This window comes from Poecile atricapillus, chromosome 3 (assembly GCF_030490865.1).
Source record: "Poecile atricapillus isolate bPoeAtr1 chromosome 3, bPoeAtr1.hap1, whole genome shotgun sequence".
Taxonomy (NCBI): domain Eukaryota; kingdom Metazoa; phylum Chordata; class Aves; order Passeriformes; family Paridae; genus Poecile; species Poecile atricapillus.
The window spans coordinates 20,634,859-21,113,997 of NC_081251.1; the positions used below are offsets into that span (position 1 = coordinate 20,634,859).

General features: G+C 37.6%; 1 protein-coding gene across 1 annotated transcript; it reads left to right on the forward strand.

Moving 5' to 3' along the window:
* Positions 1–72,201: 72,201 nt before the first annotated feature.
* On the forward strand, positions 72,202–442,946 carry DLGAP2 (DLG associated protein 2). The gene is given in 14 exon segments (XM_058835087.1): positions 72,202–72,253; positions 209,307–209,339; positions 342,956–343,021; positions 357,554–358,623; positions 375,728–375,939; positions 390,959–391,106; positions 394,253–394,472; positions 415,498–415,847; positions 417,069–417,087; positions 425,903–426,011; positions 427,213–427,628; positions 435,797–435,888; positions 440,231–440,383; positions 442,728–442,946. Coding segments are annotated over 11 exon segments (2,940 nt in total). The 5' UTR covers positions 72,202–72,253; positions 209,307–209,339; positions 342,956–343,021; positions 357,554–357,621.
* The last annotated feature ends 36,193 nt before the right edge of the window (positions 442,947–479,139 follow it).

Consider the following 479,139-nt stretch of genomic DNA (forward strand, 5'->3'; position numbering starts at 1 on the left):
TAGTCATCCACGAACCATATGGCTTTCTTACCTCTAGTAGAGAAATAGCTCTCAGCATGGCAGATACAGTATGTCAACAGCTATGATCAAATATAAGTAGAAGTGGGCATGGATGAATCAGAATCTCTTTTAAAGTAGAGTTGTTGGAGAACACAACTTCTCATATTTCAGTCCATATATATCTCCATTATAGAACTATATTTCCCAGAACAGATTATAGTTCATCACAACTACTTTCTGTTGGAGAGGACAAAATGATTCATTAAAGTAGAATAAGTACTCTTCCCATGATATTTATTTAGAAAATGTCAAGTAGCAGTTTATTCATTTAGTACACGCTTGGTTGTGATGAGAGAATGGAAATCACTGCAGTTAGATTTCTCAATCAGTGTTTCCACGCATGCATATATATTAGGTCTCACTTTGCTTTTATCTCTTTCTCAATGTACTCTTTTAAATACTTCTTTTGTGCATAAAATTTACTTATCTTCCATGCATTTTCATTCTGTATTTGTCACATTTCTCTGTCCTTGCCAGTTTTGAAAATGAGCAGCAAATAACTTCCAAAATGGCATTGGCCTTAAGCCCTCTAAATTTTTTGTGGCTTTATAAGCATATATTCCTATGATGTAAAAAGACTTTCTTTCTACTTTTGATAGTAAAGGTAGTATACACCAGCAGTTAGCAGAAATACATGAGGTATACCATAGATGAAGGCTTTTATCTCACAAGGGGAATCAGTGTCTGTTATCTTCAGGAGTCACTGCAACTGCTGTGTGTAGATAAATTGACAGTAGTGGAACATATCAAAAAAATAACCAAATGCATAAATCCAACAAGACAAAAATCAGTAATTTAAAGATTCAGACATTACACAAATAGGAGAAAGAGCTCAAGTATACACCATAGCTTTTTGTCTATCTGTAGCTTCCCATCTTGGGTCCTTCATATCTTCTCCTTCTCCCTGTAAAATTCTTCCACCACTCTCAATTTAGCATCTTCTATCTTAAATACTCTCTTTAAAAAGTAAATTTGTTACATCAGAAGAAAGAAGAGCATCTTAATGTTGTCAGATTGACCTGATCTCATTCTGAACACAAAAGTTGTTGCATTTCAAAGTTTATTCTAGAAAACGTAAAGGTTAAATCTTGATCATGACACTGAAAGCAGTTAGAAAAGCATAAAACTAAGACACAGATTTAGGGAGAAATTGACCACCACTCTAGTGTAGTGGTCAATTAATGTGTCCCCGATACGTATTTCATCCTGGAAGCTGCCAGGCTGCTTGAGCAGTGTTCAGCCTCTGGCATGCTGCCTTTCAGAGGAAACAACTCCTCTGTGTTGTCCTGGAGAGGCAGCAGGACAGTACTGAGAAAAACAATTCAAAACTATTTTTATTATCTTTCTCCTTTAATTTAGATAATACTGTATGTTCAGTAATCCCTAAGGTGTGGTGAGAATGCAATTTAATTGTGTAGGCTAATTTCCCTTAGCATGCAAATTTTTTAAAAAAACGTTGATTTTCTTAATGAAATTTATTTTTGTGCATTGGAGGTCAACTGAATAAGTTTGCTGTGATTCTTTACTTCTCAATGGTATGGCTTGTATTGTGAAACTTTTAAATGCCTTAATAATGTTATGCAAGTTATATATCATAAAGTATCACAAAAATCTCCAGCAATTCTCCTAGTTTCACAATTTGATAAGCTGATGACTCTTCATAGAAAACAGACACAATTATTAATTATTATTAATGATGCAGATAACCAAGTTACCTTAAAGAAATCTCTGTCCAAACCATTTCACTCTCATGTGGTGGGTTTTAGAGCTCGTGCAACTGCAGGAATACAGAAGTATGCCATTGTATTATTCTGTGCTTTTCTGGCAATGAGGAGTAGAACAAACTTCTCAGCTTTCATGCCTGCCTTCTAGTTTCACAAGTAGCCTATAAAAATAACACTGAACAAATAGCTTCAATCGCCACAAGTGGGAAGGTACTTTTTAACCTCTTTTTTTCCCCTGAATAGCGGACAGTAGTGAAAGAATCTCAAGCAGTTACTATACCTTTTATTTCTTATACTCTAAAAATAGAGGAGCAAGGAAAAAACCCAGGATGATCTTCCACATTCTTACTGATTTATGGCCTAATAAGTCATTGGGATATAAAGCTTTAGAGCATAAACAATCTTATTATCTTAATTTTGTCTAAGCAGAGTCCAAGTAATATAAAAGACAGCTTCTTTTGCTTCATTCATGCAGAGTGAAATTCTTTCCAAAGAGCATCAGTATGAGGCCACCGTTATCCTCTGTGCAACAGCAGATTTCACTTAAATGAACAAATATATTCCTTAGTTTTAGAGTTTGATAACAATTATCTTCCCTGATGAGCAGAAAGGAGGACAATGCTTGCTTTATTCCTTTGATTCACTTCCCTTGATCTTGCACCATTTCAAATCCTGCCTAGTTGAAGCTACAAGAAGAATCTGGGCCTTTTTTAATGCTAGAAAAGGAAATGGAAAAATACAACCAAATGTTTTGCAAAAGCTATGTATCTGTCTCAATTCTTATCCAGGCTTCCTCATGGTTAATGCAGTGTATAGGAAATAACACGTAGACTTAAGAATGTGCGTGTTTTTTTTAAATTGGACTATAAAGACGATCACAGCAAGAAGATGCTGCGTATCAGTGAGAAGTATTAGTATCCTCCAGCTGGGAAGACAATAGGCTCCCATTGGTAAGAATGACATGAGCTTCACCTTCCCTCTGGAGCAGAGCTCCAGCCCCTCTGATGTTTCCAGCCCTTTCTGGCAGTGGGACATGAAACTGGTCTTTTCTTTGATGATAACTTGTGGCTTTGTTAACTAGCATCTGGCCTGGTTTTTGGCTATTTTGGGATCATCTTTGCCATAATGTTTTACTTAAAGGTAAGAAATTGAAAAAAATATGATTGTTAAATGTTCCTGTTATGCACTGTGTACATGATAAATTTATTTTTATTTGAGCCTCAGATTTTGATCTCACTCATTTGAGGGTCTGTTTACAAATACTGTCACTTAGGAATAGCTTATATTCATACCACAGAAGTCCAAAATTAGTTTTCAGAGCTATATAAATTACTGGATTTAAGAGAATAGCTTCAATATATAATAGATTCATTTTTAAAGAACTAATGTAAATTATTTTTTTTCTTAGTAACTTAACAGAAATTTAAATTTACTCTTTTCCTTTCTGGAATTCAAATGAATAAACTGGAATGCTCTTTTCTTTCCCTCAGTTTTAGTAGACTGAGAAATCAAAATGTTACATATAGCTTAGGCATGGCTCCTTCATGACTATTTACTGAAACTCCAATTTACTAAAGTTTGTAGATCAGAGTAATTTTGTCACAAGATCCTGTGGTTTATAGAATTATATGCAGAAAAGGCTTCAGTACATATGAGAATGCAGCATTACTTTCATTGAAATGAAAGTAATTTCATTTTGAAATTTTGAAATGCACATTTTGAAATGCACTGGATTCTTAGTGTCTCCCATCTCCATATATGTCAGCTCTTATTCATTATGCAAGAGGTGAGTATAGCGACGTGTTTCAGAAGAAATTAGTTTTTATGAAGTTGAAAAGGGATGCAATTAGTAATGATGTCATGTACTTTTATAATAATATAGATGGTAACTAATTTAGTAACAGTTTTCTTAAATGATAATTTATAACTTACTCCTCAAAAATCTTAACATGACACTTTGAAGGGAAAAATTGTTTCTATGATACTTTTCAGTCTCATCTCCTTCAGTAAAATGATGCATTCTTATATTGCACTGACCTTTCTCATGAAAATTTGAGCTATCAACACTGCAAGGTTTCAGCTGCAACAAGATTTAGAAAGTTATACATTACTTTATGAATTCAAAGGCACATAGTGACCTTTGAAAGTAAGGAAATAGAGGACCAAAATATTAAAATAGATCTAAATTAAACATTTTTAAGTTGTTATTTTTCTTTTAAAACTAAAACCTGTTAGATTAATTTTGGATGCTTTCCAGAATTTTTCTCTTTTCCTCCCTATTAATGTTTCTCTGCAGCTAAAATAACTTGTTAAAAGTGACAGAAATCAGTGAAAATATTCTTATGTCCACTAGTAAAATACCTTACATAGTAATGTGTATTCAGTCTTGAGGTAATTTATAGCGCTGTAAATATAAAATATATTTATAAATTTATTTATAGTTAATGTTCCTTTATGTTGTTTCATTTTGAATTATCTTTTTTTACATGTATTTTTTTCTCCCTTTAGTTATTGTATTTCAAAATACCTTTTTCATTTTATGGGGCTTTTTGGTATTGTGCATACCCAAGTAAATGTCTCATCTGATATATTATTATTTTTAACGTGTACTGTGCTTATGATTCAGAGCAGTGTGGAAGTCTCTCCAATACTTGTACTTGTGAATAAGTTATGCAGCACACTTACTTTGCTAACAAATGTCAGGTCTCTGATCAATTGCCTGGGATTTTTCTATTTCTCTTCACCTTCCAAAATTGTCATGAATTGCTGTTCTAAAAATGATGCAGAAAAACCAAAATACAAAGCTGAGAAGCTCAGTGTATGCAAGGCTGTAGAATAATGCTTTGATCAATAAAATGAAAAAGTTTCTCCTATACAAGCATATCACATTCAGATGGCATTCTCTTTCAGGAGCTTTCCTGTCATGTTTGTGAGTAATTTTCTATTTAGTTGCACTCCTGAGTAATGTAATACATTTTTCTTTTCAGTTTTTTAAGAAAGATACAAATGCCTTTTCCAAACTTTCTTTAATAGAATATTTTCTGTGCATTTTTTAATTTCTTTAAATTGCACTCCATTGTTTTAAAAACTTTGTGGTATGCTTCCTAATTGCATGGAATTTTGTTTAAAGTGTACTGACAAATGTCCATTTGTTACTTCAACATAGACACTGAAGCTTAGCAAAGTAGTGTGATACCTGAGAATCACAAGAATGTGTAAAGCTTTACATTCTGATTACAGCCTGCAAATGAAATCTAACATTTTGCTTCACTGCTAGAACAATCACTGCTATAGGTGCAGCTTGTTAACATCTGTGTTTTCCTGCACTTCATGTCGTAGTCTATGAGCTGGAGGGTGAATAGACACAGGAGCAAGCCCAGGTCAATGTTGGAAGAAAGGGAAAATATGCAGGGATTTAGGGACGCATGTGTTACTGCTTAGCACCAGAAGAAAAGAAGACAAATGATCAAGAATATTGATGAAAGTGTCAGAATGTCATGCTGGAGAGATCCTAATAGAGCAATACAGAGGATGACTGTTTTGTTCCCTTGTTCTGATTATATGTAAGGGGCAGGAACAAGCTTCATAACATCCCTTTCCTGAGGTATCACACTCATTTTAGGAACTGCATCATACAAGATTGACAGACTTTAATGTTTTCATGAGTACAATATAAAATTGCATGAACTATAGGTAAACAGACATCAGTATTGCATAATGTATCTTGATATTTAAAAATGTATAGAAAAGGCTCAGCTGATATGAGGTAGCTGCCAGGATACCAGGTTTGGATTATTCTTTACTTGGGAAACAGATTGCCTGTGAAATAGGGTGACTTAATAAAAAAAACAAAACAACAAACCCCAAGGAGATGTTTACTGAAAGAAAACATTATTCTGCTATTAACTTCAGTTGCATAATTCTACATAATGATGAATAAAATTTGTTGCTCTTTTTCAACATCTTTCATGGGCTGATCCAAGTTACCCTAAAGGAATATCTTACTATTATCACTGAAATTTGCCATGAAAGCTGTGATCTTGACCAATGGAATAAACCTTTCCTGTGTGTCTGACTTTAGAGCACAAGGACCGAAGCTCTCCTGGCAGCCAGGCTGTTCCTGTGTGAATTATCTTCTGAAAGACATCAATGTGATCATTAGCTGTCTTTACTTTTTCAGAGCAAAACATAAAATCCTCCAGCCTTGTCCTCCCTTCATAAATATTTCCAGATCTTGTAATCACAACCACTGGTGAAATCTCATCTGAAAGATTTGCAAGAGGTACCAAAATAAAGAGCAATGTATGTGCATGCAAGATGTCCCCTTTATGAAGGAATGATAGATATGCTGAAATACTGTTCCATAAAAATTTACTGATGCATTTTCTTAAAAACTGTATCAATGAAAATTTACTCTTAATTGTCCAGTACTACTGTTTCTTTGGCTGTAGCTATTAGTCCTGTATAGTTTGACCTAGAGGATTTTCTGATATTCTTTTTGATATATTTAAATTCACTGTATATTTAAGCAACAAACTGTGATTATACCCAAGCATTTATATATGTTCCACAAAGGAGAGTGGAGAGAGGGAAGATTGCAGACCAGACAGTAAGTTTTCAATATCTTCAGTGTCCTTAAATTAGAAATTTTGAGAGTAATTTAAATATTCCCACTGAAGAAAATAAAGTGATTTAAGTATAACAAAAGTGGAAAGGCAGAAGATAATATAGAATTAATGATACTGAGCAATAGAAAAGTAGTATTCATTTAGTCATTATGAAAGTGAAACTAGTAGTAATTTCACTTTTTTTCCATATGGAGGCAGTTAATTGTTCATAAATACATGAAAAAACCCATGAATTGAAAGATGAAAACAAAATTTAACTGATTCCTGTAAAAAATGAAATATGATATAAGGTCATTTAGTGGTTATGTATAATTTTTTTTTTCCTTACTCATGACTTGAAATTTTTATTTAGAGATCAACGAAAATAATTTCCTCGAATATTGCCTGTTGTCACCAGGAAACGACATCTTTCAGAATTTCCTTGATATTAACATTTTTTGGTTGTTTTTTTTTGTTTTTTTTTTCACAGCAGGCAACTTGGAATTTCAGCTGGTGTCAAAGTGATATGTATTTGTGAATTCATGTAAAAATACCTTCCATGTGTGTTTGTGTCTGAACCCGGACCTTCATTTAGTTTCTTGATGCAGTAAAAAAGGCTGGCTGAAACCTCCTGTTCCCAGTTGTGGTTTGGTCACTGTGGATATTGCAGGCTTTCTCTTACACGATGGCAATTTATTTGCTTTATCTGTGCTTGATTCCATGGAATGGCTGGGGGGCGAGGAGAACAGAGCATTCTCATTTTTGACAGGAGGCAGCATTTTGATAGCTCTGGCTTACACTTGGAACTAAATGCAGCTGGGCTCCCTTTAGTGCCCAGCACCACTCCAAGATGCCTGCACAGACCTGGCTGTGTCCAGGTCAGGGGCACCCAGCACTGCCCAGGGAGCACCAGCTCCCCAAGGTGGCCCTTCCCTGCCACTGGTGAAGAGCTCAGGGCCATGTTAGGGACTATAGATAGTCACACTTCTGCCCTTCAGCTGTTGCTCCAGAAGGGTACCATGTAATCCATGTGCTCTATCTGCCAACAAATACAGATACAAATCTGCTCACCTCAGGTATCTCAAACTTTCCATAATAATACCAGATACCTGTTTGCAAATAACTAAATCCTGCCCAAAACCTGTGTTGCCACTGCACTAAGGGGAGCTCTTTAAGAGGCAGTACGTGGCTGTAACCACTGAGTTTGATGAAAAAACTTCAGTGGTAAGGTAAATTTAAAACTAATGGATCCTAAAGATTTAAATGCATTTGTGTTTTTTATTTTATATAATAAATGAGCACATATAAAGTGCTCCTAGATGTGCTTGGAGAGCACTGTGCTCGCTACGTGCAAATTTCAGCTGTCAGTTGCTTAATCTTATTTGTATTTAGATTTCACAAATTAGCCTACTTCCCAGGGAAAATCAGCCATCTGAAATATCTGAAATGTTTTAATTCAGCCATTTGAGTTATGGGTGAACAAGGAAGGTTTTACCTCTGAACTCAGATCCAGTTATTAGCTGCCAGCTGGCAAAGGCATCCTTAAGCACGCACCTTGCTGGTGAGCAGGGTTTTGGGATTTAGCATTGTATTTGGGCTGTGTTATACTTCAGTTGTTTTCACTGTAGCCTTCCACAGAAAAGGTGACTTGTACATGTTAACTCTCTGAGCAAAATTTTGATGAGCATGGACATTTTCAAGTCATAAACATCAGAAACTGCCTACAAGAAAATCTGTATTTTTAGCTTCTCTATGTTGTTTATGAACAAATAATCCATGTTCCAATTTTTTCTTCTAATGTGAAAAAAGCATTTTTTTACTGTAGTTGCTTCTGTCAGAAAAGTAGCCAAATACCCCAAAACACTGAGCAGGGATGTGTGCTGATGGCTGAAGAGAGAGCATCACCAAGTTATTCTCCCCAAACTGTGCAGTGCCCTTCGTTTGATAGCCTCCCCTTCCATTGATGACCACTGACGATGCGCCTGCTGCCTGAGACCAGAACAACAGTGCTTGAAGTGCCACAGTGGCTCTTGCCCTGCCACTGCACTGTTGATGAATGTGCCATCCTTGGGGCTTGTGGCCAAGTGTAAATTTACTTCAAGTGGGGCAGCCCCTTTTTCCATGGTGTCAGTGAGTTGTCTGCCTCTTGTCTGAACTTTCTGCAAGCTGCCCCAGTCACTGGCATGGTGAGAATTACTTGAGTACTTTGGGCCATTCCTCTGCTGGCATCAGAGAAACCTGAAGGAGGGGCCTGGGAGAGAAGTGGCACCTGAAGATCTCTGCCTTCTCCATCGAAGATGATGCCTTCAGGTCATACTGAAGCTGGGAAGCATATTGCATTTTGCTGCCAAATCACAATTACCAGCTCCAAAGCTTGCCCTGCCACTGGAACACTGACTTCTCTTCTGGGTGCAGTGTTTGGGAAGAGCACAGTCAGCAATCCTCTCTGCTGATCTCCAGTAACGACTGAGAAGGGGGACAGATTTAGTGTTTATCCTGTACAGGGCTGCATGTGCTTTTCCATAATTTTTAGAAATTTCCTTTGAAAAAGCTGACAATGCTGATCTATTTTAAATAGTGCTTCAGAAGATGAAATTATTTTTGGTCTAAGTGAAATCAATAAGCAGTTTTAAATATAAGATATGGTTTAAATAAGCAAAAAAATATCCAGTGACCCTCAGTATTTATTGCATGTCTTAGACCTGCTATGACAGCTTTTATTAGCTAATTAATAGCTCCATTCTATAGAACAGCTTATGGAAACCACCAAAACCTCACTCTGAAGTCTTTCAGAACTTCACTCTGAAGCCTTTTGAAGGCATGGGTAGTAGTAACAAGTGCAGGTGTGGTGCTTCCTCCTTTATTTCAGGCTTCCCTTTTTCCTAGGATACCTGTTCCTCAAAGTCCGACCTTGTTCTCCCTGGCTTCCTTGTGTGCATCAGGAAGTTTTCCAGGTCCTGAGCTGTGTAACCCTTCCCTAAGTCAGGTGCTGGTAGAATCCCAGTTTGCATCTTCCTTGCCTGCACTGTTACAGACTTCCCTGTCCTAGCACTCATACATGGTTGAGCTCTGCACATGCTGGGCTCTGTAGAGCAATGCTCCTGCCTTGCTTGTGGAGATCACCATTCTTCTGCCCTGCTCTCACAGTCAAATGTGTCAGAGTAGAGTTTCCCAAATAGGGAAGCATTTTTAAGTTCTTTATAAAAATTAATGTAGCTCTCCCCTAATGCTCACTTGTTACTGTCTCCTTGCCTACTGCTACCATTGTGATGTTGGTACTTTCATTTGTTATGTTGAATGTTTTCTGAAATAAATAAGAATATTGCTTTATTTGTGGATAATGCTGGTCCCTTATGTACAGTACTGGGAAATGTTGCCTAGCAAATCCTGTGACTCTTGATGAAATATGTTAGTTTCTTCTCATAATTTACATCCATTATTTCTCACAGTATTAGATGTATTGTACATGCTTTCATGATGGGACTTTAAAGAAAAGTGAAATGGTGGTCAAGCAGATTTTTGGACTCAGTTCTTTCCTTGAGACTTTGTTTCTGGATACGAGGTTAATCTTATTAAATGTGCATCTTGTAGCTGCTCCACTGGGACAGTAACTAGTGGTTATTGGAACTTCTTGGTTCCCTTGGTGTGGAGAGTGGAGTGGGATGAGCAGCCCTAAGGGGAGATGTAGCCTTGCCCTAAGGCAGGTTAGCTGCATCTCACCTGGGAAGTGCTGCTTGTGTCAACACCTGAGCTTGGGATGACTGGCTCAGAGGAAGGTTCCTATCATAAAGGATATATATATATGTAAGTATGGTGAGTTTTGTCAGGGAAATCTACAGGTAGCCTTTTTTTTTATTAGTGAGAATTTTGCCATACTATTAAACAGGTCTTGAAAGAATGAATCTCTAGATTGTAGTTTCTCACTGTTGCTAAAGATGCTTTAAAAATAAGTAACTGTGCATAAATACATCAGAAATAATTGACTTCTCATAAATATGAAGTTCCAATTGAAACAACTATTCTCATGCCCTGAATTCTGCAGAAAGGTAAAATTTGTGTCCTAACACTGCATGAACTTTTGAGTTGTATGCCCTGTCTCAGGCACTTTTTTCTTTTTTTTTTTCTTTTTTTTTTTCTTTTTTATTTTTTTAATCTGCATAGCAGAAGAAGTCTGGTTTAGTGTAGTTCCACACAGGACCAGGGCTGGGGTAGCTGTCTTCTCTTTCTTGTTCTCTCTCTCTCCCTCTCTCCCTCTCTCCCATCTTACCAGTAACTAAATTTTTGTCAGATCTCCTGAGATGCTTGCTGATTCTATTCCTTGCTCAGCAACAGGAGGTTAAGACATAGAAAAAGGCTGTTTTGGAGTCTATTTGAAACATGCCAATAATAGCAATTGTTGGTAATGAATCTATTCCTTCTGGGTACATGACATGCTCCTTCCCTCTTGTGATAGAAGCTTTAAATGTTAGTAGCCAGGAAGTGCCAGCATTTTGATTGCTGCCTGTAGTTAAATACATAAAAATATCAGAGGCATAAAATATTTTGGCATAAAAAAAGCAAATGGGTTGAGAGATAGGGAATATGAGGCAGAGGCAGAAGAATCTGCTTGGAATACTTGATACTGCCTTTCCTCCAAGTATTGCTAAGACAAGTTTAACAGCCACATAAGAAATGTGTTTGTGTTCCCTCACCAGCTATGTTTGAACTGGGGAGTTTGATCTCTAAGCTGGTCCTTGTAACAAGATTTTTCATGTCTAGATAGTCCTGGTGCTGGTTTTAAAATGCTAAAAAGTGGAAAGTTCTAGTGACATGGAAATGCTGGCTTCATTCATGGTGTTCTTGGAATGGATGTGTCCTGCATTTTCTTGGCTGATCTACTGTCAGTTTTTGAAGGGCCAACTCTGTACTGTGCTGCTTTTAACTTATGCCAGAGTTAAAATAATACAACAAATAAAAAGTAACAAATAATTTTTTTTAAAGAACCATTCTTGTGCACTTTATTCCAGCTAAACTTTTTTTGGCATTTTTATGAATTGAATCTACTGCTGACTGTTAGAATGTTAAACAGAAAATTGTCATTGAAACTGGATGTTTAGTCAAAAGTTATACTTCCATAATTCTGCTATCATAAAAGGAATAAATTGTCAGTATACATAATGCACATCACTATACACATACCCATTCTCTTTTTTGAGTAGCAGACATATTAGAAAAAATTCAGTGTTCAAAAAAAGAATTTTCATTAAATGATACTGTTATTGTTGGGATTTAAAAACTTGTAAAGCTCTGTTTTACCATGCTGCATACACAGCTGTTTTTAGAAGCGGTCACGGAGTTTCTTTCAAACTGAGTCAATGTTAGATTTCAACTGAGAAAGCTGGTAATGATTCAGGGTAAGATTTCAATTTCCTTATATGTAAGAGCAAAAAAATATACATATTCTAAAATTGAATACTTGTAATACCTAAAAAAGCCTTAATAGATATTGGCATTGCTCCATATGAAACTTCTGTAAGTCATCCTAGTCCTAGTGAGTTCAGCATCCTAAATAGGCACATGTTCATGCATTAAAGAAACAGCCCTTCTGTTGCCCTGTAAGCATGAAATCAAATAGGTTTTTTTATGGTTCATTATTCCAAAGACTTCACAATGGGTCCCTAAATACTTTTATTATTAGAAATTCAGCATTTTTTGTTCCTCCAAAGGGCCTGTATGCTTTGTGTTTGAGTCACATTTGAGTCACTTTTGTGTCCAACTGACTTCTAAACTGTTTTCTGTTGCTTTTGATTATTGAATAGTTAGCTTACTCTAGCTCTGCAGGACACTGAGGAAAAAGAAGATAACTGTTCAGTACAGATATGGCTATTCTCCTCCAGTTCTCATCAACACTCCTGTTACCAGTTGTGTTTCAATATTGTTTAGACATGTTATACATTCACAATTTTCTTTCCATAAAATAAGAGAAATAATTAGTTAATAAATTACCTAAACATAGATGTGGTGTACATCTATCATAATCATATCAATATCTAAATCATATTTAAGCATAGGTAAATAAAAATTTGTAGGGAAAGTGACTGTGAATGTTTTTCTTCTGTGCAATGGTAGCCTGTGTGCACTGTCACCATTCAGGCAGCATATTCTTTCATTAAAATGTTTCACTGCATTTTTATGAAGTTCATGTGCAATGTGTATTCCTGTTTTCAACCCAGCTATAAAACACCACTGCCAGCTGGTGTTGTGAGCACCATTCATTGCTTCCATCAGACTAAACTCCTCTGCAAGCTTAAAGGACTACTTGTTAAAATTACATTCTTTATGACCTATTCTCTATTAGACCTATTGGTCTAATCAGCTCTACAATCTAGCTACATATTCCTAGGGTAGCATTTAGGTCAGAATCTACAAATGAAACTCAGCTTGGAATTAAGATACATGAATGTGGTTTTCTGCCTCAGTCAGACATCTGATGCCTTTCCAAAAACCTTAAGTTATTCCATGTCACTCTCAGCTACTGCACAAAAATACTCCAATCCTTCTTAGGTCCTGTGTGATAACTCCCAACATCAGCAGAGCTCTGAGTCAATAGGCAGCCCCAGAAGTTGGGGGAAGGCATAATAACAACAACAATAATAATAATAAACACAGTCACCTGTATTTATGTACTGACTCAATTCCTCTATGGCTAAGATCCCACTATAGAGCATGAAGATTAATCAGTACAGTGACAGAAACTGGGAAATTCAGCTGAACAGCCTCTGTGTGTGGTATTTCAGATGCTTGAGGTTAGCTGAGACACCTGTGGGGGGTAGAATGTGCGTTGTAGGATGTAAAGAGGGTGTACATTCTTCAGAAGAATGCCTGCAGGTCGAGTGTTGCATCTGAGCACGAGCAGTGACACCAGGCACTGGTATGCAAGCAGCTGAGTTGAGCCTCAGCGTATTATTAGAGGCACCACTGACTGTATGAGAGGCATAGGCACTTTGGGAACTGTAGTCACCAGTATTTGTGTGTCATGGTTCTGTGAGCTGAATTCTGCCTTGTTGAGGACCTGGATATTAATTCAGCATAATTTTGCTGCTTGGTTCTTTGCATGTGGTACCTCAATGCTTCATTGTCATGTATGTACAAGAAATTACTAGTCCATAAAATAAAGAGACCTCTTCCCATAAACTAACATTTTCTGCTCTTTGGCCTCTAAGTCTTGTTCAAGACTTTGACTTGAAATCCAAACAATATCGTTTGCTACACCTTCTGTGGCTTAATGAAACCTTTGAATGGTCACCACTAATTTTCACGAACCAACATCTGTGTACCTAGGACTAAGATTGGCAGGTCATGTCTACAAGCACTTTATTAAGTCCTTTATTGATCTTCTATTATCAAAACATCACTGCAGTATTCTGAAATTCAAGTGCTTGAAGTGTGGGAATCTGAAGTGTGCAGCAATCTTCCCACCAGATCACATCCATGCAGTCTGAACAGAAGCTGGGGCTGAAGTCAAGCTATGTAATAATCGCAATAAGACCTCACAATCCTGGATCATCAGAAGCTTTAAATATGTTTTGCAAGTATTAACATCACAAAAGAATGAAGTGCATATTGTTAGCTTTGTGCCCATGTCTGTGAGGGTAAGTATGGAGTTAAAAAGAAGCTATGAACTCCTCCTGAAACCTTGGGTAAATCATTCAGATTGTCAACTCCTGTCTTAGGTGGATAGTAGTGCTTCTGTATTCAGTGGGGAGCTGGGAAGCAGTGCTAGCTGTGGAGGCTATTGCTATCTGAAATGGCAAGTGTAGGGGTGTTTTTACAGCTAAAAATAATGTGAATAGGGATTCGGTGTACAATTCATATTGGCGTTTATCAAAATGTGTGGAATTCATACAGTTGCAGATGTCTCCATCTGAGCTTGTTGCCCTTGCATTTCTTTACAGTCAGTGGAGGTCTAGTCAGTGTAAAGTGTAACTAATCTCATTCTAAAGTAGGTGTCTGAATAGATAAGACTGACTGCAAAGGGTGCATGGAGGTGACTAGTTCAGATGTAGGAGAACTGAATCTCATCCTACCTGTTCCGTGGGCAAAACTGCTATGATTTTGCCTTTAAAAATATACATTCAACTTTACTGAGCCACAGTTAGCATACCAGATGTAGAAGTGTTTCAGAATAAGTCTGTTTTAAGCATTTACCGCAGATTGTCATACCAGAATTTTCATTTCATTATAAATACCAAATAATTATTTATCATCTTACACAAACACAAGGGCAACACCCATTATGTCTGTGTGGGTCATCTGGAGCAGCAAGCAAGGCAATGAATAAGGTTTCACAGTGCAGGACTGAGGAAATTTTCTAGGGCTTCTATTTCTAGGACTTCTACATTCTTCCTTAATGTGATCTCTTGGAACCTTGTTCAGATTTCCGCAGATCTAATGCAATACTTGGTAACCATATGTAACCATCCCAATCTCCAGCTGGTGCTTAAGGAAGGTGGGGTCTTCTATAGCTTTTGTGTCTGACCTGCCACTGGTGCAGAAGGTACCTGCACACCCAAGTATCTCAGAATGGCACTGGACATCATATATGGATATCTTAGTCAAGGTTCATTTATTTGTCATCTTTTTACTTGGATCTCTTTCAGTTACCCTCATCTAAAAGAAAATAATGTTACAGACAGAAATTTGCCACATTGAAAATTTCAGAGCAGGCATAGATCATCCACACTGGAACTGCACAGTTACTGACCTGAGTTCTCATTCTCACCCTAATTATATATAGTTTTCTTCTGCCATGTTTCTTTCACGTGGCTGATTTTCCTACTGGGAAAATATATTAATCTTCTATAATAGAATATTTATTCTACAGCAATAACTGGATATTGACACTCACAAATTAATCCAAGAATTATCTTAGTTGATTTTGACAACTTTCAAAAGACTTGGAAACAGCTTCGTATTGGAAAAAAGCAGATCTATATGAGATCCTATAAGCAATGGTAATTCTCTGCCAGCTTTTACTGGTAAGGAAAGTCTCAGTAATCAGCAATGCAGCAAAAATCACCCACTTGCAAGCAAACAGATAAAACACTGCAATATAAGTATATTTATATAAAAAGTTACTGCAAGCCCCCTAAAAAAAAACAAACAACAACTTAAAGCACTAAGACAATCTATATTGTTTTAGTAAATATGTATGGGACCTGCATGATTGTTACTGAAGTGAATAGGTAGTTTGATGCTTTATTTCTTACAGATTTTTTTAAAACAATGCTATTCACTTGCTAATCACACAATTTACTAGGAAATTCTTTGAAATTCTATTCTGTACTCAATGCTAGATTATTTAAATACGAAGAAGAAACAATATGTTGCTAATTCAAATTAAAATCAATGAATATTTAAGCCCTATGTTTACTCTTAAGCTACAAGTTGGGGACTGTGGGCTAGCCATAGCAGTTGCAAAAGAATATTAAGGGGTTCATGTGGTGTTTTTCCTAAGGAATAAATATTTTAAGTCAGTGTGTCCAATCAGGCCACAAATCTCAGATATCCTGAAACCTGCTCAAGTGCTACAAGGCACGTTTTTAATATCTTAATTTTAAAATCAATCATAAAAGTTTAATGCCTAAATTTAGGAAAGTTCAATTTTAAGCTATGTTATTTGGGAAGGGTGAGTTCATCAGTTTCAATCTGGATTTAGTACTGACTTGACTGCCCTCACTCTTGCTAGTGAAAATGCTGCACAAGAAGAAAGGCCAGGAGTGCTAGCAATGTGCCAGTCAGGAACTCTGCAGGAAAGTGAAATTATAAGTGGTGGGAGTTACAGAAATAATGTGAGTCATGCTAAGAAACTGTGTGTATCTAAGAGGAGAAATGGACAAGAGTGTATTTGCTCTACCTGTACCTACAGCACAGCAGCCTCATATTCACCATCCCCAACAGGAGCAAGTGTAAACAGCATAACTAAATAAAGGGGTGGGAAAGCAAACTGTAGGGGAATATATCTCCTCTCATCCAAAAGCTGTGAAGCTGCATGAGGGTGATGCTCTGCACAATCTAAGTCCTTGCTGGGTCTGTGAACAAATGTGCAGTTTTTAATTATTTTTCTTGCTCCATTTGCTGATGAGCATAAGAGCTTGGCCAGGGTATATCTTGGAAAAGGTAACTCATCATGCATATTCAGAACTGACAGGACTGGCATTTAAGAGATAACTATAGGAAATTAATTCATGATTCAAACTGAGCAAGCAGAAAGGAACCTTTCTGTTACATTTAGCACCACTCTGAAATATATTGTAAAACTTCAGTGTCCGTAACATCACTGAGGCTTATAAAAACTTCATATACAAATGCCTTTTTTTGATTAACCAATTGTCTCAATTCAGGCACTTTGATTTTTGCAGGGGAAGATTTTTTTGTCTTATATTTGTGAAGAAGCTTTTACTTGGTAAAGGGATAAACACACTGGAATGATGGTAAATTATATATAGAAAAGATGCAAGTAAATAAAAAAACAGAGGGTAAGCTGAGTTGTCTGTTGTGTGCAATCTGTAGCAGTTCTGTAGTTTCTCATGCCATTAGTGTGGTAACATAATGCTGTGATGGTAGTACTCAAAAATACAAAGAGGAGTTGTGTTCAAAGCCACAATCCTGATATTAATTTCAATAGGAGTCTTATTATAGTCCATATATGAATGTGATTTGTTATTTCATCTCTTCAAATCTGTCAAGCAATGCTGTTTCTCTTCAATAAACATCTTTAGATCAGTCTTATTAAATGTTTTAGTTGCCTTTATGTAATTGCTTTTGAATCAAGGAATTCCTGTCCTAAATAGAGAATGAAAAGTAGCCTAGCAGTGAAATCTTTTCACTTGCTACTCAGATTTTCTCTCTAAATTTACATTAGTATAATAAGAATATAAAATGCAGATTTTTAAATCCAGAATGGATAAGAATGTGGTAAAAAAATAATTAGAAGTGTGAATAGCTATTGTAAAAATCACAAGTTGACAAAAGAACCTACATTACATGAAAGATAGAGAAGCAGTTCAAAAAATGATCAGATTATTAAAAGAGCTTTATGCAGCATTAAGCTTCATCAAATGAGATCTTCCACTCTCTACAAAACCTTTCATTGTGGCTTGTGGCTCTATTCCTCTTTTTGCTCTTTTCCATTTTTGCTTGTTTTACTTTATCATACTCTAGTCATGTTCTTAATAATCCATTTGTATTTCCCTGCTCTCATGTCCACTCCCTTGCTTCTCAACCCTCAGGGCTGAATCGTGCCTCTGCTTCTGGGAACTGCCCTATGAGCAGTGCTTCTCAAAGAGCCCATGTATACTTCCAGAATCCTGACTGTTAGAAACACAGCTCACTCCAGGCCTAGTATTTCACTTCTTTGCGACCACTCAACTTTAAAAGAGTGAGAAGTTGACTTGAGAAGGGAATGAGAAGCCAGGAAAGTGGTGGACATGGCTGCTTTCAGAAAGGTTCATTCTACTAATTTCATTCATATAACACTTCTATTTATTTCTGTGTGTTAGCTGATCAAAAAGAATTACTTTCCTGAACATAACATAGAAAACTGAGCTCTTAGCAGCTGTTTCACAGAGTGATCAGATGCAACTTCTAGTCAGGAGGATCTGAAACCATTGACTGCTAAAAGCTGGGAGTGTGCATCCAGAGAAGGGGCATTCAGTTTCTTGACTTTTCTAAAATGTCTCCTACTGACCATGGGTGAAAGCAGGGCACTACTGTTGCATGTTACATGGGCTGTGAGTCGGAGCTGGTGTAACTATTCTTGGCTTAATCTCCTAAGGATGCCCACATTTGACCAAATCTTGAGTTTATAAAATTCTTTATATTTTCAATAGAGAAATGAAAACACATAATTTGAGTTTCTGTAGTACTGTCCTGGATTTCTTTGAAAGTATAAATTATGTATAGGGGCTTACAGAATTTAATTCTAGTCTTTAGTAATGACTTATGTAAAAGAGTATCAGCTTCCCAGTCAATAGCTTTGAAAACTGCTCATCAGCAAGGCAGGTAAATTATCAAAACTACTTTAATTAATGTATCCCATGTAAACCTTTGGCTATCAGACGTTAGCTGTCTAAATATGTAATTACATATTGCTATCCTTTTACAGATTAAAAGGTTTTCTCTGCTTTTAACTTTTCAGGTGGTTTTGTTGGAGCATAGATTTGATTTCCCTGTTAAATTTTAGAGACTGAAATAATGTCTTTTTCTTCCCCCCGAGAAACACTGAGAAGTTTTTTGTTTGTAGTTTCAATCCCCTCATACTTTGCACTAAGGACTTGGCGAATCTCTCCTGAACAATACTGGATGGATCATAGATGTTGGATGTGCTCATGTTGTTTCATTTATCTTGTTTTCTGAAGTAATTTAATGTCTTCTTGTGTGTATGTGAAGCCAGAAGTATGGGTCTTATTACTCTTAGCAACACTGGAGTTTCCTTATTCATTAGCATGACTTTATGTACAAGGTGGTGATTTTTTTTTTTTGCACTGAATGCCTTAAATGGGAGTCCTTCTGGTCATCAGTCAGTCACTGTGTAATTAAAGTTTGTATCCTAATGCATATTCAGAAGTGCCAAATAAAGACATTTCATGTTTCCTGACTTCCAACTGCCTGACTTGACAACATCAATTATTTTATTTTCATTTACATTTTAGAACCTTCTTAGATTTAAAAATGGTTGTATTTTTAAGAAACTTTGCATAAGTAGCACACTTATTAGCTGCCATATGCCTCTGTCACTTGTGCTTAAGAATGGCATTTATCCAACCAGTCTAGTTAGACCAATCATGAGGAGAAGATGGTTAATAATTGTGAATGCTGGAAAAGACCTTCAGCAGTAGCTGTACACAGATACTTGAGTGACTTTGAGAGACAGTGTACCTGTATGACATAGTTTTGCTGTATTTCTCTTATCCTTATTTATTCCTACTGCAGTAGTGCATAAGTGCATATGGCAAAATGTCCTGGCTGCTTTTGTTTCTCATAATCTGTGTAACACTGTCTAAAAGAAAATCACTCAGAGAAGCGTGGTGTCTTGTCTGAGGTCACAGAACAAGTGTCTCCTCCATGAGACACCGCCATGCCAGACAAGGCTGTGCAGCTCTGCTCCGGCACATGGCCTGGTGAGCTGGCAGGAGTCAGAGCACCTGCAGTAGAAGCTGGAAGGGCTCCTCTGCTTCCCAGAGCCACACAGCTGCCTTGTGGCCAGGGGGACAGCTGTGTGACTGCTCTAGTGACATGCTGGAACAGACCTGCTCAATGAACAAGAATGTAATGAAAAATTACTCTTAGGAATAAAGCATTTAGGACTTAAAAGGATCACTTGGATCAGTGAGATAATGCAATCATATATCTCATTGGACTGATTTAAGTCCCAGTTCTCTTTATTGTTAGTTATTTTTATTTTGTGTTGTTATTTCGTATTTTGGAAAGCTTTCTACATCTTTGCAGCTCCAAGGGCTTAAGGCAAAGTAAATTTACTTTTTACTATATCAGACAGCACTCCCCTTCCTCACCTAGCTCAATATTCTCAGGATGTTTAAGGTCTTTGTCTAGGAGACAAATATTCAATTCTTACTGTGCACAGATTTAGTGCTTTAACTTAATTTGTCTTTTCCACATCGCTGATCAAGATAAAAGACTATTAGCTCTTTTCCCTATTCTTATAAGAATATCACTCTTAACTTGAGAAGTGTTTTCTGGAACTGAGAATTGTTCCACATAAAATATCTATGTTATCAAGTTGTTTCTAGCCAATATTAGTTCTAAAGCAATGTATACAGCGTAGAAAAAAAATATTGAAAAGTGTTACCAGGCTGACAACAGTGCCCTGTGCTGTCTGATACATGGATAAGAAATACTGTCATTCAGTATTTCTGAATTTGATCTTCTCCAAATATAACTGGATTTTTTTCAGGACAAGGCAAAAAGTACCTCCATGATTTATATATCTGTTAAAGTTTGAATTCTGCAGAAAATTTTAAAGAGAACATTTTCAAAGACAATGGCAGGCATTTTATATTGGAAATTAATACATAATACAGTAAGGATTGTTGCTTTTTTTCTTTCTAGCGTATCTCAGAATCCACAGAAAGAAAGCATTCCATATAGCTAATACTATTATTGTGAAATTTCCCCGTTAAAGAGGTAAATTGAGTTAAAGTTAGTGGCTTGAAACACTGCAGTGGAGCAGGTGTAGTGACCTCTTGTGCTCATGGTATGGGACATGGTCTAAGAACAAGACAACACTGTGGGGCATAGAGAACGTCACTGATTTCAGGCTAAAAGTGCTACTGCGAGTATCTGGTTGATTCCTTGATTCCTGAATGTTGCTGGTGAGGAACCAATACTCCTCTCAACTGCCTATTGTTGCTCATGGAAGCTTAAAAGGAAGATGTCTACAGTTGTGGCTGACAGAGCAAAATAAGGTATTTTCCAGAAGGAGCTTCCTACCCTGAAATTTCATTCAAGAATCCCTGCCTCAAATCATCAACTTTTTGAAAGAAAAAAGCAGTTACTATTCTACAGACAGAAAAGGAATACAAGTAAAGACAAAACAGGGGTAAATAATGAAGGGAAATAAAAGAGATGTTTTGCTTTTTCTAACAAAAGAAATTAAGGTAATAGCAATGAAGGAGTCATGCAGAGAAGACAATACTGTTATGAGCAGAATAGTCAGATGAATTTCCAAGCTCCATGTGGCCTGTGCTGATTAGGCAGGTTTAATAAGTGACCAGCCGGCACTTTTTCATCACCTGTTTTACATTCTCCTCTCCGTGCATAAACTACCATACAGGCAATGCAACAAGTAAAGCTGTCTTCCTCTTATCTTTTCTATATGTTGCACACATTAAATTGTGCGAGAGGAAGCTCATGAATATAACATTTTCCACTGCTTTTAGCTTGTCCTTGCACTGCAGCCTAAGAGGAGTTTTACAGTACACTTGGAAGGTTAACAAACCTGAGCTTTCACAAACCCTGAGGGTACTCCCAAACTCAACCCCCCATCACAAAAAAAAATCCTTCTCACTTACACCATAAAAACACAATTGAACATCGCTGAAGATCTTGACTGTAGTAAGATTTCACAGGGACAGAAGCAATTTCTCAAGTAATATGGTCTCAAATCACACAAGGCATTGGAGATTGCAGGTAGCATTTGGCTCCCACCTAGAAATCTACTGTATTTTCATTATGGTATAGAAGAGATTTAGGTGCTTCCCTTCATTTTTGAAGTTTTGGAATTAGGGCACAGGGCTCTTGCTATAAACTCTGAAATGTGCCGATTTGCTTGTAACAAGCTGTGCTTGTGTAAGAGTTTTTTTCAATGGGGAAGCAGAAAAGCAGGGTATTAGGATAGCATAAAACATGGCCAGGTATTTATCAGCCTTTTCATCCTGAGCTGCCATGTCAAGCAATGATTTATAGTCTCTCCTGTGCCTCTGCTGTTTTATCCTGCTGCTTTGGCTGTTGATCTTGGAGGGGGACAGATACTGAACTTTTTCTCCTACAGGGCTGTTTGGTCAGACCAGGAGGTCTCAGTTGAAGGCAATATCCTCAGCTTGGTGACCAAGACACTGAAAATGAATTTTCTGCTGAACCTGAAGTCACAAGTGTACCGTACTTTGGATGCAGCCTAAGGCTTTCTGAGGCCAGTGGACAGTCTTCCACTGATCAAATCCACCTCTGGATTTGGCCCAGACCCATCAACCTGATCTATCTGAAGATGTCCCTGCTCATTCCAGGGGACTGGCATAGAGGATCTTTCAAGGTCTCTTCCAGCCCAAACTATTCTGTGATTCTATTATGTAGCTATATTTTCATAAGATGATAATTACAGGTTAGGCATTCACTATTAAATGAAAACCTAATAGGCCAAATTATTCTCTGGGACAATTCTGTTGTTTTTTTGGTTGAGTTATATCAATAAATTATTTGACCCAATATTTTGCTAATAGGAGGGCTTATGAAATGATAATTATGTTGGTCAAATTAGGGAAAACCAAACAGACTTCAGCTTTGTTTGCATGGTTAAGAAATGTAATTATGAATGCTGGAATTGACAGCTAGGCTTAATGTGGAATAGTGAGCTCTGACTAAAACTGTGTAAGCGAAACACTTTGTTGGGAGTACATACTGTACGGAAACTGGAACATGTTTTTGGACAGCATCCCTGGCTTTGCAAATCAGATGCTGAGATTCAGCAAAGATGAGTCTTGAAGGTAAGGAACACTTCAGCAGAAAAAAATCATAATATGGGTGTTAGTCATGGGTTGTATTGCCCTGTGAATGAAGGTCCAGCTGGAATTATTTAAAATTGTTAATGTGTAAGTATATGAATGACTCTAATCTGAATAAAATTGCCTATGTTACAGGGAAAGCTGTAACTGTGATTGATTTGGCCTTGTATTGCCCAGTTTGGTCAAAGCCAAATCCTGACACCACATCCTAAGACATCCCTGTAGAAGAGGAGATCCCATACAGAAACAGCATTTAACAGCATCTTACATAACCAGATTACATTAAGATCAAAGTTCCTGCCCCTTCTAAAGCTCTTTTGTCAACAGTCAGTGGAGAGCATGGCATATAATGCAGAATATATAAAGACATTACATGGTTATTTAGCAAAATATTTTAAAATAAATCACTATATGCATTTCAAAAGAATTCTCTCAATAGGGCAAAGCATAATTGTCAAGCTGTTGGTGCTTGATTGCAGGTTTACATTGAGATGTTTTTGAAGTTACTAGAAATACCAAGAAGGCAGTAATAGCTAACTACATGAAGATCTAGATAGGAAATCTGAAGTGGAATGCCAAAAGTGAAAATGTTTACTCTTTTCTTGTTCTTCTGTACTTATAGAAATGGGAACAGGAGCATTTAACCAAAGCAGAAGTGCTGCACTAGATTTTGCCAACCAACTGAAGAATTGTGGTTTATACTGATGTATGGCTCTGCTGTAAAAATGCCTACAACGCTCACTAGAATTACTACTGAAGATGAATTGTGTGACTGCACTTCCATCCATTAAACAGAGTAACCACATTTCTCCTTACAGATTTTGATATACCCCTCATACTTAAGCAGTTATTATATTCACCCACCGAGCCTCCTACTCACTAATAATACACCTTTAGCTCACTGTCAAAAATATCTCTGGAGTTCAAGTGATTTATTTTTGCTCAGAAGGTATTAAGAAACAACTGGGATTCCTTTGTTTTTATTACACAATTTTTGTTAGAAATCAGTGAGGGGGAGAAAGATTAAAATACTAACCTTTGTCTCTTTTGTGAACAATTTGAAGTTTTAGAGCATCTTTCTCTCATGGCATTATTACAATAATAATAGTAACAATAGTAATAGTTAATTTTGAATTACTTAATTCGAACCTTCACTGAAAAGGCAGTGTACTCCATAACTAACACCCATATTACAATTATTATTATTGTTAGTATTATTATTTTCCTATTGAGAGTATTTCAAGGACTGTATTACCATACCAGAAAAAGGTTGGTTTTGTTTTTTGGTGTTTTTTAACAGATGAAGACAGTCATACATATATAATTATATAGACAGAAGAGCAGCAATAAGAAACAGGCTTTTATAGTCCTATGAAGTTTCTGGCCATGAGTCCTTGCTTAAGACTAGTGACACGGTTACGGAATTAATAGTATCTCTGTCCCATTTCTGGTCCCCCTGGAATGAGTCCTCCAGGTGTCAAGTCTAATGCCTAATCCTGTGTCTGGATGTAAGCTCAGCCTTTAACCTACATTATGACCAGAATTTAGGTGCCATTCCAGCTCTTACTCAAGTTATTAAGCTTTTAATCAAGTTGTCTGTGTTAAGGCTCCAGCTTCTCCATTTTCCTCTAGGTACTATGTAGGCAGCATTTATCCAGTGAGACAGATCATTAAAGGAAAGTATTTTAAAGCCTCAGCCAATTTACATGTTTATCTGGTTGTCCACTGTCTTATGCTGCCCTATGCAGATTAGTCAGTGACTTCTTTTTTTGAGGGATCAAGATCAACTTAAAGAAATTAGTTCTTTTTAGTGAACAGTTCAAAACATTTTATGGTATTTCTCAGTGATTTAGCTTTCTCCTCTCTCAGTACCTTCACTGCTTCTTACCTCTGGGCTTGGGTTCCTTTGGAGCCAGTATAGCCCTGCTCCTTCCTGACACCTTCCTCTTCTCCAGACCTCTCCCACTTCCTCCACAGTGCCTATCCCTTCTGAGACCCAGCCTGGGAAACTCCACTTCCCACTGTTTTCCTGGCACAGCTGGGACTGAACTTAGTTCAGATAGTAGTTGTCCATTCAAAAACTTGTATTTTGTACCAAATGTCTCTGATCCCAACCAGTTGGACTAAGAGATGACCAAGCAGTCTGCCTACTACACCCATTTGATATCAAAAGCTTTTGGCTACTGCTTTGTGTCTGTGGGACAATTAACTGGAAATGTTTATTGCTCTCTGACAGTCCAACTTATCAAAGCTATAGTTTGGTCAGGAGTCAACATCCTCCTTGGACTACACTTGCATTTACCACCAATGAGTCTGCTATCACAGCACAGATTTGACTGTTTGGTTGGGAAAATTTAATAGTATTTCATTATTGCAACCATCTGATTCAAAGAAAAGTGATAACTCATTGCTGTACTTTTGAAATAAATTTTGAAAAAAAATTTCAATTTTTTGGCTCATAAACACATCAATTTTACAATTTCACTATGGACTGCAGTCCCTTTACTCCATTCCAGGAAGGATTTGAGCTATTCTTTTGTAAGTTGTTTTAGGCTGTTTCTTAAAGTCAGCAAGAAACTGGTGCAAATGGCATCTTTCAGTTGCCACTTAAGTCACAAGCTAAGGCAGAGAACAAATAGCTTCAACTGATCTAGATGTTATAAGGCAACTTCCCAGCAACATGGCACTGCAGTGCAGTGCTTAAAATCCCTTTCAGCAACAATATGAAAGTCTCAGGGGTGCCATTGCATTGCAAAAATGCTGGTGGAAGGATAAAATTCCTTGGTGTTTTTTTCTCTCTTTGTTCCTTGCGGCACCTGGTAGCTTGTGGAAATTAACAGGCTGGAATTGAGAGTATTGCTCCTTATTCTGTTGATACAGAGGGATTTGTGTCCTTTCTTTCCCATATCTCTTTGAAGAAATAAGAAAGGCAGAAAAAACCCACACTGTAGTGGGTTGGCTAGATTCAAATACCAGCCACTGTTGGCCTTTCATTGGTGTTCAGCAGCCTTTGCAAGATTGTTTCGGGAGCCCCTCCAACACACAAATTTGCAATCTGCTGATACATATGCCATGGAGTTGAAAGTGTTTTTCATTTATCAAGAACCTTTCAGAGCATCCTTACACTTCCTGCACTGATTCAAGCTTTTGTCAGAGTTGCCCCTTACATTTCATCAGTCTTCAGCAGCTGAGATGAGGCATTGCTACTGCTAGGTACCAAATTCATTCTACAGATGAGCTTGCTGCATGGGGATGTGAATGATACTTTCATAAGTACAGTGTCAAAAAATTACTGTAAAAAAAACTGTCATTAAATCTAACCCAGACTGAAATGTAAATACAAGGTTATGCTACTACTCAGAAAAGGTTGCTCTTTCTCCCTTTCTCGTATTTTTCTTAGAAGATTTGCATTCATTTTCTTCCCTGAATAAATGGTCCCAGATATGACTTAGCAGTTGTACTGTATCAGTAATATGTAATTAAAGTTTTCCATTGAATGTTGTACATATGAATAAAACAATACTAACTAAGCCTTACAAAGTACTATCAAATACATTAATACTGAACTCTAAACTAAAGAGACATTTTAAAGTTTTGTTCCAGACCTGAGAGGTGCTGAAACAACAAATACAACATCATCTTCCCTGATGCAATGGGATCTGTCTTTCACAATGAAAGAAAATAGTTGCCAAATATATGCTGAACATTTGTGAAATTCAAATAAGCAAGGAAAGCCTAAGCTTGTAAATTCTTGCATTTTCTATGTATCTCTTCTACAGAAAAGATTGTGTATGAAAAGACTAATTCTATTAATAGAAAGGCAAGATTGCAATGACCTGACATTGTAAAAATACATTGTACTTGCTTTATTATTATTTTCACATTGTTATGGAAGTATCCTCTGCAGTAAATTTGTTGTAAAGAAATATTTTCAGACAAAAAATGGTGGCTGTCCAGCATTCCAGTGTTGCAAGCTCATGGGACCTCAATTGTGAGCAATAAAAATGTGCCTTAAAGTTTCCAAGATGCTTACTAGTTCTTTTTCTAAGTTTTTCATCAATAAATCAATTGAAGTGTAAGATGGTTACTTGAGCAAATGAGAAGGTAATGACTCAGTTTCACTGTATTCCTAAGAAAAAGACTATTTTTTCAACGATTAGCAGTTTATAGCCAATTTGTTTCTCACATCGGCATACTACTGCTTTCCAGTTTGGATAACCCTTGTAACCTGATACTTCTTTAGCCCTTGGCAGATACATATGCATATGTATCTATGAATGACTATGACTATGCACAGACATAGTGCTCTGTAAACAGAATTGGAAAATATCTTCTTCCTTCCCTATTAGCAGTGAGAGGCCCTTTCAGCCCCTTTGTTACTGCAAGTTATCAAATGGACAGACAACTTTAGTACACAAGGGCAAACGTACTGTTTCCTATTTATACTTGTCCTTTCTGACACACATAACCAAAAACACCCAGAAAGACCCTTTGATTTGTAGTTACACTTCTGCTTGAGCCAAAGTCCAAAACAATGCCCAAATTACTCTCTAGTTTGAAAACAAGGCCCCAGAGAGCCATGTACAAAAATGAGCTTAAAAACATCAGTAATCTTTACATTAAAACTGATGGTGGTAAAACCCCATTTAAAGATGAGATGTTTTGCATTCTCTTTCATCTCGTGTATTTTCAACTTCAAAATTTCTCATGCTTTGTGTTTCAAAGAATAGTAAGCAATTAAGTAATGTAGTAACTTAAAGTAACATAAAAACATCAAATTGGTGGATGTTTTAGTGTTCAGTTCTTAGATATGTTGGCCGTATTTGAGTTACTACATATTCTTTGTCTTCAAAGAAAACTTTAAACAAATGACCCTCTAAATTTATGTCTGTATTTTCCTGAATCAGGCAGGGGGTTTAGTATCAAGCAAAGAATATACACAGGACTGAATGCTGTCTCTGATTCATAGGTTTGTGCAAAAGCTTTGATATAACAACTCTGTGGAGGCATTTACTGAAATCTTGGCAGGTTGAAGCAATAAGAGAGTTCAGGATGAAGAACTGGCCATGCACATGTCTACGAGAAATCATTCTTTATAATCTTGTTGAATTTTCCTAATTTTTGACACAAATATTAATAAGTTAAAGCCAAGGTAAAAGTGGCCAGATTCTCTGTTACAGGAAGGAACTGTGTGCTATTCAGGTAACATGAATTAGCACACTCACCCTAAGGCACCTTTACCAATGAAGCACTGAGAGACTTCAGGGAAACATCTGTGAAAGATGTGCACACACCCATCCCCAGCACTGCAGTGCCTCTTTTTTTGGTCCTGTCTCCCAAAAGCAGAGTCTCCAGTCCTGAGAAGCCCATAGAAAATTTATACATATACCAGGGGCGAGAGATACTATTTCAGAACTGGATGCTAAGTAGCATGGTGAACCAAACAACTCTTCAAGTATCTCAGTGTGAAGCCATGTAGAACTAGCCAAAGGGGAAGCTCAGTGTCCTAAATAGATGTGACCTACATTTTAGACCTTTGCAAGATTTAGATACATATGGCAGGGGCCTCCTTTTGTTCTGGATTTGAAAATATTAACTTCTCATATGGTATGATTACATCCTTTCTCGATTTTAGTCTTCTTCTAAAGTCTTCTTTTTAAGCAAAACCATCATCCTGCTGTGTTATTTGGTCCTGTTCTGAATACTAAAGCATTGACAAAAAGCATCATCTTGTCCTTATTTTCCTCTCATGCCTGAAATTGGTGATTGGTCTCAGCTACTTCCTGTGCTGAGGGTCAGAAGAGTTGGGAAGCTCCACAAAATAAATCCAGTTTAAGTAAACTAACCCAGTTAACGCAATCCTATCAAAATAAATCAAATTTATGATTTAAGAAAAAATAATGATAGAAACAATAATATAAATAAGAGCATTAAAAAATTTAGCAGGGAATTACTAGTTTTGGTAACATTGCTCCTTGTGCTCCAAGCATGTCTCCTGCAGTGGTGGGACAGATGTAAAAGAAAAGGCTTCCACAGGTGGGAGACATTCCTGCCAGTACATGGGGAGGAAGAAAAGCTGTATTGTCCTGCACCCCCCATTTCTGAGGGAGGCTTCAGAAAAAGCAGGGTTGGCTGTGGTTTAGAATTGCAGCTGCCTGGGCTGAGTTTTCTCACTCCTTTGCACAGAAGCAGTCTGAGGAGAGTGTGAAATGCTTCCTGTGAGATCAGAGGAGGGATGAGATGCTGCAACCCTGGGGCAGCCAGGTGCTAAATGAGCCTCTGACCTCCTCTCCACCACCCTTTCTTTCAGCCCTTCTTTCTCTACACTTAGGTGCATTTTTCTGCAGTGATTTGACTTAAAATCTGGTATTTCAGCCCAGCAGAGAAGTCATGCAGGACCTGGGGTGGGTTTAGGTGAGGGGCTGGTTGCTGCCACCTGACAGAGGGGTCACACTTACCCTGTTCTCAAGTTCACTGTTCTCAAAGTCTCTGCACTTGGTGTTGCAAGTGTAGGACAGGCTGTGCTCACCTCACCTCTGGATTGTCCACCAGTTTCAAAGTCGTAGTTTCTGTACATCTGAGCTCGCCTTGGGCTTCTTTCCCCACTGCTGGTAGACATGGGTCTGTGGGCAGTACAGTTTGTTAATGCTGCTTTTATGATTTTCTACCTTTTATGGTAGAATAGTGCTATTTGGCATCAAATCCTTTGATATGTGTGTTTGATTTTTGTCACTTTGAGATAAAATTCTGAGAAAGCTGAATTGTCAGTTTATCCTTTAATCCTGGTAGTTCAGGTAAGATGGTACCTTTTCTCTGTGAACCAACAGAGCAAAGCAGTGAGGAAATACACATTAATCAAGAATGTAGACCACCCTGGATATATTAAAGTGGTGTTGAATTCTCCAGCATCATACAAACTGAGCTGGTATCTACAGTGTTTATTAGGCTGAGAGAAGATCTGCTGCAATTCAGTGCTGAGTGCTGACGGGCAAGTCAAACTAACATTTAATTTCTAAAGGTTACGGAAAAAAGTATTTTACTGGTTTTTGGAATAGGAATTAGCTTGTTTTGATTTGATTTCATTTTGCTTTAGTAAAAGAGCCCTACTTTTACTGTAAATCAAACCAAAGAGCTTGGCTGGGATTTAAATGCCTACATATCCAACATGAGTGGTTTTGGCTGTGTCTACACTGTTGTGTGCTGCTCTTAAGAGTAGAACAAGGCTATCACTGTTGCACATCCAGAGTTCTTGCCTGGAGGAGTCTGAAACCTGCTCTGGTGCAGTATTTTGGGAAGAATGCACATAAGTGCACATTTATTGTAAGGTTATATATATATAAAAATATATATATGTATATAACAACCCCCCCATCCCTCAGGGTTTCCTTGCATCCAGAGTGACTGGTTCCCAATCTTCAGCGCTTATATTTGCCTTTGGGGTTGTGTGGTTGAGAAGACAACTCAGTTTGCTTTCTTGCACAAGTTTCTTGAGTTTTTCTGTGCATTCTTAAAGGGTGTTCTACTAATACTTGAGCATCATCCAGACCTCATGGTACTGATCCTCCTGTCAGCACTGTAAGCTGAGGGAATGCTATCCCAGCAAAATCAAGGCAGAGAAGACTGAGGTGGGCTTCAGGTTTGCTAAAGATACTGATGACAGTTCAGTACTAGTGCACCCTGAGTTTAGCACTGCATTGCATTTCGAGCATTTTGAGGTGCTCTCAGGAAATGGAAGTACAAATTTACAAGGCAGCACTGTCCTTCAGGTAGCTCTGTCTACAAAGGATATATGTAAAGAGCTAAATCTCCTGAGAACTGTAGGCAGGAGACAGATGTACAAATCTCAAAAAGTTTTAAATTTTAAGGAGTTTTTGTTGGTAAGGCTCCACCTGTTCCTGTAGTGAAGTGGCCCTATTTACAGGGAGGATTAATTCTCTGGAACCCACATCTTTCCACTACCAAGTGGACTTTCTCTGGGCATTTCTTGAAAGAGACATTTGCAGTTTTTGGAAGAAAGTGTTTTGTAATGCAGATCTGGGGTTCATGGATTAGTGCTTCAATCCCTAAATTAAAATAAGTTCCTTCACACTGTTTTCTCAAAAGTTATTGAATTCCAGAAAAATAAAATAACTGAAAAAGAATAAAATTCAGAAATTTCCATAATCTTCAACTATTTGCTCTAATATGCTGGCTTATGTGGCACCTACCCTTAGATATCTCAAATTTCTTTGGACATGGTTTAGGAAGCCTAACTGCTGGATATTGGATGTTGTTGATTTGGACTGTCTGGACCATGACCTGGAGTAGAAGTACTGCATTGCTTACACTGTGGAATAAAGCCAAACTGTGGATTCCTTGAATGCTGTACAAATAATGGCAGCTTATTTCCCTGTTGTCTGTGTGATGTAAGGCCTTGCCTTGTCCATGGATCAGCTCTGTGGGGCACACACATATGGGGTTAGCTCTATGGGTCTGATGCATTTCAGATGTCTCAGATTCACTGTCAATGTAGCACGTATGTAGTACTTTCATGTGGGTTTCTGTTTAAGAATTTCCAAACAGAAGTTAAATACCCTTTCCCGAAGATGCACATTTATTTATTTATTTATTTATATTTCTTGGATTGTATAGAGAATTCAGTATTATCAACTCACTGAACTTCTGACTTCCTATATTGCCATGCTGGTTGTCTTACATTGCTATGCTGATTTTCCCGAACAAGCTCAGATCTTTCATTAGTCTATTCCCATGTATGTCTTCCCAGTTAATAATGTCCATCCAACCCAGTGAATGAATGACTGGATGATTCAATTATATTGTCTCTTTTTCCTGTATTTTGCATGTAAAGAGAAAAGAGACTGCTAATAAACATTCTCAGTCTACGATGGCAAAGCTGAATACATGAAAAAGCAACATGCAACATTTCTATGCTTAATTAAATTAAAAGCGTCTTGGAGCCATGGTTTTATTTTTGATTTATGTGCACACTGCAAGAACTTAAAACCTGTTCCCTCCTCTTTTTTTTTTTTTTTAGGGTAGGGGTGTCCTGTTTTGCATTTTTAGCATGCTTCCCCCATTGCTGTTCATTCCTCACCTTAGGGTTACTCCTACTCTGATTCATCAGAAGGAGAGCCCCAAGTTCGCCCGCTGCTGCTGCTGTGTGGGGGTCTCTGCAGGGTTGTGCAAGGCTCAGACAGGAGCGCTGCTCAGGGACAGCAGCCTGTGTTTGTGGAGAAGACAAAGGGCTGACGGCACACAATGACATCCACGACTCGGGCTCTATGGTCCATGTCCGATACGACTTCTAGAGCGGGGAGATCATCCCTCGCTTGTTGCTCCCGGGCAGCGGCACAGTCCAAACCTCCCTCAACTTTCCTTCATCGCCCTCTGCCATGCGGAGACAGCCAGGCCAGCCCCAGGCCTGCGACCCGTGTCCATCGCTGCGGTGGCCGTGGCTGCTGTGGGGAGACCCTCCTGGCTGGGCGGAGGTGGGAGGTCGCGGCCCAGCGGGGACTGATTCGTGCCGGGACAGCGAGCCCGGCACCTCCACAGGCTCTTCCAGAAAGCTCCCGGGCCGCGCGCGTGCAGCGAGCGCCCTTCTGCGCCTGGCGCGCGGCGGGGGCGGGGCGGGGCCGCCGGCGCGGGGCGGTGCTGCCCCCTGGCGGCGGGAGAGGGGCCGGCACCGCAGGCCCGGCCTGGCCCAGCCGCTCCACCTTGCCCCGTCCCGGTGTAACCCCGGCCCCACAGCTGCACCTTGCCCCGTCCCGGTGTAACCCCGGCCCCACAGCTCCACCTTGCCCCGTCCCGGTGTAACCCCGGCCCCACAGCTCCACCTTGCCCCGTCCCGGTGTAACCCCGGCCCCACAGCTGCACCTTGCCCCGTCCCGCTGTAACCCCGGCCCTACAGCTGCACCTTGCCCCGTCCCGGTGTAACCCCGGCCCCACAGCTCCACCTTGCCCCGTCCCGGTGTAACCCCGGCCCCACAGCTCCACCTTGCCCCGTCCCGGTGTAACCCCGGCCCCACAGCTCCACCTTGCCCCGTCCCGGTGTAACCCCGGCCCCACAGCTCCACCTTGCCCCGTCCCGGTGTAACCCCGGCCCCACAGCTCCACCTTGCCCCGTCCCGGTGTAACCCCGGCCCTACAGCTGCACCTTGCCCCGTCCCGGTGTAACCCCGGCCCCACAGCTGCACCTTGCCCCGTCCCGGTGTAACCCCGGCCCCACAGCTCCACCTTGCTCTGTCCCGCTGTAACCCCGGCCCCGCCCTGCCCCACCCCGGATGGAGGAGAATCGGGAAGGGAAAAGGTAAACCCCGGGCTCTGAGATAAGAACAGTTTAATATTTGAAGCAAAATAAAGTTTGATAATTATACGGATCACACAAATGATAATAGTAACAAAAATAGTAATAACGGTAATAATGATAATGATTGTAATGAAAAGGAAAGAGCGGAGCAAAGCCCAAGAGAAATAAATGATTCCCAATGCAATTCCTTATCACCCACTGACAGATGCCCACCCCATACCTAAGCAGGCGTCGCAGCTCCCGGTTTATACCCTGAGGATCATGTTCCATGCTGTAGGATATCGCCTCGGCCAGTTAGGTCAGCTCGCCTGGCCACGCTTCCTCCTGGCTTCTTGTGCACCTGCTCACTGGCAAGGCATGGGCCACTGAAAAGTCCTTGACTTAGGGCTAAGCACTATCAGCAATAACTAAAGCATCAGTGTTGTATCAATATTATTCTCAAAATACAGCACTGTACCAGCAACTAGGAAGAAAATTAACTTTATCCCAACCAAAACCAGGACATCCTAGTAGGAAAATTTTTACCAGGGGATGGGGTAGGTGAGAAAAAGAGGTGTGTGTTTAGTTATCTACATTTATTTGAGCTTTTGGGGTTTTTTAATGGATTGAACATTTGTACAAAATTATAATAATTTTCTACTGTAAGTTTTGGTTGGTTTTTTTTTCTGAACTCACATTTCAAGAAATAATGCAAGCCATTTTGAGTCCTAAATCCATTTTAAGTGTTCATCTGCTGTTGGGATTTGTTTTAGTTTTATTACATTGAAAGAATCAATATGTTACTGTAATTCAGAAAATGCTTCAACTGAACTAGGTGTAAGGCTATGTATTTATTTATTTATTTATTTACCTTAGTAATTAATTAATGGTGCTGTAAGCAGGAAAGCAGTACCTGAAGTACAATTTTGGATTATGGTACCTGATGATGAAGTGAATTATAAACTACATTAGCTGTAAATAAATTTAAATACTATACATGGTGCATACAGTAGATCTTGTGCAGCCCTATATTTTGTATTTTCTTTGTGTGTCATTTTTGTTCATCAATATTTATGTAGTCTCTGTTTATGAACATGTAAGTATGTCTAAAAATGTAGAAGTTGTCACAGCATAATTTTCAAATCATGTTTAAGCCACCTGCTTTCTAGGTGTTGACTTTGTTTTCTGATTGCACATAATCATACAATGGTGAAAAATTAATAGCAAAAGTGAAAATGTGATGCATGCAGTAAAAATGCAGTTTAAATTATTTAGCACATATACTTTCAGTGTACATTTTGATATCAGAAGTTTTCCTGGAGGAATTAAGGTGGCAAAGCAGGAATTTTATGGAAAGATACTTGAATATACCAACAGAAATTAATCCAAGCCCTTATTTTCCAGATACAGGCTTCAGATTGGGTGACGTTTATTGTTTATATTATAGATTCACTAATTTAGAAAAGCTGCATTGGTTTTAGTATTAGTTTTAATGGCTCTCTGTTCCTAGTCTGCTTTTTAAGTAAACTATTGCCATTAGCATGAGTGGGCTACTACCTGTTGCAGTGATTAAAGAATTACCAGATTAAAATTAAATTTATTTACAGCCTTGCATTCACAGGCTGAGCCTGAGATGTAAACACGTCTTCCTTCCTTATAAGGAGGAAGATACACGCTATCCCATGCAAAGTAATCCAGTAAGAAGTACATTATGAATTATTCATAAAGACCATGACCTTTTCGAAGACCAGACATTTAAATATATTTATTTGAATATAAGGTAGCTGTAATCTTGAAAGCCATCTTCCTTATTCCATTGGGTCTTTTTCTAATATTTCTTTTGTAGCCACTCTTGCTGACCTGGATAAAAATATTAGTATTTTCAATGTTCTTTTCTTAGATGCCTAAGCTTGTAACTGCCAGATGCTGTAGCTTCTCTGGAGCAGACAACAATGACCTCAGAAGTCATGCTTTCAGTTCACTGTTTGTGAATATGTGGCCCCAGTGTGCAGAAGCCATTGAATAGTATTTTTCACTGTTTAATCTTTCAGTTTGTAATTATTTTCAGCATCAGATACTTTACAGCTATATATCTAGTACCTTGACAAAATACCTAGCACCCAATATGAGTGCATTTATCCTGATGCCCAGAACTCACTGCTAACTACAAGAGCCACACAAAGTAAGAACCCTGTGTGTTTGGAGGCTCAGAGTCCAATCTCTGCTTTGTGAGAGCTTAAGCAGCTCAAAAGTCTTCCATCCTCTCCACTCCCCAATGCCATTTAAGAACCCAGGCCAGTGGTTCTGAACATTCTGTGTGTGTCACCGTGTATCATGGCAGACCAAGCTTTGGGGAATCTCCCATGGATATTATCACCTTTGCTAGGATACTACTAAGGTTGAGGAAAGGAAATTGATGTGGAGGAAGAGGTGGGTATAAATTGCTATAGGAATTACTCTAGCCTCAGAAATAATTTAATATAAAACGATGAAACCCAGGAAAATTTAGTAACATTGTGTTTCTTTAGAAAGAAAAGCACCAAGTAAAACTGAGGACAGGGCCAGTGCATTGTATTTGCTTTTGGCAAACATGATATGGAACCCTTGTATTGCAATCAGATAAATTTACTTTGCAAGAGTAAATTTTTGCTGCAGGGGAAGGGTGTGCACATAACAAATTTCGTGGAATATGTGTTTTCTATTCAAATATATAAATTAGAACTGGGTGCAAAGTGCTGTTTGCACATCAATAATTGCCTTGTGTCTGACTGCCAGCCAGGCTTGACTGCTCAGCAAACACCAAAGAGGGGCTGATTGCTGTCCTCATATCTGCTCTTTGTCCTTGACTACTGCATGCACTTTTGGCTTGAAAAACGTGTTTTTGCTGCAGAGTAACTGATTGACACAAGCCATCCTGAGGTAAACAGAACAACGCAGGTAAGGCAAGAGACAGTGGCTTTGGGTCTCTGCAGCCCACTGAAAGCCTTGTGTGTGTTTCATGTTCAGCAGCTGAGGTAAATGTAGTCAAATCCAGTGAACTGATCCTGGGGCTGGTCCTTCCATCAGGGACAGAAGCCAAACTTGCTCTCTAAACAGCAGCCCTTCCTCGTGAGCTCATATGCCAGGAAATGGGCCCTAATTTACTTCCCGGATCTTAACATGCAGCGCTTTGTCTTGCACAAAGCTCCCAGAGCTGCACAAAGGCTTTGCTGTGCTCTTTGCTAGTTGTGTGGAGGAGAGCATGGATATATTCCATTCCATTGTCCTGCATCAGCCATTACCCTGTGCCCTGGAGTAGTAGAAATGACCTGGAAGAGAAGTTATGGATGGATGGCACAAAAGAGCAGAGAGGTAATGCTGCTTCAGACTTACCTTTCTGTTACTTACCTGTTGCAGTCAGCATGTTTTGTGTTTATGGTGGGCAAATCAGAACTTTCCATTGCAAAACCAGGAATGCATCGCATCTGTCTTTGATGGTTGGCTGCAGCCAGTCTTTCTCCTTCTGAGCCTCTAATCTTCTCTTACAGTTATTACTCTGTATTTACTGTGGGTTTTGTGAAGTGCTGTCTGAGGGCTACACGGGTTGTGAACTGCCTTGGAGAGCCACGCATTTTGACTGTGGCAACACTTTCTGAAACAAAGCTCATCACAGGCTGTAACTAGAGCCCACTGATACTGGTAGTGTTTTAATGCAGTTGAAATAGATTGAAATGAACTCCAGTGATATAGGGGTTTAAGTGATTCTCTGTTGATTCTGACTGATGCTTTATAAAGCAGTAAGTACATCACTTGGATAATGACCCTGCTTTGAAATCTGTGTCATGCTCCAAAGTTTCGATAAACTGTCTTGTTATAATCTTATACATTTTTTTTTACAGGTAACTACTCTCATATACTATGCCAAACCACTGTGATATACATGTGTATATATATTGTGTAAATGAAAGACATGATCTTAAACAGATGCCAAATAAATGCCTGAAAGACCAGAAATTTCAAATGTATGTTTCTTTTTAAACACTTAAAATAAGCATAGCCTTTTTAAATATGTATATATCTGTCCATAAAGTTTTAATAGAAAAGTGACTTGCTAATTTTGTCACAAATGATCAGGCTGTACCCTGTACTCAAATAATATAATCTAACTCAATTTTTTTGGCTCCTGGTTGCTCACTTAACAGAATTAGATGGCATGTTGGCAGAGATAGAATCATAGAATTGTTTAAAGACCTTTAAGATCATTGAGTTCAACCATTAACCTAACACTACCAAATCCATCACTAAACAGTGTCCCTAGAGTCTATCTAGCTTTTCCTCATTAAGTTCTACTTAGGTAGTCTGAAGTTTTTATGATTTAGGGTAATTTAGTTAGTCCAAATAACTACCCCTACTAGACTTTTTAAATGTGTATAGATCTGTATTAATGTATGTATCCTTTTGCTAAGGTACCTGTTGCAGAATCTACCACTACTTATCTGTTTCTATGTGAGCTGTTGTCCCCCTGTCTATTATCCAGACAGTGAATGTGTGATATCATGTGGATTATGTGCTATTTTCTTAAGCTTCAAATAAGGAAATTAGTTCTGAATGGGATTTTCCGTTGTAGATTTAACCTAGAGTATGAATAAATATGCCTCATAGCCTGTTTTTTTCTGACTTACGTTTGCTATATATGGTGAAAGATTTATAAAATGCAGTTTGATTGCTGTTGGTTCCACTTAGTCTTCCTTTACAGAGTACTGTATTATACCACACTAGAAATGCTGCCTAGCTTATGTGCAGGCCAAGGTGCAGCAGATTATAAGACTAGGCTATTTCATCAGGGCCTAGATTAAATCAAGCAAGGACTGTACTTATTCTGAGCCCTGACTTAGCAAAAACTCTCATGGGCATTTAAAAAACCCTCCAACAATGATACAAAACCCCCATATGACTGAGAAAGTCTAATGGGAATCAGAAGACCCTGGTTCCTTCATTCATTTGCTGGAGACACAGCCTTGTGCTAACAGAGATGTCTCTCAAGGGAAAGGAGAAAAACTGCTATGTCATTTTGATTCCTGGAGTTGTTGGGTTTGATTTCTGCACTAGCCTCTTTCTTCTCATGTTTGTATTGTGAGCAGCAAACCCCACAAAACATGCTCCAGCTGTGCTCTTCAAAGACCGTTCCTTTCTATTAAAGCTCAAATTGCTCTGTACCTCAAGGAGATGTGATAGAAGTAGGAAGTTATTTTGCAGCAGCTGTGATCTCCTGCCTAAATCCTAGAATTTGCAAGATATACAATTATTTATCTGTGGGGTTCATTCTGTGAAACTGCTTTCCCACTAGTACTGTGCACAAAACAAGCATGCTGGAGAGCAGCCCAAATTTCTAGCAATAAAATAACAGCAGCATTCCCAGCAAAATGTAGAGGTACTCAGTTCCCTCTCCTGTCAAGAGGGGATCAGTCTTCTGTCTTGCAGTTTACCAGAAACTGGTCTGAATGTCTTACTTCATTCTTTTTGGTGAAGTCCTTTGGACTTTCTCCTTTTGCAAAAATAAGTAAATCTTAATGTGGCAAGATAAAAAAAAAAAGCTAGAGATGGTGGGGGTATTTATTTGAGGAAGGGACTGCTGGTGTTCTGAATGCGTAGTGCTCCATACTCACTGCAATAGTTACATATGCACTACAAGAAGAATTAATTTTTAATTATTCCATTCTGTGTGTCCTTCTCTGGTAAAAAAAAATACCAAACAAAAGATAACTTAAGGGAAAAATTCCAGCATTTGCCCATTGAAGATAGAAGAGCTGTAGTAAGAGGGATCAAGAAGTTAATGAGCACTCACCCTCAGTGACAGATGCTGGTTGCTTGACTCTAGTCAGCGATGGAAACAACTTTAAACCCATTTCCTTACCTCCTGTCAGCCTCTGAAATGTTCCAGTGTATTTTGTAAGAAAGAGCATAGGCAGCCATGTACGGAAGAAAGTTCCATCTGGGGAAGTCCAGGAGATTGAAAGTGAGTGCCTAAGGGAACTGGGCTTCAGGTCATATTGCTCACTCAATTATTTCCATAGATAAGGCTATGCCCTTGCTCACTGCAATGATATCAGGATTCTCGTTTTATGCAGTTTTCATGAGAAGATGCATTCATAGTTCCCTAGTGGAGTTTTTCTGGTTACAGTAGGTAATAGGAGGAGAAAGAGAAGAGTGTTAAATCTAACAGCACCTGGACTCATAAATGTGTCCCATTTTGCCTCCTTACCTGTCAGTGAAACATATAGCACTTGGTGGATGGTGACTATATAATATCACAGTTACACAAAATACAGAGTTGCTAATTAGGGAGATTTTTCTAAACATATGCTTGATCCATGTTCACTGAGGGACACTAAAGCAGAGAGGCAGCAAGCATGACACAAGCATGGAAGGGCTCTGACAAGGAATCTGGAAACCAAACCTAGGAAGAGAGAAGAGGACACATCTCTTGTTATCCACAGGGCTGTCAGCCACCTGCTGGGCTTGAGCACATTGACATTTTGGTAGTGCCTTTCTAATGTCCATGATCAAAGCTGTACACAACGATAATCTGGCTCTTCTACTCCGACCATGGCATTTCAGCCCAGACTTCATGAGAAGCTGTGTGGTTTTTATGAATGTCAGTCTCTGCCAGATTCTTTTGTAGTAATCATCTCTTCTGCATCTTGCAAGAGTTGCTGGGAACATCTCTTTTCATCAGATACTCCTACATCAAGTGGACTTGAGAGTACCATCATTCTATACTGTTTGTTACAATTAATGCTCTTTTGATCATTGCTTATATGCTACACTTTACTTTTATGGGGAAAATATGTACTTTACTTTGTACATATTTTCCCCATAAAATGCAATCACTGAGGATCTTCTGGAAAATAGTAATTGCTTAGGAATTCAGGTTAATATTTAGGAAAGCACAGTTCACAAAGGTGATTTGACCTCTCTCTCATTCCTGCCTAAGATTGCACATTTTCATCTGTGTATACACCACTCAGCTAGTCTGTCAGTAGACTGATTATGGTTGTTCCAATATTTTTTCTGATAACAGATCCTTTTAAAAGTAAAACCCTAGACACACTGAATGAAAGGTACTAACTATACCTTTCATTGTTCATGTTCTCAGAGCAAAGTTTTGTCCAGTTAGGAACTGACCTATTATTGCTTCACACATTGCCTTCTGCCCTGCTGCATGGAGGCTCACTGTCCCACTGGCATGCGATGTCCTTCCATTCCCATTTCCTCTAAGAGGTGTCACAAGAATGGCTTAATGGGAATTGATCTCTTCAAAGGGAATGAATGAAATGTTTTATAGACTGGCTGCTGTCTTGTTAGTGAGAACACTCTTGAAACACAACATGATGGCAGCTTGGATAGTCAAGGAAAAGCTTAAATTTAACTGCTTGAAATGCCTTAAGCATTCAAAAAAAAACAAAAAACAAAACAAAACATGAAGTTCCTGAAAGAATCTTTTTGGAAATGGGATTTAACTTTTCGCTTTGAAAACATGCTAAGCATTGTAAACTCTGCAAATTTTCCAGCAAATTCTGCTGTACTTTTGTGAGTTCTGCCAAAACCTGGCAATTGAAGATAATCTGAAATGTCATATAGTATTTTTAGCTTTTACAAAAATAGTTTGCTTGAAATTTGGAATGCCATGTTAACAAAATAGTCTTTAACTTTACAGAAACACTTTAATGGAATACAGAAACAAGAGTTATTTCCTTATTTTATTTCATAATGGAGATAAATTAAGAAACTACTTAAAATGTGGGTAACTTGGCCACAGTTTAGGAGTTTTTGAGTAACAAAGCCTTTTTTCACTTATTTAAAAAACTGACATAAAATATAGGAGGGTATTGTAAGCAGAAGTGTTCTGAGGTAATGAATTAAATCAAACTAGTCTTAATTTGCTCCTTTATTTTAATTCTATTTCAAAGTTCATATTCTACTTCAAGCAGAGATGTTCTTTACAATTTTATACTCTCTGAGAATGTAGGAAAAACCATAAATTGGAATTTGTACAGTGAACTGTTAGTAAAATTTAGCTTTGTTCAGGGATCTGGAATAAGAATTATGCTATATGTAAGTCACATTAAGGCTTCTGTGGAGAATGCGAATGTACAACTCTAAGATAATACATAATTGATTTTATCTTGGAAGTATATGCTATTGCTCTTTGTATCAGATGAATGAATCTGACAGACAAAATACTGCATTTAAAACACAAAAGACAAATCATTATCCTTTGATTTCCTCCCTGTCCTTATGATAAAATCTGAGTTCTTTCTCCTTATTTTCTCCTACCAGAGCTCAAGTTAGGTTGCCTCATTTTCTCCCATTGAATTTATGGTTATTTAGGAGGTATAGTAGCAATTTTATTACCATCAGCACTTCACCTTGAGAAGCACATCTGGAAGTGTGCATGTTCTGCAGCAATTTCTTGGATCTCTTTGCATAATAATTACACTAATTATGATTGTATTCAGAAGAAAATGGCAAAATGGTAATAAAGGTGTGTGTTCCCCGTTGAGGAGATGTGCACACGAGCAGCAATGATAGGCACAGCAGCCTTGACTCTTCAGGGCATTGTTTCTCCAGCCCAGATCTCCCTTTTCATGAAGTGGCTGAGCACTGCTTGTTATCTTGGCAAAAGGCAGACAGCTGTCTGTGAAAGCTCTGTGTTAGGTGATGGAAATCTTCCAAGCTTTTCCAGGTTGTCAGTTCTGAGTAATTCCCCCCCAAAAAATTATGGAGGAAATAGCTGAGGTGGCTTCTGAACCACTAAGTGTGAATCCTGGAGAGCTAAGACTTCAGAAACTTCAAAAAGTGCTATAGTATAGTTCAAACGTCAGGGGTAGAAAATGAGACCTAGAACACATACACACCCCCCTCTTCCATTAATCTGGATTCCATTGTAATACTGGAACAGTTACCCTGGAAGACTCAACATAACAAACACAAATAATGTGAGTCAATATGGTTTGACGGCAAGGAAGACTTGTCAAATAAATCCGTTATGTTTCTTTGACAGGACTATAGATTGGTTGATGGAAACAACTGTGTGGATACAGAAGCAATTTCATTTCTCTCAAGTATTTGGCTTAGTATCACAGGGTATTTTGATTAAAACCTACAACTGTGTTGGGAGGAATAAACAACTGTCTCATTTTCAGGTTTGACTATGTCTTTTCCTGGGGGGAATCTGCAGAGACTTGTTATTGACTGAAAGCTGCTCAGTACTTTAGCAGTGGTCTAAATGAAAACATGGCTGGTAAAGCGTGTGGAAGGTATATAGATGCTACAAAATTATGTGGATTCTTCTCTAAATAGTTTCTGTTCATTCTTTTGCTATGTTAATTCAAGTGCAATATAATAAATTGAGAATTAAGATTGAAGGCATATGGACAAGGAATGGGAGGCAGAAGCTGAGATGAAGATTTGTTTGTCCCTGATGGCAGGGTGGCAGTCTGAGTGCTGCAGGGTGCTGGTGGCATTCCCAGCAGACATGGAGGTGCTGGGGGGTCCTGGGGGGCAACCCACAGCAGCAGAGGCGCAGAGCTCTGTGAAGGGCATGCCAGCAGGGATGTGTGTTCCTGTGAAAGGGAAGGTGAGGAGGTTCCCCAGACTGCTGAACACAAATCTAGAGCAGAGTAAAAGGATCTGACAGGAATGTGCTTTCTTACCTTGCAGTCAAAAACACAGCAAGAACCTATGGCTGAAAATTAAGTTAAATTAACACCAGTTTTGGTGAAGGACTTGGGGATTTAGCCTCAGCTCTCTATGTAGAGCTTGATTTATGAGCATTTGCCTTGGTAGAAGTGGATGATACAGTAGGATGAAGCAGATAATAAGCCTCAGGTCAGCCACCACATTTGCTGCTCTTTGCTTCCAACCTCACAGAACCTGTGACTTTTATAGCAATTACAGAGTTTTCTTTCCAAATGTGTTTTTACCTCTCCAAACATGTCTTTTCAGGTGAGGTGTATGGCATTTCTCAGAGTGACAGTGCTATTACTGTGCCTTCCAACTTAGTGAGAATTTTAAAATAGAAGTAAACTGGGCCACTTGTTTTAATAAGATAATAAAGTGTCCAGTCAAAACCCTCTTGAAATCACTGGTAATTGATTTCTGTTTCAAAGGTTTCAGAAGAACCCAGCAAAATATGGAGCAGGCTATGCTCGAGTCTACTGACTAAAACAAGATGTATACCATTATATGCATTTGAGATGCAGCATGTGAAAGTGTACTGTAAATCTCTAGTAGCACACTTTCAAATGTAAATATTCATAGAAATGCTTTTTAAAACAGCAATGATACTTGACAGTGAAGGCTGAGAATAAAATTTTAAAAATATCTGCATTCACACATTTATGTGTAGGCTAGATGAAAGTGTGTAAATATACTTATAAATATTATAATAAAAATCTTTCATGCCTATTATCATGTAATATAAAAGAAGCAAAATGCAAAACTGACTGGTGAGTAACTAGTATTTAAACCAGCAGAAGTAAACAATTTGTTTTCAAAATTCAGAATATATAGAAGTCCTAGATGAGTTGTATGTTTGGAAAATAGAGTCAAGCTAACTGTGGTGCAATAATTTTCAATTTCTTTGAGCCACAGAGTACGCTGCAGTGGATCCTGTGTAGTCAGCCTTTGCAGTCAATGGAGAGAAGAGGCTTTCAGAGATGGCTCATCTGTCTGCTGTAGAAACCCATCTGGATGTCTCTCTCAGGGTGCCTGCTTCTCTCTGTTGCCTATGGAGAGCAGGAATATGAGTCATGTGAATCCCATCCACTATATGTACAGCACCTTCATGGCTGAGGTGGTTTGGCTTTTTGATACTCCCGGCCCCTCTGGCAGCTTTCTGTGGCATTGGGGGGTCCCTGCTGTCTGACCCACAGCCCTGTCCCATCCCCAGGCTCACTGCTGCTGTGAGCCGAGCTCACCATCACAGTCCTGGGCCCAGAGCTGCTGCACTGCAGCTATGCTGGTTGTCTGCTTTCAGGTTTTCCTTGGGGCCACAGTCTCACTTCTAATCAGTCTGTTAGTTGTGCATCAGGGATCTAACAGCATCATCATCAGTGGGGGAGTTGAGGGTTATATCCTGGCAGTTCTCAGATCATATACACCCAAGCAGTACTGTGAAATGGCTGTCTGTTTTTCTTTTCTCTACCAAAAATCACAGATCTGTTGGAGATTAACAGGTCTTCAGAAAAGGATTTTACTTAAGGAGATTTCAGTGGTCATCTGAGAGGCTGCAGAGCAAGTAGTGATGTGAGCTTGGAGAGTGAATTGAGGCAGACATCGTGGATATGAGGCAGATTTTTGTTGGGTGTCATGCAGGCTGAAATGCAAGAATTCATGTTCATGCACTGCCAAATTTTGGATTTTGTTGTCGTTATGCATCCACATTTTACAGTTTTTCAGGGAAGAAATAAATTGTTCAGATAGAGATACACAGCTGCAATGAGCTAATGATCATAAGAGCAGAGCAGTTCCATGAGATAAACTAGTTCCTAGTTTCAGTGCACTACTGGGAGCCTCCTTTCTGCAAGATGACTCCCAAGCTCACTGCAGCAGGCATTGCTGGTTACTCTAGTGCAGGCATCCTGCTGTCCTGATCTCTTCTCATAACCGTCCCTCTAGCACTGAGGAGATCTTGATCTTCCAGAACTCCCTGACTTGTGTTCAAACCCTTGATTGCTCTGGCCTGACCTTTAGCAGCACTCAAAGACTGCTGTGGATATAGAGGCCAAGGCAGAGGTCCCTCTGGAGGGCTGAGCTCTGGGGTGCTGTTCCTTTTTCCCTCCAGAGCTGTATCGAGACTGTCTCATAACAACTTGTGCACAATCCCTTTGCATTTCCCCCGTGCTGCCATTTAATTCTGCAGAGGCTGTGACAGTTTCAGTCAGGGACAGGCAGGCTTCTGGCAAAGCCTTTAGTACATGAATCAAACTTTATTCTTAGGGAAAATAGAAGAGAGAAGCACATGTGAACCACTCCTCATATATCAGCATCTCCTTTCCTTGAAGCAAGACAAACAATTCAAGGTTGCAATAAAAACCATAAACAAGTGTATGAGCTTACAAAGTGTTCATGAAATAAAATATAAATATTTGAGTTCCCCAAGGCAGATCCCCAAACTGTCATATTTAATGTCTATTGTTAGATCAGTATGTTAGTTTACAAGTGTCTAGGGAGAGGTGAACTGGGTGGAACAATATCATGTCTTGTAAACATATATTAAATGGTATGAATAGTAAGAACACAGAATGTACAGGATGTCCTCTACAAAGTCTATATATACTTTTCTAGATTTATTTCAGTTTAATTTTTATATGTTTTGCATGAATATTATTATTTTTTAAGTTAAATAAATATACTGAAATGCTCTGGTTATTAAAAACACCTCTTGAAAATACACAGGGTTCTTTTGTCAGTTTATCATGAGTATATTGCAAGGTGAGTTGCTCTTTATGAACCTTTATAACAACTTTTGTCCACTTCATGTACATTACATAGAATCAAGAATCATGGAACATGCTGAGTTGGAAGGGACCTGTCAGGATATTCAAGCCTAAATCCAAGCCCTGCACGGGACACCCCAAGAGTCACACCATGTGCCTGTGTCTTATCCAAATGCTTCTTGAGCTATTTCAGGTTTGGTGCTGTGACCACTTTCCTGGGAAACCTGTTCCAATGCCCAACCACCCTCTGTGTGCGAAACTTCTTCCTGATATTTAGCCTAAACCTCCCCTGACTCAGCCTCAGGCCATTTCCTTGGGTCCTGTCACTGGTGACCACAGAGAAGAGATCAGTGCCTGCCCCTCCTCTTCCCCTCAGAGGGAAGTTGTACCTGCAATGAGGTTTCCCTTCAGTCTCCTTTTCTTCAAGCTAAACAGACCAAATGACTTCAGCAGCTCCTCAATATGGAGAGAGAAGGACTTCACTATTCTTGTGGCCCTCCTTTAGCTTAGAGTCTTTCAGTCTTTCTCATATTGTGACCCCCAAAACTGCACACAATTTTCAAGGTGAGAGAGCCCCAGTAGAGAGCAGAGTGGGACAATCCCCTCCCTTCATTGGCTAATGATGTTCTGCCTGATGCACCCCAGGTACAGCTCTCTTTTTTTTTTCATGAAGCATTTTTAGGATGTTTTGTCACTGACATTTCTGTCACCCTCTGCAATATATTTATTTAAATATTTTTTTCCTTATTGTATGCCTTTTTATAAAACTATCTATATTATTGAGTAAATCTTACAGTTAATTAAGAAATTATGTCAACTGAGGCAGAAGTTGTCACCAGACAAGGGTTCCCTGCAGTAAGAGTGCCATAGCTAATGTTAAGGCATTTATTAAACGCAAAACAGACACTCTCAGAATGTGAGGCATGTATCCTGCAACAGTGCTCCCTTCAGTGACCCCTACATTTCCTGCATGAGGGGATTAATTACGCTTATGTCCCCACTGCCTTTCCCAGTACCTTACTGCGACATGTTCAAAAGAGCTACATTGTACATGCAGCTCATGAATGAATCCCTGCATTTCAGTCACCCCCTCACTCCCTGCATCCAAATGTGAGCTGCTCTCCATCTGGAGTAAGGAGTGGAATATCTTTCCTATCTGGATGACAGCTGTGAAATACGTCCTTCTGTCTTTCCCGTTTAGTCTGCAATCTTCCTTTGAATTTTGGGATCCACTCCAATTTTGCAGCACCTTAGATGTTACAATAATGGCTGATCAGTGGCAGCTGCTGTCGGAAGCCCTAATACTAAATGGAACATTTTTCTCCATTCACTCCAATTTCTTGTGTTTGCTTGCTTTTATTGAACCTTCATTTTCAAACAGTGTGTGCCATGTTTTCCTTTTCCCAGGGATATATGAGCTTCCATGCAGGATCAGATTAGAGATCCTACTAATGTAATACCCTGCCTAAAACAGGTTCTTCAAAAGAAAGCAAAACTCCCATTTGGCAGACTTGTAATTAAATATGCCTTTGCGGGCAAATTTTCTGAAACTACTAACAGCTCTATTGAATTTTAGATAAAGAGAATATAAATTTTATATAAAGAAGACATAAATTTTATATAAAGAGGGTACAAATTTGTGGGCCAACACTGCACATTCTTTATATTTTGCTATGAAGTAGCAACAAAAATACTAATTCAGAGAAACCTAGTGTTTTTCAAAATGGTTTTGTTTTCTACCTTTGCAAGTCAATAAATTAAGTTCCACCATATTAACTGTATTTCTTCAACTGTCATATCAGCTGTATTCCTCTTTAACTTCTGAAAATTAGAAAGCATTCTTCCTTGTCGTTTTTACTTTAAGGGATCTAGGCTGATTGAGCAGCTTCAATATGTGTAGATGCTTTAGCTTCTGCCAACATCACTTTGCTATGAGCAGAGTTACAGAAAAAAATCCATCTTCTTGTTAGGAAATATAACTGGTGCCAAGCATGTGCTACATATACCTCCTTCTGCTGTCTGCTTACCATCAGATAAGATAAAAAGATTGAAAAGAGCCCAGCTGAGAACTACTGTGCACAAAAAATTGATCTAATCAGAAAACCCGCCAAAAAACCAGGAGTCACCCCTGTTGCCTCCACCTGTCTGCAAATTATGTTTCATCTTCTGCTTTTATTCTCTTCAGTCTTCCCCATAGTCATCTTCCATGATCTGCATTTTTACCCCAGATTTAACTCTTTATTGCCAGAAAATCACTTTTCTGTGACTTCCATTTGTGCTTGCTTCTCTCCTTCCCCCAGGTATGTTCTCATCTGGTGTGCAGCGTAATTGCACTCTTATTTCAAGGAAGTTTTTACTCTTGCATTTTGCTTGCTGAATTCCATCCACACTTCCCTGTTCCCTGTGAATGCAGTGCTGAAGCGCTACCCTGTTATTCTCTCCATTTCATGCTCTTCCCTCTTCACACTCAGTACTGCAGCTGGTAGCATTATGTGATACAAATAAAATAACTGATTAACTGATTAGCTCTTTTCTGTCTTTGTGAAACAGTTATATAAACTGATTCTCTTTGTTGTCAATTTATACATAAGCCTTTGCTGAGTAGTTGAGATACATATTTTCTAGTCTGTGGGTACTTCACAAACTGCTTACTTTGATTATTAGCTTTTCAGTCTGTGATTAGTCATCTAAATCACAGGGTATCAGTATTGCCAACTTTAAACATTACGGAATCATGAGTCAGCCTCAAAAAATCATAGGATTGTTTAAAAATTATGTTGGCTTTTTCTTATTAAAATACTTTTGCTGTTTGGATTTTACTTGGCTTTTGAGCCTTTCAATTTCATTCGCTTTAAATTTCTTTGCAAATTTGGATAGGAACACTTTTTAGTAAAGGAAGTTTATTTTGCAGTCTCCTGATTTAATGATCTGGACTCTCAAGAAGAATTTAGGGAAAATTAAATAAAAATAAAAGAATTGACAGTGATGTACCATATTTTCTGTTATCTCATTGAGTGACTGACAATTTTTACATGGACAATGAGGAATACCAAATAACAATGACTAGAGATATAAATTTTCCATATTTATTTCAATTCAAACAATTTAACACCTCCACACTAAGAAGGGTTAGGCTTCAGTTTTATTAATGATGTCCTTGTAGATTCTGGAATAAAAACATAGGTGTTTATAGGAAGCTAACTAACCCATATCGGCAATAATTCAAGCAACAGAAAAATTTGTGCCATTCTTACAAAAAAAACTAAAACAAGAGCTTTTTGTATGAATGCAAATATTTATGTGCAAATATAATCTTTGCAGTGACAAGCTGACATTCTTGAACTGTTAAATCACTCAAGCATTTTTGTGCTTTAATGTAGGCAAAGAATTCTCCTAGATCAGGGGTGACCAAGCCATGATCTGCTTATTAGGGCAGCTCACACCATCCTCTCCCCATGGACTCCTTCCAATGGTGGTTTGGGATTCAACTGCACACCAGACATCCACCTTGTTCTCAGCCATGTCTGTCATACCTATGGTCCTTGTGGAAAAACGACTTTTGCTGCCACCAGAACTGGCTGTCTCGCTTGTGGCCCCCATTGGTTTGAAGGCACCAGGCAGAGGGTTTCTGGGTTTCTTGGTTTGAGGGCACAGACAGACAGTGTCTAGGTTTTAAGCTTGGAAAGCATCAGACAGAAGGCTACTAGATAATTTTTAGCCAGTTGTAGCCAATTTTTATCTTGCTTGTGCTCCTCACCACTTCTCCAAGCTGCTAATTACCTGTATCCCACTCAGGTATTAGTGGAGGAGCACATAAAGGCAAAGTCTGCAAACCCTTTAAATATGACTGTGAGGCAGCTGTCAGTTCTATGCTCTGTAGCCTTTTGCTGATTACAAATCATAGGTGTCTCTTGTCTAGGAGGAAGTGTCTATACAAAGCCACCATTTACAGTAAGTAAGCTAAGTAAAAGTAATAGGAACATGCATGAAAGCATGGTAAATGTCATGCCTGATTTATCTTACATTCCTTGTAAGCAGTATCAGGTGCAGCTTGGTTAAAGGTACTAAACCCAAGATGAAGAGTTTAAATCCAGTGGAAGACTTCATCTTCCTCATTGCTCACTACCCTGCACTAAGTCCTTTGACTCACACAGGTATTTTATCAAATTCCCCTAATCCCAGGGGATCGCTTTCAAAACTAGCTTTCTCTTATTATCAATGCAGGTTTATTTAGAAAATGGACCTCTGGGGAATTTTAGAAAATGATTAATACTACCTTCAAATCACCTAAGTGCTCTACTTCCTTTAGTCTACCTTGGAAACAAACTGAATCTAGGTTTTGAATTGGACCTCTTGCTTCATCCCCCTAAGGCTTCCCCCTCATCCCTTCCCTGTCCGTTGCCCAGTTTTTTTTTTGGTTTTGTTTTTTGTTTTTTTTTTTTTTTTTTTAGAAACAGGAATTATTAACAGTTCCTCATATATTTTGAAGGTATTGCAGCATAGTAGACCTACCCAGCAAAGAAACTCAAGGCAGTCTATCCTAGTAATGGACAAGCCCTCACTATACCTATATCTAGAAGTATGCCAGTACAGGCCATATTGTGGTAGATATAAGAAAACATGACAGTAATATTTTTTGAAAACCATTTGGCATACCTGTGTCACAGATAATGAAAATTTCAACTTTTTATTTGGTCTAAACTGAAAATTCTGAAGATTTGTTCCTGTCCTGAATGGTAGCCAGTGGAGTATTAACTTCTGAGTATTCTCTCTCTTCTGTTCTCCAGCAGATCTTTTCTCCCCCTGCCATTTACTTTACTTTAGCAAAGACATCAATAGTCCCTGTAGGTAATTCTATCTAGATCTCACCTCCCAAGACCTTCTGTTTAACGCCAAGTTATGCAAAGTACTGCAAAGCTCAACAACAGCAACCTTTTGGAAGAGATGTATATCCCACAATCTCTGCCATTTGTGTTGGAGCAAATTGTGGCTATCCCCATGTCACATCACCACAAAGGCACCTGGACATTTCCACCAAGTTAAGCGATCATTGCAGCAGTCATAAACAAGCTACTCTTTAACTTGAGCAACTTTGAGGCTACATTGTACAAAAGCTGCTGATTCAAGCATTACAGGCAGGGAGACACCTCCATCTGTCTCAATTCTTGGTAGTGGATTTTAGAGGGCGGCAGATGCTGTCTCTGTAGCATCTTTTCTCTCTTTACTTGTAAAACATCAGACTAAAGAAAGACAAAATCCAGTATCAGGGCTTGGGGTTGTGCTTTTATAGCAAAGCTAACACTCTTTTGGGACTGTGGTCTCTTGTTAGGCTCCAGGATTAGCTATTGCTTCCCTGCCCTGTCCACACACACTGGGTCTGTCCTTAGCACTTTGTTGCTCAATCTGCTCATACTCCTGCAACCAGTGCCTGTTTTATGGTTCTCTGTGGGCAGACCCCTGTTGTGTTTTCACCCAGCTCTGAGGCACTCTTGCTGGCTCTGGCAGAATGCAATCCCTCCTGACACACCTTGTCCAGTTGTTACTTGCTGTGATAGTCAGGGATTGCCCATGCTGCACCAGGAGAAGAGGCAGACTGGATGCTGCTGTTCTCCTCCAAAGTACTGTCAGGGTGGTGGCACCTGAGCTAGCTTGGACTTCCACTGTGAAGTCCACACCTCCCCACTGGCTTCTCTCCCTCTGTCTTGTGTATCAGCTTTTTTTTTTTACCTTGCAGCACAATTTATTCACATTACTTCCCTACACCAGGTATCTCTTTCAGGCTCCTTGATGGCATTTGCAAATGCTGTTGTGCAATAGCCTCCTATCCACCCCGTTCATTTCTTCTCAGTGTTTTGTCTCAGCAGCCTTTCCACATGACTTGCATGAGAAACTTTTCCTGTCGAGTTCATGCAGAAGCCACTATCAAAAAGAAGTAACCAAAGTACTTATTTCCAGCCAATATGCAGGAATGGAAGGACATTTATAAAAACATACGGTCAATGTGATCAAAGTGTCCGTGTTGAAAGTGTCCCTGCTGAAAGTGTCAGTATGGATTCATAAAATTTCCCTTTTAAATTGGTGTGAGGTGTGTGTCAGTAGGGACTGCAAAGGATGCTAAAAGTAAATATAGCCAAGACACCTTCTTTGGGCACATCTGAACTGGGGAATTTTGGAGCATTTCCCAGTCCCTTCAAGTGAGCAGACCATCAGTGTTCATTGGACAGAAACACAAACACATCAGTAGCAAGTGAGCCATCATGTGTTCCTCTGTGCTGTCCCATCTGGAGCATGGGATTGCAATGGAACTATTATAATAGTTGTAATGAAATTTTGAGAGAAAAGAGAGGGAAAGAAGGAAGGAAGGAAGTGGCGGAAGGAAGTGGCGGAAGGAAGTGGCGGAAGGAAGTGGCGGAAGGAAGTGGCGGAAGTGGCGGAAGGAAGTGGCGGAAGTGGCGGAAGTGGCGGAAGGAAGGAAGGAAGGAAGGAAGGAAGGAAGGAAGTGGCGGAAGGAAGGAAGGAAGGAAGGAAGGAAGGAAGGAAGGAAGGAAGGAAGGAAGGAAGGAAGGAAGGAAGGAAGGAAGGAAGGAAGGAAGGAAGGAAGGAAGGAAGGAAGGAAGGAAGGAAGGAAGGAAGGAAGGAAGGAAGGAAGGAAGGAAGGAAGGAAGGAAGGAAGTGGCGGAAGGAAGGAAGGAAGGAAGTGGCGGAAGGAAGTGGCGGAAGGAAGGAAGGAAGGAAGGAAGGAAGGAAGGAAGGAAGGAAGGAAGGAAGGAAGGAAGGAAGGAAGGAAGGAAGGAAGGAAGGAAGGAAGGAAGGAAGGAAGGAAGGAAGGAAGGAAGGAAGGAAGGAAGGAAGGAAGGAAGGAAGGAAGGAAGGAAGGAAGGAAGGAAGGAAGGAAGGAAGGAAGGAAGGAAGGAAGGAAGGAAGGAAGGAAGGAAGGAAGGAAGGAAGGAAGGAAGGAAAAGAAAGAAAGAAAGAAAAGTGAAAAGAGAAGAAAAGAGAAGAAAAAAGAGAGAAAAGGAAAAGAAAAAAGAAAAGAAAAGAAAAGAAAAGAAAAGAAAAGAAAAGAAAAGAAAAGAAAAGAAAAGAAAAGAAAAGAAAAGAGAAAAGAAAAGAAAAGAAAAGAGAAAAGAAAAGAAAAGAAAAGAAAAGAAAAGAAAAGAAAAGAAAAGAAAAGAAAAGAAAAGAAAAGAAAAGAAAAGAAAAGTAGAGTTCTCTCTGCTGAGTTCTCTCTCGATAATGCACATTAATAGTGCAGCTACCAGCAGTGCTTTCCACCAGACTGGATCTGAACCAAAAAGAAGTGTTAAAGGTGCTTTAAAGAATTGTTCATATTTTCCTCTTCCAGACAACTGTCTGACAAATAAAATAAAGATTTTTTAAAGTGACTCTGGTGGGTCATTTTTAGCACAGAATATTCTATAATTCTATGATGGCTGATTTTAACCATGTGTTATTGCTGTCTGCTGCCATTTTACACAGGATTTTTAAAAGAAATAAGCACCAGGTGCATTAGATTTTTGTAAGTACATTGTAAGGTTCCAGAAAACAAAGCAGCCTCAGGAAAAAACAGAAGTGAAGCAATACATGATTAGACTAAGAACAGTGCTTTTGTTGTATATGTAATGGCTTGTTTCAAAGCTTGAGGGAGTCCTGTAAATCCCTGGACATGTGGAAAATAACACATTAGTGCAAGGCCATAATGATAATCTATAATGACAGAATGAGAGAGCAAGTGTATTTATTTTAACATGATTATACTTAGTGAAAAATTGTACTTCTTGAGGCCAAAGTACTAAGAGCAGAATGTTATTTGATTGCCAGAATTTCATAAGATATTGTGAATTTATCTGCAAATACACAGTCCATATACTACAACATCTAACATTAAATTCAAGAGCAAACTGCCTAAAGAAGAATTATCTTTGTGTGTGGTACAAGAACAAGAACAGCTTTGGAGCAGCTGACTTAGTCAAGTGTTAGGCAAGTGCAGCCAGGGAAATGCAGTTAAGATTCTTGGGTCCAGACCCAAAAGGATCTGAAGTCAGGTGACTGTCTCTGGGAGCTGAAGTCACAGGGTATATCTAAGCCCCAGCTTAGTTGCTTCTGTCCCTGGCAGCTGAAGAAGTCTAATTTTCAGCCTTTGGAGGATAAACATGAGTCATAATAAATCGTGTAACTTTTATGGAATATTTTAGAGAAGAAAAACTCTGCACTGTGTTTCTTTTGAAATTCGGCTACTCTCCAGGAGAAGATAAGGAGATTTTGCTGTCTGTTCAGGACTCTCCTCTGTGAGCAAAGGCATGTAGTTCTGATCCCTGCTTCCAGCACTTCCTTGGTTATTTTTATTTAGATGGTCACCAACCTAAATCTGGAAGTCATCCAGGGAAATTTCTCTGACCCAAAAGTTCTCTCTAAATTAAAAAGCAGGGAACTGCTTTAACAAGTCATTCCTGGTCCTTATTCTGTCCAGTGGTTCTTGGCTGTCTCACCTATTGGGTGTGTCTTCTTTATGCTCCAGTTTGCTCACCATCTCTGAACTTGGAGCTAAATGACAGAAGCACTGTCACAAATAGCAGGCTTCACATATATAAAGGAGTTCAGTGGCATGACACTTTCATAATGTCACCCACATTTCATAAACTGCATATGGATTCCTTTGACAGTCTCACGAGGGATATCCTCTTTGTCAGACGTAACTTCCGAATTCCATTTATGCTTACAAAGCATAATAGAATTTTTCACATGAAGGAATCATTCATGCAGAGTAGTTTCACTGTCCTGGGGGACTGAAAAAATTCAGGTATGTTTTAAGGAGAAATGACAGCCTTAGTACTGGGCAAAGGTAATTCACTGGAAACTTGATTTTTAGTTTGAAATTTTTGAACAAACATTGTTATTGGTTATATCAGTAGTTTGAGAAATGACCTGTATACCCATTGAAGTGTAGTTGACTGTGTGAGGACTCCAACCTGGTTCGTCCTAGGAGTGTTTGATGCCATCAGATCCAGTTTCTGCTTTTCATGGCACTGAGTAAAAAGTTCCAGCTGAAAATTCTCCTGACTCTAGTCTCCAATTCTCACAAAGTAACTATTTACCCTTTCTGTTGCATTTTGATGTTTTAAGTTTAAGCTCTCTCAACTTTCTCTCAGAAGAAGACATACTATTGTGAATCAGTTCAGATAGGCAAGGGGGTCCCTGCCCTGATCTGCATCTGCCTGCCTGCTGTCCTTAGCCTCCTACTGAGATTACTGACCCCTCAACTCTGGACCTGTCCTCTCTAAAAGGCTTGGTTTAACTTTTAAGCATCTAAGAAAACTGTTGAGTGTTGAAATCGGCTGTTTGGTTAACTCAGGATGAGCTCTGAAGAGAGCACTGACCTCTTCTCTCTGCTGGCATAAAATGAGGGCATTCTGCTTTGCCTCATGTCCCCCTCATCCCTGGGCGTGCAGTTCTGCTCTCTCTCTGAAGCCAAGATCTAGCTCAATATGCCAGCAGAAATTAACTTTTTTAAAATTAATTTATTTCTGTATTTGTTTTCTGCCAGCTCAGTGAACTGAACGGGCTTGGCATCGGGCAAGGTTAGCAGCCAAATGAGCATATGAGAAGATGCCTCGGCAGCAGGCAGTAGTGGACAGCCTCTTCTGCTGGCAGCAGCATGGCATCATCTCATGGTTTTAGTCACCTCCCAGCTCTCTGTGCTGCAAATGGGGCCTGCTCAGCAGCAGCTGCTGCATGCTCTGGTGGCTGACCTACCTCCCATACAGGTGAGTCTTCTGCAACAAGGACACTGTGGGTGACGAGGAGCAGGAACCTCTGCAGCCTTCCCAAGGCAGACCATCCCCAAGGCTGTATGTGGACCCCTCTTTGTCTCCTTTTATCCTGTACACAAAAATCACAGGGATGAACATGTTTTTAGTGGACTTTCTAAAAGCAGAATTCACAATAAGCCACAGGTTACAATGATGCATTCCAGATGTTCTTTTGGATGAATCAAGGTACAGAAGGAGTTACTGTTTTGTCTATTTACACTATTACTTCTAGGGTTTGTTGAATAAAATATCTAGGATACTGTGTTAAATATAAAGGTGTGAATGGAGCTATATAAGCTGATTACATGTTTGGAAAAAACACATGAAATATCAGAAAACATGAAAAATTCTGGTGTTTTAGGTTGTCCGTTTGCATTTTATGTTCACCTTTGGTTTACCTAATCACCTCCCTTTGAAAAAAAACCCACCACTGGTCTGTTGTAGTATCCTCCCCCATAGTAAATCCAAAATGTCCTGTGTAAACTCAAAGAAAAAACATTATTATTACTAGCTGTTACTGTAACAAATGTCAACAGTAAAGTATTTATACTGGGAAAGACTATTCTGTTACTTTGAATAATTTAGATTAATTTTTGTGCTCTAGTTGTTTTTGGTAAAGACTGTTTTGCATCACTTGATAGAACCAAGTTTGACCATTGAATTATTTGATCTTTATAGCTTTTTGTGGTATGGGGTAAGGCATCAGGGAACAAAGCATTTTTCCTAAGATCCCAAGAATGATGCTGCAGGTTTTATTTTCTGTTTTGCATTCCCTATGTTGTTGTAACTCTTCAGAGCAGGGCAAAATTATCATCTAATTTGCATTAGTTATATTATTCAGTATAACTAGCATTAGTCTAAAAATGATAAATAAGTTAATTACAACTTCTCGGCCCTCATTTTTTACTTTAGTAAAAAAAGCTTGGAGTAAAAGCTATAATATAGGGAACATACGCTACATATCCACTATATGCACAATAGGAATATACACTATATATTCCTGTTTTCCTTTATTCCCTTGGCAAAGCCTACACTCTTATTCAAAACCCACCTGTTCCAGTGTAGCTGAGTCAGCAGAAGAAGTCTTGCTGTTGGTGCAGTTCCAGAGTTGTGGAACATCTTCTAGGGACTGTTTCTGCCTTGGTGACTTTTTTTCATTCTTTTCTCAAAGCAGTGCCTGAAGGATGAATTTTGCTCTGGGGCACTAAAACATAAACATATTGACCAAGCCAACCAGCAATTAGTTGTAATTTTCTGGTGTCCGGTCTGGTATTTCTCTTTCTCAGCATAAGTCTCCAAAAATATCACAGGTGTAATAAGCCATACTCAGGGCTACAGCAGGACAGTCTGGGATGTCCAGATGCAGGGAACACTGCAGTATGAACTGCATGGGAGCTGATGACAGCATCATAGCTATCGATGCATATCCAATGGTAGCAAATGGGGACATTGTTTACCCTTTGCATTGTGTACTTCTGTGTTAAAATTTTCATCTGAAATACTCACCGGTTTTGAAGTTATGACCCAAATGTGTATATAGCAAATATTATTAGATTCACTAATTTAAATCTTTATAATTTAATAATAGATTTAGTAGTAGTTATGTCTATGCTGCAACCCAACAAAATAATAAAGTATATATTTTGCAGTTCACTATGTGGTTAAATGTGGACATACTGCTGAATCAGGGCTTGACTTGTGAATGGATATTAATTACAACAAAATACTGAACTGTAATAAGCATTTGTTTGCCAAGTCAAAGAGCAAATATACATGACCCCTTTATTTTATTATTCTGAGGCAAATTAGTGCTATTTTGTTCTATTTCCTCAAGTTATATGTAAATTTTTGTGACTCTTACACTTTTCTGACCTTATTCTGCCGATACCTCAAAGGCTTATTATGTTTTTTGACCCCTGATGCTTGTAGTTAAATCTGTAATCACATTCAGACTTTCAGTTTTCCATGTTTTTAAATCCAATTTCCAGCAAAGAATGCCAAGTGTCTGTTTTCCCTTTCCAATTGTTCAAATCCATAGAATTCATAGATCATTCAAAGAATGACAAGCACACAGTACATGTCAGTGAGGAAGCCAGCATTGAAGAGTGGACCAGCATCTATGCTATTTTGTTGGTGATCAAGAGTAGACCATGTCATATCCATGCATTTGAAGAGGCTTCAGCATGAATTAATTCTTTGTTTAAACAAAAACAAAAACAAAAAATGTTTTGTTTAAAAGTGAATACAAAGAAGGTCTTCAAGCATATTTTCATCAGTAACACAGTGTAAATATTGCCTTCTATGATTGTGTACATAATTTTGCTATTCCTGGTCTTGTTATTTTAAATATGAAAAAATATGGACACCAAATAGCAGGTCACCTTTGAAAGGTAGAAAGCATTTACTTATCTGCCACAAAAATCAGTATGGAATTTAAAGGACCATCCTTTCCTGAAGATGGGTCAAAGGAATATACCCACAGGTACTAAAGTATTCATTTATTTTATTTAAGTTTTCCCCCCTCATTTGCATTGATATGAATTTCTACACTATGTCACATAACAATAATATTTCTGTTCTAGTTCACAGATCACAATATCATCTCTTGGTGTTTAAATGAGAGCCACAAAAAGAATTGCCACTTTCTCCAGGCACTGCAAACAGCAAATTAGCTGCAGTTGCCTCATGGCTTTTTCTGAGTTTGAATAACAAAAACTCATCAGTCTAAGGCAGTCTGAAATTTAGTAGGATATTGCATTAGTTGTACAGAACATTTGTGTAAATAAACAAGCTACTTATACTTTGGAATCTTGTCTGTGTCAAAACATTTTTGGTAGCTTTTTTAATAGCATTTTGGCTAGAATAAGCAATACAAATGCTGAGTGACAGAACTCTTTAGTCTTTCATCACAAAAGTGCAACTGGGACAGACTTAGGAAATTTCATTACTAATCCTAGATTCTAGTTTGAAAAAAATAAATTACTGGTGTTTACCAGTCATGAGGTAACATCAATGCTGATGTGTATGAAGATGGGATGACCTATGAGAATAATTAAAACACTGAAAAAGGAAATTATGCCAGTGGAGATGGCTTGCCTACTAGTCGAGTGCTCATTCTTTAATATTTTCAGCAGCCTGGGCTTGTCAAGCAGACTGGTTATATAGTTCAGCATTGTGTGACTTAACCTTTTGCTCTTGAGAGGTGACATTTCCTTGAAAGCAACATGAAATGAAGAATTAAAAACAAACAAGCTGAAAACAATCTATTGTCAACTGCATAGTCAAGACAGAAAGAAAAAAATAGCCTCTGAAACAACATTTACTTTAGCATGTAGTTAAGAAAATGGATACATAAAAGGTCATTCCACATATACATTTAGCAACAAAACAATGTTCCTGTACCCTTCCACCAGTTCTTGTGCTTATTTCTCTGATGGTAAATGAAAAGTTTAGAAACATCATAAAAAAAACAGTAAAATATTTGTCCTGGTCAGAGAACTATTTAACTTTGTACAGCCTCACTGCCCCATGCAAGTCTTACAAAACCCCCAAAACACAGAGAGCTTAAGAAAAGTGTTGTTAATAATTTCTTTATAGGGGAGTACTTAGCATGTTGTCCTGGGACGTAGTTGGCACAAATCCAAATATTCCTCTGATTAATTTCAGGATTCTTCACCACTCCAGTGCTCTAAAATTGGGGACATTTTTCTATGAAAGCAATTCTGTATTGTACACAATACTTAAATGAATGTTATCAAAGAGGTAGGAACTTTTTTTTTTTCTTTCAGGAGCTCTGACAGCTAAATTTTAGAGCTCTATGTGGTCTGAATAACGTTAGTAACATTTTTCTAACTGCAAAATGAAGAAAATCTACATCAGAGAGGAATGTTGTCTCACAATAACTGCTCATGACAGCCATTTAAAAGATAAGATTCTCTCACTTCCATTTGTCAGATACTTGATTTGCAGCTCAATCTCCCATATTGTAGATAAGCTGTGCCTCTATTGCCTGTCTCTCAAGAGGTGAGACAGCACTGTCATCTCCAGTGCTCAGTTTAAGACTATCCCCAAGAGTGTATCAGGTATTTTATGACTGCCAGTTTCCTTACACTCCTGGGGATTCCCCAAGCTCCCCTGGCTCCTCCCACTGCACTGGAGGAGCATCAACTGCAGAGAAATAGACATAATTGTGTGTGTTTTACCTCTGTCATTCCACCTTAATAGGCATCAAAAATACCCTTTCTCTGTGTGAATCTTTGGGTTACTTAGGGGTATGTACACACTAAACTGATCAAAGATTAGAGCAGTGCATTGAAGCTCCATAGTTTTAACAGTATAGTATCATCAGCTCACAGAATAAAACCACCCTACCACTCTTCCAATTTTGTATTCTCAAAAACTGACTGCACAAATGATGATCTCTCTCTAAAAATCATCACCAGAAGCATAACTGTTTAACTGGTACTGAAAAAAATTATAACCTGCTTACTGAGACCTATCCTTGTTTTATTCCACCTTCAGCAAAATCTCTCCAGATGACTGGGGTTTGCAATAAACTATCCCACTGTTCAACATTGAATGAAACGTGGGTAATATTTCTGTATAAAGAGAAAGCTATTATTTCCATAAGAATGCCTGATCATTGGGGAAGGAGGTGTGGGTAGTCTCTTTGTGTTCTGAAATCTATATCACCCTGTGCTATAAAACATTGCCAAAGGCATGAATGAGGCACAGGCATCCTTCTCTGTTTGTTCTCTTTGCATGAAAGAATTGTATAGCCTAAATCAATGAAATAAGTATTCCTAAAAATAATCTATCCTTCTCTGGTTTTCTTCTGTCACTTGCAGTTGTCCATCAGGAGAGAAATGTCCCAGTTCTGCCTATGCATGAATTTGGTAGTGTGCTGCTACTTCAGTTTGTGTGTTGGGCCAAAAGGTGACTAAATGGACTTGTCTTACACAGAACAACAAAGCAGCTGTTGGAAAAGTTTTGTCTTGTTCCCAGTTTTCAGGGCAACTTTCACCTGGGCAAGGAAGATGGCTAGGTGAAATATCAGACATCTGATTCATCTCAGTGGATCTCCCATCAATGATAGAGTGCTACTTATATCTAGAGTCTCAATTTCTCCAAAGTGATAAACTCAACTTCTCCAAATGTATAAAAACCTTGTTTGACATGTAACATCAAATAATATTTACAGACTCTGGTCCTTACACAGTGGAGACTTCAGTTTCCCCCATTTTTATATAGATGGTGTCTATTTTTAGATATTAATAAATTTGAAATTTGATTTATCAAATATTTTATAAAAGCCAAACTACTAATAAATTATAAACCATTAAGTAACTTCCTGGATAGTTGAAGTAATGCTTCACAACTTCTGGAATGAGTTCGCTTCACAGCAGGAAAGGTCTGTGATACCAGAACCATAAATGCAGGTAAACAGCTAGGGTGTTTCCTTTTTTATTTTTGTTGTGGTAACTTTTATACTTCAAACATCCTCTTTTACCCTGTTCATAATTTTTGAGCTGAATGTCTTTGTATCTATTTGACTCCTACACAGTAGAATAAAGCAGGCCATTGGGAGAGTTTTGTTGCCAAGCCCTAGCACAAAGCCATAAACTTTAATTTTTAATGACGATTAGTTTTTTTGTAACAAAGACGGGTGGAAGGACTATTACTCTATTTTACATGTTTAACGGATTTGCTTCTGAAGTGCAAGTATAGGTATCAAAATATTTCAAATCCACATGCTTCACACATAAATCTGAAGTACAATTCCAGAGCAGCAAGAAGAAATACCACCTGGTATTCCCTGGCATTTGCTTATATATATTATTATTATTATTATTATTATCATCTCAATAATCTGTGCTTTTGAATCACAAATTTTTTTGACACAGTGCATTAAAAAGATCTTCTGCAACAAGGCCTAAACATATTTCACAATACTCTCCCAGACTAAAACCTGAGAGGCCCAAGCTATGGCTGGCTTTGTTAATGGTGTGTGGGTCAGACAGAAACAAGGAAACATCCCACATCTCTAACAAAACCTTTGAGGAGTCAAGTGCTGCCTAGTGATGTACCAGAGGCATGGTGGAGGTTGGTGCCACCAGGTGCAGCCCTCTCCCTGATGGTGGGGCACCTCCACTTCTCCAGCTCTGGTTTTGGTGTGCTCTCTGGAGACCATTCCTGAGAGGAGTTTTTTCTTCTGTGTGGGTGTGCTGCAGGCTATTGTAGCCTAGCTCAGCTCTGCCTGGCAGGGATTCAGCCCTGTGGAAAGAGCAGGTAGGCATGTAGGATCCAAAATGTCCCATAAGGGAGACTGTGACTTCTACTTAGGAGAAATAAAAGAAGAGTAAACTGTCAGGGACAGTAGCAGTGGTATCTGCAGTGCATAGTGTGTGTGTGTGTGTGCTGACAGTCTGTCAGATGAGTTACAAGTATGGAGAGGTAGCCAAGACCTATCTGCTAAAGGGCTTAAAATTCCCCTACCCAAAAGTATTTGCTGTGATTTCCTGTAGCCTTGCTCTACGCTGACTTTTACCTGCACCTTTTTGGTGTGTAGCCTCAGTGTATCACAGTGACATGATGATAACACCAAGGTGTCCTTTTCCCGGAGGAAGGGTTATTCCTACCACTCCATACCATCCTCTCCAACTAGGAGACTTTGCAGACTAGGCTTTGCAAGGCCTGCCCATGCATCCTTTGTATCTTAATAAACTAGTGCAGGGGGATGAAAAGGAGCTGTTGTTACTTTGCTTTGTATTTTAGAGAGGGACAATGAAGATGTTTTTTCTACTCCAATATAGGTATAGCAAGCTGTAGAATTTGTATTTTCTCAAAATTCAATCCGATGTAGTGGGTTGACCTTGGGTGGGTGCCAGATGCCCACTAAGTTGCTCTATCACTCCCTTTTCCAATGGGACAGGGGAGAGAATAAGATGGAGAACAACCAGCGGGTGAGGTGGTTTTATTACAGTGAAAGAAAGAAAGAAAGAAATAAGCGAGAGTCTGCACGCACATAAGCCAAGAGGAGAGGCAATCTCTATTTCCCATCAGCAAGTGATATTTGGACACTTCCTTGAAAGCAGGGGTTCAGCGCTTGTAAAGGTTCTTTTGGGAGGCCAGCTCTGAAGAATCACAAATGCTGCCCCTTCCTCCTCTGTCCCTTAGCTTTTATATCTGAGCTGACATCATATGGAATATCCCTTTGGCTAATCTGGGTCAGCTGGCCTGGCTGTGTCCCCTCCCAGGATCTTGCCCACTCTCATCCCTCTGATGAAGGAAGGGATGTCAGAGGGACAGCTCTGCTCTGCAGTAGCTAAAACACTGGTCTGTTATCAACACCCTTCCAGCTACCAATGCAGAGCACAGCACTGTGAGGGCTGTGAACTTTACCTCAGTCAGACCCAATACAGATGCTTAAAGATAAATCATAGCAGCTCAGTTAAGATTTCATAAGCAACTTCCTAAGCCAAATAACTCTCCATGCCTTACTCTTTCACGAATTAAACAATTATAACCCTGGGATGACTAGTAACTTCTGAGGGAATACCTGTCTTTAGCTGCCTTCTAAAGCCGCTCTGATTCTATACAGCTTTTGGGTTTTGCAGGTGGGTGTAAATGTACTCACTATTCAAATATAAGATTCATTAGTACAAATAAAAATTACATATGTCAATTGAAACTATATTTGAATGAGGATAGAGGAGCTGATGCATTTTATTCTTATATTTTACTGTGATCTTTGACTGTATCAGTACATTAAATCTAATTTATTCAAATTGTGGAATAACTTAGGTTGGAAGAGACTTCTAGAGATCATCAAGTCCAAGCCTCTGCTCAGTGCAGGCTGCTCTCAAAATTAGAGCAGGTTCCTCAGGGCTTGTTCATCTGAGTTTTGAAAATCTCAAGGATGAAGATTCCACAAGAAAAAAATCTCTGGCATGTCTTCAGCCTTCTATTTCTCAGGATATCCCTACCTCTTGCCCTGAGAAGGTGGCCACCTTCCAAGACAGAGAGGACTCACAGTCATCACCCTTGTACCCCTTGGATGTGTTCTATCCAGCCGTGTGTATTTGCTATATCCAGTTAACCGAAGTGTTCCCCTCCTTGCTCCTCCTGGACATGCAGCTCAGGGATGTAATGCAGGGGCTGGGTGAACCTCTGCAAGTAGGACATGCAGAACCTATGCTGTAGGACATGCAGGACCTGGGCTCCAGAGTCCTGCAAACTCCTGAGACAGCTGATCTGGCCATCCCTTCTTCAGCACAAGATGAAGCTTGGGTTCTTACCTCTTCAGAGTCTCCATGGAAAGTTGTGGCTGACCTTTGGACTACTAGAGATATGCCACATTTATTTCTGTGCCCATGATCCACATGATCCTATCGTGCCAGAGACAGGATATCTTGAATCTAGACATTGCCATTAGGTAGGAGATGTCACTGCTGCTTATGGCGGTAAGAGATAGAAGAAGTGTTTGTGATTTCTATTTTACACCAAAACTTGTTCCTTAGGTACAATCTCAGGAAAGTGAATTTGTTTCTTTTAGTTGCTAAATGTGTGCAATGACTGTATATTTGATCACAGAATCACAGGATCAAATAGGTTAGAAAAGACCTTTGAAACCATTGGGTCCAACCCATGACCTAACACCATCTTGACAACCAGACCATGGCACTGAGTGGCACATCCAGTCTTTTCTTAAACACCTCCAGGGACTGTGACTCTGCCACCTCCCTGGAATTCCAATGCCAAATCACCCTTTCTGAGAACTTCCTGATTTCCAACCTAAGCTTCCCTTGATGCAGTTTAAGACTGGGTCCTTTTGTCCTGTCACTGTTTGCCTGGGAAAAGAGACTGACCCTCACTTGGCTGCAACCTCCTTTCAGGCAGCTGTAGAGAGGGATAAGCTCCCTTGAGCTTCTTCTTCTCCAGGTTAAACAATCCCAGCTCCCTCAGCCAATCCTCAGAGGACTTGTGCTCCAGACTTTTCACCAGCCTTGTTGACCTTCTCTGAACATGTTTCAGCACTGCAACATGCTTCCTAAATTGAGGGACCCAGAACTGGACCCAGAACTCAAATTGTGGCCTAACCAGTGCCAGCTACAGGGGAAGAATGGTCAGTCCTGCTGGCCACACTATTCCTGATACAGGCCAGGATGCCATGGCCCCTTGGCCATGTGGGCATGCTGCTGGTTCAGTCTGCTGTCAATCAGATTATGAGATACCTAGGAATGCTTCACCTGAAAGTTGAAAACGCCACTGCTTTTGTCCTGAAGTTTATCCTCCTGTTCATTTACTTTTGGAAGAAGGAATTAAAATATCAACTGAAAAGTCTTGGCCTCTTCCTCCAGCAATGTTAGGCTGGGAGGGATCACATCATCATCATCTCTCAGATTCAGAGCACTTTGAAAGCATCATCATTTCTCAGCTTCAAAGAACTTTGACATTCCTTGTTCCAGATTTTTTAAGGCATAGTTTTGGACAATGGTGTAATAGTGTGATTATTTGAACAACAAAGTGAAAAGTTCCAAATGAACCTGTATTTACTATGCTGTGTTTAGTCTGAGACATCTTAAATAATTTGTGAAATCTCTTGTAACTGCTGCCAGTTATGGTAATTGGACCCAGAGGTCACAAGTATATATATCACTGCAGCAAAGTCTTGTTCTGTCAGACAAGAGTGTAAATTCCTGACAAATGAAAGATATAAAAGAGTTTTTTGTTCTTGCTGGTGAATTGTTCTCTAAGTGTCTAAATACTGAAAAGGAAGTTAGAAATAAATAGGATTTGTGGCTCTTGCCAGCACCACCACTAAATTTCCTACTATTAAGTAAATATTAAGTATGAAGACTGTCTTAAGGTGCTATTTTGAATCACTTCAGAGCTAATTCCAGTCTACATAGGTTTTTTTTTCCCTCAGGCTTGGCTAGTTACTATGTTTAGTCGGTATATTATATTCTTATGAAATACAATCCTGATTATACTTGAGATTATAACTTCTAAAAGATTCATGTTTATATGAATCATGTTTATATGTTCGTGTTAATATAGGGCAATTATAATTAGTTCATGCTAATGCAGATTTGTGATAACATTACTCTGAAAAGTGTCATAATGGTTATCATGTTTTCTTTCCTGGGTCATGAAAAAATTATCAAGCCTGTGTTTCAGCTTAGCTTGTCATGGTGAGTGGATAGGAGAATTAATGTAGCCAATGGCAGTGCATGGAGGTCAGCTATGTTATCTGGGGTCACTGTAGCACTATACCCTCTCTTCTGGAGTAATTTTCCCTTAGTTTTGATTGAGATATAAAAAGTAGATAATGCAGTCAATGATTTCCTCATTACTTAAATATCTGTCACCTTTTGTTGAAAACTCTGCTATGGGAAAGTTCCATCTGTTGTTGCTGTCACTACTTCCTTTAATCATGGAAAGGCTTGTAGAGAAATTACATTTTTTGAGATGTAATACAATTTGAAAGACCACATATTAATATGGATATTGGAATATTTTCATAATATTCTTTAAATTAATCTTCTTTTACATTTCCTTTTATTCAAAAAGAAAAGGACACAATATACATATTTAAATGTGATAAGGTGTGCAATGATAAATATATTGATACAATGCCAAAGTGTTTGATATATGGCCAACATGATTTATTTATTTTCATTGTAACTTCTCCTTTCCACAAAATCATCATGTTTTATTTATGTTCTTGATAACTAATTGGGAATGGTGGGGAAGGCAGAGGACGATAAAAGAAAATACTTTTACTAAAAATCCCACAAAGCAGATAAATCATTAGCAAGTTCTGTTTTGACATTAAATTGGCTTTTGGTAAAAGGAATTAAAACATCAGTGTATATATGAAATTGGATATTGGATGTTAATCAGCGTATATGCAAAATTGCATATTGGACAATAGCATATTGGACAATAGCAATCTAGTAAAATCTTGAGGAGACATAATTGGACAAGTCTGGGCTATCTCATCAGAATACAATGAAATGAACTGACAAGACAGGCTTCTCACTCACACCACCGTGGGTGAGAGACATTTTGGCACCAGCTGCCTTTGCAGCAGGGTGCATCTCATCAGGAGCTAAGAGGAAAGGTTGTTTCCTTGTGAGGACAGAGGAACTGACAGCTCACAGGGAATGATTGAAAGGTCTTGCAAAATCTCTACTGCTTCCAGCAGTACCAGACAGATAAAAAAAATCAAGTCTTAATATGTTCTACTTGGGTCAGCTTTGCCATTGCAAGTGGGGTCTGTGTTTCTCTGACAGGGAACACACATGGTTTTGGAGCAAGCCTTGGGAAGGCAGGTGCCACTGGTCCTGATGCTCTCCTGCCAGAGCTAGATATTTCAAGGACTGGTTTCAGGAGTAATTTGGAACTGTTGCAGATGCTGGTGTAGGTTGCATCTATAACAACTGAAATTGAGATATAGAAGAGGCACACTAGTAATAAGGTCATCTTTTGAGTTCTTACAGGAATGGAAATGATAACTGATATTTGTTCGATACCAGTTACTAGATACTAGATACCCCTTAAGATTAACCAAATATAATTATGCTTGTGGGAGTGCTAAGAAGTTCAGCTTTGGCTTTGGTAGGTTGAACTAACTGCACATTGTTAGAAGTCTGAAGGAAAGGAGCCTTGATGCAGCACTTCACCACCTGCTTGCATAGAATCATCATAGAATTGTAGAGCACTTGGGTTAGAAGGGATCTTAAAGATCATCTAGTTCCAACCTCTGTGCCATAAGGCAGGGAGGGACACCTTCCCCTAGAGTAGGTTGGTGGTCAAAGTCCCATCCAACCTGACCTTGCATGCTTTCAGGAAAAGGGCATCTGCAACTTCTCTGGGCCACTTGTTCCAGTGCCTCAATACCCTCTGAGTAAAGAATTTCTTCCTACTATCTAATCTAAAATTTAGTTTAAAACAATTTCCCCTTATCCTGTTTGAGCCTGTCCGCTCTGAAAGAATTATGGTAATGCTGTAATGATAAGCCTTTGATTTATGATGGTTTGTATCACCCAACAGCTTGTGAACAGGAAACCTTGCCTACTTTTAACACTCTGTCTGAAGTCAGATACCTTTACAGACCTGCCAGGTAAAGTAGCTGCTGTGAGCAGTCAAATCCCAAATGCTTCTTTTCTGCTTAAGAAGCACCAATGAATAGGTTCCAGAGACATTCCTTCTTCAACAATGCTAATGGGACAGAGACATCTAAAATCCTCAGGTATGAAGCCAAAAATAGATGGAAACAATAATACAAATGAAAACAAAAATATAATATACCCCTTTAATTATAGGAGGCAACAGAAGACATTCAGAGAAGCATGAGCACAGAATTTCCAGTGTTTTAAGATCTAGTTACAAACGTTATACCAAACCCACTCTGAAGTAGCTGACAAAGAAATTTTTTCCTGAAACAAAAGCCCTGACACAAATATAAGGAAAAGCAAATACAGAGAATGGATGGGATCGTTCGAATGAAAACAGAAACAGTTATTTCCATGAGTCAAGTGTGGATAGTAGGAAGTCAGCAGTGCTTAGCACAGAGCAGTGCAGGTAGCAAGGTCTGGGAGGTGCCTCTCTTTTGCAAAGAAGTGGCACAATGTTTGAAAGACAAAAAGATAAAAACTCACTGGATCACACCCAAATATCTAACCTGAATTGTCACCATGCTGCTTCCATAGAAGATGCAAGGCACACTTGGTGGCTGACTGTGCCCATGAACTATTTCTTTGCAACCATCAGTATATGAGTAAATCTCAAATTCTGGAATCTCTTTTCTCTGAAGATTTATAAATTGTTGTGGATTTTCCCAGTATTTTTGGACACATTTTCTTCTTGAATGTTAGCATATTCTTGCAATCAAAATGCTTCACATGCTAACTGTAATAGTTTTGTGAGGAGGGAGGTTTGGAGCCTTGGGGGTTCTCCCTGAGGCAGTCCTTGTAAATGGTTGAATGTAACCACACGGGCCACAAACAGGACCTGTGTGTCTGGCATGCCTAAAAGGGTATGTTCTGACTTGTATTTAGGTTTACTGGATTTGTAGAATGTAAAAAGCAGAAAAATATTGTTTCATCTTGGACCTGAAATCCAAGTTGAGCTCCTTTCCTTCTGGCAAGTTAAAAATCACAGTAAAAATCCTTGTTAAGTTCTGCCTTAAATTTCTCTTATCAAGCACTCGGACTCCTGAGTTGGGTGTTCTGCAAATTTGGACCTGTGAAGCATTCATTTTCAGTTGACTCAATTTTTAGCAGAAAAAAGTGTAAATAGAGAAGGAAAAATAGTATCTATCTCATTTTTCTATGGCTATTTTAGCAGTCCAATTATAAGTGGAGTAGAATGCAAAACATTTTTATCATTCAGTAGCAAAGAGAGGCCTGATCATCTCTGTGCAGCAGATCCTTTTAAGTGAGTAGATATCCATTTCACAGATGCTTTTTGCACAGGAAAATTATTTTGCTTCACATTTCTGCTTCTCTGTAAAGTGGGGATTTTTTTAGTGGGTTTGAAGTTAAGACTTTCCAAACTGAAACTGTTTTTTTAGGAATAAATTCTAGTGCTTGTTATATCACTCTATTGTTATATCACTCTAAAAGAAAAACAAAAAAAGTGCACTGAACACTCAAAGGACTTACCCATCTTATTTTAAAGTAATTAAAGAAAAGTTTCCAAGCAAACTTATAAAAATATGACCTTTATTAAAATTAAACCACCTCTGTAGCTACCCTGTGCTGCTCTGAGGAGCTTTCTGAGTACCTATATATGTATAGCTACAGGTTAAAATTTGAACACTGGTTATGACAGCTGAATATTTATATATATTTAAGCACAGCAACCTATAATGAAAACAAATGCAAATAGGTCCAAATCAATATCTAACCACAACAATCAGTATTTTTCACTGAATTTGAGGATGCTTTTGTCTTGGCATCATAAGCAAAGACAATGTTCCTGCTACATGGAACTGTCTAGCTGTATACCATTGACCAAAGTTAATTTGCCTACTGCTAGGGAAGCATCTTGATGTGAAGGACATACCACCTGCTGTATTATTTATTCTGTTTCTGCATCTATGAGTCCATTTTTAATTTAGTATTTCAATGCCTTAACTCCCAGCTGAGAGCTTATAAAACAATTGAAGGTTAAATCATCAGTTAATATCACTGAAACCTGTTTCTCTTTTGCCTTTTTTTCCCCTTGTATGTAAATCCCTCTGGATGCTCACATATTTTGATTTCTACAGCAGAAACCAGTCCAAGTCTGCTTTGGGTAAAGATTCTCCCTCAAATTGCCTGTGTAGGTAAATTTCAAACAAGCAAAAGGGGGAAAAAATAATCTAAGGAGCTTCTGTAAAATTAGAGAAAAATCTCTGGGCCTGATAAGGCATTTTGGGCATTTTAAGCAAAAAAATGGGTATTACAACATACAAATGAATGAAAGGAAAGCAGCAGGGGAAAGGAGAGGCTTGCAGAGGGAAAGGTGACAGTTTTGCTGAGGAATTCTCCTGTCAGTTTCCCTAGGGAGTAGAGAAACAAAGTGGGGAGAAAGTGGGAGGAGAGCAGTGTGAAAAGGCTCTTGGATACCATGGAGATGGGTACAGTGTAAAAATCTGTATACTGTAGATAAGTAAGTGGGAGGTGGATATCAAACTCCTACCAGCCAGAAACTGGCTTTGTGCAGGGTAAACATGTTAAAAGGCTGGGGAGCAGGAAGCATTGTTTAAGACTTTGCCGTACTGTTTGCGTACTTAGCACTTAAGAGAGTGAAGGAAAGGGACAAATAAATATTTCTTGTGTTTTTTCATATGTCTGTTCTTTTATCTATATCCAGGCTACTAGGAAAGGCAAACTATTTTCTGGAGACATTTTTTATTTTTTTCCCATTGGATTTGTCTTCCAACTTCAGAATCTGCTTTTTTTTTGTCTCTACTTTTAATTTCAGTCTTAATTTGATTAACTGGGAGCTCATGATAAATTCATAATGCTTCTTCATCGTTCATGAATGTGGGGAAGAAAATGTGACAGATTCCTGAAGAACTAAATGTTACTTTATGTCTGAGTAAGACAGTATGTTTTTAAAATTCAGTCTTTGTGTTACACTGCTTTGAAAAACTGTCTCAGCTCATTTTAGGAATTCTTTGTTCTCTGATTCTAATTTTTATGCTTTGGATGCCTGTAAGACTGCTGTTATTTATATCCATGGCCGTAAGGAAAATGCTATAGTTTGTACATATGGCATTGTACTTCCAAGAATTAGGATTATTTTAAATTTCTAAAATGTAAGAGACACTGTAGAATGATGAGTGTGGTTTTCAGAAAATTGTTATTTCTTCCCAAAATCCAAGCTGCCTGCTGCCTATGTATGCCTTTTTTACATTTTATCCACAAGCTTAGCTTTACATTAATGCCAAAACAAGTGAATTGCTTTTGTAAAAGCTTACATTTAAATGCTGTGTCTTGTGTAAAATTTAGATGAGTTGGATGGGTAGACCATTCTCATCCCTGTCAGTTGTACCCATTGCTTTTTGTTCAGGGAGGCTTTCTGGCCACAGACTGACTCCTGGAATAATAATGGCAATAAAAACAGTGTTTTGCAATGGCCCTGCATATGTGCATCCAGCAGGAAGCATGGTGCAGCAAGCTTCTTAATACTTTTAACTGTTTTGCTGGAAGGCACACAAGCTGAGGTGTTTGTCCTCCTGGGCGTTGTGAAAGTGAGTATTGGAAAAGTCCTGCAGGGACGAGTGGGGATGTGTGGCACTGCCCAGGGGCTGTACATGTCTGGGTCTGAGCTGTTTCATCCCTGGTTATTAATCTTAGCCAAACAGCAATTGCAGTCTTTGGGAAAAAATAGAAATGTGTCTATTCCCTAAAATATTTTACTTCCTGGACTTTCAGAACTTAATGCCAGCTGTGGTAGTGCTTGGAGTCTTCTTAGAGGTTAGAATCCAAGTTAGGTTTCCTGACAGTGGTGGTGTATAAACTAACTGGTTTTATTTCTTTTACATTTCACACTTTAAAGGGTGCGTGTTGATCTTCAAGGGTAAATTTGAAGAAGCAGTCTTGGAGCATGATTTTTAATTGGCTTTTTCTCAGAAACAGCAAAAGAAAAGCCATTAAAATTTAAACTACAGTTTTACTGATGCTGATATCATTGTCCAGGGTGCAAATTGTAGATTTTAAATCAGATTATAATTGAATATTGGGTGCTTTAAGTACAGGTTGTTGCTAGTAGAGTACCAAAGTCTGGACCAAACTGGGTGAATTTAATAAGTAAATCTGTGAAGAAGGATGAGATCCTGCCTGTGGGAAAGGGCCAGTGCTGGTGGACAACTTCTGCAGCATTTCTCACTGGCTGCCAGAAGCATTGCACCATGGTGGATGTGGTGAACCACAAAATGTGGATTTTCTCTGTCCCCATTCCCTTGAGTTTCCTACTCAAGCTTCTGGAGTTTTGTGTTGTCCACTGGAACTGGCTGTGTGGAGAGCAAAATGCCGTGCTTTGGAATTTGGACCTGAATGGTTTACAACAAGCTGGATGCCATAACCCCAGGGCCACGTGTGTGAAATCAGGGACAGAAGCATCACGGACTGATAACATACCGTCTTTCTAAGTTGGGCATGTTTGATTATGGTCTTATATTCTTTTAATCAACTTTTGATATTGTAATCAATGGGAGAATGTGAACTTTACAGGCAAGTAGTAAGCAGCTCATTTTGCAAGATTCTTCTCTGTTTGCAGTTCCTGATGAACAGGATTCACCTTTACATCACATAATACTTAATTTGAGTTCAGTTTGAGAGCACAAACCGTGATCAGATGCAGCAAATGCAGCATTCCAGAAATATCTGACTTTTCTTCATATGGTCTTAAAATATATAAATATATGTCCATTAACACCTTTTTTTTGTTGCCACAGGTTCTGCCTGGCATACTGCAGAAGCATTGCTGTATTTTACCTGACAGGAACACAGGTAAACTATTTTCTTAATGTGTTAATATCGTAATATGATTTGGACAAACACAAACACAAATTGGATTATGTAGAGAAGTCTTTTTGCTATTTATGATAATTGAAATTATCTTACAGGGAGTGTTAACTTGGATGTTTTGTTTAAATTATCTGCTTTCATGTGAAGATTTTATGTATTCTGTTAACATTCTGAAGGTGGCAGAATTGTAGAGGTTGCTGTCAGGTGTCGCTTATAAAGTTATTTGTATGAACTTCTGAATATTTCTACATTTTTAATTAGAAAGTTACTACTTTGTCAAGAAATGGGGTTTAATGCTGGAGTCTGCAGTCTGGTCCTGTTGATTCACAGAAGTACTAAGCATTAAGTTGCATGTAACTCTGCAGATAAATGCTTGCCCTATGCTTATTTTTCAGACTAGAGGAGTAGACTAAAGGAGTAGACAGAAGCAGTATCACTATCAGTAACTTATTGTTGTGCAGGAAGAAACTTAGAGTGATGTGTTTGTGAAAGAAAAAATAAATTGATGTGAATGATATTGGAAGAGAAGAAAGCCATGATTTAATTTTCCATTCTTTTATTACATAAAAAACCACTTTATTTTAAAATAAGTTTTAAAATCCTTTCAAAAATACTATAAATTGAGTGAAAGTGACTGCATATGCAACTCTGGGTATGATTTGACTGACTAATTTTAGATAGGTAGGAAGAAAAATATAGCTTTTTTTTCCTACATCTTCTTAATAGAATATATGTGATTGCTGGCATCTCTTAAATCTGCATACCCCTTTCACCCAGTAGATACCATTGAAATAGACCAGTTTGCTCCTTGGCTCCCTGTTACCTGTATTTCAGGCACAGTTTGCACTAAAGCTAATTACAGAGAGAACTTGACAACTGTGTTCAGCTGTAGTGGGATTTGTAGTTGACTGCTAATGTTCAAATGAAATTTAAAATCTGATTTTCATTTTAGACTATGAACATGATAGAAGTACTCTAGTAAGATTGTTAATACCATACCCCTTCCAGCAAGAATTTAAAAGTTTATAATTAGCAAACAAATTGCAGACAAATTTAGCCTTCATAACAATTTCAAGAGTTCCTGAAAATTTGACTTGGTGTTATGACCTCAGCCCAGTCTGTGTGCTCCTTTGCTGATATCCTGTGCCAATTACTTTTTTCCTTTTATTTGTAATATAGAAACTTGATCCAGATTTCACTGACAACCAAACTTTTTAATTATATAGAAGTGTATAATGTAGATATGAAAGCCAGAGTTACAGGAAGTGATGGCCCGGTTTTGGGCAGTAAGGCTGACCATTTATCTGGAGAGGGTATAATATGCCTTTACAACCAATGTCAAGAAAATTATTTATCTAAAATCTCAGTCACCTTCAGTAGTGCCCTCATTTGGACATAAGAAATAAAGGAGGAGCTTGCTAATGTAAAATGTGGTTTAGAAAATTTTTAGCTAAGCTCTTTGAAGAGGAAATCTATCAGGCTTTTTATGTAACAGGTGCTGTACAGCTCAAGCACACTTATGTGTGAAAATATCTGTAAGTTCTATTGTGTCTGTGTGACTGCTGCAGTATTTTTCTTATGCTTTCCTACTATATAGTGAGTGGGGAGTTGCCAGCAGGTGCAAAGTAAATGAAATTTGTGTTCCATTTTCCTCCACTTCCCCCATTTACAGTGTTTAAACACTTGGCAGAGAGAAGGAGAGTTCAGACAGGACATGGGGGATTTTTCATCTCCTTTCTTGAGTAAGAGAATGACTGAATTACAGTTTGATCAATTGCATCTGCTAGAGATAAATGAACCTTTGTGTTGTCAGACTTTAGCTCTAAATCAACTAGGCCAAACTAAAACTATGAAATTCAGTAAATTTGTGTAAATGGGGAATGTACTATTCGCATTCAAGTGTATACGTAATACATAATCTTGTCCAGGTCCACTCTCAGTAAATGAGCCCAGAAAAATTTCCTGATTGTGAGCTGTAGGTCTGTTTGTGTTCAGTTGTTCACATTTGGAGGAACTGAGCAATGTGCAGACTTGGGTGTTCCTAATAAATTGAGAAGGATAAGGAGAAATGGGCTAGGTGGAGGGATGGGAGAAGAGAGAGGGGAAGAACCATATAATGAGACTGACAAAACCATTAGGGAAAAACAAGATGCTGTAGGATGAGTGAAAGGGAGAGACGCAGTAGCAGTTTCTTCATTCAACAGTTCAAATGCAGGCAGCTGTTCTTGGGCTCCTCATTCAAGAGTGCCCCCGTGACCAGACTCTTTCATGGTACCAGCCCTGGAGCTGCAGCCCAGGGAAAGAAATGAGCCCTTGGGAATGATGGGGCCAATGCTGCCAGGCCATCCTTTTGTCTGGCTGCCCTTCAGACTTAAGTTTGATTCCTGGGGAATATATGCAATTAGCCTGAGAAGTAATATGTCCCTGACTGCCTGTACTCTGCATGTCTCCCTGTCCCTTCCTATGCTGTGTAGGAGTTTGAAGTGACCACACTTTGTCAGTATTGGTCTTCTGTATTTGTAAACTGGGGAAGAGAACTATGCATGGAAAAATAGGTACAAGGATCTCCTTCCAGTGGTGATGGTGTGTAAGTACTTCTACCATGAACTGTTATTCTCAGTGCTTCTAACTTAGCTATAAAAATATATCCTGCAAAGACTTTCAAAAGGGAGCATAAAAATGGTAATTCAGCCACCCCTTAGCAATGCAGTTTTGGAAGAAGATATATATTTAATTATTAGATTAGGTGTTTCAGAGGTTAAAGAATGATTAATTTTCAAACATGTAAAGCATTTACAAAATCTAATTCTCTAGATAAAACACTGAATACAGCTAATGGGTTGCTTGCATTAAGCTTTGCTAACAGAGAGTGATGTTTCAATTCTTAAGTGTCAATTTATTTGTGGCTTTCCATTAATGATATTTTCATTACTTAATTAAAAGTTCATTTAGCATGCACTGGCACAATGTGTGCTTGCTATTATGTTAGCTGGTATCCAGATACTGTGTTTGTCACATACTCTATTACTCAAGAAGCAAAAGATCCCAGACCAGACACCTTTATTCTATACTTTCATCTTGTATTCCATAACCATACTGTAAGAACTGTATTGATGGCCCTGCTCAGTTTCTTTCCATCTCCTAACCAGACAGCAACAACTGGGGTGCATTAGCTTATTAGTTATAAAGTCAATTGGAAGAAAAGCAGCTACATGCTCTGTACATGTGTTAGTAACAAGATCGTAAGGGGAAACAGTGTGAATGTACTAATGACCTGGTGGGGAACAGCTTGCTTATTTTCTTGAATTATAATCCTCTCTCAGCTCCAGCTGGGAGAAATAACCCACCCCTTTTGATGGACATCCACCACCCTCTGTGTACCACTACATGCAGTCAGCTCATATTCCCTTTATAAACATTTCCCAGCCATAATCCATCCCCCATTACTGGGAAATCTTCAGCCAGTTCAGAAGTCTTTTCCATTACTGGAGAATCACTTCTGTAAACCTTAGGTAGACACTAAGGCTGTCCTTCCTCCCTCCCATAGTAAGGTTCTTGGATATGGTAATGGATAAGAGAGCTGTTCATGCAGTATGAGCAGTGTCCTTGGTTTCTACCCTCAAAATGAAGACAGTCATTAAATGCAATATGTTTTGGCATTCCTAAACAAAACAAAAAATTGAGGGGTAGGAATGCTGATTTGAAACAAAGAAGTCAATGTACACTGCTGTGGGTTGCTTTTTATTTAAATGCATGTATTTGTAAAATTTATTTTTATTTTCAGTCTTGCTTGAAATAGAACTCTTCAGGCAGTACATGTGGGTTGTTTAGCTGTAGAAAATTTCATGCAAATAAATAGAGGAAATATGTCTGAAATCTTATGCTTTTGTGTATTCTGTGTTTAAGCAGTCTTAGAATAGAAGAATGAATTCTTTGGAGTTTGATTTTTGTTTATTCCAGGCCTCCCTTTATCATAATCTAGCACAATAAATGATCCTTAAGGTGTGCACAAATATACTTGGTGAAGTAAAACATAATAGAACTCCTTAACAGAAGGCACTCAGTGTGATTTTTACATCGCCACAGCTGTTAAATGGACATTCTTGTGCTGCAGAGATGCTGATAGCTGTGTGTTTTGTCTGTCTCTGTTGTGCTCTTGATACACAATTATTAGTCTTCTATCAAGTGAGGAAATTGCGCAAACAGCTTCTATACTATTCTTTTCTATTGTAGTCGTGAGTTTGGTATGTAGTAGACTGCAAATTTGGGCTCATTTTCTCCACTGAAGATCCCAAAGGAAGGAATGAATCAATAGTCACTAGCAGCTTCTTGGGCTGATTCATTCTTTGACGCTGTAATCTTGAATTTCCCCTCTCATCCAGAAGGAGAACTAGGTACAATAAAGAGCATCTGCAGCTATCTTGCTGACTTGATTCTGATAAATAACTCTCTTAAACTTTGAGCAACACTTTTAAAAAAAAATAAAAGAAAAAAAGATTGATGCTGTCTCAAGTTTCTTCATAACACATTTTCAGGCCATCTCTTGTGTGCTGATATCAAACTTGTGCAAGATGTTAAATCCTTCATTATAATCATCCTCTTTTGTCCATTGCATTGCCTAAAATTGCACTGAAAAAAGTGTGACCAATGTTCTGCTTTCTGCAAAGAATGAGTAATATCTTCTTGAGAGAGTGGTAATTGCTATATATACAAAAGCAAGAATTTAATAATAACCAATCTCTTCATTGGGTGAAGTGCAGCCCAAGACAGGAATGTTTCATCCTTTGCTTGTTTGCTATCCTTCCTGTTGCTTGAAGATCAAATATTGAACTGGAGAAAAATCTAAGATGGTACTAAATAGAATTCCTGCACTAAAATTTATTAAATTGGACAAAGAAGTTAACATAGCTTTTTTTTTTTTTCTTTAAGTACAAGTGTGTTACTTTATTAGATTTTAAAATACAAGTAGTGTGAATTAATGCTCAAAACCAAGGTGTTTTATAACTAGCAAATATGTTGCTGCTAGCTAATTTATATATATATATATATATATATATATGTGTGTGTATATTTATTGAAATGTAATGGATGTTTGTAAGAAGAGCCATCCAGATGACTGGGCTGACAATGTGTATATATGAACTGTACAGCAGCCAGTTTGATTCCACAGAAGGAATTACAACATAATGTTCAGAAGCCAAAGTCCTGTTACAAAAATATCTTTACCATATTCACTACCAAAATATCTTCCATCTGAACATTTTGAAGTATTAAATTAATTGTGATGAATTCTTGTTATGTGCCATTGTGATAATTTTTTTCCTATCATATCCTCTTTTATCAAAGGGGAAATCAGATCAACTGCTGCCACATAGAATATTCACTGGCATGATATATCATCTTCTTTAGAAGTTTGTTGCTGAAACTGAAGTTGTCCTTTTGCTTTCAAGATGTAGCTATAGATTTTAGACAGTTCCTGCAGATTTCACCTGCTGTCTGCTTGCTGAGTTAAACATGAGCATTCTCATTCAGATGTTCAGCTGCAGGCTGCCTGCTGGTACTTTCCATCTTAGTTTCCATGGAAATGGGAATTAGAGGGGAGAAAATAAAGGAAGAATAAATATTTTCTAAATCTTCTAGTTAATCCAGAAGTTCTCTTACCTTGGTGTCAAGGTTGTTTTGCTTTTAGTTGGATAGGCATAGGATGCCAACTTCTGCAAATTCAAAAATAAATAGAACTCATTATTGGGGCTGTTACAAGCAATACTTGTTGCCATGACTCTGTAGAGGTGTTGGAGATTACCAGAAGAGGATGAAGAAGGAAGAACTGAACTGGACTGTAAAAGAATAAACTGATGAAATGATGAGTGGCAATACCCGATGCCCATTTCAGACTTAGTACTGCTAGATGTCTATCTAGAATAAGGAACTAGACATATTCCATCTCAAACTAGCCAGAAGACTGCCTTGTCTTATTGGATTTGTATATACCTTGGATTGTTGATCTTTATCCACTAAAATATGGTCTCCACAAGAGCAAAAATGTAGGCAGTTTGGGCTAGACTCATACTTCAAAGGGGCCAAGTCTTTTATCTCTAGACCACTAGGACCTCAGACCTCAGTATTAAGACAGCTATAAAACTAATTAACACGTATTAGTCCACTTAAAATAATTAGGCTAGAAGACTCTGGATATGTGTGAGCATAAAAATGTTTTAAGGCTCCAGCTGGCACAGACCTCTGTGCCATTCTGCTTGTCGTGTAAAAAGAATGATCACAGCACACAGTGCTGGTGCTTCAGTCTTTGCATGGTTTCCTAGTTGGTTGCAAGCATAGTACAAAGACCTTTTTGGAGTTCCAGGTCCTCTACTACCACCAGCTCGTCCAGGGAGATGTTTTTCCACTCCTATTACTGTTATGAGAACTCACAATTTTGCTTCAGCTGAAATTATGTAGTCTTAAAACCACAAACAAAATATTTCACTAATAGTTTAGATGTCACGTTAAATGTTTCAAGATTGATAAAATACTCCCCTGAAAGGCAAGTGTTGCCTAACCCCTGTGCTCCTGGGACTGGGTGTAAACTTTTAGCTGAAAAATAGCACTTTCCCAACAGTCTCACCCTCATATGTGTGGGGGAAACAGGGACTGAAGAAGGAATTCTGTCTTGGTGAGGCTTAATTCTAGAGGCAGTCGTGGGCATGCGTGTTCGCAGTCTCTTTGCCTAACGTCATAAGAGTCCTGGTAGATAAAAGTGTGTAGGAAGGAAATTCTCTCCAGAAAACAGTATCCCTTTCAAGAAAGCTTACTTGACCTTTGCTTCTGAAATGTTTTGTAAAGCATTCCAGTGTGTACAGCTCAGCTGCTGAAGGAAGAGAGAAATGTGCATCATCAGACGCAGAAACTGCAGGCAGCTCTGATAACTGGCCATGTTAAAAACGTAAGTCTTGATAAATGAAAGCTCTATGTAGAGTGACTGATTTCTATATGCCATGCTTTTGGATTTTTATTTTTTCATGCTTTCATCTATTTATGAAACGGTTGCCCAGGCAGTATGTAAATCACATGGTCTGAGGGGCTCCGAGTGTGTGAGTGTACTGTACACGGGCACTCTCTTGCGGAGGAACATGGTTTTGAAGTTCACTGCCAAAAGGTATGTCTTGGCCAACACAGACAGTGTGTGGGTAGAGGTAAAGAGTGTGTAATTGAGCAGAGAAATCAAAATACAGACATTTCTACTCATACAGTGAGTAAGGAAAAATGTTAGTATGTTTTTCTAGAACAACTTTAAGTTAATGGCGAGGAGCACAGGGAACTCTTATAGATCTCAGAGGAATATAGCTATAGTGCTGAAGGACTCTTGAGTTAATTGGTTTTACGTGGGTTCAGTAGACCACACTGATATTTCATTACCCTTAAAGAAATTTGACTGTGGGCCAAAAAAAATCTATTCCCTTACCTTTTAAAGCTCTCAGGGGTGCCTACACAAATGTGTCTGCATTCCTCACTTCTGTCCTCCCTCTCCAGCTACATTGAGGCACCTCTGAAGCAAGAACAGACCTCTTGGCTGGTATGCATAATCACACATAAGTCAGTTGTGAAAACTGTAGAAGTAATAGATGTGTTTTATTTGCAACCATTTTTAAAACATTTTAATTATATTACTTTTTTCCCTTAAAAGGCAATTTATCTGTACAAGTAGATTGTTATCTTAAAAAGATATCTGTTCCTGAGCTTTGAAGACACCCAGTCCTGAGAGGAGTAAGCAATCAAAACAGCACTGGAAGTGACCACCAGTCTTTTATTCCAGATTCACATAATTTGTATCACAATCCTTCAATTTGGTGGAAGTTCTTCAAGGTTTTGAAGAGCAAAACTTTTTTTCACGTTTGTGGGAATAATGGAATTTATCATATAAGTTAGAAAAAATAAGCACTAGAACTCGCATTGCTAACTTCTTAAAAGAAATCTGTTTTATGAAACTCTTGTTTGCTTTATTTTGTGCTTCTTCACCTGCCTCCCACTCCTCCCACCCCTTTTTACTAGAAAAGTGGAAAGTATGGGGAATTGGGTTCTACATCTAAGATGCCCACAGTGTTAGATAACTTTTATTTTCATAAGATGCCTGAACAAAATTTTCCTGCTCTAAGGTATGCTTCTTAGTTTGGAATAGTTTGGCTCATGTTTTGGACTAGTATTTAACTGCCTAGGATAGAATAACAGTTTAAAAGAGATGTAGTATGTAAGCATCTCCATGATTAAAACCATCAGCGCTCCCTTTCATTCTAGTTGTGCATTTTCCAGCAAAGGACATCCACCTTCCACTGATGTACTGGTGGAGACTTTTTCCAGATGTACCTTTTTTCTTTTAGCTGACTTTATTAAATAATGTACAGTTTTTCCTGTCCTTCTTAAATCTTCTTGTATTAACTGGTTGGGTGGGAGTACTAACACATACATTTTGTTATCAAACATCTGAGCTGTTCATGCTTTCCATTCTACAGTGATATTCTGTATGTATAAAATGGTTTTCTCTGCTAGAATGATTTTATTTGTAGTAACGCTGTATGACATGGTTCTCCTGCCTTTTGGGATACTATAGGAGCTATAAATAACAGCTGCTAATGTCTACAGTCATACGCAACAGGAAGCAATTTAACTACTTGTCTCCTTTCTGTCACGATGGGAAATATCAACCATTTCTGCATCAATAATGCATATGCTCCCCAAGGCCATCAGTGGTGCTTATTGTAGACATATATTACCATAGGAAGTGCTGCACCCTCTGCACTTGAGATTAAACGGTAGCAAATGTTTCCATGCATGTGGTTTAGTCGTCTCAGTATGACTGTGCATTGGTTAAGACACCAGCTGTACCTCCAGAGAGTCTCTCCCAATCTGCCAGCCGAGAGGAGTGATGCTGATAGGCAGGGAAAAGCAGGGGAAGAGCTTGGGAACAGCAAAAATGGACACATTAGCTTATCCTTCTTGAGACAAAGATCACTGGGGCAGGGAAGGACCAGAGGAAGTGAAGATACTTCATAATAAAGGAGGCTAGTATTTCAGTGTATCTATGAAAGTCATTGTAGAAGATTAGATGCATGTTGTCAATTCTAGGTTATATTAATTTTATTAAAATTTGTTGGTTTGTTGGACTTAGGTAGTTAAATGCTTAAGTGAGAGAGTTTGAATATGTAGTTAGCCAAAGCTGCTGTCCCAGAATTCCCCAGGTCTTATCTGGACACAGCTTAAAATCCAGGAAGAAGTGAGGGTAAGAATACAGTACCAGGGAAACTATGAGATGCATAACTCACAACTGTGCTCATTTGACAGCAAATCTTGGGGATGAATCATCTGCAGATTTTCAGTGGTATATATAGGAAACCTAAACTTACCAAAGAATAACGATGGGATGACAAAAAGCCATGGGGGCATTTGCGGTTTTTCTTACCTTATGTAATGGCTTCTTGAATGTCCTTTATAAACCAAGGACTGATCCTCTGTACTGTACCATTAAAACTTGTGAGCCATGAGCCTCCATACTGAACATGGGCAGAACAATGCTGGAGGCTTCAGTTGACAGAAGTTTAATTCATGAACCACCTTCACAAATATATTTGGAAATTGTGACTCACAGAAATCAGCCCACAAGGCATAAGAAATTACATCATGGTTAAGCTGCAGGTGATTATAAATGTAAGGGATAAGACAAGCTTCGGGGAAAGGCATGTATGTATTGAAAATGCTTCAATATTTTTCTGCTCCCCTTCTAATTTGGAGGGCAGTTGGAGGAAGCAATACAGAACTGAAAAGCTGAAGAGGAAGGATCATCATGGCATGGACTGTTAATACCATGTGTTACAGATGTGTCTTTTCTTTCCTTACCATAAAGACTTCTACATCTTCTACATTTACATAAAGACTTCTACATCTACATTTTCTACAAAAATCATCTACAGCCATGAACACCTGTCCATTAGGACTAGTGATCAATGCTTCATATACCTGAGTGTAAATCTTTCTTATGTGATGTATTTGCACTAAATATATATAATGATTCTTTACCAAAGATTATTAGAATTTGTTGCCCAGTGCTAAAATTTTCTCTCTCCTGTTTCTATGGAAACTGTAATACTGATAAGACACAGTAAACAAATGCACTGTATTATAAGCCTCCCCTTTAGCAGGACATTCATTTTATTAATATCTGTCCAAATTTGTCTGGTGACAGGTATTGTTCATTTAACCATTCAAACAGTAAAATATCTATTTAATTTTCACTGAAGACTTATCTTCTAGCTTTGAGGGCTTTTACTTGCTCTTAAATCATTTTCCTAACACAGTGGTGAGTTGGTATGTGCCAGTGGTTGCGGTTGCTAATATTTGCTTAGCTCAGAGGAGAGTAGTGAGTGCTTATATGAAGTGCTTCATAAATAGGAAAATCTGAAAGTGTAGAAGTACACTTGTTGCTAACTAATGCAGAAACTAAAAGCTTCTTTTGCCTTTGATTCTTTTGAACATGTTTATGTGGGATGGTCTTTTGGGGCATAGCTGGAAAGGTACAGCCTGCTGTCTAAGAATTAAACTTAGCCTTTTGTGGAATAAGTTACACCTCACAAAGTGGAGTGTCATCTTCCTGAGCCATGCCCAATTGCAGTCTTGAAGTATTTTACTCAGCAAAAGGTTCTCTGTGGAGAGAACTCTTCTAGAGTTCCAAACACAGACACAGTGAGGAGATGGACCTCCTCCTCCCCCCTGCTCTGGCTGGGAGGACTGGCAGGTTGCGGGCAGAAGCAGGCAGTGCATCCCCTGCAGTGCTGAGGACTGTGTGCCTTGAAGACATGTGCCAATCCAGGGAGCTTGAGTTGAAGTGGCAAACTTCATACTGATGGTACAATAAAGTCCCTGCTTGATTTCTGATCTTACCTTCTGTTTTAGAGCCCTCCTTCTGTGATACCAGTTTCAAGGTGACTAACCATGCTGAAAAGGGTAAGGAGGTTTTCAAAGATTAAAACTGAATAAATTGTTCAAATGAGTCAATAAATCCTATGCCTATGTTATACTTCTTGAATGGCTTATGGGGAGTGAAAAGTCAAAGCTCAAATAGCCAAGGTTAGGAATGGAGAAGCCTGCTTGGTTTTTGGTCTCTGAAGAGACTGGATTTACTCTGAACTCTTCCCCCAGGCTGCAGGATGGCAATGAGGCAGTCACCTTTGCTCCAGTTTGTAATGTTGAATACAATTTAGGAACTTAAAAAACTGCTGTAGCATTAGCAAAATACTTTTTCAATTCTATGAAAAGCTCATGGTACTTGTTTCATTGAAGACCTGCTATGTAATGGGAATCAGTGTGCTAATAAGGAAAGATCTAGAGAAATGCAAATCATCACTCCAAGCCTTGATGTACTTGTGGCAATGGTAGACATCAAAACCCCATTTTGTAGGTTTTCCTTTTCAGATTCTTTAGCAGTATTACGAGTACTGTTACTGCGACAGGGACTGAGATAATCTGGATTCTGGGTTACAATGGTGATGAATGGTGCTCCTCAAAGACATAGAATTACTTTGATATTCAGTAAGAAGTAGGCTGTTGGATGGTGCTTAAGGTATGTGTACATACCTTTGTGTACAAACAAAAGGGTCTTGGTATCATCCAAAAGAAAGCCTCTTTAGGCAGGGCATAAGGTTGGACAGAGGCCCTTGAGATACTTTTTACTGCTTCAGTGAGACTGGCTCCATGAGGGTGCCTCCTGTGCTGTTTCATAACTATTAACTCAAGATGCAAATGAAGGCACATCAGTCTGCATAGGCAGAGATTTTTTGAAGGACTAATAGTATTTTATTTTGCCATTCTTTTTTTTCACGTGGGGCAGGCCATAAGCCTTCATTATGATTGTGTTTTCATTTCTAGTGTTTACTTGAAAAAAGTTAGATTGCACCATAAACCATTCAGCTTATAAAGGGGGCTTATAGAAAGACAGAAACACTTTTTACCAAGAACTATAGTGAATTGGTATTGGTTTTAAACTGAAAGATGGTAGTTTTGGACTGGAAATAAGGAATAATTTGTTTACAGTGACAGTGGTGAGGCACTGGAAGAAAATAGTGGTGGATGACCTGTCATTGGAAGTGTTCAAAATTATGCTGGATAGGGCTTTGAACAACTTGATCTAGTGAAAGATATTCCTGCCCATGGCAGAGGGGATTTAGACTAGATGATTTTTGAAGATCCCTTCCAACCCAAACCATTTGATTAATCTATGTCTTTTTGATTTTGGTTGTACTTGTTATTTGAATTAAAATTCAAGGAGGGGTAAACTATGAGATAGATTTGATGGCCTGTCCTTTCAATTGTCACGAGATTCACCTTAATATTGGAAGGCAGATTTTGGTGTTAAGGTTGACATCTTCAAAATGTCAACCTTGTAGATGTGACGATATTGCTCTGTTGGAAACCATTGCAAGTGATAACTGCTGGGCTGCTGGGCTGCATTCTCTGTTTTCTGCTAGAGCTGGTCTCCGACTTCTTTACTCCAGTAATTTATGTGAGGAGGTTGTGGTCATCTTTCTTCTTTTGAAACTGCATTGTTTAAGCCCTTGTGGAAGATATCCTATGCCATTTCATCACTGTGATTTCTTTTAGTTGTAATTCAGTCACAGATCAGAGATATATTCACTGATGTTCTGTGTTTTCCTTTTGCTTAGGACATTTCACAACTCAGCATAGCAAATAACTCAAATCTTCTTTATTGTTGGTATTTTAATTTTTTTAAAAAAATTGACAGCTTTATCAGTTTGTTAGATATTTTGCAGATTCTCATGCCCAATATTTTTCAGTTCCTTGTAGGATTTGTTTGTTATTGTCTCTCAAGTTTTGCTACATTTATTTTATCTTTTAATTTTGTTCTTTATAACTTATGTGAATTCCTTTTTCTGTCTTTTTTTTTTTTTTTAATCATACAAGAAACAAGTTTCTATTCACTATACTTCCTCTTGATTAATGTAGTCTTTTGGCCTAGCACATTCTTAGCTTTTTGATGTTGTGTAATGCTTGGCTGTAAAATTCAGAGCATCTTTAACTGTTACTGGCATCTTTGTTTGGCATTATCGAAGACATATGGCTTCCTACAAAACTGTGTCGTTATTTAACTTGAATTTCGTTGCCTTCCTGTTGGAGCTTTTGACTGAGGTATAAATACTGCACCATAAATATTTCTTTCCCCATTCAAGAAATCTGATGTTGGCTTAACACTGAGCATTCTAGGAGAACCTAGGAGGTTTATCTTGCAGTAAAAAATATTTTGGTTTGTCATTTCCCTCTTCTTCCTCCTGGTATTGGACATGCATGCACAGCACATTCATTTTTGAACTTTATCTGAAGTCATGTGTATAGTGCCAAGAGTCAGCTAATTTTTCAGCAGAAATGAAGATATGGGTTCTCTTTTTTTGTTGTTGTTGCTGTTGTGTATTGATTTGAGGTTCTTTTTCTTTTTTATTTTCTGGATAGGTGATAAAGTTTAAGTTGGAATTTTCATTCCATTCTTTTACATTCACTGTCTCACTGTGGCCAGCCAAGGTGAAGGCAGGGCAGTCACAGCAGAGTGTTGTTGCTATTTAGACTGAGTTTCCAGATTCCCACAAACAGCATGTCCTCTCTAACACAATTGATTGCTGTTGTCAGGGATCTGTTTTTGAGAAACATTTTTCCTTTCCAGGTATTCTGAACTGGTACTCCTCTAAATTCATAGATGATTATAAAGGTTGTCCATAATGTAGGATCTCTGGTAGAGTTGTGTATGTCTCTGTCTCTTCATAAGCATGTTTTGCATTGTCACATTTAATATCTTCCTAATGGATGGTAACTGTTAACTTATAACTTAATCTGCCTATACACACAATTTCTTATGGAACTACTAACTAATTTTGCATGTAGCTTAATTAAATAATTTTACAGTTATTTTGTCTTTTTGGAGAACGTAATATATGCAAGAATTCTTGACTACCACAGCATACACCAAATATGTGCCTCTTTAAAAGGTCATGATTTAGACAACCAAGTTGACTGGAATTTTTGTGTAAAATGTAGATGTCTATGGAGAAATGGTGACTAAACTAGAAGATTTCATGATCTTTTCTAGGTCTTTGGGAAACAATGAACCGTATGGAAGTTGCTTTTTTGGCAATTAAGGGCTCCAGGAGCAGGCTGAAATATATAAAAATATATTCTTCACCACATCCTGTTACCTGTACAATGTAGCTTGCATATTCTTCTGAAGATTACAGTTAAATTACTATCTTATTCCCAGCTGTCTGTAACATCAGAGCTTTTAACTTTCATCTTGATGTTATCATGGATGGATCTTTCTGGCTCTGAAGTGATCAGAGATCACTTGTTATGCAGATGAACAAGCTGAAGAGCAATTTCATAGCATCAATTCTGAATGAGCAAGAAGTGCAATGAGGATTAACAGGATTGTCAAGCTGTGCCTTGCTGAGAAGTACACCCATCCACAAGATACATCTTTGCCCACTTCCAGTGATCCTACATCACAAAATATTCAAAATGTTTCCTAATCTAATTTTGTACGCAAGTAAATGCATGTACTATGTCCTAACTGCTGAATTCAATCAAATTTTAAAAGTATGCAAATATTACATGCTTATGGTATGATGAATGTGATTTGCATGGGACTAAATGCTGAGACACGTTTCTCAAAAGCATTGCAAAGTGTTTCCTGAGCAGAATGCAGTATTTTTCCTGTTGCAGATGAAAGTTCTGTCACTGTTACAGTGGGTTGTGTGCACATATTTAGATAATGTTTGTAGATAAAGGGCTCAGGTTGTTGCCAAGTTGTTGATAAATTCAGGTCCAAAGCTATTTGAGAAAGGGAAGTACTCATTTCTTAGAAGTATTACAGTATCATTGCATTTAGTTCTATTTCTAGGAAAAATCCATCCTGGCAAATCAGTAACATGTAAATTAATTTAATGTGATGTGATAAAAAGATATCTATGGTAACTTTTAAATTGCATCATTAGAATTTGAATCAACATTTCTGCAAACATTTCTCATGGACAAGTCATGCAACCATATAAAGCTGTACTGTTTTGAGTGGGTTCTTGAGAGATTACAGGATTTCTGTGCAGGAAAACATTTCAGGATTGATTTTCAGATCTTATTTACTTAATTTCTTTGAATGTGTGCATGATTGGTGGATATACACTTAATCTCACATTTGGGAGAAATAATTAGGAAATTAGGAGAATGTCTTCTTATTTTCTGTCAGAGGTGGATTACTTCATTACACTTCATTGAAGTGATTATGTTTTGTAAGCTTAATAGTCATTCTGTCACAGAAGTTCAGAGTCTTGTCAAAAAAATTGTAGTTTTACAAATCACACCCAGAGTAGAAAACCGGTAATTCCCACAGCTGGATGGACTGGAGAATAACTTTGTAATGTTCCTAGGCTTTAAGGATTTTGTAAGACGGTTCTCTTCCACTCAAATACGAAGACCAGTTTTCCTATGAGTTCTAATATTCTGATGAGCCTGTTGTTTAAAAGTGAATCTACCTTTGTAGGCTGGAGGCATTGGCAAGGCAGGGTTGTTGTATCATGCATGGCCAAAACATCAATCCAAGACTAGTGCAAACTAAGACTATTGACAACCTTTTAGCTGGATTTTATAATGGGAATAATAACGTGTGCTTTGGAGAGTGAAAATTTTAAACATTATTAAAAACTAAAAGCAATTACAGTGACTCAGAAAAAAAAATAAATACAATAATTGAAACTGGAAAAAGCTATAATGAGATTATAATGGTACAATAATAATAAAAACAAATAGTAAGCAAAGGAAGATTATGCTCTCAAATATGTAAAGCTCCTGACAATAGCTGGTGAAAAGAATGGTTAAGATGGATAGGGAACATTTTGGAAACTGATGGTGTAGTAATTAGCTGTGAGCTGTGCTGCAGAAGCACTACAAGAAGTAAGAAACTGCACTTTTGGAGAATAGGGCCAAACCTCACCAAAACCAAGCTATCTCTATATGTATGCTGAGTGGGGCAAGAGGAAAGCAATTTGGGGTTGCAATCCCCTTTTTGGGGGGTAATCTGAAATGTATGAATGTATTTTGAATTACTCATGTTCAGTTGTAACCAAGTCTCCCATAGTACTAATTCTGGTCTGTGATAATATCTTATTGCAGCAGTGATATTAGAATCCAAAAGTGAGCAATTTAGCAAGAGAGAGATTGAAGAATTGTTTTTCTTTGTATTGTGGTATCTCCCAAAGGTTTTCTGAAACTTTCTGGTTACTCTTATTAATATTTTTATGAATGTACTGGTGACAGCATCACAAACGTGGGCTAACACTGCTGGAGTTGCCTCCACAAGGGCACTGTAGAGAGAGAATTGGCTGCCTGGCCACATGCTCCCAAAGTGATCCATGTCAATGCTGACATAGGAAGAGACAGTTCTGAGCTGGGCTGATGATCCTATATTCCCCCACTGTTAAGGTCATGGAAACATCTGTGCAAGCACATAGAAGAGGGGAGCAAAAAACCAATCCAGAATAAAACTCACTTTTAATGTGTATTAATTCCTAGTTTGGGCAGCTACAAGTCCCACTGTAAAGCCACAGGAACCAGTGGTCAAATGTTGGGGTGCAGAGCTGCCTCTCAGCAATACTGCATGAGGTCCCAGCTTCCAGTGTTCAGAGATCTGCAGTGTTAGGTGTTGACAGAGATCTATTCAAAGTAAACAGATAACTTTTTTTTTTTCAGACATTACTCAATAGATCCGAAGCTGATTTATCTCTTCATGTCATGTCTCTCAGATTTAAGTCTGAATAACAATATGATTTATACTGAAAGAAGTATTTTGTTTGGCCCAGAATTGCAGAACTTCAGGATTTTTGTTTTTACAGGGCCAGTAGCCAGATATTTGTGTCCCTCACAGCAGTTTGAGATGAGCTCTTCATCTAAGAGTCCGCACAGGTTTCACTGCCTAGTGCATTTTTTACACAGATTTTATGTTGGTTTTTCAGGTTGCTTCTCTGAGCTCTTCTTTTCTCCTTCTTTTTCTTACTTTCCCATTTCCTTTTCTACTGTCCTTTTTTTTTCCCCCCTTTTAAATTAGAAATTACAGGTATGTTTTTAATCAGGCTGTAGGACCTAGGCTGCTTCTGTACTAGCAAACAAAATCATGGAGTGCAAACATCTTAATATCATCCACAGATCCAGAGATACTGTTATTTTCCAATCCACAGACTTTAATGTTTTCCATGTTGTTGAATTGTTAACAGAGGGTTTTTTCCATTGCAGTTTTTGCTTGGGGCCAAAACTGTCTTTGTCTCAGGCAATTCTTAGACAAGGACAAGTGGTGGCTGAGGCTGAGGACAGAACCTACCAACAACTTCTTGTCTTATTTTAGAGGAAAGAGAGTTGTCCAGAGAATTGCATAGACAGGCTGTGCACGTTACCCTCACAGTAAGCAAATGTTCCTTGGTGAATTTTGTTTGCTGGTGTTTATGTGCCACAGACAAGTGATGTGTACAGAAAAGGGATATATTCTGGAAGTTCGTGAATAGCCTGTGGGCCTGGTCTGAATAAAAACAACAGGTCTGTCTATGAGCTGGATTCAGAGGTTCTTGCTTTGAAAGTAGAAGAATAATGCTGAGTATCCTAAATTCCTGATGATGATCAGGTTTATCCTTTCTTTCTCATTTCCGACCTGTCTTCATTTTGGTGCTATTTACTTCCTCTCTGCTCCTCTTCCTCAGGCTCCTCACTCCTGCTTCATTCCTTGCTGAGGAAGTTTGAGTCTCTACCTCTGAACTTCCCATTGCTCTCAATACTTGTGCTCCCTGGAAACAAAATGTACTTTGAACCCAGTTTCTTGTCTTGACTGTTATTACAGAGGACATTTTTTTTTTTTTAAATAAACATTTCTAAATAGTAATCTGAGCCAACCAAAGCAAAGTAAGGCTTCAAATGTTTGGGTCAAGGAAGTAAATTATATATATTTTTGCCTTCACATTCACTTTGCACTAGAAAGGCTGTTTAAGAAGTTGTATATCTGTGTAGAAAATTTAGTTCCTGGAAGAACAGGTCACAACCTCTTGGCAATCTTATACACACCTCGTAATAATAATAATAGAAGGCTTTTCTCATATATGGGCATTTGAGTCTCTCAAGAAAATTCTTTATATATGACCAAGAAGCTCATATGCCCAGAATTCTTTTTCCTTCTCAGTGGTCTTACACACATCTGATGTCTTCAGATTTACAAAGCAGTCTTTGTACTTCATGTTTAAAAAGGCAAACAAAGCTGACAGTGACCTACTGTATGTAGATTAGAGGCTCTAAAGGTCTTTTTCAATTGCTAACTTTTTTCAAGCTGTATTTTCTGTACTGATCTTTGACCATTTTCTTTAGTCCACCACTTTTTTTGTTCTTTGCATCTTGGCACAGTGATAGTGCCTCTGCTGGGGCTGGTGGGAAATTGTGATTTGAAAAGGGCACGAATACTGAATCACGCACATCTTGTATTCTGATGAAAAATATGTACGGTGTCTTACAATTCTCCCAGGAGAATTTTACTTAAATGTTAATAAGACACAGTACTAATGCACTGGCAGCATCCATGAGAATAGCTGAGGATGATCTAGCAGTACTGGGAATGGGCCAGGTTAGATCCTGCTGCTGTCCTGCCAAGGCATGGGTGTCCCATGGCTGCTGTTGTGTGTCCTCCAGAGAGGCCAAATTCTGCCAGCTTGTTCTCAACTTCTGCCAAATGAACCTAATTAAAACAGGAATACACATTCTATAGTGGGGTTATAGGTAGCTGTCTCTGTGCTTTAGGGAAAATGACAATATAAACAGAATGGCATATAAATGGCATATAAACAGAAAATTTGGAGGAACTCAGAAGGCAGTATTTTTTCCACTCATAAATTTGTTTCTGTAGAAGGGAAGATTATGACCATGTCATCTCACTAGTGACATCTGGGCTAGCTGATCTGGTTTGGTGTGCTCACTGAGCAGCTCTGTGGTACTCTTTCTGACATGAAGGACAGTGTGGAATACCTCCAAGATCACCTATGACCAGTATTTTTGACCTCAATTACAAAGCTATAGAGTAACAGAAAGATAATTTTGTGTGCAGAAAGGACCGCATACAACATTTTAGCTTTTTAGTGTATGAACTGTTTCCTCTTGTTTTCAGTTTGCATAAATGTAATTACAATTCAAAGAAATTAAATTAGGTTATTATTTTTAATTAAGATACAAACAGCAAATAATTTTCTCAAATTTTTGTCAAATGTATAAAATCTTCCAATTAAATGTTAGTAAGAAACTTTTTATTGTGTTCCATAGTATTAATTTTCTGCTACATGGCAGTAGAAAAAAAATACTTTATTATTGTTATTTCAATTAAGGTTCCATACACATTCTTCATGACAGCAACTTCATTTTGAACATTGCAAGGTGAATGGAAATAATTAAACTTTAATCTGTCCTGTTGGATATATGACTAAAAGCCATGTAAGGAAAATAGCAAATGCAAATTTCTTTCAGTGAAAACTTGAAGACTGAGGTAAAAGGCATTTTAATAGACTTACTTTAATATTTTCAATTATTGTAAGTATGTCTCATAATCTGATTTTTGTGGAGACTTCTGGAGAAGTCTCAATTTTATTACAGCATGGTTTTATAAAAAAGGAAAAAAGCAGAGGCAGCAAACATTATTAATTCCAGTGTTCACAGTACTCTGAAAGTTGAAGTTAAAAAAAAAAGAGGGGAGCATGTGAGCAAGAGAGGCTGCAGTTTTACTTTCAGTCATATTAGATCTGTAACTACTTTACCCCTTTGCACCCAAATGTATGCAGCTGCGCTGGAGGAAACCTCTGCAAGGGGGTCTGGATGGGTATCAGTGGTGCAGAAGAAAAGATTCTTCTTTATTAAAATGTGTCCCATTGCAAAGTAGGACCCCCGTGGAGAGCAAAGGTACAGTGATATTTTGATTAACATGGCTATACTCAGGTAAAGTGAACATCCATCATCAGAAAATTATACATAACTGATTGAACTCAGCACCTGGAAAATCAGGTTTTAAACTGAACATTAGTGACTGGGAATTTGATGTTTAGCTGTAGTTCAGTTTCTCCCACCACTCCTACCAGAGGCCAGTAATGTAGATATTTTGCCTAAAAACATCTATTCTGTCTCTTCTTCCTGAAAGAAAAAAAAGGTGTACCTCAGTGATATTTGATGAGCATGTTTGGAAACCTTAATTCTAAAATAAGGAGAAATTATTTTTCATGCCTACAAGTTCAAGCAATGCTTCCCTTATGAAAAAGAATCACAGAATCATTTCAATTGAAAAAGCTGTAAGCTCTAATCAAGACCGATCATTAACCCAGTGCTGCCAAGTCCACAACTAAACCACGACCCTGTGCACCACACCTACACATCTTTTAAATATCTTTGGGGACAGTGACTTCACCACTTCTCTGAATAGCCTGTTTCAATTTTTGACAACCCTTTTGGTGAATTTTTTTTCCTAATATCCAATATAAACCTTCTCTGCTGCAACTTCAGGCCATTTCCTCTCATCCTACTGCTTGTTACCTGGGAGAAGAGACTGACCCCCCCCTCAGTACACCCTTCTTTCTGGCAGCTGTAGAGGGCAATGAGGTCTCCTTTGAACCTCCTCTTTTCCAGACTGAATGATCCCAACTTCCTCAGCTGCTCCTCATCAGACTTTTGCTCCCAACCCTTCACTGGCTCCATTGCCCTTTTCTGGACTTGCTTCAGCCCCTCAATGCCTTTCTTGTACAGAAGGACCCAAAGCTAGACATAGGCTTTGAGATGCAGCCTCACCAGTGCTGAGTACAGGAGACAATCCCTGCCCTGCTGGGCACACTATTGCTGACACAGGCCAGGATGCTGTGGCTGCCTTGGCCATGTGGGCACACACTGACTCATGTTCAGCTGCTTTCAACCAGCACTCCCATGTCCTTTTCCACTGGGCAGCTTTTCAGGCACTCTGTCCCCGCCCTGCAGCACTGCAGGGGTTCACTGTGATCCCAGGGCAGAACCTGACACTTGGTATTGTTGAACCTGATAAAAGTGGCCTCAGGCCTTTGATCCAGCCTGTCCAGGACTCTCTGCAGAGCTTTCTTACTCTCCAGCAGATCAATACTCCCAGCCATCTTGGGGTGATCTGCAAACTGGCTGAGGAAGCATCAATGGCCCCAACACTGAGCCCTGGGAAACACCAGTATGTGGGAAATCTTTGTGGAGGAACCCACAGCTTCCTTTTAGGAGTAGCTCTCATATGAGATTTTCCACTTGTCTGTGCAATTGTCAGGTGAAAAGTTATCTCCAACAGGCTCTTCTTTCTTGCATGCCATGCAACTTTATCTGCTTGCTGGCTAACAACAGAGCATATTGTTCCATTTACATCCAGTCCATGGGAAGCATGTTGATTCTTTTTTTTTTTTAAATAATACATGATAAATTCCCTCTATTCTTTTCTCATCTCTGCCTTTTCCCTTTGCAGTGTGTTAATGTCAGGTGCAAGCCCCAACCTGACCTACCTTCTGTGTCATCTCCGACAGTGCTTGACAGAAGAGCTTGACTGCTGCCGAATGGAGAAGTTTGGGTCTTCATGAACCCCTTGCTGAAGTACAATGAGTTCACTGTAGTGATCCAAGGGGAAGTTACTCAATTCTGCCACTGCTCAATGATGCAAGGGCTTTAGCAATTACTGTAGAGCTTTCAGCCACCTTTTCCTTGAACTTTGGAACCACATCCTTTTTTAAATCAGAAATTGAAAAATCCAATTTTTTTTCTTTAGTTCTATGATGATTATTTTGTATCTTAGACTCCAGTGTAATGCCATTTCATTCAGGGCTGTTAGCCACAGCTCCACTGTTCTTCAGTTAGGAAATGGCTTCTGTCATTTCCTAAGGAAGCTGATTTAACTCTTAAAGTTGGTGCTAGATGGGTAAGCAGTATGCACACACTCAGGACACTGCATAACAAGGAAAATAAGCCAAGAGAAAGCCCAGTGCACAATCTAAAGGAAGCTATTGATCACAAAGAATACTTTATTATTAAAAATGGATCAAACTTCTGAGAACACCACTTGGTCATCGTACATTAACTTCCTACAGTATGAAAGAAAATTGGTGCTGGCTCTGCATGCCTGGTAATTGCAGGTCCTTCCAGCCAGGAGGGTCTTGTGGTTCAGTACACCACTAAGCAGTTGCAATTTATGCTGTATGAAAAACCTGTCCTGGAATAAAAATCATCCCAGAACCACCCATTGTAGCACTGAAATTACCCTGATTTGGTGAATTTCTTTTAGAAATTCCCTGCTTAAATGGATCAAAGCATTAGCATGAGCTTGTGGGTTTAAACTTAGGACATTGAGACAAGAGATAAATCACCATCAGGTAAGTTTTCCCTTTAACAGAACTGTCAGAAGCCTTGCATTTCAGACCATGTCTTTGCACATAGCAAGATACTACATACTTTATTTGATGCACCAACTACCAAAAAAATAAATACTTTTAGATATTGTTCTTAACTTATATATGTGTTTGGAGATTTACTATTCCTATTTTGGGCTGAAAGTTCACTTCTCAATGTGTTTCTGCTCTGGCTGTACTCATGAATAGTTGATTAGTAACGGGTTTGTATGTGTATCCATAATGCATAATTTCCTAGTCAGACCTCTTTTGTTGCTTCTATATATTTCACCAATAGATGGAGTAGAAAGTGCCATAAATTCTTTAAAGATTCATTCAGATGATAGCTTAATTGTAAAATAATTCTGGCCTGGAAGAACTTATGTAATATGATAGCAGCTTTTAAATTTGTAAATAAAATAAAAATACATACAAGTGTCTTTACTAAACAAGGCATTTGACAAAAAGACTTCCTTTTACCTCAGCTATTCTTTGGTGCTCTAGCATTAAAGAAAATTTTTTGGAATATACTATTGTACACAGCTGTTTGGTAGGAGGAAGTGGGGGTGTCTTCAGTGAAACACATAAGTTTTGCATGCAAAGAGTACTATTTTTGTTGTGCATTAATATTCAGTTTTCATTTTTTTTCAGTTTTTCAATATAAGGTGGATCAAGAAGAAACAAGTTTTGTGATCATCAGATTCTTGACAGTAATCAATTAACTGACAGTGATTTCCATGATTAAATGTTCATGCTTAGTATATAGCCTACACAATTAATTACAATGTGTACCTCGCAGAGAATAAAATAAAACCAAACATGATGCAGGGATCTCTTTTTTTTTAATATTTTCCTTTCCACTATTATATTGTCATGCTTTAATATTCCTGAGTCTCCCTAACATGAAATGTGAAATTAGGTTTGTTTGGATTTATCTCCTTGGCATTCTTAAACTTTGTGATATAGGAACTATTAGTTGAATGTAAATGTTATTTATATTCATTTTGTGTTTCAGTAATGCAGTCTTCATTTTATAAAAGAACTAGGCTTACAGAATAGAGTTTAGACGGAGTGAATAATAAAATATGCTTTCTCTTTCGAGATTAAATTAATAACCACTGTCTAGTTTAGTAATTGTAAATGTCTTGCTCTTACCTGCTTCTCCTCTCCATCTGTTCTGTCCAGGAGTGTCTTACTCCAAGACAGTGATTTGCAGACTTGATTGCAAGTTATAATGCCACTGGAATCTGGGCAATGGAAACAATCACAGAAATATTATGACTCAAGCATTTAAGCTAGCTTCTATGGTCTCTCTTGTTCCTCTCTTTTTACTTATCCTTTCTTTTATTTCCATCCCTTCTCCTCCCAGAATTGAAAACCATCTGGTAAATACAGTCATGAAAATTCAGTTACACCAGAAATATTGGTAGATTCTTATTTTTCCTCAAAATCTGAAGATGAGGAGAGACTTAAAGAGAAAAAGCTGCCTCTGCCATGGGTATTCTCCACTATCCCAAGCTCAAGGGAGAGGGAGGAGTCACCTCTTCAAACTTCCTCTGTCTCAGAATGAGTTCAGTCATAATTACACAACCACATTCAAACAGGTCCAAACCCCCCGCCTGGCAAGAGCATATGGTGAGGTAAAGCGATATTTAGCATAGTGTGCTTTGTTTTTGTTGGAGTAAGGCTATGACATGTTCCAAGCATCAGAAGCCCTCAGCTGGTGCCATCTCACTACCTTACCTCATGTTCATGGGCACACAAGGCTGAGGAGGGAGCAAGGGTCCAGCCTGACCCTTGCAGAAGTTAGAAGAGCTGAAGGGCTGACTTGAATTATTATGGATGTGATTCCCATGCAGCTTATGCCAGCTCTGTGACCCTCTCACGTGCCCAGATCTTGTTCTGCTGTGTCTCTTGTACCTATCACAGGACATGATGGGGGCAGCTGGTGCGAGGGTAGACTTTTTGCTTGAAATTTCTCAGTCAGACGGTAGGGCAGACCTCTTATCAGAGACTGGGGTGTCTTTTCTAAGCCTGCAGAAGCAGGTTAACACCACTGGGCTAGAGAAAGGTAATTTTCATTTGTGGTATAGGCAAAAGGACTTCAGTCTCTTCAGGGAAAGGTAAGTCAGAAGATTTAAAAAATGATAATGTACTTTCTAACCTGAACCCCTTCTGTGATAACTTAAAATGCAATAGCACTAATAAGCCATAATTAGCAATGAAGTCCCTTCTCATTGCACCCAAGAATGTGCTGTGAAGAGTTACGCCTCTTCTCTTCTGAAAGTTGTTGGAACTCTCCCCCTCTCCCTGTTCTCTTTGAGCAAGAGCCAAGAGTGATGTCTGCCTCCATTGTAAATAATAATAGACCTGGTGGGAATTGCCTGAACCAACAGTTGCCTTCTCTTGAAAAGGGAATTTAGTTTTTACTGAAGTTCATTTCTCCTGGCAGCTTGGGAAAAGGCCAGGTTGCTCATGGTGGTGGTTGCTCACGCTTCAATCTCTTCTGCTGCTTATAGCTTGACTTTGCTGTTGTTTTGTACATTCTGCCACTCTCCCAAGTACCTTGTCAGAGATTTTATACCAAGTAGTTTATGCCCTGTCCTTTTCACCCAGCCAATATGGCTCTAAATAAAATACCTGCTCTGAAAGAAAAGAAAATTGGGAACTAGAAAATAAGTCAACCTTTCAACTGAGCAACAAACTGCAGTCATATGTTTGAGGACAGATTTTAACCCCAGTCTTAAACCACAATTCATCTGTATTTTGACACGCTCCTGGCACAGAACAGACAAGGAACATCAAATATGGTTTCTGAAAGAGCTTTTATGCTGGAGTACTAGTGCAATCCTCCTGTCTGGGACCTGAGGATCCCAGACTTGTCATAGCTCCTGACAGCTGGACTAGTCATTTCACAGAACTAAAGCAGACTGAAAAGATTTTTCTTATGGTATTTTTTTCTCTTTAATTCAGAACCACTGAATTACCAGTTTTCAATGATATTTTTAAAACAGGGTCTTAAGTGCTTCCTTTTTTTTTATTATTTTTTTTTCTTCTCTAAACTTAAATATTGCTTTCATGGCACATTTTGACTTCAGAAAAGTCAGTCTGAAATTTTGATATGCATTTTTAGTCAGAGTCAAATATGAGTAGAATTGCAGACTTAAAGACATAAAAATATCAGTAATTCTGTTGATTATGAACCCAGAATATCAGTTGCAATTGCCTTGTGTGATCTTTCATATAGTATAGTGCATGTGATTTCCTTTAAATAATACTTGTTTGAAATTGACCCTATTTTTTAGGCAGAAAAAGATCTGACTATGATTTTAAATATAGAATTATAAGAACTGCCCCTTTATCACTGTGTTTCTGATGAACATCTGAATGACATATTTAACAGCAGTTTACTTTAGTGCCACTTCAAACCCCCAGTAAAACATTTTGATAATCTTACTACAAGAGCATAAAGAATACTTAGTATCTTTAATGGACTTCATATTAATTAAGAAGAAATAAGTCCTTTTTTTTTAATGTAGTAGTTCTGTAATTTTCAGTCAGATAGTTGCTATTGTCTTTGTCTTTATATCTTTTTGTGTACTTGGATTTCTTGATAATGGCTTTGTTTGAAGTAAAAAACTTTTAAGAGAAACCAAGCAAGACACAAATCACTTAGAGAGTTCCTGAAAATAATGACAAATTTTATACTGAAAAATTTGAAATCATTAAATTTACCATACAGTATGCAATTGTAGGCAGAAGACAGACTGCTGGATTACTGGTGTTGGATTTTTTTTTGTTATTTTTTTTCCACCATGTGTTAGAGAATTGATGCTCTGTCCAGGACTTCAATGAGGCAACACAAATAAAAATTCAATGTTTTCCAAATAAAATAGTCTTTAATTGTTTTTCTCAGGAAGGACTTCTTACACCTCCACATTAATAAGCATTCTTCTGTGCTTCAACTAACTACCCACTTACTTTCCCTCTTTAAAGGATCATCTATCCCAATTACCATTGAGACTTTTCAGTCTCTCATTAAATTTGGAGCAGTAGGCAATTTAATCAGGGGGTGATCAGTGTGATATTGCAGAACATGACCTTTATAAAGCATCTAACAAATTTGGATATTCTGTTTTACCAAACATATATTTAGTGTTTAGTTAGTTTACAGTTCTCTTTGGAGAAAAGAAAGTGACTCATAGCACTGGTAAGCATAAAAAAAAAAAAAAAGTTTTTATATATGTTATTTGTCTTTAATTTGAAGTGTTTTCTCTTACATGTCAAGCAAATAACGAATTTCCACCCCCCATTTGGACAAGTTTGAATCAACCCTGGAGCTGACTGAGGATGTGGGACATTGGTACAGCATCATTTTTCAGATGAATGCCACATTCTGCCTTTTTTTTCCCCCAGTCAGTATGTCATCTCCCATTGCTTGCAGAGAAGGAACCCTCTTGCAGATGGAGCTTTTACGTTGTAGCTGTGACTCAGAGCATCCCCGTGGGCTGTGGAGCGGAGCTGAGGCGCCTGTGGGAGCTGCAGGAAGCGGAGGGGGTGCTGCAGCCTTCTCCCAGCCTTCTGGGAGCTCCTGGGCTCTGCAGCACTGCCGGGGACGCAGCAGCCTGAGCAGCTTCCAGAGCGGCCTTTTCCGGAAATCCCTGGAGACTTTGGGTGCTGCTCTGCCAAAAAGTGGGCTTAAACTACGGACAATATGTAGAGTAGGCAATCTGTGAGGCCAAAAGGAGTTTCATTCTGGTGTAGAAGGGCTTGGTGTGGCAGTATTGAAGCACACTAAGCCATTCAGTATGATTGCTGCCTGTGGTCACCAGGAGTGAGGAAATCAGAGCTACCCAGATACCAGTGAGACACTGAAAATTTTGTTTGAGTTTAGCAAATTTAGTTGTGCAGTACAACACAAGATCTAAAGCAACTATCTTTCCTTAATGTTCAGGTCACAAATCTGGTTGTTTTTTTCTCTCCCTGCTTGTAAGAGTGCAAATACATATTGTCCTTAAAAATTCTGTAATTTGAAGCCTTAGGTTCAAAGCCCCAGACCAACAGCTCAGACATGGATCTTTTAATGAATAATCCTGGGCATTTAAAGCTGTCTACCCATGTGCCATTTAGAAGCTCTACATCTAGATTCTTCATCACAGAAGATGAATTGCAAGTTAGATAGGTAGGATTTGACTTCTGAGAGGGTGCATATATTCCTTCTTTTCCTCTATACTAAAGTAATCAAACAGATGCCCTGAGATATAGTGTCCAGTGTATTTTGTATTTCTGTTTTAGATTTTACCTGCTCTGAGTATCTAAATATCTTTTTCATATTATCTTACATTATGTGGTTCAACATTATTTAGTGCTGCCAGCCAGAGAGGAAGAGATGACATCCTCTTCTCTGCCTGCAGATCTCTGAATTCTTCTAACATAATCATCATATGTTTCTTTGGCTAGTCCCATCTCATATATCTGTATCAGAAGTACAAAAGTATTTTAGTCAAGGAGTCAGGACTACAAGTACATTTGTGAGAGGCAACTTAAAGATGTTATTATTATTGCCACTGAATCTTGAATCAATTCCTTCTAGGAAAAGAAGGCCAGTTTCGTGAGATCAGAATTAACAAAGGTTCACCAACTTCTTCCCTCTGTGGACCAAAGGAATTAAAAAAAACCCCACTGTACCAAAATTTAGCATCTCAGTTATACCTTTCATATTTCCCAAGTACACATCCAGGAAGAAAATTTGTCAGTTGTCTCTAAGCAACGTGTTAGGCAGTGTTGCAATTTTTCATCTGACTCTAAAATAAGTAATTTATTTCACGTAAATGGTGAGGACACCTATGTTGAATGGTGGATTAGTTACTAAAAGGCAGAAGATTGATGTCTGATTATCTTGATTCCTTACTATGAGTTTCATTTGGGAATGCTGCTCATTGAAAACTCACACTGAAATGGGAAGAAAAAAGTAAGATTAAAAACCAGAATGCATTTAATATCTTATAGTATGCAAAATTACCAATAATTGCATTCAGTAGAGCATGTTTTCAGGGATGTACCTATATCCTTATTCAGATATGTCAATTACTGACTGCTTAACACAAGATGAATTGAAGAAAGGTCTGGAGGGAATTTTACAGATGTCCTAGTCATAAGAAACTTTACAAAAAGCTTGTGAAGCTGCCCACAGATTTGAAGCTGTGAGAAATCTGAAATGCCATGGATGACTACGAAGCTACTTAAAACTTCTGAGGTTAATGGACCGCATGGTAGGGATTATGAGCATCACTTAACTGCTCTGCTTTTACAGAACAGACTTTTCCTCTTCTAATAATGTTAGTTATGAAGCATATGTATTCTGAGACAACATAATAGATGCTATTGTTCCATTTATGTAAACATTCAATGTTTACCAGTGTTGGTGAGGGACAGCATATTGCATAATCCTGCTATGCTTAATTTTCTGTTGTACATAATGCAATGCTATTTCAGATACACTTTCTGTGTGTGTCAGTAGAACATCACTGTTTTCTTCTTCACATTGCATACAGTAAAAAAACTATTCCCACTTTTATTATAATCAGGAAATCAAAGTACACCTCATCCCATGCTTTCATTATTTTAGAAAATGAATGATGGCCTACTTCAGCCTAGTAAGTATTCTTTCTAAAGAAAAGCAGCCTGATTTTCAATATCTGAAAGTTTCGAATTATTACTTTTTCTCCAACAGGTCTCCTGTCTTTTATCCCCTGCAGAAATAATTTGGACTAAACAAAGACATAAGCAAGCTTGTCAAATATCTTGCACGAACAAAAGAGCTGGTAGATGGCAACAACTACAGAGAATAGAGTTCTGCTTTCAAAACAGTCTTAAGCACTTACATCTTCCCATCCTTTTTCCTCTGGGAAATGTAGATGGGAGGCTTTCAGTTTGATCCTGGATTTGCAAATGCAGCTATGTTAATAAAGACCACTGAAAATTAGTATTTTTCTGTTTTGGTATCAAAATACCATTTGCTTGTTACCACAAGCAAATGAAACCAGCAGACAAAGGCCTCTTTCACTGACAAAAACTTTCGGATGTCAAAAAGCTCTTTCTACAGAATGATAGAATTACATCAAATGTTTGTTGCCTCCATACAGAGAGATATTAGTCTAAAATTTGAATAATTCCTAGAATTTCACTGATGACCCCTCACCCCCATATTATTAATGCAGATTTTGTGAGATGTTTCCCACTTCCACCCCCCATCAGTTCCATCTGAACTGATGGAAATGTTTGGAATTGAGAAGGATTTTTCAGTTACTATAATGAGAGCAAAATTTAGAATACAGCAGAGATTGAATACACCTCACTACTATAGAAACTGAAGATCCCTTTTTCTCAGATGTGTAAATCTTAACAGATTCTATCAGGTTCAAAGCTTAAGTAAAGTACATATTCTAAAAGTTTTGTCATTTGAGCTCCATTTAGCCATTTCTGAAATCTTGTGAATAAAACATTCTCTTCCTCTGCCTTACAAGCAAGGAAGCATTGATTTGGAGACAAGTGCTTGAAGATGTGCTCTACTGTTCATCACTCTGAGGTACAAAACTACAGAAAGCCCTATAATGTTTTTCTCCCTCAAGCCCATCCCTAACAAACTGTTTTATAGAAGGTTTAAATTATTAATATTGCAACTATAAAGCTCACAGCTACTACTCAGCTCCTTAGTTGGCTGCTGGATAAAATTCTCTCCCCACAGTGGTGGGAACACTAGTAATACATTAGCAGATTGGGTTAAAGACAGACCTCACAAAAATGGTGGATATAGAAGAAGTGAAAGTAATAGCTTAGAAAAAAACTTGGGAGCTGTTGATGTTAAGTATGTCTGAAGCACTTGAGGAAGGACCCCATTGGGTGCTCCTGATGTTATCAGTGAATGTTTAGTTTTGGCTTCTTTTGAATGATCTCTCTGCAAAGGGAAAAAACAACCAAAATGTAAGCTTTGTTTCCTGAACTGAGAAGTATCTTTGAGCTTTTTACATACACACACACACACATACACACACCCCTTTTGAAAATGTCTTTTTAATACACAGTTTTATTTTGGCTTGGACTCAGTCTCCTGTGACACATCTTTAAGTTTTTTTGAGTTAGGAATACATATATATTTAACTTAGTACTGGCTGAAGATTATTCTCTTTCTGGTGGTCTATGCAAGATGGATCCAGTCTGTGAAAAAGACCTCTCTAATAGAGACAAGTCTATCCAGATACATTATTTTCAGAAATGGATTGTTTTCTGAGTCCAGTAAGGCTTGTATTGCCACCTCATTGAAGGGTGACCCCATTAACCCTCATGATTTGGGAAGTATGAAAAAAGGCTACTGCTGCTATGAGTGCTTTTTTGATAAAAGAATGCTAAGAGTCTGCGAAGTGCAGGCTTACTATCCCTTTCATTTTTATTGTAAGTGGACGTGCTCTCTAATGGGGCCCTGTAGGGAAAAAAAAAAAATCCCTTTTCAAATACCATTAGTCCTCAGCTGCTGTGATGTCCAGCCCCCAGCTAGACTGGGAATCACCCTGCCTGCTCTGGGGTCTGTGGCTGGTGTGCCCAACACTGTGGAATGGAATGGAGTGGAATGGAATGGAATGGAACAGAAGAATAAATTATTTAATTGGAATGAACCTCCGGTGAGCTCCTAGTCCAGCTGTGTGATCAATTCAGGTCTGACCAAAAATTAAAGGAGTTATTAAACATAGCGTTGTTACTAAAGACCTGTTTACTTGGATGAAAATAAGCTGTATACTTTCCTCCTTGAAGCCAAACAAATTATGACTGCAATTCTTCTTGCATTAAAGGGCAATTATAAAAATGGAGGAATAACAAAGCATTTATTTGAACCCTATGCTGTAAAGTGTGTGACCATTTGGATGGTTGTATGCAGCCTTCCTCTTCCCTTCCTGTTGGCTGTATTGCACATCTTGTCACTGCAGCTCACATTCAGAAATTGTGTTGTGTGCCTAATGCTTCACAGTCACTCTGGAGTCATCACTAAGAGTTGAACCCAGAAATTTTTTATGAGTGTCAATGAATTCAAGAAGGTTGTGCTAGGCCCAGATGTGTTTGGTGTTCAGACTGATGTTTAGGGGAAATCCCATCAAACAAGGTCATTCTGGTGTCCTGAGCTAAGCAGAAGAAGCTATTAATGTTCAATGTGAGGATCCAGAAATGAGCTATGTGTTAAGAAATGTAGAAGCACACATCATGTAGTAGTTTTTGAATGCTAGGAGGTTGTATGGTAGGAAAGAGATTAAATTCTTACAATTATCAGCACATAAGTATGATGTAATATGCCATTAATTTACATCATTTGATGGGTTTTTAAAATTTCTGTCTCTGTGATGTGAGACTTCTTTTCTGTGCTACCTTCTGTTGAATCCTTAGTCTGAGGAACTGTAGGACTCTGGGTTATAAGAAAATCACTGAAAGAATTGTAGAAAGTCTGTAATTTTATTCCGTATTTATCTCCCAAAGTGACCCAGGAGGCAAGAAAAAAGGTCTCCCAGTTGGCAGCTGGTTCCCTGGCATCTGTTCTGGCTCAAGATGCTATGAGGTTTGAACTGGGATTAGCTCTGTTGGTCAGACCCTGGTGCCTAACACCAAGGTTGTGGGTTCAGTCCCTGTGTAAGTCATTCACTTAAAAGCTGGACTCCATTATCCTTGTGGGTCCCTTCCAAATCAGAATATTCCATGGTTCTGAACTAAAAATGCTCTGCTGGAGCAGGAGTTGTCAGACCTGTCCTTACCTAGGCCTTCCAGCCACGTCTGAATGTGGAAGGAAATATATAGCATCTCCAAGCATCTATCTATGAAATAGCAATAAAAAGCAAATATTCAGTATTTTATTTCAGGGGTTAAGTAATTAATGTGTTGAGTATCTTAATGCAGAAGCACTTTGTATGATTAAGTACTGATGTACTTAATAAGTTTAGGAATTTGATAATGTTCTTTATAGTCTCCTGCTGTGGTCCATGTAATGCAATTCTGCTTGGTCTTCCCATGAGAGTATAAAGGATGTTGTGCTCAGAACACCCTTGTTTCAGTCCCTCCAAAACAGACAGGACACATTGGGGAATTCCAATTTCTTTGCAAAAATATTTGAGCCCAGAGGAAATACTAATGCTATTGGGCAGGACTTTGCTTGTGACTGTTCATAAGTCAAAAGCAACTACCTCTTTTCCTAGCACTCGCCTTGATTCTTGGGGTTAATAGTCTAGAAGCCTGTCTTAAAGTCTACCTGCTGTAATTCCTGGTATATAGCATCCTGAAATAAAATTTGGGAGGATTTTGCCAGGTCTCCCCATCTAGTTCTTTGTACCGTTTGGGCTACTTGGGAAATACCAAAGAGATGCAGAGTCAGGCCCAATTTCTGAATCTTACTGCAGAAATAAAAGTGGCTGTATGTGGTTGTGCAAGTTTGTACATCTGCACAATCATGGCTTAGTTTTCCAAGCAGCTCTTCTCAATGAACGTTGCAGATATGGCATTAAGAAATGTGGTGCTGACTGCAAAATAGCTGGTAATAACACCAGGAGAAAAGAGGGACCACTGTCCTTGTACATCTCAAGTGCAAAGAGAACTCTTTGTTTCAACAAAGGAAAGATGGAGTTGTAGCTGCATGTGTGATAGACTCAAGTAGCCCTTGTTAAAGCCAAACTCAGATTTTGGTGACAGCAGTCTTCAATGACAGGGGCAAATACACATTTTGATATGAAGAGCAGACAGTGACATGTAACATTTGCTGAGAAAATAACTGCCTGCACTGTTTTTTTCTGCAATTTAGAAAAAGGAAGAGAGAATATTTCTTGATACAATGCATATGTATCTCTTTCAAACTGATAAACTTCTGAAAGCTGATAATGTTTTCCACCTTGAGACCACCATACTTGCAAAAGCTTCAAGTATTTTGGCCACAGCAATAGTTTCCTAATGTCTGAGAATCACGACTGGGTAGTCAACTCTGAGCTTTAGACATAGCCTATTCATCTATGGAAACACTGAAACTCACCTCTGCTTTTAACTTCTGTGCACTTTCTCTCAGTCCACTTGCCCTCACCTTCCTTCAGCTGTTAGCTCTCTTCCCGGTGGCTAGCATGATGGAGCCTGATTTCAGATCATGGATTCTAGATGCTATGGAAACAGAAATAAATATTTTTACTTTTTTATTTTTTTTTTAATATTTCTTATTATGTAAGTGCATTAGTGAAAATACATGGCACAGTGCAGTAATCGAATGTGCTGTGCAGAGCTTACTCTTTGTTGCTTAGCAATTAAATGTATGCATGTAGCAGCAGCACTGACAAAAATGCTAATAAAAAGTGACAAGTTGTAGCTCCAGAAAAAAATTACACAATTAAGAAAAAAAATATCTGTCAAGGTACTGGAGCAACAGCAAATGGTACATATGGATAGATTGTGTCCCTCCTGAAGGCAAGATCTTCAGGTACTGACCACTAGAGGGGCTGAGATGATGGAAATAGAAGGTATCCACATTTATAGCATGGGCTACAGACACACAGTTGTGCAAACATCATGGTAAGGCTTTCTGTTGTTGTTGTTGTTGTTCCTTTATTATTTGTACTTATTTTTATCCATAAAGTGTCTAGAAACATGTTCTGTTTCCTTTGTTTCATTTTTCTCCTTGGTGTTCAGGTTTGCAGATTTTTCACAGCATTTCTGTCTATCGAATTTCTGACTTTCCTAGCAGATCCTTGTGTCACAGTATAAGGTTTTATTTATATAACGTGATGCAATCTATTGTGTTAATGTTAATAGAATTCTCTTTAAAACTGGTTCTTTGAGAATACTAAACTGCTTCTTTTTATTTATTTATTTATTTTTAATTCAGAGCAAACATGAAGCAGGGGAACTGCACTGTAGGCTGCAATTCTCAAAAAAGCCCAGTATTTAAAGACTCCTTTCTTTGTGGGATTTGTATGCTTAACCTTTCGCTCTTTCTCATTTTTAGTCTTCTTCCAAAATCTTTGTCACTTGTGTTGTGCTCAGGTAGTGCATTACTGGTTAATACTGACTATGCACTTACTCTGCTGTGGATAAACACAGCCATCAAGGATTTTTAGCACTTTTTCCAAACTGGCTTGACACATTGTTGCATGAAATTATTTTTACTACATTTAAAGAATCATTTACAGGTTCAAAGTAAGTGCTCGTAACTCATTTATTAGTATCTGTGTTTTTTAGCAAACATTTCTAGTTATGTGGATGATTTAAATAGTTTTTCTTCTAATAATTCTTTCCGGCATTTTAGAGCTTTTTCTCATTAGATTTCTGATTACCAAAGTGCTGATTCTGCACTTGACAGTCTGCCTGCATATTGAATTGCAGGATCTGGGCCCAAATTTGATCTATTTATATTATAGTCCATTTCATTTTAACTGAATGCAAGTACTAATTTGGCTGTACTTGCTTTCAGCATTATCTCAAGTTGTGCCAAATCATCAGACAGTCCATTTGGAGTTTGGCGGGCTTTGCTGAAGCTCCTGCATTTTTGGTCAAGTGCTATTGAAAAATGCTATTTATCAAAAAAAAAGTAGCTTAACTCTTGGCTTGGTTCAACAATTCTGGGTCTTTATCTCCAGCTTTAGGAAATAAGATGGACCCTGAAGCAGTGCAGATCATGTTGTATTCTGTGTTAACAAAATGAATCAGGATTTTAATTCATGTAGTATACCCCTAAAGAAATAAAAATGAAAATGTACAGTAAAAATAATAGTTAAAAATTGGAACATTACTTGACATTTTTCCCCCCTGCCTTCTTTGACTCTATTCATAGAACAGTAATTGAGATAACACAGCACAGAGAACAATCCTGTTATATGATGCAAACAGCAAAAAGCTATTCGATGAGATTTTTTTGAGCTAGTCCACCTTATGATCACTTGTTCTGTATTTTTCCAAAAAGGAGTCTTTTAGCATTAGTTAAGCAGACAGAAATTACCTCAAACAGATGCAACTATATTGCAACCCCAAGCAGTGAGGGTAAGGAAATGAGTGTGTAAGAGAGAAAGGAAGGAGAAGAGCAGCAGATCATTGTGCTGAAATATTTTATGTGCATTTGGTTGTGATCTTTTTAACAAGATGTTTTACATTTAGCTCAGGACATTGAATCAAACATCCAGAAAAGGGAAGATTTGAATCCACTGGGGTGATATAAAACAAATTTTTCCTCTTCCTCCTACTCTAGTAGAGGCTATCATGGCAAAATAAGCTTTGAGAAAATCACTTTGATTTGTGAAATACTTTTCTCCAAAGGCTGCATTTTGAAAGCTATTTCCAAATAAGCCTGTGTTACCCAGAAGCAGCAGAAGTATTTCATGCTCTAGAAAGATTTTTTAATACATATTTATGTATGCCTTCCTTCCCACATTACTTGCAATGACATGAAAACATGGTGTGTGTGTGTATACACAAATATATGTGTGTATACATGTATGTATGTATGTGTGCATATGTAATGCAAAGGGGACAAGCAAATGCTTTATAGAAATGTCTACTTAAATGTCTGCCTGAAAATGTATGCAGTACATTCTTTTTTAAATAGCCTCCTCCTGGTAATACCTTCACTCAGATTCTCACCGCTCCCATACAGTGTTCTGTAAATACCCTGTGAGAATGACTAGCAGGGAGGATGATCTTGCATAACAGGCAGCTGACTAATTTAGACCAGGAACACTGATCTACAATGACTGAAATAGTCTCAGTCTTGTTCCGATTTCGACATTTGAAGTTTTGGCATCACACTCATGGATACTTGTGTAGCTGTCACCGGAAGTCACTGTTCATATATTTTACCATTTTCAGGTAGAGCAAGAGAGGGCTAAGCCATTCTAAATATAAAAAAATGTTTTGTGTCCCATGTGTTCCCAACACAGAGAGGGCTATGTTAAATTTTTGTGAACTGTCTCTGCCCTATCCATGTCTTTAATATACCATAACCGGCCCTCTTCTCCATCTTTCTCAGCATGCTTCTTTTCCCTCCATATTTTATTCACCTTTCTGAGCACTGTATCTTGACTTAAGCTGTTCTTCTGTTTTATCCATTTAGATTAATTCATATTTTCGTAAAAAGACTGTCTCCAAAAACTTCTTGCAATAATGAAAGTCTGAGGTCCATCTCTCACCTGTATTTTCTTCAGTTTTAGACCACCCAGGTAAAGCTGGGGACTGTGGCATATGTTTCACAGGCACACTAATTGTGCAGTTTCTTTGGCCGCCCGTGTCTTTGAGACCTTGATTTAAATCAGTGCTGGACACTGCAAAGCCAAACACCGCAAAGAGGCAGGACTTGCTTGAGGACTGGTCTGTTCTGGGTTTGAAGCCAAGGGATGAAGCTGAGCTTGCAAGGTGGGAATGTCTTTGAGCAAAAGTGATTGCTAATCACTAGAGCCTCTCGGAGTTTAGCTCTGATGTTTTCATTTGATTGATATTCAACTCTTCCCATAGGTGTTGGTACATATTCAGTGTCATTGCTCATGTATGTACTTGCAAACACATTTGAGAGTCCACTGGGGTCCTCCTTTGACTCCAGTGAGCTTTTTCTCCATCCATGCTCTTGCTCTTCTCTTAGAAGAGACCTTAAAAAACTTCCAATGGGGTGTTATGCATGTGCTACATAAATAGACATACATCTTATATTCTTTGCTACCACAAAGATATGAGTCATAGCTGCAAGTAATTTTGTTTTGAGTAACAGCAAACTGGATCTGAATTCCTAAAGTAGAAAGAAGTCAGGGAAGAAATGACTGTGTAGTTTGCTAGTTTTGTTTTCAGCAATGAATTCTGTAAAATAAACACTGTTTCATGAAATATATGCCCTTAAAAGAAACCCAAAACCTAACCTAGAACTGTAAGATATATTGCTTCTGCATTTTTTAATTTAGATTTTCATTCTTACTGCAAAAATACATCTAAAATAAGTGAAACACAGAAAAATAGTAGGTTAAGAAATGAGCAGATATTTGTGCAATTAATTTTTATAGGAAAAGGAGCATTATTTTTTTCTCTCCACTCACTCCCCAATGTGTTTTGCTTACAATAACCAGCTTAGCAGTTTTAATCTTAACTACTTACAGCTAACTTGCAGAATACATCATTATGGAAGAGGTAAACTAGTTTGAATCCGAATTTTCTTCCTCACTAAAAAACACCAGAAGAAAGTGATGGGTAAAATTCAGGACACTATTGTATAATAAATGAGTAATCTGAGGAAATGTAATGCATAGACAACAGTTGCTCCTTGCTGTGCTGTTGCTCAGATACACATCTTGTCTGAATCTAAACATACTGATTTATAAAAAGTGCACATTTGGTGATACATACCCCACAAGCCTGAAAACAGTGACTGGGAAGAATTATATTCATATAACTGGTTGCTCCCTATTTGAAAAAGCCCTTTTAGGCATACAATAAGGAACAGTGGAGTTAAGCTTATAAAATGTTTTGAAATATTGCAATACATGTTTTAGCCTGTGATTGGGAGAAAAGGGCTTTCAGAGACATCCACTCAAAGGCTTTCTTTTTTTTTTTTTTTTTTTATCAGTGCAGAAGAGAAACTCTTCTGTGAGCTTGGCACAGAGTCCAGACCCCAGCAACAGAGAGGATGAAGTTAGACTTGCTTATAATCTTTGAAGTGTGTGATTTGGTGCTCCTGGGCTCTTTATCAGTATTAAAAGGTGGTTGGAATTTTTTATTTATTGATGGACAGAAAAGAATAGCTTAATCTTTGTTCAACAGAGAAGGCCTTTGCAACATAAAGTATTATAAATTCAATAATCTCATTATTTTTGGAAACATTTCTTTAACTTCATATTAACTACTGGTGCTCTGTTTGATACTGAATATAGATGTGTTTATCAAGATATTCGTGGGAAATACTGCGTATTTCCTATGAGACATAAGTAATAAAGGGGTGCAGGAACCTTTTGCCTGTGGGACCCATTCTTGCCATCAGAATGAGAGTAAGCCTTTAATCTGTGTCATTTTATGGGTGCAGCAGAACCAATCTGGCAAGACTTGGTGAGGGAGACCATTCAAACTGAGAGGTGGACTTCAGGGAAAGCTTGGCTTTATTTTTAACCGCTCAGCCTTTGCAGAAGGTGAGATGGATGGAGCTTTATCCCTCCTGCTGGACACTCTGCCAAGAGGACAGCAGCTCGGAGCGCTGTTTTGAGAAGGTTCTGACTTGTGGAGAAAGGTGTTTGAGTTGCAGTGGTGCCGTTCCACCAGCTCAGGGGATGTTTGCCTCTAGATGGAGCCGTCCACTTGTGTTACAGAGGCGCTGGCTAAAGCAGAGCCTCAAAGGAGCAGCGCTGCTCCTGGAAGGATGCTCGGCAGAGCCCCAGCCAAGCACATCTCCCTATTTCCAGCAGACTTTTATCCCTGCTCCCATCCCTGGCTATTCCCTTGTAGGCTTTCTCTGGTCCCTCTTCTTGATCAACCCTTACAGCTCACTCTGTGTCTTGGCATATTCCAGGCCTACAGAAGTCACTTGTTTCTCAACATCTTCATCTTCTCCTTAAATCTATCAGCCAGCTGTGTTCTGTAAGATAGTAACTTTTTTAAATCTGTGTTTTCTTTATGCTGTGTACTCAGTTGCTGTGATTGTGAATCTGCACTGTGTTTGTGCTTTTGGTAAAGTCAGGGCATGTCTCCTATGTGGATGCAGCTTGGAATGATTTCTGAAGGATAATTTGAATCTTTACAGGTCATTTGATCCCCAAATGGATTGATCTAATCTGAGCAAGATCTGTACCTTTTTTAAATACTATCCCATTATAAATTACCTTGTCTGTGAGTTAAGATATCTGCTATAGCACACAATGCTGCAGCTGAACACCTGTATAAAGTCATATTTAGAGCTGACTTCTTGGTTCCCAAGAAGCTGGGGCTGTGAATTTTCATTGTTCTGGGTATAAGTGTTCCCAAACAGAACAAAATGTGTTTCTATGCCAATCAGGTTGTAACATATTTTAAGCAGCATGATGTGACATAGTTAATTGTTAGTATACAGAGGTCACTTTACTTTTTTGGCATTTCTCCCAGGAAGTAAGACAGGAGCACAAGTAAGTAAGCATGCATAACAGAAGACAGCTTAAATGTCAGAGTAGCACTCTACCAATAAATATCAGCATTTTGGTGTACTCTCCTTCCACAAGTTTTATAAGATCCCACTAAACTGTTTCTGTTTTTATCAAAATCTGGATGCATGTGCATTTACTAAGACTTCAGAAGTAAAATCTTTATCACATTCCATTTACACTGAAAATTTTTGAGTAGAGAATTGTTCAATATTTTCTATGACTTATATAGAAATTGCTGGCTACCTTACGTAACAACTGAATTCTTCAAACTTCTAGTTAGTACTTTTCCCCTTCTTTAATGTATCTATGTGTCATACATGGAAATGATACATGAAAAAGTGACCACTGCTGATTTGTTGTTTGGTGTGACATTAGCAAGAGTTTGTTATTATGCAAGTGAGGGCTTACAGGGAAAAGCTCTATTTTCCAGTCTGGTTTAAAAAACTAATGTTGTGATAGGCAGTATTCTGAGTTCTTACAGGTTGGACATCTGGTCTGAAGTGTCAAGGGAAATTTGCATATCTATCTTTTAAGAAAGTATTTATGATTTTGGGAAAGTTCCATCTGTGAGTATTGGGGATGCTGTTTGACTCATTGGGGCTGACAGTGCTGGAAGAGATTCTGTAGATTTGGATGTCGAGGGAACTATATATCCTACCTCAACCTTAGGAATAAGCCTCTCATGGCACTGCTTCTCTACAAACCACAGCTCAGTTCAGTGTAATTCCTGCTTAAGGTGTCAAGCACTTTACCTGCATGTCCTGTATGCAGTGAGCACTCTGCTCTTTCTGAAAAAGGGAAAAAGGGTTTTCCATAAAAGGACCTCATTGAGTGTATTGAAGAGTAATATTAAGAACTTTCACCTAAAAGGAACATCAGCAAAATTACATATAGGAAAAATAAAGGAAAGTAAGTGAAGTGATAAAGAATATATTGATCTGTCAAATATGTCACACTAAAAGCAACGAGCTGCAAGGAGGTAATTGAGGTGAAAAGAAGAAATAGGCTACTTGTATGTAGAACTGACAATGGTGGTTCAGGGAGATTTTCAAAATAACAGGCTATAACAGGGAACAAAATCATTCAGTGTGCTGGAAGGAACTTAAGTAGAAAGCTAATGGAAGTAAAAGGGTAAAACTAAGAAATGTTTAAAATGACTGTTGAGGACACAGGCACTGGATACAATTTCAAGGAGCTTGGTATACTGAGTGACCATGCGATCAGGAAATGTTACAGGCTCTAGCCAGTTTGACATTTATATAAGAATATTGAAAGAAAGAATCATGCTGATTGCTGTAAGATAAAATAAGGGGAAGAGTGCCCCCAACCCAAAATTAATTTTACATATAGTTATTTATTATTACAATAGATAGGGAATCTAACCACCGAAGATGAACTTTTAACTTTCTTATTATTTGAAAGATTTACAATAATACAAAAAAATAATCATGTGAATTTGGCTTGCTAAATCTCCAGCTAGCTTTTTTTTTGGCATCCTGTACAGTGTTTTCTGGGTTTCAGCCTTGCACTGGCCAACAGCAGACAGCTGTTCTACACACACTGCTGAAGCTGGGGGTCCACAAAGCATTTCCACCACAAGGTTTCTCCTGCAATACTTTTCTTATATTAAGATGTGGAATAATATGCCTCAGCTCAGAGTCTATACTTAAAAAGATAGAAGCAACACAGCTAAAAGGCTTATAAGCCAGAGAGATTATTTTTTTTTTGTCTGAATAATTTTGGTGCATTTGGTGAATTTTAATGCTTATGGAAATGAAAGATCTTATTGGAGGCAAAGAAAGTGTAGGCAGTAACCATAGTGACTTCTACATGTATCAGTTTTTCCAGTGTGCTTCAGTTCTAGGCTGCAGAATCCTGGATATCAAGCATTTGTGGATGCTTATTGGGCAATCACTTTGCAGGATTGATGTAGGGGTGTTACTGTCCTTTCATGAAAGACTAGAAAATAGGAACAAAAGTCATTTGCCAAGTTTCTCACTGAGGTCAAATCTAAATTATGAAAGCATCAAAGGGTGCCACTGTGAATATTAATGTTATTGCTGATGTTTTTCTTTTGCACACTGGCAGGGTTAAATAATCTATTTGGGTATGTGTATCTTTGTCATGTCATTTTCTGGCCCTCAATCATCCTTAGGGAAAACCAGGTCTACAGATGTACTGTAATATGCTTTCTTGAACTATTACTAGAGGATTTTACTTCTTCCTGCATTCCACTGTTAATGAGTAGTCTTGCTCACATTGTCTTTCTACAAGAAACATAAAGCTTAATATAAAAAATCTACAGAAAGAATATTTCTACTATGTCGTTTGCTATGGCTCAAATAACTATTTTCAATAGTCAGGCTAACCAGTAATTTCAATGTACATTTTCACTGATATAGCTTATGCTAGAAGCCTCTGGATCTATTCAAGCTAAAAAAAAAAATGAATTAGAATTTGTAGTACATGTCAGCTTGGGAACTTTCCTTTGGGTGTGGCAAGGTTTTCTGAAATGAAAATGTAGGCTAATAAAAGAAGAAGGAGATCTAACTCTTATTATAGGAAATTATTATATATTTGAGTATTGAATATTACAATACTGGATATGTATATAATTTACATTAAGTATTCAGCTCTTTTTTGTTAAAATGACGCAGTTTCCTTATCCTATGTTGTGAATATTTTTTTTTCCATATAGGAAACATTTGAAAAAATTTATTCACTTTCTAAAATAAAATATTTAGTTAGTTTCTAAAAAGGCCTCATACAAATTGTGATAAGTAAACATACATTATTAGTTATGTGGATGTGTGTAAATTCATGTTTACCTTTATTACTTTAAGTTAGCATGAAGAGAATTTGTGTCAAAATATATTTTTAATGCATATTGTGACATCCAGAGTACCTCATTTCCTCCCATTGTCACGACACTGTGTTTTTCTATCTAGCTCACATTCTTCAGTGGGCCAAAGTCATTTAAGTGCTATAGCTTTCTTCATCTTTGAAAAACTTGCCAGTCCTACATTGATACTTTAGAGTTTGACTTTCCAAATTTGTAAAGGACCAATCCAGGTTCTTGTTGAGCTGTTATCCATACTCGGTATGAAATAGGGTCTCAGAAAAAAGCTCTTCAAGAAGCTTTTGTAAAACAAATTGTAAGAAGCAGTCCTTGTTTTGAAGTCCTTTCAATTTATTTAAACAAAACAAAAAGACTTTGTTTTCCTGGTTGTATTTCAAGTGAATGTGCCAAGACAGGTGTGTCTGTCTGAATGGTTTTCTTGTAATTCGTTATTCCAGGATGCTCAAACCCAGCACTGAATAACACTGAGCTCTATACTTCTTTCCCTAAGAGCTAAATCATTCCATCTCACTTAACTAATGTATTGATTGACTTTATCGAGTCCATAATAGTTCTGAGTTTATGAGCTGTGATGCCTGGAAATGGATTAGTGCCAGTGTCTCTGATGCGATATGGCCAGAAGACGACTGTTTTGTCTCTTGGCAACATGTGAAGTTACGGAATTTGACTTTGTTTCACCTTCAAAACCAAGCTTATCATGAGCCACAATCAGGACCCGAACATGATGTCAAACCCACATTTCAACTTGCAAAGGTCCAAACTCTGGTACTTTAGTTGTTGCAGTGCAAGACACAGTTAATATTGGGGTGACATAGTAGCCATATTTGCATACTGGCAAACAAAGCACAGAATATGTGAAGCAGAATTTTATTTATGCCCCAGAGGATCTAGACTGTGTTACTATATTTAGCAAACAATCAAGAAATATTACTGAGACCTTGTAAACTCTTTCTCATGCCTGTGGCTTGGAGCCAGCACTTCAGCTTGGAGCCTCGCTGTGTGAGCTGACTCCTTTGGGCTCTCCAGACCCTTTGAAAGCCTTTGAACTATCTTCAGCTGCTGTCATGTTTCTCTCCCCATTTCCCAAATGTTTGCCAAGGAAGAACAGATGATTTGATACGAGATTTAACCTGATCACACTTTGGTCATCTTCAAATCATTCCTATTTGTTTTATTTTTTTCCACAGTTTCTAGAATGATTTTTTCAGAACAGCATCTTCAGTTTTCTCATAAAGTCTACTGGTCATCTTTCAAAGACATCAGATATGTGTAAAATCAAAAACCAGATAGGAAAAGATCACTTTTTTGTATAACTTTTTTGTATATTTTTGCATTGTTTTTTTGTCTATTTGAATTTAGAAAATTGAGAAGGAGGGAAAGGGGAAGAAAAGGCAAGGAACACAGGACTGGAAGTGAAGGAACTGTGTTTGACAAAGGACATACATCAAAAAACAAAAAGAAAAAATAAAGCCTGTCATTTATTACAAATCAAGGATAACTATTTTTGCTTAAAACAAAAAAAGGTCAGAAAGCCTACACAAACATTCTTAGGTTAGTGGTTTCTGAAGCAGTGTTACTTGAGAAAAATAGATAAAAATAATGGCCCCACTATAAAGTTTGTCAAAATGAAACAGTGCAAAGCTGAGAAAGTTCTTAACTGCTCTAAGCTTAAACATACAGGGAGACCAGGTGGTTACTGTTTGTCTTTCATTTACAATAAGAATTTTGAGATACCAAGTTCTTGAGTACATTCTGAGAATGCTACTGCAAAGAGATGGCTGGAAGCTCTGGAAAGAAAGTAAGAAAGAAAGAAAGAAAGAATATAAAAAAGTGCCATTTTTGAAGCAAACTCATTGTCTTTAAAAGAAGGAATTAGTGCTATATTTTTGTATATAGTCTCTCAGGATTGTCTTTCTCTTTGTTATTACAACTGTTCTTCAACACTTGCATTAAAAGGCAAATGTTTAAAATGTTTAAAATTTTAAATTAAGTTTTAAATTTTTTAAATTAAAAAGACAGATGTTTTTGCAGTCTTGCCTCCAAATGAGTGAGGGATCATTGTTCACAAAGCTGTCTTGCTCACAGTTGCATCTTCCACTTTGATACTATCAAAACATAAAGATTTTCTGACATCCTAACCTGCAAGGACCCTCTCCTTTTCATGTCAATGCTATGAACATACCATAGCTTTGCCGGTCAATGTTAGTACTATTTTATAGCTTTGATCTTCAATGAAGAAAACTTTCTCTATAGATCTCCTGTCTGCCAAAGGCAATGTTTTTTCACAATAGCTCTAATTTATAGAGAATCCAGGTCTGAAATACTCCAAGAATTAGATTTTTAGACTACAAAAATAAACCCTACCAAACATCTGATCTCTGGAAAGTCTACCAGGCAACCTACAGTATCAAGGCCTAGGGTAGAAGAGAGTATTTAGTTTCTGCTTATGTTAAACCGTATTCTTTACAGACTTTAGGGCCATAAATGTTTCAATGCAGCTGCCTTTCAAAGAAGTGGGGAGTTCATTTGAAAAGGAAATGACTTAGTAAAATGCCCAGTTTTACAGACAGAAAGAAATCAGGCAGAACTTCTTATCCTTTTCTTCCTATTTACCAAACAATTCTATTTTGTTTAGAAGAGTCACTAGATGCAAACCATAATTGTCCCTTTTCAATCAGCAATTGTGCTAACCAGGTTTTGAAAATCAAAGTAAAGCCCTCCTCAATTTTTTAGAAAATTTCTGCTCTCAATTATTTTAATATTCATATGGAAATGAAAATTACGGGTTTTTTATATCAGAATATATAATTTTTTGTTTGCTAGAGGTTTTTTTACACTTTTATTGCTAATGGAATGTGAAGTTCAAATTTTCTTTGGGACACCAGGATGGCAGCTGGTGGTATAAAATTGAGCTTGTGAGCAGACCTTTTTTCTGATTGTTTTAGGCATTAACTAATAATTTACTGTGATTATAATTCTTAAGAATTCATTTAGTTGTGATATCTGTAATTGATATTTCTAGCTTTTTGTTGGGGAATAGGATTTTATGAGTAATTAAAAACTGCGCATTATTCTTTATCAACATTGGTATATTATAAAAAAAATAAATTTGGCCTTATGAGGCTGAAACTCTCCTTTGAGTTTTCTATAGTGCTGTTGAAAAGCAAAAGTGATGAATCTCAGAGGGATTTAAGGAAGAATATTTGCTTAGGTACAGAAATGTGTTGCCTGTTGAAGAGATGTCTGTTCAATAGATCCCATCAGTTCAGCTCCTCAAGAGATTTACATACAGGTAGATCTGGCTAAAGAATGAGGATAAAACTAATAACACTTAACATTTTTGATCTTGTCTGCAAACATTATGAAGGATAGCAGACTAAAATTTCCTTGTCCAAGACTCTTGCTTAATTTTTCTGTTTGTTTGCTTAATTTTCCTGTTTGTTTTCTATAGAAACTAATGGAAGTGGAAGATCTTATAAAGCTTTTCCTTGTTTTAGTGGTAGTAAGCCTTGTTAATCAATATGCACATGGGGTGGCCTAAGTAATACAATTAAAGGAAGCATCACACAATGTGCAGTAGCTGTTTTCCTACTCTGCTTCTGGGAAAAGATGGCATGCAAGAATTCACTTTCTATTTGTACTGATTGATAGCTGCAGTTTAAAAGGACAGCACTGTAAATTTTTTTAGCATAATTTTTTGTTGGTTTGGTATTTCCCCACTAATTAATATACATTACAATTACTGGAGATGGCAGGGTTTCTTATTAGTCAAGTCTTGTTAGTTGTTAGCCTAGTTAGCAGACAAACTCATTTAACTGAAACAATTTGTTTTGTCTCTGCTTTAGAGGCTATCTACTAAAATATCAGTAGGTGTTTTAGAAGGTAACATCCTTCTGTCTCCTACCTTTTAGAATGGAGTTTCAATAATCCACTGGTGTTGTATAACTAAGGTTTCAACTCCAATTAGTGTAAAGCCCACACATTTTAAAGAAGACCCAGCCTTTCTAAATCTTTGCCCAGAAATGTTCGGAGTTATCAGCTGCCTGTAATGTTTGGAGAGATTTAGTTTTCAGTTGTGGTAGAAAGAACAAGCCAAAAAAAAAAGGAAGACCATTAGGAATTTCAAAAGTGGTTTAAGGACATTTAGACTTATTTGTTAGGATATCAGGGTATTTCAAAGATCCCACATGTAAAGGAGAGACCTTAAGACGGGTAGAATATTCGGTTGTGTGGTCTGCAGTTTTATCAGATGTCCACTGTACTTGCTTAGTGTTAGATGTTGTGGTTTATGACAATCTCCCCATGACCAAGTGCAGCAGCTTTGCTTTCACTGGAGTGACTCATCCTTTCAGTATAATCCTTCAGGCCCTTCCTGAGACAGCAATATGCTTGGAGTATATCCCACAATATCTCCCTAAACAAATGGGAGCCGTTGGAAATGATGGTCCATTCTCTTTAGCACGATGTTTTTTAAAGCTTAGAAGCCTTTAAAGGCATATCAGAACCATTGAGGCATCTTCCATGGACCATGTTTAACATTCTTCTCTGCATGGGAATGGGCTCTAAGCTCATCACTGTGTTCTTGGTGACCTCAAAACTAGGTTAAGGAAGAGTGGTGACATCCTTTGGCTCAGATGCTGAAAAAGAAATTGTTTTAAGAAAGCACACTCTTGCCTACTGCATCCTGGGAACAGCCTTGAAAGACTTTGTACATTAACACAGAAGTCTGACATTTGGTGTTTCCCAAGGCAGGACTGAATTTGATGAAGCAGTGATTAATTTTCTTTTTAGCTATTTTCTGTCTTTTTTTCTTCTCCTCATTTCCATTTCATCAGCTTTTATCTAGCCAAGAGAGAAACTTCTGGACCATCAATCTCAGTTACACTCACACACACTTCTACTTTCTAACTATTTCTTGTGTTATCTTTATCTTTTGTCATGGAAACACATGGAAAATATTGATGCCATCTGGATACACAGAGTTTATGCTTTTCTATTTCCACCCAGTACTGAAATGAAGGGGTTATGATATCCAGAGCCAAAGCTGTGCTTCTGTCTTTTCCTAAGCAGCATATTTAAGGAGATCAGCTAGTGTTATCTTGAAGACGAGCACAGGAGGGATGGGGGGGAGGCAGAAAGAAAGAACAGGCTTGTATCTAAATGGCTATTCAGTGCTCTGAAGTTGTTTTCTCCAATATTTTCAATCTCTGAGGAAGGAGCTCTTCTCTTTAGGGTGCCTGTGAAAAACCCATTGACTTCTCTGCTTTGACAGCATACTGTGCCTTGTAGCCATGGATGCTGTGTTCAGATTTTGCTTTCAACCTATCTAGACCTGAAGTGAGTCACTCTGGTAGGAGTCAGTTCTGAAAGAGTTGCTTTTATTATTAAAATTTGTGCTGCCTTGCATTTGAGACCGTCTCTATGTGTAATACAGAATTTTAGTAGAGGGCGGTCCCTGGTCCAAAGAAACTATAAAATAAGGGCAAAGTATTAAAAGGGAATGTACAGTGCAGGGGCTGGATTTTGAGAAGTGGACTCCCTTTTGCTGGAGCTACATCAGTGGAAATTTATATAAAGCTCTCTTGGGGTTTTTGCTTTTAAACTTTAAAGTTTTCCACCCTGAAACCCCAGCTTGACTGGTGTTCTGGTGAGCACTGTCCAGACACTGATGCAGATGGATCTTAATGCATTTCTTCCTGTGTATTAAGAAGTTGTTTAGATGCAGCTCAGTCTGTTCAAAGCAGGAGTAAGTAAACCAAGATTTGTGAAGATCCTGTTGAGAAATGCCCTCAGGTAATTTTCTTTTTTTAATCACAGGACCTTCTTCTGAAGTTCTTACGGACTTCTGCAAGGAAAAATATTAAATACAAGTTCTTAACCAATTTGCTTTAGCCTCTAGGCACAACTGAGTCCCTTGGGGAAAGGGTGGGTAGGCAAGTGAACGCTGCATCACCTTTAACTCTCCTCACATCTCTATGTGTAAAAGCAGGCAGATGGAGACTAATTTCAGCTATCTGTGAGTATCATAACATTTCCTAAATACATATATTTAATGGAATGTTTTTTCTCAAGAAAACACTGATGTAAGAAATTAAATCCATGTAGCTAGTGCATGAAGCAAGCCTGTCTAGCAGCCTGGATTTCAAACAGTCTAAGGGTAATTTGATACAGTGTTCATATTCCAAGTTCCTGTGACAAGCAGCTGCTAATTCTAAAAAATATTCACTAAGAGTAGGCTAATTTGTGTATCACTGAAGCACTGGTCTTTTTTGCTGTCAGTGCATATTTGAAATTTACAAGGAAAAGAGATATTCAGTCTTTTATTATTTGTTAAAAAGAAACTGACAGCTACACTTCTTAATTGAGAGTGATTTTGTTCATATCTACCAGTATCCTTGAGAGTGCCGAAGGCAATTGAAAAGGTGCCACTGCTCTGTCATTATGTTTTATCTGCCTTTACTACCTCTCTAGGGTTTTTTCCCAGTTTTGTGGGGGTTTGTTTGATGTTTTTCTGGGGTTTTATTTTTTGTTGGTTTTTTTTATTTTTTAATGAGCTTTACTAGAGAGGTTTAATGCTCCTCTTCATTTACAGTCTTTTAAGTGATTATGCAGGATTCGTGGTATCACATCAGAAGAAGCTGCTGTAGATTGATGGGACCCCATCAACCACCCTGCCCACTCAATATTATAAAAATTTGTGTCGTCAGTAGTCATGACGTTTTGTAGGAAGTTGCCCATTTATGGATACTAGAGCAAATGATATCATCACAATAGGTGGCTCCTGTCTAAATAGGATCATTTGTGAAATGAGATTACAGGCATTTATCTGGGAAACAGGAGACAGAGGCACCTGCTTTATGTAATTGATATCCTGGGGAATTATTGTGTACAATAATCAAGAAAAATTTTCATTTCTAATTCTATTATGTGGGAAAAGAACCTTTCTTTTTTCTGCCTGCATAAAACAGACCCCACTTCCACATGGAATAAGCTCCAGACCATGTTTTCTATTATGCTTGAATATATGGGACATGCATTGCAATCCTATGCTTGCCACACTGCTGCAGTATACTTGTTTTGCAGAGCTGTGTAGCAGGCTAGTCAAAGCTGTGACTAACCAGACCCTTGGATACATACTCTAATCTCTGGCCTTTATTTTTACAATGAATTTGATTTGTTCATTGATTGTATATTTTTTCTGATTTGTGAGAAGCTTCATGCTCTGTGTTTGGATGCTGACTGCAATACACCAATAGTCTTTGATACGGTAAGTCAAAGATGACTCATTTCTTACTCTTGTGCCTTCAATTTATACTTTCTACAACACCATCTCATCAGGTAGAAAATGATGTATTAATTAATGTCAAAGTAGTTAATTTTCAAGAGATGCTAGTCCCTTCCCTCTCCCGAGCACTTTGCACCATGTTTTTTTTCCTACTCATGAAAGCAATAGGTTTGAACTGTGTTTAAGTAAAATGCTTTTGCTGTGATATTTTTAATAATATTGCCATCATTTTACCTATTGTATAATTTCAACAATAAAGAAGAAAATAGATCACATGCAGAGATTTGGAACTTAACATGTGATGCTAGAATACGATAAGTTCAGTTCAATATTAACCTTTATTACAGTGAACACAATTGGAAAGGCATGAATCTTTTCAGGGATTTATACTTCAGATAAAGCAGAAAGGTTTCAGTTTTTATTTGAGTATTAATACAGTCAGATACATTCAGCTACAAGAGCTCTTATTTCACGTGAAAGCAGTGGAGAGAAAATGCCTTACAGAAAGACAGTTTTCTTTGTAATGCAGCGTGCAGAAGATTCAGTAGTACTCCTTATCAAGTGCACTACGTGAGATAAGGGCAAAACCCCACATATTTGCTGCATGGTGATGACAGCCTTTGCATTATAAAAATGTTGTTAACAAAAAATGCTATTGAGCAGAAATATTCTTTAATGAGCTTTAAGAAGTGCTGTGATCACACACACAGTGTGCACTCTTTTGGATACCTCATATTAATTGTACAGTAAGGGTTAAGATTTGACCTAAGATTATTTTTTTTTTTTTTTGAGAAATCTACCTTTAAGCAGAGGTCTGGAGGATCACTAGGTTACTGGGTCTTCAGTGAAATTCATTCAATCCTGGTTTTAGACTTGGCAACTTTGCAGCAAGTGAATAGTGTCCAAATGCCTTGAAATGTTTCAATATGGGAAGTATTCTCTATATGTATTTTTCTCTTTCTCATGCTCTAAACTTTTCAACAGTAGAGGTTCGGGGTGTTCTTTTTTCCATAAGTATTAGCCCTTCTAGTTTTGGATATGCCTATCCAAAAAATCAATAAATATGTATTTTTCAGTATAGATTTCTGATGTGCAGGCAAAATAGATTGCTCTTTAAAAGTTTATGCAGGAACAAAGCTAGAAAAGGAAAAAAAAGAGAGAAAAAAAGCGAAAAATAAGAACAAAGGTTCACACTGGCTGTCATCAATTCACAAGTTCTAATTTCTGTTGCTTTTTCACTGCTATGGAGAAGTTTGAAGGTTTTATTTCTGTAGTATCAACATGATTATTTTACAGGCATGCATTAATGTAAGTTCCTGTATTTGATCATAATTAGTTCATGGATCCATATCTGTCATGTTTCCCTGTCATTTGAGACAGACTACATCCTTTCTCTTTAGCAACAAGTGACCAACATGATCATGTAGTGCCCAGTACAGTACACTTTAAAAGGCTTCATCTGAAATCTGAAAACAGTAGAACAATATTTTTGCTGGGTATATAAAATCTGTGTGTTTAGCAAAGTTGGTGACTACTGGCATCATTTTTTGAACAAAACATGCTGTTTTAAAATACAAGCAGGCAGGTGAAGGTGCTTCAAGACATGAACAGATTAAACAGCAGTACTGAGCCTGATACTATTGTATAGAATAAAGACTTATTGTATACAGAATAAAGACTATTTTGTTCAAGTAGTTACATAATGAGATTTACTTAATATGCTTCATGGAAGCATTTTTACTGTAAAGGCTTCTTAAAGTGGTCTAGAAAAATGAGAATATTTTCACAGATTTCCTTTGTGCATATTAAGCGAAAGCTAAAAGAAAGTGGCAGATACTGAGTTGAGGCCAAATTGTATGCAATGTGTTTCAGATATACAACTGTTATGCAGCTTAGCTGATCAAATCTCAAATATTGAGTGGTTTGCAGGGTGCATCTTTAGGGAACAAAATTTTTAAAAAAATAATTGTGTAGTCACTGCTTTTACTAGCCCACCTGCTATTTAGAAATTTTATTTTCAAAAAAAACCCAAAAAATGCATTAATGATTTTTTACTGGTTTTCAATCTATTATAATTTCCTACTAAATGTAAACAGCTTCTTGTGATAAATAATAAAATAATTTTAAAATAATAGAAAAGCTAATCAACATTGTTGGAGCAATAGGCACACTGAAGGGCAAATAAATAAAAGCAACCCATCCATTATGTTTAAAACAGCATATACATTTCTTAAAATTAAAAGAATATACAGAAGGAGAAATGACCATAGCATAGAGCATACAGTGTTTCACTTGTGCTTTATCTAATAAGTTTTTAAATTATATATGGAGGAGTCATAGAACTCCATAGCATAGATTACGTCATGTTAGTTATGCTCCATAAATTTTGCTTATTATTTCTGGCATTCTATTATTGTCAATATGTTAGAAATCTCAACTGTATTTTTCTGAAAACTTTTTGGTCTATATATTTGGGATTTTTCATCTTGGATATTTAAGATTTTTGCTCTTGGCTTTGTCATTGAAATATATTTATGTAGTTAATTATTTGGTTCTGGTTTCAAGGAGAAAAGCTTGAGTTTGTGCTGGAGTTCATCAAGAAAAATCACAAATAATCAATTCTGTAAATTCAGTTTCATGCGTGTAGTACAGATGAGACCAGATAGATGTCTCTAATGTGAATATAAAGGGAGTTAAGTTTGAACAGAAAGGGAAGAATAAGGGATCCACATTTCCATCAAAAGTCAAATCATAATAAATTATTCTAGAGTAGTAAGGGAAATGAGCTGGCTTTTTGCACTCATTTTTTAAAAAAGTTCTGTTCAGTGATAAGCGTTTACTATAGAACAAGGTCCATAAGTGCCAGCTTCATTTTCTTTGGATACAACAGGCATGACATTTTTTCTTTTTATATATATATATAATTCAGGAATTCTTCCCAAAAACAGGGAAAAAGTCTGGAGTACATACAAAACCACATATGCTTGACTGGAGACCCCATGGCTAAATTAAATTGAATTCCTTTTAACTTCTCCTTGTGTAATATAAAATATTCATACCTGCAACAATGAAAGATTTGCATAGATTGGTGCAATACAAATTATATCTGTTGTTGAATTTAATTGTTTTTGACAGATACACTTGCAAAATTGATACTAAAGCTTGAAAATTGTACACGACAGTATGAGTGCCAGTGAAGTAGTTCTGCGCAGCAAGCTATTCATTCCTCTTAGCAGTACATTACCAAGGTACAAATAGGGTAACAAGTCTGTTACTGTCAGACAACCCGCACAGTAGAACATTCAGTGATATACAGAGAAAACCACATAGTAATTCATAGATTTGTTTTAGTGAAGAAAAGCGAAACTGCATCTTAGTTGCCATTTACATGTTCAGAGAAATGGCAGGCAAATAATAAACGCTACTGCAGCTTTTGTGGTAGCAATAATTATTTGCAGTATTAAAGTCTAAGATTTAAAGGTGACTATTGCCCATCAAATTAACAGAGAAAGAGATCCAAAGCAGAAGAATTATTTAATTATCATAAGTTTCCATGATCTCTGAGAAAATGCATTGTTTGTCACTAGGTTCAAGTTTTAGCTGATCTGTATAGTAATCTGTTGTGTGTCCTCCCAGTTCTAAGCACTCGATCTGACATTTGATACAAGAGCAACAACACCCTTTAAAATTTTCTAGCTGACTTACCATCACCAAATCCTTGGTTTCTAGGGCTTGAACACGTTTCTGCTGAAGCTGATGGCAAAACACTTACTGGCTTAACTGGGATCATGATAAGGGCAACACATCATTTAATAACAGAGGCCAGAAAATATCAGGCTACTTTTTGCTTGTGAGATCCAGGTGCTATTCCTGCAGGCAGAAATCTCACAGGAGTTCACGAAGAGGAAGAGGACTTCCAGACTTTGTGTACTCTGTCCACAGAGGGACAAGGGGCAAGGGCAGGCCAGGCATGTCAAGATAAAATATTCCAGCAGCACGGCACAAATGATAGCATGGCGAGCGTGTGTCTCAGGGCAGCCAGGTGCTGTGCACCCCAGGCTGTGCTGCCTGCCTGCATGTAGCACCACAGAGCACCTGCTGCCAGGACCCCATTGGGCTCCTGCACTTCAAATGCCAGCATCTAAAAGGAAAGCAGGTGTTGGTGATCAGATGTTGCTTCAGCACAGTCACAGTCGCACTCCCTCACTGTGGCTGCTCCTCTCTATGTGATGGATAGGAAACCCAAATGGAGGTGTTTCATCTCCTACAGAAATTTTGCTGCGGGGTTGGAGGGGGAAGTGAGTTCAGCATTGCTTTGAGGAGTGGGCCCAGTTCAGATGTTCTTGTTTTTAACGGAATCAGACACCTAGGAGGTACTTATTCTTAGAAAGCTTGTCTTTGTGCTGGCTCTCCTAGAGAAAATGCCTGCATTAAACTCCTCGCAAACCTCATATTCCTCACCATTCACATCACCTGCATGGCTAGGAGAGGGCACAGAACTCAGGAGCTGTTCTATACATTTCTGCAGAAATAAATTTTTTATCCCTGCTTTTTTCATGTATTTTTGGTCCTATAAATTTTTTCAATGGCTCTTTAAGTGGGATATTGTCACCTGGACAACTATTCTTGCATCTGATTTATTTCCCTTCTCTTTGTCCAACTGCTGATAAAAGTAGTAGGCAAGAACTAAAAGAAATTAAAAACGTATTTTTTCTGTTCACCCTATGTGTTTGACAGCATTTCGTATCTATTCAGCCTCACCGTTTCTTCAGTGCAATAATTTGGCTTCTTCCCATTTGTGCAGCCGTAACAGAAGCTGAAAGGAGAAAACAACTTAAAGCAAGAGGAATAATACTGTAGTGTCATAAAGATTGGCAGGCTTAATAGCTGAATCTCATAGGAAATCTTGAATTTATTGATTATATGTAGTCAATGGAATCTTTCTCATAAATATGCAGTCTGCATACATTTTCATAGACTTAGTTAAAGCTTAAATTATACCTTACAATTAGACAATTAATTTAGGCTATTGCTCTGAACTGCTGTCTAGGCATTTATCTCTCCATATTTTAACCATACTGCCACATATTGAAGTTGTGGTACCATTTCATTATTCCTTTAGCCAATTCATCTGAAGAGGCTCACATCCTGCCACAGACACTTGTTCCTTCCCACTTGGTGCCCGAAGTGTGCCTGATTGTGCTGACTTGGCTTTTTCTGTGGCCACACTCCAAACCATGGCTTTAATAAGACATTATTTTTCAAAACATGCAGAGATAAGCAGAACATGCCTTTTTATAAACGATATTCTTTTTTTCCTGTGTGTGCGCAGTTCCATTTTATTTTCATGTTCCATTTCACAGTTCCATTTTAAAGCACACCAGATGATAGCTAGGTTGATCTAGGAAAAAAATCTGGAGCTAGGAGTAAGACTAACTTCCAAAAAGAACGTTTTAAATCAGATCTTCATCCAAAGAAATATTAAAAAGCTTGATAAGTTTTCCTGGTCTAAATGTTGGGTCCATTCTAGATGAAAACAAATATGAAATTGAAATGCTTTCCGGCCTGGGAAATTCCCTTTCCCGGGACTGTGCGCAGCAACACAGCCTTTAGTGTTTGGTGCCCCTTGAAGCTTCTGTAGTACTACTTTGATGGATCCTTTATATGCCTGTTGTGCAGTCAGTGCCTGCTTCTTATCAGTCCCATGCATCCCAGACAGAATTCCCTATATTTCCTATCTAGACACTTACTACTTTGAATTAAACCTCTCATGTCTGATCTGAGCATGGGGCTTCATGGATACATCTATGCTTCAGTAAGCAAGGACAAATATTTAGAACAATGTAATCTTGAGATTCACTTTTGACTTCTCTTGTTCTCCTAGGATCTCATGTCTTCTTTACCTGTTCTCACCCAGGATTGCTGTAATGTGTGAGCAGGAGCAGGCATTTGTTCATATGCACACAGACATTTACACACACATATGCAGAGACACACTGATACTTTCAGTAAGAGAGCCAGAAAAAGCAGTGTGTGCCCCCCTGAGATACTGCCAGATACCATAGGCCACAAAAGCCAGGGAGGATTCCAAAGACCTCCTGGTACTTTTCCTCACTCAGCTCAATGTCCTGCTCCATGGCCACACACACACTGCAATCAGTGCCCAAGCCTGGAGCTCTAGTGACAGACCTAGTCTGGTCCAAATTCTGGTTCCAACACATTTAAATGTGGGTACAATATTCTCAGTTAAGCCTTTTCAATGACTGAGTACATTTTAAATTACAAAATCAGTAAAAGATAGATTTTGGACTAATAATGATTGTATAGTGATGGAATTTTGAAGTGAATAAAACTGTTAACTGATAATTCTAAAATTTCCATTCTTAATTTATACATGAATAATTTACAGCATCTCCCAAACTCTTACACAGTGCTGCAATTTTGCTGGCTCATAAATACTTCAGTCTTCACTGTTTCATGCAATACCACTGCTTTGCAAGCCAGGTCCCTGGGGGATCAATATGTGTTTTTTCAGAAAAGTAGCAAAACAGTTATTTTGGTTTTTTGCCAGATGAATCCCTTTGATTCAGATATTTTTATTTCACTTCTGTGATCATGCTATTAGCAGCAATAATAAAACGATAAATTACAATGGTATTTGGGAAAAAAAAAGAGCAGGACAAGTGTTTCAGGTGCCTCAGTGAAGGGTGAAGATGTTACTTCATCATTTCATGAATGCTGAAAATATTTTTGGTTGCTAATAGGTCATTCAGTTTCCTTGTAAGTCGTTCCTCTGTAAAGTATGGATGGCAATACTTCGCCAGGTAGCAAAAAGCTGCATTATTTGAGATGATGGTGCAGAAGTTGCCCCATTGATATATTTGGGAAGCATGACTGACATAAATTGATTGAAATTACATCTGATGGTGTTCATACATGTTTCTTTCTATGCTAAGGAAGGGGAAACCGTCTTCACAGAAGGGCAGACATTTCCATTGATTCTCTTCTGTCAATATGCTGAGACTCTGAAGAAGTCCAGTGAAAATGACTGCTCACAGAAATCAGGGAAGTCACTTAGGGAACCTGGCCACAAATATGCTCACTTTCAAATCCCTTCTTCAACTGTATTTTTAATTTCTTTAGATATAAAACATAAAATTACAGCAGTAGTCAAGTGTGGGCAGACTTAAAGACCTAATAAAGAATGCAGATTTGCATTAGCTTCCAAAAATTAATGTTTTGTAATTGAAAATATATTAAAGACACACACAGCAGCTGGTGGGATTTAACTTCTGACTATTGTGAGGAAGTTCTTGAAAGTGCAAGTCTTTAACACATTCTACACTTAATTTCATTTTAGTTTTGAAGCATTAAGAAAGCCAGCTATCCTGAAAGGTGCTGTATGTGTCATAATATATTTGCATGAAACAAAAAGAGGACAAATCCTATGTAGCAAGTAGCCTGCAGGCCTGGAAATTAACTCAAATATTTAAAACTGTATTTCAAAAAACTTTTGTTTTAAAACTAATTTAATGGCACAATTTCTGTTTTACTGATTTCAGTTCTGAGTTCTATTAACAGTTCAATATGAGATGATCAGCTGCTATGTCTTTTTCTTTTAGCAGTGCCAATTTTATGAATACAATATGAATCTTTTTCTCTCTACCCCCTAAGGGTGAAGTAATACAATTTTTTGCTTTCTAGAGTATTCACTCATGTTAAATGGTCTTAACAAGTCAGTTTAACTGTTCAAATGGGTTACTCTGAAATCAAGAGAGGCCACATTTGAATTTCCAGGCAGTGTGCCATTAAGAATCCAATTAGGGGTAGTCAGTTGGTTATGGAAAGATGAGATTTTAATGGAATTTTAGGCTGGAGGACTGCACAGTTTCTAGTCACATGTGTATGGCACCTGTGCCCCTGCTCCATGGGAATTCAGACAAAGCTGATGTGGTTGAAATTTTTTCAGAGACGTTGAAATCTGTGAACAGATCAAGACCGTATTGGATATTGAATAATAAAGATTCCTCCAAATAAAGTAATTTAAATTAATGTTTTTATCCTTAAATTTAAGAGGTCTTATTCACACAGCTGTGAAGTGTCATGTACAGAAAAATAACAGTTGAGAACAGGATTCTGAGCTACAGTTCCTAACACAGAAGGGGACACTGGGTTTACTGTGCTAGCAGCTGTTCCCCTTAAATGAAGGACACTTTTACAGAGAAAGTGTATAGGATAAGAAAGAAATAAAATAAGTGTGCCTAAGTAATGGGAAGTAGGGATCTACAAAGCCTTTCCTAAACCTTACAAAAATCAATAGAATCAGACAACCAACAGGTTGATTTCAAAATTAGGTTTGTATGATTTTCATTTGTTTTTAGCAAATATATAGTATAGTATATATCCCCTTATTCAAATCAATGGGATACTTACTAGTAGACAAAAGTGGATGCAAAATTACCCTGATGTTCACCTAGAAGACATAAAATTAGTTCTTTCTGCTCAACCCATTGCCAGTGAAAGCTAAAACCTTGGCTCCTACTGACTTGTGAGAAGTATCTATTAAAAATTATATTCACGAGGTTATTGAGCAAATTAAGATGGCAAGAGAACCTGTTAGCTTTTTCTCAAAAATTCAAAACCAGACTACACACAACATTAATGAGAATGCTCAATGCAAGCTTTAAAATACATTCTCCAAAGCTGACTTCGTTTTCCTCACATATTTTATGCATCAAAAAGAACCTAGAAAAATCAGAATTATAGCAATCTTGCATCAGCTGGAGACTTTTTCTGAAGACTTTTTTATAGCTTTCTTTTCTCGCTGTTAGAACAAGAATAAAGCAAAAAGTTTCACTAGTAATGGCAACATTAAACAAAGAGCTTAGTGTATTAAAAGAATAAAATATATCATTCAGGTCTAAAGTGGTAGTAAGATATAAGCAGCATATGCTTTTGAGGAAGAAAAAAAAAAAAAGTAAGCTCCCTGCCCAAGAATTTAGCACAAATCTGAACTTAGAGTTCAAAGATCCTTATTTTCAGCCAGACAATGTTGATTCATGTAGATTAATAAGAACATGTTTATATATCATCTTCTTGTAGAATATGAGATCTGTTCTGTTCTGTTCTGAGTCCTTGGCCTCACCCAGGGCGATGTGGAATAGGAGTTGTGGTCCATCCATAAAAACTTCTCTCTGCCACTCCTCAACACACATCTTCCCTGATGTGTGCTTCCATGGGCTGTAACCCTTCACAACCAACTTGCCAATGTGGGAGGTTGTCACAGGCTGCATTCTGCTGTTCCACCACAGTCCTCTCCGTGGCTGCTGGGGAATTTCTGCTTTGGTGCCTGGAGCACCTCCTCCTCTCTGCCCTCACCAAACCAACCACAGGGTTGGTTTGGGGGTTATTCAAAGGTTTATATCACAAATTTTTTCCTCACCACCATTTGTGCAGTGTTTTTTGCCCTTCTTTACACAAACTGTCCCCAAGGTGCACCCTGCTTTGGGTGGTTGGATCTGGCTGGAACCGGCTGTGTCTGGCTGGAACCAGCTGGAACTGGCTGTGTCCAACAGGAACCGGCTGTGTCTGGCTGGAACCAGCTGGAACTGGCTGTGTCCGACAGGAACCGGCTGAGTCTGGCTGGAACCGGCTGTGTGCGACAGGAACCGGCTGGAACCGGCTGTGTCCGGCTGGGGCATCCCCGGCCTCCCCTCACAAAGCTGCCACTGCTGCCGGGGCCTGGGCACTCACAGCCTGTACAGTGCTTTTTTCCTTGGAATGTTTAAAACAGAAAGTTTGTCATTTATCTGATTATGTATGGAGCATCAGTTTAAAAAGCCCCAGGTCGTATGAATGGGGTGCAGGTATGATGTGTAGGGGAACCGCCAGAAAATTAATCATGTAAGCTTTTGGACAGTGGCATCCTCTCTTTTCTCATGAGAAGGATGGAATGTAAGGCAGACCTACCTAAAAAATGACACCTTGATCTGAAATTTAAAAGTTGTGCAAAATTTCATCTCTTTAAAACCTAATCTATTTTATTGTCTGTTTTGGAGATTGTATTCCATGTATTTATAAATGTGTCAATGAAAATTTCCAGGGAAAGAAACTCAGTTTCTTGTGAAGTATTTCAAAATAACTATATTTTGATAAATTTCAGTGTTTCAGTTAATGTAAATGTTTTTGAAGTATTACTTTAGAGAAAAGTCCTCAAGTTTGACAATGTGGATCAACTATTTCAGAACCATTTAAATGCAGGATAAAATATATTTGTAGAATAAGATTCATGCCTTCTTTTTGTCCATCTTTCATGTGGTCCAGCCCATGAGAGGTTGTGCAGCATCCAGCACAGCAGAAATCAGAGCAAATGGGCAGCAGAGCAGCAGAGCAGCCTGTGTGTCTCTGTGGCCTCATCTCAGCCCTCCAAGAGGGGATGAGATCCTTCCCTTAGTGCTAAGGGAGGGGACCGGCCCCTGTGGCAGGCTGGTGCCACTGCTTGCACGGCACTGCACAGCATCTCATCCTCCAGGAGCTCCCCTTGGAAGGTTGCACCAGGCAGCACGGCTCCTTTGCAAGCAGAGGTTTGACCATGTTCTTGAATGTGGATTGCTCCTTTACATATTGGTGTAGGTGACATTCCATGTCACTTTGACTTGAAGTTGATAGCAATGCTGAATTCCTTCCTGTACAGGCCATCTACAGAGAGCATGTTGGCTCACATCTGCAGAGGTCCCATGGCAGTGGCAGAACTATGCAGTAGCATATTTTTCAGATGTCTTTTGGCAGTGACATCCGTGCAAGTCTGCAAAACTTTTCATGTAGCCTCCTAGGCATGAGAATGAACAGTGAGCTTATTTAAATGATAAATTTTATGAAACCAAGTCTAAATTAAATATCCAAGAAAACTGTATAATACCAAAAGGAAGACAGACAAAAAAAAAAAAAAAAAAAAAAAAAAGCACATCTATTATCTTGGGACTATCCTGATGACAATAATGTAGAAAATATATGCAAGTGATATGTACAGTCTGTGCAGTTTGTGATAGAGTTAAATTATCTGAATAGATTCGCACAGGACACAGTATGGAGTGCTCCTCCTTTTTAGCAGGCATACAGATATGCCTTCTAAAGAAGCCATCACCATTCTATTCACAGTGATCCATTATGCTGTGGCACTGAAATGCAAGGTGGAAGTGTAAAATACATTGTGCCTTTTTTCAGTAAATGGCATTTCTTTGTAGGTATCTTGATTTATCTGTATAAGATTCTTTTCATTATTGCTACTAACTAGGTCATCAACATTCAAATTCTAAGAAATCTTGGATTTTGCTGCAGATCTGTCATGCAGTTTCAGTGGGACTGACCACTGTTTCTTAGTGCAAATTTTTAGTAGGATTTTTTAAATATCCCTTTTTCATCAAGCATAGCTCCAATATTTACTAGTTTGAAGAGACAGCAATGAGAAATGCAAGTGAATGAGGTCTGTACTAAAGTGCAGTGATGGCAGGAGATCAAGATGTTGGAGAGTTGTGGTGTGCGCTAAAGGAACCTCTGCCTTAAGCAATTGTCTGTGGAATATCAATACTGATTTAGAACCAAACTCTTATTTATTGATTGACTGATCTTATTCATTAGCTCTGAGTTCAGGCTTGGTCAAAAGCCTCAAACTACCATGGGTCACCTTTTATCTATTTGACTTAATATTCATTTAGACATGATACTGCAATGAAGGAGGAAGTTGTTAAGAAAAGTAACTCCTGAAGGTAGACTAATAGCTCGCATTCAGGCAATTAAACTTACAAGGAGATGCATATGGTGCAGACTTACTCTTGCCAAAGTTTCACGAGCAGGCATTTCCAGATTCTGGACAAAAATGTTGCACCACGCTGTGTCAATCTGTCTGTGCCTAAGGCTGACTGTCTCTTGGATGCATGGTTATTCTTTAATATCAGGAGCTTTACTCAGGCAGAATTACTGTGCAACATATTGTGCATCACTGTGCCTTGCTCAAAGTGCTTAAGGATAAGTGCAGCTCTGGCAGGAAAACTAATGTGTCCCTTTTCTGCTTTATTTTATTTTAATTATGGAAAGTTGTGAAGTTGTTTAAAGCATTACATATATATAATGCTCAAAACCCCAAGCAAACTCACTCAAATATGCTCACAATCGATATTGTATATGCCAAAGTGTAAAATAACTAGGGGAAGAATATTGCACTAGGTTGTCTAGGATGGATTCAAGAAATATATGGTAAAACTTTTATATTTACAAAATCCTCTCTCCTTCTAAGTAAGATGTGTTACCTGCAAATTTTAGGAAAGCAAGTGAACTTGCAATGTTTATCTAAATTCACTGTGACCTTGATGTTATTCACTGAGAAAATAAATGCACATATATGTTTATATGTATCCATGCATATGGAAACGAAGTATGTGAACCTGTTGCACACTACAGCAACCTGCCTCAGTCATCCGAGCACACGTCTGAAGTGAGGAAAGATCATTATCCTTATTTTGAGAATTAAGCAGAGACTGTCAGTTCCTCCATGTCCCCAAAGAGGCCTTTGGCAAAGTATGAAATTAAACACATTACTCACCAGTCTTGAACTACAGCCATAACCACTGACCTGAATGATGGACACACTGCAGTAGTCTTCAGTCTTTCATAGCAGTTACTCTTGATTTTTTTCTCCACATCTGATAACTTTGTATGACAAAATTCCATGACAGACAGCATGGCCAATGTGTTTTCTCTAGTAATTGCCCTAAAACTTCATGTATCCTGTGCAGACTCAGACAGCCTTGGCTACCCAAATAAACTGAATCTGGAAAATTTTGGTCTGTATGGGGACAGAATATCTTGTAGACGTCTTTGATCTCACTGTTCCTGGGACTGCAATTAGGAACATCCATCTGTGACCCTACTGCAATATGTCTAACATACTTCTGGGACCAAAAAACTTGTAAGAGCTATTACTGGAAACTCAGTATGTATTACTAATGTCAAAACCATACTGAAATTCCATCACTGCATAATACGGTATGTGCTTTAGATCTAATATCACCTATAAACAATGGCAGAATAAAGCATTTACTCAAAGTGCTTGCATAGCCTCCTATAAAGTATTGTAATTTGTAAAAATAAGTGTCAAGCATGCTTGACAGATAATAAAGATTTTATTGTGTAAGCTATAGCTAATTTTCTCCTGAGATATGTCAACACTATTGACATCTTCACTATTGCATCTAATTTAATCTGAACTTGCAGTAATATATGGTCATGGTGTATACATCAGCAACCGTATCAGTGTCATGCACTCTTCCTTTCTGAGTGTTATTTCTCACTGTCCCTTCAGTCTGACTTTTATTAGTAAGTAGCACAATAGTGAAAAACGTCAGTCATTTCCCTTTCTGATTGCCTTCTTTGGGAAATAGATGGGGGTACAGGAAAAGGGAAAAGAGACTTGACTATTGTATCCTTTCCTCATTTTATGTCATTGTCTGTAAGGATTCAGGAGGTCCAAAGTTGTGATTGCAGTGAAGGATGTGAAGCAAGATGTACTCAAGATTACACAACTCTTTTGTATTTACCTTTAGATCCAACATGTAAGAGTTTAAAAGGTTTCCTAAAAGAGCAGCCTAGTATTTTGTCCTTCAGAAAAACATGATTTTGTTGATATCTCTTATTGCTAGAGTAGATTTTCCTTGTGTGAGAAATGGCCTTAATATTATCTAAGACTGATGATGTGGACAAGAATGACATATATAAGCATATGTATAGGATAATACTGTTTATCCAAAGTACAAAAGTCAATTATAGGGTCATTACAATCTTCATAAGACCAAAAATAATTATATCTTCTTAATTCTTATCCTTCTTGAAAAAAACAATATTTGTATCAGCTATTTTTCATCATCTTCTCTATCTCTTTTAAAATAATCTCTTTTTCCATTTGTACCCATCAATTTTAACTTTTTCTGTGCAGGCAGCACTTTGCATTTGTGAAAGATAAGCGACTGATTACAAGTTCACCGCTTTCAGCCCTGGTGCAAAGATTGGAGAAACTGTAGTGTAGATGTGTGCATATCAGTTCACATGTCTCTGAATTCCCATCTTTGCACATATGCTAAAAAAGCACAGATGGACATAAACATGTCATGGTAACTCATAGTACCATTCTTCTGTTTTGCGTCAGTTTTGACAATTGACTGAAAGATGCCATGCTTTGTTAATTGAAGGATTGTCTCTGATCTTAGATGCATCTTGATGCAAGTCTGTAGAGAGCTAGAGAATGAGTCTGCATCCTCTGGCAGAGCTCTAATACCTGGATATTTATTAGGAAGATCATGCTTGTTTAAAAAAATGCATAACACTCAGTCTTCCGTGAGACCTCTGATTTTTAACTAACATGGGTGCTCTGTACAGAACTTGGTTCTGTCTGATATGCACACAAAAAAGGCCCTAATTAACTGTTTTCACTTTAACCTTTTCTTTCCTTACCACTCATTGAGACATCTTTTTAGAACCCCTAAGTCTTGTTTGTGGTTGGGAAGTCTCATAGTTATCCATTCCTTAATATTCATCTTCCTTAAAGCGTTTAGTAGTCGTGGAAGGGTTGGATCATCACCATGATACCATGGCACAGGATGTCACCAGGAAAAGGCCCAGTTACTCTTGAAAGACCTTTTCTCTTTTGATATCTAACATGCACTGTCTTAACACAGCCGTAAGAGATGCTCCTACTACTGCAGAGACCTCCAGCCAAGCGTTAATGGCAGTTCTCATCTTCAGTTCCCTTGTGTAGCACAAGTACCTCATCTGTACCCCAGGCCATGGAGGCAGGGTAGAGGATACAGATACCCTGTACTCAGGATACAGGGTACAGGACAGGCTTTCTTCTCTTTTGAGGAAATGGAGCAGAAATGTCTTGATGAGGAAATGGATAATTTCCACAGCATTTTTGTTTCAGTAGAAAAGGAGGTGAGAGGTACCTTCAGTACTGGGGACCTCCATGGATAAAGAATATCTATCTTTAGGGAAAAGAGTAGAGGGATCTTGGGGTTGGTTCTGAGGTGGGAAGTCTGTCCCTAAGGCTTCAGTAGCTTGTTCAGGGCATAAAATCAGGGAACAGTAGCCCAGCCTATGAAGCTACCAGCTGGCTTAGGTCCCTTGGTCACATAGGAAAAAATCTCTGCCTATAGATTCAGGTTTAGCATATGGAGATGAGCCTTTTTTAATCCATCCTGTGTGTGGGTTCAACTTCTTAAAAATAGTTGCTGCAGCTGCACACTTTGAGTCTCTGTTCATTTGAAGTAGGAGGGATGCTGAGCAGGTTTACAGCACAGTGTCTTGAAGCAATGTCTCCCCACTGCCTTTAATTCTCCTAGGAACACCTTTTGCACAGGCCAAAAAGGGGTTCTGCTTATGAGCCAATATTCATATGAATGCATAAGCACTGTCTAAAGCAAGTGTGAAAATGTTACCAAGAATTAACAGCACATTGAATAGACCTTTCAATTATTCATTGAGAGCCTACTTATATTCCTCTTTGGCATTATACTTAGAAGTGTAACGATGTGTTTTCTACAGATTTTATGGATTAGAAAATCATAGGATTAGCCACTCCATAAATTAATCCTGATGTATGTTAAGTAACTCATTTAAAAATGGATGCTTCCCATATAGGAAATGAATAATTAATTTTGTTTTCCCGGTTAAAAAAAATCCCTCAGGTGCTTTTCTGTTTTCCGCTGAAGCTGAAATTTTTTAGTTCTCTGACAATGTCTTACACCCTCCAATATGTCTTGTTTCTATGGAGACACCAATGAACTGCAGCTTGCATTCTTCTGCATATCACAATAGAAGGTTGCTTCAGAATTTTCCCAGTCTTTCACCGTCTTCATTTTTAATTAGAAATTAATCAATAGGTTCAGTACTTTTGTCTCATGTACTCACATATACATGCATGGGCACATATGATCCCTGTGATTGTGAGCCAGCCTATAAACACAATGTATGCTTTCAAAGTTCTAATTCAGAGAACAGCACATTTTATATTGAGGCTTATAAGACCAGAATTCTGAGCTCTATTGGATGTCAGTGTGGGAAGATAGATATCTTGCATGCAGTAGATGAGATGGAAGGATTTTATACCTCATGCTTTTTAAAAATAGGGAAGATGTGTGGAGTTCTGGAATGAAAACAAAAAGTATGTTGTTTGGTTCTTGGAATTCTATTAATATTACCTGATATTAATGAATTCTGTTAATATTATCTTAATTTTTTTTGGCCCTTCTCGTAATTTTTATGTGAAATTTCACCCCTCATGCCTCCCACCCTGAATGATCAGTTATTTCAGGATGATTTTGTGGATCTGTTTCTCTGAGCCATGTTGTTTCTCTGCTGTGAGCACAAGGATTCCTCTTCAGGGCAGCAGGAAGTAAACCCTTGTGTGGCAGAACACGTGCTAGCAAACAGCCAAAGAAAGAAGCTATGTAAATTATTTTGTTTATTAATTAAAAATGTACTGTGAAGTAAACAGTATTTTTAATTATCAAGAACCAGTGAGACTGAAATGATGCCAGAAGTTGCTACTGTTAGTGAGCACTTTGAAGCCAGTAATATGCCTATTCTTCCTGCAAGGTAGTCTGAATTATTTTCCCCTGGTTATATCAAACAGGTCAAATAGAACCAGGCTAGTGATGGTTTGGTTTTTTTTCTTATTATTATTAGCTCATGTTATGCTGAAATAAATTTCCAGTAACAATTCAAAAATAGCATTTGCAGTGGCCTCATAACAGATAAATGTTTATGTAAACCACCTGGTGATGGCAACAGATTACATCTGATGCTCAGTTTGTGTACTAAGATGTATACTGAGCAACTTTTTTCTCATTTTTTTCTTTGTGCTACTCAGCAGACTGTATCCTCCTGCTGTCTCATATGTTCATTGTGATCTCCTCTAGATAAGGAGTTGGGGATTTTTCCCATTTTTTAAAAAACTTCTGAAGTTAATAGTAGTTATTAATTGTACTTAATACTAATCCAATGAAAAATAAAGGGTTTTGATGATACACTTCTAATATTTCTTGATAATATGTTTTTATTTATGCTAATACATACAAATATACAGATATATGTGTGCCCACCTTTCATCACCATTTTTGTTGTTAAACTGAAAATGTAAAAACACTATTAAGCCTTTTATAGACATGATTTCTTTGCTTTGAAGTCTATGAACATTTACTGCACTCTCAATTTATTTCAACTGTTCAGTATTTTTGTTAACAGGCAGAAAATAAGGTTTAACCTGTAAAAGGGCCAAAGCATTACTGCTTTCTTAAGGATAATAATTGTAGCTATGCAAGCTAGCACATAACGGTTAAATATATCCTTGCTTTTGACAGAAGCGAGTGGAGTTGGAACAGGGATGAACATAGCTTATTAAATATAGCTCTTATGAAGACTGCTCTATAATTACTGTGACTTTTCTTTGTATCATTATGATCATAGGCTGATGAAAACAATGAGTTGTGTGCTTTGGAAAGGCCAAGAACTATTCAGCCAAATAAAAAAGATTGTATCTAGAGTACCAGCCCTGTTAGTTTTCTTTGAGCAATCTATGTAAATAATTCACCATAAAGGTTAAATAACTTCCACCAAAGCTCCTTCTTCCACTGATAAGAGTTAAAAACTCAAGAGGAGAATGCTCCAAGGAGGACCAAAAATGCTTCATTCCATTACATCAAATACAGACCCATAAGGAAATCTTTTGATAGTCTTATTAATTGAGACTCATTTTTTTGTATAAAAAGATATGCTGAGATTTTTGAATGTTCGGAAGTATTGTCTGAAAACCTCAGAATGAAATGACCTATATACTCAAAATACTATGATTACGAAAATGCCTGAATGTCCTTTTCTATCAGCTCTGTCACTTCTCAGATTCAAAATAGTTCTGGGGACATGAATTTAAATATTTTCTATCTTTTCTAAGCCATGAGAGATTTCCGTGTTTTTTTGTCCCCAAAAGAACAAATGTCAAGGGTATGTTCTTTTGGTCTGGATTGTATCCATTCTTCCCAGATCTGTGTTGATCCAACTGGGGAGGCACCAGACCCTGATGTAGTTGCTGTATGTTAGGAGTAGCATACTTGAGCTTTTCAACAAAGACCTTGGTCAGTGTCAGAATCCAGTCTTCAAGAGTGCCCTTTCTTTTGAAGCTTTGCCCCCTGTGTACTTACTGAAAATTAATTTTTAGCGGCCAAAACTTTGACACACCTAAAAAATTCAGCAGCTCCTGTCTTCTTAGTAATGAAGATTAAAAATTGCATTTTTCTTATTTTTAGATTTAATGAGGCAATTAAGGTTCATCAAAACCAAGCAGTTTTTATGCAGAAAAACAGATTTTCAGTATGAAGAAAATGTGAATCATAAATTTCAAAGACAAAGTTAGGGGTTAAGAACTGTTGGTATTCACTATCAGGCTTGCAGAGCTGCAAGGGCCACTGTGTCTCAGATCAGGGATGGTCACGCTGCCTGTTTAAAAAATCACTTGACAACTTCTTCTGTGAACCAAGCCAACTTTATATTAGAGATATAAGGTTCATTGCCTTGCCTACATGTACTGGAAGACTTATCTGAAGGCTCACATTCCTGATGGTTCTTATTTACCTTCTCACATCTAGCCTAATTTATTCTCAGTTAGTGTGTTTGCAGGTCACCAGTAACTATGCAGGTAAAATAGTTATTTTCCTTTTCTGTTTATGTTTTCTGATGTTTAACAGACATCTCTCACGTTCCTTTAGTTATGCTGGAAATGTATTTGGAATTGTTTGTGTTTGTGATACATTCATATATATTTTCACTGTGTGTGTCTATTTATGTAAATAATATTATCTCCTATTTAATATTATTTGTTTGTTATCACATACCCTTCTGTTCAGCCTTAAAGCAACCTAATTGTTTTATCAATTGTATGGAGTTAATTCAAGGATCTCAGATCTGTAAGGGTAAACTTTATGGTGTGAAATAGTGAGTATGAAGAAGTAAAAAGGAAGGAGAACTGAAGCAAGTAGTTCAAAACCCAGTCTGAAGCAAATACAAACTTTCCAGTAGGTTTGGTTTAGACAAAAGCAAATACATAAGCAGTCAGATTTTCTATGCCAAGGTTTCACAAATGGCTTTATGGTAGTGCCACAATTAAACATCAGTCAATTGAAAGAATAACTTAATGAAACCAATTAAAATGAATGATTTTGACAAATCTTTTTTGATTTGTCTTTTTTGACAAAGGCTTTTAGACCTTCCTGCAGAAACCTTGGCTGGTGACACATTTCAGTTGTCCAATGTGCTGCTATAATGATTGGCCTCTGTTTCAGCCTTATTTAACAGTTTCATTAATAGTATTAAGGAAAGCAAGTGAACAGCATGTTAATGAAGTCAGCAGATGATGTAAACAGCAGGAAACAGAAAATAAACAACACTTAGAGGTTAGAAACATGAGCAGGAGGAGTTATCAATGTATCATATTCTGATTGAGAGAAATGAGAAGCTAATGCATCTGTGATAAACTATTTCATAACTGCTTTTATATGCCTAATACATAATTAAATACACAGAAATATACACATTCAATTACACTAAAACTTTTTATTTTCTGGTTGTGAAAGGTCCAGTTTGTAGTCAGTATAATGTCTAAAAGGAACTACTGTCTTTGAACGAATATGCAGATTGTGTAGAAGATTAGACATGTAATTGATGAGTTTCACACAAGTAAGTGGATTGTAGGAGCAATTTGCTGTTGGTCAGGCAGGGGTAACGTAAGAAGAAAGACAGAAATGTAATGAATGAATGAACAAAAAAAGGAATGGAGAGGAAGATTGCTGTTATCCACATACCTGAAATGTGTAAGCATTTAAAAAAGATATGGCTTATTTGGCATTACCACAAATTTGATATCTTATCAGGAGAATGTTCTTTATTAGATGAAAGCAACCTATAGCCATACTAAATCAAGATTAAAAAAAAATATACATACAGAATGTAAAGCACAATTTAGTGCTGTAGGCTTCTACTTGCATAGAGAAATGCCAAGTCTCTCCAATACCCCTCGCTGTGAGTACATGTTGCAGAATTCCTAAAGATTATATGTAACCTATATATTTTTCCCCTCTTCCCCAACAATATCCAAATGATAATTTCCCAGGTGCTCCATTCAGCAAGCCCAATCCCACACAAGCTTTAAAATATTTCCCCTTCCCCGGTGTGGTGACATGCACGCTGCAGGCAGACTGACAACTACCTCCTCCAGTTGGAACATATAATCATCAATACCCTTCTGAGCTCATTTAAAATGTGACTAACTTAAGCCTCAGCTCATACATTGTCAAATCCCACTTGGTGAGTCTTGTTCCTGTTCCAGCTGGAGATGGGCCCACGCTGGAATTTGGGAATCTAGTTTTCACGTTCCAAAATTGAACAAAGAGACTCGGAACTCATTTCTAGTTTCCTAAACTGCAGTCATGTCTGTAAGTAAAATGCTGAAACATTAGTTGTCTGGGAAAAATAAATGAGTGATGATTTTAAGAGATATGCTGTGGCTACTCAGTGCAGTAGCTTCCAGCTTTTTGGTGCTGTTCCCAGAAATGCTTCAACCATGGTGAGGAGCTCAATTCTCTAATTAAAAAAAAAAATTGTATCAAATATTTTTCAGCTTTACACTCTCAAATTAAAGCTTAAAAACCTCCAAGGAAGGAAAGGAGGCCAGATTGGAGGGGGAGGAGGTGAGAGGAAGGAAACGGGTGGAGAAAACCACTATATTCCCAAGATGCAAGGAAAGTTGAAAAGTAGAAGAAAAAATATATTAAATCAGTGTAAACTAAGAGGTAAGTTTAAGGCATTTTTTTACATTGAATGTATGTTTTGTTGGGGTATTTTTAGCAGTAAAATTCTGTATACTTAACAAACATTTGAAATACATTTAAGTGAGGTAATTGCTTTTTTGTTTTCAATTTCTTCTGCTATAAACTTTATCTATATTTTTATTAAGCCTTTCAAAGGATGTGTTGTGCTGGGATTTTGCTACTTTTCTGCTGTTGCTGGGTAAAATTGTCTATTACCTCACCAATGACCTACATGAAGTGAAACAACATCCCATGGCAGCAGACAGGTTGTTTCATTGTAGAGCTCAGCTGCAAAAGTTAATTGTTTATGGAGACTTAATGGGCATTGTGCTCCTACTTACCTACCTCACTGCAATTCAGTAGTGTGTTAGTGTAGCTTAGGAAAAGAGCCCCTGAAGTAATAGATTGTGGTATAGTTAGGAGGATAGTTGACCTGTGTTCTTAACTTGAGGTCAGAGCGGTGTATTACATTGTTTATTAGTGCTGTTACTGTTATTGCTATTTGGTGTGCTGCCCATGCTGGGGTTGTATACGTTAAGTTTTGATCAGAGACCACATGCCAGCTGCTGAATAGTAAAGCTTGGTGCACTTAAAAGCTTGTTTGTTACTGGGATGTTTGTTGCTATACTGCCAAGAGCCTGCCAGAGATGCAAGGGAATATAAATATTGGCAGTTAATATGACTGTGCTTGTATTGCTGCACCAAACACTTTGCGCAGTTAAGTTTAGAAAGTAAGGAGGCAGAAATCCAAAAGAAGTGAAGGCAGGTGTGAGGAGGTTCTGCACAGCTGTACCAGCTGGGCAGAGCAGGGAGGCAGAGATGTTCCTGTAGCCCTCAGCACCTACTGCGTATATAGACCAGGTTACTTGCAGTACTTTTATTTGTGAAGCTTGGGGACAGTGTAGGGTAAGTGCAAGACAGCTGCCGAAATGGGAGAGACAAAAGCTCTCAGTAGCTGATAATGAAAAACAATAGATTAGATTGTAGGGATAGGAATAAGGGTTTGCAGGGAATGCTGCCACCTTCCTGTCTGATCCATATCCAGCTTCTGTTGTGTCTGGTCCTCTCAGGCTGGAGGTCATATTGTGTGTAAAATCTTCTGATGTCTCAATTGTTCATGGTTTTATCCAGTCTTGTTTTTTAACATGTTTGCACTATTGATTTCAAAAATGTTATGGAAATAGGTTCTATAAATTACACTGTCTTTGGTTTAAGCCTTGTGTTTGATTATTTTATGGATTTCCTCAAGTGTTCTGACTGTGAAAAGTGAATGCTTATCATTGCTACCTTAAGCTGTCTGCTTATTAACTGAAAAGTTGTGGTCTGCTTAGATTCCTCACTTCTTCAAATATCTGGCCATCCTTGTTCCTCTGTACATTTTCCAGCCGTGTTATGTATCTTCAGTGATTTGGGTGAAAATGTCGGTGATTTGCTGCCTTCTGAAGACACGTATGTCTAATGACTATCTCGCTTGCTTGCACTCGCCACTTAGCCTTCCTTAACTTTTCTGAAGTTTTTTTTCAGAGTTGAAATGAATACTAAAATATTTCTACAGATAGCAGTTACATAAATATATGCATGGCAGCTGTGCACTTCAAGATGAATATATTATGGATGAAGAGCTAGAATGCCACACTATTTGTACTATTTTTATTCAGACACATCCTGAGAATTTAGCATCAAATGGCCTAATTCTGCTCTGAATCTACAGCCAGTGAATTAAACCAGAAACTCCCACCAGACTTCCTAGGATCAGACTCTGCTCTGCCTATTAGAGAAAAGAGCTTGACATCACTTTCAGAATTGTTCTGAATTGTGCATGAAGCTAGATATTAAGAAGGGTAGTCTTTTGTAAGAAAGGAAACTTGGGAAAGAAGAAACCCCAGTTGTTTAGTGGATGTAATGGTGGTGCTGAGGCAAGCAAGAAGATAGAGATGGCTGAACAACAAGAGCTGTGAGGAGCAGGCAGGGAGAGCTGGCTGGCAGCTGAAGAATGAGGGGAATGAAAACACAGCCCAGCAGGCAGGCGGCCAGCAGCTACAGTTACAGACCCCCAAAAGTGACAGGGGTGCTAATACATTAGATACTCTGATATCAGAATTCAAAGGGCTTTGAACACCTATGAGGGTAAATGGGAATAAGGCATTCTAAGGCACCTGTGCCATTTTCAGCCTTGAGGTGTCCCACTTCAGAACAGACTGGACAGCTGATGACACTTGCAGTCTTTATTTTATTCTGTATGGATTAAGGGAAAGCATTTTCCTCAGACATTTGGAAACCATGACCTATATTTTAAACGAATTCTTAAATAAATAATTAATATGGCTATTTAATCATAACTCCATCACCAGACAAAATTATCCAGCCAAGGAGTTAATCACAATTATATTCTTCCCAGTACCTGGCACGTGTTCTTGTTCTTTCTCATATGTGGATGCTTTGAACAGTAAAGGAACCCTTTTAAGCTGATACAGTTTAGCTTGGTATGAGGCTAGAAGGAAAATAAATGTTTAAAATAGATTCTACATAGAAATAGGGAAAACAGAGTTTGGACATTTTCTCAAAGTCAGATGCCTTTGCTCACTGCTAATGCAGCAGAGGAAAATAGGGAAACAATCCAGATTGCTAGAAATACCATATGTAAAAATTAGCCATTTACTTAGAAACAAGCAACTATCCATAGGAATTGATGTGTTGGCATTAGTACATCATTTACCAGGTGTGTTCTATCAGCTTCACTTCACAACAGATGCAATACATAGAGTGTCATGAAGAAATTCAGGCTAGCATTAATAAAGCATTGCAGCACTTCAGGAAGAAAAGCTGCCTTTGACACTGCTTATTTGAGGATTTATTCAAGTGTGCAAACAGGTTGAATCCAGCCAGCTAATAGCAAGATGGGGTGATAAACAACAAAGTCAGTCTTCTATCCTGCTACCATGAGCTTTGCTATAGTCTCGGATTGTCCTTTTGAGGCAGGCAATACCTCTCTGACTTAAATGCAAAAATGCTTGGTAATACCTCAACAACTCATTCAATGCAGTATTCACCCATCTGCAGCTGGATCAAATGGAAAGGGAACAAAATGGTGTCAGCAGTTTAAGGACTCGAGTTTTGCCAACAGTTCTGTTGGTAACTGGACATACTAAAGGCTTTATCATTGTACAATACCTGTTTTGGCCAAATGCTGTCCTTTTCCCTTCTCTCAAGTTGTGCCCCAGCAGTGTCCCTTGCATTAAGCGTCTCTAGATGACTAATTTTTGCTCTTTCTGCACAGTGTGTATCCCTCCATTGTCCCTAGGTCTAGAAAACAGATAATTATGCATGAGAGTTGGGAAAAGAACTGAAGGCAAAACAAACCCTTTTTCTCTTAGGAAGTTATCTAAGCTGGCACAGGACAGCCCCAATAGTTGTTCCTCATGTCTGCCATGCAGAAGGAACAGTAGATGACACTTTACCTAAAGCAGTAATGTTTAAATGCTAAATAGATTGGAGAAAGAAAGGTGTTGTTTTTCACTATGCTCCTACATCTGAGGTGCTCTATGCAAAACACCACACAAATTGAAAAAACAACTCTATCTTCCACAATTATTTATATCCCTCTAGAGAATGCATCCCTCTCCTGAGGTGGCCCTTCATCTTTCCCCAGTAGTACCTTTTTCATCAAGGACACTCTGCATGTAGTCACAGCAACTGTTAGAAATGCACAAAGTTCCAATGTGAACTTCATCCTCTTTTCATTGCTATGAACACAGACAAAAAGAGAATCAGAATGATTTAGGTTAGAAATTATTCAAGTTCATTGAGGCTAACGGTTGACATAACACAGCCAGGTCTACCTCTAAACCATGTCCCTAAGTGCCACACATACATGTAAATAAAATCAGGTTCCTGTAATATATTAATTTCCATTTCCAGATATACTACTTAAATATTGCTGTATAGCAAAGTATATTAGAATTGTCCTGTCCTCACTAGATTTTTATTCTAATTCTTCCACATTCAGATGTCTTCTTGTGCATTATTCTAAAGGAATGCCACAGGTAGTTTCCTGTCCAGCAATACTTGGGCCTTTTGGGTTCCGCTGTTGGCTCTTCTGTGCTTCCTGGTTATAGGAATTTATCCTTGAAGTAATTTAAAGTAGAAGGGGAAGCAAGAAATAGTTAAAACTGTTTATTACCTCTTAACTTTATTAATTAATTTTATAATAATTTTATTAATAATTTTATTTTTACAGAATAATTGTTGCTGAAGTCAAGGCAGAAGCTGTTTTAGCACAAAATTTGAGACAACTTTTGCTAAATTTCTCAGCAAATGAAATGATAAATGTTTTAAATAAGAGCTGATGTGTCTAAGAGTGTTTATGCATTTAGATAGCCAATGACTTCCAGATTTTAGGAAAAATATGGTTATTTTATGTGTTTTGGACAGCCTAACTTACTTATCAATATTAAATTATTAATGACAAACATATATCGTGACTTTTATGGCCATTCAAGATTTAAGAAAAGGAATTTTCCTCACATCTGGTGCTCTCATGACCTCTACATGGTCAGGAAAGTGATTGGCACTGTAAACTGAACTAATGAACTAACTAATGAACTAACCGAACTAATGGGCAAGGGAGGGATGGATGTGTAAGAAGCTCTGCGTCTTATTTCCCCTACAGCACTAGTGATCAAGTATTCTGAAGGAATCTGCTCTTGGTTAGAATCAGTGGGGCAGTATTGGTTGCCTGGAATTAGGAAGGAGTTGACTTTTTGATCGTTTCCTTTTCTTTCACTGTGTCTAATAATTCTCAGGTAGTCTAGACAAAACCACAGAATGGATCTGCAGAGGTAAACTGTGTAGTGCGGCATCAGAAAAAATATTCTGATGGAAAAACATCTTATACACTATTAGTTTAGCATTCTATAAATTGAATAATAAATCAGTACTGAAACACCTTTCAGATGATAAATTGGCCTCTGAACTCTATGTACCAAAGTGGGCTGTTTGAAAAACTGGCCATTTACCTCACTCCAGATGACATTCAGTAAGCCAAGAGAATCAGCCAAGAGAAGAGGAAAACTGAATCTTCAGTTAATAACCATCTTAAAAAGAAAATAGGCACTCAATATCAGATTGCTATATTATTACTGTATTTATTTAAAGAGATTGCCTAAATGGGATTTTTTTCATGCCAACATTTGCCCTGGGAATGCAATGGTAACACCAGCTTTGGCCTAGAGTAAAGTCTAAGATTATCAGGCAAGAAATACTGTACTGACCTCCAGTGTCAAAGGTGTCTTTGAGCTCCGAGCTGCTCAGTTTTCTTCTGGGAATGCAGTCATGGTTTGAGCTTCTATGCTGAAAGTGTGTGTTTCACAGATGCCTTAAGGTGGAATTATTTCATAGAATAACAGAAATAGCTGAGTTTGGAAGACATCCCTGGAGATTTTCCAGTCAGAGCTCACCAGCTGAAAGCTGGTTGCCCCAGACACTGTCCATGTCAGTTGAGTTTTATCACCAAGAATGGGGACTGCAGAAACTCTCTGGGGAATTAATCCAATGTTTTATCCGTTTCACAGTGAAAAAAGTTTTTTTCTAAATTTTGAGTGGAATTTTCTCTATTGAATTTTCTCTATTCTATAGGCAATTTGTGCCCATTGCCTCCTATACTGTCAGTTGATATTCTGAGAAGAGTATAACAGAGGGAGTTATTAATTTGTAAACTGCAGAACACTGCATTGTTTAGAAAAAAAAGAGAGGAGCAGCTAAGAAATAATATTACCATTTTTGTTGTTACTCTATAATCTGGATCAATACTCTTTCAAAAAAACCAACACCAGACTGGAATTAGTAGAAATTAGGTAGGAGGAAGAGTCTGAACTTGATACTTTGCTTACCTCCCTGTGCCTTTGAAAAGAGAGATTGAATTCTTCCCCATCAAAGTGCTCTCTGGACAGGTTCAGTGGGTCTAGAACACATTCAATGCCATTCTGAACCAACTAACAATTCTGATTAACAAGAAATTAAGGACTATGTAATTTTTTACTTCAGCAGTGTTCTCCTGTTTTTTAGAATAATTTAGAACTGAGATAGTCACAGCAGCTTTGTTAGAAATTGACTACATCACCATTCTTTTATCAGTAATACATTTTGCTGCAAGGGGGTGGCATGCTCATTCTCTCCTGGAAGTGCATATGGATGTATGTATATCTGTGAATATCTAGGGCAAAAACCTTCAGGTGTGGCTCATGACCCAGGAAGTTATCCCCATCATGATCCAGGGTGATAACTAGAGAAAAGCGTTAAGGCAGCCACACTACATAATTTTAATATCCATATGATAATTTTAATGTCTATAAATGAGTGAAGACTTTGACTGTCCTCTGGTGCCCACTTGTAATACATTTTGCTGTGGAAATCTGTCCAGAATCACAGCTATTATCATGACAATAATCTTTACCATCTATTATGAAAAACAGCCAACAGATTTTGTTACTGTAATTCACAGGCTCATGTCATTCTACAGGGCTATATATAGTTTAAAGGTTAAATATCCAGAGTGATTTCTTTTATTTCTGTGAGCATTTTAGAGGTTGCCAATGTTTTCATCAGAGTAGTGCTGAATATTACTTCACATATCTGGATGGCTTTCAGACATTATATCATAATTCAGGGATCTGTGAGTATGAAACCGTATGAATGTGTTTGATTACTGTCTGCAAACTATTTTATTCAACAGATAATTTTTTATTATTATTATTTGAATAAGAATTTATTATAATCCTATTTACACAATGGGGTGAAGACAGAGATTAGCCAGTATTTATTGCAGGTAACTTTCAGAGTTTTGCTTAAGGTGACAGAAGTAATAGCTACTTTTACTGTCTCTGAGAGAGATTTACCTCTGTCTCTCTCCAATGGCTGCAGAGAGGGAATATTTTCAGCTTCCATTTTATGGAAATATTCTAAGTTAGGTGTAAAGAACTGAAACTCTCTAAGAGATGAATATTCTTGATGACTGCAATAATCAAAATACTCCTGGCACTCCACAAAACTTTCTGAATGGAGAGGTAAGGTGTGAGTTAATTAGAAAAAAAAAGAAAAAACGTTAAAAAATGTTAGTCCTCTCCTGATCTCAGGTATAAGGAAAATGAGTGTTTCGCTCTGACAGCAATTTAGAGTGGCAAAAATACGTAAGACATAAGACAGATATCTCTGGAAACTAGAATAGTTTAAGATTTAAAGTTGATGTACTCTCTTTCACTGCAAGTATTGTTTTGGTTTAATTTTTAGGGACCTGAGTATGTTTTTATGTTGGATTTATCTTTTTCACTTCACTGCACAAGTTATGATAGCTGTGTTCATCCTGTTTTCCTTAATGTAATTTTTCTGTCACTGTGCTACTGCAAGTGATTATAATAGAAGTTCTTTTCATGTATGTCTTGTCTGACTGATTAATTACTTGGATAATATAAATGAGATCACCAGGAAGTTTTTGATATTTTTGTGTGTTTATCTTTGCAGGTGTACATGTATTAATGTCAGATGTATTCTGACTCATTCATAAACATTCTGAAAATCTTGTTTCCTGATTGAAATCAGGAAAGGCAGCAAAATGAATTTTAAGCTGTTTTATAAAGCCAGGCACCTAAAATGATTGCATTGGATCAAATTATCAGAAATTAATTCTGTGAATACATCTAGTAAAATATAACTTTGAATATAATATTTTTGTATGAGAACACATTTGTTTTAAGTCTGTCATATGGAATCACTGAGCAACAGTTTATGATGGGTATGTTCTATAAGCTATTGCATGCCAATATGGAAGCACTGACTCCAGCTGGGATTACAATTAAAATAATTAGTAATTAAATTAGTAGAAGGCCTGGAGTTTAAATGTTGTTCTTGGGTCTAAGCAAATGCTAAGCTTCATGTTGAAAATGCAAGGGCAGGATGGCAAGGTCTGCCGTATCATAACAAGATTCGTTTATCTAGACTATAATTTTTCCTGTTCATATTGGGGTAACTTGCATCTTACTGAAACTTCTGAACTTTACCAAAGTAGGTGAGGTGAGTAGTTAAGACAATAAAATAACAAACAAGACCGTATTGTCTCGTGGTTTTTTTGAGGAGTATCTTTATATAATGTTTTAGTTATGGATGCCACCACCAGACAGGGCTTTTTAAGCTGTTACGCAGTATGTTTGAAGTCTGTAATAGAAAAAGTTTTGCTTCTCCACACCCTCAGTAGCTTTCATTGTTTTCCTAAACTGTAAAGCATTTTCTTCAGATGGACATTTTCTATTGGTTCCTTTATAAATAGATGTTTTCAGGTAAAAAGATCCATGGAAACAAACAAATAAAAGAGCTCATTCTAGCCATGGAAAAAAATAGGAGTTATCTATAAGAGTGGGAAGCTTGAACATGGAGAAGGTTTTCCAGTGCTTTTTAGCATATTTTGCTAAAAAGCAGATGCTTCAAATTCTTCAAAAACAGTTATATGGCAGCAACTTTAAAGAATAAAAGCTGTCACAGCTATCAGAACTGTATGAAATATACTTATAAGCATAAGATGAAGCATTCATTCTTTTTATGCTCTCCCCGCTGTTTAAATGTCCTTGCTGGTGTACTCCTTGGAATTTTTATACTATATTGGTGCAAAAAGGGAAGTAGAAGATTCCCTGGAACATAATGGTTAGTAAATGACTTTTAATCTGGAGATTTGTCATGTGTCATTCCAACCTTATCAGCATTTGACTACAGCATAACCAGGGCATAGCTTTAAAATAATATATTTGTAAAATATTATTTAAAACAACCCCAAACAAGGATGATGTCTAAGACAGACATAAACCAAGTGTATCCAAGAGAGATTGTTAGCATGTAGTCAAAGGCTGATAAATGGGATCAGTAGATAAATGAAGCACTTAGATTTAATGCTTCCAGATTTCTTGTAAAAATATAGCCATATGGAAAGTAGGCAAAAGAATTCAGAATAAGGTTTTAAATAAAATCAAATCAAAGATGTGTTACCGCATATGCTGTATAAGCATAGATGCTGCTGGGAATACAATTGCTTCATCATCATGGGTTCAGTCAGTCAATGGATATTCTAGACAGTAAATCAGTGGAGTATGTCATTATTGAGTGCTTATTATGAAACAATTTCAGAGGTTAGATATACAAACTAGTTATATGAATTTAAGTGAAGAATAACTATTAACTTTTCAATATTCATCAAAAGCAGAAAGGGTATGTTTAGGTTTTCTAATGTTTATGAATAAATGACATTTTATTACTTATCATTCCTAAACAGCAATCTAATAATTACCAAACGTTGATGACAATTTCTGAAAACAGAACTGACCCTGCATATTTGCATATAATTGCTCTGAAAGAATGATAGATTCATCAGCTTTACAGGAAGCATATGCTGAGAATATGAATATATGAGCTAACTGGTGCTAGATCTTCAGATATTGGGAGTACTTGATTTCAAAGGAGATAGAACCACTCTGAATATCATAATTCATAGTTCAGAGAACATGCAAAGCATCTAATCTCTCTCACTGCACTGCAGGAATTGTCACCCTGGTTATGTTTTCATAATGCTTTATACAGTTTACTCAGAGTAATTTGAAAAATTCTCTGATTTACTATAGATATTATTCTAAAATCAAATACATCTCAGTTCTAGGTAGGGCCACCTAATTGTCTTAACTCAACTTCTCCAAAAGGGGGAAAGCAAACAAAAAAAGCAAATGAAAATTATCAGCAGACAATTCACCTCTTATTTCCAATTTAAAAAACAATGGAGACACAACTTCACAGTTAATATACTTCTGTATACGCTATTTTTCGTTGAAGCGCTGGCATAAAGTAGAAAAGATTGATTACTTTCTATTCACAGTAATGGTCCAGAAAGGATGCATTTTTTAACTAAAATTTTAGGATATAAGTATATACACCCATATTTTTCAACATAGCAGAATTTCGCTGTACTAAATTGCATGGGTTGATGCTTTTGTGTTTTCTCAAGTCCAGTGTGGTGTCTGTGCTACTAACAGACTTAGGTTTGTCTTATGGTTTAGAGTTATCAAGACAAAAATATTTGTGTTTTCATGGAACAATGCATTTTCCAGCTCTCTAAAATATGTTCTATTCTGTGTAAGGTTTCCTGACAAAAAACAATTATCTTTCATGTGTAGCCTTATCAAATGGCTCTTGAAAAATGCATAGCATCCATGTCACTCTCTTATCTATCACAACAGCATTATCTCCAAAGAGTTCTATCAATTTAGTTATGCAAGACATTCCTATCATACAGACATAGTGGCTGGCTTTAATGAAATTAAGCTTAATTTAGTTGTCTTTTGCCAGTTGCAACAAAATTGTTTTCAATATGTATTAAAAATGTTAAGCTAGATGGTGATTAAATATTTTACCCTTTCTCCTGTGTTATTTGAATAGTGCTAGTCTCAACTTTTTAAATTTTCAGAAGCTGTTTCTGCCATCACAGAGCACTGACTGTGAAAGCTCAGTAAATGCTTTGCTAATTGGAAAGCATTAGGAAGCAAAGCACACTTATGTACTTAAACAACAGAAGCACAGAATGAAAATAGAAAATTTCAGAGAGTGTGAGAGAGGAGTCTAAAATTCAGAAGAAAATTTCCAATGTTAATAACCAAAAAATAAATGCTACATAACTAGAAAAGAATTCTAAAGAAACAAAACTTTGTGTTGCTGTAAATGTCACACCTCAAGGTCTTGGAGGTTTGGAGAACTTAGTTTTTTAAGTTTTTTTTCTGAAATGGGGGGGCTATGTTAGGTATAGTCATGTTTTTATGCCACATGAAGAATTGCATTTTCATAATTGAATTGCATTTTTCTGTAGATTTTCAACTTAAGGACACATTTTGGAATTAAAACAATCGATAGAAATATATATATATATATATATATATATATATTTCTATATTAGAGTCTATTTATTGTGTATCATCAAGGCTGTTACCAGACTAAAAAGTATACAATAGTAAATTGTAGAGCATAAGAAAAAAATAATACAAAATGGAAAGTGAAAAGAAGCTTAAAGCCACAGTAATGATAGGGATTCTCTTTCATACACCTCTGTGAAGGCAGTTTGCAGCAATACAGGCACTGTAATGCAGAGTGAAAAGGAGTTAGTGGTAGTGATATCTTGTGCAGCTTGGAAATGGAACCAGACTTTTGCATTCATGTTCATCTTGGAGGAAAGAAGTAGGCTATGAAAAAATACTTATTTTGTCAGTAGGCACAGTATTAAAATGAAGAGCCTCTCCCAAACAATCTGAACAATCAAAAAAAAAGAGATAGAATTTGGGATTTTTCTAAATATGGAAGAAATGTCCTGTTCCCCCATGGCAACTGGATCTTTCATGATATGGGAGAGTTTAATCTCAAAGAAAAGTAAGCAAGTCTTTAGGGGGCTGTAAGTCTTAATGTGCTATTACATGCTCGAAGCATACAATGAAGAGTTGGGAAATAATTCATTGATTATGTTGTGGGACTTCAGTTAGACAATAGAAGCCTAATTAATATTTTGGTGAAAAGTGGATATTGTCTTGTAGAATTTTCTCAGTAGACAAATAGACATTCTGTCTCCTAAATTGAGAACAAAATCATTACTGGTAAACAGAGTGCAGCTTTAGCAAAGTATAGATGTTTTTTCCCTTCCCACTTAAATCAATGGGAATTCTGGTCTGCTGAAGTACAGTTAGTCTTCTTCACAGAAACAAGGTGTACTTAGATTATGTAGGAAGCACAATTAAGACAAACCTAAATTAGCCACATATCCTCTTTACTTTTTAATTTAGAATTGCAGGCTTATTTTGACACTAAAGCAACGACATTGATACCAGCTGAAAGGACCTATAAAATAATGCAATGTGACTGCTTGGTTTTTTCTTTGTTAAAGAAGGTAAGCATCAGTATCTTTAAATAACAAGCAATAGAACAAGAAGAAATGGCCTTAATTTGCACCATGGAAAGTTTAGATTTTAGGAAAAATTTCTTTGTTGAAAGGGTTGTCCAGTATTGGAAAAGGCTGCCTAGGAAAGTGGTTAAGTCAACGTCCCTGAAAGTATTTAAAAGAGGTCTAGAAGTGGCACTCGGGGATCACAGTTAGTGACTTAGGCTCCATGGTTTAGTGGTGGACTTGCAGTGTCAGGTTTATAGTTGGACTTAATGATCTTAAAGGTCTTTTCCAACTTAATAATTCTGTGATTCTAAGTATTGATTATTTTAGGAGATAAAAAATTCCTGTAGAAATCTATCAGGTTCTAAGAAGTCGCATGCCACCTGAGGAATTTTTCTCAGATGATTATTTTTCTTGCATTGAGTTGACCTCTTTGTTTGAGAGAAACTGCAGAAATAAGTGAAAGATAAAACAATTCTTCATCTGATGCTTAAAAGTGTATTTCATGCAGTCTTACTCAACATTTAAAAAATTTGAGCATATACCAGCATGAATTCTGTTTGAGTCAGCTGTATGCTTTCAGACCCATATCATGTATCCCTCAGACAGTGGAAAACTTTTGAAACTGGATCCATTTTTTTTTTCAAGAATATATGGAGAAACAGCTTCATAGATTTGTACAGTCTTTAGAGATATTTTTTTTTCTTTTAACGATCCATGCTGTGTAGGCACCTTGGCTGTTACATTGGTGATGACATAATTAAGTTTCTTACAAGTTTGGCTTACGTAAAGAAATATATATGTTAAGCATTGTCAAAATACTTTTCTGTGAAATATTTCATTTACTGTAAAAATCCACTTTTTTGCTTGTCTTTACAACCTGTAAAATGAATAAAGAAGATTAGTTGATAATAATAGTACAGTAAAATCTTCCACTGGCAGGGAAAAAAATTATTCATGTTAGCACATTATGCAGTCTCAGGAGTTATCTTCTGTGTAAATGAATGTCGTGCCCCTGGAGGAAGCCAGACTGACAGGGCTCTTTGCTCAAGACTTCTATTCAGATTATATACAACACACAGACCACTTTCCCAACTACCCTTCCTTTGTCCTGCACTGAAACAATGAAAGGCAAATCCCTGTGTCCATGTTGATTTTCTTCTCCTCCATGGATTTTTTTTCCAGGAGCACCTTTAGAATTAGTGGTCAAATTATAGTTCTTTGAAACAGGAGGAAACTTATCCATATCTTTCTCTTGTGAAAGCTTGTTCCTTGCTGCTTTATAGTGTTTGGTTTTACTAAAGTTAAGGCATGTCGTGGTTTTGAACCAGTAATTAACAAAAAGGGGAAAAAAAAATTATTTATCTCTTGCTGTGAGATATGGATTAAAATAAGAGCAAACCAGGCATAAAACTTAAAAGGAGTAAAGAAAGTTTATTGACAAACTACAAGAATAAGAACACCAGAATAAACCTTTAGAAAAAACCTTTTCATTTCTCACTGCTTACTATTCTTTTGTTCACATGACAACAGAGACAAAAACTTTATAATTTTGATGGTTTAAATAATCTTAATTCTCTTTATAGTCTTTCCATCAGTTTCTGTAAAGAAACAGAAGTTCCTTTCTGTTAATTTATGGAGTTTCTCACAAAAAAACTATTTTTGTTATAGTTTCTTGTTTCTCTGATATCAGCTGCTCAGAGCTGCCGTTATCAAAGCCTACCCCTCCCATTCCACATCATTCTGAAATGTGTTATGGGCCATGAGTTTGAGGATAGCATTTTTAAGGATAAGTTAGTCAAAGGCAAAAAGGTATTTTTTATCTGTCTCTGTGCGCTTCACTAGAAAACAGTTTTCTCATTGCCTCTCAAGGCTTCAAATCTCCCAGCACTTCACTATACCACAATTACTCTACTTTTTACTCAAATTTACACTTTGAACACTCTATTCCTCCTCATACTCTATCATGAATTAAAGGAGTTCTTTTCAGGACTTCATTGTCCATCCCCATAGTTTTAACAGAAAGATATTTCAGCTTAATTAAAGCATCTTCTTAATTCTCTACCTTTCTTGAAGTTTCTTTTCTTTCTTGCCACTAGTAGTTTATAAAGTCTCTTTTCATGTTGATCACTCTCCTTTTCTCTTTGGATGAAAAGATTAATCCGCAAGTCTCATCTGGATAAGAAAGAGTTAAAATCTTGCCCAAGCTTTTGTAGATGGTTCGGTGATCTCTGCTGAACAGGAGCTGGAGCTGGTTGCGATGAAAAGTTCCTCATAGCTGCTTGTGGAGAGCGTGGTCTCCGTCTCTGCTTGCAGCAGGCTCAGAGCTCCTCTCCTTTTTCACTCTGCAGTTTTCTAGTAAATGTAGTTACAGCAAAACCCTGCAGCCGAGCCAGAGATCGGGCCGGGCCCGGCCCAGCCCGACCTGGCTCAGGGCAAGCCTCATCTCCCGGCCGGGAGACGAGAGACGCGGCGGGCCCGGCCCGGCCCCCGCCCGGCCGCATGGCCTGGGCAGAGAACCGAAAGCCAGCCGGAGCTCCGCCACCTTTCACAGTCAGGAAACAAAGAACACCACAGACTTCTGGGTGTACACTTTAAGGTGGGGTTCACAAGTTGATTTTACTTTTCAATGGCTAAAACTGCTGTCAATTCTCAGCAATGACCGATAATTGGTCAGGAGAAAAGACTCCCAGGAGCCCCCAGCAACTTTAACTTCCTTAAAGGTAAACTAACCCCATGACAGGCATCACATAGCTGGAACTTTCATTGTTCTACCTAGAGGAAGGACTCCAAATACTTGCGTGTTTGACCAGCAACTAGGGAAATTCACACTGCACAGATTTGCTTTCTTCTGGGTATGGATTTTCCAATGCCTAAAAATTTTCAAAAAGGGAGATTCCAGTTTTGGTCTATGAGCATACCATACATTTAAATTTGGAATTCAGAATAATTTATTAAGGAAACTTTAAGCACTCATTTTAAAATATTCTTTCCCTAATACCTTTATGGAGCTCCTTTCTGCATTGCTATGATCATTACATACATACTCACGCAGAGTCATTTTGCCTACCAACTACATTAGTTTTGGAAACAGAATGATCCTCCAGCACCTTGCTGCATAGGAACAATAATTATAATGCATTAAAGCCATGAAAAACATTTATTTCTGCAGACTAATAAAACATCATTTTGAAATATCTAAAAATTGAAGTGGTGAAATAGCCTTCTTCCATATTTTAATTCAGAAAATTTGTTTGGTTCATCTATGCTTTTTTTGCCACCATTAATTTAGATATTAAGTTTCAAAATATTGTTTTGCTTAGTAAGTAAAGAGAAAAAAAAAAATATTTGTGTTATTAGAACTTAGGATTTTTACCAGAATTTCATTATTTGTTTTTTTGAGGAAGACATGAGTTCATCAAAAGCTTCAGGGAGACTGTAAACCAAATATAGTGAAAACATTTGTACGGATATTTCCATTTATTACTCGCTCTTTGCATTGCTAGCAATACCTGTAGCTGTTCATGAACTGGATGAGTGCATTTAACTCTTCCAATAACTATACTTTAGACCTAGATGGGCCAAAAATCTTTAGTCTACAACCAGCTTCATAGCTTTTAACATAGGAAAGTCTTTCATTTAAAATCCTATTCTTTACAGTGATCATGGTTGTTTTGAGTCAGTTCATAAGTGACATAAATAAACAGCTTAAAAAGCAGTTTACACATTCCCTGTTCAGAATTCTGCAATTGTTCCCTTATTTTTTATAGAAAGTATACAATAAAACAAGCTCTTCACTCAGCTTGCATTGTTTATCTCTAAACTTTGGTTATTCGGCTTTTCTTTTGGTTCTTCATTCCTGGCGATTTTGTGTCTTTGTACCTCTATTTCCAGGAATGACAATTACTTTTTTCATCTTGTTCCAGCTGTGACTTCCACCAAGTTCTTGAAGAACATTTAAAAAGTCTACATAATTGACACAAATAGTAATAAAAGCTCAAAAGTGTCATTGAATAGGTGTTGAGTCTAGGGAGGAATATAAACCAAACTAAAGTGGAAATTTTAATGCATTGAAGATGTAATCAATTATTTTGAGTTTTGCCTGAGTGGTGACTGTAAATGCCATTGTATGAATGTCCTCATAACAAGCAGTAAAGGAAATTCTACCTCTGGAATTCTTTTCTTTGCTGCAGAAGTGATGAAGAGCATATCATTGCATTAGAAACTAGAAAAGCATTTAAGATTACACTGCCAATTCTAGAAGTAAGAAAAAGTTAAAAATATCTTCAAATGCTGTTAGATCAGTATTCACACTTTTCCATTCATTTTAATGGAATTGAATTTTCATGCTAACACCTTCAGAGCTAGAGAACATATTTAAAACCAGATACCATTAGAAATCTATTTTTTTCAGAATTTATTTATATTATGGAAACATAATGGCAGAAAATGGTGTGGTAAGCACAATTAACAGTATTAGATACACAGAATATTTTTTGCTAGCAAGACTAGCAAATATATTGACATGGACTTGTGTAGCATTTTAAGTTACAGTGTAAACTGCAGCATATTGTGTGGATGCAGTTTCAAAAATTTTAAATATGCACTTTAGAAGACTTGAAGCAGAAAGCGTATCAATATGAAACTGTTTATTATCCTCTCTTGCCTTCAAAGTTTTCTTGGGACTCCTGTTCACATTGTGTCTATTAGTTTTTACGTTGTCCCTATGAGAAAAAGCCACACACTGAAGGCACATAACATAATCAGTAGCACACAGCACTTAGCACACAGCACTGTCCATTTTGTCTAGAAGACGCGACCACCCTTAACACATTTATTTGATACCTTTGTGTTAGCACTCTAAACATGATTCTCCAGAAGATTTCAGCCCGTAGCTACAGCTCGGTGCCAAAACATGGATTTGCCATTGGTTATTTGCAGGATTCAGATCAGTAAATGAAGCTGATTTGAACAAGGGCCCTTGTGAGAATCAGGAACTTGATTATCAAGGTGCTGGTGCTTTTGAATACAAGCTCCTGAGTTTGATACTAAGTGCTATGATCCGTGTGAAACTGGACTTAGACTCTATAATTTTCTTCTACCTGTAAATGGGACTAGAAAGAACCCAGATAATACAGTTGTGGGTGCTTGGTATATGCCAAAAACAAAACAAAACAAAAACCCCAGAAAGTACCACCTGTAATTTCTAAAGGCACTTGTTGATGTCAAGGACTGTATTATTTTTGAACCTACAATTCTGCATCAAAGATTTTTGCTGAAGAATTGGAGAATTCAATAGCCATCAAAAATAGTAGTACAATATGATTTATTTTTTTTCTTGCTTGGTATGCTTCAAGGTTGTGCAATTGTTTTAAATTATGTTATACATTACTTTGACATATTAATCTGCTAAAGGGGCTTTGTAAAAACTGTATGGTATTACATATAGTTTTCTTATGGTAGCAACCAATATCTGTACATCTGCTTGACAGCTTTGCATTTCTCAGTAATTTCTCTTGAATTATACAGAAATACATAAACTTTTCCATTAAGGAGTTTGCTAAACTGTGCACCAGTATCTTCTGTAGGACCATACACCCACCAGTCTTTATATGTGATGTACATCACTGATGCCAATGCTTAGGGAATTTGTGATGAACAAAGAGAATATGTTCTCTTTATAAGATTTTGGAGACAGAGTCAAAATCTTGAAGCTTTATGGTGTCTGTTGTATTAAAAACTTATAAATTCAGAGAAAAGAGGGCACTTTGCCCTATGGTGGGTAGATTGGCATGAGGCAGTCTAGACAGATTTCACATAAAAGTGGGAAGAAATATCCACAGATCTTCTTGTAATTTAACTTTCTGCTTTAGCAGACCAATTGCTTTGTACGACCACTGTCAACTCAGGAAAACTGCTTGTCATCCATTTTGCAAATCTATCAATTCAGATCATATTCCCAGCTAGCAGAACAGCCACCAGAACCACAAACACTGATTGAAAACTGCCATATTTTCTGTCACCTGTTGAAGCAATATTAAGTCTTTTTTAAAAAAAAAAGTATAAAAGCTAAAAAAAAAAAAAAAAGAGAAAAATTAGTCACAGAAGCTTTCTGCCTCTTTATGATCCTGTGTCTGTATAGAATGCTGGTTTTTCATGGAAAAGAGCAGAGTTTTATCATATGGTTGGGGATGTTGTAGCTGCCCCCACTGCTCCCGTTGTTCACCAGTAGCACCAAGAGCTGTGAAGAATCTGTCAACAAAATTGAATGCTGCTGTGTTCCTTATTCTAAATGACTCTGTACAATTAGAGGCAGACTAAATTAATGTTCATCCCCAGTATAAAACTTTTTAATACCTGTTCAGTTTCTGGAGAAAATCCCAGAAATGTGTAGAAGTTAATTTTCATCAGTTTCATTCCCAAATTGCACAGCTACTGTAGAAGAATAAATATAAATTAAAAAATATATTAATATTTTTGGAAAAGACTCTTCAAAGTTTTAAACTAAAATGAGAAGTTTCTTATCAGTAAAGTCAGAAAACTCTTACTCTAGCCTAATTTTTTTTTTTCTACTAATATGTCAGTTAGAAGTTCATAGTATTATACAGTTTGAATGTTTTTAATATTAATTTATTCAAATATTCTATTTAGACTTCATAGAGAATCTTTCTTTAGTCAAATAGTTTGCTTTCTTTATGTTTGGGCAGGGGGACTTTTCTGCCCATCTTCCTTTACAGAGTAAGTATAGCTATATCTGCTTTGAAGATCTCAAAACCTAGTACTAGGAAATTACTTTATATTCCTTTTTTCAAATAATAATCTTTAAAACAGTGGACCAAATCTTCTGTTTTCTATAGCATTAATCCGACAGGAAATTTTCCTTACTGAGATCAGGAGAATTTGTCCCTAAAAGGATATTTTTCTCCTCTACTTTCTGTTATCCTTACCAGTATGTTAAATTGACAACTTCCAAGAGTATAAAATTGCACAGGTGTAGCATTCTTAGATAGTGCTTTGTATTTGCAGGACATTTTACACTGTTCCACAGTAAGAAGAGTTGTCAAATAAGCATCATAATAACACAATTCACTTAAGATTTTTGGTAATCTATACCATTTAAAGCTGATGAGGAACCTGAACCCTTTGATCATAGTAATATTCTTTAGAAAACTGATTTTTTTAAAAAAGTATATGCTTGGAGATTAATGCTAGCCATGGTGGCTTTTACTGGGTACACTTCAAATGGTTTCAGCTTGACTTGTCTCTAAATGAAAAGTGTGAGAATAAAGGCCAAATACTGCAAATGAAAATTCATATCAGAAAGCTGCATCTAAAGCAGTAAAGCACAGTTCTAGCTGTGCAACTTCACAGATTGCTGGCACAGTTACAGGCATCTGTATTTAAAGGTAGTGTGTTATTAGTTATCCCAGCTTGGACTCCAGCTTCAGTGCTTCACAGCTGGTTTACTGCTGACACACTTGCTATGCTTCCTTTGCCTGGACTTTTTGTATCATCGATATTAGTGCACCTCTTTCCTTTCTAGGAGTAGCTACATGAATGGAGGATCACAAGGCTGAGTAAATCAAATCTGTAGGAGGTACAGTACATACTCAAGTGAATCCTTTATGTTGTACTTGCCAATGGTTCTATTCTGTAGTTTGTAAAAGACATCATCTTCCTTGTGGAAAAGTGTACTTTCTATTAAGCTTTCATTGAGAACTGAGAGCTGTGAGAGAGCCAAAACTGTCAGAGCTTTGAGGCAGTGGGCCTTTTTCCATATAAAGTGCTTTCCAAAGAGGATCCAAATGGCTTTGAAGTTCAAAAAGCCGTATTTTCTTAGGCTATGAACTGGAATAATTAATAAAAGCAATAGAAATCTCCAAGTGGCCAGATGAAACAGAACGTAAATGCAAGGTTTAAAAATCAGTGACCTTCTTCTCTCTGTGACCTTGCAGGATGATCTTTGCTTTCAGTCATCTCCTCACTGGAGATGGTCCTTGGCAGTATCTCCTGTTCTGCTCTCAGCCCTTTGCTGCTCTTAGCAATCATTCAGGCTCTCTTTGAGCTGCAAGGATGCAGGTGTGTTCTCTTTTTCTGTCTTAGCCCTTCCCTGTCTTTGGCATGCAGTAACCGAGGCTGCTGCATTTCCCAAAGAAATGTACAGTTTCTGCCACCTCCTAGCAGATAACTGTCACTCCTTTTAAAGCAAAGAGGACAAATTTCACAGGCTGATCAAAGACAGAGAAGCAGTATTTCCTGTCTGCACATGTACATTCTCAGTGATGATAAGATTCCACTTTTGTATGATCATACAGTATAACAAGTCTGTTAGTTGTATATATGCATAAATAGTGTATGAAGTTCACCTTGTATGACTGTATGGATCCAAGTGGAATCTAATTCATTGATGGATATACTTGTATACTGATGTTGTTGCCAGGCTGCCTATTTAAAAACAGGAATTCTAATAAAGGTAGAATAGGTATAAAATGGCCTAACAATGTTTTTGCTCAGACTGCTGTAGGTGACATTAGTGTTCTTTTCCATAGGTATAGTTTGGGGCATGTTTCTCTTGTAGTTTTTCAGGCCATTTACCTGCTGCCCCTTGTCCTGTGTGTTGTCCCAAGTAATACTGCTCTTTGTTTCTTCTATCTAAATTGCACAATCCACGTATTCAAATCAATAAGTTATGTTGCAGAAACGTAACCAGATGTTTTGTTTCAGTATACTAATCGAGTCATATATCCATCCAGTTGGCCAGGTTTTCCATTTGTGTGACTCAGCAGAAGTGTACTGAGATTTATGAATTAAATGAATAATAATAGCTCAGAATTGCCACAATTGTTTAATAAATACAAGTGATTTTTAAATCCTTACTACTATATTTTATTTTGTCAGTTAAAAAAAACAGGAGTAAGCATTGGTTTATCCAAGGAACAGCCTACATTCCTGTTTCAGAACAGGAACGAGTTGTACTAGTGCTTTATAGCCAACTGCAGTTTTGTTGTAGGCCTCATTGGTTTAGGTAAACCTCTTCTATGACAGGTTTCTTACTTCTGTCATGATAATCTTGTATGGAAATCAATCTTTATTTACTGAATTAGACCCAGATCCTTAGGTGCATATGAGTTGTCCCATTAAATCCAATTAAACCACTTTAGGCAGATCCAAATGCTCATTGTTAATTTGTATGCATGAGCTCAGTCATGGCAATGGCAAAGCAGTTCCTCAGGGGCTGAGAGCCTCCTGTTCATGTGGAAGTCAGTGGAAGTGTGAAAGGACTTACCACATTTGGAGAGTGAGTCCAAATACATTATCCAGGAGCACACATACATTTAAAAGTTTTACAGCTTCTTGCCCAGCCTTACACTGGATAAGTAATTTAAGGCATTTCCTGTCTGTAGTTTCAACTGTGATTCAGACATGATGAATCCCTCCAGCGTTCTTCACCACTTGGTGATACTTTCTGTGGCAAAAGTTCTGGCTGTTGCAAATTTTGTCACTGTGGCATTATATATATATATTGTACAACACACTGTAAACACTTTAACACTGTAAAATACTAAAAATTATTTTTATGTTGCCTGTAATTTTCACTACTATTAGGTTGGCTATTCACACTTCAAACCTTGTGTTCAGTGGTAGTACATCTTTTAGGTAGTTTCCTTAATATTTTATTAATTATTTTATATATAAAATATTATCATTAGTTTATATTAATTATAAACCCTGGGCTTAATCTTTTCTGCATTGCAAGTGTTGCAAAAAACAAGTATCAAGATCAGATCTTGAGGTCTCTTTTCTTTAACTATGCTTAGTAATAGCTCTACAAAGACTTCATAACTATAGATATTAATTTAAATTAAACATTAAAACCAATGTATCTTTCCAACATGTGCTTTCTAACCTGAGTGATTACTTCTGAAGTGTTCATTTCTGTGCTCTCCAACCACCCTATGCACTGGCTACCACCATCTGTTGTGTGCAGCAGAAATTGTGCTGGGAATCTTTTTGCAGAAAGATTTTTCAACTTTTCTGAAAAGTTTTTCAGAACTGATTAGTTCTGAAAATGTAAGTATTCTCTGTAAGACAGAAAGATATATAATAAATTAATAATTGGGCAGTATGCATCAGAGATGGCAGATCATTTAGAAGTGAAGTTGAACAAAAAAGTGGTTAGCAAGACTGGATACACTAGTAGAGGGAAAGCTCTCAAACAAAATCCAGCTTGAATAATGAAATATTTACCAAAAGCTGACAGTGCTTGGTTTGGGCATGTTGCTCTCCTACCAGCAGTTGCTCTTGAGAAAAGTTTAACACATGTTTCAAAATCTTCAGAGGTGCTGCTTGTTACTCTCTCCATGTGTGAAGAGTATAGGAGCTGTCACTAGAAATCAAGGTTCAGCTTCTTAGTTTCATTCTTAAACAATATAAAATTTGTGTTTAAGTTATATTCACCCTCATTTTAAAACGTTTGTTGTGCCAGGATGGTACAGTGGATATTGATGTATCTGGAAAAATAGGAATAGACTGAGTCACTCTAAGCAGAAGACTAAATCTGAAAGCATACAAACTAAAATAAAGGTCTTGTTATTTCACTGTCAACAGAGGCAGATATTTTCTTTGCTTTCTAGGACACCCATCTATTGTGTAAAAATGTACTAGGAGTCCACAGAGTGTCTGTTTTCAACAAAAGTACAAATCAGATTTTAGAGTAAAGCATTTTCCTGTTACCACTTTTTTTTAAAAAAATTTTTTTTGAAGAATGAATTAATGTGACATAAAAGGAAAAAAAATATTCGTGTAAACTTGATATTTTGAAGCAGAGAAAAAAGATATTAAGAGAGGAGTCATTTGAGAGAAGTGTCCTCAGGAGAAAACATACTAATAGGTGTTCCAATAAGAGAGGAAAGTTGGCCAGCCGTGAGGGAGATCATAAATAACATAATGTCTCCTTCTTGTTTTCCCCACAACCTCCTGCTATATTACTTCAATATCTGTCATACAAATCCAAAACATATTTTCTCGGTTGGTTGTTCATGACCAGCTAAGAGAAGTTTATGTTACAAGAGAACATAAATATCACAATCTCATCAAGACTAAAAGTGCAGACAAGTGTTTTATGATTTCATCTAACCCTGTCGGGATAAGATTGCATTCTTGCAAATAGCCAATACAACAGAGACTAATAATTGTAGTCTTCATTTAATTATCATTTCCCTGTGGTCTTTAAGCTTGTATTTCCTGTTATAAACATGAAAAAGACAATTAATTAATTGAGCAAAATGCTTTAAACTATAGATTGTGAAGTGCCTGCCAGGAACATGTGGACATCTGTTAAAACCTTAGCTCTAATTAACAAGAGGAAATTGATTGATTAGTGAGCAGTGTATCTTTCAAAATGGTTTGTTTCAATAGGAGAACTGTGGCAGCATATTCTGAAAATGTTTCATTACAATCTCACCTGGTAATGTACTTAACTATTAATATGGTAGTTAAAATTTTGCCTCTGATGTTTTAGATAGAAAGCTAGTAATTAGTTTGCAAGCAAACATCTCAAAATGCTTAAGCTTTAGTTGCACTTTGACAAGTGTTCTGTAACTACTTACAAGGAAGTCAGAAAGAAAAGATGGTTTAGATTTATATGTCTCATATGAAAAAACATGCATTTACAGTAAGAGTATTTTCAACCATTTGGAAATTTTCATTTCTGTTGTGAACGGATATTCCAGGTTGGCACTAAAAACCAAAGTTACACCATTAGGAAAGATCTCCTTAATATGACCTCAAAGGCTGTATGTTTTGCCACAGCATTATTCTGAAAAGATTATATTTTAGATCCTAAATATCTGTGCTACTCCTTGTTGAAAAAAGTTAGTCTTAGATAAAATTGAAAGTGTTGTGTGAATATATCTTGATTTGAACATAGTGCAATATAGGGGGAAGTAGTCAACTTTGAGGTAATAAAGTTTGTTCCTTGTTCTTTTAGTGTTATTATTATTCTGATAACTTATTCCATAATATGGTATAATATAGATCTTTTAGTTGGGTTTTTGTTTGTTTGTTTGTTTGTTTTTGTTTCTGTGGGTTTTTAGTTTGGTTGGTTTAGTTTGTTTTTGTTTTGGGGTTTTTGTGTGTGTGTTTGTTATTGTTGTTAAAAGTTTTGGGTGTTTTTTCAAAAGGGTTCTGATGTGTCTTGTACTTCAAATATTAACCATTCCAGATGTTTGTGACGAGTAAGAAGAAAATCAGCTTGTGCAACATCCGTTATTACTGATTGATGAACTACTTAGTCTGACTGTAATCTGTATAACTCTTGAAAGTAAATTCTAGCAAAGAAAACAAAAATATTATATAGTAGAAACTGAAATGATGATTTTCAATTCAAGACATAATGCTTTTAAACATTTTGGAAATTCTGACATTAAAGGCACTCCGCAAATGAATGCATTCGTTTCTTCCAGTCCGTTACTTGAAAGTGGATTTTAAAGATTTTCTTTTAGTGTTTTGCATGTGATACTAAGCAAGGCTTACACAGATCAGAGCAGACACTGTCATGATTGCTCCCCACACATCATGAGCCAACCTGATGTGTGAGGTAATTCTGGTCAGATTTTAGTGAGTGTTTCCAGTCTGATAATCCACACTGAATGGAAGAATGTATGTATTGGGTTGTAGCATCACATCTTACTCCAGCAGAGTACTCTGCTTGTCTACTTGTCACTGTTACTTCAGGTAATATACTGGATAGCAAATGTTTATAGAGAATCATAAGAAAAAAGAAGTGCCAATAGCATGAACTTCAGAAATAGGAGCAAAGTTTTCAGACAGTAAAGAGGCAACAAATAACATATCCAGTATTGATGGAAGGCCTTATACTTTTTGTTCTGAGTTTTCTCATTTTAGCCTCAGATATGAGAGCAGACTAGATAATATAAAACTACAGTGCACTGCAATTTTAAGTGTAGTATGGGAAAAAATGGGACAATGTCATGAGATTACATATGTTTTTATATTAACATCTTAACAAAGTAGACATGATCCAGAGATGATAAAGGTATAAAGAGGGGTTAAATCCTCTGTGCTAAATTGTATACTGCCAGTGGTCTGAGAGGAAAATCTATTCAGAGCTGACTGGCTTATTTCACCACAAGATGTAGAACAGGTGGAATAATGGAAACATAAACACCTGTGTCTCTGCAAAATTGACAAGTGAAGGTGGTTATGAAAATAAGCTGATCCGATCCAATCAGCAATGTCTCATATAATTGATCCATCATAAGTTAACTAGTGCCAGAGTAACAGGAATTCATGAGATGGAGCCTGCCTCTCCTGAGATTAGCGGGCTAAATGAGTCACAAGCAAAGCCAAGCTTGATCAGGTGGGAGGCAGCACAGTGAAGTGCCAAACGCTTTTGAAACAGCCTGCTCCTGGGCTGCATGGGCTCCTGAGTCACAGCAGGTGTTGAGGCACTTGTAGCAAAAAGACAGTGCAAATTCTGCTGTTGCTCGGAGATAAGTATGAGATAAATCTCATCCACTGCAGGTATCAGACAGTCAGCCATCCTCCTGCTCCATTAACACATTCCAGGTTGTCTCTGTTCTGACTGGTTACCTGGTAAATATTTTTTTATGTAGTGAACCATTCCAGCTCTTACATTCCTGCTCCTGGGTGATAGGAGGCACAGCTCTGATGAGTTGCACTCTACCTGTCCTTGGCAGGCACTGTTAATGAGGGTGTCTTAATGACATCTTGCTTTGGTACTGTTATGATGTGCAATAGTAGCTAGCTGTGAATCTGCCTTCAGAGTTTATATTGATAATCCAGTTGCCTTGAATTATGTTCTTCATCTCTATGTGTTCTGTTTTGTTTTGTAGCCTTGTTTTTGTGGCCTTATTTCCTAAGCGGGCTGGTTTTATGTGATCACTCGGTGCAAAAATCCCTTCCCTAATTATTAAGGAGCCACCGCTAATGTTATCAGAAGAGTACCTCACTCATAATGGCAGGAGAAGATGTAGAGACTGCAAGATGGGCTGAGGACAGTTGTATGAAGTCCAGCAAGGCGAAGTGTAGGATCTTCCATTTTGGTCACAACAACCCCCTGCAGTGCCACAGGCTGAGGACAAAGTATCTGAAAACTGCCCCGTGGAAAGGACCTGGAGGTGCTGGTTGACAGCAGCTGGACATGAGCCAGTGTGCCCAGGTGGCCAAGATGGCAAATGACATCCTGGCCTGTGTCAGCAATAGTGTGGCCAGCAGGTCTGGGACAATACTTGGCGTTGGTGAGGCTGCACCCAGTGCTCAGTTTTGGCCCTCTCACTACAAGCAAGACACTGAGATGCTGGAGTGAGTCCAGGGGAGCAGCAGAGCTGGTGAAGGGTCTGGAGCACAAGTCTGATGAGGAATGACTGAGGTAGCTGGAGGTTTTAGCCTGGAGAAAAGGAGGCTTAGGGAGAATCTTACCGCTCTCTACAACTACTTGAAAGTTGTGTTAGCTAGGTGGGGATCTGTCTCTTCCAAGTAGCAAGTGGTAGGACAAGAGGAAATGGCCTCAAGTTACACCAGGGGAGGTTCAGATTGGGTATCAGGAAAAATTTCTTCAAGAGGATGGTCAAGCATTGGAAGAGTCTCCCCAGGGAAGTGGTTGAGTCACAACCCCTGGAGATATTTAAAAGATGCATATATGTGGCACTTAAAAATGGCTAGGAATAGCAGTGGTAGGTTTGCTGTTAGACTCTTAGTCTTCAAGGTCTCTTCCAACATAAATGATGCTAGGATTCTCTGTTAGAATGCAAAGGTATCTCAGTTAGAATAATTTCTATATGGAAACACCAAACTTCATAACCAGCATGTGTGTGCCGGCAAATGCAATGCTGAAATTTAGACTGAACAACAAATTTTGTAGCTAGGTGATTGTTTAGGCTTCAGATTTAAAAACAAACAATATTCGGATATAATTTTGGATCTTGTAATAAGATGATCTTTCTTCAGGTAGCTAATACTCATAGCAAATAAAACATTCAACAGATTAGTAAATAGCAGAAAATATTTGAGTTTTGTAGGGTAATGCATGGAATGACATAATATATGGTTTTGGATCTGTCAGTCTTCATTTCTCAGCATTCAATACAATTATTTCTGATAAACAAATACAGAATTCTAATAAGGTTAGTACTGTGATCTAAGTTAATTTTAAAATAAATGGGATGATTACTACTTCTTCCATGAAATTTTATTTTTAGAATCAGAGATATATTATTGTGTCATGTGCATGTACCTTTTGAATACATACTCACATGTTGTTCTGATTACTGTTTTGATTGTATAAATTAAATCTTATAGTTTTTTATAAGCTTTTCATATAGTTTATGCTTTGTTTTTACAAAATTCCCTTTACAGTTTCCTGCAATCATTTTTGAAAATTAAGCATTTAACTTCATGATTTACTCTCTGATGACAGGGTGCATGAAAACCAGTGTTGTTTCCTACTTTTCACTGTCATCAGTGTGAGACCTGCATGGAAATTTTCAGTCAGCATTTTCAGCAATCAAGATGACTTTCCGCTTTTCTGTCCCTGACAAAGAAGAGTTTTATCTCAGATAATCTCCAAAATTCCTTTATTCTTTCCTTGACCCCTATCCTACTTCAGCAGTTTGTGCAAAAGGGAGAGGGAGGAATCAATATCTATTGAATGTGACTGACATGAATGCTGCACCATCAGAATTTGAGTTCATTTCTGTCAATTCAGGCTGCCTTGAGTGAGAGAAGTTACACTGGGAAGTAACAGTGCAGCAAAGCAATTGGATTAACAGCACAGAACAGCTGAGTCAGGCTGTGAGGATGGGGGTGGTGGCAGTTGTTTGGGTTTTTTTGGTGCTTTTTGTTTGGTGGGTTTTGTTTGGGGATTTTTTTTCCTGGAATATTCTTTTTGCTGGAAAAAGCAGTTTCACACCATTCCAAACAAGGCACTAATTAGAGTAGAATGTATTTTCTGGCAGATCTGTTTGCTTTGCTTGATCCCTAATAATGCTGGGGAAGGTGAGGATGATGGTGCCAGCAATCTGGTTTACCCACTTGTCCTTCTTTTAAGACAGGGAAATTCCTCTTGAGCCTGAAAGGGTCAGATCACTTTTCATGTGTCTAAATGGTACCTGGCATTGAGCCATGCAGATTCCTCAGTCCTGTGATGACAGCAGCGATGATTTCCTTGGGAACAAGTAAATACTGACCTCACCTTCTTTACTTCTTGATGGTTGTCTGTGGAGGCGTTATTCATATTTCTGTAGTTCAGAGTTTTGAGGCACAACAGAGAGAATCAGCTTACCCTCTACTTATATTGGCTTCTCACTGCTTTACTAACAGGACTACCACTAGTATTTTGACTTTGACCCCTGCCTCCAGGGGGGACAGTTAACTAGAATTGAGAACATTGCTTCGCTGTGACTTATGTGTGTGAAGAATGACAATGAGGTGTTATACCTTAAAGAAATGTTTTGCATTATTGATTATAAGCTAGCATGGGGGCACAAAATAGAAAGAAAATCACACTTTCTTTCCTTTTTTTCTCTTATTTTTCATGAGCTAAAAGGAAAGTTATAAGGATTTGTCTTGTTCGTAGTAAAGTGAAGGTTAATTAGGAAATACTTTTCAGAGCCCTATTAAAATCCTTGGATTAAAGGTTCCAAATACTACAAGTATAAAACATTCTTATTTATTATTCATTTATTTTCGTCTGCTTCAGGACATATGGAAAACTCATTTCTAACTTAGAAAAAACAATCAATTATAATTTGGTACCAAAGCTTTTCATCTGATTTTTCTGGGGGGGGAGGTAGGGGAGGCAGGGAGGGTAGGTCATCTTTGCTGTGAAAAACCATCCACAAAAATTACAGTGGATATTAATGAGAAGAGTTTTAATGATGTTCAGGGCCTCTACAGAAATAAAGTATAAACATTAGAATGAACGCAGTCTTACACGGTCTAAATTGAAAAAAAATTGTAGCCTCATATTTTCTTTCCTATTTTTATCTGGCTCCTGTTGTCATTTCTCTGGTTGAGCTGATCAAAGCAGGATACTGAGGAGTGGTGCAAAGAGTGGTGCAACACATGCTGCTTAATCTGCAGCTCTGAAGAGCTGGAAGAGTATTTCTAATGGTTGCCTGATCTGATCCATACAGTGACCTATTCCAGAGAGGACCTGGACACTTTTCTTAGGCAGTGCCCCTGAAGAAACCCAGAGTTAAACTCTTTGTCTTGGGTGACAGCTCTCTATTGAGAAATAGCAGTAGGGGAAAAGTTCTGGACCATGTAATTTTGTGTTAGCAAGGTTATGAAATGCCATTTATGGCTCTAATATTTATTTTATTAAAGTTTTACAGATCTTTAAACATCATTATAGAGCATCACTGTTTATTAGAGATCTGTGTGTGTTTCCAGAGTGCTCATTGCTATGGTTTCTGAGTACTGGAGGTCCTGAAGTTATCAATTTGACTGTGAAGCTAAATTAGGCAGTAATGCCCTTGACTGTTTTCTCCAGATCAGGCAATAATCTCCCTGATTATGGGCTCTGTTGTGTATTAATTGACCATGACTTGTTATGCATCCTACACAGAAGATTCATAACCTATTTCAAGGTCACTTGTGTACTAGTCAAATGTCTTAAAAAGGTGAATATTGATGAATTCCAGTTTTAAAGGCAGCTTTCCCTTTAATAATGTAACACTGCTCTTACATGCTTTTATATAACACATCCAAAGCTTGTCTTCCTTAGATCTTCTTAAGACAAACAGTTGTAGCAAAACTTCAGCTTTTTATAATTAATGGAGACAGTAAATTATTAACTTTAGAAGTACAACTAAGTGCCTTTGCAAATAGTTGTTTGCAGGGAATGTGAAATTTTAATTGTGCTCTGGTTATCTCTGAAGCTGTGGAATTTTAGTTGCAGTGCCTACATGGAGAAGAAGAAATTATATAGTATGAGAAAAACCAAAATTCTGAATACTTAAGAGAATTTTAATTAATAGGCACTGGAAATCAAACAAGTTGCTTTCATTATAGTCTATTGTTAATAACCATAGCTTAATAACATGATCTAATCCAAGTTAAGGACCCAGGGGTTGTAGATTTCCTTATGCTAAACCCAATACTGAATTGGAGTAATTGAACAATTGGACAGCTGGATCTAGGTTCATGTGTAGTGCCAGTAAATGTTAAAAAAAAAATAAAAAAAGCAGAAGAATGGAGAATTTGTTAATTTCTCTGAAATGAATGAAGGCATTGAAGACATTTCAAGATGGCCCCTAAGCTGGTGATTTTACAACAGCAAATGCAGCAAATGCCTTACATTTCATATTTCAGTGAAAGTTATTACAGAAATTTTACTTTTCTATCATTATAGGGTTTTTTTAGCAGATATGATGAATAAGAAACTTATTCTAGATATGTACATCTATTTCTGTTTTATTAAAATGACCTGCATTTCCTCAGTTAGTTTCTGTATATCTCAGTCGTAATATGACCTAATCATTACTATCTCTAAGCTTCAAAATAGAAAAGTCAGAAGAAAATATTAGCTTGATGAAGACTGAAGAAGAAATTAGGAAGCCTGTGTTGCATTTTGTCACTAATTCTCAGCAGACTCAGATATTTCCTAACAGTTTAAGTACTGATTATTGATTGACATAAGAACAGTCAGTGGAATAAAAGTTAATATTAAAAAAAAAATCATATAAATAATAATACATATTTCTTGGAAAACACAGGAGCCCAATAAGCTTAATTAAAATAACTATGACCAGGACAGGAAGTAGTATGCCAGAATTATTATTTTTCTTCTTCATTTACGGAAAGGTACTTTTGATGCAATTTTTTCAGAGTTTTCTCCTTCTGTTGCAGCTGAACTACAGCAAATACTGCATTATGCCTTATACTTTGTGGGTAGCATGACATTTCTTTCTTACAAGAAAAGAATGGATGTGAAGCTACTTCTATGGTTTTGACAGATGAATAATATCTTACATTCTGAAAGCTTAATTTTTCATAGTTTCAGAACTTATTTGATATTTGCTGTTTAAAAACTATGCCTCATGCATTTTAAGTTGTTTTGTAGCAACAACACAGCCATACAAGACAGGGCCCCTGTTGAACACCTGTGTTTACTAACACAGTATTCAGCTACTTCGGGTCTTGTTTCTAAAATATAAACCCAAGTGAGCGCTGCTAGAGGACTATGGGTCTATATGGAGACATGCTGAGCAATACCCAAGCAGTGCAGCCCTGATGCTATTACTGTGTTTACTTCCCTAGACACACTTTGTGCTGCCAGCCAAGTTTAGCCAGATGCTAAATAAGATTGAAGCTGAGAATAATGGTCTAAGAGGGAAAGTGAACAAAGTACTATTTCCTAATTTTTTTCTAGTATTTTCTTAAAAAAAAATTAAAAATAAAATGATGCAACATGATGTAGATTCACAGGTTTTCCTTTAATTCTATTGAAGAAAATTTTGCAAAGTGGACAAAGATGTTCTTCCTGATTGAAAAGAACCCAAAATGAAGAAATTCCTTAGAAAAACTATTTACCTTAAATGATTCAGTAGTCAGCTCATTTTGAGGTATATTGCAAATGGGAGGCAAACTGTGTATTTTTAGAGGAGGAGGTAGGAGGTAAGCCTTGTTATTATATCTGGTATGTTCCTCATCCCCCAGTTCTAAAATTAGGATGAGATTTAAACTGGATGCCTGAAGCTAACTATAAAGACCAGAAATTTCTTAGTCCTTCTGGATGGAATTAATTCCATCCAATACTGGTATAATAGAGATGTCTGCATATTGAACTGATCATATCTTTCTTCTTTTATAATGAAGGCTGAGAAATAGGTGGGTTTAGGTCTGCCTTTCAGGTATGTGAATCAATTGTGCCTTTAAAGTGGCTGGTTAGCTCTCTTCGCTATGAGACAGCAATCTTAAGTGTAATTTAATGCAGTCATCTGCATTTGATTATATGAATTCCCCTCTATAGTGTTTATTGCATTATAAAAAAGGACCCCTTCTCAAAGTAAATTCAAAATTCAGTACATTAGCTCAGAAAAGCTGCTCAGTCCAAGGTCATTGCTGCATGATTTAACTTCTCATTCTATGCACTGCCTGTCTCACCTAATGAATTATGTTTAGCTGTCCATTAGTCTTGCAGAATACATTGCTCCTCTCCTTTTTTCCCTTTTACATTAAACATCACATTCACAGATAATAAAAATGTCCACAAAAATATATAGCCATAGAAAAATGTTGTGTTCATAATGGGGACAGATATTTTGAGCCTAAATTATCACAGCAGGGTTTTAAAAATGGATGTGATTTCTCTTCATCAAAAGTCAGATAAATACAGCCTTAGCGCAGTTCAGTGCTATAGGTGGGCCCTATTGGAAGGTCAATACTTTCAGACAGTTACCCTTTCCCTGAACAAAGGTAAGCTTAGTGTTTCATGTTATGACTTTAGGAATACACTGGGGTTTTCAGAAATCAGTGAGATAGCTTAGCAAATACCCTGCTTCTACAGTGGCTGATGTGAGTGCTCAGACTATATCTGTGATCTTGGACAGTGGACTCCTGTGATATTGCCCCTCCTTTTTTTCCTGTAATGTACTGTGGTAAGTACAAATTTCACAGCAGTGTTTGCATTTTCGTCAGAGGATTATATACATAAACAAGACACTACAGGGGCAGAAAATGATATATTTCTGTTCCTGAAATTCCCAACTGAATGTCCAGCTAACAGAGATGCAGAATTGTATTTCCCCTTGTGTTTTAGATACGTACCCCTGTGAATTTTTTCATTCTATACACTCCACCCTTTGCTCTAACCTGGTAACTGGATCACAATTGTGGGACAGGAGAGGTGTGACAGCAAAATATCTTCTGCTGAAGAAGACTTTGGAAGAGACCCGTTTTCCTTCCTCCATAAAGGCAACTCTAAGCTGGTATAGAAATAATAAAAAGTAGTTCCCTTACTTCTTACCCATCAAGCATGTGCTATCAGTGGCAATTGCCAGTGATGCTGAGATCACATTGATGACTTGAAGGATTTTACTGTCTTAGGTAGATTCTGATCATGTCTTGCTGGGCAGGTGTACTTCTGGTTCTGAGCCTTTGAAAGGAGTGTGGGTTTTGAGACATTGTTTTAGAAACTCAAAATGGAGCAGTTTTAAGCATGTGCACAAAAAGGGCTTTTGACAGAAATAGCTGAATCGTTCCATAATAATTTACAGCACTGCTAATATAACGGTTACCAACGTAAACAGTAGGATTTTTCAATTTTTGTGTACCAGTTTTATTCCCTCTCTACTTTTCTAACAGAAAATCTGATAAAGTAAGATCACTCTTATTTTCTCATGTATAGCAGGAAAATTCTTTACGTGTACAAATCTAGGCTCAAAACAAAATAAACTTCTTTTTAACTATAGGGTGTATATTGTTAAAAGCCAAACCAACCTTTTTCCCAAATAATTAATACTAATGCACCTTTATTTTATTTCTGATAATAAAATACGTGGATAGCTCAGTGGTGTTTATTTAGATAATGAATAACAAAATTGGGCACTGGCCCTCTGGTTGGACCACATGACTCCAGAGCCATCTAAATAGTCTATAACTATTGATGATAGTCTATAACTACTACAGAATGCTTTGTCAAAACTAAATAATTTTTATTTTCTGCATTTTTGTGTCTTTCTGTATTTATTGAACACATGCTTCCTATCCCTTTCCCATAAAGTAGCTCTTTAAACTTGGTAGATGATTGCTTTTATTTCCAAGGCAAATTGCTGACAGCTGTTGCGGAATGATTCATGGTGTCTACATTTAAACAGTGATGCCTAATCATTATAAATGATCCATCTGGAATCATTTTGATTCTACAGAGGGGACTTTCTGTGCTATGAAAAGACACAAGGCATGTGACAGGGATATTTTAGAATGAGAACATAGCAAGTGCTCTGTCTCATAACTTCCTAGATTCTTGATCTTCCCCTAAGCCTTAAACATCAGCATATAAAGCTTACTTTTGGAAACTCTAAGTTGCTGATACAACTGGCCTGTTCTTTATTTAGGGTAGGATTGTGCCTATTGGCATAGCCTTTAGCAAGAGGTGGTTTGTGAACTGCATCATTGTAATACCAGCCTGGGGAAGTATGGTGACTCAGATTTTCCTCTGAATCACATTTTCTCTTCTGCTTCTTCCTTGCTCTGGGGGAATAGCAATTTACTGCTGAAAATTAGTATCTCTCTGCAGTAGCACAGCTGTTCTAGCCAAGAAGGCTGGAAAAAGACTTCAATCTTGCCCCCATTCCTCCTTAGGTTCCTTCTGCTCACCTGTTTCAAAGGAGATACAGCTAGGTAAATAGTCTGGTTTTATCCTACACACTCAGGCCTAAAATTTGGTTTGCGTAGGGCTCTAATTGCAGGGTTCTTCCATTCTCTCCTGCGTGGGTGCATACTTACAGACTAAACCTTGCAGAGAAGGCTCCAGATGTGATATGCAGCCTAGAGAAAATAAATAGCATTTATTTTGGCTCAGTCATTCAAGTAAAAGAGGACTGATAATTTGGAGACTTTGTACCAGTGTATGAATTTAACTTTTCTTTATCAAATAACTTATAATTTTGTATAGTAAACAAATTTAGTTCTAATGCAATCTGAAAGAGAATCTCTCATTCTGTAGATCTGTATCCTATGGAATCTTGCTTTGAGTGGAAGTGTCTTGACATTTGTTGACATCAACCTATGGAAGCTTGTTCTGCCATTGCTACATGTGACCATATTAGTACTTCATATGTGAAACTGAATGGGCATCTTGCAGCTTCTAAAATTGTAAGGATGACAGGATAACTGAATACTTTTCATCAGCACTAATTATGCTCTAGAGGAATTTTTAAAAAATATTTTTGTATTTTAAAATATCTATACTAAAGTAGCTCATGAGTGAGTATGATCTACTGTTGCATCAGGGTTTATTCTGATTTGGTACTGCAGTATCAACCATGCTACTCTGCAGGAGAGTATTGCTGAATAAAAAAAACATATACACATGCCACTCTTTAAAACCATCATTATAAGTACACAGTAACAGATAACACTTCATATATCATTTCTAAACTGCAGAAGCAAAATGTGATGAACATCAAGCCAAATAGCACTTTTTTTTCCTTTGCTGAAGGAGTGTGGGACATTAATCAGGTACAGCATCCTTAACCTGGGGAGACACTGCTGGAGCAATGCTCTCCCTGCTTTTCCTTCATGCTCATTCTCACAGGAGTTGTGATCTTACATTCTTTCATGTTTTTTCCTTAGAATTTTCATTATATGTATCCAGATTTATGTGTTTGGTGTGTGTTTTTTTATTTTCTTTATTGTGCTCTAAAAGCAATTCTGCTGAGCTCTCCAAGTTGCACTCCTTTAGTGGCCAGGAACAGACCATTTCCAGCCTGTGTTTCATTCCCTGGGGCCTCACTGTTATACTGAGTCTGTTCCCTCAATATATCTATTATTGCTCTGTGCTTTTCCTCCCAAGGACCCCTTCTAGAGTGTAGACTTTATTCTGACCATACTGAGCAGTTAAATTCTAACAAAACTCTGTACAGCTGCTGTTTACCACAGTAAACTGGTGTCATCATTGCCAAGATCCAACTTGTACTCCTGATACAACAGGGGAATCCATCACCTTTGCAAACACCTCAGTCTAGATTTTAGTATTTTATTGTATGATCAGTAGTGATCATTAATATTGCTACATTTTGTTCTGATGAGGAAGCATGATGTTTCTTTTACTATAGAAAGAAGAGAAAGCATACAAACATTTAGAATAGGCCTTTTTTTAAGAACTCCAGGAGTCATGAAGGGATGAAAAGCCCTTGCAGTACACATGCCTTGTTTAGTGTCTCCAGTAACTCTAAATGTTGATAACCATTCAAAGGATAAACAGAATGCTACAGTAAATTGTAATGTACTTTCTAGTTTGTTTGACAAATAAACCTGATTCAAACCTTGTTTCAGCTGTGCTACATTTTTCTACTAAGGCATCTTTTTTCAGCTCAAGATCATTACCCTATTGGGGTATCAGAAAGAACAGAGAATATATTACATTAAGGGAGCTGCTATGAAAATCTGTGTGCCGATTACAGATATTTTTTACAGAATATACCATGGTGCAGTTACTCATAAAAGGTTTATATGAAACATCATGCCATATAATATGAGTGCACTGGTAATAAGACCACTCTTTCAATCTTACATCCTGGTTAAACCACTTAAAATGTGCTGGGTTTGGTTCTCGGTCTTTTTTTTTTACTCTAGTTTATAGCTTTCTGAAAGGGAAGGTTTTTAAAGGTATAATAATCTCTGGAGGGCTCTACCAGCTCAGGAAGTTAAATGATTGACACCCTGTCACAAGGCATCTCCTACTAACATAACCCAGAAAGAAGTATGCCCTTTTTCTGAAATGCCATTGGCCTTGCTGATTGCTATGGGATCACTGTTAACACTTAGCTTTCTATCAGCCAGTTCTTCCCTGACTGAATAGTCACTTTTTCTGTTAGTGCACATGATCTCTCCTTTCTAAAATCACTACCTTGCCTGGTCTCTGTTGAATTTTGTCCTCTCAATTTTAAACACACTGAACTTTGTCAAAATAATTTTGAATTTCAGTGCTGTCTGGAAAATGCTTTTTACCCCTACAGCGATATGAATGCAGTTTCACTGCAGTTGTGTAAATTATTTGCTGTATTATTATTGTAGTCCCAGATTTGGGCCAGCACTGAAGATGTTCTCCAAATTTCATGGCTCCAGACTTGCTGAATGAAAATTGATAATGACAGGAATGGTTGTGATTTTTTTCCCCAAAGTTGTGGTTCTCTGTAGTAGTAGTTACATTCAGATTATCATGAACAACATTGTTTATTAAATTTGCAACAGTATCACTAACTGAATTAAAGTAATTCTTACATTTGCTGGTGGCAGGCAATTACATTGGCTTTACTATGCTTGGCGAATACTTACTGTCTCCTTATAGATTGTCTTATATTCTTTTTATAGCTTTATTTTTTTATATATATATTTTGCAATATTTTGACTTTCAAAGCTAGATTAACATGTTTCTATTTCCTCAGCCTTTCCTTATCCCAGTAGATAGAGGAGATGTGTTTGTTATTCTGCAGCTTCCTTCTTGTATCCTTGCAGGTGATCTCTCTGTTGAGATTGCCTTCGCTAGTTAGAAAAGTTGCCTAAAGTAATTCATTCTCTGAAGCTTTATATGTTCACCTTTTCTACATATTCTTCAGCTTATTTTCTTTTTCTGGAAAACTGTTTAAAATGCATTTTATTTGGTTGATTTGGTTGATTGTAATTGAAACCTGTGTGGAACACTTTTGCCATCTCTGTGTATCATCCATATTTATGTCTCCTGTCCAATTAAACAGTGGTCTCTTCCATTATTTTGTCTTCCCATAACTGTCTAATGTATTTGTAGACTTTCTCCTCATTGCCTTTTGTGTCTTTAACTAATTGAAAGATGTTTTGCACCCCAGTCTTTTGATTTTTATCCATATGGGGCATGTGAGTTCTCCATTTTGCTTATCATTAATTATCTGAATTTTTTTTTCACTTTTTGTAATTATCCTTTTTCCATTTTCAGATCATTATCAAAAATTACTGATTCAGTTAGAATGGGCTCTTAATATTTTTCCTACCTACACTTCAAAAGGGGTTTGCTTTTGTATCTTCAGTGTAGTTTCTCTCAGTAGGTAGTAGCTCTCACGTGCATTTATCCTTTAGATAATGTTTTTGAGAGATCTTACTGTGTGTGGGGTTTTTTTCCTCTTCTAATCTGCTTTTTAAGTCAGAACAAGAACTTCAAATATTTTTTTTAAATATAATTAATAATAGTTAACCTCATAATTTCACAATGACTCCATATTAGCTTTGCTCTGACACTTTATTTCATTTTAAGGTAAAAACAAACCTACGGTAGCTCTTCCCCAGTAGCTTTTTTCACCTCCTGAAACTTACTGAACTTTTGCATTAAAGGTTTGAATAATGACGTGCCCTCATATAAAATAAAAATAATCGCTAACCCACTTCCTACTCCTTGGCAATGATTGTGTTTTCTCTTGCTAGATCCACCCTGAGATACCCACTAAGTTTGTAGGTCTTTTCTGAATTTCAGAATAAGTCTTCTAGATAATATATGCAGTTTCACACCTGTTTGTATATGCTTGTTAAAAAGCACTTTCAACTTTGTCTTTGTGACATTCGTGATGTGTATAGATGCTTTTGTGTTTTTCTTACTAGTACTCTAACATCTGATTTTTACCAAAGCATTCAGATAAAAGTCTATTATTCTCACTGTTTCTCACATAGCCTTGCTGCAATGTCTAATTTCTAGAGTTGTATTTCATAAGGAAATCTGTGTTTTGAAAGTAGCAGTGAGCTTCTTTCAACCTCTAACTTTACTGTAGTAGAAAAACCCCATTCATCTATATATCTCAAGTAAAATCTCTTTCTGCTTTCCATCAGGTACTATCACTTATCTCTTATCTTATGGAGATTCCTGAAATTCCATTTCCCTTGGGACTGAGATGGATTTTGTGTGGCTGTTAGATTTTACCAGGGCAATGTGCCATTGTTCCTAAGTTTTGAGCTTAATATGCATGCACAGTCAGTTTGCCTGTCTGTAAATCTTCCCCTTAAAATGTTAAGGTATGTGTGTGTGGATCCTGGGCTACTGCACATTAGACAAGATAATAACACAACGAGCTGCGAGTGCTCGTAGCCAAACGGGAGCAGTGCACATGGCCTCCCTTGTCCTTTGGTGACATTCACAAGATGGCCTTGTAAGAGACAGCAGGACACGATGGATAAAGGAAGGGAACCCACAGTAGCACAGAACAAAGGACCAAGGCAGGAAGTACCAGGACAACTATATCAGCGTCACCAAGTAAGGGTATAAAGTCAACAAAACCAGAGCCAGTGAGGAAAGGGTAAATTAGAGTGGTTTATTTAGGAGGGGTTGAAAAACATGAATATTCCTGTAAACAGGAATAGCTTGGGAAGAAGGGGGAAAAGAAGTATAAGATGAAACAAGTCATCTGCTTGGAGCTTTTTGGGAATAGCTGATGAGCAGCTTGCTCATGATCAGTGCAGTCTGGCAGGACAACATATCTGTTGCAGCTGTGTCTGTGATGGTGACTGACTGGCTTCAGTGCTTGGGGGAACTGGGGTGCTCTCCATAACACCCATGATGGAACTCCCAGAAGAATGGACTGAACTTCTTAACAAAACTCTTGTTAACTCACTGATCTCAAAGATCTGAAGATTTTGATAACTACAGGGAGAGATACACAAATTCAATCAAACTGACAGAAAGGCTTCAGTCTTGACTCCCAAGTCGGCTGTGTAAGCAATGTGTGTGGGCCCATGGGCCAGTCAGTGCACAGCCTTGGCACACAGATGGACAGAAGCTACTAAGAAGCCTGTGATGAGGACTGGGATGAGTTTAGGGAAATGTAGGTAAGAGAGGGATGGAAGAAAACTGGAATTACTACATGAGGGACTGTGTGCACCCAGAGAACCTAAAATACAATAAAAGGTATGTCAGGAGTCAGAACATAATTGAAAACAAACAACAAAAAAACCCACCAACCAACCCACCAACCAATCAAAAACACAATATAAAAATGCATTTGTAGCCCTTGCTTATGAAACAATTTATTTCAAATCCCCATGGATTTCCTCTGACACGTTTTTGGGTGAAGACGAATTATTTATTTGGCTTCCTTTATCCGCGGTGAATCATCCCAATTTTTCAGGAAAGTAGTCATCACAAACTTTAGACTTTATCTTTGATAAAAATACCGTTTTCCCCCTTGCTTTTCTTTCAAACTTTATCTGCAAATTATTTCTATTGTTCTGACTCTGTACTGATAAAATAACACTCTTATTCTCACAGAACTAACATCATCTGCAAATTATCTCCTTTGTTCTGATGTCTTTTCCATATAATGTTCACTGACTTCACTTATGACAGGCAATCTTTGTGTCATTCATTTGGGCAAAGAATGTAGTATGTGTATATCACAGCTCTAAAGCTGTTATTGTGCAGATCTCAGAGGAAATTTTCTACTGTCCTCTAGTGTGCTGTGTTCACAAAAATAAAAACAATTAGCTAAGTAAAATTTTCTTGTCTAATCAAATGTGTATGACTTAATATTCAAATCATCTTATAAATGTAGGTAATTTGGTTAGAATTCAGAGGTTTCTTGTCATAGAAATCTCAGTTTTTGTCTTCATAATTACTTGCTGCCATGAGATGAAGTGACCCCATCTGCACCAGACAAATAAGGAGTTAGGAGCCAGAGGCTTTAATTTGCAAGGTTTTGACACTGCTGAGGTTATGAATGATACCTTGGCCCAATGTGCTGGCCTTGGTAGCCTTTTCACCTGCATCTCTTTTCTCTTGTGACCTCAGGTACTGCAAAAGCCTGTTTATTTTCAGTTGATGTCTCTCAGTTCAGAAAGACTAGGATTAAAAAACTGAAAATATTCAAAGCCTTAATGTACCATCCAAGCAACTTGACACAGTAGGGGACATTAAATTGACTTCAAATCATTCTCTTTTAGCTCTTAAAAAAATAAACTCAACATCCTTTCTCATACACCACTACAGTTGCTTTTCACTTAACCACTTAAAGACTGCTTTATCTGTTTGTCTCTAAACAATGATCAGCATGGATAAATCACTGATATCCCAAGTAACTGTAAGTATTCAAGTAATTCTCCTTGTTTTCTTTGCAATTTGATACAGCAAAGTCCACTGTTCCAGGTATAAATTGCTGAAATGTATTAGTGAAGTAGAAAACTAAAATATAGGACATCATAAAATAAAAGATAGGACATAGTTTATATTAAATAAAGTTGTAACCATTTTTTTCTTTTTCTTAGCTATCTCAGAGTTCACTAAAATTAAGCACAACAGCTCCATATGCCATTGCCTTTTCAGTGAACAGAAATTAATTTGATATCTTTACATTTGTGGTTTCTCCTATCTCAATTAACATCTCCTTTTTGCCTGTTAACTTCCTATGATATATGGTAAAATCTATGAGAAAAATTAGATGTTATATTACTAATAAAATAGCTGAATATTCATGTCAGCCTTTATGTGGCAAGGTTATTATAGATTTGCTTGGAACACTTGAACCATAAATACTATGTTACATTTTTTTGTAGATGCTATGTGCAAAAAAATCCCCTGCTTTAAAATAACTTGTAACATATTGATTAAGCTTATTAGGATTTTTTTTATTACTCCTTTGACCTTATAACTGAAATTACTGAGTTATGATTTAAAATTATGTAAACTGGAATTCTGTACAGCAGCAGAAAAAAAATTTTAGTTTCAAGTGCGGTTTGTGAGACATATGCTGGGATCCTCTGAGGAATGTTCACTTCCCAGTAACATGAAGTACCATTTGCTATCTCAGTGGGAATTGCCAGATATTGAATGTCAGGCCTGCCACTGGTTCATTTGTACATTTTGGACCTTCGGATTTTGTCATATGGGGGAGGAATGAAAGTGAGAGAATGGCAGAAAAAGGCACCTGAAGGAAGGAAAAATATATTTCTCTGGAGACATTGGTGTCTTTTTAATTGCAGCTGTTAAAAGCACTTGTCTGACATGATAGGTTTGGCACGATGCCTTCTTCAGAGAAGGCTATACTGTTGTACTATATCCTCTGCAACCTGAGAGACAGTGGTGGCTGCTGTCTTTTCAATCTTCATGCCCTCCAAGCTTTGGTGACTCAATTGCTTTGTGTAGCTCCTTGCCACCTCTATAACTACATCAGCAACAAAAGGCAGACTGAGGAGAATTTCCAGCCTTTACCTCAAGCTTGAACAGTAATACCAGTTGGTTTCTGGGTACCAGCCTCCTGAGCTGGAAGGCAGGGACAGGGAGCAGAATGAAGACACCATATTCCAAGGGGAAATGGCTGATGAGCCGCTACATCAGCTCAACACACACAAGTCTATGGAGCTGGATTGGATTAACCCCAGAGTACTGAAGGAGCCGGCAGAACAATTCACAAAGCAACTTTTAATCATTTACCAGCAGCTCTGGCAAACTAGGGAGGACCCAGTTGACTGGAAGTTTGCAAATGTAACACCCATCTATAAGAGGGATTGGAAGGAGAATCTGGGGACCTAAAGGCCTGTCAGTCCTACCTTGGTTTGGGGTAAGGTCTTGGAGCAGACCATCTTGAGACTGGGCTTTTACTAATTTTAATGCCACTTCCCACAGTATTCTGGAGAAACTGGCTACTTCCAACTTGAACAGGTGCAGTGTTCAACAGGTAAAAGAAAATTAGTAGATGACAGAGCCCAGAGAGTGGTGGTGGAGTTACATCTTGATGGCAATGGTCATGAATGGTGTTCCCCAGGACTCAGTACTGGGGATAGTCCTGTTTAATGTCTTTACCTGTGATCCAGATAAGTGGGTAGAGTGTGCCCTCAGTCAGTTTGCAGGTGACACCAAGCTGGGTGGGAGTTGATCTCCTGGAGAGTAGGGAGGCTCTGCTGGAGGATATGGACAGGCTGGATCAGTGGGATGAGGCCACTTGTATGAGGTCCAATAAGGCTGAGTAGAGAGTCCTGCCTTTGAGTCGCAACAGCCCCAGGCAAGGCTACAGGCTGGGGACAGAGTGACTGGAAAGCTGCCCAGAGGAAAAGTACCTGAAGGTGCTGGTGACATATGGATGAACATGAGCCAGAGTGTGCCCAGGTGGCCAAGAAGGCCAATGGCATCCTGGCATGTATCAGCAACAGTGTGGCCAGCAGGCCCAGAGCAGTGATTTTCACAGAATTCACAGAATTTCACAGAATCACTGGGTTGGAAGAGACCTTTAAGATCATCAAGTCCAACACAGCCCTAATACCCCAACTAAACCATGGCACTGAGTGCCATATCCAGTCTTTTTTTAAACACATCCAGGGATGGTGACTCCACCACCTCCCCAGGCAGATAATTACAGTACTTTATCACTCTTTCTGTAAAAAACTTTTTCCTAATATACAACCAGTATTTCCTTGGCACAGCTTGAGACTGTGTCCTCTGGTTCTGTCAGCTTCTGCCTGGAAACTCCCCCTGTACTCAGAACTGATGAGGCTGCACCTGGAATCCCGTGTTCAGTTTTGGGCCCCTCACTACAAGAAAGACATTGAGGGGCTGGAGCAAGTCCAGAAAAGGACAATGGAGCTTTTGAAGGGTCTGGAGCACAAATCTGATGGGATCTGGGATGGCTTAGCCTGGAAAAACAAGGTTCAGGAGAACATTACTGCTCTCTACAGCTAACTGAAAGGAGGTAGGAGTGGGGTGGGGGTCAGTTTCTTCTTTCAAGTGAGAAGCAATAGGACAAGAGGAAATGGCATCAAATTGCACCAGGGAAGGTTTAGATTTGATATTAGGAATTTTTTTTTTAACCTAGATGTTCTTCAAGCATTGCAAAAGACAGGCTTTTCTTTGCCTTCAAGCATTGCAAGAGACTTCCCAGTGTAGTGATGGTCACCATCCCTAGAGGTATTTAGAAGATGTGTATATGTGGCACTTAGGGAAATGGTTAAAGACTTGGCAGTGTTAGTTTAACTGTTGAAATCCATGATCTTAAAGGTAATTTCCAACCTAAACGATTCTAGGATTCACTGATGGGAAGCAAGCATATCTCAGAATAATTTCTGTATGGAAGCGCCAAACTCGATTACCAGCATGTGTGTACAGGCAAACAGTCTTGAACCTTAAAACAAGAGACAGATTGTGTAGTGCTAGCTTAATGGTTGGACTCAATAATATGAGAGATGTTTTCCAACATAAGTGATTGTGTGATTTTGTGATTTTGTGTGCACAGTGCAAGCACTGGAAAGCAGAAATTTGCCTTGCCTATGCTGTTGTCCTTAGGTATTTCAATAACTACCTTCTTACTCTAGATAGCATGAGCAGTGAATTAAAGATCATTACATGAATACTTTACTTCAGGTGAGGGGAAAGTGAGTAAGTTTTATTACAGTTGAAATGTTTTGCATAGATGGATGTTTTATCCAGTATTGCTCTTGTAACTAGTGGGAATCTAAATTTTAGGGTTATTAAACTTACACAACAGCACCTATTAATTTTCCTAGAAAGTGTAATATAATTTAATGACCATTCATGATGTCATTTTATCAAAACTTGAATATCATGATTCCTGTTTTATTAAAGCCTTCTTTATTCCTCACCTACTGAAATCTAATATATTAAAATGGTCTCAGATTATTTGTACCAGTATTGTTTTAACTTTTATAATCATAGATTAAACAAATAAATTTGATGAGATTACTCTTGTAGGAGAGTGTTATTTTTCAGCAAATAGGATCCTGAAGCTCATTTTTTGAAGCTTGTCCTCCCAACCACAGAACATCAGCTTTCTTCATGTCCCTTCAGAAAAGCAAACATGGCACTAAAGACAAAGGCAAGATATGTGGAGTGAGATCTAGTCTGTATTCAAGCTGTAAGAAGCCCTTATTCAGCTTTAATAATGATCATTAATATAATTATTAATCATTATTACTTTATTCCCATGGGCAAAATTATGGGTTAGATAAACATTTATTTCTTACGCCTTGACTGTGGTTTTGATCTTTTTCAGTCTATAAACTTATAAATGAGTAGCCACAACTGATAACAGGAAGCTAAGGGAGGAATTTTGCTTTCCAGTTTTCCAGTAATGTTTTAACACCCTACATAGCTTATGTACAGGCTTTCAGTGAAGTATATCACTTACTGAAAGATTCTATTTTTTTCAGTTCTCTATAAAAATGTATATTATAGCATTCTGACCCATGAGTACATGAACATAACATTTGCATCCCCCAATGGCTACTTGTTCACATTCAGAAAAATCACAGTCCTTTCTCTAACTACTTGTTGAACAGTAAACTGTCAACACAAAAAATAAAAGCTCTTGATGGTACCCACTGGAGACAAAACAGTGGAAGCTCTTACATGAACCTTTGAGCACAAGTCATTTTTTTATGATTAGATTTCAAATGCACCAGAGTTTTGTAAACCATACCTAATTCACATGCGGTGCTCTTTTCTCCAGCTTCTGAGAGAAAGGAAAATGCAGCCATGTTTTAATGTGAGCCTTTTATATTAAGCCAGCCTTGCTGGGCGCTGTTTTGTGAGGGAAAGAATCACATCTTAGAATGACTAGCAGAAAAATAGCCATCACTGATTATCCAGACTAAAGGTCAAAGAGGGAGACATAACAGGTTGCAGCAACCTTTTGCAGTTTATTTTTTTTATTAAAGTGGCACAAGTCCATGTCCTGCTTCTCATTTTCTGCCTGAGAAAATTCTTTGCAAAGGTAACAGGACAAGCTTTTAACAGAAACAGTAATAAAATTATGACTAATATTTAGGAAACTTTCTGTTGGATGGTAAAAACATGCATTTGCTTTAATAATATTTAACATAAGGCAGGTTTCATTATGCCTGTGAGAGACACTTTTAGTAAAAGTTGATTTCTGTGAATGTTTGTTACATATTCCATGACTGAAGAAAAATTTCCTGCAACATAAAAAGACTATCAAATTTTGGATTTGTTGACTATTACATAACGAAAAAAGGAATATAATTTCTGTATCAGGTTAGATCAGACATGTTTCAGAGTTCTGCTGTGCTGGAATGCTTTTCTCTGTAACAGATACTGAACTGCATCACTTGGTATGGTTTGAATAACTTTAGAGAGCTCTTCCTTGTGTCCATGCTCCTTTTATGGAACAGGTTTCCTGAATGGGGCTTTTTCCTGTCGTATACATACTTTGTCAGAGAACCATTGAATGGTTTGTGTTGGAAGGGATCTTCAAGATCATCTAGTTCCAACTCCCCTGACTTAAGCAGGGACACTTTCCACTAGACCAGGTTGCCAAAACCCCCATCCAGCCTGGCCTTGAACGCTTCCAAGAATGGGACATCCACAGCTTTTCTGTTCCAGTGCCTTACCAATCTCATAGTGAAAAATTTATTCCTAATATCTAATCTAAAACTACTCTTTCAGGGGTAGATTTTTCAAGTTGTGTCTTTTCCAGGCTGAACAGTCCCAACTCTCTGAGCCTGTCTTTATAGGAGAGGTACTCCAGACCTCTGGTCATCTTTGTGGCCCCCTCTTGCTCCACAGGTCCCTGTCTTTCCTATGCTGGGGGCCTCAGAGCTGGACACAGTACTTCAGGTAGGGTCTCAGGAGAGTGGAGTAGAAGAGGATTACCTCCTTTGACCTACTGGCCATGATTATTTTGATGCAGCCCAGGATACAGTTGGCTTTTGGGGCTGCAAGTGGACATTGCTAGATCGTGTTGAGCTTTTTGTCCACCAGCTAGACTTTCCTCAAGGCTAGCCTCAATCCAGTCTCTATTCCACCTGCATTTGTGTTTGGTATTGCCCTGACCCAGATGTGGGACCTTGCACTTGGCCTTGTTGATCTTCATGGGCCTTGTTCTCATAGGCCCAACTCTCAAGTATGTGAAGGTCCCTCTGGAAGACATTGCCTCCCCGCAGTGTGTCAGTTGCACCACACCCCATGTCTTTAGTGTCACCCACAAACTTCACAGATTTCACAAATATTCCAAATTGGAAGGGACCCAAAAGGATCACTGAGTTCAGCTCTTAAGTGAATGGTTCACACAGGGATTAAGCCTGTGACCTTGGTATTAGCCTCATGATCTAACCAACTGAGCTAATCTCAGGGTCCAGATTTGCTAGGGTGCACTCAATTTCACTATTCACATCCCAAGAAAGATATTAAATGTCACCAGTCCCAATCCCAACTCCTGAAGAACATCACTTGTCACTGGTTTACACTTGAACATCAAGCCCATTGACCATAACTCCTTAGTTTTTTGGCCATCCAGCCAACTCCTTATGGGACATAAATGAAGCCAATTTACGGCCTGAAATGGCTGCATTATGTTTTCTCAGAAACTATGAACTACCACTGGTTAGAAGTTATTTGTGTTAATGAATCTACCTTGTAAGTAATACTAAATATATAGCATGTCAGTGAATATTACTTTAAAAGTAGTCTTAATTTGGACAGTAAACATGCTATTTTTTCTCAAAGATAACTGGCAATATGATTCTATGTGAGTATATGAATCTGGAAGCATCCTGGGGATGAAATGTGTCAGAGGCAGTTTTGTTTCCATTGCTTCAGTGAAGTACTAATCAGATGACTGGCAATAACAGAAACAAAGTACCACTTTACTCAGTACAGTTAAATTTATGGTTATATTGTTATAGGAAGATAAAACTTCATGTTTCCCACCTACCAGGTAGAAAAGAGGAAGCAGGTAGAAGAACAAGAAATAAATAGTTTGCATATAAAAATGTGCAGTATAAGTCTTATTCTTTCTTGTATATATGGGTTGAAAGTACTTCAAAGGGAAGTCAAGCTTTAGGGGAATGTTCTAAGAACTGTACTTTAGAGTTTCTCTGTTCAGTTAAAAAAATTACTGTGATTTTTCAATACTGGTTAAAAAGTACTTTGAAATCACTAATTGTCTGCAAACTTTAGGGATACAATCAAAGAAAACATTTATGTGTTCTATTCTTTGATCAAACTGTAATTAATACCTCTTATAGATCAGCCATTATATTAAATCTTCTTAAATATTTACTTTAATGATCTCTAATTTACTAGTTCAAAATTAGGTTTATACTGAACATTTCAATGGCACATTTTATTTGGAAAGCAACCAAGTTGTTTGATTAATGCTGGAACTAATGAAACGATGTTACAGATTCATGACTTATGTTCATATGTTGCAGTAGCCTGGTCCTCTCCTCTTGTTCCTTATAAATAAACTTCCTCCCACCGCAAGTAGTATCTTTAGTTCCTCGATAACATCTGCTAGGCTTTCCTATTCACAGTATGCTTGGCTCTCCCCCATGTTCCCTAAATCCCAGCTGCTGGGGTAGGAGCAGCTTGTATAAGAGCTGATTTCAACATAATATGTGTGCTGATTGAGAGATGAACAAATCTGATTGTTGCTGAGCTTGTATGGCTGCCTTTCCAGTGGGGGTCCTGTGTTGGGTTTTTGTTTCCTCTTTCCAGATGTCAATATTGTCAAACCTCTTAGCAACTTGTCTTCTAGGTGCCAAACTCCCTGCTGAAATGCAGAAGAGTAGGCAAAGGTGGTGGGAATAGTATATAGAAGAGTAAGAGAACTGCCAAAGAAATGGACAGTCAGGTATATTTAATCTCCTTATCAAAGCAAAATTTAAAAGGACGATCAAGTAGCAGGAAGGGAGCAGCTTACTTGTGTCTGTCCTGGTCCACAAATGCCTTAATTCCCAGTATTTTTTGATTTACTCTAGAAAATTTCCTTCCAGACCTTCTGGAGCTACCTACAATACATCCCTCACTGATTGCTCCAGTGTCTTCCCCTACCCATGACCCATAGTCACATCTCTTCTCTCGCATAGTGACCATACTCCCTCCAAGCCTTGCCCCCAGCCTTGGTCCTAGTTTCTACCCCAGAATCCCTCTTCCCAATCCTCTGGTCCCAGCCCTTTCCACTTCCACTTCTCCTGTGGGTCACACTTATGCTCAGTGCAGTTGACATCTGATACACATCTACCTATTTTCTCAGCTAGGTCCAGGTATTTTGATTTACATGGATAGCTCTGAGCTGACAGATGGCCCTTACCTTCTGGATTTGCTCCCAATAGCCACTTAGACCAACTTGTTGTTGGTTACTCTGGCAGCTAAGCACATCCCTTCCCTTAGGCTCCTTGCTTGCTGTGTTGGTTTTACACGGTCTGATTTTTGGTAGTGGGGTGGGGGACACAGAGGTGGCTTCTGTGAGAAGCTGCTGGAAGCTTCCACCATGTCTGGCAAAGCCAATCCCTGATGGCTCTGAAGATGGACAGGCTGCTTGCCAAAGCTGGGACAATTAAAGGGGTTGGTAATGCCTCAGTGATAACATAGTTAAGAAGAAAATCAAAACAATGAGGGCACAGTTTTTTCCTAGCCAGAGGGGAGGAGGAAGTGAGAAGATGTGAGGGAAACAACATGGGGACACCAAGGGCTGTGGAAAAGGAGGGGAGGAGGTGCTCCAAGCACCAGAGTTGCAGGCCATGGTGCAGCCCATGGTGAGGCAGCTGTGCCCCTGCAGCCCCTGGGGATCCACGGGTGATGCAGAGATCCACCCACAGCCCCTGGGGATCCACGGGGGATGCAGAGATCCACCCACAGCCCCTGGGGATCCACGGGGGATGCAGAGATCCACCCACAGCCCCTGGGGATCCACCCACAGCCCGTGGGACAGGTGCCCACACCAGAGCAGGTGGGTGCTTGGAGAAGGCTGTGACCCTGTGGGAGACCCCTGGAGAGAGAGGGCCCTGCTCCCAGACAGGAGCAGCCTGTTCTTGGAGGACTGACCCTGTGGAAAGAGAGAGCCACACCACAGCAGTTTTGGCAGACTGCTGCTTGTGGAAGTGGACCCACGCTGGAGAAATTCAAGGACAACTGTCTCCTGTGGGAGGGACTCATCTCCCTAAGCAGTGTAAGAAAATCTCAGGTGATGAACTGACTAAATCCCCACACCCTGTCTCCCTGTGCTGTTGGTGGGAAGGAGGGAGGGGTTGGGGGAAAAAAAAAGTGGTTTTAAAGGGTTTATTTTACTTCTCATTATCCTCCTCTGACTCTGTTAGTAATAAATCCACTTTGTACCTCTAAGCTGAGTTTGTTTTGCCCTTGGAGCATTTTCTCCTGGTTCTTATGTCAACTCGTGAACCCTTTCCTTAATTTTTCTCTCCTTTGCCCAGCTGTGGCAGGGGAGGGTGAGCGAGTGAATGAGTGCCTAGCTGTGGGCCAGTGTCAAACCATGACATTTGCTAACTTAGATATCAATGTCAGAAGTGATTTTTGCAAGCATAGAGACCAATTCACAGAGCAGAAATTTGGTCTGAAATAGAAGTGAGCTATTGAGCTGATAGGACTTCTGTGGTGATCAAGAAAGAAGAGTGCTTACTTTAGAAGAGAAAATATTATGGGTGACAACTTTTACACACACGGGGAAGGCCAAGAAGGGATATGATTGCCCTCTATAAATATTTCAAGAAGGTAAACAGCAGGAAAAAAGATAAGTATTATAGTCTAAATTATATTGCCAGAAGAAGGATAAACTGGCCATGAATCAATGTCAATTCCAATTTAGTAGGATGGTTTTAGTCCTCCAAGACTAAAGCTCATAAAACAGTTTTGTAAGAGCAACAAAAATATCCTACCTAGGTTTGGGTGAAATTTGTCACATCATGAGTGAGACTGGGAGTGGCTCACTCTCAACAGCACTGGGAGTCTGGTGCTTGGGGAGTACCACAAGCACACCAATTTTTGTCAGTAATGCATTGCCTTGCTGCATACTCCCATGCCTGCCAGAGCTGGATGGACTATTCTAGATGGTTTTTAATAAATGCCTGGAGCACTAATAATACTGCTTTACTTTTTGGTATATTTATTTATTAATGTAACCTGCTATCATCTTTGCCTTCTTTTCTAGCAGCTGTGAAATGATTTGATGGTTTTAATTATTTTTTATAATATCCCCCAAATTCCTCTCTTGATTAGCTTCCTAGATGAGATTTCCATTTAGTATATATTCTCTAACTTGGTGTTTGGTTTCCCTGCTAATTATCTCACATTTTTTTTCTGTGTTAAGCTGCATTTGCCATCTGCTCATCCAGTCAAAAAATAATGGAAAACCTTTTGAATCCGATTGCATTCTCCTAATTGCTGGTTCTGTCTCCAGTTGTGTTATTACCCACAGATTGAAAGATCTTGGGCCAAATAATTAATAAAAACCTGAGATTCCTTTGATTTTAGCTGAGCCATGCTGATGCATACCAAGATCCTGATCTTTCACTTCTTAGTGTTCTAAGTTCCTCATGTTTCAAAATATTAACATCTGAGTCCCGCTTCTTTCAATTTTCATGTACAGAATTGATGCTGCATTTCCCACACTTAGACCAAGCTCCCACTGTGAATGAGTGTTTCATTTAGCTATACTGGGCAAGTATTCTCTCCAGGGAATTCACATGAAGTTAGCAGTGCTTCCAAGAAGCTTCAATTTTCCAGTAAACATGAACTGAACATTTATTTGTGGCTACACATATGTGAACATTTGCAGATGTTTGGCAATAATCAATGCTTACAGTATTAAAAAAAAACCCCAAACTGAGAACATTTTAAGTTCTCATATGTACCTTTTCATCTTTCTCTGTATCAGTTGTTTTTTTGTTTTTGTTTTTTTATCCTCTGTGTTTCTGTATGCCATTTTGGTGTAGGTACTTTTTAAGCCTTGCACTTGGGTTCTGTGATGCTGCTACCTCCTGATACTTGTTACATTACTGTACTGGACTGACCCCAGCTGGATGTCAGGCCTCCACCCAAGCCTGTTGTCGTGGTTTTAAACCAGTAACTAAAAAAATATTACTTATTTCTTGCTGTGAGATATGGATTAGAACAAGAGCAAAACAGGCACAAAACTTAAAAGGAATAAAGAAAGTTTATTAACAAACTACAATAATAAGAACACCAGAATAAACTTCTAGAAAACCTCTTTTTATCCCCTACTACCCACCATTCCTTTGTTCACATGACAACAGAGACAAAAACTTTGGAACATTGGTGGTTAAAACAGTCCCAATTCCTGCTACAGTCTTTTCACCAGTCTTTGTAGAGAAACAGAAGTTTCTTCCTGTAAATTTATGGAGTTTCTCACAAGAAAACTATTTTTGTTATAGCTTTCCATTGCCCTGATGTTAGCTGCCCAGAGCTGCTCTTATCAGATCTCACTCCTCCCATTTCACATCACTCTGAGGTGTGTATGGGCCATGAGTCTAGGGATGTTATTTTAAGGATGAGTTATTCAAAGGCAAAAAGTCTTCTTCATCTGTTTCTGTGAGCTTCACTAGAAAACAGTTTTCTCACTGCCCCCCAAGGCTTCAAAATCTAGTACTTCACTGTATCACAATTACTTTACTTTTTACTCAAAATTTACACTTTGAACACTCCATTCCTCCCTATATACTGTATCATGAATTAAAGGAGTTCTTTTCATTGTCCATCTCCATAGTTTTAACAGAAAGATATTTCAGCTTAATTAAAGCATTATTCTGTACCTTTTCTGAAGCTTCTTTTCTTTCCTGTCACTGGTAGTTTATAAAGTCTCTTTTCATGTTGATCACTCTCTTTTTCTTTCTCTGGATAAAAGGATTAATCTGCAAGTCTCAGCTGGGTAATGAAAAGGTTAAAATCTTGCCCAGGCTTTGTAGATGGTTCTGTGATCTCTGCTGGAGCAGCAGCCGGAGTTGTCTGCGATGGAAGATTCTTCATGGCTGCTCTGGAGAGTGTGGTCGCTGTCTCAGCCCGCCGCAGGTCAAGAGCTTTTTTCCTTTCTTTACTCAGCAGTCTCTGGTGAATTCAGTCACAGCAAAAACTGCAGCCGAGCCAGGGACCGGCCTGGCCCGGCCAGAGCCCGGGGCAAGCCCCGCAGGCCCCATCTCCCGGCCGGGAGCCGCTGGGCCCAGCCCAGCCCCTGCCCGGGCCACATGGGCTGGGCAGGGAACGGGAGGCCAGAGCTCTGTTACCTTTCACAGCCAGGAAACAAGGAGAACCCAAGTGCCCTGACTTTACATCTTAAGGTAGGGTTCACAAGTTGATCTCCCTTTTCAATGGTTAAAATTGCTGTCAATTCCCAGTAATGACCAATAATTGGTCAGGAGAAGCGACTCCTTTCAGTCCCCAGCAACTTTAACTTCCTTAGCTCTCACAACCACCTTAAAGGTAAAGTCACCTTATGACACCTGTCTATCACCTCCCTCTGCAGCTGGATGGGGGAGAAAAATCTAACAAAGCATTCATGATCTGAGATAAGGACACAGGGACATCATTCACCAAATACTGTCATGGTCTAAAAAGGCTGGAATTAGAGATATTAATTATATTAATTACTAAAAAAAATCACAGCATGATAATGAAGTAAGATAGAACCATAAAAACACCTTCATCCCCCCCTTCCCAGCTCTACCTCCTCCCAGTGCAGGGAGAAAGAGAATGGAGTTATGGTTAGTTCATCACAGGTTGTTTCTTTCACTGCTCAGGGAATGGAGTCCTTCCCCTACTCCAGTGTGAGATCCCTCCCACAAAAGATAATTCTCCATGAATTCTCCAATGAGTCTCTCCCATGGGCAGCAGTCCCCCTCAAACTGCTGCAGTGTGGGTCACTTTTACACAGGGTGCAGTCCTCCAAGGACAGGCTGCTGCAGTGTGGGCCCTTGTCTCCATGGGCCTCCCACAGGGTCACAGGCTCCTCTCAGGCATCCTCCTGCTCCACTGTGGGTTCCCTCCATGGGCTGCAGGTGGATCTCTGCATCCCCCGTGGATCCCCAGGGGCTGTGGGTGGATCTCTGCATCCCCCGTGGATCCCCAGAGGCTGTGGGTGGATCTCTGCATCCCCCGTGGATCCCCAGGGGCTGTGGGTGGATCTCTGCATCCCCCGTGGATCCCCACGGGCTGTGGGTGGATCTCTGCATCCCCCGTGGATCCCCAGAGGCTGTGGGTGGATCTCTGCATCCCCCGTGGATCCCAGGGGCTGTGGGTGGATCTCTGCATCCCCCGTGGATCCCAGGGGCTGTGGGTGGATCTCTGCATCCCCCGTGGATCCCCAGGGGCTGTGGGTGGATCTCTGCATCCCTGTGGTTCTCCACGGGCTGCAGGGGCACATTTCCCATCCAGAATTTTATTGTGAAAAATCATTTGATCAATTATTTTAATCCCATGGAAGAGATGGAACTAAATTTATAACTCTAGAGAAAATAATGTATGCCTTCAGAATATAAAAAAAAGAAAAATAATTTCAATTCCTTTGTGTAAATATATTAGATTAATTTTGATGGATTATTATGGAAATAATAAAGCTAGACTAGATAATTTATACTGGAAAACTTCATGTAAAACAAGGCATTTGTAAGTCAAATAGATAGAATTATGTCATTACAAGTACATCATACAACTAGTTCATGGAGTCTGTATAACTGTTTCAAGAGCCTAAAATATTAATAGAAAATTATATATATTGGGAAAATTGTTTGTGTTTAAACTCCATCTTAGCCAATGTTACGTTTACTGCTTTTCAGTCACACTTGAGGTACAATAATTTTTGAAGTCAAACAACAATTGTCTAATTATATCATTCAATAACTAAAATGTTTTAAGTAAGAAAACTTAGTCCTGAAAAATTGCTATGATAAATCATGCTGTTCTTTTTTTTTTTAAGGGTGAAGTATTAAATCTGAGTGACAACTGATTTCACATGTGTGTATATCTGTTTTCTGTTGATTAGTAATTCAGGGGTGTTTCTGTGATTAAGAGAATTTATAATGCTAAATTCTTTAGCATTATAAACTACTCATTTGTGACATTTATTTATGAGTAATTTGTGTATTATTTATAGTTTGACTATGAAACATCAATCATAACTTTTTCATTACTTGTCTCCTGCCAGTAATTCAATATTACCTTCTTGTTAAAAATAATCTCCTTACTTTTAAATTTTCAGGAATTTTCCCCTTAGTTAAACCTTGCAAATAATTTGCTGGAGGCCAGTAAAATTGTAGTAATCCCATGTGTGTGTTTATAATTCCTAAATTCATGGCCAGTCCTACAGATAACCTCACTCGTCACTGTTTAGGGTTCAGTCAGCAGTGTTCAGAATGGTTATTTAAAAGAAAAGGCTGCATTAACATCAAATTTCTCATGATTGAAACAAATTTTTTCCTTTCAAATATTCTGTCAGATAAACAGACCAAGGGTGGCAGTTTCTCAGCATGATTTTAAAAACTGGATCATAAAGAGAAACTACTCCATCAAAATGTTTTTTTTAATTTTTGTATGTAAACTTGCTTCCAGTATCTTGTTAGAAAGTTGAGAATAGTGGCTGTCATTATCCTAAAATTGAAAGAGGCAGTTTCAGTAGATATTTTACTTAATACATCTGGAAAGGAAAGGTGGTAGTTCTAAAGAATAGGGAGAAACTGGTATGGCTTTAAACTCAGTTGATTTATCTGAGAAATTTTGAGCATTTAATATGCACTAGTGTATTTTCTGGACTTCTGATTTTGTCTCTCAAAAGTGAAGAGCAATTATGCAGCTCTATTTTATGTTTGACACAACAAAATGTTTATTTTCCAAAAGGCATTAACATTCAGATGGGACTATTAGTAGTATCCTGTCCTTAGGCTAGATTGTTCAGTGGAAGTTTGCTCCAATGATGATAATGCCAGTGGTTGGTACTTAATTAGCTGAGTATATTATACATTAATTTAATCTTGAGAGTTTTATGAGGGTTTCAATATATCCATAACAATGGCTAAAATACTTGCAAGGCTTCTGCTGAGATTTTCATTTTGTTGCTGTTTTAAAATCAGACAAATGTATCCCATATGAGTTTTGTGTGTTTACACTTCAGGTTCCCTGAAGTTTCTACACGACATATAGAGATCTGTGATACTTAGCAGTTACAACTATGCCATAGTGCATGTTAACAATCTGTATTTTGACCTTTCAATGATTGTGCTCTGTACTTAGACTCCTAATACTGCAGATTTGGACTTCCACGTAGCTAGCTATTAAAGCAGTCACCAGACCATTGCAAAGGCATAAAGGAAGTGAAGGTCAAATCACTGGCAGTGAATTCTAGCTTGCTGCAGTAATCTAAAAGGCAATGCTGGCTGAAGGAGGTACCACTTGCTGTGTACATGATGCACCAAAGAAAGCAAGGGGCTGACACAATTGAAAAGATATAGTTATTTTTAAATCTGCTGTTACAACTTTGCTTATTTAAAGTTGAATTAATTAGTGTTCCTACAACAAGATAAGTCTTTATCAGTCAGTATTTCAGTCATTGAATTCCATATCTCAATGTAGCTTAAAACATCTTTTGCACCTTCAAATCCTATTTCGTTATTGCAATTCTCTATGTTTTTATCAAAGAATTTATGTAGTTATTTTTAATGTTCATTTAGTTGTAACTGGAATTTTGGGTTGGTTTTGTTTATGTATGTTCATGGGGAGTGTTTAAGATAGAAAATCATGCATAAAAAGTCTCCAGATGTCCTCAGTTTTACGCTTTGTTCCAGCTTAGGGTCTTTGTACAAGTGTGGGTGAATACTTTGCCAGAGAAAAGTTGTGAGTTTGAAGTTGATGCTTTTTACAGAAAATAGCAATTTCTTTTTTCCTGTTTAGCTGACTGGAAAGTTTCTATAACCCTAAATAAATCTTTAATTTCTATTGTAAAAGCGAAAATGAAGCACTCATTTTTTTGAGCATGGGTCTGAATCCTTCAGTAAGCTCTTTGTGCCTTTGTAATGGTTAAAATAAAGGTCACATTTTTTGTATCCAGTGAGATGGAAGTGTTTTAAATCATCATCACAGTAGACTTTTTTTTCCTGAAAATGTTTAGGATGGAAAAGTAAGGATATTTTCTTTAAGTCCACTTTCAAAATTTTGCAGATTAGCTTTATTAATGCTTATTTATTTGGCAGCAAATGTTATATAGCATGAACAGATTTTGGTTTAATTTCTTAAAATCAGTTTTAGTGCTTCATGCTAAATTTGTGCTTCTTCTGTATTTGCTCTCCAGAAGACAATGTTTCTGATAGAGTACAGGCTGTATGGAAGCTCTCCTCCTGAGAGATGCAGATATATTTAGAAATATCATCAGATCTCAAAGACTGGTCAATGCAGACATCCTGACAGTTTCACCTCGGTGTTCTTGTAAACTTAGCTCTCCTCAGCCTGTATTTAAGAAGGAACCCATAGTGGTTTCTTTCTCAGGATGGTTCAAAAGTCTTATACAACTGATCAGACCTTGATCTATGGCCCCTCACTGTTGGTAGACACTGCCTGGCACATCAAAATTCACTGCTGTAAACGTCCTCAAGTAGTCATTTAGCATATGAGGTCACTGCATATTTGGGACTGGATCAGGTCAAAGCTTTAAAGTGGTATATCACAGTCCTTTTGAGTTTGAATTTGGACCTAGAAGTGTATGACTTTTAAAAGGATCTCAGAAGTGTATCTGCAGCAATGAAGGCTGACTGCATACTGGACAGAATCAGTACACCTAACAGGTTAAATTGAGTGATTGTTCTCCTCTTTTTGGCACTTCAGATGCTGCAATTGGAGCAGGGCCCAATTCTTACCCACCCCAGTATAAGAAACGCAGACAAATTGGACCATGTCCAGAGGATGGCCACCAAGATGGCCAGGGTACTGAAGTATATGATGCACAAGGAGACACTGTAGAGACCTGAATTTGTTCAGCCTGAGGCTGAGGAAGCCAAGAGGAGAACAGAGCTAATTGCTGTCCTCAGCTGCTTAATGGGTCATTACAGCCAGATGGAGCCAGACTGTTAATGGACATGCACAGTGTAAGGACAGAAGGGAACAGATAGATGTTGCAGCAAGGGAAATTTCAATTAGATTTGAGGTATAAACTCTTCATTGTGAGGGTAGTCAAACCCTGGAACAGTTGCCCAGAGTGACTGTTAATTCTCCTTCCTGGTGGATTTTCAAAACTTGAGCAGGCAATGCCTTGAGAAATGTAAGGTTACTTAGGTAGTATTCTTCTGCTTTGAGGGATAAAAAACTACCCAGGCAAGAATGTCTCTTCCATTCCATACTGTTCTGAGTTGGTAAACATTACTGACTTTCTATGTAGGATGCCTAGTCAAGTCTTGCCCAGATGTGGATACATCCTCTTAAAATTATTACATGTTTTTGTAGACCCTTTGTATTTCAAACCACCTCCTTAAGTTTGTTTGTCAATTCAAATCCCCGCTCCATTTAGATGCTTGCAAAATCTGATTCCTATGTGAAAGAAAAAAAATGTGAAAAAAAGTCAATTTAACCTTCAGTGTACCAGAGTATCAGAATATGTGATACACTCTATACCTGTGCAGTCCTAGACTATAGTTTTTGCCATCTGTCTATTTGGTTCTTTGTTATATCATACTCAGCTTGGATTTGTACCATTTTTATTTGTTCTTATGAGGCTCTGAGAGTATTGGTGAAATCTCTTAAAATGAGCAAAAGGAAAGAATATTGAGAAAAAAAAGGGATGGAAAATAGAGGAATGATGATATATAGCCTGGGTAGTTTTGCAGTAGTGTACAATTGACCCTGAGTTGAACTCCATTGACACTTGCATTGACTCCAGAGGGCTTTTTGGAGCAAGAAAGGTGCAGACTATCTTCAGTTTTGTATTTCACATCACCCTCATGGGTCATCACTCTACAATTTTTGATCATCACCGGTGCCCTCCTTGGTATTTTTCAAAAGCATGCTACAATGTCATTAGGGGGTGGCAAGTTTCTTAACCTTGTTTGCGAGGAGTATGGCTCACTTTAACCTTCAACATCACTAGAAAATGAGAAAAATGGAAAGAAATACAAATGGATTTGCTCTATATAGACCTATCACCTGGTCGTTTTTGGACTCGTTTGGGATATTTAGACTCTTCACTTGGATACTGTGCATTTGAAATGTCTATCAGAAGCGTGCTAAAGCAGACCCTTTTTATTACTGTGTTTATGGCTCCTCCTTTGATAAGAAAGTGTTTGTGTCCAGAGGACCAAGGGAACCATTAGCTCCTTTTTTATTTCTTGAGTGGCTAATATTTTGCTTTTTATTGCTCTAGTTATTTTTGGTTTCCTGTGAAAATATCTGATTTTCTAATCCTGTAATTTTTTTGTTTGAAATCTCTTTTGGTTTGGTTAATGTATAAACTCCATATGGAGAAGGATCTGATGTGCAAATACTGTGAATAGGTTCCGGCATTGCTTTGAGCATGAACCTTATATTTTTGTCTGGGGAAAATAATGGTCTCTTAGTGGTCGCTTTATGCATTTGTTGGATGTCAGTTCATTTGCTCAAAAATATACGAAGTTTGCTGCCAGGCTGTTTGATTTACTTAAGCTTTAGGCTCACTCTATTTTAATAATGGCTATTCTGTTTATATTTAAAGTTCTTTCAGTAGCTTCAGTTCTCAGGACTACTCATTACCCTTGCTCTGTCTTTCCCAGTATAGCCCAGCTGCTAGTCTCTCACAGGCAGCTGAGTTATTTCCTATTGTATTTTTCCTATTCTCCAAAACTTTAGTAGCTATTTGATTTTCCTAACCTCAAGGCCCAGCCCTAGGCAGTAAAAAGGCTTTAGCTATAAATACCACAGCTGAAAGGAAGTATTCAAGAAAGCTGAAATTGCAAATGCAGGGGAATCTCATCTTGAGAATGGTCATACAATGATCAGCAGTGAGAGGCAGGCAAGAAAATAGGCTCTTGTGTTTGTAGAAATAGTTTCAAATAAATTAAATGCATTTGTTTGCTATATCCACAACAACTTAAACAATTGTTGTGGATATATTTTTCAGCATGTTCTTCATGACGAGGCAACTTATTTTTCTGAGTAAAAACATGAACCACAGAAAAACAAAACAAGTTTCAAGATGGTCAGATGTTTACCCATAGATATAAAAATGTGGTTTTCTTTTGATTGAATTAATTTTTATTTCCTCTATGACAGTTCATGGAAACGGGCCCAAACTATATCTAAGTGCGAAAATACTTGCTTTCTCTTCCTATTATGCCATTTGTCATCATTCATAATACTAAAAGAAATACAGTGTTTTGGTGTAGTGTCATTTTAATTATTTTTACCACTTCATAGTTTCAAACAAAAAGTTGTAAAATACACCTTGAATGCTTTGTGGATTTAGTTTACATGGATTACTTTAATAGGGATTGTACTGCAAAAGTGCATCAATAAAGCATCTTTGACTTACTTTCATTTTTATGATGACAACTGATCCGGGTACCTCTAGTCAAATTTATGTTCAAAAGGATGAGTGACATATCATTTGAGTCAAGAAAATAGTGCTGCCTTTAATTGGGCCAATAGAAATATAACAGATTGTCAACAGGTAAATATTTTGCTGTATCAGGCAGTCAAAGGGTTTTGGTTATGAAGTGTATTCAATGTGAGATACTTATAACTTTAGGATATGGCTAAGCTGGAGAACAGCAAAGACAAGTATTACACACCATGACAGAGAGAAAAATTGAGGAATTAGAATAGAGAAAAAAAATGAAGGAAATTAATATCAGTTAATATCAGTTAGATATTATTATTTTTTTCCTCTGAGTGCATTAAAGATTTTATTCTCCACCTGCATATGGAGGATTTTATTCCCTGTTATTGGAGGCTTTAGGGCACATTTTAGGAAAAAAATCTGTAGATAAAATGGGCTTTGTAGAAGAAAAGGCTAGTTGGTTTTTAGAGATGTCTCTCAGTACCTTACCTAAATGGGTGACTGAACATGGAGCAGGACATCTCCAAAGGATTTGCTCTAGCATCAGTGTGGAACAAAGTGGATATTGTGAATGGATAATCTCGGTGGACATGATAAAATCTTGCAGTTTATCCTACAGGTCTGTCACACTGATGTTTCAGCAGATAATTCTGTGCAATGGTGAGATACCAACAGGAGGAAAAAGCTAAAATAGATAAAACAAAAGGTGTAGGAGAAAAAATACATATGAGGAAAGAGAATGGAAAACATAGTTCATACTTTCAGCTTTTATCGGTGCTATTATAGCCATGTTTAGATACAAATATTGGATTAAACTCCTTAAAATTAATTGGTTTCACAGTTCAGCCTTAAATCATGCTTTGCTTCTCAGCTGCACTAAATCTCAATATAGTGCATGGCTACTTTATGTCTCCTTGAGTGCCACAGAACTCTGTTTCATTAACATCAATAAAATGATGTAAAGAGTGTCATGACATAGGGTGCTGATGAAAATGTTGAAACAGTTGTGTTTCTTGCCTTTAGAACAAAAATCTAAAGAATTATATGCTAAATTTCCTCTTGGAAATTGATAGTATTAGTATTAGTATTAGTATTAGTATTAGTATTAGTATTAGTATTAGTATTAGTATTAGTATTAGTATTAGTATTAGTATTAGTATTATTTTGCCTAAGTGAATAGGGGAAAGGGAAACTGACTATTGTTTCATGTGAGGCAAACCAAAAGTCCATATTTCTCTGTGAAACAAAAATAATTTCTAGTTTTTCTCTTATGCATGGAACTCTGGATTCACATAGGCAGTGATATTCAGTAATTGTACAGAGCTATCTGCTTTTTTTGGCCAATCAGTAAATAGATCCAGTGGGGGAAAAAAGGAAAAGCAAATAGAGAAATATAAGCAATAGGTAACATACATATCTCTAATTGAAATTTAAAATAATATGGGCAAAAATAATATGGGAAGGGCTATGCAGGGTATTTGGAAGCATCAGATGAAAAGAGAAACAGAAAGGCCTGTTACATACATGAAGGGGAGATAGAGAGCTGGATATGTGGTATATTCAGAAGTGCTGACCTCATGCATTTTCTGAATGCAGTGCTGAGGTGACAAGTTATCCCCAGCACTGTTTCTCACCTTTGCATATTATTTCTCACAGTATTGTCACTTCCATAAAACCTGGTCAAAATCATCCAGACTGAACTCCATAATCTGGATAAACCCCTGTTGAGTGCATAGTGTACAGTAAAGTATAGTGTGAAATACCATCCAGTATTTTCTTTAATTAAAACTATTACTTATATGTGGTGTATCAGTCTTATTTCATTATATAGCCTGCATGGATGATTTGAATTGCAATTTTTTTTAATGGCAATTTTGTATATTTCACATGGCCCTTTTATTGTTTTCCTTACTGTACTTCTTTATAGTAGATTTGATGGTAATTGCACCAGCATACAAGAAAAGTATATACAAAGAACAGAATGTTAACGTGTTTAGCAGAATAATTTATTTTCACTCTAATTTAAAATTGAATGTTGAACTCCACTTTTTTTTATAAATAATGTTGGCATTTATATGTCTGGGTTTATTATTTTTAATTGTTCTTATCATTTAGATTAGACAAAAAAAACTATAGAAATGAAATAAGTTTCATAATATTTGGAGAGAAAAAAGATATTGTGTTTTCATGATAAATTTATTTCTTCATAGGATCTTTCTTATGACCTATTTTGTCAGCAAGTTCTTGTATCTGGGAACATTATTTCTGTTAGCTAGACAATTTCAAAATGACAGAGTGAGATTAATAATATAAATACAGGTTTTCCTTGTTCTATTGATTTATTGGGTCCTAAATCTCTGAACACTCACCTATATTAGTCATTTTACTATTGAGAGCTATGACAAAAAGTTACTCAGATGGATGAGTGTTTTCTTGAAGGAGCATCTTTGTTAAGTGCAATTGATTAGCAAAATGCAACAAAGAATACCTCCTGTAAAAGTATCACTATAATACTTTGGATGGATCAGATATTTACAGACATAATCCATTACTAGGAATTGTGCAAGGGAGGGGCTTACGAAATCTCTTTGTCTGAAATATGGTCATGTTCCTGCTTTTATTTCATCCACTTCAGCATGTTATCCAGCATGGGTATAGAAAAGTTACTTGCACAAGGACATAATTTCACATACATTAGCACTGCTGTAATAGGTGAGAGACTTTGATCAGGGGACTCATCTCATTAAGACTTGATATACTAGTTTATTTTTTTCTGAATGAACATGAATACCAAACTGCACATGGGTGGATAGATTCTCATTGTTATCAGGTAAAGTGTGTGCTGGCCTATATCAGCACGAGTATGATTAGTAAGTTGTTGAGGTTATTACTTCCCTCTGGTGCTGGTGAGGCTGGTGGCACATGGAGTACTGTGTTCCCTGCTTCCACAAGCATAGGGAGGAAAGAGAGGGTGTCTGGCAAAGGGCCCTCTGCCAGAGCAGTTGAAAGAGATGGGCTTATTTAGTCAATTGGGGTGAAGACCCATAGTGGGCTACAAGAAGGAGAGTTACACCCAGGATGGAGCAAAAGTCACTTTGGCAATGCTGGGTGATATAATAAGGAAGAATGGTCACAAACTGCAGACCAAGAGATTCAAATACAGGTTAATGAGGCTGATGCAGTACTGGTGCAGGCTGTTCACTGAGGTTGTGGAATCTCCATCCTTGGTGACTTTCAGGACTTGACTATTAAGCCCCAGCAGAAGGCAAAAGCCCTTCTCTGCTCAGTGGGAGGCTGAACTAGTTCATCCCAGATGTCACCCATAATAAACACTCCTCTTTTGGAGCAAATGTTATTATGAAGTCTAAGACTTTTTAAAACATTAAAAAAATGGGTAATTTAAAAAAATGTGATTTCTTGATTTTGATTCCATGCTATATAAATTTCTAAGGCAGATTAGGTGGCTGTTTCTTTATTCTCATTGGTAAATTTTTTGAGACTAGTTTAGATTTTGCTGATACACTCAATTAATGCTAATACTCAACTTTGGGTGAGATGGATCTAAGCCTAAACAACGTAATTTCACCTGATGGAACGGCATACTGTGGTCATGTCCTTCATTGTTGTCATCTTCTCCCAGAACTGAAATTAAAATTAGAAAAAATTTCAATTAATACAGGTGTTTAGTATTGAGCCATCTTCCAGAAAGATCTTTTCTACCAACATACAGCAACTTCACTACAGAGAAAAGAAGTTAAAGTAAGTGGCAAATCATAGCTTCTTAACAGAATTTTCAGATTTCTATATTTCCATATAATGTAAATCTACAAATAATTGAGTACCATGTGTGTGTTTTAGTCATTTTAGAAACTGAGGGCATGCAATCTCTCAACAATAGCCATAGAATGTACAGATCTAAACAGACTATACAGAGAAGTAATTATTTCTGTCTCGCTCACACAGGCTCGGTGGAAAGCAGGGCTCTGTACAACCTCCTTGTCATGTTGTTTACATGCCTACTAGAAGTGGTTGTGTTTTTATTTGTCACTCAACCTGTATGTGTCAAGCACAATGGCAAGGCTATCTAGTCTCCTCACCCCAGTGGCAAACTACAGCAGAGAAATTAATAAACAGAGACTTACTGGTGAATTATCCACATCCACAAATTCTGCTTCTTACCAGGATAAAGACAGACGTGCTGCTGTCAGTTTGAAATGATTCCCAGCTGCTGGAAGGCATAAAAACAAAATCCCCACATGAAGTCTCCTCTGGCATGCTGAGATAGGGGGACACCTGGGTTGCCCACTGATACAGGACCCTAAATAAACATCTGAAAAAAGTCCAAAAAAGCAGTAGTCTGGCAAGGATAGTGCTGACACCTCTCTAGCTTTTGACAACTTTCTGGCACTAGTCATAGCTGCAAGCCCTATTTTGCGGATAGACTATCTAGTCTGTTGCAGACTTGTAATATTGGCACTAATATATGTTTATGAAGAAAAAGAGGGAAGCTAGTAATTTGTACTGTTGAGTGGGCACCTTTGGAAGATGGTGTTTGAAGGCGCAAAATATGTCAGGCAGACTTTGGGTTGTAAAAAACTGGTGAAGAAGTTGTTAGCAGAACATAGAGGATCAAAAATAGAAGTTCAGAAGCCAAGTCTCGGCTTACTCTTCCTTATCAATCAGGATAACAAACTACACACAGGCAGACAGCCCATCTCAGTGAAATCTCAGAAAGTCTTTGAATTAAATGTGAAAAAAAGATCTTCTGAGCTGTTTCCTCTGCATCACTTCATGTTGTGGCAAGTGCATTTTTCATTGTGCAGTGAAAGAAACTGGCCTGATTTACCTGTGACCAGGCTTTTTGTGCTCTTGACTGGAGGTTTTCTCAAGCCTGCTATTGGGGTGTTGTTTCTAGATTGCCAGCTCTGCTGGGGACACTAATGAGTCTGTCAGTACAAACTTTGGTTACATATGTCATGGTTCTGAACTGCTTTAAATTTCATTCCTTTTCATCACACAAGTTTATGATGTTCTAAAAGTTGTGATCTACCTATGATCAGCAGAGCTGCCCGGGAAAACTTATTTTTCCTCATTCCTTTCTCGCATGCATGCCACTGTCTCTAACAGTAGTAAGACCCCAGTGATTAACATGTTTAAAATATATGAAAGATATAGGGTCAAGTGCCATTACAACGGGGGGTTACTGTGAGACAGCTTCTTATCTGTATGGAGAAAGTACTTCTGAAAATCTGGCAGTGTCACTACGGTGCTATAGAGGTCAATCTGCTCAGTGCATGTGTTTCATATTGTATTTTTCTGACATTTTTTGCCTTTGAGTGAAGATCACAGCTAAAGTCAAATCTTCTATCTCTTATTCAAGGTGGAGATAATTTTATCAAGGTTTTGTAGTGGACTTTTATTTGCCAGGCATGTTCAGCTGCTTTTTGTATTGATTTTATATTAAAATGTATACAATGTACGTGTGCATGTGTGTGCCTGCACATACATACATTTACTTCAGCACACTTGTTGCTGTTGGAGATGTCATTTTTCAGCTGAGGGTTAAAATGAAGATTTCAGAGATTTGTGATATAAAATATAGTGTTTCTTGTTTCTAGTAGGACTTTTACCAGTATATCAGAATTATCTGCCAACATGATTACATACCCTGGGATTTCAATTGATTTTGGTATTTGGATTCTAAACAGTAGTTTTGTTCTACAGCTTGATACTGACTCCTGAAACAGCTTGGTCTCAAGAGATACTTCAAAATATGTCCTTCATGTATTTGTACATTATGCAAAATAGATTTTAAGACAACCAATTTCCAAATAGCGGTGTGTGGATAAAATAGTAACTGCACATTTAGAGATTGTATGCTTGTTATGATGGAGTTTTATTTCCTTCATTTCTATACTTGAATGTTTTGCAGAGTGTAAGTGCAGATTTGAATGAGTGTTTGACTTCTCTTGCCTGGGAGAACTTGGGAGTCTTTTATGAAAAAGGAATATAACTCTTTCACTATTACTGTTTGTTACCTCCAATAGTAAAATATTAGCAGGCTTAATTTTTTTATTTGAGTGACTGTTGTCACTGCAGTATTGAACATATCAAAACACAAAAAATCATGTGGAAGCAAAAAGTCCTGCTACATGAATGCAGTCATCTAGAGGCTCTGAAGGTTATATAAATGTAACTAAACATTTATACAGTTCTGTTTTAAAATTCTTCCTGCAAAAATATTTTTATTTTTTAAATTATTTTGCACCTTTTAAGAAATGTGTGCTGAAAATAGAATTGTATTTTTTGTGCTAACTTTGAGTTCTCTAAATTTTGTTATATTTGGATATAATTATGACATCCTAAAATAAAGAAATTATAATTTTCCTTTTTTTTCTCTGCAGAGTCACAGTGTACACTCTGTGGGGAGCCTGAAGGTGAGTGTGTTTTCTTACTAATATTTTTTCAAAGCAGCTAGAGGTGAACACTTCACTTTAATAATATCTGTGTAAAATAGATTGGAAATAGTACATAAGTGATGGAAACAAATGAAAGACTTTCTACCCTATGTTAGATACAAAAAATTATTTTAATCAAGCTGAGCACATGTTCCAGGCAGGAAATATCTTAAGGGAGAAATATTCCATTAGAACAAAAACCGAAATATTTACTTCTTCTTTTGTGTGTTGGTCAAACTAATTTGTCAGTAAGTGAGAGTGTAAAGAGACATTTAAGGACATCAGTTTGAGGATGGAAAACATAGAGATTGTACACAAAAGAGAAATGAAAAATATTTTTTGATCAGATATTATATTTACAGGGAGGCTAACACATTTTAGCAGATGAAGTGAATAAATACTACTTCTGAAATTAAGATAATTAAGCAGAAACTAATGCAGTTTAAATGTTTGCCCACATGACAGTGTTCGTTGGTTTGTATTAGGGTTTTTATCAAGTGATTAATGGAATACCAAGATGAGATCCTCCTTTTACTTAAATGAATACCTAACAATGAGAATATGATTTTTAAAGTATGCCATTATTGAAAAAAATATCTCTAATTTATTTATTTACTTATTTATTAACATTGTGACTGTTATAAAGAAAACATTAAAAGTTTGACTTAGTTTGAAATCAACCATCAGGAGTCTTTCTAAGGAACAGAGCTCAAAATAGTCAATGTAAATGCTGGAGCAAAGTATATGAACTAAAAAAGAAAATGATAGATTCTAGGCTGTTCAGAAGGACATTCAGCTTTATGTCTTGAATAGCTGCTGAAAAAGAGTTTCAGCTTCTAATGTTTTATAAGTTTAGGAGGGACAAGTTATTACAATATGAAGGCTGGAAGTGGAAGCCTTTGAGACCTTGCATCTAGAGAAATAACTCAGTAAATTAAATAATAATTATCTCCTTCTCCTTTGTTATCTACTGACAAAAATTCTTTTAGAATTTTGTTTTGACTCCATTCCTTTAATAAACAGTCAATTGTTGATTTTTAAATTTTCTTTGTCCTTTATTTGATAAATTTACAATAATACAGATACATGTATGAAAAGGAAAAATGAGATTGGTGTTTGTTTGCCTTTCATTAGATATTTCTCTCCTGATAAGGTTGGCCAACTTTAAAGTTATACATTGGATTAGTTCTGTTTTATTGTATGCTGTGCCTGCTTTGTAACAATAGTTTTCCTTTCTTTTCATTACTCTTCTTTCATACCTCTTCAGCTTTGCAAATATTAATAAATATATATGGACTTTGTAAAAAGGGAAGTAAAAAAAAAAATAAGGTAATATATTTTTGAACATTTACATGACTAAAAACCCACATTCAAAAGACAGCTATACGTACTACTGTAGGAACAGGCCTCAAGAACATAACACTCCATTTTTAGCTATGCTGAAATGAACTTTCCCAGGAGTGAATGTCTCCTGGATCACCAGTCTCTCCTCTAAAACACAGTATTAGTGGAATGCTAATTATCAATTCTCTGCCTTAATTTTAAAAATATTGATATAACTGTCACCTTAGATTAGTGACAAGACTTAGAATCTGAAGTTTTTCCCTTGCCAGATTAGCACAAATTCTTACCTAACACTTCTCATTCACAGAAGTTTGACATGTGATTTTGTAATGAAGAAGCAGCTGCTCTGGGGATATGACCTTAGTTTTTAAAAGGCCATTCTAAGAGAAACTTCCTATCTCTGTTGTATAAACCAAAACAAAACAAAAAAACAAAAAAACAAAACCAGAAAATTCTCAGAAGTATTCTTTTCCTAGAACATTGTACAATGTTCTATAAATTTTGCTATGGTTCCATAGTACACTAAGAGAAGTGAAGAACTAAAAAATCAAGTTTTTGCAGTGTTCTAAGTGTAATTTCTGACTTTTCTCTGTACACATTTTCAGAAATTTGAGATACTTTAGGTTGCTTTTTTTGGAATTTGAGAAAAATTCAGAGAGTATTAGTTAAAGTTAGATACTGTTTGCCTCCAAGTTCCTTTTTTCTTCCTCCTTCTCAGATAAAAAAAAAAAAAAATCAAAATTCACTAAGTGCCTTAAAGTACTTGAGTATATCAAAGTGAATTTGCAGAATTATAGGACAGACATGCCACAGTGTAGTCCTCCTATGCTTGTTTCCAAAGTGTTAAACAGAGATTCATCTGAGAAATAGTAGATATGGGGAAATCTCCCCAGCTTGGGTGAGAAGAAGATGATGTTTCACATCTTATGTTTTCTGGGTTCCTCTGAAGCTGTTTATACCATTTCTTGAAAGACATGCAGGCAGCTAGGTGTGTTCTGATCATGTCTGGGCTTCTGTAACAGAGGTGACAGAATGGAAGCCTTTTGCAAGCCTCAGATTCTGATCGTCAAATTGGTCATCTGTAGTCTCACTGCTCTCCTTATGGTTCATCCTTTCTCTAACCAACTTTCAAGAACAGCAGTTTTGTCCTGGATTATCTCAGTGTCATAAAAATGACAGTGTAAAACAGGGCTCTTTGCTGGGGGCACTTTGCCAAGTTCTTAGCCGTTAGTGCTGCACTGCAGGAAGCAAGTGCATTTATCTGCATGCACGTTGCTGCACAGGTGTGGAACAATGTGCGTACATCATGCATATTTTGTAGAGTGAAAACATACCAGATATGGAAGGGAGATATAAATTATGAGTACAGATTTCTCATTTCAGTGTTTTGCCTGGGAACTTGTGGTTGTGCAGTTAAATGTGTAGCATATTGTCCTTTACGTCCTGTCTAAGGAGAATGAGTTAGACAAAACCGAGGTCTCTGTTTGAGAATGAGTCTTTTGTATGAGCTACAAAGACTTGTGTGTTCTGCTTCAAAAATCATAGGTTTGCTCTGTTATTGATAGTGCACCAGTCACCATTCCTGTCACTGTAAGATATTTGAAGACCATCAGGTTTTTTTTAGTATTGGGAGAAAACTGAAATTGCAGAATCCAGTTAGCACGGCTACTTCAAGCAGATCCATCTTCTGGAAACACAAGAGCAGCAATATCATACTTTCAGAGAGGTGACAACAGCTACATCTGGGGAAGTGATCTGCAATTGACAGATTATGTCGTCATGGTAAACATTGCTGGGTTGTACTTTGCTATATTCCTGCTCAGATTTTGAGTGAGGATGGATGGCATGTTACAGACACATCTAGCTAAATCTTTGTGACAGCTGAAGTACTCTTTTAGACACACTGGTGTAGTCATGAGAAGTTTCAGGAGCAGTTATCCCCATAAATCCTGTAGCAGATATTTCTGCTCTTTCTAAACCTTTATATTTATTCACAGAAGGTTTTGAAAGGATGATATAATCAAATGTAATTTTCTATATTATCAAGGCAGAAAACAAGTACTTTTGGTGCCAGCTAAGGTTTCATTAGATCACTCTTGTCTTCTCAAAGCTTATACAAATGAAAGATTTTCTTCCAGGCATTTTTAATATCCTTCATGACTCTGGTAGTGTCTTACTCTTTCTGTAATTTGTCCAGGTAATCCAGATTCTTCCTCAGTGTCTCAGCTCTCTTTTGGGCTGTGTTATCCACCTACAGTTTGAATTAATTTTGCCCATTATTTTTTGCCAGTAAGTAGTGCAAGAACTGGTTGAGGTTGTTAGATTTGCTGGGTTTGTGGCAGCAAATTTTAAATAGTGAGTCTTTTAATTAGTAAAATAAATATTCTATGCAAAAGGAGCGCTTGGATGAGTCCTATTTTTTAGTGTTTCACATTGCACACTGGGGTTTTTATCCTAAACTTGTTCTTCTGTTAAGTTAAACAGTTAATAGTTCATACAGCCATAGATATTGAATGGCTCCAAGTGTCAAAAGATTCAGAAATTTCTCATAATTATATTTTATCTGCTAATAAATCCAATTGTCAGAAGATTAAGATTTTTTTGCTGTTGATTTAAATTTTGAACTCGGATGCCCACATAATTTTGTCTTTCTCTGAGAAAAAATAAGTTTGTTCCATTTTTTTATTGGTTGCAAGAATGCTAGCATATGTCACAGATTTATCCTTACACAATTACTTGTAGGAGGATTTTCAATATGATCAATAGTGGAAAATGAATTTAAATAATTTTAATTCTTTATTTAGTAAAAGAAGTTTTGAATGTTCTGAAATAAAAATAAATTGTACTGTTTAATTTTATTTACTCACAAGATGCATAAAATATTCTGTGTAATTTGGGAAATATAAGAAACATCACTGAATAGTTGACAGTAACAACAAAAAACTCTATATCCCTTGATGAAAAAAAATTATTTTTCAGATATGTCAGTGTTAGAGAGATGTATTTATTTCAGGTGCTATCAGCTTTGGTGCCATTTGTGCTCTGGTTAATGCTAGTGTGTTGGAGTTTGGGGGGAAAGAAGTCTATTTTTTCCTTTGTTTTGTTGACCTGTTTTATTTTCTTTGGTTGGGTTTAGGGTTTTTTGTTTTTGTTTTTTTGTTTGTTTGTTTATTTTGGTTTTGTTTTTCTTATTTAGATAAAGGATCTAGAGAGCAGGTAGATCAAAAAATACCCTAAACCTGTCAATATGTCTTAATATTGATGATGTTCCGTCTGTGTATTTCTGGCTCTGAATATAAACATTTCCCTTGGTATCTCATGGATAACTATTGCAGGCATATTAATAACTCTTATTCTTAATAAATTCTTATTAATAAGAAGAATTTACTTAATCTTCATTTTGCTAATCTTAACATTTAGTAATCTACACTGAGAGCTGACAGTTTTGCCACTGTATATTTTTGTTCTATATTTTGTTTATGTACCATGAAATTCTTAAATAGATTATGGTTCCTGCTGTGAACATAATAATAATTTGTAATTATTACCTGAAGTGATTGAGATAATGCTGAGTCCATTCAACTATGTATAAAAATTTTATGTAAATATAGGGTCAAGATCTTCAGTCTTTCTGCTTTGATTTATTTGTACACCAACACCTTCATTTTCATGAACAGACACAGTTGTGTGCCTGGCTTAACTTCCTTCGTAGCATTTAAATAATGATAAATGAAATTACATTACTGGTCATATGAAAACTCCTCCTGATCCAAGTATTGTTAATAAACATTTTTTTAACACTTTAGTTGCTACTCTCAAAGTCATTTTGATTTGTCATTTTTATAGAAACTTTTTCAAGTTTCACAGAATTGTATTGCTGTTGTACTTCATTGGGTAGTCTGTTAATATTGAACTATTTTTTTACAAAAACAGGCAGGTTAGTTGCACTATACATTTTTAAAACTAACCTGCAAAATTTGGAGATTGTATGAACCTAAATATTTTTTAATCTCTTTCCCACTGGGCTAATATGTGTGATTGTACCAATTAATTTCTTTAGGATACCCAGTTGGAGTATGTTCACAATGGGCATTATTCCTGGACTGTCCTGTGTTTTATATGAAGTGAAGAGCTGTGATGTGTATCATGACTTTTAGGAAAGAGTTATAGTATCTTTTTTCTTCAAACAATGTTGAACCAAAGGTTGCTGCTGCATTTTCATGTTGCCTGCATTTAGGCAGGCAGAAAAAGCTGTTTACAATATGTCTGCTAAAGATTTAGTTGCTGAAAAAGCTCTCTATAGTCTGGCTATACTTGAAATATTTGAAGATTAAATTTTGAAACATCATATTTATATAGTTTAAGAAGTTATATATGACATTTTTAAAATTAATAATTTTGTCTATAAATAGTAATAAAGCTTCCCCCTTTATCTAGTTGAATTGAAATAGAGAATGGTATATTCAGAAGCCTAGGTCCTATGTAATCTGAGTGTGAAATATGCTGATACTAATTTTGATTATTTTGTAGTCAATCTTGTGGTTACTTAAGATAGAAATATTTAAAGAAACAAATCTCATTTTAAGAAAATAAATTATTTTCTTTAATAAAGTGCGCCAAGACTTCGCTTAATTTATATTTGGAATAAATTATATTAATTCTTCAGCTCTTTTTACTTCTCATATGTACAGGAAACAGCTGTACTCAAAACTACAATATTATTCTTGGTTTTTTTCATCTACTGATCCACTCCCCTGAGTTTTGCAAACCAGAAAAAGAAAAAAACCTGATTTAATTTAGATAAATAGGATGTAATCCTAAATGCACATTCATTTCACATTGTTGTGATTAAACAAACAAACAAAACCAAACACAAGGACCATCTTATCTCTTTTTCTCCAATATGACTGAATAAGTGAAAAGTTGATTAGATTTCTGGGGATGAGGGGAGAAAAGCTGGCCTCCAAGGCTATAGCCAGCACACACTTAAGGCTTCATGCAGCATTAGGAATGTGAATATTTCCTCTACTAACAGTGGATGAAGTTGCAAATGTAATTTATTCCTGTAGGGGAATAAATTGTCTCAGGTCTGCCGTGTTTACTGGAGGGGAGGCCAGTGTGAGTAAGGTCAGTGCAGCCTACAAGATGCTGATATTTTAAATTAACCTTTGCATAGGAGTAGATGTGCATATATGTACAGTTCTTGCTTCCATTTCTCTTATTTTGTTAACTGTTTAGCACATTTTCATATTACATTCAATGTCCTGTTTTGAGTACTTGTACTTATGTCAGATTTGTCTGCTGAATGTTAATTTCTGCAGAAGGACCTTCCTCTTAAAGATGCTCTTTTAGAAGTATGTCTCATAAATGAGAACTTTTATAGTGTGAACTGCCCATGCTTTCCCTTAGCTTCTAATTTCCATGCTCTGCAATTCAACTGTAATACTTCTTTTTATGCATACATAGCAGAACTCTTTCTGTTGAATAGTAATGTCTACAGAATATTGCCTACAGCTTCTATCATACTTTATGGTTTAGAAACATACTTCTGCGTCTTTGTAGGATAAGAAACATGGTGGATTTCTAGCCAAATATAAGGATTTATTATTTTTTTTAAAGGTGGCACATTTCAGCATATGAATTTAATTTACTATGGATTTGACCTGGTAAAGCTGATATTATGGGTCAGTTTTTTTGTGGTTTTTCGTTTGGTTTTTGTTGGTTTTTTGGGTTTTTTTTTAGTTTTCTGGGTTTGGTTTTTTGTTGTTGTTGTTGTTGTTGTTGTTGTTGTGCAATGTGTAGATTGGAGTGAACAGTTTGCAAATTTGATTTGATTTTCACCATATCACTCCCTGGACCTGTTCTTTAGTCCCAGGCTCAGGGAAGGCTCAGATAGTCATCCTGGCCTCTGCAGACACCTTCTTAAAAGGAAATTTAGGTCTGCCTTAGTTTGCAGTTTTGTATCCAACAGGAGCCTTGCACTACTGGGGAATTGTAAGTATCTTTGTCCTTTCCTAGGAAAAGGTGAGGCTAATTCTAAATATGAAGTTGAACATGAGTGAGATGCAAAAAGCTCAAGGTGCCACTGGATCTTCTGTATGCAAGATTAAGTTATTGTTTCTCAATCAGGGTTTAATTCTTCTTGGTAGAGGGGGAGTCTTAAAAAAAAATCTGCAATTGTAAAGTTTGAGAAGCACAGTTGTAACAGAAAGCAGAGAAAAACTTCAATTCCTATCACCACATACTTAAAGACTGAATATTTCCAATCCATCTTCTGAAGCCTATGCACAGATAAAGTACATGATTATTACTGCACACATGTACACATTTCATTCTGACTGAGCATATCATGAATGATTTTTACTTTGATTCTAGATCATTAATCTGAAAAGGTTAAGAAATAGTGTGCTAGTAAAAGGAAGATGGTTTTGAAGACAAAACCTGCATTAATTTAACAGATTAATTTAACATGCAGAAAGAATGCTGGTTTCTCCTAGAGTGTACATTTGCATAAATCTTAGATAACTTCTGGCAATGTTCATTTCAACAAAGTATGAAAATCCTGAGCTCTTAGTGCAGAGCTGCAACTGATATTAGTGGAAATACTATGTAGAAACAGAACTAGGACTTTCACAGCAAATAACATCAAGCAGATTGATTTAGTCTTCTGTACCTGCTGATTATTTTCCACAGGCTTTCATCACAATTTTAGTCACTAGAATCTTCTCACTCCTTATAAAATACTAAAGGCAATGTTTTTATGTAATAATATGTGACAAAGAAATAGCTTTCAGTATGTGGTTGGAAATACTTTTTTGAATCTGCTGACTGATTGTTCATGAAAATGAAAAATATGATGGCAGCAACTGTGTTAATAACAATTAGCTTGTGCAGATGAATGTTAAACAAGATTTTCAGTGCTGGTCTCTGAAAAATATTTCAGAAAAATCTTGACATAGTGTTCCAGTTACTGGAAAAATGCTTTTCCAGGTGGATCAAGAGGCAGCATGTCCTTCCCAGTGCAGTTCCTACCCCAGAGCTGGTTTTACAAATTTTAACCCCACACAATATAGCAGAAACTTGAGTGAGTTTGTTCTTTCCCCACAGCTTACTTGTCTCAGTGGTACAAATGGACTAGCACTGAATGCCTCAGCATGCTTAGCAAAAGAAATGAGCCCTTACATTAATGCTTCACAGAAGACATGGTTCCCTCTTTATTTGTTTTATTTAACATCAACATCACCCATGAAAAGGTAATGGGATGAATGTATTCTGTCAGACATAGGGCTTTGTAGATGGTCCAACAAGTTATGTGGAAGAAAATGATAATAATTTAGTTCACTGTTCAGAACGGACTAGTTTAATTAGAAACTTTGAATGTTGAACTTGGTTACACTAACATCCATTTTCAACATTCCTTATGAGACAGACTAATTATTAAAACATAAAAATCATTTATCTTTCAGTATATGTGCAGACTAATCTTTTGGGGGTTTTTAGCTTGTGGTGAATTTTCATTACGCCATTAAGTTTTTTGTTTGTCAAGTATATAATATCAGTGTCCTTTTTAAGAAATGGATGTCTGTGTTTGCAAATCAGGCTTCATTCTGAAAAGGAGCTTTTAAGATAATTCTATCTCAGTAGTCTCTGTTCCTTACCAAGAGCAAACTAGCAATGGAACAAAATTACTCTTGTAGATTATTGTAAATTATGGATTTTGTGAACTGAAATAAGACTTAATGCTCTGAACGGAACCATGGATATTTTCTTTTGTCTTTTCCTCAATAACCTTCAGTTCATCATGTAGATATAGAAGAAAATTAATTCCCTTACTGATGAAGAACATGTCGGTGTTTTCTGTCTTCCTTTGTTTCCTTTGTATTTACTGTGTATAAACTATGTTAAAAATAGTTTTGTGCTAGACATAGTGATTTGCAGTTTTCTGGTGGTGAAGCATCTGATTAAATGGTTATTTAACCACTGCAATATTTGCCTTGTACCACAGAAACAACCGAGAGGATCTGGAGGATATTCCTGAAGTCAAGCCAAAAATAATCTTATTTGGTCTGTGCTAGCAGACTAGACACTTTATCATCAAGTCCATGCAGTTCAAATTCTGGCCTTTTCTTCTGTAAGCTAAATCTGACTCTTGATACCATAAACTTATGTATGTATTGTGTTTTCTAGGTAGCCAGTTGCTGAGAGTTTAAGCCCAGCTTGGGAGAGGGTTTTTCGGAATGATTTACTTCATGTTGTAAAAGTGCTGTCATAAAATAACATGTTATTACTGTCTCTGCCATGAGAAAGTCTTTGCAGCTATCAGTATGTAATTTAGGAATCCTGTGTGATACCAAAGGTTCTATGCCTGCAAAGGTTGTGTCAGAGTGCACTCTGTTTTAAGTATGGGTTTTTTTTATAATCTGTATATGAATGTCTTCATATTGATCTAAAGCCTAAAAAAGGTAAAAGGAAAATATGTTCCTTTAGGCAGAAGACTAGCAGTGTGGGGTTTCTAAGCTTCAACAACCATAGGTATAAACACAGCTCCTACAAGACACATGACAAGGACAAACTCGGCTTTCAAAGTTGAATTCCACATATTTGGTAAAGAAACAACAGAGTCACTGACTGATGGAGGACTTCAGGTAGAAAAGAGATCAAATTTCTCCTTAACAAAGGAGAATCCAGAAACCTTGCAAAAGAGAGGTAAAGCTTTAGATGATGGGACTTACACAAGAGCAGAATTGGGAAAATATAAAGAACTTCTGAACTATCACCAACAGTGATATTCAAGAGCAGCAAGGAACAAAAGAAGGGAGATCCTCTCTGTGTTTTATGACACAGTACAAGATTTTTCTTGTGCTGGATCATGGTTTAAGTCACAATAAGATAAATGTGATTTATTTGCAGAATCTTTATAAATCTAATTCGTTTCTTAGTGTTCAATGTCTTTAACCTTGAAAAGATGACCTCAGATTACCCATAACTTGAGGGGACACAGACAGATTTATGATCTCCCAAGCCAATTTAGCTGAGCTTCAAGTTCTCATTTTGTGACATGAGAGTAGAGACACCATGGAAAGAGATTAAACACATCCATTTCTCTCACTGGGAAAACCATATACAGAAGCATCATCTAGCACAAAAGATCAGCCATGGATATGATAGAAGATATAACAGAAGAGAGACAAAGACCAACTTGAAAACTGGAATTCATGCTCTATTCCATTGATGCAGGATTTTTTTTCCAGTGTCACAGCCTCTAAAGGGTGGTGGTTTTAATACCTGCAGTGATTTTGGCCCCATTTTAGCATTTTAATATATCTGTGGAAAACATTTGTGCTCTGCTGAACCACATAGTACCTTTCTGCCACAATTATTTCAACAGAGCAAGCTCAGGACTTGATGTATCTGACTGATTAGGCAACACAAACTGAAATGATTAATGTGTTTGAAATGGGACAGTTAAGGAAATTTTGCACTAGTTTTTTTCCTACCAGACAGATGAGGTTGAATACTTTGTGCCTGCATCTGTGCTCCATTCCTAACATTATCTTTTAGAAAGATCAGCCTCTGAATATGAAGACATATAAAGACTTGTACAATATATTTTAACTAGACATTGACAAATCAATCATTCCAACTCACAGTGGAAAGAAGTAGGCAATTTGTTACTGTCTGTCTAAGAATGATGGAGATAACAGGAAGAGTTGGAGGAGAATCCAAAGTTGAGCATTGACAGAAGCAGAAACAAAATACAGCCCTACCTGACTGTGTAGTTGCCTACTATCCCTGCTGACTGAGCACAAGATCTTGCTGTAAAAGTACAATTACTACTTGTAACTACTACTAAAATGAGCATTCTGTAGCAAACCTACGTTACCCTCACAACTGAAAAATGAGATTACTCGTTAACATCTGATGAATTACATTTACAGTGGAAGCTTCAGGAACAGCTAGCTCTGGAGATATAAATGCAGTACTTGGAGTTAAAAATAATAATGTCCCATACTGCATTCTGGGATACTGCTAGAAATACATTTTTTAAATATTAGGTCATATTAAATAATATGTTATTATTGCTAAATTTAAAAAAATATACAGTCACTCTATATGGTTTTCAGTATATCTCTTTGTCTGTCAGAGGCTGTTTTTTTCCAGAAAAAACAAAAAAAAATCCAAAAAACTGCTGCCTGAGAATTAAGGGCTTCCAACAGAGAATTAGGAAAAAAAAAACAAGGAATCAACATTTGGATTACTTTTAAGGTTTAAAAGCTGTAGTAGTAAACAGTACAATTACGTAGTAAGAGGACAGTGTTCCATTTTAATCTGTTGTGAATCAGCTGTGATCACATCACAAAATGCTGTGCAATTCAATGGCAATCTAAGTGACCACAGCAACAAAAGGCTGTGAGACAGGTTTTAAATAGAATCAGAGAATGCTTTGTGTTGGAAGAGAACTCTAGATCATCCCATTCTAACACCCCCCTGCCATGGGCAGGGACACCTCACACTAGACCAGGTTGCTCAAAGCCCCATCCAACCTAGTCTTGAACACTTTCAAGTAAGTGATAATCCACAACTGCCCTGGGCATCATGTTCCAATGCCTCACCACCCTCATAATTAAGAATTTTTTCCTAATATCTTATCTAAATATCTCTGTTTTCAGTATAGTAAATACATAAGGAGTAAACTGTGGTCAGAATGTTTATGCTTGTTTTGTAGTGACTGGTTGCTTAGTAAATTTTAAATTACAAATAACATCTAGTATGTTTTGGTTGAGTCCACAGAGACCTTCTTAATAAGCTGTATGATCTAAAAAGTGATCAAATGTACTGTGAAGACAAAGGGAATTTATTAAGCAAAAGTGACACTATTTAGCAGAAGCAACATTTTAATAAATTTTTAGAAATTAATGATAATTGTTTTCAAACAAAAATGTGGGAACACAGCAGGGCAGTTCCAAAAATGTCAGGCTCTTTCTCTCTGACTTGCTTAGAAAGAGATAAATGCATTGTAAATATTCACAGCTTTGATGTTCTCTTCAACTCACCAATTCCTTATGGAACATTTTTCACCCTGTGGTAAACATCTTTCCTGTCTCACCCTGAATTTAGTGCCATAACTCCCTCCATTCCTCTTTCTGTTTCATTGCAGCATCATGTATCATATTCCATCTACTAAAATATGCACAGTAGAGAATTTTGTTTCTTGTTTGAACAGGTAATACATTAATTAATAAATGCTGCATAATTTATCGGAGAAGTAATTGCTCATACAGTGGTAAATTAAGCTCCCTAGCTCTATTGAACTTCTGGAAAGCTTTTTTTCTGACTAATTTCTGGTGGAATAACATTGATACAGTGTCTCTCCTCAGGAGAAGTGACTATAATGAACATTAATTTTAAAGGAGTGATCTAGAAGTTTAGGTTGAGGTTAATTTTTGAAGAAAAGGTCAGACCTGTTGTAAAGAAAACATATCCTGGAAATGTAGGGACTAAGATAACAATGTGCTTACTAATGTTTTATAAAACAAATATACACTATTGACAAGCTCTTCTTCAGATGTGAGAGAAGTCCTTCAGTCTCTGTTCCACTTAGTTCAGAACAGGAACACTGAAGCTGAGTCTGTTTTCCAGATGAATGTCCTGGTCTGGATTAAAGTCTAACATAGAACAACATGAGTAACATAGATCTCCAGTGGCCTATGTAATCATTCTTTCTTTGAAGGACTAGATGGCTGTTTATGCATAGTGGTACAAGGGAAATAGACAAACACATTAACCAAAAGCAAAATTCAGTCACCTATTCTGGTTCTGTTTGTAAGGAATCAAAATGAAACAAAGGAAGTTTATGGACAAAACATCTCTGTTTAGTGAATAATTCCATTTACATAACTTCGTTTTGTATTTCCTATAGTCTACATTTTTACATTTTGAAAAATGTTTATTTGGATAAAAAGATCTAAAGCATGGCCTCTCATATATTCTAATATGTTTAAGAGACATTTGTAGTAATACCACATTTTGGAGAGACCATGCAGTGGATTACTAGGCTTAAAATCTCTCTTTTAGCAACATTAATGTTGCTGAAAATTATTTGGAACACTAAAAGGGTAAGCTTGCTATGCTTGCAGCCAGTAAGTTTCTTGGTGATGTTCAGGATGCTGACATCAGCCTGTCTACTTTGGATTCATTGAAGTGCTTGAGCTTACAGCCCTGGATAAAACAACTTCACTGGCCTTCCTCGATCTTAACCTGCATCAGCCCCCAGGGATTGATTTCAAGCTGAGTGTAAAACAAGTACCTTCTTCAGTGACTCAATAATCCAAGTCTGGCCACTTAATGTGTGATTTTTGTGTTTTTATTGTATTTCAGAAACAAAAAGATGAAGTAATATTCTGTTTATCAACATGTTTTGTTTCCCCTCAAGTCAATTTGTGTCTCTTGCCATTTTACTGCACTGAGCAGGGAAACAGCCTTGATCCTCAAAAGACATCTGAATGTTTACATCAAGTAACAAAGGCGAGCTCAAGGGCTGCTCTCTGAGTACATATCACAGCTTCAGTGAGTGGGTTGTTTTCCTGTTTAGTTTTTAATGAGAAAAAGAAAAGGTGTTAATGCAAAAAAATACTTTGTAATTAAGCATATAGTAGGAATTAAATGTAGTTTGGAAACAGAACGTCTGTTTTTTAGGTAAGCTTGATATCCAAATCGATTCTGTCCTTTATCTCATTTCCCAAACTGATGCACAAGACAAGATTGGCTAAAGTGACCTACAAATTATTTCCCTCTCTTCCCACTGTGATTTCCTTTCTTTTGTTTTACTTCGATCAATTAAGCTTTGTAAAAGTATAAATCAAACTGTTGAATGCTGCCACTTATGACTGTTCTGATTAATAACTATTTTTCCCAGAGCTCAGTGGGTAGTCAGAGAGGCAACTTGCAGCCTGAGTACTAATGAATTAAGACCAAGACATAGTTCCTATTTCTTGTATAGAAAGGTATTAAATGTTTTGAAAAGTCCTTCAAATCATTCTCTGCTTCCACTGCCACTTGTCCCTAAATGTCCATGGACTGCACTTATAATGCAGCACAAGAGTATGCTAGTAAGGATGATTGATAGAATTGCCTTGGAGGCTGTGTGATGAGGAATGAAACCTGCTGCAGCTCTCAGAAGATCTGCAACAGGATGGCAATTGTTTGATCAGCTGTGGCATCCCGACTACAGCTCTGGTGAGACTGGAGCCTTTCAGACTTATAGAATTCAGGCATGTTGGACCTTTGGCTGTTCCCAAACCACAGCAGTGCTCTGAAGATGGAAAGAAAGTCACTTGCAGGATTGTAGCTGCTGTGTCTGGAATGTGTAAAAGTCTCAGATTCTCAGATCCATATTTCAGTAGCTGAGGATGAGCAAGTTACCTGCTGGCACCTTTACTAGAAGAGGGTGAAATAATCGGTTCTTGGAGGAAATTCAAAACTGGAGAGGTTATTGAAAAAAAAAAACAAAACAACAAAAACCCCAGAAAGAAAATAGGGTAGAAGAAGGAGGTGCCATGGGAGCAGCAAAAATATTGCTAATGCAGCATTATATAGAAGTTAGGCTTGTGAATGAGACAAAGGGTCATTATCACAAGACACTTGTACATTTTACTGTTGACCTATTTGGCCATGGGGACAATGACAGAAGTCTTCCTCAAGATCTCAGGAGACACTTTGAAGTATACAGCTCCCAGGCCTTGGACCAAGAACAATGCATGCACTTTTAAATATAAAGTTCAGCTGTGAAATTGCTGATCAATCAACAGCCTAAGAAAGGCTAATACATTATTTGTTTAGTTCTCTGCTTAGCTGCTCAATTGAGCACATGCTTTGTCTTAAGCAGTCAAGCTTAAATATTTCATTATATATTCATAATAATAACCAGCTTAAGCCTGTGCTGACATGTTTTGTTGGATTAGGCATATTTTTTTGACAGCTGTGGAAAAGGAGAAATTTTTTTTTTTTCATAAATCAATAGGGCTTCCCCACCTGCCATTGAATTCCCATTGAAAACTAAGCTTCAGCTGGCTCTTAATTATCAAGTCAGCCCTAATTGTCAAGAATGTAAAGCTGAATACTACAGTGAAGCAATGTTGAATGGAATGGGAAAAAAAAATGTGATTTAAGGGCTATATATTATGAATTTCAAGAATGAATGTAAGCATTTCTACTGTGCTGTACTTGTATAATCATGTTACCAAAAATACAAAGCTGAAATTAAGAATGACTTCAAATGACAAAACCCTGAAATATCTGAAATGGGACCTGTTTATGAACTCTTTCTGTATGCAAGCCCATATTTTAAAAGCCTACTTTCCATGAGAACATTGCTGCTGTTGTTAACTGACAGTCAGGATGCTTACATCTATTTTATCAAACCAGTGCACTTTTGATATGCAGATACCCCACAATACCTCCAGCAGTTAACTCATCCCTTCAAAACACAGAGTGAAGTTTAATTTGCTGTTGAACAAAGTTTCCTGTCGGGTGTCTTTGCAGATACAAAAACAGCACAAGACTGTTTTTCTTGCAAAAAGGCATTCAGGCAAAAGTGTACATGTCTTGAAAGAGAGGTTTTCTATCATTTTAATCAGTGTTGAACTTAATATGTTTAATATAATTTATTTACGATTTAATGTAGCACCCTATTAGTGAGAAACATAGCAGTTAATGACCTGCAAAATGCTTCTATGTAACTAAATTCTAAAAGCATTTGACAATTAATGGAATTAACTATATCTTGAAGCCTGCTATTCTGGGAATATTCTAGCAATTGATAAAAAGCCTGCTTTCTATACATAAAGCAAAGTTTTCTCTGCCTACAGCTGTGTCCATGATTTTCACTGTGAATCAGGGTACATATATGTAAGGAGTCATAAGATAAATGGCCTTAGATTTAATAGTTTTACTATAAAAACTTATAGTCTCATTTTAGATAAAAAACGCATCTCAATTGTACCTACTAGATCACTTGAACATTTGAGCTGTATACTTACTTTTTTCCTGTAAAATGAGGGTGAAATACATGGGGAAAAGTATTTTGACAAGCCGTCCTACCTCTTGCTCACAAGTGCTATTTTAGCCTAGAATTTTTAGCAAGGTTTTTATTTATTTATTGATCAATCTAAGAAAAAAAATGTGGGAAAACAAGTGCACTGAAAGTGGCACTGTCCAGGATGATCACTTCTGTAATGTTAGTTATGGATGAAGATTTTTAATTTGTTTTCCATTTTGCATATGTTTTGTAAACCCTTCCATCATGTCCTCTGCACTGCAAGTCCCAGCCTGCAGAATTCCTGGGGAACAAGACTGAAAAACTTTTTGTGTTACTAATCTCTACAGATATAAACTTAATCCTAAACTTGTTTCCAAAAATAAGAATATCTGTTGATTACTCAGCTGCTCCACAATGAACCAGTTACAGTATTAAAAAATAGAGGGACCAACTTGCTTTAAACTCAAAATGTGGACAGTGACCCATAAATGAATTTTCAAAATTCAGAAAAGTGTATTTGTTATGCAAGTTTGGGCTAAAAAAAAAGGATTAGATACACCTGTAAAGTGTGAGCACCATTCCTAGGTCTGGAGTGGGTTATGTATATCAGCCACATACTGACAAGGAACACCATCTCTGCTCCAACCTGTACACCCAGCATCTCCCTCTGCTCTAGGCTTTTCATCACCTTGCAGATACAGTTACTGTCCTTCTTTCTTCCCCAAGCAAATTACCCCACACTTCTCTCTTTGTTATCTTTTCTCCTTCTTCAGCAACTTCAGACTTCCTCCGACTCACCTTCAAATTTCATATGTCAAGCTTGCCTGCAGCTTGATTCACATTTGGCCCTGCTCTGGTTTGTTTATTTTGATTTAATTAAAATGCACCCATCCAGAACTCTGGGTGCTACTGACTATCCACCTTGCAGAACCTTAAATTTCTGCAGTATTTTCACATTGCTTTCTCTATAAGCCTGGAACAACCTCTTTCTTCAGCTATAACAAGCAATGTAAAATTTTTCCCTCAAAACCATCCTTTGTTTGAATCCTTGCTTAACTACCAAATATCTATTTTTACCTTCTTTAGCCAATCAGGGATTCAATTTATTTCAGTTACTGAAGAAATAAACTACTGTGGTTAGGAAGGTTAACCTTAAAGTCCTTGTTTATTTCTGTATTTTTTTCCTGGTGCTTTTAAGTTTTTTATGTTAATGTCAGGAGAGTAGCTTCATCATATGAACACTGATTCCTTTACTGTAGTTGAAAAAAACCCAGTGTATTTTCCTATGTTACCCAAGCAGTATTGGATGAGAGGAAGTAGCAAATGGAAAAGTGTGTCTTCCTAAGTTAGCCAGTAATTAAAAATAAAAAAAAAAAAAGGAAAAGAAAAAAAAAGAAAAAAAAAAAAGTGAAAAAGGGAAGAAAAATAAAAAGTGGTGAGTTTCTCATATCTGGAGCCTCAGCTTTATTCCTAAGTGCAGAGAACATCAATAGCACTGTTAAAAATGAATACTTCAATCAATTAAGAACCTGAATAAATATAATTAACCTTTTGGATTATTTGGTTTTATGGGTTGTTTTTTTTTTCAAGCAAGAGGACTTTCTTACTCATCTCTTCTTTTTCTTTCCTTATTCCTCTCTCTATTTCCAGTTCTGTTCTCCAAAGCTCATTCTTATCCTTTTTTCCTGCTCCATTCTCTTGCTACTCCTTTCCTCTGTATATTGCTCACGAGTTCAGTTTTTGCCGTGGCAATTACTCTTTTCCCTCCCTTTAGCCATAGTCTAACATCCTGCACCTACCTGGCCCCCCAAAACAAGCAGCAAAGAAAAGTGACAGTGGGAGTGTCTCAGGACAGACAGGACACAGGAACAAACTCAAAGCCACAGATTAAATGCAAGATGTGAATTTATTTTGCTAACCTCACCAGCCTGGGGACCCTCCAGGCAGCAGCTGGGCAGTGGCACACGGGCTGGGACACAGGCACCACGGAGCTCACTCTGTGCCAGAGGCTGGCTGGACCTGCTGTTCCCACATGGCTTCCAGGGATTCACACAGCACTGTGTGAATTCACTCAGGCACTGGGCTTTGATCTTTCCCACAGCAGGGCAGGAGTCTCAGGCAACTTCCACAGGGTGCCTCTGAGTATCACAGGCCTGCATTTCCTAAACACAGATGTTCTGCTTGTCAAGCACACAAGACTAAAGTACTATTAGTGTGACATGTATGTTTTTTAACACACCATCTGCAAGTCACCTGAGCATGTTTGCAACAATCCTCACCATTCTTCCACTGTTTTCCCACACTCTGCCTCAAATCTGCTCATCTGACTTTTCTTTAAGGAAGACCTGTATTCTCAGATGAATCTTTGCTGACTGTAAAATCAGTGACAGAAGCAGATACCTGCACAGAATACTGCAGCTATCAGCTCTTGGTCAGATGAATCCCACCCTCAGTGACTGCTCCAGTTTTCTTTGAAATGCATTCTTGGAAGGCCTGAATCATTTGATCAGAAATCAGTCTAGATATGATATTGTCTGAGTGCCTGGTTCTGCCTCCAGATCAGCCACAGGGACTCCTAAAACTCTTTTTTTTGTGTTTGGAGAGGGGGATTCTTGCTTATACATTGCTGGAGAAGAGAGTCACCCCTTGGTGTTGGAAGCAGAATTAGTTGGGTTAGTATTTACAGACACTGAATTTACATTAGCAATTTTGGTATGATAAAGTGTGCATGGAGGAGTGAAGAAGCCCAGCAGAGGAACTGCATTTGGTTCACTGCTGCTCCTGTAGCATGATGCTGGACACATTACAGAGCTGCTCAGTTCTCTTCCTGAAACACATTGTGCTTGGTGCACTTCTAAAACAGTGGCATTTCTAAAAGTTTTCTGTTCCTACAGAACCAATTTTGAGAAATACCCTTTTTGCTTTGCCATTGTGATACAAAAATATAGGTGTTATGGTATTTAGAACAAGACATTTATGTAGAATAAGACATTTATCAAAAAGCATTGCACAGGTAACAAAGACCTTGAGAGATCTGAAGTCCTTGTTTGCATTTTCAAATCAAAAAGATTTTCTGGCTAAATATTTTTTATTTCTTTCATTAATCTAACTTTAGTTTTGGTTTCCATTTGTTTAATTTCCTTTTCTCGATGTTAGCTGCCAAATATATGTTGATATATCAGTGCAACAGTAAAATACTTTTTCTTTAATCAGCATTTCAGTTGAGTATTTTATGGGCTGCTAGTATGCAAGGCATTGTTCTCTCAGCTCCAAATTACGAATCTGTGTTTTCCTCTCTGTTTTTATGGTAGCTTCATCCCCAGAATATCAAAATTACTGACATTTCTTCTGACTCTAAAGGTGGTTAAAACTGGTATAATACTTTGTTTAGAAAACAAACTATGCTACACAAATACATGTTTTTATTAATGTTTCTTTTGCCATGGAAGTCTTCAGAGCATGCATCTAGGGTCTCTAATAAGAAATGCTAAAAGGTATTTAATGGTGTTTTAATTAATTTAGGAAGACTTTAATTCATGATCAAAACATTTGGTTATTCTCAACAAACTTGGTTCATTTTTCTTCCCAGTAGTTGTTATAATTCTTCTGTTAATTAAAGTATGACCTTAATTTAATGAAACCTTTAAGAAGGTTCCTGTGGTCTTTTACTTAGTAATATTTTTATTATATTCATGGAACTTTAGAATGGTTTGGGTTGGAAGGGACCCTAAAGATCATATAGTTCCAACCTCCCTGCCACAGGCAGGGACACTTCCCACTAGTCCAGGTTGCTTAAAGCCCCATCCAGCCTGGGTTTCAACACTTTGAAGGAAGCAGCATCCGTAACTGCTCTGGGCACCAGTTCATTCCATTGCCTCATCACCCTCATAGTGAAGATTTTTTTCCTAATATCTAATCTAAACCTGACCTATTTCAGTTTTAAGCCATTCCCCCTTGTCTCCATGCCATTGTAAAAGTTCCTTCTCCTATTCCCTTGTATGCCCCTTTGAGGTAGTATACCTGCCTTTAGATCACTCAGATGCCTTTTCTCTTCTCTTTCTTTCATGAACAACCCTAACTCTCCTCATAGGAAACCTTCTCCAGCCCTCTGATCATCTTCATGGCCTGCTTTGGACTCATCCCAACAGGCCCTTCTTCTTCCTGTCCTCCTTCTTTTGGGGGCCCCAGAGCTGACAACAGTCCTCTAGCTGGGGTGTCATGAGAGCAGAATACAGGGGTAGAATCACCTTTGAAATGAGTGACTGAAGAATTCTACTTTCCTATGAACTGGAGTATATTATATTCTTGGTGATATATAGCCAGTAGGAATCCAGCTAATTTGATCCAATTTGATCTAATCTGTGATTAGATCAAACCAGAGAAACTATAGTAGAAGACATTGTGGTCTCATGAAAGGTCAAATTTTCATCAATTCTGCACTATTTGTGCTGTATTTTCCTGTGTTGTAAATGAGCACAATTTCATTAAAAGTATTTCTGACCTTTTTAGTGCACATACTTTCCTTTTGAGATTCTAAAACTTTTCTTGATTTGTTCCTGACCTGAAAGAAAATCACAATGTTTTATTCAAATGTTTTCTAATTATTTTGGTATTTTTGCACAAGGACCAGTGAAAGTAATTCTAGAGAAATTGAAAGAATTTATTTTAAAAGCAAGAACTGCACTGTGCATTTCAGAATTAAACAATCTGCTCCCCAGTATTAATACTAGCTGCTTCCAGTTCCACTACAGCAGTGGATTCTGACATTCAAAACTACAGGAACAAATTCAGAGAACAATCAGCATTTGAGTTATTGACATCACAGAGTATTTCATATGCTCCTGTGTGTTTGCTCTATCAGCCTAGATTATATTTACCTTCACAAAGTCTTTATCACATGAGCACAGCAATTCATTTCAGTAAATTGCTCCTGTTCATTCTCTTTTCATCTGCAAATTCAGTTGAAAGTTTGTTCAAAGTAATAAAGAAAAAAATTATACTATCTTTACAAGAAGGAGAAGCCATTTACATTTTTAAGATCTTAAAAAAATAGATTGATCTAAGTAAATAGAATATCTTCTGAAATAATTTCTCTGTATGTAATTTAGAATTTACATTAATGTATACCATCATAAATATAATTGTTTTTAACCTCATGAGATCAGTAAGGTTATATCATTTTAATGTCTTCTTTCTGGATGTGGCTTTGAAGATGAGTAAGACTCCAAATCTGCTAAGTAGGATCTGCAGTGTGGTTTGGATTAACTGTGTCAGTTGGTACAGATGAATTTCTCTGTTAGGTAATAACTCTTGCTATACTGGCAGTGCTAGTGACAGTGAAAGCCCTCTGACTACAGCCTGGACATATGATTGAACTGCTGTGCTGTGCACCATCGTGAAGACCTTTTATGGTCCTCAGTCTACCTGAGTAGTCTAGAAAATGTGTTTGTACCAAAAGTACATTCAGGATCATAATCCTTTATTTGTCTCATAAATCTCGAAGTAATATTCAGCCTAGTCTGAGACTTTGGTAATTAAACTCTACACTGAAATCTATGTGCTTCATGGATCATTGGATATGCTAATTACCTTTTACTAGGACTGTCACCTGTATTTATGTTGGGGTAAGCAATAGAATAATTTCATGTACTTAGCAAAATTGGTAGTTATGAAGGTATTTTAACTGCGTTGGGTTTTTTTTTAGGTAAAACATAGAAATATGATACTTTTTCTTTCTCTGTACTCTGGCTAAATGAAACTGAACATCTTAATCTAAGTAGGTCTGTTGAGGTTTTTCTTCAATTCATAAAGTGTATTTGCAATGCATTTTGTGTTTTCCATTGCACTTGGGTTTACATGTCCTTTTACCTTTCTCTAAATTGGAACAAATTGTTCGAAGCTTGAATTGGATAAACAGATCTATTCTGTGTAATTTAATAACTGTTTCCTATTGCATAAATGATTCATATTGCACAGTATCTATACTTTTTTCTCTTCTTTTCTATGATACAAGAGCACTAAGGCAGTGTCGGAAAAATTTAGAGTAGTTTTCTCATTTACAACGGTGGTGTTCTCTTTATTCTTTAATTTTATGTCAAATTTTATTATTTATTTTTTATTTAGGTATTAGATCTGATCAGGGAAGAGAAGTGATCGAGTAAATATATATGAATATCCATTTCAAATGTAGCAGAATTCTTATTTATACTGTATCTGAAAATGTTATAATAACAAATGTGACTTCCTTACTTAGAAAATACAGGTAGAATTAAGCTTTTTTGCTATATTAATACAGGAAAACCACAGGAAAATATGTAATTTCTTGTAAAGCAAGAGACTATCCCTGTCTGACCTCTTTATGAATATAAGCTGAAATTTACAACAAAAGCTGAAATAAACAACAAAAGTATCAGATCAAACAGAAACTATTACTGTATTTCCCCCAGAAATACTTTGACATTTCAAGATAAAGAATCAGGTTTCCGAGTAAAAAATGTTTTTTGTTTTAGGTGGCATTTTGACATTTTTATAACACATAATGTGACAAATATTTGTTTCTGTAGAAGATCCTGGTGATTTACAAGATATTACCCAAATGGCTGGGGTCTTTGGTTCTCTGTTGGGTTACCAAAGAGTCAACTCCAAAAACTGACTAACCAAATCTGCTCCCAAATTTTGAGTGAGCTCACTGAGGATGCAAATAACAGAAAGAGAAAAAGAGTGAACCAATGCTTTTCAGTAGAAAACAATAAGATGATAAGGGTACGTATAATGACATCCTGATTACCTGTGTCTATTTCAAATGTCATTTTAGAAATCACAAAGCTAATTTTCAGTGTAGCACAGTAATAGCTTAACTTCTCTGTCTCTGAAAGCTGCAGGTGTTCTTGAGCACTTAAAGGTGTGTGGTTTGTTTATCTACACAAACACAGATACCAATGCGAAGTTTGAACCAGAGTACAATTCCTTATGTAATCACTCCCCTAAGAGTCGAAATATGTCTTCAGGAGATAATTTAAAAATTAAATCCCACTTTATTTGTATTAAAAGAAATGTGTCTGGTGATTTTCCTGGGTGCAATGATGAACTTTTGATTATTAAATTTGAACACTTTTAATATCTTTCAGATTTTTAAATTTTATATGTCATTTTAGAGGATTTTTTTCCATGAAGTTCTTGTTCCATCATGTATTTGCCAGTATGCTCCATTTTGCTTAGGATTCATCTTTTTCTGGTAAATGAAACTGTATTTGTTCATGCAGATATGTTGCATCTGTAGTGAAACTCAGAGGAGTTCCATTCTTTAAGCTTGATATGATTGCTTTAAATATGGTTCCAGATCAATAGGAATTTTCCCTCTATTAAGTGTTACTGTGTGCTTCTGGAAAAAATTTTAAAGTGTGATTTTTGGACTGGATACCCACATAATACTGAAGAGTAATCAGTATCTTGCTGAACGTCTCAGCTTGTCCACATGGTCTGAACACCAAAGCAGAACTCAGTATTCAGAACTGCTGTGGAAGCATATGGGGCAAGCTGACTCAACCTTGCACATACCTCCTCTGTGATCAAATTGTTTTCCCAATTACCTGAGAAATTCAGGTAACATAAAAGATTTCCTCTGCATCTCCTTCATAGTTTAATAGGATGGGTTTCAAAGTCCATTCAGTATTGTAATAGTTCCTTTAATATCAGGCTTGTCAACAGAGTATTTAAAAGAAAAATATACCATTAAATTCCTCACAGTAATTAACTGTCCATTTGTTTAAATATATATTTTTCCTTATACATTTGAAAGTCTGCAGCTACTAAGTTTGCATCTCCTACCCTAATGAATTCATCCCAATGATTCAAATAAATTAAAAGCCTGAGGTGGCTTCATCAGCAATTATTAGTTTAGAAGTCTCTGATATTAGAAGTGGCATATATTACTTGCTTATACTTGAATCATCTATAGTAGTCAATATCAAATGACAGATTCAAATTGATGACATCAAAGAAGAAAAGTAATGTAATTTAGTTCCTTCTCTGTCAATACCAGCTACACCTAAACAAACTGGACCAGCAATATATATGTACTTAAAACCTTTCAAATAAATGTCTTATATTCCTAATCTCTCCTTCCTTCCTTCCTTCCTTCCTTCCTTCCTTCCTTCCTTCCTTCCTTCCTTCCTTCCTTCCTTCCTTCCTTCCTTCCTTCCTTCCTTCCTTCCTTCCTTCCTTCCTTCCTTCCTTCCTTCCTTCCTTCCTTCCTTCCTTCCTTCCTTCCTTCCTTCCTTCCTTCCTTCCTTCCTTCCTTCCTTCCTTCCTTCCTTCCTTCCTTCCTTCCTTCCTTCCTTCCTTCCTTCCTTCCTTCCTTCCTTCCTTCCTTCCTTCCTTCCTTCCTTCCTTCCTTCCTTCCTTCCTTCCTTCCTTCCTTCCTGCCTGCCTTCCTGCCTGCCTGCCTTCCTGCCTGCCTGCCTTCCTGCCTCCCTCCCTCCCTCCTTTCCTCCCTCCCTCCTTCCCTGCCTCCCTGCCTTCCCGCCTGCCTTCCCGCCTCCCTCCCTCCCTCCCTCCCTCCCCTCTCTCCACTCTCTCTCTTATTTGTTGCTCTCTCCTTTCTTGCTTGCTCTCTTGCTTTCTTGCTATGCAGTGTTTATAGTACTTTTTTGCAAATAACACTAGCTCCTTCTCTACCTTATAGTGGCCATTGATCACCCTTTTGTTTATAGCACATTTGTGCATGTTGGAAGAATATTACTGTGTTATGCTCAATCTTCTCACCTTCAAACTAATTATTGCTTGAAGTACAGTTTTTTTAATCCCTTTTACTGTTCCCTGAATTTTTCTTCTTATTATCTCCACCTTCCCTAAAGTGCTGCTGTGTAAAGAGGATTCTGCATTACTTGGAGCTCACTGGTGCTGAATTATGCAAAATTATTGCATCTTTATCTGCTCAGCTGCTGCTTACCTTTTTACTTCCTCTATTATGACTATGTTTGATTGCTGTTTTCCAAGTACAACACTGTGCTTGCCTCCAGGAATTCCATCAAGTGGCTGAAATTTTAAAATTGTAGTCTAAAAATAATTTTTATTCCAGTTTCCAATGTGCTTAGAACCCCTCTGCCCTTAGTCTAACAATCAAATTTGGTCTTGTTTTTGCCATTTATTCCATAAGTGGAATTGGTGAAAATAGTTAGTAAGTCTCAGCCCTTCCAGTCCCTGATTCAGTCCTGCTTAAAATAATTAGTAATTGTTTGCTGAGAGAAATTTCTCGACTGATTATCCACTCATTTGATGGTGATTACATCTCCTGCCTTAGCTTTTTTATGAGAATATTATATGCAATAGTGTCAGAAGCTTTAATTAAAAGTCAGGATATATCATATCTGCAACTTCCCTTTTATCCAATTGACTTGTAGAAGGAAAGTAGACTGGCCTGATGAATTCTTACTGACAGGTGCGCATATACTCTTTTACTATCTTGTCTTCTAGGAGCTTGAAGATACCATGGTTAATACTTGTCTTTAAAGTTATTAAGTTAATTAGGTGTTTCTTTGTGAATAAAAATGTGAATTTTTCATTGAATGTTTTGGGTTTTTTTTCTTCTCTTATAGGTCCTTGATAAATATTAGATAAATACTTAGTAATATTCAGAATTTCAATGGCTAATTACTTAAAAACTTCCAAGTGTGCTTTCAGTATCTGCCCCATTGCTCACGTTTGTCTGATCTGCATCTTCCTTTATCATATTTTATCTGTGCATTTAATTATGCTTGTTAAATTCATTCTGTTAAATTAATCTTCATTATTTGTTATTCATGTAAAGATTTAAGAAAAAAGGCAATGTAATAGGTTATCCTTCCTTTTCATGATTTGGTCTCTGTTCTCTTTTACATTCTTTTGTTTTCATTGTCCAAGTATAGTTATGAACCCTTTCTGTTGCCTTCTCTTCCTTGTTCCAATAAGAACTTTTTTTGTTTTTTTCACACTAGTCTTTTGGATTTATTTTTGAATGAACATAAAGTACTCCCATGTGTTTCTATGATTCCTTTTCTGCTTTCAGATCATTAAAGAGCTCCTAGCTCAGCCAGAAATATCTCTAACTATACTTCCTCTATTTTCTTTACATATGTACAATTTGTCTTTGTACATTTGGTAACAAAAAGTACAGTCTTGCTAATGGGAATATTTTCAAACTACATGCTCAGATTAGTTGATATGTGTTCTACTGCATTTCTGCACTTATTAGGATGTATTTTTTTGAATAAGCTACTAAATGTACTACTTTGTTTTTTCAGACTGAAAAAAGGCAAGACAGAATTTGAAGTGTGCACACAAAGATGAAAAGCATCTCATGGCACTGATGATATCAGAAACAGCAAAAGATTCAGCTTTCAGCAAACCAATGCACTTAGATTAGAAAATTCTTAGTTGTTTGAGATTATCTGTAGCTGTTTACAAAAACAATCAGCTCTCTGCCCTTGTTTTGGTCAGGACAGTAGAGGAGTTCATAGCCAATTGAGTTGCATTTTTTTCCCCTAAAGGCTGAGTCTCCACAGGAACCAGAAGATATTTTCTCTTAAGGAGACAGATGCTGTCAATCCCATTATGATATTGCATTTTTTTTTTTGTGCAAGGCAGCAGCTCTTGGCAATTGCAGAGCCTGGAATTCAGTAGGAACCAGCTGCTGGGAGATGTCTTCATCGATGCCTCTGATGATGCTGTCACTCCTCTGTTTTGGTCCTGTATTAGCCCTGCTTCCTATCTACAAATACTGTCGCCAGCATCTCCACCTTAGCTTGCTTACTCCAATTTAGATTTACTTTTCAAGAGACATTTGAGGTTTTTGAAATCTATTACCGCTATTTGTTTTAGCCCATTTCCCAATTAATTAAAATATTAACTATAATAGCTGTTTTTACAATTAATTTTCTCCCTCTAGATTCTCACTGAATTCCTCAAGACTAATTAAAATTAAATCTGATATGGCTGCTCATTATTTTTGAAGAAAAAAAAAAATCTTGTATATGTTCTCTTTCTTCTCAGACCTCCTATTATGACATTGAATAAACTGGACTCTTCCTTCTTCCTAAATTCAGAAGAATATTACTTCTTGGGGAAGTATACCTGCCCTTAAAAAATAAATTGTACCATTCAGGTCAATACTGCAGATCTGTGATTTGTCTCACTAAGAAATGGTGGGAGAAATCTTCTGCAACTTCAGTTGTTTAGCAGGACAGATAAAATGTCCTGTCTTGATAGAAAATGATTTTATGAAGAGTTCCAGAGTAGAATTATTTATATACCAGAGTCTTGCAGAGCTTTAAAATACAAGAAGCAACTTGGTTGACTCAGAAAATAATTTGAAAGCTACAGTGTGAGTACCAGTTATTTTTTAGCCAGCTGAAACAGTTTCTTGTCTCTAGGAAAAATGTTATCATTCAGAAACAGACACCAATACACTTCACTTGAGAATTCTTGCCAGATGGTGTCACATGGATTTCCAAGGATTTTATATTATCTCCCCATTTATCATGATGCTGTTTGAAAATGCAGTAAAGTCATAAAGCAACCCTACAGTATTTTGTGTGAATTTATTCTTATTCTTTCATACTCTTTTTTGAGATCTAATCAAGAAGTGTGACTGTCCCAACCCTACTGAGCCAACCTGCTCCTGTTCTCACAAGTGAAAATGTTTACACTGGACATGACAGATAACACGCAGATGTTTCTTCCTTAGAAATTATCAAAAAGGTTTGATTCTTCTAGCCTTAATCCTATATTTCACATGTTCTAGGAACATCTTCGGCTCTATTCATGTATGTGAGATATGTGTGGAGATACACACACACACACACACACACACACACACACACACAGAGCAGTTGACTTGTAACCTTACCAAAGAAAAGGAGATTTTTAATCTAATTAAGTTTCAAAAGCATGAGACAATAATGTTAGTGATTTCAATATTTGAAGAAGGAAAATTGTTTTAGCCACTAGGAGTTTATTGAATCACTGTGGGAAAAAACACTGGGGAAAACAGAAACTCTTGCAGTTCCTAGTTGATGTCTTTTTACCACCCTTCCTGCAAAGGGTGACAAATTAAGTGTTTCCTCTTTATTGATATCAAAATTGATGCATTGGGGTCTGCTATGGAGAACTTCTGATCTTCCTCAGCTGGGACAGAGGCTGCTTTGAATATTTGAAGGGATATATGAAACAAAATTGTCTGAAAGATTGAATTCTGAGCAGTTCAGAATGGACTTTGAATGTTAATTATCTGACATATTTTCTGAATATTCCTGTTATTCATACACCATATGGGGCATAAAGAAAATAAATCTGTGAAATGCTGCTGATCGCTGGAGTTGAATAATCTGTGAGGTTAACAATACCTATGGGTATTGTTTGGCTGCTCCCTGAGACAACAGAATAGAATATTGTAGAGATGCATGTTAAGTAAGCACCCATCATTGTGAGCTCTGAGTGAAGCCAGAACCACGAGCAAAATAGAATCAGACCATGCAATTAAGGCCAATCAAGCTAGGGTGGCAAATTGAAGTACCCCAGTAAACTAATTCTTGTACTTTCTAACTATTGAAAGGCTCATTTTTGAAAATAATGTTCTTTAATGCATTATTTTTTGCTTGTGTATATAATATATATTTGTAACTGTTGTTGTTTGTCACTGAAAGTCTAATTAATTATAATGTTGCCTACTGTTTTTCAATGGAAATAGTGGGGTTTTTGTTTTTTACTTCTTATGAGGAAGCGTATCTTTTAGCACCTTTCCAGAATATCAAGCAGCTTGTCCTAATTTTCACTGCAATCACTAGATGCTGTCCAAAAGAAAACTAAAAGGAAACAACAGAACTGATACTTCAGTAGAGGTTGCAAGCGCCAGCTCCAGTCTGTAGGCACATACTTCAGCCTGAATACTACAGTTTATTAGCCTGGGAATACATATAAATTTCCAAGAAAGTGTTGGATACAGAAAGGCACATCTTCCTTTAGTGCCCTCTCCAAAGAGAGCTTTTGTGGTGCATGTGCCAGCTTAGGAATTTTGACTGACAGTGTGCAGCTGTCTGGATCACAGGACTGTGCAGAGGAAGATGAGACTCTCTCCACCACTTCAGTTAGGAGCATGGTCCATTTCCTTGGCATGTCTTTACCCTCCCTATGGGGAATGCTGCACACCATAGTCAAAAAAAAGGCTGGAAGAGCACTACAAAAACCCTGCCAAAATGAAATAGTGGAAGAAACAAATGTTCTTACAGCCACCTCACAATGATGTGTGCACATAAAACAGTAAAAGAATTCAGAGCAGAGATTCAGAGAGCAGAGTTCATTGTGTCTCTTGCCTCTGATAGACTGAATATCCCTCTCTTCATAGCCATATTGGAAACAATCTGCAAGACTGAAATAGAGATCAGAAGTTAGATCCAGTGAAACCAGCTGCTCCCTCCCACAAAGCAGGGAAGAGCCGTCAACAAGTTCTTATGAAACTTCGTGCTAGAAATGCATTTCTTACTGGACTGTGTGGGAAGGATGAGTAATAGGCAATCATTGTGTTTCACTTTTATACTCTTACCCTCAGAATAGTGACACAGTAATTTTTTTGAATCTCAGCAGTCGACCACTTGCTTTGCAATTCATCAAAATTGGCTATTCTTTATTTAAATAAGCATTAACATTTATTTATGGTACTTCAGATCTGATGTGCTGACATATTTGTGTTTAAATATTTACAAGAACTTTCACATATGTTTTAAAATATTTAGGTTATGTCAAATGGAAAGAGTCTAGACACTGTGCCTTCAGAACCAAGGAAAAATAAGCACTATTTTGGAGAAGCATAGTTTATCAAAAACTTGGGTGCAAGGTATTTCAAGTGCTAAGATTTTCTGTCTTAATGAGTCATAATTTGAAATACAAAGTGAAGAATTGTGGAAAACCCCATGTGGTTATATACTCTTTGAGAAGAATTAGCTCTGAAGGTCATGTTCTTTGAGGGAATCCCATTTCTCTCTCATGATTGATGGTTTTCCCTTTCAGATACTTTTTACTTCCTCCTGTCTCATCAGAGTAGATAATTCCGCACTGTCCTCATCATGCCTAATTATTTCCACCTTTTCATTGGCCTTTCCAGAAAAGTAAGGTATCATCTCTCCCACATATCAAATGTGTTGCATCTAGTCTTCCATTTCTGTTTTCCCAGATGTTTCACAAGCCTCTTCATTGCTTAGATTATTCTCATTCTTTTTTTTTTGTCTTCATCAGTCCTTGCACAGTTCTGCTTCTGTCTGAATCTTTTTTCCTTTTTTTCCACCCTTATTTTCAAACACTGCCTAGTTTGCTCCTTTTGTTGCTTTCAGATTTTTGACTTTCTAACCACACATGTAACCTCTCCAGTTACTAAAAGATTTTTGGATATATCTTTTTTCCTACTCAGACACTGAACACATGTATGTTAATGTTTGTGAATGCCAGCATTTTAGGTTTACAACCATTGATTATTTAGTTTTGATACTGCCTGAGGCTGCAGTCTGGCAGCCAACTGCAGTGTGTCTCTTATGGCTCTGTATCCCCAGGCTCAAAAAGGCTGAGCACCTATTGGTGCTGGCACATAGACACAGGAGCCTCGGAGGCCCACAGCCCCGCTCTGGCTGTTCTCTCACCCTGTTTGCTATGTAGTCCAGCTTGATGCTCACCAGCATTTGCCTCTGCTCACTCAGAACAAAGTGCATCCACACAGAAGGTATATATGATAGGATTAAATATGTGTATAGAATACATATGTGGTGATCAAGCACAGGACATAGTCAGACAGGTGTTATGTACTACTGCCTGTTTCCACTTGATTAACCCCATTTATCTGATTGATTTCTATATTCCTACTCCTTTCCCTCTCTAAGCTATATAGATACCTACATTTCTCCACCTTGAGTCCTTCCACTAAACACCTCATAATATATTCTTCACATTCACAAAATTTCTTTATAATATTCCTACTGAAAGTTTTACACAGTTACCAAAAATGTTCTTCCCTTCATCCCACAAGGAGTGTCAAACTTTAAGGACAGCTACTCCCTCCAGTGTGGAATGTGGCCATGTGGGAGTGTTTCTTTCACTGCATCACCTTGGGGTGTTTCACCCAGGAACCATGGGGTAACAGGTCCCCTTTCTGGTCTTAGGGAGCAGCTGATTTAGTGAGCCACTCTTCACTGATTAGGTTACTTGGATTCCTCTGCCTCTCACTGCTCCTCCAGTCCTCATTGAGCTTGGATGTCGTGGTGATTAGTGTGGGCACTTTGGTGGTGATTAGCCTTTAATAAAATAATCTAACACACTGGAAAAAGATCCACCCCAACCACAACAAGTAAATAATCCTGCTCAGTGGAAAACTTCTGTTATTTCTCTCCTTTGAAAGATATTATCAGTATGTTTCTGGGTTGTGTTTTTTACTACAATTTTGTCTTGTTGTGATTTTATGAAATACTGTGTCCCAAATCACCTGCTTTATGCCCAGAAATGGGTGCTATAACTTCAAGCTGGGCCTGGGGGAAGCCAGAAGAATTCTTTCAGCAGTTTGTGTTCAGCACTCACATGCTCACTTGTTTTTCTCAGCTCTGCAGTGGAGAGAAGGAGTACATTTTTTGCTTTAATCTAGTTTCTTTTTGTTAGCTGAGGCAATAAGTTTTTCCCCAGTACTGTGGCTTCTCCTTCTGGAGCTGTCTGGCTTTGCTCCACTCTGAGAGAGGTGGGACACCGTGACTCCCACTGTGGAGGCTGCAGGAGAACCTCATCCCAGCTCCAGACCTTGGGAGAAGCCCAGTAGAACTCTAAAATCCACCAGCTTTCTCCACAGTGAGAAGGTTCAATATTAACAATTATTCTTTGTTCCCATGTCTGTGGGCACTCTGCTTGTGAAGTAAACAGTTTTTTTCACTTTCCTCTAAGAAATTATTTTTGTATCAGTGAGGGAGGGAGTGTTGAAACCCACCTTCATTAGAGGAGAGGTTCATTTCAGGACGTTTCCTCCTAAATTTGTCTCAAACCTAGTAGAGACAAATCTAGTACTGAAGACTAACTTTTTAGCACTGGGAGGATTTTTCAGAAGTGTTTTAGCTGTTGAGTCTTTATTAGAAGTATCAAGAGTAAGAGACTCTTCTCATTTGGTTTGAAGTCTTCTGTTGTGGTCTAGTGTTTCATTCAGGTGCAAATCCATTGTATTCTGACTTATTTCTGATTCCTTAGCACTCATAAAAACCACAGTGCAGAATCACTCAGTGTCCATGATTAACCTTTGAAATCTAAGTTACATTTAAGCTGTATCACTTTATCATGCAATGACATTTCAAGGCCCTTTGTACAAGGTACTTGTTCATTGAACTCTGCGGTGTCTACTGCCAACCAAAAAGACTGAGAGCACAACAGGGAAATAAGTGAGCTTTCAGCTCTGATTTAGGGCAATGGAGAGTTAGCATCCTTGGCAGGGTTGGGCATAGAGCTCTTGAAAGACTGGGATACCTGGAGAAGAAATGGCACTAAATCTGTCCACATGTACTTTCAAAGAATGCAGGGTACAGTCAAGTCTGTTCAAACTTCACTGGAGTGTTTAATGTGGATCTTATGAAAAAAATCTATTTGGAAAAATTCTGAAAACCTGGGAAAGCAAACAGTGTGTGTATAACATTCAAGATAAAAAAACACCTGAAAAGCTTTTCTAACCATAACAACACTAGTCATGTATAAAGCATGGTGAAAGCTTGAAAATTTTGTGAGAAGTTTTGATAATTTGAAATTGTCCTAAATTCTGAAGAAGCTAAAAATTTATATCATTTCATTTGAAAGGGATGTATAGAGAGTATTTTGACCTTGTTCTGTTGCCTAGTTCTTAAAAAGATACACCTCTCCTGGGATGAAAGTACAGACAATTGCATGCATAAAAACTAACTACTTCTTATGTGTATTCTGATGTTAAGACATTTTCAATATGCATCCAATGATGAGTTTTACTTCATAGCAGGAACACTTACTGAGAACAGTGTTAGAACAAAAGGCTCCAGGTTCCAGAGTATGTATGACATCTGGGGGTTCTTTATACTTTAAATGTTCAAATTCTGTGATATTGAAATGTTTGTATTTTCAAAAATATGTTATTAACATGAAATATTGAATCACTAAAATATCAAAATATGAAAGTATGAAGTGGTGCAAAGCTTTTTTTAGCCTATTTGAGCTATTAAAGGTGGTTCCTGAGGCGATGAGATAAATGTGGTTAGATTAGAGCAACAGCAACATAGAATGGGAGCAGTACGATTATTAGTTACACATATACGTTAGTACATATTTGTGCTAGGTTGTCTCAAATCCCTGTAGAACTGAGTTCTTTGTGTCTGCTGTGATTGAAATCCAAACCTAATATGTATATGAGAAACAAGAGGAAGGTTTAATTTGCTACTTGCTTGCAGGATTTTCTTGTGCATCTCATGGACAAACTTCTGTCAAAACCTTTAATATTTACTCAAAAGCATTCCTGTGTATTCAGCATTCACACCTGATTTGTGAACTAATGCAAAAAGTCAAAGTGTCTCTCAAATATTCCTTTACTTCATAGGAGAGGAATATCTATTCTGTAAAGCAATACCATTACTTTACAAACCATCCTTCACAGAAAACTTTATCATAAGATGCTCAGCACAGAGATTCATAAACTGAAGCAGATGAAGATGAATTTTAGTCTGGTTTATAGAAAAACATGAACCTATATCAATTTTATGAGATAGAGAAAACATAAATCTGCAGCAAAGAAAGGGTAGTAAAAAGACTGAGTGTAGTAAATAGATAGGATTTATCTTTAGATGTGATTATGAAGTAGACAACAAGTCAGTAAAGTCAGAGGTGAGAAGCTTTTGGTTTTAGGAATGAGCAATTTCTGAGCATTCGGGAAAGGAGGCTGGAAGGGTCAGAGTCCAGGAAACTATGGTAGATGACAGATTAAATTTGAATTTTTAAGGATGAATTCTGGAATGCTTTGGAGCCATTTACTAGGTTTATGTATGAGACAGATGAAAGGAGAAAATTTTAAAAAATAAAAATAACTAAATATTCTGATCTGAATCAAAGGGTAGGTATGTGTGCTGGCATTCAGTGGAGAAGCAAGTGGAAGGAATTAATCTCATTCAACATGAGGCTTTGCAATTTGGGTTTCTGAATGAAAATGAGTTGTACAAGGCTGACTTCATAACCATGGCAGAGAAGTAGGAGTGTAACTCATCTGACATCAGCTTTTGGATAAAATAAAATTGTGACTTGTTTATCATCACTGATTTTAAAGAGAATCTAGATGATGAAGGCAGATATAATGTCTAAATTAGGTATCTATTTGATCAGTGAAACACTCTGTTCCTCTCCAGCCTTTCCTTTTATGCAGCTCACCTTTGTAACCTCAGGCAAAAAAAGCATAGAAAGCTAGGAGAATGGGTGCTGAAATTTTTCTTGTCATTTCAGCTCTTTGATGAGGACTGCATCGAAACTGAATCATATGTTACAGTGTCCAATATTTCTATCTTCAGGGAAAAAAAGGCAGGAAGAAAAGCAAACCTTTAATAATCTACTCATAAATAGCTCAATAAATGGCTCAAATCTCATATGAGAACCTTTGCTTAGATATCTGAAACACAACCATTTCCCATTTTCCTTTTCATTTCTTAAGCAGAGAGCACAGAGACAGGTGAATCAGTAGGGCTTCTGTCAGCTGCTTTGTTTTGCTCGTGTGTGTTAGAGCTAACATAGAGAAATCAGGAAACTCAATACAGATTGCCAGTCCCTCTCCACTGTACTAAACAGAAGGTCTACCTGTATTTTTACCAGGTATTTATAGATGAATACAAATACATGTCCCATGACATATACAGCTTGCTCAAGACCTATATATAGAGTATTATATATAGATATATAATATATATATACCTATATATAGGTATATATAGGTATAGAGTATAATTACACAGGAAAGTTAAGACAGACTGGAATTTGAAACAGACTGTTAAAAAGTTTTGTAGTTACACTAGTTTTCATTACCTTTCCTTCTAAAACAGATGTCCAAGCCTTTTGACCAGAATACTTCCAGTCCCTTCCCATCTCCATGTTTTCTGTTTTCACTACTTCACATCTTCCTCCTGCTGTTCTTTCCCATCATTTCTTTCCTCACACATCAATTTAAGAGTATGTGACACCAGTGCCAGTGAAATGTGTGGAGAATTAGGAGTGGCCATGCTTGATAAACCCAGATGCTAAAAATATTACCTACTTATGCACCCACACTGCTTATGTTATGCTTTTCTTCTTATTAGCATATGTGGCATTACTGTCACTGTGGGGCAGTACAATGTAGACAAAAGCTGGGACTCTTGCCTCAGTTCAATGAAAGATTTTTCCAGATAGTGTCTCTAGGGTGTTGTTACTGGAGTGGGTAGCTTGGGTTTCAGAAGAGATGCTGGGAAATGAGAGGGTGGAAATGGCTTTTCCTGACAGCTCTCTCCCCTCTCTCCTTCCCTGTGAGCTGCACTGCACCATGTGGGGGCAAGGACTGGCAAGGAGCCCCATGCCCTGCTGTCACAGACAGCTATGTCATATAAAGTAGTAAATGCATGGAGTTACAGTGCCTGACTGTGTTAGTGTCTGTCTTAAGCATGCTTAGTGAGATATTTAGTGTTTTTCAGGTACTGAAGGGAATGATGAATAAGAGGTTAGAAGGGTGATAAATTTATCTCTAGAGTAAGTAGGAATAAGAAAGTAAGAAACTGGGCTGGGTGAACATTGTGAAAAGCAAAGCACAAGAGCAGTTTAATGGAAAAGTCTGCCTCGACAAAGAGCAGGCAGGGTGAATGTACATGCAAGCCTTAAATGCTCTGAACAGATTAATCTTTGATCACTGTGGCAAACCGAAAGTTTGTAAGTATATTCAATTACTGACAGTTTATATCTGATTATTCATCACTTGCAGTGAACTGTGAAATAGCAGCATATTTATGATTCATGTTTATGGAATCTAGGATTTTATGATTTATTAAATACTTTTTCACATTAAGCCATTATGATAGTTCAGTTTTTATTTACTGGGAAGCTTTTGGCAATGTAAATTCTGAGGACAGAAATAAGAATTCATAGAAACACAGAAAAGTCTTATCTCTGATTTGGAGATAAGAAAGAATGTTGTGAGAGACTGTGTCAAATGTCTTAAATAACTTTAGATAGACATCTGCCCGTCTTTCCTTGTTGACCCTTGGAGTCGGTCCACCACAGAAGGCTGCCAGATTGGTCAGGCAGGATCTGCTCCAATAAAATCTTCTTGTTTTATATGTGTCATAAAATTGCTTCCATGAGGATCTTCTCCATGGTATTCCCAGGCACAGATGTGAGGCTCACTGGTCTGTAGTTCCCTGGATCTTCCTTTCATTCCCCTTTTTTTAAAAGCAGGAGTGATGTTTCCATTTTTCCACTGCTGGAGACTGACTGCACTTGACCACCATGACTTTTCAAATACGAGGGAGAGCGTCTTGGCAACAGAGTCAGCCAGATCTCTTGGGTCCCTGGGGTGTGTGTTGTCAGGCCCCACAGACTTGGGCCTTCTCAGTTTCATCAAACAGCCATGAACTTACTCTTCACTTACAGTGGGAGGGACTTCATTACCTCAAGCCCCACCTGGAGGTTTAGGAACTTAAGACAAGTGAGAAGCCTGACTGCCAGTGACAATTGAGGCAAAGTTGTCACTGTGTATCTCAGCTTTCTTCATATATGTTGTCTCCAGTTCTCCCTTTTCATTTTTCAGGGAGGTAGAGTCTCCTTGGTCTTTCTCTCTTTTCTAACCTATATAATTAGAGAATGCTTTTTTTGTTATTCTTCACAGAAGAATAACCTTTCAAACACAGGAATAATTTGTTCCTTTCCATTATTTAACTCAGATGCATCAATCCTTCCCCCACCATCTAAAGATCTGTATGATCTATATCTAAATCTAAATCTATATCTATCTATATCATCTATATCTATATCTATATCTGTCTATGTCTATTAAAAAAGGTACATAGATGCAAAGAAGATTTATATTATTCTAGCATTTCACTTGGTTAAATTATTTTAACTGTGGTGTTTCTCATCAACATAACCACCTGATTTTGGCTGTATATTGTCAAGTGCTGTACTATTGATTTCTCATCCATCTTTTAAAGTTGCTTAGTGAGATGGTAAATTTTTTTCTGTGCCTCAAATTCTTACTTGTTCACAAATTAAAATAAAAAAAACCCCAACATTTTGCAACTTCATCAATCAACTACTTTGTTTTCAGAGGGTTAAGGCAACTAAATCCTCTTATGTATGAAGAAAATGTCAGTAACAGGATTGGTCTTTGTGTTTGACAAATGCTGACTAATGCAAGCCTTTTTTTTTTTTGTTAATGACCTTTCTTAGTCTAATAATGTTGGTACTTTACAATTTCATCATAACCTAGTGAGAATATGAAGACGTTATGCAAAAAAAAGCAAAAACTGGTCTTGCAAATCATTCACTGTTACTGCTGTTATCTCACAACCTTCTGCCCATGTTCTGTTTAGTTCACAAATGTTCACTTCTTACCATCCTTGATCACCTGTTCACTCTTCCAGCAGTACGACCAATGCACAGTTATATTCTATCATTTGCTTGGGTCCTTTGGCAACACAGGTGTCTCCTTAGAATATGGATTTTCATTAAAAATATATACATATTTAATAGACTTTTTCCTTTTCACTCCTGCTTTGAAAAGACTTTTGAAATACAGCACTTCTATAACAGTATTTTCAAACATGCCACTATGAGTCTATCAGGAATAACTAGGTGCAAGTATCACTAATGAGTAAACAAGTGTTTAACCCAGGTTAAGATATATAAGTGTAGAAAGTGCTTAAATTCTAAAAAAACTCCTCCAAATATGAAATGTGATACTACAAGTATTTTTTTCCATGTGAATTATTTATTTACAAATTGCTTGTAACTAATCTTATTATGAATTTGTGGATTTTTTAAATGCTGAAATGTTGAAAGGTAAGGGAGTAAGAGAAAGTACTTGAGGTGAAGGAGGTAATAATGTTCATAGTGGCTCTTTTATTTACAGTATGAACAGATTAATTTGAACTCAGTTTTCTATTTGTGTGTCTGCTGCTTAAACCTACAGAGGAAAAGATCAATACTCTTCATTGATATAATAAGGCTGTCAAAATAGAAATCCAAATAGCTCCTGCTTGTGGGTAATCTCACCCAGGTTTTTCATCATGTTATGTTTCTGAGTCTCTCTTTACATGAACAGCAGTTGTCCATAGCCATGTATGTTGTGAACCATTCATCAGTATTCCTTGTGTTTTGAAAATCCCAAGCCTGGAAGTTGTATGTGGTGTTCTAAGGTTGATCCCTCCCTGTTCATTTTACACTCCTCTCTGAAGCACTTCTGGTTGTTGCAGGGTTTGAAGAAAGGCAACAGCCAGGAGCAATACCATGATTTTTGCATCCTGACTTCTATTAATTCTCTATTTTCTTCCCCATAGAGATATATCATTGATTCCTAGAAGGCCCTGTAGCCCATAGAAACAAAGAAAAGAAGTCAAATTCTATGACAACGTACTGTAGCAATAGGAAAAAAATGTAAATGTACAGTTCAGCTCTAAAACTTCACAAACACTTCAATTTTAAAAAAAATATTTTAAATTTCTCACAATATTGTAGAAAATAAATGAGCTGCAGAAGCAACAAAAAAGCCTCTGAACTGTGAAATAAGTATGCTGTGCTTGACTGATTGTTTACCTTTCTTAAGAAAACGATCCCATTGCTGTCATAGGTAAATACCTCCTAATAACTCAAGAGAAATTTTCTTCACTTTCCAAAGGAGGAAAGTGTAGGGACAGTAAGAAAAACATCTCTCAAAGCTAACTGTAAGCTGTTAAGCTCAATTTGGTTATAATCATGCCTTTTTTTCTCTTATTTTTCTATCCTGCTGAAAGCCCTGTTTTCCAGGGCAAGAGCACCCGGGTTTATGACATGGTAATAAGCCAAAAGATGCTTTTAGCCAAATCTCTGTTCTGTATGACTTTAGAGATCAGGAGCTCAGAGAATACTATATAGTGTGTTTGGTCACATTCACTTTACATCCAGCCAATGTCACTTTCCCTAATGTTTATTAATTAATCTTTAAAAAGTCTTAAAATTTATTCAGATTTGAAAACTCTTCAGAGTCTGGATTCCAGACTATTATCCTGTCTCCTGGTATATAACCTTAAATGCAAGATATTAATAAATTATGCTAACTCTCTCTTGGCTACTTAGCCAACAAATTTGTGTTACTTTTATTTATTTATTTTTAAACTAATGTAAGGCAGCCTAATATTTCAGATAATGTAAAATGTATGAGGCTTTAGAGAGGTTAAGGTTTTAAGCAGCTTTCAAAGTCTTAGATCATTTTAATTCTGCCTCATTTAAAGACAGAACGAAAGAAATCCTGGAAAGACTGAACCAATAACTGAAACAAGACTGAACAATAACTAAAAGACTAAAGGTTAGACCATAAAAGTACTTTTTGGAGACAAATACCTGTTCTGGTTAATGTGCTCTGCCTAAGCCACACTACATTTTCTTTCAAGCATGTGTTTTACCTGCCCAATAGGGCACTCAGACACTCCCAGTTTTTGCTCTTGTATTGCAAATTTGATGAAGGATGAACTCTTCTCTAAGGATGACCCTTGTATCACTCCTAAGCTTCAAAGTTTGAGTGAAGTGCTGATCCTGCTAAAGGCAATAGGACTTTTGCCATTGGCTTAACTGCCTATTTTTAAAAATTCTTTACAGTTTGCACAAGTGGTCAAAGTCATGCAACGGGGAGGCTGATAAGGTCACAGCATAGCTGGGACATTGGTACTGTTGCCCTTAGACTTAAAATTGTTTCTTTTGGAAAGAAGTATGTTTGTAAACATAGTAGAAAGTAGAAAGTATGTTTGTAAATATGTATTATCAAAAATTGTGTTTTTCACCAAAGTAAAATATCAAGCCTAGAGTGTTAATGATTTTAAAATGAGAATGCAAAAATGGGAACTAGATTGAAAACTGCTTTACAATCTCAGTTATAGCTGATTCTGACATTGCAAACAGTATTATATTTTGCAGATATTTCATTCTATTACTTTCTGCTTTGAAGAGGCTTCAAGAACAGTCTGTCAGGTTTGTCAGGGCTTTTTTTCCCTCCTGTGGTACAGGAGTGCTGCACTAGACAAGGCTCTTATCACTGAACTGGCCATTCATCAAGATCCTGATTTAACAGGGTGGCATTCCCCAAGTGTCCATGCAGTTTATGGTGCATTATAGATTGGTCTTGCAATTGACTGTTATTTGCTTGTCATGATAGACAGGAGAAGTAATGAAATGGGGTAAAAAGAAGCAAGAAAAATAAGGTAACATTTAAATCATGCAATCAGTAAGCCATTCATAAATTGTCAAAAGACTCTGCTAACAGCCTGGGAAACCTTTTTCACATATCCTTCCTAAAACAGACATTGCAAGCTCAAAATTAAATTAGGTAATCACTCTTGTGATCACCCTTCTCTTATCTTTGTTCATTGTTTTACAATCACAATCGCAGTCCAACCAACGGGAGGAGATAAATTCCAAAGGATAAATAGTCTTGTAATTTCTGCTTGTGCAGTGCCCAGCATAGAAAGACATCAAATAAAAATCAAACAATTGATGGTAATAAAGACTGATAAAACATCCCAGCATTCCATAAGCAGCATTCTGCACTGGCATATATTTTCAAACTTTTCTGTTTATGTTCCTATTTCCAATTATAAAGCAGAAGATAAAATACGTGATAGTAAAATATGGTAGGACCTAGAAAATTGTTGGGAAAAAAAAAAAATTGCTGCTTGTTTCTAAAATGAAATGTGAACTCTTTAATAAACCAGAAATGGTATTGTGGGGTACATTTTTAGCTGAGCTAAAAGCTATTTCAGAGAGAGGCTGAAGAAAAATCAAATGCAGCTGGATAGTTTTGCAATATGTTTGTACACTGCATATAAGGAATAGCTAAGAACTCTCATTTTTTAAGGACTGTTTCACCAAGGTCACCTTTCTGTGTGGTTTGCATAGCAGTCAGATGTTACTGTTAGGGGGAATATGCTATATTATAGTCCCTGATTCATAAATCTTTGCTTTTTGCCTCATTTATCATTCCACTGGTGGTATCAACGAAGTAAAACTCTGGTTGGCCACCTTTGAAAGGAATTTTAAAAGGCTGGAAATCTGCTCTGATTTCAGACTGATAAGAAGAGCTAAAATGTAAAATCCCAGGCTGGATGCTGTCTTTAGGTGTTTTGTCAGGGTTGTATCAGATGAAGGACTACCATTCCTACCATTCACTTTGAGGGCAGAGCGAAGGGGCTTCACTGATGTATCCTAAGTGATGCTAGGTGCTTTCCTGCTAACAAAGATGGCTCTGATTCATAGAGATGGAAACTATATGTGATATGGCAGATAATTTTAAGTATAGTTATATTTAAACAAAATGTAATGGTTATTTGAAATTAAAAATTATTTAAACAAAATCCTGTGAGTAAGATAAAATCTAATTTTTTTTTTCCTTGATGAATCTTTTCATCCAGGATGCAGAGAATAATTTCCAAGTATTACTTGATCATTTTTTTAATTGGATGTATGTTTGGGTATAACATCATTAAACAAAATTAAAAGATAATTAACATTATTGGATTAAATTTGTATATATTCATTAAATAACAATTTTCAGCAAATTATTTCCTAAAGCTCTGAAGTCTGATCATAGTTCTCTTACCAGCTCTTTTTATTTTATCATTATTAGGTTACTGTCGGGATTTGAGCCCAGTTCAGATATGTACTGATTTGTGAACTGTCTTGCAATTGCAAATACTGATATTACTGTAGGGATCACATCTAGTGGCAATTCCCTTGTTCATTGTTCTGACTTTTCTAAACATAATATGTCTTTGTACACCTGTACCAAGTCCCTAGTGAGTTTATGAATTGCACAGCTGCTCTTGTGTGCTGTTAACAAGTCTCTTATAGAGGTCTCTGTTGCATGGAGAGTTGCTACATTTTGATCAGCTCACTTATCTCACCTCAGTGTTGAGGTCTAATTGATTATCTCGTTGTTAGCTATCTACAGCCCTTATCTCAAATGACAATATCATTCCCCAGTCTAGTTATTTTATTTTTTTAAAAAAATTAATTTTAAGAGCCCATGCTTATTTTTATTCCAAAGAATAACCTCTACTGGGGGTACTTTTTCATAGGTGGATTTTTCCTGCTGTGGGATTAGGTTTCTCGCTCATCATGTAAACGTGTGAACATGCACAGTCGGTTCTTCTGGACTTTTCTGGAAATGGGTTGGGTGTTTTGAGGGTCTTTGGTGATCTCAATACCCCACTACTGGTTTGACTCTCAGTAGACTGTTCATGACCACTTTTTGACCCAATTCCTTTGCTTTCACTGTTCTTTATGTTGTGCAGTCACCATGGATCAGAACAGGGAAATTTGCCCTACCTCTTTACAGCCCCCCTTTCCAGCCACATCCTGCCCTAACTTGTCCACTTGAATGGCCATTGGTGTTTGAGGCATAGTAGCACATTAGCTCCTTACTGTCCAGGTTTTTACAGTGACTAGTAATATCATTTTTAGTAAATATGGTTCTTCATCATCATTGAGTGATATGTGTTTTGGGGTAGATGATGTCCCAGTCATAGCACGTGTCCTGTGTCCTGTGTGCCTGTCAGCAGAAGTAAAGATTTTTCTCCTTCTATTTAAACAATTTTTATCTTCCCTGGTGATTAGTTTTGCAGCAAATGCAGCATTGTGTGACTTTGGCATAGCCCAGGGTATCTCTCAATTCATGATTAGAGCAGAGAGCTCCAGGGCATTGTGCTGAGTAAGCAGTATAATTCTGTACAGTTTCATGACATGAACTTTGTTACTACCCTATATATGTCTGCATCCAAAACTCTTCATTGTTATATTTGAGATTGTGCAGAAGGAGACATCAAGAGAATTGGAAAAAAGCAATCACACTGCTTGACTGTAAACAGAACAAAGAGAACAATCTGGCAAAGGTTGACAGTTAACATCAATCCTCAGAAAAATTCTAGAGCAAAAAGTCAAATAAAGTAGAGGAGCAAAGCACTAGCTGTCATATATCTTTTATTTGATGCAGTACACTCTCTAGGATACTTTTATTAACAACCTAGATGATGGAATAGAGTATGTTTATTGTGTCTTGCAATGATCCAAAACTGGGAGAGAGCTCATATGCTGGGTGATGGGATTGGAATTCAAAGTGATAATGACAAAGCAGCAATGCATGTGAAAACATAAAGCTGGAATTATTTACTGCAGTGATACAAAATGAGGACAGCTGCTTTGATAGCAGTTTTTCAGAAAAGCTGAGCGTGAGCCCACTGTGCTGTTAAAAAAGGCAAGCACAAATCTAAAGTAGAGCCAGAAAGATGCTTAAGGTAATCAGAAATGTGGCCTTTGGTAGACTAGCCATCTAGAAAACTGATGTTTGGGGCATTGTGCTTCAAGAACTATGTGGTGCAGTGGAGATAGTCTGGCATACGTGAATGAGACGAATTACAGTTCTGTAAAGTTTGACCTGTTTCGTTATTGGAAAATGGCAAAGTCAATGAAGAAGTGTCATAGTTCTCTTTGTAAGTGATGGAACCTCCACCACTGGAGGTTTTTAAAAACTGGTCAAACACCTCTTGGAAACAGTGAAACTATCATTTATCTTACCTAGGAGCTAGCCCCATTTTTTTATTACCCCATGATAATTAAAGCAGAAGTTCAAAGTTTTGATCACAACTGAATTATACACCAAATAAGTGCTTAGGATTTCTTAATTTCTTAATAATAGATCCCTCTGGCTGGATTAGACTGAAATGACAGTGAATGATCCATGTTTATACATGTATATATGTATATATTGAGAAATTTTGTTTCCATTGGACAGGTTTGACAAACTTAGTATAGTTATCCAGATGGAGTTGTCAGTGTTGCTGATGTTGAGGTGTGTGTGATAGACAGTGATGGAAAATTGGAATTCTTCCCTTATCAAGTCACTCCTATAGATTCCTCTTATCAATGGCCATTGTTTATGCTTTAAGGAAACATGCTCCCATGTGGCCATATTACATTAAAGATAGGTTCTACCATTTTTCCCATATTAGTAAATGCTTGAGGAATAAAGAAAAAACTAATTTAAGAGCAGCAGAATCTGGATCTTGGAATAATTCTGGGGGCAGGATCTCACATGAGTCTCATATTCACAGGAGTTGAATATGTATTTAAGTATAATAATGATATTGGACCCTTAAAAGTAGGATATTATTTCCCCCCTTACCATTGAACCCATTCCTTCCATGCAGCTCAGTTGTGGTCTTTGTATTTTCATCCTCTAAACTCGAAATAAATGTTTAAGCAGAATGTGAGCATTTTCTGTTGGATGTTTCGTATTCAGTTTGAACTTCTTGATGTCACCTTAACGATAAAACTGGGATAGCGTAACTAGGGCTTATTGTCTTTTTCTTCCTCATTGTCTTTCAGATGTTATGTTTTGGCATATGTTAGTGGCTGTCAAGGGGATATTATTGATCTGCTGAGACATCTGCTCCACTCACATTAATTTGACTGTTCTTTCATGAAAGATGAGTGCTTTATGATTTCACATTCCTAGCACAGTAATACTGACCAGGTCTTTGCAGCTGGAAGTTAATATTATTTAAGATGTACCTCTAAATTATAGTTTTTGTGTCCTTCTAATTGAATGCCATTCTTTTTGGTGAAATTATCATGTCATAAACTATCTAAGTAATAAAAGTCCAAGTATTTAAATAGTGACTTTTATTTTCAAAATACATTTTAACTCATTATTTTTGGCTTTGCAATAAAAAGGCAAAACTGTTTCATAGAATCATAGAATAATAGCAAGGTTTGTGTTGGGTGGCACCTTAAAGATCATCTAATTCCAAGCCCCCTGACATTGGCAAGGACACCTTCCACTGGACCAGTTCCTTGGGCTCCCATGCAGGCTGGCCTTGAACACCTCCAGGGATGGGACATCTGCAAATTTCTGGGCACTCACCATCCTTGCAGCAAATAATTAATTCCTAATGTGTACCTAAACCTATCTCTGACTGTTTTAAGCCATTCCTCCTTGTTCTATCACTACATGTCCTTGTGAAAAGTCCCTCTCCACCCTTCTTGAAGGCTCTGTTCGTTTACTGGAAGGTGCTCTAAGGTATCTCTTGAGCCTTTTCTTGTCCAGGATGACCAATCTCAACTCTTTCATCCTGTCTTCATAGGAGACGTGCTCCATACCTCTGAGTAGGTTCTTGGCCCTTCTCTGGACTCACTCCAAGAGGTCCACATTCTTCTTGTGGGGTGTGGCCAGAGCTGGACACAGGTGAGGTATCATGAGAGTAAATTAGAGGGTGAAAATCACATCTCTCACCCTGCTGGCCACACTGCTTTGGATGCAGCCCAGGACACAACTGGCTTTCTGGGATACCAGCACACCCTGCTGGCTCATGTCAACCTTCTGGTCAACCAACACTGCCAAGACTTTCTCCTCAGGGCTGCTGTCAATCCAGCCTCCATCCAAACCTATATTTGTGCTTGGAATTGCCCCAACCCATGTGTGGGACAATCATAAATGAGACTTTAGAATATTTTAGGGAATAACCATAAACCAGAAAAGAATCAGTTGATCTTTTTAAAAGAGAAAATTAATTAGTGGGTCCAGGCTGTAGTATGCTTTCAGTGATATTTCTGAAAGAAAAATATGATCATTTTATTAAATTGAGAAAGAAAGGAAGTGAAATTCAACATGCTAAATGCAAAAATCAAAAACTGGCAAAAACTGCAAAATCAGTTAAACCAGCATCCAGGAATTCCCCTTCTTCCCCTAATTTTACCCATGACTCAAAACCAAACACCTTTCATACCATCCAACTTGAAAAACATACTTTTATCTTGAATATACTTAACTGAAAATAATACAGATTTAAAAAAAAAATAAGGACACAACAGTCGTTTAGTCCAAGTAACCTAACTTTCCTCTAGCTTGAGCTACCAACTACTGTGGTTAGTTTAACTAAGGTATTATTTTGTAGAAATATTTTGATTTGTGTCTAAATATAAATTTTATTTCAAAAAGTGGATGAAGTTCTGCTCTGAGTATCAGTTTTGTGTTTCCCTGTAGTTCTCCTTATTCATACTACTTTTTATCTATAAAGTTGTAAGCAGATTAGTGAATGAACAGGTTTGCTCTTTATGCTCTAATCTAGTGGGACACAAAAAGAGTAAACAAAACTTGGTGGCATTCTCTGCTCACTCCTCTTTTCTCATCAATTTTATGAGGTGAATTATGACTACCTTTCTATTTTGCCTGTTGTGGAGAAAAGCATTTCTTCTAGAAACATGTATTACTCTCTGGTGATTACTTAGCAGTGTTTGGCTGTACTGACCCATGTGTAGGACCTAAAACATACCCAGCAACTGCAGTGTCTTACAGATTCACAGGAACAACTGAGTGTGAAGCAGGAATGAAGAGGAAGAGAATAAAGGTATAAGTGGAGGAACAAGAGAGAGAGAGGTTAGATGTTAAATGGTAACATTTGGATGATATTTAAAAAGAGATTGATGATTGCAAAGGGCCTAACTTTGGGATGCAAAAGAGCAGTGGCCAAACAGACATGTATGACTAAGTGACCATTGTAACAGTTTCTATAAGATGCTGCAGTCAACTTCCACATCTTTGTGACCATTAGGAAATTCCTATCTATATTGCATGTGCCATGGTCTTTACAGGGTCTATACCTTGGAATGTCAATGAGCTAATTCTTATCTCTGATTTTAATCATTAAGGGAAACTAAGCCAGACCTTGTAAAGAGATGGCATTCACTCCTGGAATGGAAAAAGTGTTTCAATCTCAAGGCAGACATATTCTTTCTCTAGAAAAGTGTATGTTTCCATAGACTTTTTCCAGAATATTAGAAGCTAAAGTTTCAGATGCTTATGAATGCAGTCCAGTATATAGTGTATAATCTAGAATTGCACCCTCGTGTTACCTCAGGTGATACCATTCTGAAAAAAAAAAATATTTTGAATGACCTAAAATATATACATTCACTTTTTTTTATATAGCCATGGTTGTATAGATAGATACAGATATATTTCATTAGCCGAAGTTCTAGGAGCCCAAGAGAAGGAATTTCATATTTCCATTATACTAAACCAATTTGATTGTGCTATTTTCTTTGCTATCATTTCAAATTATATTAGTATAACTATACTATACATATATATATATATATATATATATATAGTATAATTATACTATACTATACACTGCACAGGATCTGGTCTTGCTTCCACTGAACTCAATGGCAAAATTCCTATTAATTTAAATGGCACAAGAATGACCTCCAAATGTTCATCCTATTAAACTGTTCACAAGCTGTGCCTTCATCATGTTAATCAGCAATGAATTTTGTTTTTCAGTACAGCTGATAATTTTGCAATAAAATAATAATAAAGGGATGTGATGACAGCTTGACATTTTTTTGTTCCTTCAGTCAAACACTTGATGTGATGGACTGTGTGATTTCTTCATTTAATAAACTGCCAGCTGAAGATGAAAGTGCTGTAACTGACACAATTCAAAAATGTTGAAAGAAAATCTTTAATATATTAAATTTTAACAAAATATAATGAAATGTTTTTAGTGAAAAGAAAATTTGTCCACTTGTTTTCTTTTCCAGACAAATAGTTTTTAGAGTTCTGTATGTTTAAATTTAACTCTAGACATTTGAAAAAAGGAAATAGAAGGAGAAATAATGCATCCAGTTGTTGTCATTTTGGCTACCACACATGCTATATAAATAAATAAGTATAAAAATTCAAATTAGTAGAATGGCAGCCGGCTTCCTGTAATATGGATTAATCAAAAAAATCAAAGGCTGCATTCTGCTTTTCTCCCTAATTCTCATGTATACAAAAGATCTTTTTACTTCTACAGTGTATGAATCCCATTAAGCCCAAATTAGTGTTTTTTCACAGGCAGGACTGTAACCCAAGGAGCCCTTTACATATTCAGACAGGGAAAAGAGCAAATCTTCCTTATCTTCCTTTTCATTCATAGTGATCACTGCCTAAGGCTTTTTCCTCCTCTTTTGACCTCATTACTAACCTTGCTGCTTTTGAGGAAACTTAGCAAGCTGTATTAATTTCCATTAACCAACTGTTCAGAAGGAGTTGGCAAGGAAAATGTAATATTAACATGACATGACAGAAAAATTGTTAAAATGGCTCTAGTGGCAATTAATACTTGCATTTCAGATGGCCAACAATGAAAGTTTGTTGTTATTTTATTTCACTTCTTTTTCACCATAAAACTGGTTGCTTGGTGTATTTCTAGCTACACAATGAATTGTGTAGTTATTATGACTGTAATGCTGTAATTGTCATTATTTAGAGTAAAACTTTGCCAGTTACTGCAGAAAGTGAGCTAAGAACTTGTGTTACACATAAAAAAAAACCCTTGAAAGCAGCCATTTAGTAGAAAATAATCCCTGGAAATAGCCTGCTATGTGCCATTTACCACTAGAGCCAACATAGAGTTTTAGACACCATGGAATTTGGTGCATCAGGAAGATAAGCAATCACTATGTTTTTGCAAAAGAGATATTCACTGGTATAGAATCATACAATAGTTTAGGTTGAAAAAGAACTTCAAGGTCATCAAGGTCAACCATTAATCCAGCGTGGCCAAGTGCACAACTAAATCATATCCCTAAATGCCACATCAACATCTCTTTTAAATACCTGCTGAGATGGTGACTCTACCTCTTCCCGGGAAGACTGTTTCAGCGATTGACAACCCTTTCCATGAGGAAAGTTTTCCTAATATCCAATTTAAACTTCTCCTGGCACAACATGACACTATCTCCTCTCACCATCTCACTTGTTACTTGGGAGATGAGACTGATACCTACCTTGCTTCAATCTCCTTTTGGGTATTTGTATCAGTCTCCTTTTCTGCAGCCCCTACTCCACATCTCCTCCTCATCAGACTTGTGCTCCAGACCCTTCACCAGCTCCACTGCCCTTTTCTGGACACACTCCAGCAGCTCAGTGTCTTCGTTGTAGTGAGGGACCCATAACTGGACACAGCACTCGAAGTGTCGTCTCACCACTGCTGAGTACAAGGGGATGATCATTGTCCAAGTCCTGTTGGCCACGCTTGCTGCTACAGGCTGGGGTGTCTTTGGCCTTCTTGATCAGCTGGGCACACACTGTCTCACATTCAGCCGCTGTCAAGCAGCACCCCCAGGTCCTTTTTCACCGGGCAGCTTTCCAGCCACTCTGAGCCCAGCCTGAAGCCATGCCCGGGGTTGTTGTGACCGAAGGGCACTATCTAGCACTTGGTCTTGTAGAACCTCACAGAACTGGCCTCAACCCATCAATTCAGATATTTCAGATCCCTCTGTAGGGTGTTTCTAAACTCCAGCAGCTTAACACTCTCACTTTATGATCTGCAGACTCTGGGAGGCTGCATTTGATCCCCCCATCCAAACTGTTGATATCAAACAGGTATCAAACACAACTGTCCCCAGCACTGAGCCCCAGGGAATATCACTCATGACTTGCTGGCAGCTGGATACAACTCCATTTACCACCACTCTCTAGGCCCAGCCATTCAGCCAGTTTTTTCTCATTGAACAGTGCAATGCCCAAAACATGAGCAGCCAGTTTCTCCCAGAGAATACTGTGGGAAATGGTGCCAAAGGCTTTTCTGAAGCCCAGGAAGGCAACTTCCACAGCCTTTCTTTCATCAAAGAAGTGGGTCCCTCTGTCATAAAAGAATATTAGGTTGGTCAAGCAGCACCTGCCTTTCATAAACCTGCCTTTCTTGTAGATAGGTGTCACATTTGCTAACTTCCAGACGTCTCCTCCCCAGGTAACAAGGACAGCTGGTGTATGATGGAAAATGGCTCTGTGAACTCTTCCATAAGCTCTTCCACCAGCTCTCCCCATACCTTTGAATCAATCCCAAGGTGCATTGGTGTAGATGCACACATCTGGGCTCTTGATCCTGACACCTTTCTCAGGGGAAGAAGCTCTAATTTCTGTGTGACTATTCTCAGGCATTTCCGTGGTTACTAACTACCTTATGTCTTTGCTCCTGCATGTATCTCCATCCCCATTTCTCCTGAAGTGGCAGACTACATGCCTTTGCTATCCCACTGTCTCTCAAACACTGACATGCTGTCCCCAGACTTTTCTCTAGTGATTCTGGTTTTATTCCTTTTCCCCTTCAAATACACTTTGAAGCTCCTCCAGTGAGCCCTGGCAATTCCTGTGCAAAAATCCTTCTCCTCCTTTGAGATAGGTATGTCCTGTCTGTTGCCAGCAGGCTCAGTGTTGTGTAAACACATGATCAAAAACCTCTAAAATCTGCTGGTGATACCAGGCTTGGAGCCAGGTATTGATCTGCTGACTCTTCCTGTTTCTTCCTTCATCATTCCCCACAACTGGAAGGATAGAGAAGGACATTGCTTGTGCTCCTGATCCCTTAACAAGTTGTCCAAGGCCCTAAGGTCTCTCAAATGCCCTCAGACTTATTGCGACATCATTACTGCCTACCTGGAAAATCAATGACTGATTATAATCTGAGGCCCATATCAGAGTAGGAAGCTTTCTCTTTATATCTGTAACCTGGTGTCACTCTGGAGCAGATCTCTAAATCCTCATAGCTTTGTCTAAGGCCCTCAAGTCTTGAAAAAGAGGCCTACATAAAAATCATGGAACAAGAGTCTGTTCTGCACCAGTGACCTGGACAAGGCCAGAGGGAGCTCAAATGTGAATTCTGAGGGTCATTTCTTCACTTGCCATAACAGATGTTTCTCAGAGAGATGAATGGATACTAATGCCTGATACAGTATCTTAGAGAAATTATACTGTACTTCTTTAAAAAGGGGAAATATAACAGATTTTGTTAATGTGTGATCAGGTTAATCACTTGTGGTTTTCTGTACAGTACTGGTGAAACATGCTTACTGAAAGCAAAAAAAATAGAATAATTTGAAAGTAAATCTTACTAAGATCACCTGGAAAGGTTATTTGTCCCTGTCACATCTCATAACTGTAGCTTTTTCTTTTTTTTTTAATATTTAGGTACTTCTGTGATAGCTTTTAATTATTGTAAAAATATAGGAAGACCACATTTGGAATACAACAATTATGCATGTAGAATTTGGAGGAGCATTCATAGCTGAACTGTGGCTTATAGTGATGTACTTTTAAAGGTATGTGAAGTACCACTTTTCGACATGACATTCTTCATTTTTCAGACACCCATCCTTTTACAAAGGAGATTTCAGTACAAGTTTTTACTAGTAAGTAGAAATTTTTGGCAGTTCCTGAAATGTTCTTTATGCAAATTAGAAAAAACCCAAAACTCTTATGAAGGAAGAGTTTTAAAACTTAGATCCTTAAAAGTCTTCATAAATTCCCTTTGGTTTTCTGGTTGTTTTTTTCTTCCATATGTCTCAGCCTTTAGCTGGATGGACTAAAAAACTGCATTTGCTTGTGTAACAAAAAATTACCTCAAACCAGTATGTTTTAATAGAAAGTACAGTGACAGCCTCTTGTTTGTACTTTGTTATTGATAGATTTATTGTCTTGACCTGCTTCTGTTTTAAAGGATGGGAGAGAAATCTGCTCATTAAATTTACTTTTTTTTTCTACTCACATTGTCTGTAAGAGTGTTTTCAGAAAAGCAAATTGGATGGCTTGTTTAACTGGCTTGAATACCATCAAGAAAAAGAGATGGTGTCCCCAAAGCTAGGAATAGGGGTTTAATTTAGGTACCCTTTCATTCTGCTGACTAGTTTAGGGAATGTGAATACCTAAAGACAAGCATTGTGAATAATCCACAAAGACTCATTCAGTTGTAAACTTAACATTTGACAAAAACAAGTAAATTAGTTATGTTAGTTCCAGAGATAAATAATCCCCCTCTAGACATTGATTTTAAAGCTTTGCAAAGATTTAAAAAAATTGTTCTGGCTCAGGTATTGTCCTAATCCTCAACTGAAGTTACTAACATCTCCATGTATTTTCACTGAGGATGTAGGTGTCACTCAGGTATGATTTAATAATTGTGATTCAGATATAACAATATGGAGTGGACGGAAGATCACGTGTAAATAGTCTCCATAAGTAATGTGCTAACATTATTCACCCATAGCGTCCACTTTTCTGTGTCTCAGTGCCACAGGATCAACCATTTGGCCATGTGTAAAAATCAAAACAGAAGACACTCGAGCACACACGCTGCTCTTCCAAATTCTCATGTGCTTAATCAAGCTGCACAGCAAAAGATAACACATTAGGTACAATTGTTAAGTTGGAGTAGTGAAATGTGGTGAATGGCATCTCTGCCCTCTCTGCCAAGGGAGAGGGGAGACCCTCTGCACTGATTAGGTGCAGCAGCCCTAACCAGGGCAAGCACAGCTGGATACATTCTTCTTCCCTCTGCCTCCTCTGCCTCCATTTTTGCAAATGCTGTCATGCTCTACCTTTCCTGTTAATTCCACTGCATTTTCCATATATTTTGTTATTTCAGTATTGAATTAATATTCCTTGTCCTCTGTTATGCTCCATAATGGGTTCAGCCCCATTCCTGGGGTTGTAGTCCTTTGATGACCATTAATTGATCATTTGTGGTTTCTGTTCATTTCCTCAGGCTCTCTAATACCACACTGTGCTTGTCTTTTAAGGCTTCTGTTACCATTTTGTGCTTTAACTCCCAAAGACACCTGCTATACTTCTGTGATTGCTCAACAGGAAGTGACCCACAATAGGTATAGTTCTGTTGTAAAAATACATTTTTGTATTTTTCTCTATCCCTGGCACAAACAAGGAAATACATAATAGAGCTAATATTATTGCTGATGAAGAGAAAGTACCAAAAACAGCCTGCAAACATCAATGGATGCTTTTGCCTGACAATTTCCTAAATTCCTCATGTTATTTATATATAACCAAACTGTCATCAGTCTTAAGAAGTGTTATTGCACCATGAACAGGGAATTACCTTTGATAATAACATAAAACCATTCTGATTTTCTACGTTTAAAATTGGTAATAGACATCAATAATCCTTGGATAGTAGGATCAATACTGACAGGCAGAGGTATAGTAGGTTTTAATGTTTACCTAAAAATGTGGCCTTGTTACTGTAGTCATTGTAATAACAACTAGTACTATGTTGACTGTATATTTAATGTTTATATTACATTCAGAGAACTGCATTTTTTAGATATGATATATAGGATATAAACTTTAAAAAATTCCATGTTATCACATTTTTTGTATTTTTACCCCAAGTGTTGTTCAATGAACAAGGTCTTTCTAGGTGAAAGGAATTTATTTTTGTGTGATATGGCAGAGCAACATTAGACACAGCTCTGCCTTCCTTTCCATGGATACAATATATACTGGATTAGCTATACCCAGATTTTTAAATGATACCTTTGTCATTAGTATGCTTTCAGTGTCCATCTTTAAAAAGGTCTGTTATGTGAGACATTCCTGACTCTGTACTTATTACTTTCACAAATAAAGCATTCATAAATATGGGGTGTTTTAGCTTAAAATTTTTTCAGTTTGACAAAAACTGGTGGCATATATTGGCAGGACATGACTTGTGAAATTAGTCAAACAAAATGTTAATTGTTGATAAAAAAACAATATGCTGTTTTATACCTTTCAGTGTTCATTTGTCTAGCCAATTGTGACTGGCTGTTACATTCTGAAAGTTTCCTTCTCTATGGTACTATTGTGTGGTTTTATTTTCATAATTTCTTAGTCCTCTGAAGAACACTGTCATTTGGGATTTACTTTTATTTTGTGTGTTTTGAAAGCTGTTCAAGATAATATTTAAGATATTTAGTTCCAGTTGACTGACTATTACATGATCAGGAGACTTATTTTTTTACTCTAACAAAAAGAAAAGTTTATCATCAACAGAAAACAAGCTCACTAGATATAAAGAGCTAAGATTTTGTTGTCTACTTTTTTCATGGACCATTTTCTTGAACAATGGTTTATAAATCAACAGCAGCTAAATATAAAATAGATTGGACTTCAGAGACTTTTATGGGGACAGGAAAATGTTTTACCACAAGGAAAAAAGTTATTAGGTGACAAAACTTAGGAAAACCTCTAAGAACAATTCAGCCTATTAATAAATGCACTGTACCAAAGCTAAAATACCTTAGTTTTGTTTTCTACTGTAGTTTTTTTTTTTTTAACAAGAGGTGAAATTTTTAGAACCATACAGTTCTTTGTATTGGTAAATAAATACAATGCCATAGTGAAAATACCTAGGGTTTTTTTTTCCATTTATTTTTTCTCAGGAGACAGGATTTTGTTTTTTGCAATAATATGGTTCTCTGATTAACAAAATATTGCAAAATATTTAGTTAGTAGTTATTATTGCTCCTCTGTGTTTAGCTTCACAGAAAGATTAAATTCCCACAAACACATATTCATATCAGACTAAAATATTAATACTCTAATACTGTGGAAGAGAGTGAACTAAAACAAGCAAGCTACCTAAATATGTTTAGATTTCATCTTTTAGCTATTAAAAATTCCAGAAAACCAAACTGTTACCAGTAGTAGCTTTCCTAGCATATGTCCTCAGCTGGGTTTTTTTGCCTAATGCATCTTTCTACAAAGTTTATTTAGAGAACATACTGGAAAGTTAAAAAGGACCACTGTATGCTCAACTTGTTTATAAGATGTGAAGCTCCCACATCAGTTTGATTTTCTTCTTCTTCAGGCTTTCAAGACAATGGGGGTAGGGGAAGAAATAAAAAGAAAAACCCAGAAAATATTTTCCAGGACATATAAATCAAAAGGTAAAAAACCAAAAAAGAGTACCTTGCACAAACACATTTTGAGGTAGAAAAAAGAGCAGAGTACAGCGAGAAAAAGATTTTATCACTTTATAACTTCTATGATCAAATGCATGAATGCAGTAGCTCTACATCTTCAGCACAAATGAATGCCATACCCACAGTTTCAGTAACCTTTATTCTATTGAATTACTTCTCAAAGCTTCCACCTCTCTCTTTTTACAGAGTCTTGCTGATTTTTTTTTTTTCCAAGAGAAAATAAACAGAATTTGTCATGACCTTTCTTCATTCTTTGGCTTGCTTTCTTCTCCTTTTCCCGTTTTCATCATGTTCAGAGCAGTTTCTTCTCTTTGCTTTTCTCACCTCTCCACTTTCTCGAATTCCTGCATCATTAATCTCTCTTCCATGAGCCGGTACCCATTTTACACTGAACTTTTCATTACTTTAACAGGCGTTGTTAGAGACAAGGTTTCCACTGGATAATGGAAACTTCTAACTCATTGCTAATTCTTCTTGATTTCTCTAATGTTTTCCCTCTGATTTCTTACAAACAGTAATGCTGTTTGTAAGAGTGACTTTTCCTTACACTACACCTGCACAAGACTGCTTACCAAAAGATTGTACTTCTCATATCGCAGAAAGTTATTTTTTCAGTAAGAACAGCAGTCCTGATTCAATAAATCAAAGATTTATCTACCATTTGGAATCTGTTCTTACCTATAGATCCCTCAGGTGGGAAGCTATTTACTTACAGGCAGTTAATAGGAAAAACAAGTGCAGGAGCATAGAGTGACTTCAGGCTGTGTGTAGCTAGAGCAATGTGTGCAAATAGGATAGATTTATTACTGTCCTCTGTTAATATTTTAAGACTAATGGATCTCTTCTACAAAAATACCATCCTTTTTAGAAATCTGATGAGCTTTTTCTACTGCAGTGTGTGATTCACATATAAACTGTGTTTTTCATGTGGGTGTTTAAATCTGGAAGTCTGCACACAAAACCTCTCTGAGCCATAAGACACCTCTAAAAGCATATAAAAGACAATGCTGTAGTCTGAGCATTTAATTTGCTCTGAAGAGTTACAACTACAACAGTTTATGAAGAAAACACCCATGCATGCATCCTTTTAATGTGTAAAGAGAACACTGCCATGGAAAAGCTGAGTGAGGAGTAAAGAGCACCCTAAGTGACCGTGATGTGTGGGTTAACTGATTTAACCAAGGGAAATATGGCTGTGGTAATTGGGTTCACACGCTCTTAACCTGTCTAAAGTGCTCACACTGTCAGACTGCTGTTAGATTTATTCTGAGCTAAACCAGAAAACACCACAGCTCTTTTTCACTGTTTGAAGATCAAGCTGTGTTGGACAGAATGTCAAATAAAAAGTCTTTTCTATTCCACCATGTTTCAACACTGTAGATATCTGAAAATGTAGTGGTGAAAACAGATTTTAATCAAACCTCTCAGCTTAATTTATCAATGACATTTTCCACACAGTTTTACAAAGAAACTTAAGGACTTTTCTTCAATTGTGTTATACTTGTGATAAAGACATAAATGTATCTTAAAATTTCTTGTCATTAGCAACAGCAGTTTCATTCAACAAATTGCTTTTCATTTCTGTGTTTTAAGAGCAGGAAATTTTCTGATGGGTTTCACACGCATAAGAATGATTGTTCAACTTACAGAATATTAGGCAACTACAAGTACTAACAATAATTCAGGCCACAGAATTAATTATTTTATTCCAGAATTTTAGCAAAAATATTTCTATTTTTTCTACCTTTCCTATGAATTTTTATTGACAGTAAGAAGCTAATATAAGAAATAAATCAAAATAGTTGAAATTATCACTGGAATAAAAACAGAATGCTTCAATATCATGGAAGGAAATGAAACCTGGCTTAAAAATGGATGTCTGAAAAAAAATCTGTGAGAAAAAAAAAAAAACCCACATTGTAGCTTCATTAGGGGTAAAATCTTCTTTGCTTTTTCTCTCCCCTGCTTCTTGACATAAAAAATATGTGCTGGATTCTGCTGTCATCCTATTTATTTATACATTTTAATTGTCTCCCTTATATGGATGTGTTATTGCAGCTCGATAGTGTGGTTATATTTGATCTTGTGTAATCCAGAGCTTCTCCATTTGCTTTAGTCTTTGCTGTTACCTGAGTTCCTATGGGTAGCAAAACAAGGCAGGTGAACTTGTAGCACTGATTCTGTGACCTGGACATGAGTGTTCATTTCTTGCAAGTGTTTGCTGCAGTTCTTTCCTTAGTGAGTGGGAAAACCTGCCAGAAGATCAGTGGCTGGGAAGGGCTCACTGAGGCAGCTGCAGGCAAATGTTTGTAGGTATGACCTTTTCTCGACTTCACATCTAGTGCAAGACAGCTAACATAAGGACAGTAGCTTATGCATAACTGAAGAATCTGATCCAAATCAAACCCAAAATATTTTTTGAGAGCAAAACTGTTGCATTAAAATTTTTACAAAGTACACTTTTAAAAAAATATTTTTTAAACACATCTTGCAATTAGGAAATCTGTGTGGTGGCAACAAGGCTGATACAAATTTCAAGAAGCTTTCAGTTTTTCCATTTTTTATCTCTAGCTACATGAACTGATCTTTTTCTAAGAAATCAATGTTGAAATGTTAAGAACCTAACATGCAGTGGCACAGGATGCAAACTAGGGCAGAATGAATAGAAAACATTTTGTTCCAGGGTTCATGAGTCTGTCTTACCCCCTCTGGGTATAGATTATGTTTCAGGACATTTGAATAGCAACATAAAAAAATCAGTGCCTTTTGTAGCTAAATGAACTATGAATTAAATTTGTTATCAGATGACCAGTAGCTGTTAAGCATTTTCCAGCTGAGTAAGCTAATAAACCTATTTACTCTTTCTGCACGAGCAAGCACAGACCCATTAGCTGCAGATGCCTTCAGCAATATTCTCTGACATATAGAAGGTCATTCTCCTCTCATTGTCTTCATATCTTTATAGTTTAATGGTTAGCAAAAAGAACAGCTGCAATAGTTCTAATTAGTAATTTAAAATTGCAGTTGTAGGATTTTTATCCTCTTTAACCTCATTCCAATGGATTAGTGCTTTATATGCATTTACTTTGAAGACTTCTTGATTTAAACAGAAATCACCTGTAGTAATTTAAATTGTCAGAGACTTTATTAAAATTTTGTTGGAAAAATTTTGTGCACATCAAAAGACCTCGTTCTTTACCTTGTTATTCAGCACTTGAGTGTTCGCTTGCAAGATCCTTTGCAAGTGATGGATCAGGCAGAAGCTAATGGATGATTTAATTTACCATGTCTTCTGACAGGTTCTGTGTACTTTCTCATTTTTGTGACAAGGTAGCAGGACAGGTTCAGTTTTTTGATACATTTCTCAGAACTTGTTGCATTCCTGTAAGTTTCTGCAGTAGGATAACAAAAATGAAAATACCTTACTGCATTTATTGCCTGTATGTCTTCTTCATCAGCGTCAGGTACAGCTGCTACACCGGCTTTCTGTGCTCCCTGGCAAATATTTTTTGGAAGGACAGAGTCAGCTCACAGTGCAAGTTCACAACACACAAACATCAGCAGGAGACAGCAAATTTCATTTTTGCTTTATAAGAGTGATAAAGTTTGTGACGTTTTTTGGTGAATCTGTGGAGTGTTGCTTTTGGACCTTTGAGTTTTTCTGCTTGATCAGAGCAACAGTTGTTTTAAATTTGTTTCATGCTGCAGTGAAAAAGGTACATGATGGGGAAGAATATACTGTCCCACACTCCAGCTAGGAAAAGCTCTATTCCCTACTCTTTTCCCTCCTAGGTAGCTTATATCATGCCTAGTGATATTCAGTCATTCCTATAATTTCTTCAATTTTCTATTTTATTTCTTTTTTTTTTAACCCTTATTACTATTCTACATAAGCTTCTCAAGTTAATAAGAGGGATTTAAATGTCTGCTTGCATTTCTTTGGGTTTCTGTTTTAATTTCACACCTCAATTTGCTTAGAATGATTTCCAAATTTCTACAGTTCCACCACAAGCGGGTAGAACCCCTTTGTAATTACCAGTACCAAGAGGCTAAATATTAATAAAACAGTATTTTTGCTTTTACTAAGAGGCTAAAAATATTAATTCCATTAACAAATATTGATATTTTTACTGTGATTATTGATAAAGGGTTCTAGAAATAAAATCAAGTTTTATTACAATAAATATCTGTTTTAACTCAGTCATTTTTCTGTGCTCTTCAGATATATCCAACTGTTCAGATTCAGTTTTCAGCCAGGGGGAAAAAGGTATAAAATTACTTAAGTGCTAAATTAAAATTAATATCAGCAGTAAACCCTGAAACTGGCTGTGAGAAACGTCATGTCATCAGATGAACCTTCCTGCCTTAGGGTGATTTATTCTGGAAGAAATATGGCTAGTTCTGTTCTCTCTTATTGCTCATTCAGTGCTGGGCCTTCTATATATTAGAAATCTTTATCTGGCTTAGCCTCCATTTCTCTGTGTTCTTTGAGGTCTGCTGACACTGACATTTTTGATTGGAAAGGCTTTCCTTTCTTTTGGTTGCCCCACAGCTTTCATCATACTTTGGCTGCAGCAGAAGGAAACCCACACTTTGCTTCTGCTTTTCCTTACGTCCCCTTCCTGGTGCTAGAGGATTCAAGCGTTTGGTCCCCAGGCTGCTCTTTCTCAACCCTGCAGTTATTTCATGTGTGAGCACATTGTAGTTCTTGTAATGTGAGAAGTCTGTGACATGGAAAAGTGTTTTTCAATGCATTTGAAATTCTTATCTCAAAGTTCTGAAGTATCATTTCCCTTCCACAAGTGTTTGAGAGTTTGAAGTGCTCTTATATATGAACAGTTTATGTATAAATGCTTATGACCCTGTTACCATAAGAGCTCTAATGACTTCCAAAGTCTCTGACAATTTGTGTTGTCTGCAAACCGGGCCTCTAAACATGGTATTAGAAAACTTATATTACTTGAGTTTTTGCCACACTTTATTTTGTTACCCATCTATGCAGGAATCTTATTTTATAGTGATCCTTTCTTCCCATCCTGATCCCAACCCAGGAAGCTCTCTGTTGACCCCTGCAAGTTGCTTTCAGTCCCTTCTCTTGCAGTAGGAAACAGGCACGCTGACCTGTGCCACTGGCTCTGTTTGCTGCCCTCAAACAGAGGGGACACAGCCACAGCTGTCCCTCAGCCTGTGGCTCTGAGCTGGAGACCTTTTTCTCATGGAGCACATTCCTGCCCTCCCCTGGGCAGGAGCAGCCCTGACCTTCCAGTGGAAGGTGCAGCCACTAGGAGAAGGCAAACCAGGGCTTTCTGCTACGCCCAGCCACAGACTATTGAAAGAACATAGCACAAATAAAACATATATTGTCTGCCACTGCTGTGAATTTTTTTTTTTTAGGAAAGTATAGAAGACAGTTTGGGAACCAAATGCTGGAATTTGAAATAATACTATGTTTTTGCTTTTTCTGTTATCCATACACTGACATTTTTAGGACAGTTCTAGGTTGTCTTACTATGAGTATATTATATTGCCAAGTTCTGATTCAAATTTACCTTTTCAAAGTTTCTGAGTGCCATATATAGGCAAAAGAGAGCAACCTGTGTCACTGAAGACAGAAGGGATTTCCTCCCTGTTGACAGATGGTGCTTACTTTCAGAGCAGCGATTCATTAGGTGTAAATTAGAGAGCCATTCAGTGTTTGGTTTTCTCTGGGGATCAATTTGAGCAGAACGTGAATGTTTATTCTTGTCACAGTAGTGCCGTTCATACCAGTGTCGTTCTCCTGCAGTTCTTAATCTGTGGTCTGAAAGCCAAAGTGAAACTGATTACCACAATGATCTTTCCCCAAGTAATTTGGTTTTTAACTTTGAAAATTTCTGTCATAATCTGCACTCCCACAAATTGCTGTACACCCAATGTTTCATCCATTATAGCTAAGAATGATAAATATAAGGTATTTACTTACTGCTCCTGCCAGTCCTATGTGAGGTTTCAAAACAAAGCTAAAGGCTCAAAACTTCACAGTTACTGAGTCCTACTAATGTTCTGGTTTAGCTACAAAAAAAATGAACTGCTGTACTTTTTATACACTTGAGCACAGGTTTTGTATGAGTTGTTCACACAGTTTCTACTGTTGCTAGAGGCAATTTCAACGTCCTGTCCAGCCAGAAGTGTCATCAAAATTTCAAAATAGCAGCAATAAGATGATTATGGCTAACTGGAAATACAAATTTTATGAGCAGTTTTTGAATTCATAGCTCAGTGGTATTAACTGAGACAAGAAGGGAAGTAGGATTGTTGCATTTACAGAAAACAGTCCTCAGGAGTATGCCCTTTATTCCCCTTAGTTTTGTACTACTCATATGAATTTTAAGAAAATAAAAAGTAAATAAGTGTTAAGCATGTATTTTTTGTGGGTTTGCATCACTGAATTCAGTGCTGGGGGATATTCTCACCCTCTGCTGCATCAGAATTCTGGGGAAAGGGGGAAATATATTCTCCTGATTTCTTAAAATCCTTCCCATTCCCATTCTGCTACCATCCTTTGAACTTTAGTTTGGGTTTTTTTATATATTTCAGATTAAGGGTTCCAAAGAATAATACCCAGGCAGAACTCCCATGCAGACAAGGAAAAAACCTCATATTGTATCTAAGTTCTTATTACAGCATTTGTCTTCCTGATCTTTGTACTCCCTTTGTTTCTGGTACACCAAAAAAGGGACTAAATGAGTCTTTTGCTGTTGACCCTTGTCAGGGCTACTACCTGTAGCATTTCCAAGCTTCACTCAGACTAGAGATTTCTAATAAGGCAGTTACATTACTTGAGAAAAGTGAAATTTTCAGAATAAAAATAGCAATAGTGATGTGTTTAGAAACATATTTTTTCTGTTAATAAATGCTTATCACTTAATACCGATGAAAAAGCAAATTAGGGCTTTATTTTTACAGCCTGTCTTTAAGCAAGGGATAGATTGATTTTCTATTGTATAGAAATGTATAAACTTATGAAAAAAGAAAAAAAGCAAAACAGCATCTACATGGAACCTTTTATTTATCCATTGCTTTTGTGGTGGTAGTAATGTTTCTGCCCAGCCCTGCTTTCAGTCTCAATTGGTTTGACTTTAATGGGGAGTTTCAAGAAAGCATCGCACAGCAGTCTGTGAAAGAAAATTTTATGGGTTTTCTTTTAACTATGTGAGTACTTAATTTAGGTTTTATTATTTGTCATCGTGCTTGCCACAATTCTTTATTGCCCTTAGTTGTAATATTCAGTTTTCCATTCCCACTAAATTCTTTCACTTTGGTCTAACCTGAATTGGCACAGGAACTATATGAATATGTATTTCATTAAGTATTATTAAATATTCCTTCATGCAATCATTGAGAAATCTTTTGAACTTTTCTTTTTAAGCTATTTGTATTGCATTAAGATTCTTCTGATGTTGACAGAGTAGAAAATGTTCTAGGGATCTACTGTTTATTGACTGACAAGGACTGATCTAATATTAATTCACAATATTACCAGTAGATCCCTCTAATAAACATAACACAAGCTTTTGGAAAAATAGGCCAAGAAAAGGACTGTACAGAACAACCAATCTATCTCCTGCCCCTACAGGGTTGGTGATGTTGAACAGATGTTTGATCTAACTGGTTTTTCATTACTTCCAATATTGGAAAGACCATAATATCACCATCAGTTCTGCTCCTCTGCTTCACTATGCTTTCTGTTAGGAATTTCACCTAATATTTGACACAAGTCTTCCCTGTTTCAGAATAAGCTCCTTATTTTTTTTTTTCTGCATATGAAAATATAAATAGATTATTCCTGCCCTTTGGCAACAACCTTTCCCACATTTGAAGACTGATATTTTACCCTGTTAGTTCTATTCATACTCGACTTTATAGCAAATACTCTTTCAGTCTTTTCTCACAGGTCACGTATTCCAGAGTTCTAAACAGTGTCTCCTCTGTACGGTCTCTCCTGTCAAATCTGCAGACAGCTGAGGCCCTAACCTGTACTGCATGTGAAAATAGGACAACTTTCCATGTTTTTCAGTTTCTGCCCTTGCTTATATATCCCACTATGTTCCCTATTTCTTTCCACAAACAGCATGATATTGTTGATCTGAAGTGTGCTGAACTGTAACAGTGAACACATTTTGCGTAAAGCAGACACATGACAATTTGTCCTCCAGCTGATATCTTACAATTAATTTTTCCCTGCTGAGTTCAGTATCTTTTCCTTACTAAATCCAATCCTATTTTATTTTTTCTTTAAGAATTTTTTTAGTTTTACAAGATAATTGCAAGCCTGCCCTTGTGCTGTCCAATGACATAACCAGTCAGTCAAGCAATCCCATCTGATCAAAAAAACCCAAATTGCCATTACTAATTCATCAGTATTAAGTTATTTAGCATAACATAAGGAAATGGCCTTAACTTGGACCAGGGGAGGTTCAGAATAAATATTAGGAAAAAAATGTCACTGAAAGTGGTCAGACATTGGATTAAGTTGCCCAGGGAGGTGGCGGAGTCACTGTCCCTGAAGGTTCAAGAGATGTCTGGATGTGGCACTTTGGGATATGGTCTAGGGGTGATTATGGTGGTGCTGGATTAACAGTAAAACTGGATGATCTTGAAACTCTCTTCTGGCCTTGATGATTCTGTGATTTCAACTGTAAATGGTTAGGATACGAGTTTTTGACTTTCCATCAGTTCAATTGAAAGTCATTTCATCTAGAATGTGTACTTCCCGTTGTCTGGGACATTGCTGCCTTTGTCATGCAGGCCAGTGTCAAAAGACATAAGAAGGTCAATTAAGACACACCTAAGGCTCATCCTCGTATATAAGATTTTTTACTCAACACAAAAAGAAATAGTTTTATTCTAGAAAGACAAAATGTGGCTTGCCACTCCAGTGCTTGTGTTCTTCCAAGTGCTTATATATTATTTGTTTTAAATTTTTTCCTTTCCCCAGAATTTCTAATTTCTACAGCTTTATGACTAGTCAGCTTCTGTTCCCTACCCCTCCCCTTAAAATGTTTAAGCTTTGTTTTCCCTTTGTAATCTCTTAATACCTTGTCTATTCTCCACCTGATCAAGATAATTTAATAAAATTAGTGAAATAAGTATTCTTATTTGTCCTACAAGCCACAGCTACCAAAGAGCAGTATTTTTCCATCATAGCAGGAATGTGTGAGCCTGCTGCTCCAGGTATCTGTCTCTAGTTACCCCAGGCTCTGCTCAGATAGGCCAGAATAAACACACTCAGTGCAAAGCCAAATATAGAAAGTCATTAAAAACACCTTGAACTAGAATGAAAAATGGTCTGTATCTAACAACTCTCTTTTTTTCCTCCATCTACTTGTAAGTATTCTATAAGTACTTGTCCCACAAGTTTTCCAGAGTTGTGCACTATTATTCTGTTTTCATACCTGTCTTCAGGTGGCATAAATCACCCCCTGGAAATGTGTTTTTGTCTGTCGGTTATAGAAGGATACTAAACAAACAGCATATATAATCGCTAATTTTTCATAGGCTACATGCAGACATAGTTATTAAGGAAATTTCCTGAATTTACTCGGCAGAGCAGTAGTAGAGCTGGGAATAGGCCAATGCTTCTGAACTCCTTCCTTTGGCTTTTTTGCATCTCTAATTACTGGCTTTCTGCATTGTATTACAAAAGAGAACTTTAACATGCAGCTAAAATATATAAAGGCCAACTTTTGCTATGTCTTTGTACAGAAAATTATTTATTTTTTATTTGAGACTCAGAAGTCTTTCAATATGGGCGTTGATGAATGTAATGCAAAATTTAAATTTTATTTTTTAAAGCTATTTTTTATTCCAGTACCTACTTTAAGTAATATGCACCAAATTATCAGATATCATTGTGAAAACTGCCCTCAGAGTTAGGGTTTGATATAATATGTATTAATGATAGAAATGGAGATTGATTAATTTCGAAGAATTTTATATTACTGTTCAAACCTTTGGCCAACATGGTACAAGTTTGTTAGAGAGAAAATTTAAAGCAAACATTAAGCATATTATTCTCCAGGGTTTTTTTTATGCATCCAGTTTCATGGGTCAGGGATAAAGTTTGGCAGAATATTTGCACAACCTCTCCATATATTCAAGTTTTTTATATGAATTTTTCATATCTTGTGTCTAAGGAAAACTGTAATAAAATAATTAGTTAAAAGAAGTGGATCCCTTGGCCTGTAATCAGAAGGGCTGAGGACTCTGCTTAGCGATGTCTGATTATTTTTTCTCTTCTTTGAGGAGAGAGCACATCTGATGTAGAATATACATCAACCCAGATGCAAAGATCCATTTATACACTTGACCTCCGTATGTAATCAGCAGCCGTGGTGCTTTCATTGCTGATGCCTGGTCCTTGTAGGTTAGAATCCCAGATTTATCTGGGAACTCACTCATTCAGCTGGCCCTTAGGCAGAAGAGTAGTGTAGGTCTTCTTCAACAATAAAATAACAAAAAAAAGATAATTGAGTCTCTTCCGCCCAAAAATACATGAGCAATACTGAAAACATAGTCAAAAATTAGGAAACCTTGTAATGAAGAAAATTAGGGCACATGTAGATCCTGTTGTTGAATCTAGGGACAGAAGAGAGCTGACTCAGAGCTTGGAATAAATTTCTGGTGCAGCACATAACACTGGCCATCAGAAGCCATTGCCCCACTGGTTTAACTCTCCTGCCACTCATGCTGCCGTAACATCCTGCTGCTCCCTCAGGATGGCTGCCACAGAGAAAAGGCTGGAAGAGGAGAGATGATGTGTTGTCAATGTCCAACATCTCTTTGATGAGAAAATAAGTATATTTTATAAATATATGTGTGAGGAGAAGATGAGGAGGCCAAGATCTCACGGGGAAGAGGAGCAGCAATGTGAAATGTAAGGGCAGACAGTTCATGTCTTTGGGGCCTTTAGGGACAGGAGAAAATAATACTTCACTTTTGCAGCTTTAATTGCTTACAACCTATTCTGTTTGTCTTAGTACAGAGCTGAACTTACTGAAGAAGCTTAGAGTGGATTTGATAGGGACACCTTCAATCACGTTCAGAAACTTCCCCAATGTTAGCAAATTCTTGATGCCATGCAACAAATTTGGGTGAAATGCTGCTTAAATGTATTTAAAATCTGTTCAGGAATTAGAAAGCTATAAATTTTTGCTAAGAATACTTCAATAAAATATTTTATAGTGCTGTCTCAGAAAAAAAAGAAAAATTTAAAAAATCCAAATTAATTTAAGTTTAATGGTATCTCTACTGAGATTATTAAGCCAGTTCTAAGAAACTGTTTTGCCTGAGGCTGCTGACTTCAGTTTTCTCTCATAATTAGACTTTCTTACACTGTGTGCCACATTCAGTTGCAGTAAGAAAATTAAACTAAGAAATACGAAAGATATTATCCTATCCACTTTATGTCAGTGAAATAGTTCTTCTAACAACTAAATCACTGCAAGATTTGTAGGACACAGAAAACAGCTCCTTTTTCTCATTGATAATAAGTGCTTGAAAACAATTGTATTGTACATTTTAAGCAACACTATTAAAAATTGTGTATTTTATTATTTTTATAACACATCCTCTCACAATATTCAATTGGCTCAGGATAAATGCTAAGTAGAATAACAAGACAACAATCAGAAGTTGTTTGGACTACTTTTCTTGGGTTTTTTGGTTGGTTGGTTGGTTGGGTTTTTTTAAATATCATAACCAAATTTCCTGGCAAGCATGCTATAAAACAAGCTGACCAAGCAATGCTATGAAGGCAAGTTAAGATTACAATTGGAAACATGCATTACTGGAGGGGACTTTGAGTTTTCTAAGTTGCATAATTTTTTATTTTATTTTATTTTATTTTATTTTATTTTATTTTATTTTATTTTATTTTATTTTATTTTATTTTATTTTATTTTATTTTATTTTATTTTATTTTATTTTATTTTATTTTATTTTATTTTATTTTATTTTATTTTAATCTCCAGAGTTGTGAGGTTGTGGATTAGGGGCAGATTTAAAGGGTGTTTTTTATGGCTGTCATGATATTAATGTTGCATTGAGGTTCATATTCATAATATACCCAGATGGGAAACATTGTTTCTACAAAGTTCAATCAGTTAATTTTGGAGGCGGATCTAATTCCATATTAAAGATGGTTTAAAAAAAAAAAAGTAAATTAATGCAACCTTCCTAGTGGTACAGATTTTCTTAAAGTAAACTCCAGAACGTATAATATGTAGAAATGTTAAAATTAGAAAGGAGGTATTTTTCATTTAGAAATTGCATATGTAGACTAGATTTGGCTTCAAATACAGTTATTTTTGAAATTTTCTGGTAATTTTTTTGCTTCCATTTGAAAATGCTGTTTTTTTCAAAACTGAGCCTTTTCCAGAGAATAAAGCAGTTTCTCTAGAAAAGTTTTTCAAAGTCAAATTGGTCAAAGTGAAAGAGATCCAGAACATTTTGGCTGCTTGCCTCTTTTCATGCCAGAGTCCAGAATTAACTTGTAGCTTAGATATGTATCCTGGATTTAGATTTGGTAATTGACTTGTTCATGTATTTTACAATAACCTTCAGAAGAATCTTACCTAGGACTTAGGTTATTAATAAATAGTTGTTATCTCATCTAATAGTTGAATATTTAAAATCTAAAAAATCAAAGACTTTGGATGGTGAACTGTACTGGATGTACTGGATGGTGATTCTGTACTGGAATAATTCCACTGATTCCAGCTAGTTATAAAATGACATAACTTTTCTCCTCTGGTAATATTCCACATGAGCAATGTTTAAAGCACAAAACTGTGTTGAAAGAATGCTAAACAAACCAAGTGAAGCAATCAAATCTGGAAATGCCTGTGGGCAAAAGCCAATTCAGCCTTTACTTCATTCCCTTGTGCATAGAGATTTTAATTACATTATCACAAACTTTCCCCCATGAAATTCCTTCTCCTGCTTCACAGCCTTTTCCTTCTGAATTCAATGCAATTCTTACCTCTATGAAATTAAAGGGTATCTTGCAGGCATTTCTGATAGAACTCCGGTGTTTTGTCACGGAAAACATTGACAGCATTCCTAAATTACCACTTCAGAGACTGGCCATTGTTAATGAAGAGAGAGGAACCACACCTCATCAAGGATGTGCAGTGTCTCCAGGCAAAGTCACATGGGGTGCTTTGCCAATAGAGTTAGCTCCTGTCGCTCCAGAAATAAAAATGGGTTCTGCCTTTAAGTCTGATGGCATTAGGGTACACTCTACACTGGTAACTACTAGGGCTTTATATTCCTGATCCAATGGAAACAGATTCTAATGCATTTTTTAGAAAAAGTGGAGAATCCTACTACCAGTAGTAGAGGAGCCCTGCCTCCAAACAGGTGGAGAAGAGGGACAGCTGGCTGGATCCAGTATGCAACAATTCAACAGTATACGATATTTTTCCTATGCTGATGAAAAGCTATAACAACATATGAAGTCTAAAGGCATGGAGTAAATTAACTCAATGGACTTTTTTAGGGATGGTCCATAAACTAAGTGAAATGTCTGTGAGTATAAGTACATATATCAAGGCACAGGAAGAGTGACAACAGTTTGCTGGGATGTACTGGAAAGTGTAGGACATGGTCATGGAATAAAGGTGGATGCTATCCTGGTTTCAACGAGGATTGAGTTAATTTCCTTCTTATTAGCTGGTACAGTGATGAGTTTTGTATTTAGTTTGAGAATTACATTGAAACGCTCTCATTTTTAGTAGTTGCTAATAGTGTTTACCCTAAATCAAGGAGTTTTCAGTTTCTCATACTGTGCTAGTGAGCAAGTACACAAAAATTTGGGAGGGAGGTGGCCCAAACTGACCAAAGGGATATTCCAGACCACACAATGTCATGCTCAGTGTGTAAACTGGGGGGAACCAATCACTGCAATGGTCAGCAGGTGTAACTGCATATTACATCACTTGACTTCCTCGAATTTTATTCCTCTCCCATCCTTTATTTCAGTCATTAAATTGATCTTATTTCAGTCTACAGGTTTTACCTTTTGATTCTCCACCCACGAGGGTGAGGGTCTGTGTGCAAGCAGCTGCATGGCATGCAGTTGCTGGTTTGGATCAAGCCACAGCTACTTAAGTAGATGCTGCCTTTTTTGCTTGGTATTTTTTCCCTTCCTCCTTCGCTTTTGCATAGCTACAGTCCTTAGAAGACTCAGCTGGTCTAGTATAACCGGAATTGTCCTATTATTTAGTAAATCACTGAGTCAGCTTTGTCATATAAAGCTCAACTTTGTACTTTATATGTCAATGTATAAACATAGTTATTTAGTCCTTCTGAAACCAGGCAGGGCATCAAAGGCTTGAAAGATTGCTTTGTTTTATCTGATAAAAGGAAAAGAAGGACAGGAGAATAAATATGAATACTGTCTCTTGGTTAGCAAAACATAATGAATGATATATGAAGGACCAGATCAAGCTGAACACAAATGTGAAAGCAATCTCATATGGTTTAGTGGAAGAGAAGCTGATGCTGTGTTGAAAATGAGAGAAAATAATCTTTTGTTTAGAAAAATCTTCTGATTCAAGAGCTTATATTTCTGTAATTTGCAAGGAAAAAAAATCAGGGGAAGTAAGAAAGAAGAGGCATTTCCAAAGTGAAAGAATGAGATGAACTGAATGAATTTGACATGAAGAAGCAGATTCTGAAAGACATGTCATAGTATTTGACATGATTAGTGGCATAAAGTGAAACAGTTGAATTTCACAGAATTTCTTGCCTTTCTCATGAAGAAAGCAAATTTAGAAAGAAACTGCAGCAAAACTGAGCAGACACATTATCTTGATGTTCACTCTTCAGGAAATGGGTTTTTTTCCTCTCTTCTTTTCTGGTGTAATGTTATAGAACCTCTGTTTGAGACTCCTCATTTGCCTGGAACCTACCTTCAGAGTTTCATCAAACTTTTTCATAAATATCTCAACATAACATATACAGTTTGAATTTTATTTAACATATTTTTAACTTTTATAGTTTTCATTGAAAATTTGATAGCTTGATATTTATGAGAGCCATCATTAAGTCTGTGGGGCTGGATGGAATTCACCCAACTACTCCCAAGGGTACTGAGGGAGCTGTTGGAAGTGCTCACCAAGCCACTGTCCATAAATTATCAGCAACCCTGGCTAAGCAGAGAGGTGTCAGGTGACTTGAAGGTAGCAAATGTGAGGTTAGGACAACCAGGGCCCAGCCAGAACAAGTTTATGAAAGGCAGGTCCTACCTGACCAACTTGATCTCCTTCATGGATATTGTCCACCTGGACAAATAAAGAGCCTTTGACACCATTTCCACAGCATTCTCTTTGAGAAAATGGAGCCAATGGCTTGGATGGTGCACTGTTCACTGAGTAAAAATCTGTCTGGATAGCCAGACCTAGAGAGCTGTGATGAATGGAATTTGATCCAACTGGCAGCTGGTCCTGAGTGTTGCTCCCCAGGGCTCATGTTAGGGGCCAGTCCTGTCAGTGACTTGTGCAAGGAAATGGAGTACACCCTCACAAAGCTTACAGATCACACCTAGCTGGGTGGGAGTGTTATCTACTGGAGGGTAGGAAGGCCTTGCAGAGGGGTGTGCACAGATTGGAGGCATAGTCTGAGGCCCACTGTGTAAGATTCAACGAGACCAAGTTCCAGGTCCTTGGGTTACAACAACCCCCTGCAGTGCTGCAGGCTGAGGACAGACTGGCAGGAAATGTGCCCAGAGGAAAAGGTCCTGGGGATGCTGGTTGAAAGCAGCTGAACATGAGTCAGTGTGTGCCCACATGGCCAAGGCAGCCACAGCATCCTGGCCTGTGTCAGCAATAGTGTGCCCAGCAGGGCAGGGATTGTCTCCTGTACTCAGCACTGGTGAGGCCACACCTTGAGTGCTGTGTCCAGTTCTGGATTCATCACTAGGAGAAAGACACTGAGGGGCTGCAGAATGTCTGGAGAAGAGCAATGGAGCTGGTGAAGGGTCTGCAGCACAAGTCTGATGAGGAGCAGCTGAGGGAGCTGGGGGTTTTGAGCCTGGAGAAAGAGACTCAGACAGAACCTTGTTATTCTCTACAAGGGCCAGAAAGGAGCTGGTAGTGAGGGGAAGTTGGTCTCATCTCCCAAGGAACAAGTGATAGGGCATGAGCAAACAGGTTTATATTGGATAGTAGGAAAACTTTTTCACCAGAAGCGATGTCAAACATTTGAACATGCTGCTCAGGAAAGTGGTGGAATCACCAGCCCTGGAAGTGTTTAAAAAAGGTATAGATGTGGACATAGGTGGATATAGGTATAGATAGGGACATGCTTTAGTGGTGTACTTAGCAGTGCTAGATTAATGGTTGAACTTGATGTTATTCAGGGTCTTTTTCAACCTAAATTATTCTATGATTTTAAGATGTTGGTTATTAAGTTATCAGGCACATGTAATTTTAAAAGTGTTTTTGATGCTAAAAAGGTTTGTGGAAATCCTAAGATATTGAAGTTCATTAGGTAAATGAGGTGCTCTCACCTCTTCCATGGCTAAGCCAGCTACACAAGTGGAAGTCACTGGGAAAGCATGAATTATGTTTGTGTTGATCTTTCTGCAAAACTTTTTAATTTGTATCTTGTTTTACATAAATACATATATGTACATAGCAGTGTGCCTGTAGATGATGCTGTGTGCCTCCCTGAAAGGATATGGATTATTACATGTGGTGAGGATGGCATACCTGTAGTAGTCCACTGGGAAATCCTGGCTCAATATGAGGCAGTAAAGCTGTGATGAACTCCACAGGGTTCAAATTACAGGATACCTACCTCAGATGATAGGTGTCCTCCATGACTGCTCTCAGAGAGCTGGGAAATGCTGCCACAATAAAGTCTCTGTGCTCAAACAGGGTGGGTGCTGCTGCTGCAGTCAGCACAGCATCCATCACTGCAGGAAACCAGGGCTGGGATTTCATCTGTAACATACTTTTTTTTTCCTGCTGAGAGCTACTTTGGAAAGCGTTATTGTTCTGATCTTGAGATGTCTGTATGCAGCTATAGGTTCTATAACATATTTTAAGACGCTCTTTAAAACCCTGCATTGAATTTGGATAAACCAGCCCTGAGGCCATGATTATACTATGAAGCATGAAGCAGACCAATTGCTTGAGATCATCAGCAGAAGAAAATGGATTAATGATGGCTTTCAAAATGTGAGGTCACTGTTTCTGGAGTGTTTCTTTTTTGTTAGTGGTTGTTTTTCTTCAGTTGAAGTCAGACAGAGTGAAAAAATGAGGAAAACATGTTTTGGAAGAAGAGAAACAAATCATGATCCAGTTTAGTTGGCCAGGGTAGGTGCTGCTGCCACATGTGGCCAGGCTGCAGGGGATGTGTGATGAAGTGAAGGAGCCTTTGAGGGGCTTCCTGGGCAACCCACCTGGGAGCCCCCATGTGCTGTTATGATCCTGTGCCTCTATGCAGACAGCTTGTGCTGGCCTCCCAGTCATGCACTGTGGAAAACTGTGAGTGTACACTCAGGTGAGCTGTGTGTGCAAAGACTTCAGTGGCCAGTGTGAATGATTACCAGTTAATAATAATAATAACAGATGTTTTCTATTACAGAAATCAGACTTATTAATAAAGCTCCCCTAATAATTTACTTTTTTTTTTTGTGATCTGTCTCCCTCAGTTCAATTTTCTCATCAGGAATAATTCATTTTTTTTCCTAATCTGTCAACACTACAGCCATATGTGGCCCATAATCTCCCTAGGCAACCTGTGCCCAGTGCTCGGTCACTCTCACAGAAGAAAAAAAACACCAAAGGTGTTTCCTGGTGTTCAGATGGATCCTTTTGTGCTTCAGTTTGTAGCCATTGTTCAAGTTCTTCCTGGAATAGCATCATTCAGAAGGCAAAAATCTAAAGTGACAAGTATCAACCTGTATAATTATCATATGATTTTAAGAGAGGGGAAAAACTGATCAGTGAATTTTTGCACTAGAGGCTGACAGGACTAAGTTTATTTTTATCCAGGATTTATTTTAATTTTTATTTTAAATTTATTTTCATTTTAGACATCTGAAGCCATCAAATTTGCCACTCTTAAACCAGCAATTTTTCCATGCCTAAATCATTCCCATTTTATTCTTGTGACTGTCTCAGATCCACAGCCATATATGCATATTATTTACCTGAAAGATTCTTGTGGTGAGATTCATCTCCAATTACCTACACTACAGATTATGTAGATGTGTAGCTGTCTAACCTCACACTGTAGTTATTAGAGATCTTGTCAATGGAAGGAGCTGTTCTACTTATTCCTCTGTACAAGTTTAATTCCTACTTTTCAATATAATTAATTGACTCAATTTCAACTACTTCTTCATTAGAGCTAATGGAAGCTCTGACACATATCTCACAACAAAACATCTCTACTGAAGAAAAGAAAGTTTGAATCTTACTCTTAATGGTATCACAGGAAGGAATGCTGGTTAAATCAAACCCTGGTGAGCAGCATAAATGTAATCTACTAGTCTCAGTATGATGTAATTTTTTATCAAAAAAAATACTATCAAATTGAATCAGAGGAAAAAATAGTCTTTCAAATGTCATATTGATAATTCTTCATAACTAACTGTTCATCTGGATTTTTTTTCTTTGAATTATCTCCAAAAATAAAAACGAATTCCAAACACCAGCACAAGTGAGCAGTAGGGTGAGGGATGTCTGCATTGTTATGAATTCTTGAGTGCAACCTTTATGCCCTTTTTTTTTTTTTTTTAACTTCTCAGGGAAATTTTACACAGAAAAGGTTTACATTTCCATTGTTTAAAGGATTGGTGGGCCATGAAGGAAAATAACCTATTAATGAAAATGAGACTCTGAAAACAGATTAATTGTAGTAGGTTAGGATCATAGCGACAATAATAAATGAGGAGATCCAAGTTGAGGCGACAGGACTGTGCAAGAGTTGTTCTGCTGAAAAAAAAATTTCAGTGAATCATTTGCATAATTTCTGTAGCTGAAGGAAACTCTCCACCTCTAGAGGCTAACACAAAGAATTCTTTGCCTACTTGAACTTTAACCTCTGGCTTTAGGTTTGGGTAGTAGCAAATTAACCCTCAAATCTTGGTGCAGTCAAGCTCACAATCCCATTCCAATCCTGAGTTATGTGCCAATAGTTTCAGTTTTCACTGACTTGGTTGTCAAAACTACAGTTGTAACTTCTAGTTAATGCAAATAATCTTTCATCTTCAGTCGCTGCAACTCTATGTCACTTCATTCTCTTCTTTGCAACCAGCCCTTTGTATTCCAAATATTATGAGCAGCTGGACTTCACTGATCTTGTTTAAAGAAGATATGAGCTTTGTAGAATTCATGGTCCAGGTGTTGTGCACATCTGAAAGGGTTCCTGAGTTCTGCTGCCCAGTTAGGGGCTTATAATAAGGTAAGATTTAGTCTAACTGGAAATTTAGCAAAGCAGAGACATTTATTTCTTGCTGACAATCGCTGTTAAAACACTTAGAAGCAGGGCAAAATCTTGTATTTTCAAGAGAGCACGATTTAGCATTCATTAGCTTCTTCTAACCTTTCTAAGCAAGTACCAGCTCCCAGAGATAGTTTGGTATTACATCGTCTTGCTGCCAATGCCATGGAGAGCCTTTAATGTTAAATGACTTAAATGTGCTCTGCACCTTAAATGTGTGTTCCTGTGCACTGAAAAAGTCATCCCTTGTGCTCATTTTGTGTTGGCATTCTGCCAGCATGTGTCAGTGGCAGCCATACTGTGCTTTGGTATTTTACTGTAAGCACAGCACGTGGAGTATCCTGAGAGGGGAAGTCAAAAGCTGAGCACTACATTGTGCAGTGAACACTGTTTGTAAAACAGGGGGAATGGGCCTTGGAGGCAAGATACAGAGGGGACTACATCTTTGCTAATCAACTCTAGGAAGAAATAATTAGTTTATTGGCATGAAAATCTTGTACCATCTCCAACGTCTGTTTTGCACTGAGGCAATAAAATGTGGTGTACCAGAGGTACTGCTTGCTAAAAGTACACACACATATTCTCTTTTTAAAAATTCATGCTTTTCATTATAGCTCAAAGTCAGCTTTATTGTTAAATCACCAGTTTTATTACCTAAATCAATGACTTATAATATGAATCAGGTCTGGATTTCATGAGTGCAATTCCTTGATAACTGCTCATGTGGACATGTTAGCTATGTTGCCTTAAAAAGGGAATGAAAGTGTGTGTCACTTTTATGTACTCCACTTTCATCTCAGATTCCTGCTGCTTAGAAAGTCTTATGTATGAAAATAAAAGTGAATAGCAACAAATCTGAGCAACTCACTAAATAAATGGAACAGAGGAAAATTGGATTTCACCCATTCAGGCTTGCTTAATTGAAAATCAGTCAAGGAAACAGAGAAATGCTCTTAACAATAACAGGAAATGATGATTTTTCTGCTGCCCTTGGAGTCCATGGAAGAGTAGAAGAAATCTTATGGCAGAGACTAAATATTCCAGTTGTTCCAGCAAAGGTTTTGTTCCATTATAACTTCAGTAATTTCATGTATTGAACTAGCAGGGAAATGTTGCACAGTGTATTTATCTTTATAGGGGAAACTACCTTGCCTGCCTGTGCAGTGTCAGCTCATATCATTCTTTGTGAAATGTAATGGTGGAATTGGGGAATGTGGATCATGATTTGTGGGTTGAATAAACCATAAAATCTTCTGGTTTCAGCTAGCAAAGTTGGTCTGATTTTTTTAACAGTCCACACAGGACGCATGCCTGGGTGACAAACTACCTTGTTTTCAGTTAGTGTAGGCTGACTTGTAAGAAAATAAACACATACACAATTTATATCATCAGCTTAACACAAAGTATTACACAGTAGTGTAATGCTGGAACAAGAGACTAATTAATTTACATTAACTTATCTGCAATTCTTTCAGAATAACATTTTTAATAGTGATTTCTGCTGCAAATTACAATTGTATGTACATGAAATTTCCACTTTTGCACTTTTCTGGATTTTTTTTGTTTTGGTTTCAGTTTTTTGTTTTATTTTGGGTTTTTTGGTTGGCTGGTTGGTTGGTTGGTTGGTTGGTTTTTTGTTTGGTTTTTGGGTTTTTTTAAGTCCTAGTGTCTGAGTGGATTTTTTCACTACTATAGAAAGAGCAAAATTTTTCCCTTTTCTGTTCTTTTTCTTGGATCTGCAAGTTTTACATCAGGATATTTTTATTAATTAAATAGAACAAATGTTTTCAAACACTTTATTGCTGTGTCAGGACATGCCAGAGGATGTGCACAGTGACAACAGTTTGGACAATTCAAGCATTAGATATTTTCTGTGTGCTTTTGATTTGCAAGGTAGCTGTGTGCTGTCTCTGTGCATTCAGGGAGCAATCATTGCCTAGCTAGATGTTCCATTTGTGCATTATCTGGTTTTGGTGTGGTTTTTATGGACTCCTAGGGGGAAACAACATTCTTCTGTCTCTCAGACTCTGAAAGAAAAAATCCTGAGGATATTTTTTTTCCTCTGTAGTTTATGATAAAGCTTGAGACCCCCCACACTGGAATTGTTAGTTAATTCATTGTGTTCAGCAATTTGGATTTCAGAAAGCAATTCTCTCTAGTGCATTTATTACTTTTTGTGTTGTTTTTCTCCTGTGTTCACTTACAAAACTAAGCATGTTCACCATCCTCGGTAAATGTCTCGGTCAAATTATTATAAGTTATTAGAGCCAAACACACCTTTCCTCCTGTCTTAAGTGTTACTTTTGCAATTCCAGGAGTTAATTGGTAAATACTTTTCCAATGATTTTCATAATTAGTTATTGCATTACAAAAAGTTCAGAATTTCTGTAGCCTAAATCGTTAACTTAGAATCTTGTATCTGTTGACTGTTGCAATGAGAAAACAACTTTTTTTTTTTTTAAAGATGAAGTAGTTTATAAGTAGTACTAAAAGATTTTTTTCAAACACTGCTAGTAAACACAATCAATTCCTAAAAATTACAAGAAAGCTCATTTGTAAACATAGTAGGGTGGATTGTTCAGCCACAATCTGTCTGTTGTGTTTTTCCAAGAGAGCGTAGCTGTTGCATCCCCCTGTGATCCCACTGGTCATAGGAAGGGAGGAAGGAGAGTCTGAAGGTCTCACACTTTCTTGGTGAGCTAACAGAAACCTTGTGGACTGCCGCTAGCAACAGGACTTGTTCTCCAAATGGGCTCACATGCCTGTGTTGTGTGACAGAACACTGCCTAAGAAGGGGTTTCTTTTGGCCATGTGTCTCTGAGAATTGACCTTTTACCTTGGCAGTGCAGCAGCAATCACAGCTGCTATTGACTGTACTTCATCAGCCTCCACTACTCTGCTGGCTATACTGCAACTCCTCAAAGGTACCAAATAAATCTTTGTTAAGAGCATGGAATTTCCAAAGGTGCAAAGTGCTTCAAAGATGGACTTCTGAGTTTTGGTCTCAGTGCACATTTAGAAGGAGCCATTCTGATGCCTCCAGCATCACTGATGTGCCTTCCTGCTCTCTCTTCAGATGGAAGTCACCAGTGAAGCCTTCCATTTATGCTTTATGGTGTCAGCAGGAATAATTCCAGCTCTTTTCTCTTTTTTAAAACAGATAGATTAGGAAAAAATAAAAAATAAAAGAAAAAAAAATTATGAGCACTAGCATAGACAAAATCAGGTCTATTATCTGTTGTGATCAATAAGGAAAATGTTTTTAAGAGGGTACAATCTAAAATGCATTCTGCACTTTTCTAATTATTATTGTTATGTACAAAGGTAGAACAAAAGTTTATACTCAAGGTATGTGTTTCTGAAATCAGAGTTCATTTACAAAGTATTTTAAAATTCCTATTTAATTGTCTGTCTTAAACAGTAAAATGAATTAACTTCTCATAGTGTTCAAAGTTTTATTTAATATTTTACCTCTACAAAACTATGGAGAAGAAAACCATAATGAAATGTTAAATTTTCTGGTTTTGCTTTTCTATATATATATGATTAAAATTTTATATTGATGATAATGTGATATTTGGTGCCAGGTTTGCTTTTGATTTTTTGTGATTTTTAATATTAAAATAGTGTTAAAGATTATTTTTTCACTGTTTTAATTTCAGATTTGGATTCTCTAACAGGGCATGCATTTCAAGGTAAAGTGGACAGTTAGATTAGATTATGTTATTTGTTTGTTTTATACTCAGTTTATTGAGTTTTCTTGGAGGGTGGGGGAAAGGGGTGTTGTAAAATTTATTTGATGTGCTTCTGACAGCAGTTTGTTACGTGTCAAAATTGTATTATTAGATTTCATATAAGTGAAGAAAAGGTAGCTAGTTTAACTACATGCACTAGTTTAAAGAATAAAATTGAAAATTTGCATCAAATATTAACTATTATATCATTAATGTAAACAATCCAAGGGGAGAGAAAAATTATTCCAAAACAACAAGTTCTAATGAAAAGATTTTTAAGTTATTCAAACTTGCATGCGATTCTGTAAGGCAGGTAAAAAAAAAACCCACTATTCAGTATTTAAGGAAAGCAAAGATTCCAGAAACACAAGGCTTAGTTTCCAGTTTTATTACTAGAAATGTGTAGGAAAGAACAGTAAAAACAGTTTTGAATAGTAAGACATTTTCAGTTAGAGAATCGAGAAAGAATGATAACACAATTACATTAGTGCTCTGGATTCTACTGTAGATGCGTATTTTTTATGCCGTGTGGAACTTAAATTTAAAAATAGTATATTCAATTAAAAATATTAGAATTTTACAGCTATACAATTCAACCATTTTGAGTTGGGAATCTTTTAGTAGAAATACAAGAGTAGAGAATATGATTCTAAGTAATTGTGAACTTCTGTGTTACTTGGGCAGAGATTTTGGCACAGAAGGAATATAAATGAGAATTTTCTGAATAAATTAAATCTCTGCTGCAAATATGTGGACCCCCTGTACTCAAAATTTTCTTTAATAATCCTTCAGTTGAACAGGCTGTGAAAACTGAGGCATAATATTTGTATAAAAAAGAGATTTAGTCAAAATTTGTGATGATATTTATCACTAGAACAATATTACTATTTATTATGTCATTGGCATCTAAAGTGTCTAGTGCATAGTATAATGTTCCTCCTTCAGTTTTTCCTTAAATATCATTCTTTAAAAATTATGGGAGAGTAGATTCATTTAGGTTTTCCAAGCATTCCTGCACTGTAGGCATTAGGTATGCTGTTAGACACAGAACAAAAAAGACCAACAGAACAATAAAGTTCATTACAATTAATTTTGTGTGCAGTGTGGAGCATATCTGGGTATAGATTCTGTCAGAGATATTTGTACTTAAATACAGCAGCACAACAAATGAAATCTGTTGGAGAAGTCAGAATGCTGTACATGTAGATTTTTCATTTTCATCCCAGATGAGGAAACTCTTATTCTGAGTATTTTGGCTTGGTTTGAGTAAGAATACCCATGGAATAACATACTGCTTAATTAGGGCCATCTTGTAAATTTGTCATAAGTCCTGTCAAATATATGCATGTGTCACCAAAATAGACATTGAGACAAGCAGGATCAGTGTACCTTCTTTTTTTTTTTTTTTCTCTACTTTTTAAAGGTTGAGTCTGCTTTTGTTTTTGCATGAATATTTTATGTTACTAGATGGTGCTGTCATGGTGTGTCCCATTCTTACTTTGTAATATGACAACATAATGATAATGAGCAATACTGACAAGAGACCCTTGTATTAGTACTTATGGTTCAGAATTATGGCAAAGACAAATCATCCTTATTCTGCATGGAAAATGTCCTGAATTGCACAACAGGTGATTTACATGCTTGCATTACATTCCAGGTGCAGCTCTGCAGAAATCCATCAAATGACCCGTTATTTAGCACAGGCAGAAATGTTTTAGAATCTAACAAACTGTCAAAGGGATGTAGGAGAATAGTATAGGCAGCCAATAAGCATAAGAGCCTGGCATGGACTTCACTTAAGGGGATATTTATTTGGAGACTCACAGTACGAACATGCTACTATGCAGCTCACAGAAATCACTAGAAGAACCATCTCTCATTTTGTGCTTTATTTGACACAGTTAAGACATATTCTTTTCACATAAAAGGGTAAAAGTAGTAGAATGTTCTTTCTTGCCTTCAGCTTTATTTACATTTAATAATCAAGTCATTATAGTATTCTGCTAAAATAGTGCAGAATGTGTAGTTACAGATGTAGCTAAACTAAAAACCAAAAGGGATGTTTATGTATATATGCTGGAAAACAGAACAGTAAATCCAGAAACCTATGTGTTAACATGATTACTCTAGTTAGGCTAAAGTATGTTACCTTTCAGCAGATAGAAGAGAGCAAGGTGTTACTTATGCCTCTTTAATAGCAATTAGTTAATTAGCTGAGATATGTGTGTTAACATGCTGAGCAAACACAAACCAAACTCATTTGAGATTTCTATTTATCTCACCTTGGAAAAAAGCACAGCCTTTGAGCTAATCCAGCAGGATTCATTAACAAAACCTCTAAGGGTATGGTGATCCAATAGTTTTTCACTTGACCCTTAGCCAGGGCTCTGCAGGAGCAGACCATGAAATGACTCCTTAAGTCATGTAGCAGTGTCAGTGAAATGCTGAGTGGGTGCTGCTGCCAGACCCTTAGCAGAGCAGACAGACCAAACCTGCTTCTGCCCTGACCTAATCACACAGGTTCCAGGGCAGAAGGGGTTTGCATCTATCTAGATGACTTTAAATTCATGTGAGTTCCCATTTGGATAGGACTGCTTTGTGAATTTCAGGCTAAGAGGAAGTACTTTCCCTATCACCACTGGCAACTGCATCAGCTGCCCCATGTTTTCTGTAGATTTGGGCAATCTCTGCTACTTCAGAGACAGATCAGTATATAAACCACACTAAAGTATCTGTCTGGTTTTTATGTGAAGGGGAAAAAAAAATTCTTTATAACCCTTGCAGTTGATTAGCTGAAACCCTAAAGTACGAGATTTGATTATAGTCATTGTCTTAATGCAGAGCTGCAAGTGTTATGGGCATGTTGAGAACTTCCAGAAGCTGGATTAAAGCATCTCTTTTACAATGATATCTAATCTCGTCCTAAAGCTCCAAGCAATGGCGAGTCCACCAGCTCCCCTGGTAAGCCATTCCAATATTTAATTACCCTTAGTGCTAGGAAATTGAAATGTTGTGGAAAGATTGAATTTGTCTAATTTCAGCTGCCAGTCTTCCTTTTGCTATGCCTTTTTCAGCAACACTGAAAATTCCCCCTTTTTCAGGTATGCTTTCTGAACAAGTGTCTATGACAAATTGCAGTGACCTGTTGAAAGGTCTCTGTGCAGAGAAACTCTGCCACCTGGCCTGATGAACTTATTGCCTTGACCTGCAAACCTGGCCTCTTTCATAGACTATCACAATTTTATCACCCCTACGTCTACTAAAAATTTTTATACAGTAGTCAAGGTACCTTTCAACTTTTGTTCTGGTAAATCTGATATGTTTTACTCTTTAAGGCTCACACTGTAAGACTGGTTTTCTGACAGCTGTCCTAGGAACCCTTGTTTTTCAAAAAGTATGAGAATATATTCATGTAGAATTTTGTAAATGCTGTATATAGAAGTACTTTTTTATTTGTACATAACACTTCCTTCTTAATTCTCCCTTTTTAAGGATTTAGATACAGTTCAGGTTATGGTGATTGTCTGTGTCAAGCAAACCAAGTGGTAATCCTACAAGGTAACTGACAGAACAAGAATGAGCATTTTTTCCCTAGTTTGATGTGGCTAACATGAGATTTGAGGTGAAAGAGAGGGCTCTTATGCCAGTGTATGACATCTAGTGGTTTCAAACTGGTGAAATCTGAGTGGGCACTGAGTTTTGGGTGATCATTAGTCCAAAGAAGAGGGAGAATTAGCCAGGATCTGTCTCTAAGGAATGGGATGGAAAAAGGGTCAGAGACTTTAAAGCCCTATTTAAATGCATTCCTCAGACTGCATCCCAATAAATAATATCTTGTATTAGCTCAGTTGGAAGATTAAGAATGTACCTTTAACTCAGAGAAACTCCACGGTGAAGATAGTTAATAGCAATTGTCTGCTTTGGTTTCCATGGGCTGTGAAGCACACTTAAGAATTCCTGTTCTGGATCACATAAAGATTGGTTAGGTATCACCAGAGTTTGGAATCTATAGTAGGAAATCCAAATACAGCTTCTGCATCTCTGTTGATTTTTCTTTTAATTCAGCTTTAGTATGTAGTGTTTTCCCTTTTCCCTACTACCACTCCAAAGTACCCAGCTGGCTGGTAAGATCCACAGACTGTTTTTCATTGTGTTAATGATGAATGCTGTTTTGTTGCAATTAATCTAAATAGGCTTGAGGTTTTCTGAAATATTTCAGGAACAAAGATATTGGGTTTTTTTAAAGACTTCTTCACTGTTGGCAATGTAATGCTAGATTTCAACTTCAATATATACATTTTTATTTTTTTTTTTAATTTTTGAAATTCCCTTAATAGTCTAGGGAGCAGACTGCCATCTTCAGCACTGTCAGTAAAACTAAGATAGCTCTAACTGGAATGAGAATTCTCAGGTCTTTGAATAATAGCTTGAGCTATGGAAGGAACTTGGCATGTGCAGTCCTGTGGGAAGTGTTTAGAGAAAGAGTGTCTCAAATGCTAATCGAATATGAACTCAAAATATCCATTTTAATTCCTGTGTGTATCTGATCAAGGTAGTTGGTCAGTGATCTGCTCGTTTTCCAGAAGAAATAACACTTTGACCATATAATGATCATCACTTCATGAATTAGTTAATGGTCTGTTGAACTGTGCACCTTCTTATTCACAGACCTGCGGGGTCAAAAACTTAAATGGACATTTCATTCACTACACAAGTACTGGCTATTGTGGTTGAAATATAAGTTTATCTGAGAGTGTCTTCTCAGCCATATTATTTGCAGTTGCTGTACATTGAGTCAGAAGCACAGAAAGTCTCATCTTCATCCTTTTGCTCTGCCTTTGCATATGAAATGTTGGTAAGAAAATGAAGATTGGATGGCTTAGGACAAATAACACTGAGTGAAATTCAAGAGTATCAACAACAGAATATCAAAGTTCACTGTTATTTGATTAGAGCTGACAGATTTTTCAAGAACAAATTTGAAGAAAATACTATCTTGCAGCTGGTTTTGGCTAACTATCATTTTGATTTTATCTGAGGAAATGCTTGCCTAGTGCTGTGTTGGAGGGTTTTTTTTATCTTTCTACTGAATTACTGTAACAATATTTTTAATGTTCAAAAAAAGTAAGATTTGTCAGCTTAGGTTGAAGACAAGCTTGATTTAAGAAAAAAGTAAACCAAAACATAAAATGAAAGTCATCCAACCATAAGAGGGTGGAGTATGATGATCTAGTAAACAAAACAAAACTAAAAAGGTCACTTACAGCTGAGCTCCTTTTGAGCTTCTTTAAAATAGAATGGACAGAATCACAAACTAAGTCATCTTGCATTTGTTGTACTCATCTAGTATTCATCCAGTATAGATTTTATCCAAATTCGTACATTTTTTAGTTCTGTTAATTTTTTACAGTTCTGTCTTTGCCCCTTGACTTTTTTGTCTCCAATAAAAGCCATGAAGAGAAATTTTGTATGTACCCTATCTTGCCTTTAGAGTCTAAGTTGGGATGTAACTGCATAGTCCTGCTGTTAAAAATATAGTTTTTCCAGATGAACCTGCAGATAAAAAAACAACATGAAAAGTATGCTCTGGGAATTTGTTCTGTGGGAGGGGAGAAGGAGGGGGAAATATTAAAACATTATTTCAAATTGACTGAATTTTTTTTATTTGTTTTGTTTCTGAGCTCCTTCAGGCTCCTGATCCAAAATAGCACTTATGTTTTCAGTCTGGGTTGCTCTGGAGCCTGCCTCTTCTGGGTGATTGAGCTAAGAGGATTGCATGTCACTGAGCAAACCTTTCCCGGGGTGGGGAGACAGATGTGTTCTGGGGAAGCTGAGCTGGGGCATGCTCAGCATGCTGCTGTGTCCTTGCTCTAGAGTACAGCGCAGTCATGGGGTTACAAAGATGGGAAAAGAAATGAAACTGCCCAATCATGTAGGAACTTGACAGCTGTGCAATTCATTCCTGTATTCAAACATTTATTTCTATATCCTCAACTTCACTGGTTTATTTTCCACCTAAATATAAGCAGAAAGCAAAAATGGAAAAGATATACACTTTTATTGAAAATATGGCAATTTCAGAAGTAAAGGAACTATATATTCCTCCTTTGAAATTAGGAGCCTCACAGAGACATATGGTATTGATGCTTTGCCACATGAGTTTATTTTACTCTTTAGGATTACTTTGTCTCATTTCTTTGGCTCTTAGCTATGATTCATACTTGTTTAACAAGAATTGTATAAAGAGCTGTTGATACAGAGGTAACGCAGGTACTACTAGTAATTTCTTAGCCATTTATATAACATGAATTATACAAAGTCTTAATGAGTTCTGTACAATTCTTGATCTTTCTTAATGTGAAGTTAATGATTAATTTTCAGTTGTGCTTTTAATTAACTCTTTTTTGATATTTTATTAATTATTGTTTTTAATTGCTCTGGGGTATTTCATGTTAAGGGTACAGGATGAATCAGAGTAATTATATGCCTCATTCATTACCACCAAACAGAATTTAAAGGAACTAAAATAAATAAAAAAAATATTTGGACTCTACCAGATACTGAGAGCTACATGGTGTATCTCTCATTTGCAAGTGCATGAAGTCATGGCTTGATTCTTCTTTAATTAAGCATATCTTTTTAGAAATATCTGAAAAGTAATTGAGAACAGCAAGGGCTACAGTATTTATGATACTGAGTTTGTCAAATTATCACCAATGTTCAATTAAGGCACCAATTTTTCCAAGCTGTCATTCAGTTAGTCTTAGCTCTGTGTTTAGACTGTGATGCTGAAGGAGATTGTTGAAGCACTTCATAATGTTAAGAGAAACAGGTCAAAGAAAGACTCTGAAATGTTAAAGTCTCCTAAAAGAAGTATTTTCAGATGTTTTAAACTAATGCTATAGTCCACAAGAACTCATATGAAGAAAGATATCAAATTGGAATTGGAGACAAAGGCAAATCCTTAAGAAGGATAATTTGATTTTGGAGTTGAAAAGAGGGAAACCATATTGGCAGTCAAAGCTTGTCTTCTTGCAAGCTTTGACTTCTCATCTAATCCTGGCATCTTTAATGTCCTCATTTTGAAGGCATGGATTAAATGTAGATTGGTAGTAGCTTCTTAAATAAATAGCATCAGGTAGTAGCTTCTTAAATAAATAAATATTAAATATACTGTGTTGATGGGGTTTGTATTTACTGTAGTTATGTACTGTCCAATGTTACTCCTTGGCTACTTGTTTAGGTCAGCTTGTAGCAGCTGAAAACTGTACGTAGAATATTTTACAAAATAAGTAGTTGATATAAGTATATTCTTCTAACATATATATATATATATATATATATAAAAATATATAAATGTTACAGGACACAATATAAATCATGACTGTTTTTATCCTCAGTGGCCAATTAAGTGGTCCAGCAGCACTTTTTAAATGAATTTTAGTTGTTTGCTGTATGCAAAAAAAAAGATGATTTTTAAAAATTTTTTTTTCTAATTTAGTTCTATTTTTATGGATATTAATTTATCAAATATCATTTTACTTAAAATTAAGTCACCTCAGAATGTTTTTTAAATTTATAATTTTGATATATATATTTATTTCAGATCTTTAAATTTTTCCTTTTCTTGAAATGAGCAGTTGGAGCTGTGAATTACAAAAACTATCCAAGGAGAATACATGTCCAGATTATTTTCTATAAACCACCAGATTCTGCCCAGAAATTTTATGTATTGCATAGATCATGAGTCACGTATTTCTTTTCTGTTACAAGATTTTTGACAATAATAAATCATACAGCTATATAAACACATTCTTATGAAAATATTAAATTACATTCTTTAAAGCTACAATGCCACAAGCAGTCTTTACTACTTCAAAGTAAATTTGCTGATAGAATTTAAATTTTATTTTTTACATAGCTCTAGAACTGTTTCCTTATTCAGATTTCAGCCAGGGAAGTGATCATGATCATAGATGATAGGAACTGGTGTTTTCCTTGCTTGTCTCTATCTCTGAATAAATATGGCTGTGTTTCCTGCAGTCATAAATTTTGGAGGTGGTTGTGTAAGACTTATCTATCAAGATCAGTGGCTTGTGTATGTGTGTTTGACTTTAATGCAAGACTAGGCACTGTTAATTAATATGGAGATGACTTTTTACAGTTCTGGTGCTTAACAATCAATTTTACAGAAACAGAATAGTTACTATTCCTGTTAATTTGGCAGGGATACTCAGCCTGCCTCACAGGTCAAGAACTGGTTATTGCTGTGATTATGAGTCTGTCAGAGGGGATTACAGAATTTGTCCTGTAGGATAATAAAGGTTCATGCACTATTTCAGTAGCATAATCTAATGCTCATTTATTGCGTATGTTCAACTGCAGGATAAAAATACCCTCGTAATAATTACTCTGGTAGGTGTAGTGTTTTTTTCTTTTTATATCAGCTGAACATTCAAGCCTTCATCAAAGTGCTAGATCATACGTAATTAGTTTGTATGAATGAAGTTATAGTCAGGTTGTACATATTTGTTTGGATGGATGCAGAAATAGAGGATTGTTTCTCTATCAGGAAAGTGTCAGGATCTTTAGATATAAGAAATCATGCATTGCATTGTAGCTGGAAAAAAGAAGCTAGCTGCCATGTTTATGCGTTCTTTAGGTGAAGCTCATAAGTAGAATATATTGCATCTTACCCTTGATCCCTGCATTGCTCCTGACAAATAATCATGTAACCTACCCACACAACAAGTGACTGTGCTCCAGCATCACAGCTTCTTTTCCAGCTACCTGTGCCAGTTTCAGTCATCGGTGCACTTGCCAAAATGAGAAAATAACTTAGAAGTCAGAAAAATTATCTGCATACTAATACCATGTATAAGTAATTCTCAGTTGTGAAGTAGAAAATTTAGTGTTTTTACCTTCTGCATATTTTAATAATAAGGAATATCTGTGAGGAGGTGAATGCCTTAGGGTCCCTGTCAGGGGGTCAGCTCAGGGGAACTTCAGAGATAGAGCCACCACTTCATTACAGAGTCTATCAAATGCAGTGTCCAATATAGCTATCTTTCAAAAGCATCCATTTCCCATGGACAGGTGGTGATTCACTTGCTGACATCAATCAGATTTCTCCTTCAAAAGGAATTTTTCCAACCTCACTGAGAAAATAGTATAAGACATTATTCTTTGCAAGGCATGGATAGCAGACTGCAGTCCTATACTTCCAGTAGGTAGAAATTGATGCTGCTCCCCGTGATCTTTCCATTTAAACCATAGCTACTCAAGTGTGAAATTTCAGAGTACCTTTAGTGAGAATGTTAGTTCTGCTGTTTTTTTAAGTTCTTATTTTAAAATTTTTTCACAGACTTTTTTTTTAATTTAAAAATATGGAGCCAGATGTTTTTAAAAGTACTTTAGAGTGATTCAGATTAATAGCAAGATTCAAGGAACCATTAGGGAAGCAAAAGACTTACGACTATGGGAGTGTGTCAGCAGTGTGTTAAATTAGTAACTGTGTGTAGGCTCAATATGAGATTTAACAGGTGCCCCAGATATGTTGTGCTGACTCTCTGCATTGAAGAGAATTTTATTTTGGTAACTGAGAGGAGGAAGGAGAGAAAGAAGGAATCGGCCAGTGAAGAAGCTGCTTCTGCACATTCCAGAAAGAATCAGACTAACATGAGAGACAGGCCAGCTTCAGATGCCTTTCACTGGACCTCCTGCACAACAAGGAGAACTAGATTGGTGTGTGGTGAGTTGAAAACGGTAGAGAATCCCATGAAATACAGGTGAGAAGAGAAAGAAGCATCTTTCTGCATCTGCAATAAAATCTATGCCTTCCTCAACATTTCCAGCATTTTGTCTGTTTTCTGTATTAGAGTCTTAGAAGACATACTTTGCATTTTGTAAACTGCAATGACAGTGAAGTCCCTAGAATGGAAAGCAGCTATCTTGGCTAAATTATGTTGCCTGTTGCTATGGAAATGGTAGCTCATGAATTTTTATGTAAGTGCTTGAGGTACAATACTTATGACATTTTATCTAAAAAACAATGTTTATGCTTCATCCACCATCAGGTTTTTGCTTTACTTTAATGACAATATTGGGCAGTAATCCCCAAGAGCAAATGCTGAAATAAAATACTATTCCATGGAAATACCTTTCACCATAATTAACTGGGCAATTTTTGAATTGCAACATAATCAGGAAGTTATCACCCTTTAAATCTGATTTATATATCTTTTCCCAATGTTTTAAATACATATCATTACAGGAAAATGCAAATAATTTTAAGCAAACATTGTTTATTCTGCATGTTGCAATTAAGACTGCCTGCCTTCTTTCAGTATCACCTATATATCATATTTTTTCCAAGTTGAGATGTAGCAAAAAATGCCGTGAGTATTACGACAGGCTTCAGAAATGAAGCCAAGCCCTCATAAGTTTTGTCCAAAACTTCATTTCCTGTTGCATCTTATAAAACTTTCTTACTGAATGTAGCCAAAAATTTGTTTTCTTTCTGCAGAGAATTACTTGCATTCTCATAACACTTTCCACATCATGTAAAATGTACCCACTATAACTGTTTATTTCTTGCTTAATTGAAAAGTGATATATTTGTCTTGAAATCACAGACTGGAATTTGAAACTCATATTTTCCCTATTATTTTATCAAATTATGGAGTTGCTAAATAGAGAACTATCTGTCTGTAAGAGACCATATAAACAAGCCAAGCAAAAGAAGTTTTTGCTGGAACACTACATTTATGTTAAGCATGTGATCCTACCAAGTTAATTGAATATTATAAGATGAAAGCAATTCTTTAGGAATATGGAGATGCTGTAGTGTCTTCATCTCAAAAAATCAGGGAGCAAGTGCATTTCTTCGGCAAGCAAGGCATCAACTAACATAAAACTTGCACAGTGTTCCTTCAAGCATTTGGTGGGTCATTGCTGGGATTTTTGTCACAGTAACAAAGGGAAATATAAGTAACCATAAAAAATTTTCCTCTCACTTTTCTTTGATCAAACCTTCCTTTCCTCTTTGTCTGTAATTATCTAGTCTCATCTATTGTAGGCCCAGGTCATCCCTTTTTTTTCACCTGGTCTGAGTCCCAGCTGCACCAGTTCAGTGAACCCTACTGCCCAGTGCCTGTTGCTTCATCTGCCGCAGTAAACTGATGTGGGCTGTGGTCTGAGTTCCCTTGCTGGCATGTGGCCATCCATGTAGTTAAGTGCCAGGACATTCCTTGTGTGTGTGCCTGGGTGTGTTTCAAGGACTTAGGCATCTTTCCCAAAAAGCAGTTTGGATGCAGGCATTTTATTATTGGAAGTGGGGATGAAGGATTTGAAAGTGGTACAAAAAAGAGCTGTGTAGTGACAGCTGGCCTCAAGGCCTGTGTGATAGCCCAGGCCCATTTCATTTAAATAAGCTCATTGTTTAACCCCAGCCAGCACAGCCACTCACTAACTCCCCTCCAAGGGGAGAGAATTGAAAGGGTGAAAATGAGAAAACTCATGCATGGAGATAAAGACAAGTTAAGAGGTAATGCAAAAGCTGCACACCCAGGCAAAGCAAAGAATTCGTTCACCATTCAGCCGTCCCCATAAATGTCTCCATCATGTGTAATGCTGACTTCTGAAGACAAAAGGCATCATTCTGAATGTCCCTGCCTTCCTTTTTTTTCCCCCAGCTTTATGTCACAACACCATATGACGTGAGATATCCCTTGGGTGATTTGGGATCAGCTCTCCCAGCTGTGTTCCCTCCAGGCTCCTTGTGCACCCACACCCTCCTCACTGATGGCACAGGGTGAGATGAGGAGCAGAAAAGGCCTTGGCTCTGTGCAAGCGCTGCTCAGCAGTAGCAACAACACCCCTGTATTACCAGTTCTGTTCACAGCACAAATCCAAAACACATCCCCATACCAGCTGCTGTGAAAAAACTTAACTCTACCTCTGCCAAAACCAGCACAGCATGTAAATAGAGCCTGTACAGATATAATCCTGAGCAACAGTCTGCATTGGTACACAGATGCTATCTTGTTCTGACTATTGCACTTCTTTCTTCTGTAGCCTTCAGATAGCCAAGTTTCCTTGTTAGGGCATACACAGAACCGGGGGGCAGCTCCTCTCCTGGTATGCATTATTGTAATGGCTTTGAAGATAATTGAACCATGACACTTCAGACGGACTGAGAAAGGGTACACTGCTCTGCCATTTCTCTCCGCTGTGCACCAGGAGGATGATCCTATTCACCCCCACTCTCTGATATCTATGGAGCTTTCTAGAGATATTAAAGTCCTAGCTCAGAATATTCTGACTTAATTTTAAAATAAAAGCTTTACAGCCCTTCCTGCTTGGTCTCACAAACATCTTTCCTTGCATGATCTGATTCCTTTCAATTAAATAAGTTTTGTCACCAGGAACGTGCTCTCAACTGTCCAAATATTTTATTTGGAAAATAAAAAAATTATTTTCCAATAATTTCTGCAATCTTTCTGCTCTGTCTGATTTTTCTGTTACTTGGTGATATAATTTGAGGAATAAATTTAATTCTTTCAAACAAATCCAGTTACTACTCCAATTAAGAAAGTGACAGGACTCCCAAGTAAGGATTTGCTTGATGCACTAACTTCTGTCAAGGTGGATTATAGCTGTTTCCTGATTGTCATGCATTTTAATGATATTAGTGAATTTCATGGTCTGAATAGATGTTACACTATTTACTCCTCATATACTGTAAAAAGTTACATAGTCTATTATTTTGCTATTTAAGATCATAGCTTTGTGTTTTCTTGACCTCTTTCCCTCTATTTTAGTGCTTAGTCTTTAAAATATTGCCTACAATTTGCATGACCTTTGGAAACCTCTCCAGCATATATTATATATTATATATTATAATATTATACATAATATTATAACAATATTATATAATAACAATATATATATATAGTTATGCAATAGGATACATGTTTGCAATAAAAATTACAGATAATGATATAACTGTTTCCATCTTTTTATGTCTTTGAAGCCATCTTTTTTATTTATTGAGACAAAAGCACATTTTGTGAACAAGATCTTTCTCCTGTGGATACCAAAAACTTAGTAAATTTGCACAATACAGTAAATTATTTTTTCTTGAAATAGAAGCGTTTGGGGCATTGAGATGTTTTTCATACTTACATAGCTGAAGTTTAACCTATTTTCCCATCACTGCTAGATATGCAAAGAATGCTAGATAAGGTTTTAGCCATGTTAGGGCAAAAAAAAAAAAAAATTATATATATATATGTGTGTGTATGTCTGTGTATGTATAACTATCACTGTCTTATACTGTTTTCATAGTAGACTTTATATTCTTAATATTTCTAAAAAGTGTACAAAATACAAGCTTTATAAATGTATAGATATTCTGGACCAGATTTAGTACAACTTTCTTCTGGATTGTTAATGCAACTCACACTGTTCTCAAACCCTGATACTAAGTTCAAAATAGCTAAAAACCACACTGCTGACTTGCCCGAGTTTTTATTACACGACTTTGGCATGGAAGTAAGTCTAAGCACAGCTGGAGCCCTGACTTCACAGGGCCTCCCTCAGAGCAAGCAGGTCAGTTCTGGAAGCTGATTTCCGTACATCAGGCAGTAGAGAACTGTGGCAGGACAGTGGATTCTGGAAGTTCTCAATTCTGAGCTTGCAGTTCTGACATGAGCCTCTCCACAACCTGCACCCACACAGGTGTGAGAAAGTGGAGAGCAGTGACCTTCACCTTTTGTGCCCTGCTCTCCTCGCTTCAAACTACTCAGCAATATGGGCAGCCCAGCCCACACCGAGCACCTTCTGCTCTTGGTGAGCTGTGGGCCAGGTCTCAGGGGTGTGCAGTGGCATGTGTCAGATGGTGCATCGATGCTGGGGTCACAGGCTTGGTAGGCATTGTGGTATAAGGGTTCCCCATGTGTTAGAGTCTCTACATGAATGAGTCATCTCCGGCAGGGGCTTGGGGTAAGAAATAGTCTACACATGTAGTAGAGAATATTGTTAGTAACTGCCTTATAGAATTGTCTGTCTTGTTTTGCTTGCAGTTTCACTGGTTTTTTTTCTTAAAAGATAATTTTAAGTCTTGCTAAATCATCCTAGACAGCTATTCATCTTCTTGAGTTGGGACAAAATGAATGGAGTTAAAACTGACAAGGTTTTGTTGCAGGAAATGCCAAGGACTGGGGATGGCAGGGGCTATAGGTATTCCTTTGCAGTATGTCACAGATGAGTATGGGAGGTTGTGCCACCAACTACAAAATTTGGGCCTTACAGAAAAACTTTTTTGGAAGAGGAGACAGCAGAGAAGACCTCTCTGAAGTAGAGTCTTCAGAGTTGCAATTAGTGTGTCTGTCTCTCATGTTAGTCTAACTGTTCTGGTCTGCTGTTTTTCTGTACTGGAGATACAGAAGAACTTTTGAGATAAAAAAGATTTATTCTGGGTTTTACTCATGAGGAAAAATTCATCTGGGATTTAATAAGACTTGCCTGGTTCATTCAATTTTTCCTTTTAAAGAAATTCACTGTGGAATCCTTGACATGATTTATTTGTACATTAAGTATCTGATTCTACATTTGATTGTCAGAGGTGATATTCATTTCACCTAACTCTAAGTAATTACACTCTAGGTGTCTGTTAAAACTAGTTACCTCAGACTCCACTAAATGGAGAGAAGCAAGTACTTTCAGGATAAGATTCATCTGACCTATTTAAGATGTCTGCTTTAAGATTAGATAAATAGCAGCCTATTCACCCAATAGCACTTTATCTCCACAATGACTGTATATGGACTCAGGAGTGTTTGCCAAGATTCATTTAGGCAGCTGAGTTTGGCTCTCATTGAGCCAGATAAACACGCAAGACATGTTCAGGCTTCTAAAGTACATGTACGTATTTGGGTAGAATTCTGGCCAAGTAATATAAATCTCTTCTTGGGGTTTTAGTCAATGAGAGGTAAATGTTTATTCCATCAGCTACTCTGCATAATAATTGATAAGGTATCAAATATACAGGCAAGTCTTAATCAGAATAACTGATGAGCACAATAACATGTACCAAATGAGTTCCTATTTAGGCAAATGGAAATACTGAAGTCTAATTCCCCATGAATTGTGTTCATTGTCTGACTTTTCATCCCACATAACAGCTCATACAGTGGCAATGTTGTTGCTACCCTACAACTGTGTGAGCACTGTTTAGCTAATACCCGTGTGCCATCTGGGCACTTAGCTTCTGCCAGCTCCGGTGTCATGCCTGGCTTCTGCCTAAGCAGAGTCACTACTGTGCATTTCCCTACTATTTTCCAGTTTTCACAAACTATCTCTAGTAATTTTTATTCCCTTTTAAATTTGGTCTTGCATTCACAGTTAGTTACAAATTGACAAACAATGGACAACCTGATTGCACAAGTTGGGTCATAAATTCTATGCCAAAAGTACAAATAAGGCATTACATAAATAAGAATATGTAGTAAAATGGCAGTTGCAGAGACTAATATTAATGATGCTCTGAAAAATGGAGGTGAAAGTCCCTAAATTCGTATTTATTTGAGTGGCAAATCTTGGTAACACAGTGACATAGGTAGGCAACTAAACATGGGGTCAGTCTGTGCAGAATTTCCTTGTGCCAGTCTGCAGCATAACAAACCTTTGGGTGGAAAATGCCAGGTGTAGTAAGTGAGAATCCAGTGTTCAAAGTGTTGTTATGGACGCTCATTGCCAGTAAAGGAGGCTGAATTGAGCACAGTGTTGATATCAGGCATGGGGAACACAACTGGAAGGGGGCTCAGGGGAGCAGCTGGTGTTGGCTCCAAGCTGCTGACAGCCAGGAGAGCAGAGAGTGAGCAGACACAGACCTGGCAGGGGCAGGGACCTCGCTGCTGTCAGCCTCCACTTGGGAACACTTTCAGTGTTGCTCCCACCTGTGTCTGAACTGGGGTTAGTTCAGAAGGCAGTGGAACTTCTGTCCACTTTCTGTCTTATGCTGCTGTTCTTCGCTTTTTATATCTTTTTGCAAAATAATTTTTAGCTTAGACGATACATGGTGTTTTTTAACACAAAAAGTTTGGCAGATCTTGGAGGATAAACAGGCTTAATAGTATAAAAATCAAGTTAGATCAACTTAAAATGACCAAGCCTGGCTCCCACACTTTTAATTCATGGTTCTTCTAGATGTCTATATTTATAGTCATTTTGCTCAGGCTCTGAGTTGGTCATTTGTGAGCAAGTTTCAAGCCAAAACACCTTGCAGCCATTTTTAATGTGATACAGTTTGGAGCTAAAAAAGCCCTGCTGGGAACTGAGTTGAAGCCCAGTGCTGTTCTAATGACAACTTACACAATTATCACATAGAAGTTGGCTCAGGCATAATCATCAAAGCCTGGCAAAATTCTTTGCAGGAGCCCTCAGTACCGATAATCTCAAGTTGTATTTTACCTGCAGTTTATAAAAAGGAAGAGCTGACTGAGACATTAAGCTAACTAATAAGGCTTGCAGAAGCACAGGATTCAGAAAACATCATTAAAGCAAATTATAATTGTGAACAACACCTCTTCAAATATGATCTTTAAGACTGACTAGAGTGCCATTTAAAATGCACTTTTAAAAGTGTGCTCTGTATCCAGCTGCCTAAAAGAAGTCTCACAAGTACTTCTACAGCTCTAATCATGATGCTGTGCTTTTCAGGCCCTTTTTTGCTGATCCTGGCTTAAAAGGTCAGACATGTAACATTCATTACTTTGACCTAGCAGCATTAGGCATCTGTAGCACTTAATTCTGTAGCTATTATTCTCCAAACACTTGGAGTGAAAGCTAGAAGCCTCAAAGTCCTGACTTTTGAGTTTTCTCATGTTTCAGCAAAAAGATTTTTCTATTGAAAATGACACAAACTATGTCTTGAGTCTATCAGTAAGTCTCTAATGCAGGGCGGGAATAGAAAAACAGAAACTGGCTGCCAGCAGCAATTCTTACAGAACTAAAATACACAAGTATTGGAAGCACAGGATTTGGGATTTTGGGTGGTCCTCTTTTATTTTTTTCTGTATTTATTTATGGAATAATATCTCTCTCTAAGGCTTAATGAAGTGCTTCTAACCTGTAAGGCATCAGGCTGAATATAAACTCACATTAGACATTTTAGTTTTGTCTCCATAGAAACTAAATGTTCAAATGTGTTATTTTTGTCTTTGGAGTATTTATGTGCCTTAGAATTTGAAGATGTACTCAGAGGAAAAAACTATGATCTCAATAAAATTGTGTCTTATGGACTATCAGCAGGTGAATGAGATATATTTGAATGACTGGTATGGCAAAAATAAACTCTGGAAAGAGAAAAATCCAGAACTCTGTATTATAAATGAACTAACCCTAATGTTCCATCATCTTGCAAAATCTGTAAAGTGAAATATATGATATATATAAAATGAAATATATCCAATTTAGAACATCGAGAATCATCATCTTCTTGAGATTGTGCATTTGAAATCTAATTGAAGGAAGTCCATTGAAGGATGGTTATCAATACGATTGGGTAAAATTTAATCTCAGTTGATACTTTGTTTCTCAGGGGAGAGATTATACTTTCTTAGAATCAAGGAAAAGCACCACTGCAGCTGAATCAAAGATCACATTATTTGACTTTTTAATGTAGAGTTTTACTACAGAAAAACTGTCATCCAAAGTAGGAGAGCTCAGGGAATGAAGAGCTTCAGTTCAATAGTAGAGAATTTCAGTTTCAAAAGCCACTTCAGAGTGGCTATTTAATCAACCCTCTGACTTAGAAGAAGAGTTGGTGTTTATTTTTAATGGTTTTATCTGGATACAGGTAATGTCTGAAATTCAGTTGCTGGGTGCTCTTATTGCATTGAATCAGAACACACTGCTATTTTAAGGGTCTTCACTTCCTAGAAGGTACTGACACTTCCTCTCTTTTAAAATAAATATAATTTTATTACATGAGGAACAATTAGAATGAGTTACAGTGAAGCTACAGCAATATCAATAAAACCAAAGACAACATGAGGCCACATTCTTTGTGTCATATAATAGCTTACATTCATTTGTTGTTTTCTGTTGTAAGTCATAGAGACAAAAGAAAGCAAAGTAGAGGGAAACCACAGGAAGTGCAGGAAAGATGATAGCCAGAACATGGTGACAGAAAGGACAAAACCCATGCAGAGACAGAAAATTTCAACATACAGCAGAGAACAAGCTTGATATTTATACAGATGCTGTGACACAAACACAAGCACACATTACATCTTCATGGCAAAGATCTTCACTGCCTCCAAGAAACAACACAGCCTCTTCAAAGGCTTCAGGTTAACTAAAGAATTGCAACACATTTAGTCTGGAGGTAATAAAAATCCATGGGATAGATAGTAAAAAGTGGTTTTAAGAAAAACATTGTAAGTGGAGTGCCATGGAGAGGTACACTGGAAAAGAGGTCAATTAGCAGTGGAAAGGAGTATAGTAAACTTATGTGTTCCAGGTAGCTGTGTGCACTCAGGGATGTGCCCCTTAATTGCATGGCACTGTCAAAAAATGCCATTTTATAGGCTAAGTCCTGTTCCATGAGGTTACATTTTCTTAGGGTATACAAAGTCATTTTTTAAGGCAAGTATCTGTGTTATCAAATGAACAGAAGGCAATCTATTTATTAAACATACTGAGTGAAGAGCATATGCTACAAATGGTGTGCTGTGTCTGTGCAGAAGGTAGTCAGTAAATCATATAAAACAGATGCAAGCATTCTTTCTAGCTAGAAAATATCTGCCTTATGAGTATGCTGTACATTCTTTGTTGCAGTGTCAGACTTTCAAAATTATTTCTTGCTTTAAGAATGACAAATATGCTGTCCCAATTTTATGAAGTGAAAATTCAACAGGATATGATACCACACAAGAATACTGAAGTATGACTCTATTCACTCATAAAAGATGGAGACAGGTTTATGTAGTATACAACAGAGCTAATACTTTTCCAATCAGTGTAAATGCATAGTATTCCATATTTTTATGAGCAAGTTGTTAAAATCTAGAATCACAAAATAATAAAACTTTTAAGGGAGCTCTGCATAACATCTGGTCCAGGTTCTACTCAAAGCAATGCCAACCTGGAGTTTTTCAGGGCTTTGTAGAGTCAAATTTCAACATCCCCAAGGATGGCCATATCTGCAGCCTTTCTAGAAAAACTGGTCCAATATTTGAAAGCCTTCAAGAGTGCTCCATTAAGTCATACTCAACTCTATCTACCAGAAATTCCAAGTTCTTATTTTGCAAAGATGCCTTGGAATCAATTGACCTCCAGCCTCAGCAGAGGCAAGAGGCTATTACATGTCAGATGCAGGACTTGATATTTACCTTTGCACACCATAAGTTTATTGTCAACCTGTTTCTCTGCCAAGTTCTTGTGAATAACAGCATTGTACTGATCTTTCCCCTAAATTGATGCTGCTGACAGGGGACTGACACCTCCTCCAGAAAGTAATGGACGTGTTGAACTGACCCCAGTTTTAGGGTGTGGAGATGCCACCAGTGGTTGGTATCCAACCACTGGCCAAACTTTATCAGTGATCACAACACTGCAAACCCAGCTGTCCAGCTGACCACCATAAGAACAGATAGTCCACCTATCCAAACCCATGCCTATGGATTTATGAATGGGCACTAATTATGCTAATAATACATGTGATAATCATGAATTAAAATGCATTGCATTTGTGTTACTCTTTTTGAAAACAGTATGCTTCCAGTACCCAATTAACATTTAGTTGGTACACTAGGATGTTTCTGGCTATGCAGCTGTTTCCACCCCAATTCAAAGAGTCTTTGGAACTGGATATTTCAAATACAGATACTATCTTATTCTGCATTTGAGTTCTATTCCAGATGGGCTGGTAAATTATTCTTTCTAGAAACAGCATTATAATATGGCTATATTCCTAAAGATTTGATCCCAAGAAAGCTGAAATTAATGAAAATAGTCCCATCAATGTCTCTAGGTTTTATATTGGACTCAGTGAACTCCCAAGTTGATGTTAAATAAATACACTTGCATTATGGAGGCACTGATGAGAACACCAACAAAGAGTGTTAAGGAAATACCGTAAGTATGAATAACAGTAGTTTAAACCTCAATCTGTAACATTTTATTAAATTTACAAGAGATCACTACAAATGTTTATGATACTACTCATCACATAGGATTCAGGTGGGAGTGAGGCAGTAATGCTTTAGGCCAGGATTCCAAGCAAGATTTTGGAAGCACATGGAATATTTAAAATATGCATTATAAAAAATATCACAGAAGATTTAAACCCTTATTCTGAAACCTCCAGTCTCTTAGTGCAGAGCAGATGTTGTATTAGTATTGAGATATTATAGTGAAAAACACCAAAGAAATATAAATACATGCATGAAATGATGGTGTGTGGTGAAAAATATTCAAAACCAACAATTTTGTGATTAATTTAACTGTTTTGGGAAATGATCTGCTCACAGCAAATTTCAGTCTTCTGTGATGACCTCTCATAATGAATCTTTAAAAACCTTGTTACCTGCATTGTAAAAAGTAACGTGTTTTTGTATCACCTAAAAATGTGAAGTTTTAAATGTGGGATTAGAGTTGGTTCTGGAAGTGTTGTCACATATTTAAAATATTTTAAAAGCCCTGATACTAAAATGCTTTAGCCACCTTTTTATAAAGCAGACACACATTATTTAAAATAAAAGTACCTTGAAGTTTTCATCAGGTCTAATAATTGTTTGGGCTTTTTTTCTTACTTTTTTACTTTTCATTGTCTTTTGTAAAGCTTTCCTTTATTTTAAGGGACTCCTAGCACTCTTTGTACAGGAAGGTGAAGCACTCAAGTGAAAAGTCAAAACAGTAATTTCTTAACGGCACTGTTGGATGTAGCAGTTGAGGAAATTTAGGAGCATGAACATGCAGCAGTGTCTAACAGTGAGGACTAGCATGAGCTGATGATGAGGGAACTCTGTGGCTGTAAGAGGGAGCTGCCTCCATCCTTCCTCCCAGCTGCCAGTCAGAAAAAGCAAGCTGAACCACAGTACTGCAAAACAGCCAAGGAGTGGAACTGGTACAATTACCTGCCCAAAGCTGCCAGTTTAACTGTTGTTACAGCTATTCCTTTTGTTTATAAACAGAAATAGCATTTCTGTTGCTGCTGATAATATGTTTAGATTGCAGTAGCTCCACATGACAAGGGTAGAGAACCATTCTGTATTCCAGGGGTGGAAAAGTAAGGGAGGGGAAAAGAAAAAAAAAATCACGTTTTTCTTAGTCTAATGGCTTCTGTATATTGAACTGGACCCAATTTGAAAATTTCTGTATCGTGAACATGAAATATAAAACTTTCATGTCCTAAGTATTTTCTACTGTACAAAGGTATACTAAAAATTACATTGTACACGAGTCTTTTAGGATATTGATTAAACTTTTATGTTTAAGTAATACCTCTGTAAACCTATCATCTTGAGATTAAAGCTCTTTGTATTGCTGAGGTAGTGGGAAATGTATTCTCACACAGCTTTTGATGTTCTTATTCATGAGCTATCAGTGACTTTGAATACTGCAAAGAATACTGTAGAGAAAGAAATGTGACATATTTGTGTTTTGTAGTTCTTAATACACTTGATACATGTATTATTAATAATAAGATAGAGAAAAATGAATTTTTTTTTAGGTAGTGCAATTCTTTGCTTTAGACTGTCACAAATGTTTTAATCTATTTAAATTTCCCATTTTCTTAAAGTCTGAATGTAAATTGAACATATGTTATTAAAAATACTGACAGGTCATAGAGACCTGATCCTGAATTATGAAGATCTCTTAAAACTGAAAAGTTGCAATTGCACAGAGTTAAATGGAAAGTCATATACGAAGACAGAAAAGTGAAAGAGATTTTGCAGAATCATCTCGTTTAGTTAGAATCTCAAGAGTCTCATTCTTCCTTCCTTAATTTCTTTCTGTTTCAAGCTGCAAAAAATCCCAAGTTTGTCCTGAATTCTTGTTATTTGTTTCTGTGTTGCACTTTGAATTTCAGCTGTTCTCTAGAAATGCAGGAGGTTCCCCACTACCTGGGCTTTAGTTTGGCATGCCTTTGAGTAGGGACCTAGAATAGGATCTCTGTGTTTGATTAAGACCAATGTGTGGGGGTTCCATTGGCTTCTGTGAAAGAGAGTTTATTCATCCTTCTGAGTGTTTTGTGCAGCATATATAGCATGGCCCTGAGCTCAAGTCATAAAAATAATTTTCAATGATCTGGTTTTTATTTTTTGCTGACTTTTTCTATTCACTTTCTAATGAACTATAATGCTCTTAAATTGAAATCCATGGAGTACACAAATTCTTATGTGGACTCTAGATACTTTTCTGAATTGAAGTAACAATCATACAGGGACAAGTCCTCCTCCTCCTTCATCTATTTTTATTTTATTCATTTGAAATAAATACTAAGAAATCATACATAAAATATAGTTTAAAAATCTCAGAAATAACCCAGATTTATGGACATACTCATGTCAAGACCTCTGCCTCTCCACCTTTTAACTAGTTACTTAATTACTTAGCATTTTCTGGCTTGGGATGACAGACAGCTTTTAATTGATATCAACATAATACTTTTCTTATCATTTCCGCACCAGTTTTTGATCTGACAGCTTATCAAATGCTTGGGTGAAATACAGAAAGATCGCTTTCATCACCTTTCTGTCATCTATTTCCTTGGTCACCCTTTCAAAGAACTCACTTGGGTTTGTTTGGCAAATAATTATTAGTTGGAGTCTGGGATTTTTTTTTTTTTTTCCTTTTGTCATCCTCTAAGAAGCAGACCCTGTTTTCCTCAATGACTGATGCAAGAGTTTTGCCCAGAGAAAAGGCTGGTCTCTAAGGAATTGCATTTTTTGCTTCTGTTCATTTCTCAAATAGAATGGCTGATGTATTTAACCCTTTCCAAGTAGCTGGTCTGTAACAGCACAGATTACAGCAAGACAGTCTGTTTCTGAGGGTCCTGGAGGATGCCACTCTGGTATCATGGATAAGAAAAAAAAGGATGCCAAAAGTCAAAAAAATAAATCTGTTCAAGTGTACTGATGATTTTTTAAGCTGACATGTCACCTGCTTGTCAACTTGTACTACCTTGTCAACACCAGGAAGCCTATAAATCTCCTGTTTGCAATTTCAACCAGTTAACTGTGTTTTGCAGCTGGTTGCACACACTGCTCGGCTCTGTATGCATAAAAGAGAGAAATCAAATTTTAGGATCTGCTCCTGAAAGGTTAAAGTAAATAATGAAAACCAGGGCTGTTTTGTGGGGTGGTGGTTTTTACCATCAGTGTCCTGAATGCCAGTAATGTAGGGACAGGCTCCCCAGTGCAACCCCTGGCAGCAGATCTGCAAGTCTGCTCTGCACTTGGTGGGTGCCACCTTGCAGCTCTCTGTGCCTGCCTCCAGAGCTGGAGGCATGTGTTGGGGAATTCAGAGTGGGAATGGGAAGAGGGTGTGATGCAGCTCCCAGCTGCTGAGAGTTTGGATTCTAGCATGAAAGGTCTTTGTGCTGCACTCCAAACTGTCACTGTGTGTTATGAGTGTCACTGAAAGATAAAGCCCTTCTGGAAATTCAGACAGAAGTCAGCTGCCTGGCCTATGATTTTTTCAATGGTGGTAGAGCTTAGGAAGGATTCAGAAGTCTAGTTTAGCAGTGCTAACATTTCAGAGAACTTGCCATATTGCTGTAAGGGGCATTTCCTGACCAACAAAGAAGCTACCAGCGAAAAGTAGAAGATTCTGCATTCTAGACCTCTCTTAGCAGCTGATTTTACCAATGTCCATATTTAAGGTTGCCTGAGTGCCATATCTAATTTCTAAAATCTGAGCTACCAAGTGACAGTATCACAAATCATTTATATGCATTAAGTGGGTTTTTTGCAGTCTCCAGTGTCTTTACAATTGACTAAATCTTTCAGGGACTTTTCTCTGACATATGCTTACTTCAGTCCTGTAAGACTCCCATGCAAATTTTTGGAAAGTTCAGTGTTAACTTTTCTAGTGCTGAATTACTGGCCTGCTCTCCCATGTGAGGACAACAGGCCATATGACCTTCTTAGGTGAGAATGAAGGCTTTATATTACTTCTTTGACATAATGAAAGTACATATATTGTGCTAATGAAATATATTACTTTGAAATTAGTTCTGTAATACAGTTCAAGTGTGTGGACCATTAAATAACTCTCATAGTTCAGAATCGCCAATCTATTAATTTCCATCCCTTTATAACTATGGATCTTTTTATCCTTATTTTAATCTTATTTTTAATCTATTTATCCTTGTTTTATCCTTTGATTAGTCCTCTATTTCATCTTGTGGAAAAGAACAAAATTTAATATTGCTCCTTAGATTTGAATTTAAATATGGATATGAACTCCCTTAATTAATCATCTTTGCATATGACTAACTTTATAATACCTACCAAACCAATTAAAAGATAACTAGCACTGTCAAAGCAGCTGCAAGTATATAATGGGATGTGAGTAAGGAGAAAGACATAGTGCTCATCCTGCAGAGCCTCTATGGCTGGCTGGTATGTCTGTTTCCCCAGGCAGCAGGAATGCACAGAACACTGGAAAGAGTACAGTTCTTGAGTCTGTCAAATGACATAAGCAGAATTTTAAGATCTCAAATTACGCCAAGTATGCTATATCTCTGAAAATAATTTTACTTATTTTTATGAAGGAATATATTTAGAAAAGCTATATTTGTTTTCTATATAATTTAAAAATTATGTCCAGCCAGAACAAGGCTCGCCTCCCACATGTCCTCAGCTCACTCAAAATCCACATATTTTTTTAAGAATTACCTTATCTTTCTACACTTCTTTTTAATGACAGTGATACAAATACAGACTAGATCTTCCTGTAGTTAGTTCCAAACCATGACTATTGTAAACTTTCAAAACTTGTGGGTAGGGAGTGAATGAAAGACAAAAAGATTCTTTATCCAAGACACAATTTGCACCTAATAGTTCCACACTGCTTTGGCATCACTAGATAAAGTGAAACTAAAAAGAATGTGACACTTCTCCTGTGTCACTTTAGCATGGCAAGATTTACTGTAATGCTGAAAGAGAAATTTCAGTGGCTAATTAATTGTAAATATTGCCATGCAAGTTAAGCCTTTTTCATGGAAGCAGGAAGGATTCTGCATGATTCTAGTTGCTATATAAATAAATAAAAAGGAATAAAAGACCATGTTACACTCACTCTTGAATGTCTTATTGAAATTGCATATTTTACAGCACTGGCATCAAGTGTCTTTGTATCAGGTAAGAAAGAAAAAAAGACATTTAATTCAGCTAGGTATTAATTCTGCTTCAGTGGACAATTCAGACATGAGTCTCCAGGGAAATCCAATCCCAAACAGGAAATAAAATCAGCTGCAAATGAGGCTCAGCCTTTTACTGTGTTTTTCCAAAGACAGGTTCTATTTGAACACAGCCCCAGGTTTGTGTCATCCTGTGTGCTAGCAAGCCATGCAGATTTTACATACAGTAGCATGCTGCCTTTCAGAAATAAATACAACAAATAAAGTGCAAACTCAAGCTTCTCTCCATGGCAACTGCTGCATCACTTGAGCCTCGTACCACTTCCTCAACAACTGTGCATAGGAAAATAAGCCAGCAGCCAGCATGGGGAAAAACAATAGGGACAGGTACATAAAATCTGTCAAAAACAGCCCAGGCTGTGAGGCATGGTCTTTGACTGTTTAGGGCTGCTTTTTTAACTTTGTTTCACTATGTTCTGTAGTACGATCCAGTTTATTCTCACTCTGGCATGGAGGCAGAAAATTGGGTGGCTGATGGGAGAGCTAAAGCTGGGATGATGCAGAACCTTCTTCTCAGCATGGGCCTCATGCAACAGCCTGTCCCCTCAGCAGGCTTGGTGGTAGGAGGAAGGGCAGGCTGGCCCTAGGTCTTTCCAGAGCCAGCAGCATTGGGTCACTGTAGCGATCCTTCTCAAATAGGTATGGAGCTGCACTCGAAGCCAAGCAGCAGCAGGCAGGCAGTAAAGCAGGTTGTGGCAACAAGTAACACTAGTCCCGGAACTGTACCTGGCCCTGCAACAGTTTTCAATTTTACTTACTTAGCCTCTCTCACTGAATCCATTTTGGTAAGTAAAATGGGCCACAGTAAGTGGCTAAACTGTCCCCTCTCGGGGCAGTCTTCTCTCATTCCAAGTGTCCTGGAGAAGGAGCCCTAGGACACGGCCATGTGCTGTCTGGAGGGAGCCCAGGTGGGAAGGCTTCAGCTCATCCTCACCTGTGCTACCTGTCAAATCCTGCAGAGGAAATTAGAGCTGTATTTACATGCCTGCCCAAATCCACTTTATGAATTTCCAGATAAAAATGTTGGAAACAGGTAGACATTAGGATGGCATAAATGGGGTATGCTTTTTTTTACACAGAGCTATACTTTTTTTGAACAGAGATATTCAAGCAGAGATGGGCAGAGCGAGCTGCTGTAAGGGCCAGACTTGCTTTGCATTCAATGCACTGATTTAGCTTGGAAGAGATTGGCAGTCATCAAGCAAACTTCTTGGGTCACTGCAGAGATAGGATTCTTACAGTGTTTCTGATATTCTTCCTGTTTAATAAAGTTCATAAAGGAATTAAATACAGTTGTGCCTAATGCAGGATCAAAGAACAAAGTTCATGACCCACTATCATATGGAGGCACTCAATATCCAATGGGTTTCTCTGCTACAGCAGTCTATATATGCCTCAATATTAATTTTTTGGTACTTGGTACCATATGAGAGATGGAAACCCTATATTCAGACTTTATAAATGTATACCAAGCAAGTATACACAAGTGTATCAAGTGTGTATTTTGCATCTAGCTATATATATGCACTCTTTAGCTATTTTCCAAGCCTAATAATAACAACATTTTCAGAAGTAATTGCTATCAGTCTATTTTTTTTTATATATGTTAAGCCCATTTTATGATATACAAACATTTTGTTGCACTTTGCAAATGTGTTACTTAGAGAATGGCTCACTTACCAGCACTGTGAAAAATGGCAACCAGTGCTGAATCAAGGGGTACATAACTGTTGTGAGAATTAATGCAGGGATGAATAAAAAACCCCAAATCTCTCCTTTTTGATAGGAATAAATTGAATATGTCTTTGCAAAATACTTTTAGATTAACAGGTCAATTTGCCAAGAAAATGTCCTAGACACTGGATTAGAGAAACAGACTCTTCAGGGGTCACTAAATGCTTAATTATTTGAACAAGACAGAACAGCTAAAACTGGAGAAAAAAATAACATTAGTCTTGTGGTAAGGGTACTTAGCTGTCATTGAGAGATGTGGAGTCAAGTCCCTGCATCGAGGCAAGCAGTGTATGGGCACCACACAAGACAGCTGACCATTTGTCTTTTGGCTGCTCTTCAGTAGCAGTGCTCACATCTTTAATAGCAGTCTTTACGTGTCAACCTCCTCATGACAATTTTTTAATTTTATTTTTGCCCCAGTGAAGATTAAGACCCAAGGCTCATTTTATTTATGAAGAAAAAGAGGCTGGCTAGCTAAACATCCTGATTAGTTTTCAGAAACAGTTTTAGGGTTTTTTTTCCCTACTGAATAAGCAATATTTGGTGGATTTCGTCAATTGAATTTGTTAACAGACTGTAAATATGTGTAGGTATCATTTTAACAATGGGAGGTCAAAAGAGAAAAAATGATGTCATGAGGAGAGTAGTGAGAAATATCACTTTACTGATGCCATTGTCCAGCAGCTGCTTTGGAATTTTTTTTTCCAATTTAAAGGAAGATCCTTATAGCTGCAAATTCTCTATAGCCCATTTTCTATTGGCAAACATTGAACAGCACTTCCCTTCTTCCATGTTTTGTGTTGGAGATGCTCTCTGCTAGATGATCTGCTGCACTTAGAGTCAGTCAGGGTCTTTTTGTTGGACTCCTGCAGGCTTGGGTAAAGTGGCAGCCTGCTTGGAAAAGCAGAGGAAACAGCTGAAGGCAGCATTTGAGTGTCTTCCCATTACCACTGAGAGCTATTCAAACATGTATTTTCCTTGTTTCAGGCCATAGCTGTATAGTACATCTATGTACTATATATCTGTACATATATATGTACCTGTGTTTTATACATGTAATTGAGTACATGTATCATCCTTAATGCAGATATTTTAGAAAGCTGTGCCATTTCAGACTTATTTAGGCTGTACATTTTACAGGCTGTCTGTGAGAACTCTGTGCTATAACATAATTCTTACAAGTTTTTCTAACATTATTTCTTGGAGGGGACAGAAAATAGATAACACATAATTAGGGTGGAGCTTTTGAAATGCATGTAATAGCAGGCTCAAGGTGTGGAAAATTTTCCTTTTATTAGTGTGAGGATGATATGAAATTCACTGACTTCAGAAAAAGCCGTATTTTTATGTCCAAAGGTAGATTTGAGCCTTCAAGACATAGTTTATGTGTGCTGTCCTTATATGTTCCTGGAAATAACTGTAATGGCTGTTTCACAGAGATGTGTGCAAGAGCTCAAAATCACTTCAAAGCACAATTACTCTTTGAAGTAGTCAGCCAGGAATGGTCACCTTATCAAAATTTTAAGTGACATATTCAAGTAGCCATTTGGATGCTGTATCCAGATAATAAGTGTTCAAAAAGAGACTTCCTTTTTATGTCTATGCCAGTCTAATATCTCTGCAAATCACATATACATCCTAAGCCACTTTTAAGGTAGTTTTGTAAGTACAGGTTACAGACCAGGCAATGCAGACTACAGCTATGTGTGGCTTAGACAGCACACCAGTTTGTTTGTTTATTTGTACCCCGTGCTCAGTGTTTTGCAGCAGCAGCAAAACATCTGGAAACACAAACTTGGAGGAGCTGTTGCTGACTGCAATAAAATTAGAAACCTTGTGTGAAGCTGAGGGAACCAGTTGATTCTGGGTCTAAACCACTGTTTCCTGGACAGACATGAAATTGTTCTGCCCTGCTCCAGGGCAAACAAAAGCTTCTTGGATGTGGCTACCAGGGTGCTGAGCCCAAGCTAATACACCCTCCCTCACCAGAACTTACTGACTCAGACTCATCACCATGTTAATTGCTTTTCATATCTTACAAACATAAGCTATGCAGAATGGACAAGTGAACATGTGTCTTCTCATAAATAACTATTCAGATATTGAATAAGCCAAATTGTCTGATGGAAATAAAAGTGAGACACAGACAGCCCTTGAGCCCAACTGTTTTTTCTGGTTTTCCTATAAAAGCCTGAACACAGTGTGTCTCAGATGGGATGTGAAAAGAATACCAAATTACATTAGCTGAGTTTTCCTCTGATTCTTTTTCATCTCAGTGGAAAGCATCCCAAATCTCAGGTTTCCACTTGGCATAAAAGAGCAAGAGTAAATCCTTTTGTGTGATTTGTCTGTTGGAACAGAGGAGTAATTAGAGACTGTTTATCAGCCTATGAAGACCAACTGACTCATTGCTTCTGTCTTTAATGGTTCTTTTGTGTTCATAGCTTATCTGAATTGTGCATTAACCAGGGATTCAGGCGATCTACTTATTGCCATAGCCTGTGGCATGACTTCATGCAACCAAACCCTACTTGATTGTTTCCTATTTCATAAATTATGAATAGTGACATCAACTACCAACTATTCCATCATAAAACCTTAGATATACTGACGAGGGGAAGTGCATATTAGAGAGACGTATTTTTATAATAATTGTTTACTTCTTGGTTCACTGAACAATAATTGATGGGTAATATTTAGTGCATTTAAGTATTTAATACAGGAAATTTTATGGATATCTTGAGAGGGCTGCTCAGTGTAGAAAATAAAAAATAGAGTTTGAGGGAATAGATTAGATAGGTAGGAAAAAAATTCCTACCTTGCATTTCCTGATGGAATTAAGGTGCTTTCTACTAGCTAGGACAATATGTTTCAGATGAACAAAATTAGTGAAAAATGTTAGATTCTGAGGGAAAAATAGAGTTAGTAACATAGTGCAGTTCTGAGATCTAAACCTTTGGACTTTTACTTAGGTAGAAATACGGTTAGATCCTGGCTTAGATAGATAGGTGGTATTTATATTATATTTGTATGTATTCAGACAGAGCAGATATGAGAAGGAAGTCCTGAAAATGAGTTCTGTAGGAAGTCCTGAAAATGAGTTCTGTAAGTTTGAAATGGGAATTATTTGTCAAAATGATTGCTTAAATTCCAGTATGTCGCATCATTCACATCTATACTAGTGTCAAAACAAGCAATTGAACCCTATTTCTTTTCAGAACATATTCAATTATGATCAAACATAATCATGAACTTCATGAGAGTCACACAAATGTACAGTTGTGCACAGAGATGTAGCAGATACTAACTAATGGCTACAGAAAAGGAGCCTATCACACAGAAAGTTTCTGAGACCCTTTCCATCATAGGAGCTTCCAATCTCATATTTCTATTAGAGAAAAAAAAAAAAAGGCAAGAAGGAAAACCAGAAGAAAGAATTGCAGGATGCATTTTTGAACATTATGTGATGTAGTACAGATTGCCTTTACCTCCATTTTAATGGTTTTCACAAGTCAACACATTTTTTTGCTGAAAAGTAAAAAAAGAAAATTTCATAAATGAAGGTTGGGAGGAGAGAGAGAGAAAACTGCTTAATTTCTTTAGCAATAGTTGGCAACAGCTGTAGCACAGCTGAGTTCTTATAAGTGTAGTGGGGAAAAGCTGCACCATTACTGGTAATTTATCTTATGTTGTTCTCCAGGCTCTGACTATTATCTAAGTGCTTTGTGCCAAATGTAATAAAATGGACAGATTTCTCTTTATAGAAAGCATAAATTGCTGAAGGCAAATATGAGGGAAACTGTCAATATGGTAATTGTGCACTCTTGTCACTAAATTGCAGAAAATATATATATATTTATGTATATACTAACCCTGTAGACCATTTACTGGTTAAATAACTTGAAGAGTGTGCACTGAGGATGTTTTATTCTTTTTGTCATTTTTATTGCTACATAGCCTATAGAGACTACACATTACAATATATTTAAAAAGCATTATAAATAGGTCAGGATGCCCACTTGCAGTCAGACATTTGTAATAATATAATTTCAGAAATTACAAAATTATTTAAGCAATAAATTAACTAGCAATTCAAAGGAAATGAAAATTAGTAGATGTAAGTTGAGCCTTTGTTAAAAATATGAAGTCAGCTGTTTTTACTGATGAAATACATGCTTTTTATATATAAATCTTTTGAATGTTTCTGGTGATAGTCATCAAAGAAATACTGGCTAAGGTCATTCAGCAGTTTAATAGTACAAGTAGCTACTTCTCACACATTTAATTTAAAATATTTTTTATGAAAATAATTTATATTTTAAAAACAGCACTTGTATGCTGTTAATAACTTGAGTTTTGGTATCTTCAACAGGAATAAGAGTTTAAAGAGTTTAACTAAGAGTTAAAACATAGTCAACCAGTAGAACTTTTCCCCTTTTTAGGGTTATTTACAAAAACCATGAGGCAATTTTCATGTATTAAACAAAATTATATGTCAGAAATAAATTTTTCCCAAATGTGAAGTCTTGACAAGATGTGGATAAGATGGAAAGGAGGAAAGTGGAAACAGAGAAGAGGAAAGGGAAGAACTCCAAGTCCTTGTTAGCCACTTGCCAGTGAATGAGTTCTGTGTTACTCAAGTCGCCTTCCTAGTGACCAAGAAGGAATTTGGGATGGAAGGACTGAAAAAGAGAAACCAGGGTTCAGCAAAAGGGAGAGAGGAGAATGTGAAGCATAGAAAGTATCCACCAAATACTTTGGGCGCTTCTCAGCTCTCTGTGCACGCTCCATCTATCTGCATGCTAGAAGGACCTGCCTTCCCCAAGCTCTTTTTCCTGGACATCAAAAGGATCTGGAATGTGCTCCAGTCCCAGTGTTAAATGAGAGACACAAGTCAGCTGACCTATGCAGCCCAAGCTGCCAGGCCTTAAAGTTAGCCAAGATGCTGGAACAGAAAAGAAGGAATAATATTTCATGTGCAAATTAAAACCGTAGTTTCTTCATTTATCATTCAGTTCTTTAGCTTCACTCAAAATTTTGAAATCAAGAAAATTACTCTGTTTTCCTTGTTTCCTTATGTTTAGAATGGCCTTAGGTAATGCTGGCAAGCATTAGGACAGAACTCAGTTCAGAATTAGTGTCAAATATATGTACCTACAGACAAAGATGGCTAGATGTCTAAGTTCCCATGACAGTCATTAAAGATCTCATTAGTGGGGCCTCACTGATACAGAGCTCACCATACAGAGTTCATTGATTATATTTAATAAATCTTTGAGTATGTGGCAGCTCACATGCTTAGCACATATGTAGGCATCTTCATTAATATGTAGCTATTATGAGTGAATTAAATCTATTTTAATATATTAAACCTATAATATCCTAATAAAAGCATAACAAATTATAGACAGATGTTTAAAATTTTTTGGCCTTGATGCAACATGGTGAGATGGCTGTAAAAGCTGTTCTGCTCTTAACATCCCTGCATGGGGTAGGTGCTGTATCTACATCTGTGTAGAAAGACACCCTGGAATAGTGCCAGGCAATGAAACCATGTGGCATGATCTGAACCACCTTTTGTTAGTAAATCTGTCAGCCTCCAAAATAAGCCTGTGCACATGGATGTGAGTATGAAAAGTGTTGGAAATGGTGGGGATCTCTTTATCTCCCTGCAACATTCTGATCTCACTGCTGAAACCCCTTTAGGATGTGGGGTTTTATGCTGGGAGGTACGAGCAAAAAACATGCAGCAGTACAATCTAACAATTTTTCCACATCTGACTACACTCCAGAGCCTGGGAGCATTCCTGGGGATTGGTTAATTTATTAGTGTACTTCTTACTTGTAAGTAGTACTTCTCATTTATATAACTTGTAGGCTTTTCCTTCGAATCCAGCATGATCCAGCTGGACTGAAAGAGTGTTACAGTGCTGTGAATAAAGTATAGCAGTTTGATTACAGATGAAGGAAAAAATACACAAACACCAATCCAAGAAATCAAGAAATAAGGTACATATTGCTTTGTTTACAGCTTCCTTCCACAGCTTATGATAACTCAGTTATTGGTATAGCACTGCAACATTTCTTGGGATTTTCTAGTAATGCACACAGAAGTGGCATGGGAAGGTAAATGGTGCCATGGAAACAGAATTTAGATATTGCCTTGAGCAGGATGGTAGTGTAGAGTAGGACTAACAAAGGGATGTATCATGATTATGTTAAATATGGTCTAAATATGAGTGAATCTTACATGTAAATACAAGATAACTCAATGCATTTATGTTTGACTATTTTCCACATCCTCAAAAAAATCTGTATCACAGAACAGTGAAATACGAGATTTTTATTCTATAGTGCCATGCCTACTGACTTTCAGAGGTATTGGATGTATTTTTATACTGTATTTGAATGTATTCACAGGTCACATTCCTTTTCTTTGTTTTTACTGTAGAAATTATACAGTTAGCTCTAAGTGTGTTGGAAATATCTCTCTTCATCAAATTCAGTGCAAACTTAAATTATGACAGTGGATAGAAGAAAAAATGGAATTCCAATGGTCTTATGCAGATAGCCTAGTCCAAGGAAAACCTTTCTCTAGCTTTGGTAGTAAAATATCGATTAGGCAAATAGCAATGTTTTTCTTCAACACTTGTCTTAAACATTTTCTTGATTTTTTTAATTTAAATTAAAAGCAGACAGCTTTCCTTATTATATTCTTGCACGTTACCTTTTTTTTTTCAAGTATTGCTGAAGTGTTGCACCTACCACCAGATTTTGGCATCTGTGTGCTGAATCTAGTCTTTACATTGTGCAAATCTATTATCTCTTTCTGCTTTGAAATTATCCATCCAGCTATTCTGATCTATAAATAGCAACATACTGGTGCAATAAATTTCTGTTTTAGAAGTAATTTAACAGGATTTATGTTTCTGTCCCTACTTGTTTTGAATGAGCTGTGACAGCATGCTGGAATGCCTAAAATGTGTGTTTTAGGAGCTGGGACATAAAAAATTAAGCCAGTTTGGACCTAGTAGTTGCTTGGTATTATATTTTATAACCATAATATTTTTAATCATTATATTTATGAGACTGCAAGCTGGAGAGGGGCAAACAGAGACCAGGCAATGTGTAAGGAAAATGAAATGTTTCAGTCTGTGGGAGCAGCTGATGCCATGGTCCTGCACAGGTAACAAGCAGCTGTAGTGAACAGGTGGATGGACACACAGCCGTTCCATGAACATTGCCCATTCCACTCCATCTCAGCACTGCTTTTGTTGCCCCATTGCTGCCACTTGGGCAAGGAAGACCTGAATAAACTCACAAACAGAAACTCATGAGCTGTCTTTGAAGAGTACAGCTGTATTTCACATTACAGAGATTGAATAGCTGAGGCAGAGACTGCCTCTTACCCAAGGTTTCAAATCAAACCAACAGCAAAACCAATAATTCGGACTCACAAGTCCCTTATTCACAGTTTTCTCCCATTTGACCAGATGCTGCCACTTCACCATTCCTTTATTTTTTATTTTTTTTCAGAAAGTTAACTGTAATTGTGAATTTTAATTCATCTTTGAAAGGCCAGGGCATGAGAGCCTCAACATGCCCTGTAAAGCATGGCCAATGGTACTAACTTGTCTCTTGAAAATTGAAAATAGGATATTGAATTCAGTTTTGTGTATTAAATGAAATATTTATCACAAGAAATTTAGGGAAAAAGATTTGAAAGGTCAAATTTTCCATTATGGTCTAGCAGCAGAAAGGACAGCACAGATCTTCAGAGGAAAGCTAAGGTAAAAATATCACTTTGTTCTTAGCCTTGACATGCAGACTCTTCATTTAATTCAGCAAACTGCATCCTGTTGCTACTCAACCCCTTATTCCCTTGACATTCACCTGTAAGAGCAGTGCTTCACATTTTCTATGTATTGTTTTTTCTTTCATTAATTTTTCTACGCTTCAGATGTGCTCTTTTGGCATGCTCAAAAGCAGTTCTGTGAAAGTAAAATCTTTGAAAAGGGAATTGTGTCACTTTTTCCCCTCTCTGATTAATTGTAAACAGGTGATTTCCTTTTAAAAAATGTGTGAATCTCCCCCTCATTTCTGCTTGATAAAACCTTTTCTGCATCTTTCAGGTGCCCAGTCTACAGCCCATGGGCTGGGAAAAAAAAGTGGAAAACACCTTTTGCAGCTTTCTGATTTCTGCACCATGCATAACTTGAGCCTTAACATTTTCTATGCATTTCAGACTCAGTCTTTGTTGTGTTCAACTCCTGGCCATCCTTTCCATGCATTTTGGTCATTGTCATCAACTCAAAATTGTTTTTAGGAATGAAGGAGCTACTCATCATGAATGAAGACATTTTTTGTCATGAGGGTTTTTTATTATTACTACTTTTCCTGTAAGACTTTGTAGTTTGACTTGCTCATGTTGTCCATAGAGAGCTAACACCCCAAATTAGGCATCTGGTCATTTTTGCACAGAATGGAGATGGTGTGTACTGCAAACATAACACCTTAAGAAAAGCAAAAAAGGAGATGGTCAAAAGATGGTTAGAAAAGCAAAAGCTAAGTTCTGGGTTTTTTAGCAAAGTGCAGTCTGTATAAATTGTGAAGAGTTATCAATAAAAATGCTGGACTAAGTAAGGAAAAGTGAAAAAGGGAAATGAATAACAAAGTTTTGCAAAATGAGCTTATTTAATCTAATTTAGATTTTAATTTTGATGCACGGTGACAAAAAGTTGGATGTAAGCATTTTGTTATAGCAGAAACAGGCTCCAAGAAAGTAATGATTCAGACTAAGGGATACTCTGAAAGCTACTCTGAAATATAAGAATGAAACAAGATAAAAGACCTATTATTTGTCTGGTGAGTAATTTCTAATGCAGAATATTATCTCCACGATTTATTTTTCCATGGATTTGTTACTTGGAAAACAATTTAAGCAAATTTCTACATTTTGAAAAGCTGTCTTCCAGGTTTTATTTTGTTTTGTTTTTCTCAGAAGGTTGACTTTGCCTAGACTAAGCAAGACATTTGGCATTTGAAGACAGAAGCCTCAGGACTCCAGCCATGCAGTAAACTAAATTCTATTTTTATTGCTAATGATTAAAAACATAAAATCAGAAAGTGAGTGTTGGCACTTTAGAACCCACACTTTAGAACTCACCACAATTCACATTAATTCAACAAGAAGAAGTTACTGGCAATTGAAAAAGTGAAAGGTTCATTTTGACCAAAAGTGTGGTTTTATATACCAGGTACAATAGTGATGCTGAAATATACCTGAAACTTAAAAATAATGGAGAAAAAAATTATTTAGTGGAGAGGTAAACTGATGTCTCATGCAAACACCAAGTTACCAGTCATCAGATTCTGTGGACTAACATCCCAAGAATTAGCTAGACTTGTATTAGTTCCTTTTTAAAGGAACATCCTTACTTGTATTCAGCATTGTTCTCTAATTTCTTTTTCTATTTACACACCTTTCTGTTTACTTTCAGACAAAATCTGAAAGTTGGTTTGTTTGTTTATTTGTTTGTTTGTTTTTCCCAGGAGGTGCTATTTCTTCCCCTCCATTTTTTTCCAACAGAATATATTTTTTGGAGATGTAAAAGCTGTAACTGCATCTAGGAATAAAAGTTCACTTCATGAAGGATATTGCAATTCTTTTAAATTCTAGTTAAATATAAAATCCTCTAAATTTTGAATTCTTCATCTAGAAAAATGCTCCCATATTGGGCACTTCCTATGACAATCCTGTCTCAGAGCTAAAAATGCTGCTCAGCCAGGTCTCTGGGCTGCAGCCATGCTCCTAGAGAACAGAGGAAGGGTTCCAAGGGAGAATGAATTTATTTCCCTTGCTCAGCTATGGTGAAGCTTTATTGTGATTAAAATATCTTCATAAAATGTCTTGACTTCAGGGAACAGGAGCCAGAAAACACTGGATATTTTCTGAGCAGCATTTATGTTAACAAGATTTCTTTCAGTTTTCCCACAAAGGCTTTTCTTTTTGAAAGTGCTTGATTGGTATGAACTATTTCTTTCTCCTCTGCTTATGATTTGTCTTTTACCCCATATGTTATATTTTTTTAAGGCTTTTCAAACAAATGTTGGTCTTCACCTACTTAAACAAATCAGAGTATTAATATTTTTCTCACCAGTGGTATATGCATAAGCAGCTGTTGTAATAAACATTGTGAATTTTAGGGGATATTGATGCATCTTATTATAGGAGAGTCCAAAGGATGAAATAAATAGCTGTAAGATTAATGGAAAGAAAAAATGTAACATTGATAGCGAAAGAGAAAATCTTGAACATGTATAGATCAATAATCTCTGATGTAAAAAATGTACTTTAAATGCCAGAGAATGTTAATTACTTGCAATTTAATAAGAAAATTAATTAAGGAACATCACAAGTACAAAGTAAGAATGCCTGTTGCTTTTCTCAGCAGATAATTGACAGCTTTGAAATACTAATAAAAGCCAGGCTTGAGAGTTACAAGGCTATTATAGGACCAATTATTTCATGTAGAGGTGAGTTTTGGGCACACATTGAAAATCAACTGCATAAAGACAGTACCAAAAATAATCTGGAGCCATAAGAAAAAAAAAAAAAGGTTTTAAAAGAATTATCGAAGAAAGAAATTAGGGAGGTGGTGCATGAAGTGAAATCCCAGCAATAAAAGCAGGCTGGACATGTAGCTAAGGATCCTGAAGGATTTCTACAATTATTTTCTGTGTCTACTTTTTGACTTTGAGTCAATGGAAAAAGGAGAAGGTTGAACAAAATGTATCATTTATTAATATCATTTACAAACAATAGAAGAAATATATTGTTGGGTATAAATGCTTGGACTAATAGTGGAAAAGACAAAAGAATGTTGTTAATTGTGAGAAAGGCTGTTAGAATCAGGGAATCAAATATAACCTACAGTGTGATATCTTAAACATTTCAGGCAGGAAGGATTCTAGTAATCCCTTATAAATTCCCGCATAGTATGCTGGGTAAAGATTTTTCTAGGTTGCACTTGGCAAGCAGGCAGTAAGTTTCTACCACAATGCCTATAAAATTTATATCTTAATATCTGATAAATCATGATATAAGGAAGTTTTATTTTTCAGCCTGATGTTGTCCTTTCTATAGATGTATTGTATTCCTCCTAACTATTTTCAAATGGAGAAGAAAAAGGCAAGAACTGTTGAAATAACCAAAGGAAGCATCAGTGTCTACTTTTAAAACTTTCATAGTTTATGACACATGACATAATTGAAACAGCAGAATAAAGACCTACAGAATTTTTATAAAGTATAGACTGAAACATTGAAATTACTTTTACTTACACATTCATATGTTCTGTATAGTCTTAGATGCATCTCCAGGGGAAATCTGGCTCCTGTAAATGGAAATAGATATATATGCCAATCAATGATGGTTTTTTAATTCAATATATACAGACAGTGCTGTCCTAAGTTGCCACTTCACTTGCATATCCATTCGTTTACTACTATTACTATTATTTATTTACTATAGTGGTAGATTAGAGAGTCTGTTTCCAGAAGTCTTATGTGTATATTGTCACAATATTTATTTGCCAGTTACATGAATCATGACCTGTGCAAGAGACATCCATATCTTCCTACGTAGGGCACCCAAAGATTTGTTTGTTTATTGTTTTTATTAGCTTTTCTAATGCCATTTTTCATCCTTGAAGCCATTAGTGTTCTTAAAAAAACTAAAAGACCAGGATGAAAAATTCTATGGCTGCAGAGTTTCCAGTTGTCCTAACTTTCATTTGAGAGCTTTGCTGTCCCAGATTGTGGACTTTTTTCATGAACAGTTTTCAATTATTCTTCTAATAAGCATTAGAAATACTATCATAATACTATCATATTACTAGGAATAATCATAATAATCTAGTGTTAATTACTTATTTCTTTACCTATATGTTAAATCTAGCATTGTGGCATTAGGAAACCATGAGCTGAGCAATACAGCAATGAGATTTTGTAGATTTAGGAGAATAGTGTTTATAATCTTTCAATTCAAGATGAAAAAATAAAAGGAGAAATTACTGCAACACAGATTGAGCAGCGGTTTACAGATATCATACTAGTTCCCTGTCTGGGAGTCCTTTTAATGTAGTTTTTCTTGTTATTTACAGCTTTTGATTGGAGTTTTGAGAAGAAAGCTGTTGCCAAATGAGAAACTAAACATAAGAGGACAGCTGGGGATATTTTAAAGTCACCTGGGTCTACCCAGGGTTGGGTCCATGTGTCCAGAACATGAGGACTATAACTTAATGAATTGTGAAGGAAACCCTGTCACGCTGTCTTGGACAGGATTATCCATGGACATATTTATCCTGCCATCAAGCGTGATTTCCATTAATTAGTTCAGCAGATTGGTTGATGTTTGTAGCTCCAGTACTGATGGCAACAAGGCTGCGTTGCTCACGCTTCAGTGAAGATTTAACCAGGATCCAGTGTCTGTTCTTAGTGGCAAAGGCCTGAGTTGCTATTGCTTAGCAACTGGTGATTTCTAGCCAGATTAAAGTTTCATGTGCTGTAATGATTCTTAATAAAAAGGCCTATGATCTTGAGCAAGTGTGTTTATGGGTGTGAGAACAGAGGGCTGAAGATGGATAAGCACACATCAGCATGTACGAGATGGAAAACTACTGGGGTGAGAATAAGATAGCACAGGAGGCTCTGTTCTCACTGCCTTGATGATGTAGTAAAATTCAGAGTGGAGGAAGAGGGTATTTGAGCATATTATGTGATTTTCTGTCAGTGAATGCACTTCAACAAAATATGTAATGTTCTATATGGTTCAAAGGTGGTAATTCTTAGTCACTGATAATTCCCCTTTTGTCCATAAATCCAAAAACTTCAAAAGAAGTTCTGTAGAGAAAAAAAAAACAAACCAAACTTTTCTCTTCCTTTTATGGCATGAGCTCCAAAACACAATAATTATGGTTGGAAAAGGCTTCTAAGATTGAGTCTAACTGGCCTTTGTCCAACTAAGTCAACCACTTGGGTGGTGCAAATGTTAGTAATTTCAAATTTAGTGTGGAGGATATTCAAACAGATACTGGTCTGATTTGGAGAATTAAATATTTGAATAGAAAATAGTTTTTCACTACCACAGGACTTGTCAGGATTGCAAGTTTTCAGGACTGCAGTAAAACTGGGGCATGGGCTGACACCAGCCAACAGTCAAATGCCCACACAATTGCTTCCTCATTCCCTCTGCCACAGGATGGGGAGAAAATAGAAGGAAGGTGAAAAGACTTATGGACCAAGATAATAGCAGTTAATAAAGAAAGAACTGTACATGGAACCAAACAGAGGAATTCATTCACTGCTTCCTGTCAGCAGGTAACTGTGTATCCATTCCTTGGAAACAAAGGACTCAGCAACGAGAGAGATGACTTGGAAGACAAATCCATAACCACATATTGTGGTTATTACCATAACCACAAACATCCTTCCTCTTCCTCCTTCATTGGGCTGACATGAAGAAAGTAAACTTCATCCCAGACAGACTCAGCAGAAACTGAAACCTTTATGTTTACTTATGTTTTATGTTTTTTCCTTTCTTTTTTTTTTTTTTTTTTTTTTTCTAATGAGTGGCTGGAGAGGTTTATGACCAGTAGTGGCAATATGAGAAATCCAAATGATCTTCTGCTTTTTCTATTCTACTTGACATGACTTGACTTTTGGCATGGTGAATCTTCTTCCCTCTGTCTTAAAAAATATTTAACCATTTAATCATTAAATTTAAATAGGTCCAACAAGAAGAACCTAGAAAATATCAAGTCCAGAACACCAAGAAACTTTGAGTGCTTGATTAAAGTGAGGGACTTGTTTTCTAACACCAAATCTGACCCAGATAAAATAACAGCTGACAGCTGCTTCTTCTATGCTGAATCAATGTCAAAATTAGCAAGTTCTTCCAAGGCAGATTTCCTTCTCTCTTTGGCTGGAAGAGGAAACCTTCATCAAAATTGATACATTCCTGCGAAGAAATTTAGGTCTCAAGGAGTTGATATTTTCTAAGAATAGGAATAATAAGTGAAAAAAGAAAGAAAAACAACAAAACTCTCAACTACACTCTCCCCAAGAAATTTACTTAGCCATCACGAAGCCAAGAAAAATTCCACAGGAAATTCAAAAGGAGGGAATGCATAAATAGCACATGCCTAGAGGTTAAATTTTAATTCAGATACTGCACAGAGCACAGCCACCATTGTCTGCATGGACATAAGGGGAGATGACTCTGCATATGAGAATTGTGGGTGCAATAGTGAAATTTAACCCATTAAATGCTTTCACTGTTGGAACTAATGGCTGGAAAGTTGTTGATATATGTTTCTTGTCAGTATGGCATCTTTTTGCTTTCTTTTTAGCTGCCACTTTTACACACACATTCTTTCTGCCACCTGTAAATACATGGTGTGCTTTCAGTGCCTTTGCCATTTTCCTTTGGACTGACTCCAAATAAAGTTAAACCAACAGAAGGTCTTGTATGAAGAGACTGCATAATTTGACTCAAATTAGCTTTTTGCTCAGAGGCTGGAGAATGAATACAAAAAGTAATATTACTTTCAAAATAAAGTCATTAGTAATCATTAAAGCAGCAGCCAAATGCAGACAGTATTACAGCTGCATTAAAAGATGGAAGTGGAAGTCAAACATTAGTACTAATCACTGCCATTGTCCTGAAAGAGCAGAAATTAAACACTGATTTAAACTCATTTTATAACCCATTACTGAGAGACCAAATTACTAAAACCGGGGAGGCCTAACTCATGGATTTCCATAGAACAAAACCATCTTTGCATTCTTCAAACTTGCAAATGTCCTTAAGAGCTACGAGAATGACAGCACAGGAACTACATCCAGTTGCATGGGTGAGTAATTGGTACATGGAAGCAAGATTCCTAGTACTGTCTTGCTGATGTGACTTGACTCTGATGGGCTAAGAAGCTGACAGGCTATTATATTCCTCTTGCCCATTCATTCTGAGACACCAGAGAAGAGATTAAAGTTTTGTCATGATGGCATGCCTCTCTTGTGGGAATTCACAGAATTCTCTAATTCATTGTCAGCCAAGGAGTTTGTCACTACCAGACTGGGCCTGATTTGAGCATTGCATCAGGAATTAAAGTCTCAATATTCCTTTTTAGTTTTCTGGTCTTTCTGGTGTCCCTATTTATGGCCTTGAATAAGCAAAGATAAGGAGAAGCAAAATGAGCCTAACAGTAATCATTTGGTTGGGCTTGAAGACCCTTATGCATGCCTTTCTCCTCCTCCCCTTGAAAATGCAGCCATGGCTGAAATACTGCATGACTAAAACATCCCAGCAAACTTTTATGGCTGTTCTGAACAGCTATTAGAGTAAGATTGTGGTAAAAATGTCGTGGTTTTAAAGCAGTAACTAAAAAATTACTAGAAAACTTACTTATTTCTTGCTGTGAGATATGGATTAGAACAAGAGCAAAACAGGCTTAAAACTAAAAAGGAATAAAGAAAGTTTATTAACAAAACTACAAGAATAAGAACACCAGAATAAACTTCCAGAAAAACCCTTTTATCCCCCACTACTCAACTATTCCCTTGTTCACATGACAACATAGAGACAAAAAAGTTTGGAACTTTGGTGTTTAAAACAGTCCCAGTTCCTGCTAGAGTCTTTTCATCAGCCTTTGTAGAGAAACAGAAGTCTTCTTCTGCTAATCTATGGAGTTTCTCACAAGAAAGCTATTTCTGTTATTGTTTTCTATTTTTCTGATGCCAGTTGCCCGGAAATCTGTCATCAGTTCACTCCTCCCATTTCACATCACTCTGAGGTGTGTATGGGTCAATGAGTCTAGGGATGTCATTTTAAGGATGAGTTATTCATCTGGCAAAAGTTCTCTTCATCTGTCTTGGTGAGCTTCCCTGGAAACAGAAGTTTTCTCATTGCCTCTCAAGGCTTCAAATCTTTAACTATTACTTCTCCTCACTCTGTTCCAGCACCTCACTGTATCACAATTACTCCACCTTTTGCTCAAAATCTACACTTTGAACACTCCATTCCTCCCTATACACTCTGTCATGACTTAAAGGAGTTTTTTCAGGACACTATTGTCCATCTCCATAGCTTTAACAGAAAAATATTTCAGCTTAATTAAAGCATCTCCTTATTCCCTACCTCTTCTGAGGCTTAATTATTTTCTTTACTGTCTCTAATAGTTTATAAAGTCTCTTTACAAGTTGATTATTCTCTTTTTCTTTTTCTGGAAAAAAAGGATTAATCTGCAAGTCTCATCTGGGTAATGAAAAGGTTAAAATCTTGCCCAGGCTTTGTAGATGGTTCTGTGATCTCTGCCGGAGCAGCAGCTGGAGTTGTCTGCGATGGAAGATTCTTCATGGCTGCTCTGGAGAGTGTGGTCACCGTCCCAGCCCACCGCAGGTCAAGAGCTTTTTTTTTCTTTCTTTACTTGGCAGTTTCTGGTGAATTCAGTCACAGCAAAAACTGCAGCCGAGCCAGGGACCGGCCTGGCCCGGCCAGAGCCCGGGGCAAGCCCCGCAGGCCCCATCTCCCGGCCGGGAGCCGCTGGGCCCAGCCCAGCCCCTGCCCGGGCCACATGGGCTGGGCAGGGAACGGGAGGCCAGAGCTCTGTTACCTTTCACAGCCAGGAAACAAAGAGACAAAGAAATTCCCAGGCTTAGGTCTTAAGGTGGTGTTCACAGGTTGATCTCACTTTTCAATGGTTAAAACTGCTCTCAGTTCTTAGAAATGGCCAGCTGTTGGCTAGGAGAAAAACTCCCATCAGCCTCCAGCGGTTTTAACTTCCTTAGGTATTTCTCTTTGTTTTCTTAAATGCCAATCTATCACAAAAAATAAATTGAAATTAAAAGATAATGTGTTCAAGGTACTGAAACTGCCCAAAAGTTACTGTAAATGGAATGATGTGTTTGTTTCCTATATATTTTGTGTCTATGATGGACAGATCAAAGAGAGAGCCCTGCCACACTAGTGTGTTGCAGTAGTTTATTAAGTCACTGTATGTCTGCTGACCCTTGGTAACTGAACTTCTTTACACTGTTCTATTGGCAGATATGATCTAATTCCAGGTAATTTTATCTTACAGGCTATGGTTTAACTGATTTGACTTACCTTACAGGCAGATGAATGGTTACTTCAGTAGAGCTGATATTCTTAAGCACATTAAACTGATCAAATCTGATCAACTATCTAAGCTGATATTATTAAACCATTTTTTCTTGTTAAATTTTTCATTTGTGTGAGTTCTTCCAAAGAGCAAGTTGGATGTATTCCTGACCATGTATCATTGCCAGGGCAGGAAAAGGCCAGGTGAACATCTGTGCAAATGTGCCTTGCAGATACAGGTGTAGGAGTCCATGTGCATAATGTCACTGACCTTGGCTCTGCATCTGTATTTGCCCACACACAGACCTCAGAGACAAATTCTTATAGTGAGCAAGATCTGGAAACTATTTTACTTTGTTGCTCAAGTAGGATTAGCAGCACTTAAATGTGGAAGAAATTTAGGTTGTACCTCTACCAGCGTAGCAGCTACAAACATAACCACAGCCAGTGAGGTGACATGAGTAAATAGCACCTTTGCTGAGAGCAAATATTTGTGTTCAGTTTCTCAGTTCCTTTTTAAGCAATCATGACAGTCTGGCTTAATGTCATTTTGCTTTAGGCCCTCATTTGAGGACTGCAGGTGATGAGCCTGGCAACCCAGCGCTTTCCTTAGTCCCTGGAGAAATGGGCTGGACAGAGATCAGTGTAGAGCTGCCCACTCCTCCCCACCAAGGGGAGGAAGACAAAGGTGCCCAGGCTTCCCAGATGCTTCAATGAAAAGCTTATCCTTGAGAAATTAAATAAAAAATCTGTCTCTTTTGATGAGATCAGTACAGTGAACTTTAAGATTAGGAACTGGCCAAGCATCTGTATACCTTTTGCAACATCTTAAATATTGATTCTGCCCATCCCACAACAGACAGCTTATCATTTTGCTTTCTGTTTTCACTGGCCACACAGAGAATTGATTCTCCTTCATTTCTGTTTGTCTCGTAAGGAAAATCCAAATAACCCAGCCACTGCAGAGGTTGTAATTGAATGTCACAACCAACAAACAGAAAGGTTCACCTCAGCCCCATTGTAATTGGTTTTTAAATGCAATGAGTCAGTGTGTCTGTCTATCCTAAGCAATCACAGAAATATCTGCTATATATTACACCATTTCTAGAGCAACTAGAGATGATCCAAGGAGGGTTGCACCCACTGTGCAGAGTGTTAAACAAATGCATTAGTGAGAAAGCTCTCTGTGGTGAGGTAGTTGGCAAAACCCTTTTCTTTGTAAAGCACAATCTTCCTGAAACTGAAACTGTTTATGAGTCAGTTCCAAACAAATTCCTTCTTAAAATAAAAATGCAGGAGGAAAAAAAAAGATTTTCAATTATTGAAGCATTGTATTTTGACATTTTCAGAAGATTAATTTTTCTACCTTGAACATGTTCTGCCTGACATCTCTTTTCACTTGTGAAAAAGGATAAAACTATATGAAATTAGTTTAAATATAGATGTTTCTTTCATTTTAGATTTTCACTTAAAAATTTTATTAATTTAAAATTATTTCTAAGCTGTGATTTCATAATCTGCAGCTGAAAATTGCTATGGGAACAAGGAAAATTTCTTTGTTTTTTCTAAATATTTGCAGTTCTCCATTCAAGACCTAGTGGTACAAGTAACTCAGTAAAAGCATATTGTTAGGACTGTGCATGCATCATACTCAAAATCTGCAGGTGACCTTCAACCTGTGCCATATTACTTGTACCTCAGTAGTATTAGGACTGTAGATCGAAGAAGATTAAAAAAAAAAGAAAAGACTGATGGGGGAGAATTAAAAGGAAAAAGAAGAAAAAATAAAGCATATCTTTGAAGGAGATGGAAAAGAGAGGGATATGGGACACAGGAAAGATGAGAGATGGAAGGAAGTAGATGAGAGAGCAAGTCTCACATTGCAATTGCAGAGAGATGATGGGGGAGGATAATAACCAATAACTAATAACCAATTGCTGGATAATGCATTAAATCTGAGCCGCTGAGCATAATTTCAGCAGCATCCACAGGAGGATGAAAACATAGGGCAAAGAAATGAGGCATCCTGATCCATCAGTCTTTGCCTGCTGCACTTGCTCCAGAACCATGATTTTTTCTAGGAAGAAAACTTGTCCTGGTTATTGCTATTTTTGAGAGAGAAAAGGGGCACATTTATAGGTACTGCATTTCATATCTGCTTAAATTGCCAAAAGGAAGCTGCATATTACATATTATGTAATCATATTTGCTAAATAAAAAACTCCACCAGCTGTCAATCTTACCAGCATTTAAGTGTTCGCAGAAATCCTCACCAAAATTGTCTTGTGTAGGAATGAACATATTTGAGCCCCCCCTCTGCTCTCTTTTAACCTTGCACATAGATAAAAACATATGTACATCCTTTCTCCAGTTATAGAGAGCTTCATCATATAATGTCAAAGGCCTCATTGAGGGGTTTCACAGCTGCAGATACTAACAGCTAATTTCAGTTCTGAGTGGAATTGCTGACTTTGCCCTCACATCCCATTGGGGTCAAAGGTTTTCCGTGCTAAATGTCTCCTACCATGGTAGATCAGTGTGACAAATGCAGTTGTTCTCTAATGTGAAAATATCGTATTTATTGAACATTTGAAAGACAGAGACATTGTTCAGACCTTTTGCCCCACCATAAAATGAATCTGTAAAATCAGAATGCCATGACCTACTGGTAATAATTGTTGTGTATCTGGCTGTGGTTTTTACCAAAGAGTAAAGCAAAATATAGTGTGAGAATTTCTAGTTTAACCTGACAATGGAAAGGTTAAAAAACCCATGTTCTGTCAAACATAGTTTATTATTAGAGATTTCAATCATTTTTAAGGAAAGTCTTAAAGAAATACCTTTTCTAAAAGTGATTTTGAAATATATTGAAAAGGCTAATTTTTTCTACAGTTTATTTTTCCTACGTGACTTTTCATTTCCATGCATAAGCAGAAGATAGAAAGATCAATAAATAACTACACTCATCCAGTAAGAGAAATATCCTGTTTCCTCTTCACAAACCAGTGTAATTCAGTGACAATTTTAATGTATTTCTAGGGGGGTGTAAGTTTTCTGACTTACTCCTCTCTCACTACTGGACTTTGCTCTGGCATTCTTCCTCACTTTCAACTCTCTTACGTATGTTTTCATGTAATTTCAGCAGGTATTTTTATAGACTTAGTGAGCATTTTACTTCTCTGACAGGATAGTTAAGCCTTTGCAGCTGTGAAAAATCCTTCTGTGCTCCTGACATGTGTTTTCTATTTCCTCTCTGCCAAGGTCCAAGTTAGACCTCTTGGACCTCCTCAAGTGTTCTCTGTGAGGTAGCTGTAAGTCCTTCCAAGAGCTGGCAAAGTGGGTGGAAGATGAAAGGGTACCTAAGGCAACTGTTCCAGTTTGCATGCAAAAAGAAATATAATGGAATCTGAAGAGCTGTAGGGAGAGCTAAAGATGTTTCTGGGGTATCCAGAACTCCTAGGTTCACAGGATGTGGGTTATAATTCACAATAATGAGAAACTACATTTTTTAGTATTTACATATTTTAATATAGAATATTTGAGATTCCTCTCACAGATTCTGAAAAACAATAAAGGACAAATAGCTTGTTCAAGGCTTGACATAGTCACTCAGCCATGAAAAATCCAGGAAGAACTTCTAGGAATTTCAGAGACAGTTTGAAGCACGTCACACAAAACTGAGTTTGAACACAATGTCTTATCACTGTGTTACTCTTTTATTGCTTGCAGTCACTTGTTTTTATAAGAAAAGAGTTATTTAACTGAATTATTCATTTAAGTGATGGAATGACTGAAAAGTAACTTTAGTTTAGGACTTCACAGCATCATCCAAGATGTTTTTGCATTAATTGCTTTAAGTGAGGAAGGGAAGAGGAACTTGCAGATGTCTGGGATAAAAGGGATAAGGCAGCTCAGAAGCTGAGCTCCAAGGAGCAAAATGACCCTGGCTGGCTCAGGAGAGGCTGCTGTGGGGAACCAAAGCCTTTCAAGGTGATCACCACAATATTGCTAAGGCAAGCTATATTTTATGGATGATTTTCAGCTGCCAAAAGCTGGGAGGTAAGAGTTAGTTTGCCAAGACCAAGATGATTCCTGACATCTTCTGTGATCCCCTGCAATATATTTTATTTTATTCTTTTCCCAAGATAGGACCTGGGGGACACAGCCAGCTTCGTCTTCCTGATTTATTAGGCTGTGTGCCTGGCTACTGTCACTAAAAACTAATACCTGATTTCACAGTCCTGCTGTCTGGAAGTATACTGTATAAAAGTGGAAAGGCTAGATGAGAGCAAGAGAGCAGGAATTCCTCAGTCCTGATTTTTAGGGGGTGTGAAGGGTGGTTTGTTTTAAGAGTTTTGATGGTAATCTGAGCTAAGTAAAAGTCCGGGATTCTTCAATATTTATTAGTGAATATTAGAGAAATAGGTTTGTGTTTGGAAAACCAAACAAAATCTCTCTCCCAACTTAATATGATTAATGAATTCTTTCTAGGTTATGAAAAGGACAGATGGAATTATTAAAAAATAAAATAGAAGAAAACAAAAGAAGAGAACCACACCATACCACAGTAAAAAAAACAAACCCATACTATAAAGCCATTTGAATTTCTGTCTGCTGTGTCTGAAAATGACATGGCAGAGCAGGAAAAATGTACAGAGAAGAGTGAAAAGGACAATGAAAGTTTTAGAATGGCTTTGCCATAATAAAATACTAAACATTCTTTGGTTTGGAAAAGGGAGGATGAGGGGAGGGATATGGTCTACACATTTATAAATTATATAGACATAATGAGTAGGGCTCACTGATCCATTATTTTTCACAACCAAAGAACTAGAGGCACCTAATTTAATTATCAGGCATCCTGATAAACAAACAAAAAGGAAATTCTTTTTCAAATAAAGAATAATTAAATTGTGAGGTGCATTGGCACAGGATGCAGTAGAGGCTATCAGTATAAATGGGCTCAGAGAAGATTAGATAATTCCATAGAGGATAGACCCATTGGTGCGTATTAAAAATGACGGTCTAGATTAAACTTCTGTCTCAGGAAGTCCCTTAAGTGCTGGTTGCAGGAAGTTGAAAAGGTATTTTAGGCAGTCTATGTATTTGTCCTGTTTCTAGCAATATCCTTTTGGGCCAGTGCTTGAACCAGCATACTGGAATGAAAAGATCTTTGCTGAACTCATCAGGAGCATTTCTCTGTGCATGTGTGTGTGTGAGAGAGAAAGAGAGAGAAATATAAGAACAAGAATAAAGGAGGCTGCAATGAAAAAAGCAAAAGCAACTTAATTAAACAATTACTTCCTCTAACTGTTAATACTTTTCACATAGGCCTATTGCAAAGGAAAACCTCAATAACCCTAAATCTGCTACTATCAGCTTTAATTTTCATTTCAATCAGAGTTTTCCCAGCCCTGCTGTCCTTCTGTGTATTTGTTGCTTATCAGCATGCTATGAGAACAATGCATGAGAATATTGTATTTGACAATACTGCCACCTGGGCTACATCTGTAGTAAATTAAACAGTGCCAGGACAATGCCAAACAAATAGGAATTTAATTATTTGTAATGCTGCTCTGACAGATCCCTTTCTTAGTTTTATATTCGGCCAACTAATTTTCTCTGTCCCAAATAGTTCCCAGGCTTTGCAAGGGAATTAGCATGGACAAGGGATCATTTCTTATCACAGTTTAGATGGATCCAAACTGTTCTTGAAGATATGGCTGGAGCATGCCAGTTGACCTCATGGCTGGAGGAGGAGCCTTCACTATGCCTGGTTTGCTTTATAGATGTGATAAAGATTGGATGTAACCTCTTGAGGACTGGGTGAAGAAAAGAATAGGTTTTCTAGAAGTGTTTTTAGCCTCTTGGGGAAGGACCAAACCAATCCAATTAGCTGTCAGGAGGGGTCAGGAGTCCATAACATCTCCCAGGCATGCAGACATTTGGTTGTTTCTCTGAGGTCGGGGCCAGTCGTCAGTTCTCTGTGTTCATGATATACACTGAGCGGTCTGGGGCTGTCTTTGGCCAGGCTGAAAGACCACCTGCAAGAAATGCTTTGACTGCATAGCAGGACTTGAGGTACAGGAGATTTCTCTTCTAGATCTTTAAGTTTCCCTAGCCTGGTAGAGGTGATTTTGTTTTCCCTGATTATGGAGTGATGTGGTGAGTGTCCCATATTCAACCTCTGGACACATTCTGTCATTATGTGATCAAATGAAATTCCAGCTGCAGTTTAATTCAGACATTTTTAGGGCTGTGTTTTCTCTCATTTGTTGCCAGACTTATAATACCAGGCACTATATAAAAGCTAAAACACAACAGCTTCCGTAGGGAGTTTGCTGGCTGAAAGAAAAGCACACAGTGAAAAAAAATTGATGTGAGGTCCAGAGCAATAATAAATAAGTCAAAATCCTATGAACTAAGAAGTTCAATATCAGTTCTAGTTCAGTCTTACTCTTATACTGTGGTGGAGAAGGCAGTTAAATGATTATAAGTCTTGCTGATGTGAACCTTTTAAAGTATGTGAGCAACAAGTCCACTGACCCTGGGGCCTGTTTTGTGGACGGATAGATTATAAAAGAAGTACAATTAGGAGATGGAAACAGCATGCCTGGTTATTAAGGGTAGAATGAATGCACAAAAAATGAGGGCCAACAAAGAGGCAAGACTTTGCAGGTGAAGAAAAAGAATTTAAACTGATAGATCAGGTTCATAGAGTAGACAGGGGTTAAAGCTGAGATGACAAAATTTGAAGGATGGGCAAAGTGATTATTCATCCCTGCCAGAGCTCATACGCTTGACCAGATTTAGCCCACGCCAAGCAGTGCTTCCCTAGAGAACATCTGCTTAGCAGGGTATGGAAACAGCACAAGGCAGGGCACACTTCTGACAGACATCCAGCCTGTACTGGGGACAAAAGCTGTGCCAGACTAGCTTGATCTTGGGCACTGGTCTGTGCCATTTCCCATATGCAGTAGCTTCGGGGTTGAATGAGCCATCTAGATGTGTCAAGCTGGTTCCAACTCAGCAATATCTCCTGACATTTCCAAGCTTAAGTCTGGAGAACTTCAGCTGTGACAAGTTCCTATCACAGTTTTGAGTGTCATCTGTGCAGTGTTGCACTGGAATGAATGACAGATACATCACGTACTTAAAAAGGAAAATGAGATACTACATGTAAGTGATAGTTTGTGCTCTGCTACTTATGTAGATCACAGCGTCATTTTACTATACATTGAGCTTTAACAGAAGCAAATGTCTTTGCACTTTTAGAGCCTTTCATTTTTTGTCAATGTTTTCAGACCTGTTGACAGTGAAGACTTTTCTTGCTATGTTTTAGTTTCAGGTTCAGAGCAAGAGTCTTGATTTCTATTTAGACCTGTCTGTGATGCAGTAGTTTGTGTATTGATGTGTCCCTTGTGTGTGAACTGTGTTCCATACATTGTTAAAACACTTATATTGCAAATCATCTTATTTTCATAATCTCTTTGTTTGCAGTTCATTGTCCATTGAAGCATTCCATGCTAAGAACACGACTTTCTTCTATGTCCACTGGTGTAGGATGTTCTACCAGTAGCAAAGGGCAAGCAGAGGCCCTGTAGAGAGAGAGAAGGTGAATGACATGAAATGAATGCACTCATCCTCTGACACTTGCATTTCAGCATGAGTGAGAATGCTGTGATAATCTGCCTGACTCCCTTACTATGAGATATGAAGCGTTCATGAATGCAGTGTGCTCATGAATGAAGGCCATGCTTTTCATTTTTATGGTCAATAATAAAAATGGCAATTTCTAGGAAAAATGTAAACAGAAGAAACAAAGCCCTTTTATGTCTGTTGCTGAAGGAATAATATGGGTTTGGAGTACAGTTTAATCTCATACAAAGATTATCTGTGTAATACTGCAAGAGCCACCAAGACTCTAGATTAATTTATGCTTCATAAATGCAGAACACAAAAATTTAATCTCTTCAAGGGCTGAAATGACAAAAGCCTTTTTAAAAGACAATAGAAATAATGACATGGTGATAGTGATAAAATAGAAAAAAGTAAAAAGTCCTCATAATTAGGAAATAAACGAATCACTAAGACCTACTCATATCCGTCATACAATTCATAAACCTAAGGAAATTACTGGAATTCTAAGTTCCTTTCAAATATCTGCTATTGACCCTATTTATAACAGAATACAACCTTTCTGCAGGAAGGACATTTTATCTCTTTGTGCTCTCTATAGGTTTTTCTAGACAACAGGCTCTCTGACATTAACAAATGTAGTACAGCTACAAGAAAGAAATTAATTTTAACCCTAATTCTAATGGGAAATTGAGACAGAAAGAGATTAAGTGGATTGTCCAAATTTGCACAGCAATGCTTACAGCAAAGTCAAAATCTGACTTATGGATCGCATTGCATGACCTTTCCTTTAATTTTGAAAAATACTTTTTTTTTTTTTTCCCTCAAACACTTCACACCCACAAATGTTTAGTCTTGATTAACCTACTCCTAGCATTTTAGTCTAGTTTTGGCCAGTTTTGTTTTATGATGCTGACTTCTTGCAAGGGAAAATAATGTTATGCATTCATTCTGTAAGTGTTTCTGAATATATGTGTAAGATAGACCTTTGGATTAAATTAATAGCTTTTTCAAAAATATAAAACTATCCTTTTTATCTTGAAGTTAGCAGTAATATCTCCTACTTACTTATAAGAATGTAAAGGATCCTTCTGAATATTTTTGTTATAACTTTCATTACTTATAACTGATTCCAGTGCAGCCACATTAGAGGACAAGCATATGAGTTACACAATATAGGCAGATCATGTGAGCAATGTCTCCATGGAAACTGCCTAATTTGTGCTTTTATTTAATTAGAGTTGTCCATTACCTCTCCAAATGAAGTTTAATTTAAATTCATATGCCAGTCATTTTTTAAATTGTGTATGACTTTTCATCCATCACTTACTAAAATCTCTTGTAGGCTGTATTTTAGCAGACTGAGTTTATTTAACAATTGACTTTATAAACAGGGTGTTTATTTGACAGCTCAGCTTATCCAACATTCTTAACATCCTTGGAAGTAATTTTCTATGCAGTATCTGTGCTATACAACTCATTGTTATCAATTAGATATTCTTAACCTCAGAAATTATCAAAACCCCAGAACAGTTGCTTGAGAGATCCACATGAGTATACTCACTCATTTCGCTTGCTGTGAGATAATTGGGAAGAAATTGGAGTACAAATATAAAGTGTAACCTGACCAAGAAATATGCAAAATGCATATGTTTGTTAAATGGAGCATTGAAACAGGCAAAACTGTGCATCTATTGTATGCTGCACCACAAAAATCAGCTGGTCTCACTGAGGTACTCCTAAGAAAAGTCTGAGTAGGTTCGACCTTGCAGAAATGTCTGCCTGAGGGTATGATAACATGAACTGATGAGAGTTATTTGGAAGTCATCAGTCCTTGGTGGTGCAGTAGAAAAACATGGTTTGCAATACCTGATATTATATTTCTTTCAAGAGCTGCTGGTTCAATGTACAGTGAGAGGATATGAGGTACTCCATTATTTCCCAGTTCTTCTGGGGTGTCTTGCAACATACATAGACAATAAGAAAGAGGACAGTGGAAGGCTGTGTATACTCAATAATTCCCACCCACCTGAGACACCAGCAAATATGAAGAATAAGAAAAAAAAAAATTAAAAATGTAATATTGAGTAAATACATGAAACATATTACTGACATATTTTGTATCATAATGTATGTATTCTGAAGCAAATCTTGCATCTCACGGAATTGTTACTGACCCAGTTTTCCATTTGCAGCTCCAGTACAGAAATATCCAGACTAGGTGCCTGGTCCAAAATTACTTTATATGCCAGGATGACAAGAGGGCAATGCAGAGGCAACAAACTGCAGTTCTGAAAGGGGTATAAGCAGGGTAGCTCAGAGCTGCGCTCAGGCCATTCAGGTGGTTTCTGCATTCGTACAGAATATACATATCATCCAAATTTAAATACTCTTTCAGAATCACAGAAATTATCTCTGGGAAAAAAAGTAAGTGCTATTGATAGGAAAAAGTCATCATCACAGCATTATCACAGTTCACAGTGGCAGAATTGGAATGTTTGTGTATAAAAGGTAATAAAAGTGGCCTAAGAATCATGTGTGGGAAGTGCTAGAGGTGCAACTGGAGGACCAACAATAAGGAATAATTCTGGAATAATTGCATAAAGGCTAAAAGGCAATACAATTTAACGTGACTAAGAAAAATTGGAAAGAACAATGTAAAAGATGTTACAAAAAAAGTCATTTATGAATATTATGACAGTAGTGATTTGAAAATGTCTAGCAAAATTAAAATAATAATAATTAATAATATTACTAATAGAAGAACACTTGAAAAACTGGCAAAGGGATAGATACTGCAGATAATAGCAACTCAGCAACTTCACATTAACAAAGGTCCCAAATGGTAATAGGTCTCACTGACTGGATTTAAAAACTAGTGGAGAGTTATGTCTGGATGTAGAAAAATATCAGAGTTATTAAATAGCTACTTTGTTTCTGTCTTTTCAGAAGAAGAGGGTGGCGATCTGCTCAAGTCGGGCTTCAGTTTTCCAGGGACGCCAGAGGAGGAGCTAGGTACAGATACATCTCTCAGATACCTGGTACTGCTTGTGCACCCCGAGGCGGGCGCAGCCGCGGGCTGGGCACAGGAGGCTGCTCTGTGGCACAGCCTCGCCACCAAAAGAGTTCTCTCTTTTGAGAACTCAAAAGAAGGTGTTCAAGGAAATTACCGACCTTCCTTCTTTTGTCTTTTTGTCTTATCCTTTAGAGAACATCCTAAATGCAGAGTTTTCAGTGTTACTTTATCAATTTGAAATAATAACAGAAGCAAGAAGAAATCAAAAACTCTTAAAGCCCATGAGTGAAATCTTGATACTTCTGTCTTACAAAGCTAGTACTTTGTCCAACTGGCTTCACTTTCATACATTTAGATTGTGAAAAATCAAATTTCTGTTCCTGGAATTTTATACTCAGATTGTCACTGGTTTATGTGAAATCCATCAAAATTTTGATTTATATGTAATTACTTCATGTGGTTATTTTTAGAAAAGCAATATGGGAAGTGGTTTCTATGTGTTTGCTACTTAATGCTCCCTTTATTCAACATGAGCTTACTTACATTTCAGAAGTCAGTGTAAAGTAATTTTTCTTTTTCTACATATTCTCATGTTAATATATTGCAACGGTTTATTTTTTGCTATTAAGATATTGTTGTAGTTGACAAGAATATTACAAACTCTTGCCCTGCCCCTATTACTACTCAATGCTAGGAAGATAAATTGTAGTTGCCATGTTAAGGAAAACTACCCAAGCAGTTAGAACAAGTAGCATGAATTCAGACAGGCTGTGTCCTTACATTTAGCCAATCTCTTAAACAAGTAGTGTTGCCACTCAGTTGCACTCAAATCAGAGAGTGTCATAAATGTTCAATGTAAAATATCTGTACTGGACTTGTTTGTTCACTTAACATTCCAAACAAGTGAAAAAAAAAGCTACATTCTAAAGATTAGACACAACAATGTGTTAGGGAAAAGACTGAAGAAGCCTCAGGCAGCTTCTGCCTTAGTCAAAGTGGTGGAAAAGGGAAGATATCGTTAAATGTGAGACTTCCTAGGAATCTCACAAGTGGATCCTATGGAGCAGTCATGAAATTAAAAAGATTCTCAGCCTTCTTGGACATTTGCAGTTTTTTCACCCAGCTGTCCTATTTCACAGCACACAGGAAGGAGTTCAGATGCTCTGGGTTAGAGCACATCTCATCTGAGAACTGGAAAGTATTTCAGAGGTAGATGTCTAAACTGTAGATTTCAGGACTTCTTTTAGAGTCAATGAAGAGTAATCGACTTTTCTAGGACATAGCAGGTTTGGCCTACTTTAGAAGCTTAATGAAGAATGAGATAAGTCATGCTTTAGAAGTATGTCAAAATCGTTCTTCTTCCTATTTGTTTGAGAAAGAACTGCAGGATTTCTGGAGTCAGAGCAAATTATATACAAGTCAATAAAATTAAATGTCAGGTGTCTACAGGAGCAAGGACCCTCTCACAAAATAGGTAATCAAAGATTAACAAAAAGATATATTCTAACTGACCAATCATCCAGAATCCTGACTAGGAAGAAGATGGGGGATTAGTCAGAAATGAGAAACAGGGAAGTAAACAGCAATAAGAACAACAAGTAACAACTAGAGTAAAAAGAAATTAACCTGCTTTCAAAAATTTCAACTATTTATGGCTAAATGAATGAAAAAAAAAATATCCCAAAAGCAAGGAAAAATCTGTCCTTGCTCCTAAACTTTTTCCTTATTACATTCCTCTGAAAGTACCAAAGATTGCTAGATAATATATGGGATGAGGTGGATGTCTTTAATATTTTCTGAAGAAAATCCTGTCCTCCTGACAGGACCTAATTACCAAACTGGAGGTAGTCAAAGTGGACTGGATATCATCAGTAACGTGAGAACATGGTATCCCCTTCTCCCCTTCTCTGTCTCGCAGAGAGGATTATTGAAATTGGAAAGACTTTTAGAAAAGTTGTGGGATAGTGAGTTAAATTCTGTGTAGACAAACTCTGCAGTTACAGCTGTGCTAATGTGCTACACGTCTACAGATGGACAGGACATATCTGTCTTTCTGTCTTTGCCCCAGTGTTGTGTTCTATCACTTGAAGATTTGTGTTCAAATCAATGAACTGTATGTGTAACATAAGTGAAAAAACCGTGAACAGATTTTTCTCAGACTTCACTTTTTCTTGCTGTTGCACATGTATCAAGTTAATTATTCATTGGAGAGAAATTTGATTCTGGGTGGATACTCTAATCCCTGGACTATGGAAATGGGCTTGTTTCTTTTCTGTATATACATAACCCAATGACTATGTCATAATTTTGTATGAGCAGCCTCAATCTGACAGACTGCTAGAGACCCCAAAGAAAACACAGAAAGGGCTGTCCTTGAGAAGTAAAACAAATTGCCCTAAGTCAAGACAGAGTCAGGATGATGTTCTTTGAGGTAGCTCTAACTGCAGGGCCATTCATTATTCTAGACTCTCGTTGTCCCAAGGAGCTTCCAGTTATGATCTCTCTGGTGCTGAAAGATCTCTGGCTCCAGGTCCTTATTTGTAAAATTGGTTCAGAATTTCCTAGTGAGGTTTGGGGCTTTGGTGGGGTTTAATTAATGTTTGCACAGTATCACACCAGAGAGAAAATGCTGAATAGTCATTAAAAAATATTTTTAACAAAATTATCCACTGCCTTAATTGGAAAAATGTGTCAAGGGATAGGACTGATCTCAACTCTTTCCCACTATTGATTCTGTAAAAGACCTCATTAGTTAAAACAGGCAGAAGTGTAATCTATTCCTTCAAAAAAAAGCTTATCAAAGCATTAACAGTCAGTTTTTGAGAACAATACTTCATAGTTTTTCCATAACATTTATTTGTTACCATACCTCAGGGTGATAAATATTGTTACAAGATTCACATTTACAGCAAAAATTCCTATCCTTTTCACTAGGAATATCTCAAATAAGAAATCTGTTTAACCAAATAAAAAAAAATAAAGGTAGCAGGGCATGGTGATGGAAGCAAGAGATCTGATGTATGATCTCAAGCAGCTCACTGTAAGACTCACTGAAACTGGAGTTCTTTCATTCCAAGCTTTCTTCTATCTGGTGTTTATATTATCTAATCAATGTTACTGTATTAAAAAAAATAAACAACCACTATCTGAAAATTTCTATGATATCTGAAAATTGCTCAGATTTGTTTACTTTAGGAATGTGAAAGGTAAGGCAGTATTGTGCTTTAGGTGTCAAAAGCAAATAGTGCAATCTTAACAATAGACACAGAAAAATGCTGTGTTTGAATGGTATTCAAATAGTTAAATGTGAACAGGGAAGATGGGATGAACTTCTCTTTAAACCTATATTTTAATAGGTAGTACATGCACAGAGTAAAGACAGAAAAATAGATTATTGAAAAATTATTTAAACTCATTTTTACAGGTAAGGAAAACATTTACTTTACACAAGTTTTATAGTTAGCAGCTTCTAATGTGAAGCAAAGAAAGAGAACTTGCACTAAAGGCTTTTTACTGCAGTAAATTGCTGTTTTCTCTTTGGGAATGGTTATTGAGTTGATATTAAGGAAAAGGTTGAAAAATGTAAAATAGGTTGCAGTTACTAATAATGCTCTTAACATGCTCAAATTGCAAAGTAAACTGTAAGGGAGTTTAAGGGCAGGTTACAAAAATGTATTTTCATTTCACAGTTGATGTTTTTGATTAATTGGTAAGGTCCAAATGTCAGACAGTAACTCATGGTTATTCAATCACTGTTGATTGCATGATCATGCCTTTATGACCTTATGTGATGGAAGGAAGAAAGGACATGGCTGTTCTTGAAATGAAAGCATGAATAAAGTCCTGACTTTTCAGTCTGTCTGTCCTTCTACCGTATTATCCCTCCTTCCTCTGTGCAGTCAGTGTCTGAACACTTCTCAAGGGTTTTAGCTTCATGTACCACGAACTACAGGAAATTTTCCCAAGGACAGAGGAGGGGTTGTCAGTGAGCTCTTCACTCTCATCTGTTTCACATCCATGCCACGGTGCACCCTTCCCCAGAGCATCCAGGGATGGTTAAACATCTGTAGACTGACTGGAGCTGGTGTTCAGTCAGACACATGGCTTGGCCGCACAGAGTAACCACTACAGTGACACTCATCCCAGTAATCAGCAGGCACAGTGATACTCTGGTCTAAATTCTTAGATGGACCACAGACTGAATGTTTCCCTGGTTTGTGACACTAACACTCAGAGGTACAGAAATTTTATTCTAGTCCTATGGGGAATTGAAGTAGGGAGCCTACAAGAGATATGCACAAAGGATCACTGCAAACCAGTGAGGGAAGGTCAAGCCTCTCCATGGCAACTGACACCCCTGCCCATGGCCTTGTCCTGAACCATACAAATAATTCATGGCTGGTAAAAAACTTGACTGCAGATTTCCCATGTTAATCCTCTAACCACAAGGTTATCTTTCTGTCATATAATAAAAATACATAGCCACGTGGTATGACAGTTTAAAAGTCTTTCAAATTTACAAATGGTTTTAAATATGATGTGCCCAAAATTATTCAGTACCACCCTATAAATTGTTTACTGTGAGTAAATGAACAGATACTGCAAAAAAAAAAAAATCCTTTCTTATTTTTCATATCCCATCGTATCTTGAAATAATTCCACTTCATATCCTTCATTTTTCTGTACCTAAAACTTTAGTGAAGAAGCTTATTGATATGATAATCAAGACTGTAGAAAACATTAAGGAAATAATAGGAAACGTTTTTCAGAAAATAAATTTTGAACTTTAAATTCCTTTCAGCTATGCTTGAGAATTTATTCTGTAAATTTCTTTCAGTCATAGAACAAAATAATGTCATATGGTCTGATAATATAAAAACATGCTAACTGTCCAGCATTTTAATTTTAGGTTCTTGGAAACAAATGCTTACTGACAATCTGCAGATCAGAAACTATTTTTAAAAAATAAATACCTCATAATGTCAAATTACTGCAAAAATCCCATTTAGCCCAAGGTCAATTCACAAACAGGCGAAGATATTTGTAAGGATGTAAGAATAATCAAATAGGATATTTGTAATGAATTATTCATTCATTTCTACTACAGAAAATAAAGGGGGTTATGCATTCATAAACAAATATTTCTGTTCTAAATGATTTCACATGTGGGATGTTAGCAAAGAAAGGACATTTTTCTCTCCCTCGTGGCCTGCTGACCTCTGTAACACCTGGGTGTGTACCTGACACGCAACATTTACCTTCCCATAAAGAGAGTGACCACTGCAACAGAGATGAGATGATGATGATGATGATGATGATGATGATGATGATGATGATGATGATGATGAGATGCGATGAGATGAGATGAGATGAGATGAGATGAGATGAGATGAGATGAGATGAGATGAGATGAGATGAGATGAGACACTGACTTCTTAGCTACACCTGCCTTCCTCAATGCGTATCTTCACTGGATTCTGCCTTGTCAAAAGGATGAACTGTGAAGCCTTTTAAATGTACTTCTATGATGAGCAGCTTAAATGGTGCCCTCTAGATTTCCTCAGAAAAAGTTACCATGCTCTACCTCCACATTCATCATTGCCTGCTTAGGTTCTGTTGGGAGTGGGAAAAATTTGGCACAACCAGGGTGGTGGAGATGTTTCCAGTGTGGAGGTAGATGACCACAGTTTTCTGTCAGAGTGCTGGGCACATAGGTCACTGTCTTCCCAAGGGAATTTGCACTGGTGGAAGCAGTGCAGCAGCGCAAACGTCAGCAAAGATTTCTAACGCAATCCCAGCGTTCACTGCTGAGTGTTCAGTTGTCACCTCTCATTGTTCAACTTCTTGTTTTTCCACCTATTTATAATGTAATTTTTCTTCATAAGAGAAAGCAGCATATTGAGATGCCTTGTCTCAAACTCACCCAGAGTGGGGGTACCTAAACCTCCATCTTATCCCAGGAACAGGAGTCACTCTTTGGGCCTTCCCTGCCACATGGAAAATCTGGGCACTAGTGATTGTGGGGAAAGGCAATTAATGTTTGCAGTGCTTGTCACAGATCCAAAACAGAGCTCAGCCAGGCAGAAAAGAGACAGCACCCTGATTTGAAAAATTCCCAATCTGGAGGTTATGTAAAGAGGAAGATTGTCTGCCTGTTACTATGGCAACAGGTTTAAAAGGGATCTTGTCACCAGGCTGCTATTTCTTCCTGTACCCCATAGGAAAATCAGGATGTGTCCTCCTCCATCTCAGTGGGTTGAACTGAACAGAAAAGTTCACTATACAATGGCAAAACAGCAAGAGGCTGCACCAAGAGTGCATACCTGCACAGATAATGATGAACTCCAAAAAGTAAAATAAATTTTTGGGTCAGATCATGGCTAAAACTAAAATTTTTAGAGAATCAAAAGTATGCAAAGAACTGATGCTGACGCAAACTGAAAATCAAACAATTTTCTTCAGTTTTGATAATTTAAAACCTGGATTAATGTTTAAAAAACCCAGAAATATAAAGGTAATTTTGAAATAAAATGGTATTTTAAATTGAGCAGTTATTGTTCTATGGCAATAATCAATGCTTTCCATAATTAATTATTACATTATCTCTTTCTCAGAAGACCACTCTGTAAAATAAGTGGAAACTTTAAAATATATCCATGTTTTAAAAAAATAATAAAGGGCAATTTAGAAGGAATATACAATAAATACTTTTGCTTGGATACATGAGCATTAGTTCTTGCAATCTCCTTATGGGGTGGAAGACTTGCTCTGTGATATATCACCATAAAAACTGGACAAATTCCGAAGAATTCCAGAAACACTGAGAAGAAAAAAAAAAAACAGGGAAGGAGATCATATATGATCATATATATCGGCATTATTTATTTTATATTTAATAATCAATGATAAATATTTCTTAGTAGAAAAGAAACCCTGGAGATTTGGTGGTTCCAGTCAGCTGAATAGTTGGTCCAAATGGTTTGGATCCTTGGGATTAAATATTGGCAATTATGTTATCACAGGCAGTATTTGAAAATTACCAGTTTTACCCTTCCATGCCATTGTCCTTCTGATGTGAACCTTTGCAGGTTTCTAATATATTTATTCCAGTTCAGCAAAAATTGTGCATTCTGCAAAATGCAGCCCTGATTAGAGATGATCTACCTCAAATAACACAGATGTCACAGGTAAAATGACCAAGAACTTTTCTCAGTAATTGTTTACAACTAATCCTGGCCCCATTAAGTTAATGGGAGATTTGTAACTGCTATCAACATGACAAGGATTTCTCTTGTACTTCCAGAGTTGTGCATAGATTTCTGTGTCTACCTTTGAGTTGTATGCTGCAATTACTTTGGCTTCCTTTAATTGCTGAGAAAATAGTGGCACTTTTATGACCCTCAGGGCATGGATTGTCTCATGACCTAATAACTGTAAGCAACAAAATTTTATCCTTTTGGAAAGAAAATCCATAAAGCCAGGAACAATAAGGAATGAAAGAAGTTTGATGGTGTTGGGCTAGCATTTCTGCTCTGTATTTGAAGGCATAATTACCAATTGTTCAATGATATTCACATAATGAAACCCCGGTAGACTCCATATAGCTGGATTTTTCCAGAAAATAAACCTACATATTATTTATTTTAGGTCAGTCTAGTCCTACTATATTGTGTTTTTTCCAAAACTTCTCTGATCATACAGATTCTGTGAAAAAATATTAGTTGTAAATAATTTTGTAGACTTACCTGTGTCATAGCGCTGTTGAAAGGTGAATAATGGCAGTGTACTTTAAACTTGAAAAGCACTGTGAAGGTCTGTGTGCTGCATACTAGTTGGTACCAAGACATCACATATTTTAAACCGATGGAAATGAATTTTGCAACATCCTGAGGACTCCATGCATTGCTCCACAGGCATATCCTGGAACTTTATACAAATTCCATATTGCCTCTCATGGATTTCTGTCCTGTCCTTTTTAATGGCATGGGCACAATATTGTGACTTTCATCCTCTCCATACAATCCAAGGGACGATTTTTCCACCCAGAAGATGTGAGATGTCTTTGTTCCTCAGATACTGTTTCCACATTTCTTCATTTTCACACACAGCATGCCTGTTCTCCATGCCAGGCAGTCAGTGTTGTAACCTGGGTTTAGCTTGTCCCTGATCACAGCTCTCCCCAGTTATCACAACTCTGTACTTTCCTTCCTCCCAGTATATTGTGCTTTGTGTCCCCCACCAGCCTGCTCACTACCTCCAAGGTTCCTTTCTTGCTCATTGACTATTATTCTGCACTCCTTTTATTATATACCCTTTTCTCTTACCATGCTTATTTATCTCAGAAATAAATCCCTTGAGATGTTGGACTGTCAGTCTACTAATCTTTTTTGAAAAATAGATAGATGTGGAAAACTGTTGGGCTGAATAGGATTTGGCGCTATCAAATATTTGTTCCACATGGTCCACACCTGCATAACAGTACTCAAAACTGACTATACTGAATAAATTGCAGCATTCCACATGGTTCTTACCTCTCCCTTTGGGTTTTCTGACTTTGCTTCAATTTGGTATGTTCTGGATTCTGGTGCTGCTCTAAGAATACAATTTGAATGTCCATTTTTATCTAACATGGGAGTCATAAAATCCATCTTACTCTTGGTCATTATTTGTCATGTGGTTCCACTGAATTAGCTTGGGCTGTCAAAACATTTTCCATGGTTTAGCAGTATCTATGTGCCTCAGATCACCTAAACTTATGCATTTTTTGATGTAGATTTCTGCACTGGAGCTTGTCAGCCACAGTTTCTGCCATGATCAGCAGAGACAAATGTGTACATGAAGGATGGTATTCATCTGTCATTTTTGGACACATAGCTTAGGCCCCAGAAGAATCATGCCCGTTTCTCAGTCAAAAATAAAACCACATCCAGACTGTGTATTTGTAACAATCTTTGGCTGGCATTCTTGAAATCATACCTATGTTGCAGTTCCTATTTACATAGTATGAAACAGTGATGGCCACAGTTTAACTGTATGGGCTAACACACCCTCTATCTCTCTGTACACCACTAGTGGAAACAGAGCCATACACACCTGACACACAGTGGCCAGCATTCTGAATATAGAAGTATTTGTTTTTCAGGTTTATGTGTCAGAACAAACCAAGCATCCACATGCAGCCCATGTGCCATTAACCACCTGCTTCTTTCCTTTGACTGTGCAGAGAGACAGGGTGCAAAAAGTACCTTGTTGCAACAGTGCTATGAGAACCAATATAACTTGTCTTTGGGGGGATGCCAGTCAATGTTCAATATTCCAAGTAAGCAGCCTGTGCAGTTATGTAGGAATTCACGGAAAGGTCAATGCACTGCAAGAGCACACACATCACAGAAAATACAAGTCATCTTCTAAAACTGGAAGGTGGTCACCCAATCTTTGCAATTTTATGTAAATTTTAAACCAGATGTTGTGCTACATAAATAAGTTGAAATCTCATGAGACCATAGCAGAAGCTTAAGGCATTTGCATTTCCAGAACTTCTCCCTTTCATTTGGCCCATTAGTCACTCTTCTCAATTCTGGTAAATATTCATTTTCAAGGCTAGAATGGAACAGAGAAAAATACTATAACAAGTTAATGAGGAAACAATGCTTATATAATACTACTTAATGCAGACCTTGGACAGACATTTTTCCAGCTAAAGCATTTTAATTATCCATTTTCATGTTTAATGTCTACTTATTTATTTAATTGCTCATTTTCCAATATTTCATTTTTTATTAGTTATAGGTTAGGCTGTGAGTATATATTTTTCATAATGCGTTGCAACACTGACTCAACTGTGTGAAACAGCAGCATGCAGCAGCCTAGTTTTGTCTATCACCTCTTTTTGAAAGCTAGATTAGGTATCACTTTTCAGCAATGCATTTTCCTGGTTACACTAGGCAGAAGAGCTGTTCCTTCTCCAATGAAAACAACAGAGACTTTTCAGATGGGAAAGCAGTTTACTGACAGGCTTATAACACTAAAGCAATTCAAATTAGTTTCTCAATAGAAAGAAAAGTAAGAAAAAACTCAGGCATCATTTAGTAGTTTGAGAGAGTATTATCATGCCCTGATAGACAACACACAAAAAGATTTGTGGAGACATGAACTTCTTTTGAATATCAGAGAAGTTTCTGTGGTTTTATATTGATGCTCTTTAGCCAAGAGCAATGTTCCAGGAATTCTAGAAATGCACAACTCTTATGTTTACCTACTTAGAGAGTTTTAGCCTTCTGACCTAGAACATTAATAGCAATTCTAATTCATCAATTCAAACATTATTCTTGGTCCTTGAACCTATCTTTCTTTCCTTGATACTGACTAGAACAAGGAAAAATCTTGGATGATCTAAAAATTGTAGCCAGACCCCAAACACAGGAACATCTGCTTGGAGCAAGAGAACAACTCTCAGAAAGTCCAGAACTGAACACAGGAGAAAAAACAGGGCACGACATGGCATAACAGAGAAAGAGTTGAAAGAGATAGGAAGGGATGCAGAAATCCTTCCATCTGTCGAGGTTTAAGGTTGACATTTCTGTACAATTGTCTCTGAAAAAGAAGAGCTTTAAGGGATTTTCAAGGTTTTGGAATTACTGGATTCTCTGGCATAACAGCCTATGTCTTGTTCTAGGTCCACCTCCAACCCAAGTCTTTAAGTATTATCTGACTATCCATTGAAGTTAATTTAAGGATTCCATTTTACTTCTAATGAAATCTAAAGAAAGCCATGTCTATGCTCTCATATAAAATATTTTTCTCTGTTCCTATTCCTTTACCTTTTTATCTGCTTTCGGTTATGTTTATTTGTTCTTCTGTCTCCCTTAAACTCTTTAGTTCTGATGGTGGCATTTTATGTTTTAGAGTGATTGCCCAGAGCCGATATAAAAAAACCCAAACTTCAAGATATTGACTAAAACTTCAGTCCAATCTGTCGCTGTTTGATCTATCCAACATGAAACTATTTAATTATACCAAAATATTATATTACTTTTGAAAGGAGTGAGAAAAAAGATTGCTGTAGCTTTATGAACTTTTATGAATCAGCTGAGCTGTGGTCATTGACCATAGACACACTTTTAGCCCCTTGCAAATGCTAGAAAAGCATGTTAGCTTAATTGAATTTTAAGCTAGCACATTTTTTTGGCAGGTTAAGAGCTAGCACATGGGCAATTACACTGCTTTGGTATCACACAGTATTCCATTCAGGTCAAATGTTTCGTCAAACATTTCAGTCTCCTGAAGAAAGCTTGAATTCCAGTCTCCTGGAGAAAGCACAAATTACTTGATAAATTTATATATTGTATTTCAAAATTATGAAGATTTTTCAAAATGTTTGTATGAAGAAGTAGTTGTGTCTAGGATACGGAACAAGTTTGATGTCCTAGATAGACAAACTTAATTGGACTAATAAATTTAAATGATGCGCATGAAAGTAATTTGGGAGTTTATGTAGTTTTAGTTACTCTCTATGACAGTGTTAAGAGGGGGCAATTACTTCTGGAAAACATCTACTTCTTAATTCATGTTCTAATTATTTTGATTATGCTTAAAAAATGTCCATAGCAGTTTCTTGCTACTAAGTTTCAAATTAAAATAATTCAGACATTTCATGCAGCACATAAAATGCTACATGAAAGCATGCTATGTGAAAGCAACATAGAGAAAATTGTATATTTTTATAGTTGCAATGAGCTGCAGTCACAGGGAGCCATGAGGGAAAGAAAAGCTGTTGTTAGATTATTCATTGCAGTGTAGTCAAATCATCACATCTGATATTCCTAGAGATGTAACAGGATGAAAATATTTGAAGCCTTCTGGGCTATGTTTGAGGTTGCATGAGGCCTAAAGAAATCACTAGGGACTAGCAGTTCTGTGCTCGAGAACTCATTTAAAATTAGTTCCTTATTCTCTTTTTTTCATTCTGGATTTCTGCCATGCCCTGACTTTCTTTTGTCTACATACTCTGGTGAGGCATAGTACAAATTATATTCATTCATAGATGTGCAAGATTGTGATGAAAAGGCCTGAGGTTGACTCTCATGCTGTTAGAGTGACAGAAGAGATTCCTTTCACATCCCTCTGGCTCACACCTCTGTGAACATTAATATCAAAAAATACACAAGCACTTTGGAAAATGTTTCTTATATTGCAACTTCCTATTTCTCTAAAATGAGAACAGTACCTTCTACACAGAGTCATAGAATAGTTTGGGTTGGAAGGCACCTTTAAAGGTCATCTAATCCAACCTCCCTGTAATAGGCAGGGAAATCTTCAACCCTATCAACCTCTTCCAGTGTTTTACCACCCTCACTGTAAATAAACTTCTTCAGTCTATCTAATCTCATGGGTTTGTAAGAACTACGGTAGTAATTTCTGTCAGGTGCTTTGGGAACCCTTTATGGGAAGTACAGACTAAGTAAATTCAGCACATGGTCCATTATTATTCCCCTGATAATGTTTGGTAATATCCTGGGTAAAGTACCACTACTTACAGGACTACTTATGTGGCTGAATTCCAAAGCACTGTTATAATTTACTGCCATGTCTATATATAATCAAAATTACGTCATTTCAGAGAAACAGTTATATTTCCTTCCTGTAACTACATTTATGCAAGGTATTATAACCTAAATAGGACAACACATTGAGTAATCGTCAGTAATAAGATTTTATTTTAATGTGGCAATAGCCAAGAATAAAGTAAAATAAACAGACAGGAAAACAAAATAGAAGCAGAAAAGGACAAGTAAAGGCACAGACCCATCAGTTTGATGCCATGATAAAGTATGGAGGTGGCATTAGTACCCTTAAACCCATCTTTGACTTCAGTGTAGCATCCTTGTTCCTACACTGAAGAATACTTCACTGTTTATTAGTTTAACGCTGTGTTCATTTTAAAATGTTGTGTGCAACTTTGTTGAAATTAGGGTGTAATAAAATTGTCAAAGCTATTTCCATAATAGGAAATAGCATTTTCCATAATAGGAAATATATGGCATTTAGGTTAAGAGATAGCTGATGCTAAAGACTTGCAACCAATTGCCTTATGTACTGAAGGTATCGTGATGTAACACATATTAGTTGAATTAAATTAGAGAGATATGAGTAGTGATCTATTTCATGACCATATCCACAGGCACTGAGTTTTCACCAGCAGTGGAAATATGATTTAGGAGAGCTTTGTCATATGGTTAGAAACCCTTCCAAATGCTGTCAATTACTGTGTCATCTCTACAGCCTGGTTTCAAGTGTCCAGTTAATATATATTCTCTCTCTTCCATTCTGGTTGAGACCTGCAGCTTCTTTGTATCAACCACCTGTGCAAGATTATTTAGATTCTTACAGCAAATTTGCAGAAAGGCTGTGCTAAGTGGGCTGTATAAACACTTACACATCTGTCTTATCCTCTAAAGGATTATCTTGCATCTTATCTCTTTGTCTGCTATTGAAATGTTTCTTAAATAAGCTGAAATTGAAAAGGGAAAGTGAATGAGAAATTCAAACTGAAGTATTTCTGGGGCTGTTTTTAATTTTCTGTTTGTAACATTTGACAGCTGCAAGAAATTGCATGAGAGAAAAAAATCAAAGGCTTAAGTATCGAAATCTTTGCTTACAAGCTACTCTTATTTAGCAATCATGCTTGCATAATAACTACAACTTGGAGCACATGATTCATAGGAACAAGTAATCAAGTATATAAAACTCCATAGCTTGTACCTAAACGTATTTGCTTTTTTTCAGGAATAACATAGAGTTGTTAAGTAAATATTTTGTAGTGTGGTCATAAAAAGGGGGAAACTGCCTAACTGAGAATATTCTACATGTATGGTAATAGCAATAATACCTCTGGACTAAGGACAACAGATGTTCAAATAGTTAGAAATGCTTATTGATAATCTGTTCAACAATATCAAAATTTAGCTTCATTTCAGCACATTCATATTTTTTTCTTCTTGCTGTTTATTATTTATACTTATGAAGAGTGAACTTAGGATCATGAAGCTGAGATTCATTGAAGAAAATGAAGTTCAATTTATGGTACAAAAATGACTCCATGGAGAAAGGATACATTTACTATATCCAGCTGTGAAACCACCAAAATAGAAACTAGACCCATGTAACTTAGTTACATGTGGCTAAATGATTAGCCACAAAGCTTGACATATAAGCTAAAAATATTAAATAATAAACTGAATACTTGAATGTATCCATTAAATTTGAGTACATTTACACAATGAATAGCTTCATAACATCTAGAATTTCTAGCAGACAATTTTGAAAAAAGAAAGGAGGCTGTATTCATACCATAATTTACTCATAATGAAAAATTTTAATCAGTTTTTAAATGGTGGAAGAAATTTTGTGAATGGTGAGACTTTCCACCAAGGTCATAGAGAAAAAATGTTTCGTTTTTCAATATACTTGGAATTTTCAAGTTAATCTTTTAATCAGACACATAACACAGGTTTTATGTGTTCTCATGACAGACCAGCAGTACTCATGGTCGCCTTCTCAGCACTTCAATGAAGAAAGATACTCTCCTGCTCCGAGGAATATGAAAGGATTATCTGGTAGTCGCAATCAACCACAGTTATGTTCAGCTCATACTTGTGGCTTAGCATCCCCTGAAGATTGTGAACATACCCACGACCATATCCACCATGGGCAGGAGCCAAGGCCATCGTATCTTCTCAGCCCCACGGAGAGTTGCCCGCTGGACCACCATCGTTGCTCCCCACGCAGCTCCATCCATTCTGAGTGCATGATGATGCCCATGGTAATGGGCGATCACATGTCAAGTAGCACTTTCCCCAGAATGCACTACAGCTCACATTACGACTCAAGAGACGACTGCGCCATGTCTCACGGGAACCCTAAGATTAACCGTATTCCTGCAAATCTTTTGGACCAATTTGAGAAACAGCTTCCTCTTCACCGGGATGGGTTTCATACTTTACAGTACCAGCGGACCTCAACAGCTGCGGAACAACGCAGTGAGAGCCCGGGAAGGATACGCCATCTCGTTCATTCCGTCCAGAAACTTTTTACTAAATCTCATTCTCTGGAAGGATCATCCAAGGGCAATGTTAATGGAACAAAGGGGGACAGTCGAGGGGACGATCATCATCATGGGCACCATTCCAAGCATAGCAAAAGGAGTAAAAGTAAGGAGCGAAAACCAGAAGGCAAGCATAAGTCTGGAATGAGTAGCTGGTGGAGCTCAGATGATAATTTGGACAGCGATAGCACTTACCGAACCCCTAGTGTGGTAAATAGGCACCATACAGATCACATATCCCATTGCTATCCTGAGGCACTCCAGGGGCATTTTGGGGATCTCTCATTGAAGACTTCCAAAAGTAACAATGATGTGAAGTGTTCGGCTTGTGAAGGGCTACCAATGACCCCTGATAGTAAATATATGAAAAGGAGTTCTTGGTCCACGCTTACAGTAAGTCAGGCTAAAGAAGCTTATCGCAAATCATCACTGAACTTAGATAAGCCTCTGGTTCATCAGGAAATCAAACCTTCCTTGAGGCCATGCCATTACCTTCAGGTAAGAGGAAGATTTTCTTGGGATTTTTAATGAAAAGAGCATCACGGTATATGCCACAGTCATCGTAAAAAATATATTAAAGGTACCTCTCAAAGAATTTCTGTATGACTCTCCTAATGCAGATATCAGATATTCCATTAAAGTGAGAAATCTCTGGCTTTTGTCTTTGTTTATAGACCACAGATTAAAAACTATAAAACAGGTGTGATATAAATTAGTTTTAGGTCAGTAGATGTGTTTTCATCTTTGGAATTCACACTGAACCCCTTGATGAAATATATATATCACACAAAAAAGGAGCAGTTCTCTCAGCAGTCTGAGAGCTAGAAAAAGTGTTTCAAATACATCTATGAATGAGTGATTTTAAAAGCAGGCTGTGGGGAATCCTATTTTTGCATTCTTTTATACCTTTTCTCTGAGTTTTTGTAAGTAACAGAAGAATGTATTTACTGGTGTCTCAAATTGCTTTGCTGTGGTGATGATCACTTGCTTATTTCTTTTTAATGATTGTATCACCCAGGATCATATTGAACTGAACTTCTTTGGAAACCATACTATAACAACATCTGTTTTAAAAGATACATGGGTACCTCAGGGAGAGAGATATTTCAGGCCTGGGCCTCCAACTGTTTTTGATGGTGTTCTGCACGTTTTCTCTTGCAGCAACAAAAAAGCTCCCACTTTCTCCTACGTTTAATTTTTAATACCTTCTGCTTGATGCCATTTGCCATCCCAAAGTCACCCTAATGTAACTATTTATCATACTGCAAAATGATCTGGATCATAAAGTGACATGGGTTTAAAAAATACTTTGCAAAATACTAATTTTAGACATTTGCATCATTTACCTGGCCTACATCCAGCACAGTCCCATCACAAGTGACATAAGCACATCAGATTATATAGAGAACTCTGTAGTGGGTGCAGAGCAGTAGGGAGAGTTACTTGGAGGACAACTTTTTAGCTAGTTTTGTCACTGGAAAAAATGTAGAATACAAGTATTCCTTTAGTAATTTATACTAACTATAGCCTGCAAAGTCACACTGTTTTGAGTGTGTTCTATTTCTTTTTAAGGAACTCCTCTTTCTCCAGAACTTCATCAATTCTCACATTAACATGGGGAAATGTCTAGTCCAGATCTATGTATTTGGAGATTTTCAGTTTCTCTGGGCCCTGCAGAACTCTCTCCTCTCAGAGTTATAGGTGTCCAGTAGCAATGAGCCACACTTGAAGAGCCAGATCTTTTCAAATGCATACGCAGACATCCAGGATCAGTCTTCCCTACTGAAACAGGGAAAGTTTCTCATTGCAGAGAAAGGAAAATAAATTGCAGCCCTCAGAGCATTACCATGCAAATTGATTCCAATCTAGACTGACAGCTGTGGTATTTTATCATATCCAAGTACATTCTCATGTATGTAAAACAGACTGCACTTCCCTGGAAGTTTTTGATCTAAGTCAAGGAGCCAGAACTGGAAGTGCGTCATGTGCAGACTTCCACTCTGTGTGAAGTGTCTGTGTTCTAAAACTATGCATACAGCTGTGACATTACAGAGAAGTTTAGATATGACTAGATTTTTTCCTTCCCGTTACATACTTCTACCCTGACAATTCTGCTTCCTCTATTCCTCTTTTGAGTTTAGTGCTTTCTTTCTCAATCATGTTTGTTTCCTCTTCCCCATTCCCCCACCCCTACATCTCATTTGTCTTTGCAGAAGCCATCAATTTTTACTTTTCATTGGCCTTCTTCTTACTCCCAACATAAATTACTCCCAACGTCATCATTCTCAAGTGAAAAGTGAAGGACTGAGCTCACAGACTAACTTGGCTATTGCTAAGCTTTAGATCAAGCCCAGTGACAAGCCTAGGGGTCGAAAAGCATGCTTCTTTACAGCCACTTCTTTATGCTTTTTGTGAGTTAGAATTACTACAGAAAGGAATTTTCATTCAGTAATTAGGAAGGTTTATCCAGATTAAAATCTAGGAGATGTGAATTCAAATCTTTTGCTGCACAGAGACTTTGTGGTCTTTGTTTTTTAAGACCCTTTAAAAATGGAATAGTACCCATTCTCTATTCACAGGGATCCCATAATGGAAATGTGTTAAGACTCAAGTGCTTAGTTACTGCCACAAGGAATCTATACTTGTGTCCAAAGCAATAATACAAGGAATTCCATAACAGAAATATTCTCATTATAAAATATTAAAATAAAACATGTTTCATCATATCTGAATATGCCATTCAGAGCATAGATATCCTTCAGACTGAGAGGCTGGCTTATTCACTAGCCCATGGCCAGCAAAAAAATTGAGGGGACTCCATTCTGTCAATGTCATAACTAAGTGCTTGGTTTTGAAACTTCTACTTTCAGGGATGTTGGGCTCTCACAATGAAATCATTAAGGTCAGAAATATGTCCCATTATTAGCTCTGCCACAAACTTTCTCTCTGACCCAGGAAATGTAATTTGCTAATCACTGCACACTTCAGTTGCTCTATCTGAAAAACTGAGGAGGGATATTAAACTTTTCTTATGGCAATGTAAGCAGCATCACTGTATAATGATTGGATAAAAATAATCATTAGATTCAGAAACTAAGAAAGGTAGAAAAACATATCAGAATCCCTGCCCAGAAGAGTTTACTGCCTTGCTGAAAAGTAGATGGCAATGAGAATTCATGGGATTATGAAGCTCATGTGCAGCAGGAGACTTCCCTGAGGTACACAAGTGAACAGATTAGCATAAAACCCCAAGGCCTTTCACAGGGTTTCTGTTTTTAAAGTTATATTAAATACATTTGTCCTGACTGATTCCAGCTATATATTTTTAATTATTTTTAAAATAAAGCTGTGAAATTATAGACCTTCAATAAACACACAAATAGTTAAGCAAGCATAACTCAGAATAAAAAAATAATTCTATGTTTATATATTAATATCATCAATTTATTTATATATATGGCTTTTGTTCTACTGCCTAGTTATATGAGGTTTCTCAGTAGCCAACTCACTTTTCTATCTATTGGTTTTCTTCCTATTATTTTTTTAAGTATCTGCATGAAATATTTCTACTTCTGTTTTCCACTGAGACTTTTGATATGCAGAATCTCAAACTGAAAGACCATGGCAGTCTTAGACCTGTGCTTGAGACTGTTTTCTGGCTTATGTTTCCGGGCTTCCACTTTGTCTTCCACCATAATTACTGAGCTTCTTCTCCTTCAAACTGGAATTCTCAAGAGTGAATATAGGAATTTTCTATGAAGGAAGCTGCCATCAAATTAACAAATGCCTGGAAACAGGAGTGAGACAAGGGATTTTGTAGGTGTCTACTCATTTTATGTTTCAGTCATGTCATAGAGTTGAAAGCAGCTATTTCTTTCACCTGGTAAATCTCCAAGCTTAATCTCTTAAGGCTCCTCTTTTAGGGTTTCACTTTCCCTTCTCCACACAGAGTCCTTGCAGCTGAGGCATCTCCTTGGACTGGCAGTGTGGTGCTGTAAGTCAGAGGTGATTCAGTCAAGATGCCTTTTTCAAGCAGGGGTGGTCATCAGTCATAAAGTGGATGGTTTGAGAGAACTAAATTATTTGAAATAAAGCTGTATAAACCTAAATCAGATTTGCATCACTCCTTCTACAGTGGAGGTGATGGGAACCTGCAGGGACAAGGGAGAGGAGAAGAGTGAGAAACTCATTTGGGAGGGCTGAAATGTCACTCGGTTGATCAACTACCACCTCAAGAGCAGAGGGCAACCATTTGTAACTGTACACTCACAGCATTTATCAGACCACATCTTGTGAATGATTAGCTACAGGAATTATGTATGGGCCTTTAATTTCTATTTTAAATGCAGACAAATTGAGCATTTCAGTGCATTTCTGGGCACCAAACAATTTGCCACATCACTCAGCAGGCAAAACAGCCCAAGTAGAACTCACATGCAATAATGCACATTTTTGTATAGTTTTAGCTATAGTGGCTAGTACTATTTTCCAAGTAATTTTAATATAAAATATGTTAAGAAAAAGATAAATGAGCTGTGAGATCTCCTCTGTCTTCATCAGCTGTTTTGGCTAATTAGGTTTCACATGTGTACAGTGCAATGACTTTGATTAATTCCACTCTGATATGAGTACTAGCAAGGAGCAAAGATTTTTAACAGAAAAAAAAAGGATATGAACTAGATAACTGTGCTGAAATTATGTGCACAAAAGAGTCACGGCTTCCAGAACTGAAATAACTTTGAATGCTAGTTAAAGAAAAATAATTCATACAATAGATCCAAAAGATAGGCAACGGCATCACACAGACCAAGAGTGTAGCTCTGGAGCAAAGTGCGATGTGTCACTGATTAATATTCCTTACTCACCCATTCAACAGCCTCCAAAGCAGCAAGCAGTTGGGGTAAACATACCACAAGGTACAGTGAATGAGTCAGCACTAAAAAAGGAAATAGCATGTTATTCTAAAAATGGCTTCAACCCACTCCTGTCTTCCTAGTGTATTTAAGTACGAGCGTCATCGGTTACAGCCGAGGCACTGCTAAGCGTGTGGATAATAATGTCAGCTGTGTACTCTACAGAATGAAAGAAAAGCACAGAGTTAGTCTCTTGGAAAAGAAAAAGAAAAAAGCAGCAGTTTCAACAAGGCTCTTTGCTGGTTTAAGTTAAGGCTACGTGGAGAAAACCTTTGAGGACAAGCTAATGGATAAATAGGCCTTAAGCACACAGTTACGTTTTCCCAGGAACTCTGCTGGTGACAATACAGATTCCCATAAATGAAACTGCTGCCTTTGTGAGGCACACCATTGCTTTGCACTCTCCCTCTAGTTTGCAAGGATAGATGGATTTGAACTCAATGCACTTTTCTCAGCACTTCATTTTAGTGAAACTAGATTGTATCTGTTTGCTGGGCACAAAACCCATGCAAGAATTACAGAAACTACATCCAATCCTCTACCAGTGAGTGCACACTGTGGAGCTAGCAGAGTTTTGATACATCCAAATCACTATCACCCACGCTGCTTTCACAATGATTTATGACCAGCCACCACTCAAGAATTAACTGGGTTGTTTCCACAGCAGGAAAAGCTAGTAGAGACAGTAGGGTAGCAGGGCAGTCTGCATCCTAAATCAGCATGGACAAATGCTGCACCATTTGGTGTTCTACAGCCCCTTACAGTCTCACAAGGATGTCTCAGCCACCCCTATGCCCTCCCAGCCTGCAGTGGAGATGAGCAAGACAAACAGGTAGTGCCCAGACAATAAGGGAAATGAAGGGACTGATTTTGCCCTATGATCCATCCACAGTGTTAATGTCAGCCTGCAACACCTTGTGGAGCATTAAACAAAAAGGAGTAATAAAGCTTTCACTTCCCTGTATTTACAGAATGCTGATGGGTTTGTGTATCACAAATCCCAAAATGCTTACATACCCCTCCCAAGGGGAAAAAATATATAAAAAAATAAATTAAATAAATACATTCATTCAATGATATTGTAAAACAAAGCTCTGACCAAACAGCTGTCCTAAATCCCTGGTATCTTGAATTACTCTGTTAGTCAGTGATACAGTGCACTGCTTCCATGCCCATGTACTAGAATCCTCATATTGGATGAAATTAATTACTGAAACTTTTTTTCAAAGAAGAGCAGAAGGAGTTCAGAGTTAGTATTTTCTTAAAGCTGCCCGAAAATGTCCCTGTTACTGTGGAATGTAACATGTCAAAGCTATGAGCAGAAAAGAGAGGCCATGATCCCACTGCCCTTTAATCAGGGGGAGTTGTCCTCCTTTACGATGTTAGAAGTTGTTTCTCAATGTTCACTTCACTGAAGCTGAAGGTTGACCTTTGCAGTTGTTACTCAAAGGTGTCACTGGTAATGAAGAAGTTTTCATACAGGAGTAACTTACTGTTATATACAGTCAGGCCATCTGTTGAAGGAGACTTCCAGGAACACACCCTTGGGGCTGTAATGACTGCACACTCTCCTAGGGCACAGTCTGGCTGCCTAGGGCAGACCTAGCTCCTCTCTTGAGCAGTCCATGCCATTTTTCCTGCAAGGAGGTGACTGAAAATGGTGAAGTATTCACAAATGTTGCTTTGTCTTTTTGTTTTGTTTTTGTCTTTTCTGGGTTTGGCCATCTTACAATTCTGTGCTTAAAGCTTGTTTTTTAAAGTGGAATTGCAAATGTATTTAAATAGCTCATTGTTATATATAAAAATTTATAGCTGGACAAGTTTCCTGGTACTTTGGTAGGGAAACGCTTTTTGAAAGGTATGTGGATAGGCATTACATAGTAGATAGACAGGGAAAAAATACTCATTTTGCTCTGGAAGGTAGATAATTGCAGTCATCTGAACTTAACTGTTCAAAAAATTATGTCAATCATTAGTTTAAATCAGAAAAAATTGATGAGAGGCAAATACAGCTACTAAATAGCCTTTAAAATATTTGTGTTTTAAATACATGTACTGATTTTCAGTAGCAGACCTGTAACAAACTGAAAAAAAAAAGTGATATAATTTTTTGCTTCAATTAAATATGATGCTGTTTACTACAGGCCACTTTCTGAGTCACCCTGCATATGCTGCCTTTTAGGTTCATCCCTCTCTAGCCTTATAATAGCTCTGCAACACTGGAGACCTTGCTCCTTAGTTTCTGTGTTTTCAGAGGTACTGTGCATTGTAAGTTTGTTGGGAGCACCTCTCCTTCTCTTCTTTTTATGGGCATATTTTTTCTCTTGCTTTATATTTCTGTAACCTTGAATGGTCTGTGGGGTCTTGCCTAACTCAGAAAAACTTGTAGTCAGCTTCATTTGCTGATGTTGTGGTCCTCTGGACCTTGTCTGCTGCCTGTCGGTCAGGCAGCCCAGCTGGCAGGTGTATTCCTGACTCCCTTTCACCTGTAGTAAGACAGGCTGCAATCCTGTTTAGGTTTTTTTGATGCTGGTTTTTAGCTGAATTTGCATTTAATTCAATTTATAGAAAAAGATTTAAATAAATATGCAACTATGAGCTGGTCCAAAAAGACAAAGACATAGGAAAATGAACTCTGGGTGCAAACTCTTTCTTGGCAGAAAAGCTATTGTTGTGGCATGCATGCATGCAAAGTTACCAGTTTTGATCTTTGATGTTTCTGTGAATTTCCATTACTAAATTAATTGCTACCTTATGCTACATCTATTCTATCAAATTATATAGTGTCAGGATAGTTTCCTTGGCACTGCATTCTGATCCTCAATACTGTTATGTGGCTCAGCAAGTCTCAGGCATTTTTTTCATCCAAGCTAGCTTTTTTTCCTAAACTCCCTCCTGAGCACCCTTGGTTCAGTACTTAGCACAGGCCAAGGTGTGTTCCTAGTAACCACACTTTTTCAGAGGTAAAGATTGTTCCACAGCATGGGAGTGAAGTGCTTCAGAGCAGCGACCTCCAGCCAAGACAGTGGGTCTTTACTGACCCACTATTTGCCCAGCCCTAAGGCAGTCACCACATCATTTGCATCCCTCTCTCTCCTTGTGCAGCGGCACAGTGAGCTGGAGCAACTCACCAGCTCAACTGAACTGTTACCTTTACTTATCCTTTTTAGTGTTGTAGGGTAATTTTTCATGTAGCACTCTAGGTCACTTGACCATTAGCATTTCTTGAAAAGTTGAATATTGCTTAAGAAAAACCTGCCCCACTGGAGTTAATGGTAATATAATTTTAAAGTGGCTTTAGCTGACCACAAAGCAGTGTCATTGATCACATACCACAGAAAATATGCAGCCAACTGAAACACAGGTTTCTTGGTTGAAACTGCTGGTTTTATCTCTTAGATTGAGAGATTATAAACAGGTTCTCACGCAAGTACAGGCCAAGCCCTCCCTTCAGTCCAAGTTCATCTTACATCAAAGCTCTGGCATAAGATCTCAGTGAGCTTAGCAGGCTAAAATCACCCAGTGTGCACAAGCCCATTGCTGCTGTCTGACAGCACCTTGCTCCACCATGTCTTAACAGCACATGATCCTGAGTGTTCCAGAGAGACCCAACAACACAGCAGAGGGTTTGCAGGTGGCTGAACTTCAAGCACTGATCTGTGCCATCAATATGAGCACAGATGGTAATGGGGTGGGAATTTGGCCCACTTTCATCCAAATCATATACACAAAGCCACAAAGTCTTTACAACACCAATTCCATTGTTTAGCCACCCTCAAATTATAATTCACATTGTTCCTGGAGAGTCAGTTGGGAAACATAGTGCTGGTTCTTTTTTTTTTTTTTTTTTTTTCTTTTTACATAGTTTTCTGGTTTTTTGTTGTTTTTAATTCATCACTTCTGAGATATGTGTTATAAAACAATATTCAAGTGAAAAGAGCACAGTTCTTTAAAAAACACAGAAGCAATTTTAGTATACCGGACAGGAATCTTTCCTTTATGGATTGCTTAGTGCAGTTTGCTTGGAACTCCACATGAGAGAATAAAATCTGGCAATAAATAATGATTTTCCTATTTGAACATCTCCCAGCTAGAATAGTATGTTTGTGTTCTGTGATCTGCATGGGTGTCCAGATTATTACCAAATCCCAAATTTCTGAAGTCGTTTTCAACCCAATGTAAAGCATATATTGCTTGGGATCTACATTATTTCCTTCCTCTTTCTGTAATACTATGGCTGTTCAGAGCAAAGCCTGGAGAGAATGGCTAGAAAGGTAAAGATGACTCTTGTTTTCTCAGATTAGCTCCTGCCATGATGGACAGTGTCAACACACCTTTGGGAATTCTTCAAGAACTCTCTGTGCTTCTGAGCTGTCAAGAAGTTCAAGGAGTAGAGGGTGGCATGTAAAAATTAAAGCTAATTATGAAGAATTACATTGTTAGTGGTGAGGAGGAGTCCCTGGCATGTTTTGTAGAGATTTTTCAATGACTTCATTGAATAATTCATGTTCTTTGCACAATGAATCAGCACATCAGAAAAAAAAAAAAAAAAAAAAAAGAAAAGAAGGCCACACAGAAGTAGCTAGTCAAAAATGTGCACTGAGAATTCTGGTGTGTTGTAGACACAAGATTAGCTACTGAGGAAACAAACTTCTCTTTTTGGATACTGCATTCTTCCCTCCTGCAAAAATCCTGAGCAACAGACAGTAAACAGGGGAATGTCTTAGTGCCATTAACTTCAGAAAAATATTCTTGTAATTGCTTGGTGCTCCATCTTGAGTGAAATTTTTGAAAACACAGGAGGTCCTGCTCCCATCTCCCACTGTAATATCAAGGAAACTTTCTAACATTGCAAAAAATCATCGCTGTCTGCTCTCCAAGATTGTAATTTATTTTCATCTGCTTGCAGCTGTGCACAAAGGCTGTTTTTCTGAGGCTCTTGAAGACGTGATCTAAGAGAAAACATTTTACCTACATTTCAGATTGTGTCATCTTCTTGGCCAGGTTGAGAAAGCATAAAATTAAAAAATTTACACTCCAACAGAGTGTTTCATATCTTATCCTTCTTCACATCATGTATAGTCTAATTCCATGTGCAGACATTTCTGCTTCTAGTAAAATGTGAAAATTGTATTACTAAAATAAGATTTAGGTAAAAATAAATATTTCAGTTGATTTTATACCAGCAGGCTTATTAAATTTTACAGAACTCCTATGAGGTAGGTAATCTTCACTTTAACCTTTGGGAATGAGAAATATGAAGAAGTGATAGTCATCTCCCTCAGCTGAAGCCCTTTATTTAGAAGAGTTCTGTTTTAGATAGTAAAGTAATCAGCAGTTTTAAGCAGATCAGCAGTTTAGTCATGGAATGTCTTTAAAATTCTGGAAGCTGTGAGAAAATGCCATAGAAGTGGATGGAACAACAGGAGCAGGTCTGTTTTGAAATGTCAATGGTGGTTGCCATTTTGACTGTTTTAGCTAAATCCTAAACTGAAATAAACTAAAAAAAAAAATCAAATTAATAGTGGTCAAAATCCAGAAGAATGAATATTTCATTGTTTCTTCCAGTTTTGTCATCAGTATTGCCTAGATACAAGATTAGATATTCACATTCCTAGAATTAGTTTCAGGGGGCTTAGGTTACCTATTTCTCATAAGGTATAAGGTAAATCTTTTTTCCCTCTGAGTGTAGTCAAACATTGGAACAGGCTGTCTAGAGAGGTTGTGGAGTCTTCATCTTTGTAAATATTCAAAACCCGACTGGACACAGTCAAATTGTCACTAAATATCCTGAGCAGGAAGGGACCCACAAGGATCATAGAGTCCAACTCCTAGCCCTGCACAGCAGCATCCCCAAGAGTCACACCATGTGCCCAAAAGCACTGTCCAAACGCTTCTTGAGCTCTGTCAGGCTTGGTGCTGTGACCACCTCCCTGGGGAGCCTGTTCCAGTCCCCAACCACCCTCTGGGTGAGGAGCATTTTCCTGATACCCAACCTAAACCTCCCTTGGCACAACTTCAGGCCATTCCCTCAGGTCCTGTCACTGTCACCACAGAGAAGAGATCAGTGCCTGCCCCTCCTCCTCCCATCACAAAAAGCTGTAACTGCAGTGAGGTCTCCCCTCAGTCTCCTCCAGGCTGAACAGACCAAGTGCCCTCAGTCACTCCTCATACGGCTTCCCCTCAAGGCCTTCACCTTCTTTTTAGCATTCCTGGGCAACCTACTGTACTTGACCATACTTTGAGCAGAAGGCTGACCTCCAGAGTCCCTTCCAACCTCAGTAAATCCATGATTTATAGTTTGTTCTGTATCTTTGTTAAACCCATCCCTGTTTTCCCTGACAACATGCTGTTGTTCTTCCTTTCTGAGAATCAGGGGACAGACTTACTTTTGAAGTCCAGTTAGGGGTCCAAAATCCTTCCTCTGTCTGTTCTGGTCTGAGCACTCAATCAGTACACTCAATAGGAAGAACTGAAATATAGAATCATTTAGACTGGAAATTATGTTTAAGGTCATTGAGGCCAACTGTTAACTCAGCACTGCCAAGCCCACCAGTAAACCACGTCTCTAAGCACCACATCTACAGGTCTTTTAAATACCTCCAAGGGTGGTGATTCAGCTACTTATCTGGGCAGCTTGGTCCATTTTAATCAAATTAAAACACACTGTAAAACATATTATAAAAGAAGAAAAATAAGAACTCTACTCAGACAAATATGTAAAATTTCTATAAAAGGGAGATGGAAATAAGATTTAGAATAAATTCAGAAATCATAACTTTCATGGCCGCTAACTGGTCGTGTGATACTCTAGGTATTTAGCCAAAATAGTAGTAAGGAGTATTTTAAGGCACAAACTTCTAACAAAGAACAAGGATAGTGACATTTCATCTAAATCAAGGAAATTTGTTTTAATAGTAACAAAGTTTCTAGAATACCTACTGTGAAAATGACAATTTGTTTTTTTCTTGTAGCTTATAGAAGGTCAAACACCATCGTCTCAGTTCCCTGAATTGCATTCTGAGCAGCAGGATGTACATCAGTTTGGAGCAAAAACAGTTCTTTCTTTATTTAGAGGCTCCACAATTTTACATAAAATTCACGTGAGTGTTTGTCCTAGAGGGCTATAACTAAGCTCCCTCTTTTCAGGTAAATGGCTGATCACAAACTGTATCACACCCTTTTATGTAAATGGATCCCTCTCTCCTAACCTGCCCTCCCCAGGCAATCTGTCAGTGTTTGATGAAAAGGCTGGGAGTGACAAAAAGAGGAGGAGAGCATAACAGTTTATTTATGAGCCTTAGGTCTTCTTCTTCCTGAGCTCTCCAAACATTATTGATTAGAAGGTGACCAAGAAAGTCTTCCACTTCCACAGCTGTTTCATAATAGAAGGAAAGAATAAGGCTACTGCTCTTTGAAAAAAAACCCAAACAAACCAAAAACAAACAAACAAAACTTTTGTCTTCAGATGATGATTTTAGGATCTGACAGAGAAATAACAGACCTTCCTGCTGCCTGTAATTAGATACAGTAAGTCCAAGAAAGGAGAACTTTTTGAGATATTTTTTGTGTTTTACATTTTAAGTGATAACTAGATGGACCCTTTGTATTCTGCTTTGAAAGTACTAACTCTCCTAAATGCCTTTATGGGGAATTTAGGATCCTTCCTAACGTTCTGGAATTCACTCTCAGTTCAGCTTCATAACATGTAGTGTTAGATACCAAGTGCTTTATTAAAATTGACCCTAGGTGAGTAATGGGAGATATCAAAATATGTCAGCAGAGGGATAGTTGAAAGATGTCAGATTTTCTGAACCTGGTGCTCCTTGCAGCAACAGTGAATGATACTTGTGAAGGAGACTCATCATTCTCTGTGATAGTTGCAACCAGATCAGCAGCCAGACCTTGTCAGCCACTTGTTCTTGCAAAAGGAAATTCATATGCTAATATGCAGTCTAACTCCTTTGTGGATAGAAACTACATATACAAGGATTCATGTTAACATCTAGAACAGAAGGAAGGCCTTTTTAGACATTATAAATATCAGCACTCATCACTGTATGTAAGTAGATAATTAGGGTAATTATTCCAAATTAGCAGCTGCAAGCCCTGCAGATGGGAATTTCAGGGGCTGGTAACTATTGTAAGATAGAATTTCTGCAAGTTGTAAAGCCCTTCCCATATTTTGGAAGATGTATATTTAATGACCGTCATACATGATCTTAAATATTTTTGTTAATATCTCAAAATAAAAATCTTTCCTGCACTCATATAATGTTTTTGCTTTCCTTTAAAGCTATGTTGGGGTTTGAGATGGCCTGGATTTGAAAAGGTTTTTCCAAGTATTAACCTATCAGCTCAAGTGAATGAAGAAAGAACTAGGCTGAACTGGGACTCAAATTTTGCTTCTGTTCTCAGCCCATGAGGAAAAACAATTTTTGTTTATTTGTTTGTTTTTATTTTGAAGATGGCAAAAAGACTCCAGCTGTTCTCTAAAGCTCTGGATGGTTTCATTCTGAGAGAGCACATGGTCAAACTTCCTCACCAGGTTCCAGAAGCATTTTCACTGTGTTCATTGTATTGTTCTCCTTTGAATGGCTTAAGGGGAAAAAAAAAACCCAACAAAAACCAAAAACTTTAGTTGTGAGTAATTTTGTTACAACTATAAATGCTTCTGTGATAGCCAGTGAGTTGGTCTGATTAAAAAGGGATTCTTGTTGCCTTGTGTACCATGAGCACATCACACACACAAATGGAGCAGGACTTGTTTAGTTTTTAGCTTTGGTCTTTAGCTGTTATGTGAATACATATAACTTTCGAATACAGACAGCAAAGGAAATGTAATCAACAGAAACAGTAAAGCACATAAATGTAAGATTTGTCCTTATCACAGTGAAGAAGCTTAATTTTTTAGATACTTTAATGTACAAAATCAGTCATTCCTATCTTTTAAAATAAGATTGCAACTTCAATCAACAAACAAGCCTGTGTTGTACTCATTTAAATCCAGTCCTTATCTTGCTATTTGAACATGGAATTTCAGACAAAGTAAAGTTGAGAAAGTAATAATTTTCTGCATTTGAGTAAGTAAAATGTTACTGATCAATGTCTTTTTAAACTTTCTATTTAATTATCTTTGAACTAAAATGAAGGAAAAAAGTTTCAAGCCAAAATAATTATTCTATGAAAAAGTTATGAGGTTCTTTGGGTGCTTTTTTAGAAAATAATATTAAGACATGATAATTCAGCTTCAGTACTGAAAATTGAACAGTAAATCTTATAGTGGGCTTATGTAGATGCCAGTAACTGCTTTTTCAACATTTGGATTTTGGCTTTATCCATTCTGACTACATTTGATAAAGAATATATAAAAATAAGAATATGTTTGTATGATATCAAATAATAAAATAACTCTCTAATTTAGATTTTTACTGTTGTTAGTGTTGTCAGCTTTAGATTAAAAATGCTAAATTAAATATATGTATATATTTAGTATTTTAAGCAACTGGCTATGCCTACTATGACTATTTGTAAATTTGTAAAAGACTTCTAGGTCTCATAGAATCATAAAAAACATTCCTACAACATTAATCTTATACATACTAGGTCTGAGAAAAAAAATGAGAATGATGTGTCACGCTTACAGACTTCAAGTTTGGGAAGATTTTTGCTGCTTCCTTTCCAATCACCATCCAAAGCTGAATAATGTGAAAAGTTTCTTTCTTTGCATAATCTAAACCATATTTCACTTAGATTTATGCTCTGTCCTATTACTTTGTATAAGAACATGACTCTTTTTTTTCTCTGATAGTTATCTCTAACATTTTTCTGATATATGCAATCTATTTAATCTCTTCTTATCTGACTTCATCTTCAGTCTTATATTTTTTTCTGTCTATAACTTGGGATTTTTAATTTCATGTCTCTATTTTTACTTGTTCACCACTTTTTAAAACTTCATTGCTCTCTTAATGCCTTTTTAGGACTCAAAGCCCCAGGTCTGTTCACCTGGTATGCATGGTTAATTTGTCTGTTTTGAAAGGGCCATAAAGATGGCAAGCAGATCATGTTAGTTTTTTAAACCAAGTCCCCAACATTGCTGAAACCAATGGGAGGATTCACTTCAGCTCCACAGTGAACACTGTAGAAGCTTTCAAATATGTTTGACATGAAAATCTTTATTAGACATCCTGCTTTGCAGAAACTACTAAATATACATTTAATCGAGATTTCAGACTTACAGTATATAGGTAAATAAAGGCATTAAACTGCTTAATATAGTTGGAATAATAATATTAATAAAGATTTTGATGCTACCAGGAGCATCAGCCTTGGTACACTGATGAACTCTGTCGCATCCTACTTTTTAACCATGAGTCCTTATAATGCATTTCAGAGAGTTGCCTATATCCTTTAAACTGAATAAATGCATAACTGTGTTTCTGGATTAGAGACAGAGGACTCAGCATCTTGGAAGATTAATTTTTTTTAAAAAATTTTAAAACAGCAATACTGGCAGAGACAGGCTTGCTGTGTTTAATCATAAGTGTTAAAACAAGGCTGATTTCGCTTTGGATTGAAGAATACAATCCTGCTCAATTATTTGGTAATTTGTGGTGCAGAGAGATTTCCATCCACCAGCTCTGGATTATCTGACTACAAATTTTGCTATTTGGAAATCCACTTGAACTGCATAATAGCAAATGCAATCCTGCATTATTCAACTGGTTTAACATTATTAACATCATTTTTAACATGGATTATTTAACTAGTTGCGTTTCTGATATATTACAGTATCTATCAACTATTTTGCAGTTTCTAAATAGAAAAAAAGACAAATTACCATTTTTTCTTTTTTTTCTACAGAAGTTTGTCCTAAATAATAATCCCATTCATTTATGCCAGGATCATGGCTTAGTTTATCTTAGTTATGCTATTCACCTGCCTGAAAGCCCCTTATAAAGACTCTTGTTAATAAACCCCAAAGTGCTCTGCTTTCAATAAGTTTTAGGTCTGAGATACTTGATTAACTTATTGTTATCAGATGAAAACCTATGTGCATCTCTAAGCTGCTTCCTGCAGTTTAGAGTATGTCTACAAATAGACATTTGTGATAGATTGGCATTAAAGAAAACAAAGAGAAATACCTAAGGAAGTTAAAACTGCTGGTGGCTGATGGGAGTTTTTCTCCTAGCCAACAGCTGGCCATTTCTAAGAATTGAGAGCAGTTTTAACCATTGAAAAGTGAGATCAACCTGTGAACACCATCTTAAGACCTAAGCCAGGGAATTTCTTTGTCTCTTTGTTTCCTGGCTGTGAAAGGTAACAGAGCTCTGGCCTCCCGTTCCCTGCCCAGCCCATGTGGCCCGGGCAGGGGCTGGGCTGGGCCCAGCGGCTCCCGGCCGGGAGATGGGGCCTGCGGGGCTTGCCCCGGGCTCTGGCCGGGCCAGGCCGGTCCCTGGCTCGGCTGCAGTTTTTGCTGTGACTGAATTCACCAGAGACTGCTGAGTAAAGAAAGAAAAAGCTCTTGACCTGCGGTGGGCTGGGACAGTGACCACACTCTCCAGAGCAGCCATGAAAATAATTAAGCTTCAGAAGAGGTAGGGAATAAGGAGATGCTTTAATTAAGCTGAAATATTTTTCTGTTAAAGCTATGGAGATGGACAATAGTGTCCTGAGAAAACTCCTTTAATTCATGACAGAGTATATTGGGAGGAATGGAGTGTTCAAAGTGTGGATTTTGAGCAAAAGGTGGAGAAATTGTGATACAGTGAGGTGCTGGAACAGAGTGAGGAGAAGTAATAGTTGAAGATTTGAAGCCTTGAGAGGCAATGAGAAAACTTCTGTTTCCAGAGAAACTCACAGAGGCAGATGAAGAGAACTTTTGCATTTGAATAACTCATCCTTAAAATGATATCCCTAGACTTATTGACCTCTAACACACCTCAGAGTGATGTGAAATGGGAGGAGTGAACTGATGACAGGATTTCTGGGCAGCTGGCATCAGAAAAATAGAAAGCTGTAGCAGAAATAGCTTTCTTGTGAGAAACTCCATAGATTAGCAGAAGAAGACTTCTGTTTCTCTACAAAGGCTGATGAAAAGACTCTAGCAGGAATTGGGACTGTTTTAAACACCAAAGTTCCAAAGTTTTTTGTCTCTGTTGTCATGTGAACAAGGAAATGGTTAGGTAGTGGGGAATAAAGGAGTTTTCTGGAAGTTTATTCTGGTGTTCTTATTCTTGTAGTTTTGTTAATAAACTTTCTTTATTCCTTTTAAGTTTTAAGCCTGTTTTGCCCTTGTTCAAATCCATATCTCACAGCAAGAAATAAGTAAGTTTTCTAGTCATTTTTTAGTTACTGCTTTAAAACCACGACATTTATTTGGTGCGTTGGCCGGGAAACGGAATTGACAAATCTAAACCACTACAACTTTGCAGCTCAGCTCACAATCCATGACTTCATTGTTCCTTGGGTACTAACATTTATAAACTGAAAATTTCCAACTCCGAAATTGAAGTTAAATGGCAAATTCTTCAGGTTCTTAGAAATCTCTTTATAAGAAATCTGTTTCTGAAGAATAAAAAAAAAAAAATCATTACTTGTCTTTGTAAATTGAAAAATGGAAAGAAGTATTTAAGCATGTGAAAAGAATAAAGCACATTCTGTGTGTGTTTTATGGTCTCTGTTAGGTACCTCAGGATGAATGGGGAGGATACCCAGCTGGTGGGAAAGATGAAGAGATCCCATGCAGAAGAATGAGAAGTGGGAGCTATATTAAGGCCATGGGAGATGAAGAAAGTGGTGATTCTGATACTAGCCCCAAGACATCGCCAAAATTAACAGTTCGACCAGAGTCATTATTAAAATCCATTGGGCAAAGACCACTTGGAGATCATCAAAAGTAAGCTTCATGACACCTTTCTGGAAGTTGTCATGACTTGGATAACTTTTATTTGTGTCTTATGGGCAATGGTCAGCTTCCATAGGAAAAAAATATCCGTAGTGTAAAAGGTTATTTTCTGCCTTCATTTTAACTTAGCTACAGTTTCTTGTGGTAACTGGATGAGAACCTGCCATCTTCTTCCATCTGTGAAATAAACCTTCTACTTCTGAATGAATTTCTTATGTTTACTGAAGGAAATATAGACATATTTTATGCCACAAGTTCAGAGTTCTGATTTTTTTCTTCTCTAGAAGGATTGCTTTTTATTATAATTTTTTGTTATTTTATTGCTTTCTCTGAAATAGAAAATATACTCTATTCTATACTAAATATGACATTAAATATATAATTGTACCATATTTTGGGTATTTTACACCTTTTTTATCAGTGTAATGCTTTACGTATCAGCTATACAGTATCATAGTAATTTAAACACATTGTGGAGGATTTTGTTTGACTGGGTTATTTTTCATTCATATTACCATTCATGCTATCTACAATATGTCCTATTAAATAACTAAAGCAAATCTTGAAACTACACAGAAATACATAGCTATATATGTTTTCCAGTAGATCTTCATTTTCCTCTCCTTTTTTATCTTTTCTATATATAATTTTATAAGTAAACTGTAAATATACTTGTCAGGGGAGTTTCAAAGTGGCAGCCTAATTGAGAATTTTCAGATTCTATTAATGCGACTGGATGTTTCTCATGGCTTTTTGCTGAAATACAAACTGAAGAAATTAAGAGTGAAACCTTTGACCAGGTGTTGTTTATTGTTCTGTAGGTAATACCATATGGTTTACTGTAGTGACTCACCTTTTAATAAAATAAAATAAAACAAAAACCCTAGGCAAAAATCCTTTTGGCTTAATTAAATTGAATTATTTACCTTGCTAACTGCAAGAAAGCCACCAACTTTCACTATTATTGAAGAGTTTGTGCTGTCCCAGCCATTGCCTGGGCACTGCTGTAGGCCAGGGATCATTCCAAGAGACACTTTGGTTTCAGTCATCCCAGTTTTGGAGGGTATGTCTTACCTCATTTGTGCCACAAACTGAATTATTTTCTTAGACATTGTTCTAACTTTCCAAGCACTGAGACCAAATAAAATACATTCTATGCTGTTCTTTGTTTCCAGCTATGGTTGGGCCTTCCACAAGGAAATCTGGGTAGCAGCACAAATTTTCTAGTGGGCAACAGGTCTTGGTGTCAACAGCTTATAAACAGATTCAGACAGCAACTAAACATAACTAAACATACATATTCAAATAAGGAATGTATTTCAAAAAAGTATTCCTGATTTGTTAAATCCTGAAGGCAGGTGTTTATTAGTAGGCCAGTACCAAATGTTCTGTCTTCTGTTGGTTTTCCATGTATTGCAAACACACCACTCAAAATTTAATTGATTAAAGCACAGGTGCACTGCTGATTCATGTACTGGGGTTGACAGTCGTGCTTGTTCATGGCCCCAGAGGATTTCATGGCGTAGTTACCACTAACCAGTTAGAAAGGGAGGAAGCTTTTTTGTAACACTGTAAAATATTATTAGGAGTTCTGTTGAAAATTTGTCACTAGCACTGGACTAAGAATAATTGAGCAGCCAGGATGCTCCTGCTGACAGATATCTTTTAAGTCCTCAGTTTTTTTCCTTAAGCTGAAGGGCAACACCTTGAATCTGCCAGCCTAATATTCACAGGTTTTTCCAGTGGACTTCAAGCAGAAATGTGACAACTGTTCTGGTTCTTGTAAGCCATTCTTGCAAAAATCTACAGATTTCAGCAATCCTAAGGCAGACAGAAAATTTCTTGCTGCACAGAAAAACTAAGTGCTGATACTAAACTTGGGTTTTCACCACAAGCCATCTCCTCCCAGTATATCTGTCTCCCTGTCACTGTGGTTGTCTTTCTGTCTGGTGAATGCCTATGAAGGATGTAACAATGGATAATGGTTATAGAGCCTTCCTTCCTCCTACAGCATGGCTCAGTAATCCCCGCTACAAGCCCAGCACCATTTGTACCACTGATCATGCTGCTGAACCAGAAGCCAGGGGCTTTGAACAGCATTCCTTCATGTGTAGCAGGGCTGAATATCATTTCTGGCATGTGTTATGAGAAATTACATAATTCAAGATGTCAGCTGCATTATCTGGCTTTTTAGCTTGTTTACCCTGATGCAGGGAGCTAGTGCACAGAAATAAAACGGGGGCTTAATTCTCTTAGTCCTCTGCTGGGGTGACAGGGTAGCTCAAACTGGGGTCTGCCAGAGCACAAATACACTTTCAATAAAAGCTGAATATTGATAGTTTTGGCAGCAGTATAAACATATTTATTGGCTGCAAAACAAAAGTAGATGGATTTCATAAGAAAAAGCCTAGTTTTCCATCACTATCCTGAATATGATAAAATGAAAATTAGAACAGCCTTCAGTTAACCTTCAACAGATGTTTGACATGTGTGTTTCTCCTCTGAGTATTATTAGGCATCTTTGCAAGGACTTTTTTTTCCCACTTAAATTCTGTTTATGCCTCAACACAAATAAACCCTATTTTACTGGTTGGTGTTGCTCAAAGATTCAGCAAATCGAATATTAAAAGTTTCTAAACAATAAAAATGCATATTTGCACCTGAATAAATAAATACAAATAGATAAATGTAAATGATACATAATAGAAGCATTAAAATTCTGAAATAATATCTTTTGGGTAGCTTTTGGAAGGGAGTATATTTTACTCCAAGCTGGGGAGTGGGGAAGTGGAAGTGCATAGTCTGCCAGTGCTGGTTTATAAAGCTGACAAAAGCAGGTCATACACTCCACCACAGCCATCTGATCACCACCTCTGTCAGAGAGACAGCACAGCCAGCAGCATCCCCAGCCCACCTCCAGCCTAGGCCACCTGTCTCACCACTGCACACTGCCAAGCCATGCTTCAGGGACCTGCTCTGTTGGATGCAGCCAATCCCGCTGTAGGATAAGAAAGCTTGGCCAAAGGTTCGGGTAATGGACCTGGCTTATTTCTGAGTATAGCTATAGCATAAGGGGGCTAAATTTTTCTCTGGACTTTTCAAAAATTAAATGCACCTAGATATCTAGATTAAATGAATTTAAATTCTTTATGTTTCAAAAAACAAAATAGTGTGTTGCACTACTTAGTCCAATAACATCAAGTTGAAGGCCAGTGTAATTTATTAGAATTATTAGGAAATTGCATTTGAGCAAATTATAATGCAATCAGACTTGCTGAGAGGGAGACAGGACACATACCTGAATCTGCTTCCTTTCAACTTTCTGTTTCCTTGGAATAGTGCCAGAAGTCCTATTTAATGTAGAAATTATGTTAACTCCCAGTAGCCCTGGGGAAAAAAAAAAAGTTAGTTTTTATATATTTTTAAATTATTTTTCACTAATGATTATACAAAATTGTTCAGATATCAGTTTTGCTATACTAGAAGTGAAATACAAGTCCTATTCAATCCATTGTTTTCTGCTGTACTGTGATGCTACTGAAGATGAAGTTAAACTGTGTTGGAAGGCAGCAGTTTGTAAATAAACTGCTAGGTATTTTCACTTACATTAAAGATCAAAACAACTGAACAGTTTATGGAATGGATAGCTGAAACAAAGGGAGTGTCTGTCCCTGGCCTAAATAAGTTTTGTGCAATCCTGGAAGAGGGACTGACCCCCATGATTTGTAAGAGTATCCTTCCAACCTAGTAAATGCCATTTTTCTGTATTTATGACAAAACCAAGCAAAGCTAAGATGGAAGCAACAGAGGCACTGGGATCCAGAAAACAAAGCTGAAAATAAAACAAGAATTTTGTACTCTGAAATAGGAGAGCAATTCTGAAAAACTGAAGATAATACAGTTATTTGATGTTTTTTATTTTCAGGGAAGAAGTACTTAATATACTGATTATGTAAATGAACAGAATAATATTGTAGAAATAGCAAATTCCATTTTCAGTATCTCCTTTTTGAAGTGTTGTGAAAGACTCTGAAAACCATCTCACCATTTAGTCAAAAGTGATAACAATAGCATTTAGCCCAAAGTAAATACGCTCTATTTGAAGATCATATTGGTATCACTCACACAAATGAGGAGTCATGCTGTGCTGAAGTTTTCCATTATGCTCTGAAGTGACTCACAGGAAACTATGAAGATGAAATCGGTTAAACTACAGTAAAATAAATTCAATGACAGCAAAATGTACTTTTGTTTTGTAAACCTTGAATGGCAGACTTTTCTGTTTCTGGTAGTCCAGACACCTTAAGCTCATGGGTGGGCAGACAGAAAGATGGGTGAGCACAGAGGTGGTACAAGAATGTAGTGTTTCAATGAGGAAGGGAATCTGCCATAGTACAAATTATTTGGCAAACTACCACAGTCCAATACCAGTGATACTTCAAGTTGTCTTGACAACCCAAGATTAAGTTTTTCGCTTAATCCTCTGCCAGATCTGGGCCACTGTATGAAATGAGTATCTTAAATTATGAATCACTCTCACAGAGAGAGAGCATCTGTGCCTTCTTCAGATGTTTAACATCTTTGTTTTGTAGGTTGTTTACATCCATTGCACACCTGAAGAGCGTGATGCATGTCCATATTTCAGCCCCTCTTACTCGCAGTTTGGTACCTCAACACAAAGCACTTTATCCAGTATTGTAAGCTAATATGTCTAAAACCTGAAATGGTTGACATGTTTTCTAGGTTTATAGTAAACCAGAGCAAAAGAATGACCTTTCACTTCTCTCCCTCTCTTTAGAGTGAGAGATTGCATCCATCCATGGCCACACTAACTTAATGCTTATCTGGACTGTTATCCAAGGCATGTCCACATATTCTGTTCTGCAGAATTTATTATGGAAACAAAAGTGTTGTCAAAGCACACAGCAAGGGGATTAAACCACAACCAGATCTGACAGCACTTAGCTGCCAGACCCCTTGGCTCAGCAGGAATCATGGAACAACACAGGCTCCTCTAAGACATATGGGAAATCTCCATTAAAAAAAAAAAAAAAATCCATTTGCAACCATTTGTGCTAACCATAACATGCTTACAACATGAGAAAGTTAAAGCCAGAAGAGAAGTTTGGAAGCAATGCATAAGACCAGCCCTGTGGGTTTTCATCCCTCTTTGCCCATGACAGTGAAGACTCAGTTATTCTTTAGTGCCAAACAAATTTGTGTGTATTTCTCCTGAGACACACCCCTTGGCAAGCATACCCAGAAAAGGCTTTGGGTAAGTGTGCACATGTGGGGAAGTGGGTGTGCTGCAAAAATGTCACAGATTGAGAGTTGAAGCACACCTTCCTTGCTAGAGAAATTAATGTCCTCTTTCAACATTATCCATTGCTGTGCACCAGTGATCCAAGCCTCTTTTAATTTTTAAGGTAAACTACAATTTGCCATTAACTCTTCTGTGTTTTAAATTAGGAATGGTTTTTAAGCCACTCCTGAGAAATATTCTGAATAGAAGAGATGAGGAAAATCACTAGAATAGAAACCTTCATCTTTTATATGCTTTTTATTTATCTTTGGGTTTTTTCCCCTCAATCTTTTGGCTCTAAAAAGCCTCATTACACACTTCATTAGTAGCTTTCTGAGGCCCTGTAGTGTAGTAGCATCTACTCAGAGTCTCTGAGGGGTGAAATTGGAGATTTACTGAGGAGAGTTTGAGGGCTAATTACAAAGCCTTATCAACTAATAATGTAATCAGAGGGCCACTGGCATGGTGATAGTCTTCTCTGCTGCAGTCAATAAGAGCTGGGTTACATTAGGCTGCAGGGTTAAGAAGGAATGCTGATGAAGGGCAGACAGTCACCTGGCTACCTAGGAAACCTCTTTTGTGGGATCAGAAGACATCCCATCATTTCTTCCTTTGCAGAATAATAGCAAATGCTCCTAAGCAATGTTAGGAATCTTGTTCTCTGAGAAGTAGCACAGTGTGAAACACAGGGAGTCACTGAGCCCAGTTCTCCTGCCTCATTTTGGTAAATACCAGCTTTATGTTGTAGGGCTGAAATGTATTACCCTGGATTAGGGGTGGAAGGGGGATCCTAAGGCTCTAAACAAAGTCCAGAGTCTTTTCAGGAATAAAGCAGGCTTTTCTCAGAAAAATGCAATTACATGATGGATTGTGTTGAAAATGCAGTAAAATTCAGGTCAATACAACAAGTATAAATAGTGACATTCAAGTGAAAATATGCTTCTGGTTTTTGGTGTCTATTTGCTCCTGCTTCCAACAAATATGTTAGTTTTACTTTTCATTTGAAAGGGATCAAAATCTGATTTTCTCATTTGTTTAGTTTTCAATATAAACTAAATGGGACTATAAAGGATGCGTACAGAAACATTTCTTCAGGAAAGGATTTGAAAATTAAGATGCTTTTGGTTAAAAATACAGAAATTATATATATTTATATTTGTGCTTATATTTATTTCTATATTTATATTATTTATATTTATATTCACTTTTCCCAATTCTACTCAATTGCTTCTCCAGAAATCTTCAACTTCAGCATGAAGGTCACTTATTTTCTTTAGATCTACTGGTTTTAATGGACTTACATGTGTGTTTAAATTAAGTTCATGTTCAGATGCTTTAATGAGTCCTAATAGCTCATAGTCTACATTTGTTCTACCCAATTAGGACTTTTTGCATGTGTACATGTATATGCACCAAAAGCAAAAAGAAAAAAAAGTGAGAGAGCTTCCTGAAGAAATTAATGAGTATTTCAATTCCACAAATGGATTTAGGAACACATATCCAACATTTGAGTTCTGTTTATATCCACAGACCTATTTGCTGAACTGCTATATGATGCTTTAAATGCCGTTTAAGTTTTTGCCATAGCATCCACTTGAATTTTGTTGAGGCTGACCAGCTTGTCGCCTGCTTGTCAGGGCAAGATCAAAATACTATATTGGAACAAGACTTTTAGGATTAACTATAGATTAGCTATATATGTAAATCTGTCACCTTTTAGAAAGTTTAGAGTTTAGATTTCTCATATCCTACTTTTCTATTACATACATATTTTGAGTCATTTGGAATACAGGCTTGATTGAGCCTGCATCCTCTCTATCTTTGCAAGGAGTGATCAAATCACCAGACTGTTTAACGATTCTGATGATTTCCTCTCATTCTCTTCTGGTTCATGTTGTACCAAATCCCTAAACACTTACTGACAGTAAGAGTTCTGTCCTACCAGGGATTAGTAGGCATATCATAAGGATAGAAACAGCGGTCTCCATCTCATTCCTAGAATATTCCTGTAATAAATCAAATGTTAAGTATCTTTCAGGCACACTTTTTTAAAAAGTACTGGTCAATGATGAACTATCTAGGCATCTAAATAATTACATTTGTCCCAAATTCTCATATCTACCAGTGATCAAAGAGAAGATTCAGACTGGCAAATATTAGAAAAATAATTCTGTGCTACAGATATATTTATGAGATTTATGTGCACTTTCTGTTTTCTAAAGAGCCAAACTAAATGTGCTATTCGAAAGGAGAATCAGACTTAATGTCTACACTCTGAGTTCTCCAATGGGCTGTATGCAGGCACATCTGGGCCCCTTTGCAGAGCTCTATTGACTCCAGCAGGACTCCATGGAGATACAGCGTGACTCACAGCTGCTATACAATGGCACTGCTGGCTAAGCTTAATCATTAGATTCTGGTCCATGGGTTATTTCATATATCTAGAAAGACATAGTTAAGATAGATCCAGATAGAGAAATGAATATCCATTGAAATGCAAATCTCTCAATAAAATAGGTTTTGATAACTGCTGCTACTTTGGTAATTCTAGTGCACCTCCCTTTTAGGCACTCAAGAGGAATACTTTTACAAATTTTATCTTTTTGTCCCAGAAAGATACTTCTAAATTGCATATACTGATTTGAACAGAAGTGATTGTACTTTCTTTAATGTTCCCATTCATTCTCACATTTTTGCACAAATGCAGGCATGATCATGAAAATAAAAAATGACTTTAGAATATGGCAATTTCAAAAATTAATTTGATGGAACATGGACTTCCTTTATACTGGATGCTCCCTGAATAAAGATGATAAACCCATTCAGAGTCAGAAGGTGACCTTCTTGCTGCCACTTGTAGAGGCCTCAGAAGATGTTAATTCACTTTCGGTGCCTTCTTGACCCAGGGTGCACTGGTGGCTGAACATTTGACAGAGAAGAGCCACTCTGGGGAGTGATCACTATTTTGAATGTCAGTAGATCAAGGAATGACCTTGGCAAGTATATTTTTGGCTTCAGAATCATACTGTTTTATACAATGGTTTTAGGTTTATAACAAAGTATGTGATGTCAATCACTTACTAGAAAATGCAGATAGTAAAAAAACAAAACTAAAGCAGTGTGACTGAGAAATCCCTTTCTCAGAAGTTATGAAGTTCATTATTCCCCTGAGGTTGTCTTGGCTATCAAGTATTGCTGCTCAGGGATTAGAATTTGTAGAAAGAAGGTAGGGGGTTTCTAGCTTCTAGCCTGTACTCAGCTGTAGTGGGCTAAACCACATTGACACTGGTGATGCCACACTTCAATTCCTGTATCCAGTTTTGGGCCCCTTGTTTCAAGAAGGACATGGAAGTGCTGGAGCATGTCCAGACAAAGGCAGCAAGGCTGGGGAAGGGTCTGGATCACAAGTCTCCTGTGAGGAGCGGCTTAGGGAGTGAGGATTGTTCACCCTGGAGAAGAGGAGGCTCAGAGGAGACCTTATCACTCTTTACAGCTGCCTGAAAGGAGGTTGCAGCCAGGCAGGGGTCAGCCTCTTCTTGCAGTGACAGGACAAGAGGACACAGTCCTAAGCTGTGCCAGGGGAGGTTTACGTTGGGCACTAGGAAGAGGTTCTTCACACAAAGGATGATTGGGCATTGGAATGGGCTACCCAGGGAGGTGGTGGAGTCACTGTCCCTGAAGGTGATTAAAGCAGGATACGGCAGTCAGTCCCATGATCTAGTTTACAAGGTGGTGTTAGGTCATTGGTTGAACCTGATGATCTCAGAGTTTTTTTCTAACCTGCTTGTTTCTGTGATTTTTTTATTTTTTTGTATTGGACTAGCTATAAGTTGTAAAACCGTGCCATTTTCTAATTCTGGCATTTCAAGCTGTCCTAAAAGGACATTGTTACCATACATACCTTTTCACCAAATGACAAAATGATTCGTCTTCTGCAGAACATGCAATATCTGCATAAGTCTTGGTGCAGTAATGTGTGTGGTAAATCTAGCTCACAGCAATACTCATCCTGCAGCAGTGACAAGAGACTTCAGGAAACATTCCACAAACCATCCTGGGTGTTCATCAGCATCTGATCTCGGTGACCACAAAGGATGGGCCAAATGCTACACAAAGGGGTAGATTTTGACTGAGTGATGTGAGGTGCTGTGGGACACATCACAGTGGGAATGCCTCAAATCCCCCAGCGCCATATGTGAATTCACCATGCTACTTCAGACACTGTCCATGCTCCCATATACTTTCCAAAAGTTATATAAAACAATGGAATCCAGGAAAACAAAAACAAAATTATTGTTATTATTATTAGCTCTCTCATTTATAAAGTATCTTGTTCCTTTAACAAATACACAATTAATAAAAAAAAAAATAAACAGAAGGTTAAATATTAGATTGCTGTAGATGAGGAAATAAAAGTATTTTTGTTATCGTTAGTTAATGCCCTTCCCTTATCATTAGTTAATGTGTTATTGCAGCTACTGGATTAGCTTGCATTATCATTCCTTTCATTGAAACATGTTCTAATTAGCTCTCTGGTTTTCCAAGTCTTCTGCTAGAAAGGCCTAAATTAGGAAAAGATAAGGCGATGTAGACATCCTTTTCCATCTCTTGAAATCTCTTCACAAACCTTATGTAGAGCTTTTTGATTGCAGTACAAGAAAACTTAAATTTCTTTCTATATTTTTGATATATGTCCTGTTAAGGATGACTATAAGACAAGGAAAAGCACAAATTTAAATTGGGGGTTTGGAGTCAAAAGAATGTTATAAAATCTTTTTTTTTTTGTTTCTCTGGGTTTGAGTTTTTTAGCACATCTTGTTGCTTGCTGTAAGGTTAAAGAAACAGGTGTTTTCTTGCAATTATTTTCCCCCATTCTGCTCTTAAATTTTACTCTTGATGAAGTGTGGGCAAGAACAGTTAGTTTCCACAAGAAGTCAAAGAGGTTTTGGGTTAGTGGTAGCCTCCTAAATGAGGGGGTGGGATTGTGTGGCCCTAGCAGGTTGAGCAGGACTTTGATGACAAATAGAGGTGTTAGGGGTACTTTTGAAATCTGCAGAGGACAGAAGGGAAAGTGGCCCAGTGCTGACTTTCAGGGGGTGTTTTAGAAGATTTTGAACAGGAAACTGTGAGCTGGGACTTAAAAAGGAGCAGTAAGGATTAGGATCTGGGTGGGTCAAAAATGAAAAAGAGCTGTCCTTGGGGGTTCTGGTAAAAGTGAATGCCTTTTGGGGGAAGGGGCAGCTTTCGAGTAGGAGCATCAGGACAAACAGAAGCCTGAGTTTTTGCAGTTTAGAGAAATGCAAGAAAATAGAGACTGTAATGCAAGACTCTTAGGAACAGCTTAGGACTGCTTGTGCACTACTGTCTCCTCCCTTATTCTTAATCTACTTTTTTGTTGGAATATGCAGCCTAACCTCACTGCCATTCACTCTGTACCAGGGTGATAGGCATGCTGTCCCAGATAAGCATGTCATGCTATAACTCACTTTATCTGGTTACAATACAGTATTTTTCACCCCCTGAACACAGGCAATCTGCTGAGTGCTGAATGTGCTGTTGCAAATTTAGCTATCTTCACTGGGAGTCCTTCACTTTTAGAGTAGAGGTTCTTAACAGCTGCAAGGTCATTATATGGAAGTGCTTTTTTCCCCAGAATTTCTTTAGGTTTTGAGCCTTTCTTTCAGCTAAGATATTTCTCATTAAATTTAAGACCTCTGCCTGGCTGCCATGAACTTCTTCTGAAGTCAATGGAAAATAGAAAGTAACCCTTGGGGGCAGAAAAGCTTTTATAAGACATCTCTTCCTAAAATCTAGTCTATTCAGAAAAGCAAGTAGGAAGAGAGCAGACATACTAATTTAATTTTTCCTATTAGTGTTGCCCTATTCCTCCTTTTCCATAGTACTGAGTTTTAGAGCCACCTCCTTAATGTTACTGTTTATATTTGTTTAGTGGTCCTGGAGATGATCTGTTAAAACATCTCGTTTGCACATGTTTGTCTTGCTCTTCTGCAGTGATCAGCTGAGATATAAGATCATCTATGCTGCTACAGAACATAAAAGAAAATTATTTTCTTTTTTCAAAGCAAAAGAACTTTTATGTTTTAGGAATGAAGGTCAAGAATTTTGTTCCTCAGCTTATAGATAGATTGTATGTCATTAAAGAGTAAGCATTCACTAAGATGTTGATTGTGTTTTCTAGTATTGTTGACAAGCATAAAACTTCCTTGAGTAGCAGAGCATGACATTTGAGAGCAACTTCCCCATGTAACTCTGGTATTTCACTTCTAGATCATTTTTATAGCAAGGTCATAATTTTCACCATGCATCAACACATTTATCCTGGAGGATAACTTTGAGATTATATCTTAGAAATAAAAACTAAGAATTTCTATTTATCAGGAAAATTTCAAAGTGTTAAGCAAATGAGTGTAAAATTGCTTTTACAGCCTTTTATGGGTTTTATATGTAATATTTCTTTTACTTTGCTACAGTTCCATGGATCAATTAATCTTCTCTGATAAATGAAAAATTGTTTAGCTATCAAGTAATATCCAAACTCATTCATCAAAACTCAGCTTCCCAGCTGTACAATGGAATACTGAGCTTCTTTCCATAAGAAATTATTGCTGTAAAAATTGTTGATGTTATTTAATGATAACAATACCTAAGAAGGAACCAGAATCCCATTAATTAAATACTAGGTTGTTAAGCATTATTTAGCAAAGGGGACAGCTATTAGAATCGGGCTTGAATGAATTAATCTTAAGTATTTCATACAGTAATTTCTAATTTAATTCTATTCCTTCTATCTTTTCTTAATGTGGCCCATGTTTTAATGAAATCTCAAACATCTATTTAACAAACTGTTTATGAACTCAGAACCTAGATTTTGCCACCTGATGATGACAAACAGAACATCCAGGAGGGACTTATTTGTTTTGAAAAATACTAATGTAACATCATCAAAGAGATTATTTAAAGTACCAGACAGTCTCTCTGCCCCTGTGGGACCCCACCTGGAGTAGTATGTCCAGGTCAGGAGTCCTCAGCACAAGAAAGATGTGGACCCCTTAGATCAGGACCACAGGAGGCCACAAGATGCTCAGAAGGCTAGAGCACCTCTTCTGTGAAGACAGGCTGAGAGATCTGGGGGTGTTCATCCTGGAGAAGAGAAGGCATCCTTGCAACATTCCAGTAGATAAACAGGGCTTTTAAAGAAGAAGGAGAGCAACTTTTTACTTGGGCAGGTAGTGATAGGACAAGAGCTGATCAGTTTTGAACTTAAGAGATTTAGGTTAAATTTCAGGAAGAAATCCTTGACAGTGAGGGTAGTGAGGCACTGGAATAGGTTGTCCAGAGAAGCTGTGGTTGCCCATCCCTGGATGTGTTCAGAGCCAGGTAGGATGGGGCTTTGAGCAATGTGTTCTAGTGGGAGATGTCCTTGCCCTGGGAAGAGGGTTGTAACTATATGATCTTTAAAGTCCATTCCAGCAGAATCCATTCTGTAATCACACGAGTAAATAAAGCATATGCAAAAATCAGAATGACACAGAGCAGTCAGTCATCAGCCTATACATAGAGGAAAGGAAGTTTAGTTACATCCAGCAACTAAATGTGGATAGTGAGGCTTTACACCACTTCACCTAATCTATTTGTCTTCATACCTATGGGAACAAAAAAATGTTCTTGTTTTTATCATCTAGAACCAAATTAAACCCACTATCAGACTGTTACCTTAATCATGGAATTACTTTGACTGTAATGACTTAATTAACCTCTGAGCACAGAACTGCAATAATCTCATACATTTTCATTTTAGTTTTAGCAGTTGTAGCATAGTTTCTACATAGTTTATCTCTGGCATGAGGTTACAGAGACATTCCATGGAAGGAACTGAATACACAGGAAGAAATTAATTGGTTTTTTCTCCAGGGAAATTTCTTAGGATTTGGAAATAATGCCTGCCTTGAACAAATATTAAAACAAAACACATGACTTTTTTTGCTTCACCAGCTCTGTTGCTCTTTGGATATGCTCCAGCAAATTTATTAGGAAAAAATTCTTCATTGAAATGATTATCAAGCATTGGAACAGGCTGCCCAGGGAAATGGCTGAGTCACCATCCCTGGGGGTATTTAAAGGACATGTAGATGTGGTACTTAGGGACATGGTTTAGTGGTGGACTTGGCAGCATTCAGTTAGCAATTGGATTCAATGATCTCAGAGGGCTTTTCCAAAGCAAATAATTTTGTGAATCTAAGGCAGATGCACCAAGGAAGCAAGATTATGTCTTTGTCGACCCCGAGAAGGGAGAACACATGGAAATGCCTGGGAACAGACCTTCCAAGTATAAGGGTCTCTAAATCCCATCTGCTCTTGCAGCTGCTGGTGTGAGGGAATACTGGATCATCACCCATCAGACATCAAAGGACATGTCTATATGGGGAGATGGATCTCAGTGCTCTGCTTTTCTAGGCAAAAAGATACAAAATGATGAAATGTTTGAGATTCCTCCAAGAGTGCCCCTCAGGGTTTGCATCCAAACTGAGTTCTTCCTCAAGCACCAGCCTATGGTCGTGTTTGATAAATATGGTTTGAGAAACAAAACCCTGGTTTGTGCTTCCTCTTGTGACAGGAGTTGAACCTGGTTCATGCCTTTCTCACTCACTGAGTGGTCTGGTTCTTACAGAGAGGAAACTTCCCCTTTCACAGGGGAATTTCCAGCAGCCCAGGCACATGTCATAGACACTGCTGGACTGAACAACTCTGCCAGCTCAGCATGAAGTAACTGTATGGTCAATATTAGGCATTCAACTGGCACAAATCTATTTTCCTAGAAAGTGTTTTTGTTCAAGTTGCCTTTAAGGAATAAATATAAGAGCTGCCTGTTTACCACATGAAACCAAATATTGTCTTGGACATTAATTAATTTCTGCACTGATGTGCTGGGGAAAGTTCTGAAATATAATTTACGGAGGTTCTGAGAACTCTGGTGTACCAGTTTAATGTTTTGTATTCAAGGCAAAGTACTGCACTTTTCTCAGATTTATTTTCCTGGAATGTTAATCAATACATTTAAAACAAAACATGAAGACTAACATACTCTTAGTGTGAAAGCATACAGAAGAGGGCTCAGTGTGGTGTTACAGTCCCAGTCCTGCAAAACGGGAAATGTGTTGTAATAAAATAATTTCTAGAGCTTCATGCAATTGCTCTGAGGAGTTATTAATTTATTTTTTAGCTGAACATGGGATATTTTAATCTTTTGAAAAGCTGTATCAATTCTTTGAAGATAAAAGGGCTCTTGATGCCTAAAATCCTGATGAAAACCAGATTACAAGTAGCAGATTTTATCTATAAAGAAAGATTTTTAGTTACTTTGGTTTGTGCTTTAGCTCTGTTTTTTGTTCCTGTTGACCTAGACATTGTCTTTTAGTAAAGTTCAGCATTAATAGCCAGGAGGATTGATATGTTTAAATAGAGCAAAGACTTAAAATTTTATAATATCTAGGTAGCAGTCACAGACAGATTCTCTGCTTGTGCTAAGACACTGGGCTACAACAGGTCTATGATGCTTTATAAAGAGTAAGAGTTGGACCCGGGGGAGTGGGTTTGTGTGTCTCCTACAAATTACTGTCTTTAGTGTCCTAATTGATTCCATCTGTAGTTTTACACCCTTTCCTTTTTTTCTTCCTCTTTCCTTTGTAGTCAGAGCTACCTTCAAACTGCAAGTGACGTGCCTGGGGGTCACAACCTGGATCCCTCTGCAAACTACAATTCCCCAAAGTTTCGCTCAAGGAATCAGAGCTATATGAGAGCAGTGAGCACGCTCAGTCAGGCCAGCTGTGTTAGTCAGGTGGGAAATTCTTGTTATAATTTTTCTTATAGGTTAACTGCAGATGTGAGAGTTGTAACTAGTGGATGGTTTTAGTTTTTTTGCATTTTTAAAATTAATATCAAACTGAGGATGTGAATTGTGGAAGTAATTCAGTTCTAAGGAATGTAACTCAAAATTCCAAGAAAAATACTGAATGCCAGAGGCAAAGAGACACTATAAAACATGACATTTTCCATTTTTTTTTTTTCATTAAAAATATAAGTACTGGTGTTTTTCTTTTCAGTCCATATTAAATATTTAAATGTTAAGAAGATTCAGACTGAGCATGAGGAGTATACTTCTGCAGTACTCAACATTTGAAAATATCCTCTCTGATTTCAGTAAATGTGGGTTTCCAGATTAAGATATAGATTGAGAAAAATATGCTCCAAAGGAGCAGTGATTCATCCTAAATCAAATCCCTCACTCTTTTTGGGTGAGAGAGTAAGTTACATCAACTCTTCTATGTATGGGGATCCCTGAAAAGGTACAGTTTTCCTCCCTACTGGTTTTATGTCTGTTAGTCCTAACTCATGGTAAAGTGAGGTCTGAATCACACCTGAAGTGCAATAAGCCATAATGTGCATGTTTTATTTAGCAGAGGACTTTACATAAAACTCCCAATGTTTCTAATGTTTATTGGTCCTGACTTTTTCTCCCTGTGTTGTTTCATAACAGATGGGCCCTGCCCTCTTCTCAGACATGGTACTTAATATTTCTTTGACCATTTAGTGAGCCACCTAAGGGTATCCGTACACAATGCTTATGTTAAAAGAGAAATCTTTTTAAAGCAATTTCATATTCATTCATATTCGATTTGTATTGCATGGCTATTCAGGCCTGGATTCGACTCATCTAACTTGAGGCTTTTAACTGAGGCAACAACTAAAGCTTCCTCTGTAGTTAATGGAGCAAAAAATTTTCTTCCAGGGCAGTGCACATCCTGAGTGGGCTGGGAGCCCTCTGGAAATGCTTGTCAGTCTCCCTGCCTGTAGAGAGCTGGGAGGGGCTAGTCACCTAATGCCTAGACTAATGCCCTTCAGTCAAATTCCTTTATTTATGTGAGGTAATTCTAAATGCAATCTTATGCAGAACACATTAGAATTAGAAACAATCAATCATTTTCCAAACTTTTCACTATTTTTTTCACAGCTCTCTTGTGAAAACTGTTGCCATCATTCTGATGCCTTATTTTATATTACACTGGTTTGGTTATTTTGTCTTTTTTATTACACTCTACTTTTGAGAAAGTTTCATGTGTATTAAATCCTGCATTCAAAGCAAATGCTGTCAGCTGCAACCTAACAATGTTCTCACATAGAACTAGTCTAACATCTTCTGCCTCTGACCATGTCTGTGCACAGTGTTCACTGAGCTGTCCGTGATGATTAATTGGTTTCAGTAGTGGTTAAAATTCTTTATTTCTGTATGCATTACCTGGAAGGTGTCTACAATAGATTTCATTTGCAGGTAGATTGCTCAATTGGCCAGATTAACTAAACCTGCTGGATATAGCTCCTTGCTTTTTCAGTGTTCACTAACCTATGCAACTTTGTGTTAGCACACACTTCCTACCTCACAGTCCAGGTATTTCCAGACCATTGATAAATTAATTTTATAGATATTACCCAAAGCAAATGTATTAAAATATCAACTTCTGAACATCTGCTGTTTCCTGTTCTTTTTCCATGACCCTATCCTCCTCTTGTTCCATCTACATAATAGCAGTTTGTATAATTTATAGTATTTTTTATGCCTTTTTGTTGTGAGATCCTTCCTTTTTCACACCTGACAAAGGGTAGACTCACGAAGAATGCTGAATTCCATGGTTTATATTTTTAATTTAAGTTTGAAAATTTTTAATTTTCTATTGTCAATAACTTTAATTTGAAAGAAGTGTCTAAGACTGTAGACTAAGAGTCTACAGACTAAATTACCATCTATTTCCTGATCAACAATATTGTAAAATAGTTCAGAGTAAGATTTTTTTGATGTCTTTGAGGTTGCATTAGTCTACTTAACTTTATTAAAAGCAAATTTTATGAAGAGTAATTTAATCCTTTTCAGAAGATTTTTAGTAGCCAAAATGTCTTAAGCAAAATTAAAATATCAGTTATTCATAATCATCAGAACTTCTCTATAAAATTTCCATTTACTTAACCGAAACCCTAAAACGTTTAAAACATTTGATGGGACTCTTTTTCCATAATGAATAAAGCACTAGGAGCACTTAGCAGCTGTATAGGAAAATTAATACCAACAGGATGTGTAATTTAGCGATGCCATAAATTTAACTTGTAAAATTATTCATAGTGATTCTAATTTCTAGCACTCACTTTTTAGAAAAAAAAATATTTTCAGAAAGTCATGCAAGTATCTGTCCAGTGTTAACTTCCTATCTGATTTTGGATAAACATAATATTGAATTATTCAGGTACATTTACAGTTAGGGCTGCCTTCAGTGAACCTTTGACAAATGCTGTAGGTAGAATTAAGGCAGTAATCTTCAAAACAGCAACATATGGTTACCTACTGAGAGGTTCCCCAAGCTGGCCACTCTGCCTAAGCCCTGTTTATCATGAAATTTGCCTCTGAGAAGGCTCAGCGTTGCATCGTGCCCAACCTGCAAGGCAGGGCTGGCAAGTAGGTGCTGGGTCCTGCCCAGGCACTGCAGGGAGCTGGAGGCTGCTGCTGCAATACCCCAAGGGAACAGCTGGCAGAGGCTCCAGGAGGCACCGCTGGGCTGCTCTGCCAGGCAGGGTTCCACAGCACACCTGCAGCTAGAAGTATCAGATTTTATATAATGCTGCTGAAGAAAAGGTTCTTCCGTGGCAGTGAATGCCTAACCCAGTCAGCCAGGGGGTGAGTTTGGCTTAGGTCCCTTCTCAGCTATGACAAAAGATGTTAAATGTAACATTAATGTAATGTGTGATGCATTTAATATAGACATGTGAACAGCTGATGTAAGTTAAACAGTGTGAATGTGATCAGAAGGGATTACTACATTTTAACTATTTGCTAAAACAGTTCTTCATCAATGTACAGGTGTCCATTTGAGATGTTGAGGCCGTGATGATCACAAAAAAGCAAGTCAAAAATCAAATGCATTGTTGTTGTTTATTCAGATGAGTGAAGCAGAGGTTAATGGACAATTTGAATCGGTGTGTGAATCAGTGTTTAGTGAAGTTGAAGCTCAGGCAATGGATGCCCTTGACCTCCCTGGGTGTTTCCGAACAAGAAGCCACAGTTACTTGCGTGCCATTCAGGCAGGCTATTCCCAAGATGATGAATGTATACCTGCGCTGACATCTTCCAACATCACCTCAACCATCAGGTCAACCACAGGTAAGCAATTCTCCACTGACCCTTCCACTGCTCTGCATGTAAAAACAGATCAGCTTGTTTGCTAAAAGGCTGTTTGACACTAGAAACATTTTCCCCTGTGTAGAGATAATGTTTGATACCAGCATTCTTATGTTTTTAATACTGTACCATTGTGGCTATATCTTGGAATAAGCTCCTTCTGAGAAGAATCCTGCATGTATAATGTAATGGACCTGGATTTTTGACCTCCATTTCATATATGTATGGTTATCTAAGTGCAAATATAAAAATGGAAGTGCAAATGGTATCATTTCAATATTATTAGATATTTATGCGGCTTATCTATCAAGTAATTGATCTTTTGAATGAGATTAGTTGTGCTAATTTTCATTTAGGTTGTTAAAGTACAAAAAAAAAAGAGAAGTAATATTAAAAATATTTGGTCTAAATACTCGAAGGCATTTGATGTAAAAGGTAATTAATTACTTATAGGGAAGGTGTAACCAATTTTATCAGTGCACTGAATTGTAAACGTTTTGGCAAGCTTCACACATCTATTACTCATCAGTAGCCATTAGCATTCATTGTTGCAACACTCACTGTTAAGATCTTTTAACATTCTTCTGGCAATTAATTTTTTCTTATTAGTTGCTTAGCAAGGACGATAGCTTTATCCATTTTAGAATTTCAGCATATATTGCTAAAGAAAAGAAAATATTGAAGAGTAGGTAGAGGTAGAGAAAAGATTGCACAGTGAGCCGGTAAATAATTAAAATTAAATCCATAGGAAATATGTACTCTTCGTAAACTGGTCCAAATTCACTTCTACCTTTCCAAGTATGTTAATGCCAGTTCCTAATTATGGTATTGTCTTTGCCACATACTATTAAGTTGTAGTGCAGGCTACCCATCTACAAAAGGTACAAATGAGTGCAAAATGTATCATATAAAAATACTTTTTTAATTATTTGCTTGACACATCTGTTGTATAACAGAACAGTGGGAGCTTAGAAAGGAAGCTGTGGTTGAATAACATACATTTGCATTCCAGAAGTAGCATAAAATGTTATTTTATCTTAAGCATGGTATTTTAATTGTTATATAAAACTTTGTGTAAAACTAGAAATTGTTGCTTACAGTGCCCCCTCTAGGGATGTTTCTGTTCTTTGATTAATAGAGATGCTATCATGATATAAAATGAGATCTTATTTCTACCCCAGAGACTAATTTTCATCTTTATCATATATTACTGTGTGAACATTATGAAGACACTTTCAATGGCAAAAGACACAAATAGATGCTTATTTTGGAGTCTGACTCCAAGGACTAAATTGGAATATTTTCAGAATTACCTTGGTTACCAAGTGGTCTGATTTTTGCCTAAGCTGTCTTAAGTTTATATGCTACATAAGCCCAAAATTCTCACAGAAAAGAATTTATTTTATTTTCCTCAGAGTGACAAAGCTGAATAATATAATATTTTTGGGAATATTTTTGGGTAGTATGTTTGCATCACAGTGTTTTCATACTTATGAAAAATGTTTTGCATTGATTAGTAGTCTGCTGGTTAAATGCTGTAGTTTTGAAAATTTTAACCTTCATTTCACACATAACTTCTCCCTCATCTCAGATATGATTTGTCAGATTGATTTTCTTGCCCACAATGTAATTTTTCTTCTTTGTTGTGCTGAGGTGATATTGATAATCTGGAGAAAAAGATTATTTGAGGTGTTTTCCTGATCCAAAATTATTTCCAAGCCTGTGGACTGTATAGAGTTTTGAGTGTCATTCTATAATTAAAATGTCGTCTCTGTGCCACTGAGCAAGTTTGTCCTCAGCTTCTATAGAAAGTAAATATGCCAATCAGAAATAATTATCTGATATGCAAGAAGAGTAAGGATTATGTGATTCACTTTTAAGGGAAACTTCAGTTGCCAAATAAGTTCTTGCTTTTAAAATCCGAGGTGTAATTCTTCCATTTTTTCTCTCTTCAGCCCTTGTCACTTTGGAGGGAGATGCTACATTTCCTATCCTTACTATAATTTTTACAAAAATCTTACTTCTTCATCTCTTTCTGAAAATTGTAAAAGAAGCAGTTGCCTGAAATGTGAAAATGGTGTTGGCAGATATTTGACATTCAAATAAATGTCAGAAAGGTCAGACTTTCACTTTAGTTTTTAGTTTCAATTCAGTCTTTTGAATTCTTAAGAAAATTACATTAACTTCTTTTTAGCTTCTGATGTAACAAATTCTTCTTGGCAAAAAATCTAAAGGAATTTTTTAGAAAATTAACAGTCATTTCAATTAAATTATTCCATTCAATTTCAGTTATATAGGTCATGACTACCCCTTATCATTGTCATAAAACAATTGATTCATAACACACAGGCTTAGCTTAAAATTAATTCTTGTAACTAAAAATGTAAACCTAAAATAAAATAGTAGTATTTGATCTCTGAATTCAATTACAAAATTATAGAATATATATTTACAGCATGCATTTTCCTAAAATATTCCTAGATGCATTAATGACTTTCAGGAGGTTGCAACTATAAGGAATATTATGTGGGACATTATTAATGGACTCTGCTAACAGGATTTTCTAATAGATGGAAAAAGAACTACCAGTTCCAGGCTCTTCTTAACTGCATACAACTTTACAAAGCCCAATGAAACATTCGTAGTAAAGAACAAAACTTCTGCATGGATCCACGTAGTTTAATTATTTGTGGAACCAGTCTTCTCCGCCTCTGAAGGAGATTGTGACAAGGCCAAGGGCACTCCCTGCTGCCCCAGCTGAAAATGAATGAGACAAGTGACAATGCAAAGGAGGCACCAGCATTGCTGGCCCATGGTAAGCAAGACCTGGCCTGTGTTATTCCTGCTGAGACTCTTGTTTCATTGAGGTTAGGGCATTTCTAGCCATCACATTTCATTTTGTGAGGAGATAATGAACCCAGTAAAAGATACTTGATGTTAAAAGCCCTGAATGGCAGCATATGCTTTCTGTCTCTGAACCGAATCCAGTCACAGCTGTCAGATGCACAGCTGAGAAAATACAGCTCCAGCTGCTGCTGCCTCCCACCTCGTTCCTGCATCACAGACAACATGTAATTTCCTGAATGGGAAGTCACTGAATGCAGTAGTCATCCTAAGTGCTACTGACTTACAGCTCTGCTGCTCCTGCAAGCGATGCTTCACTTTTCAGGAAGAGTTCATAAAAACTGGGTCACTTTCCCAGGTAGTACCAGCCCGGCTCCCTGCTGTCTAAGCACATCATGGCACTGTCAGCTCGGCAGGCTCTTTCCTGGTGGCAGGCAGGGATTGTGGCACGGTGGCAGGCAGGGAGTGTGACACTGTATCAGGCAGGGAGTGTGACACTGTATCAGGCAGGGAGTGTGACACGGTGGCAGGCAGGCAGTGTGACACGGTGGCAGGCAGGGATTATGGCACGGTGGCAGGCAGGCAGTGTGACACGGTGGCAGGCAGGCAGTGTGGCACGGTGCTGTGGAAGGAAGCTGACAGAGATGTTGGGCTGTGCCACCGCCAGCTGAGCCCGCAGCAAGCCCTGGCTGCAGAGGAATGGAGGGTAGGAGGTCGGGAGCAGTGCCGCAGTAACACCTTATCCCACCTGCAACACCTGGCTTCTCCTACTGAAAAGTAGTTCAGATACTGTGGTACACTAGACTGTGCTATGAAAACATCACCAACAAGGACATCTGGAAGATATTAATCACCCCCTCCCTCATTTCCCCTTTGTCTGACAAAGTCTACTTATTTTTGTTGCAAGTTCTGTAGTGAGAGTCCTTCATATTAACCACTAGGTATGTTATAGACTATTTCAGAATGTTTCCTTACAGGTTTTGTAGTTTGTTTTCACAATGAATGCAGAAACACTGAATTGTAGTGGTAATGGAGGTAGCAGTTAGGATGGTCTCTTGTGAAGCAGAACATGCTAAAACCCTTCCCTGAGAGAGTAACTTGGTATTTGCACTTCTGGCCAACTTGAATATCAGTTTATCATCCACAGTAAATTCCACATTTACTGAACTATTCAGTTTATCATCTGTTCAGGTGTGGGGGCACACCTATTTTCTCCTGATGACAATATATACATTGTATAAAACACTTTCATCTTTACTGAGAGAAACACTTCCCCTCTGGACCACTGCTCACAATGTTTACCCATCAGGTGGAATATCTACTCAGTGTGTATAGCTTTTATATTCAAATTGAAACAGCTAGCCAGAAATACTAAATATGTGACTCAATTAGATGTATTAAATCCTTCTCCAGCAGCAACTACGGACTAAGCAGCCTCTTTGGTTAGTCCTTGTTAAGTTCTTTGGTTTTCAGTCTGATGAATAAAAGAGAAGATCATTTTCAGTTTCTTAAAATTACTCTAGGTGTTCCTCTAACCCAGGTTTTTTGGTTACAACAGTATTTTTTTACTGGATTAATGATAAATGAATGGATTAATGATAAAAGGATCCATCCAGCTATGGACTTCAGCACAATGGGAACTTGGTCAGGTTACATAAAGGCATTCTGGATTTCTGTTCTATGTTAAATGTCAATTCCAAGTAATTTCTCCCACTTCAGGGATTTCCTGCTAATCTTGAGAGAAATTTAGCATAAAGTATTGCTGGATTAAGGGAATATAGTTGCTAGCCTTAAATTGCCAGTATACTCTATCAAATTTTTAATTCTTCTAGAAAGTGCAGCATAATGTAATTCTTCCAACCTTAATTATTTTCTCAGTTGTGCACACACCTCATTTTTTCTTTCATTCAATTAATTTTTCATTCATTCATGAATCAATACCTATTGATTCATAGGTAGCTCAACTAAACTCATGCTTGCTAAAGACTTTACTGAGGAAGATGAAAAGTAGGGAACTGTCTTTGTGCCATTTTACTTTTCTTAGTCATCTGGACTCTGCTTGGCAATGAGTAAACTTCAGAGAATTCCACATTTACTGAACTACTCAGTACTAATTCCAAAACCAGTTAATTCAAACAAGGTCACATTGGATGAGGGAGTTTTCAATCAGAGCTCCTACAATTACTCAGGATGCCTGAGGAATTACAGGTTTCCCTTCTGACTTCAAGATATTTTCAGCTCCCCATTTTCAAATAAAGAGCTATGTAAGGTGAATTTTTACAGCCCATGTTTGATACTTAGCCACAGAACTCTCATGGTCATTGAACTGATTGCGTAATCATGTGCTTACAAAAGTAAATGGATAAGAATATGATATTTCAGAGATAAATTGTACCTTTCCATAGCATGGCTACCCCTTTAAACCCTAAAAGGACTGATTCCCTGGTTACTGTCTGAATAATAATAACACTAGTTATTGCTTTTAGGTTTTGCTGGTTTGTCAGGTTTTTTTTGCCACATATGAGGATACCAAAGGTGGGAAAAAGTCATGGTGCTACTACATATGACACCCCTCCCATGAGAAAAACATAAGAATGTCGGGACTGATCAGCTTGGGGAAGAGAAAACTCAGAAGTAATTTTATAAATGTGTATAAATATAAAAAGTGAGGAAAAAATGCTCTTCAGTTCTTAAAAGAAAAAATATTTATGAGCAACAGATGTGTGATTTTCTTTTACTTCCTCAAGTATGAGATACTTCAGCCAGGTGGCTGTTTGGATCTTCTTAATCTGATGCACTGTGGCTAGGAAAACCCAGCCAAATGAGGGCAAACTTATGCGTGAAGTAACATCCAACAATTTCTGTTCTATCTATAGAAATGCTCAGTCTGAGAGGATTTCACTGGTATCTATTGCTAGGTAATAGCTAGCAGTGGAATCCACAAGAGGTATGTTTAAAAACACAAAGCATTGAGTTTAAATAAGATATAGAAGGCTGTGTTCTCAATCATAATTTATTATGTCGACTTTTCTTAATTTCTGTTGGGGCTCTATGGAATTATCTGACACTCTAACTCTCTGCAGGAAACACCATCTATCTCTGGGTGCATTTGGGCATCCTGAGTTAATCCTTTGATGCTGTGCCAGTTTGTGTTCCTGTGCTGTGAGAATAAATTTTATCCTAGCAAATGATGAGCTCAGTTCTACACTTGGATACACATACATAATTTTCATTGCTCTGAGTGTATCTGGAGACCAAAATTAGTCTTTAATTTTTTTAAACATATTGAAGTTCTGCTGCTATGCTGTTCAAGAGCAGCTCTACACAGTAGAAAAGGCCCAGGAAGTCACAAGGATGAAGGTGGCACAAACAGTTTGGTTCAAGGAGCTCGACAGGATGGGCAAGGGGCATCAACAGTCACAACTGTTCACAAATCTGGGATTCCCAGAGATGGAGTAAGGCTGTGCTAATCAGGGCTGCCTGGCCTCTTCAAGCTGATGAGGCATGAAAGCAGTTGGAGCAGTAGCCAGGAGCTTTTCATATTTTCATTCTCCCTGGTGCAAATTATCTTCAGAGTCAAAGATAAAAAACGAAGTCACAGACTTCCACCTACAGTTAGTTTAAAAGTGTGTAATGAGTGTTTCTCTCTTGCTCCTGCTGTTCTGTGCTTGACAAAATTCCTCCGTAAACCACTGGATTTGCCAGACAGCTTTTTTTTATTAAAAAGGACACCTATGCTGTCTCCCCGGCAGAATTTGGCTTCAAAGCTATTTTGTTCACAGAATTTTCTCAGCTATGTTTTCTTTATAGTATTATATGGTAAAAAAAAAGAGTAGGATTTATCAGAAAAAATATAATGTTCAAGGAAGGTGTTTCACTGCTCAGTTTGAGCCCTTCCTGACATGGTAGAAGCTGACAGCAGCAGATGTAAATATCAGCCCACCTATTTACCCTGAGGTTGCCAGAGGGTCTGTGCAGCTGAGGGAAACACACGGGGTGGGTGACCCTGAAAGTACCAACTCATCATGCTTCCTTGCAGTGAAAAAGAAGGACCCTGCCTGTGCTTCTCCTCCTGGGTTCCTCTGTGAAGGACAATAAACTCTAAGGAGTCTTCTCAGAAGCTTTGCATGCATTCAGTCCTGATTTTTTGTTGAAGGTCTATATGTCAGGAGCCATAATGATGATATTTGCAGTGGAATAGCATTCCTTGCTGTGCTAGCTATGCAAACATCATTTGATCCATTTCTGCATGAGGAAACTCATTCAGACTCAGATCTACCCTAGAAAGACAATTGATAAACCTGATACTTAACACATACTGGGTGGACTTTTTCCAGAGAATCAGAAAAAATAAATTAGTGACATTCCTAGGGCACAACCTGACAGAATTAGCCTTTGACCAGACAGGTTAGTTGAATTGTGTTGGGTTAGTCTCCAGGTCAAGTGAACTGAACATAGATGCTTTTGTGCAGTCTAGAAAAGTTCCCATGACAACAAAGTCTGATTAGTTCAAAGGCAATTGACTGGTACCATTTGAGACATTTGAGGTATCTACACAGGACCTAGAAGAGAATTGCATTATTTTAGACAAGAAGCTGTTGTTTAGGGAGGAAAGCTTCAGAACCCATGTTTTGGTGAGTTTGACTCAGACTGAATACAGTTTATGTATTATATTGTGCACCAACACAGAATCAACAAACCTCAGCCTACACTGAGGTGTTTTATTGTCAACAGATACAACTTTGATAGTTCCTGACAAAGTCTTACTTGCTGTAAGGCTACAGGTCAGTCTCAGTATATAGTCCATTAAAATATACACACTGGAAACCACAACTACCAGAGCAATCCTAACAGCACACTACTACTCCTCAAGGGAAGCTAGAGGACATCCAGGGTTATGGGAGATAATTAGTTTGAAGTGAGTAACCTATCACTTGGCTTTCTGAGAATGAGAATAGCATATCAAGGACACATCAACGAGTCATGAATTTGGTATGTATTTCTTTACCTTTTGGGACATTCCTGTATCCAGAAAAATACATGTATTTCCTCTGTCTCCTTCCCCCAGTCAAAGAAATTATACAAATTTCTGCCATAAAAGTTCATCTCATGTGATACATATATCTAAAATGTAGGTGTCAAAGGCAATCACCTTAATATCCAATTATAGCCAGTGAACATATATGTCCTTTATAACTTGTACCCGTTGTCTTTTGGACATCCCCATTTCTCTCTCTTTATTAAAATAGTCCACAATGACAGAATTGTATAGCTAGCTGCTTCCATTAATCTAAGGCATAAATTAAACCTATTCAAATTACACTATAGAATGAAAATTAAGGTTAAATTCGGGTCCCACTGCAAACAAGGATAACTGAGAAAATCATGCTCTGAATTACAAATCTGAGAGATCAAAACACAGCAGCACCATTTTCCACACCTAAATACAGGGCTGTGAGCCTGCAAGTAGCTTTCTTAGCACTGGTTTTGACACTCATACTGATTCCATCTGCTTCTTGGGTAAAATGGTTATTGGATTTGACAAAAAAAGTGCACTCTGTGTCCAGACACTGTGTTTAATCTCTGCAGATTAAATGAATTGTTAAAGATATTAAATTGCATTTATTTAAAATATTTAGTAATCACTTAAGTTCTTTAATGTCAGATTATTATCATAATATAGTGATGAAATTATGCAACATTTCCTTAAGGGTAGGTAAGCAAATTGTTTTCCTCATCCTATTAATCTTAAAATTCCTTACTGGAAGTTAAATAAAATTACAAGCTACACATAGTTACTGTAAGAAAGAGAATAGAAAATAGAAAAAACAAAACCAATTATAAGCCTATATAATAGATTTATGAGGGGTTTAGGAGGCTGCTGGAAATTAAATTAATTGAGTGACAAGGATACATGGGAGTTCAGGAAGAAATTCTACTGAAAAACATTTTCAATTTTTTGTTTTATTTCAATGTGAGAAGAGTAGCACAAGAAGAGCGATTTTTAGTATTTGGAACTTTTTTTCTCTTTGTCTCTTACTGCGATGATGATGTGACAAATGCAATCTGTATTCCTGAAAAGCCACACACACATTTTGAAAATGAAATATAGTTAGAGTTTTCTTTCCTGTAACTGAAAAACTGAGATGGTAGTTTTTAATGCAACTTCAGTACTTTAGAGACACATAGGAACTGTTTAGAAGAGCAGTACAGCTGTCAGCACTTCACTGTGCCATCTACAGGATACTGGTTAGGCTATAATTTCTTGCTAATTAACTGATCCAAAATAGAACCCTTTGTAACCAGTCCATCAGCAATCTATGAGGTTTGTGTTGCCCACATCTCTTTTAATTTTAGTAAAGGCCTACAGTTTCTGATCTTGATGTCTTGTTCGATTTGCATTTCTGTTTTGAGACTAACATTAATTACACTGTCAAAACATATTTATCATTTATGTAATATGGAGCTGCCTACAGACCTAAGTTTTCTCAATATGGAGGTAACATCTTGCACACTGAATTACTTGATTACAGTAATTCCTTTTATACATTTCTTCTCCAGGGAGACTGTAGAGGCTCCAGCTTTTTCCAAATTTAGTGGTCCCATTTCCACTTAATTGTTAGTTTCCCGTACAAAATCAGATACATGTACAGAACTGAAGCCTAAAGGACGTACTCTGAATATTGAGACTAACCTGTTGCAGACACAGATTTATTTTTTTATTATTTTTTTGTTTTAAAAAAATATCATCCAGTAATTTTGACTTACCCCAGTAAATTTTAGTTGAGGTTATGTGCCCTACTAATGATTTCATTAGTTTTAAAAAGTGCTGCTCAGATTCTGTTTATCAGAGAGATGTCAAAGACAGATGCTGCTTAAAAATAGGTTTTTTATATGTAATTCATTTGGCAGCAGTGTCTCAGTGATGCACTATTTTGAAAAACTTTTCTTAAAAGTTGTAAATAGGAACCACAATTCTTGTCTGTGTCAATAATATGTTAATATAATGGTCCAGATCCTGAGCTGGTATGAATTGGACAGATTCCACTGATTCCAATATCAACATTTTCAGTGGGATTAACAGCATGGTCTAATCTAGTGCCTCAAACTGGTCATATAATTTAAAAAAAATATAGAAATACAGAAGGTTTGCTTTTCATTCCAGTCTGGAGTTATGAAGCTACCTTGGGCAAAGCTGGTACTGGCTGCTATGTAGCAGCTTCAGCAGAAGGGATCAAGGTGCAGGAAATTAGGTTTCAGTCATTACTGCAGGCAAATTCAGATTTGCTTTACCATCCTGCTCACAGATGTTGCAGTGTGTTTCTTGTTAATGATATGTTCTGTTATTGGCCAAGTTGATGGTTTGGTCCAAATTATCGCCCTGCCCAGACCCTCCCATCCCACATTGTCAATCTACTCTGAGTCTCCTGTCAATCTGTTTTAGGCCCACCACATGCTTGGAATTCTACTTTGGAAGTCCCCTAAATTTCAATGTTTGATTAGTCCATGTGACCCAATTTCCCCCACTACCTCCCTCATTGGACGATGATTTTGTGAACCCTGCCTTTTACCCTCCCCAGGATATCTCCAATTAGCTGATGCTTTGTACCCTCCCTGTGAACCGCCTCCCTATTTCAGCTGTTGCACACTCGTATTTTCTGTCTTTTGCCCCCGAGATTCCCCAGAACAATAAATCCTCTGTTATCCCATGCAAACGACCTCCCTCTTGTCCTTGCTTCCTCAGAGTGCAGACTGACAGCCAAAAAGCCATAAAGCAAGTGCTCTAGTCACACCTCGGGTCATCCTGATCCTGGGATGTGACCCACTCCTGGCGCAGGCTGAAGTGACAGAGCCAGATAAGCACCAGCCCATGCTTTACACAGGGGATGTGGAGCAGGGGAGATGAAACTGCCACCTTTCCAATGATCACTGGTAACAAAAGACAGGAGAGGTTATGTCCCAGTGCAAAACGGTGTGTGACAGTCTCCTAGTTTAGGGCGAATTTGGGAGAAAAACTCCAAATGGGGATTTCCCCAGGGAAAAAAAATTCAAATTACCCCTCCCCCCCAGCTGGTCTGGGAAAGGAAAAAAATTTCCTTGGAGAGAAGTGGAAAAAGCTGTTTATTTAACAGAAATTGAATAATATTAAATAATAAAACCTCTTGCTGTTTGATGGGATGGCAAGTCTAGGAAGAAAAGTCCTTTTCATGTGGTGTAGCTCGGCTCGCTCAGGTTCTTATCAGTCCCTCCGGCGCTGGAAAGTGCCGAGGCCCAGGCCCCGGTGGGCCACAGGCGTGAGCTCCCGGGGTTTGGCTGGGTGTTCAGTCCACAGCAGGTTTGAACAGACCCAGGAAAAGAAAACAAAGAAAAAAAAAGAGGTCCAGGGAACTCCTCTGCCTCAGCTAGCTAAAGCTAACTAAAAGCCAGAGAGAAGCTCTGTCCCGCTGTCTGTCCGTGCTGCAGACACCACAGTCCAGGAGCGGGATGTGTGGGAGTGATGTTTTTCTTTAACACAAACTGCGGCTTCTTCTCCCCCACTTCGCTCTCAGAGCCAGTCTTAAAGGTGAAGAACTTAATATATAACATAAACCAGACGACTGGGGATACCAGTATCATAAAGTCACCCCAGGACAGACAGGAACAGAGCTTTTGGATGGAGTTTATCTCATCCCTTTAGGCATTTCATAGCACCACAGAATCATTAAAGTTGGGTAAGACCACCAAGCTGATCAAGTCCAACCTTTGACTGAACACCACCATGTCAACTAAATCAAGTGCCAAGCCCACTTGTTTCTTGAGCACTTCCAGTGATGGTAGTAGGCAAAATTAGATATCCTAATTTGAGCTGGTTGTCCATGGTTGTCTTTATGGTTGACAGAGAAAAGCATTGGATGATTCATTTCCTGGTAAAATAAGCATCTAAAACGGGCAAGAATTTCCCCCAGAATTGCTTATTTTTCTCACAGTAATTCTAAAAGTGATTGGACCGCTAACTTAGACCTAGATGACTGGGGATTTTTCAGTGACTAATGTGAGGTGAGATGGATTCCCATGTATGGTTCCCAAAAATTGTCTTGAAGGTCTGATGTAATTCACTGCTACTAAAAGACCCTACTTAAAATACTGGCACAGGATAAATACATTTTGCCCCCACAGACTATGCCAACATGACACTACCAATTAACATCTGACTTTAGGGTATAACAAATATCCAGGTTTACTTAATCACAAGACATGTAAAATGATCCATCAGGAAAAAGGTTACAAAGTTGTAGATGCATACAACCCAGACAATGCTTTCAGGTACATAATTTAAATAAAGTGCAGCCCATCATATAAATTATGCTGGTAAAAATCACCTGAGTGTAAGCAGTCTTTCAAAAAATCTCATAAAAATATCACTGATATTTTTATATCATGTGTTCATATATATATATATATATATATATATATATATGTCACAGTGATATATAGTATATATCTCACTGTTTCTTACTGTTTAATCTCAAAAGGAAGAAACAGGGTCTTTTCACAGATGCCCAAACTTGAGACTCTCTCTACTGAGAAACTCTCTGATCTCTTTACTGGCTAGGATTCATCATGGAGGCCTGAATGAGAAAAGGGAGGAAGCAGAAAGATAGGTTAAGCACTAAAGTATCTCTCTGATTATGTTAGAGAGAAATTTATTCAGAATTTAATTTTAAAAAAATAACTTAATTAAAACCAAAATTATCTCTTGAATTTCAATCACAAATTGTGACATTGGTAAGTTTTAATGACTACTTTTGCAAGGTTTGAAAATCCTTACTGTTGCAGTCCGCAACCTCAGGATCTCGTCCAGGGAAGCAGCAGGGTTCTGGGGACCAGCATGAAACACCAACCGAGACGGGCTCCCGTTCATGAAACCATTTATTCAGCATGGGAACAAAGTCACGTCCAGAACAGAGAGCCCCGAACAGAGGCACAGCAGGGGTTTTTGAGGGACAGAACCCAGGGTTTACACCTTTGAGGGTGGAGTTCAGGGTCAGGGACCATTAGAAACACACCAAGGGAGAACCCCCCAGGGACTCAAACCCAATCAGAACTCCTGGGCCGCCCTTCACAAGGGGTTTGGGGTGGAACAATGTTAACTCTTTGTCTCCCTGAGGCTGCTGCCACATCTGCTCCTTTTTCATTATTTTTTTTTTTTTTTCAAATTTTAATTAGGAGCTTAAAATGTTTCCAAACATACACCTTAAAATCTCACCTCCTCCACAGAGCACCCACTTTGCTTTGTGGGACACCAAAAACTCAATCACAAAACACATTAGGCAAACAGAAAAAAAACCAAAATTACAAACAAACACTTAAATCTCGGACCACGCCGGGCAAATTAAACGGTGATGGTACTTAATGCAAACATAATGTTTTTTAGTTCAGTCTCTTCCACTTTAGGATTCTCTCTTTGGAAGGGTGCAGCTCTTCGATCTCCTCTTACGAGGGGCAGAATTCTTCTATCTCCAGCTTCGGCTCCGGCTTCCATGTGGGCATCGCCCTTTAGATGATCTTGGTGTAACACTGGCTTTCGGAGCTCGGTTACAGTTTCGATTTCCCCGGAGGAGGTGTTGCCCACGATGGAAAAGGCACAGCCCCCAGGGGTGGAGCAGCTGAACAAAGGGATGGGGCCAAGCAGGAGTTACTGGGAGGTTCGGGAAGGTTGGGGACCGGAAAAGAAGGAGCAAGGCGGGAAACCAGGGATCCCAGGCCGCGTGGCCGGCGCCATCTTGGGAAGGGGGGGGGAGGCCGGGACGGACTTTCCCGGACAGGGAACGGGGAATATGGAAAGACAGGGGGTGAAGTAGGACACGGAACGGCGGGCAGACGGCAGCAGACCCGCAGCACTCTGGATGTTCTCCGTCCCTTGCCTGCCTTCAGGAAAACAGGGGATGGGATGGCAGAGAGACACCTGGGTGACGGGGAGTCGGCAGCAACCCCGAGCCACTTCGGCTTTTTTCACCCTTTGTCCTGCCCTTAGGAACAGAGGAAAGGGGAAAGTACAGGGAGGTATACACAAAAAAAAGGAACTTCACAGAAGACAAAAACAGTCCACTGGAAGAGCCATACCGTCCATAATCGTCCATAATGTTAATATAATCGTCCATAATGTTGATGGCATCCATAATCGTCCATAATGTTAATAGAATCGTCCATAATATTGATATAGTCCATAATATATCTCGTTGGGTGATGTTAGGTGCTTGTCCCAGCGTCTGGTCTCGGCTCCCACACCTCCGTAAGCCCTTTTCTTCCCCATGCCCGAGGCACTCTCAACCCAGTCTCCCTGCCAGGTAATCTCGAGTCCTCCTTTCCAAGGCAGGGGTCTCGCTGGCTCTCAAGCCATCAGCCGGGGACTTACGAGGTGTCCAGTGTTGTAGTGCATCTAAAAATCTTGGTACCTCCCAAGGGTAAAACTCACCTCTGGTTTGTGTAATGTTGGTTCCTACCTGAGAACCTTCTTTCCCTTCCCCCTTCCCATTGGCTGTGACCTCCCTGCATCCCCTAATCACCCCTGCCCCCTGGTATAAGAGATAAGACCCTGAGCATTTTGCTCTCTCTTGCCCCGGATGGAACACAGACAATAAACCCGGGATTATTCCAGCAAGTTTGAGCCTCCTGTGTCTAGATACTTTGAGTCCGTGTTGTATCCACTCCAGGACCCCTTCCACCGCCTGTGCCCAGAGACGAGCAGGCTCGCACCACGGGGGGTGGGACAGAGGGGTCCCACCGAGGAGGAGGATAGCGACACCTTACAATTAAAAAGACCCACTTTCAACTACCTTAAAAATGGAGAAACTCTTGAGCATGGAAAGCCCTCAGAAATTACAGGATCTTTCACCACCAGAGCAGCAAGCAAAGGTGTGGACCTTTCCAGGGAGCAGCAAAGGAAAGAGCTGGAGAGCCCTGGACTGTATGTGATGTTTCCCTCTCCTGCCCTACACTCACATAGAGACAGATAATATTTCAATTTAAGTACGAGTGGGTGTGTTAGAGGAGCACTCTGAAGGACTTGATTTACATTCAGGTGCCTGTCTAGGGTCAGGTAATGGAGCAAATCACTCTTTTTTTCTGTGCAGCCTGAGCGCATACTGCTCCAGCACTGAAAGGAGAAAGCAGAGACCCCAATCATCCGTGTAGGTTTTGAGGTAGTCACTGAGGGCACACATTGAAAATGGCAAACTTGGATCCAAACAGACTGATTTACTGATTTACTTCGATTCAAACAGTCTGATTCAACATTTTCCTCTTCATTCTAAGAGATCCATTTTTCTTAATTAAATATCAGAGGCTACACATGTTAAAACTAAGCCTGTTAAAATCCTTTTGTTATGACTGAACTTTAAAGGTATAACTGATTCAAGAAGGAAACCCCTTAGTAACATTTCAGAATTTGACTAATAAAAGCAGATTATTTTGCACAATTAAACTGGCTTGTTTGACACTACAGTCTCCTTTTAATGATGTTTGGAATCAGAGACTGGTGTAGATGGAAGAAGAGGCATATAAAAAAGATGTGTCCCAACACCCTCTCTTTTAAGTAGGGACTTGTATTCTTATTTTTGATGTCTATGCCATGTTAGAAAAACCATCAAAAAATTAATTATTTTTGTGAGAAATAAACTCTTTCAATGTCTGAGATTTTTTTTTTTCTCAGAAGTCCCCCTTGATTTCTTAATGTTCTTTTAATTATCATCATTCTGTGTTTTGAGAAGTAACTGTTAGGCACCCATAGGTACATTTTTATTTCAGGAGTAACTCAGAAATTCTAATGACCATGATGGAGAACAGTGAAGAGATTTCAGGGCATTTTAGTCATGTTAGCTGGGACTTCCAAAGCCTTTGGCTAAAAAGGTACACGCAAAAACTATTCCAAAACTGAATACTCTTTTGATACAGGATTAGATTTCATTGTTGCCTTTCGTTATGAGAACATCTCTTTTCCCTCTTCTGAAATAATTTCAGGGTTGGTATTGACTTTCCCTGTGCAAAGCAGATCTAGAGCCAGCCTTGGCATCTGCATTGTGTTTCTCTGTGGTTCCTCAGAGAAGCCCTGTGTGCCTTCAGCAACATGCCCCTGGGACCTCTGCCTCCAGGGCAGCTTCAAGCTCCCTGCAGAGTAATTATCTTCCTTCTCAAGAAACCTCCTTACAAAATAGAAAATCCAGTTTACTCCTGCCACAACCATTTCCTTTAATTGATGGTGCTTTCATGTAAATTCATCATCCAGCTAACTTTGTGATCTCAGGCTAAATAATGTTATTTTGACTGAGTGCTTAATGGTTATATTGATTTGTAAAAACCCCTCAGGTGATTCTGTCTTGCAAATGGACCAAAAGTGGTGATTTATTAAAAGGCTGCCTTTTGAAAGGTGTTCTGAATGTCACCCACGGCCACTGCTATTTCATCAAATAGATCGCATTTCTCCTGCTGCCTTGTGCCTGTGAAGGTCTATGGCTAACCTGAAGTTATATCTACATTGACCTATTTTAGTGATTTCATTTCTAGTATAAACTTTGTTGGCGCTGAAATATGGGTGGAATAACTGACTTCCATGGCTGTATTAACAGTAACTTTTAGCAAGTTTAGACAAATGCAGTGTAGATTAAGGGGGATATTCTGCTTCCAGCTCTATCAGTTAAACTGTTGCTTATGAATTATCTGGAAATATTCTGGTTGTGCCCGATGCTGCCTGGCTGGCATCACACAGCACATAAAAAAAAATTAGTGGGGTTTACAGAACAGGTCATTCATAGCCACCTCAGTGCCAAATTCAGCACTGGTAGGCAATCTTGTGTATGTGAGGGTCTGGCACTTAAGATATCAATCCTTTCAAAACTAATCTGATGTTTTACACTTTTTCCTGACTGGGTGACAAATTAATGCATGTTTTACTGCATTGCTTCCTTCTCATTTCTCCTGGACAGTTTATATGGGTTTGCATCATTATTTAATCTGGCCCACTATGAAGCAGCACAGAACCATTTTGTTTTCTCTCCATTTCTCTAACAATGTCCTTCCTTAAAGGAAAATCCAGTGGACCCAATTGAACATATTTATGTTGAAGTGAGGCAAGTACCAAACATCTAATACTTTGATTCAAATAGGAGTCTGAAATATCCACATGGTTTAGAATTAGAACAGTTTTTTACCATTTTTGTAATTTTTTGATTGATTATTAGAGGCTAAGAGGGGGAGACAGAATGTATGTTAGGAATTTTAAAAAATATTTTTCCCACTTCATTAAATTAGGCAAAATATAAATTCTGCTTCTTATACCAATATAGCACATAGTTGAATACAACTAGAAAGAAAATTTTACTTTCTTTTTCTAGTTTATTCATTAGAAGACATATTTATGTCGTGCCATCTACTTTCTTTTTCCTTGCATTTCAGAGGAGCTATAGATTTTGCAAGCTGATTAACAGCATTACAGAGGCCTGTTGCATTTACTTTGCCTGAGCCTCATTGCTCAGCAGCAGAACTGGTGAGAGAAATATCAGCAAAGTTCAGGATATACACACAAAAACCACTAAAAAATTAAAGAAATCAGAAAACTAAAGAAATCAGAAATCTTTGGTCAGCACCAGGAACAACAGGAGGTTTTCCTGGATTGATGTTTTATGTGTCCAAACATGGAGCAGGTCTCTGGGATCTGCTCAAGTCCACAATTTAAATCTGTCTAAAGCCATCCTGCCCTCCTGGTGCTGTGATCTTTCACACCCCTGCCTCATGATGGTCTCATCTTCTGCTTTTGTGCTGCCTCTGATGCTCAGCTTGTCCTTGCTGAAAACAAGAATTCTCCATCCCACTCTTCTCGTTCCCAGTTCAGTTTTTATCACCAGTGCCCTGTGGAGCTATGGGGCACTGTCCTCAGTCAGTGCTCAGCACCCCAGGACTGCATTGCCCAGCACCAACCCTCTCTGTGGGGCCACCAAAATCCTCCAGAGCTCTGGAGTTTGCAGAATTGTGGCAAAAAATGGGGAAGACACAAAGCAGTGCTGAGGATATTTTATATGCTTGCTTTGGACTAATAACTACTAAGGCAAATAAAATTTATGAGGTAGAGAATGCAAAGGTAACAGGAGCCCCTGTCCATCAGCATAGGCAGATGACAAATAAAAAGTTCATTTTCTATTAGAAGAAGGAAATATAGAAGAAGGAAGTTTCTTCCCATATATAATGTGTTATATTTGTGATTGCCAGGACCAACAACTAGACACAATAGAAGAGCGTTACTGTTGTCAACAGGACTATTCCCAGATGCCATTATTAATGGAAACAATTTGCAAGTGACATAGAATACTTATTTGTTAGAGATCTAAACCCAAACATGAACAGTAAACTGTGGATTACTGTTACTTTCTCCTTTAATAAGACCCTAATCTGTTATGTAGTCATCTCTTAAGTCAGCAACACATGAAGTTATCCCATTTACTTCACTTGACTGATTTAAGCAAATAGAATTTAGCAGCAAGATTTGACTCTCAAATGCATGTCTCTGTCCTCTTACTTGATCTTGTTAGTCTCCAATTAGTCCCAGATTTCTGTCCTTGAGACTGTTATTCCAGATATAAACTCATTAACAGTGTAGAGATGGATTTTTTTATTCCCTGTTCAATATTTGATCTCTGTGACTGTATTGGAATTAATTTAATTTCCTCCTCCCATATTTAACTGCAAACATGTAGCCACTTTCTCACAAACTTCCAGTCTACTGGATGTTGAATATCTTTGGGATTTTTAATTTCTGTTTAGCGTTAACAATCAAATTCTTGCCAGAATACTGCAGTTACTCTAATACTTGGTGGCTTTAAATCATGTCACTTCACTGAAATAATCAGACTTTTTTAGAATAAAATATTCAGTCCTAGGGGGAGAAAAAAGTGGGTGGGAGAAAAAAAGACAATAAATTGTTTTGGTTTTGCCACAGGGAGAATTTTTCTTTTTCAGAAATGTAAATGAAGATTAAGTCGGCTCTGAAGGGTTGCAGCAGCACTTTAACATTTATATTCATTAGACAGAGAAGTGATCTGCTGCTCAAGTAGTAGGGATATACCTGCTTGTGAAGTTTCATTATCACATTAACCATATGTTGCATTATTCACTGCTATTCTTTTACATGAAGACAGATGTAAAAAACAATAAAGTAGTTATCATAGCGATAACCTGTCTTATGTTACAGGTAAAATTGGCTTTCTGTGCTGGACATTATTCACCTTATTTCACCCCATTTCACCCCATTTTCTCTACTTTTAATATTTCCCAGTACATCGATCACTTGCATCTACATATGCAGGCAGAAAGTAGGGGAGCAGCTTTATGGCAAATCTCTTAGTGAAACATTTCTCATACCCACTACTTGAGTACATTAGACACTGTCATAATTTCTACGTTTACAGCCTCCCCCTTCTTCTGTGAACTTCCTGTACTCCCTAAAGCATTTGAAAAATATTGAGTTTTTCCTTTCTTCTTAATTGCTGGTTACAAAACTGACAGGAGATAAGACTGGTGATAGGACAACAAAATTGTACCTCAAAAAAAGCACAATCTCAAATTCTGAAGAGCATGTTTCACGTGTTTTACTTGTTTCACCCTGTTAGAGCAATTTAGCTCAGAGCAAGGCTCTAAATCTCTATCAGAACTGAGCAGCATCAATAATTCAAAATGCTCTTTAAATGAAGGCTTTCTTTCCTAGATCAGCCTTTCTATCTTTTATGTATGGTAACACTTTTATTTATGATTATCAAGAGGCAACATTTAAGAGTCACTTTTTCTAGACTCACTGTTCACATAAGCTAGCCTGGTGATACAGACTTAGCAGCCCAAGGTGTTAATTCCTAAGCCAATCTCTTCATTCCTGATAGCTGCAACATAGCCTTATATTAAAAAAAACCCCACAATTGGAGAGGCTGACTTCATTGCTCATCAGCCAATCCCTGTGTAATGGGAAGAAGAACTCTTACAGAATCCTTTTTGGACTCAAGAAACCCCAATTCCAAGGTTGCCTGAGTCACTTGCAATATCAATCCATTTAGTAACAATAGACAAACTTACACCTGTAAATATACAAGAATACTCGGTTTCTCCATTCTCCATCATAAAGGATGATGTATCACAATGCATTTTTTTTATCAGTTGCTAGTTTTATGAATTATGATTATATGTACTTTGGGGAAAACACTCTTCCACAACAGAAATACTCTTATTAGTACCAAAAAAACCCCAAAGTGGAAAAGTGTAGAGTGGGCTTAGACAATTAGAAAATTCAGCTGTGTAAGATTAATGACTAAATATTAATCTCTATGAAATTTTTTAAATTTTATAAGGATTTCAGTATTTCACAGTATTTCACAGTTCTGCATCTATAGCATTTTCTTGGATGTTTTCCTGAGCCTTATTCTGGAAGACAGAATCTATGTTAAACTAGACTCAGAACTGCTCTGCTCATCAAATTCTCGATAGCTTTGCATATATTACAATATATTAACATGTCTTGAATTTCTTTTTATTAACTGTATTGTGGATATTTTTAAAATATATACTTCATTCACAAGTAAGTATCCAACCTTGTCTAATTCCAACCAGAGTACCTGGAAGGATTTTAAAATGTTGAAGTGTGGCATACCACAAAGTAGAAGTTGTTGACTAATATTTTATTCCAATATATTGATGCTATTTTCTTCATATACTGTATCCGTACAAAGCTCACAGTTCAGATTATAAGAATGGGGGAAAAATCATTCTTAATTTCTCTTATGAGCTTTATCCTGTAATCTCAGAAGCCTCAGTGTGTACTTACCCAGCACAAGTCTTAACACATATATCCTCGCTAACTCTCTTTCATCTTCACTGTAATTTGGGACTCCCATTTCCACCCCTTCCTTCTTCCTTGTTGAAATGAAATATTTCTTTGTATAGCCATATGACTCTGACTGAGACTTTCAAATAATAGTGAGGTTTATGAAGAGCAGTACATTACAGCATCATAATTAAGCAGCACAATCTTAAGGTATTTCTGTTGTCAAGTTTCCATCAGATTAATCTTGATTTATCTCTTTTTTTTCTTTTTCTTTTTCTTTCTGTTTTTTTTTTTTTTTTCTTTTTTTTCTTTTAATTCTCTCCATAGCTGTAACTTATACAAGTTACAAAAAAACACCACCACCAGTACCCCCTCGTACCACTTCCAAGCCACTGATCTCCGTCACGGCACAGAGCAGCACAGAATCCACCCAGGATGCATATCACGACAGCCGGACTCAGAGGATATCCCCATGGCCACAGGATGGGCGAGGGATGTACAACTCCACTGACAGCTTGGACAGCAACAAGGCCATGAACCTCGCCCTGGAGACAGCGGCTGCCCAGCGCCACGCGGCCGAGAGCCAGAGCACCTCCATAAGGACCAGTGACAAGGCCATCCTGGTGACAAAGGCAGAGGAGTTTCTTAAGAGTCGACGTTCCTCTATAGGGATCCAGGTAGTCTATCATTAACATCTGTCTGTGATGAATTGTTTGTCTTCTTCCTGTAAATAGCATAGAATGAGTCATTCAGCTTCACTTCCTCTAATAATCTAACAAACAACCCCTGGCTGCTTAGTGTTAATTGCAATTCACATCATGGCTGTGCAGAAAAGTCTTCGGTTAATACACTGTACCTGGGAGAAAATGAATGAATAAATCTCTAGGGAGGTTACCTGTCATTACCACTTGATATGAAAATTATACTGCAGAGCTACAGGTGAACAGCATGTTCATCTCCTTCCCTCCATGAATTCACAGTCCTTTTTATAGAATTTCATCAGCTTGAAAATGCTTTACTGTACTTTTTCCATTATATTTCTCTTTTGACCTTGGAAAATGTGTAAAGTCACTCAATCTTCAAGTATTCTGCCTAAAAAGAGACCCTTGCCCTTTTAGTTGTGATTGGAAGAAGGTTCCAAAAAAGAGAAAGAAATGTTCTGCTTTATATACAGCGTAATTAGAGATGGGAAGTAATAAAATAACATTAATAAACATAGTCTTAGAGCATTCGTCCATTTGTCCATCAAAACCAGCAATATTTATTTCACCTGACAAAATGAGTGTCAGACTGTGGAAAGCTCAGTCAAGTTCAGGCAAAAGTTCATTTGTTTCAGGCAAATGAAATAAGACAATTCCAAATGCAAATTTTGATTGCTATTCCTGCTGCTAAATGGTAAGTACTAGATAGCTAAAAATGGTCATTTTTTTCAAATCTTTAGGGAACACCAAGTAATAATAAAAATTGGGAAGTTGAACTCACAAGAATGCAAAGTCTTTTGAGACAGGAGTAGAGGAAAATTTAGGCTTCTGTTCTGCTGAATATTCCTTTTCACATCACTGGGTTCACTTTTGTGCTTACTTTTGCTAGATTAGCTATAGAGAAACTGACATTTATTTTGACACAGGTATTGTGGAGACAGCAACATAGATCTTGAGAAGGTAATCGTCCATGTAAAAAAGCCTAGTGAGTGACTGTATATTAGAAATATACAAGAATATAAAAGAAAGTATATTATTTTCTTTAAAAAGTAGTAATTTCATTTCCATTAATTTCATAATATAGTCATAGAAAAGTGTTTGGGTTAAGCATGTCACAGCTGTTGATTGAACTTTACAGGTTAACATTTTAGCATGCTGTAATTTTGCTGTTCCATAATGCATTAGACTAATGAGAAGGAATCAGCTTTGCCAGAAAGCTGTTTGTCCATTTCCTTGACATAAAAGTATCTGCTTCTGATTCTTTGGATGCAGAAGAGTAGACTTCAATTTACCAACCAAAATATTTAGATGGCTACTTTTCAAATGTTTTACAAAGTAATTTGTGTATCCTAAATTGTTCAGAGGAGAAGCTTGGGAGATAACACTGAAAAGTTCAAAGGAGCAGTAAAGAAATCTTTGGTACCTTTTAGCCCTTAACCTGAAACTTACTATTCAGAAAGGAATAGAATCTAGTGCTGTTCTTATCTCTCCCTTACAGCGACTGTGCATGGTGGTATTTATCACTGTTGGTGTCTTGATATGGTCAGTCCTGATATTCCAGCAATTAATTCTGGAACTTTGATTACATCACTTGATCCTGTTCATTACTACAGCTGATGACCAGTACTTTTCACTGGGCCCTGACCCTTCTTTATGTGTGATGTGTTTCATAATGGGTGTTTATAATCCACAAAAACACCTGTGCAATGATTTCCATGGGGGCAGCGGATCTTCCATGGCAGCTTGTCATCAGACACTTGGACTGTAACACTGGTCCTCAGATGCACACATGGAGAAAGGCAAATGTTGTTTGCAACAGCAGGTCTTAGAAGGATGAGCTATTGATTATCTTTCAAGAAATACAAACTGCTTTGTTGTACCACTTGATATTAGATTAGGCTGGATTTCCAACAATATCCTGAGCACATTTTAGTTGTTCAGGATTTTTTTCAGCACTAAGCTTCAAACATTAGTGTGAAAAATACATTTCTGAAGTATTTTTAAATAGGAAATGCATTTTGTTATATTGCTATTGCTAAGTTTGTACAGAATAAAACCACAAGGTAGTATGCTCTTATTGCAAACTACACAAATAATTTATGCATTCAAAGTACAGTAGCAGTATTTAATTTCTTTTAGACTTCTGTGTCAAAGTACCCTGGAAAAGGATGTTTTCTATTTGCATATTTTGTTGATTGACTAAATGACTTGTTTTCTCATTAGCATGCCATGCCAGGGTAATGCATTGAATTTTCATTTATTTGCATTAGTTAATTTGCTATCAGGATGGTTAATTTGTGCATTTTTTACTGTTCCACTCCTTTAACATGTTGATGGGAGAATGTTTGCCAAGAGAGCTTCATACAGGAGCAGAGAGGAACAAAGGTACAGAGTGACCAGCGGTGCCACTGCAAGTGGAAATACAACGGACCCACCCTAGGGCTTCACGTCTTTGAGAAATGTGATTTTTGTAGTATCCACGCAGTGAATAGAAGTCCTTTTAAAAAGCCCTGGCAGGCTAGGCATGTGTCAATAGGGTTGGCACTCACATGCATAGAGAACCCAAGCTCCTGGGGAAGCACTGGAGTTGCTATACGTCTGTAACACCTGTCTGCAGAGACAGACAAGAACACAGATACACTACTCCATCTCAGGGTATGTTAGTCCTATCCCAGATGGGAATTTTGAACAAAAATACAAAAGCTTTGGAAATGAATCTTTTCCAGAAAATAACTGGGGGCTTTGGGTTTTGGGGGTTTGTTTGGTTTGGTTTTGGTTTTGGTTTGTTTTTCGATGTTTTCTTTGTTTAATTTTTTCCATTCACATATTTAAATCAAGACTAAAATTATCAGGCATGTCAATAGGCACTGGGGAAAAAAAATGCCGACTTATAAATTCAAATGAATTTCAAAATACTGATTTTGAGATTAAAAATTTAGTCAGCAATTGAAAGAATATATGGATATAAAAAGAACAAGACTCTTGTAATCCTGGTAGCTGTAAACTTCATATCTGTCTTCTATCATGACAGCAAAAGACTAATCAAAGTATGTGAATTAAAATGGAGAGTAGAGATTGTCAAGAGTAAAATAAGCACTAAATCAGAGCAAGGTTGTTGCTAAGATATTTTCCAGGATTTTCCTCGCTCTTTTGCACACGCTGCTATATATGCTAATGATTAACATTTCAAATCTGCTCTAGTTATAAACCATTTCATATTAAAAGCATTAGGAATGTGAAATATATGAGAAAACATGTCAAGAAATTCCTCCTATTTATTTCAAGTACCTCAAAACATGCAGTCCTTTGTTTCTTCTCTATTTAAAAGATATCAAAATGAGCAGAAACCCTGGAAACTAATGAGTTGGAAACAAACGTTCTAAGTGTGAAGGCTGATTCACAGTTGTATTTTTGGAGACAAGCACTAATTGTAGCGTAGAGAATGGACTCAGTCATCTTCATTTATCATCAGAAGATCACGCTTCAAAATACCTAGTGGGTTTTTTATAATCTTCAGAATCTACATTGAACAAATCCTTCTTATAAATTAAAGGCTGTATCCAGGGAGATTAATGCCATAGCTTGCTTGCCTAAGTCTTTTTAAGACAAAAGGGGATCTTCTTCATAATTATATATATATATATATATATAAAATTATATATAATTATATATATATATGTATATATGTAATGAAGTTATTCATTTCACATGGCAAAAATACTGTTCATGATATTCTGCACTCTCGAACTAGAATCCCCTTTTAACACATATAGGTATATGTTAAGTGTACTTAGATAGGCACCTACATTTTCTTTGTACAATTTAGGTTATAGCATTTTAGTCAGTGCTCTACTTCAGTGTCTACACAGCAATCAAAAGAAATATTTGCATTGATTACGCTGGTTTTTGGATCATAAATTATCCAAAGCTATAGAAGTAAGTATTGTTAATTTCCCTCCTAAAATGACAGACTGGGCTTTTGTGAGAGGAGTGTATGAAGTCCTTTGCCTGGAAAAGTCAGTGAATATTTGCTGGTTCAGAGCAATTTGACACTTAGCATTAAATGCACAAAAAAAGTTATCAGTAATCTCTACCGTGTATATTATTTTCTTGCTACAATCTCATATAAGTTTGACATGAATCCCATTTCTAAACTCTGGCTTGTATTTTTAGTAAAAAGTCCTTTCTTAAAAGATCACAGGAAGTTTTCAAGCTTCTCTTTTTGGTAATTTGTAGTTAATGTGCCATGCCACATGTTTGAGTAGTCCAGATGTTCAGCTGGGAAGTAGCAGAGTGGCAAGATGGAGCTCCATGGTGAGACACAAAATATCTCAAAAGCATGAAAGTATAGGTATATTGTGCTGGGTTTATAAAAATTATTTTGAAAGAGTGTATGTTTTTGGCTGGTTAAAATATTTCATCAGTTAAGGATATCAGTAGCTGTTAGTACTGTAGCTTTATTTGAAGTGTTTTTCCTGCTTTGAAGTCGCTGCATACAAATAAGGTCTCCCCATACCTAAGAATGGTTATCTGAATTCACAATTACATGTACTTGATCTAGTGTCAAAAGTAGTGTTTTCTACTCTATTTTAGTCTTATTATCACTAAGAAGCCTTTGCAAGAGAGGAAGGGTGAATTATTTCCCTTCCTGTACATCATCAGAGAGATTGTTTATTAAACTCTAATTATAGAATAAATTGGTTATAACAGTGAAAACCCTTTGAGGGCAGTGAAGTCGCATGGGGCGTGATAATGTGGCCTGAAGGACTCTTACTGCTAATGTTTATGAGAGAGAAGCGAAAGTCAACAGGTTAAAATCTGTTTTCTTATGCATTGAATTTATTAATTTCAAGTCTACCTTTGAGACAGTATGCACAGAAGCTTAGACTGGAATTTTTAGGATGCTGCAATATTATTGCAGTTGCAGTGCTCATGTTTAAGAGCAGAATAAGGCTTTAACACAGAAATAAAGATTGGTTTTAGAGCAGTTAAAATATTCTCTAAAAATGCATAGTAAATACTTTGAAAGAATAATTTAGTTCATGTATTCTTTGTTAGAATAAGTGCCTATAAACATACTAAGATTGACTATAACAAGCGAGTTTCTTGCAATAATTATTTGCATTTATTCAAATAATTTTGTGTTCTTACTATTTACTTGTGAATCCTTTACTACCAAGGCAGTGTTAGTAACTGATACTTAGTTTCCAAATTTAGAGCTGCATCAGTCAGCAGTGACAGATCTCTAAGGAGTAATACTATTGTCTGCTCCTTGTATCAACAGCAAGGAATGTGAAGGGGACTTGTGCAAGGTAAGACATAGAATCATAGAATCATGGAATATCCTGAGTTGGAAGGGATCCACAAGGATCATTGTAAGAGAAATAATCTCAAGGTGCTCCATTACATTTGCTACTAATATTATAAGCCTAGTGGACATAAGGACATTCAACAGCATTTTTCATGGCATAAGATGCCAATTTTTAAGGAACTTTTTTTGCAATGAGAGAGGAAGATGATTTACTATTTTAGATCTACTCCTTTCTTCTGCTTTGGGTATGACTGACTGTTTTTGTTTCCTCTTTTGAGTGAGATTCCATCATAAACACATAAAGATAATTTTTTTCATATTATTTTGCTTTACTGAGACTGTAAACCAATTTGAAAATATTAAGGCTTTTAGAACCCATGTAAATATTAAAAAAATAATGAATCAAGGAATATAAAAACAGATTTAGTAAAACTTATTTGAGTTTCAAGAGCCACACAATCATTATTTTTTATCCCCTGCTCATTTGAGTTTAGCCTGGCCAATCAGATTAAAGAGTTTCCTGATGTTTTCTAGCACAAGTCTTTACAATATCTGTCATAGAGCAATGTAATTTATTTGTTCATTTTTTTCTTTATGATTGCAAATTACTGTCTTATTTTCCACTTTTACTTGTGTGGGTATTTGCCTCCATTTTGTTGGTTGTTACAATATTTGTAAAGCTAGATTTTGCCTGCACACACTCACACAAAAATTTGACATTCTCCTGCTGTTACAAGGCATAGTGAGAAAACGAAAGCATTAAAATATCACGGCAATCATCAGGTCATTCAGTTAGTGTCAGTCTTGGAAAGCTGGAAGGAAGGATAATTTGGCAAGTGTTTATATTTAGAAATAAGTAATATAATTTTTGTTTTGATACCTGGATCATAATTTTTCTGATTTTTTTTTAATAAAATTTTAAAGCATATTACTTCATTTGTGCCTGTTAACTCTAAGTATCAATTGCATATTGGGTAAATTACTGAGGATTATATCTCCAGGTGAAATGCCAGTAAGCAAACACTTCAAAACAGATAGAGGAAAAAGACTTTTTCTCGATGTGTTGCATCAATAGAAAGCAACCAACCCATTCCAAATATAAAAGGTAAATCTGCCTCCACACATCAGAAGCAGAGTTCAGAAGAAGACCTGCTATTTCGTACTAAACCAAACAATGTAGCTGGCAAAAACAGGTATGTTTTTGATATGCAATAAGGAAGAAGGTTGTGTGTTGCAAGTCTGCCTGCTTTGTTCCAGAAAAAATTGATGGACTGATTGATGTTCTCTGTAGGGGCCTTTCCTTGTTTATGTCTTTGAACCACCATGTTTCTGATAACACTATGTCTGAGCTGCTGAGCCATCTCTGTAGAAAGCAAATGTCTATTCTCTGTCCATTGGCCACTGCTCACCTCCAGAGTATTGCTAGCCATATGTTACCCCCAAAACTATGATACAATTGACCCTCCTTATCCTATTTCTGTCTTCAGGAATTTGGCCTACACCTCATACCCCAGGACTCACTCCCTAGATACCTAGGAGAACATTATATAAAGATGGCCATCCTAAAGATATCACTCGTTGAAGGAAGTGCAGTGCTTTGGAAAGGGCTGAAGGCAAAGTCTGACATGTGTGGAGATGTCAGCTTGGGTTCATCTCTCTGGCTTTGTCTCAGGTCTGAACTGGCACGCAACATTCTGTCCTTCTATGCTGTGCCATGTGAGTGAGCAGAAGGCCCTGATAAATCCTTGACCTGCTCAACTTCTTCAGTCTGGCCACCCACAAACCTCTTTTCCCTTGTCAAACCTTAAGGCTTGTAACTCTCTGGAGCCTGTGCCTACATCACTGACATCATCATCTGGAGTTGCATCTCAGTCAAACAAGTTCCAGGAACTTGATTGACAAGTGGAAGTAATAAGAAATTATGATGGTCTTTTCCTTTGGACCCAGTCCAATAGAATAATAAAATAGAATTAAATTATGGAATAGTTTGTGTTGGAAGGGACTTTAGAGATCATTTAGTTACAGCCTCCTTCCATGGACAAGAAGACCTTTCACTAGACCTCAGGAGCTCAGGGTGCCATCCAATTTGGCCTTCAAAACACTTCAGGGTTAAGGTATCCACAACTTCTCTGGGAAATCTGCTCCTAAATTATGTGATTTAACTCAAGACTGACTGGTTGCTTTGGGATGAACCCCAGTACTATAGTTCTTAGCAGCAGTTTAGATTTCCTGATTACTCCATTTTTTTTTTTATGGATTTCAACAACACCAAACAACATCCTTCAGAAAATCCTCCAGAAAATGTTTCCTCACCTTGGACATTATCTTCCTTCTAGCATTCCTACAGCTGCAACCAGGAGCCACATTCTAAGCATTTTGTGTTATCTGCTCTTATTCACTACACAGTCACAGAATGGGTCAGGTTGGAAGAGGTCACACTGGGTCATCTGGTCCAACCTCCCTGCTAAAGCAGGGTCATCCCAGGGAACATTGCACAGGAGTGCATCCAGATGGCTCTTAAATATCTCCAGGGAGCCTCTGAGCAATCTGTTCCTCTGCTTGGTCACTCATAGTGTAAAGGAGCTCTTCCTTGAATTCAGTTTCTGCCCATTGCCTCTTGTCTTATTGCTTGGCACCACTGAGAAGAGCCTGGAAATATCCTCTTTATACCCTCCCTCCAGATACCTGTAGATATTCATAAAGTCCCTCTCAACCATCTCCTCTACCTCTGAGAATGAGTTCACTCTTCAAAACCTGTCCACACATGTTTGACTGAAGTTTCATTGCAGAAGTCAAAGCTGCAAGTGTAACTTGCCTCTCTGCTTCCTCCCAGCAGCCTACATGAGTATCTCATTCTTTTCTCAGTTAATTCAGGAAATTAATGTGTTTTATATGCAGCTTTCCTCAAATCACTGAAAGGACTAGGTGAGTGCCTAGTCCATCACTTAGACTACAATTTGTTATTTAAGGCTCTTTCAGACTCTTCTTTGCTATAGGTAAATCTGCATTTCCTGACAGTCATCTCTGTGCTAACAACTGGACCTCATGGCTGCTTTCCATAGAGCAATGTTCTTTCAGAGATTGTGACCCCTCCAAGCAGTTGAAGCTTCTCACTCATCTTGCAGCCAAGATCCACCTTAACTAGGAAACCAATTTACCTATCATTTCAGTTGGTTGTTCTGGCTTTTTTTTCCTCCAAGCTTCTACCTCTGTGTTTGAGGGGTTTTCTTTACTGCGAATGTCTAGAGGAATCTTTCTTTTTCTACTAACAACACCACATTCTGGAGACTGTTACCAAGTCTCATATTTTAGTTCTCTCAATGCACCGCCCATCAAAATGAATACAGTGGGCTTCCATGCAGCTGCCAGGGTGGAAACAGATGGCAGCATGCACTGTCCCCTAAACCTTATGCAGAATAAAGATAATTTCTGGGAAATGTGTCTTTCCTGGACTGTTGTCACACTGATGGTCAGACATTTTAGCACACCTGTGCCTGGTGCTACACTGTGCAGTTCAAGCATGCCATTAACATTTACTAAAGGGTTCCTGCACTAGCTGTTATCATGAACATCTCCAAGACTCACACACAAGATACTCGTTGCTGGCTGGAATTCTCTTCCATGTGAATGTACACTGAGCTACCGCTTAAAGATGGAAGGAGAAGTTATCAGCAGGTGCCTTCTTCAGGAAGTGTAGTCCACATATGCACTCCTTTCTCACCCTCCTCCCACCTTGTCCCTGCATCCCTTCAGAAACCAGGTGGGGTTGGGACTGTGCAGCTGAGACACAGCTGCAAACACCGTCAAGCTCTTTCCAGAGATGCCTGTGACTGCTGCAAGGGTAAAACTTTTCTTATCTTTATCATCAGATATATTCCTTGAATTCACAAATGGAGTGTGCATACTGAAAAACTGGTTCATAATATTTTTTTTTCAACAGCGAAAATATCATTCAGAAGGATATGTCAGTTCAATTCTTTTCCTTTTTTTCCTGATTCTCCCTTGATTCAGTATAATTTGCATACTGCAGCACTTGCTCTGTGTCAAAGACTTGGGGGCGGTGTGGTGGGGGGGAGTGCTATATAAAATCCCACAGAAACTTGCAAACACAAGTCTCAGTCTTGAAGGAAACTACTGTGAATATATTTTGGTAAGTGTATTTCAGATGGCAATGCTATAAAAAGTGCATAAATTGCCTGCTTGATACAGCATTTTCAGGACTGTTTTATAAAAAAGGTGATATAGGGCATTCTGCTGTATCCCTCATATCATTTAATGGTTTCATATTTGTCAACACAGTTGTCGATAAAATTTCATTGCTCCATTTCTTTTTATCACTTGCAAGCTTATGGGGCTACTTGAGATTTTATTTTATTTTGTAAATCAAGGAATATAATGAGACTGGTTTGTAATAATATAAGGAAGGGTTATCCTGTGGATTCCTCATTTGAAGAATAGCCCTTCCAGACCAAGCTTACTCCCTGATGCCACCAAACTGAGTCATTGCTTCTGCTTGGGTTTGAAATATGGAATTACCTAGAAGAAGCACCTGTGCAAAACTTTAATAAGACACAGCACCAAAACAATAATACCAGGCTGAATACCTATTGCATTTATTTTACTATGCTAGGTATTTTTTAACAATAAGAGATTAAATATATAATTAATTTTGAATGAATGTGTGTAAAATTATGCTGACTTGCCAATGCTCACTCTGCAGATGTATCTTTTGTGTTGAATTAGGTGGAAACAGCAACTGATTCAGATACTGAAAGTAGAGGTCTACGGGAATACCACTCTGTTGGAATACAAGTGGAAGATGAAAAACGGTAATTTAAGCATGTTCAAAAATCAGTAGTCTTTCACAACACAACATGCATTTGTAAACAGATTAATAAATAACACATAACGGGTGCTGCCACTAAATAATTCCCAAAGCCAAATGTCTTCTATGCATGCTTGTCATTTGGAAAAAATTGTGAAGATTACTTAGCAGTTGCTTCACATTTATCTAACTTTCCAGTTTTTAATTGGAGAGAAGGAAGTTAAAGTATTAAAATGAAATAATGGCTTAATATAATTTCATTATTGACAAAATACTAAGAGCTATGCATTGGAACAGTCTTCCTTCAATAGGACTCCTCATGCTGATCCAGGTTTTCCTAGTCCACAAAAGGAAACACAGTTCTTAGGATGGTACCTTTATTCAGAACTAGAATCAGCTTTTTGATTAGTTCAGTCCTTCTCTAATTTTTTTAAGCTGCTGGCCCATGTAGTGACCCACAGGTTATGCCTGGCAGGTACTGTTTGTCAAGTACTGGACCAGGACTATTATCTCATTTCACCACAGCTGAGTGTCTGGCTGCTAATCGTCTTTTGCCATCAAAAACAATTTGAGACAATAGACTCCAATGTGAAAAGATTTCACAAATAATCTTTGCTTTTCTAACTTTTTAACACAAAGCTTCTCTAAAATGTCATTTTTCAGTGTTATATAATAGTGGAAAATCAACTTTTAATGGGCACCCTATAAGACCAAAAGAACCTCCAACCCACAGTCTTAAACATGCTGATATTACCTTTCTTTTATTGCAGGATTCTCAAAAGTCCTAACTGAGCAGATTTTCAGATTTTTCTACTTAAAATTCTGAACACTTGAAATTTTTATATATATACTTTACAGACTTCTATCAGGAAGTTCTAGTTCTGCTAGTTATTTCCAGTTTATTTAGTAATGATATGTGTAATTTTGTAGTATGAGAATAAATCAATATTTGCTTCCAGAGATAATTTAAATGATTTTCTTTTGTACCCTTGCTTAGATCAATGATTCCATTATGAATTTTGTTTTTCTTCTCTGTTGCTACTCACCATGTAATTTTAGTGAGAAAACACAAAAAAACCCGTTTAACATAAAGTCCAACAAGAACAGAATCTGCTCTTTCTCGCTGAAAAATTATTCTGTGCCCCTGTACCATCACATGTTATTTATATGTCTTAATATTTTTTCTTTCTTCCCTCTTCACCAAGACATGGACGATTCAAGCGCTCAAACAGCGTAACAGCAGCTGTCCAGGCCGACCTGGAACTGGAGGGTTTTCCAGGACACATCACCATGGAGGATAAGGGACTTCAATTTGGCTCGTCATTCCAGCAGCACTCAGAGCCCAGCACACCCACCCAATATAGTGCAGTGAGAACTGTACGGACACAGGGACTGTTCAGTTACAGAGAAGATTATAGGACCCCAGTTGACACCTCAAACCTTCCACCACCAGAACCCTGGCTAGAGCCAGCCATTGAGACAGTAGAGACTGGTCGAATGTCTCCTTGTCGACGGGATGGATCTTGGTTTATGAAGTTACTACACACTGAAACTAAGAGAATGGAAGGCTGGTGCAAAGAAATGGAAAGAGAAGCAGAAGAAAATGATCTTTCTGAAGAAAGTAAGAACATTGCAGTGTATTTTCTTACAGATGTTTACTAAAATATGAAATCTGTTAGGATAGAGCTGTGAGCTGTGGTTTGTCCTCACCCATTCTGTAGGAGCAAAGAACCATAGTACATAAGAACACTGCCCTGCAACTGGCTGCACAAGATGGTGTTTCCCAGAGTAAGGTTTTGTGGAAGTAGTTAGAGCCAACTCTAGAGTCCAGTGCAGGATCAAAGTCTGGTATTACACAGAGCTCAGATGGTGCAACAACTCCATCCACAGCTCCAAATCTGACACATCCTTCCCACTCACTTCTATGGCTCCAGTGCTTGGCCCTCTGCCAGAGCACCCTGTGTGCTCTTACATGGACATTGTTTTGCCCTTTTCCTGAAACCTGTGATTTTGACTCTTAGTGAGCAGTCATTTTAAAAATGTTTAAAAATTTACATTTAAAAATGTTTCCTTTACAGGTACTTCAGCCTGTTTGAGGAACAGAAAGCAGGCAAGAACAATAGTTAAAGTACTTCTGCAGTTAGACAGGCATATGCATTATTAGAAGATTCAGCTGTATTTTCTTCTTACAGTTTTGTCAAGAATCATTATTATTCTCTCATGTCCTGTGGACACCTTGAAAGGAATGATGGGATAAAGTGAAAAATAATGTAGACTATTTTGGAACAAGATCCAAGACAGTGCTAATGGTAGTAATATATCAAAGTGGTCCTAGGACTCAGTAGCCAGCTCACTGTGATTCCCTTTGAGGTCAATTATCCTTGTTCTTCTGGCTCACTTTTATAAATATTTCAATTCCTGACAATCTGAATTATTGTCTCAGCTGAGATTTTCTCAGATCACAAATGAATTCATATTAAGTTTTCTTACTAGCATCTTTCCCTGTGCTCTTACAAATTTCACCATCACCTCTGAATAGTTTCCTGGTTGTCTTCTTTCCCCCTCAATGAGTTCTTGCTATGATGTACCCTCAAATATTAAGACAGTCCAGCATGGTGACTAAAAGGCCAATTTCTATTTTTTGCATTGACCTTTTCAAAACAAAGAATGTCTATGTTTTTACGTCATAACTTTTTTATTTCACAGTCATATTGCCCTGCTGTATTGTGCACAAGTCTGACAAGTAACAACTGATGGTTTGGGGTGGGGCAGTGAGTAAGGCTGGTTTTCCTTTCTTCAGCCTCTGGCGCTTTCTGGACTGTGGGTTTTGTCCTTATTTTCATCATGGCAGAATTTTCCTCTTCCATTGATACTATGAAGAGTTTAACACCCTCCTAGGGACTATTAAATAGTAACATATTTTGCTTTGATTAGCCTGTGGAAGACTTTCCAAGCCTTTCATAATGGTTATTACCCAGTACTTCTTTTTTTCACATATGTCCTATTTTTCAATTCTTCAAGCCTTTGCAGTGCTGAATACTGACGTTTCAATGTTATCATTAAGAATCCCAAAGCACCTGCTTCCCAGATCACCTGTTAGTGATATAAGAACATCAATGTTTTCAGTCTGAAGCAGAAGTTCAAAGAGCAGGACTTTGATCTCATTTGAAAGAGCAAGATTATTAGGGAGCAAAGGGGAGAAACACACAAGCCGTTAGCCCCTCTCTTTCCCAGCGAGGTGTCTGCAGGCAAGAGCTGGGCTTCTCCTACCTCCTCTCTCTGTAAGCTCTTCCTTTTGCACAGCCCTACCCAGATTTGCAGCCATATGGAATGAGCAATGGGAACACGCTCGCATCAGGACTGCCCCCTCACTCGGAGATGTGGAGAGGCAGTTAGAGCTGTTACTCTTTGGAATATGAAACTGGGTACTACATGAGGAAAACTTCCATGATCTGACTTCAGCTAACTACCTGTTCTCAGGTGCAGAAACACTGTCCTTCCCATCATATACTATGGTGGGAACTATGATGAACCTAGACTTTTGCACTCCAGAAATACTCTGGAACACATTGCTGCATGGTGAAATGGCAATCAAGAAGGTAGTTTTCTCTAAATTGTACATAGGACATGAAGAAAATATGGGCTTCCATAATTTTTATTAATATTTGGAGTTAATGACACCTTTTTAACTTGGAATATTTCAGAAAAAAAAAACCCAAACATAGTATTGGGATTTTGTTTCCCTGTTTGCAGAGGGACTCAAATTTGGAAGAGGAAAAGAAAGGGCAATTTCCTGAAAACAGAGTTGATAAAATACAAGTGAAGCCATTGAAATCTCTCTTTCTTAAACTAAAAAAATGGATTAATAACTTGTGCTTGGGGGAATATTTTGACCTCCCTAACAGGTTAAAGATGTTCTAGAATAGATCTGCAGAGTGTTTGCAAAGTCAGAATCTGTGTTCAGCTGCATGTCAAAAGTGAACTTCAAAGTTCCAGTTTTTTATTGTATGTGACTCACTTCAAGAGATCTTCCTGAAATAATTTCCAAATTACATTATTTTTAAATGGTATCCCTTCATCTAATAACACATCAAGTAAAAGGAAGTTTTCAAAGATTAATTCACCAGGAGAATGAGCTTCACAGCATCCTAAAAGCTCTGTGTGAATAATTTTTTTTCCTGTTGAGAATTAGAACATTTTGTATCTCCAGTCTCAGCTACAGAGGTTGTAAGGCATGTATCCTCAAGAACTTAAGTTTAATGATATCCCAGCATGAAATGTATCTTGACGTATTTAAACATTTGCCAGTTCCTTGAAGAAAATAATCAGAAATGTCTGAGCCAAAAGCAAATAAATACAGTTTTCCATCTTCCAGCAAGACTACTATTCCCAAAACACAAAACAGCAAGGTTTGCACATTCAAGTTGTCACTCTTAAAGCTGAATAATTTCTTTTTGGCCTGGATATATTAATTGTACCTGAAAACCAAATATAGCTTTGCATCTCATAGGAGAAACTTGTCCTTATGATACCACTTCTATTTTGTTTTAAACATGGGAACAGTTAAAATAGAACTACATTTTAGAAAACAATTTCAGTTTTGGTATTAACACAATAGCCCTGAGATCACCAAAAGCCATCTAATTGCTATATTGATTTTTTCTTTTACTGTAGCTTTTCTCCCTTGTTGTTTTAAGAACTTCACTCATTAGGTCTTAGAAAAAAGAGATCATTGCAGCACAAATAACCTCTCTCTCCTTCTTCTCAAAGCATTTTTTTATTTGGTTAGTTGCTGTGAGTTTTATTTTGAAGCCTCTGCAAAGTTCTTATACTGTCTGTGGAGACAGTTATTCGTGTTCTGTTTATTACATATGTGTATGTGTGCGTGTGTGTGTGTGTGTGTGTGTGTGTTTTCATTTATATATAGAAAATACAGATATGTGTCTGTAACAGTTCCCAGGGTTAGACATCTGGTCATTTGCACTCACAGGGTGCCTCTAGGCAAAGATACGTGTGTCTCGTGGGTGCTGACTGGAGTTTCAGTTTTACACCCTGAAAATTGTGTTTGGCTATTTGATCGTAGCTGATGACAAGAAAAACAATTTCAAGTGTCACAAAGCTATTGAAGATCAAGAGGGAAGGACTCTGCATCCCATGAGCACAGTGATGGGAGCAGGGAGAGCAGAGGAGGGAGAGGAATCTGCAGTCCCTGCCCAGAGCTTGCAGGCAGACACTGGCAGAGGAAAGAAGAAAACACTCTGTGCTTCTTGGTGCCACATGCTTGGCCACTAGAGTACTTTGTTACAGGGAACTGCTCCACAGAGTTTACTCTCATATAAAAATCCTTAGATAGGTGCAAAAATTCACTATAGGATAAACTATATCAGCAGAAAGGTTGCTTTGCTGGTGTCTTCCGCATCATGCTTAGGAGCTTTGCTGGCATAACAGTAAAATGATCTCTAATGGGGAAAAAAATTAAGATATTAGAGTAGGAGCTCAAAGTATCGACTCTCTCTCCCATTCCCCTTATTTCTGTGGATACTGGACCATTCCTTGCTAATCCTCCAGCTGATTTTCACAGTACTGCAAAGGTTTTACTAATAGGACTGAATAATAATAGAAAACACAGAATAAAATCTCCCATAATTTTAGGGGAATAAAAATCAACAAAAAACCCTCACAGCCAATTGATTTAAGTATATTCATGAATTATCCATAAAAGCTTTCTTAGGTGTTTGACCAAATATTGGTTATACTTTAACCAAAGAGAAATTACTGACATAATTTTCTAATGTTTTTCACAAATCTATCCTTCAGGAGCTATTGAAATTTCCAGCTGGAGTGTTGTAAATTACTAAAGAATGTCTTAACTGTACTGAAACAGTCTGTAAAGTCCTGTAGTGTGTCTTCCAAGAATTCCTCCTAGCATTTGTATTGTTCTGCTGAAATTTTCTCCTTTTTGAATTTAGCTTTGTTGAGGTAAAAAGCAAATTCGCATCAAGTCCCAGTTGGTAAACAAGGGTCCCATTACCCTCCAGAGCACTGCCAGCTGGGGGCTGTGTTGTCCCAAAAATGCCATCTGAACATTATACATTTATTTTTGTGTCTACATGCTCTGTTAATAGTGAAAAAGATATTTCTAAATATTACTAATTTAGGCTTAGAGATTTTACAGATATCATGCCCTACGTTGAGTTAGGAGAGTGAACTAAATGCCAGTTTCAATATTTTTCCAGGCATATTTTCTCAGATTGTGGAGTAAATTATTTACAGGTATAGGGGGGAAATGGAATGATCAAATGGAATGAAAATTTAAATTAAAACATGTCATTTAAGTAGACAGTAATGAATGCCAGAAGCAGATTAATTGTTAGCAGTTTCTCACTGCTGGTGCAGCAGTGGCACAATGGAACAGAGCTTTTAACCTGTCACGATCAGAGTTACAGCATCAGATTATAATCAATTTCATCAATACAGACCTAACTTTTTGTCTCTACCTTTGTGATATGAAATCATTTTTGATTACAAGGTTTTGTAGAATTTCGCAAGCAATTCCATACATACAGGGGAAAATACACCATTGTGTTAATTGTGAAATTTACATAATCTCTAGTCAGGGTGTAAATCCTGAACCTACTTTTACTGAAGTCATGGTCAGGGTTTTGTATATCTTCAGAGATGAAGTTATAAAGGACCATTCAAGAAAAATGGAGTGCTTTAAATGCTTCAGGGAGCAGAATTAAAGTTGTGTGACTCTTTCCTGACATTTGGGCAAATACAAAATTATCTTAATGCAAGGAGGTATATGGATTATATGAAGAACACATCTATTTATGTGTATTGGTAGCTTTTATCATCATTTATTTACAAGAAAAATCTTCTAGTAATCACCAAACATCTCAATCTCTTCAGTCTCTAACATTCATCATTCTTTCATGGAGGTAATCAATCTGCACTCATCAGAATAATTCCCCAATGCATGAAATTAATAACAAGACTTTGGATGTCTATTAATATTGTGCTGAAGATTATGAGGTGAAGTGTTTTAATACTTTAATTTAATTACAGCAAAGCAGAGTAGCATGAATATGAGAGATTCTAACCTCTATGTTTTATTACATCTGATTTACTTATTAAAATGGAAATAGAGTTAGATCTTTAGTAAATGCTAGGGCTGTAATTATACATGTGTATTCAGCACTGTGACTCAGTGGCACATGCAACCATCACAGTTTTATATCCCTGACAAGTATGTGTCCCACCAAAATGCTACATTGCCAGTGCCTAAGTCTTGACCAGTGTGACTGGGCCTTAAATCACTAATGCTTGTTGGCACAATGTTTCATGATAAAGAAGATAAAATTAATGTTTATTTTATTTGAGGGTTCAGGTAACTAGATTCACTAGAAAATATCAGACAGATATAGATTCTGATAGGATCTGTATTTCTGCAGAAGAGCTAAAACAAATACCCCTTACTCAGACTGTGTATTTGAGCTATGAACTGTAAAATTCAGCAGAGGAAACTAAAACTGAACTTTACTCACTAGAGACAACCAATATAACCATCAGCCCATGGAATCACCCTCACTCATTTTTTGCCCAGTGAATCATTGAACATAGCATGGAATAGGTGATGTTAGGGACCTGCTACAGCACAATTCCTCATCCTGGAAAAGGACAGGGTCCTTTTCCACACTGGGTCAGATGTTCTAAGCTACAGATCACTGAGAGAAAAAAGGAGGATACAAGACTGTTTTTCACTTAAGTTATTGCCTTTATTAAAAATGTTGAAAACCAAATTAAAGCAATTTATGTCAGATCAAATGAAACATTTCTTTTTTATTTATGTTTTTGTATGCTTGTCCAAGTTTTAACACTCAAATTTTCCTTTCTGTACGCCAATAACACTGTAGAGGAAAGTGAGGGGTTTGGTGATCAAAAACCCCAAACCAATTAAAATGTTTTATTTCATTTGGCCAACAGAACAAAAACAAACCTCAGTGCAGACCTGAACTCATGCAGCCTGAACCACTTAACCCTTTTACAATGGATGTCACACAGGACTGATGAATTATGTATATCTCTGTTTAATTTAGTGTTGTGGCACAGCTGTACTGTTTGTTTAACAGAAAATAGAATAGAGTTTGAGAACCACAGCTCTACACATCAGCACCTGCTTTTGAAAGTTACTAAGATTGTAACTGGAGCCCAAAACTTTCAAATTATCTCTTGCTGCTAAATGTACGTGACCAGATATTTCACAGGAGTAAAGGAAGCAGAATTAAAATTTAAAATCTACTAACAAAATACTGTTTTCATATTCCTTCTGGTACTTATTCTAAATAACAACAAAATGTTAAGCCCTGCCACAGTTTAATGTTTCCTATATCAGGGGCTGCAGATCAGTTGTGCTGTAACAGCTTTATTCCACACTCACCATCCTGTTTGTATAATCAAACTTGGTTTCTCCAAATTGAAGTTAAATATATCAGAGTAACTCCTGTCTACCCCACCTCTCTATAAGTTTAACATTATTTAAAGATCTAGAAATACTCCTGCTAAAATATTTTTTTCCTTGAGACCACAGCTTATAATGCTCTTTAATTTTTTTTTTTTTTCATCATAGAGATGGATGTGGAGGAAAGGAAGTGTAGGGAAGGATATGTAGGAAGAAGAAAAGCATGGTGCTACCTACCAAAGTGTAATATTTATCCCAGCAAATGTGGGAGTCAGGATGAGTTAGTTTCTTAGGAATAAGCCAATCCCCTTAGGTAGTACTGTCAAAAGAAAGACAGAGGCAACTCCAGGAGGAAATTAAACCCATCTAAAAATAAGTGCCTAACATGGCTGAGTTGCTGTTCTCAGATCACTGATTATAACTCATTCAAAATTTTTAATTTAGACAGATCACTCTTGGAAACAAAATCAAGTAAAATGAGTTTGGTCATTTTCCCCAGTGCATACTGTAAGGTCATGTACATGGACAGTGAGGAACTACCAACACACCCACAGGGGCTGATCCTGGTTCAGCAAAGTCCTGGAGCACCTATTTGAGTCCAGCTCTGTCTGAAGCTCCTGTGCTGAGGACTTTGTATCTTTTCTTGGGCAGAGAACCTGTAATTCCTAGTGGATGTACCAAAATGTGTCTCAGACATGTAATTTCTGTGAGGATCTAAGCCTTATGATAGAAATATGTTATATTACAGCTGAATGTCACAACTTTACCCTCAGACCAGACAAAGAGATCTCACCTAGGGATCATCCACACAAGTGTAGTGAGTAAAGTAATTTGCAATCACAGAACCAAAAGATGTAATCTAAGGTGCCTTTAACAGCAGAAGGAACAGACATCCAACTGGTTCTTGAGGCAAGACAATTTCTACAGCTCCCAATTTACATGAGCAAATGTAAATGGGAGAGGTGTCATTTACTTTGAAATTTAAGAGTGTTTTCAAAATCATATTAATTGATGGATGCCCACTTCAGGAGGCTGAATATAGTCCCATGGTTTTTCCTACTTCTTTAAGCAAGTAAAGTCTAAGCTGTTTTGACCTATTAATATATCATTTATTATTCATTCATTATTGCCAAAAGATAAGGTTTCACTGAGCTTTGCTATACCTCAGTCTTTTTTAAAAACATTTTATGTGTGTAATCACAATCAACAAGACCAAATATTTACTTTCATTTTAAAATAACCAGGAATTTCACCTGCATATTTTTGAGTTGTATGTTGTATTTACTGCTAAAAAACATTTATTGGTAATAATCAACCTGTGTGCTTAGTCCTAGGTAAGATCAGAAGTGCTGTTGGAAGTGCTCAGCTCCTCATGTCTCAGAAATTCCAGCAATTTTATTGGCTTTGTCAGCAAAATCTGGTAAGTCACTTTGCCTGGCTATTCTTGAAGAGTTTAAGTTATTCACCCATAATATACCACACAAAATGCCACTTTAAATTTTAGAATTTAATATTTTTACTTCAAAACCAATTGTAATGCATCCAAGCAGTAGCATTCTGAAATTATTAAAATTGTTTTTTATTATTATTAAAATTGTTTTCATGTCCCAAATTTACTTACCCTTTTTTTTAAACTTAGTCCTTAAGTATGATGCTAGTATATGTTTTTTAAGTAAATATGTAATTTTAGTAATTTCAGTCTGATCATGTTTTGCTTTTGTCTTCTTGCTGTCCTTATTAAACAAAAGAAAATGAGAAGGGAACAAATTCAAGTTTTCTGAGACATAATATTGTGGCTTATTTTTGCAATACCCTAATATAGTAACTATATTTCACATAAGAAAGGGGGAAATTTTCACATTACAATCAGTGGAAAACGGTAAAATGGAATAGTGGAGAATACATGATCCAGCCTTCTACCTGCCTGAAAATAGGACTGATCATGGAAATGAGGTATCTATAATGTTCATAAAATTGAGTTGGATAATTTGTGCTGCCAATTATAAATGAGATGTCCTGAGGCTAAAGGAACAGATGCATTATATTACTTATGAGGGTTACTGCTATTGTTCTGGAAGTTCATAAGAGACTAATTCCATTCTAAATGTTATCTTCATTAATATAGCAGCAGCCATCAGCAATTCAAACATTGTGGCAAGATGATACTAATCAATAGAAGAATGTAATTCTTATAGCTACAGCTGCTGGTAGAACACCTTTTTTGTCTCTCTCAAATATCAAGTGTATCTTTTCCTTCTGACTGTCCCTAAACCTCATATCTTGAAAGTACTGAATTTTGTTGTGTGAATGACAGCAGATATAAGCTATACATCTGCTTACATACTTTTCTTTGCTCATTGGGATTTGTCCCACAACTTTCAAGACAGAACATCCGTTCTGCAAAGACCTACTTGCTGCTTCCCATCCATAAAGTTAAACATTCAGAATACCTGCAATGAAATAATACTGAGAGAATAATGCTAAAAATTTCATACCTTCTGATAGAAAATATTAAGATACATGTTTCTCATTAGGAAAAAATCCAATTATCCCCTTCAAAAACTCTTCAAATCAAGAAGTTTAAAAGCTGATACAGAATAACAAAGGAAAGATACAAAGCAAGACTTGACCACATCTGTATTATCAAGTACCTCATGTGTGCTCCCTCTCTAGCAACTTGTTTCATACCAAAAGAAGGAAATCTTCATCAGTGTCTGAAAATTTCTCTCTGCAAATTTAAAAATGCCCTCCCTTACCTGATTGATTAAGCTATGCAAACTAAGATTTAGAGAGCATAACCTCCACTTCATTTATCTTCAAGTGGGCCTAGCACTTGTTCTCGAGAGCATTACTGCAATAGCAGATGCAGCTCCTGCTCAGCACAGCCATCAGCTGCTCAGGAGTGAGAACAATTCATCACTGCAAAAGCAATAGGAGTGCAAGGAGAAATGTTCCATTTTGTAGACAACACAACCAAAAAGCTGGCAAGATTTTACTTTTCTTTTTCTCTTTTGGATAATAAACCTCTAAACTCCATAACAGCAGCTTTACCCCACTCTCAAGATTTAGGCTCTGAATATCCTTCACTTTCATTAAATCAGTAATGGGCTCTGCAGAAAGCAGAAGCTGTAAAACTGACTGGAGGTCATTGATGTCTGGAGGCTTTTCTTCCTATACCTAATGATAAAGTTTGTTGCTAAATAGTGACTTAGTACATACCTACAGCAGGCTTTCCATAGGCTCCTAAGGAAGCATATCAGTGCCCCAGGGGAATGCTGCCAGCTTGTGCATTCCCTCTCTAAAGCATCCAGCACATACAGGGCTGCCACACGGCAGTTTCTCTGACAGTGTTCAGCCTATATAAGTTTAAATGTAGGACACAGAACAACAGCATTTAATTCTGCCATTTCAAAATGCAACAAGGGTTTTAAAGGAATATACTTAAACTGAAATTTAACCATGAAGGTCACCTATGGACTTTTCTAAAGGATCATGGGAACTTCAAACGGCACATTTGATTGTGCTCTGTGTTAGGAACTCTTATCAAAGACTCCCACTTAGGGTAAATTCACAGAAATGTAAGCTTCAATGAAGTTTTCTTTTTACGAATCTGGCTATCTCCTACATGTATATTGTTCCCACTAACTACTTTAAAAAAGCATGATTATTGATTAATAACTAGTCCCTTCTGCCTTATTCACATTACTTTTTGTAGTAACCTTTTTTTCCTTTGTAGTGTGCTCCTCCATGCTCTCTAGTCAGCACAGATCCTACTCAGCTTGTGTGTCATAGTTGTAGGCTAAAACAGAGCAACTTGAGCACCATCTAGGGACTTGTTGCTTGCTTTAGGCCTCCTTCAAAAGGAGGGCTTCAAAGCTGAATTCCAAGTAAGACACAAATAAACAAGCAGTTTCTGAGAAGAAGCAGGTTGAAGCCAATCTTTTCAAAACTTAGTTGGCTGTAGTAGTACTCATTTGTGCCAGCATTTATTCATGACCTGTGGATGTGTAAGAAGCAGAAGGCAGCCCTCCTGTGCCCAGACCAACCATGGCACAGCCCTCTGCAGGAGTCATGCTGGAGGTCATGGTCTTCTCAAACACTGTGAGCAGAGTAGGGAGCACAAAGGTACAGAACAGCAATTAGCCTTGATTCAGAAGGCAATGCCCTTGCAATGAGTAGCATAACTTTCTGGCTGTTTAGAGGAAACTGGGGAGAGTGACTGAGGAGACCAAGCAGGAGACAATGATTGTAAGATAAGACAGACTGCTGAGGGACTGTCCTCATGAATTTCACACAGGCAGTCTGTTTCTAAAGCCTGAAATATTGACCTCTGTAGAGTAAGTAACACCACTGACATACATTTCAAATTGTTTTGTAACAAATTGGGATCCACCCAATGAAATAGTTTACAGTAAACACTAATCTGGAGTTATAAAGTTTCCCAGAAGTCTATTATAATCTTTATGGCCAGTTATCTTAAACCCCTGAAGTTCCATATTAAAAGGAACCTTTTTTTCTAGTGAAGAAGACTTGTAAGTTGCTCTTGGCCCAGATTCTAGTAGGAGTCTAGATATGGGCAACACTACATGTTATCATGCTCAGTTCCAAGCACTCATCTCTCACAGTGGCATCTGTAAAGCCAAGTTTGAGCAGCGATTCATAGTTTAAAACCCTTTGAAATGTGTGATTCAAGGGAGGAATTCAATAGCAAAGCTTATCTCCCAGTTTCTAGACAACTGTGGGGTTGTGTTTAAATATAAAATGCCTTTAACCACTAGATTTGAAAAAGGTGGGGAACAGAGCGTGCCATAACAGCAGTGATGCTAACATAGCAAACTAGTCTTCCCAGGAAGGGAGAGATCAAGAGTCTGTTTGGCACGATTTTGATGTCCTCTCTCCCAGCTCCATTCTTTAGACCATCATAATGGCTTCCTCCTGTCCTGGAATGAAAAAGGCATTTCTTCATTACCTTCACAGATATGTTTACCAATTAAGCCCTATTTCAATAAAGTGACAAAGCTCTCTTCTTGAACTAGTACCAGTGCTCAGACAGCATAGGGTTAAGAGTCTGCATACTACCTTATAATACAATTTTAATCCAGCACTGGGATCAGGTTAATTATCAAATACAGGGTCATCTTGCTAATTGTTACCACCAATGTTTGCTCCATTAAGTCTTACGCACACAGAGCCTCTTAATTGCAGTACCTGGTGGTAATGTCTTCCCAGTTCCTAAGTGTGATACAGCTCCCTGGGGAACAAAATCCAAGCATCCCATCAAGACTTCATACATCATGTATACATTTGAAAATGCAAGACAATGTAAACATCAAGTTCAGCATAAGGTGACAACGTCTTTGTGACATTGTTTTGTCTTAATCAGCTATCGTGAATGTAATTTTTAACCGGGAAGACTTCAGGCTGGCTGGAATACAAACCATGTTCCCCTTGCCTTTAATAATCAGCAGACAGAGGCTGTCAGCTTGCTCCTTTTTAGAAATGCAGGTCAGCACAGCATATGGTGCTAAGGAACTTCCCATGCCGCAAATTCAGGAAGGTTCTCATGTGACATCCAACTCATTCATGTTTGGGTTGTGTAGGAGGCACAGCTTTCCAGTCACAGCTCCCAGCTGCAGAGCGTGCAGAGCCTTAGCACTGAGCAGTGCTGCAGCAATGAAATCTGGCACCATGCCCTTCCTGCCTCAGTGCACACTGCTGAAAGCCTCCTGAAGTATTCATCTTCTCTCCTTTGTGCATTTCAGGACCCGAGTGCCATGCCAAGACCAACTTCCCAGGACCTTGCAGGTTTCTGGGACTTACTGCAGCTCTCAATTGAAGATGTCAGCATGAAGTTTGATGAACTGCACCAGTTGAAACTCAATGAATGGAAAATAATAGAATCACCTGAAAGGAAGGTAAGCAGACCGCGGACAATACCATTTACTCGCAATTTGTAGTTCTGCAGTCTCCTTGTGTTAAATACTATAGTGAAACACAATAGGTTTCTAACGCTGGCAGGTATTTAATTGGCATGGCCCAATTTTTACATGGAAACTTTAATTAGATGTGAGGAGTCTTTTCTTTTTTAACAATGTTGAGCTGAATTTTATAATAAATAAAATGGATTTTGCTAAGCTAGTTTACTCCATGACTCTTTTATTCGAATTATTTGGTTCACATTCTAAAGGCTAGAACAGAAATATGTTCTTATTAATTCAGACTGAAGACAATAGCCCAAGAATTCAAACAAGGTAAATTCAGCGCTCTGCTACATCTGGGGCTGCTCAAACTTGAACACTGCAGTGTTTAACCCTGCCTGCATGACACAAATGATAATGGAACAGGGAAGAGAAAAAAGCATGTGACAAAACATAGCACAGGTCATACTAAAGCGCAGCTTTTATACTTTTGGGAGACAAAGTGCTGCTGGTAAACTCCCTGCACCCCTGCCCTGCAACTCCACAATTTGGGAGATGCCCCACAGGATGCTTCCAAAGGTCACAAAGGTGACAAATTGCCCATAAAAGCAGTGTAATTCTGAAACTGCCTTTCCCCTCTCTAGAACTTCATCCCTTACCTTGATTATCCCACTGTCCTTACTGACTATTGAATCAGCCAGATGAAAACAGCATTTGGTTTGAGTTAGTATTGTTGGCCTCAGGTGAATACTTGTTTGGTTTGGGAGAAATTAGGAGGCATTTTGACAACTTTTTCATTTCTTCATGCTCCTCTTGGATTTTAATTTTCAGCCAACGGGTTGGTGGATGGTGAGTTTGCAATTCTTGCTTACTAGTGACAACTGGAAGTAAGAAATTATTATAGTGACAGCAACAGTGATATTCCTAAGAGGGAAATAACTAAAAGTGGACAAAAAATTAAGATGGGATGACAGGAAAGGAGCCTTTATGAAAACAGGAGAAAAAGAAAATAGAGACAGGTAGAACTGACTATCATAGGGAATAGCATCTTAGGCTGTAGCACTGCTCCCGTTTAATGCAGAACTATGTTTTTAAATAACCTTAGTTATTTAGTCTTGGCTATTGCATTTGGATAGTAGAATCAGAATTAGTTTAAAAATAAAAAAAACAAAACCCTACCAACCAAAATAAATTAAAAAAAATAAACACCGAAAACCCCAATGAGGAGTCTGTAAATCATAAGTGTATCAGTTCAATTTTTGTATTATTTGAATCCTGCTGTGCATCAAATTAACTGTGTTCTCCATAAGGAACAGCCCATACTCTAGATTATTACCATTACTTTAAGAAATTATATGGCAAAAAGATCTATCATAATAACCATACCTACACAAATGAAGCTATGGAGTCATCATCTTCAGGGCTATGCAGTTCAGTATTAAACATGAAATTAAAAAAAAAAAATCCAAACTGATTTAACTTCAAAGTTTCTTATAATTTGAAGTGCATTTTGAATGGGGATTGTATGAAATCCCCTCCAGAGGATCTCTTCCAACCTAAATTAGTGTACAATGCCTTTATAATAGGCCCTCATATGATCTTTCACAGTCTCTAAATGGTCAAAATAATTCTTGATTTAACACCTGCAGAGAAATTTACAGCTACTTTGGTAACAAAATCTACTAACTTTCACTTATAATTTGATAATTCTTCAGAATAATTTTCTCTGAAATGGCCCAGACTTGCAAGAAGAACAATTAGCCCTATGTTCTCTCTCTGATTGGTGCTTGAATGTTTGCATAGAGCAGTTCCTGGAGGAGACTAAACTAATAGACATGTATACACAGCTGCTATCTCATATCCAGCTGAGGCTAAACTCAGTATGATTAATTCAATCAAAAATCCTGTTCTGCTAATCTTAGAGAGTCTTTTCACTTGATCAGACCACACAGATGTGCTGAATTCTTATTGGAGAGACAGTATGTGTTTCTGTTTATAATGAGTGTAATGATGTGTCAGCTTAAATTAAACAAATCCATATGAAAGTGAGGTGTGCATATTGCATGTGCCAATACCTGCAAGGATGGTGGAAGGAAGCGCAGTCTTTTTTCAGGCACAAGACTGCAGAATGCATAATGGTTGTCAAATAAGAGGGTTTTGTCAGTGTCCCTAGTGTGGATAGGTGTTCATGTAATCCATAAGTCAGCTGATGGGCAAGCACAAATTGAGCATGCTTGATGTATGTAATCAGTATTTTGCATTTCATGTCTTTGATGTGCATGCTCTGCTGACAAGTACCTTTTACATGCAGCTCACCCTTAGTTTTAATGCCCTATTGCAGGAAGAAAGAAAGATTCCCCCTCCTGTACCAAAGAAGCCCCCAAAAGGAAAATTCCCTATCACAAGAGAAAAATCTCTGGACCTACCTGACAGACAACGACAAGAAGCTAGAAGACGGCTGATGGCTGCCAAGCGAGCAGCCTCTTTCCGGCAGAATTCAGCCACAGAGCGTGCAGACAGCATTGAGATCTACATCCCAGAGGCTCAAACCCGGCTTTAAAGACAGAATGCTGCAGAGTTCCTTTTTTAAGCAAAATGCTTGTACAGTTTGTCACTTACCTGGTAATTTTTGTCTCATTCTCTCCACTAAATATGCCCTTGATGTTGTGTTCTTTGTGCCATAAGCACAGTGGAATGCTTTTGATTTCCTCAGAATTTGCTGAGCTCACCGCAAGAATGACTTCTTTTTGTATTTATTGTCTGACTTACAATCAGCTACAATGGATAGGGCTTGTCAAGACCTGACTTATCCAATATATTCTCAGAGGACAACAAGAAACACCTCTTGAGATGGAACCCAGCTTACTTTTTGTTATTTATATTTTTATAAAATGTGTGATAATTAGGGATAAGAATAACAAACTATAAATGGGTGCATCTCACCATTCACTAGAGGCATTAGCTAATCCAAGTAGAAGGTGCTACTAATGTAAAGAGCAGGAAAGAAAGAACCCATTTATCTCCTTGACCTCCAGTTTCTTTTCCTAAAATCCAGCTAACATATTTACCCATGCGCTCTTCCACTCTTCTCATCTTTGTTACTGCAAAATAACATTAGGCGTCTCATCTCATTCAAGTTTCTGGAGATGAACAGGGATATCCAGCCACTAAAACTCCAAAGTTCATCAGAAACCAAGAAGCATACGAGTCTGGTGATGGTGGGAATGTCTACTAAGAAACGTTTGCTGTTAGCAGTATAATGACACTCTGAAACCTAAGCAAAATTGTAATGCAAGAGGACTTGAGTGATGGGTGAAAGTAAAATGGAAGCCTTAAAAAGTTAGATCTTCTGTAGTAAGATGAGTAAAGAAAAAGTTATACTCACTCCTTTGGACCACTCATTGCATTTTTAACAGTTCTTTTACATGTTAATATTTATTTTATAAACCTTCTCTCTTTCATTTCAAGAGCTGTGCTACATGTACTATTTCAAACTCTCAAATTGTTATAACAATTGAGTTTCCAGGGTATCCTTGAGAACAAAAAAAATCTTGCTTGTTTAAAATGCCAGTTGTGATGTTGTAAACAGTTTAAGAAATATGAATGTGAGTGGTAAGTATATATAAGTTTAAATGGTTATGTTAAGGTAAGGTAAACTGTGGTTTACAGTTGTATTTTTTTTTAGAACTATTTTTCTATGCAGTTATCATTTATGGCAAGAATAAGGTTCTTGCTTGCTTCAGACATAGGAAAAAAAACAAAAAAGAAAACAAAAAACAAAAAACAAACAAAAAAAAAAAAAAAAGAAAACAAAAAACCTGACTCAAGAGATAAGTGATTTCCAGCCATGGAATATAGGGAAAATAATATATTTTCAAGCCTCATAAGGTCAGAATAGAGAAGTGGGAGCTACCACAGTCAAGAGGCTTTAATTTAAAACAAATTAGGACAGAATTATTCCACTTCACCTACCTTCCAGAGCCAACCAAGTAATCCAGCACTTAGAAGTCTTCAGGTGAAGACGCAATAAAATGAGTAACATGCAGCCCCCAATACCAAGGTTTGGATCCTATTGAACACAAGTTTAGGTGAAAAGAATGAGAACCCAGTGAGACAGACAGCCCCAGTTACCACATTTCCTCTTTACCTGCTTTAACAAATACAACTTATTTAGCCATAGGCAGAACAACTCTTTAATTATACTCGAGCACTTTGGTTCTTCACCTGTTAAGCACTTTAAATCCAAATCCCACACACCCTGCAGCCTGATGGATGACTGGAAACATGAAGTACCGTAGGTTATGCAGATCTGACATTGCTTCAAATCTGTTTTCTTTTGTTTGGTTGGTTGGTTTTTTCCTTCTCTTTTTCCTATAGTGTGTGGTATTAAGCATGAGTTCTGTCTTTGGACAGATGATAAAGCATGCTTGGCTTCAAAGTATGAATCTTTAGAGATGAAGTTTTGAGAAGTTTCTGTGAGAAGACACCCCTGTAAATTTAGCCTGGTATCTGGTATATACTTTGCCAAATAGCCTTAAAACTATATTTGAAGCAAAAACCAAGAAGAATGTATATCCTTCAAGAATGCAAAAAAAAAAAGAAAAAAAAACAAAAAAGGGAATAAAAAAGAATAAACCCCTGAAATATTCTTCTATAGATGAAAACATTATATTTCCCATCCCTTGTGTTTTCAAGGCATTTTCTATTAAGGAAAAGAGATGAATCCTAGTCAGTGTACAATGTCTATGCTACTTCCTATATTTATTGTACTATTTTAAATACAGAAGAACATGCAGAGGCATCTTTAGTCTTGAAAACTGGTATCTTAAAGTGGAGCTGCTAATTGGAATATTCACACAAAACCAAAGCCAGTATTTTCCCTCGACTGAAGAAATTGAAAGTAGAGACACATACACCTGTACACATATGGCAGCTGATACATTTTATCTAATTTTCTGTACACTTACAGGAGAAACCCTCCTATTTACAGCAACAGGTCATGCAATTAAGACAAGCTGTACCTGATCCTGCCAGTAATCAGACTTTATGAAGAGAAATTGTAAACCAAACAGATTACAGATAAACTGAGATCCCAGCTGGCCTAATAATGCTGACTTGGAGGACTCTATGTTCTACATTTCGCATGGTATTATAAAAAAATTCTCAGTATAAGATTTATAAATCTATGATTTCTGTTTGTTCCACCTTGTTCAAACCAACAAACAAAATACAAAAAAACAAAACAAACAAACCCCACAAAAAAAAATTGGAAAAAATCGAAAGTAAACTATCAACAAATCTGATAATGTTATCTGTGCATGTTACATTTTGAAGTGCAATATATTAAATTATTGTACAGGTAACATTGTATCTTTAAAGACAAATAAGCCATTTCAATTTACATATTGGACACCTGATTAGTTTAGAAAGATAACATTATGCTCATCATATTTGTGTTGGAAATAAATCAAAGTCAGATTGTTTCATTCTCTGACATGAGAAACACCATATGTTAATAAACATATAACCAGATCAATTGTAATCTGACTCCACATCACAAAAATGAAAGTCAGTTACAAAACCAAAGTAGGAGGAACATAAATAAACAGAAAGATAGGAACTAGAATGTTTTCTTCTTTGAGAGTTCATGGTATAGACTCACTCAGAACAGCTGAATATAGCAAAATAGCCTAGTGTGTAATTAAATATTAATTGGGCTAATATGTATTTTAACTCATTAAAACTATAGAAAGTATCGATTCATTTAGTCATTGCCTGTAAAACACAAGTATACTAAAGAGAATTCAGAAAATTTAAATAAGGAAAAAGGCCTGAATGGTAAAATTGTTGATATTTGCCATACTTACTTTTGCTTTGTATATTTTTTTAGATTTGAAATTCTTTGTAATTTGGTGAAGTACATTATGAATTGTTTTATTATTTCATGTCCACCTGATTAGAATGGCCTTTGGCAGAAAGCAAAGATTAACAATATTGTACAGTTTAATACCAAAAAGCGATATTTTAATTCATGCTTAAGCCTTGACACTATATTAGATTTGAGATCAATCAGGAAGGAATTAAAGCGTGCATAGGAAAATGTGTGAATTTCATATACATAGATAGATATAACATAACATAGATAGATATATTTCATATAATGGAAATTATTTGTTTTAAAATAAGCCCACGTCCTGCTGTATCAGTAAATTAGTACTCTACTTCCTCAGCACTGCATCTAGTATATAGTCAAGGAATGTTCGGTCATTGGGTGGTTTTGCAAGTAACAGCTACGCGATGGAGTGTCACACGTGGCCTGTGTGTCACATGGGGCCCGCAGCCTGCTCGTGGCCCGTGGAAGCAGTGCCCTTCAGAGGTCCCTGGCCCCGTGGCACCTCAGGCAGTGTCACTGTTCTGTCCCAGGCCCTCTGCATGCAGGGCCCCCGGCCCCTCACCCCGAGCAGCGAGCCTCCACATCAGCCCAGCTCAGCCTTTTACACTCAAAGCCTTGGGCCTGCCCTGCCCAGTTGGTGGGTTTGATGTCCTCCTCAGCACTTCAGTGTTGGCACCAGTGGCAAGGGCACACTGGAGGCTGACCCATCAAGCGTTGGTTTGTGCATGCCGATTTCAGGCCTGAAACTGGTTTGGCAGCTCCAGGTGTCAAGCTGTGTGCACTGAAACCCTGTGAAACCAGAGCCTCCGTGTAAGAGAGCTTAAATGAATCATGAAGCAATGTAACTCCCATTACTGTTCCCACAGCATCTTATGATGCAGGGATACCACCCGCCAACTGCGCTCGAGGTAAGGAATACAACAAACCCCTTAATGTCTAGAGAGGTGCTTCCTGCTGTATGACAGGTTGACACCCACATTTATACAGTGCCTTTCATCCAGAAGGATCTGCAAGCACTTTATTAGCCAACACACAAACTCCAGGCTGGGCTGCAGCTGGGACAGGTAACCCAGCGTGGCGGGATGCTAGGAGTTCTCCCACCTGTCCCCATGCTGCTGGGGAGTTTCCTTCCACAGCACCCTTCCAGCATCTGGGACCTCACAGTCTGAGTCAGTGCTGAAGGAGAAGAAAAGACTCACTGAACCAAGAGGAAGACCTGAGCAAAGCAGAGATGAGGGAAATCAGTGCTCATACCATCCCCCAGGAAGTAGGCAGGGAGTGATGAGCATCAAATTAACTTTCCAGAACGATCTCTGCCTTTTCTGTTCCTAACAGCAGCAGTGAGGTTCCGGTAGTGGAGGAGCACCATGGGAGGGTGCCGGAGGAGACTCCTGGCTGGTGCCAGGCACAGGAGCTGATGTCACCAGCAGCTGAGCCCTCTTGGTCAGGAATCTTGGCAAGTCTCCCCTTCGCAAGTGCATTTTCCCCCGCTTTTTTAGCGGGAGAGATCCATCTGGGGTACTTGCTGCACAAGCAGCCTCCCCCAAACGCCCTGTTCTCTCCAGGTCTGCCCTCCAGCCCAGCTAACCCGAGGGATGACGTGGGGCACAGGACTTAGGCATGATGATTGTGCTTTGGTTTGGGCAGCTGCTCTTTCGTGAGACTCAGCCCTAACCCTAAGGGTTCTTTTATGGCAGAGCAATGGGGACACCTCTCTCGGCAGATGAGAGGCCACCATTTCATACTGCACAGAACAGAAAGAGGATATATACATATATCAATATATACACATAATGATTTTTCACTGTCAAGGTTCCAGAGAACCAGACCCAGGAACCACAGTCAACACACACATTCCTGTAGATTGTGCCACTTTCTTGCAGCTCATCCCCAGCACCGATGGCTGCGGCAGGTTCACTGCCTACTGCAGCCCCATGGCCCATCAGCAGCTTTTCACCGTGCTCACCTCCAGGGACCATCTTTCAGGAACAGATGCTTTACAGCACACTCATATGCATATACAGAGTCCTGTCAGGAATTAAGCCCTCTGTATCCACAGAAATTGCTTAATTTATCTCTGAAATGCAGCTACCTCTATGGCATAATGCAGTAGCTGTTTTACTACATAATAGGCTGTTCAGGACAACAAGTATAAAATCAAAATTGAAATGGAACGTTGCCCAAAAGAAAATTTGGCCAGCATATGTGGGCTGATTCAGCTCCTCTTAATGAAATAAAATTCCAATATCTGAAAGAAGCCATGGCATTCGCTACTGAATGTCTTTTCCAACATAAACAACTCTATGATTCTGTATCTAAAAATAGTATTCCAGATCTTTTCTCATTAAATGCTTATCACATTTCATAGAAGATGATAGCAGAAGAAGACTGCACGTTCACTGATCCACCTTTCCACACACAGCTTTTGTCCCATTACCCTTCATTGCCAGAAGAGAACTGGGCTTTTGAAGTCAGATCTTAGTTAAGGTGAATTAGTCTGTCTACACGGCTTACTCTTTAACTGAGCAAACACAGGACAGTTTTCATCAGCTGGCAATTTAATTGTATATTTTATTAAGGCCAAATTGTTATTTTTCTAAATTGGTTTTGTTGGACAGGATTTTTTACTTCTCTAGGTACAAAACCATGGATATTTTCACCTAAGCATAAATAAGGAGGAGGCTTATCTGAATATATAGTCATTATTCACAAACATAACCCATTAGTGAGGAATTTTCTTCTTCTTACCTTGCCACTCTTTCATTCAACACACTATTTCCCAATCCTAAAACTTCACTGTCACAGTCATACAAGTTTCTTATTTGTGAGATGTGAATTATTGTAGAGCATCGGGATAAGTTCTGATCCCAGTTGTATTAGAATCAATGCTCAGAAACTGAAACCAGAAAGAAATATCAGATCTGAATCAATATAATTCAGATCAATATCTGACTCAGCAAGTCTGAGGTAGGAAGGACTTTGTTCAAGGTAGCAAGTGTGCCATTACTTTGCAGGAGCTCATTTTTCCTTTCAGGTAGGTCAGAGTCATGCAGAGGGCTCAGTAGTAGGTTTGAGTCTCTGAAGAGAGTCCTCACAAAGAAATGCCAGCTTTGTTTATAATTACCATGGAATCCACATGCTTCTATCCATGCTTTGATTTACCCTTTGGAGGTTTAATAGAATGGCCATCTCATTTTAAAAGGGCTCAGCATGTATGTATTATTTAGTTCAATTTATACATTAATTTCTTGACTGAAACAAAATTCCCCTTCAAGTAGTCTGGCTTACATGCTCTAAAACTGTTCTTTCCTGAAGAAAAGCCACCATGACTGTGCAGGATTTTCTGTACAGAGACAAAACTCATACTTTCATTTACCATGGACACGCCAAAATAATAAAGTGTGGCCTAAGGACTAAATTAAATGCCTCCTATAGAACTTCAAGGAATGTTAGTACCAGGAAACTAGCTGTTTAGTTATCATTAAAAGTATATATAAATATATATAAATATATATATACATAAGAAATCATATCAACAATGAGGATGAACTGAGTGCCAAATATTCACCATCTGTATAAAGCTACACTTCACTAGAATTAAACTATTTTATGTAATTCTTTCTCATGCTTTTATGGTTCTTTTGATAAATTCTATTTAGTAGCATGCAGGATACCTAAATTGAATGTACAGTATGTTGTTTCATTGCTACAATAATTTATTGCTTCTCAGTAATATCTTCTTTACCAGAATGTTATTTGTTACTTTGAAGACATATTTGAAAATTGTTTTATTATTGAGTTATTCTTTTTTTCATGGTTCTCTACTCACCTCCAGCTGATTGTAAGAAAATGTGCTTCACTATTTTGCCCCATGGCTCTTTTATGAAGCTGCCTCTTTCAACTGGTTTATGTATTGTTTATGTTCATCTCCTGTAAATAATTCTGCAATTAAATTTTTTGAGAAAAAATAGAGTACACTCTTTATTACATTTTAAATTTTGCATTAGTTAAATCTGACATTTCCAACTAGGCAATTTTTAGATAACACTAATTTATTACTTTAGACTTGTAGCCTTTAGAGTGTAAGAAATAAATTATAAAAATAATTTTGATAGGATTTTAGCTGAAATCAAAGGAAGACACATATAAAGATAAATATGGTGGAAATAGCAAATAGTGGAATAAGATATGCCAGTCCATCAATGTGTTTTGATTTATAGTCATTAATACTATAGGTATAGAATGTCATCCACTGATTTTGAGTGAGAACATTGTGCATCATTAACAGAAAGAATACTATCTCTTTTGCTTGTAAAACACCCAAAACTGAATTACTTGTAAGCAGTCATTAGTGGGCAGAAGCAACTGAATGGATTTGTTTTGACAAAATGAATCTTGAAGCATCTCTGTGTGCTTTTACTGTTTACAACAGAATAACCAAAAAGAGCTTCTAGCCTACTTCAATGGTTTTCTTCTTTCAGGGCAGACAAGTTTCCTTCTTGGAATGGCTTTAGCAACTCAGCAGAAAATGTGGTCAATACTTGGCCACATTTCTCGATTAGACAAAAGCCATGGTAGGCATGAAACAAATATTAGTTTAAACAAAGGAGGTATTTGAAATAATACAAAAAATATAAATTTATTTGTCATAGAAAGGTGCCTAGTTGCTTGAATCATTGGATTATTATTGTTCATGTTTTATATATACTACTGTAATGCTTAGGAGCTCTAGCTGGAGACCACTTGTAGATTTGGACATTTTACATTTACAAACTGGACATTTTCTCTGACCACAAAGAGTTTACAGCCCAACCAATAGATAAGAAACAACAGATAGGCAGACACAGGAGAGAAATTGATGGGAAAAAGTGAGATGCTATTAATTAAAATGAAGAGCAGCATCTGATAAGTTGTCATTTGTTTTGAAGCCATCAGAAAAAGAGGGGATAATGATGTGGAAGATACCCTCAGGTGTGTCTTCCCAAGAAGGGACTGAGTTTGAGAAAGACATTTGTTTGAATATTTAACACAGACACGATGAATTTTGGTATCCTGAGACACCTGGATGTGGAAGATGACATCTCCTGATTTAATGGCTGGTGCTAGGTACACCATGGACAGATAATGTGCAAAGAGACTGTGAAAGGTCTTGACAATAAAATACCAATAAAATTAAACATTTGATACTCTGATGGCTCATTGCTTCTATGAAGGAATTTTAATTTTTAATATCTGTTGTGAAAGGCTCAAAATTTTCCAGCACTTTTAATAAGAATGAAATTTAGGAAGAAGTCATTAAAGCAGCTTAGTGGCTGTTTTTATCTATGTCCTAACACTGGATGCTATGACATGGAGCATCACTTACAGCAGTTCTGTACTATTATATCAGAACTATGGCCTGGATCACTTCTAGCCAAAATTCCAGCTCTTAGCTTCTCTTAGCCTTCATAAGTTCCCTAAAATAGGCTGATCCCTCCTGCAATCTGGAAAGGATCTCAGGACTAACAAGCAAGCTGTTTCTTGTACAACAGCTTCACAGATGGTTGAATGTCAGCCTCAGTATTATAGGCACACCCGTATAAATGAGGACAGGCATCGCTGATGAACTACTGAGGTCAAGTAAAGTTGGGGCATAGATGGGATATATTTTATTTAAATAGCTGAACCAAATAATCAGGTTCAGAGTACATGCTCTGGAATTAACATATTTATTCCAGTTGAACTGCACTGACACTGACAGTGGGTTTGTGGAAGGCTGCTATTGTTTTAACTGTAGCAGCACAGCTGAAGTGTGAAAATTTTGAAATGTAGACAAGTACCTTACATAACCTATTGCAGCCCTAACAATCCCTGCACAAATTTTGCCATGACTTTTTAAACAAGCAATATTTAAGTAGCTAGAGGATAATACAGTGATAAAAAGTAGGCAACACTGGTTTGCCAACATCCTACCACATCAGCAAATTTAATTTTCCTCTTTAACAAGATGAATGGCCTAAGGAATTAGGTAAAAAGAGTAGGCTGTGAGAGATCTTCATTTCACTGAAGGTTTTGATTCAGTTCCAGTGTACCATTTTCATATAAAACTAGGAAAATATTCTCTAAATTAAATGTTTCTAAAATTAAATCTGATGCATCTCAAAATATTATTTTAAATATGCATGTTTGACCTTTTGTGAAATCTGAAGGCCTTTTGAATTGTGAGAAGGAGAAAAATCTAACCTGGTCTCAGTACTATTCAGCAATTTCATTGACAATTTTGATGATTCACTAAAAAAATCGTCATTGACATGGCAGTATTATATTCATTGACCTGGGAGTAGTTACAAGTTCTGCACAGAATGTGATCAAAATTGACAGTGATCCCAAGAAAACAGGCATGCTTTCTATATTCAGTGTGATGGAATTTAGTGAAGAAAAAACAAAAGAATGATATATTGAATGCTATATTAAATGTTGTACTCAGATGTGGCAGAATATTCTTTTGAGAAAAAGCAGAGCAAAAAAATGTGATAGCAAGCTAAAGGAGAGTCAACCTGATGCTAAATCAACACTCGCTAAATGACGCGCTCTTAAGAAAAGAGGAAATCTAATAGTGAATGCATTAGCATATCATTAAATTAGTGTGGCTTAACAAATTATCATGCTGTGTAATCATCCATGTATACATAATCTTATATTGCGGCATGCACACATTATTGGACTTGACATTGCAAGCCAAGCTAAAACGAATTACCCATAGAAGGAAGAAGTCTTCAGATCAATAAAAATCAAACTCATGTTATCTGAGACATGGCTCATCCTTCCCCATCCAGGCTGCTCAGTAGAAATCTCCATGGGCACTGCATTTTGCTCTATGTCAGGGGTCTAAGGACTTCTAACAGACTTGGGTGGAGATGGTGTTTGTCTCTGTCCCAGGTATGAGCCCCAGCAGGTCTGGGACACAGGACAGGATGCTTTTTGTGTGCTTGTCTGCCTGTGTTTAGGAACCAGACTGTCATATCTGGGCAATGGTGGGATAGAGACTCTGAATCTTGCTATCTTCAACTTAGCCACTTCCACCCACATTCTGTCTGAGATGGCAGAAATTACCCTCTGGATCTCTAGAAAACACCCAAACACAAAATGCTGACAAGTGAGATGGGCAGAAAAATTTCATAATGCCTTAAAGTGACACTGACTGGCTGAGTACTCAGAGATGCCATTGAGAAAATGGCAAGTCAGATGCTGGGGATGTAGGAACATTTCCTGTGTGCTACAGAGGTTCTTGTTCCACCTTGTTCAATACTGTTGCGTTTTGGTTAAAATATTAAATCCTGTTTTGGAGGAATTGAGAAGCAGTGGAGAAAATTTGAAAGACAGTGATTACAAAATATTTAGCAAGCATGACATAAGTGAACAGAGTTCAGAAGATGAATCAAAAAAAGACTGATTTGTTTCAATCAAATGAGTTCTTATGTGTTGTTAATGAAATTACTTCCCCATTCCCTGGAAGGAGGTTATTAGCATCATTAGCAGAAAAGTCTAGCTTTTGTTTCTTTGGATAAGGATAGTGAATCCCTGTTTAACTATTTAACTCAAGGACAAGGTAGCAAACATATCCTATGTGGCTTTGCAGCTGTGATCCACATGTCAGAACTCCCTGAAGAGCCACAGGAGCCACCATCCAGCATCCTGGCTGCACACAATGCTCTGAAAGGGATGTGCCTAGACCACTGGTACCCTCATCTCACTCCACAGTTGATCCTATTTAAAAGCAACTGACCATTTTCTACTGTGAAAGAGGCATTCGCCTGCCAAAGCTGCCAGTGCTGTTCCCCAGCTCCTCCCAGATGGAGAAGCTGACCATGAAGGTGGACACAAGAGGCTAGTGCCTCTGCTGGCCTCAGCACTTGGGGAGGTGAGTGCTCAGGGTCTCCACTTCTTCTCCTGTGTGTTATGGGGTTATCAGCTCACAAAGGAACAGAGATGGGCTGGAATAAAACACCTTAATACTAAAAAAGGTAATTGTAGAAAATTGGTGATAGCAGCTGAGTCAGCAATGTTCTTTTCTCAGTATGAGGTTCATATCCCTTTTTATTAGTAGCAGGCACTAGGCTGCTCAAGGTGTTGCAATTAAGAAAAAAAAACTGATGAAAATTTCTGCTCTACATGAGGAGTAACATCACTTCAGCCTTTACCCCTAAATGGAAGCCCAGTTCCTGACCAGGACTAGACATTAGTAACCTGCTTAGCCAGAATCTTTTCAAAAGTCTTTGTGGTAGTTGTGTGGCTCACGTATCCTTTGTGACCGACACTAACTCACCTTCACAGGTGAGAGCTATCCAAAACACGGAGGAGTTTGCTTGTCAGAGGACTCTGCACCTGTCATTACCATACTTGGCTTCCTCCTTGCAACTGAGCACCACCACATTCGCTGCAGAGCTTGGCACTGAAATATTTGAGGAGGACAGGGCTTAGGTCAATGGAATAGAAAATAATGACAAATCAATTTAAATGCAGATCCTGGAGGAGTGTATTATAATAGACTGCTTCAGACAAATCTTAAAAGGAAATTAGCTTTGGTAAAAATCAAGAATTCAGTGTATTAAAAAGTGACATAATCCAAATCATAATAGAGGTAATAAATCAGTTTTTCCAGATAGGAAATAAATCATGACTGAACAGTAAGGGAAGCAGATGAATGTTATCCTTTGGGGTTTAAATATGTCAAAGTGAATTTTGTAAAATATTTATAAATTTATGAAGCATTGACAAAATCTTAAAAAAATCTGGTATTTAGAATTTTATGAATGTTTATATATTTGTATGAGTTTATGTGGCTTTATATCTGTGTATGTATATATATATATACACACGTATATGTGTGTATATAATATTTATGTATATATTTATCCTTACAGAAATAAAAGAGGAGAAACTGTAAATTTTATATATATATTTTTTTAAATGGCCAGAAATCATGTTCTGTTTGGTATGTGCATGTCTGTATCTTATTATAAACCATTTGCTTGTCTAAATCACAGAAGGAGGAAGCTGAAAAGAAAGGCTGAGGAAAGGGAAGAGCTATAGAGCAAAACCAATGTCAGTGCTATAGTCTTTATTATTTTGCTTATTAGAAATACATGATTGCCTTAGCTGATTTGGAATAGGACTTTACTGTAATTCTCCTTCACAGTGAAAGAGCATTTTTTGGCTAATTCACACTATATATCAGCTTCCACAGCCAGATCTCAAATCAAATGCATGCATGCATATTGTGCCAGAAAGCAAACAGATTCTGCATGAGATGAGCTAATTCATTGAGACACTTTTCAGCCTCAATTAGGAGGTGGTTTGACTGTTTTGAGACAAACTGGTGTATAATAAATTCAAGATCTTTTAATCCTCCACACAGATTCACTTCATTCTCTCAAATCTTTCCAAAATACACATTACTGTCATCTTATTTACTGAGACATGGGATCAACAAATTTTTCAAGAGCGTCCTCATTTGAAATAACAAATAAGAAGCTGTAACCCTCCATTAGATTTTACACCTCTAATTAGTAACTGAAGGAAAAAAGCTTAATACCTGGAGATATATGTGAATTTCTATCCATTCAGTTTGAAGGGTCACTTAAGACCACATGTAAACCAGCTGTGATAGCACGTGTGGAGAGGAGGTCTCCTCTATGTGTCATTTCCCAGCTTGCTTATCTCCAAAAATCAAAGTAAGGTAAGTGCAATAAAAATGCTGCTGTAAGTCAGAGGCTACAGAGTTTTCCCTGGAATTTATTGTGCTGCAGGAAAACGAGATGATACAAGGAGAGGAGAGGTTTTGTGCACAGGAGGACCTGAGGAGCAGACAGCAGCATTTCATGGCCATGTGAAAGACTTGTAGGAAGCCTCTGGGGCACATTTACCATCTGTGATGTGTTTCACTTTGATGGCATTTACCTTGTGAGACATAACAGATTGTGACCTTTCCTGGGCTTCTTTCTGGGATCAACTTTTCTTTTCTGGAAAACAGAATAGCTGGTCCATGAGCTGCTAAGTATTTACCTTTATTGTCACAAATTAAATATCTGTAAATATCTTCTGTGATGATCTGTTGTGTTATCTCGTGTCAGATGCTATACTGAGACAACTGACTTTTTGGAGAAAAATTAATGGCTTCTGGTGAAGCTAATATTGTATTTTTACCAGAGGAAAAAAAGGGTTAAGTAAGTTCAGGAACAAGCTGAGTGATAACTCTCAGTCAATTAATGAAAGGGGGTAGTTTTCAAGGTAAAATATATGAGGGAAATTGTTCCTGGGGAAGTGGGTGAGAGACGTCAAGAGATGGATAGGAATGAACAAAAGATGCTTTTCAGTCACAAGTTCATTTCCAGTAGCTAAAAATTAAAGATGATTATGACCAAAATAGCATCCAACTTGCTGTAATTCTCATTGCACTAACTTACATTACCCAAGGGAGATCTGAATTTCAGAAATCATGAGGAGCTGACGGCCCTTTCAACCCCCACCAAATCACTGTGTTCTCTCTGCTAATGTGTCCCCCATTTGGGATATCTCCAAAGTTATAATGTTATTTGCTTTTGCTCTAAACAAACAGACACTTTCCAGGGTCCTGGGAGTTCCCTCCTTGTACAATGCTGGTTAAAGATAAGCCCCTTTTGACCCTTCTTGCTTCATTTTAGCTTATTCTCGAAGGAACCCCACTGTTGCTTACATTTAAATAAATAAACCAGTATATCCTGTATAAAAAAATTGGTCTAAATGTAGTTCTACCACCCTTCTTTGTCAAGAAGGAAACAGAAACAAATAGATTAGAGAATACTTTTGAATACTGTCTGGAGGGACAGTCTGGGGAGGCACTAAATTATTCAAGTCCTTCTGGCTGTGTCAAACAGGACAGAAGAAGCTTTTTGCAGTCCCATTTTGCTAGTCTGGAAAGTGTGAGGAATGAGAGGCATACATCACATCTCCTTCCCAGCCTGCCCTCCTGGATGTCTTTCCAAAGGCAGGCAGCGTGCAGCAGAATTGCCGCACCCTCTCATTGTGTCCTGCCGCACAGCTGGACTGGGGGCTGCTGGCACGGACACAGCGCAGCTGCCATGTCCACCAGGCTCAGCCAGCACTTCAGAGCACAGCTCTCCGTGTTTCAGAAGTTTATACTGCCACCCATTGCTGTATCTGAGCACATTTTCCCCGAAAGTGATAGTAAACTCCTGAACAGATTTAACTCGCAGTAACGCATTTCTCTCTCTGGAATCACAGCTCTCCATCACAGCAAAGAGATATATTTGGGGATAATGGTTTCTGAAGCGAGTCTACATAGGTTAGAGTGGAAATTCTTTCTCAAAGGCAAAGTGTGATCAGACTGTGGAGTCATCAGGTCTATTTTCAGTGCCTGCTTCTTCTCAGCCAAGAATACTTTGGCCCCAGCTTTGTCCCTCTGCCACAGGGGTTTTGTTCCAGATGTTGTCAGCATGTTGCAGTGATGCGGGGGGAAAAAATTCAGGTCTTCATAACCTTTGAGGCTGAGCATCCATTGCCTGACAAGATGCATTACACCACTTGATTGGAAACAACTGCACCTGCAGGGCAGGTGCAATGGGAACTATGGCTCCTATAAATGAGATGAGAAGAAAACTGCATTTGGGACTGTGCTGGTACATCTGGGCCATCATTGTATGCTGCTGAAATAATCGAATGTTTTTCTGTAGACAGACCTTACAGAAAAAATGCATTAAACTAATATATCAGCAGTCAGTGTAAGTACCAAATTCAAGAACTTTCTTCAATGGTAATGATTTACTCTTTTTCAGAGAATTTGAGGGATTGTCATATAGTTCTACAAATGTTTCCTTGCACTATGCTTGCACTATTCAAAAAACTTTATTAATTTAATTTATTTAATTTTAATTTCAATTTAGTTTCTACCCTTTGGCTTCATCTGCTATAACTATAAACAACCAGCTTGCATCTGTGTTCCCAACACATGCACACATATGTAAAGAGATTCCTTTACACCAGTATTTGTCATTAATGAACTTCAGTCTCAAATTTTCCATGCCATTGGTCAGCATCTCATGAAATTATCTGGCAGAACATTTGTAGGCGTAAGAATGTATTTCTCTAAGTGGGACTAGGAAGAAAATGAATTTTGTTTGTATTTTAAAAAATACTAATTTCACCAGCATGATAGCACTGAGGAACTCCATGGTATGTCTAGAGTAAAGCTCAGCTCTGCATGAGTCATGTGGAAAAAAAAAACAAAAAACAAACAGAATCCATTTGTGCATGGCAGCTCAAGCTGGAGGGATTTTGGGAGCTTCAGGTCACAGCAATCATGCAGAGCCCAGTAACAGACAGGATAGGAGACCAGGATTTTCCCTCTACTTTTTTCTTCCAGCTTTGAAGAGACTGGGCTGAGAAGATTTTGCTCACTGGAAGCTAGGAAGTATCTCCAGGGATATTTTTTTTTCCCCTGTCTTGGGCTCAGGAAGCAATAAGTTATCTAGAGCAAGAAATCTAGCTCATACTGAGAAGGAGGGCAGCAAGCTTGCAGAGGAAGAGCAGGAAAAGAGCCAGGGGGTAGGAAAGGGATGTTTCAGGAAACAGGAAGAAATACTTGCAAAAAAGGGTGCTGATGGAGGCCAAGACTGGCTGCTGGGATGGAATAGGAACTTATCCTTCCTGGCCCATACTGAATTCAGGGCTACCCAACAGTAAATGTTCAGCTACTCCACATCAGTGCCTCTAAAAAAACAATAGATCATTACTCAGCTGTATCTCAGCCCTCTTAAGAGACCAGTTCACATGGGGGTCAGTAAAAATGATGGAAGAGTCTAGTACTTTCACATACCAAACTGGATTTTAGTTTGGGGTTGAAGGGTTGGGAGATTTTAAAAGCCTCTTGCAGAATGCAAGAGTGCAAAAAATACCCCATCTTGTCCCTCAGTCCATAAAGAATAGATTGAATACAGCTTATATTAGGCCAAAAGAGCTGTTGGGAAGCAGGATGTGCAAGTTCCCAGTCTGCTCATGGATGGTTTCTCAGCACCCTCTCTCCATTTTCCCACTGATAGTGCTGTCACATAGTCTGCAAGTGTGAGAAACTACAAGTAAACACAGGGATTTATAACACAGCAAGGAGAAAACTACAAAATGAAATTAAACAAGGTACTCATCTGAACATAAAAGAACTTCAGTAATTCTAATTAATGGCCAGGAGACACATTACAAGACACAGCACAAACAATGAGGCATAAATTAATAAATAAAAACATCAAGAATGCTGAATCACAGAATATATTTTGTTCATTTTATTTGGGTTTTTTATTCAATTTTTTTTTTTAAATGGAGTTGTAGGTAACATTCAGATCTTGTTAATGCTTTAAAAATAAACCAACAAATCAAACTCATTAGAAAACACTGCAGATGTAATTTCATTTCAATAATGCATAAACAGCCATAGTATGCCAGGGAGGATCAGAAGTACATTCATTGAACATAAGACAGGTATACCAAGACTTAGAAAAGTTCCTGCTGTTGACTCTGTACTCATGCTTGAGTAACCTTGTCCCTTCCTTTAGTGGCCTGGGCTTACCCTTGTGGATTCATGAACAGCACTCAAACTTTAAATCTACAATTGGAATTTTCTATGTTTGTCCTCTGACTGCCTATACTTAGACCATTGAATCAACCAAACAGAACACCTCCTTTTATACCTCTAAGTAAAAACAATTTAAGGCATATCTTAAGTGGAAGTTAAGTTAGGTACCACCTAGTTTTTTCTGTTTCAAAATATCAGTGTAAGACTTGGTCTATAAGGTGGATATTGCTGTTTTAGGATACACAATTAATTCCAAAAATAATAAAATTATTACAGTGTTGTGTGAAAGTAATAAATAACTCTGTATCTTCTAAGCTAAAAATGCTGTGAAAGACAGTTCTTGCCTGACTGAGCATCTGTTCAAGTAGTTATTTTAAAGAGACTGTCTAAGTGACAGTTCCATCCAGCCCATATGGGTTTACCTTTGAATTACCCTGAAATTTAGCAATTAAGGGAACTTTTAATAGCTGCAGCAATCAACACCCCAGTACTGTCTGGTACCATTGGTAGAAAAAGCTGAGTTAATGAGAGGTCATGGGATAGAAATCATTTACTTTGCTCTAGTGAACAAATTGTCTTTTATATGCAAGGACTGCATGAGAGTTTGGAACGTATTTCTGTATACTGGAGGCGAAAAGGAACCCTATTAGTTTCAGATGGAAATAGAAAAGTACAATTTGAAAATGAAAATTCGTCATAAATATGAGGATGAACTGTCACCACATGAAAACTGACATGAGAAAATACCTTCTCCAAGACTGTGATTTCCCCTCTTCCCTGCTCTGGTCCACTACCATAGGCAATGGCCAAGCAGAAGACTCATTGAAGGCAACTTTGCACCTGGCTGGGCTCAGTCTATGCTCAGCAACTTTTCTCTAATGAGACCATCATTTAGTGTATTTGTGGATGGAAAAATCTGCTGTTCCTACTCTTGAGATATTAAGTATCTTGTGGCAGGGGCCTCAGGGAGACAAAGAGTTACATTGTCCCACCCCAAACCCCTTGTGAAGGGCGGCCCAGGAGTTCTGATTGGGTTTGAGTCCCTGGGGGGGGGTTCTCCCTTGGTGTGTTTCTAATGGTCCCTGACCCTGAACTCCACCCTCAAAGGTGTAAACCCTCGGTTCTGTCCCTCAAAAACCCCTGCTGTGCCTCTGTTCGGGGCTCTCTGTTCTGGACGTGACTTTGTTCCTATGCTGAATAAATGGTTTCATGAACCGGGAGCCCGTCTCGTTGGTGTTTCATGCTGGTCCCCAGAATCCTGCTGCTTCCCTGGATGAGATCCTGAGGTTGCAGACTGCAACAGTATCTCCTGTGTTTACCCACCTAGAGAAAAGACATAGGTCAGTTTAAAATTTAATTTTATTAACTACAAATGGATTTTCAAAGCGCTAATAAAGGATCACTTACCAGAGTCTGATACTAACTGGTGGGTCATAGCTAGTCAGTCAGAATGGAGTAGCCAGGGTACCAGTCACATCCTGGTTGAGAGCAGAGAGGATAAAGGATATTCCTCTCCTCTGTAGATGTTATCTTCCATAACATTTTGACAGCAGTTTCCTTCTAGTAGACTTCTCTTCCACCATGTTGGATTAATGTTGCTCTGCTGCTATTAATATTAGTACTGCTTTCTCTGGATAAATGCTGTCTGCACCAGAAAAAATGAAAATAAATTGAGCAACCAAAAAAAAAAAAAAAATTAAAAGACATTCCACAGTGAATTGTCCAATCCCTTAATTACTTCTTCCTAAAATAGTCTAGTTTTGAAAGTCATCTCAACACCTACAAATCAGAACATTCTGATGGAACAAAAAAAAATTATTGACAGAAAAATAAACTTCAAACAAGCTCTTGCTGCATTTACATGTAAAACAGCTAAGAAAGTAAGTTCAGCTCTAACTATGCTTAAAACCCCCCTTATCTGATATTTTTGATGTAGAACTTCAACTCCATATATAGCCTTTCAAAAACACCCCCAAATTTAGAGTCATGAAAGTTGCATTAAGCTTCAGAAAATGTCTAACAGGTGAGCACAAAAATAATCTGTTTAGTTTATAAAAAATCTCCACCCAGCCTACCCTACTCCAACCTCAAAAATCTAAAATGTCATCTCATTTCAAAATATCAGTATTTTCCATGGAGGAAGTACTGGGAATTAATAGGCTTTTTAGCCTAGCAAGGAAAAGTACAACAGGCAGTGCATAAGGGGAAGCTAGACTGCTTCAAACTCCCGAGAAGGCCTGCATTTTAAGGCTGAGATTAGTCACTGGAACAAGCTGCTAATAAAAGCAGCAAATTCATTTCTTTGGCCTTCAAAAACACAATAACTGGATTTCTGAAAATAAGCATTAGTCAAACTCATGAAGCCTGATAAAGGAATGACTGAGTGAATGTTAATGGCTTGTGATGTGCAGGAGGCTGGATTACATGCTCTAGTGATACCATCTCCCCTTAAATGCTCTGAGTAAATACAGCATTGTACTTGCTTCAAGCATAATGCTCAGAATTCAGCAAATCTACCTTTTTCTTCTCCTCAATTTTATGTTTCTCTTCAGAAATCAGGGAGAAAATTGCCATGTTCCCATCTGTCTGCTTTGCTATTTTTTATGCTCCTAAATCTTGAAAAGAAGCAGAATTCACTTTATGACCCCTTCACACTAATAAGGTATTACAATATAAATGAAAGCTGGGCCATTATATTTATCGCTGCTAAACCCACAAGACTGACAGGCACTCACTGGGCATGCTGTAGCCTTAGGCATGTGGGATAAATGGCAAGATTTTAGGGACTTCTTAGGAGCTTCAAATCTCATTTCATTCTATGAACAAATAAACATTAAAGATGTTTAAGTAACTGTTTTCTTAAAAAGCTTATTTATTTAATTAAAACAGTAATTTCAGTTCTGCAGGTTTGTGTCATGCCTGTCCCACACCAGCCTTCTGGCTGTTGTATCTTCTTCTCTATTTCTCTTCAAGGGAAGTTCCCGCTTCATCTGCCATTCTTGTATGATTTCTAGCACTGGGTTAAATTTAAATGGGGAAAAAAAATATTTGTTAATAGTAATGTACTTGAAAAGTGTAGTAGTGACGCAAAGAAGCAGTGCCACTGCAACCATTTGCTCTGAGGAGTCGTTCTGCAGGTGAGGAGCTGTGCCCTTTTTTGACAGGATCTCTCTAAATATCCATATGCCTGACACCGTGCTTTCCGAGTAAGTTCTGGTTTCACGACAGCAGCTGTCTATTTCCTTGGAATTGGCGTCCGTGGATCCTTCCCGGCTGAGCCGGTGGAAGATCAGCCGCCGCTGCCCGGGGCGCTGGCAGCGCGCAGGACACGGGCAGCAGCAGCAGCGGCGCGTCCCCGCAGCCGGGAGGAGATGGGGGACACGGACGGGGACACGGGCGGGACGTGCGGCAGCTGGCAATACCGCCGTCTGGAGCTTCCACATCCAACTGTGAGCCAGCACGGCCGTGAGAGGTGATGGAGAGCCTTGTAAGGAGTCTGTGTACCAGTAAGGAACAATGTCCCAGCTTCCCCATCTGGGGGTGTTGTCATTCTGGAAGCGGTAACCAACAGCCCGCTCGCTGTTTGCTCCTGCTCTGGGGGTGAGTGCTCCATTCCCTGCCATTGTAACCAGGATAAATGCTCAAACCCGCAGCGGGGGCGTCATCTCCACACTCCGCCCAGCCGCAGCCCCGCATGGGCACCAGCATCGCTGCGGAAAGCCGGCGGAGCCTTCAGGATCCTGAGCTTCAAAGCGAGCGGTTTCTGGCCGCCTGGTGACACCGCCGTGACCTTCTGCCGGGCTGGAAAAGGCGCTGAGACAGGGACGAGACCGGGCGAGACGGACCCTGCCCGGTTCCAGCACTGTGTGTCCGTCCCTCCCTGCGCACTCTCGGCAGACACTCCCGGTGCCGGTGCCGGTGCCGGTCCTGGTCCCGGTGCCGGTGCCGGTCCTGGTCCCGGTGCCGGTGCCGGTGCCCGCGCCAGGTGGCAGCAGAGCCGCAGCGACGGGCGGGCAGGGGGCGGCTCGAGCCAGCGCCGCGCCCGGCGGAGAGCGGCACGGGAAAGCTGCAGGTCTCGGGTGGGTTTTTTTTTAATCGCAGAAAATGTGCGTGGGGGTTATGTTTGTTTGCGTGGTTTGAAATCAATAATAAATAAAATGGAAAACAGGTAAAGCTGGGAGTTGAGCTCTTCAAGAAAGCCACCTGGGCTCCGCCGTGCCAGGGCTGGTGGATGCACCACAAGCTCTTCGCAGGTTCCCTCGGCTGCGGACCTGCGGCTGTGGGATCACGGCCATACGCTGTTTCTCCAATGAGAATTTAGGGCAAGGAGAATTTGCCAAAGAGTGGCAAACCCCATGAAAGATTGTTCAAAATGTGTCGGATCTTTACACACAGAATGCTGTGGCCAAGTTTCTGTCCAGAAGACAAAATCTTATTCATTTATTTACTCTTTCACTTCTCTTGCTGTGATGTATTGTAGTGCCACTCTGATGTTGTTTTTATAAATTGTTAGCGAGACGCAGCAAGACATGTCTTATTAGTAAAATTATTGTTGGAACCGGCACCCAAACCCTTTTTGAGCAGTAAATTTCTGAGCTCTGAAACTCAGGTGAGTTTCCTTGGTAATTCAGTCCTCGGGAGAGTTTCAATCCCAATTACTGAGTTTTACAGAGTTTACATGAAGCTACTGAAATTTTTTATCGTGGAGCTCTTATCATAGAAGTCAGTCCTATTCTGTGCTTGACCTTATTTGTAATAATTATAAATCAGACATAACCTGTCAGTAGATAAGAATAGTAGGGTGATTATTATTTTGGGGATTTATTGTAGTACTTCTTATAGGCCACTCTTAGATCATTTAAAGTTGTAAATTTGAAGACAAACTAAATCAGGGAATTGTAAAATCCTTTTTACAGGCCAGCCTTTCCCAGGTAACATTACATCAACCTTTAAGTGGCATAAGGTTGCTCATTCCCCAGAGCCATCCAGGGTTCGACAACCCTGTGCCACTGACTGGTGGTGTGTCTCCCAGTCAGGCAAAGCTGCATCTCTCGTCCCTGCCTCAAACCAGACATGGACATTAAAAATGAGGATGAGACCCCCAAACACATTCCCTGACCAATACATGTGAACACCTCCTACCCTAGATGGAGACACAGCTACAACCAAACAGTACAGTTTGCCTTAGAGCCCTGGAAAAGGCATGTGAATACACTGCCACAGGTCCCTGGCTGCTCAGGAAATAGTCTGTAAAGCCAAATACAGCCACAGGGTGGAGAGAGAACTAAAGAGAGAGAGAGTGTAACTAAAATTGCCCCCAACTAGTCATACCTTCCCCTGGGAGCACAGCCCCTGTAATGCTTACAGGAGCTGTGCTATCCCCTACCTTGTTTTGTTAGGGAAGCCCTTGGAATAGTTGCAAGATACGCCTCTATGCAAGAGTTCAGACTGTGAACGTGTGATGAATTAGACTGTTGCCTTTCTGCAGGCCTTAATTTCTGAAAGAGTTTAATTTGCTTTATTTAGAGCTGCTGCATTAGAAAGTAAACAGATACGTTGAAAAATAAATATTAACTGGATCTGTTTCCTTCCCAGTGAAGACTGAATTCCAAAGCTTCAGCAGTGAGTGCCTCTGTACATTGCCTCGGTGCATATGGACAGGAGCTATGGGACAATAAATGCCCCTTGACATTACAAAAGGCTGATCAGAATCCTGTGATTCAGGCACACATTGCTGATGTTGGACCCTGTTCCACTGAGGGGCACAAATGCTGAGCACTATGAAGGCATCTGTGATCATCTGCATCTCCCACAAAGCTGAGCAGGGTTAAGGTCTCCTGGGGCCCTGGCAGCCACAAGGCTGGAGCCTGGCAGGATGGAGCCATGCTGGGTATCCATTTCCCTTGCTCCCCTCCACAGAAGTACTCTTTACTGAAGGCAGAAAGTGACATAAAAGATAAAAGAGTGGATAAAGAAAGTGAGAGAGAATAAGCTAATTTTTTGACTCCTACATCAGAGGTACAATGCTATGCTGCTTCCTTGTTCTGTCTAATGGTCTGATCTAAGTAGATTAAGAACCAGCTGCTGCTTCAAGCTGTCTTTGACAAGAGCACGGAGAATTCCAGGCAGCTGATGAAGTGCCAACTCCATTAGTTCTGCAGCTGATGTATTTTCATACACTCCCAGCCAGTCTGAGCAGCCACGGTGGGCTACTGGGGATGCTCTATGGCTATGGGTTGTTACCATGGGTAAACAGCTATCTGGACTGCTGGATGCAGGAGACATTTGTCTTCATTCTGTCTCTCAATCTGCATTAGTAAAGCAGTTTCAGAACTGTTCAGTTCTGTTTCAGTTTCTGAACCATTTCAGAAATTGACTGATATTTCAACGTCCAGAGAGAGTGTGGTAAGAGGGACCTCTCCTTCTATTCTTCAAACCTGTTCAGATGTTCTGCTCCTGTGCTGCCTTCAGTATCCCTCTGATATTTTCATCTCTACACAGAATCTGCTCTGTCTCCTACAACACCCATGTGAAGAGTCATTTTTTCCCCCTAGTGTGATGCCAGATTATTTGTGGAGAGCAGAGGGGGAAAGAAAAAAAAAAAAAAAAGAAATGCAGAATATTCTGCACTTGGGGTCAGAAATGCACCCTCAGACCTAAAGTGGTCATTCAGGAAGATGGGATGAGAGGATGCAATGGTAGATGTAGTGAATCACTGTCTGGTGTGGTTCTCAGAGACAGTGAAAACACATGAGGGAACAGCAGAGATCACATGTGTTGTGGTAGATGGGAGTCTGGGTAGAGGTTTCTCCTCTCTGCAAATACTATTGTTCTCCTTCTGTAATGGGTGGGCTGACAGAGCTCACTGAAGTAACAGCCAGCACACTTTCAATGCAAACTGATGTGCCTGCTATACTGTGACCTGTGTTGAATCTTCCTGCCAGTATCACATTTATTCTGTTTTAGCAACCCTTCTTGGGCTGCCTCTGAGAGACATGGGGGTGCATGGGGCTGATAAGCCAGAAAGAAACAACCCTAGCTGGCTGGCTCCCAGGGATTGGCAGGCACATGTGGATTCCTGGCCCTCTCATCAAAGCCTGACTGGTACTGCCTTGCCTCAGATCTTGTGCAGCAAACTGTGCAATTGCCAAGGAGCCCAATTGCTCCCAAAAGCATGCTTGTGTAGGGCTCCTGTGCAGGGCTGCACGACCCGCAGCCAGCGTGACTCCCTGCCTCGCCTGCAGCTGACCTACCCTGACTGCAGCAGCACCTTCTGACTGCTGAGCACCAAGTTCCTGCTCCCAACAGCCAAGTCATCAGCACACGTATGGTCCTAGAAGATGATGACCAGGTCATTGATCTCCTTTGGGTCCCAGATCACACAGAGCTCAGCTGTCATGAAATATTCCCTAGAAAACATGTTTATTTTCCATTGACTAGAGGGAAACTGGGAACATACAGTATAAGGCTGAGCTATGCACCACGAACATCCTTTCTGAAGACCTCTAGGATTTCTTTTCTCCTTTTCTCCTCTGCTTCCCTGTTGCCTAAAAGCAGAGCCGACCTCTGAATATTTGTGACATTTTCCTCCAACAGAATTTTCCTAAATATGGTAAAAATTCAAAGTGCGCCTTGTTTTATTTTACAGATAAGTTGCCTGAAGGATGTTTTCAAATCAGAGAAATCACAAGCACATGCCTACTTGTTCTTCCACATACTAGGTGTGCACCCATGGTTCAGCTTAAGGAAAATTCTATAATTTCAATTTATATATGCATACATACATTCAACAAAAATGTTGCAGTGTTGAAAAGAACTTGAAAAAAAATTTCATTTAGGTGAGAAAAACCATGCCTTTGTATCAAAGCAACCCTCTAATACATAGCTGATGCCTAATTTAAAATATACTTACTAAAATAAACACATAAAGAAAACAGCTAAGAGGCATTAAGGAAACCCATGGTAGAAAAATAAGTGGCTGGCAAATGGTTCTTTCACAGAGCCTAAGCAGTCCTCCAACCTTCATAAATAAATATTTTGGAATATTATCTTATTTTGCACAATTACTGAATCACAACAAAGAAACTGAAAATCAAGTTTCCTCAAGGCGAGGTTCCTTTAAGACGTATTAATGAACATAATCTCAGTTTTTAACTATATGAAAGCTAGATTAAGTAACAGGGCATCAAAGTACAACACTGATAAAGGTGTGAAATTTTTGTTCTAAAATAATTTTTCACTTGTTTTCTCCCAACTGGCAGGTTTTATATGGCCAAACAAGTTTCATATATAGAAACTGCTCCTAACTCAACAAGGAAACCTCTGTTCTTACTTTTTGTTCTTTCTGGTACTTTTCTAGTGTTTCTTCTCCATTAGAAATAGAAACATTAAATAGCACAAATCTCTGCAATGAGGCTGTCCCCAATAAATATTGTTCACATATTTAAAATTGATATTTATTGCACCCAAAATACATATGAGGGTTTTTGGTTTTTTTCCAGAATCACTTTTGTCAACACTCTCCTTTCTCCTCTGCAGTGTCCTTTAAAGTACTGAAGAGGGATGCTTGCCTGACCCTGCCACATTCTCTGGGCTCTGCTCACTACCTCTGTTCTCTCAGTATAATCTCCTCAAATACTGACACTGGTTTTCATGCAGAGAAATACTTGTGTTTTATATACTCTCCAACCCAAAATGTCCTTGGATTTCACAGGGTGTATTTTCTGTCCTCTATGTCAGGCAGTTATGAAAAGTGTGATTTAGACAGTGATTTACATCATCTGTGGCACAGCCTTCACAGTACTCAGATGGTGCTTAATGATACCATTGCAGACTAGCTCATAAAACCAGGCACATAAATGTTTTTATGATTATGGGCATACATGGGCTCAATTCCATATATCTTCCTGAATTTAGGCACTTCTGCTGAATTAGCTTTTGATCAGTTTTTGCCATTCTGCTGTGCACCTGGTAAGAGGTCTGGGCTAAAAGCAGCTAAGGCACCAAGCCATTTGTTTCTCCAGGGTTGCCAGTCCCTGGAGAAACATCACTTAGCTGCTGAGAAACGCTAAGAAAGAAATAAGTGAGATCTCCCTTGTTGTCTTGCCTAAATTTTGTTCTTTGTGTGAAGAAAGAGATCTTTCATGCATTAATTTTAGAACACACAAGATTTAACTGAAACTGAAACCATCTCAAGCTGTTATCCTGTCAGCAGGAAAACAAACATGCTACAAACAGAGCTGTCATTGTCTCTAAGAAGTCAATCTTTAAGCCACTCTCCCTCCATCTTTTAAAGCAGTCTTACAGAAACATGACCCGTTAAGTGTGAACAAGCCAAACCATAGGAAAGGAATATCAGCCAGAAGGATTAACATATTGAGGCAGGAAGATGCTGAGAGATAGACCCCATGATTATGGATAATGGGGCTTGTAAGAGAAAAGTTTGGTAGTTTGGCAGAAGAGAGATTTGGGGATGGGTAAGAGAAAGAGGTACAGGCTGGAGTATTGTTTTGGTAGGGAAAAGAGGTTGAGGATGTCTTACTTTGCAGTAGTAGGAGAGAGGGGAAACGGGCACTGAAGCGAGGTGAAAGGGATTTGAGAATTGAGCCTAAGGATATTGCAAAATGGAAGACAGAAGTAGACATGACAGGAGTATTTATTAGACAAGCTTGATGACACTGATGGTTGTCAGTGCCCTCCTCACACACATACAAGCACACTCCCAACGCCTTCTTCCTGGGCAAACAGCTGCTGACAGTGCAAAGGGACACATTAGGACGTCTTTGTGGTAGCAGATTAGCTGTCCCTTCTGTTGAGAAATCATTTTTCAGCCACAGCTAGGACTGGTTTATTGCAGGATGAATGTTTTCTGTGGAGCGGCTGCTGCACTGTAGAAGGCTGACATCCATGTGAGTCTATGGAAATCTGGTGTTGGTCAGCTGAAGACCCTCATGACCCACCAAATTGTCTTACTGTCAATTTAGTTGTGATTTCCAATGAATATTAATAATCATGTGATTTCTAAATGTCCCTCCATTCCTTCCTAGAACCTTCTGAACAAGATTCATACTGTACTGGGATGAATAGTCTGCTTCACATTTTGTCAGCTCTCCCCAGCTGCTCATATAGCATCCCTGCTCAGATGTTTTGGCATGGATCTGGCAACATCACATCACACTTATTTTTGTCATTTCTTCAGCTTCATTAACCTAACATCTGTCTATGAGCTGCTTTTCTGAAAAAAAAAAAAACAAAACCAAACCAAAACAACAAACCCCTGAACATTTTCAGCTAATATGTTACAAAAGAAAATTTTTTAAAACAACTGTCCTTTTCAATAGAATAGCTATGCCATGTTTTCTTGGACAAAAGTGTTGACAATACAAAAGTATTAACAAATGCAGTTGAATAACTTTATTTTAAAATATATGCATATATAAAAACTATTTTCTTTAAAAATGCTTACATTCTACAGCCTATTTTCATGTGGATAAGTAAGACCAAAGGTCCTTCAATAGTGTTTTAAGTTCACTGCCTTGTCCTTCAGAAAAAGACTGAGCAGAAATAACAAAGAAAATTACAGTTAGAGCTGTTTAAAAATCTATTACTTCTCAGCTACAGCATCTCTGCTAAAAATCATGTTTCTGTGAAGAGGCTGAACACCTACCTATGAGTCCAGTAGAGATGCTGGGGGATATGTGAGCAGTCGCACAGTGATTTAGTGGGAGATCAAGAGTTTGATCACAGTAAAGGGTGCTCACCTGCCCTGGTCATAAGTAAGACCATGGCTTCAGGCACAAAGAACATACCTCCACAGTAGTGTTCAGGGAAAAGAAATGTAGAAAGAAATCCAGAGATTTCTGAATGCTGAGATGCTGAAACAACTACTAGAATACTGCTTCCAAACAAATAAAGATTCAAAAAATTATGGATTAAAACTACAAAACTTTTTATAGATTGCTTAATCATCCTAAAAGCTTGTTCATTTAAATGATAAAAGATTAAAGGCTCCTTGATCACAATTTATAAATGCCAAATCTAGCTGTTGAAGGTATAATGAGATTCAGGGACTGGAAGATGAAGTTAAACCAATTCAGACCATAAATAATGCTCTCAGTAGTTATCTGTGTACATATTAACTCTTGAAATAATCTATCAAGGGTTGCTCATCACTGAAAAGGATCAAAACAACATTGTTTTTTTTATTTGGTAGATATACTTTAATTCAGCAACATCTATTGGACTTGAAGCAAATTAAATAATGGATGTCCATTGACCTGTGTTACTCAGAGGACTGAAGTAAATAATTTTAAGGCCTATATTAATCACTGAGTTCTTTAATTTATTCCATTAAAATAACGGTGTTTAGCTTGGTTAGGTGGGTTAATCCTTATGTCTTGATTTGTTTCTTCCATTCACAGTATGAGGATATCCTTTGCAGGGGATACTTCCTTCCTCCCACAGCCAGCAACAACCCTAAAACAGACCACTGGGGCACATCCTGGCCTCTAGGTCATGTTGCCACCTTTGTCAGCAAGCCTTCACAGAGGCCACGCTGGATCAGACGGGCATATTTTCACCAGCATTGTTGTCCAAAGAGATTACAGAGAAGGTGACATTATTTGGGGTTGTAACTGTACCCTGCTGAAAGATACCCCATGACAGTTGCATCTTTTAAAATGCATTGCAGTACAGCCTGGGAACAATGTGGTCATTTTTCAAGGAAAGAGACATCTAAGCGTGCTTCTCATTAAGTTCTCAGTCAGGCAATTCCAAAGCCTAATCATTGCTCTTCCTTTTTACTTGGCTGGCAGTGATTCATTCACCTCCCTGGGACCATGTGTCAAACGACTATAATCTGCTCTCTGGGGGCTTCCAAGCAGTAGATACTGTTATGTAGTGTGTTGTAACTTGCAGATGCATTTCAGCATGTCACCCAGACCAGCACAGTGACGGACCTTTCACCTGTATTGATGATGATGGAACAAGCAGCATAAAAGCTGGAGAAGATGGGGGGAGGGGTTGTGACTTAATGGCAGCCTTCCAGTATCTAAAGGGAGTTTGCAAGAAAGCTGGACAAGGACTTTTTACAGGGGCATGTAGTGATAGAACAAGGGGGAATAAGCTTAAACTGAAGGAGGCTGAGTTTATATTAGATACTAGGAAGAAATTCTTTATTGTGAGGGTGGTGAGGCACTGGAACAGGTTGCTCTGAGAAGTTGTGGATGTCCTGTCACTGAAAGTGTTCCAAGGTCAGGTTGGATGTGACTCTGAAGACCTTGGTTGTCTAGCCCACGCCCTAACACTTCAACTAAATCATGGCACCGAGTGCCACATCCAGTTAATTTAGGGCGAAGACTGTTAAAACTTGCTGCTAGTCAAATTACACTATTTTACATTTGGTGTAACTTTTTTTTTGCCAGTTATAGCCATATAACACTTTGGCCTAACTTAAGGTCAGTGGTATACAGATTCAGTCAAGGATTTCTCTTTTGTAAAGCCCTTACACCACTTTTTCTACCATTAAGGGCTGGTGCTTTATGAAACTTTTGCATATGAAATTGCAAGTGGCAGCCATGGAAGTCACCAATAGTTCTGAAGAACCAGACTTTCACCACCTCCAGGCTGTATCAGCTAAAAGGACATGACAGGTCGGCTGCCAGACACTCTCGTTCCATCCCAGCTGTTACCTAAGCCATTTGCAGAATCGTTCCTTCCCTATTTGGAGCTTACTGCAACAGGTCAGAAAAGGGTTACTGGCCAAGGTAACACAGCTTGCCTTGACAGGAGTATAAGCAGCTCAGGAATAGATCAGAAGGGGCAGTAAGCTGCAACATGAAAGGTGAAGGAGAGGTGGTCAGCTCAAGACAACATCTTCTGCTAGCACAGTCAAATCTTGCAGTGAACATGTGCAGCAGCCTTAGTTTTGCCTGATTTCTCATTTAAAATAAGGAACACAATAGAAAGTAGGATTTTCCTCTGACAGCTTCTACTTATCCCAATCTCATACGCATACCTCCCCCTTAATGCTGGATTTTAATTTGCCCATTGAGCCCTCTAAAAGCTCCCTTCTTTGTTCTTATTCACTTCCCACTCACTTCTAAAGACAGTGGCTGTGATCATATTGTGAATTCTGTTATGCAGCACTACCAATTAGTACTTGAACTTATTCCCGACTGTTACTTTGGAAGAAGTTGAAAGTATTTTCTCATTTTCATTCTTAAGGTCACTTTGTGAAAAATTCACCTTCTGCAATAGATGATGGGTCTGTAAATCACAATAACTTAAATGACAAAAACTTAATTTAACAGATTGTATTTATGCAATTTGTTGCTATTGCCAATGCAATCACTTCTTTCATGCTGCTTCCAACTACCAGTTCCGGTTCTGTATTGAATACAAAATGAAGACTAGGGAATATATAACTAACTAAATGGGGTAAAATAAGAAGAGTATCTACCTGGATACTTAACGTTTGAGTTTCAGGTGAAATTCGTATTTTATTACTTACTGCTGCTGTAATAAGTTTTGATATCAGATTTCTTCAGAAGCCTGTTATTCAGAAGTACGCAGTTTTGGTTTTTTTTGTTTATCCTCTTCAGCAGTGGTAATGATTAATCTGATTCTTTTGGCATGCAGTTTTAAATCCAGCCTCTTCAGCAGAATGAAACTTTAACCTTAGCAAATGCAAATCTACTGCCTTGTCAGTGTAGCATTCTTTTCTATGTGCTGAAGGGCTAAATGTTCAGTAAACTATCCTACAATGATTTCATGAGTACACCTTCTCTCTCCTTGGTTGTCAGTTTGATTTTTGGTAGTATAGGTAAATTTATATTTCATTTTATAGGGAAAAGTGAGCTAGTCCTGCTAAAAGACTTTAAGGGAGGTTTTATTCTGTGTAGCTATTTCACCCCTTTCTGTGAAAAACATTTCCCAAGGGACATTTTATTTCACAGAATATTCTGAGCTGGACAGGATTCACAAGGAACATCAAGTCCAACTCTCAAGTGAATGGCTCACATAGCCATTGAAGCCATGACCTTGGTGTTATTAGCACCATGTTCTAACCAACTGAGCTAATAATGAAACCTTTAATTACCTTAAGACCAAATCAGAAATAGAATTACTTGGCAGCTAAAATCTAGTTTCTTTTAATAGCCTATCCCCTGGAGGTGCTGGAACAGCAGAGATCCTGCACCTCTGACACTGTAAAAACTGTCTCCTTTTAACAGAGGTGTTGACTCATTAACTGGCTTCTTTTGCCTTCAGTTTGTTCTCTTTTATTCAGACATTAATTTCATTTGGAATGCTTATACATAAAAATGAGCCTGATGCATGGGAGTTTTGGTCTCCTCTTCCAAATAGCTGGCAAAAAAATTAGGGCCATTACTTTCTATAGCTTGTGTAAGCAGGTATCACTTTTCTGTCAATTCACAAATACAGCAACTTCAGTTCAGTCCAGATGGTAACTTTAAAGAAAAAAATATACTGATTACAGTGAAGACCTCTACTATAACTCTCAATGGGGCTTTTCCTTTATTAACATAACTGATTGCAAAATGATGTGTTGGAATACATAAGAAGGCTAAGAATTGGTTAAGTGTTCGAGAATGAGGATTCTTTTTTTGAGAACAAGAAAACCAGCTGACTTCACATTTAGGGAAGTTGTCAAGTTCTGTGGAAGTGAGAAGATAGTATCACTGAGGGCTGCTTTATTTAAGAGTCTATCAATGTGAAGCTGTAAACTTAAGCAGAATATATTCTAGTTTTCCTTGTGCTGTATTTTCAAGTGCCTAAGCCTTCTGAAGTAAAAGGTTGGAACAGTAACCAACACTCATCTCCAACAAACTATACACATTTAGTGAACAGATACAGTGTTGTCCTGTAGCATCATCATTTCCAAATGAAGGAGGGTGGGTATATAACTGGAACCCAGTTTAGCCTTCAGACCACTAAAAACTGGCTCCTTCCATAGCCTGCTGCTCACCAGTGGGGCCATGCCACAGCATTACCCTTTGAACTGGACAAAATATTTACACATAGATTTAATAGATTACAGCCTCAGTTCACAAAGACTTACTTGTGCTTTTCACTGTATGGAATCCCACTGAAATATTGATAAAGTTGGATGTCAACTTTTCTGAGAAAAAAGCTTGAAAACCTTGTTCTTGATTCTGAGAGGCCACTATGAATCGCAAAATCAAATTGTTTTGAGAGAAGCAAGGCAAAGGAAACTTGTTCCCTGTGATTTTTCCATCAGAAATTCCTCTCACAACATGTTATTCCCACTGGTCATCTGCTATCCTTAGCAATTTGCAGAATGAGCTGCCCATGTACATGAATCTGGTGATTTGATGTTGAGTTTGGGCTATGTCTGGAGCTGCAGCCAAACAGGACAGAGAACTCTTGTTTAGTGGTGCATCCTTTCTTTTCATGGGAGTTCCTTTCTACTGATTTCTGTGAAACTTTTCAGATCCTTTACTTTGGATGAAACCAGACAACCATTATGCTCAAAACATAATATAAAAATCTCTTGTGACCTGATGTGCAAAGGGAAGATCACAATAAAACCCGATTTCCTTAAAATTCTATGATTTGTTAATTGTGCGTTTTCCTCTAAATTTCCTTAAAATACTCTAAAGGCTACTACAATGGGTTATACCTGTAACTTGCTATGGTTTATTTCAGTGGGGTTTTGATTAAGCTTGCAAGAAAGAGGAGAGGATAACATGTCAGAAAATTCTCTGACACATGTTCCTTCTTACCCCTGAAATACATTCTTTGCCCTCTGTGGATATGACTTGTGAATGAAAGGCCTTAGGTCTTGCCTTTCACATTAAACTATGTGATGAACCTACTGCAGTATACAAGAGTCTAGCAAAATAATGAAAAGGGCAGTTTACTTTTTCTTCTTCAGGAAGAACGGAATACAAAGAAATGGGAAAAGCCCACACAGGGCCTGACCACGAACTGGTATAAATCAGTTCAATGCTCATGTACTCGATGATGCCTTCTGTTTCAGCACACCACACCAATGCAGTAAATAGAAGACTGATTGATGAAAGCTCTAGGCTCATTTAACACTGACAGATTTGTAGCAGACATCAAATACTTGACTCCTGACCATTGTATATAAACCCAGCTTTGAGGAAAAAGGCGGTATTAGGAAGAATTTGCAGTACCACAGGCTTAGGTAAATGAAAATCTGTATTAAGGATTAAAAGAGATAACATAACTGCTGTTTACTAACATTAATGTGCGTAGAATTTATTTTTAGAAATTCATGAAGTAAATTGTAAGAATCTTCTTATTCTAAAGAAATTTAAATAGACTAAAATTTTTAAAAAATTAATTCCATCTTTTGCAGATTCAAAGTAACCTGCCATAAAAGCAGGCTGTTCACCGCTGTTGTTTTAAACATACATTTCTTCCAACTATTCCTAGCAAAACGTTGTAACAAAAAATTATTTTCCTTTTAATTTCTAATATTAATTGTTTCTCTATACTCTTGCAATTATTGCACAGTACTGCAATTTTTGAAATAACTGAATGTTTCCACTTGGATCAGGCTGAAAATGAGAAAATAATTAGGCACCTTCCATCTTCTTTACTTCCTATGGCCTGCTTATTCCAAGAAACCATTTAAGCTGTTCAGAATCTTCTTACTATGATGGATTTGCTGTCATTTTGGTGAAATCCCCAAAATAAAACTTGTCGTATTACTGACTGAGGCCACAGAAACGTTCCTCATTTCTGCCCACGGTAATTGTATGCTGTTGCCGCACAGTAATTGTATGGTCTTTACCTCGGATAATTTTCACAGTAACTGTTTGTAGCTGTCTACAGATACAACTGAAAAATGGTCTAGAGATGGACTGATAAATAGTCACTGGCTGCTCTCGTTTGACAAACATCATTTTACCTGCTGGTAAATCCCCTAGTTTCTATTCAGGTGAGACTACCTGAAGCTAAATAAAACCCCAGAACGATAAGCATGTATTTCAGGAGACAGACACAGTATTTCCCTTTGATTCCTGAAGAGGCACTGGAGGTAACTGTGTGAGAAATGAGAAGGAAGGACTAGACGTTCTGGGTCAACCTGAAACACCAGTTAAGACTAACCTTCATGACTACAGCTGTGAAGCAAGAGCTTAAATATTACAGCAGAATAACTTGTTCCAGCAAACATTGTTAAGACATGTTGTTTGGTGAGGGAGGAATAAAAAAGTTCAACTGGAAACCCAAGATCTTATCATCACCTCGTGGTACTTACTTGAAGCCAGCCAGAAGCAGCTGAGGAACTTAAGTCCAGGACTGAATACAGTCAGTATAATTCTTACTTATTATTCCTATGGGGTAAAAGAAGGGGTTAGTGGCATCAGTGATACTGGGCACTAGAAGGTGAAGATCCCCAGGTAGGACCATAAAGAAGCATCAACAAGATAGAGGTAGTGAAAAGAGGGAGAAAAAAAATATTATATTTAAGCAATGACTCAACAGACATGTTTATGGTAGACAGAATATAAAGGGAAGCTTGCAAAACAGAAAGAGATTAAGAAGTCTGTGGAGTGAGGTATGAACTTAAGGGGACAAAGAAGAAATGAAGCTGCAATGACTTATTATTCACAGATCAACTGTAGAGCCAGCAGAAGAGAGAATTTGAGATTCAGATAAATTCATGACACAAATGGTTGGATGGAGCAGGAGAAGCCTAAAATAGAAATAAATTAGGATTAGAAAAAAATATAATAGGGTATCTTGCCTTAAATGGAATTAAAAGAATGAGAAGAGAAGAAATAGTGAAGGAATAATTGTCCAAAGGCTGTACTTGGTGAGGTCCAACTAAGCAGTGGATAAGGAATGGCCAGATTTCAAAGGTTCAGCATGGAAATGAGTAATATGCTGAATTATGTCAACATGTAACGGAGCTTTTGGAGTGAAACTGAGATATCCAACACTACTCAACAGTGGTTTCATACCTCCAGCATTTTCATGGAGTGTTCACAAACAGAGGGACTGAGTAAAGAATCTCAAGTTTTTCTATATCACTTCCATTATCTGGAAAGATTCAAGCAGGCAGAAACTGACAATTTCATAGTTGGTAGCTCAAAGTGTGGATGCTCAGCAAATCTGAATTGTTTAAAATTTTGAGAATATCAAGTGTTTCAAGGCAACTATTTTCACTCTGTTCTGAAGCATAAGGAGTTGATTAATTTATTTAAAACTGACAATAAGTGAAATACAAAAAAGAGTTTGTGCAAATCTCCCAGTACTGAGGAAAGCATAGAAGTCCAGGTGGATGAATATGTTATGTAATGTAAAGACATTCTGAATCCATGACACACATTAAAGCCTTGTAATACAGGTTTTCTAAAAGAAGTCAAGTATACCTCCTACTAGCTAAGAGGAAATAGGCCTTAAACAAGCATGTTCAAAGTGCTCATTTTAACAATTGTGATTTGCATCTAGGAATACTGCATAAGTACTTGTTGGACAAGAATCAGAAGAACTTTGAGAGTGTGTATAAAGCACTGAAAAAAACCAAGATTACACATTTGGTATTGCCACAGTGTTCCTTGAGGCAGGCATTCACTAAGCCTCCCACAGACTTGAACCAAAGCTCTCACAATTAGTAGATTTGAACACAGACTGTAGATTAATAAGTGAAAAAGGTGCAAATTTCAGTTTAAAAAGATAATTCAAGGAGCATATCACTGCAATACAGGATTACATGACAGGTCAACGTAATTTGAGCCTATATACATGAATCAATGTCTGTAAATGTGTGAGTTTTTCTAAAACTTTGGGAGTAGAGGGCTAAAACCTTTTGAGAAGTCAGTGAGGTCTTGGCTTTTAAATTATCAGTAGACTTTTTATCCTCTGTTAGGAAGATTACCAGCTCAGGTTTTATTTATCATCATATGATTTAGTTCAACATACACAGACTACAAGTGTTTGGTGCTTTGAAATTTTAAAATGAATATATGATATGAAAATGAAAATAACCTTAGGCAGTAACTTGAGTTCTTTCATATGCTACTTAGAGGATGACAAAGAGCTATAAAATGATCAGGGAATAGCTTCACCAGGCAGGTTTTCTTCCAATCTCCATCTCTTTTCTTTTGCCACAGATAACTTCAGGCCCCATCACGCCATGTCTCCTGCAGAGAGAAAAAACCCTGCTGTTGCCACTGCAAAAGGCAGAATTCAGAGTGGCTTACTATGGACTTTTGTGCCACTACATGTCCAAGACAAATG